The sequence below is a fragment of the Epinephelus lanceolatus genome, chromosome 20 (genome assembly GCF_041903045.1).
Source record: "Epinephelus lanceolatus isolate andai-2023 chromosome 20, ASM4190304v1, whole genome shotgun sequence".
NCBI classification, from domain to species: Eukaryota; Metazoa; Chordata; class Actinopteri; order Perciformes; family Serranidae; genus Epinephelus; species Epinephelus lanceolatus.
The window spans coordinates 17,961,251-18,408,389 of NC_135753.1; the positions used below are offsets into that span (position 1 = coordinate 17,961,251).

At 40.6% G+C, this 447,139-nt stretch overlaps 7 protein-coding genes and 1 long non-coding RNA gene across 13 annotated transcripts; 5 read left to right on the forward strand and 3 right to left on the reverse strand.

Moving 5' to 3' along the window:
- Window positions 1–18,598: 18,598 nt before the first annotated feature.
- malrd1 (MAM and LDL receptor class A domain containing 1) lies at window positions 18,599–118,269 on the reverse strand. Of its 2 annotated transcripts, none has more exons than XM_033639494.2 (33): window positions 117,929–118,269; window positions 115,157–115,288; window positions 114,984–115,072; window positions 114,738–114,902; window positions 108,919–109,015; window positions 101,591–101,722; window positions 100,178–100,324; window positions 95,141–95,246; window positions 94,205–94,572; window positions 91,811–92,256; window positions 89,481–89,568; window positions 89,198–89,377; window positions 88,918–89,074; window positions 77,309–77,465; window positions 77,107–77,217; window positions 72,735–72,948; window positions 72,384–72,628; window positions 69,096–69,384; window positions 58,548–58,793; window positions 55,743–55,900; window positions 43,997–44,177; window positions 39,622–39,750; window positions 39,345–39,506; window positions 35,785–35,942; window positions 33,815–34,016; window positions 32,940–33,218; window positions 30,036–30,161; window positions 27,203–27,269; window positions 22,870–22,961; window positions 22,642–22,738; window positions 22,499–22,559; window positions 19,053–19,160; window positions 18,599–18,955 (listed from the first exon to the last, which is right to left on the reverse strand). In XM_033639494.2, exons 1-33 carry the CDS (start codon window positions 118,104–118,106, stop codon window positions 18,857–18,859), a joined length of 5,466 nt encoding a protein of 1,821 aa, XP_033495385.2. In that variant the 5' UTR covers window positions 118,107–118,269; the 3' UTR covers window positions 18,599–18,856. The 2 variants fall into 2 exon arrangements, with proteins under 2 accessions (XP_033495385.2, XP_033495384.2); XM_033639493.2 differs by having other exon boundaries at window positions 72,384–72,631.
- On the forward strand, window positions 77,479–81,812 carry LOC117265104 (uncharacterized). Its single transcript, XR_013488230.1, has 2 exons — window positions 77,479–80,466; window positions 80,563–81,812. It is a non-coding gene; the product is annotated as an uncharacterized LOC117265104 (long non-coding RNA).
- Window positions 118,270–143,408: 25,139 nt separating the features above from the next.
- LOC117264293 (leucine-rich repeat-containing protein 14) lies at window positions 143,409–147,171 on the forward strand. Its single transcript, XM_033638153.2, is given in 4 exon segments — window positions 143,409–144,023; window positions 144,113–144,289; window positions 144,291–144,908; window positions 145,235–147,171. Coding segments are annotated over 4 exon segments (1,641 nt in total). The 5' UTR covers window positions 143,409–143,745; the 3' UTR covers window positions 145,803–147,171.
- Window positions 145,995–159,608, reverse strand: wdr97 (WD repeat domain 97). The gene is made up of 21 exons (XM_033638582.2): window positions 159,485–159,608; window positions 156,923–157,184; window positions 156,261–156,838; window positions 156,065–156,186; window positions 155,261–155,978; window positions 152,513–152,661; window positions 152,197–152,433; window positions 152,022–152,112; window positions 151,789–151,921; window positions 151,612–151,688; window positions 151,450–151,537; window positions 151,210–151,353; window positions 150,355–150,507; window positions 150,060–150,170; window positions 149,787–149,954; window positions 149,493–149,687; window positions 149,290–149,411; window positions 148,883–149,051; window positions 147,675–147,844; window positions 147,531–147,595; window positions 145,995–147,453 (listed from the first exon to the last, which is right to left on the reverse strand). The coding sequence occupies exons 2-21, from the start codon at window positions 157,073–157,075 to the stop codon at window positions 147,272–147,274; spliced, it is 3,825 nt and encodes a 1,274-aa protein (XP_033494473.2). The 5' UTR covers window positions 157,076–157,184; window positions 159,485–159,608; the 3' UTR covers window positions 145,995–147,271.
- Window positions 159,609–160,243: 635 nt separating this feature from the next.
- Window positions 160,244–172,383, reverse strand: dync2i1 (dynein 2 intermediate chain 1). Of its 2 annotated transcripts, XM_033638731.2 has the most exons (23): window positions 172,270–172,383; window positions 171,985–172,038; window positions 170,952–171,867; window positions 170,809–170,876; window positions 170,483–170,686; window positions 170,313–170,378; window positions 169,876–169,926; window positions 169,382–169,613; window positions 169,129–169,231; window positions 168,828–168,957; window positions 168,594–168,705; window positions 168,424–168,512; window positions 168,214–168,343; window positions 167,882–168,054; window positions 166,804–166,966; window positions 165,465–165,578; window positions 165,283–165,344; window positions 163,175–163,226; window positions 162,996–163,056; window positions 162,588–162,687; window positions 162,376–162,507; window positions 160,870–161,093; window positions 160,244–160,777 (listed from the first exon to the last, which is right to left on the reverse strand). In XM_033638731.2, the coding sequence occupies exons 1-23, from the start codon at window positions 172,282–172,284 to the stop codon at window positions 160,606–160,608; spliced, it is 3,423 nt and encodes a 1,140-aa protein (XP_033494622.1). In that variant the 5' UTR covers window positions 172,285–172,383; the 3' UTR covers window positions 160,244–160,605. The 2 variants fall into 2 exon arrangements, with proteins under 2 accessions (XP_033494622.1, XP_033494623.1); XM_033638732.2 differs by lacking the exon at window positions 170,313–170,378.
- A 553-nt stretch (window positions 172,384–172,936) lies between these two features.
- Window positions 172,937–230,435, forward strand: esyt2b (extended synaptotagmin-like protein 2b). Of its 3 annotated transcripts, none has more exons than XM_033638734.2 (23): window positions 172,937–173,603; window positions 181,328–181,369; window positions 182,452–182,586; window positions 182,897–182,973; window positions 185,833–185,905; window positions 190,554–190,643; window positions 197,237–197,292; window positions 205,279–205,399; window positions 207,180–207,356; window positions 207,729–207,811; window positions 208,251–208,299; window positions 208,499–208,588; window positions 208,966–209,061; window positions 209,741–209,842; window positions 214,253–214,327; window positions 219,267–219,353; window positions 221,099–221,248; window positions 226,460–226,812; window positions 227,170–227,268; window positions 227,554–227,685; window positions 229,024–229,129; window positions 229,239–229,288; window positions 229,389–230,435. In XM_033638734.2, exons 1-23 carry the CDS (start codon window positions 173,217–173,219, stop codon window positions 229,459–229,461), a joined length of 2,703 nt encoding a protein of 900 aa, XP_033494625.1. In that variant the 5' UTR covers window positions 172,937–173,216; the 3' UTR covers window positions 229,462–230,435. The 3 variants fall into 3 exon arrangements, with proteins under 3 accessions (XP_033494625.1, XP_033494626.1, XP_033494627.1); XM_033638735.2 differs by lacking the exon at window positions 209,741–209,842 and adding an exon at window positions 210,482–210,544; XM_033638736.2 differs by lacking the exon at window positions 209,741–209,842 and having other exon boundaries at window positions 173,067–173,603.
- Window positions 230,436–231,763: 1,328 nt separating this feature from the next.
- ncapg2 (non-SMC condensin II complex, subunit G2) lies at window positions 231,764–247,132 on the forward strand. Of its 2 annotated transcripts, none has more exons than XM_033638309.2 (27): window positions 231,764–231,839; window positions 232,058–232,175; window positions 233,732–233,923; window positions 234,054–234,168; window positions 234,266–234,423; window positions 234,547–234,681; window positions 234,796–234,890; window positions 234,972–235,128; window positions 235,223–235,315; window positions 235,413–235,538; window positions 235,749–235,928; window positions 236,111–236,263; window positions 237,261–237,483; window positions 237,600–237,697; window positions 238,476–238,646; window positions 238,732–238,802; window positions 238,914–239,067; window positions 239,200–239,373; window positions 239,523–239,639; window positions 241,992–242,144; window positions 243,388–243,487; window positions 243,653–243,858; window positions 245,572–245,706; window positions 245,846–245,949; window positions 246,103–246,203; window positions 246,328–246,427; window positions 246,539–247,132. In XM_033638309.2, the coding sequence occupies exons 2-27, from the start codon at window positions 232,098–232,100 to the stop codon at window positions 246,588–246,590; spliced, it is 3,441 nt and encodes a 1,146-aa protein (XP_033494200.2). In that variant the 5' UTR covers window positions 231,764–231,839; window positions 232,058–232,097; the 3' UTR covers window positions 246,591–247,132. The 2 variants fall into 2 exon arrangements, with proteins under 2 accessions (XP_033494200.2, XP_033494201.2); XM_033638310.2 differs by having other exon boundaries at window positions 238,479–238,646.
- A 1,654-nt stretch (window positions 247,133–248,786) lies between these two features.
- ptprn2 (protein tyrosine phosphatase receptor type N2) lies at window positions 248,787–424,845 on the forward strand. Its single transcript, XM_033638751.2, has 22 exons — window positions 248,787–249,125; window positions 272,650–272,700; window positions 285,074–285,187; window positions 295,028–295,263; window positions 299,507–299,960; window positions 300,121–300,417; window positions 300,633–300,673; window positions 301,257–301,675; window positions 306,002–306,088; window positions 315,317–315,396; window positions 359,221–359,285; window positions 389,619–389,834; window positions 392,077–392,280; window positions 398,098–398,245; window positions 400,906–400,979; window positions 405,504–405,581; window positions 411,339–411,458; window positions 414,710–414,876; window positions 417,547–417,600; window positions 418,632–418,696; window positions 420,828–420,901; window positions 423,338–424,845. Exons 1-22 carry the CDS (start codon window positions 249,041–249,043, stop codon window positions 423,407–423,409), a joined length of 3,201 nt encoding a protein of 1,066 aa, XP_033494642.2. The 5' UTR covers window positions 248,787–249,040; the 3' UTR covers window positions 423,410–424,845.
- Window positions 424,846–447,139: the final 22,294 nt, after the last annotated feature.

Here is a 447,139-nt window from a genome sequence, read left to right on the forward strand (position 1 = left end):
GAGATCATTATCACAGGAAATACAAGAGGTTAGGTTGTAAATAGTCAGTTTAGGAGTCCAGTTCTTGTTATAATTTCAGTTAATTTATGTTATTTTACTTGTTATCTCCCTCTTTGAGTGTCCCTATATATTTTCTGCAACAGTATATTAATGTCTCCCCTCTCACCTTTACTGCACAGACAGGTAATTGGACTGTGAGGGCGCCCTCTTCAGGTGCAAGATATATATTAACCCTTTTTCTGTTGACTATTGGCTTTACTTCCCACAGACCCCACTGCTGTATATGACAAAATAATAATAATTGCAAAATCAACCCTTTTTTTCCTTTCAATATTTTAATTTCATCTTATTAAAACTAAATAAGTAGAACACTATTGAAGTTGTAACCATTTCCTTTTTCCACAAATTAGGTAAATGAGCAAAAAGCCTTGTTATTACACCAAGTAAAGAAATATCTCATGTTTTATATGTTATATTTGCAAACCCTTGCCAGAATTAATGCTGACAATGTACGTTTCTGCAAATCTGAACGTTTCCATGTTATGTAGGGGATATGTTGAAACTTAATGTTTCATGTTGTGACAGTGCTGTGGTTAAAGTGGTTAGGATTAGGCACAAAAACCACCTTTGGTTTAAAATATGCAGACAGCTGAAAATGTCTCGACATGTCTAAAAAAACAGTTTTGTAATCACGTACATGACTAGAAATGTCCTGAGATGCCGTTAGAAAAAATCCTGTTTTGTCATCACATATCACAACTGGAAATGTCCCCTTGTGTCATTAAAAAATATCCAGTTTTGTCATCACAAGCAAGACTGGAAATGTCGCAATGTGTTGTTAAAATATACTCAATTTATTGCCACAAGCAAGACTGGAAATGTCCCGTCATGTCATTAAAAATACAGAGTTTTTGTGCCACAAACATGATTGGAAATGTCCCAATATGCTGTTACAAAATACCTGGTTTTGTCGCCACAAACAAAGCTGTAAATGTCACAGTGTGTCGATAAAAATACCCAGTTCTGTTAACACAAGCAAGACCGGAAATGTCCCAATGTATCGACTGGTTTTGTCTCCACAAACACGACTGGCAAAGTCCTGACATGTCATTAACAATACCCACGTTTGTTGCCACACAAAGGACTGGAAATGGACTGGAAACATGTCATTAAAAAAATACCCGGTTCTGTCGCCACAAACACAGCTGTAAATGTCCCAATGCATCGTTAAACAGTACCTGGTTTTGTCATCAAAACACGGCTAAAAAATGTCCTAACATGTTGTTAAAATTACCCAATTTTGTTGTCACAAACAAGAGTGGAAATGTCTCAATGTGTTTTGTTGCCGCAAACAAAGCTCTAAATGTTGCAATATGTCTTTGAAAGTACCTGGTTTTGTTGTCAAAAACACGGCTGGAAATGTCCCCACATGTTGCATTTGTTGTTTTTTGCTCTAAGAAAGCAGTCTGCTGCGTTCTGCTATTGTGTCTGCTAGGTGTCATGCCATCCACAATCACTTCCTCTTGATAAAAATATGCACGTAATCTGAACTGAAATGATACAAAACATACAAACAACAAAACATATCCATGGTTTATAGAAACGTACAATGCCAATACTTTATTTTGGTGGCTGGGCTGATATTTAATATCACTTTTGTTTGCTAAATGAAAATGCACATCATCTGTTGAAAGTCATGTTTATAAGCAAATGAAACATTTAGTTTAATTTAGCGCAACAGTTTGTTTTTGTGAGCTGTTAAGAGGGGCTGGGGCCTCGAGGACCTAAAACTGAACAAAGGGTTAATGAATGGATGTGAATGTTGAAGAACTCCCATGTAAATTACTTCCTTTCTAATGATGTGGCAGAAACCCAAACCTGAATCTAGAGAAGACATTCGTTCCCTTCGTTGGTTGTGTGTTTCCAGTTTTCTCAGCAGTAGCCAGAGAATAAGGAGGGAGGACTGGGAAACCTCTCATGTGAGGGAACATTTCTTTTTTTCCCCCTCGTTTCTTACTTTGCACTCATTTCGCACAGGAAGGATAACTTGGACCACATGCTTGTTCCAATTAAGACACTGGCTGTGGGAATTCAGGAGCTGCACCACAAGTTATGGAAAACCTTAATACGGAGAGGAAACTCTTGCATAAAGGACCACTTTTATAATTCACTTGGCTGCATGTTGAACATTTAAAGTAGTTCTTTATGCTAAATGGATTTTTCTGACTTTTTCAGTGGTCAAAAAAGTAATAAAAGTTATCAACATCCAAACCTGAGAGCACAAATATTCTGTGAATGTCTGACAGCACACCAGTCTGGCTCCCAAATGAAAACAGATCAATATATAGCAATCACCTCACTAGCTTTGTCCGTAATTAGTCATTCCCTTGATTATCTTCCGAGGCCACTAAAATTCATCTGTCCCATTATCTTTACAGAGCGGCGACTGCCAACAAAGTGGGTGCAGTGGTGATTTGTTTCTGCACAAAATGAATACAGCTGCAGCTTAATGCCAGACCCAGAGAAGTGTTGTTGATGGTGCAAGATGACCAGAGAAAAAGTTTCACTTTCTCTTTTTCTTTTTTAACATATGTGGTAAACAAAGTCAGCTCTTTACTGAAAACTGTGTGCTTGATTTTTTTTTTCTGAAAAGGACATAGAGAAAGAGATGCCATAGCATTCTAACATTAACATCTACCTCTCCATCTGAGTACTTGCACTTACTCTAAACCAGCGGTGGTGATTCGTAGTCCAAAACTGGGTCGGGGGTCCATTCTGAATGGACCTCAAGTGACTCACAAATTTTATTTTTAAGTACTGTGAATTTCAGGCACACAGCTTTTATTTTGAAGTGCCGTTTCCTGCCATAGAGCGAGTGACTAAGGGACAGCTATTTGATGGAGAAAGCAAACTAGCTGGATGACATGGCCAAACACAAGTATGATGCTGGATAAATTAAACTGTGTGGACCTTGAACTAATGACTAAGGAGAACTTTGGACCCCGTTGCTGGACCAGTTGGGAACCACTGCTCTAAACAAAGTAGGGCACAAAATAAATATCCATTAATCTGACAGGTTTTTTTTAGGTTTTCTACAGGTTTTCTACAGTATCAAAATAATCCAGTTATAGTTGTCTGTATATCCATGGGTACAATGCAAACAGGAATTGCTAATAGTTTATTCGGCATACTTCTAATGGTGCCAAAGTGTTGAAAAATACAGGCAAAAAAGAAAATGATGGGCTTAAGTTGCCGAAACTGACTTTCTGGTGACATTATCCTTTCTGTTTATATTCTGCCTCACAGCAAGAGGGTTCCTGGTTCGAACCCTGGGGTGTGGGAACCCTTCTGTGCAGAGTTTGCATGTTCTCCCCATGTCAGCGTGGGTTTTCTCCAGGTACTCCGGCTTCCTCCCACAGTCCAAAGACATGCAGGTGAAATGGTGACTCTAAATTGCGCGTAGGTGTGAATGTGAATACAAGGACTTGTCTGTTTGCCCTGCGAAAGTCTATCAACCTGTCCAGGGTGTACTCTGCCTCTAGCCTGGGATAGGCCCCAGTCCCCCCGTGAACCCCAACAGGATAAGCGGTTACAGAAAATGAATGAACAAAAATCCATACAAGTATGTAGTTTTTTGCCACTACTAAGATTCCAAAAAAAATCGACACTTGTCTGTAAATATCAGGAACAATACCACTCTCCTCTATCCATCCATACACAGATATTTGTCTTGTGTTGAAAGCCTGTAGACAGACTGACACAAAAATCAACAACTTTAAATTGCATGCTGCTGCTACAATCTCAAAAGTTGTAGGGATCTAAAAGATGTGTCTCGGGAACAACATATTTGTCGGCTATTGTCAATATAAAGATTCTGAAGGCCCTTGATGCCAATATTTGTCCAAGCACTTAGGTCTAGAGGATGAGGCGTTGAGGGATGTGTGAAACTCCTCACCCAGATTTCAGAGGCAGAGGAAGCCAGTGAGTGACGTTCTTTTTCTTTCACTTCCTTCTAAAATAGCTCTGGGAGACGTGGCTAAGATCATAAGACTCAAATAAATATCTGCTGACAGCGCCTGTCCATGATAGTGTCACATCCACTTTCTCACATAAATCTTGAATCACCCTCACCGTGATTCGATCAGCACACACCTCTTGTGCACCCAAAGGGACGTATATCAAACGTCTGTACAGCAAATACACAGAGTCCCACCCAGAAAGACATAAAGCATACTGTCTGATGTATTTGCCTCATAAAAGGAAACTGTTGTTGACAAATGCAGCGCAGTCATTTAAATCATAAAGCATCTTTCAGTCAGATCATGCAGTCCAGTATCAGGATGAAATAGGATTTAGTCCTGAGGCTGGGAAAGGCTCCTCCATCCACACACATGCACTTCTGCTCCCCTCTTTTTTTTCTCTCCCTCTCTGCAACTCTTTCCAAGCACTTTAATCATCACAGTAGTTGAGACTCAGCAGCCACAGCTCCCCATGCAGTCTCCTGCTCTAATCACCTTGTTCCACAACTCCAGCAAAAAGAAGCCAAGCTAGTCCTCAGACGACCACTCTCTGAAAATCTCTCTCTCTATCCATTTTTTTCTCAAAGCATCCTCTCTTAACTCTCTTTAAGCCTTTCTTTTGCTAACCTTCTCCCACTCCTTCCCTCTGTGACGTAATGATCACTCACAGATGCCGTGAACTTTTGCTTGGCTGGAGACCACGCCACACTCCTCTCCCCAGGGTGACCGAAAAGAGCATCAAAACGTCTGCGATGAAATTAATGAAATGAGATGGGAGCAACATCAAGGGATTTACATCTGACGGTGTGTAAATTTTCCAAAGAGTGCTCTTGTGTAGATTCGAGTCCCACTTGTTGAGTTGCAGAGCAGCATGTCACCACAGCATTTATGATGCTTGGCCACTTAATAAACAGAGAACAGAGTGAAGTCATAAACTGAACACGCTGAGGAGAACAAGCTCAGCTCTGTTTCTGTCTTTCCATTATAGCCTTGCCGATTATTACCTTTTCCGTTTTGCAATAATATTAACAAGACCTGAAAGCGCACAATCATTTAGCTTTGCCTTGAGTGGAAGCTTGAAGAAAGTCAGTTTTCTTCCCTTATTTGGCTTAATTTCCTATAATAATAATAATTTTCTACATTTTCAGACTTCTGATTTCTCTGTCACTTCAGCATCATACCCACCCAATCATTATATTTAATTCAGCCAGTGATCCATGAACCAATAAGTTGTTGGATGCCAACCCTGTCGCCAGAATAAATGTTATGATTTTACGTTTCTGCAAAACCACAGATATGTTACATCTGTACATCTCACATGTAGCAGATATGTTTAAACTTCACATTTCTTTCCTTTTAAATTTTAAGTTGTGACACATGTGGTTAGGTTTAGGCACAAAAACACTTTGTTAGGATTAGGAAAACATGTTTGACTTAAAGGACAACTTCGGTATTTTTCAACCTGGGCTCTATTTCCCCATGTGTATGTGTGCCTATGATTCATGGGTACCACTCGTTCTAAAATTGGTTCAGTATTGAGCCACGAAAGAGCTAAAACGGTAATGGGGGCAAATGCGTCCAGTATAAAAGTGCTTTTTTTCGCCACTGACCGGTTCAGATCGCCAGTGCTATCTCTGTAAATAGCATATGGTAGCGGCCCTGGGGCAGTGGTGAGTGTGAATGAGTGGAGTCAGCTGTCAGTCAGTGTTGGAGCAGAAAGGCGGCAGTTGTCCCCGCTCGGTATTGTAAATGAGTATGTGTGTGTGAAGTGTGTGTTTTTTTCGCCACTGACCAGTTCAGATCGCCAGTGCTATCTCTGTAAATAGCATACTAACTTAGCCTTTCCCTTACCTCTGGGCTGTGTGATGTCACGAGCTCTGCTCCACTGTGTCTGTAGCTCTCTCTACTCGTGGGACAGCCGTTTTCTTGAGGAAGAGGTGGTTCGGGATTGGATGTCTTCTCTTCTTCGGCTGGCAGTAGTCATCTTGGGAGAAGTGAGCACTGCAGACCCGATGGTCTGCAAGGCGCAGTGTCTGGACAGGAGTGTTTCCATTTGTAGCACAACTAGCCACAACTTCAGCATCTCGCCGTCCGACAAAGGCAGCCTATGAAAGTTTTACGGGGTGCTGCGCAACATCCTGTTCTTGCATTCGGGAAAAAGGCCCGTTTATTTGAGCACTCCAAAAACTCCGGTAACACTCCAGGGGGTAGCACGTAAAAGACTCCGTCCTCTGACTCTTCTAGCGTAACACACACTTCACACACACATACTCATTTACATTACCAAGCGGGGACAACTTTCGCCTTTCTGCTCCAACACTGACTGACAGCTGACTCCACTCATTCACACTCACCACTGCCCCAGGGCCGCTACCATATGCTATTTACAGAGATAGCACTGGCGATCTGAACCGGTCAGTGGCGGAAAAAAGCACTTTTATACGGGATGCATTTGCCCCATTACCGTTTTAGTTCGTTTCGCGGCTCAATACTGAACCAATTTTAGAACGAGTGGTACCCATGAATCATACGCACACATACACATGGGGAAACAGAGCCCAGGTTGAAAAATACCGAAGTTGTCCTTTAAAGAATCCAGATTGGTTGCTACAAACACAGCTGGACAATCGCAAAATCTAGTTAAAAATCTAGTCTGCTTTTGTCGCTACAAACATGGATGGACGTGTCCTGAACCGTCATTGAAAAAAACCTGCTTTTTTTTTAGCTACAAACATGGCTGGACATATTGCGATCTCTCGTTCTAAATGACCTGCTTTTGTTGCTACAAATGCAGCTGGAAATGTAGTTAACTCTTGTTTGAAAACACCACTTTTGTTGCTATGGACAGGGCTGGACGTGCCAAAATCTCATTGATAAAAACCTGTTTTTGTTGCGATAAACATGGCTGGACATGTACTGAACTCGTGTTAAAAAACACTAATTATTTTAGCTACAAACACGGCTGGACATATAGCGATCTCTCATTTTAAATAACCTGCTTTTGTCACTACAAATGCGGCTGAAAATTTAGTGAACCCTCCTTTGCCAACACTGCTTTTGGCAGCCATCTCGCCTAGGTACTGTATCACGCCATCCAAAATTCCCTCTACCTCCTTAGGAGAAACTCAGCTCATATACATGTAATTTGAAACACTACACATATGAAGCAAACATAATATTACATATCCATCGTTTGCAGAAATGTACAATTATTCTGGCAACTGGGCTGTAGATAATTCTCCCATTGCCCTTTAAAACTAAGGATAGACCAATACATCGGCCGGCTGATATATCAGGCCGATATTTGAGTTTTTTACTTGTATCGGCATCGGCCGATACGCGCGTGGGTTCGCAGATTTATTTTTCCCTGGCACTTTTTTTCATTTGAAAGTATGTGGTTAAGTTGAACAAAGCTGTTGAATCCTACTGTGTACAGTAGCTGTTGTTTTATTTATGCTTCAGCTTAAATATTTGTTTATTTTGTAAAGACATTACTGGAAGATTTAAGAGCATTGAACTCTTTTTTATTTGAATGTATAATAATAAAAATAATATTCTACCTGTTCTACCTCAACTTTCCATCTTGTTTTAGTATTTTTTACTGTTCAATAAATGTTTCTTATTTTAAACTTGAGACCTGTAATATTTGTTATCATTGTGTCATTTTTTTGATGTAAATTGAGGGAGCAAAAGCAGTATCGGCCCCAAATATCGGCTCAAGAAAATCGGCAGTCCATAATCGGTCATCGGCTAAGGGTGATGGAAAAAAATCGGTATCGCATCGGCCCTAAAAATCCATATCGGTCTGTCCCTATTTAAAACTGCTATAATCACTTTCTACATTAACACACAGAATAAGATTTGCAGAATTTTTCATCTTACTTGACTGTACAAACCCAAGTATCTAGGGGCAAATCTGGTTCTATCCTCTATCTTTAGATTGCCAGTCTTTCCCTGTTGCTATGTCAATAAAATCCCATTCATCTCCAACTGATTTCTCCTCAGTTAACTGTTTTAAATGTTAACTGAACATCTACAGTCAATATAAAAGTCAGAGGTCAATTTCAAGCTCAAACCTGAACAGAAGAGGGCTTTACTAAATAAAATTTGGACAACATGACCACTATAACAACTGAAACAGGAGGGAGGAGCAATGCAATGCAACAAGCTGGCATTTGAGCATGTGGAACCTACTGAGCTACACCAACTTTCTTAAACACTAGTCATATATTGATCCAGGTCTCATGAGTTATTCATTGTATTTCCAATCCATGGCAAAATAAATTACTCTGCAGCAGTCGTTTGTCACTGCGCAATCATCCTCTAAGGCCTCATTTGTGTATCTCATAAAGCAAACAATAAATAATAAACCTCATTAATTCAGCAATCTGTTGTGATATATTGACTTCTCTGTCTTAGAACTTAAGTCAAGCATCAGTGCTCAATGAAGGAATGGGCTAATTGGTAATTGGCTGAACAAGGCGCATAAAACACCCGTTACAATTTCTTTCAAGTCATAACGAAGCTTTGCTGTTCAACACAGGCGGCAGTTAAGATCTATATAAAACTCTTTTACTGCCCAAAAACCACAAGAGATCCAATCAGAAGCAGCTCAGCGACGCCTCCTCTCCCCAGCCTCCACAAGAGGCCGAGACCTGGGGTGTTTTTCTGAGGAATGGTCAGAGGACGGCCCCCTGGGCTGATCGCCATCCACTCTCACTGAATACAGAGAGAAGAAACAGACATTTTCCTCTGCACTCAGCCAGAGAGGATGAGAGAAGCAATTCAGAGCTATCATTGCAAAGAAAAGGGGATAAATTTCACCTTGACCTGACTGGGCTGGTTGGGTAACCTCAGTCTCCAGCTGCAGGAAGAGGAAATTGGGTCTGTATGCTATAATAGCAGGTTGACAGCCCAGGAAGGGAAAGGAGTCAGGTGAGTAGTTATGTAAATGACGAATCAACTGCTATTTTGACACAGGGAGTCCTTAAAGGCCATCATCACTGAGCGTTTTTATTACAGGAACCTCTCTGAATGGTACACAACAAACAAAAAAGTGACCTTTAGATGGACTCTGTGATTAACCAAACTGTGACAACAATAGCTCCAGTGAGAAAAGCTGACTAACGCTGCCTTTAACAACAACAACACAAGGACAAAGGTTGGTGGCGTGTTGCAGCTCCCCTATGTGCTTTTCATTCAACAGCACGAAGCTACCAGAAAAAACGTTCACCCGGGACAAAAAACATTGATAGCTGCACATTCTCAGTCAGCGGGCCGTCATGTGAGAGTGTAGCATTGTTTGTGAGGTGGCATGTTAGTGGAAAAGGTTTTTGTTTAGGCCATTGATTGTAAATGCGTTAGGTCAAATGTCACAGGGTTGAGACAAACAAACATCGATGTGGAGGCTGTGAAAAGGCTGAGTTAGTTATTCTGGTGTCTCACAGAGGGAGACAGACTCTATAGGACTGATGGCTTTGCACATATTAATAATGGCACCAATAACTGAACTAATTCAAGTACACAAATATGAGGAAGGATGGCCAGAAATGTAACACAAAAGTCTAAATTTGTATAATTTCTACATTGTCAGAGTGTGTATCCCTTAATCACACAATATACTGGGGATTCTTATTTATTTACATTATAAATAAGCTGCACGGGTTAAAGGTTTTTAAAGGAGCTAAGTGTTTATTCAATACAGCTTTACAAAGGCAGACAGCAGGAGGTGAAATTGAGGATAATTGGTTCAAAGTTTTAAGGCTCGCAGGCAAACTGCATAACAAATACTGTTGAAAGATTGTAATGCCTTCATAGTATGCCTGTCTAGACTCATTAGGAAGCTTGCTTACTGCAACAAAACTTCTAAGATGTAGAAAATACAGATACTGTGCTCTGCCTTTGGACAATCTTCAAGACAAGACACTGTCTGTCTACAACTACTGTTTACACTACACTGAAATTTACATACATTAAAAGTCTAGTGTGTATGATTTAGAGAGATATATTGGCAGAAATGGAATGTAATAATGAGTATGTTTTCTTTAGTGTATAATCACCTGAAAATAATAATTGTTGTGTTTTTGCCACCTTAGAATGAGCCGTTTATATCTACATACAGAGCTGGTCCTCGTCCACTGAGTCAGCTATATTGCACCACCATGTTTCTACAGTAGGCTTAAACAGACAAACCAAATTCTAGCTCTAGACAGGGTGATTCAGGTTTTCATGTCGGCCACTGAAGTTAGCAGCCCATTTGTGGCAAGCCAAACTGCACCAGAAAAACACATATTTTTAACGTAAAACTGCTTGATTCAGTGTTTTTACCGGTTTTAAATCACCTGGTTCATTTATTTGGGGGAGGATGAGAACTATGTGGATAATTCCGCTTCCGCTTTGTCTGGATCTTAAATTATTAAAGCAAAAAGGTGAGCACACATTAGCACATGTTGGGCTAGCAGTCGGACTGTAACGAGCCAAACAGCGTCAGAGACACACTGACTTATAACGTGAAACCTTTTTCTTCAGTGGTTTTACTGGTTTAAATCGCCTGGTCTGGTTGTTTTGGAAAAGGAGAGACTTCTGAGGATAATTCGGCCCCCAGTTAAAACCTCCTGGAAAATAAACACTAAAGAAATCCTAAATTACCCCACAGGGGAAAAGTTTCAGCTGGCTGTAATCTGCAATTTTCACCACTAGATGTCACTTAATCCTACACAATGCTCCTTTAAATATGTGACTCAAAGGTATCTTAACAACATCAAATTGGCCCACATGAATTCTACTTGAGTCAAAAGCTGAGATGGCAGCTGACTGCAGAAGTTACTCAAACATACTAGTTAGCTTTAGCAGGAGTTTAGCTGTTAAGCACAGCAGAAGATGTACTTCCTATGCGGCTGAACAAGTTCAACCTGCCAAAGACAATAATGGTGCCCTTCTGCACCTCCTCCATCACTATCTGGTACACTGCTGCCACAGCCAAGGAAAAGGGCTGACTGTAGCCCATCATTTGCACCACTGAGAAGGTGACTGGCTCACATACAAATGTAAAATGGCTGCATTCTACCATCCCTGCATGACCCTAACCCTAAGGTGGGCAGAAGAGATTGTGACTGTCCCTTTCCAACCCTCAGACATGGGTTAAGATGACACCCCTGGGACCCCTGGGCTACAAAACTTTTGAGGATTTTGAAACAGTACCCTCATGTTGTTGTTATTTACAGCCCCAACAAAGTTATAACGTTATAGGTAATGTTAAATCAATTAATTTCTTTTAGGGGATAAAAAGCCCCCTCACAATTTTGAACAGCACTCTTAGTCACTTTTGGCGCCTGGTATGAATAGCTAGCTAAAAGTATGGGTGATATAGAGAGGTAAAGTAGTAGATAAAGTGTGGTGCTGCTAAACCATCTGCGTCGGGGCGGCAGCCTCCGCGTCGGTGCCGGGCTGGAGCTCAGAGCCGCAGGAGGTGCAAGCGCAAATCGTGGCAGAGGCAGCTAGCCCTGGCACTTCCGGTGGCAACCTCAGGTGCCACTGACTTGCCGCGGCAGCTGAGGCTGTTTGAGGCACTTGCCACTCACCTACCACGGCATTTACCGACCTGCCACGGCAACTACAGCTGTTTAAAGCAGCTGCCACAGGATGACGTGACTGACCTCTCTCCAGAGCCGGGTGTGGGGCAGCTGGACAGGTGGATATCACAGCCGGGCTGTGGTCCTCTGCCTCGGGGTCTTGCTAATGCTCTGGTCCTGTTGGATACTGCTGGCCTGGTTCAAGTCGAGGTGGGACAGCTGAACGAGCTGCTAACGGCTGCTGCTGGTAACGGCCGGTAACGGCTAACGGTCTCTTCTGATGCTAGCCATGTTAGCATCATAGCATCGTCCTCTCAGTATGTTTATTCCGAAGTACAATGTCTCTTGCTGTCCTTCTCCTTTGTAGCCTTTCGCTTTCCTGCTCCACTGTTTTTTTTAATTCCATGTTTCTTTGTTTTTTAACGCCGACTTTTCTGTCTTTAAACTCTCAAACCTCCGCACAGTTTCCGCAATTTAAAGTCCCACGGTCACCTGACTCATTGACATCATCACAATACAGACACAGCCTGCAAATAGAGTAACTCTGCATTCATTGGTTTGTATTTCAACCCTTTTATACAGTCTGTGATTTACAACACACAATTTATTTATTATTTTGATTTATTTATTTATATATATATATATATATATTTTTTTTTTTACACAGACAGGATGTGGCCACAGCTGGTGGGTTTTAGAGGCCCCTACAGGTGGGAGGCCCCTTGACACCAGCCCAATTGGCCCAGTGTATAATCCAAGCTTGCTTAAACTGGACTGGCTGCAGTCCATCAGGGCCAAAACATCACTTCACAAGAAAAGTTTCTTCCTGACTGCAGATGGCCTCATCAACAAGGCCCGGGACCCACCATAGTCACTGTCTATACCCATTACATTGAAGTGGAACACCACCTAAATTAAGGGCTCCAATAAACTCTCTCTCAAAGCCAGAAACAAGAAAAGTAAGTCTCAAACTTGTGATATCATAGGGTATAATGTCTGGAGCTGCTCTGTACACAATGTTTTCATAGAAATGATATATTTCTTTGGCACAATAAGTTTTTATACAGTACAGGCCAAAAGTTTGGACACACCTTCTCATTCAATGCGTTTTCTTTATTTTCATGACTATTTACATTGTAGATTCTCACTGAAGGCATCAAAACTATGAATGAACACATGTGGAGTTATGTACTTAACAAAAAAAGGTGAAATAACTGAAAACATGTTTTATATTCTAGTTTCTTCAAAATAGCCAACCTTTGCTCTGATTACTGCTTTGCACACTCTTGGCATTCTCTCCATGAGCTTCAAGAGGTAGTCACCTGAAATGGTTTTCCAACAGTCTTGAAGGAGTTCCCAGAGGTGTTTAGCACTTGTTGGCCCCTTTGCCTTCACTCTGCGGTCCAGCTCACCCCAAACCATCTCGATTGGGTTCAGGTCCGGTGACTGTGGAGGCCAGGTCATCTGCCGCAGCACTCCATCACTCTCCTTCTTGGTCAAATAGCCCTTACACAGCCTGGAGGTGTGTTTGGGGTCATTGTCCTGTTGAAAAATAAATGATCGTCCAACTAAACGCAAACCGGATGGGATGGCATGTCGCTGCAGGATGCTGTGGTAGCCATGCTGGTTCAGTGTGCCTTCAATTTTGAATAAATCCCCAACAGTGTCACCAGCAAAACACCCCCACACCATCACACCTCCTCCTCCATGCTTCACAGTGGGAACCAGGCATGTGGAATCCATCCGTTCACCTTTTCTGCGTCTCACAAAGACACGGCGGTTGGAACCAAAGATCTCAAATTTGGACTCATCAGACCAAAGCACAGATTTCCACTGGTCTAATGTCCATTCCTTGTGTTTCTTGGCCCAAACAAATCTCTTCTGCTTGTTGCCTCTCCTTAGCAGTGGTTTCCTAGCAGCTATTTGACCATGAAGGCCTGATTGGCGCAGTCTCCTCTTAACAGTTGTTCTAGAGAGGGGTCTGCTGCTAGAACTCTGTGTGGCATTCATCTGGTCTCTGATCTGAGCTGCTGTTAACTTGCCATTTCTGAGGCTGGTGACTCGGATGAACTTATCCTCAGAAGCAGAGGTGACTCTTGGTCTTCCTTTCCTGGGTCGGTCCTCATGTGTGCCAGTTTCGTTGTAGCGCTTGATGGTTTTTGCGACTCCACTTGGGGACACATTTAAAGTTTTTGCAATTTTCCGGACTGACTGACCTTCATTTCTTAAAGTAATGATGGCCACTCGTTTTTCTTTAGTTAGCTGATTGGTTCTTGCCATAATATGAATTTTAACAGTTGTCCAATAGGGCTGTCGGCTGTGTATTAACCTGACTTCTGCACAACACAACTGATGGTCCCAACCCCATTGATAAAGCAAGAAATTCCACTAATTAACCCTGGTAAGGCACACCTGTGAAGTGGAAACCATTTCAGGTGACTACCTCTTGAAGCTCATCGAGAGAATGCCAAGAGTGTGCAAAGCAGTAACCAGAGCAAAGGGTGGCTATTTTGAAGAAACTAGAATATAAAACATGTTTTCAGTTATTTCACCTTTTTTTGTTAAGTACATAACTCCACATGTGTTCATTCATAGTTTTGATGCCTTCAGTGAGAATCTACAATGTAAATAGTCATGAAAATAAAGAAAACGCATTGAATGAGAAGGTGTGTCCAAACTTTTGGCCTGTACTGTATGTTAAAACAAATGCCAAAAAGTCAGAGTCAAGAGTTCAAAAACTTCCAGCGCACACTAGAATATCAGGATTGACACAAAGTTTATTCAAAAATATTTAACAACAAAAGGAGCGAACAACACATTTCGCTTGTTGCGTCATTGGCACCTAGAAGAAGCACTGCGCCGCTGTGCACAGGGATTTACTATTTTTTTGCCAAAAAGTCAGACTCAAGCCCAAACACAGTTCTTCCCCGACGTGTTGTTTCTGCTTTTTGGCTTTGTAGGGCAGAATGGTGTGTCAGAGCAAAAGGCAGTGAGCCACTATAAGGCAAGGGCACAAACAATAAAACAGTGGAGCAGCTCAAAGGCTGAAATTGATCCTGTGGCCCTTTGATAAATCTCTGACCCAGAATCCACCTACAGACTCAGCAAAGACTCCGCAGTGATGGAGAACGAGACTAAACAGTAACGACACTGGAGATTGTGTTCATCCACAGTCTAGGAATTAAAGATTCATAAGTTGAACTTGAACCTATGTGAAGGAATGGGAGTGTGTTTTGATGTGTTTCTGACTAAGTGCAGTGCTCTCAGAGCACCCACGTGAAACAACAGGCTTACCTGACATTTATTATTAATGGGATGGAGACTTGACCAACCTATAAAAGATAGGAGTACCACCATATTAAAAAGAGGCCAAAAACAGAAAAACAACCATGTATCTGTTCCCAATTATAGAATATGACAAGCTATAGATATTTAATAAGACATCAGTAATCCCATAAGTCTTTTTCACAGCAGTCATTTTGAAGTTACGTATCTTAATAGGCAAAGCACAGGTGGTACTACTACCAATAACCAAGTCTCCTTTCTAGTCCAGCTATCATTAACTTTATTGTTTACGCCTGTGCTTTTACTACTGTGACATGTCAGAAAGTCTTCTGTGAAAAGGACCTTGTGAATAATTAAGGGTAAGTTGATTGCAAATGTCTCAGTAGTTCTGCAAGCCCTGGTTTTTAGTGCTCAGTACTTTTTGTTTTTATAAATATTGGAATATAGAGGTGGAAAAAATGAAACAAAGTTAGTATTGGGTATTGTAATATTGGGAAGAGGGACCAAGTGTGTGCACATCCAGGCGAAAATACTCAAGAACACTTCACTGCAGGTCACACAGACAGTCTGCACACCATAGGCTACGAATAAATAGTTTCTCTTTTCTTTTGAAGCCTTTAAAGAAAAGAGAAATGAACTATTTATTTGGAGCTTTCAGTTTGCAGACGTCCTTTGCAGTGTTGGGTTCATTGTTCGGGATAAAATGTTAATCACATCAAGTTTGTACTGGTTTCATTAGAATTCAGTACACATAGTCTAAGATATCAGCGTATTACGTTGACAAAGCAAAATGTCTTAAAAATCCAATTAGGAATAACAACAGAAGATGAAATATTGAAGACATTATTTATGCAGCAACATCCTATAATTGTATTGCCCTGACATGATTTTGAAGGAATGGTTAGACTTTTTGAGAAATGCATTTATTCGCTTTCTGCCAAGAATTAGATGAGAAGATCGATACCACTCTTGTGACTGTTTGGAAAAATAAAAAGTTTTCTTTGGACAGAGTCAGGCTAGCTCTTTCCCTCTGTTTCCAGTTTTTATGCTAAGCTAAGTGGCTGCGGGCTGTTTAGCTTCATATGTAACAAATAGATACACGAGTAGTATCAATCCTCTAATCTAAAGCTTGGCAAGAAAATTAATATGCGTATTTCCTGGAGTGTTGTACCATTCCGTCAAATTAATCTTAACCTGAAATATTATCAGTACTTTTGTTGAGGCTGAGAGGAAGCTGCCGATGTGAACTGATGCTCTATTTAAAGGGACAGTGCACCTCAAGTCAAAAATAGATAATTTGCCTCCTACCTATAGTGCTATTTATCAGTCCAGGAGGTTTTGATGTGAGCTGCTGAGATGAGAGATGTCTGCCTTCTTTTGAATATAATGGAACTAGATGACACTCGGCTTGTGGGGACAAAGCACCAAACTGTAACAGCAATGTCTCTTTCCAGAAATCATGACCTGGTTACTCAAGGTAATCCACAGACCTTGTTATGAGCAGCTTCATATAGGAACTATTGTCCATCTGCTAGTGATGCGAGGGTTAACCCGTGGGTCGGTTAAGCTTGTTAGAAAATATCGCAGGTTTCAGACAGGCAGGTCATCACTTAACAGCAGCGTACTGACTAAGTTGTGCAATCGTTTACCTTCCACCTTCTCTTCCCTTGTCTTTGTCCCTCTTGCGCTGCTGTGCTCAGGCTTTCCTTTATCTGTCCAACATATTTAAATCACTCCGGTCATAGTGTCCGGTAAAATATTTCCTACTGAGAATATGTAGGTGATGTCATGACCATGTCTAACAGCAGGCAAGCATCTCTCTGTCCAAATCAAATCCATTAAACCTGCACTTCTGTAAGGTCATGTAAACAAACCACTGACAGCTGTGTGCTTATGTAAACAAACCACATAGCACAGCTGTGCGCAAATATGTATCTTTGATTTTGGGTTGAACTGTCCCTTTAACATATCTAACCATTTAGAACATTGCCTAAACTTGTTGAAATCATCAGGTCGAGTGTCAAATATGAGAAGGCCATTAATGATGGCACGTCTGATGGGACACAGCTGAGAAGAGCCATGACTTAACACTCGTCAAATTTATAACAGACTTTATAACTTATAAATTTATAACTGTGCTTTTTATGATCCATCTGCTCGGCGCTGGTTGATACAGAGACTTTGAGAGTCAGTTCACACCACATACAAAGCAGCTCCAGGACGCTGACTTGTAATGGATTTTAATTTGGAAATAAAACAGGGGCAAACTATTTTATTTGCACTTGTGGGGATTGAAAAGGATCGCTAATGAAGTCAGGACTCCATTTGGAAGCTCTGTGTGTTCAGTGGACTCTTTCAGTTGCAATGAACTGGATGTTTTCTGCTTTTGCCAGCACTAAAGAAAACCTTTAATCACCATGCACAAGGCACTTACAACCATTCCAAGTTAGAGGACTGACAAACTGCTACACTGGCTCTATTAAGTGTACAAAATGGCCCAAACTTTCTTTTTTAATTTGTTCTAATGCCCATTTTGACTTGTTTACTGCTAAATATTAAAAATTCTTCTGAGAAAGGGGAAAGTTAATTTACTGTCTCCCCAATATCTTTGACTATTTAAAGTAAAAGTCTGACATGGCTTATTCTCTCTCATGACAAGAAGTAGATGAAAAGTTCGAGACATGAAATCATAAATGTCTGTAATGTATACAGTTCTGGCTTGTATCTGATTAGCTTAGCTTAACATAAAGACTGGAGACACTGGAAAAACTGGGAAACAGCAAGTTACTGCCTCTGGCCGAGAAATGAAACTTGTTTTTACGGGGACTGCACATTGTCTTAATGGTCCAAAATTCCTACGACCCTTTAGTCCAAAAACTGTCCCATTGGAGCGACGGTCCATTTCTCTGACAGCCCGTTATCCCCGAAACAACATCCATTGCTCCAAAAACACTGTTCGCCCCATTTCTCTGGAATTACACACTCTCTGCTGTTAGTCAACCCAATCACCAGAAAAAATGTTCGCATTGTTGCATTTGTCAAGGCTGTGGTGAGGGTGTGATTAAGTTTAGGCACGAAAACCACTTGGTTATGTTGAGGAAACACAATGATTTGGCTTGAAACACCCACGTTTGGTGGCACAGAAGTTGCCGGAGAAGCAGGCAGTGGTCAATGAAAAACACCAGGGTTCGTGGCTGAAACGGCGCAAAGGGTCGGAAAAAACATCTCGGAAAGGTGGCTCAAGCGTTACCAGGAAACTGACACGAGCTGCGGGGAGCGTGTGTTTTCAGAGAAACGGGATTGGCGTTTGTTTTTGGGGTAACGGGCTGTCCAAAATATGGGCTTTTGGTCCAGTGGGACTTCTTTTGGCCTAATGAGGCTTCAGAATTTTGGGCCATCGGAACAATGATATAGCACCGTTTAACACTTAGGTTTTCGTACAGATTAAACACACAAGATTTCTAAGGCTAAGCTAACTGACTTGTGGCTGTAGCTTCATATTTACTGTACAGATGTGATAGTGTTAGCTATAAAAATGTGAACTATTTCTTTAAGGTTTTACCTCTATAAAACCTGCATTGCAGTTATTGAGGAAAGTTTTAAAGTGCACAGCACCTGCAGACAAATCTGCATCACTATTCACCTCTTTAAGTGTTTTTAAAACTATATTTATTGGTATTTATATGGACACAATTTGTTAAAGTCTTAAACTCAACACTCGAGTTAGTGTGCAGAACTTTTAGCTTTTATTTTTACACATAGTGCCAGATGTGTGGGGGTATCACATCGTTGGAAGCAGTGTATCAGAACTGACATTAAAATTCCTTCATGCAAATTTACCAAACTTTTTTCCACTCATTGCAATCTGTCCCTCCCCACCACCACTTGGCACCTCAGCAGGTCGAGACAACCTCATCAAGTATGAGCACACACTGTTTGACCCAGATCTACTGCAGTGTCAATATATAAAGTCCATTGTCTTTATGCTTCAGAGCTTTTGTAGTCAGCGCTATTAGCATCAGGGGGGTAATTGTACAGCGGGTTGGCGAAGGACAGCTTGGCATCTTTCCAGGACGAACCCTGCCGTGGACACAAAGAGACATACAGTACATCACGTCACTGACTTCTGCACAGATAATTGGGGTAAAGCCCAAAAGGCTGAGCAGAGACACCTTACCTCCACCTCCCTCCTCCAGGGGTAGACACTGATGGAAAGCCCCAGACCATCACTCCTGCTGGGGTTAACTCCAGGACAACAGCCTGGCCTCTCATGCAAGGACAGGAGCTGTGGGAAAGACAATCATGTACACTGGCTTAAAATGAGATGAGCCTTAATGTGCGAGAGCGCATGAAATGCAGGCGCAATTAAAAGCAAATTGACCCATTATGCGTCCATAATTACACCTCTAACCTCTATAAACCATTTCATCATCTTCCAGAGGTGGAATGATCACGCAGTGTTGCCACTGCTCCGTTAAACAAGTGCTGAAGCAGATCCGTCTGTGTTTTAGAGATACTAGTTCACACCTACACCTCTCTATTTATAGCTGCGTCCTCATTGGCAGCCACATGAAAACAAGCATGTACAGACATACCCACATATAGAATATACTGAAACACATTATTATGTGATGTTTGTATGCATCATATATAATGGGAGTGTAATCTGCAGAGGAAATATTATGCGTGTTGTTATCTCTGAAGATAATATGAACATTATCATGAGGCTACTGCATCACACACACACACACACACACACACACACACACATACACACACACACTCTCACACACAGCACCATTACATCTATTATAATCTCCACCATCAGAGTCATGACGTGTGGCTCTCAATATCACTCTCATGTGGATAACTATATGACACTCGCTGCACACCCACATGAAGTTTAGCATCACACACACACACACACACACACACACACACACACACACACTCTTAAACGCACACACACGAGAGCCATTATCCAAAGGAGTCGCTGTGATTGCATCGTCTCCAGTGATGGGATCTTTTCAGTGACAGCAGGAAGAGACACAAAGCATTCAACGGGTGGACACAATCACAGCTACACCTGTGATATGATGGACACTAACTACATTTACTCAAGTAGTGTACTTAAGTTTAATTTTGAGAAACTTTTACTTTACATTAATATTTTTAATTAATGGTGCTTTATAGTTCTAGTCCAAGAAAATTCAAAGGGAAATGCTGCATTTTTTACTCCACTAAATATTATATGCTGTAGTTAATAGGGGTAGGGGAGTGCAGGGCACAACCTAATACAGGGTAAATTGTAACATGAACTTTTATTTGGTTACACAGGGTCAATCCTTTTGTGCTTCTGGCCAGTTGAGTCAGAAGCACCAAATAGTGAACAGCAAAAGTCCACAGAGATTGGACGTGTTTCAAGTGAGTTCAGCAACAAAGAGTGTTTTCAGCCAACATAAACATCATATTCAAGGACTTCTCAAGAACAGCGTAGTTTGAGACATGGATCAAAGTTAATTACTACTACAACACTGAGATTTTTATGAGAACTAGCAGGCTCTACAGAAGCTCTCAGACAACAATTAAAAAGAGAGGGAGGCTTGCATGTGTGAACACTTCTTAATTGTGCTGTGTCACAGTGATTGCAGACTGTGTGATCTCTTGCCCTCTCTTGATTGCATGTTGGTTGATCTTGAAGTAGGCCCAAAGGCTGAAATGTCATCAAAATAAAAGAAATAATAAGGAGCCAGGGTGTGTGACACTTGTTTTCTACAATCAAGTCTACTGCCAGTGATCAGCGCCTCATTATAATTCTTGGGGTGCATTACTTTTGTATTTTAAATATTGTCTCTTGCCCTCTCTAACACAGCACAGCAAAACAATATAATATACTGTGTATGTTCAGAGATAGACACAGAGACTTTTTTAAACATTAGTAAATGTCTTTGGTGAGCCACGAGTCCTGTAATTTACATTTTCCAGGCATAGCTTAAGGTTCACTTATGTTGGGTTCACATTAGACACAGAAGCTACTGCAACTACACACTACTAGCCCATCATTCTTTCAGTGCCCATGTTAACCAGTGGTCCTAGGATAGAGAAGGAATGACCTGCCTTACTTTGCCTCTGATTGGCTTATCCTGACATTCTTACCCTATCCAATCCCTTTCCTCTTGCCTAAACCTAACCAATTCAACAAACAAAGGGTACAAGTACTAGCCAATCATAGGGAGCGTAGGACGGGCCACTCCTTTGCTATCCTAGGATTCGCAAATTTGCAACCAGTAAGGCTGTTCATAATGGACACAACTCAGTCGTAAACTTTGCAGCCGACTCACGGTCTGCAGCACTCATTTCTGTATCTGGTTTATTTTTTCAATGAGCCGCAAGCAAAAAAAAACCACACTGATAATCTCTTATGAGTGATATAAGAAATATATACGACATGATATAAATGATCTGATCCTGATAAATGATAAAATATGCACCTTATGCTTCCACATATTTGTCAGTTGTGTCTAAACAGAGAGCGAGAGAGTTCTTTGTTTAATTGGAAAAGAGCAGAGAAGCAAAATCGTTTGCTGAGCGGCGCCAAGAGAAGTGCTTCTGGTGTGAATGGCCAGGTGACGAAACATTTTGGGTGCACTTCCTTGTTCAGTGTAAACATGGCGTTAATGTTAGCTTTCTCGCCTGCTTGCTGCTGTCTAACCTGCATCATTTGACTTAAATCATTCATTCACAAATTTTCTCGAAGAAGGTGGCGCATGAAACAAGAACACAACTGTGAGTGTCTTTCAATGATCTTTCAAGGCCTTGATATTCTTCCCTCCAGTCCACAAACTTGCAATGATTTTAAGGACCCATGGGGACACTTTCCGCTCATCAATAATCATCTCAGGTACCCTCAGATCTATCATGTGACCCCTTGGAGGAGACCTGAGCCATTCCAATCCATCAACATTAACAATCTAATATTATAATTTATAATAATATATCAGTCACAGGGGACATTATTCTGCAGAACGAGTACTTTTTTCAAATAGTTTAAGTAAAGTTTGCTGATAATACTGTACTTTTATACCTTTACTTTGAATGCAGGAGTTTTACTGGCAATTAAGTCTTGTTATACAGTTGTACTAGTACTTTCAGTAAGATTAAGGATGCAAGAACTTCTTCCACTACTGCATCTGTGTCATATAATCCAGTCAGGAAGCCTCGGAACTTCTAAAGCCTCTTATCACGTTACACCTTTGTAAGACTATCAGAAAGCTGTTAATTAAACTGGTTATTTTTAGTGTTCAGCTGGTGGCGTTGGATATGATCAGATTATATGGTTCAGTCATTGTGTCTGTCTGCTGTATATGCACCACAGTGTGTGTGTATAAGTCACACACAGAAGCCTAAATATCCACATAAACCAAAAAAATCAATAATCCTAAATCAAAAATGTGATCTAGCAGAAAGGCTCAGCGATCACCGTCTGACCTCCACAAATGTAAGCTCCACTTATTGAATTAATGTGCGGCGAATGGTAGAAAAATGAGATTTGTATTGCTGAGAAACCAAATGTTGCCCGAACATAATTTGCTGATGATTGATTGGACATTTCTGTGCGCTGACCTCTGGTCTCCAGTCAAAGGCTGGGTTATCCATCACTCCGTAGTCCATCGAGTCAGGCTTTCTGTGGAGCCAGCAAATAAAAACGCACTTATCATTAACATCATCACCAGCAAAATGCAGTCGTAATTGTAGCCAAAACTCACATTAAGAAGCATTTTTTCTTGCAGAAAGCCAGAGTGCAGACAGCCACTCCAGCCACAAGCAGAAGCAGCCCGATGGCGATGCCAACATACACAGCGTCTAAACAAGAGGGAGGTACATTGAAGAGAACGTTTTAATAAACTGCAGACATTAGCTGGGTATGCAAGGATACAGTATATAAATTAAGGTGGGACAGTTTAATAGAGCGGGGAGGAGCATTTCTTAACTACCCAGCTGTGTGTCCTCAGGTTTGGGTGTCGCAGTGGTGGGAGATGGTTTCTCCTTCACATGGCAGCGGTTACCTGTCCATCCTGGATGACACCTGCAATCAGGTACCAAGAAATAGTACAAAGTTATGACGCTGATGCAAGGACACATAGATCAAAATGTCCTAATGGAGGAATCAATCAAGCCTAGTGTGTCACCTTTCATGCAAGTTATTAAGTCTTTCTTAAAGTAGGTTAGGTCAAGTTTACATTCCTTCTACCAATTTGGATTGGCAGAAGCTGGCCCATAACTTTTAGCTATTTCATCATTCATCCACTATTTTTAGCTAACTGGGCTCTTTGCTCTCCCCTTTTCACACACTCTACTGCTGTGTTCACACTATGAGCACACAGCAACATGCTACAAATCATTTTCAATGCAAGCCATGGACGTAAAGCTTCAAAACTGACAGCTGACACTTGTGGCTGCGGTCAGGTGTGACATGCTACAAATCATATTTGTGCTGGCCTCAACTTCTTAGTGCTCCAATGATGCAGTTAAGCTTCACCCAATCACATCTTTTTGTTTCTAGCTGTGGTACAGAAACATTAAGTGTATTTAGCTGATGCTATGCTAGCTTTTTGTGTATCGTGGTGCACACAGGGATGCAATGAGGCGGTGAAATATGATTTTAAAATGAGGCTCAGATATTGATCAAAAGCACAAATTTTAGATGATGTCCATTTGAGGTGCTTTGTAGCAAGTAGCAGACACACACAAGCCCAAGACGACACAATTACGTCAACGAGCATTTGTGCAACACTTCAAGGGCGACTGACAGTGTAGCTTGTCTTGCTGTTGCTGTGTCATTTGTAGTGTGAACACAGCATGAATTACATCGCATGATGTTCTGTGAAAAAGACATAATAAACACGTAGGGATGGGAATCTAAAACTGTTTGCAGTTGAGAACCAGCTTCCAAATTGTCAGATTCATCAAAATCATGTGCTTCTGAGGTTATCAGTTCCCTTTATAGATGCCAGCATGTGACATGACAGATGTGGATTGCAAAACAATGATGTCAAACTCTGGAAACGAAAGGAGTCAAAGTGGAGAGGAAGAACAGTCCAAAGTGTGGCTTCATTTCACAAAAATAAAGATTACAATGGTGCTGCTTGTAATGCCTGTAAAATAATAGGGGTGTAGCAAATATGGATGGAAACACCAACAATATGCTGAAACCTCTTTTTTGGCAACAAGGGCTTAAATTTCAGGAATGTCATGTATTTGACGTTGCACGAACACCACTGCTTTCCAATCAAGCAGCACATCTAAGGAGAGTATTGTATTATAGTAACATTAACCCAACACAGGCAGACTAAGCAGATTTTTCTTTATGAAATAATAAAAGTTGTGTTGACATTGAAAATGTGTATAAGCCTTCTTTTTTTACCCACGCACAGAAAAGCTGAATCGCTAATGGCATTGGTATCAATAAAATCGTATTAATTCCCCATAAATATGTGGTTACGTCTGTAGTTTTTTTTTTATCCAAATAATAACCTCTGTTTCTTTTAAATGAGCTGAGCTACTTCATAAGCTTCTCGCGTAACTCCTGCGGTGCTCTCTGGGTGCCCCTGGTTGGAAATCATTTTACTGATGTACTGTTGGTTTTGATCTTTTAATGGGATTTGTTGACAATAAGAAAAATGTAGAGTAAAACTGACCTTACCCTTATCTTAAATGTGAGTAAAACAATAAAAGCGAAGCAGAATAAAATACTAAAATAGATAAAGAACATAAATCACAATCGTTATTATCCAGTACACATGCACACGTATTCTCTCACACCTTTTAAAAAGCAAAACAAACGCTATCTTGACAAATGGTGCAAGATTTATCTGCTGGACATCCTGCATGGAAACACACACTAACAGCAAATAGTCTGAGCTGCATCTCTGGGAAAGAAACTAAGTTCCTCTTCTCCCAAATGAAGACTCTACTCCAAGTCAACATCTGTTCAGTATCAGCCTGATTTCTGCGCAACACTGAGCTTCTAATGCGAAACACACAGCTCTCAGCGAAGCCAGACTGTGTCATTATCATTCAGAGGGGTTCAGGGTACATATTGTGTGACGGTCTGGCCATGGCAGTGGGACGTCCCTGGCTTGGTTCCCAGGTGGATCCTGCTCAGCAGATTGGGGGAACGTGATGCAAATACTGAGCCAGAGGTGCCCTCCAATGCTGGCCTCGGGTTCTGCTACAGCAGGGCTGTTATCAATGCTGGAACAGCTACAGGGGCTCCATACCACACTGTGCAGTGACTGACAGCGGTAAAGTCCCGTTACATAATGAGAGGAGGCAGTGGTGGCGGCCCTGCAGTGGGGAATGTCGGACAGTGGGATGGATAAAAAGGGGAATCAAACAGAAGGAGGCTGAATGGGACAATGAGAGCGAGGGAGCAGAAAAATATCTTCATGTTGCAGAGACACAACTTTTAAAGTCCAGCTGAAATCACCAGTCCACCTTTCTGCATTCAGACACAAATGTCACTGTCTGATTGACAGCTGCGGCGGCACAGAAATAAGAGACAGAGTAAACAAACTTGTAGCTTACAAGCCACGGGCAGACAGTGGCTGCGTCTGAAATTCCATACTAATATGGTAGTTAGTGCGCTAAAACAGCGTGTGAGATTTTTCAGTATGTCTGAAACCTGAGAATGAAACCAAAAGTATGTGAATTGTAAACACGTTGTAGTGAAATATTATAGTAACACTGCACACTATGCTGGCATAACGGACAGCGACTAAGATTCCCTTTACACCTTGCATGCATTACATTACATAGGTTGGCATGGGTTACCATAGTTATATGTCTCCAACTGGCAAGGAGTCTCTCAGGAAGTGACGTAGTAATTACAGCGCAATGCGTCTGAAAACATACACACTACTGTTTATTAACACAAAAGTGTGTTGAATGATGCATATATTGGGTATGTAGTGGACAGTATGCTGTTTCAGATGTAGCAAGTGTGTTGTTAGCTGTTGTATTGACAAGTAAGACCCATGCCAGCATCTAACTGACCAAAGTGATTTTGGCAGGTATGTTTACATGCTGTTTAATGTGCTGCAGCTGAGCAGCTAATTGACTATTCACCTGATATAAGTAGAGCAACTTCGCTTCTCATTCATTCATTTCCGTAACCACTTATCCTGTTGGGGGTCGCAAGGGGCGTCGTACACCCTGGACAGGTTGCCAGACAGGGCTGACACATAGAGACAGACAACCATTCACGCTCACATTCACACCTACGGACAATTTAGAGTCACCAGTTAACCTGAAATACATTTCATTGGACTGTGGGAGGAGGCCGGAGTGCTTGGAGAAAATGCAAAGTCCACACAGAAGGGCTCCCCCACCCAAGGAACCCTCTTGCTATGAGGTGACAATGCTAACCTCCGTGTCACATGTTGAAGCTAAATTGCAGGAAATCAAGGAGGTGATGTGTTGATTAGCTGTATAGACAGCCAAATAACTATGGAGTGTACATTCTCGCCTTTGGTAATTTTTTCTCAAACAGGAGTGCAGGTCATGATTGCTAAAGAAGAAAAAACACACAATTCAATTTCAGCTGGTCTTTAAAAGTGTTTCCTTATTCCAGCATTGTCAGTGGGATTGCATTTCCAATAACACAACACACTGATTGCACTGTCGACACAGTGCGCAGTTTGTTATGTGAATTGCTGCAAAATTCGCATCCACTCTGTGGAAAAAGCAACCTTCTGACATGAAGATGGAGAAACGCGGATCTTTTGGAGACGATTCAGTGGTGAATAATGATGTTAGCAGATCCAGCAGAAAGTCTCATAATTGCATTTTTACTTCTATAATGAATTATCTCATTGCATACATTCCAAAGTGCTGATGCAGACGACTAGATTCATAAGCTGCCTAAAAATCCTTCAACAGAGTGATCGCAGTGTCTGTCTGGAGTTTTCTTTTGTGGTCTACCCACTAAGACCATTGGTAGCGGGGGCCGTGTTTAAATATTGACCAGGCGAATCCATCAGAGATTCCCAGGGAACACTGTGCTGGTGGATAAATGAAGGCAGAACCACCCTGGTTAAGCTGTAGGGGGTAAGCAGATTCCCACATGCTTCGTGGAGCGTGTCTTTTCCAAGGAAAGAAACAAGACTGATGGGATTTCCATGTTTTAAATCTCACAAAGAGAGATAAAGGATGGGAGGAGGAGAGAAAAGACATGATACTTATCTTTGTTTGTGCGTGTTCATGAGTGTGACAGAGTGTGTGGCTATGTGTGTGTGTTTATCCGTGTGAGGGTGAAGTTCAACTTACATGCAAACGGGCCCGTGTTTCCCCACATGGCATGAGCCATGATCCAGGCAATACAGTTGAGGACAAACTGCAAATCACATGAAAGAAACTTACTGTCACTGTTAAAGATCATGGCAAAAAATAAAATCTTCAAAGCTTTTCCTCTGTGTTCTTTCGCCGTCATCAGCTGTCATCCATGTCTCCTCTCCTGACAGAAAACATGTTGCTTTGACATCAAAACATGAATCAGTGAATTATGCTGCCAGGGGAAACGGTGCACTGTTAAGCATCATCCATTGACCTCTGCAGAGTGTCACCATGTACATTAAACCAGCTTCTTTCTTATTCTAACCTTTATATCTGATGCGGCATATTCCTCCCTCCACAGGTTGTGTGGGGGTTATCAGTGTTGCCTTTAAATAAAACTCATGTCTGAAACCCTGAAGTGCTGTTCAGCCTTGATAAAGTAGCTTTGGCTTGGCAGTGAATGCAGGCTAAATGTGAGGTTTGGTCTTATTCCTGAAAACGCAGGAAGGCAGAGGTTTTAATGGATTTTGGCAGCTTGCAGTAACCGTTGAGGTGTGCTTTGAAGACTAAACAGCCAGACTTGAAAATATCCCGAGAGTCAATGCTAAGGCCTGAAATGAGCAGACATGAACTAAGTTTTGGCAACACTTGAGTCAAAACTGACTGGTGACTCATGAGAGCATGATACAGAGAAAAGACGAAAGGTATGCCTTAAATTTAACAGGTAAATCTGTGCATTTTTAATAATCTTGATTTTTGCAAATCAGCAGATTGGGGAAAGTCAGGGAGTCACCCAGCTTGAAGACATCTTTGCTGTCAGGAAGAGCCATATTTAAACTAAATGTCACAATACATCACAGCATTTAAAGGAAAATACAGTGGAAACTACATAAACTATATGAGCAAAGGTGAAACGCACAGATGGACATCAAGGACATCATCTCTAAAACCAGTGAGTCTCTTGTGACGTGTCTGAGCTTCAAGGTCCAGGAATCATAAAATGAACCACGTGACAGCTGGGGCTTGCAGTTCTTGGCATCATTGGGCAAAAATCCCACAGTAAAATCTGAAGTGGTCTGAGAGAACACTAGACTTCTGCACGTCCTCTTGGCTCTGTTTTCAGACTTTGGAGATCTAGCCCATGACAGGAAATGGGCTAGACACTGAGACAGGGTGTTTCTGTTGGCTGATCTACGAATGCAGATGCGTGTACATGTCCCTTTAGAAGGTGAAAGTATGATGCAGTGAAAAAAAGTTGCCCCTCCAGCATTAGCAACAACTGCCAACACTGCATAGGAAGACGAGTTTATCAAAAAAAGGAATCTCATAGAGAGTCTGACAATAAACAAAGTAAAAGACAGGTCAATATTGGCAAAGTATTTCAGAGGACCAGTGAAAATGCTGCTTATAGTTTAGCCTTCTGCTAACTAGACCCAAAGACTTACAGCGGAGGTAAATTCAAGTTCATGGTTATATAGCTAGCTTGAGCCTCGAATCACTGTGTCATCTTAAAGGGCTTTACAGGCCAACGAGTTTGCAAAGAATGCAAGAAGGTAATTCTCATAGAGGTGCTGCTGTATAGACCCTTTTACTGTTAGTACACAGTGTGATGTTTATGGTAGGCGGGGCTTAACTGGAGGCAGATCAACTCTCCACAGATATTAGCTAGCGCTAGCTATTAAGTTCTGTTGAGACAATGGAGGAAGATGATGCGAGTGGTGCATTCAGAGATACTCATTTCAAGTCCCAGAGCGCACTCTGGCACAAACTGGACCATCTGTAAATTTGGAGTGCTGTCTGAATGTACTGTTTAGTTATTCAGAGCACCGCACTCTCAGAGTGGCAGAGAGCACTCTAGGCACTCTGTCTGGGGAGATGGAGCAGCAGAGCGCCCAGCGGAGTGAATGTGTGATCAACTTAACCTTTGTTAATTCATGTAGGAGTATAACGCTCCGTTTCTTTGACCATCAGGGCTCTCATTTTAGTGTAAAGCGTCAGATTGAATTTCAGAACACAACTATGTCAAGTCATTCACTCTCCGGTATCGTGAGTGTTACTTGAAAAAGTAAACACTGACCAACGGGACCAGACTGGCCGACCCGTATGCTCTCACTCAGTGGATGGATGATGTCACAGGAAGCTTTGTGGTTGATTACTATGTCAATCTTACAAAGGAGGACAACACTAAAACAGTTTCCTCCAGTTTGTTTTACTATCAAAGCTAACATTAGCTAATGTGCTAAAAAGTTAGCGTTAGAAATCCAATATTCCTCTTAATACCTCAACAATTTCTGATGAGGTGGACATGATAACCCTTAATACACATAACGTTATTCATCCCTATAACAGCAAATACATTTCCCTAACCTGATATGAAGTGTGCGCTGCACATACAAGCATTTTTGATGATCGCCTCCATCCAGTCCTTTCGTCTTATCACATTTAAACATAGTTGTCTTGGTTTTTGTTGACGGGCAGTGGCAGCTGGTATGTGATAAAATTTAAGTTTTGAGCCATGACTCCTTCTATTCTGGCTCCCAATAACACAACAAGACAACATTTTAAGACTCCTATGTAGCCTACTGCCTTGTGGTGGCAGGTCATGTTTTGCCTCCAGCTAATGAAATGACGTCATTGTGGCTATAACAGCATCGGTTTCACAATCATGACAGTGCTCATCTGGTGGGAGGGCTTAGGACAGAGAGGGGAGAGCTGCAGGAAGAGGGTGTATTTTCACATTCTGGCCTTTTTACCTTTTACAGAAAACTGCCTACCCCAGCTTAATGGCAAAAAACTTTAAAGGGGGAGATATGTAGGAACATGTTACCATCACAGCTGGATTCATCAGAGTGAAAAGGCAGACAGTCTGCAGAGTGATCACAGCGCTTCTGAAGTGGGATACAAGCAGGCGAACTTTCACACACCAGTTCTCCCAGCTCACACTGCAGCAGAGCTGGTGGAAAAAATGAGAGGCAGAAACAGGGAAATCTGTCAAATATGTAGAGGGGTGTTTGAAAGGTGTATTCACAGATCATTATGAGTGTACCACAAATGTTACTCAGAACTGACCATCTGATCCTTTACATACAAAGACTGTTTATTTACATTTCCTATGTGCACATGCTGCAAATTACTCACAATAGCTCACAGCACTTTTACCTCCAAAGAAACCACACTGGTTCCTGCATGGCTAGAGAAATGGTCCTCTTGCCAGACAACATAAACTTGCTGCTCTCAACCAGGGAAGTGATGACATTAAGTTGATTTATTTAAAGAGCACATTTAAAAACAAACTGCTACCGAACTGCTTATTTGAAAAATGAAAATAAAAGCAAGGCTGTGGTCATCTCACTATAAAGCAAGGAATCTTTGTCTGTATGTCCTTCACATATCTCGAGAACCATTCATCCACGCAACACCTTCAATATTAATAAACTTTAAATAAACAATGGCACAGTTCAGTGGCTGTGTGCAGCAGCAGCAGCAGAAGCAGGGCTTTAGGGCTCTGCAGAGAGTCGTGCATGTCTTCACCTACATTCATTATGTAAGTTTGCCATACATACTTATGACACTAAGAACATTACCACTGGCAAAATACCTTAGCTAATTAAATCCATGCTCTACTTTATAACCGCAATGGTTGTGTGAAAACACAGGATTAATATGCCTATTTTGAAATTAATACCTCAGCTAAGTCTGTTTCACCAATGTTTCAAACTGCGAGTAGCCGCAACTTGAGTGTGATTTAGTGATGGATTTGGTTATTTGAGGGACATCCTGCTTTACTTTTCACCCACTCTCTAACTGGGGATGATGGTAGGCTATTGGCAGTGGTAGAGGAAGTACTTAAAACTTTTTTTTCTGAAGTAAGACTATTAACCATTAAGAGAGAAAATGTTTACACCGCAGAGTCAAAATCCTGCATTGAAATTTTTACTTCAAGTGAAGAGTGAAAGAGAGACACTATCAGTGCAAAGTACTTATGTTTATTCAACATCTATTCAAGGTGGTGTTTTTAATTCTTATATAATTCTAGATAGTTTAATGAAAAATAATGTGTCATATTTTAATTGTTATATTTTGCAAGTAAAATTTGAATCTGCAATGTGACCAATGATACAGTGGCACGCAAAAGTTTGGGCCCCCCTGGTCAAAGTTCTGTTTACTGTGAATAATTAAGCAAGTGAAAGATGAACTGATCTCCAAAAGGCAAAAAGTCAATGATGACACATTTCATCATTATTTTAAGCAAGATTACTTTTTAGTTTCAAACTTTTACAGTTTCAAAATAAAAAAAAAAAGTAAAAGGGCCTGAAGCAAAATTTGGGCACCCTGCACTGTCAGTGCTTAGCAGCGCCCCCTTTGGCAAGTATCACCGTTTCTAAATGCTTTTTGTAGCCAGCTAAGAGTCTTTCAATTCTTGCATGGGGGATTTGTTTGAGGTCTATCCACAGATTTTTAAGGATGTTTAGGTTTAGGTTTGGGACTTTGAGGGCCATGGCAAAACCTTCAGCTTGCTCCTCGTGATCATTGTCCTGTTGTAGAACCCATCCTCTCTTCATCTTCATCTCTTCAGCTTTTTTTTTTTTTTTTTTACAGATGCTGTGATGTTTGCTTCCAGAATTTGCTGGAATTCCACTAAATCCATTCTTCCCTCTACCTGTGAAATGTTCCATGTGCCACTGGCTGCAACACAAGCCCAAAGAATGATTGATCCACCCTGTGTTTAAGATGGTGATCACACAGAAATGACACGCTCCAGACGCGGAAGCTTCAAAGACGCTTGAAACGCTGGAAGCGATTATTCAATGCGCACTAGTGACTGGCGTCTGACGCTCAAAAAATTGGACATTTTTAAACTTTTCAGCGCCTACAAAAATGCGTGTCTAAAAAGACACCGGAAAACGGCCATTTAAAAAGATGCTTGAACGCCGGTCAGACGTGCTGTATCATAGGAAAACAATGGTTTTACTGGCGTCACGTTTCTAGCGTTTTATCTCTGTGTGATCGCTCCCTAACAGTTGGACAGGTGTTCTTTTCATGAAATTCTGCACCCCTTTTTCTCCAAAAACATACATTTGCTCATTGCATCCAGATAGTTCTATTTTAACTTCATCAGTGCACAGGACTGGTCTACTGTAACTGCACAGTAGAACAGTGCACCTCCACTCTAGAGTCTGATAAATCTTCCTGCAGGTCTTTTGCAGTCAGACGGGGGTTTGATTTGCCTTCCTAACAATCCTACAAGCAGCTCTCTCTGAAAGTTTTGTGGTCATCAGTTATTTTAGTTTTCAGAGTGCTAGGCAGCTGTTTAGAGGAGCCCATGGCTGCTGATTAATGGGACAAGGTTTCAGGAGTCAGAGTATATATAAAGCTTTGAAATTTCCATCACCTCGCCTTTCCTAACGATGACTGTGAACATGTCATAGCGCTAACAAGCCAATTAAGGTTTGAGACCCTGGTAAAAGTTGTTTGAAAGCTCAGATGTCTTGGGGTGTCCAAACTTTGCATAATGCTCCTTTGCTTTTTTTCACTCTCAAATTGTACAAAACAAAACAAAAAAGGAGTATGCATTTGAGCAGCAGTAACCCAGGCCAAGTAATCGGTCCATTCCAAACAAGCATGTTTTAAACAGGCACTGAACTAGTGCTGATAATTGTTGAGAGGCGTTTTCTCTTTTCCCAGCACTACATGGTTACTGGTACCATGACGAAGACACACATATACTCACGGCAGCTGTACTCATCCTCTCCATGAGGACAGTCTGGGACGCCATCACAACGCAGTATGGACGGGAGGCAGAGATCATCTGAACACTGGTAATATCCAATAGGACAACGATCCTGAGGAGGAAGAGTGCCAGGTACCACAGTGGGACAAAACTCTTCATCGGACTGGTCAGCACAGTCCAGCTCTCCGTCACACCTCCAACTCTCTGGGATACACTGATAGGCGTACAAACACTGGTATTGGTCCACATCACATGTCAGAGGCTGGGGAGTTACTGGTCCTGAAGTGATGTTTCAAAGAGAAGATACATGCATATAAATACACATTCGTGCACAGCTCTGAGCACGCCTTAAATCCCCATTCATGGATTTCAGTTTACACAGCATTCTCCAATGACAAATCTCAGAGGATTGTTTTGAAACCCAAAGAGAAAGTGGTGGAAAAACAGAGAGGTATGTTAAAGGTCTTCTTTAGAAAGTCGACTGAGGAAGCAGTTCAGGGGTAAAAGGAGAACGGCAGGGTGGGAGTGAGGACACAACACAATATAAATGTAATTGCTTCCCCCCCCCATTGCCCTCTGTGCCATCCCTCGGCGCTGACCCCGTCCCCACAGTGAATTTATATGGACCTACAGGGCAACAGGCTCCATTAACTCACTACACTCACCCCAAGGGTCCACACAATTTATATGGAAACGAAGCAGAGGAGCACGGATGTAAGAGGACGGAAAGTGTGGAAAGAAGAGGAAACGGGAGAGGGTGTAAATACCTTGAAAAATGAGCACAGTGCTAAAGGACAAGGAAAACAAGAAACTGAATGGAAAAGCAAAAAGAGACGAAAGACAGAAAGGAAAAAATAAAATCATTAAACCTTCACCTTCTACCATACACTCTGCAGTGTAGGAGATGTCGTCCAAAGCGATGTCTGTCCACATGTCTCCTCCCACCTCTGCCTGGAAGGTCACTCTGAAAGGTGCCGGGTTGGACAGGATGACATTAGCGTATGTCCAGTGGTTAGCATGGTTTCCAGTGGTGGCCCACATCAGCAGACTGGTGCCACTGGGTCCAACAGTGTAGACCTGGTGAGGTGCAAAACCAAAATAGATATTTTGGGTGACACGAAATGAAACTGAAGATTACAGTTTCATTTTTCGTATATAAAATTAAACTTAAAATTAAAATACATTTTGATCTTAATGTTTTTTCCCTCATTTAAAACAACTTTAGATTCTTTGACTTTATACATAAAGGTAGATTTTAGTCACAAGTAATGACATTAAAATCTACTTACTCCATGAATTTACATTACATGGCTCTTTTTTGAAGTTTAAAAACTAGATTTGGATTTGTGTCATATCAGTTTTCACAAACTACTCTTTAAAGGGTAACTTTGGTATTTTTAACCTGGACCTTATTTCCAATGTTTTTGTGTTCAAGTGTCTAATGGAGACAACAATTTTTGAAACTGGGTCCAGTATTGAGCGAAAGCGCTGGAGCCAGCAGTTGCTAATCAGGCTGCGATGTAACCACTCAGGGCATTTGTACGCTGTCAATTTATGTCCACTAAAAGTGCTTGTTTTTGCCACAGACAGGCTCAGATTGTTAATATAGGTTTCTCACAACTTATAGAAAGACAGACCCTTTTTTAAAGAGTAAGATGCTTTTTATTTAACCAGAAAACAGCCCCAAAACGACTAGCACCAAACCAGCCAGACTCCATTTAAATAATCAGTCATTTTAGCATGTACATAGTCAGCCCATTTTCCCATCAAACTGGGTGAATTAAGGGGTTATTTGAACCAAACCAGAGTTGGTGATTGATGGAACAGTGGAAAGACAAACCACAACTGCTTTCTTCAGTAATATTTCATTTCTGTCTACTTTGAATGAAGTGTGTTTTACTATAACAAAATTGCTGTTTATTTAAATGGAGTCTGATGATTTTGGTGATAGCTGTTCTCATTAAACAAAAATGATCTTTCTCTTTAACAAAACAAAGAAAGTCAATCTCTGTAGGGATTTTATCCATAATGTTGTCTGACACTTACAGTAACAATTTGAGTCTGTCAGTGGAAAAACAAGCACTTTCAGTGGACGTACATTGATGGTGCACTATTGCCCTTTAACGTTACATTGCAGCCTGTTCCTCTGCATTTGCCTGCTGCAGCCCTCTCGCTCAATACTGGACCACTTTCAAAACTTGTTGTTCCCATTAGTCACGTAGACACAAAAACAATACTTAAGTTACCCTTTAAGTAATATATGGGAGTGTAAGTGAACAGCATATATCAGAGCCTGCTCTTACAAATTAATAAATCCTTCAAACAGTATTGCAACTGTCTTGGGCATTTGTTCTTTAACATAAGATTATAATAAGATTATAAGTTATAGCACATTTGTAAATATCTACTTTATGGTTACATTTAGTTTTGGGCATTTTTCCAGTGCACATCATACCAAATGACTTCTTATTAAAATGTGCTTATTGTTGTCTTGAAATTAACCTAGCTGACAAAGACACCTAAACCAGACATGAAAAGATGGATATGATAATCACGTTTGTGAGGTGACATGCTTTGATGGATTATTTCCTGGCAGGGAGATTTTCATTTCATCCTGTGGGTATTAGGTGATTGACAGTAAGCAGAGTGTAATGTAGCGAGAGGCGCAGTAAAATATGAAAGACATTTCTGTCAAAACCAAATTAAGCCTTCAGGTTGACTGTGACGGATCATTACAGCAAATGACATTAAGGAAAGAAAACATGTTTGGAAGCTGGATGTCTGACACAAACAAACACATAAAAACTTTGGATTATTTATGGAAATGTGGCTCAGATTTAATCACCTTCAGCGTTCCCATCCTGTCTGAGCCGTGCATGTAGAACCAGAAGCGCAGGTGACACTGGCCGATACTGGCTGGAAATGGACTCCTGGTTGTCACCTTGGCAACGTCGCCTTCCCTCTGTGTGGCTGAGTGTATGTACAGGAAATTCCCTCCACCACCTTTGGAGATAAACACAGTGCAGAACACTTCACATTTATGTGGGGTTTGAGTAATATTTCAATGTGATGAATGACAAAGCTGCAACCATTCAATTCCAGCTTTACTGCGGGCAAGAAATCCAATAACGTTTTCCTGTTGGTTCCAATATACATGATATTTGGACAGAAGAAAGCATTTGTGCTGTCGTGAAATTTTGTAGCCTGCAGCCAAAAGCTGCAGAGAGCTTCTTCAGCTCAGCTAGGCTCGGAGATGAGACGGCATCTGTGTGAGGCTGGAACAAAGTGGGAGTTTTCCACATGAGTTAAAGGAGATTTAGGGCCATCACAATCCACAGCACACAGCAAACCCTGCTCCAACCCACAACACTGGATTCTTGTCCTCTGACTCAAAGAATAAAAACAACGTCTGCGCATTCATTCAGATAAAAAAAAAAAAATGCGGTGTACACACATGATGCCCCGTCGTTCAGACATAAATATAATCTAATAAGTGATGTCTGCATATGCACCTCTTGGCCTTCAGCTCCTATGAGCATGTGTGTGTTACAGATGGCCTCGTTTATTGATCTGCTCTGTAGTGAGATCATAAGTTCACTCTATGACACGGTGCCCAGTCTTCAGATTCATGTCTCAGATCAATAAATTAAATTGACCAATCAGTCGTGAGTGTGGACTCACCAACAGCCAATATGATGAGGCATTAGCGCTACACTGTAGACTAGCATCTGTTGGTTCACTGAGTGCATTGTTAACAATAAAAAATACTGCTCTTCCAAATATATTGGAGGAAAAGATCACTGAGATGCACAACACATCTGCCAGTACAACCAAACAACAATTAAACACTACCTTTCAAGCTCTGAATTACCTGCTGTTGTCTTTTGCTTTCTTTTCTCTCTGTAAAGTACACAAACTGTAGTGTACACTGCCACATAGTTTCCCCTCAAATAAACTCCGGGCTATACAAAACTGTAATAAGGTTTTTCATTATTTTCATGCTGCTATCTTTTGCTTATCAAGGTCATCCTCTCAATATCAAGAGTCATTTTTCAAGGCCCATGTACCAGGAAAAGGAAGCCGCATCAACAAACAGAAGAAATACTGACAGCCAAGGTACGGCACAATTATTAATGAATGCAGACTACAAAGTCACATTGAAGTGTAACCAAATCGCCAGAATAAATGTTGGCAATGTATGTAACCATATCCTCACTCTCATTAAAAAATACCTGCTTTTATGGCTATCCATGGCTTGAAATGTCTCAAATTCTTGTTAAAAAATACCCTTTTTTGTCGCCACATTCAGGGCTAGTTAAGTCTCGAAATCTCGTTAAAAAATACCCATTTTTGTCACCGCTAACATGGCTGAAAAACTCCCAAACTCTCATTAAAAAGGACTCACTTTTGTTGCTACAAACATTCTCGTTGAAAAATACCTATTTTATCACTACAAACACAGCTGGTAAAGTACTGAAAAAATACCAATCTCTGTTGCTACAAACACGGTTGGAAATGTCCTAAACTCTTGTAAAAAAATAACTGCTTTTTCGGGGGCGTCGGTAGAGTAGTGGATAGTGCCGGCCCCCCATGTACAGAGGCAATGCCTCGCTGCAGCAGCCGCGGGTTCGATTGCGGCCTGCGGCCCTTTGCTGCGTGTCACTCCCCACTCTCTCACTCCCCCCATTTCACATATTGTCCTGTCCATAAAAGGCAAAAAGCCCCCAAAAAATAATCTTAAAAAAAAAAAAATAACCTGCTTTTGTCGCCACATTCCGGGCTGGTTAAGTCTCAAAATCAGATAAAAAAATGCCCACTTTTATCGCCAATAACATAGCTGAAAGTCCCAAATCTTGGGAAAAAGTACCCACTTTTGTCGTAACAAACATGGCTGACAATGTCCCAAATTCTCGATTAAAAATACCCACTTTTACTTTTGTCGCCATAAACACAGCTGGTTTTCAGTATCAAACTCTGGTTAAAAAATACCCATTTTTGTTGCTACAAACATGGCTGGAAACGTCACAATATCTGGTTAAAAAATGCCTGCTTTTGTCACAACTGACAAGGCTGGAAAAGTCCTGAACACTCAAAAAATGACCCACTTTACTGCTACAAACACAGTAGGAAATGTCCCAAACAAACCAGCCATATCGCTACAAGCCGCTTTTCTTGGTCTCAAACAGCAGTCTGCTGCTGTCTGCAGCTTGGCAGCTGTCTCGTCTGGATGTCACATCATCCCCTCATCCTCCTAATGAGAAACTCAGCTCACATACATGTAATTTGAACCACGTCATATGGCTGAAACGCACAAATGTAGCATATCCGTGGCTTGCAGAAAAACACAATGCTGACATTTTATTCTGGCGACTGGGCTGTGGAAATAAGGGTTCACACTGCCTTGTATAGTGTAATGAAAGTGTAACCTAAGCACAAATGTGGTGATTCATACTTCAGGAATAATTTCAAATTAATCAGTAACAAAAATCATGTTTTGATACAGCAGCGTCACTGTACACAAGATAAACAACAAGTCTGATGCTGTTAAGCTCAGTTTGACTCAGGCTGACATTGATCAGGATGTATTATTAACCCTGCCTTCACATGCCTGTCGGAAGCTCCTATTTCCCAGCTGTCAGGTTGTAATTAGAAAGGCGCTGCACTGAGCTGCCTGAGAGCTGAAAACATGGAGGATGTCAGGAGGACGCAGTTGTTTGTTCTTAATTTGGAGATTTTTATTTTTTTTTTGACAGTATTATTAATCTTTCACTAGAAAAACAAGACAAAAAGCAAACACATGCTGGGAGTTTGAAACATAAACAGGACAGGAGCTCATTCTGTCATGATGAGGAGGTCAAAGATTAGAAAAACTCACAAACCTATGTATTAAAAATATTTCCAAAGCTGACACTTATAATTAAAACCAGAAGGGAGATTCATGTAATGTAGTTAAATTTAGGGGAAAAAAACACTTTGGTTTAGGTTCAGGAACCACTGTAGCTTATTATTATTATTATTATTATTATTATTATTATTATTATCATCATTATTATATCTTTTAATATAACGTTTTCATTATATTTAATTTTCATTTCTTTTTTTAAAAATATTTTGTAAGTCCAACTTCACCAGGAGAGACTGCAGTTTGTCTCCCACTTCCTAACAGTCATTTTAGTTTTTGACTGTGACTTTAACTGAGTCCTTCCCTAACATTGCCCACGGGGTTATTACTGTAACCATGATGATGAAGGTCCCCTAGCTTTAACAAAATAGTAATTTTAACCCCAACCACAATGTTTCCCTGACCAAGTTGTGTCTGAACCTAAATCTAACCAAACCTAAACCACAGTGATATAAAAGTTTCAAACAGACAGAGATAGGGTTGGCAGCAGAGCGGGTACTGACCAGGACTGTGGTCAGTGTGAGGTCCAGCACCAGGTGTCTCACTCCGATGACCAATCCTCCAATCAAAGTCATCATCAGAGTCCTGAGAAAGGTGACAGGTGTCTTCCCACTGGTTTTCATCCTTGTTGAAATTACAAGCGCCCGGCAAGCCGACTATGTGCTCTATGAGAGAGAGAAAGATGGAGGGAAGGAGCCATAAATCTGGGCTGACAGTTGTTTTTCTGCTCTCCCAATTCACTCCCAATTCCAAAGAAACCTATTTCCTATTTCTACTCACCGCAGTCTATCTCATCGGATTCATCAGCACAGTCTGCCTTGTTGTCACACACCAGGTGGGACTCAATGCAGTGGCCACTGTGACACACAAAATCTGTGGCTGCAGGGCAACTGACCGTCTCCACAACGTCTAAAAACAGACACAGACAAACATAAGAACAGATCTGAGGGAGAAACAACAATCATTCATGTTTATATTCGACATCGGGTAATGTTATTTCATCTTTTTATAGGACCAACCCACTAAACAGGAAACTATCTTCCCTTTTTCCATTCAGACGAATCACATCTAACATCAGGGGGAAATGCTACAATGAACAACTGTGTCTTATTAAAACTTCCTGTTCTCTGCACCAAAGGACACGAGTGGCGGAGAAGACAGTAAACAAAAGCAGACACAGGCCTGTCAGGGAAATCAAAGCGTCCCTCCTCCCCCTCCGCCTCGTTCGAGACAGAACAGAGAGGAAGGAAAAGAGATCAGGTGGAGCAGAGACAGCACACATATAACTATATTACAGTATGTCCGTGTGTGTGGATGTGTGTGCTCTTCTAAACTTCAAAGGCAGAAACACTGAATGATGACTGCAATGAGCAAAGACATGAACTTCTTTCCAGGAGTTCAACACAGTTAATACCATCATAAGAAAAACTGTAAATCAATTTTAGTATGCATATAAAGGGGACCTGTTATGCTCGTTTTCAGGTTCATACTTGTATTTTGTGTTTCTACTGGAACATGTTTTCATGGTTCAATGTTCAAAAAACACTTTATTTTCCTAATACTGTCTGTGCTGGAACATCTGTATTCACCCAGTCGTGATACCACTCAGTGTCATTCATATTTCAGTGTCCATCATCGCAGCCAGGGAATGTTAAAATTATACTTTTTCAAAAAATAACTGTTAAATAACCCTTTTGTAAAAAGATTTGTGTTAAAAAACTAACTACTCAAACTAACCCTAATCCAACATAGACAACCGAGATTACATGTTTTCCTTAATGTTAGCATGTAGCTACATGTAGCAGTATACTTACAGCTGGGAAATGACTGTGTATAGAGTTATCTCCTCACTTTAAAATCAACCAGAAAAGCCTCTGAACACAACCGGAAATGTTCCAACATGAATATGATCTGAAATCAGGGAGAAATTAACATCTGCAACCTAGATTTCATGTTTCCCTGACGTTAGCATGTAGCTGCAAGTAGCAGTGTACTTGCACCTGGGGAATACTCGTGTATAACAGCACTTTCTTGCCTCAAAATAAACAATAAAAACTTCTAAATTCAACTGGAAATGTCCCAACATGAATTTGATCTGAAATTGGGGAGAAATTAACAACTATGGCAACCAGGATTACATGTTTCCCTGATGTTAACATGTAGCTACATGTAGCAGTGATTACATAGTGTAAACACTTGAAGTAACATGCCTGGAGCAGATGACCATAATGAAATCCAATCCAAACTGACATCAGCTTGTCCCTAAAGTAGAAAAAAACATTAGAAAAGGTCTGAGGTTTTTGCTCACAGTGATTACTTTTGCATACCTCATTATTTGAAACTTCGGCCACATTTAATACGAACATCCAACATTGTAACATTATATATATGACAGGAAATAAGGAAAAGCATAATAAGTCCCTTTAAAAGCTGATGGAAGTTGTCTGTAAGTCTCCTTTAGTTTTGGACGGACAGTTTGGTCCTTGCATGCAAGCCTCTAAGACTGTTTTGATCTATGTCTCAGTTTGTCTGTAGGTCAGTGTTTATGTCTCCCTGTGTAAGTGTGTTTATATTTTTGTGCTCCAGAGAGCCTTGGCAGAGCCGCGAATCGTCCCACATGGTGTCCAACCTTGTGCCAGGTCCTTGTTAATGTTTAACATCTGTCTCGGACATAAACATCAAACGGCGTCTGTCAGCAACTGTCATCCCACGGAAAAATCTCTCCCTCTAAGACCCTCTCTGTCTCTGTTCACATACTGAGTGTGCCAGTGGCAGAATCAATTTCATACCCCAAACTATCAGTTGAAAAGATCATAAAATAATTTCACAGCATATTTATATCTTGCTTGTGACGATTATTGGAAGTACACTTTGATAAAACAGGGACAGAGGATAGCAAGAGAGAATGTAATTTATTCCACGTTATGTAATATAGTCTGAAATCTTTTGAAAGTTCTGATTAATTTTGTGAGCCACTTTTACTTCTGTGATTACTTATTCAGGTAAACCATCAGAATATGAAATCAAATCTTAAATTTGATTTTTTACATAAATCATCAGTGTACCTTTAACATTTTATTCTTGCATTTGCAAAGACAGTCAATTTACAGGTTCAGTAATCTTCAAAGACAAGTTTAAAGATATTAAGACTTTTAAGCACAAGTTAGATATGGACTGACTGGTTTGAAAAGCCGACTGACAATCAATGAGTTAACGGCAGTCTCTAAAAGCATGAATGTGTTTCTCAAAGTATCAAAACTTTAGAGAAATACTTTTAAATTAAAGAAGCAAGAAGTTAGATTTGTGCTGCCGCTCTGCACAAAGTGACCTTAGTATACTGTATGTGCAGAGGTTTGCTGAAAACCAGTGACTCCGTGATTACTTTGCCAGGTGGTGAGATTTTTGGCTTTTCATAAACTTTCCACTCCACTGCTCCATTTTGCAACAATGAAATTTCAAGACATTCCCCATCTCCTCCGCCCACCTACTTGCACTTTTGACACCTCGCAGACAGATGAAACTGCTGCAAAGTATTTATGTTACAAAGGGGAATAACTTTATAGATAACAAGGCAAAGCAACAAACAAGGCAGAAGACTATTAGTACTTTGATTATCGCATGATCATACTTCATTTTTCAGCTTGAGTTCAGCTTATATTAGGTATCTGATGTTTAAATCACAGACATTGACCTGCGAGCTAAGTGACAAAACTGATAACCAGTCGAATATCTGTGAACTAAGTATGAAGCTAAAGCCAGTGGGTTGGTTAGCTTAGCTTAGCTTAGCTTCGCATAGCATTTATTTTTGGACTTTCGGACTGAGCCAGGCTTGCTTTTTCTCTAATTCCTGTCTTTATTCTGAGCTAGGCTAATCACCTGGTGGCTTAAGGTCAATACTTTGCTGCACTAGATGGGTACTGATGTTCCCATCTAACTCTGACTAAGATTCTTTTATCAGTGTCCAACAAGAGTGAGCTCAGTTCAGTGGAGTCATGTCCATACTTCTCACAGATATTCCGTGCAAGAGGGCAGACAGGTTTATGTTCTTCATTTTGTATGCCAGTCTTACAGCAACACACATGTTCCTCTGGTGGTGTTCGACTCCACTTCCCCATTTACACTCGGAATCTGTGAGAAGGCAACTGGAACCGTGTAATTTATTCTCAGATGGTCTTCACTGTACCGTATTGCTGGTATACAGTGGATGAACAGATATATCTGGATTGATGGCTTGATTACTTTAAGTAGCCTACACTGCTACATGTAGCTACATGCTAATGTATGGATAATATATAATCTTGATTGCCGATGTTGCAAAATACTCCATGATTTCAGATCATATTACTGTTGGGTTTAGAAGTTTTCATTGGTAAATTGTCACATTAGAAAGTGCTGACATACTCCATTATAGTCACTGTCTTGCTGCAACACTGCTACCTGTAGCTTCATGCTAATATCAGGGAAACAAAACATGATCTTGATTGGCGATGTTGAAGAATTCTCCCAGATTTTAGATCAAATTCCTGCAGTTGTGAAATTTTTGGTTTAAAGGCAATTATTAGTGAATTTTTACTGCAGGAAGTGCTGCTATTCTCTGTAACAGTCATTCCCTGGCTGCAATGATGGACACTGAAATATGAATGACACTGAAATGCTGAGAAATCAGAGCAGACTGGGTGAATACAGATGTTCTAGCTCAGACAGTATGAGGAAAATATAGTATTTTTTGAACATTAAAGCATATAAACATGTTCCAGTAGGAACCCAAAATACAAATATGAACCTGAAATAGGTCCCCTTTAACACTAAATCCCCTTTGAATTCATTTTTTATACAGTTAATTATATTGTTGAATGACTCTTGTTCCAGTCTGGTGTTCATGTCAATGGCAGTTACTAATGGAGAGTTGTTTTTTTTGTAAAGATATGGAGAGACACATTGACAGATTAGATGAGGAGGATTAGGAGCACATTTCAGGTTTTTGGGGGTGTATTTTCTTGAGTTAGTAGTATTGATGCTAGCGCAATTTGATTAGCAGTAGTTAGTACTTTGCATTAATGGCATCTGGCTGGCAAAGGCGGCTCCACAGTTTCATTATGGTCATGGGCAACATTTACACTGCTTACAAATTGTGCATCCTGTTCATATCACCTACTTGGGGCACAGTTTATGAACTCCAGGTCATCCAGTGCAGCTCCGCCACTCACATCCATCGAGCGGATCCCCTCGAATATCACCTCAAAGTTCCTTAGCTTCCTCAGAGGGATCTCTGCTCGGTTCCACTTATTCCCTTGATGCCCCGTTTTGTTCCACACCTCCCACAAATCGTTCTCTGTCTGCGGAGAAGAGCAGTGATGACAAAAGACAATGATGTGGTGGCATTTCTGGTTACAAGTGTAATCATTTCATAGAGCCTCGAAACAAATTCAAAGCTACAGCGACTATTATCAGAAACATTTATGTCAAAGTTTGAGTATCACTGAGTCACAAGACAAAACTTTGAGTGAAAATGAGCTGAAATTATCTATTGGGCAGACTGCTGAGAAACAGGGAACACCATCTAAGTGGAGTCATTAAAGAATCATTAGCATACCATTGTTGTAATAAGTTCCCCTGCCTTGAGACCTGCTATTCAGAATGAAACCGTGCTCAGCCTGAGTTATGGTAATGGATTTCTCTCATGCCACATATGGAACATATTAGAAGACAGACCGATGGTTATTCCTCTGTAAGCCCTCTCTGTCTTTTCCCATGGTACAAGCCAGGCACTACATCATGACTAATACAGCTTTGAAACAACAAATGTGACTTTGAAAGGGGTTTAACGCATGTATGTTGTTACGAGCCAGCATCTCACCGCAGGTTTTTAATGTTGTGTCGAGAGCATGAATGAGACATTTACAAAGTCATATCATGTCACATTAAAGATACAAGAACATGGAGAACTGGTACAGTTACTGGTGAGGCAGCACAAATTGTTACTTGTAAAGTTAACGGTTCTCTTTGCCCTTTTCAAAGAATGATGAATGGAAATAAAGGGAGATTTATCTGCAAGTACACTGTGACAATGGTATTACCCTCTCTGCAGCATAAGGGAGAAAGGATCGATAACAAAATATCGATACCACAGATACTACATTTTTCGTTTTGAAGACTGGCTCTTGTATCAATAGGATTGATATAAAAAAGGGATCAGTTTCTCTCCTCTACGTTGTACTCATTTGTATTTCAAGAGTAAAACTGTCTGTGTAGAAACGTGCTGTTATGGTGAACACATCTAGTGCACACACTCTTTGTTTCCTCACTGCTGTTGTCTGCCTCAAACAACATACAGTATGTGTCACACAGGCGCAGCACATTGTGGCGTGCATCCTTACAACTTAATCTGACACATAATTGCAATGATGACTGAACGAAGGAGGAAGAAACCACGAACAAGAAAGCTTGGAGCTGCAACAGAAATATAGGGAGGAGGAGGGAGAAGCCTCAGCATCCAGTCCCCTGACACAGAGACGGAGTTCACTGTCTGTCACTGTAGAGCGGCTCAGGCAAGAAATACTCAGGTATACAGAAGTGAAATTAATATCTAAGTCAAATCGGATCTTTAGCATTGGTAATGAAATAATTCATAAACTGTAATTGGTCAGTGTTAGCTGTTACATTAACAGTCTGATTATTCACCTCTTAAAAAATCACACACTGCTCTTCCCCACATGACACTGCATTAGCTGCTTTTAACAGTAATAAGTATCAGTATCTGCACCCTGGTAGTTCACCAGGCAGAGCGCGGACCATTATCGCAGCAGCCTGGATTCCACTCCAGCCTGAGGCCTTTACTGCATGTCACACCTCTCTCTTCCTGCCTTTCCTCTTGTCTTCAGCTATCACTTTTGAATAAAGGATAAATGCCCTTCTGTGTGGAGTTTGCATGTTCTCCCAGTGTCAGCGGTGGTTTTCCTCGGGTACTTTGGCTTCTTCCCACAGTCCAAAGACATGCAGGTTAATTGGTGACTCTAAATTGCCCGTAGGTGTGAATGTGAGCGTGAATGGTTGTCTGTCTCTATGTGTCAGCCCTGCAATAGTCTGGCGGCCTGTCCAGGGAGTATCCCGCCTCTCACCCAATGACAGCCGGGATAGGCTCCGGCCTCCTGCGACCCGATCAGCAGTTACAGATAATGAATGACTACATTAATGCTAAGACTATCACTAGATCCTGACAGTAGGCCATAAGACAGATAAATCAGGTTCCTCTGACTCCTTTTAGTGTTCCTGATAGCATCTGCAACAATCCACCAGTGCTTGAACAACCAGAAAGAGTCTCTAAGACAGGGTCACTGCTCAAGGGGACGTCAGCAGTGCCCAGAAGGTGAACTGGCACCTCTGCAGCTGTCAGTCCACTTTCCACACTTGGTCCATAGGGAGACTTGAAACAGCATCCCTCGAGTTTCCAAGCCAAGTCCCCACGGGTTGAAGTTCTGCTGCCTCATGTACCATTTTTAGGTTTACGTCTTAATTCAGGACTACTGAGTTTGGGGTTAAGTGTTGACAGAAGAACTACCGTGTTGGTTTTGGTCTTTTCATGGGATTTGTTCACAATAAGAAGAATGCAGAATATTGCCAGCGTAATCCTTTGTGTTTAAACCCAAAGCGAGCCTGATGTGTCACATGCTTCTGTGAGCAACCTGACAGCTAACTGTTTGCCAGTCGAGAGGAGGTAACAGAGATTGAAAGAGCTTTATTGCCACTTGCATTTAAATAACACCCATTTTGTGGAAACACACACAAACTTTTTATCTTGTTTCTCGCTTGAGGTGATCAGAGTGATTGTTAAATTGTACTCCAGCTCCAGGTCAATATGGAGACAGCTGCCTGGTTAAACCACAGAGTGTTTAATAGAGGAAAGTACAGATTTAACTAGCCATCCTCCTCAAGTTCATGAGTGTAATATTAAGACTGGTGTAGCTCTGCAATTATTCATAACAGCTTCCTTGTCCTCTGGTCTTTTTTTAAAAGGTGACAATATGGCTGCAGGTCAATGACATTACATCATTAATTCAGCTTTAGAACAGTGTCATGATGAGAATTAATCTCAGAGGCGTCAAAACTTTTTTGGGCACTGCAGGTGGGCAGGTAAACAGAACATATTCTCTGAAGACATAAGACATCAAACCTATTGTACTTTAAGTTGCAAGACGTGGCCAAAGGCTGGACTGCAGTAAAAGAGACCTGGTCTAATGTACTCAAAACCAGAGGACAAGCAATGTCACATCCTACTCTGCAGTTTGAAAGCCTATTAAAATGCACCCTTGGGTGAGGCATGCACAGGCTGTCTCCTCTGCTCTACGCCAGTGGAGCCCTGGCTTGAAATAATCTTGTTACTGTGAGAGTAGAGCATAGATTAATAGGCGGCGTTACAGCAGGACTTATCCAGATTTATGTCATGGAGTACAAGCTCTATCCATAAAAGCAGCCTTAGCGCGACTGACGAGTGTGTGATACTGGCACATGAAGCTCACACTTGATGCCTCGGCGGCGTATCAGTTGAGGCGTTTATTCGATCAATTTGAAGGTTCATTTCCTGCGCTTGCAGTCAAGGCAATGCAACCACAAATTCAGTTTGCTCAAAGTGAAGAGTGGATAAACATTTGCATAATTTCATTTTATTATCCCCCTGGTGACAGTCAGGAGGCCAAAAAACGAACAAAGAAAGTTGCAATCACAATAAAAATGCTTATTTTATTGAAAATTTTGAATCCCCTGTGTCTTAACCATACATTGAATGTTCCACTAAGCTGAAATCCAATTTGTATTCATGGCTTTTTCATTGTATGAACCTGCCAGCAGCTGTTTCTCTGTCAGCTCACCTTCAATTCACTGTGTATCCACTTTTGTCCTACTAAATCTCTGCAAAGTTAAGAAATGTTACAACACTGGTGTATTAGTATACTGATTGCATCACAGAGCCGCTCTACAACTATGCTTCAAATCAAGAACCCGTTCAAATGATTATCTTTGTCATGATATATTTCGCTTACATTCTTTGGCTGACTGGCAGATGTTCGGCTCACCATAATGACAGGCCACATTTGAACCCTCTCCACTATGTATAACTATATAAGTGAGCAAATGGCAGGACATGTAGCTTCATTTTAAAGGAATTACTGTCAATCACCATAATAGCACACTGATTCGAACTGGATCGTCAGTAAGTAAGGCAAACAAACAGTCTGCTCTTGGAAAATGTTCTAAAATATACATGCCTGAAAAGGAAAAGTAACATTATCTGAATGAAAAGGACAGAATACATTTCTATTTTCAAAAAGGATTTATGTTCAACTCAACTCAAAGGAGTATATTAAAGGGACGGTTCCCCCTTATATCAAAAATACTATTTTCTTTCTACCAAACTACACCTGCCAACTGTATCACTGTACAGAAGGAAGCATGCATCTACTCATGGACGAGAGGCTTCTGCTCGTGATGCACGAGATGTTAACATTAATGGTGTCCTTACTCGCGGAGCTGTGATTTTAGCTAGCTTAGTGGTGCTACTTGAGCTAGCAGTAGATGCATGCTTTCTTCTGGTTGGCGGGTGTAGTTTGGTAGAAAGAAAATAGTTCCTACATGAAACTGCTCACACCAAGGTCTGTGGATAAGATGATGGCACTCAGACTGTGGTGCTCAAAGTGCCAAAAACCACATTTGACAAACTATATTGCAAAGCTAATCCAGGTTAATATAAATTGCCTTAATGTCTACCCTGTGACATTACAGGTTAACTTAACTTGTCACAATAAAAGAAGCCGCTACTGTTCTTCATTACAAATGTATTTAAGATATGAGCCTGAGATCTCACAGATTTTAGTTACCGGGTATTAAAAATGTCAGTCAAATACACTGAAGGGACAGTTCACTCCAAAAATCAAGAATATATATTTTTCCTCTTACCTGTAGTGCTATCTATCAATCTAGAACTTTTTAGTGTGAGTTGCCATGTTGGAGATATCGGCTGTAGAGATGTCTGCCTTCTCTCCAATATAATGGAACTAGATGGCACTCAGCTTGTGGTGCTCCAAGTGCCAGATAATACATCTGGAAAAACTCAACAGCAATGTCTCTTTCCAGAAATCATGACCTGGTTACTCAAGATAATCCACAGACCTTGTTGTGAGCAGTTTCATGTAGGAAGTATTTTCTTTCTACCAAACACCTGCCAGCCATATCACTACACAGAAGGAAGAGAGCATCTACTCACTGACGACAGGCTAGTGCTCGTGACTGAGCAAGATGTTAATATTAATGGCATCCTTCTCGACTGAGCTGTAATATCTTAGCCTGAGTGTCAGACTGAAGCTCCCAGAACCTTCAGTCTGACATCGCCTCCATTGAAGGTGATTTACAAGGGGGAGGGAATTTGATTTTTTCCCTAACCAATCAGTAGAGATCAACGACTCACCTAGAATCTGACGTCATTAGTATCCATGCCTTGGGGCGCCGAAAACAAGCGAGCATTGCCCGTTTAAAATGTCTCCGTCGTCGTGCAAGCCTAGCTGCATCGCCGTTAAATCCAGTTTAGCAGCTTCCTTAATTTGGTCCTCCATTGACGCGAGTAGTGGCGAAATACCTCGATAGCATCATTAATGTGGTCTGTAGGATCTGTAGCGGTCGCCATTATTGCTATCCTCACCAGTTACCCACCAGCGGACAGCTTGACATCAGCGTGGCGCTGACTGGCCAATCGCTAGACCTGCCCCCACCCCTGGCATTCATTGGTCCTTCCATCTTTTGGACGAGATAAATCGCAAATTCATTGCAGTATGCCAGACCAGAGATGCAAGCCTACTCAGTTGAGTGGGCGGAGTCTACGGTCTGGAACCAGGCTAGTAATATCTAGTTCAGTAGTGCTAGGTGAGCTAGCAGTAGATGCACACTTCCTTCTACACGGTGATACCATTGGTGGGTGTAATGTGGTAGAAAGAAAATAGTTCCTACATAAAACTGCTCACAACAAGATCTGTGGATTATCTTGGGTATCATGATCATTATCAGGATTTCTGTAAAGAGACATGGCTGTTGAGTTTTTCAAATGTATTTTTTTATGCTTTTAGCACCACAAGCAGAGTGCCATCTAGTTCTAGTATATACAACACCTCTACGCCTAATATCTCACACTGCAACAGCCAACACTCGGCAACTCATACTAAAACAGTCTAGATTGATAAATAGCACCACAGGTGAATGAAAAAATGTACTTTTGACTTTGGGGGTGAATGTTGGATACCTCAACATTTTGGGAAATGCGCTTATTTGATTTCTTGGTGAGAGTTGGAGGAGACGTTTGACGCCGCACTCATGTCTGTGCAGTAAACCTGAAGCTGAAGGTTGCAGTTAGTTAGCTTAGCTTAGCATATCACTAGAACCATTAAACTGTTAGTGTACGTGGCACATAAAACCCCCGTAAAACTACAACTTGTTGTCTAGAGCTGTGGTTCCCAACTTGTGGGTCGCGGGTCCATTCTGAATGGAGCGCAAGTGACTCGCGAACATGTCGGGTTTGTAAAAAACACACTTTATTTTTGAAGTACAGTGAATTTCCAGCACAAGCTTTTATTCTGAAGTGCCATTTCCTGCTGTAGAGTGAGCGACTAACAGGCAGCTACTTGACAGAGACAGCAAAGTAGCTTGACGACATGGCCAAACGCAAGTATGACACCGAATGTATTACACTTTGTGGACCTTGAGCTAATGACTAAGGAACAATCTCGACCCCCTGGCCAGACCAGTTGGGAACCACTGGTCTAGATAGTTTTAGAGCCTACAGTATATAAAGTTAACTTGCTAATCTCACATGGCAATCACTAATAATGATATGTCCAATATCTGCTGTTGTGAGATAATCTCTTTGTGAGGCTAAAGCGGAACTTATTCACCTCATCTGCATTCCAGAGTTTCCACAAATATTTTATCCAAAGTCCAAACCTTTGTGACAGATATCACCATACAGTTACTCCCAAGAAGAAAGAGGCATATTTTCTGTTTCATATTTTCTGTTTTATTTTAAAAGAATCAGCAGGAGCAGTCACAGCCACTGGTTCCTGACACCTCAATCTGCGCCTGATTATAGTATCAATGTAAAACCGAAAGCATAAAACAGAAAATACGCCTCTGTCTTTCTTCGAGACTCTACTCTCTGTGTTGCATATTAGATGCATACATCAAAATGACATATCATTATCACACTGCATGCAGACATCACACACCGTGGTTTCAAAATTGTCTGCCGCACCACCCTCCCAGTTCTCTCGGAGACCCCACCACGTCCCGTCCACTCAGTGCTGAGGACAGTTATCAGTGTGATGAATGGCGACTCGAGCAGTTCGCAGGCTGGGTGATATAAATAGAAAGCACTGTTGAGCCCCCTGTGAGACTTCACAGAGGGAAACACTTGCCAGGTAAATATAATCCCCTCCCTCCCACTCTGTGTCTCTGCCCATTGAAGTCTCCAGCGTCATTACCATAACTGCCTTTGTTCTTCAATCAACCTTTAAAGATGGCTCACACTGTATTCACACTGTGATGTTTGCAGTGTGTGTGTATTTGTAGCCATGCCTGTGCAAATGTGTGTTCATGTTTGTCTTTATGTAGCCGCTTTGACTCAAGGCAACACGGAGGCTATGAAAATGCTATAATGTTGTAAATTGTAGCACAAAGCAATAATCTGTAAGTGCTAATGTCTTTGAACCCGGTCACACATGCACTTAACATCATTTATGTGTCATTGGGGACTGTGGGGACATAAAGCTAAACTGAGATATTGGTTTTCTCCCTCACACACTCACACACACACACGAAACACATATCAGGGTGCATATACACACACTTCAGTCAATGTCTGACATCATATACAATGACCTCTGAACTCACCTCCTCCTCTCTGTGTCGATGTGTCTGTGTGAGCAATTCAGCCACCTCATTTATATGTCTGGAGCTAACCTTCTTTAAAAGGCCAAATTTTACATTTCACATCCATATGGGAACATGGAGGACATGTAAAATAGTCCACATGCATTCATCATCTCCCGCCTCTCACAGAGTCACATAATCAATCAAATGGCCAGTGGGCTTGACTGAAAAACTCCCATGATTTGAATTTCTAAAGCCGGCGTTATCCCATTTGCACCAGGCTTTAATGTGCAATCAATAGCATGCAGTGGTCGGGTGGTAGAGAATTTGTAATATAATTAAATTCAAAGCAGCCTCAATAAATTTAAGATCCACCTCCACAGGTGCCAGATTGTGTATGAGCAGTACATGAGAGTCACATGGATATATGTAAGTGACTGTACAATCAGAACAGTCTGCTGATAGTTCTGTTTTTGTCAGCAGATTCCTAAACGTCATGGTGGGAATGTGGATCAACATTTACTCCAATGTGAATGCAGATATATTTTCTACCTTTAAACGCTACACCCCAGTGGCCTAAATGTAGAACCAGATAGGAACTGTTTTCTGTGTCTCTATCTTATTGTCTTTCTGTCCGAGTGAGTCCCATTCCCAGTTATCAAGCTAACATTTCTATGTACACCTATCAGCCAAAAAATTAAAACCACTGGTAGGTGAAGTGAATAACACTGATCATCTCCTTGCAGTGCACTGTTCTGCTGGGAAACCTTGGGCACTCACGTGGATGCCACCTGACACACATCACACACCCAAACACCACTGCAGACCAACTACCTCCCCTCATGGCAATGGCACTCCTCGTTGAGCTCTTTGTCACGTTCCTCTGGCCATTCCCAAACCGTTTTTGCAGTGTGACATGGTGCACTGTCTTGCTCGAAAGGCTATTGCCATGGCATGGTCTGCAACTATGTTTGTGTTGGTGGAGCCTGTCAAGTGGGATCCATATAAATTTCAGGACCTAAGGTTTCCCAGCAGAATGTTGCACTGTAACGAGGTGATCAATGTGATTCACTTCACCTCAGTGGTGATAATGTTTTAGCTGATTGGTGCATGCATAAGATTTTATCAGTGCTGTGGAGTTGTATTGTTTTGGCATGTCTGTAATTACCTGAGCTACTGGCATTTGGCTTCATGTGTGTTCTAACAAGCCTTGATGACTATGGTGCACCTGCAGAGTAGCCCACATAAAAGGCAATTTTTCATGCATGCCTAATTCTGCACTGTGGAAAGTCCAACATGGACCGAAATGTTTGCAATTTTGCACACTTTTGTACTGTCTGCACAGCGCCAGCATGTAAATGAAAGCATTCAAACATCAAGACTCTAGTCTGAATCCCTTTTGTTGTCTGCATGTAAGTCCTCCATTGTTGCACTATACTTTTCTCTGACTCCTGCACCAGAGAAGACTAACAAAGGAAAGTTTTTTATGGTGCAGTTAAACCCTTGTGAACTGCTGTCAATAGCTTTCACATTAAGACCAACACCAGAAATGCATTAGTACTTTTCTCAGTACTTTTAGACTCCATAGGTTCCAATTAAAGATATAAACCTTCTCAAACCAAGTCATAAATTTATACTTTCATCTTTAGGAAAATGCTAAACCAGGTGAAAAAAGAGAGGACTATTTTCACCTGTAGCACTAGTGCAATGGTTAATATTTACAAATTTGACTACTGGCTTTGATGATACAGGTAATACTTCAGTGTTATTTTTGGTAAAACAAACAAATAAAAAATCTTAAATATCTATTGTTTTAAAGCTCTAGTAAGTGGAGAGTTTTTAACTTTGATATGTTTTTTTTTTATTTTTTTTTTTACAAACTACAAGATGAAATGAGCGAAACACACAATCAGTGCCATGGCTGAGCATTTCCCTCATGGGACTGCAGTGTACCAATGACAGTATCAAGAACATGAATTCAAACTTCCCGCTGGCTTACCGGAGCCTCTCCTGCTCCGTCTGAGCTCTGTGTCTCAATGTGACATGGTGTGAAAGCATGCACAGGCATCAGTGTTGATTGACTATCACTTGTGCTGTGTAACCAATCAGAGGGGCTGTAGGCAGGGCATTGCTACAAAGCCCAGTGCAGTGGGGACTGCAGGCAGGGAGGGAGACAGCTGTATCAGAGCCAAAGGAGCGACTTTTAAAATACATTTATTTGATCGATTACCGATGAAAAATGTCCGATGCCGATTATGGTAAACAACAGGTTGTGTTTACTCGCACACTGTGCACCTAAATCATTTTCCCGGTTCGCACATATATATATATATATATATATATATATATATATATATATATATATATATTTTTAGGGGCAAATGTGAATGAAATGCTCCCACAGTAGAGCACTTCTGCCCGTGAAACTTCGCCACGCCGGAAATCCAGCGCTATGTCGGAGAACTTTAACCCCTGCCTTAAGGAACCAATCCCATCAACCTGCAGGGTAGGGCTTTACATAACGGTAGCAAAATGAAGGGTGTCAGAGGAGAAGCAGGTGTAACTCAATCAGTATTTTGCAAGTTAAATTTCACTTTCACTTGAACTTGTTAGAGCTGGTTTATCGGGAACAAAGTTGATCTACCATTAGCAACACATGAATAGCTTTTTATAACAAAGTCAAGCCAAAGGCTCAAGTCATCTATTTCTGTTTACAAGCACCGATTTTTGTGTTTGATGAGCAGAGTCAACGGTGAGCCGGTACACTCATGCTACAGGTGAGGGTGGGGTCAATTTGCATATTCATCCATGCATGCATTCTAAATGAGGCAAACATGTAGAACTACACTTCAGCAATTACAAGGCATGAAGGAAAAACTTCTAAATATGTAATTATGATGAACAGAGACATGTTGATTAGGGGTTCAATCAATGTCCACAGAGGAACTTTAATGTTATTATTTATACTGTCGGAACAGTCTAATCTGTCACTCTCGATTCTGGTCTTTCCATGGTATTTGTTGACAATACAGACTCACTCTCAAAGGCACATTTCAGTTTAAAGTTCTGATGGAGCTGATAGCTACTGAATAAGTTAGATTTCCTCCCCTAAAACAATCACACCATGAGCTCTGTTTCCTCTATGACTTGGCTGCTGCAGCATGAGACGGTACCAGCATCACTTTTTGGAAGAGTGATGAATGATATGCAAATTTTGCAAGACGGGATACAACCTCTTGCTGTTTGTAGAAAAAAAATAACCCAAATTTACATGATAATTTGCTGACGTGTTTTGCAAATTGCATAAAACAGTTTCTGCAGCGCACACAAGGACACGCTAATAATCAGGCACGTGCTGCACATACCTAAGTCTGAGACAAAAACCTGCACAATCACACACACCAAAGAATGAATGTACTCATGCACAGCTCCTGCACCTTGACCTTGAGTCGTACCTGCACAGAGTTAAATGAAGTTGAGACTGCACACACCACAGGTTGGAGGCACAGTAAATCACAGCAGAATTTAAATGGCAGAAAAGCTGCAAGCAGAAATCTTAATCCCTGAAAGTCAACCATGCATACACAAACTAGATGGCTGAATGCCTAACAAGCAAGAAGCCTTGAGAACTGGCAGGGCTTGTGTGTGCCCAGATGGTGGGGTGGGGTTGCTCTCGGCCGAGGGGTCACCACGACCCCCCATGATTCACCTCAACCCCCCGCAGATCCAAAAACTGGCAGAGAGATTGACAGCCGCACCAGATTACTGACACCACTAGACAGCAGCGCTAATATGATGTGATTACAGTCTACATTAACATCGTTTAATTTAATCAGCTTTATCGCTGACTGAGCGTAACCATGGTAACCAGGCGTAACGGAATGCGACGTGTCTGGAGGGTTCATTTTTAAAACTATCGTGAACTGGCACCAGTTCAATTCATCATTTCTTATCGTGATTGTGTGCAAACAGTCAACACACTCCTGCAGATGGTTTACCTTGATCAGCAGACGGATTGTTCCTGAGGCCTTGTGGGAAATGTAGTACCAGAAGGAGAGCTTGCAGATGGTGCTCGACTCTTTCCAAACAGAGCTCCTAATATGAGCCTTATCACCTTTCAGTCCCACCGGTGTAGCTTCCAGAAAGACGAAATGACCTAACGAGAAAAGACAGAAGAGAAGTGATGAAGGAGAAGGGCAGCGATGAGGGAGATGAGGCAAAGAGGAATTGATAACTATCTCCGTGTGAGCAGCCAGTGACAAATTACAGCAAGGTCACGAACAGTGTGGTCGGGGAGTGAGGGCTGGGGCTCGCAGAGTAATCTCTGACACATCTTCTAATATCTCACTGCCTTTCGACACCCGCAGACCACTCTTAAAGTTTCTCATTCAAGCCAAGCTCATATAGAAAAGAGGAAACCTGGGAACGTGGCCGAATATAAAAGCAAAGGGAGTGCATCTGTGCCATCATGTTTCTTTTTCTCTGCAAATATGTGCACTATTAATAGCTTTTCTATATTCTGTTTGCTTTTTATCATTATATCCCTTTGTGTTGAGCATTAAAAACCAAACAAGCTTAATAATAAAATTAAAATCCATCAAAGCTTCATGAAATCAAACACTATTTATGGTCTGTAAGGTTATGTGTACTTATTTAATTTAGTTTAATTTAGGTTTTTTTTTTTGTTAGTTATTATTTCCAGGTTTTGGTTTTTTTTTTGTTACTTACCAGTGTCACTCTTTTCAGATACCTCACTTCCTGCCCTCGTGTGTTTCCGTCTGTGTAATTACCTCCGCTACCCTGATTAGTTTCACCTGTCCCTCATTACTAACCCTGCCTGCCTGGTGTATTTAGTCTGTCATCCCCTTTGTCTGAGCCAGTTGCTCTCCCCTCTTCTAGTGAGCATTCCAGCATTTATTCCTTGAGTGTTCCAAGATTTATTCTACCTATCTTCTGTATTTTGGCTCGGCCCTATTACCTAGTGATTTTGTAAATCTCTGCCTTGATTTTTTGGACTCACTCCTATGCACTGAAATCTGATTCCTCCAACTAAAGACTTTAACTTCTCAGTATTTTCAAGTCGTGTTTCTGAGTCCCTCCTCGTTGTTGCCTGTACTTCCTGATAGGCAGAAGAAAGTGTGAATATGTGGTCTTTTCCATCTTTTACTGTTATGTTAATACTGGAGTTGGTTTATTGAGATAAGCAGTAGGTGGCGCTAATTCTTATTCATTGCACTAGTGCAGAAGAAGAGTCCTTGGCGAGACGAAATAATTAAAAAAGCACCAGTCAAACCTCAAACAAAGGAAAAAATGTCTGGTAATCTGGTAAGTAGGGCTGGGTATTGTTTAGAAAGTTATGATACCAGTACCAATATCAGTCACCTTGAGGTGATACTGGTACTGAAAGAGAACATAATTTGACACTTTTTTTGTGGACTTCACCACACCAGACTCTATGGGTTGTGGCTGCTGCGGTAATTATCAAATCACGTTTGAACGCTTGTGGTCAATGGCGTATAGTAGTTAGGATGGGCCCCAGTGCACACTGTTAGGATGGGCCCCAGTGCCAGATTTTGTGTCAAAACAGCTACCATATATTTTATAGTATCATCACATGATAAAATACAGACTCGGCATTCGAAAACCTCAACATACAGATTACCAATCATCATTGCAAATCGGTATATGACAAAAATACCAAATAAAATAAGAAATGATTCATTAAATGGATTTGTTTAATAGTTTACAAAGTAGTACAACTGTACTATCTATATTTACGCCCCTGTTTGTGGTGATTGGCTGTGAATAAAAAAAAATAACTCTATATCTGTGTATAAAAAGAATTAAATGCACTGGTATCGTATGACTGAAAAAGTTTCAATACTACTTGGTACTGGGGCATTTGGTACCTTAAAGTTATCAAGCCAGCCCTGATAATAATGGAGTTTTGAGCAGCTAATATTACAGCTATGTACTCTTGGAGGAGTTCTAGTAACAGCCCTGTGTGCACACATAAGCATAATAAAGCCACCCAGAGACGAGAAAGAGAACTTGCAGTGGCCCATGAGATGATGGTACGTCATGACTACATTATAATTTATTTGCTGAATCTGTTTCCATTGCACTTGTTAACATTCACCCTTTATTGACACACTAAATTTTCCAACTCCCCCAGGCGTAAAAACTTTTTGCGTTATTTGAGATGTTTTTAAAAACTTTTTCTGTTTCCTCTCAAGTTTAAAATGCACATAAAATGAGTTGGATGGAAATGCACCTTTTGACATCAGCCTCACTGTTTACTTTCACACAGATGTATCAGAGCTGTATCGTTAACCTAAAGATGCTCAGGAGAAGCGCCTCCATAAGCTGTATGTGCAAATGTACATATGTGTTTGTTTATTCATGTGTACGGCTGTTTGCCATGCAGGCTGTGTAATGGGATTACAGCCCTAAAAGCCCTGCATCAATCACCTGAAGACTGCTGCTGTACGTTCACGTACGGGGAAGTAGCTCATTGATTTTGTCATGAATTAAACATTGTGGAAAGCTACCACAGCATTTTGGGTTTAACAGGTGGAAATTTGAAAGTCAGCTCAGTTTCATGCACCCCAATTATACAAAACCACCCAGAAGTGAAGGCACACTTGTTCAATTATACAATGGTAATTCAAAGAGGAGGCTAGAACAAAAAGGATGTTCTTTTTTAATGAAATACTTAGAGTTAACAAAACTCTTAGATTAGCTGATGGTATATGTGCGTGAACGACGCACAAAATGCATGAAGGAAGATTGTGAACACATACCTCTATCATCCATCAACGTGTGATCATATGGAGGCCGTATGCTTTTCACAGACCCCGTCCCCAGAGTCCAGTCAAAATTATCAGCCAGGGAGCTCTTCCAGCCACAGCGCCCATTTTCAAAGGAGCAAGAAGTCCCACATTCCTTTTCATCAGTGCCATCGCCACAGTCGTCTGTGAAGTCACAGCTCTGCCCCGGAGTAAAACATCGGCCATTTTCACAAGGCAGGAGGCCTGAAGGACAGGAGCCTGGACATAAGACACATAAAAAAGTGTTCAGACTCCTCGGGCCCAGTTTAAATGAGGCATGATTTGAAGTGCATGGCAAAAGTACATTTAGGGCAAGTCCAAGTCCAATTTTGCTAGTTAAATGGCCCATACCTGAGGGTTGTATTTCATCTCTTTATCAAACATAGGTGTGTTTTGGGCGCAACATTAATTCAACCAGAATGTCTACAACCAGGTGTGCCTACACCTGGGGCATTGCTATGTACATGGCAGATAGCAGAAAACTGCTCACATCTCCAATTTGTCTGAGAGTAATGCATTAAGAGCAGTACAGTTACAACAGTAGGGGTGGGCGATATGGCCCAAAATAATATCAATTATAGCTGCTGCGCAGCGATGGGTCCGGGCATTTTTAGGCAATTCTGAGCAACAAGCAGAAGAATTGGAAGACATTTAGGAATTTAGCAACACGATCTGCCTTTTGCATCAGCTGAGGCTTGAACTCACAACCTCTGAGACTAAGAATTGATTTCTATCTCACTGAGCTAATTAGTCAGTGACAATTAATGTGTAGCTTCACAAATTGACTAAGCCAGACGTGCAGGTTTAGCAGCCGTCCGTGCATGGAAAAAAATCAGTTATCGAAACAAAAATCTGAAAATACACATATTGCATCTAGACAGCATGGAGATGTTGGTAATTTGTTTGTAACAATGATTAATTTGCTCCATAAGTGAAAAACTCCGGTTGTTCACATTTGAGCAAAATTCAAAATGCTGTCAAAAATTCAGTTTTTGAGATAAAATTCTGAAATTTGCCACACATCATCTGCCATGACCCTAGAATTTTGTCATTTTTTCATGAAAATTGAAGATTTATTTAGCAAGAATTTGCATGTATATGTTTACAGTACCGTTTACAGTCAAACATTTTGATGCACTGTAGGCTCAATTTTTGATCAATCAAAAATCTGAGAAACTTAGTTTTTGTAGGACAGTCTGAAGATGCTCTGTAGCAAGTTTGGTGTCAATTGAGCAAAAATTGTGGGAGGAGATAGGTTTAAGAAGTTTTACAGTTTTTGAAAAAAACAGTGATGAACTTCAAATTTTTAATAGGTTTAAATGTTCTTCGGGGCTACAGTTTGATGAAAGTTGTGAAGTTGTAGCACGTATGGTTGATTTGTTATGAATTTTCAAAGTTTTGAACTTTAGACGCTTGCTGTAGCGCCACCATCAGGACTACTGGCTTGAGTTTACAGCTGAGGATATCTGGCATGAGGCTGGACCTTTGTGCAAAGTTTGCTAAGTTTTCACCCATGGAAAGTAGGATTTCCTCAGAAGAAGAAAGAAGAAGAAGAAGAATACCTTGGATTATAATAGTGTCCTGGCAGCTTAGCTGCCTGGACACTATTATAATCTTATAATATAAATCTATAATCTTATAATATAAATCTACCACAAATTACACAAACAGCTCCCAAATATAAAAAATGTACCCTGGGATCTATATATATAAATCAACAGGTGATTTCCTTCTTTTAGCAAAATCCTAAATGATTGTTTTTTTTCTTTCCACCTGGACCTTTATGCTCTGCCTTTTCTCCTCTAACCATCACGCTGTAACCTGTGACATGCTGTCATGATACCAGAACTATTGCACATTCACATATATGTAGTTTTTGTCGAGCTGCGAGTGTCGAGTAGGTTTACATTACCAAATGTTTAATCACTTGACGACACCGACTCGTGTGTGCGCACGTCAAGAGAGGAGAGGGAGAGACGCTGTGCTGCTGCCTCTGAGCGGTAACTCACTAAAAGAGTCTGAGAAGTCCGGGGCTTTTCATAAAACATTCAGGATGCCACAGTTTATTCCACACTACTGAAGCTGCTCCTCCACCACCGTGCAGTCACTAATAATTTCGCCTTCAGCCATGCTTGTTGTTGTGGTGGGTATGTCAATGTGCCTACTGCAACTCCAGAAAGCTTATTAAAGCAACCAAACAACAAAATGTCTGATCAGTGTGATTACTGTGTATTTCTCTCACAGAACAAACAGAGGCCGCCCTTTAAACAGCAGGAAAATACTGTGCCATTTTAACTTTAGACCAGGATTTTGTTGGTCAGTGGTGCAGTCACTTTCTGCTGCCTTCAAAATAGCAATGCGCTAACAATGCACCTGACCACACCTCATTTTAGGACCTGCACACCTATGGGCACACAGTTGGGCACAAGTACATTTGCTACTTACACAACGGGGACACTGGCCATGAAAATGACAACTGTATTGGTCTGAAACTACCCTCGTTTTTGTGTCCTAACATCAGTCTGTAGCTGCACATGCTGTTATATGTAAAGTAATAGGAGTCCCATCGAGGACAAGGAAGGGTGACAGCGTGTCTCGTTCTGGTGGCACGCATGCCGACACATGTTCACGTGTTATTGTGAAGAGAGACTTAGAAAGAGGGAAATGGGCTTATTCATTTTCTTGCTGAGAGTTAATGAGAAGACTGATACCACTCTCATGTCTGTATGGTAAATATGAGGCTAGTGTCAGCTAACGGGGAAAACGGCTAGCCTGGCTCCATCCAAAGGTAGCAAATCCACCCACTAGCTCCTTTAAAGCTGCTGGCTGTAGCTTCACATTTAGAGTAAGGACATGAAAGTGGTATCAATCTCCTCATCTAAGCAAATAAGCATGGTTCCCAAAATGTCAAACTGTTCCTCTAAAATTTGAAACTGCAATAAAAATTCAGCACACTCTTTTTTTCCCTGTCTACTAGATGCTTCACCAGATTTAACAGCACCACAGGAGCTTAGTATTAACTCCAGGGCATAAGAAGTCAACTCAGGAGTGGGGAGACCATCTGCATGCAGCATTAGGGTCTCCTTAAGAAGCTTAAGGAGCCATGGGGGCATGGGGCTATGAGCCCAAATCAGTGTATCACAGGGTGACAGTGCTGCAGGAGGCTATAATCTGCCTCTTTTGGCGCCAGGCATTCCAGCGGGGTCACTGCTTAGTCTTGGGGAGTGTTAGAAAGGGAGATGAGGCATGATGAAGAGGGGTGGTCCCTGTAAGTAAAGGAGAGAAAGGAGTATAAGTCGCCTCCTTATCCTTTGTTCCTCTTCAGATGCATAGGACCAGAAGCAATGTACCCTAACAAAGGCAGATAGGAAGCCAGGAAGTCACAGCTCCCTACTGAGAAGCCGGGCTGCCTCAAGGCCTGATGTGGAGCGTACTGAAGCTGCAGGTGGTTTAATTCAAAAGTTAATGGTTGAATCTAGAAATATGTCACGACTCCCAGAACAGCATGAAGTTCTTCACCTGTTACTCTCTAAATGTACTCATTAGTCCTCATTACTTCCAGTACATATCCTGTTACATGGTTAACTTTGGGGGTCTGCACTGCTGTGTGCAATGTGACCTTCACACCAGGGACCCACTGTCCTCTTATACAGTGTGTCAGTCAGTCTCCCTGAGTGGCACACTGCCCCCTGGTGCAAGGATATTGCTCCAGATGAGCTTTTTAATGACATCTGACATGTTTTATTTCCAGATAATTTACATTTTTAATCTGGCCTTCTCCTGTTTTCTTAATAATAATAATTTTCCTGCTCATTACCCTTCTTTTCTTTGTCCTGGTGCATGACAAACAGAGACAAAGAGACAGCATCGGAGCCACATTGCTCATACAATCACAAATTCACAGCTGTCAAAATGAAAACTGAATTGCATTTATATTGTCAGAGGCCAATGATGGTAAGAGGATGACTAGTCAAGTAACACCGATGGCGTCATCCATCTGTTGTACTAATGTTAGTGTCAGTATTTTTTTTACATTGTCATAGACATTACATTGTCCGTTTTTTTCCCCCGTTAAAGGGGTTTTTTGGGGGAGTTTTTCCTTATCCGCTGTGAGGGTCCAAAGGACAGAGGGATGTCGTATGCTGTAAAGCCCTGTGAGACAAATTGTGATTTGTGATATTGGGCTTTATAAATAAAATTGATTGAAATTGATTGATAGAGGTATTAAATCAATTATACATTTTAGCACTGAAGTGATAGAGTAGTTAGTGGTGGTGCTTGGTGCTGTGCTGGATTGCATTATATTCTAAAGCTTCCCCCTGAAAGCTGAAAATCTGACTCATCAGTTGCAGGCCCTTCAGTCAATACAGATTTTTTAAGTTGAGCTGTCTTTTTTTTTCACCAGTCAGTGTGCAGTGTACTTCTGGGGACGTTTCGGTCCACAGATTTAGCTTCAGAGTGACACTCCTAGCTTTCACGCTGCTCTCCAGTACAGACAGACATGGACCCAGACCCAGTCTGAGTGAGACGTAGGCAGCTGCCTGGTGGAGGACAGGCTTTGCCCAGGTCAGCCTCCAAAATCACATTATCATCTGCCTTTTGCTATGAAGTGGTAAATTTAAGGGCTGCCCCCTCATTGTCAACCAAACATTAGTCGACCACAAAGGTCATTAGTCAGCAAGATTTCATTGGTTGCTTAGTCACAAAAGAAATGACTGGACCATGTGGGAATTTAATTTGAAAGGACAGACACAGGAAGAGGCCACGCTCAGCAGTCAAACAGGAGTCATGTTACAAACCAACCACAGCCGACAGATATCTTTCCCTTCTTCTGTAAATATTCAGTCTGATAAATACAGAAAAGTAGATCATGTTAGTGCAGGGCTACCCAGAGCTTTACATCTGTCACATGGACAATAGGTCTACATACTTATAAACAGCGCCTGGAAGAAGCACTCAGGATTTCAGGCAAATAGGCTATATGATGCTGGTTAAGGTTCCTAAGCAACCTCAGACGCAACCTGCTGCAGTTGTACAGCTAATAATTTCCAGGGCTGGTACCTGCGGTTATTCCACAGGCTAGTTAATAACATGTCGGGCAGGAAATCCAAAGTGTGGGATCATTTTGAGAAGGTGAAGGACGAACCCAAGGTGATATGTAAACTCATCTTCATTGGTCGACTACGAACATGACGTGTCATCTGAAACATGGAAGTAGCTACATGCCCATTAGCCACTTAGCACAATCATTACTGCTTTGCCGACAGCGTCATTAACAGGCGGCTCGCTCAGTGTGTGATGTGCACTTGTAGATAAAATATAGGCCTATATTAATGAAGGTTCATTAGTACAGTTTTGGATTTCTCTGTAATGTAGCACAGTGTTAACAATGTTACTGATACTATTCTTTCTCATACCTTCAACTCAAACCATTGTGTTGCCCCACCCAAAATATATAATTTAATTATTAAATTAATATCGTAAACATGCAGGTGACTAGTTGACTAATTCTTAGTTGAGGGCAGCTCTAGTAAATTTATAGCTCACAGCAACTTAATATGATACAGCATCTGGCTTTTGTTTGATATCTAGTGTCAGCCAAAAAGTTGTGTTGCTAACAGTTGTTAGCAGTTAGCACATTACAAGCTTCATGAAGACAGATTTTATGGCAATGCTTTAGTACTGGACTGTGTACTGATCTACCTAATAAAGTGGTCACTGAGCGTAGACGACTGTTATGTACAGTAAATGCTCCTTCAGGCTTTTTTCAACCAGAGCCACATGCAGAAGGAAGAGGAGAGTTTCCTGTTTTGTTTGTAATTGCCATTGAAGCCTTAATTAATGATCTTAATAAGCACAGGGGACATCATTCAATTTCTCTTTATTGATTGTAATACATCTTTCATCACTTTCCTTATTTATCATGTAAAGATTCCTGCTGCACAGGAAGTGCAACAGTGCTCAAGTAGAGAATGGCAAGAAGATAAATTGGGATTCTTGTTTGTGATTTGCTCATGTGTTGTCAAAAGTGTGGCAGATATTCTTTTCTTTTTCCATGCACACCTACAGCGTCATCTCTGAACATGCTATGCTGCTTTATGTTAAAATTCTTTGCAGATTTTCTATAATGCCTCTTTAAAGCCAAGCTTGAACTCCCTGCCAGATAAAAACACATGATACGGGTGCACGTAGTGTCTCACCACTACATCATATAATGTGATAGTATTATAGAATGAGGCAGTGGATGAAAAGGCCCCTGAGGCGCTTCAGTCTATAATTACAGTTCCTGCTGTCTTTGGTCTCATCAGTATTACTGTATGTTCTCTGCAGCCTGCAGCAGCTGAGGAGGCAGTGAGAGCCGAGTCCTCTCCCGCCCGGCTCTCTTAATGGTGGGATGAACTTCACTTCACTGTCAGGGCAGCGGTGTTTCTCCCTGTCGTAACCTTCAAGAAATATATCCCTCTGCTCTCACACGGACCAACATCCCATTCTATTTCCATCCCGCTTTATTTGCTCTGCTATTACTTGCTCTGAAAATGATCCTGTCATGTTTTAAAAAGAAGAAAAACTTCCTCTGCCCTTTTTCCCTGGCTGTATTTTTTTCTTTCTGGCATTTCTCAACCCAGTAATTCTACACACTGGATTCCTTGTGACAGATACTGCCTGCTCCTTTGCTTACACTAATCATTTACAGAATGTGTATATATGTATGTACAAGCTTGATTGTGCTGTTGCACTACTTTGAGTCAACTTGGATATGACTGTATCTAACTACATACAAAATAATGTGTGCCTCGACTGTCTGCCTGACAGTCCAGTATGGAGCGAGAGGGCCGCAGCAGGCAACCACAATACAGGGCACGTTTGCTCTGTCAGTGAACGTCCACTAAAAGTGCTTGTTAATGCCACTGACAGGCTCAGATTGTTATTCTAAGTGTCTGACAACATTATGGAAATCTCCATTTAAACAAACAGTAGTTTTAGCTTGTATATAGCCAGCATATTTTCACATTTAACTGGGTGAATTAAGGATCACCAAACCAGAGTTGGTGATTGTTGGAACAGTGGAAAGACAAACCATGACAGTTCTTGTGAGTCTTATTTTGTTTCTGTCAACTTAGAGTGTGCTTTACAACAATAAAATGACTAAATTGAATCTGTTTGGCGATGGTGTTTTCAAGGCTGCGCTGGTTGAACAAAAAGGATTGTACTCTTTATCACAAAGGTCAACCTCTGTAGGGATCATTTCCATAATGTTGTCAGGCACTTATAATGACAATGTGAGCCTGTCGGTGGCAACAACAAAACACTTTCAGTGGACATAGTGGACCAATTTAAACTGTTCCCAGTGAGCTTGTGGATTATTAAAAACAAACAAGACGTTTCTGTAAAGACACTGCTGCTGAATTTTTTTAATGTTATTTTTTACAGCATCAAAAACAACACTGCATATAACTCCATTGTGTTTAAGTTTAGGTAGAACTACTGGATGGCGATATCTCAAAACCTGGCCAAATCAAGCCAAAACTATCTGTATGGCCAAAATACTGAGACTTGTCTCAGGAGACATCAATTTGACATGTTGCTCAAGACAGACATATCATTCATCCCTCTGAACCTCCAGAATATTGGTGAAGACATCTCACAGAGCAGAAGAGAAAGATGATAAACTGTTGGTGGTATGCTAAATGTTACTAACAGCATTCCAATAAAAGCATCATTAGCATCTCAGCAAGGCTGCGCTACTTCAGAGCTCTCTACCGGCTGATTACTACGCCGACCCTGTGGGGGTCGAGCTATTTACTATTAGCACTTATACTGACAAATGCAGAGAGACAGCGAGACAGTGAAACAAGTAAGAGGAAGAGACAGCTGTAAGGAGAATCCTGCACATCACACTTCTCCTGCCGGACAGAAGCTGTCTCCAGCTCATCTCAAAAAGACAAGGAGACACTTGCAGGAGCTTCACGGTTTCATCCCTTTTCTGAGCACAGACACACTTCATCTCCCCAACATCCAATACAAGAGAAAGGCAATAAATTTAATAGGCCAATTATAGCCAGAGTAACAATGGCAATAAATCAGCTCTTGTTGTTTTCTCTCGTCTCTTAAAGGGTTCTCTCGTAAAGAAGGAGTAAGGGATGCAGACAAACTTCTAAAACATGAATAGCCTCCCAAGTCTGAGATACAGACAGTGATGGTGTTTGACTTTTGCCCATGCCCTATAGACAAGCAGAATTTAATTTTCTTTCCTTTATAAATATTGCATCAACAATTTTCTCCCTCTAAATGAAGATTCTTATATTGCAGCAGTCAATAATTCTCTTATTGCTCATATGAGCACACTATTACAGTGAAAGTCATCAAATCGGCAATAATCTACATTTGAGTAATGTAATAACTTTCCTGCATCAGAAAAATATCCTAATATGCCACTTGGGGCTCCACGGCCATGTTCTCCTCACACTGTAAGTCATTTCTGAACAATTTCAAACACTCACAAAGGAAAACAGCCCTAAAGGATTACAGTCGCTAAAAGCAAGAAGAAGACTGCCATCCCAGCACTCTCTTTGTCACAATGGAATTAAAAAGCTGTAATTGACTGTCTAGTTCCTTCAGGAACAATAATAAAAACCAATATGTTCCAGCTAAATACTGGCCTTCACAGGGGCACCGGTCCTTGGCAGAAATATATTGGCTTTTTATTATTGCTCCAGTACAAAAGGACCAGGCTGTTTACTGTAATTCTTCAGTGCCTTGTTGAACCATCGTCTTTGTCTACTGAACTTACTATGAAATTTTGTACTGATTTTATACTGTGTTGAAGCTGTCAAAGGCCAACATTGTTATCTCTCAACAGTGCACACATACTACAGTGTCTCATTAGGTTTTACAGGCCGGCCAAAATCAAAAACAGTTTCTGATACAACTTTATCAAGATAAGGAAAAAATTCCTCCCAACAGAACACGTAAGGAAAACATGATGGAGATCTAAAGCCATGTTAGGGGCTCTGGGAGATGTTGATGCTTTAAACTAAATGTTAAAGTCACAATTGTAATGCTAACAACCTGATTTTTTACGGTGCCATGCCATTGTTCCAACGGCCCAAAATTCCAACGTCTCATTAGTCCGAAAAATGTTACAATGGACCCAAAGCCTATTTCTCCCACAGCGTGCATCCCAAAAACAATCACCCATTGCTCCGCAGTCCCATTTCTCTGAAAATACACACTCCATGCAGTTAGTTTCAGTTTCCCAGCGGAGTTTGAGCCACTGATCCAGGGGGTTTTTACCAACCCTTTGCTGCGTTTCCCAGCTGCAGGGTGCTGATCCAGGGTGTTTTGACCGACCCTTTGTGGCGCTTCTTAGCTGCATTTCTACATATCATTTCTTGACAGTGTTTGAGCCACAGAACCCTAGTGTCTTTCACCAACCCACCCCTGCCTTTCCAGCAACTTTTAAACCACCAAACATGAGATGTTTTAGGTTAAAGCCCAGTTCAGACCAAAGATCTGTGATGACACAAGTTGCAACAGGCAACTACTGATCATTCTGCATCAGTAGTTCTGCAGCGTTCTAAAAACCTCCCGGTTCACACCAGTGCAACTAGATGAGATGGTGTATCATCTCTATGCAATAGCTCTCTGTACTTCAGTTCTGACTTTGACTTGTCAGGCTCATTTTGTGGCTGAATATAATTTATAGCTTATTAAAATATGAATGAGGATAGTGATAGTGAGATACTGGCTACAGTTGCATTTGTAGTAGTGATGAAAAACAGAAACGAAATGAGCATCAGATGGACTGTATTCATAATAAATACACCAAAATAATAAAAACCAGCAGCAATTAATCAGTCAATGAGAATGTGTGTGTGTGTGTGTGTGTGTTTGCTGGGAGGGGGGGCATAAGCACATACAGCGAGCAGCAGCAGCGACCTACTGTCCAACACCTGCACAGGTGAGGACGAAAACAGAGGGCTCGGCAGGGACGGAGCACCCAGAGCAAGCGAACACGGCATCTGTTGTCATTTTGACTTGACCAGCGGACTTCACTACAAGCCAATTGGCTGTTGAAACAGGTGATGTGCTTTACGTTCTAAAACCAGCCACCAGCAATTTGACCAGTTGAGTTGCAGGTGACACCATCAGCCGGCTTGAGTCGAGCTCAGAGCAGCCAGTTCACACTGCTGCAACTTTCCTCTGCAACGTTCTGAAACAGTTTTGTCTCTAATCTTTGGTCTGAACTGGGCTTTTCTTAATCATAAATAAGTGGTTTTTGTACCTAAACCTAACCACACATTCGCTACAGGACTGTTGACCAATACATCAGTTTTTCTGGTGTTTTGTCATCTCATTACAGGTAGTATAATAATATTGAAGAGGTTTTTCTCTGGAAATAACTTTTCTGGTCGCTGTTCTTCACATTGTTTTGGGATTGTCAGGTAGGAGATGGAACAGTAGGGGAACACAGTCGGAGCATAGAAAAAAGGGCTTAGTGTGACAAAGTAGAGTTTGTACCTGCAGGAGGCAGAGGAGTGTTGCCCTCTACTCTTGCTGAGGAGGCGAGCAGACACCCCGGAGAGAAAGTGATGTCATCCAGGCAGATGTCACCCTTTGGACTTCGGCCCACCTTTCCCTCAAACATAACCTGAAAGTCCCTGCTGTGGCTCAGCGGGATCTCCCTCATCTGCCAGTAGTTGCCCTGATCTCCCGTCAAGTTCAGGAAGAGATGAAGATGCCCTTCGCTTTTGCCAAACACGCTGAGGGTCCCAATGCCGTCTCCAGACATGTGGAAATAAAAACGCATCTGGACAAAGGACGAGAAAATGAGAAATGTGTCTAAACAAGGTACAGACATACAGAGCGTGCAGATGTGAAAGATGCTTTTCAAACATTTCCCACTCTTATACTCAATTACTTGTCATCCACATCACAACAGTGTGTAAATATTATACAAACAACTGATTTTACAGCTACATATTTGAAGAAAAATACAGTCAAAATGCCAGTAAAGTCTGCTATTGTGACTGACTTCTACACTGACATGCTTGTCTTTGGCACTCAGCTTTCTTTTCCATTATCTTTTTCACTTTAGTTTCTCCATAGTAAGAATTACTCCTCATGGTGGACAATGGAAAGAAACAAAAAGTATGGGCATACAAAGGTAATTAAATCTTAATCTTCGTCTCCAAATCGATGCACTTTTTCCTTCTCCTCCTTGTCTTTATTAAGGCTCAGAGAGAAAACAATATCTCTCCATCGCACAGCGCTGAGGCAGAGATATGTTTTATAGGTTTTCTTTACAAATGGAGGGGTGTTCATGAGCTACAGCGGCACAACTACACCTTCCATCTCAGGCGAGAGATTGCCCCATCCTTCTCTTCCTCTCATTTCTCCCCTGCACAGCCCTCCCTACAGTTTAATTGGTGCCTTTTTGCTGACTGCGTGATTGATTGACAGGTCAGGAGTGGGATAAGACAGACACGATGCGCAGAGCAATCCGAGCAGTCAATCAAGACATTGTTCCTAGTAGAGCATCGGGCTGACAGCTGGGAGAACACACACACACACACATTATAAAGTGCACAAGCACATACACTCTATTTGTAAGTTGCAACACATTCCTAAGCTTAAAGGCATAGCTCGACCTCTTGAGAAACAGATTTATTTCCTGTCTTACTGAGTTGAAAAGATCAATACCGCTCTCATGTCTTTTAGCTAAATATGAATCTACAGCCAGGAGCTGATTAGCTTAGCTTAGCATAAAGACTATGGGGATTAACATTAACGCGTTATATATTGCTTGTTTAATGGTGCAGCACATAAAACCGTCTAAAACCACGCTAAACAAACAAGATATAAAATGTTAAAAAAGCAGTGTGTAAGATTTAGAGGGATTTAGTGGCATCTAGCAGTGAGGATTGCAGATTGCAACCATCTGAAATTTCTCCCACATGCCAAGCGTAAACTACTGCTTAGGACTCCTTCAGTATTCTTTGTTCTGGAGGTTTTTACTGGGTGCAGAATTATCCGCAGAGGTGTCTTCCTCTGCAAAACAAATGGACCGGGTGATTTAAACCAGTAAAAAAACACTCAATGAAGCAGTTTCACCTTAAAAATTATCTACAGTGGGCACCCAGTGCCTTAGTGGGTAGAGCAGGCATCCCATATACAAAAGTCAATGTTCTTGCCACAGTGGCCGCAGGTTCAGTTCCACTCTGTAGCCCTTTTACACTTATGTAATAGGTAAAACCTCCGAAAAATAATCTTTAAAAAAAAAAAAAAAAAGAACTATGGTGGGCAACTCAAAAACGTGAATGGCCCTACCTAGAGTCACTGTTTGGTTTGTCTGTTCTGAGCTTCCACAAAAACATGGCTGTGCAACATGGCAGCTCCCTGGACTAGGACCTGCTCATTATGTAAATATAAACGGCTCATTCTAAGGTAACAAAAACATAAAAAATAGATAATTCTTATTTTGAAAAAAGAAAACATACTTATTACATTCCATTTCTGTCAGTATATCTAAATCCTACACACTGGACCTTTGAAGGCCATTATTTTTTGTTTTATATCATTCTGTAGCTTCCCAATGGTGTTTCTTATGTATGCAAATCCAAACATTATGCTTTAGCATCAAAATGCTAATTTCCTAAGCCTTTCTAAAAACTATCCTCATGATGTAGGATTCTACTATGACAACGATGATGATGCCCACCTAATATACCACTCCTTGAGAATTGTGTGTTATCGATATTCCAAATTTGCTATATTCTTCTAACCTCCTAACCTGCATGCAACCAACGCAATGTACTGCTCTGGATGCCATGTTAGTTTAAAAAATCACACAATAACACAGACAAACAAGCTCCCAGTGTTCTGCAAGGTAGAATTACTAGTTGAGTGTGGTGGCTCTGAAGACAGTAACATAATGGCTTTAGTTCCTTGGTAAAGGTCAGGTCAAATGGTGAAAATATTATCCTATCCCATAGAGCCCCAATTCAAGAATAAATACCCTTTTAGCTGTTATCATTATTATTATCACTGTAAGTGCTCTAACCTATGTCACCGTATTTTGTGAATGTCAAAGTGAGCACTTCCATTTGAAATACCTGGAAAACAACGTCAACGGAGCTGACCTTTAATTAGTGAGCTGTAGTCATGCTGGTGGGCAGATGTTTTGTGTGGGTCAGCTGGTCAGTGTTAAGTTTTTTTTCCTAACTGAAAATAATATTCTGAGATGCATCGATGAGGTTTACAGCTGATTATACAACTCCTTCTGCTGCCTCTTTGATCGTTAGAGCATGGAATAAAGCATACATAAATATAGAAGATAAAATACAAATTAAATTTATGCAGTATCTTCAGCATGCAGTAAAAATATTCAATCAGAGATGAATGGAAATGTATTTTTTTTGTCCCTTTAAAATGGAAAAAACTGCAAGAAAACATTTTAACATTCATGTCAGGGAAGCCACAGGAGAGCTAATATTTTATTACATTTTTTAGTGTGTCTTTAACTTATTCCATCCATTCATATTTTTAGGGTTTTTTGCATTTCACCTTTACTACTATAGGTAGTATTTGTTTATTTTCAGCCATATATTCTATACAGAACCGTTGTTCTCAAGGGAGCATCTATCCAGAAATCATCAATACATTAATCTTGTTTTCTAGTAGTTACATTTAAAGTGATGACATCATACTAACGTGTTTTCCTGTCTGAAGAAGTAGAAATAACCTTTAATATTTAGTCTAACCTTGACTAACTGCCTCTTTCCGTCTGAACTTCAAGCTCTGTCTCACCTTGCACTGTGAACTCCTGTGGCTCAATAACGGTCCTGATATGCAAGCGGCGTCCCCAGCTGCCTGGGGGAAGGAGGTCTCCAGGTAGAGGTAGTGCCCCGAGGGATCTCTCAGCGTGTGGTCATTTGATGGCCCGGTGCCAACTGTGGGAGTGCTGCCCGCTTTTATCAGCCAATCAAAGTCATCCTGACGGCACTGACGCCAGGAACAGAGGTCAAACTCAAAACTGCAGCGCCCACTAAAGCCTTCTGAAAGGTAGCAATAAAAGAATAAATCAATCTGGACCGTCCAGTTACATGAGAATTAATTTTTCACAGGGAGTCATCAATCAGACATTAGAGGAGGCCTCACTGCAGATGTAGGGGTCCTCGTCAGAGTTGTCCCCACAGTGGTTGATGAAGTCACACAGGTTGTCCTGAGGGATGCAGTGGCCACTGGCGCAGGCGTACTGCTCAGGTGTGCATGGCTGGTCTGAGGGAAGAGGAGGGGAGCAGTCCACGAAGCTGACATCATCGATCACCACATCGCCCATGTAGCTGATCCCTCGCTTCGCCCTAAACACCACCTGACAAAGGACAACAAACCTAGAATCAACTCCAACACCTGTCTGTCATATGAAGATAATCACATTTTTATACTCCAGGGTTGATAGTTAAAGGGACAGTTCACCGCAAAATCAAGAAAACATTTTTCCTCTTACCTGTAGTGCTATTTATCAATATAGATTGTTTTGGATTGGAGATATCGACCGTAGAGATGTCTGCCTTGTCTCCAACATAATGGAACTAGATGGCACTCAGCTTGTGGTGCTCACCAAAAAAATACATTTTAAAAACTTAACAGTTACATTTCTTTCTCAAAGTTATGACCCGGTTACTCAAGATAATCCACAGACCTTGTTGTGACCAGTTTCATGTAGGAACTATTTTCTTTCTACCAAACTACACCAGCAAACAATATCACCGCTCAGAATGAAGCATGTATCTGCTGTAGAGGACTGCAATGGGATTGCAGACCCAACATAAATCTCACGGGAACGGGAGGTTTTATCTTTGCAGCAGGTGGGCACAGACAGTCAAAAAAACGTGTGAGCCCTGTAGGTTAATTACCATGAAGGATGGAGACGTCAAGAAGTGAAGTGAAAAAGAAGATAAAAGCAGGACATTAAAATACAAAAGAAAGCAAGGCAAGTTGAACATTTGGAGGAACTTCTCAGCATTGTTACAGATAATTATAATAACAGTGAACTCCAGAGACACCAGAATAACTGTAATTATGAATGTAATTATGCACTAGAAGGTAATTTTGCTACGTTTTACTGACAGGTATGCATATCTTACTTTTTGAAAATTCTTTAATTAAAGTATTTTTAAATGTTCGGACAAAACATAAGCTCCATAGAGAACACTGTGTGGGGGCACACCAGTTAAGTATTCACGAGTTCACGTTTTAAATGTCCTTTTATTGTCCACAGACATTCACAGTCTTCTGAAATAAAGACCATTTCTCCAATTTTCTGAGGAATATTGCTCCTCTAGACCTCAGAGAAAAAGTTATCTTTTCCATTATAAAAATCTCCTTGATTATACCCATCCATTCTTCAAGGCTCGGAGATTTGTACCAGTTCTTTGTAATCGCTTTCTTACTGGCAATAAACAGTATTTTACACAGATACCAATCTTTTTTATTAATCACATCTTCCCTTATTGCACCGAAATCCAGGACCTTGACATCAATATGCATTTTATATCACAAAATCTTTTTGGCATATCTTTCTTAATACCACAGTAAAATGTGTTTTCCCTGTGGGACAGTAGAAGACTCAGTGTATTGAGAATCAATCTATTGTGCGGGCATGTATAGACAGACTGTCTGCAGGATAACACACTCTACAGGAGCGGGTGGTCATAAATCCCATGGGAGCAGGCAGGACCAGGATTAAGAGAAAAGTCCAATGCAGGACTTTAAGTACTCCTAGCTCACTTAGCGCCACTGAGCTAGGAATCATTACAGCTTAACTGAGGAGGATGCCAGTAATGTTTACGTCTCACACGTCTTGAGATGCACGCTTCCTTCTGCGCATGATAAGGTTGGCAGGTGAAGATCAGTGGAATGATAATAGTTCCTACATGAAACTGCTCACAACAAGGTCTGTGGATGATCCTGAGTAACTGAGTCATGATTTCTGGAAAGAGACATTGCTGTTGAGTTTTTTTAAATGTTTTTTTTTTTTGGCACTCACCAAAAGCCGAGTACCATTCAGTTCCATTTCACTGGAGAGAAGGCCGACATCTCTACGGCCGATATCTCCAACACTCGGCAACTCAAACCCAAACAATGTAGATCGATAAAGAGCACTACAGGTAAAAGGAAAAAATATGTATCATCAGACAAGGCATTGAATCAAAAGAGCCAATAGCTTCTTATTCTGCAGGCAGTAGATGAAGCTCTCAGAGAAAAGAGTAAAAGGGCACAATTGCTGCTCTGTGTGAAAAGGCCTTTCAGCTGCAGATTGTACCATCAGCGCAGTTCTCACTCTGTCGGGTCTGACAAAGGTTAATGTGCATCAGTGAAAATGTGCAAAGGCCGTGGTATTTGGTCAAAGAGATGGCTGCTCTACTGCTATGACACAGGACCTCTGTCTGTGTGGTCACACTGACCTGGAACAACCTCAGCAGGCAGACACCACGAAGGGATTGCATTTCTGATTACTGTCACTCTCACAAGTTAAGACTGATTAGTCTGAATTAGACTCAATCAATTCATTCATCATCAAGCCTGCGTGTTCAATTTAGCCTGCCGTGGCTGAAATTAGGCCCATTACATTGATGTGCACAGGCACCTAAGAGGCTGTCCTTCAAAGTGAATGTCAATAATCTGAATCACATGTCTACTGTTGTAAAGTGGTGCTGACGCTGGAATATACATCATGTCAAAAGGGCTCATCACTGCAAACTGTTTTATCTCAAGTATATCCCGAAACTGTAATTACTCTCGAATATTTTGCTCAGTTTAGTTCAGAAAAATAGGTTATAAATAGGTGTTGTTCAAGCAGCAGAAACTTTCTTTGTGTTATACTCTGAGATTTCTAGTGATTCTTCTGCCGATAAAAGCAGCAGTTGGTTCCCTGATAATTAAGCAAGTCACAATACCCACCACTTTTGTTATAGCACATACATCGTAATAAGCATAATATGTAACGCTAAAGCTGTGGCAATGGACACATACCTACATCCACACTTACATATTGTCATTTTATTACACATCAAGTTTTGCTGTGTTCACACCTAGCATTTACACTACTCTGGTGTTTTAGAACCTCTAAAGCTGGGACCTTTGAAAACGCTGCTGACCAAACCACCGGGAACAACGCCAGGCTTTGAAGACACTTTGACGCTGACATAGTGGTAAAACCGTGGAATTACAACTTCTGGGTCTGTCAAACGTTGTCATGGGGCCCAAAAAGCCATTTTTCCATAGATTTACACCGTGAAAGAGACGTCGGTTAATCAGTGGATACATTTTTTGAGCCTCACAACCCCTGTAAAATGACTCATCACTGCTGGTTTTTGATCCATGCAGTCCAATATAATTTTAAAGTCTAGACGAGCCGCATTAAATCATTTTGTCCCCATTCAAGTCAGCAGAGGACTAAAGTGAAAGTTAGCCGCTTGGTTGGTGGATGTTTCCAGTGCATCTGCTTAAATGGGTCCAATGATGTGGAAGTAATTTTATATTCAGGAACTCAAACTTTTTGGCCCCATGTGCCACTGAGCAACTTATAGGAATGACTGGAGCCCTGCATCAGTGCTGTATCCAGTTGTCTTTATACGTCCATGTTCTGACCCTGTATTAGTTAAAAAGTAATTGCTTTTTAATCTAGACATGCAGAAACTTAGACTTTTCAACAACTATGACGCAGACACCCATGTTCACTTTCTGATTGGGTCTTATCAGTCATGACATGTCAAGCCAACACATTATAGCCATGGCTTCCTCCAGCAATGGAAAATGCTCAAAGCTCTCGCTGTATTTGCTTTGTAACGATTCCCAATCTATTATTTCCACCGCCTCGACCACCTCATACTTAACACTTAACACACAGTTAACACTTAACAGGTAAAAAAATATCTGGTCTTTCTTTCTGTCTTTGCTGTTCTTTCTAGATATTATTTTCTGTAACTAAACAACAAACCGCAGAGAAGATAATCTGCTTCCTGTTTAAACTGCAACACACATGCGCAGTGAACATTATGGTCATGTGATATGCATTTTCAGGTGTGATATTATGGACGGATATTATTTCTGAAACGGTGCCAAAAAGCTTGTGCATACAGAGATTGTTTTCATTTTAAAAACACAGTTTTAAAATGTAAAGGTATCAGTATGGATGTAGCATATTTACAGCTTGTGTTGATGTTACTTATTGTCTGTGTAAATCAGAAAAATAATTTAAAAAATATCTTTCTGCTGACAATACTGGCAATAAAAGCAAAAATTTGGTCCTGTGATACTCACAGGAGTAAAAGAAACTACCGTACCATCAAAAAGGATAACAACTGAGGAGACAGTGATGAAAATCTCTGTGAAAAACTGATATCACCCAATACAAGAGCAAAACAAACCTTTGATGCAATATCATTGATTATCAAGATATGAACCATTGAATCTGGTTATATAACACATTAGAAAGTGTTTTTAAGTGACCAAATAATTTACAGACCTGGACGTTGTTTGATAACCCCAAAAACACTTCTCCTCGTCTCCATTTGTTGCCTTGGTTACCAGTCTGAGACCAAACCTCATGTGTGACATTTCCATACTTTAACAGCACCTGCAAATATAGACAGATATGAGTTTTCTGATGAAACCATCACAGTAAGTATTATTCTCCTGTTGAACACAGCATTTGTTACTCCTCTTACTTGCAGTGATCCCACTGTGAATCCACTCATGTGGTACCAGAAGACCAAAGTGCACTGCGGCCCCGTGGAGGAGATGGGAGGTGTCTGGAGGACAGTGGTTTGACCGTAGCCACCGTTTGAGCTGTCTGCACACATGTACCAACCCTCTGGACTGCCTCTGTCAGAGGAGAAGCAGGAAGGACAGGACAACATTAGAATTGTGTCCCCATCTTGTGAATCCAGTAGTGAAATTTAGTATTAACTGAGACTTTGCATCATTATTGGGTTTGGTTGTACCACTGAGTGAAATTCTATAAATACTTTTTCTCCTTTTATTTAGATATACAAAGGACCATACAAACAATCTCATCATTTTCATAGTGCTTAAAGGGAAACCAGTATTGACCTGGGCCCTGACTTTCCATGTTTTTGTGTCTAAGTGACTAATGAGAACAACAACTTTTGAAATTGGTCCAGTATTAAGACTACACTACAGCCACAGTAGTGAAACCCTTGTCTTGTCACATCTTGACTATTGCCCAACAATCTGGTCAAATGCATCTAAACAAGAACTAAATAAAATCCAGTTTACCCAAAATAGAGCTGCGAGATTAGCTCTGCACTGCTCTTTTAGGAACAGCATTGAAAAAATGCACAATGAATTGTCATGGATGAGAGTCAGTGAGAGACTAGCTTGTAGCATTATTATATTTTTGAAAAACATCTATATATCACGTAAACCTACTAGTCTCTTTTCTCAGCTGTTGCTCGCTAGTGATAGTCACAACTATGGCACTAGACAAGCCTTGAAAGCTGATTTCACCTTGCCTAAACCTAAAACTGATGCCCTCAAAAAAACAGTGATGTACAGGGCAATTACATACTGGAACAGACTTCCACAACATTTAGTTTTAATTTCCAGTAGAGTTGGTTTTAAGAAAATACTCAGAAGAGCTGTAATGCAGAAAGAGGTTGTTTTAGATCGTGACTAATGTTTTTGTCAGTTAATTGTATTCTGTTATGAGTTATGTATGTTTGATTTTCTTTATACTTATTTTGTTTAATATCAATTTAGTGTGCTCAGTTAGGTTATCATTACTTTATTGATATACATTTTATTTTTGCTTACTTCTGTATGTACTTTGTCTGTTATATTTTATTTTATCATTATTTGTCATTTAGGATAGTAGTTGTTGTTTTCTTTTTCCTTTGGTAGATGTGTGAATGTATATATTATATTTGTTTTTTAATTTGTTTTGTTTTTTATGAAGTTTTGCTTGTGAATTTTTAATTGCACTGTAATTTTTAATTGACCCCAGGAAGAATAGTCACTACTGAGGCAGTGACTAATGGGGATCTACAATAAACAATAAACAGGCTGCAATGTAATCCTTACAGGCAATTGTGCACCGTCAGTTTCTGTTTAATAAAAGTGTTTGTTTTGCCACTGACAGGCTCAGATTGTTATTATAAGGGTCTCACAACATTACTGAAAGCCTACCCTACAGAGAAATGAAACGTTCTTCTTTACCTTTCAACTGGTCTGTTTGTTATTGTGACCAAGTCTCGCTCAAGGAGAAGTCTCATTCTGAAATTTTCGCGCACAACTTGTTGCAAGAAAAACAATTTGAAACGTTGGTGGGAGTCGGAGAGAGAAGTGCCACGAATAGTTTGTTGTGTTGGAGAACAGAAAGCATAGCTTTATGTTATGTAAAGATTTTCAATGTCAGGGCTAAATATTTAGCAGACTTCGACAATGTGAAAAGTAGCTAGCTTTCACAAGACTTCTCCTTGTGCAAGACTTGGTTACACACACTGACAAACGGATCGCATAAGCCAAAGGTAAGAAAAAACATTTCATAGCTCTGTAGGGTCCTTACTGTAACGTTGACAGATACTCATTATAATAATCAGCTACTGTCAGTTGCAAAAACAAGCACTAGGAGACGTAAATTAACGGTGCCCAGTCATCCATGGGGATTTCAATGCAGCTTGTTTAGCAGCCACTCTATTCTAATTTTGGACCAATTTCAAAAAAAGTTGTCTCCATTAGTCACTTAGACACAAAAACACTGGAAAATAGGGTCTTAAAAAATAGAAATAGAAAAATAGTCTCCCTTTAATAGCCTTATCTATCCAAGCCTTCTGCAAAACACAGTCAAAGCAGGAGGTGTTGTGGTAGTTTACCGCCATACCACCCTGACCGCGGCCTATCTCATCAGCTAAGCAGGGTCAGTCCAGGTCAGTATTTGGATAAGAGAAAATTTAATTTAATTTGAGAGGCCAGAGTGTGATGCAGGGAATCGAGTGGGGGGAAATGAGATGGGCAAGGCTGGTGTAACTAGCAGAGGAGTCCAGAGAGCAGCTGAGCTGATCCACAGTGGTTTCCAGGCAGTGCAGGAGTGGGACACAGAGGCAGGAGTCGGACCAGGGGAAGGCTCCAGACAGGGGGATAACAGGTATTAGCAAAAAGCTTAACAAGCAAAGACTTTCTTCCAAAAGAAAAAAAAAAAAAAAAGGGGGGGGGGGGGGGGCTTGCATGAGAAACAGAGCCTACGATCTGGTGATTTGCTTGACTTGAAGCCAGCCATTTGAAGCAGAGAGGATTGAAGATGGATTGCAGCTGCTGCCCGACACCTGCACACCTGATCCCACTCCTATAATCAGAGGCAAAGACAAAGAGAGAGGGTGAGGTGGGAGAAGCTTCAGGCTAGGGGGGAGAGGCAGAAGCAGAGGCTGTGACACACAACTATGACCCTGGGGTTTTCCTTGTGTTTCCCTGTGTTTTTCCCCTCCGCTATGTGTTCCAGTCTGTCTACATATGTCTGTGTCTGTGGGCATGGCACTCCAGGCTTCAAAGCAGACACACTGACTTGTCATAGTAGGAAAAGCACAGGTGAATTTATTAACATTAATGATGGCTATATTCCACTTAGGGGAGGTTCTGGCAATTCACATGCTGGCTCACTGAAATATCTCACTGGGACGCTTAATGGAGCTGAGGCATTGTTAATTCGATCAGTTTCACCTGTGTTTTTCCTACTATGACATGTCAAAATTACCGGTCCCCATTACCGCTGATGATCCACACCTGCCTCCCATCAATCTCATCAAGCTCCAGTATATCTACCCCCTGTCATTCATCCAGTCATCATCAGATCATTCAGTCAGCTACAGTGGTAGTAACGCCTTCCAGGCTTCTTGTAATCTAGTTTTTCTGCACATTCTCCTCAAGTGTTTTTTGCCCTGCTTTATTCTGTTCTCTTCTGCTTCAGGATCATCTCCACCGGTCGGCCTCTTCATCTGCTTGCCTGCTCTCCCTCTGCAAGTCCCTTTGCCCGTCCAATTAACCACGGCATTCCCTCCACGCATAGCCTAATAATAAATCCCTTTAATTCTGTACCTTACCTGACTCTGCATCTGGGTCTTTCTGTCACAAATCATAACAAGAAAGTGACTGATTTCTTTAGATACTTGCAGCTAAGAACTTTTCTGACAATACACAATAAGTGGGGTAAACTCATAAAACCTACATCCATAGAAAACTTTATAAAAGTAATACAAATGGGAAATGGAGACAATAAAGTAAGTGAAGTGTGCAAAATATTTTCATCTACGAATCTACATAACACCCTACAGATAAAGCAGAGATGGGAAGCAGAGATGAACATGGTCATATCACAGGACACTTGGAGGGAGGTATGCACTGAGGCGCATCTGGTCCAACACATGGGGGGAATTTAAATGGAAATGATAATTAGGTCTTTCAGAACACCAGAAATAGTTTCTGAAATGGGCCCAACACACCCCAGCTCATGTTGGAGAAACTGTGGAACATGCACTGCCGATCACACCCATATATTCTGGCAATGTCCAAAGTTATGTGTATACTAGAGAAAGGTATTTAATGCCCTTAAAGTAGTCTTTAGTGTTATCCCCAAAGGTCTGAATGTGAGGGATAAGAAATACCTCTTACATTACTTACAGCAGTCTTAAAGTGTATAACCATCAGATGGTTGATATCGGACCCTCCCACATACAATACATGGATCTAAAAAGTCTGGGACCTCTATCAGATGCAGCAAATTACATGCTCATTACGATTACAAAAAAAACGTCTTTTCTAAACAATGGAGTGCTGTCATGGCTTTATTAATACAATGGGGTTTATCATCCAGTAGGGCTCTGCCAAACTTTTGCTTTTATATTACCCCAGTGTATATATCACATACATTGTATGTAGCTGTCTGTAGAACAAAGGTTGCACCTCTATTTCATCTGTATGATCATAATGTGGAGTGGATTATTATTACTAGGAGGGGTGTAAATTACCGGTCTCATTAGGATACGATATTATACAAATTCTTTGGAAAACGATACAATATATGCCGGTATAACAAAGTCTGCCATGATACGATTCGATGCGATGCAATTTAGGGGCCTGCGATGAGACGATATTATCTGCCCATATGACAAAAGAAGCTGCCATTGCATTCTTTTTTCTTTTTTTTTTTTTTTGCTTTTTGACATAAAAGATAACAACAAGTAAATAAGTCACTGTAACTGCTTAAGTGCAGTTAAGTTTATTTTGAACTCACTCCACTAACAGCTCATGGGATATGTTAACCTTCAGGGCTTTCTGTCAGAAAGACCTTTCTAACCGCCATAAAGCATGGATTAACAACATCATTTAAAATAGGTATCAAATTCAGCTCAGTAATAACTGTCAGAGTTCATGGACACAACAATTGTTTTTTCCTAGTCACCTGTTATTAGCTTAGCATGTTTACACTGCATAAATTAGCCTAGCGGCTAGCAGAAATTTTCCTCTACTTATAGCTTAACAAATTACAAATAATGTTATTATTTTTCTTACTCACCGTTGGTTTAAGTCTCTGTATCTCCCGACAGAACAGCTCGGTTGAATTTCAGCCTGCACACGTTTTTTCAGCTAACATTGTTGAAACAGAACAGCTAATGTTGCTAAAGCAAGAAGCTAGCAAAGTGAGACAGATGCTCATCCAGACAGGTAACGTTACGTCGTGTTTTATCCCGTGACGTCATTGTTGACGCACGGTTTGTGCTCTGTCTGTTGATCCTTATCTTTTCCGAAATCCAAATTATTTCCACTCTGCTCAATTCCCGAGTAAATAACGTGATCCTGGTCGTCTTCCTCTGGGCTGCTTGCCATCTGCCTGCCGCTGTTTGACTGTGACACAGACTTTCAAAATAAAAGTATCCTTAAAATGACGATATGGATCGATGTTTTCACTTTGCATCGATCATTGAATTGATAAATCGATCGAAATCGATGGATCGCTACACCCCTAATTACTACTATTTTACATTCCTTTTTTAAATTTTTATTTTTTTCAATTTCAATTTTGCTTTTTCCAACCAAAGGGCTAACATGTCGGAGTGGATGTATATGCTGTTTTCTTTTTATGTTGAAGTAATTTCTGAATATAATGTGTACAAATATACAGCTGGAAAAATGGAAATGTATACGCTGTATTGTTGTTGATGAAAACTAAATAGAAATTAAATTCCTAAAAAACTCTTAACAAGAAAGTGAAATGCAAAATAGAAACCCAAACTTAATAATTATAACCAGAATGCTGGGTGTGCCCTTATGATACTCAAATAACTTAAATAAAAGTCAGAAAAAGTGGTTATTTTTATCCTAAAGATATAAAACATTATTTCAGTCCAATCATCAGCTGCAGGTATTTCTGCTTTTAGCCACTTTCTGTTAATGGTTTTCTGTAGTCAGAGTCTGAAATAGATTTTCAACATGAGAGGTAACATTTTCTAATGGCAGGCTGCCCAAATACAGGGTCTCTGGTTTAAATGAAATGTCTACCCGGAGTACTTTTTTTGCAAACCTTATGAACCTCCTGCCAGAATGGAATTAATAGTGGGCAAGACCATTATGTATGATAATGATTTGCCTCAGAGAACCTACAGTGTCTCCAGCAGTTGGAAGATTTGTTATAATGACCCTTTTGAACTGGAGTAATGGAGAACCTAATGAGGTTTTTCCAACAAAATTCTCTCCATAAAGCTGAAGTTTGTCATTGTAGCTCACAGTTATTCATCCATTCCTCTTCTGTTATTTGTGTTATAGACACCAATAAAGTTTGAGGTGTTTATTGCATTCTCTGTGAACATTGGTAATGTATTGTTGTGAATAAGTGATCTTCTATTAAACACCTTTGTTCTGATAACGGCCTCTGGACACTGGTTGCTTTGATGGTGTGCCATCCTTCTTTTTACTCTGAGTACTCTTGTCCAGTTTTAAAGTTGAGCATCTTTTTTTCTCTGGATTGCACACTGTCTTTTCTGTGACGTTGAACAAACCCTGTTCTTTTCTGCTATATGCAATTCACTTGAAAAACTCTGCAGTCACTTGTTTCATTCCATCTCTTATTTTACTTCTACTGGCTTCCTATAAATTTAAAGATCTCTTTCAGATGTATAAAACACTCCATTTGTACTGGGAAATCTGAATTTCTCAATTCTCAGTTGTAAATTTCAACCTCAAACGCCCCATGAAGAGGAACCTCACCAACCCCAAACTCAAAATTCAAGATGGCTGCTCCGTGCAACAACAGTAGTGATAAACTGAGCACAGAGTTAGTTCAACCAGGACACAATGTCAAGTTCAGCTCACATCCCAGCTACATCAGCTGATCTCAAACAGCCCAACTGATGGAGCAGCTGATTGGTGGAAGGGAGTCAGCTGATAGAACACATGATTCCTTTCTAAGCAATCAATTGCCAAATCTCATTCAGGGTGCCCTATTTAAACTGCTCTGGCCTGCCTACTGTTGCTGCTTCCTCTGCAAGCTGCTTTGCAACCCGCCTCCACCCCAGCTCCTCCTTTCCATATTGTGTCTGACTTAACAATGACATGTCTGTTTGTCACTGATGCTGCTCTGTTCCCGGGGAGTCCTTGCTGCTGCTCTCCCTGCCTTAGGCTTTCAATGTAGGCGCATGGAAGGGCAGGGAGGTCTGATCTCTGCCTCAGGCTTTCCTTGTTTGCACGTGGAAGGATGGACAGGTGTGCTCTCTCCACCTTAGGCTTTCTACACAAGCAGATAGAAGGGCAGAGAGGTCCCAGAACAGAGCCATACTGCCAAATATAATACTGCAAATAGAAATAGTTTTCTTTGACTAAAGTGGTCCTGACTAGCCTGTAGTAACATACTGTTTATTAGCACTTATTCACACTTGTTGCACTGGAACACAATCAACTTCAATGTGACATCATTCCCAGCTCCGACTTCCCAGGTAAATGGTATGCAGCATTATAGCAGCAATATTTTCAATTTCAAAAGTTTAACTGTCAGGCAATAGATGTCTCATACTTCACTGTGAGGTTCATGCTCAATACATGTGCACTGGTGGTTTTAAGTTTCCAGATCACAATTCTGTAACTGTAAACTTCCATTTTTAAGGTGAGCACAGAGAAACTATCCCCCTGTCAGCAGATGAACGTGAAAACAGCCTTCTAGTGTCAAACTCTGCTCATACATCACACTGCACAGTGAAGGTCAAACATCCAATAAGCAAACATATTTCTGAGTGGAGGACCTACAAAGGAAAAGTTTTTTTTACAGCTGAGGTTACTTTCATAGTTCTGACAATGTTTACTTTCAGTTATGACTTCAGCTTGTTTGCAGTCAGGTGACCATGATGACATGCAAAATTCAGATAGAGGGCAGGAGCTGATAGATACATATACAGTGTGAACTGAATATAGAGGAAAGTGATTAAATAAGAGGGCTGGATGAACCTGCAGGCAGCAGGTTTCATCAGAAAACCGAAACTCGTGTTAGATGTGATCTACACAGAACAAAGAAAAGTGATTTTTCCCCACTACTTGACCGATTCGCCCGGGGTAGAAACCATCATAGTTACAAATTACCTTGTCCTTCAGACCTCCTGATGTTACACGGCAAGCTGATGAAAGCATATAAGAGTCTAGTGGATTATTAAGTGTGCAGTTGGGTCCATGACTGAAACAACTGCAGCCTTGTTTTTGGCCGGATGAGTAAATGTACTTGAGTTTGACTTTCATATTTCAACTCTGAACACAGATGCACTGCTGTCAGGCTAACGCGACTAGGGAATGTTAGTTAACTTTAATGACTATTTTCCTCCTACTAGGTCAACTGTTCCCAGAGGTCTGGTGCAATGCTGTTAAAAATCTGGGTCATTGCTGAAAACACAGAGTTGTCACAACACATTGTAACTGCGTCCAACTCAATGCATGTTTAACACAATGCTTTAACTTCTGTGTTTGATATTAGTTGACTGTCTTTCTCCAGACTGAACACATGCTACTATTTTCGGGACTTATAGTGGCCTTTGTTTTTTTTCCCCCAATTTGATTGATTGGAACAACTGTGTACAGTGAAAATCATAGTCTTTGCCTCCAGTTGCTTGCCCTCCTTATGGACTACAATCCAATGTATGACATCAAATGAAAAGAAGCTAATAGAGCTGGAACAGTTAGGCGAATAATTCAAGAATCAATCAAAGTATTTATCAGCAACGATTTTGATAACTAATTATTTGTTTCAGCAGCTTTTAAGCAACATGCCAAACATTTTATCTTATTGGTCAGACAAAAACAACTGACTTGAAGGAGCTGGACAGAGCTATAAATGTGCAGCATATACTTCTGGAGAATGATAGTAGGTTGTTAAGTCCAATTTCCAGGTCCTCAAATACAGTGCTTTGGTCCAACGACCAGAATAAGATAATCTGTACTTGATGACCTGGGAATACAACTCAACAATTAACTTTCTTATACAGAATGGCAGACTGAACCTTAAAGAAACTGCCATTTTTTCACATTGTTTGACTATTGTTTACAGAGTAATAGGTCAGTTGGGAAAACAACCATCAGATTAATCGATAATGAAAATAATCATTACAGTAGTTACGGTCCAATTTACAACAGCTTACTTTACATTACTGAGCTAATAAGCCAGCAAGCTATAAACTGCCAATTACAAACTGTCCACCAACGACAGTATCATCTGTATCCTCACACTCTCAGCATCGTGCCAACATACGTATAAATCTGCTCCAACCCTTTCCACCTCACCTTTTAAAATTCCCATAAGAGGTATGGCTCCACTTAAATATGACATGGCTTCCCCTCTCCATTTCACTCATGCCTTATCGATTGAGAGCCAGTCAAGGAGCGAGTTTCAGGCAGACAGAGAGGTTATAGAGGAAGATAGTGACAGCTATTCTGGCCGAGGGAAGAAATGACTGAAATCTAGTGGTCAAAGTGCCATTTTCTGCTCTCGCCTGCCACTCAATAAAACACAGATAAGGACAATCAGGTCACTGATATCCACTATAGATGAGCCATACTCACTCAGCTCACAGTACATTTAGCTTTAAGTTAAGTAAAAAGGGAAAACGTATGTGAAAAGAGATAAGATTGCTTGAGACAAGGCAAGTCACTGACTAAAATGAATTTCTACTTTTTTTTGCTATTTCATCCCTACTATGTACTCATACATGGATGGGTTGACAATAAAGCTCCCTTGAGTCTTTGTAGTTGGGTAACACCGCATTATAACCACTGTTAATAAAAGGTAAATTAATCATTACCATGTTATAACAGTAACTTTAGTTTTACTGTTAACAAACAACAACAATAAATATTGTTTACTAATTATAAGTAATGCTTTAATTTATGGTATTTTAACAGTTTATTGTTGTGCACATTCTAACATTTTATATACTATATTAAGTATTCATTTCTGCTCAGTAACTGGCTTGTAAACTGTCTATAAACATTACTTTGACAATCTATAGAGTTGCAACTTATAATACCTTGTTAAATGGTTAATAAATACATTATAGTGCATTTATAAATGTTACAACTTCATAATGGCCACCCAAATAATGTCTATAGATGCACTACACAGTATTTACTAACCATTTAACAAGGTCTTATAATCATCAGTTGCAGCTTTATCATAACCATCAATAATGATTACAATGGTTTACAAACTATTATCAATTAATAAATGCCAGACCCAAGTCAGACTCAAGTCCCAAATTTTAGAACTCTTTACTTTAGACTCTACAATGTCAGAAAAGACTTGCAACTCAACTTGGACTTTAACACCAATGACTCATGACACCACTTGGACCTGAGCCTTTTGACTTGGAAATACTTGGTAAAAACTGCACAGTGGTATAAAAAACAAGACAAAACAGAATTGCAGTATGCACTGCAGGTCAAAAATTACAAACAAAGATGCAACAGCTTCCAAATTCCTTTGACATCTGAAGTTACACAAAGGACAGAAGGTTGCGGAAAATAATGACATAGTGAGCTAATGCTTAGCTTACCAACAAAAAATAGTCAATTTTAAAAAAAACATTCATGCTTTTCAGGTATTTAATATTGGCATTACATTTGTTAAAGAGCCCATTATGACTTGTTTAGGACTCAAAATTCAAAGTTTAGGACTTGGGACTTGAATTGTGACTTTCAAAATAATGACTTGGTCCCACCTCTGACAAATAATTAATACAGTATATAAAATGTTGTAATGTGTGCAAAAATAAACTGTTAAAATAATAGAACTTATATCATAACTACGATAATATAATTACTAAACACAATTGTTTGTTTATAGTACAATAAATATTGACTAAAGTTTAATTAACCATCAATTTACCATAATTAATGACAGTTATAATTTGTGATCATTTTAGGGACATTTTTCTAATATATTTTCACCATCTGCCCATTATTGTCTTGAATCAGTATTTTTTTTTTGTCTATACAATGTCCATTTTAGTGGCCAAAGATTACATCTTCAAATTGCTTGTGTCATTTGACCAACAAACTAAAATCCAATTTACTAACATCATAGTTGCAGAAGGTGGAATCAGAAGCCCCTTTATGGTCCATTTAAGGCGGGAATGTCATGCTGTTTTTCCAACTCACTGTTCTTTATAAAAGGAACGATCATAGAGTGGTGGGACAGAGTTGTCTCACCTTCAGGTTGGCAGCAGAGGTAGTAACAGCGCCAAATCGACATTTGTGTAAAAGGGACAGGACCGGTGTGATGTTTTGACAACATCTTGTGCAACCCACTACCTAGAATTTTCAAGCAGCTGATGGCAGTTAGCAGCTAACTCAAACAAGAAGAGCAGCAGCCAAAAATGTCGGAAACTGAGAAAACACTGAGGTCTCGGGAGCTCCTTACCCTCTGAGCAGAAGACGAGACCAGCTGCCAAATAACAGGGACAGTTATCGCCATGTTACTCCATTGTTATTGTTTATAACCCATGGCCAGTGTATATGTTATAAGTCACACTAGAGGCCGATGTCTCATGTCACACCATCACACCTCTTTTGCCTTTGGAACCCTGGCATGCTGCCTAAAATTCACACAGTGGAGTGGATTTATGCCGCCATTGTTTGGTTCTGTGCTAAAAAGCAAAGACGGCCATATTGTATAATCTCTAAAGAAAAAAGGGGCTTTAGAGTGTTTGGCATTTTTGATTAAAAAAAAATCTGTATCAATAGTAATTTTTCAGTTGACTGATTAATTGACTTCTTGTTTGTGGTTGCTGGTACTCACAGGGTGTGGTCATTAATAGGACGGTGGTACTGCTCTCCATCATGAATGCTCTCCCCCTGGTCAGGTGACCAGCGAAATGCGTGGATTGGGACTAAAGAGGAGTCGACAGTCTTCCAACCGCAGGTGTCACCGCCTTCAAAATCACACCGCTCCTTGACTGTAGACAGAGAAAGGTAGATCAGTAGAGAAGGGCAGGAAACACAAGATACAGCATTGTGATTACTGTTGTTATTATACTGAAATAATGACAACTTTCTGTATGGAACCGATAAATATTTACCACAGTTTAATTCATCCGAGCCATCAGAACAATCCCGTCTGAAATCACACACTTTGCTGTTGGATACACACTCCCCGTGTGCACCACACACAAACTCTCCATCAGGGCAGCTGTGGGGCTGAACTGTGGGGGCCGGAGTGGTCACTGCAGGGGTCGTGCTATTCACTGTGGGGAGCTCTCCTGGAACACAGCATGGTAGAAAACACAAATCAGCAGGAGAGAATTAGGAGAGCACAGATATTGTCCTAAAAATCACATTTTCTGTAATGGCATAATCATCTACCTTCATATGGGTCGCAGTTTAGGAAGGAAAGGTCATCAATGGCAATGTCTCCATTAAAATCATCTCCAACTGTGCCTTCTATCAAAATCTGACAAAAGAGAATATGACAACAAACAACAAAAAATTAATTGAGACTAACAATATGCACTAGCTATTTTTAAATCCATTTCCAGTAAGCAATAATGGCATAACATCACGTGGCACCTTAATGGTTTGCAGTCATTATAGTTATTAACTGCACATGTGTGATAATGATCTACATTCGGGCAGCTATTTTTTCCATTTACACACAAAATCAAGTGGCCCCAACATTTTGAAAAGCACCTCTATGTGCTGCTGCTTTAATACAGTTTAAGTATTTGAGTGTATTTTCTTGCCTGCTTGCCAGTAAGTGATGCTACATACACTGAATTTTAAGATTTGTCAGCAGCTTTCCAGTGCAACAAATCATTAGCTAAAAGATTATTGCTTCAGATGAGTTGTGTCAGCAGCCACCAGGTCTGTTGACTCTGTGTCATTGCCAAGAAGTGGAACATAATTTGGAAATGTTGAACAAAGAGAGTCTGATGTTAGTTTTCAAAGAAAACAGCTTGGACCTCAAAAATAAAAGTAAAGGAAAAAGCGTATCAAGTAAATGACGAAAGCCTGTTAAGTGTTTATTTGAAGCGATATCTGGAAGAGGCACTATGTGAGTGTTTACTTGAAGTTTTTACGCTGAATGTCACATTAGCATGATTCAAGCAGCAATGTTTTGCAAACATGTTTTGATATATTTTTCCAATAACCAGCCATTTCCACCTTGGCAAAGAGCCGCTAAGCTCTTGATGCTTTTTTCATGCTTTTTCTCAGTGTTCGTTAGATGCTCTAGGCCAAGACGGTGCTTTCATATGTGCGATAGTTGTGTTTCAGGTTTGAGATGTCAGATCAAAATACTTCATTTTATGGCAACATGCCCACTGTGGGAGCAAATAGATCAGCCTGAGTCTGAATTCAATTCATCAGTGTCTCTTCTTTTTTCCACTTTTACCCTTTCTGCAGTAAATTAACTTGACAAACAGAGCTCCTGTTTTCAATGCCATAGTGGAAGAAAAGTCTTTAACCGCCTCTCAAGTTATACTCACTCATGAGTAATGACAACACAACATCCATCTTGAGGGATCGATGCCGAGTAGTGAAGCTATTAAATAGATCTTCATCATGCAAAGCTGTAGTGCACTCTTAAACACAAACTCTTTGCTTCACTAGTGTTTTGTTGTTCCCTGCTGAGGAGCTGTGTTTACCTGTGACTCAGGTCTCTATCCTTTATTGCACTAGGGGACTAAATGTAAATGATTCAGAGTGGGATGTGAGCTGACTACAAGTGGTACTATAGTAAACTACCCAACACTATATAATGAAATTAAAGCTAGCTCCACTTTAACCACCCACAACATTAAATTACTGCTGAAAGCATCAGTAACACAGTAAGAAACCTTCATGGTTCTCACCTAAAATGATAAACTTGTCTTCAGTGTCAGTGATTACATTTTTTAAGGAATGCAAAGGATACGTCTTCTGACTTATTTTAAAGTAAAGGCCCAGACACACCAAACCTACATCAAAGAACTATTGGTGACACAGACCGCCGGTTGCCTCACGCCACATTGCCCGTATCTCAGCCAGAAAGTTGCAGTGAACACACCGCAAAGACTCCAACCAACAGCCGACTAGTCCGTATGTTGTGTGAGGAATAAACTCTCATACCAGCAGGCAGCAGTAATCCATATTCGCTATTCAAAAAGGGAAACAAGAAGACCAACCGGACAGATTCAAGATGCTAGTTAGCCAGTTAGCACATTAACAACACAATGTTATGTTTAAAGAACAAAGGATATGTATCATGCGCTATCAAACAATATCACAAACAATTAAAAATATTTCTGCGACTAAAAACATGATCTTTCCTAATACAACAAGTTTGTTTCAATCTCACGTCTTCTTGACTTTAGCAGTTTGTTTACTTTCCTCACTTTCATTTCTTGCCTTGTTTACTGAGCTGAACTGCCAATCAGAGGGATTTTACTCACTCAATTAATGCTGAATCTGTTAAAAAAACAGCCGACAAGGGCTGACTAGTGCCAATGGTATGGGAAGCACCGCTAAAACTATAGGCGTCAGGCATTCACCAATGGCCCAACACTGACAGATGAGCGACCGTCGGCTTGATGTGTCATGGCCTCAAGAAATAACATTTGATTCTGCACACTTGAATGACAAACTATAAAGCAGAAACCTAAACACATTAAAAACAGATTTTATTCCCCATTTTGGATCAGTTTCTGGTTGGTTACCTGGAAAGGCCGAGCGCTGCTAAGGTAGAGAGTCTTCCTGTACCAGAGGTTTCCTTGGTTCCCATATCGCACCCACAGCATTTGCCCACGACCTGTAGCAGTGGTCCTGATGTACACTGCCAGGCAGAATACATGTGAGCCGAACATGTGGTAATGGAAGCGGAAAACACAGCGGTGACGGGACCTGTTGGGGTCCTTGCCGCGATGATGGGTCGGTTGGAAGACTCTGCTCAGCAGCACAGCCGTGTCCTTAAACTCCTGGGGGATGGAGGACTCGATGTAGAGGTAGTAGCCGTAGCTGGTGCCCAGTGTGTGGTCCTTCCAGGGCCCCGTGCTGAAGGTCGGGGTGGGGCCTCGGGTACGGGTCCAGTCAAACACATCGCCTCCACTCTGTTCTTGTTTCCAGCTGCACAGGCCATGCTCGAAGTTACACTGCAGCTCTGGAGCTGTGAGACATGACAGGACATAAATGAACACTGAGAATAGAAAACAAAATTTTGAGGTATTTGTACTGTATACTTGAATTTGTACAACTGAATGTTTGCATTTTATTCCACTTTATTCTTCTACTCCACTACATTTCAAAGGGAAATATTGTTCTTTTTACTCTTCTACAGTTATTTCTTGACAACTACAATAAAAATATGATACACTGTTATAGACTGTACCTAACAATTTATTAAAAATGTTCACATTAGCTTCACCTTCACCAGGTACAACAATAAAATGCTTTTTACACATTAATGCATCAGTACTAGTAATGCAGTAATTAATATACAATAATAATAATAACCACAGGGGGAATTTTTACGCATGAGCTTTTTTACTTTTGATGCTTAAAGTACATTTAGCAGAAAGTACTTGCAGTGCTCTTTTGCTGGGCACTGATTTAGCATTGCACTCTGCACTCATTGTAACTCCTGTCAGACAATTTAAAAGAAGAGATATCATCTTTTTTTTCCCCTCCACGCATTTTACTTGTCTAAACCAGGTGCCTGCCCACAATGCAACTCAACCACCAACAGTCTGGTCTAATGTTCGAGTGTGTTTTGCTCGTAGCGACTAATTTTGCCTAGAGCCAATAGCCTCAAGCAGAGATGGGAAGCGTGCTACAGAGGTCTGGTAAGCTCATTTCTTTCTCTATAAGCCCAGTTTCTTTTTTCCATTTTCAAATCTGCAGTCTTCATTCCCCACTGGCGCTGACTTAGGGGCTGTACACATGCCACGTTTTTTTCACCGTCACATTAATTGTTTTCAATGTAGACGCAATGGCTGCACCCTGAGAACCAACCAATCACAGCCAACAGATATCTCTCCTTTCTCCCATAAATATCTATATAATATATAATATAGTCTGTGGTAAATATGAAAAAGTTGATCATTTTAGTGCAGAGCTGCCAGAGCTTTACATCTGTCCCACAGACAACATTTTTGGCCTAATACACACTTACAACAGCACCTGGATGAAGATCAGCTCTGCACTCAGGATTTCTGGTAAGTAGGCTATGATACAGTGCAGGTTATGGTTGCTTAGCAACCTCAGACGCAACCTTCCTCTGTGCCCTTGAAAGCTGATACAAAAGTATCTCGCAACCTCGCGTTTTAAAGACGCAGCATGTGTATGGTCCCTGAAGTGACGTCTTTTGGGCCCAGTCCACATGTACACAGGTTATTTTAATAACTGAGTTTTTCCTCCTTCATTCTAAAAAAGTCAAATCCTGTCCACACAAGCAAGGTTTAAAAACAATCTCTTTCTTCCGCTGTCAAGAGCATGCCAACAACAGGTGGCCATATAACCCTAACCTTCGAGCCATGCTGGCCAATCACGCAAAGCAGAAGAAGAAGAAGAAGAAAAAGAAACAGAGGAGGAGAAGAAGACCTTGTTGGCAAATCAGAAGCCTTAGAAAAAGTTACTACTGTAAGGCTTCCTGGAGCAGTAACCTTCATAGTGCTTTCTGAAGCCTCTGTTTCTCGATATAGTGGAAGAGTAGCTGTACATTTATGTGTTAACATATTAGGTCACATTTGCCATTGCACAAAATATTGCCTCATTTATGACACCTCACAAAGGAGATAATAGCGCATATTCTGATGCTACAAGCCTACATGTCAATCCTGAAAATGTTTCTGAAAATCCTCTCCCTGGAGTTTTACAAAGGTTTGTTTACAGCAACTTAAAGTGCAGCTGGCATGTGAACAAAAGGCCAAAATGCACAGGAAAAGTTACATTTAAAAAAAATAACCATGCATGTGTGTACTAGGCCTTGGGGTAATGTATTTTCTGAAGCCACAAAAGGTTTTGTATACAGGCTTTGATGTGCAAAATCAATTTTGCTCTAACAATTTGAGTATTCCTTCCACCACTGAATATTTGCAAGCAAAAGAGACACTCACAACATCCCTCCTCATCTGATCCGTCCCCGCAGTCATCCACAAGGTCACATAGCTGCAAGTGCTCCACACACACCTTGGTGTGCACGCAGTGGAAATGTGTGTGCGTGGGGCACTCCACCACCGCAGGGGGCATGGAACAGTTCTTGAAGGTGACATCATCCAAGGCGGAGACCCCATCAAACACACCGAGGTTGATCTTACCCAGAGCGATCTGGAAGGGCTGGGTGATGCGTCCCAGCTGTACGGTGACCTGGTTCCAGCGTGCTCCCTGGTCGTACAGAGTCCTCCATATGATGGTGTTGTTTTGGTCTCCGGCAATTCGCAGGTACATGTCTACAGCCCCCACAGATATACCTGAGTTATAATGCCTGGAGGAGATGTGGGAGAGAGTGGAGCTAGAATTTTACTGACAATAATATTCCAGAACTGCAATGTGTGCATTCTGTTGTATTATACTTTTAAAATGATTTCCACAGATCAGATACTATAAATCACAGATTCCTCTTGTGAAAATGCATATGCTTGCTGGATATAATACATGAGGGCTTTTGATTACACTGCAGAAAAAAAAAGAAATTTATAAACCTCCAGCCCCTCTCTGGCAGGAATATCCCTCCAATCATCCGGTGGAAAAATAAAATCTGTCATTTGACATAAACTTTTACAGGCCATAAAGCTGCTGAAACATGACAGATTCAGATGCGAATCTTCTCATTGTGTTTGACTGTGAAATAAGATATGCTGAGAGAGCAGGGCTGAGACAGGTGGAATGATGGTTGGAGGAAAGGGAAAAAGATCAAGAAAAGCAAAGAGGAAGACAGACAGCCAGTGGAAAAAGCCTGAAATTCCAGGTGGATCTACAGATTCTGGTTATGATAGCGAGTCATGCTGAGCAACTTTAAAGAGGAGAAAAGGAAGCAACAGTGTGACTCTCACCAGAAGGTCATGGTACACCTGGAGGCAGACTGTTTGAACCAGGGTCCTCGGAGAACAGCCCTTGGATAAAGACTGCTACTGTTCTTCAATATAAACATGAAGTGGCCTGCAGTGAGTGAGACGACAATTACTATTCAAACCATATTCAACATCTACTTAATCACACACACACACACACACACACACACACACATACACTCACTGTTGCAAACAACTTGTTCAGTCAGTTGAAAAAGCCAAAACGGATGCAGACAGTCAAGAGGATCATTCACTATTCGACTAAACGCCTTCGCTTATCCTTCTGATTGCCAGATGGGTCAATTTCACCCTGTCAGAAATACCTCTCTCTCTGGGATTTCCGTGCACAACAATGTCAAGAGAGTATATTAAGAATCAAGGTATAAACAAAACATAACCTGTCGACTGCAGTCACCATGCCAACAGTGTCTTGTTGATGAGACAGGTCAGAGGACAACAACAAGGCTTGTTTGCTAACAGCCGGGCTGCAAATGTGCAAATAAGTACTTGGTGCTGCAATGATACGCAGAGGGCCATTTCATTTCACACAACTCAACAAACCATGCTGGGTTACACTCCTACACACAACATGAGGATGCACCTCCTTATAAATACAGGGTTTAATGTTTCAGGCTGACAAACTGCACACACAACACACAGAAAAGCTGTTAAAGGTTCAATATTATGCTCATTCGCAGATTAATTCTTGTAATTTGGTTTCTATGAGAACATGTTTAAATGCTTTAATGTTAAAAAACACATTATTTTTCTCATACTGTCTGACTAAATATACCTGTATTCACACATCATCTAAATACTCCATTTTGGTGCCTGTCTCTTTAAGCTCCCCAGCCAAAAAAGCCCAGTCTGCTTTGATGGGTCAGTATTTCCCCGTCTTTCACATCTGCCTCTTGGCGTCTCTGCACTGTCATTACAGCAGGGAGGATGACTGAAATGGCACCAGTGTTGCCAACTTGGCAACTTTCTCACTAGATTTAATGACTTTTCAGACCTTCTTAGCGACTTTATTTCTAAAAAGCAACAAATTTAACAACTTGTTCAGATCATCAATGGAAGAGAGATATTAAAATTTACTCCCACACAAGTTGCTCAATGTAACTGCAGCCCAACAAGGGGTTTCTCCCCCTCTCTCCTCCAGTGCCATGCAGTTGTGGGACAGGCAGGAGGAGAGGAGATGCCACTTACCATGGGAGTTCAGCTGTAGTGAGTTTCTGTGGTTACCCTGACGCTCTCGCTTTATGGATTGGAAGCATGAGAAAGTGGTGCACTATTGTATAAGGGCCATGGCTGTCATACTATTCAAATATTTTATTGAGGATTTTTCCATTAAATCAAATTCAGTGACTTTTTTAAATTCTAATGCTTCCATCAATGTGCAATGTGTCACTGATATGCAAACCAGCAGATGACATTATCTGGCATCTTTTAGCAACGTTTGGAGCTAGTACTAACTCATTTTAATTGGAAAAGAGTTGGCAACATAGAAGGGCACTGTAGCTGCACTTTCTATATTTTCTATATTTTTGCTAGGCAACAGGATGCAGCGTGGCGGGACCTGGTGTATTTTCTATGAAAGTTGCTCGGTGGCACATGAAGCCAAAAAGTTCAACATCCCAGGTGTAAAGTTACCCAGATCTTCTATATCACTGGGCCCACAGAGGATAGTGCACTTGAGACTTTTGCCAACCTAGCCATCTATTTCCAGTTTAACGCTCCACTATCTTGAATAGGGATAAAATAAATTGTAAAAAATAAATAATTGTGCGGCTCTTCTAGACTTTCAAAATGTCATAGGACCAAACATGTCAAATCTCTATAATGAAACAAGTCGCTCATAAAAAAAAAGTGTCCATCTAAGGGAAAAAGAGTCCAAGGTGAATTTCCCTACGGGTACAATGAAGTACATTGTATCTCATCACATCGTATCGCATCGTATCGTATCGTATCGTATTGTATGATAAAAAGTCTTTTTGGGCCTCATGGCATCAAGTGTCATTCAGATACAATGCAAAACATTCCAACACAAAATACAACAGGACCCATTTAGAATGTTTATGGTGTGTCCAGAATCATTCACTCATTCACTGCTCCTTGCTCACTTTATCCACCTTATTTTCAAACACGGATGTAAATAGTGATCAACTTCCGTTTTTTTGTGCGTGACTTCCGGTCAGCCACTTTCCCTCATGCTTTCCCTTACCGGAGCTAACGGTGCAAGCTAATTTTTTTTCAATTTTCAGTTGTTTATGTTATTCAATCAGTTAGTTAGTTAGTTAGTTAGTTAGCTAGTCTGTGTATTTTGCATAACGTTAGATAACTGTGCCCACGTTTCCGTTATAACGGAAATTTATTCCCTCTAAACGCGAATAAATCATACGTCAATCATAAACTATGAACCAAAAAAGCACAATCTATCCCGAGTGAGACAAACTGCTTGATCCCCATCTCCAGTGTACCAGCAGAGAACCTGCAGAACCGAATCAGCGAAAAAACACACCGGGCTACATAGCCTCTCTACCTGAGCAGCTGCGGCTCGCACCCTCGACACACAGACCATGCTTCTGCATGCCAGCCACACGTGTGCGCAACTGTGAGAAGTGAGGTGTACGCTGCTTTTCTATCTTTTTTTCCCTTTTCTTTCTTTCTTTCTTTCTGTCAGCGACATACACTCCTAACACAGGACGGGTTGTTTTAATTGACTGAGTTGATCGTTAAGCCATAGTGATGCGCGGATCGGCTCTGATAGCACCCGAATCAGCATGTACGCATCAACCATCCAGCTGTTACAACATGATTGAGCTAGCAAAGCAGTTTTGTGTTGCTATGTGTGGTATTTATTCAGTTTTGGGAAATCACGATGTCTAGAAAGCATCAGTGGCTGCAGCTGACAGGGACAGCTAACGTTAACACTAGCAGCAAAGCTAACATCAGGATCGTCATCCGTTAAAAGCCTCCCGTTGTCGGATACGACATGAAACTACTCCAATTAGCTCAATCATGTTGTAACTAAGACATCTGCTGGAGAAAATATTTTTTTCACGGGCCACTTTGTGAGTTCAGTGAGTTATTACAGACACGGAATGGCTAACAGCTAACGGTTAGCCCAGCTAATCTACGATAACAATGTTATTAATTACACACAGAGAAAATACTAATGTTTGTTCAGTCATTGTGTTTATAGACTTTACAAACATCAGATTAGTCTAATCGGTGATATAGTGACGTGAAAAATGTGATATATACATATATATATATAGCTAAACTCAGCAAGGTAAACAACAAGGGGATTCCCATTTACACAGTGGTAAGAGTGCTGGACCGGAAGTGTCGCACAAAAAAAAGGAAGCTGGCTGCGTTCTGTTTTGCCTCCGTGTTTCCGTGAAAAATAAGGTGGATAGGGAGTTATATGTGATTTTGGATACAGCCTATGTTTCAGGTTTAAAATGGTCTATATGGTAGAGTTTTGACTTCACAAGTCCTGACGGCTCATTTAAAGGCACAGTTTCTGAATATGAACTTTGTACATTTCTCTGCGGTTACATCATACTGGATGCTTTTACAGCATTTATACAGCACCTATAGCTTATATCAAAAAAGACTTGGAAATCTGACTTTATATGCTATGGGAGCTTTAACCTTATGCTGATTATTTAACCTAAAAATGTACTGCCTTTGAAGAACCCATGTAAGAGTAATTTAATCCTTAGCTCAAAGGGATTAAATGTAACTGTAACAGGGTTCCCGGTGCATCATCCAACAGCATGCAGCCAAATCAGGTGCTTTACAGCTCAAAGACAGAGATTTTCCAAGAGAGAGGAAAGGACTGGAGCACAATGATCGGTTTATAGACTTAAATAGTGCAAACAGACTAATGGTTCAACACTGCTGTGTCTTCAACAGTTGAAACATTAGTCTTTGCAGTATTAAAGGCTATAAATTGATCAGTGTGCTCCAGTTCTTTCTTCTCACTTGCATTACAGTAACGTTAGCTCTATCTGACTGTCCATCAGCAGCACAGACACAGCTACTGTGTTTTGCTGTGTAAGGCAGTGCAGCGGTAATGCATTCGTCATTAAAACAGCTTAATAAGGAAGATGACACCAGGTCTATGGTGAGGTTAGAACAACAAGAATCCGGGAATCCATTCTGCCCGATGCTGCACAGTATGAGGTGGTATTGTGATGGAGTTAGAAAGTTTTCTTGGCTCCTATTAGGTGTCTGACTGCCAAATAAACACAGTGTGAACACCGCCACATACCTGCACTTTGTTTTGAATCTTTGAATGGTCACAGCCATATTTTCTAAACCCTCCAACATATGCTCCCACCAGGATACGTGTCATTTCACAAAGCTCGAAGCATATGAAGATGCTTCCCAGAAACATAACAGGGACTTCAGTTCACTGCCTGCACTGCCTCCAAATCTGAACCTAACAGAGCATCCTTTCACAGCATGTTCACACAATGTACATAACAAAACAACAGATGGTGAGGCTAAAAAAACTGGATGTTATCAAGTCAGTTCACAACAAAATTTCTTGTTAAACCATAAATCTGTCCCTAAAATGTCTTCTGGAGGTTAGATGTGGAGAAAATAATAAGCAATAAAGATGTAATGAGGCATAATATACAGTAACACATTGTGGTCCGAGAACCAAGGACAGCATAGTGTTGTGTATTTCACTGAATGATGAGGTGTTAATATTCAGAATGAGTACACCATATGTTGATTTCCTTTCTATTATTCAGATGGCTGAGAAAGCATTTCTCCGTGAAGTGCTTATCTCTCAAAAACACATAGACAAGGGATTTTCTTTCCTTGCACAAAACCCTGATTCCATCCCAAGATAATATTATCTTTTGCCACTTATTTCTGACCACACACCCTGGACACAGTGAGATGATCTTATCGGCTCATCGCGTTTCTATTCTTATTCCAGTGGCTGCATATTACAGATGGCAGCAGTGCTAATAAACATGTGTGGTGGTGTTTCTTTACCTTCAGTGCTGTTTGTAGAATGGTCCGCAGGTGGTGGGTGGTCGTATGGAGGCACCTCCACAGAAGAGCCCCACACCCAGTCAAAGCCATCGTCAAGGGTGAGCTCATTCCAACCACAAGAACCAGACTCAAAGTCGCACTCAGAGGCTGAATAAGTAGAGAGAGGGGAAATTATTAAAATAAAGTTCAGACTGAAAGTGAATTCTTTTGTATGATACTGATTGAAAGCTCCAGAGCAGCTACTGATGGATCCCTGTGGTGAAACTGTTGTGTCAGCTTCCTTTCACAAGGTCAAGAACACATTTTCAAACGCAACATTTAAAGTGCTCTTTAAAGTGCTAGGAAAAATGGAAAAAATCTACAGTTTCATGACAACTAGATAAAATCCATCTGCTGAGAAGGATTGTGTGATGTGATCAAAAGCTTCAGAGCACTGTAACACACACTTTTATGACTTAGCTGGACATGAAACTCTCAAATCAAATCTTCAGGACAAAAGATTAACAACTGCAGTGGAAAATTTCGATTTCTTTCAAAGTACAAGCCTTTGCACATAAAAACTTTGCTGGAAAACTATACCTCCCAAGGTGCATTTCAGCAACTAACAATACAACCAGTAGTTTAAATAGGGTTGGGTGATATGGAGAAAATCAAATCACAATATTTCTGACCAAATACTGTAATATCCATATAAGACGATAATGTAGGGTTGAGTATTAATATAAATATTCATCAGTAATGTGGATATGATGACTTTCAGCCATGTTTGTTGTTGCCATGGGTAACAGTATGACGTCACTATGTCAAAAAGTCGAAATATTGCGAGTATCACAATATGAATTTTTCATATCATATAAGAAATCAAATTTTTGTATTCTGGGTTTATTTGGATTATTCAGCAACTATGTCACCAGGTTTTGTTTAATGACAAGGAGTTTTGAATTCACTACCCTTCTGACTGGCTTCTCCTCTATAGCAATGACAGTCAACGCTCATGGGTATTGTAGTATTTCTACCCATCCACTGAACTGACAGAAAAAAATGTATTTCTCAGAAAATAAAATTTGTGGTTTTAACATGAACTAAACAAAAAAAATGAAATAGGATTATAAACTTCATCCCACTGTGCAACTCCACAGACCTTGTTGAGAGGTTGTTATTTTAATATTTAATAAAAGTTTTCACATTCTGGAAATTGACTGGTTGGGTTTTATTTTTCAGCCTATGCTGACAAATCAAATGCAAAACTAACAGGAAAAAAAGAACTTCTGGTCAAAATCCAAACCAGGAAACAATCTTTAAATGTCAGCCATTGTCGTCATACTGGCAGATAAATATATATCCTGCTCTCGGTCAAACGTACAAACAGGATGTGGATTATTTGGATGGGTTACTTGGCAACAAGGTTCTTACGGCAGCTGGCTTCATCCTCTCCATGGGGACAATGTGGGGTGAAGTCACACACTTTGCTCTCCTCGATGCACTCTCCACTGCCACAGGCGAACAATGAGGGAGGGCAAACAGGAGGAGGAGGTACACTGCTCTCTGCAACAGGAATCAAAAATGAAAAGATTAATACAATCAGTATGACATTGTTCAGATGCAAGAGGCACTTTGATAACCCAGATCAAATCAGGTGCAGACCCACCAGCTACAAAGAGCTCCAGTTGTTATCACTGACTCTTATCAAGCGATTTTATCATTAAAGAGCACTCATGGGAGATCATGGTGGATTAATATAGATGAGCTCAGCTGCGTCCAGAGAAAAGTAAGTACATTAGCTGTGTTATGGAAGATTAGACTCAACTGTGAAGTAATAAATGAAGTTCAGATATTTTGATCAATAGTACGTCCGAGACCCCATCCCTTAAATGAATTCAATTTCATTCTGCTTACAAGGAATATTGGAAACATTAGTGAAAAACTGTCCATTTTTTAAATGGCTTTTGGCTTGCTATTGATGATAAGTCTGTAAATGGTTTCTTACTTTAGATCCTGCAGGAACTAACTTTTTGAATTTGGGCTGAGCCATGCTGGCAAATAGGTAATTTCATTTACTTAAAGAGAGATCTAGAATCTCTGCCATTACTCCGCTAAGTCATGTTACAGTTTACATCAATGTCTGTCCAGACTCATATGTAGCCATGACAGTAGACAATGCTTCAAACATGGATGCTGCTGCAAAGAAGCTACAAATTCTAAAACTTGGATGCTTCACACACATATCCACCCAGCAGCACAGAAGATCTATACAATCAGCACAGTTTCAGGGTGGACACACAAGGTTAGTGTCACCAATTCAGTGTCTGACCAATGTCTCCCCTTCTGTTTCTGAGTTATGGTGTTAAATAATGGCCAGAAAAGTGTTTTTGCAGAACATTGTGATGTCACAGTGAAGTTGACCTTTGACCTTTGGGATATAAAAAGTCTTCACTTCATTATTCAATCATATTGGACATTTGTGTGAATTTTTCTTCATTGTAGGAGTATGAATTCTTAAGTTATGGCCACAGTGTATGAGGTCACAGTGATCTTTGACCATTAAAAAAATGATATGTTCATCTTTGACTTCAAGTGGTCGTTTGTGCCACATTTAGAAAAATTCCCTCGAAATGTTCCTGAGATATCGCATTCACAAGAATGGGACAGATGTGAGATCGCAGTGACCTTTGACCGTTAAAGAATGACATGTTCATCTTTGAGTCCAAGTGGACGTTTGTGCCAAATTTAAAAAACAGAAAACCACCTCAAAATATTCCAGAGATATCAGTTTCACAGAATGGGACAAAGGTGACATCACAGTGACCTTGACCTTAGAACACCAAAATCTAATCAGTTCATCCTTGAGTCCAGGTGGGTGTTTGTGCAAAATTTGAGATATCCCAAGAATGGGACATGCGTACGGACAACCCAAAGAACATAATGCCTCCAGCCATAGCAGTGAAGGCATAGTAAAAGTTGCCCTCACTCTGACAGATGCTATGGTAAATAGGGCATCACAGGTTTGTAGGGGCTTTAAAGCAGTATTAAAAGATTTTATCATCCACTTTGAGGGACAAGCTGGAACAAGCTGTAAACACAACATCGACAACATGTTATTTCCAATCCCCTGATAAAGCTGCTACAGCTAACAATCTAGCAAAGTGGCCTGTTTACACATCCAGTTGCGATCAGACCAACATTCATTTTAAGTCATGTTTCTGGCTACCTGCCAGATATAATGGACCTTTATCACAGCAGACATTTTGACTTGTCATAGTAGGAAAGGCACAGGTGAAACTGACGAGATTAATGACGCCTCAGCTCCATTAAGTGTCCCAATCAAGTATTCCAGTGAGCCAGCATGCACAATACCACGGCCAACCCTAAGTGGAATGCAGCCACCATTAATATTATGAAATATTCTTGTGCTTTTCCTACTATGAAATGTCAAAATGTCTTCTGTGAAAAAGGTCCATGTCTTTTTAGCTCTGTTTAAATCTACACCAACTCCTGAGGGAAATATCTGACTATTTGGCTGCTAAATGCTATGTTCACTGGCTAGTCACTTATTTGTACATCTGCCATTTGTTGCTTGGCAGGCTGCTGTTTCAACTACATTAGGCTGCAACATGCAACCCCCAACCTCACATTAGTCATTTAATCCATTGTTAATATGAAAGTATTGACAAATTCAGCTTAGAAGCACAAATGAAGCTTGAGTAAAAGTTCAGTCAGGAAGACAATACTTTTCATGCTCAGGCTGTAAGTTTCTTTCTCACGCTGACATTCACTCCTTGCACGTAAGCTCACTCACTATCTCTAGGTGTCATTGTGTGGGTAGGTCAATTGAGTCATCAGCTCATTCACAATCGACCAATAGCACAGACACAGACCTTCTGTGTCAGCCTATCATCTGACTGCTCCTCATTTTCAATATGCTTCTTTCTCTGCCATAGTCCTTCTCGCATCATGTGTGTGCCCTCCACCTCCCAGTCACCACCTAGTCTTTACAGATTCATCAGCCTCATATGCCTCAGTACTCATCAGCCTCAGAGTCATCAGCCACCACCAGTGTCTGGACTCCATGGGGGGATTTATCCTGCTGCTGCTTAATTGTCCCTCGATCACAAAATATCCCCCTCAGGTGTCCACACCAAAGACTTCTGTTAAATCTTAATCAGCACAAATCATCTCTTAATCTGTACACTCATATTCTGTATTGAATATTATCTTGTTTCTCCTGATTGAACTAGTCTCGTGCCTTTGCACTAACCTTGTCTCCTATGTTTACAACACTAAAAAATGACACTTGTAGGAAACAAAATGCCACCTGGATTACATTTTCATGCATACAACATATTGAGTTAATGTAGTTAATTTACATATCTGGCACAATTTAAGCATCATTTTTAAGAGACAGGGTTGTCTACTGGGGTATTACACCTCTGAGTAGTGTCTTCCCAGCTGGCTCCTCTGAGCAGGATAAAATATCTAATAAAATGATTAAGGGACAGTAGGGCACAGATTCCTCAGAGTAGGTCAGGCAAAAATGATTGGGGATATCAATTAGGCATATAAAAGCCGTAATAAATTTTATGGTGGCCAGCTAATTTCTAAAACATGCAAAGACACTTGTACATGTACAAGAGTGTGATTTATAATGACAGGGCGTAAAGGGTGGGTCAAACTTTGGCTGAACATACAATTTACAATATCAATTTGTCTTATTTTCATCCCACATCCATTTGATTATAGGCCAATATCCAGTGCTTATAATGTTATTATTTATTACTGCGCACTTATTCTGATTTGATATGGTGAATCCATAACTCAATAAGTTTACTGCCTATATGGTGGATAGGATGGATAATTAAAGGACATGGGACATAAATAATGCTCTTCAAGTGACCGTAATGACATGTAATTAGCAATATTAGATGTGAGCCATATATCAAAACAATATCCTTGTCTTCCTTCACATATATAGGTCAGCTTATACAGACGTGTCATACATTATAACCCTTTGCAGCAAAATGTCATTGGTATTTGTGACAGTGCTGGAGCTTTGACTTTAAAAAGAAGTGTTTAGGGTGTAGATCTAAGCAGCTCTGTGCCTCATACTGTACACACCTGTTCATCATCAGGTTTCATTCTTTTTATATAATAACACCGGCCATGCTTTTTGAGGTGTGGAGTATTTCACGAATCCACTGCTGGGAGCAGAAGACAGATGGAAGCTAAAGGACCAAGTGCCAGGGTGACTGGTGCTGCCCACAGACTCTTAATTCTGTTTCCCTTTGCTCTTATTTACTCTACTTAAAGCTGCATTAATTCATCTTTTCAGCCACTTGGAATTAGCTCAATAAGCTGTAAACCCAAAAATGAGAAACATAACATGGTGAACAAGCTACAGACAGTTGCCCATTTATACATTCAGCAGACACGGAGCAACATCAGCATTCATGCCGAGTCATATAAGCCGGGCTCAGACTACTAAAAATGAGTTTGCATCACGCACATAAGAAGAAACTTCACAAATGTTTTCCTCTCTAATCTCAAACCTGCACACGCACTACAAGAGTTGGGTAAGGGTTACTTAAAAAGTAATCAAGTTACTTTACTGAGTTACTTTTTTGAAAAGTAATCAGTTACTTTACTGTGTTACTCCCTGAGTAAAGTAACTCAAGTACTTTTAAAGTACTTCCAATGTTACTCCCTGAGAAAAGTAACTCAAGAACTTTTAAAGTACTTTTGAGTATTCTACATTTCCTATTGGGCAATGGACCACAGGGTGCTAAGCCTACATTTTTTGTCTCCAAAATTAAAGTTATGGTCCACTTGCCCTTCACTGAGATCCAATTCTCCCATCACAGCCGTCACTTTGACCAGTAGAAACACAGAACGATCTGCTGCCGTAGACAACTGTATGACAACAACACCCCAGCGTTTTTAATATTTCCTCTAGGGATGTTACCACACAGAGTAAAAGGGGGAAATGATGATGTGAAACAGCAGAGGCACTTTGTCAATCCGCTGAGTTAACGTTACTGTCATTAGCATCAAGCTAGCAAACAATGGTACATCCTCATAATGGAGACTGACATAAAGTAATAACATTAACAAATAGCGGCGGGGCTTTTACTCACCACAACTGTCGAGGCTCCCAGCTTCATTTGAAACAAACTACATTATAGACGGTCCGTTATTTATTAATCCCTCTGTGTGTTTATATATTTACTTTTTTTCTGCTCCTGTTGTCTTTATAAAGTTAACATATTGCGCCACCATTTCAAACTCAACACTTCCTGAATTTGTTTCAAATTAAAAGCCCCTTATAACCTCGCCTGAGAGAATCCCTCCATTTTTTAAATAGGCTTATACTGTGAAACATTTGGAGGAACTTGGTTATGGAGGATTCAGTAGCTTGAGTGTTTGCGTATGGTACTCCAAATACAGCTCCTGCCATCTGCTGGCGCTTTTTACATTACTACAACAACATTTCAGCTGGCACATGAACAGACACAGTGACTGAAATAATAGTAAAAGTAATAAAAATAGGACAAGAATAAAACAATGACATCACACACGTCGTGAAAGACGACCGGGGATAATTGGTGAGTATCATCATGTAGTGTGTCATGTCTGTCGGTCAAGTCATGGTTCGATTTCATGACTCCACAATCGTGTAATGTGACATAGTGACTTTCAGAACAGGCAGAAAAGTCGTGTAGTGTGTACCAGGCATAATGCAAGTCCTGAGTCTGACCTGTCCGTCAGCGAGTCCTCCTCCATCTATTTAGTCGTGGGGATTTTACTGACAACCCTGCGGAATGTTTAAGACTCCACTGTAGACAATGGCAGCATTTTTGGGCATTTTTTTTGCTTTTAATTGATAATAAAGCAAAGCGTGAACTGGGAAGAGAAAGAGGGAATGAGATGCAGTAAAGGGCCACAGGCCTGAATCGTACCCGGGTCGCTCCAGCAACAGTAAATTTCCAGCACAGAGCTTTTATTTCAAAGTACCGTCTCCTGCTGTAGAGTAGGTGACTAACAGACAGTTCTTGACAGAGACAGCAAACTAGCTCAACTACATGGCCAAACGCAAGTATGATGCTGAATATAATAAACTGCGTGGGCCTTAAACTAATGACTAAGGAGAAATCTGGACCCCGTGGCTGGACCAGTTGGGGACCACTGCACTACAGGACATTATTAAAGCTATGGTGCCAGAGGGAGCATGAATGCACCCCCTCATGTGATCTCATGGGGAGGTAGATGTAACAAAGGGAAGACTGACAGGGTGTGACAGCTTGCTGTAATTTTAACAATGCTTCACAGGGAGAGAAAAGAAAAGGAGACTAAACAAGATGAGAAAATGGATGGGGAGATGCAGAGGACATGGGTTGTTATGTGTCATCAGTAGTATGCTAGCTAACATTAGCCTCAAAAGCTAGAATGTTTACCATTGTTTGGCAAAACTGTAAGCTGCTCCGCACTGACATAATCATAACTGTAATCATCTTTTTTTTTTTTTAAATCCTAAATATCAAACATGTTTGAAATGATCAAGGCGGCCCCGTTGAGTCTGCAAGCAGTTCAGAAAGATTAAGCCTGGATCTGTAAACCTCTCACTTTACGAAATAATCTCGGCCAAACATCAGCGCCGACCAAAGTCCCAGACCAGATTTCTCCGGTGTTGAATCAGGGTAAAAACAGCTGAAAACTCCTGTACTCTGAGCCCAGCTTTAGAGTGAGAGTGCACCTGTAAAGTTGTGGGCCAAAATAAAAACAAAGAGCTGGAAAATGCTCACAAAAAAAAAAAAAGATTATTGTGGCCTTATGTACCACACTGTAGGAGACAAACGGAAAAATTCCAGCCTCATGGTTGACTAAAAAGTAAGGAAAACCTACTCCAGCACTCTTGCTACTAACAATAAATATGTAATCTATGCCACATAAATCATCCTGGTTAAACAGCCTGCCTGCAGACCTTCCCTGATGACTAATGAATGAATGAAAAACTAGGAATTATTCGACTTTTAGAAGGTATTTATTCAGTAAAAATCCTTCTTCGCAATTCGAGCTCACCACCTGCCAAACATCCCTGAAAAACTGTGGTGCTGACTCAGACCTCTGACATCTGACTTAAATCTGTGACATTATTTCTCTAGAGCAGCTCTGTCTCCACTCAACACTCTGGCCTTGATGCTCCATCAGGGAAAGAAACCCCCCCAAAAATGAAAGCCCACAGCTCCCAGCCTAAATGAGGCAATCAATAAAGCTCAACTGTTGTTTTACAGGCAGGGAGCAGGAACATCATCCTATATTGGATGACTAACAGCAGCTGTAAAGATGCTACAGTTTGCACTCGCAGCTGAAATATCTGTACATCACCAAGGCAACATGTTAAAATTATGTCCAAAATACCCAGAGGACAGTGCTTTATCAAACGCTGTCAGCCAAGATGTTCGGCTTTATCACATTCATCACTGAGCTGCAGGCGGAGTGCTATAGCAGACATAAATAAACCCATACATTGTGACAGTGACTGCTCCATGTTCAGTGCAGGAAAATGTCTAGTAAGCACTATTTTAATGATTCAGTTATTCTGTTATGAATCCCTTCCATTAGTGTCTTCCCCTGTTATCAGTATTCAAAACAGGTTTGTGGCGGTCTGTTTATGTGTGCCGATATTTTAAAATGTCAGGGTCTGAACTTGTCCCGTGTGTGTAGTGAGATTTTATTAATGGTAGCAGTACCAGGCACCGTCACACAGCCGGGACTGAAGGATAGGTCATCGATGGCCAGGACCTCAGAGGCCTTGCTGTCAGCTGAAAGTTGCCCTTGAATCACCACCTGGTAGATACAGAAAACATTTTAAAAATCACTCAGTCACCTCTTTTTATTATCTTTCCACAGTGTCTGTTGGTGTCGGTGCATTCTGGCCTGTGTAGAAAGGTAATAAATTTCAGTATGTGCACATTTGGTATGTCTGTGCTTGAGTGCATTTGCTTGTGGTATATGACAAATGTATCTACATGCATTTGTTAACACTGACACTGCTAGGAAAACAGATATTGGCTCTAGATCAGGGGCTGGCAACCTTTTCTATCAAAAGAGCCTTTTCTGGACAAAGACAAAACAAAACCAAACAACAACAGCAACAAAAAACCCCACTAGAATCACTGCCTTGTGGTTGTATGCCTCTGCAGCTCGTCAAGTTGCACTTACAATTTACATCCATGTCTATTAAAACATGGATACTTCACACACACATCTTCCAGGGGAAGCACACAGGATCTATACAATCAGCACAGTTACAAGATGGGCACCCAAGATTTGTGTCACCAATTCAGTATCCAACCAAATGGAGTTATGGCATCAATGGACAGAAAGGTGTTTTTGCAGAACAATATGATGTCACAGTGAAGCTGACCTTTGACCTTTTGGATATAAAAAGTCATCACTTCATCATTTTATTTGTGTGAAATTTTGTCATAATTACATATGAATTCTTGAGTCATGGCCAAAAACATGCATGAGTCCAACTGAATGTTTGTGCCAAATTTTAGGAAGTTCAAAGCCTTTTTTCACAAAATGAGATAAACTCAAAGTCATAGTGTTCTTTGACCATCAACCACAAAAATCAATCACTTCATCATTTAGTCCAAGTAGACGTTTGTGCCAAATTTAAGAAATTCCGTCAAGGTGTTCTTGAGATATCGCTTTCACAAGAATGAGACCAATGTAAGGTCAAGATCACCTTGACCTTTGACCTTTGAATCAAATCAGTTTATCCTTAAGTCTAAGTGAGCATTTGTGTCAAACTTTACAGATTCCCTTAAGGCGTTCTTGAGATATCATGTTTATGAGGATGGGATGAACATATAGTTCATATCTTCAAATCATATTTGAGCCTTATGGTGAAGGTACAGCAACAAAATTAACCTATTAACGTTACTAATTTGTCTAAATGCACATTCATTAATATAGAATATAAAAGTGGCAACTCTGCAGTGGGCTATTTATGATTATTTAGTACTTAAGTTTTTGCAGCTTTGGTGGTGAAAGCAAACAGATCTGTCCACACACTATAGAATTCTCTATTTTGAGGCTTTTCTTTTTTGGATTTGGAATACATAGCTAGCTTAGCTAGATTCAAGACTAGCCATTGAAGGTTTGGCAAAAATTTTGATGAAAAGGCACCAGATTATACATGTTCAACACACATTTTATTTGACAAAATGTTTTAATGTTTTTTTTTGTTTGTTTGTTTATGTATGTTTTTTTCAATTTGGTGTATGGACTGTAAAAACAATTTTTTTTAACAAGTGGAGAATGAAAGCATCATTTTAGGCCTAAAAATGACAAATTAAAAAAAAATATATTAAAAAAAACCCCATTTATTTTCATATCATTTTTTGTCAAAGCCACAGGGAGCCAGTGGAGATAGGCTTAAGAGCCGTATGTGGCTCTTAGTTACTACAGTTCATTCTGAGAAGGACATGAATGTCTGTACTTAATTCCACGACAGTCCCTGTGATAGTTGCTGAAATTGTTACAGTTACAGACAGTGCCATCTCCAGAGTCACACTGCTAGCTAGCTTAATGCACCACATTTTCTCTGACTGTCACAATGCCAATAATATCAAAGCTGCGCTGATCAAAGTCCACAGAACAGCTTTATCTACACCAATGGAGTTTTGTAACCCTTCATTTATGACTGATCTAAACAAACACTGGATGTGTCATAATGGGTGATGGGAAAATTGACTCAAATACACAATTTACACTGGTCATACTTGTCAGCTGGTATTTCTTTTTCCCCAAAAGCAGACTTTGAGTCCATAAAGTAACACAGTCTATAAAATGATAGCGAAGAGTGCATATACTGTAAACAAATGTTTATTTAGGATTTCAGAGCCACGCCAGTGTTTATCTGATCCAGACAATGTACCCTTACTCTCAGAAAATCTTGAGCATATTTATCCACAGTCAGACTCTGTTTCCTGTGTTGTTGTGTAGACAGGCGTCAGCAATGAGAAGGCATTTTGTGCAATGGCGAAAGACACAAAACAGTGCTATCGCTCACAATGCTAACATGACTTTTTACATCTTTACACATAAATGTACTGTTACTGTTCCACTGTATTGAGGAACATTGGCAGCAGAATGCACTACTGAGGTCACTGAACAGTCAGCACTCCCACAACCATGGGCGAATAATGAGACAGTGGGTCCCTGGGCATAGACATGCAGAGAATAATGAAAATACAGTCACAGAGTAACTGTACATTTATGTGTTAACATGTAAAAAGTATTTTAGAAAGGTTAGAACTGGCACTATTTTGGCCATGTCCACCACATAAAAGCAGCTCCACAAACTCTTTTATCCCATCATGCCTTATACTTTCTGTTACTGTTTCAAGCTCTAGGCCAAATGTATATACATTTGCATATAATATTTTATATACACATCTCTTAATAAAGCTATCCAAAGAAAAGTGTTTTCTACAACAAAATTAGAGAACAGCAGCAAAACCCTGGAGATATTTAAGCAGGTGAAAAAGTGCAAATCATTATGTCTACTGCCTGAAATTGAAATCGCCAGAATCACTGTGGTAAATAAAAACCCAATTAACTCAGCTGCCTTTAAAACAGGAAGTAGATTAATGGGGGGGAAAGTGAATGTTAGCAGAGAGTTGACCTCTCTTTAAAATGTTATGAAACTGATCTGGCTGGAGTCGTTGACAGATGGTGAAGGCCGAGAGGAGGAAAGGGGTGACACACTGACTTTGTCTGAGGATATACTGCAGGAAGGACACTAACAGCAGGCTTCATAGGACTCCAGATGGCCTCTGAAGAGTCTAGTGGGGTCAGTAGCCCCTCACTGCACACATACAGCTCCCGTTGTGCAGCTCATTTCTGTTGTGATGACTTTTATCAGTCTCAAGGAAACTTATGGTTTATCTTACCATGCAATAAAAATATCAACACAATACAGTGTAAGTTAATAAGGTGAAGCTTGGGCCAGTAGTCTAAGACCTAAACTATTCTTCTTGGTAAAAATCTTTAGATTCTAAACCTGCATTGTCCATTTTTTTGGCCATTTTAGGGCATAGGATACAAATTGCAATCACAACATCGAAATATTAAGTTGAGCGGGGGAACTTCCTTGCAAGCTCTTTCTTATTTACACATCTGACATTATAGTTAATTTAGATTAATGTTTCTTTTTCTTTCTTTTTCCCGTGGTGAAAAAAATGGATAATGAGCAACCAGTCATGTTGACATTAATTTGACTGTGATTTATGTCTTTAAACTGTAATGAATCATAATTTCATAGTTGTACCAGATGAATGTGCTGCTATTCATATGTTGATGTGTGCTTGTAGATTTGTAGTAGTATAATAGGGACTTTATATTCCTGTTGCATGTAAATGAATGTTTTTAGTGTCTGCTGATTGTTCTGTGTGTACCTGCCCGCAGGGACTGCAGGTGGAAATTACCTAATAGCTAATCTGGCATGAATCATCTCCTCCACGTTAAGATTAATGTTTTTTTGTGCACTGTCCTTGTTTAATAAGGACTAAAACTGTTTAGATTATGCACTAGTATGTTGTTTTAGCAATTAGTGTACAAAAAAACACTTGTCTTGTGAAAGAGAAAGCACTACATGCAAATGAAATGAAAGTTTTTCAAGGACTGAAAAGCTCCCCCATTTTCACTGTGGAACAATAACGTATATGCATGTAAATACCGGCTTTTACTTTTTTTTGTCACTGTTAGTCGAACCCTGCTCAGAATTAGCATGCAGTATGGGACACAGTTAATGTACTCCTTTCATATCCTTCTAGGTCACAGGTGTTTGGGGACACTATTTGGCACCATAACAAAAACAGGGTGTATACTGTTGACATTAAGTTAAAGACCTATTATGCTTTTCCATATTTTTAGTCATAATGCTACAATGATGGCTGTTTATATTAAATGTGGCCAGAGTTTCAAAAGTAAAAGTAATCCATGTGAGCAAAAACCTCAGGCTCTGAATACGCTTTTTTTCTACTTTCGCAACATGCTGACGTCAGCTCATGACAGATATCTTTATATGGTCATCTGCTCCAGGCACATTACTGCACGGCTACATGTAGCTACATGCTAACATAAGGGAAGCATGTAATCTTGGTTGTCAATGTTATTCTCCTTGATTTCGGATCATATTAGATTTTAGTTTAGAAGCTTGTATTTTTCATGGTAGACAGTGCCTCTATACTCCGTTAAAATCATGTTCCGGCTTCAAGCACACTGCTACGTGTAGTTACATGCTAATGTCAAGGAAACATGAGATCTTGTACTTTCTCTTCGATTTTGGATCATATTCCTGCTGGAACATCTGATTGTGAAAATTCTGGTTTAGAATTTTTATTTTATTGGTGAAAGGTAGAAAGTAGAAAGTGCTGCTATACTGTGTGGAGAGCATGGATGTGGAAGACCCAGAAATGCTGACCAGTCAGAGCAGACTGGGCTTTTTAAGGAGGGGGCTTACAGAGACAGGCGCTAAACTGGAGTGTTTCAGACAGAGGGTGAATAGAGCAGAGTTTTCATTAGCTGGCATATGCTGGCTTTTGGCTGGTATCACGTGAAGTTGACCGGCAGATCAGGACGACCTCTAGCTCCCCTGGCAGAGTCTGCGCCCCATATAGGATGAGTCCTTCCTTTGCAACTCCGACCTTTGGCCCTTTGCTGCATGTCATCCCTGCTCTTTGACCTAACTTTCCTGTCTATCTACAGCTGTCCTTTCATTAAATGCAAAATTGCCCCAAAAAGAATCTTAGCCTAATAATGTGTGACCTATAAGATATGTTGCCAAGACAATAAACTTACATTATGCAGACCAGATTTTCGGGTATTAATTACCAAGGGATCTATTTATCTATCAAAATCATACAGAGTGTGTCCCTGCCTCTTCAGAGCATACGCCACATCCACAGCGGTCATGTTCTTCCTGAATGTGCCTGCTGTAGGTAGGTGACGGCATCATGGAAAATGTTGACTGGAGATACAATCTGCAGTGATAGTGTCGCCGTCACAAGTGTGCTTCTGGTGTGAATGGCCAGGCGACTACTGACAGGCGGCTGCGCTACAACTGACAAATCGGGGCGCACTGAGTCCTTTTCCTCCTTTGCCTCTGCAACCATTAGTCAGTAGGCTGCTTCTTCTTTTCTTTTCTCATTTTAAGTGTTTTACTGCCCTTTAAACGTAGGCTATTATTGGCTGTTTAAAACATATGGCTGGCAGTTGTTCTATGAAGCTGGAATTCTGGAATATTAACGGGCATATTGCCTGAGTATGAAATCGGAGCACAAAGAGGAGGTGTGTCTTTTGAACCAAATGCAATGCAACACTTGATTGGGCACTGACAAAACCTGTTTGGAGTTTTGTGAAACAGATGTAGCAGATCTCACTTGACCTCATAAGATGCAAGAGTTATGTCAGCTACACATTGTCAGTTCAGCATTGCTATACTTCACAGTATTAAACAGCAATATAAAACCAGTAGGCTATGAATGTTACAGACCTGAAAACTGTGATTGCTGGAAAACGTAATCACTGTCCGCCGCCACGTTCCCATCTGTGGTTGTGTGGAGTGTTTCCACACCTCTGTGCTCTGACCTGGTGTGTGAGTCTGAACCAACACCTGAAGATCTCCATGTTTTGACCCAACATAATGGTAGAAACTCATCTGTTGAATAAAAATGCAAGGAAGATGTTGTAATGAGGTTGTTGAGGCTTTTATATGGATGCCAGGAGAGGATTTTGTTACCTGGCAAGTCTGACTGGGCTGAAAGATTGGACTGTTCAGGTCTGCAGAGGTTCTGTTTCCACTGACAGGTAAAAGGGACAGGAAATATGCTAAAGGAGAGGGAGAAGTATGGATTAATATGAATAAACGAACGTACAGTACACCCTATATGAAAGATGTCATGGTGCTCGTACTTGATGTGTTGTTGGTGTGGTCATGTTTCAGCCCTGGGACCTCAGTTGTTCTGGTCCATCCAGATGGTGACTCTGAGCTCTGGATCAGGTCACAAAATCCCTCCTCAAAGTCGCACCTCTTATATCTGGAGCCTTCAACAACAACAACAACAACAACAACAACAGAAAAAAAAACATTTCACTTGTGCTATTTTGTAATTCACCCTGAAATATAGTTCGCCATGAATCTGTGTATTGGGATTAAGCTGTGGGATCTACACATCATAAAGATTCATCAGCACAGCGGAGCTAAAAAAAATAAAGTGGTGTCTCATTTAATTTTGATACATCTTGTCTTAATTTTATTTGACTTTATGGCCAAATGTGGGACTATAAAGAGTTAGTGATGATACTGAGTTTTTAGAGGTATGTCAGACAGGATCAGTGATGATGCAGCAAGGAATTAAACATGACTTCATATTCTAACATATATAAAGAGCTGAATATCCTCACAGAAGCCTCTTATATCTTAATCTACTTGCCTTTTTTGGTGCCAAGTTAAAAACTGTGTACGTATCAGTTATGCCTTTAAACTGTTCAGTCCTTTAATTTCCATCCAAGTCTGTATATTTTAGTCATGCGTAAGAAATGCTTATAATGATTTATAAATACTACATTTGGATTTTACTTCATTGTTCCCTCAGATAAAAAAAAAGAAATCCTATCCTATCCTATCCTCGGATTTATCAAACATATTGTTCTCTCTGAAACCAAACGCAAAGAGTATGGAGACAGTATGGGCTCCCAAGGTCAGAATGGACCTAAGGTGGTTTAGAATGACCAAGCTAAGATCCTGTGGGACTTCCAGATCCAGACTGACAGACATTGTGTTGATCGACAAACGACAGAAGAAGGCAGTGGCAAGAGATGTAGCAATCCAAAGCGACAGTAACATCAAGAAGAAGGAACATGAGAAGCTAAAAAAAAAACAGGGCTGAAAGAGGAGCTAGAAAAGATGTGGCAAGTAAAGGCAGCAGTGGTGCCAGTGGTATTCAGAGCACTGGGGGCTGTGGCCCCCAAACTGGGAGAGTGGCTCCAGCAGATTCCAGGCACAACATCTGAGGTCTCTGTCCAGAAGAGCGCAGTCCTAGGAACAGCTAAGATACTGCCCAGAACCCTCAAACTCCCAGGCCTCTGGTAGAGGACCCGAGCTTGAGGAAGACACACCACCATCCCCATGGGGTGTTAAGAGGGGGATTTTATACATATATATAGTTTGATTTTTTTTCCCTTTATAGTTCTTTTTTTAATCCAATCTGAAGCATAGCCACACTCCATTTCACTGCCCCACACATACAGTACACTGTTTACTGTGACAATAAAACCTTAATGTCTTGAATCCTTGAACTACCAAAACTATTAACTATAGCCTAGCTGCAGTGTACCAACGACTAAAACACAGATTCTGACTTCTTGGATTTTTTATGTCACAAACCTACAGAACCAATCCCGTCAAATTGTGGGGTATCAGAGGAGAAGCAAGTGTAGTCTTGCCACCAGACAATCAGAGATCTCCGCCTTCTGATAGTCTGGGGACACTCCTTTCTAAAGTGTGTTTAACACACCGGAGAAAACGGCCAGCAACAAAGCAACGCCTCTTGCATTTTTGAAAAGGACACGCCCTCCCAGAAATGTGTGCTCCCCCTTTTCTCGTCTGCAAGGAAACAAACACACAGAGAGCTTGAAAATGGATGCCGAGAGATTTAACTCTGTTTTATCAAACGTCTGCTCAGTCCACAAGATTGTGGAAATGAAGGACTTACAGCGACTTTGTTTAAAACTTTTAACGCAGTCGGACTATGTTTACGAGCACAAGAGTTCAGCGAGCCACCGAAGGACCGCCCTGCGGATTTACTATTGGTTCTGCAATGTAGGGAGTTTTTTTAAACTCTGAAATTGTATCTGCCCATCTAAACACAAAATCAGGGAGAAAGACATCAGTCTTTAGTTAAGCAAAGCGTCTAAAGACTGACTTATGAGTCTAAGCAAGTGTATCTATGTATCATTATTTTGCAATTTTAGTTTCACTTTCACTTAGACTTGTCCGAGCTGGCGATGGGATCAAGGTTTATCTAATATGAGCAACACATTCTTAGCTGTTTGAAGATATATAGCCCGAGGCTCATCTTATCCATTACTGTTTACAAGCAGAGATTTGTGTGTTTGATGAGCAGAGCGAAGCAGGTACACTTGAGCTGCAGGCAGGTGGCTGAGGTTCAATTTGCATATTCATTGATCTGTGAATACTAAATAAGGCAAAGGTGTTATGTCTGAAGCATTTTAAGGCATGAAGGGATTTTTTTTTAATGGAAAAAACTTCCAAATATATAATGTTGATGAGCAGAGATGAGTTTCTAGTGGTTTAATCAATGTCTGGGGAGGAACTTTAAAATAACGCATTAATAAGGCTCTTACTATGATGATTACTAACAAAACCTTACCCTTAGTAAGTAGGAAATAAATGACCTTGGTCAGCATTTTCTTTATTGTCCAGGAAGGCAATTATTTTGTGTGTTAAATAAAATGTTTGTCATTTCAGCCAGTAATAGTCTTGACATTTGCGTGAAATGCCATAATGATACATCACAGATATGTTGTAACCATTTATCCACCCCGCACACCCTCATTAGCCTATACAGAAAGCTGACTGTCCATATCAATCACATATCCTAAAAATCTTGCCAAATTATGATTATATTATCATTACACTGTGTATTTTCCTGCTTTACTCACAGTTTTTCTCATCGCTGCCATCTCCACAGTTGTCAGTGAAGTCACACACACAGTCCTCAGGCACACATAAGCCCCGGGAGCAGCTGAACTCTGGAGTTAAACAAGCTTCCGCAGACACAGGGGTAAACACCCGAGAGAAGGCCAACAGCAGCCACGCTGAACCCAGCAGCAACGTCATCGGCCTGGTTATTATTTTTGTCCTTTAACTAAAACACCTTCTGTTCACCTCCAGGTGAAGCATTTTGTTTTTAGGACATAAGAACAAACTTCAGTCGAGGCAGAGCTTTTCTTCACCGCGTACAGTTCGCTTGGATCTTGGAAGCTGTCAGCGTGTTGTAAAGGGTAATAAATGGCTTTTATGGCTGTTACTCAATAAGGTCACTTTGCTGGTTCCTGTGTTCATGCTACTCTGTGAGGCTGTACTTAGGCACAGCAGTGCTTTTTGCTAAATGCTAACACCAGCATGCTAACATGCCTATAATAACGATGCTAACATGCTGCTGTTTACCTGGTGTAATGCTTACTATGTTCAACATGTGAGTTCAGTTTGCTATAATTTCTTAATTAGCTCTAAACACAAAGTTGAGCATAAACTTTGATTGAAGATTATTAGTTCATGTTTGTCTGTACCAAATTTCATGACAATACATCCAAAAGATTCACTCAAAACCACAAATGTCAACTTCATGGTGTCACTTGAGGAAGAGTCAGGGGGTCACTTAAGTTATTAGGATTCATCCTCTGGGCACCATGAACATCTGGACCAAAATCCATGCTATCCATCCAATGATTGTTATTTCAGTTTAGACCAAAGTAGTGGACTGATTGACATTGCCATAAAGCCAAGCTGCTAGCACAGCTAAAAATCAGGTAAGTATTTTGTTGGGTGTCTGTATTTGTTTATATTTGAGCTGTACATAGCCCCTAAAGTCCTAAAAGGTGATTTTTTTCTTGTGCGCACAGCATAATTAACTTGTTCATAAAAGATAATGATCTTTTCCTCCATTGAGCTGTAACCTAAATAGCATGCAAGTACTTAACGTTCCTATTCTTAAGCACAAAGGGCTTTTAAACCAATCACTGCTAATAACACATAATTCAATGGGAAAACTGTCCATCTGTATGGGTGAAAACTGGAGAGCGTGCAGATAGCCCACTGTTTTCAATAAAGATAAAACACATTAGCTCTAACTACAACTTGGTATACTGAACCTATAAAAGAAAGGAAAGAAGAAATGAGGTTGGGTATATGAACTGCTAAGAGAGGATCATTAACTGTGTCCAACAGGGCTCAGTTCCACTTTACAGTGAGGCATAATTTCATTTCACAGCAATCAGTAAAGACAAGACCTTAAAACAGACAAGCAGCAAGCCAGTACACGAGCTGGTGTAGTTCAAATGAAATTAACCTTGAGAGAAAAAGCGAGCTTGACAGCTCCATGAGGGACGAGGGACCAATGGAACAAGGAAAAGATCACGTCTGTATTGACCTCTATTGGCAGTGGTGGTAAGAGTGAATTGAGTGCAGCTGGCAGCATGTTGAGACAACTCCACATCTAGTGGAGATGTGTCCTGTTGAATTGTTGTTTCTGAATACCAACCCTCAAGCAGTCACTTTGAATAACAGTGTCAGGATGCAAAAATACATGAGATGGGAATCAATTTGAGGTCAGGATGATAACGACTGAGAGACTAATCATCTTATACCAATTTTATGAGTGACAGGAATGTGCAAGAATACAGAATGGCAATGTGGTCAGCCATGGTGAGTCATAACCACACAAACTGATATCAATGAGAGAGTGTCATTAACATCAACCAGCAAAGAGTTGAGCCAATAGGGCAGAACAAAGCTGACTCCACTGTGCAGGAAATAAAGGAATAAAGTCTGTTAAGCATTGTTATGCATAACATTCAGTACAGCAGGATATAAGAGCAGTCCATTACTGTAATGCTTACACTGCAGAATGAAATTTTAAGTTTTTTCGGGTTTTGAGTAAACACCACCTCCAATGAGCCCTTGACCATTGCTTCTTGCAAGCTCAACATTTTGTTATCCAGTCAGGACCACTTCAGTCAAAGAAAACTTTATTTCCATGTGCAGTGTTATGTTTGGTGGTAGGGTTCTGTTCTGGGGCCTCTCTGCCATTCCTAGTCCTATGCAGAAAGTCTAAGGCAGAGAGAGCAGACCTCCCTGCCCTTCCATGCGCCTACATGGAAAGCCTAAGGCGGGGAGAGCAGTACCAAAGACCTCCCGGGAACAGAACAGAGCAGCCTCAATGACAAACAGAAATGACATCAATAAGTCAGACACAGCATGAAAAGGAGGAGCTGGGCTGGAGGCGGGTTGCAAAGTGGCTTGCAGAGGAAGCAGCAACCGTAGGCAGGCCAGAGCAGTTTAAATAGGGTGACCTGAATGAGATTCACCAATTGGATGCATGGACGGACTTGTGATCTATCAGCTGACCCCCTTCCATCAATCAGCTGCTCCATCAGTTGATTGGGCTGTTTGAGATCAGCTGATGTAGCTGGGATGTGAGCTGAGCTTGACACTGTGTCCTGTCTGAACTAATGCTATGCTTAATTTAAACGTTATGCGTATGAATAAAACCAAGGTACAATGATGTAAGTACCTGCAGTGCCATGCTGGTAAATTTTCATGGTAGTTGTACTTGTTGGTATGCAAACAAATTAATCATTGTTTAACTTTTGTTAAAATCATTTTCAACCTCTGCTAGCAGATCTGTGGTCATAGATGCCAATATATCATAAACAGCTGGGATATGTCTCTTATTTTCAGTAAGACTTTTCATTGAGTTACAAAAGCTACATTGAGAAATTTCGATATGATGATGATACTAGGTAAAAAGCAAAGCATTATCAACGTTAGTATCATGGAGGGATATGAATGCACTGAATTCCATGGCAATCCATCCAATACTTGTTGAGACATTTCACCTCAAACTAAGGCCATCCTAAACACCAGTTTTGGTGATTGAAGGTTTGTCGAGAAAAAGTCTTGAAGCTTTGAGAGGGGAATGAGAGACGATGAGAGGACATTTTCAGAACATCAGTTTTCAGTCATTGCATCTAAAATAACATGACAATTAGTCACTATATTAGCATGCAGAACAAAGCAACAGTAGCCATAATAGCTAGAAAAAAGAATACTTTGGAGGATGACTAAGGCCTAATTGTGTGACTCTTACAGTTTTACCACTTGTGACAGGTTTACAGATATGCTAGCAAGATGTTGATAAAGTCAAGCATCTGGAATAGTTTCAAAATTTACAAACATGACCTCCAAAAAAGTCGCATGCCAGATATGCCAAAGGAGACTGGCATATCACAAGCCCACAGGAAGAGTGGCAAATCACCTGGATTACTATCTCAAAATTTATGGGTTATTGGGGATTTTGGGGTAATGGTATAAAAAAATGGAGCATTCCAATATTGATTTGGACATTGATTACCATGGCAACAATGGATTGAAGCATTCGCATCAACCCTACTCCAAACCACAACTGTCAAGCTTATAGTAGTGCTAGATGAAATTCAGTATGATTCATCGTCTGGGACACATGAATGTCTGTACAAACTCTCATAGCAATCAGTCCAGTGCATCTCTGCAAGTAAAAACCGTGGCATATTTTCAAATCTTCCCTCCACAGCTCATCACTTTGAGACCGTTCATGTATTTCTTTCATCTACTGTCTTACTCTTACGAATTCTTAAAGTTCTCATGAAACAGCTAGCAGAGGTCTATTTCATTCGGCATATGTATGTGATTGCTGTAAAACAGGAAGCTAGGGATAGACTGACTGGTGTTTACCGTAGCTGATTGACTGACTTCTCGCCACCACCATCGCCTACGCATATGGATTTTACTGATGAAACGAAAAAGACGACCATGATGAAGTTGTTTTTGGATCAAGGTCATACATGCTTGAGCCAGGATCTGAAGTCAGCAGTGTTGCTGGTGAAGGAGAGGCGCAGTCCCATCCCAACAATGGAGTTGGTGCATCCCCATAGTAGGCTTGTGTCTATATTATGATCTGTTCATGCGTTTTGATATTTTACTTTTACACAACGTGAGATTGAACAACATGTCAACTTAATAGTGCTAGAAATAAAATTACAAAAATTCACGAGAGTGTTTCATTGGATGCAAAATTAGTATATGTCCCTGAATGCAGGATGAGTCATCAGCTTTTTTTTATATTGATTATTTTGATTTAATGGAACTGAGGAACTCTTCTCACACTCATGAGTGAAATAGAGGTAAAAGCAAGGCAGCACATTAGCTGGTGTGACCAGTGCAGCCATTTGTCAAGCATTTGAACTAATGTGTTTCACACAGATAGTTTTGCACATATTAAAACAAAGATGTGATTAAATTCTGTTCCCGTTCGTAACCACACTGATTGTCTTTGACCTCAATCTTTCAACACTGTCAATGTTTCATCTGAGTAATGGTGAGTAGGAGGTTACCTTCACACACTAGCACATGAGCTGCAATGGAAAAATTTAGTTAAAAACCCCATTATCTTCCAAATTAAAAAAAAATACAAAGCGATTGTGCTGAATAGAAAACCAGGATGTACAAAGAAATTCTGTCTGGTGTCATATTTTAATTCAGAGCTGAAACAAATCAGGTTATGCCCTCTACGAAAACAGAAAAGGGAAAAAAACAATCAAATCAGTTAAATCTGAGAATTTCAATCAAATACACACCTTTTGTTCCCAGGCATATTTCCACCATTCAGCAGCAGCAGAAAGCTGCTGGAGTCATTTAGTATGTAGCTCTAGGTGAGGAAAAAGAAACCAACCATCATTCGTCTTCATAATCACTTTTTTCCTTCCCTGGCACCTTTCAACAGTTTGTTAATTAGAACATATTGACAAGGAAGAACATTTCATCGCATTTTGAATGCAGCCAATCTGCTTCTTTCACAATTGTACTCAAGCTGTGGCAATGTGCAGCACCTGCTAATTTTCCTTCAACCTGAATCCAGTGATTCACCGCTGAGTGAAGTCGTCGTAACAGCTGGGGTTTAATCTTAACAGCATACCTGCAGGAGACACTTCACTCAGCACCTCCAATCAACACAGCGTGAGTCTGAAGATGCTGCGGTGCTCTGTGACGTGTTGTTGTGCACAAAGTGGCCAGCAAAGTGTTGACAAATGAGCTTTATGAGAGGAATGAGACTGAAACCTTAAGAGTCTTACGCATCCCATTTGCCAGATCCTCATCCTGCCACAATGCTGCCACCTGTCAGCATTTGAGAACTCTGCCTGATGACTTAGATCATCAAAACACAAGAAGCCAGTTTGCTTTTATAGCTGGAGTGCATCATCAGTCATGCTATTCACCTGAAGCCTCTGCAAGCTTCCAGATTTATTTTGAGGAGCATGTATTTCATAACAACAATAAAACAGTGGAGGAGAGAGTTCTCAGACTCTTTACTAAAGTAAAAGTAGCCATACTGCAATATAATAATACTCAGTTCTGTTCAAGTAAAGTCCCACACTGACAATATCAGGTAAAGGTATCTTTAGTAAAATGCACTTACAGTAAAGTAACAAAATAAAAGAACTTGGACGTAGGGCTGGGCAATATATCAATACTGAGATGTGAGACTAGGTATCCTTTTAGATTTCAGTTATTGTGATATCATACTGAAAGTATTGTCTTTTCCTGGTTTTAAAGGCTGCATAACAGTAAAGTGACTGCTGGTTTATTACTTGCCTTTACCCAATTAGTCATTATATCCACAACACTGATGACTATTTATCAAAAATCTTGCTGTGCAAAATTTGTAAAAGCACCAATAGTCAGCTCTACAATATTGTCAGTACATCAACATCAAGCTAGCTGCTCAAAAATATTGTCATATTTGATTTTCTCCATATTGCCCAGGACTACTCAGAAGCAGTATTTACCACCCCTGAACTCTCAGTTGTACTAAACCACGCCACGTTAGCCACAGTGCAAATGTTGCTAGCAGTAAATTGCTACATTTCAGAGACTTAATGCTGGTTTTTGTAACAAACATGGTAGCTGTATCTGAATGGTAATATTTGGCCCATAAAATAGCTCGTGTTTTTTGTCTGATCTCGATATGAGACCAGTTTGTCATTGTACAGTCCTGGAAATTTGATGGACAAGTTTTGTTTTGTTTTTTTCCTTTTTGTCCATCATCATTGCTTTAATTTGCACCAGCTCTGATGAATATGCACCTAATTGAATGTTTCCATTGACTTTGCATGCAGTCACTTTGTGCTCTGTCTGAACACAGCTCTAAATGTGTATATTGCAGTACTGCATTATTGTTACTGATAAACTGATATATACATAATTGTATGTACTGTTAGGTACAGTACAGGCCAAAAGTTTGGACACACCTTCTCATTCAATGCGTTTTCTTTATTTTCATGACTATTTACATTGTAGATTCTCACTGAAGGCATCAAAACTATGAATGAACACATGTGGAGTTATGTACTTAACAAAAAAAGGTGAAATAACTGAAAACATGTTTTATATTCTAGTTTCTTCAAAATAGCCACCCTTTGCTCTGATTACTGCTTTGCAAACTCTTGGCATTCTCTCCATGAGCTTCAAGAGGTAGTCACCTGAAATGGTTTTCCAACAGTCTTGAAGGAGTTCCCAGAGGTGTTTAGCACTTGTTGGCCCCTTTGCCTTCACTCTGCGGTCCAGCTCACCCCAAACCATCTCGACTGGGTTCAGGTCCGGTGACTGTGGAGGCCAGGTCATCTGCCGCAGCACTCCATCACTCTCCTTCTTGGTCAAATAGCCCTTACACAGCCTGGAGGTGTGTTTGGGGTCATTGTCCTGTTGAAAAATAAATGATCGTCCAACTAAACGCAAACTGGATGGGATGGCATGTCGCTGCAGGATGCTGTGGTAGCCATGCTGGTTCAGTGTGCCTTCAATTTTGAATAAATCCCCAACAGTGTCACCAGCAAAACACCCCCACACCATCACACCTCCTCCTCCATGCTTCACAGTGGGAACCAGGCATGCGGAATCCATCCGTTCACCTTTTCTGCGTCTCACAAAGACACGGCGGTTGGAACCAAAGATCTCAAATTTGGACTCATCAGACCAAAGCACAGATTTCCACTGGTCTAATGTCCATTCCTTGTGTTTCTTGGCCCAAACAAATCTCTTCTGCTTGTTGCCTCTCCTTAGCAGTGGTTTCCTAGCAGCTATTTGACCATGAAGGCCTGATTGGCGCAGTCTCCTCTTAACAGTTGTTCTAGAGATGGGTCTGCTGCTAGAACTCTGTGTGGCATTCATCTGGTCTCTGATCTGAGCTGCTGTTAACTTGCAATTTCTGAGGCTGGTGACTCGGATGAACTTATCCTCAGAAGCAGAGGTGACTCTTGGTCTTCCTTTCCTGGGTCAGTCCTCATGTGTGCCAGTTTCGTTGTAGCGCTTGATGGTTTTTGCGCCTCCACTTGGGGACACATTTAAGGTTTTTGCAATTTTCTGGACTGACTGACCTTCATTTCTTAAAGTAATGATGGCCACTCGTTTTTCTTTAGTTAGCTGATTGGTTCTTGCCATAATATGAATTTTAACAGTTGTCCAATAGGGCTGTCGGCTGTGTATTAACCTGACTTCCGCACAACACAACTGATGGTCCCAACCCCATTGATAAAGCAAGAAATTCCACTAATTAACCCTGATAAGGCACACCTGTGAAGTGGAAACCATTTCAGGTGACTACCTCTTGAAGCTCATGGAGAGAATGCCAAGAGTGTGCAAAGCAGTAATCAGAGCAAAGGGTGGCTATTTTGAAGAAACTAGAATATAAAACATGTTTTCAGTTATTTCACCTTTTTTTGTTAAGTACATAACTCCACGTGTTCATTCATAGTTTTGATGCCTTCAGTGAGAATCTACAATGTAAATAGTCACGAAAATAAAGAAAACGCATTGAATGAGAAGGTGTGTCCAAACTTTTGGCCTGTACTGTATATCCTCCTGAGACCCTGTGTCCTCAGACAAAGACATTACATTTTGGTTTACTGAACCTCACATACACTTAATTCTGCTTAACTTAGGCCTGTTGTCATTTGTGGACACTGTTTTGTGCCATCTAATGGCGGTAAGACCCCAATACACTAATCCATGTCAAAACACAATGGCAGCCATCTCTACTAAATCAGTCTGCAGCCAACCCCGACACAAATGTGGACAAGGTTAAGACCTGATTAAATTTGATGGTTGAAACTTGTTTATTTGTGATTAATAAAGTTTGTAGTTTGATATGACAACAGATTTCACCAATTTTAGCAACAGTAACAAACTAAGACGCTGTTAATTAGAGACTACTCGTTTGAAGACATAAGGGATTTATCATCAGCTCGTTGAAAGACATTGGGACTTTATTGTAATTGACAATGTTTAGTTTCTTTTATACTTATCAGGCCTTAGTGATCCCGAATAGCTCTAGAACAGCGTACTATATTTTAGAAGCTCAACAAATGTTTTCTGTGTAAAATCTTAATCTTTAAAGGTTTAGCTGATAACTTTTATAAAAATAACTTCTGGCATATTTGCTGAACTGTAACTTTATCCTGACAGTAGCACATGAGACAAAGAATGCGTGGAAAAAAATCAGGTTCCTCTGGCTCCTCCTAGTGCTCCTAATGGCATTTGCAAGAATCGACCTGAACAAAAACAACCAATCAGAGCCGAGGAGTCTCTCACTCATGTCAGTCACTGCTGGTGTACAAGCTCTGCAGCCAACATATTCCTCAAATTTGTACAAGCACAGTAAGCGTTTAGATATATTCAGTTACATTCCAGTTCACTGCAATAAAGCCCCCACAGTAACCTGTCTAATTACTAATTGATTTGTTGTGGCGAACTCGCCTCACATCAGTTTGACAGATTCTGTAAATAATGCATCAGATTATAATAAAGTCAACCCTGTCCTTCTCTCCCTGTGGTCGTTGCCCCTCAAAGTAAATCACCTGAATAATTAGAACTTGATTAATGACTCAAAGAGACGGGGGTTCATTACACAGGAGGAACGAAAAGCCTTCATAGTGCCAATCCTGAGTGATCCCAGAGATAAAAATCTAACTTGTATTAACAGGCATTTCCTCCGCTGTAAATTTCACCTTTAAACCCTTCTCACAAAACATTAAACTGATACTACGGTCTCAGTCTTATCTACTTTACTTTTAATTAGGATTCTATAGCTGAGACATAAAAAGGAATCTGACAGCTCAGACCTTTTTGATATTCAAGTGCTGCAACATGCGGTATGAATTATAGGGGGAAACTGCATAATCCTTGACCATGACAGTCCTGTGTGGTATGTGTGTGTGTCAGTCTGTGTGTGTGTGTGTGTGTGTGTGTGTGTGTGTGTGTGCGAGACAGAGAGCGAGAATAATGAGCGGTCACTGGTTCATAAATTCATGTTTGCTGTAATTGAGGCATTTACATGCATTCGTCATGGCAGAGAGGCAGTGAGTCTGCAGGGTTATAAACATTTGTAGGTCAACACGCAGCCAACTGTATCCTGCTCAACACAAGTCATTTCTTTTAATGACGACAGGTACATGCAGGATTGCTTCTATACAAGACAGACGATACAGATCACATTATAAATGCTGTCCTGATGGAGCAAATGTCATGGCTTGTGTCTGTGCTTCAGGGTGATGGGTGATTGAGGTGGCAGCTGCTATGTTGAACTACTCATGTTTCTCCTTTCCATACATGAGTGAGTACAAAAGCTGTCATCTTAGTTGAAATGCTTTCTAGCATACTTGCCAGATATCATGTATTCCTAAATAACTAAATGGAATTAATGGTCATATTTTCATGTCATTGTCATGCCAGTTCTCTTAATGTGTGGTGTCCCCACTGTCGTTTTTTGGTGGAAAGACACTGTGAGGCAATGACTGGTTTATCAACAAAACAATTTTACAATTCAACTTAATTTGTTATTTCACACTTCCCACACAGTTTGACACAGGTGATAATCCCACTTGCACATAACGTGTTCTCCTTCACCCGTTGTGACACTCCTCAATTCCCAGTTCTGCTGTTTGCTCTGCTGAGCAAGTCCAATTTTACAGCGCTGTCCTGCTGCTTTCATATTTGGTAATCCTCTCAGAAAGATGCTTGGGATCCTGAAAGCCTGCTGACCAGGTTCCATCCTCTCCAAATAAAACACACTGGAAGCAAAAAATAGCGTCTTCACTGACAAGTTAGCATTAGCGGTTAGCATTTTTTTCAGGAGAAGGACACCACCTTAAATCTGATTTTTTTTTTTTGTTTTCTCCAAAGGTTTGGTTTCAAACATCCCACGGCTGGTGTTTAATCCAAAATTTCCCAAAAGACAGACTTCCTAATGCTGTCGAAAATAAATAATCCACAGGTAGCTTCTTCAAAAGAGCTAATGATTACAGTGGAAGGCAAGAGCCCTCTACATTAACAAAAAAAAAAAAAAAAAAAAGGGCCGAGGCTACTACTCAAACAGCCAATCAGGCAGCAGTTAACTTTGGGAATTCAGCGTTGTTTTTAAACACATGGCACATGCCTTGACCTTGAGATTTTGTACCTATCGCCAATTAGTGGCCTCTTAACCAAGCGCAATGAAAACACCACGTTAAAACTGTGTAGGCAGAATGGAATAATGATAAACAAAAGCACCAATCAGATTTTAATGTCATGCATTCATCCAAAATTATATTAATTTTTAAATTACTCAGTACCACTAAAACGACACTATTTTCTACTGCCAGCAGGTGGGGGTTCACCCCACTTATACCCATTAGCCATCAAAATTAAACATGGAGAAGACTGCTAAAAATAGGTGATAGGCTCCTTTCCTATAGACCCTTTTAGGGTTGCTGTCACAATGACGTCAGTTTGTTAGCTGGAGGCAAAACACGACTCACCACCACAGGGCTGTAGGCTATGTAGGAGTCTTAAAATGTTATCTTGTCGTGTTACTAGGAGCCAGAATAGAAGGAGTCATAGCTCAAAACTTAAATTTGATCACATACCAGCCGCCACTGCCCGTCAACAAAAGCAAAGACATCTATTGTTATATGCGATAACATGAAAGGACTGGACGGATCTGAACATAAAAAATGCTCACATGTGCAGCGCGCACTTCATATCCGGTTAGGGAACAAGCATTTTCTGTTGTAGGGATGAATAACGTTATGTGTACTAAGGATTATCATGTCCACCTCATCAGAAACTGGGGAGGTATTAAGAGGAATATTGGATTTCTCAGTAACGCTGACTTTTTAGCGCATTAGCTAACGTTAACTTCAATAGCAAAACAATCTGGAGGAAACCGTGGGCATCCTCCGTGTCGTCCTCCTTTGTAAGATTGGCCTAGTAATCAACCACAACCTGGCCATCCCACCTTCAGCAATCCTGTCAAATCATCCATCCACTGAGTGAGAGCATACAGGTCGGCCAGTCTGGTCCCGTTGGTCAGTGTTTACTTATTCAAGTAACACTCGTGGTCCCGGAGAGTGAGTGACCTGACATGGTGCATTTTTAAATTCAGTCTGATGCTCTACGCTAAAATGAGAGCCCTGTTGGTTGAAGAAACTGAGCGTTATATTTCCACATGAATTAACAAACGGTTAAGTTAATCACATATTCACCCCGCTTGGCGCTCTGCTGCTCCAAGAGTGCAGTGCTCTGAATAACCCAACCAACAGCATTACAAAAAGAGGACGAAAAAGAAATCAACACAGAACAACTGAGCTAACAAACAATAATAATAAATAGCCAACAATGAAAGAACGGTATGATTTTGTATGATTTTATTCAGTGTCCAATTTCAGAATGTCAAATTTTGGTGTTCCCAAGCCCCACAGGTGAGGTGCTAGGTGGCTGCCCATGTTGCCTACAGGAAGATCCACCACAAGGGGCCAGTCATTGCATCTTGCCACCAAAGGGGCTCAAATTAGCATGTCCACCTGGGTGTTGTAGTTTCACCACTACTGATCAAAGCTGATCGGAGCTGAGCAGATAAATAGCTGTGACTACTGCTGAGTCATTTGACCCAGGAGTGAATGACGATTGAAACTTTTCCCACTGATTAACAAAACCAGATGTCGGCAGGTGTTAATGTGTTTTTGTGCAATTCGAAAGGCGCTTTAGTGTGCCCCAGGGATCAGCTCTTGGTCCATTCCTGTTTTCTGAGTACACACTCCTCCTTGACAACATAATGTATACTGAGACCTCTGAGACTGCTGATGATGATGCACATATTGTAGGCTCATATCTCTATCTTTTAATTGCAGTCATTTTATGCAGCTACAGTAACTGAAAGCAGCCTCGGTGCCATTAAAGAAAAGATGTCTCAAGCTTTTCTGCAACTTAACTATGACACAACAGATGTTTTTTCTTGGCCTAGATACTGTTTTTAACAATTATCCAAAATGAATTCTCCACCTTGAACAGAATATTAAACAGTATGCTGTTTCAGAGATTCTTCCAATTAAGACTTGCTGAAAACATGAAGCCTCTTCTTAAACTTTTTCAAAATACTTTATCGCAGGGTTTCTTTCAACATCTTACAAATATTTTGTACACTCATTACTCGTATATTTTTATGCTTTTTGTGTAAGTTAAAGCTTCATACATAGAGGCAAGCAACCATGAACAAATACATGAACTCTTCAACTAAAACATGTTGAAAAAGTCACCCATGTCTTCATCACATGATGCCTCCACCTCAATCAATCTGACCTTGCTCAGGTCCGACTGGTTTAAGACTTAAAACAAAGACATAGATCACATTTTACTCCTCACTGCCTCTGTTTTCAGTTTAAACAATTCACCTTTGACTTACAAAGCAGTTGCATGACAGGTCAGAAGAGATATTCCCTCTCACCAGTGGAAGAAGCCTCAGGTCCTCTGAGCAGGGACTCTTGTGTGCTCCAACTGAAAGCTAAATGTGGCTGTATTATTGCTGTTGTTGCTGCACCTTGAATCTGAAACAGCCCTCCTCAAGGTCTCAAACAAGCTTAACCATAACATATTCTCAAAATTTTGCATTCAAGGCTTCTGGCTTTTTGTGGTTTATTCGAAATTTAGCAGTAGAGAAATGTCAAGACAAGGAAGAGACATGGATGGACGACATGCAACAAAGGGCCAGACTTGTTTTGGGGAGGCTGTGGCCCAGGAACAGCATCAAACCTCTAAGCGATATGGACACATATTCAGTAATCAGGTGCACGGTGGTGCAGTGGTTAGCACTGTCGCCTCACAGCAAGAGGGTTCCTGGGTCAATCCTAGGAGGGAGTTTGCATGTTTTCCCCGTGTCAGTGTGGGTTTTCTCCGGCTTCCTACCACAGTCCAAAGACATGCAGGTTAATTGGTGACTCTAAATTGGCAGTAGGTGTGAATGTGAGTGTGAATGGTTGTCTGTCTCTATGTGTCAGCCCTGTGATAGTCTGGTGACCTGTCCAGGGTGTACCCTGCCTCTCATCCAATGTCAGCTGGGATAGGCTCCAGCCCCCCGCGACCCTCAAGAAGATAAGCAGTTACGAAAATGGATGGATGGATGGATATTCAGTAATCTGTGATGGTTCTGTTTTGGTTTTGGTTTTTGGGTGGATTTTTGTGTGTTCTCCTTTCCCTTTTTGTTTCTGTTTCCTGCCAGGCTTGTTTGTGGCAGGGGGTTGTGGCTGGCTCTTCCCACTGCAGCTGACGAGGCACACCTGTTTCCACTCAGCTCATCAACCTGCCTATATATAGCCGGTCTTCATGCCACAACTCAGCCAGATAATTCCGTCTGTGTTGGTATGCAAAGTTCTCTTTCAGTGTTGCTTCTCTGGTGAGTTCTGCCTTGGGGTTTTTATTTTTCGTGCTTCATGTGTTTTTGTGCTTACTCATATTTTTGCCCTGTTTCTCAAAGGCTACCATGTTCCTTGCAGTTGCCAGTCTCAATGTCTACAGTATCTTAGTAGTTTTCCATGTGCTAAGTCCTCGTGTCACCTCCGGAGATCCGTCTCTCTTCACCGGTGGACAACCTCCTAGCCAGCCAGCTCCCTGCCTCCACTGCCTGCAATTTTGTTTTTCCTTCGCCATAAACTCTTTTGTTTCCGTACACCTGTGTGCTGTATCTGCTTTAAGGTCCAGCCAGAAACCAAAACTTGACAATCTTTTTATCAGTGCACTTTAACTTCTGTTACTCACTTATTTTGTTACCTCTTTATATGGAATCACCTAGCTATACACACCAGTTTTCTTGGTATACTACTGTGACATGATTAAGTGCTTTGCAATGGTTGCATTTATTGCTACAGCTTAGTATTAAACAATTTCTGTTTGTACCACTGTTAGCACACAGAAAATGTGGCAATACACAGCAATGCCCCTGACCCAGAACACAGAGACAAAATATGTCAGAATGTCTTAGCACCATTAGATGTGTCTTTGCTCCACTGGTTTGGATGATTTGGGCGAAGCACTCTACTCAGCCACAGAGTTCAAAAGGTCCTTTTTATGTGTGAAGTTCATGAGGACAAGTTCAAGGAGTCTCCGACAGACTGTAGAGAGACAGTGCTTCCTCTCCTGAATACCCTCGATGTGCCCGGCCAGGAGGCGTTGCTTTTAACTTGTCAAAGTCAATATATCACTTTTCTTACTGGCTCATTTCAAGGGCACCGCTTACCAAGATGAAACACACGGACAGCTTTGACATGAAGTTGAGTAATTACTAATTTCACATGATGAGATTTTGTTCTTTTAAGACATGGTTACAATGGATACACTCATAGTCTTTTATACAATCATCTATCAATTGTTCAAGTTTTCAGAGCCAATTGTAAAACAGGAAGAAAAAAACCTTTCTGAGCCTGTTAAGATGCTCACTTGGTTGTATGAGAACAGAAAACCACTGTTCCTCTCCTATGATAACAATTTCCCTTTTTACACCCATTCAGTGATACTCTTGAGGACGCGTATGAATCACCTCATTATTTTTGGGTGTCTAAACTATCTGCCAAATGGTTTTGCCCAGTTTACTGCATTATCCAAAGTCCTCTGTCCTCTGCCAGACCACATCACAGGACATGTTGGTATATAAACTTCATCCAGTTACAAGTGTTGCCAGGCAATCGCTAATTTGTGTCAAATTTCTTGCCATTTGCAAGGGGAGACATGATTTGGAGAGACTCAGCAGAAGACGGCTGATAAACCTGTTGTCATTTTTAAAGGGACAGTTCACCCCCAAATTAAAAATACATATTTTTTTCTCTTACCTGCAGTGCTATCTATCAATCTAGATTGTTTTGGTGTGAGTTGCAGAGTGCTGGAGATAGAAGTAGTAGAGATGTCTGCCTTCTCTTTAATATAATGGAACTAGATGGCACTCAGTTTGTGGTGCTCAAAGTGCCAGCTAATACATTTGGAAAAACCCAACAGCAATGTCTCTTCCCAGAAATCATGACCTGATTACTGAAGACAACCCACAGACCTTGTTGTGAGCAGTTTCATGAAGGAACTATTTTCCTTCTACTGAACTACATTTGAAAACTATCACCACGCAGAAGGAAGTGTGCATCTACTGCTAAATCAGCTAGCACCACTGAGCTAGCTAACATTACAGCTCAGCTGAGGAAGATGAGTAGATGTACGCTTCCCTCTGTGCAGTGATACAGGGAATTGAAGTTCTTTTTAGCCTATTTTGTTAGTCCTTACTAAAAAAAAATCAATGCAGCCTTGAAGCAGAAAGCCAAACTGTAGATGTTTTAAGGCCAAAGCAGGTGAACAATGTGCGTCCAAAAATATGTACAACCCCACACTGGCGGTGGCTAGACGTGCATTGGTGCTCCTGGACACGCTGCCCCACGGCACTTCACACCACTGTCCTGTTTTCAGCCTTACCACCCCTGGAATTAAATGCATTTTTCCCCACTCACTCTCTGCTTGTACATACTGGCTCCTGTAGCAGCTCTATTTCTCTGCTCCTGTGGCAGCTCGACTCCTCTCCTCACCATGGATGGGTAAAGATAACTCAGTAGCTGTTGCTGTCTTGTGTGTGATGAAGAATAAATGAGGAGACTCGTTGTCGAGGGTGAGAAATATCTCGTGTCAAACGACCCACAATCCTGTCATTGTAAAGAAAATGGCCACAAAGATATTGCCTGGGGAGTAGCTCTGGAGATCGGCTCTTCAAGTGAGATATCAAGTTTGATTAGGGGCTCTCCACACATGATTTTAAGCTAACGCAGCTCGATGAGCTATTCCAGTTTGTGGTGGCACTTTACGCGTGTCATATTATGTGCCGCACCGCAGTGGTGCTAGTGTGTTTTCAGCTTTAGGGGCGATAAGGCCTCAGGACTTGTGTAAATACCTAACTCTTATACAAGCAGCCACTAGAGGGAGTAATACGTTTTAATTTTGCCACCACAGAGAAAAAGATGTATGTATTTAACAGGAGAGTCACACCAATGCAGCAACTTTTGTCCATTTTTGGTAACAATTTAAGCGACTGCATGAGATGTGAAGTGAGGTTTTGAGTATGCTTTACTGCATGTGTTTTAGTTGAATAAAAGGGGTAGAAAGTGGAGAGCTATTTGCTTGCATCCTTTTCCTTGCTTTCAACAAAGAAAAAAAGCAGAAGAAGAAAGTGACATTTAGCTCTATTTTCTGTCTTGTATGTCATTTGACATTTACAATTACCGCCAAGATAGCTTGAAATGTAACATATAATCTATCATCCATTTTCAGTCATTACTTGCAGCTTTTTTTTTTCAAAGGTGTTCAGACTTTACGTAAAAACTTAACTATTTAATCAGTGAGTGAGAGGCTTTAAATCTTTCTAGGAGGAGAAAGGTTAATCGCTTGTGCCCCAGAGCTATTAACACTGTATAACTGGGGACAAACTGGAAATGTCTGGCAGTTTTCCTAGACTGCAAGTGAAATATTACACACAGATAAAACCTGAAAACAAAAGGCAAATAGCTGAGAAATTTGGCTTTAACATCACAAAGGAGCTTGTGCACTGCAGTTGGTCTCCTGCTGAAAAATTATCTCATAATCTCTTCATATTTGCATATAAGACATTCAGTATTGTTCATTTTGAATGCTTTGCGTCAACATGTTTAGAGGCTTATGGTAAAGATGACACACTGTATGGTCCTATCTGATACAAGCATGCTATACTAGGTGTATATATGATGGAAGTGAGGGGGCTGGGGAGGTCATGGTTCAGCGGTGAAGCATCCTTGTAAAATGCAAATTATACCGCAGAATCTATGAGAAGACAGGCTTAAACTGACACTTATATGACAGGGGAAATGTCATGGTAGCGTTGGCTGCAAACCACATCGAGGAAATTGAATTTTTCTGTGAATTAATCTGCAGCCTGGGCACTGCAATTATCTCTGAGCAGAGAATACTGGTCAAGTGAACATCAGTATTAATAGGAATGAATAATTCTGATCTGACTGGTTGGAAAAAGGGAATCTGGAATATATTGGATCCCCTCCCTGAGTGTGGATATTGCTGTCTGACAATTTAAAAGACTGCTTGATGAATTCCATGTGAAATTAAATTACACAAGATCAGTAACAAAAGCTGCAAGGATCAAAATATTTTCAGTCTGCAACACAAAAGACCGAGAATGACTTGATCTGTGAGGAGAGGCCACACGGAGCAGGAGGTTGCTGGCCTATCATATCTCTTTAGTAGCATAGAGCTGCATATTTATTGATCAAATTACAGGTTTAAGTCAGCAAATGTTGCAAAAGTAGGATAGTGCATGTGTAAATCATGTATTAGATACACTATCTTACGTGGTCAGTGTGTGGATGTTGTGTTTCAAAGTTTTTAAGTAGCTCTAATTTCATATAGGCTACATATTTCTTGGAGCTGTTGCTGAACTACATGAAAAAAATGTCATTTTTTCTAATTTAAAACAATGTAAAAAAAAACATGGTACAAAGAAGGTGTTTTCTCTCCTCTCTGTTTTTTTGTCGCCTACAAGTGCCTGAGGCTTCAGTTCTGCCAGTCTGTTGAGCATATGGTGTTTATTTCACCAATTTGAGTGCAACAAATGGGTTTGGTCTCAATTCAAAATAAGGTACACTTAATTCTGACTGATCGGCCATACATGAAAGGGGAAAGCAACCCCAAAGTCATCTTGTTTAGTGAGCTGCCCCTTTAACAGTCTACTCACGTTAAAATAACAAGAATAAACAAAAAATCTGTGAAACAACATATTGTCATTGAGACTGAACATGGGAAAGAGTAATCATTTTTCACAGAGGACACTGTGACATTTCTCAGAAGGAAAAACACAGGTTTAGGTGATGAATTAAAGCTGAGCTGCTTTATTTTCAGGGTTCTGGTGCTGTGACTCACTGTCACACTGTCATGGCTTTCTGGGACACATAAATAGAACAAAGCAATTAATGTTATTATGATAATAGTAGCCTAACTGCTACTTTTCCTACAACGACAAGTCAGAAAGTCTGATGTGGAAAAAAGGCCTGTGGACAATATTTTTATTAATATATGCACACATGGTTTGTGCCAGAAAATGTAAAACAAGACGTTTAAAGTCTACAACGACGCTATAATGCTTATTGGGAGCATGTCTATGTTCCCAGGAGCCAAAGTTCCCAAGGTCCTTATGTTCCCAGGGTCCTACGTGCCCAAGGTTCTATTATCCCAGTTCCTAAATTAGCAAGGTTCTACCTTCCCAGGACCCCACAATCCCAAGGTCTTATGTTCCTAGGGTCCTAAGTTCCCTAAGGGTCTATGTTCCCAGCAAGGTTCTACCTTAGGATCCTAAGTTCACAGGCCGACGTCCAGTGTTCCCAGGGTCATATGTTTTCATTATCTTAGGCTCTCAGGGTCCTATATTCCAAGAGTCCTAAGTTCCCAAGACCATATGTTCCCGGGGTCCAAAGTTCCCAAGGTCCTATATTCCCAAGGTCTAATGGTCCCAGGGTCCTATGTTCCCAGGGTCCTAAGTTCCCAAGGTCCTATGTTCCCAGGGTCCTAAGTTCCCAGGGTCCTAAGTTCCCAAGGTCCTATGGTCCCAGGGTTCTATGTTCCAAAGGACCTATGTTCCCAGGGTTCTTTGTTCCCAAGGCCATATTTTCACAGGGTTTTAAGTTTCCAAGGTCCTGTGATCCCAGGGTCCCATGTATCCAGAATCCTATGTTTGAAAGGTCCTATGCTCCCACTGTCCTACATTCCCAAGGCCCAATGTTCCCAGTGTTCTAAGTTCCCAGGGTCCTATGTACCCACGGTTTTATATTCCCAATTTCAATATTCTGTTTACACACATTAACCGTCCTACTCTCTTGAGGTCAAATTTGACCCATTCCAAGTGAAAATATTTCATAAATGAACTAACCTGATCCAAAATTTCTTTCCTAATCTTAATCTGTTTGGAACTGGCAATAGTCAACTACTATTGATTTTGATTACTCTAAAAGGTTTAATAATTTTTTTAAGAACTATTTTCCCCTTTTTTCATCTTTTGTTTTTTTTTCTCTCTTGTTATTGGTTAATTAGGTAGCTGACTAGTCTTACTATCGCAAATTTAGGGCTGAACTATGTTTGGAAGTTGTCCTCCATACAAACAGATTAACTACTGAGGCACCCTGGTGGCTCACAGGGTAGACCCCTACCATTAAGGCCGAATCCAGTGCAACATTGCTCAGAGTCATGATGATAGTCTGCTCAGCAGGGCAGGGGAACATCTTTTTCCCATCATTTTTTATATACAGCTGGGGAACATAGGACCTGGGAGAGGAAGATAGAAATGAACCAGTGTTGGGAGCATGTTTGCCATCTTAGTTTGTCATATTAAGCCAGCATTTGCTAACTAGTGCTACTGTCTTCAGCATTTATTGGAAGTTTTTAGCACACATAAGCATGGTGTGTTTAGCATAATGATAGCTGTGCATCTACATGGATAGTGAGGACAATGGAAGACGATACAATGCCTCAATAAAGATATTTACCAGGTCTAATTTCGCCTCTAAAGAATATTATACTTGAAAGATAACTTTTGTGAAGATCAGATCATGACTGTGGTACACACTCATAAGACTGTGTATAAAATTTCAAGATAGACATGCATCAATGTCAGCCTGGACAGTTTGTAATTTTTCCCTCTTCTTGAAATCTTTTGGATAAAAAAAAAAAACTACAACAATTTAAAGGTGAGGTACAACTAAGTTAATACACACATCAGAGACAATGACATCATCAAAACAGAAGTAGACTTATATGCCCCCAGCTTACATTACATGAGGTGTTACATATGATAAAAAGGGTATTTAAACGGCTTTACCAAAGGCAGAAATGATGAGATGGACAAAGATCCCTGCAGGTCATCTGAGGGGACTGCAGCAATAAATTAAGTTTATTTGTGTGTGTGACTTGTGGCTGTATTAATAGCAGTGTTTACCTGCGCCCTCTGTGAAATTAGTCCTTCAGCCTCTCTAAATGGAAAAAAACTGATTACGTTCACAAACAAAGCATCAATTGCAGCTAAGACATAAATTTAAAGCCTGAGTGAGCAACCACGCATGATGTAAATCCACTTACTAGCGTAGTATTCATCATCATAATTACACCCTACAGTCCCAAACAAAAACACTCCTAAGGTCAGGTAATGATCAAGGATGTAACATAACCAATAGCTGCTTGGAATATATATTTATTAAAAGCATTTTAATATCTATAACAGCCAACAGTGAGGGGCAGCAGACAGGAAGCTTACTGATGAGCCACAAAAGTCTTGAGATTATTTAAATGTAAGGATAAATGAGAATGCAATTGTGTCTGTTTTATGTTGTTGGCAGAGCAGTCAGTTTGCATGACCCTTTAGCGCCATCTAGTGATTAATCCAGGTAGGCTGCCCTTAAGACACAAAACAGTAACTGAGCAAAATCACAGTCTGTTTTTGTGAAGTAACATACCTTTATTGTGCCTCTTGGCTACTTGCTTACTTTACTTTTACTTTATTTCACCAGGATAATCCACTCAGTATCACCACAGCCCAAGGAGTCCTGCAAACATAACAAATAACTCAATAATTCATTAAAAACAGTTGGTACAATTTGTTGATTAAGTCTGTTGGACCTCTCTGTCATGTCTTTGGAATTTAGGTGTTTCTATCTTGAATATATTTTCAATAAAAGGCATACTTAATGCAAATTGGTCTCATGGATTTGCAAGTGTCTTACTGTTTGGGTACATGCCAACTCCCTTATTTCTTGGACTGCTGTTGTGTCTCCCTTCCTCAGTGCCAAATGCATGCTGGCAGAGTCTCCAGCCACCTGTTACCCTGTATAGACAAAATAAATAAAGAAAACGTCATTTAATTCTGCCCATATTCTCAATGTAATGCATCCATTTGTTTGGCTTCTCAGCGTGTTCCTCAGTTAGTCACACTGAAAAAGTAAACTCATTATAAGACTAGTGAAACTTTGATGTGCTGTATGTTTTCCTGTCTCGGTGGATTTAGTCATGTGGAATATGCTGCATGGAGAGTGGGAGTATGAACTGAGCTGCCCTCTGGGAGCCATAGAACACCTACATGTATCCCTGTGCTGCTTATATTTACATACATATCTATAAATTTATGGACAAACACACTGTTTGACAAATAAGAAATATGCAGTTGTATAATGTAAACAAATCCAACACAATAGAACTCCACTAAATTCTACAAATCATATGTCTGTTGTGAGATTTGTATTTAGTATAAGTGAATTTTTGCTCTGCTTATTCTGTAAAAGAGAAGTTCACTGGTTTGATTCAATCTCATCTTTTACTCCAATAAATCAATCGCAGAAAATAATTGTTGACTGAACAGAGGTTTATGAAGCACAGGTCCTGTGATATATAATTGGTCCCAGCGGCGGCACCATATGGTGGTTTAATCCAGACCTCTTTGATCACTGACCTGGCAAGCTATTTTTCAGTTTTTGCACATTTTTGGACACCTCTGCAGGAATGCAAAATGCACTCCAAGAAGATAAATGGAATCCACAGATCAGTATGGACAACCAAAGAAACCTTTTTTTTTTCCTGCAGTGAAAAGAAAAAAAAAATACATATACAACATAAAACAAACTGCTTGATTGAAATCAAACAATCAGGTAGATCAACTGTGAAAAATAATTTGTGTGTGTATATGTGTGTGGGTAGGAAAGACATACTTAGCCTTTGGAATGTGGCAGATTTTGGAAATATTGGAAAAATAATGGTCTAAAACACCTTTAAATACAGTTTTGGTCATATTTTAAATTTGGATTTCAAACAAGAATTTAAAAACCAGCCTTGAAATAATGCCAAAACTGCAAATATAAAAGAAACTTACATTCAGTAGCGGAAAATAATTAAGTATATTTACTCAAATACCAGCAATACTTGAGTATTTATATTTTGTGCTACTTTGTATTCAACTTAAGTGCATTTCAGAAGGAAATATTTACTTTTTACACCACTTATGTAAGAGCTTCAGTTACTTAGCAGAAAAAAATGTATTTTAAATGTATGTATATACTGCACTGTACATGTGTATGCATATGTGTATATGTCTGTATGCCAGGATGGTTGCTTATGACTGACTTTTAAGTTGGATGTTTTTTGTTTTTGTTTTTCCCTTAATTGACTGTAAATCCTCTCATATCACATCAGCTGTATTTTTGTATGAAGTCAATATGTTAGAATATACAGTACAGGCCAAAAGTTTGGACACACCTTCTCATTCAATGCGTTTTCTTTATTTTCATGACTATTTACATTGTAGATTCTCACTGAAGGCATCAAAACTATGAATGAACACATGTGGAGTTATGTACTTAACAAAAAAAGGTGAAATAACTGAAAACATGTTTTATATTCTAGTTTCTTCAAAATAGCCACCCTTTGCTCTGATTACTGCTTTGCACACTCTTGGCATTCTCTCCATGAGCTTCAAGAGGTAGTCACCTGAAATGGTTTCCACTTCACAGGTGTGCCTTATCAGGGTTAATTAGTGGAATTTCTTGCTTTATCAATGGGGTTGGGACCATCAGTTGTGTTGTGCAGAAGTCAGGTTAATACACAGCCGACAGCCCTATTGGACAACTGTTAAAATTCATATTATGGCAAGAACCAATCAGCTAACTAAAGAAAAACGAGTGACCATCATTACTTTAAGAAATGAAGGTCAGTCAGTCCGGAAAATTGCAAAACTTTAAATGTGTCCCCAAGTGGAGTCGCAAAAACCATCAAGCGCTACAACGAAACTGGCACACATGAGGACCGACCCAGGAAAGGAAGACCAAGAGTCACCTCTGCTTCTGAGGATAAGTTCATCCGAGTCACCAGCCTCAGAAATCGCAAGTTAACAGCAGCTCAGATCAGAGACCAGATGAATGCCACACAGAGTTCTAGCAGCAGACCCATCTCTAGAACAACTGTTAAGAGGAGACTGCGCCAATCAGGCCTTCATGGTCAAATAGCTGCTAGGAAACCACTGCTAAGGAGAGGCAACAAGCAGAAGAGATTTGTTTGGGCCAAGAAACACAAGGAATGCACATTAGACCAGTGGAAATCTGTGCTTTGGTCTGATGAGTCCAAATTTGAGATCTTTGGTTCCAACCGCCGTGTCTTTGTGAGACGCAGAAAAGGTGAACGGATGGATTCCACATGCCTGGTTCCCACTGTGAAGCATGGAGGAGGAGGTGTGATGGTGTGGGGGTGTTTTGCTGGTGACACTGTTGGGGATTTATTCAAAATTGAAGGCACACTGAACCAGCATGGCTACCACAGCATCCTGCAGCGACATGCCATCCCATCCGGTTTGCGTTTAGTTGGACGATCATTTATTTTTCAACAGGACAATGACCCCAAACACACCTCCAGGCTGTGTAAGGGCTATTTGACCAAGAAGGAGAGTGATGGAGTGCTGCGGCAGATGACCTGGCCTCCACAGTCACCGGACCTGAACCCAATCGAGACGGTTTGGGGTGAGCTGGACCGCAGAGTGAAGGCAAAGGGGCCAACAAGTGCTAAACACCTCTGGGAACTCCTTCAAGACTGTTGGAAAACCATTTCAGGTGACTACCTCTTGAAGCTCATGGAGAGAATGCCAAGAGTGTGCAAAGCAGTAATCAGAGCAAAGGGTGGCTATTTTGAAGAAACTAGAATATAAAACATGTTTTCAGTTATTTCACCTTTTTTTGTTAAGTACATAACTCCACATGTGTTCATTCATAGTTCTGATGCCTTCAGTGAGAATCTACAATGTAAATAGTCATGAAAATAAAGAAAACGCATTGAATGAGAAGGTGTGTCCAAACTTTTGGCCTGTACTGTATATATATATATATATATATATATATATATATATATATATATATATATATATATATATATATATATATATATATATATATATAACTCCACATGTATATCGTTGCAACCTTAAATACAGGTTTCAAGGTATACCGTGATATGTAAATTGATGGTTATCATACTGTGTACATTCTGTTATCTACGAAAATGCAATTGGATGTAGAATCTCTCCTTTATTACAGTTATTTAGTTTCCCATAGGGGAGACTTTTTAGACATCCATTAACAAGATGGTTCCAAGTTTCAATTATAGCAATAAAACATTTGTTCAACCAACAAAAACCCTTTGTTCATTCATTTTCATTCCTTTCAGAGTTGTTTAGGTAAAAATGTATATATATATTATCATCAAATAAAATATATTTTGTTGTATATTTTGTCATAGATTAATCTGTAAACTACAATGACCAGCTACAACATTAAATATGAAATCAGTGACATTAATCCAATACTATGAAATATAATGATATAACTTATGAGTATTTTTGCTATTGATAAGCTGCTACTTTTCTGTATTTTTCCTTAAAAGTTTGAATGCAATACTTTTACTTGAAATGAAGTATTTTTAACCTGTTATACTGTTTCTTTTTCTTCAGTAAAAAATCTGAATATTTCTTCACCAAGAGCTAAAGAGCTAAATACAGAAGTCCCTGCAGAGTCCTGTTGTTTTCAAGTCAAAGTATATCCATGCTGACAGCTACTGAAGGTTAAGGACACCTTTTGAGGAGCTAAACTTGGCAGCAATGACAGAGCTTTGTCAACATGTCTGAAAGCAAAGTTAAACCCCATGTTTGCATCAGTCAAAAACATTTCCCAGTATCATCTCCTTAAAAGGATGTCTCGTTTGGAGCGATATAAAACCTGCTGTTTAATATTATAAAACCCAAATGTGAAAATATTAATTTAAGTGATGGTGAAACTGCTAAACAAAGCTTTTATGGAAAATAGCTGTACAAAAACAAGAATAAAAGAGCATTAAAATAACTTATAAATACACAACATTCAGTCTAGATGCTTTAATTTTTACAGTCATGACGTCTGCTCTGTACGTGCTACGTCACAATCCTGCGTCAGTCTAGAATGTAAACACTCCCCGCTCGCGCTCCCTGCAGCAGCAGCTTCCTCAGTGAGAGTTTGCCGAGTTAGCTAACATGTTCCAGCGTGTAATATTTCACCAGCGAAAGGTTTCCATTTTAGGTTATTGCTGTTAATAATACGAGCAGATATCAGATGATGTTATAAAATCTTTTTTGGGGCTTTACAGGACCGCTTCACATTACTGTCCTGAAGCTAATCTTAGCTAGTTTTAGCTAGCTAGCGCAGTAAAGTAAAGTTTGCTTCCTTTGCTGAGGGATAGGACGCAACATTACGGTAGATTTATATTTTTATGTTAAAAAGTCACCGTGCTTTGTGCTGAAATGGTGCTTTCTTTGGTGAGGCTTTGTGCTAAGGAGGTGGTGAGTGACCACAGCTCGTCACCCTGCTGGCTGAGGTGGGTTCCCCGGGAGCTGTACAGACCGCTGCTGGAGGCCTCCTTCACCAGCTGTAGACCGCTGGCTGTGAACGAGCTGGTGCAGAGGTGGCCTGAACGCACCCTGCGTGTCGGCGGAAGGAGGAAACAGGGGCAAACTTCGCCAAATCGACTCTGCATCCAGGCTTTGCTACTTGCAGTAGTCAGAGGGCTGTCGGACCAAAGGTAGGAAGTAGCTTGTTAGTCTAGTTACAGTGTTTGGATCATGATCTGTAGCCTTTGGGTTACATTTAAAACCCATTCCGCTTTTCTAGGTGTGCGCTGCAACTTCTTGACCTCTGTGGGCTGCAAGGAGATGAAGGAGGGACGGGAGACCCCATGGGAGGCTGGTCTCTGACTGTAGCTCTGTGCACCATGGTGGTTCAGGCCAGAGCTGGAGCACAGAGGGCACAGAGGGAGAGGAAGAGGTTCTCAGCTCTGGAGAGAGAGGGGACAGCGGAAGAAGGGAAAGGAAACAAATGTTGAGGGGAATGACAGAGAGAGCATGGGGTCATGTGGGACCCTGAGCGAAGAGGAGCTGGCTAAGGGTGTCAGGAGGAGGATGGAGGCAGAGAGGAAAACAGGGACTGTAGTGACAGGTGTGGGAGGCAGTAGAAAGGAGACAGATGAAAAAGAAGTAAATAGTGATGTGGTGGTGCATGTGAGAGCTGATCTTTTTGTAAACGCTCGATCCTGGGAGCGTGTTCGTGGGGCTCTGAACACTCAGGGGCCCCTCAAGCTTCAGTGCAGATATCTACGTGTGGAAGAGATTTCAGTTTCTAGTATCAAGACTCTGCTAGGCCTCCTGCCTCCGCAGGGTCTTCTGGGCATTGATGTCCGCTACAGCAGCCTTGGGGTGGCTGGTTTGGCTGAGCTGCTCCCTCTGCTCTCCACCTTCCCTGCACTGAACTCTCTTCGCCTGCACTACTGTAACTTGGATTTTCGCAGAGACCACGCTGGCCAGGAAGAGACCCTGAGGGAGTTATGTCAGGGGCTGACACAGCTGCGAGAACTGAGGCGCCTCAGCCTCACTGCGCTGCGCCTGCCTGGACAACTGCGTGTGTTGCTTAGGTATGGCCTGATCCCCAATTACTCGCATGTTGTCCTGTGACTTTGTACCTAAACCTTGAGCTCAGTAAATAACACAGTATGATAGTGTCCTTTTTTTAAAGTTGAAATTAATCAGTCATAGTCCTAATCCTAACTTCTCAAATTGAAATTGCACTTTCCAAAAACTGGAGACCTATTTTAATCTTTTTGTTAAGACAAATCTGTCCAAACTAACAGTCATATTTAGAATGATGAGATTAAAAACAACACTATCAGACCTCTATAATGAATATTTGAATTGAATAATAAATATGATTTACATGTTCTGTCTGTGTTTTGTGTTCCAGCTCTCTGCCTCAGCCTCTAGAGATACTGGAGCTGCCCTATTTGAGCCTGAGCCCTGCCGACCTCGCCTATCTGTCCTGCAGTCATCATGCTTCCACACTGCAGCAGCTGGATCTAAGTGAGAACCGTCTGGATGAGAACACCCTGACCTCCATTCGCCGCCTCCTCTCCCAGGCTTCTACTAGCCTGCAGCACCTCTCCTTAAGTGGCTGTGGCCTGACTGATAGCCTGCTGAGACTCTTGCTGCCCTCGCTGGGAGGCTGCAGGACCCTCAAGAGCTTGGCCTTGGCCCTGAACCCACTCTCCATTGCTGGCCTCATGGACCTGGTTAGGATGGCTGTGAGAATGCCCTCTCTCCGTCAGTTACTGTACCCCAACCCCCTTGAGGACTACCAGCCGGGCCTCCCTGACCTGCCCTCAAGTGCTCAGCTTTTAGACTGGCCGCTGGATGAAGCCACAGACATCAACATTACCAGCAGCCAGCTCAACAGGGTGCTGATAGACAGCGGGCGCTCTGACCTCTTTCTGACATGCGACCTGCTCAATTATGATAAAGACTTGGTGGACTAGGGCAGAAGTGAAGTGAAGGATACAGGTGCTTTTTAGTTCCTTACCAGCATACGCCCACACAATGTACATACACCTGACAATCAAAATGTCACCCTAATAACGGTCTAGTATTACATGATCTTTTTTATCTTTTTTTTTGACACCATCTGTCTCATGTGACGGTCTTATAAGCCAGAATTAACAGTGATGGTGGGGTTAGGGGGAAGTCAGTGGGCCTTTCCCATCTCTTGATTTTGTGCCTCCTTGTCTCCTCTGACTTGTGACCTGAAAAATTATCTCAGCACTCCATTTTGAAGTACGTGCCAGGTCCTAAAATGCATCTAGAAGAGCGAGGAGGCTTGCCGAAGGACGGCACGACTTTTTGGCGCCTGCAGTATGTATAAGGGACATGAAGCACAGCTGATGATGCAGCCGTGCCACATGTCATATTTAATTGGTGTGGCTTTAAAATAACGGCTTTGAATCACTGCCTCATTTTGTTACATGCCTTTTTCCTTTGACTCCTCTCTCCTTTTGTCTCTTCCTTGCCTCCTCTGCTTGCAACTCAGATGTAAGACTAAGATGCAAGGAGAGGAGGCGAGGAAATAATAGAGCATGCATGAATTGAGAAATGGGGAAGGCCTGTTGTATTGCCAAAGCAATAGGTTATTGTTGTTGTGAGGTAAGGTTTGCTCCTCTGGGGATGTTGGGAATGCAGTATTTATTATTTGTTGGCCAGACAAAAGGACACAGAGGTGACCACATACAAAAACCTTTACTCCTTATTATTAAGCCATGCTTCAGTAAAACGGAAGTATACTACTTTAAATCGTTAACTTGTTGACTGATTGAAATTAAATTCTTGCATATGCTGGTTTTGTACCAAACATGACTTAATGCTTTATAATCAGGTTAACAGGAAAGCTGGGATACAAAGATCCCTCTGGTTGGAGATTAGAGGCTGTCTGCCCTCGTGCCTTTACAACCATCACCAGTATTTTCTTTATACAAGCCATTCACTCAGAATCAGTGTTTGGACAGCTACTACATACTACGCTTCGACAACCAAAACTACAACTTTGACAGTGGTTTCTTTTTATAATGTAACAGGAAATGAATGTAACAACAAAATACTTAAATGCATACCAGTTATTTGATTGTTTTCCATACAGTAATGTACTTTGTCTTTGTGCTGATCTAATTTACATATTTGTCATATTGTATTTCTTGAGCGTTTGTTTTGAATTGTCCAGGACATTTCTTGTATTCACACAGCTTGTTTATCAAAAAGTATCACCGTCATCAGGAAACGCGTGTACCAAATCAACCTTGTACCACATGAATGCGTTTACATACTGTAAGTCACTGAATAAATCAGTCATAACACAAAGTTTAAAGAGTCATTTAATTGTCAAAAAGAACATATTTCAGACCAATGTTTATTATATGGCTACTCAGGTGTTAATGGCAGTGTTACAGACTAAGAGGCATCATCTGTAGTACTCTACGTACGACTGCTGCGGAATGAAGTAGCGGCGAGGTGAGACCTTCACCCAGTCCTCGTCTGAGTAGATGTGAAAGGGGAGAAGAGTGACCCGAGCAAACGGCAAAGAGATGAATTTGGGGCAGTGCATGAGGACGGGACGGTTTCTCAGTGGAGGCAGAATTAATCCTGTATGGTAAGATGCAGCAGATGTTATAAACCAGTTAATATCTATAATCAAGTGCTTAAGTACAGTGAAATCTCACCTGGTGGCCTCCATATTCTGGCCATGCTGTAAGTCTCTCCTTGATGAAGGATTGGTTGAGAACTACTGCACAAACAGACAGAATATATAAATACAGTGTTAGCCCACCTTTAAACTACCACATGTACCGTTTGACTTTACATACCAGTCACACAGCGGCAAAAGGACAGTGTCTCCGCAACCAGCAAGTGCAACACATCGGGCCTCTCTGTGCTCCTCTTTTTGGACAGAGCAGAAATAATTCAGCACGTCCACCATGCTGAAGGTTAATGGCTTCTTCTTTGCTGTACTGAGGCACAGATACCTGTTACTTTCCTGGTGGCGTGGAAAGAGAGAGGGAGAAAGCAGTTAATCACTTACAGTAGCAAGCCAAAACCTGCCATGACACCAGCAGCCATGCCGGTCAACAACACTGTGACATGCTCTCGTGCATTCCTTTTTGAGAGGAGTTAAGGTCACTGTAAGGGACATCAGAAGCAGTGAAGAGCTGATTAACGGAGGGAGAGCCTCTCAGTTTTCAAACACCTGTTCTGTGCTTTTGTCACACTCAAAAATATTTTGATGGATGGTGGTGATGACTGACAGATTCTTTTCAGATTCAAAACACGATCAAAGATAGAAATATTTAAGGGTAAGTTTGGTATTTTTCAACCTGAACTCTATTTTTCCATGTTTTTGACTAATGTGACTAATGGGAACAACAGCTTTTGAAATTTCTACAGTCCTGATTAAGAGTGCTGCAGCCGGCAGTAGCAAAACAGGCTGCAATGTAACCACTCAAGGCATGTTCACACTGTCAATTTACGTCCACTTGAAGTGCTTGTTTTTTTGCCATTGACAGGCTCATATTACTATGGTGTCTTACCCTACAGAGATAGACGTTTTTGTTTTAGAGTAAGATCCTTTTTGTTTAGCCAGAAACAGCCCTGAAATCGCAACTGCCAAACCCACCATTTTTACTAAGATAAAATTACTGTTTGTTTAAATGGAGTCTGGTGGGTTTGGTGATAGCGATTTTGGGGCTGTTTCTAGTTAAACAAAAAGGATCTTATTCTGTAAAGAAAATATCTATCTCTGTAGGGATCCTTTCCATAACGTGACACACATACAAAAATAATCTGAGTGTGTCAGTGGCAAAAAGAAGCACTTTAAAAGGATGTAAATTGACAGTGTAAACATACCCCAATGGTTACATTGCAGCCTGTTTCGCCGCTGCAGGATGCAGCCTTCATGCTCAATATTGGACCAGTTTTTAAAAATTGTTGTGCCCATTAATCACTTAGACACAGAAACATGGAAAATTGGGGTCCAGGTTGAAATAAACTTATTTAAAATTTAAATGAAATGTCTGACTTTGTATTTGTTGATCCATATCTGCAGCCAAGAATCTGCTCTGTCATGGAGGCTCTTCCAGATGTTAGACTGGTCCTGCAGCTCCGAGTCCCAGCTCTCCAACTCTGGCCACAACCACTGCTCAGCCTCATTTACACCTAATGCAGTAAGTATGCGCAGCACTATTTCTCTATTGACAGGATAACAGGATAATATAAACTCTAAGTCAGTTCAGAAAGTTTAAATTACACATAAAATTACAGTTTCATAGATTAAACCTGCAAAAACTGTTTGCCACTGAGGAAGCTGTTTTCACAATATCATTTTCAAACATTCATACATACATAAATGTATCAATTATATCTCTTTTAAATATAAATGTTGAGATGTTCGAATTCTGATTGTTATTCTAACACTGATGGACCCACCGCAGACCCAGTTTTTTAAGAGCCAGAAGAGTGAGCAGCTTTTTCACAAAGTCACAGCTGACAGATTTGAGATGCATCAACAGATTCAACATTTCACCAAGCGCAGCCCGTTCCTCAGATGACTGAAACAAACACAAGAAAAACAATCAGACACATGTACTTAAAATGCACAGTGACAATCTTGACACGCAGACATACAGTACCATGTGAGGTCGTGCAAATTTGGGCACCAGGTCAATGAGGTCTTGGTAAAGCCTGTCTGTATTGTGTAAGAGTCCCTGGCTGTGCAGTGCCTGCAGTGCAGCCAGGATCTTCAGCTTAAATGGAGTGCTGCAGGTGTTTAGACGGCCCAGCAGCTGCAGGGAGAAATCCCCAGGTGACAGGGTGCTGGGGATACACTGCACACATACATAGACTCATGAAGATTTCAGTGTTTACTACTGTGCATGATAGAATTGCATAGTTAATGGCAGATATAAATGCTAAGTGTAAGTTACCTTTTTATCGGGATACAGATCTTTAAACCAGTCAGCATCCGCAAACTGTTTGAGGAATGTTGGCACTGTAGGGGTGGGTTCCCGTGGTGTTAGGGTTGTTGGATGGTGAGGACGTGGAGTAGGAGTTTTGGGTTTGGGTTGCTCTGTTGGAGAAATGATCTCTGGAGGCTGCAGGGGTAGGTGCAGATATAAAAACAGACGCACACACAAATGAGAACTGCTACTTTATGCGTTCATTTTTCCTTTGTGAAATTAAGGAATACATGCTCTTACCTCTTCATACTTCACTCTGATGGGTTTTTTGGGTGTCAGTCTGTCAACAGGCTGTGGCTTGATTTTCATTAGGGTCTTTGGCTTAGAGATTGTTGCTGGAGCTTTTTTCTCCTGCAGTTAGAGAAACATCAAAACTCTGCTCATGTTCTGCTTATTGTACATCTGTATTTTCTGTCAATTATCATAAACTAAAATTGAGAAGCTCTAATTAAACTGAATTCTACGTTAAATTTCTGCAACCAAAGTTGAGAAAGACTAAGAATAAGGTTTTGTTTATCATGCTTACAGTTCTTACCTTCTTTCTCTCCACATTCACAGGAATCTTTATAGGCTCAGGACAGACATCCTCCATTAAGGTTGGAAGATTATGAGGCTTGTCATCATTTGGTTCAGGATAAACTGTGTTTATCTCAAGTTTATCTGGGTCAAAGGTGTCCTCCAAATCAATCTGAAAACACGTTATTATCCTTTCAGTTATATATTTATCTCTGAAGAATGAAAATGTGCAAAAGATGCAAATAAAAATGTTCCAAAAAAATTCCAAAAGCTGAGGCAATAATATGATATTTGCTCCATGCAGATGCTACTTAAGGAAATATGGTGATTTTGAGACAAAAAAACTTGTAGATTAATATTGTGTTTCACATGCATGTCCATAAATTAGTGTCCTATTTAACCTTTAAAATACACATTTTTCATCTTACCTTTAAGTGCTATGAGTCTAGACTGTTTGGGTGTCAACTGCGGAGTGTTGGAGATATCAGCCGTAGAGATGTCTGCCTTCTCTCAAATATAATGAACCTAGATGGCACTCAGCTTGTGGCGCTCAAAGCACGTTGGACACTTTAAGCACCCAAGCTGAGTGCCATCTAGTTCCTTTATATTAGAGAGAAGGCAGGCATCTCTACAGTCGATATCTCCAAAACTAAACAACTCACACCAAAACAATTTGGACTGATAAACAGCACTGCAGGTAAGAGGAAAATGTGTATGTTTGATTTACTTTTTGATTTGGGGGGTGAACTGTCCATTTAAGCTGATGCGCACAAGCTACTTTCAGTGTATTAAAGGACAGGTGAAAAGTCTGTGTATTCTTGACAGTATCAACAGGAAGCAGGTAAAGTTAGTGGGGGAAGGAAGATGAAGAAACCTTAATATTGTGGGGCAACCCATATATTATCTTCATGTAGCGATCAAAAGCGTCTTTCCTGATTTCCTTTGTAGAGAAAGGCTTCCCTTTTTTGCATCGGAGTGCACCTAGGTCCATGTTTGGAGTCACTGAGCTCTCATACTCCTAGAGCAACACAGATAGAAAAGATATTCTAGGTATTTGTACAGTTTTCATTGCGCCATTAAGATGCATTGTCTTTAAATCTTCCAGTTCACACACCTTGTATCTCCACATGTCTTGGGTCAGTAATAAATTGCTGGTGACTGCTGACAGCTCCTTTTCCTTGTATTTTTTTGTGCTTGCATTCCTGTTTTCACCAATATTGCTCATGGTTTATTAGGTTTTGGATTATTTTTGATATGTAGTATGAATAAACCTTACTTTCTTTTGCTGCACTTTTCTTTATTCTCAACAGTGTGGATGTCAGGAAGGGGCTCGGAACAATAAGTGTAAAGGCGCTGTCAAGATAAAAGGAGATTAAATGGGTTTATAGTTTGCAGCTTTGGTTAAAAATGTCTCCCACACATTGATCAGCAACACTGTAAGCTGACTAGTTACCATTTGTTGATAGTTGTGTGGCAGGAAGTCTGCACAGTTCATCTTGTACAGATCCCCTTTGATGCCAAGAAACAATTCCCCTCCACACCTACTGTAAGCCAGACACTCAGGCACTGCATTTAGCTGCAGTGTCCTGCAAGGGTCACATGTACATAAATATACATTCATTATTGAATTACTGTACACTTCACATTTGTAATCCAAAAGATCAGTGGCAGGTAATGAGCTCCAACCTGATGAGGTGATTCTCCTTGCTCCACATACACACTGTCCCATCTAGACTGCTGGAGACAAAGACCTCCAGATCAGGACATACACACAATCCTGCAAGAGCAAACAACCTGTCACTCACACAAAGACAATCAATTCATTTATCAATTCAATTTTTTTTTACTGTTTTTTTGTGACCTGTGAAGTGGTCTGCATGTCCTCCCTTGGTTAGGTGATCAGTCTGGCTCTGGTTGAGTAGGTTAAAGTGTATCAGATTGTAGGGGTCACTGCTGGGTTCTTGAAAGGTCAGAGCCAGCTGGAGCCCCAGCGCTGCCAGGCAGACTTGAGGCTGGCCACAGTGCAGGCTCAGCTGTTGGCTGAGACACTCCTGGAAATGCGGGTTTACTCTCCACACTACCACTGTCATGTCCTCACCTTTGGAATTGGGGTAAAGTTGTTACGTCAGCCATCACTGACAAGCATACAAAGGAAGTAAAGTTACATTGGGAAATACCTGCAGATAGGAGGTAACTGTTCTCAGGATACACCTGCATTGTGGTGACTTTCTGGCCATTGTGTGCTGGCACCCTGTGCAAGACCTTCCCATTATCAATTTCCAGAACACTCACACAGCCTCCACTTTGGCCAAGAATGATCAAAAACCTGTCAAGTACAATTACATTTGCTGAAATAGAGATTGCCACATGGCATATTTACATAAGTAATATTTAAAGGGGTGCTATGACCATTCACACATTATTCCCAACTTTTTAAACAGTTAAAAATTTGGTAAACATGAACAACTCTCTCCCAAATCCAAAAATCTAGAGTGCTAAAACTCAAATTTGTGATGTCATTAACTATAAAGTCTGTATCTGCTCTATTAAGAAAGGATTGGGAAAGGTGATATACAGTGCCCTCCAAAAGTATTGGAACAGTGAGGCCAATTCCTTTATTTTTGTTGTAGACTGAAAATATTTGGGTTTGACATCAAAAGATGAATATGGGACAAGAGATCAACATTTCAGCTTTTATTTCCAGGTATTTACATCTGGATCTGATACACAACTTAGAAGATAGCACCTTTTGTTTGAACCCACCCATTTTTCATGAGAGCAAAAGTATTGGAACATGTGACTGACAGGTGTGTTTTGTTGCCCAGGTGTCTCCCAATTACATTGATTATTCAAACAATAAATAGCACTGAATGTCTGAGCTCAGTTTCAGATTGTGTACGATAGGTTTTGCCTGTGCAGACTGCATTTAGAGGTGGAACCAACATGAAAACCAGAGAGCTGTCTATGGGTGAAAAAGAAGCAATTGTGAATCTGAGAGAAGATGGACAATCAATCAGAGCCATTGCACAAACATTGGCCATAGCCAGTACAACCATTTGGAATGTCCTGAAGAAGAAAAAAACCACTGGTGTACTAAGCAACAGACGTCGAACAGGTAGACCAAGGAAAACATCAGCAGTTGATGACAGAAACATTGTGAGAGCTGTAAAGAAAGACCCTAAAACAACTGTTAGTGACATCAGCAACAACCTCCAGAGGGCAGGAGTGAAGGTATCACAATCTACTGTTTGCAGAAGACTTCATGAACAAAAGTACAGAGGCTACACCAGAAGATGCAAACCACTCATTAGCAAGAAGAATAGGAAGGCCAGGCTGGAATTTGCCAAAAGGTACAGAGATGAGCCTCAAAAATTCTGGGAAAAAGTTTTATGGACTGATGAGACAAAGATTAACTTTTTCCAAAGTGATGGAAAGGCGAAAGTTTGGAGAAAGAAAGGATCTGCTCATGATCCCAAACATACAAGTTCATCTGTGAAACACGGTGGAGGGAATGTCATGGCTTGGGCTTGCATGGCTTCTTCTGGGACAGGAACATTTTGTCTGCTAATTTAAAGAAAGATGCAGCCAAACTGATTGGGAGATCCTTCATCATGCAACAAGATAATGACCCAAAACACACTGCCAAAACAACAAAGGAGTTCATCAGGGGCAAGAAGTGGAAAGTTTTAGACTGGCCAAGTCAGTCTCCAGACTTAAACCCAATAGAGCATGCATTTTACCTGCTGAAGAGGAGACTGAAGGGAGTAACCCCCCAAAACAAACAACAACTGAAAGAGACTGCGGTGAAAGCCTGGAAAAGCATCACAAAAGAAGAATGCAAAAGTTTGGTGATGTCAATGGGTCACAGGCTTGATGCAGTTATTGAAATATTAAGTCTCATTGACTTTAATCTATTTTAAGTTTATATGTTCCAATACTTTTGCTCACCTAAAAATTTTGTGTTCCATTACAAATAATGCTATCTTCTAAGTTGTGTATCAGATCCAGATGTAAATACCTGGAAATAAAAGCTGAAATGTTGATCTCTTGTCTCATATTCATCTTTTGATGTCAAACCCAAATGTTTTCAGTCTACAACAAAAGTAAACGAATTGGACTCACTGTTCCAATACTTTTGGAGGGCACTGTAGATGACAGTGAGAGCACCCAAGGGAATGTTCTGAGTACATTTTCTGTTTCAGAACTGAGAACACTACAATAGAATAAAGCATATTTGGGTACAGACCAAATCACAATGTTTGTTTACAATAACTTCCGGGGAGAAACCCCCCAGGCCTCGTACATAAGATGAAATGGTACTGAGCAAACGCTGCCTCAATTGCTTCATTTTCAACCATCTAAAAAAAGGCCCACTTAAAAAATTTGATATCAGTTTAAGCATACTGTATATTTAGTATATTTTTGGTGCTCTACCTTGCCATCAGACAGCTTTTTCCAAAAGGGAACTGTTTAATTAAAGTTATTGCTTTAACATATTATTGTATCTTACTGAATTGTATAACTTTATGATCTATGGATATGTTGTTGCTTGTTTTTTTAACTGTGTAATGTACGGTGTCCTTTAGTGCTTTGAAAGGTGCCTGTACATAAATTGCATTATTATCATTATTATTATTAAGTTGCTGTTGTTAGCACCACATCATAATGATTTGATCCATAAAAAATAAAACAAACATTCTGTGGGTCCATAATACAGGCTCCCATACATTGTCCGTGGAGCAGCTCCAGACTTCGTACCAGTTGACATCATAAGTTTGAGACACTTCTCTGGTTTATGGCTTTGAGAGAGAATATCTCATGTTTACAAAAATTGATTCACCTGTCCTAGGCCATGGAAAAAACATTGGAATTCTTAATTTAGGTTCCCATTTAGTTCCCCTTTAAAAGAAAACAAAAACACTCACTTATTCTTGTCATCATCAAGGGCTGTCTCGTCCCTCTGACTGTATCCTCTTGCCTCCTGCAAACTTCTCCACTCCTCTATAGATGCCTGTGTTTCAGCCACATTACTGTAGAGTATCAGACAGCAAGCTGGGCCAGGGATCGGCAGATGCTGGGCCTTATTCTCAGTCACATGTTCCCCATGTTGCCAGGGCCCCTGGCCTCTCCCCTTCCACTCTTGCATCAAAGAGATTGGATTAGTGAGTGTGTTGGCTTGGAGCAGTGTACCTGTGTCAGTCAGAGCCAGCAGAAGCTCTTTTTGCAGGCAGTACTCGGCACACAAAATCCTCTGCTTTGCCTTGAAGGAAGTCAACACTGCTCCTGTCTCTGCAGCCAAAAGCGTGATATCACTGTCCCTGCTCACACAGAGGAGTCGTGCAGGGTAAGGAGCAGGGAAGGGGGAAGCTAGGATTTGTCTCAGTGGGGCTCCTTCATCCTCTCTAAGTTTACAGTGGAGGGTGTACAAGGTTCTGATGGTCCACATGTCAACTCCCTGGTGAGAGGAGGAGAAAATATCTCCTGTTTTAGTGCCTCCAATGCACAAGAGAGGGTTTTCCTGCTCTGTGTGGACACATGTGACCATGTCACCCTTTTCCACGTTCCAGCAACAGATCGTACAATCCACAGAGGCTGATAACAGCATGTTTAACGCAGACGAGTAAAACAAAGAGTTCACCACACCTGGACACAAATAAAACAGGTAATTTCAGCATTTTGTCTCATCATAAAGAGGCACAAAAAGAACATGGATAGACGTTATGACTTACCAGTGTGTCCTACAAAAGTCGCACGAAGTTCCCAATCTGGACCCCATATTCTAATGGAGAGCTCCTCACATGCAGTGATCAAACAGCCCAGTTGAGAGCAGTACGTAATTGCAGTGATATCTCTGTAAAACATAACTTGTTAATCTTCATGCTAATCACTCCCAGTCTGATTCACATCACATGCACCCATACACACCGTGAGCAGAGATCCCTCTTGTGCTCCAAAACTTTCCTATCATCAAGGTCAACCACCGTCACAACCCGCCTGCACACAACGAAGGCTCTGTGGGGCTTGTCAGATCGCGGGGGAGCCAATGCCATTTGAGTGAAAGTGCTGTGTTGCAGCTCCTCCTGTATCTTCACCATACACCTCATGAGCATCACTGACCACACACACACATTGCCAAAACCTGCAGTCACCACCTCTGCGGAGTGCTCTGCAGCCTGACACACACGTATGTCCAGGGCATCATGAGCAGCATCCAGGGGGCGTAAGTCATGGTCCAGCAGTGTGAAGACAGGCCCTGGGCCCCAACCCACCACATAGCCAGGGATCTTTGTGTCGGTCAGGCCCATGAAAGGGAGGTGTGCTGAGGTCGTCTGCTTGTGGCCATCAGCTTTGTAAAGGCAAACTGTGTTGTCTGAATGGAGGCTAATAAATGCTGCTGCAGCCTCAGAATACATCATGAACTGTACAGGGCTGTCACAGGAGAAATGATGTAGGCGATGGAGACCATGAGTGAACACGTGCTGCTTGCTCTCAGAGTGGTTTACCTAGACAGTCAGACAAAGAGAAAGCATATGAGATGATGTCTGTAAGTGCACAAAGCCAGTATGCATCACGCTGACATGGTCTACCTTGCCCGTATCTTGCTTCACATCCTGCTTGAATAAACTCTGCTTCCCAAGCGTCCTCCCATTTGATGTCCCATTCCCCTGAGACAAAAGCCTCCGGGTAGGATTGGGGAAGAGCACTGTTGTTGTCCTCGTCTCCTCTCCTACGGCCACCATCTCTGCCACTTTTTACACAGGACTCTGCTGAATCCACTGACCTTTTGCACTTTTGCATCAAAATTCTGTTTTAACTGGTGGCTATGGGACATTTACTTGGCAGGGCACTCTAGGAAAACACAAACACAACCACATTTTATATGAATGCTCAGTGCTGTTCAAATATTATTTTCTTGTTTGCTTTAAAAATGGAAGTTTAACAAAATGTAAAATGCTACAGTACAATTACACAAATCACATTAGTACCTGGCAAACCATCTGCAATTACTGCTTTTTTTGGAGTCACCTTTACACTCAGTGGCATCTTTCGACCTGAACATCTGAGGCTTAAGCCCTGAATGTTTTATTAATAGCCTCCAATCCAGATATATAGGCCAGTGGTTCCCAGTTGGTGTGTCGCTGTCCAAAAGTGGGTTGCGGCCCATTCTGAAAGGACCACAAGTGACTTGTGAACAAGTCACGTTTGTAAAAAACACACTTTATTTGAAGTACAGTGAATTTATGGCACAGACACTTTATTTTAAAGTGTCATTTCCGAGTGAGTGACAGAGCGGACAAATATGATGCTGAATTACACTGTGTGGACCTTGTACTAATGACTAAGGAAGAATCTGGACCCCGTGGCTGGACCAGTTGGGAACCACTGGTAGGCTAATTATTAAAACAAAACAAAACAAACAAACAAACAAACAAACAAAAAAACGAATAGGCCTAATAATAATTTAAAAAAGCCCTAGATCTAATAACATGTCATTCCATTCATACTTGTGCTTGAATAAATGTACTTAGTTACATTCCCACATTGTCAGCATAAATACATACATTTAGATATTTTTCCAACTCAAGTCAATTCATTTTTAATGACAGCATTTGTAAAGTATTCTGTACTCAATACTATTTACAACTACTTTTCTCATCACCATTTATAATTTAATTTAAATCTAGAAAGTTAAAAAAGAGAAGTTTTAGGGGTAAATAAGGTGCCTGAGTCAGTGTCAGAAATTAGCAAGGGCCACGGGCCATTTGGCCCGCAATTTATCCAAGAATGCCCCCAAAAGCCATGTTCCGGGGACCAAAATTGCCCCCAAGTTTTCGAAACAACTATATGTATTTATATTTTTAACAGTATTACAATCTGACATTAAAGTATAATTTTATTTTCATTAAATTAATTTACCGTCACGTCTACAACTCATTTTCCTGACATAATCAACGAGATTGCACTGATTACGTGAGAGTAATCTGACAGAGAAGGGGAGGGGGCTTTGCTGTACCATAAGTTTAAATTAACCATTTCTTGGGTGATCTGTGTCTACACAATGACAAATTAATGAAAAATTAAGGTAGAATGAATGTTAAATTTTAAATTAACTTACTTCCAGGATTGCATCTAAGGAATTTATAGTAATTTGGCCTTTTTAACAGCAAAAGTAACTGTAATGTGGTGAAACATTAGTACTGCTATCAGTAGATTAATGGTTAAAGAAATCACATTTAAACTGGTTGAATTATAGGAAATCTGAGTGATATTTTGCAACCATAACTTTATGTAACCCATTATTTATTTCATTTATAGTGGTTTCTACTGAAGAGTGAAGACACTATCTTAGTTGGTTTTGCTTTTCATGTGCTTATTGTTAGAACATAATTACAATTTTTTGATGGCCCCCACACATTTTGAAAATGCCCCCATTTTTTAGACCGTGGGGGCCAAAATTGCCCCCAAAATATTTTGTTAATTTCATACCCTGGCCTGAGTGCATAAAAAGCATAGAGCTTGTTTTATTTTATTAAAAAATGAAATAAGAAATTAACAAAATAAAAAATCCTGGGGAAGGATCCCCTTGGACCCTCCTACCAAGGTCCAGGCTAATCCCCCAATGTCCTCAAATCCTAGAAAAGCCCCTGCTTACACTGGTTAAAATAACAAATTTAAAGACTCCATAGCTGTTGTAACATTTTTCCTGGTTGTAGTCATCCCATCACCCATGGACTGGACATATTTTCATTGTTAAACTGGAAAAAGAAAAGTTGTACACTTTAGGGGTCATCTGCCAGTTCTAGGAAACTATGGGAGCAATCTTTTTCCTATTTTCTTTAATATGTTTATGTTCTGTTTAAATAAACGAACATGTCACTTCCTGTCTATTATCTCTTTGGAAATTCAATAATGAAAGTTTTGGGAAAACAAATATTATGCTATTTTGTTATACAGACAGAGAAATATTAGGCTAATTATTTAAAAGTGGAAAGAAAACCGATCAAACAAGAATAACTCATCTTTAAGGTAACTACTTTTTGAGCTAACGGTTAACTTTGATAGTTGTGAGGCAGGAAGTTAAAGATTTATAGCGTTAAGTATCAGCCTAAAGGTTTATAGGCCTAAACTTAGAAAAACTTTGTGTTTACCTTCACCAACTGGTACTTCTGTTGTCCAGATGCAGCGACAAGTCTTTACTCTACTTAATATAAAGTTAATTTAGCTAATAACGTTAACAAAGCGAACATAGCTGTACTTTAAGTTTGCTCTCTCGGCCACCAGCCTCCAATGGCTACGTGTCTGTTGCTAGGCAACGGGTTGCTCGGCTACATCCATGGCTGCAGGTCGCACAACTGTAACTTCAAGCAACAAAATGGTTTCTCAGAAAATGTTAGTGGTCAGTTTCTCCTCTTTTCTAAATAAAATGAACTTGACTTTGACTGGTTTTAGGCCAATAAATAAACAAGGATTCGATATTTCACTATCAGAAGAGCACGTTGACGTGAAAAATCTGTATCCAGTGAAAAACGTGTCTCAAAATGTGGGTATTTGTTTTTCTGATTAAATACAGTGCTCCTTTACAAATAATTATCCAAAAAACGTATTAGATTATTCATATTTAAGCTGAAAGCAGGGCTGTTTTCCTTAACTCATCAAAAGCCATTTTGAAGAGTTCTTTTTTTTTTTTTTTTACAGAACAAAGACCTTCATGTTAGGAAATAAAATTTAGAAACAGTATAATTGAAACATTAATTGAACAAATCTTTTACAATAATTAAAATATCAACATTAAATTTCTAAAATCTTGGCTATTACCCTCGTTAAACATATTATACTTAAACTGAGGAGGTGCTTTTAAAAATTGAGTTACACAAAAACAAAAAGTCTCATAGCATTAAATAACACAATTACAGATATAGTCAGTTTATTGTATAAAATTAAACGTGTTAATACAGTACAAATATTTTTTAATATCAAATAGTATAAATATTTAAATCAACAAAGATTTACATCATATATTTCTAACCATGTATTTATGGAAGATATTAAAATATTGTGGCCCCTGTAGAGGATCTTTGGTATTCAGCCACATCCTTCTCATATTAATATATGTATTTTTTTAACCATGTATCATTAATTTAAAAGGAAAAACTTAACACACACATCAAATTTAAATATTACATACACTCAACCAAGTGACTGCAACATAAACAGATTTATATATTGGTCTTCCAGGCTTTAAAAATGCAGCCATACAGGATGCAGTGTTTCACAAAGCTTCAGTCATCATACTCTCCAGCTTCTCCTCTTCTGTGGTAACGGGCACAGTCAAATGTCTTGTGAAATACTGCATTTCTATTTTTCCTGACTCGTGTGCCAGTGCTATTCCTGAATATGTGTTCTGTTGTCCTGAGTCTCCAAACACAGCCATGGCTGTCACCCTGAGGAGAGAGCAGAAAATGACCACCACACATCAATATGACAAATATAAAATCCCTCAGTGAAATCATCCCTCATGTCTGTCCGGTGTTACCTGTCAGAGTCCATCCTCTCGGTGACCGCAGGCTCTGTGTCACTTTTCAGCAGGTCCCATATGTGGAGGTTAGAGGCTGCATCGAGCACACAGAAGACTGCTGGTCTGGTTTGGGCCCACTGCAGTGAGACCACTGGTTCACCAGCTGTACTGTTGTTCCACTCTGCAACAGGCTGCTCATGGCTGACTGTGTGCAGCCTGATGGTGCCGTCACCACAACCCACCTGGAATCCGGGCAGGGAAAAATTATATAGGACATCATAGTTTTAACTTATCTTTAATATTTATGGTACTTTGTCTCATAAAATGTGTTATTATCTATATGTTGAATTTTGTCCTGCACTATGAGTATATGTTTACCGTTCTGGGCATTTGCTGTAATGGCAATAATGTTAACTTAAACAATTAAAATCTATGGATTGGATCATAATCAAAGCATCCTGAAAAATACTTTCATAGACAGCATTAAATCCCCAAAGGCCACTGTTGTGTAGCCACTGCTTCTTCTGTACTATTTCTATGGTGGCAACAAAAAACAAACCACCAATATTTGAAAAGATTAAATTTGACCATGGCTTAAATAATTCAGTTCCCACAAACTAGAATCTTAGGAGTGCACCTTGATGTGCACTTTATGTTGTCTGAGCAGCTGCAGAGTGCACATAATATCCATATTTTTCACGTACTTGTAAATCTGAGATTTTATGAGGAAATATATGTCTAATTTTGAGAAAATGTTCCAATAACTCTCAACAACTTTAATCCACACAGTCAGGGGGCAGTCTCCAACTTTTATCACACTTACAAAGACATACTGATGTCAATACAAGGGGCAGACAATGAGAACTGGGAGGAGAGTCTCGAAAGTGTGCTTAAATGTTCAAATAAGTCTAGACACAGTCTGATACAACAGTGCATTGGCTGTATTACTCCACAGACAGACTGCGTAAGATTTTCCCTGAGGTATCCCCCCCTGTAACAGGTGCAAAGAAGCAGATGGGACATAACACATTCTCTTTGGACATGTTGGAAATTGTTTACTTACTGGAAGAGTGTTTTTGAATGTCTCTCTAAAGCCTTTAAGAAGAACGGGTAAACTAATCCACTTGTCACTGTCCTAGGTGCCATGTAGTGGGTGTGTTATCAATGGCAAACAAGTATTAAACTCAGGGCATTTTATTTGGTTTGGTTGTGGCAAGGAAACTACTTATGCGGAAATGTGAATAACAGAGCTGATCAATGTATAGAGTACCTTCAGGGTAATGGATTGTAATGGACTGACAGGGTATACCCTTTATCCCTGTGTATATGTATTTTATTTTATTTTATAATGTTGAAGTTTTGTGTAATACTAATGTTTTTTCCTCTGTATTTGTGAAGATTGTTGGGGCTGAGTTGTTTAAGTGATGTACTGCGTGTTTGTCTTATAACAAAAATCCTAAAATAAAGGTTTAAAAAACAACAACACAATAAAAGTTCTTTCAATGTCAAAAATGGCACTCTCACCAGGAACAACTGTTGCCTGAAGGGAGAAAACTGGACTGAGATGACATCAACAGGTCGAACTCCGGGCTCCTGAAACCTGTAAAACTTTGGAGGAGCCTTCAAACCATGACTTGTTTCATGATTGACCAGACCCTGGACAGAAATTACATTAAAACACTGTCAAAAAATGACACAAAACAACTGTAATGCTCACCAGACAAGACAATACTCACCATGCTGGTGCCGATAAAGAAATGATTGGAGTCTGATGGGAGGAATTTTAAATGAAGAGTTTGGAACGGCCCTGTTTTCGCTGCATCTCTTGGTGACACCCTGAGAACCAGACAGACCAACAGAGGAGAAAAAAGCCAAACCAGAGGTCAAAGGTTACCACATTCCCAACCAAAAACAAACTGAACAACAGTTGAACACGACACATTCACACTGCACACATATGACCGTGTATATGTTCCCATCAAATGTTGAGGTGACAACAACAGCAGCCCCGCAGCACGTAACAAACAAGATCGTATGACGGCGACAGAGCAGCTGTGTTCCGCTGGGCAACGACATTGTGGGGTATTTTGAGCCCGGTTGTCGGCAGTGACGGATGATCATCACAAGCTATTTATCAGTCTCACCTCTCAGTGGTAAGGAGGTGGGAGCTGTGGAGTAACTTTACTTTGCCCCCAGGCCGGAGCCCTGCACGAGAGAACAAGAGACAGAGGGACAGAGAGGCTGAAGCTGGTGCCACATGTGTGAGAAAGATGAGTATGTTTGTGGAAAAATGAGGGAGTGCTTTAAAACGTGACTGCCTTACCTAGATCTGTAGGAGAGCCTGCCTCATTGGCTTTTGGGAGCTCCACTACCACCTAAAGGACACAGAGAGGAAATCATGCAAGTACTGTCCCTTGTGGCATAATTTTGCTGTTTGTGTAGAGCAGGAGTTCTAACAAGCACCGTGTCCACAGGTTTTCACCACAGTAGCTACATATGAGTGGACAGAGAAGAGTGCCATTCTGAGTCTGCTACAGACAAAAAAGTTATTATTGGATTTAATTAGTTATTTGTTCTTTCATTTAGGCTATAATAATGCTTAAAGTTTTGGAACGACAATTCTTATAATTTTGGGGGATGTGAACAGGAAGGATAATTTTGCCATGGAGTCCAGGCCTTCAGGAAGGGTGCCAGACTTTGAAGCCAATTTCACAACTTCTGGGTCCATCATGTGATGCCACTAGGCCCACAAAGACTTCTCCCATAGTCTTTCATTGGGAAAAAAAATCATCTGTAAGAACATCACAACCCCCACAAAATGACTCTTTTCACTGTCAGAATGTGATCCATTCGGTCTGATAACATTTCGAAAGTCTAGAAGAGCCACATGATTAAATAATTTTACCTCCATTCAAGTAAGTGGAGCACTAAAGCGGTAGTTAGCCGCTTGGACGGCAAAGTCGCTCATGCTTGAGCACTATGGGCTCCATGATGCAGAAAATGCAGTTAATTTTTAAACTTGGTAAGTTGAACTTTTTTGGCTTCATCAAGGCTCCTAAGAAGTGAGCCAGGCTTTGAAGCCAATTTTTGTGGAGGCCACAGAGAATAATTATACTGCCACATGATGCCATTGGGCGCAAAAAGACGTTTCCCATTGACTTACATTGTGAAATTGGCATCTGTAAATCAGTAAATAGGTTTTTTTGAGTATCACAACCCCTGAGAAATTACTTGTTTGACTATCTGGGTTTGATCCATTTGGTCCGATAACATTTTCAAAGTTTTGTAGATTCACATGATTAAATCATTTCAGTCCCATTTAAGTTATTAAAGGGTTAAACCAAAAGATAGGTGCTCGGCTGCCAATGTCTTGACTGCGCCTGCTCTATGGATAGATGGATAGATAGATAGATAGATAGATAGACATACTGCTTCACCCACCTGATGTTTGTAGGTGTATGTGAGTTATCACATACACCTACAAACTGTCAACGATCACATCTTAAATTATTTTTTTTGTTTTAGTAATTTAAACAAATAAAAGAAATATCATAAAAGAACAACACTGTCTTAATTTGTGCAAGTTCCCTTATCTGGGATTATTTACTAGCTTGCCATTTCTTCATAGCCTGCTTAATATTTCTCCCTGCTTAAATGAGCTTCAGAGATACTGACAGTTTATTCCATTCATCTGCAGCCATGTATGAAAGAGTATTTTTGTCAATTGAAGTCTGGAATTTTAAAAGGATTAGATCTGTGGAGCTTCCTCTTGCTGAAGAACTGTTACTGTCTCTGAGGTGATTAAGTATTGAGACAGATATTTTAGGGACCTCATTATGAACAATTAAAAGTCTGAAAAATTATCTATTAGCAGTTTCTCTTTGCAGTGCACTCAGTGGTGTACACAACTATCAATGGATATTTTTGATAATGAAGAAAACTTAAAAATGTGATGATTCTCAAGTTATGAAGATCCGGACCATTTCTCTCCTATGATTTCTAAGCTGGTTTATGGTCATTTATTCGCCACAAATAAGACAATAAATCAGAGATAATAATATCCTCTGGAAGTCTGAGTCATGCTGAATGTAAAAATTTGCATATGGTGTCTGACAGTGTCATGACTCCAAGAAGAAGTGCGATTTTTGACGCTGCAATCAGGCAGTAAGGGTTTTAAAGTACCTTGATTGCCTCCATTGCTGCTGCTGCAACTGCTGACCCTGTTGATAAGTGAGCCAAATCAGCAGGCAAAACTTTAATAACTGTTTGTTGTTTTTAATACCAGCATGCACCTGGCCCTTTCACCTCACCAGTATTTTTGCCTCATGTCTCTCCCTCAGTGCCCCCACCCCATTTAACGCACCCCTCGCAGTTTGAGAACCGCTGGTGCAGAGTGAAAACATGTAGGATCTTCTTTGTTGCCCAACTTACCCAGAAATTTAAAATCCCGGTATCATCGAGAGAAGCCAGCTGGAACGACAATCCCAACGACTCTGCATTACGAAAAAGAATAACACTTAAATACTGTGAATGGCCAAAACACGTGGCATATTTATGAAACGATACACACGATCATCAATCAATGTGTTAACCATTCCTAGACCATTCCACACCTTCCTCAGATGCCAAGAGAGGGACCTCTGGCCTCAGCCCCCCTGCTGCAGCTGAGGGGACAACTTCCACAGACGTCACAGATGAGAAATGGCATGAGCCGGCCATCACTGAGTCTGAGTTGACAGGGTGACAACAGAGAGGGTATCTGCACACACTGAATCAACACCACTGTTATGTAAGAAAACAGCCTCTGAACTTTAAGTGAGAGAAAGGGCAGAGGCCGTCCTGAGTCACCGTATACAGTAAAGGATGTTTACCACTTATTGCCTGCTGACACTCATTTACCTGCAGTGTGAAGAGTGAAGTACACAACAACAAAGATGAACGAGTGAAAAATCAAGGGGCTTTATATTCTTAAAATGAAGGCAGACAAAAAAAACCTCAGTTAACACACGCCTGGTGTACGGTTACGGAAATTAGCATCATCAATGACATGCTATGTTTACAGGCTTGAAAGGCAATAATTTAGGTTTCCTCAAAAACACCTTAGAAGGTAAAAATTTGATTTACAGTGGGCTTAAATATTTTTTCTTGTATTTTTTTTTGTAATTTCCTGAAGATCTGAATCTCTTTTTTTTAAGAGTCCTTTGTACAAAATTAACATACACTGTTGAAACATAGACGGATGGACTTAATAAATATTTACACTTAGAAAGGCAATTACAAGTGTGATTTTTTTTGCATGGTATGTGGTTTTAAACTTCAAAACTGACTCAGAAATACCCATTGCTATTGTTCCAGACCTCTAACTTTGTGTAAAAGTCATAAGTGGACCATAAATTAATTAGTTATTTTTTTCAATGATTAATCTATCCATTCATCCATCATTTTTTTGCTGTTTATCCAGGAAATATTGTTATATACTGCTGGTAAGTACTGACAAAAATGTGATATAAATATTTAAAAAATCATGCACTTGTTAAGAATTCTAGGCCTTATCATTTCTATTGCTTTTTTGAATTTTTATTTATTTATTTTTAATTAATTTTTGCATGTTTGAATAAAAAAAAAACTGTAAACTTACTGTAAATCATTAATCTTTTTATACTTTGACTAGTATGATTGTGAGACAGGTATTAAATTTCATTCTAAGTGGTATTAAAAATGTCTTAAAGTTAACTAACATACTTATATGATGACAACATTTGAGGTATAGTGGAACAGGAATCAGGTAAAAGACACACCAATATAAAATAAAGTGAGTGAAACTGCAACATCTTTGGGATACCCTGATGAAAAAAAGTTTCAACCTCTGTAGGAGGAAGGAATTCATCTGTGGTATTAACGTCTCAATCAGCCATATCCATGTATTGAAAATAATTGTAATCTGTCTCATACCAGTGGAGAAGGTAGGCTGTCGCAGAGTCCACTCGTCGTCCCCTATCTTCAAGCGGTAATGGTCACTAGCGTGCTCCCTCAGATCCCAAAGCACCACAGAACCAACTGACGTGCCTGCAAACACCAGTATGGCCTTTCCAGGGCTGAAGCAACAACACAGCACCTGCAGCAGAGCGCATTAAAAAGGGATTACTGTCAGTGTTTTGTGTCAACGCTTTCATTGATGTTAGAGGTGAGGTGACTTTGGCTCCTCTGTGAGTTACTGGCAGATTTGCTTTCAGGCCAGCCAACTGCTTTTGATGTGTGTTTCATTTGAAAGGGAGAGTGTGTGTTTTTTGAAGTGGGGTTGTGAAAGATGCCTTTTCATAGTCAGTATATTACCTACAGTAGATGGCAGTCAGTACGCCACCAGTATGGAGAAACAGGCAGGGAATGGAAGCTGTTATCTATGCTTTCTCCTTTCATCGACTCCTTTGACAAAAACAGTAATTTTACCTTGCAACACAGGAGTTAACTTGATTGTTGACTGACTTTGAAGACAGCATAGATAACAGCTTCAGTTCTTTATCAGAAAGGGCTGTCTGATGGTAATATTCTAAACAGAGTGTACTTAAATTATATCGACTTTTTTAGGTGGCTGAAATACATTTTGTTGCTAACCCTTCCACAGCAGCACATTGCTTAGCTTTCATGGCTTCCTGCTTCTCCACACTTGGGACATACTGACCACCATCTACTGTAGGTAATACACTGACTTTGGAGTTGTCAGTGTACCTCATACAACCCCACTCACAAACTATCCCTTTATGACTGGCCTTTTTGGGATATTTATATGGTGAAATATGGAGAAAAGTTATTTCTCAGAGGACAAGCAGAGCACTAACGACTGCTGATTAATGTTTATTGTGTTGAACTTATTAAATCTAAGCAAATAAATACTAGTCTTGCTCACAGTTATGTTATGTTCTGTCATGAAAATGTCCGAAAACTATGTTAAGATATTTATGGGTATTTTAATTATTGTTATTCATCACAACTGACTTTGCAAAACTTGAAAGAACAACTTAAAAAATATCACCTCAGATTCATACACAAGGACTTTTTGAGGTCTGGATGGCTCCCAAATGTTCCAGATACAGATGATGGTGCAGCAGTCGAGACGCACAGCGCTGGGCTTAGTTGTAGGGCTGTGGACTGACATCATGGTGTGCCTCTGGACCTGAGAGAAGTGCATCAGGCTGATGCGGCGACCTGCAATTGATGATCACAAATGATGCAATCTGTTGTAAGAGCTAACTCAGAAGTGTAAACACACGCATGTGCTGGTTTATACAGTATATTCTGAACAACTGCTACTGTCCACAAGGCACGAACTGACAACTGATAAAACACTAAGGTTGTGGCGTGTACCATAAAGAAAAGGCAACTTAGTGTTGAGCTGTAAACTTCCATCACTGAAAGACAGCGTGTCTGTTTGAGACCTCAGCTTCCTCAGGGATTTTCTCTCAGCTCGATCCTCTTCCAGCAGGACAACCATGACCTTGATTCAGTCAAAAAAGACAACAGATGTCAGTTTTACAGTGTTACATCTTTAAACCTGTGTGTGAGTTAAATGACAACCTGCGAGGCTGAGCGCAGAAACTCTGTCAGGCGCTGTGAGTCAAAGTTCAATTCGCTTTTGTCTCGTGCTTCCTGAGAGCTGTTTGGATCTGTCAAAACAAAAACACCATTATTGAACTGTAAACACTGAGTTCATTGAAGAGAAATCTTTTTGACAAGCTTTTCCTTACCGCCACAGGCTCCACTGTGCTCTGGAGGATGCTGCGTCCACTTCTGACACGTCTCTATCTCCTCTGTCTGGATGTCTCTGTTGGCGTTATCCTCATTGCACTGAACATAAGCCTGACAAGGAAGCAGTTATTAAGACATTGACTACAGCTATTTCTTACAGGAAAACATGGAATATTTTGCTTTTCTCTTTTACAATCAGGTGTTACAGGTGTACAACAGAAACAAATACTGACCTGCTTTGTGTTTACAGTTCCAAATGTTCTGATGTACATGTCATATTCGTTAACAGGTGGCAGATCCAAAAGGGAGACCGTCATTGAGAAATCCAGATCGATTAAGCGAAGGAGCTCTGTACTGCGTTTCCTGGAGTCAGAGAAAGACACACATTGAGGGCATAAGAACACATACACTCTGTACTTGAGTAATCCTTGCTCAAGATTCCAACACAAAAGTGCCCCAAATCATAAACACAGAGTCACCATGAGCACCCAATCATATTACAAACCATGAATGTGTTTGTGCAGATTATCTTACTTCTGTTTTGTGGCAACCTTCTTGCTGACTTCACGCTGCTTTGCGGCTACAAAGTCGATAAACTTCCCACGTTGCGAGGCTCTACTCTGGTTCTTTTCTGATCCTGTTAGAAGAGCAGAAAAGACACAGACATTACCTGGCTGTCTTCAGTTCAGACAAGACGAAACAAATCTAGGTACACTGTGACATGCAATAACACCAAGTGCTCTATTTGAAGTAAGTTTGGGGGAGATAAGACAGGAAAGAACTGTACCTCTGGACCATTTAGGCCTATCTTCCTCCTCTCTGCTTGTACTTTGTCTGGACTGAGCTGTTCCCACTCTCTCATTCTCTTCATCCATGGCTCTCTGAATTGCTTCAATTTCCTTTCTCCTCTGTGGTGTAAGTTCCTCCTTCTCTTCAGCCACCTCTGGATGCTGTGGCTCCTTCTCGTCCTCGCTTTCATTTGCGCTCTCATCCATTTCCTCAAAATCCTCCTCGTAATCCTTTGAACACAGAAATACCATTACTTATTACATAAAGTATGTTAAATGGAAAATAGTAACGATGATAAAACAAGATGTTATGACCACACACAAGCTCTGAATACTCACCACTTTCTTTGAACATAAGCATGCAAAAGTAACACAAAAATGAGTAAATAAATGTTAAAAACAAAGATTTAAACATGATGAGAAAACTTAAAAACAACAGAATTCGCCTCCATGTTGTGTGTCCTGTTTAATAATTAGAGTGCTGTATAATTACCTCAAAGTCATCTTCATATTCCTGGTCAGCCAAATCTTCATCATTGGCAACCTGCAGATGTTACATAAATGCATGAAGTAGAAAATATCTTAAATACTTAAATAACTCTGTAGAAACTCTTCTAGGTGATGCAGCACTGCAGTGAAACTGAAGCGTGCATACTGGCATGCAGTACAGACAGTGAACGGCTCACACACCAAACAAAAACACAGATCTGCAATTAGTTCATTTTTCTCAGTTTCAGCTCATAACTTCATACAAGCAGCTGCAGCATGAGCTGAAATGTAGTTTGTTTACTGCAAGCAATGGGAATGTAGCCGTGAAATCGAACTCCATTGTGACTGGCATGATATGTTCAAGCAGTAATGAATGAGAATAAGAAGAACACACCACCAAGCTAAAACAGGAATGCACAGCAGAGTAAACAAGCATCTTACAGGCTCCTCTGTGTCTTCCACATCTTTCACACTAGCTGTTTGGTGCTCAGATACCTTTGCTACATCCTGGATCATGAAGGGAACAACCATACAATCCATTAGGGAACTTTGAACAGAAAATAAAAGGATCTACAGGTAACAGTATACAGGCAGCTTATGGGCATACACACCTCAGTTTTAGTCTCACGCCTCTGACTTTTGTCAGATGCTGCAATGTGATGATTTCTTTCCACCTCCTCCTCTCTGTGCCTTCTCTCTTTGTGTTTTTCTCTTTCCTCTTGCTCCCTGTCACCACGTTGACGCATGACCTCTTCAGCTGACCCCTTCAAGTCCCGATACTCCCTGGATTCGCTGTCACGCTTCCGCTTTTCATCCTGGAGAGCAAAAAATAATCCACACAAGTAAAATGATGTGACCAGACTACATTACCTCATACTAGTCACAACTCTAGAATGAGAGACTCTAGAGCTGTTAGACAAAATGTTAATATGCTTACAGGATGTTCTCTCCCTTTGTGTCTCCTCTCCCTCTCTTCTTTATGTCTTCTCTCTTCATCTTTGCGGTCTGAAATCAGAAAAACATGAATGCTGACTCCATATGGAAATATCAGGCTATGTGCTCACGTTGCTGTGACCTTACCTCTTTCCTCTTTCACTTCCAAATGCTTTCTGCCTCCATGTCTCTCTCGTCTTTCTCTGTCATTCCTCCTGTCTTCATAATCATCTTTGTGTCGCTCTTTCTCTCGATGCCGATCTCTCTTCTCTCGTTCATACTTTTCAATCCCATCTCCTTCTTCTCTTTCCTCATGTCTCCGTCTCTCTCTGTCAGCCCTGTGCTCCCTGTTTTGTTCTTCTCTCCTTCTTTCCTTGTCTCTCTCTTCCCTCCTTTTGTCCCTGTCTTCATCGTTGCATCTCTCTCTGTCCTTTTCTTTTTCCCTATCTCTGTGTCTCTCCTTGTCTCTCTCTTCCCTCCTTTTGTCCCTGTCCTCATCATTGCGTCTCTCTCTGTCTCTTTCTTTCTCCCTATCTCTGTGTCTTTCCTTGTCTCTCTCTTCCCTCCTTTTGTCCCTGTCATCATAATGGCGTCTCTCTCTATCCCTTTCCCTTTCTTTCTCCCTATCTCTGTGTCTGTCCTGGTCTCTCTCTTCCCTCCTTTTGTCCCTGTCTCTATCTCTTTCTTTCTCCTTGTCTCTGTGTCTTTCCTTGTCCCTCTCCCTTTCATGCTTTTCCTCTCTGTCTCGCCTCTTGTGATCATCATCATACCTCTTTTCATCTAACAATTTGTCTCTGTCCCTTCTCTTCTCCCTGTCATCTCTTCGATCCCTTTCCTTATCGCCTCTCCTGTCTCGTGAACCCTCTTTCCGTCGATCTGCATATCTGTCTCTTTCATCTTCATTTCTTCTTTCTCTTGTACTCTCCCTTTCCTTGGGCTTTTCTCTGTCTCGTCTGGACTCCTTTTCTGGGTCTCTGCGGTGTCTCTCTATTGATTCCCCACCACGATGCTTTCTCTCACTGTCATCTCGCCTCCTGACATGATCATCACCATGTCCTTCCTCCTAAAAAAAGAGAAAATATAATAATTTATAATATTAGGATGTGATTTTGTTTACTGGTATAGATCCAGCTTAAAATACGGGCTTTTATCATGCTTTCCTGAACTCTCATAAACTTACCCTGATGTATCGTTTCAGGTCAGCTGGTCTCCATGTGTCTTCCTTGGTTATTTTCTAGATAAAATAGTATTTAATGTTCACTGGTTGACCGTATTAACATTCATTTTAAAGACAATATAAACATATTTTTATGACAAACCAAATCAATGCCAATCAACAAGACAACGTTCATTCCTTAAGACAACTAACATTTGATGACAACCACGGCGGACATGACAATTTCTACTGAAAAAACATTCCCCAGCTTCAGTCCACATACAATAAAGTCGAAGATAAAGCTCTTACCTTGTCGCTGTGCATGTTCTCATCTGTGTTTTTATATTCTGAAGCCTTTCAAACGCCAAAAATCAACTCATATATTTGTAATGACGCCGCCATGATGGTAAATCTTTTGTGCGCAGGCGCAGTTGGTTGAAACCAAGGAGTTCGCGTCACTTCAGCTTGACAACAGGCGTACTAATCAAGAGCAGAGCAATCGCTGGGATCAACAGCAGTTGCCATGGTAGCGTCGCGGTCCTTGACTATGTAATTCAATGGCGTGTTTTTGACAAACCGCATTAAAGGTATGTTTAAACTATTATAATCATTAACACAAATACACCTGTCGGTGCTAGTTGTGTGTGAGTTCATCTCGACGTTTGATGTAAAACAAGTCTGTTGATCGATTTCTCTGTGCTCGTCATTGTTACCCGTTCCAACGGCTAAATCATTTGATAGCAAGTTAGCTAAATAGTAGGATAATTAACGCTGTTTGTTGGAAATACAGTCAATTCCGCGTAGGTATTTTGTTTGAATAGTAATTTGACAAGTACGTCAACGTTACCGAAATGTTACTACTAGCTGTGTTTACCGCTGAACAACACCAGGTGGCGATGTTTATTGTTTTTAGTTAGGCTACGTGCACCACTAGTAGCGCACAGTGCACGATCCCTGTGCGTTTTTGGAGACCAGCATTTCTAACCTGTGCAGAGGAAGAGAAAGGAGAGCTGTGGACCAGACTGGACTGGTCTAGCGACACATTTAAACCATGCTGAATGAATTCCCCAGCTTTTAGTCGTTGCTGAAACTGAAGTGGTCAATGCCAACGATTCCCCTGAAGGCGATGGGCTGGTGTGCAGGTGAGCCAACGTGAGAAGAGGCTCTCCGAAGGAACCGCCTCGCACATGGGAACCGTGTCACCAAACCTTATCCGCGATTTAACACTTTGAGGACGGACTCTGGAGCACAGAGACATGTCTAGAGACAACATGACGGATGTACGAGGAGCCCATTCAGCTAAGGAGAATGGACATGTAGCGCCGAGCCCCGCTCAGCCCAGCGCCAACTTTCCCCATCCCTCAGCGGGGAGCATACCCGAAGACACCCCGGTGTCCTCGACCAGCGAGCTGACCCAGACCTGGGTCCACGTTGCTAAAACGTTTATTCTCATTTTCCCCATTTACGCACTGGGTTATTTTGAGTTCAGTTTCAGCTGGCTGTTGATTGGACTTGTTATCTTTTTCTGGTGGAGGAGAAACACTGGAGGGAAGCACAGCCGACTGAGCAGAGCTATTGCATTCTTTGAGCAAGAGGAGAGAAGTATCAAGCAGAGTCTCACCACCTCTGATCTACCACCATGGGTAAGACACAATGTGTAACACAGTAGATGAGACAATGTCCATAGTCGTTTATCCCACTTGAGCTGTTTCTCTGAAGAGCATGTGGTATTTTTGTGAGCAATATTTTTGAGTTTCCAGGAAGGTACAATCAGCTGACAAGAGCAGGAGGAGCAGAGTTGAGCTGTAAAGCTGTGATGAAGCAGCTGTCCCCCTAGCAGTGACATTAGACTGAGTCCCAGTCTAAATACAGCAGGGCACAATGGTAAACCAGACACCACGCTGTAAGGGAAACATGCCCATGGGTTCCCTGTTATTTTGGGATTCACACTGCTATCTCTCTTGCAGTAACTCACTCTATTACTGCAACACTTCATCTATGCAAAACTGTTAGATAACACCAGGGCTGTTTATTTTCCCTTGTCAGGGTTAACAGTTCTCCTGAAACCTCCTCAAAGACCTTCAGCAGTCTGCGACAACAGACTCTAAATATATTAACCGCAGGCAGTGCTTTCCCCTGAAATGAATATCTAATGCTTTGGAGCAGAGCTCATAATGTTTGTCACATAGCCATATGGTCTGTGACTTTTCTCCAGCACTGCTGCCTTTGAAATAGAGCTTTAAGACACCATGTTGTGAACTGCTGTCTGGAGGGAGCTGGATTATAGCATCAAAGGGAAACATCTCAAAGTAAATGGCTATTCATTGATTTAATCTAGAAAAAACAGAGTCAAAGTGAGATATATCTATTCAATGAAAACCCTTTTTAGGAGCCAGTTTGGATATCACTAAGGAAGCGGTCTTGATCGCATTTAATTGACTGCTATTCAAGCACAAAATACTCCTCAAATGAACTGCAAAATCAAGTGAAGTCTCACAAGTCTGAGCTGCTTAACTTCTAAAACTGTGAGTTCAACACTTTTCATGTCAGACTCATTCTGGAGTCACAGCTAAACTGGCTTGTGATGCTTAGTGCAGCCTCATGTTTTGAGAAGCAGCCTCATGTTTTGAGAACAGCTAAAAGCTAAGCTAAAAAGCTTATTCTGCTGACACATGGCTGAGGAGGCATTGGAGCTATTAAGTGGAGGTGGAGGAACTCGATGGGGTAGAGCAACATCATCCCACTTAGAGGAAAAAAGCATTAATGAATGGCCTCAGCATCCCGGATCATAAGTCTGTGGTTTATAAGAGAAACTGCAAGTCAATGTAACTCTGATTATACCTGGTGTGGATGTGTATTCCATCACAGGAAATCACATTATACCTTCCAGGGCTTTACAGCAATTGATGAGCATGCCCCAGAGTGACAAGCTGAGCACATATTGCTGCATTTAAACTCCCCTTCCTGTTATCAGGGGTGATTTTCACCAGTTATAGCTCCTAAATCCTGGCCAGTGCCAGTTTCTTCCCACGAGGCAGAAGGGAGTCTTAATAGAGACATGACACTGCTTCCACAAAAGCTTTTCTAGTGGAGTGCCCCCATTCCCAAACTTGTAGTGCTAAAGTGCACTACTCTTTGTTCCAGTTTACACCCTCAGCTGTATTCATCAAGGGTGAGTCACTGGCCGGCTGGGGTAACAGCTACTTACACTAAAAGTAATGATGTGGAGCTTAGTTTAGCATCATATGGGGATACATTTCACACACTGTCTCTCTCTTATGATGTTTTCATCTGCTTCATCAGGTAGATGCTGTCTGGATTATCCAATCAGAGGACAGCAGACATGAGTTCAATAGTGAATGAAACACCTTGAGCAAACGCACACACTGCTGTCTAGGTTTTTTAAGGCATTTTTTCCCTTTATTAATGCTGTAAAAATATTCAGAAAATATGAGAACATGACAAATAAATATATAAATAAGGGAAAAGTGGCACTATCTAACACCAGACTGACCATAAACAATTCAGTATATAGGATTTATGGGAATATAAGGGCAAAAATAGAATATTACATATAGAGTATGTCTTCTTTAGTTTATGATCACCTGAAAAAAATAATTGTGTTTTTGTTGCCTTAGAATGAATTGTTTTTATATACATAGGGAGCAGTTTGTTGGCCACAGTGTCCACCATGTTGTACCGCCATGTTTCTACAGTAGCCCAATAGGTACAAACCAAATACTGGCTCTAGATTTGGCCATTTGTGTTTGCATGTCATCCAGTGCAGTTAGCAGCCCCTCCATGACAAAAGCGTCATAAAAACACTGATTTTTTTTGTTATGCAACTGCTTTTTTAGTGTTTCTACCAGTTTAATTCAACGGGTCCAATTGTTTTAGATGGGAAGATATAATTTGGCTCCCATTAAAATCCCTCTGAACGTCTGGATCTTAAGTTATAAGAGAAAAAAGGTGAGCATGCATAAGCAGGTGCTGGGCTAGCTGCCCCTCTCTAACATGCCAAACAGCATTTAATAGACACTGATTTGGAATGACAAACTGCTTTATTCAGTGTTTTTACTGGTTTAAATTAGCTGGTCTTTTTGTTCTGAAGAGGAAGACACCTCTGAGGATAATTGGACTCCTGGTAAAAACCTTCTGAACTTTTGGATCTTCAGTTATTACAGAAAAATGGTGAGCACACATTAGCAGGTGCTGGACTAGCGGCCCATCTCCAACTTGCTGAACGGTGAAGGAGAAACTCTGATTTGTAACTTATAACTGCTTTATTTAGTGTTTTTATTGGTGTAAATCACCTGGTCCATTTGTTTTGGAGAGGACAAGACATCTTAATTGGGCTCCTGGTAAAAACAATGGACATTGAAGAAATTCAAATCTGGAGAAGTTTCAGCTGCTTAAAATCTGCAGTCCTCGCTGCTAGATACCACTGAATCCCCCTAAATTTTCACACACTATTCCTTTAAATCATACATGAAACATTAATAATGTTGTATGTGTGCTAAAATTACACGTCACTCATAGAACATTACCAGCAGTAAATATACAGTCATTTGTATTTAAATTGTGCTTTGCTCCAGTGCATCTGTCACAATACATTTTGTGCAGCGACATTTCCAATTTCCTAACGTCACATGGGTCACCAGCAGTAGCAAAGGAAGACGAGGCCAGTATGCTGCTTTTTAAACTCAGCTTGATCTCAGTTTGTTGATGGGTGTATTGTTTAGAGTCAGATTGTCTGAATTATTGTAGATAAACTCAGTTGCACGTCTGTCAGTGTGATTTATGAGATGCAGGTATAAGTTTGCACTGAGTGTCTGGAATCAGTCGGAGATACTTCATGTCAGATTAATCATAATGTTTGTCTGTTGTATCTCTGAATGTGGTACTTTTCTACTTCTTCAAGATATACATATAAACCCCCCTTAACGATATAATGTCTTATTAACAACAGCTTATATTTCGAGTTTGTTTCCAGGTCCTGATGACTTTCCAGACTGATTGTGCTCATTTTGGGCAGTGTGCACTCAGAGCGAATAACCCTATTAGTTTCAAGCACGCCGTTAATTACACGTTCAAGACATAAACCTCAATTCGTTTTCAGCTTTTTCACCAACACAGCAACAAGCTGAATAATTAAGTTGCTCTTACATTGTGCTGCACAGCTCAGTTTTATCAGCCAGCTCTTAAAATGTGTCCCATCGTCTGTATCATCCATTACTTCACCCACATTTTCTGAATAAGGTCACTGTGTCAGGTGTAATAATTAAGCCTCGCCAACGTCTCTGGCTGAGGATTATATTATTTCCACCTCATAACAAAACTTTAGGCTGAAATTTGTCATATTACATTACCAGAACTTTCTGTTCCCCATCTTACTACTCTTGTCACTGCTTTATTCACACTTTGACATTACCGCTGGATAAGCACTTTTGCTGCCTCCATGAGGAATAGTGCTGTCCCTTGTAGCTGTTGCACTGCATGTCATATCTCACCAGCACTCAAGCCGGAGGCCTCACTTTATCTTACTGTTGAGATTAGGGAATAAGCGCCTTCAATTCAGTGTGATGGAAAGGCTGGGCTGTTTATTTAGTTACTTCATAAGGCGGTGTGTGCATTGCCTCACACCTTTGTGTACCGTATTGACTTCATTCCAGGCATTTCCTTCACCTCATGTTAAATCAATGCTCGATTTACTTTGATTGTTAAGGAAGATTAGTCAAACTGCAGCTCGGTCTCACAGCACAGTTGTAGTGTGGAAATATGTGGAGGTCTGGATATGTGAGAGTGGTTGAGGCTTAGAGCAGGATGTCAGTGATAATAGATATTGGTTTTGGATTCATTTTGAAATTCAGCATGATCACAAAAGGGAGACTTCACCTCCCAAATGGTCATTTGTATCTCAGTTATTCACCCTGTGTTATCTTGAATTTGTGAAAAAGTGTTTTTTCCGCATGCCTCCAGTACCAGTGATCCAGAGTGTTAATTCTCCTTGTAGCTCAGGGCAAGCAGGAACGGGGCAGCACTGCTAATTCATATTGTCACACCAGTCCTTATTTACCATTAAGCACACACCTCCTCCCTTTTTTCTTATCGGAGTCTTCTGCTCTGTCATATCAATAGAATAAGAGTCACCTGGCTGAATAACACTGTTCGTCCATGCCTATGTCTTAGCTGTCAAGCGAGCTCTCAGTTGACAACTGCTAGATAACTTATGTGTTTAACATAAGCTAGGTATGTCAGCCAGCAGCTAATACTACCCATCTAGTTGTCAAGCGGAGGTACAATACCGAGAGATACAGCAATTATTTACTTGATACAAAATACATTATAGGCAGGTGCAGCGTCAGATTCTATTCTTTATGTATTGGAAATGGTTTCATTTGTTTCCTTGGCTTGAAAAATATGCAAATTTACTACCAATAACCTCAGAACTAATTTGATTTATGAAGAGGGATCCAGCAAAATATCCAAGTCTTATCCAGTTGTATGCTCAGTAGTTCCCAGACGAACAACCCTTTCCGACGGGAACTTGAACGGAAAGTGAAACTTATCCATCATCTCTCCAAAGCCATCTCCTATGACAAAAACAGTAATTTTACCTCGCTGAACACGAGAGTTGCTGGTCTACCACTGCCTCTATCAGTTTCTTTGTTAGTGTTATTGTGTGACTTTGGTGAAATTTAATTAACCCTTTAAACAAACCAACAAAGTCACACAATAACACAAACCAACTGATGGTGTGAAAGTTATTGTCAAAGTTATTGTTTTTGTCAATGCAGTCTGGCTTTGAAGGGAGCATAGATAAGTTTCACTTTCAGTTCAGTTCCCTGTTGTAAAGGGCTGTCTGTTTGGGAGGTACTGAGTATAGGACAGGATAAATGAGACTTGGATTATACTGCATGAGTTTGGTGTAGTTTTGCTGTTGTGTGTGCTTATAGACTGTTTTGAAACTTCTTTTTCATCTTCCTTTTTCCTTCATTTTCTTTCTTTTCTTTTATTATCAAGCGACCACTCTGCCCTCTCTTTAAAGTGTTTATGTAGTGATGATGTGTTCACACTTTTGTATTACTATAGCAATATAGAAGGTTTGTTGAGTCTGAAGTTCTCTATTATAATGTGCACAACAATTACAGAAGCAGTTGCTGGCAATGAAAATCTCGAATCTCAGGCTCTATCCAACAGTGCTCATTAAATATGTATTGAAAAAGATAAACCAGTAAAAACAATATATAAAATCTAAGACATTAAATAGTGTAAGTTAAAATATGCCGCTAAAATTAGGGCTGGAGGATATGGAGAAAATCAAGTCTGACTTGTTTTTTGCCAAATACCTTGATATCAATATTGTACAGATATTGCAGGAAGGTCTCTCATGATAATTATCAACTTATTGAGGTCAGCAAAAATGATCAAGGCCATGTCCATATGCTGCACTATAATACCCTTGTGATTACATAAATGTTTATTTACATAAGAATGTCTCCAACATGATGCTAGCAGGATTTTCCATTGTAAACATCGTGACCATTGTGAGACTTGAATACAGCGCCTAAGTGCTTTTTTACAGCGCCTAAGCAGAAAAAAAGACACATTCTGGGGTCATTTCTGGTCAAATTAAAAGTTCATTGCTCTTTAAAAGGGTGTACTTGCATTATTATGCTTTGATATTATCATGATATCCGTGGCATAACATTAGATGACAATAATATTGTTTATTTCAACTATTTCTGGAACACTATATCATCCAAAAAAGCAGTTATCATGATAGGTTTGACTTTAAGTGCTTTCACAAAATAATTACATGATTAGATTTTTGATAAATATCATCAGTAATGTGGATAAAATGACTAATAGAACATTTAGTTCAGTAAATTAAAACAATTAAATCACTTTACTGTATTGCAGCCTTTAAAACCAGGTAGAGACAACATTTACGATGTCCAAAATTTAAACAATATCTAGTCTCATAACACATATATATGCATAATGAGAAGCAATAAAAATATATAGACAGACAGAGGTGTTAAAAGTTTGTGTTTAAGTGACAGTGTGATGGTGAAAGTGACAGAATGATGACAGTGACAGTGTAATGGTGAAAGTGACAGAATGATGACAGAGTGACAGTGTAATTGTAAAGTTCAAAGTAATGTCCCAAGAGTCCAAAAGTCTTAGGGCCTGAGGCCTGTGAGATATTTGGCATAAAAAATGTTACATCTTCAAACTGGCTTTTCCTGAGTAACATTGTGAAAGCTTTTCAAATACATTTTGGAAAATTTGGGTTACAAAAGGGGACTAAATTTGCTCTAGGAAGTGTATTTGCCCTACATACAGTTATTTGACACTGTTTAAAATGGAAGAGATAAGGGCTCTGCACACTTTCCTCTTTTGCAAACATTTAGAAATATATCAAATTTTTTGTTTTTTGTCATGCCGAATCTTCACCTCAGTACCTGGTTGTTTAATACAGTTATTTTATTTAAATTGGGGGCTTTTTAAAGGAGCAGTGTGTAAGATTTATGGGGATTTAGTGGCATCTGGTGGTGAGGATTGCCAATTGCAACCAGCTGAAACTTCTCCTGGTTAGGATTCTTTCAGTGTTCACTGCTTAGGATGTTTTTACCAGGAGCCGAAATATCTGCAGAGGTCTCCTCCTCTTCAAAACAAATTGATCAGGTAATTTAAACTGGTAAAAACACTGAATAAATCAGTTTCATGTTACAAATTAGTGTTTCTGCTATGGTGTTTGGATCATTGGAGATAGGCGGCTAGCCCAGCACCTGCTAATGTGGCTCACTTTTTTCTAGACGTTCAGGAGGTTTTTACCAGGAGCTGATTTATCTGCAGAGATCTCTTCCTTTCGAAACCAAACAGTTGATTTAAACTGGTAAAATCACTGACAATAGCACTTTTATTTTAAAAACAACACTAGTGTTTTTCCGACACTGGTTGTTGTTGAGGGGCTGCTAACGCAAAATGCCCCTATCTGGAGCCAGTGTTTGGTTTGTCCTATCTAGGCCTCTGTAAAAACATGTTGGCGCAACATGCTGGTCTCCATTGACAGGTACCTGTTTCCTATGGAAATATAAACAGCTCATTCTAAGGTAACGAAAACATGATTCTTATTTTCAGGTGACTAAGAAAATGGCATTGTATTCCCCTAAGTCCTACACACTGTGCCTTTAAACTGAAAATAAAATGAAAAATGAAAACTCGCGCATAAAAATGCAAGTTCTGTTTATAAACACTGTTGTTAAAATGCAAGCATTGCCTTTAAACATGTTGCATTATCAGCCTTATTGAAAAAAACAACATAGATTATAGATGATCAGCTCTCTTTTCTCCACTGCAGGTCCACTTCCCAGACGTAGAGCGAGTGGAGTGGCTGAACAAGGTAAGGAATTGAGCGGCTGTCGCATGAATATGTTCGCCTGAGTGAAGCCCTCCTTTTTGCCTTTTGAGCTGGACTAAATGGGTTGTCTTTCGCTCTTCTGCTTTCTCCCCTATCCACATGGGGCGCTGAATATTGCCATGCTATCAACTGCAGCACCATTGATTTAACATGCAGCCCTGTTTCTGCAGCGCTGTGAAATGCATGAGCCCTTGTGAATCCCCATGGCAACGAGCTGGATGTAAATTGTTAAGCACTCATGAGTAAACATTAAAATGATGGAGATGCTGACATTAAAATTTAATATGCTGGTGGCTCTGCTTTAAGGATAGACCGATACATCGGCCGGCCGATATATCGGGCCGATATTTGAGTTTTTTACTTTTACTCGCGGATTTATTTTTCCCTGGCACTTTTTTTCATTTGAAAGTATGTGGTTAAGTTGAACAAAGCTGTTGAATCCTACTGTGTACAGTAGTTGTTGTTTTATTTATGCTTCAGCTTAAATATTTGTTTATTTTATAAAGACATTACTGGAAGATTTAAGAGCACTGAACTCTTTTTTTTTATTTGAATGTATGATAATAATAATAATAATAATAATATTCTACCTGTTCTACCTCAACTTTCCATCTTGTTTTAGTATTTTTTACTGTTCAATAAATGTTTCTTATTTTAAACTTGAGACCTGTAATATTTGTTATCACTGTGTCATTTTTTTGATGTAAATTGAGGGAGCAAAAGCAGTATCGGCCCCAAATATCGGCTCAAGAAAATCGGCAGTCCATAATCGGTCATCAGCTAAGGGTGATGGAAAAAAATCGGTATCGGCATCGGCCCTAAAAAATCCATATCGGTCTATCCCTACTCTGCTTGATGCGTTTGAGTCTGACAAGATACAACCTAGATAGAAATACATTCTGAATATTTTAAAGTAACTATCATTCACAGTGTGAGAGCCGTACAGTTAGGAGGTACAAGACTTTATGTGCACATGCCCTTTAAGATTACTTAATAAATGGAAAAGGGCCTAGTTTGTCCCATCAAGACTCAAAGTTCAGTCTTCTCTTCCTTTATTCCCTCAGACAGTGAAACAGATGTGGCCATACATCTGCCAGTTTGTGGAAAAACTGTTCCACGAGACGATCGAGCCAGCGGTGAAGGAGTCCAATGCCCACCTCAGCACCTTCTGCTTCAGCAAGATCGACATGGGAGACAAAGTGAGCCCCTCTTAGTGTTCCTGCATGCTTCAAAGCCTGATCATGTGTTGTTTCAGCAGTGACAAAACAGACTACTGGCAGCAGGTGCCGTTTGGACAGCTGGTGAGGGTGTGTGGGAGCCTCAGCGTGAACATACGTGCACGTCCCAGACACATGCGCTTATTTCTTAAATAGTTTCCACGTGAGGGTCAGGAGAGGGGTCGACCTTGTGCTCACCATGTGGGGGTTTGGGAGGGGTGGAGGTGTTGGTGTAGTGTTGATAAACTAGAGTGGAGCAGTGGCCATAATGGTTCCCTCTTTTGTTGTTTAGCCCCTAAGGGTCAACGGTGTCAAGGTTTATACAGAAAATGTGGATAAGCGACAGATCATCATGGATCTACAGATCAGGTGAGCCCAACAGATCCCTCTTAAAATCATTATTGTATTATGTTCTTGTATTACGGTTGTATTTTCCTTGATTGTGGTTTAAAGTTTGCAAAGTTTCTGTAGACCTTGAAAATTCTGCCAGTACTCCACAGATTTAGCAGTGCACTTAACATTAAAATCAGACTGATGATGGGTAGTTTTAAAGGGTAAAAACTGATACAGCAATACCAGAGATATTAACTTATTTAATCCTTGTAGTCTTCTTTCATGCCAAATTCTTATGCATACATTACCCACAGTGCACTCAACCGCTGAGAATTTGGTCTGAGATCCAGGTGTGTAATGCTAGTTGCAGCTAGCTTTTCTCAAGTATGTAGTTCTCCTCAACGGCCAGGTCACAGTGCTCGTGTGAGCAGCAAATTTGCATTGCGGAACCTCTTGTCCATCCATCCATCTTCTAACTGCTTCATCCTCTTGAGGGTCGCGGGGGGGCTGGAGCCTATCCCAGCTGACATTGGGCCAGAGGCAGGGTACACCCTGGACAGGTCGCCAGACTATCGCAGGGCTGACACATAGAGACAGACAACCATTCATGCTCACATTCACACCTATTCACACCTATCAATTAACCTAATCCCCAAATCTGCATGTCTTTGGACTGTGGGAGGAAGCTGGAGAGCCCGGAGAGAACTCACGCTGACACGGGGAGAACATGCAAACTCCGCACAGAAGGACTCCCACACCCGGGATCGAACCGGGAACCCTCTTGCTGTGAGGCGACAGTGCTAACCACCACATCACCGTGCTGCCCGGAACCGCTTGTATTTTATTTTATTTATTTTTATTTTTTTCAGCCCTGTGTTAACAGGTTGGAGCAGCCATACTGCCCATGTGAGCAGTGTTACTCAAGCGTGGCGCTGCTGCTGCTCAGATGTTGAACAGCTAGAACATCATACCATATTTCACTACAGTTTTAATGTATCTGTCACAGACTTGGAAAAATATAAACATTTATTCTGAATTCAACACTTCCTGTTTCTATTTCAAAATGAAAGTCCTGTCACAGTGTTTCCATTATCGCTATTTATAGTGAAATATTTGCAGGATCATGTTGTAGACAATGCAGTGGCTTGCACAGCTCCATCATTTAGTGGAGTACTGGCTTTTAACTGTTGAAATACAGTACTTATAGCAGCAGGCAGCTCTGCAGCAGTGCCGCAGCAGCAACACTGTGTGTGAACACCATACACATGCAAGCCACAGCAGTTTAGCAAGGTAGCGGTCACATACTGCTCACTCAGGCACTAGTATTTCCATAAGAAGCCCTTGCTTTGTCATTTTCCCTTTCAGCTTTATTTTGTTCTTTAGTCAGTTGTTTTCTTTTTCTCTTCACTGACTCCGTCCCAGCATCAGTCATAAACTCAAAATATAACATTGAAAATAAAATTCCTTTAAGAGAAATCTCCTCCTGCTTCCTTTTAACTAGCTAATGTGCTCATTGCAAAACTTTGCCTGAAAGAAATGTAATCATGGGCTCCTCTGTTATGCATGCTGTAAATTGTTTCACCTGATTTGGTGGGGAAATGGACCTGGGGACAACCATTAAGAATAAATATAAAGAAATAATCAGTCTTCTTGCAGATGGTCTTGTTTGCTTATGTAAATTAGGTCATGTGAGGACATCAGTATTAAATTGATACTGCTTCATAACCAGTTAAAAACTAATTGCAGCTGCTTTAATCTGAGAGAATTAAAGCATTGAAAATAATCTGCAACAGGAGAGCAACTCATATTGCTTTAATAAAGAAGTCAGTCTAATTATTGCAAATGGGATCTGATTTTAAGCTGCAGACAGTGCAAGTAGTTTTCTGCACAACAGCAGAGCACTGTAAAGTTGGTTACTTTGCTGAGAAGTTATGTAGCCTGTCACCTGCAGCTTTCTATCCAACAGCTCATTGTGGCTGCTCCTTCTTGTTCCATTGTTCCCTGCAATATTTACAGCAAGCTGAACGCCTTAAATGTGAAACAGCAGCGGTAGGAAATCTAGCTCTGATACCGTGTAAGGAGCATGACCAGTAAACAATGAGGTTATCAGTGAGATGAAATTTAAAATAGTAATGCTGAATTTCACACCGCCATGAAGGCAAACTGAATCCATTGCGGGAATAGCGGACTCCACCACTAACAATAAAAAACACAATTAGAGAGGTAATTATTTATGTTAGTACACTGAATGGGTATTACTGGGAAAATACAGACCATAAATATGATCAAAACGGAGCTTGATTTCATAAAATCCTTTAAAATCTGGAAAACATCAGGATTTATAATGCTTAATGCAATAATATGCAATATATTTTATAACATGCATTGATATCTTGATAAGCTGCATTAGCATTTGGCACAATACACAAATAGTACCTTCTGATATGCCACTTCTTTTTTGTTTTTCTTTTTTATGATTATTTATCTGTATGGCTCGTGTGCGTATATGTGTGTGTGTGGGTGTGAGCGTGTGATCATCTGTAGAATGTTAATGTACCGTTACACCAGCTGCACAGCAAATTTCGTCGTGCAATGTGCTATGACAATAAAGGCATTGCATCCAGTTCTATTAATATGACTCAGAGAGCTCAGTGACTACAGTGATGTCACATCTGGAGGAGAACCCTGTGATGCATGTTTGTGTTTATATTTATACAGCAGGAGTTTTAAAACAACGCCACAATGATGATGAATAAAACATGGAGTCAACATGATGTCTGAATTCAACCATTGCCATGTCTTATCTGACCATGAAAGTCATTTTAGAATTGATAAAACATAAAGGCAGCCTTGCACAGGATGTTTTTATTCATACTCTGTATTTCTGTGACTCAGCTTTGTTGGCAACACGGAGATTGATGTGGACATCAAACGCTACTACTGCAAAGCTGGCATTAAGAGCATCCAGGTAAGGGACTTCTTTTTGTCTGATTTGTTTCACATCCTCACAGAGGTGCTTTCCTCTGGCATGAGTCCTGGCCCCAACAATGGTTGTCAGAAAAGGAACATGAAGCGTTGGATATAAAGTGGCACAGTGACTTCGGGTAAAGGTCTGTCTTGTCAACTCCAATTTGAGAGGCTTTTCAGTAGTGGGTGAACAGAGGCTTTGAATTTTGTATCACATACAAAAATAGGATGCTGAAGGTATTTGGACAGGAGCATTTCTCTTTTCACTAGAACATTATTTTTTCACATTTCTGAGCTGTGGCATCTTCATAAATGTCTGTATATATTAAGCTTTTAGCAGAAGTGTGTGACTTCATTGTATCCTGGCTTGAAAGCAGAAATTACTCGTGTACTGTGTGCTCACACTCATGAGGCTGCCATGGAATGGTGAAGTAAATGATAACTAAAGTAAAATCATCATGTACTGCAGCTGTAAACAATCAGTATGAACTGCTCCAGAGCACTGGTTTCAGACCCTCTATTTTTAACCTGAGACCCCTTCAAAATACACTCTGGCCACTTTATTAGGTACACCTTGCTAGTACCGGGTGGGACCCCCTTCTGCCTTCAGAACTGCCTTAATTCTTTATGGCATAGATTTAGATTCAACAAGGTGCTGGAAACATTCCTCAGAGATTCTGGTCCATATTGACATGATAGCATCACACAGTTGCTTCAGATTTGCTGCGCATCTATGATGTGAACTCCCGTTCCACCACATCCTAAAGGTGCTCTATTGGATTGAGATCTGGTGACTGTGGAGGCCAACAGTGAACTCATTGTCATGTTCAAGAAACCAGTTTGAGATGATATGAGCTTTGTGACATGGTGCGTTATCCTGCTGGAAGTAGCCATCAGAAAATGGGTACACTGTGGTCATAAAGGGATGGACACGGTCAGCAACAATACTCAGGTAGGCTGTGGTGTTTAAACTATGCTCAGTTGGTACTAAGGGGCCCAAAGTGTGCCAAGAAAATATCCCCCACACCATTACACCACCACCACCAGCCTGAACCGTTGATACAAGGCAGGATGGATCCATGCTTTCACGTTGTTTACGCCAAATTCTGACCCTACCATCTGAATGTCGCAGCAGAAATCAAGACTCATCAGACAGGTGAGCCTGTGTGAATTGTAGCCTCAGTTTCCTGTTGTTAGCTGACAGGAGTGGCACCCGGTGTGGTCTTCTGCTGCTGTAGCCCATCTGCTTCAAGGTTCGACGTGTTGTTGGTTCAGAGATGGTTTTCTGCAGACCTTGGTTGTAACCAGGTCCAGCCTGTCTGGCACCAACAACCATGCCACATTCAAAGTCACTTATTTCAATTTCTTCCTCATTCTGATGCTTAGTTTAAACTTCAGCAGGTTGTCTTGACCATGTCGTGGTGCCTAAATGCATTGAGTTGCTGCCTCATGATTGACTGAACAAGCAGTTAAACAGGTGTACCTAATAAAGGCGCTGGTGAGTACATCATTGCCTACTTGCAACTAGGGGTGCATCGATATGACTTTTTCTGCTCTGAAAGATACCTGGGCTTTGGGTATCGGCTGATACAGAGTACTGGTCCAATACCAGTGTTGCATTAAGAAGCTGTAAGCTCCATTGTGTGGAAGTGACTGGGATCATTCTTTTTTGTGTAAGGAAACATCAGGCTTGACTTAAACTTTGCTTGCATAACCTTGATTTCAGTTCAGAATACCTCCAAACAACTGACATGTTTGTTGTTAGCTCCCTCAGCTATGTGGCCTCCTGGCACGCTGCTGACGCATGACTTAGTATGCGAATGTTTGATCAAACGGAAAACACAGAATGTAATTTAATAGATGAGCCCCATTGTCATAATACCAGATGCAGCTATTTGAGTCAGTGTCGGTTAGATGTCCGGTACCAAAATCTGGTTGAATCATCGCTACTTGCAACTCTGTGCTGCTGTCATCGCATTTATAAATGTTGTGAACAGTTCAAGAGTTATTTCCTCCTCCGAGATTTTTTAATTCACTATCCAGTATTCTCAAACAAAAAAATGCTCGAGACAAATCTGGAAAAAATATTTCTGTATTGCAGAAATGTTTTTTTCTTCCTTCCTATTCTATTTATTGTCTTGTCTCATAAAACTGCTCAGGTGGGTCTCACATTGGAGACTGCCTCTCTGCAGAAATATAAAGACAGCCAAACAGCAGATCTGCTTAAGAGAAAGCAAAATATATAGAGAATCATAATACAAAATTAGACAATAAAAATATAATTATTGAATTATTCACACATTACAGTAAAAGACTATAATTATCTCACTGCACTTGGCCCCTCCTTGATTAAATGTGTGTAAACATAATAAACATAATTTTAAATAAATAAACTTTGAAAAATAATAGATTTCCATAATAATTTGCATCTTCTTCCCTGAGAAAATTCTCCTGCTCTCTGTCGTGCCTGACTACCTCAGTGTGTTTATGTGTGTCTGTGTGGGTCTCATTGTTTTTGTATGTCCTTGGCCTTTTTGCTGCAGTGGAACATAGCAGGCAGGGAAAACAATCAGTGTGCCTCCTTGGAGACCGAGTGCTGTTAGGTCTGTCCCTGGGAGACATTTGTTGCTCGCTGCCCCCATTATGTAACTCAGGGAGACCTACATACCTCCCCAGCTCATTATCAGCCAATAATACATTAGTCTCTCCATCACTCCTCCTTGAGCTGGTTTTCATTACACAGAGCAGGTGCATTTGACTCCATGGTAACGCTTAGATTATCGATGGCTTTGTGAGGAGTGGGGTTAAGTGCTGCCGGATATTGGCCTATTGTTATTTATTTAATATCAGCTTGTTATGTGGTCCCACTACTATGATGGAGGTCCGCTCCTTACCACATAGAACGTACATTGAAACTGCTCTGGGGCTGGAGCCAATCCAAGCTGATACTGTGCAAGAGGTGCGTCCCACGATGGACAGGCTGCCGTACTATCACAGGGCTGACACAGAGAGACATTGCCCATATTCACTTCTACAGCAAATTTAGAGTACCAGTTACTTGGACTGGGGGAGGAAGCTGAAGAACCTGGAGAAAAACGATGCTGACCCAGGCAAACCTAATACGGCAGGGCCCCAGGTGGCCGATGGGTTCGAATCTGGGACCCTCTTTCTGTGAGGCAACAGTGCGAACCATTGTGACTGATACGTCAGTACTTAGAGACTACAGAAATGATGCATGACTGTGTCATATCCAGAAGTGTGGACTCAGGTCGCATGACCTCGACTCGAGTCAGACTCAAGTCACATATCTGATGACTTTAGACACGACTTGACAATATCAAAAAGCACTTGCAACTTGACTTGGACTTCAACGCCATTGACTCCTTCACTAGGACTTGACATAAAAAATACTTGATACTTTCCCCAAAGCCCAAAAACGAAAAAGGCATGTTATTTAAAAAGCCATGAATCAGTTCATTTCCATACTTTTCCGTACATTAACACTACACACTCTTAGTTCCCCAGATCCACTTTGTTTGAACCAATCCGACAGCATCCAATCAAGCTGAGGTAGAGAACCATGAAGTTACATTACGTTACTGAGCGCCAGTTGGAAAAATCTAAAGATAATTTTGTTCACATACAAAAACTATAGTCAGCAAAAACTAAATTACAACTTTTGTCTTCTTTTGACATTTAAAGTTGCACAAAAACACATGGTCTTGGGTAATATTAACATAATTAGCAAGCTAATGCTCAGATAACGTTATTACTCCTTTATTAATGTGGTATTACGTTTGGTTCATGACTTGTTTGAGACTTGAAGCTAGGTACTTAACTTGGGATTTGACTACCAAGATTTGAGAATTATTTGTAGCTTGGAAAAATATAACTAGTTCCAACCTGAGGTAATAACATTGGGATGTAAAAGGCCTCATAGAGAGGGAAATTATTGTTGTTATAATTTTGATTTTTGTGCATATTCTTGCATTTAAATTTAAGTTTGAATTCTTGTTCATACCCCTTAGAAATTCATGGATATAAACTTCATTTGGTTTGCCAGCTGACTCTCTATTTCATTTTCTTAAGAGCTGATTTAATCTCATTGGTGACAAAGTGTAGGATTTGTTTCCCAGTTTTTGGTAACAGCATCCATGGTCACAGAAATAATGTGAAGTCTCAAAATGAATGCAGTGGCATTTACTTCAAAGAGCTGCATGCAAACACTGAAAGAGCTTTATTAGTATTGCTTATGAGAGCCTTATTGGTATTGGGTTCTCTGCTGTAATTGCTTTCTCACCAAGATTTTATTGCTCTCCATCCTGAAAATACAAATATAGCCTCAAAACAAATGAACTGGTGCTAGTATTTAAACACCCTTTGTTCTCCGGTGAGGATTAGAGCAGCTATGTGGGGTCCACATGACACATGTAAAGCACTTCCAATACCATAATCCTTTTAATTGTCATAGTATGTTATGGAGAAGGTGGAGGATGACACAGGGCAGGTGTGAAGTCAGGCTGTGATCCAGTTTCCAACCTGACATGTATGACAGCTAACGGCTCCACCGCAGAGGAATGTCAAGGGCCAGCGGGGTGTGAGCTCCCTATGTGTATGTGTGTCAATATGTCCCTCTTGTGTTTCCATAGATCCACGGCGTGTTGAGAGTGGTGATGGAGCCGTTGCTGGGTGATATGCCTCTCATTGGAGCTCTGTCGGTGTTCTTTCTCAAGAAGCCAGTAAGTCCAGACGCTGATAACATGACACCAGTTAATTCAATTAAAACCTGTTTAATGGGGCAGCAGTGGAAGTTATAATGACACTGCAGTCTGAATAAATGTAATATGATCAGAGTAGGGGCTGTTAAAATGGTATTTGCGATATTGAAAAACAAAATTAGGTATCTCCTAAATCTTTTCCAGCATCTGATATGATGCAGCAATGCAATATATTAACCATTTATATTATAGTATCATTTTAGACACACCTGATGATTTATTTCTGAGGTTTTTACTGAGGTTGGTCCCATTTCTGTGAATATGACAAAATATCCTGGATATCTTTTATATGCAATTGTGGTTCTTTGTTAACGTTATAGTCTTGGTAAATTTTTATAACATTGCAACTCATAAAACAAATATGTTCTTGGTTTGTTGCTTTGTTATCTGTTTTTCCTTTTTCAGGCAGGAATAATTAATGTAAATTAGCCTTTAAATGTTTATTTCATAAGTCACATCACAGCTGAATCACAGCACAATGTGTTCCTTTCATTTTACAGCCCTGACTCCCAGTTTGTTTTCCCACCCTGGCATTGCTTTCGTCATTGTCTGCGCTCCTGCAGTTTAAACACTCTACATCACTTTACATGATTTGCATTTCACATCACCCTTTGTTTGCATAAGTAATATTTTCCAGTGCACATCTCATCGATCTTCCTGCCCAACCCCTGTGCAGAGCCACTGCTGCACAGCTTAAAAATGTTTGGCCGATTTATACCAAATGGGAGGACCCAGTGGAATAGCAGAGCTTTAAATAGCTCCAGATGAAGCCAGCCCTACTTTGGCAGATTTCTCTACCCCAGGCACTTAGCTAAAGCTCAAGGTGGAGATACTGTATTACTGTGGGAGGCAGGAGGGAGAAAGCAGCAGCTTCACTCACTAAATTGTGGCGCAGTCCCACATGTGCACACACATACACACACACTTACAGTACGTGTCTTCTTCCTGCTTCTAGACGATGAACATTACGTTGGTATAGTGCACGAGAGAGAAAATAAATTGCAAAAGTAATTTCCTGCGGGCAAAAAAATGTCGACATTGTGTACCCTGGAATCCAAATAACTCATCTTGTATCTCTCAGCGTGCCATACAAGGCCTGATCCGGAGTGCCAAATGAAATAGAAACATTTCCAGACCATAAGAGGTCTTGGCCACAGTGGGGCTGTGCGATCGCGCTAACGCGACTCAGTGCAGTGTAAATAAAAGGATGCAATACATTCTGCTGTGAGACCTTGAAAGAGAGTCTATGGCTCAGGCTCAGTTAAACAGTTATATTTTAAAGAAGGACTTATGAAGCAGAGTCTAACAGTGAAGAAGTGAAAATGATGATTTTTTTTACATTATGGACAGACGTATAAATTAATTAATGGTTTTAATGTGTTGATAAATCTTTTTTTTTTTTTCAAGTAGATCACTAAAAGGAATAGTTTGAAAATTGTGAAATAATCACTGAAAAATGTAGACAATCAAAAAAACCTTATTTTAATAACTGATCATTGTGTTAGAATGTGTTACATTTGCAGGTTACAGCTTCCTCAATTTGATGATACCTACTTGTGTCTTTTTGAGATCATTATAAGTTTTTGGTTTTGTTCTGTAGGTAAGAAAAATTTTTTTGTGGGAATAGTTCAATTTTTTTGCAGAGGCAGCTGCCCCAGTTTCAAATGTCAAGTCGGCTTCAACAGTGTGACAAAATGTCAAAATTAAGTGATCGAGGGGACCAAACTATTACTGTAATGACTGTCTTGAGAATAGCATAAAAAAAACTTTCAGAGCTGGACCAAAACACATAGCTTTTGGGAATATGTGCCCAGAGTTAGATGAGAAGTTTGATGCCACTCTGATGTTTGTATGTTAAATATGAAGCTCCAGCCAGGAGACATTTAGCTTAGCTTAGCTTCGCATAAGATTGGAAACACAGGGTCCTGACATACCCTGGAATACCTGGACAACCGTTGACCAATTTTCCAGTCATGAAAACTACATGGAAAACGAGAGAAAGAGTAAGCTGAGAGCTACTAGGCTTTCTATCAGCACTCCCTCGAGTATTTAACATTACCATCTGAAAGGGCTTCGGTAAGTCATGTTCAGAATTATATTAACGTTCAAATAATAGTTTATGGATGAGAATATCAAGAATAGTCTGCCCAAAGTTATGCAGTGGAAACGTTGTGAACACATCCCCAAGTCATGGTTATAGAGATCGTCCAAAATGTTTTTAAGGCCGATTCCGTTACCGATTATTAGAAATGAAGAAGACTGATAACAGATAATTGGAACCAGTGTAAAGCTTTGTTTCAATGCGTCTAAGCATCCTATGTTCAATTAAATGGTGCAAAAGAGAACTTTTCAACATTATCTTTGATGTCATTGATCTTCCACTGTCTTTGCATGTAGCCGGCCTTCCCTGGTGTCGGAATGTGTAACACTCCCACAGGCCTACGGCACTTGTAGACTTTTTCTTTGGTGCATCCAGAGAGAGACAGACTGGATTGCTTTTTTTTATCATGAAGGCCAGTGTTACTGTATAAATCTGTGGTATATCAGTGAAGTGTATGAACTACACTGTAGACTGAAGTCTCTAATAAAGGGTGATTTATGCTGCAATCACATGAAATCATAGAAAAGGTAGACGGCACACTTGGTATCGTATTAGTAAAACTAGGAGAGGCCAGTATAGAATACCAGCAACATTCAAAGTCAAAATATTTTACATCACTGTACATCTGCAAATGTGTTTGCATTATTCATCGGTTGGGCGTACTTTATAAGCATGTACGAGATGATTTCATAGATCATTTATAGCCATAGAGTGCACCTCTTCTAAATCAGACTGCTGCAGAAAAGAACATATTAGCATATGCTGCAATCCCTGTCTGTCATACCAGTGAGATCATAAATGAAAGTCCCAGAAAGTCCTGGAAAATGATCTCTAGATAAGCGTGGGAAGCCTGCAGGGCGAGGCAGCTTGTCTGGCTCTGTCCAAAAACTTGTTATCTCCAGGAAGCTGTTTTTCCACTTTGGATTTTGTATGGATTAAACAAATGAGACACTCAGACTTAATTAGTGACCTTCAGAGGTGCTGGTAGGATTTAGTTACCTTTAGACAGAGCCAGGCTGGTGCTTATTCTTGTATTCCTGTTTCCAGTCTTCGTGCTATACTAAGCTAAGGGGCCGTACACATGCCGCATCTTCAACTGCCTGGAAATGGCAAGGTGCCACTCTTGTGTCTTTTTCTGTGCCAGCTAAGGAACCTCAACAAGCACCATATCATAGCCTACTTTCCTGAAATCCTGAGTGCAGAGCTTCTCCAGGCACTGTCTGTGTGTAGGCTTGTTGTCCATGGGACAGATGAAAAGCTCTGTGTAGCCCTGTACTAACATAATCAACTTCTTGTTCATATTTATCACAGACTGATATTTATGGATAAAGGAACAAATAACTGTCGCTTGTAATTGGTTGGTCTTCATCACATGACATTCGGTGCGTGCTGCTGCATTCCAAAAGTCTAAACTTTGTTTATCTCAGGGCACAACCGCTGCTCCCTGAAAAATAGGCAATCAGGAACGTGTGCGCGCCACTCTGGCGTTTAAGTGCGTCTGCCATGCGTCTACATTGAAAACAATGAATTTGAGGGCACAAAAACGCAGCATGGGTACAGTCCCTAACTGCCGTCTGGCTGTAGCTTCATGTTGAACATAGAGACACAAGAGGGGTATCGATTACTATCCAACTGTCGGCAAGAAAGCAAGCAAGTGCCTTTCCCAAATGTCAAAACTTTTCCTTTAAAGTGTCTAATTTTGTCTTTACAGAAGTCTGAAACCCAAGTGTATGAAATTATTGGTGATATCAAACAGAGAAATGCAGGAAACCCACAAAACTGAGAAGCTTGAACCTGAAAAAGACATATTATTTCTGAATTGATTACTTGCCACTAGGTTTATAGTTGGAATATAGTGCTGTTTATTCAGCACCTCCTTGTCACCCAAATATAGTCTTTTGACTGCACCATGGAAATAATTTGCAGTCACGGGTGTGTCCCTCTACATCACCTTCCCACAACACTCAGACATCTCCACCACATCATTCACAGCCCCGCAGTGCTCTCCTCTCCCCTGTGCTGTCAGTGCATCTGCTGCAGTGTAAGCACCGTCGGCTGAAAAGTAGGGTGGGAAAGCCTCATTAAGAAAGCTGCTTCAGCTCGGAGGCAGGAACAGATCAAAGCTCAGCGAGAGGCAGGATCTGCCTGAATTTCAGGTCTCAGCTGATGCTGTCCACACTGTCTTTGATTTAGTTTCTTCCACTGTCTCTTGCCATATCCAATTTGACATATGTCCGGTGTTGCCCACAAAGTGAACGGAAATTAGTTGGTTTTGACTCTAGAATACTTGTTACTTTCAAACATAGAAACATATATAGTCCATGATCTTATTATACCTTGAAAACTAATGAGACCCCAGAGGCTTGCTGCTGCTTTTATAAATATTTTAGTAGGCAGGTGTTTTTGTAGTCATTTCCATACAAGGATCTGCTGGCCTGTTGACACACAAACTATAGTTAATTGTGGACAGTGCATCCATTTATACACTTTGAAGGTAAAGCAAACTAAAAAGGCAAAAAAAAAACTCCAATGAACTTAAAGGACCTGCATGTGACACTCAGCATTGAAGCATTGAAACAGCATTGAAACAGCAGCAATCCCCTATTTACTGTGTAAAGATATAGTGGAATAATGGAGTCCTAAGCGTAGAATGAAGTCACTCTCCCTCTGTGTGTGATGTAATCCAAGCTCCTCTGTTCAGTGTTGTGTTAGCTGGTCCAGCTGTGTGTGCATGTTAGCAAAGATGCTCTAGATACAGCACAAATGAGATGTTTGTGCCTTACGTAGCAGCTTGTTTTAATCTGCTGGCTTAATATCTCAACCCTGTACAGGTTCATGTTAGTTAAATCGGGAGAGACTCGTTCTGAGCGAAAAGAACACTTATTTACTTGAGAAATGTGAAGAGTCTTTGGCGATTAGACCCCATCTTGATGTCATCTATTCCAGGAGGGTGATAAAGACGTAGGAGATTAGGGAATCCCCCTATGGAGTCTAGATGCTGGTGGTGATAATGGTGGTGATGAGATGAGATGAAGAGGGAGCTGAGGATCTGGATGTGAAGAGGAGTGGGCTTTGATGAGCTGGACCTGGGTTCTGGATAAGGTGACTGGAGGTGAATGGGATGGAGGAGGGCGCGACAATTCTGCCTAAAATGACAGCTGACACGAGCAGAGAGGAAAACAGATTTAAAGTTTGGCAGTAGCAACATGAATAGCTGAAGGAGATCATGGTCAACTGACTGGAGGAAGCAGTGGGAGTGGGATCGAGAGAGAATTGTGAATGAATATAGCATAGATTAGACCAGATTAGTTTATTTGTCCTATTAGGAAAATTTTCTTCACACTTCCATACATCTTGAGTGCCAACCTGACATATATACATACCCCACAGATACAACATGCATTTGCCACACACACATGGATTCTCAACACATAACATACAATATAACACAAACACATTTACACATTTACACGTAAGCATAAAGAAAGTCTTCCTGATTGTACTTACACTGAGCTTCATTTGTTGCCAGAGCTCACGATAGTGTGTTGCTGAGACAGAGACAGGTCTCGAACAAAGCTGATTTTACTGTCAGGATGTTTGGAAGACATGCGGCTTGTGAAAAGTGGGTCCAATATTTACTTCAGTGACGACTGGGCGAAAAAATCCTTCATAATCTGTGCTTACGTTCACTTCTCCCATTAGAGTGAATAGACTCAGGACCTGCCGCTAGTCTGCTAAAGCGCCGGGGCAATGGCGAAACCCACCTGACACAGATACAGAAAACGACTCTTAAGTGCGATGTCGTAATTTCTGAACCGTCTCTGATGTAAGTCCCTGTGTGTATTTCCCACTGGCTAGCTAATTGCTTCCGCTCAGTACTGTGCTCATGCAGCAGTTAATGCTGATAACGCCATCCAGACCCATAGTGATGGAACGGCGTCGGCGAGGAATCATAACTCCTACCCTCTGGTTCCCCCTCACATTAACACTGTTAGCTCTGTCAGCACTTTTGCCGTTGCTAACACCATTTTGCACCGTTAGCACCATTAGCTTCTAGCTGCTGGCTCAGCCACCTCCATTCAAGATTCAGAATCATAGATATGCTCTGAATGTTGCATACAGTCCCTTTAAGTATACAAGGCCAGAGATCTTTCATAATTAATGTTGCTACAGCATAGTAGTTGAAGTAGTGCTTTGTTGTAAGAATTGATCAAAACTGCAGCAAATTGTCTGCAGAACTTTTGATTTATATTATTTTGCTGGGACTTGTGTAGGACTCTTTGTATCTGCTGTTATTAATCAGCAGAGTTTGTTGGCCAGAAAGTAGGATGCCAAGTGGTAAGTGTAGCACAGGGCCAGGAAACAATAAAGTTAAGTGTTTGGATCAATTTAAAGTCATTCACACTTCCAACACTTGCAGCCCTGCTCAACTCTATGTTTTTTTCCTTTTTAGCTTTTGGACATAAACTGGACTGGACTCACAAATATACTTGACATTCCTGGACTCAAGTAAGTAACCTCAAACCTGCTTGTCTTGCTGATCAAGAAATAGTCTTTGTAAGAGAAAATTAAATGAACGTTGAGAGTTAGAACTAGTTTTAGAACAAGTAGGTTTTAGTGTTTGGTTTCAGGAAACTGGCCATTTGCCCACTTTCTCTCATGCCATTAATCACTCATACACTACAGCACTGTTTAACTGTGACTGTGTAAAAAAGGGTCAGCAGTGAAAATCTTTAGAGTCCCAATCAAAAAGTTTCAAAGAACAATAATAGGCACAGATATGGCAAAGGCCCGACCACCCCACCCCACAGACTTTGTGGTAGTTTGCATCTCATTGTAGTAGTTATGCATCTTTTCGATTGTTTTGTGTCTCATGTTAGTCATTTTGTGTCTCTTTAAGGTAATTTAGTGTCTCTTTGGTGCAATTTTTTGTCTTTTTTATTGTTTTGGTGTCCTTTTGCAGTACCTTTGCAGATCCTTGTGGTCATTTTGTGTCTCTTTGTGGTCATTTTGTGTGTCTTTGTGGTTGTTTTGTGTCTCCTTGTGTTTATTTTGAGTCTCTTTGTGGTTGTTTTGGGTCTCCTTGTGGTCTTTTTGTGTCTCTTTGTGGTCATTTCATGTTTCTGTGGTTGTTTTTGGTCTCCTTGTGGGTTTTTTGAGTCTCTTTGTGGTTGTTTTGCCCAGTCGTGTAGTTATTTTGTGTCTTTTTGCATATCCTTTACATCTCTTTATGGTCTTTTTGTCTCTGTGTGGTTGTTTTGGGTGTCTTTGTGGTTATGTTATTGACACTTTGGGCCCCTGGGCCTGTTCATAGGCACTTTCAATAAGTCATCCATCATTCCAATACTGAAAATACATACTGCAGGGGCTACTTTCACTGGACTTTATAGTGTATTTTTACTGGATGCTGTCCTGTCTAGTATGAAGATAAATCCCATCAAATGTACAGACAGTATTTTCTGCTAATGTGTTTTTTTCCTGCTGGATGCCTGTGGTGTCCTTGTCCTTGTTACTGTTGTGATTAAGAGCTCGATCAGACTGGGCTGATGATGTTAAATTTGTCTTTTTGCAAGCAAACACTCAAGTATGATGCATTTCTTTAAATATGTGTGACATGCGGTATGTTCACATACCGCATGTTCCTGTGAATAACCAGATTAGGATAAGAGTTTTATGATCTTACTTGGTTAAAACCGGTCATATCAGGAAGTGTGTTGTTTGTAGCCTGTTTCCTCATTCTTGCTCAGTTTCTCTTGTTTATATTAAGTGTCTTCTCCCCTCCGGTAGTTGTGTGGGCTGAACAGAGAGTAAATGAGAGTTGATTAAGAGATGCTAGCAGCCCAACACAATTACTCGCTGCTGTCTTGAGTGGTTCTTACATTATTTACACCCCGAATAAAGTGACACATGCATGACTGAATGCCCCATGTGATTTTCTGGGATTACAGCTGCTTGTTATATACCCTGCTGATGTGGAGAGACATGTTGGCACAGGCAGTGCTCAGTGGCTGGTCCCCGTCAAGTCTCCTGTTGAGTCCTCCCTCTGTGGGGGTGAAATGGATCCATGTCGCCTGTGCAATGTAATATATATGTGGGCACATGTGCATGTGTGTGGGAGTGTGTTGGTTGTGGAGGAAGGGGGAGCACGTGCAGAAAAAGAGGAGTAAGCTTCTGTGGGAGAGGCCCAGATGGTGAAATCTTAGCTGCGGTGACAGTGTTCCTTCAATGCAGCAGGAGACAGACAGACAGCATCAGCTGCCTACGTGAAGGCTCTCCCACTGTGTTTCTGTTAAACCCTGTTATTATTATTATGCAACAAATGTCTCACTTGTTTACATGTTGTGATGTGTCATCGCTGCTGAGCTGGTTATAGAATCAGAATCAAAACAAGATTAAGAGACTGCAGCCAGCAACACAACTGGCTCTGTAAGGCTGATCTCAGGCACAGTGCTTAGAGCAAAATGCCAGCGCTAACATGGCAACATGCCATAGACTGTATATTAAGATGGACGACGCGTCTCTGCTTCCTGCCACTGTACAAAAATGAAGCCAAAATATCCCAAATATGGATGCTGCCATCTTGCACTGGTTGCAAGAGTGTGTCTGGGCCAGGCTGTCAGAATAGCAGCTTAGCCTTTCACCCAATTTCGCCTAGTGGCCACTTGCAGTATTGCAGTGGAAAAAAAAAACCTGCGGCCCAAAAAGCATTTTCCCAATAGACCACAAAGAGACTGTAAAACAGTTGACAGGACACCTTGAAATGCAAACAAGATCAATTCTGTCTCTTTCTGTTCTTAATTTTTGGTTGTTAGATATTTGTAAAACTTAACTTGAGCCAAGAAAAGTGATTTAAAAATCTGTGATGTCATCACAATGTTAAGTCTATGAGCTGAGCAGGAACTTGCAGGCGGGGTCAGTGAGAGAAACACTACTGTGCATAATGATTGGGCTGCATACATACCTGACAGCTGGAAATGTTTTTGCCGTTTTTTAATTTGGCCCATAGACTGTGAAAAAAATGGTCGTAGCTACTGTGATGTCACCCATTAGCTTGTGGACTCCCATTTTGAAGCACGAGTTTGGTTCTTTGATCTTCGCCATCTTTGTTTTTTGGAGCCAGAAGTGACCATATCTGGGGAGAGGCTGCTGCTGTGGAGGAGCGAGGGATGGATCTGACTGAGAAGCCAAAGACACTATCTGCTGACAGCCTGGCCATGCCCTTAATTATGCATAACTTTAAGCCTTAACAAATGTAAATGGTGAGTTAAAAAAAAACATTCACCGCCTGTAGAGTTGTCAATATAGGGGAAATTTAGCTATAGAGACCAAAACTGTTTTTTGTTCCAGGCTGTAAACAATTGACTGGGGATTGACTGGCTTTTGGAGCCAGCCTCAAGTGGCCGTTCAAAGAACTGCAGTTTTTGGGATGTCCGTGTTGATTTCTTTTTTCAGCTCCGGTGGTTGCGGCCTGGTTTTGCGTATGTCCCATCCACTAACATCAAGGGGGCAGGGTTTATGACCTTTGCTGCAGCCAGCCACCAGGGGTCAATGGAGATGTTTTGTCTTCACTTTTGGGGAGCGGTCATGTCGTCCATGTTTAATACAGTCATTGGTTAATCATTTTTAGCATGCTAGCCATCTTAGGTTAGTGTGTTAGCATGCTAACATTTAATAATTGTCCGGTAAAGTACAGTTGAGGCTGACGGGAATGTTATTAACTTTGGAGTTATTTGGTCATCAACCAGGTAATTTGACCTGATGATGGGGCTGGATGAAAAGTGGATCACCAGATGTATTACAGTTCATCATCAGTGTACCAAATTTAATGGCAATCTGTCCAATAGTTGTTGAGCTGTTTTACTCAAAACCACAAATGCCACCTTATGGTGACACTACAGCAATAGTCAGGGGATCACAAAGTCATTAAAATTCATCCTCTAGAAACCATGAATGTCTGCTAATTCATCTAATAGTTGAGATATTTCAGTCTGAATCAAAGTGGTCTACTGACAGACCTACATTACCATCTCTAGTGCCGTATTGCCAGCATGTCTGAAAACATTATTGCCTGTCAAAGGATGATATAAATGTTTCTTTGACATGGCTCACAAGAGAGTACAACACAGAACCATAGCTGTACATACTGTATATTACAAGGTATGCGTGTGCGTGTCTGCAGTCAGCACTCTTGTCCTCAAATGAGTGAATAAATGGTACCACTTTTGTTACCTTGTGTGCACACACAAAAGCAGTTGCGTGGGGTGTTCCAGTGTTTATGCCAGGGGAGCAGCAAAAATGCAGCAATAAGCGCTGACGCAGCAGGAATCCCTCTACACCCTCAGCTCTCAGCTGGAGAAAAGCACCGTCTCTGATCAGTCCTCCACCAGAGAATCATAATGTCTCTAATCGGCTCACAGAGAAGAGCTGCAGCCTGCCGCTTCAGTGGAAGATACGCTGAGGATTGATCAAATGAATGTTTCTCCTGACTCAAGACACAAACCGAGCCAGCCTAGTTTAGTTTATTTCATTGGAGGTTTTGTCAAAGCAGATGGTGTCTGTGCTGCTTCAGTGCCGTTTCACGGTATCAAAGGAAATTTTTAAAGGAATTTTAACTGGTTTTGCAGGACAATCCTGAGAAAGCCTCCATAATTGTCACTTGTCTATAGAAATGACCCTCACCTATCCAAGTTCATGGCTTACCCATCACAATAAAGTTGCCTTTATGACAGGAAAAAATTGCAAGGTTAAAATTAACTGTGGGCATTTCTAAAACATAAGTTATAAATCCCTTGTTGGATTCACAGCTTTGACTGTATTATCTTCAAACAACGCCTACAAGAAATTCGAGCAAACTCAGAACAACTTTGAAATGTCAAATAGCTGCTGGCTAGTTATAAATTGCTGACATCTGGGTGGTTTGACATTTTGAAACTAGTTTCGTTGTTTGTTGTATTTCCGTCGTTTGTAGTCAGTATTTGTTTATGTACTGTATGTCTGGGGAAAAAGCTGGTTTACATATCTCACTGTTCGCCAGTGGACTTTGTCTCTGAGCTGCTGCATGTGGTGCTTACAGACTGGTTGGCCTGTAGTTGGCCTGTGTGTGCTGGGATCAGGTATTCTTTGAACTGTTTGCTGTCGGAGCTGACAGCAGAGAGGAAATTATTGGGTGTTGTTGAGTTGTTGTGAGCCTAATGAGGAATACATTTCTATATTGCCTTCAGTGATGGGCGACCTGACTCTTTTCACAATTTTGGCGAAAAGTTTTTGGTTTGGGAGTCGACACATGTAAATGTACCCAACCTTTCGGACCTTTTGAGTTTTGCTACTTTTTGCAGTTCAGTTTTTACAGTTTCTTCTTGACACTCCATTATAATATGTTCGACAGCTAGTGCTGGTCTTCTCTTCGATGCATTACTAGTCATCATGTATAAGTTTACATTAATAAAGGCAAAGTATACACAGGAGTAGGTTCAAGGTTCTGTGCAGAGCAGTTAACAACAACACAGTACAAAAGAATAAATCGATTGAAAGTCAAAGCAAAACTGTTACAAAAGTGAGAAAGATTAATAGTAAAAGAATAATCCAAAATAAGTTCAAAGATGTATGCATTTATTCTGTAACTGCTTATCCTCTTAGCGGTCGTGGGGGGCCAGAGCCTCTCCCAGCTGACATTGGGCTTCAGTGCGGAAGTTCAGTTTGGTACGCTTTTTTTCCGTTTCCACTGTGAAGAGTTGTGGATGGTACCAATGGGACCGTTCCGTACCGTCCCCATTTTTGGTCACCCCTCTGTTGGGGTAGCTAGCACACAGATCTGGTACTAAAAGGTGGAGTTGTGAACATTGTGGTCTGTTGATTGCTCTGAAGAGTTACTTTTGGTTCCAAAGGTACCATACCGAAAATGTTTGGTTGAAACGGGGCTTTAGTAGGGCGAGCAGGTGTCCCATATGAGAAGGCAGTGTCCCTGCTGCAGCGGCCGCAGGTTTGATTTCAGCCTGCGGCCCATTGCTGCATGTCTTCCCCTCTTTCCCCCCCTTTCACGCTTGGACTGTCCTGTCTAATAAAGGCAAAAAGCCTAATATTCATTGTAATGAACTGATTCAGCATCCCACTTGTAAGCAGGTAGGCTATGTGAGCTTAATATGATGTTACAGGAAGTCACTGACCAATTATCAGTCGTTCTTTGAGGGGCAAGCAGCAGTTACCTCAGCAGCTTTGTGCTGCATTCATGTGGTGTCGATAATAATCTGAAAAATGATCATACTCCTCACCTGATCTGCTTTCTTTACTTTTCATGATCATCAATGTGTTGTTTAAGCGCTCTGAGCAATACAGTAATACCCATCTTCTTTGTAGTGTCGGCATTTTTTTTTAACATCTTAAAGCTCATGAAAACACCGAAATCAGAAGAACAACCATCCGGGGAGCAACTGAACTCACTCTGGACCCGGGCTAGCAGAGATCTTGACTTGTGATTTAATTGGTCCTCCCTCATTTATTCAGTGTCATTGCATTACTGCAAAACAACAAAATGAGCAGCAGGAAAGGGGTGCAATTTTGGAAGCAGGCCATTCTAGCTGAAATGGTAAGCTGACCGCTCTGATGCTATTCATGGAATATAGCCTAAAGTATTGTCATTGGCTATTCCAGGCAACGGGGGATAAAAATTGCTACAAAATAACGTACAGTAAAACATCTAACTTTTGCTAAGCTCTGATAATTATTTATATTACACAGGTCATGTTAACTCAACAGATGTTACCAAAATGTGATTTGACTGCATCGATCTGTTGTCATTCCTGGGCAAGCAACAGAAGTCCCACTTCGAGAGAATGGTTCATTCAGTCTCGTTCAATAAGTGCAGCTGCCAGACTGCTTGAGCCTGATGCAGTTGCTTCTTGTTCACTAACTGTAGCATTCAGCATGAGCAATACCCTACGATAACAGCGAGTGGGCGAGTGGGAGAAGTCAGGGATTCATGAGCAATCGGATGTTTGACAGGCTGACCTGGTATGTACTGGACAGTACAAAGAGTCAAAAAGATTAGTTTGTTTTCGCCCATGGGCAATACAGTGGTGCAGTGGTCAGCACTTACAGGAAAAGGGTTTCAAACGCACTGGCTGGCTGGGGCCTTCCTGTATGGAGTTTGCATGTTCTCCCCATGTCAGCGTGGGTTTTCTCTGGGTTCTCCAGCTTCCTTCCACAGTCCAAAGACACACAGGGTAAATTAATTGGTGACTCTAAATTGCCCGTAGGTGTGAATGTGAGTGTGAATGGTTGTCTGTGTCTGTGTGTCAACCCTGTGATAGTCTGGCAACCTGGTGTACCCCACCAATCTCCCAGTGTCTGCTGGGAAAGGCTCAGCTGCTTTTGCCTTGCAGGTAGCAGTAACTAGAGAAATGGTGAAATTGTGAGATAAGTTGGAGTTTAAAGGCTCCTAGCTATCTGTGTAACTCATGTCCGCAGTTTGGTTTTTCTTTGTTTCCTAGTTTTTGCAAATTTGAGAGGCTTTGCTTGTCCATAAATTGCAGTTTTGTATTGTTTAATAATTTTTACATGATAAAACAGATGTCAAAAACTCTTTGATACTGTTCGTAATTACAGCATTTTGATTTTGTCAGGCAGCACAGGAGGTCTAATTCGTGTAACTGGATGTTCTTGGTTTGGAATCTGGCAGCTTTTAATTGAGTCCATTGTAAACACCCTGTACCTAATTCAGCAAGACAGCTAGGACAGGAGTTCCCAAAATTTATAACACTAATTATATACAGGCTGTCACCTAGCTACTGTAGTTGCGACCCTGGTGGACAACTAGAAAACACATGGGAAACGTACATCAGGTCCTGTGTTTTGGTAAATGTCCGATTTATTAGGCAACTTGTCAACTGACCATGTCGTTGTATCTCACATGGCAGCACTTCCCGCTGCCCATTTTGTAGATTTATCCAGTGTGTTTTCAGAGTCCTGGAATCACTCCACAGACAATTTCAGGATCACTTTAAGTTTACCAACACCTTTGATTAGAATGTCCACACATCATGATATATGGACAGCTGTGAAGTAATCACAACTGTTTTTCTTGGAGGGACAGGCCCAGCAACAACACCGTGTGATGGATTTTCACTGTAATTCCATTTTTCCCAGCAGCGATCGCAATTTTCCAGCTGCGCCGCGGCAGCTAAATGAATAAAGAGAAGCCTGGCGGTAATGCCATTCTCTGTCCACATTGTCATTGTTGTTGTCACGAAGTGTTGAATCATTAGTGGATCAGATAGACATTCAGAGGGTTGTTGGCCAGCAGCACCAACATGCTTGAACTGACTCCAATTTTCCTACTATCTTCTTGCATGTAAATCAGAAATGCACTGTACTAAGCTGAGATTAAAGGAGAATATTTATAACCCAAGGGCACCCGTGCTGTCTGTTAAATAATTCATTGCTTCATTCTATTTATCTCCCTTTTTTCCCTTCGCTCAACCTTCTCTCCTGGCATTACAGTGGCTTCTCTGACAATCTGATTCAGGACATTATCTACAGCTATCTGGTTTTACCCAACCGCATCACCATCCCACTGGTCGGGGATGTGGAACTGGCCAAGCTACGCTTCCCCATGCCAAAGGTACTCATTAATTTTGAAAATACAATCAAACAGGTGGTTCAATATGCCTCTTCTTGCTTTTTGGGTTAGCTCATAAACTCACTGCTTCCTGAGGGAATTCATGGTTAGTAGCCCTTGATAGCCTGATCTCATGGGATCTGTGTGATGTGTGTTTTATGATTCTTCCTATCATAAAAGAAAGTAGTCACCAGGGTTTTGCAGCCAAATCACAGCATTAAAACAGGATAAAAAAGAGCCGGAGTAGCAAAAGAGCATGTCAAGGCTTTGTTGCAAGTACCTGTATCCATGGCAACAAGACAAACACTTGAATATATGTCACTGCAAACAGCATCCTTCTTGAGGAGATATTATTTTGTGATGTTGAAGATATTTTAGGCTGTAATTACTGCATGCCTTTGCTCTCTTTTCTAGTGATGCTGCCAATCTGACTAGTTAGGTGTATTATGCTGGCGAAAGTGAAAGCAAACCCCAGATTCACTCCACTTGGCAGTTTGCATTATTTCTGCGCTTTATCCGTTATTTTCGTAGCTTCCTCTTGGATGTGTGCTGCTTACAGTCTGGCACCTGGTTGTTACCTTTTTATAATAAAAGAAAAGAAAATAAGAAAATACAGGCAGAGGGAAGAGTCTCTGCAGACAAATACACCAACACACACTTCTAGGGTGTCATAAGTGATAAGTGAGAGGGATTGTATCTGTATGAGTCTGTACAGTGTTTTTAAGGAACTCCTGCATATTATACCTTTAATGTAGAACTACAAAAGATGATCAGTTGATGTCAATATCGGATAAAAATTAATCAGAAACAATTTAATAATCAATTAATCTTTTAAGTCAGTTAACCAACAACAATGTCAGATTTCAAAGGCAGGCATTCTCTGCTTTTTCCTGATTTATATCACTTCAGAAATGATTTAAAATGGAAGAAATGTTTTACACTCAAACAAACAATTTAACACCTTGTGATGGGCATTTTTTGGACTATTTCATAGACTAAACCATCACTTGCTTAATTGAATAATAAATTAACAGATTAATTGAGCTGCAGCTAACAATTATTTTCATTATCGACAAATCTGCCTATTATTTCCACAATGCATCGAGCATAAGTCTATAAAATTTCAAAAACTTGTGAAAAATGCTCCTCACAATTTCCCAGAACCCAAAGTGACATCTTCACTTTGCGTCTTTTGTCCAACAGTCCAAAACCTTGACTTTGTCAGCAAATTCTCATATTTAAGAAGCAGGAATCAGAAAATGTTTGACATTTTTGCTTGAAATATGACTGACACAGCTGATTATCAAAATAGCTGCCACTAAGCTTTCTTAAGATCGACTAATCAGTTAGCTGACTAATCTTTGTAGTTCTCTTAATGGACTTTTAAACTGAGAAAATGAAGGGAAAATAAGGTTGATTGCAGCATCAGTGGAATGGACACTTAACATATACACACACAGAGTCTAGTTTAGATGGAAGTTTTACAGTTAAGGGACAAAAAGGTAATTATGTAAAACAGCTGCAGCCATACAAATTGTTAAAATCATTAACTGTTGAGATAAATTATTCATATAGGAAACTGAACAAAATGTGAATAATAGATAACATCATCAACCTAACCTAACCCTAGTAACAAGCCACAGTTTTCTCCTGCATGGCCTCATGATGCCCAGTAGGTAATATCACATCCTATCAACTCTGAGTCCACTGTGGCCTCGAAGTGTCAGAGGCTGCTATTTCAGAGTTGCCTCTCCTTTACACTGTGCTCTGCGCATCTCCACAGGGAGTCCTGAGGATTCACTTCTTGGAGGCTCAGGATCTGGAGGGGAAGGATACATTTCTGGGAGGGCTGATCAAGGGCAAGTCTGACCCGTACGGTGTCCTGCAGATCGGCAACCAGCTGTTCCAGAGCAAGGCGGTGAAGGAGAGCCTCCACCCCAAATGGAACGAAGTTTACGAGGTGACAAGTTTGGGATGCCTCCTGGAGTAGGATGTTTATCACAATGCAGTTTCAGCTAACAATGAAAACAAGTGTATTTTCCCAACCTACATTAAATGTCTAGTGTGTAGGATTTAGGGGGCCATGTTTTGGATACCTTAGAGGAGGAGACCTCTGCGGATAATTCAGCGCTCTCTAAAAACCTCCTGAACAATGAACTCTGAAGGAATTTCAACTGGGAGAAGATTCAGCTGGTTACAATCTGCAGTTCTCCCCACTAGATTCCACTAAATCCCCCTAAATCTCACACAATTCTCCTCTAAAGGAGGTAATTAGTTTATTGACTGGACATGCCTGTTTGATCAAGCATCAATATGTGCTTGTCTTCATCAGGCTTTGGTGTACGAGCACTCGGGTCAACACCTGGAGATTGAGCTGTTTGATGAGGATCCGGACAAAGATGATTTCCTGGGAAGGTGAGTTCCTCTCATTTTCTGCTCTGATCTTATCAAATACACTTTGTGAGAAACAACGTCTCTTTGCACCTCAGCAATATGCCCGATATATAACAGCAAGCTTTGTTTTAATGGATCAGCTACTGTATGTATAGTCAACCTAAGGATCTGGTATGGCATTACAAACTGTGTCCTTAACACAATGTTGATACCTGAGGGGAAAGTTTGATGAAAGTATCTGTGCTAGTAGACATCAGTTAAAGTAAAGAAGAGGTGGTATCCCACAGTTCTGAGCCCAAGGGCAAAGTCAATTGATTTTACCCCAAGGATGTAACACAACACCCAGCGCTGACAACACAAAGCAGCCGATCGATAACTGGACCCCCTCTGTTTAGATTAATTGTTGTGATTTCTCTGCTTACTGTTCCTAGTCTGAGTAATCATTAGTCATTATTCACAGCCTGATGATCGATATGACTGAACTGCACAAAGAACAGAAAGTTGATGAGGTAAGACAATATTTTTGGGAAAATTATAGCACTCATTTAATTAGAATTTGTGTAGAGTTTATAAATTATGTTTTTATGGAGTAGTTCAACATCATTTAGGTTTTGAAGATTATTTTTTATCCAGTTGTTACAAAAATCAATAGTTTGGTCCTTTTAAAGGCTTGAATCAATGATTTGACAATTTGTATTGCTGTTGCAGTGGTTTAACCTGGAGGAAGCTCCTACTGGGAAACTCCACTTGAAACTGGAGTGGCTGTCTCTGCTCTCCACTCCTGAGAGGTTGGACCAGGTACAGCACTGAGAAAAACAACTTTCTTGCTTTAAGGGAACACTTTGTCTCTCAAACGACAGTTTGTATACCAGTTACTCACTCTGTGTTACTTTGTTTTTCTTACACGCCTCCATGGTGAACAAAGAATCCAAAAACAGAGAAAAACTGATGTTTTGATATCGTTTTGCTGTTGAACACTGTCCATTCTCCATTTTTGGATTCATCATTCACCGTAAATGCATGAGAGAAAAAGCAAAGTTTTCTTCATGAATTCAGTGTATCACAGGGAGAGTTACTGATATACATGTGGTCATTTGGGGGGTGAAGTAGCCCTTTAACAGTGCAGATATCTTTCTTTGTGGTGACTGCCTCTTCTGTCTCACCTGTCCCATCAGGTGCTGCGAAGTGTGCGCGCAGACAGGAGTCTGGCCAATGACGGGCTATCGTCAGCACTGCTTGTGGTCTTTCTGGACTCAGCAAAGAACCTTCCTGTAAGACAATGCAATGTTTCCTTTATTTTGACGCTGCTGGCATTGCTATTATTCTGATGCTATAGCTTGTAGTAAAAGATAGCATCAGGCTTATGCAGGCTTCTTGTTCTTAACCTAAAACACACACACACACCACATTTTGCAACACTCTGAACCAGTTTAGTAAGAAATACCAGTGTTGCACTCGTGTTTAAGTAGGGATTATTGGTCAGTGTGCAGGAATGCTCTACTTTGCTGTTACCATAATGTTGAATGCTTTGCTTTATATGTTCTTTGGAATTTGGTTTTCACTGCACCCTGACCTCCAGGTGAACCTTTCCTTATTATCTCAGCTGCTACAAACCCATTAAAGCAGCAGCTAGTTATTGTGGATGTGGCCTCCAGCTCCAAACGGGTCAATATGTTTTTAACAAGTTTAATGTTCCAGTCACTACAGCTCAGGGATTCTGTCTTTTGTCATTATTTTTGAGAGCCTTGAATCTACAAAACCTTTATTTCTCAGGACATTTGTATTTTTATTTAATAAGATTTAAATGCAGTCATTGCACCAAATGTGGTAAAACCTTCTTTTAACCCTTTGAAAAAACGTCAATTACAAAAGCAACTCTTTTTTTTTTGCCATCTCAGTCCTCATAACTTCACCTTTTCTCCTCTTTACTCTCTTTCCTCTTCACCCAAGAGCGTCTTCACAGGCAGCTTAGGCTGTGGGAACTTGAGTGAGAGGAGAGCATCGGGTCTAGTCTTTTGTGAGAGCAATACTTCAGAGTATAGAACAATATTTGTGAGTCCCCCACTGCGTCTGCATCCTGATAGCATTAGCGGTGTGCAATGACGTGGGTTGAACAGTAACAGGAGTCTTTAAAAACCTGCATCTTAAAGCATGTGTTAGCTGCACGGTTTAATTGTAATGTCTGATGAAAGTTACTCCGAGTGCCCGACAACCATTAACATAAAGCAGACACATCAAAACAGAGGCCTCAGCTATGCCTGCTTGTTAGTCAGATTCTTATTCTTCTAAATCAGGTGCTCAGTTCAAGGCTGAGATATAAAATATCTGCAGTACAAAGAGCTCGGTTGCAGAGCCCGTAATGATTTCTGTCTGCATTAGTGAGCCAATTAATGTGTAGCTGCACAAATACAGATAGCTTGTTAAAAGTGGCGCACAGTGTCTCAAATAAGCTGCTCCAAAACTTCCCCGAAGGAAAGTCCCTCATTATTCTGACCTGTATATTCATTGTTAGCTCCCTGCAGTGTCAACAGTACCAGCTTCTTATTTATCACCCATATCATTCATGTTTCGGCATGTTTTTCAACATGTTTTTCTGTTTTTTTTCCTCATGCCTCTTAACCATACCCAAACACTTTTGTCCTACTAACTGTGGGTGTGATTTTCTCCCCCAAATCTCCTTGTGGCTTAAAGAGCAACCTGTCAGATTTCACCTATGACGGGTTGAAGCAAGTCTCAGTCTTTAAGGCCCTGAAGGTAATGTGGGAAAAATAGATTGCAAGTAAAGATCACACCCTCATCTGTGTTTTCCCTCTGTGACCTGAAGTGCACCATCCACCGTCATGTGACTGTGATGATTATCAGACTAGAGTGAATTGTCCTTTTTAAGATGTGCATGAAGATGGATGATTGCATTGTCTGTTTTGTGCATTTGTTGTGCTGTGCGCTTCTTTCTTTTTATTAGTATTGATACATGATTTTCCACCTTTCCTTACTCATGTGATCTTGCATGCAAAAGTCTAATATTGCACTCAGATATGTTGTGTTCTCAGTGTGTATTCAGCCTGTACAGTTGACTGAAACTGTGACACCCTTACAGCATTCATATTTAAAGAAAAACTGTCCTACTCCTGCCTGTCCGACCGTACCTACATGCCCGTACCGCACCTAATTTTTTATGCATTGGAAGTGAATTGGGTCAAAGGTTGTCAGCAGCAAACCTGCAGAGCAAGCCAGCCTGGGTTAGCTAATCAAAAAGCTGACCGTGCCTACCTCGTGTTGAAACCTATGGTATGGAACAGGAAGTCAGAAATCAACGGCTGTATTGTCAGTACTTTAATATTTCCAGGAAGTTTCAATTCTCGCATTGTCACACATGGAGTGGCACTCCCACAGTGCAACATCAGTCAGCGGTGAAACTCACTGCAGCATTGTGTGTCAGTTTTAATGGGCTTAAAGGGCAACTGGAGTACAATTACTTCTGGTTTGCTCCCATTAGTTGACTGTTTGTTACCATGCCTGCTGCTTCCCAGCTGGGCTGGCAGATAACGAGATGACAGATTGATGTAAACCTGCTGATTATGTTTTATAACGCACAGCTTTCTTTTTATTTTCTTCTTCGTGTCTGTGCTGGGGAGTTGTTTAAAATGCCGCTTTTCCTGGGCCACATTCTTCCTTTAGGTCTTTCAGCATCATTTAACATCAGAATATTGATTTAGAGAACTCTGGCACTTTTCCTGGATGTACACGACTATAATTTGGAGAATGCATACACCATAAAGTGCACACCAGTGGCTCATTTATACTCCCTTTACATACAAAAATAGACACACATACTTCAACGTGTCCTTTATGTTGCATTAGATACAGCTAATAGATGGCACTAGAGGGCAGAGTCAAAAGTTTCTGACAACAACAAACAAGGTGACGGTGGAGGAGGTCGTAATACTGTATCTTTTAATGGAGGCAGCGTTGTAGACGGTGGTGATCTTTTTGAAAAATGTTGTTGTTATATTACCAAATAGTTCTGTTCTGCCAAACGTCTTCATCATATCCTACAGTCGTGTCTTTCTTTAACTACGCTACACTGCCCCCACGGTCTCCCCACGGTGGTGCTGCTCTGTTTTCGCTGTATGCGTAAACTTTCAGAAAACGCACACAAATACAACTGAAATGAATGCAGAGTACAAACAGAAGGCTCCATCCGTGTTCATATACTGTTATTTTCAGGATAAATGAACACTTAGTACTTGTAAACAAGTTTCACAACTGTTCCAGACATACCATGCTGTATAGCTAAAAGGTTTTATGCTAGCTTGCCTTCACCAACTTTGTGAAGACATGATATCTGAGAGTGATATACTGGCTGGGCAAGTGGGCCCGAAATCTACTTGCCCAAAATCAGTTCTTACTTGCCCCCACACAAATTGTTTTATTCTTAAGTATTCATCAAATAATGGAAACTTGTGCTCAAACTTGTGGCAAACTGTGTGTTAGATTGATGGAGCCCACAACCCCCCAATGCCACCCAACTAACCTCCTGTTTCTATAATAATTGAAATGCTTACTTAAGCTTCAGTCCATATATTTATGCATCACTGTTTTCTTTCAAGTGCGCGATCATTAACGCAGATGTGCAACTCTCAACAGAGATGAGAGGAACCAGGATGGCTCACTCTCAAGCCATCTCCATCATCAGCTCCAGAAGAAGCAATGTGCTTAATTCTTTTTTACCGCTTTCCCGATCGGACAAGTGGGTTGGTAGATTTCCTCAACGTATCCTCATACAACGGTTCGATTGATATCCTTCAAATTAGTGCCCCAGGAATGATGTTATGTCCTTTACGTAAAGCCACTTACTTAATGTAAAGTTGCGTGGGTTAGGGGGGTCCATGTCATTGGTTTGACATGTCATTGGTTCGACAGCCCATTGGTTCGACATCCCATTAGTCTGACTGTCCGCGGTGCTGAACGGCTCGCGGCGGGCGTATGGTGCGCCGCGACCGGCTTGAGGCGGAGCAGGCTCGCGGCTTATGTGTTTGTCACTTTCTTTTTCATTTTAACCCACACCACGATCTTTTCCTGACCATTACCAATTGGTTTTTGTGCCTAAACCTAACCAGACCTTAACCACAGGGCATCATGATGATTTCGGAACGGACTTCGGAACAATGAGTTTAATATGGTCGGAACAATGGGCTGTTGAACCAATGGGCAGTTCCCGGGTTAGGGTTAGGCAAAAGTTATTGTGGTTAGGTTTAGGGAAAGAAACATGGTGACAGTGCAACTTAAAATGACTCAAAGTTCACTTAATTTCATGTATTTTCGAACGCCAGTCTCCTGTGGAATGTCCTGGGGGATATTCCTGTGTTTTGTGACCCATCCACCACCCCAGCCTGCCTCCTTATGCTTCCTTCTTTACTCTAGTTAGCACACTGATCACACAATTGCAGCCTTCCTAAATACATGGGTTACATACAAATCACAGGCTTATGTTGGATAAATACGAATTTGGTGCATTACTTTTCATAGGAAAACGTACAAACAGTGCATGAGAACAACCTGAGTTACTCGCCCAACATGGCGCTTTACTTGCCCCAGGCAATCGGGCAATCCTTATTGAAATGTCCTGCAGACAGGCCAACACACTGGAAATATATGGAAGTAAGAGTGAAAATCTGCTCAGTGTTTAGTAAAAATTAAAGTAAATATATTAAATTCAGAGGGCTTTATAGTATGAACAACTTAAAAAATGCTCTATCCTTGGTTTCTTGATTCAGATGAGAGAAAACTCCTCTAAGGCGAAAACATCAAAAAGCACAACAGAGCAGGGATTCCTCTTCCTGAACAGACGTGTAATAGTTCATACACTGTGGACAGTAGTAACAGTTGTAGAATTACAGTACGATACAGAGAAACAATGATATTTTCAGGCAAATTAAGTACAAACGTGTCATGTGTCATTTTGTGCTAAGTGCCATCTCAGTTCAAGATGTAGCATATCAAAGTGTGGGATTGTGTTAATCAGCAGAGCTTAATTCTAATGCTGGTGAGAAATAGATGTCACATTTAAGCACCATTCTCAAGAGAGAGAAGATGGGTTAACGAGTGAGTTAAGACCCCCCCCCCCCCAGCTGGTAGATATGTGGGGTATTATTATTCTGTAAGGGGTACTGAATAATTCTTAGCTGTCAAAAACCCAGCATGCTAAAATTAGAACGCAGAGGGAGGAGACGAAGCCTGGCAGTCTCCTTGGGAGCCTCCCTGCCTGCAGCCCTGCTTGTCAAAACCTATGGTAATGCTTCTTCCCCTTGAACTACAGACTCTTCCACCATTGTGTGCTTGATACAGAGTCTCAAGGGGCTAATGTTTGCGTGTAATTATGTTGTCCATTACTGACGTGTATGTATTGTGTGTCATAGTGAGGCAAGTAAGCTAACACCCCTCTCTCTGATTCTCTAATAGTCTGCAAAGAAGAGTAGCAGTGAACCCAGTCCTTATGTCCAGCTGACTGTTGGACACAAAACACTTGAGAGCAAGGTGAGTCATATCCAACGGTGTCATTATACTGTCAGATTTTATTCTTTTCTTCCACTATGAGAAAAAAAGCGTAACCTCTGGTGGTGATTATGTTTGCAATCCTCCAATATTAAGTTCTGGACAACCAAAGATTGAATACAGCAGAATACATTCACATTCTTACACACAAAGACATTTTGAACCGCCAACGCATCTCATTCTTTAACCATCCTTCCTTGGAGCTTTCCATTACAAAATATTTCCCTCTGACTGCGGTATTAAAAGAGATGAACTGAAAACTGTTGTACAAGAAAATTAAATGAAGTTCGTAACCTCCAACTTACCATTAATAGTCAGCTAAAGAGCTTCCAGCCTGACATTCAGTGTGTTTACCTGCAATTGCTCACTGGAAACTTAGATAAAGGGTTCAAAAGGGAAATTATTCAGGCGGAAGAACCACGTTAATGGACCCAGGTATGTTTGGTGATGAAGTTTTACTGCAAGCATTTAATGGATTCAAGGAGGTTTGTTATATTAGATCCCTTTTGTAGCAGAGTTATTGGATTGGTACTTTAATTTGAGGCTGTTTACATCCACATCGGATGAATCATGGAGAAATGTTTACTCTTGTCTTTGGCAAGTTAACAAGAACGTCAATAAAGTCGTCATGTTTTAAGTCCCTGAACATAAAAACACCAGACTCTCATATGTCACGATCCTACCGGTTTACGTTGTGGCCATCAGTTTTGATTATTTCAAGACATGATTTCCTGAGAAGTCATGTCTTGTCTATCAGTTTTAGGATTCAAAATACGATAATACCCATGAGTCTTTGCCGTTGGTGCCATGAAGTAGAAGCCAGGAAGAGATGCAGATCAAAGGCATATCAAATTCAGAATGTTTTGTTGCTGCAGATGTTGATTCAGCCTATTTATCTCAAGAAGAACTTCAGGGAATTTCTTCAAATGTGGCATGAACGTCCACTTGGACTCGGCGATGAACTAGTTTGATTTTGTCAATCAGAGGTCAAAGGTCAAGTTCACTGTTACCTTGGGTTTGACTCATTCAATTTCTTAGAATTTGACACAAACATCCATTTTTACTCAATGATACACTGCTGACATTTTGGTGGTCAAAGGTGGCTGTGATCTCAAAGGCCATGACTCAAGAACTCATATGCTTATCATCACAAAATTTTACATCAGTGTCTAATAAAATGGAGAAGTGATTATGTTTTATATCCAAACATTCAAAGGTCACTGTGATGTCATTATGTTCTGCAGAATCACTTTTCTGGCCATTATTTAGTGCCATAACTTAGTAACAGAAGAGGAGACATTTGGTCAGATACTGGATTGGTGACACTAATCTTGGGTGTCCATCTTGAAACAGTGCTGATTGTATAGATCTGTGCTGCTGGGTTGAAAATGTGTGTGAAGCATCCATGTTTTCAAATGTGTAATTTCTTTGAGCCAACATCCACATTTGAAGAGTTGTCTGCCGTCATGGCTACATACTGTTTGAGTCTGACATGGATATAAAACTGTAGCTGCAACTTGACTGATTTGCGGAGGCAGAAAACCGCGAGGCAGTAATTCTAGTTTACAACTTAATTGGCTTCCAGCTGACAAGAGTCATACTAGTCATGTTAGGACTTACACTTAAAATTGTTCATAATGAGGTCCCCAAATATCCGTTCGACTACTTTAACCACCTCAGAGACAATCACAACTACTCAATAAGACATAGCACAACAGATGTAAGCTTTTATTTAAGAATTCAATGGGCAAACACCTTTTTATATACAGCTGAATGACGGCTGTATATAAAGCCCCCCCTCAGAGGATCACAATGGAAATAAGGGTTCCCATGGCTGTTAAAAAACCTAGAAAAGTCATGGAATTTGTAGAAATCATTGAGAGGTTTGGAAAAGCCATGGAATGTTGTTTTGTGTGATGAAATTGTGACAGTAATCTTCCATGGATAACCTTCCACGTAATGTAACGTGATGGCAAATTTATTTTCGGTAGCTGTCGACCAAACGTAGCTGTAATATGTGTCCATGTGTCGTCTCTCGCTTAATGTATGTCAGCTAGTTGAAATTATTAGGGTCCGGGCAGCTAAGCTGCCAGGACACTATTGTGAATTATATTTTGAATGCTGGCGCACACAGTCTGGCCTTAGTCTTCTGTCAGAAAAACTGCAGCTACTAGAGATTTCTTTAACCCTTCTTTAATGATTTCACACAGCTTGGAACAGTGTACAGGATATGTACATTGTGGTTTCCTGAAGCATACAAATAGATAAACAATAATTATATTAGTATGGTACAGAAATAAAGTCATATTACTGTGAACAGAACAGACATGTGATAATGCACAAAGAAAACTGGCCGCACGGGGGCGCCTCAGACCACATTGTTATAATGTAACACACAACAACTGTAAGAAACGTGAATATCGCCAGATGTAGAGCCCATCCGCGGTAGTAAACACTTTATCAAACAGTATTATATGTTTAGAACACATATATAAACAAAGGCGGACATATTAACCAGTCTGTGGCAATATATCTAACGTAAACAACTCCGTGTGCGAGAGTACTGATCATAACATGGCGGCCGTTCTGGCTCCATGCCACGTACATCAGAAAACAGCATAACAATAAACAACTACTGTAAACTTACTTTGCACACACGCACAACGGACACAAGGTGACAGCGTGGGTAGTTATGACTGTACTCCGCTTAACGCTGTCATAACCGTAGAGGAAGTGTGAGGCACTCCACAGGTGTGTCACCAGCCCAGCTGCCTTGGAGGCCGTTCTGTTGTCCTCGTGTTCCCTCTGTACTACTCGGGTCCTTCCAGTGATGTTCAGCTCCTCCTGAACGCAGCAGAGCAGGGAAGTTTGCACAACTATTGTAATCCTAGGTATTTTTCTTCTTTCTTCTTCCGAGGAAATCATACTTCCCATGGGTGAAAACTCACCAAACTTTGCACAAAGGTCCAGTCTCATGCCAGATATCCTCAGCTGTAAACTCAAGCCAATAGTCCTGATTGTGGGCGCTACAGCAAGCGTCTAAAGTTCAAAACTTTGAAAATTCATAACAAATCAACCATACGTGCTACAACTTCACAACTTTCATCAAACTGTAGCCCCAATACTGAAGAAACATTCAAACCTATTAAAAATTATTCATCACTCTGTTTTTTTTCAAAAACTGTAAAACTTCTTAAACCTATCTCCTCCCACAATTTTTGCTCAATTGACACCAAACTTGCTACACAGCATCTTCAGACTGTCATACAAAAACTAAGTTTCTCAGATTTTTGATTTATCAAAAATTGAGCCTACAGTGCATCAAAATGTTTGACTGTAAACGGTACTGTAAACATATACATGCAAATTCTTGCTAAATAAATCTTCAATGTTCATGACAAAAAAATGACAAAATTCTAGAGTCATGGTAGATGATGTGTGGCAAATTTCATAATTTTATCTCAAAAACTGAATTTTTGACAGCATTTTGAATTTTGCTCTAATGTCAACAATTGGAGTCAATGTAAAAATGGCAATTTTAAATATCAGTTTTTCAATTATGGAGCAAATCAATCAAATCAAATCAAAGCAAATCAAATTGTTACAAACAAATTACCACCATCTCCATGCTGTCTAGATGCAATATGTGTATTTTCAGATTTTTGTCTTAATAACTGAATTTTTTACAGTGGTTTCAAATCTGCCTTTCCATGCACGGATGGCTGCTTTCCTACACAACAGTGAATGGCTTACTCAATTTGTGAAGCCACTCTTGAGTTGCTACTTGCCAATTAGCTCAGAGCGGTAGATGACCGTCTTAGGTTCCAGAGGTTGCTCAGAATTGCCTAAAAATGCCCGGACCCGACCCATCGCTGCGCAGCAGCTATAATGTTTGAATAGAGTTTGAATCTGATATGTTTAAAAAAAATGCCAGGCAAGTAGGCCAAGAAGAAAAAAAAGGTATTATGGGTCCTTGAAAAGTCATGGAAAAGTTTTCAGATTTTGTCCATAAGGATGTTTGGGAACCCTGAATTGTGTAATGTAATTGTCGACAGTTGAGGGTGTATTGTGATACCTGTCTTCACGTGAAGCGGTTTTGTGTGTATTTTATGATCTTTCCATCTATTCAAACAAGGCACCGTGGTCACTGAATACATCCAACATTGTGTATTTGTTTCTCAACACCCTCATTTTAACTACTCAAGTAACAGTTCATATGTTTATTGCTGAAATGCACCTTGGGAGTCCTTGTTAACTTGTCACGTTTGTATCAAAGTCTTATTCACTCACGATTCAATTTCATACGCATTCAAGTCATTGTGTTACAGTGCTACAGTATAGTAGTAGTAGGGTTGTTGTCCTGCTGTATTGTCCTAGGGATGGGGGACTATGTATGTAAGAAAAGGGCCTTGAGTCCTACACTGTTCATTCAGTGTGTATGTGGACATTCTCATACACCCTTATAGCTGAAAAACCCTTTAACCTCATAGTCATTGTTCCATTTAAAATCCAATTTGCTTAAGTACAGAGGCAAAACTATGAAAAGCCTATCGCTGTCCTAATTCTTTATTCATGGAAACAAATCTTGCGGGGAAACTGGAAATTAATTCCTCATGAAAGTCAACAGAGCTAATTATGGTGTTTAAACACTTTATTGTATTAAGTAGAAAAAAGTAGATAATATACAAGAAAAATAACCAAAACATTCAATAAAAGTATATGATATTCAGTTTATAGTATCATTCTGAGAGTTTTAAGTATGTGATATTATGAGTCTACATTTAAGTTTGAGATACAACGCGTCCTAATGACTGAAGGGACCATTGACAGATGACTCCAGATAAATTGTGCTTTTAATTAAGCTGCTCTTTTGTGTCTCTTAATTAACAACTAACAAACGACCACCTGTCTGCCCATAAAGATTCGGCACAAGACCAAGGAGCCACTGTGGGAGGATTGTTTCTCATTCTTTGTCCACAATCCCAGGAGGCAGGAGCTCGAGGTGGAGGTAAAGCTGCATAACCACTCGTTTAAATGTTTCATAAGATCATGCACAAAGTGGTGGAAGTAACGGTCTTGTCTTAAAGGGACAATTCACCCCAAAATAAAAAAATACATGTTTTTTCCTCTTACTTGTAGTGCTGTTTATCAGTCTAGATTGTTCTGGTGTGAGTTGCCGAATGTTGGAGATATCGACCTTAGAGATGTCTGCCTTCTTTTGAATATAATGGAACTAAATGGCACTCAGCATTTGGTGCTCAGAGCCATAAAAAAGGAAAACATACTGTTTTCCTCCTGCCAATCATATCACAGTACAGAGGGAAGCTGTATCTAATGCCAGGCCTCCTAGCAAGTTTCAAGTTTATTTCATGTATATATATCACTTTAAAAAACAAAACAGGTTTTGCATTAAACAAGATTAAAATAAAAGGAGGTTAAACACAATTTAAACCCAGGGAATCAAATGAAAGTTGTAAAACAGGTCAAACACAATTAAAAGCCAGAGATTAAAACATTAAAGATTAAAAGCATCAACAGACTCAGCCTGTCTAACGGCCTCTACGAGGAGCAGCTACAGAAAAAGCCCCCTCACTGACCTTTCCTTTCCACAAACTGGGCGCAGCTGACATGCCACAGTGGGTGGATGTGAGTGGTCAGGTGGTGGTGTACGGGATGAGGTGCAAGACCATGGAGAGGTTTTTAGATAATTCAAAGGATTTTGAAGTCTATCCCGAAAGCAACAGGGAGCCAGTGTAAACATGCAAAGATAGCGGTCATGTGATGTCATTTCTTAGACTGTGTTAAGAACCATGCAGCAGTGTTTTGAATTAGTTGTAAATGTGAGATAGTAGCCTTGGAAATGCTTACGTAGAGGGAGTTACAGTACTTCAGCCAGGATGATATTAGTGCATGAATAACTCCTTCTGGATAAGACGGTGAAAGGAAATCCCCAAATTTGGAGGTAGTTCTTAGCTGGAAGGAGCTTGACCTGACAACGGAATTTACCTGCCTGTTAAACTTAGATTGCCATCAAATGAAACACCCAAGTTCTTAGCATGGGGTCTGACACAGGTGATTAATGTTTTGGGCAATAACAGTGGTATTATGTGGGGGGGGCAAAGAGCAGGATCACTGTCTTGTCCTCATTTAGCTGCAAGGAATTATAAGCCAACCAGTCTTTAATGTCTCAGAGGCAGTTTTGTAGTAGAGTTAAGTCGACCTGATTTTGGGAGTTGAAGGGGAGGTAGATCTGAGTATCACCTATGTAGAAGTGAAAAGAGATTTTTCCCAGCACTACAGAGCCAGCTAACGTTACAACTCAGCTGAGGAGGAGGTCATTAGTCTTTACATCTTGAGCTGTCATGGGCCTCTCGTCCACGAGTAGATTCCATCAACATGGTGATACGATTGACAGGTGCAGTTTGTCAGAAAGGAAATAGTTCCTACATGAAAGTGCTCACCACACTGTCTGTGGATTATCTTCAGTAACCAGGTCATGATTTCTGGAAAGAATTTCTCAAATGTATATGTATTTTTTCAGTGCTTTTATCACCACAAGCTGAGTGCCATCTAGTTGCATTATATTCAAGAGAAAGCAGACATCCCTACGGTCGATATCTCAAACACTCAGCAACTCACACCAAAACAATCTAGCTTGATAAATAGCACTTAAGGTAAGAGGAACAATACGTATTTTTGATTTTGCAGTGAACTGTGCCTTCATAGCTGATCCTCTCCTTTCTTATCACACAGGTAAAAGATGACAAGAACAAATGCACCCTGGGTAATTTGACGGTGCCTTTGAGCAGCCTGTTGGAGGAGGAGGACATGACGCTGACGCAGTGCTTTCCTCTCAGGAACTCCGGTCCCAGCTCCACTATCAAACTAAAGATGGCCCTGAGGGTAAAGATGGACTACAGCACTTCTCACTGTCCTGTCTGCATTAGTGATGGAAGACTTATTCATTTCAGGCCAAGAAAACCAGAACAGATGTTCAAGATGTGCTGATTCAAACAGAATGAGTATCAGATTCAGTGACACAGTACATGGAGCTAATGTTGCGACAAAGCAAGTGTTGCAGTGTCAACAATAATCTGAAAATTATTAATTGCATTTATAACATCTTACTATCTCAGATCAGTTCTAATTTGACCTCTGGCCTGCACCTTTAGTAGTAACTTGCTACAGCTAGATGTCAAGGTTTCTCCACAATGCTTGATTTCAGACAGAGGTAGAAAGAAGCAAGGTCCTCATTTCTCGCTCGGAACCATCAGTTTTTTTCTGACAGTATTTTTTATCTAAAATTTACACCATGAATTACAGCCTTACATTCATATAATATATAACACAACATAAAACTGCTACATTGGTATAAACGAAGTAAAGTTATATTCAAAACAAGAATGCTCCTCCTGTTTTAATAGATGGTAATACAAAATTGAGTATATTAATTGCAATATATGCAAAAAATAAGAGGTCTACAAGCTTGGAAACTAAATTGTCCACAGAAATTAGTCATGCACTTGATCATCTATTAAACGTCCAGTGTATGTATTGGCAGAAATGGAATATAATATATGTTAAGCATGTTTTCTTTGGTGTATAATTACGTGAAAATAAGAACCCTTGTGTTTTCCATACCTTAGAATTACCTGTTTATATCAACATAGGGAGCAGGTCCTTGTCTATAGAGATCACCATGTTACTACAGTAGCCCAGAGCGGACAAATCAAACACTGGTTCTAGATAGGGCCATTCGTATTTTCACATCGGCCACCATACTTAGCAGCCCCTCCGCTACGAAAGCATTGGAAAAACACAGAATTTTTCAACGTGAAACTGCTTTATTCAGTGTTTTTACTGGTTTAAATCAATTGGTTCATTTGTTTTGGAGAGAAACAGACCTCTGCGGATAATTCTGCTCCCAGTAAAAACCTCCTGAACAATGAACACTGAAGGAAAACTAACCAGGAGAAGTTTCAGCTGGTCGCAATCTGCAATTCTCACCACCAGCTGTCATGAAATCCCCCTAAATCTTACACACTGTTCCTTTAAATCTTAAACCTTGACGTAATTAATGAACGCCACCATATATTTTCAAATATATACTGTTTAGCCATTAAAATGTAAGTAATCCTTTTAACAGAAGGCTCGCTAACATACATCTTATCCGTTGAGTAGAGCTTGATCTGAGAGTCTTTTTCTGAGGTCAATAAATTCTCATTTATTTTTACTTTAATTATGTTTCTCTGGATATCAGCCTAACAGTAAAAGCTTTGGGTCCAGTAAGATTTGTTTTGAAATAATCTTCTCAATTACAGCTCTCACTTCTTTCCAGAATGTTATAGATTTTTTTGGCATTCATTTATTATCCCTAACAGCTCAGGGTTCAGGGTCGTGGGGGGCTGGAGCCTATCCCAGCTGGCACTGGGTGAGAGGCGGGGTACACTGTCACAGGGTTATGGAACATTGAGACTCCACTCAGAAGTACCCTGCTAGCCGGCAGGATCAATCTTGGCGACTTCTTGCTGTGAGGCAACAGTGCAAACTGCTGCACCACTGTGCCACCTCTCTTTGTGTCGCCAAATATAATGAAACAATGTTCCTCTGGTTTCCGTACATTTTGTGCAAATGTCTCCAATGTTTTTGTTATATCGATTTGATTCCACCAGTGACATAAATGTCTGCATTCAGTTTATACTGTATTAGTTTAAGACGTGCATTTATCATCAGCACAATCTGCTTTCCAATTTTCATCTGAAAGTTCTCCGACTACGTGGAGTTTGCATGTTCTCCACCTTCTCAGCATGACTTCTTCCCCCCACAGTCCAAAGACATGCAGGTTAGGTTAATTGGGGACTTTAAATTACCAGTAAGTGTGAATGTGAGTGTGAATGGTTGTCTCAGTGTGTCAGTCCTGTGATAGTCCTGTGTCCTGTACAGGGTGTACCTTGCCTTTCTCGAGTCAGCTGGGATTTGCTCCAGCCCCCTGTGCCTCTGAAAAGGATAAGCAGTTATGTATAATGAGTTTACCTTCCAGGCATTACATGTATAATGAGAATTTTCAGATGAATAACATGTCAGCAAATTTTAAAACCCTTTCATAAGCTGTCCTTTATCATCATTTTTGTCCAAAGGTGAATGTAGGGGGCTGGTACAAGCATTAGAACAGTTGATTTTGCTGGTTGAAATGTCAACTGTCTGCATCAGATTTTATTTATATTTAACCTTTGTGTAACCAGGAGAGTCCAAGGGACACCAGGAGACCTTTGTCAGTTGTAGGTTGTTGAAAAAACACTCTCACTGGCTGACTTTTTCATTTTTAGTTTCCAATTGACTAGTTTTGAAATGAATGAGAATATTCTAAAAGTAGTCCTAATTATGCACGTGATAGCTGCATGCATGATGTACTGCAAGAACACTGAGGCTTAAAATACATGACCCCGGCAGAAAGTCAGGATCTTGGCAGTGTACAGTGTTGACTATAGACCTGTATACAGTATTTGGAGTGTTGTATTACTGTTTTTGGGGACTTCATAGAGTTGAAGGTTGCTATACCCAAATTGAAAATACATACATTTATTAATCAAATTAAATAGAACTTAAAATGCTCTTGCTTCTCCCTAGTGGTGTGTGGCCATTTAGAGAGTTGGATGAATTTGCGATATCTCTCAGCTGAAATCTCACCGATACAATGACGGTGAATGTAATTTTGTTTGTGATACAGCATTATAAAAACATGAAATTCAGTCCACATCTACAGAACATAATGCACAGCTTTCAGTGGACCTTCTTCATAATGAAGAGATACTTACTATAAACACTCAGTATTGCTGTTACAAGATACAGATAAGGTATTATTGACTTTCTGTTTCTGACAAGAATAATTTCAGTTGCTGCCTAAAACCACAGAACAAGTAAAGTAAATCGTATTGCATTCATGACACTGACACAAAGAACATTCTCCATTATTGATTCGTCACAACTGATCAAATAAGAAAATGAATGCAGCCGTTTCAAATATTGACCCGCATTGAAATAGCTTTCCTGTATTGGATCACAACCAGCATATCAAGATTCACAACAGATATCCAAAAAGGAAAATTGCTTTACAGGCTTATTGACCTTTCTGGGACCAGAGGATAGAAGGATAGATAGATAAATCCATAATGACACATTTGGCTTTACTAACACCCTCAAAGATATAGATGTTTTTCAGCAGTATCAGCAGTTTTAAGATGATTTTTCAAGGAAGGATTAGTCACTGTGACCACACAGTTTTTAAACCGGTTGAGTACTTTAGTGGCTCTAAGGTTGTATTTAAAGCCACCAACGTAACCAAATCCCCTTTGAAAAACCTTTTTTGTGGAGTTAAAAGGGCGGATCCATCTGGGTTCTTTAGCCGCTAGCAAGAAGCAGTGACATAGGTTAGAGCAGTGATTGCTGCTAATGCTAAAAGGGTTAGTTCAGATTTTTTAAAGTGCCGTTGTATAAAGCAGAGTCCTGCATTAGGTTTGGTACCGAGCAGACAACCCACAGAAAAGGTGATGATTTGCAGGTTGTATTTTGTCTTGATTTTATTTCCAGGTTCATGCTGGGTGAAAAAAAGAACACGGGGGTCAGACTGTGGGTGTTGGAGGATAACTATACCAAAATAAATTAATAATAATAATTTAACTTAGGGCGCACCTTTGCCTCGCCGCAAGAGGGTTCAGGGTTTGAACCTGGCAGCGGGCAATGACCTTTCTATGCGGAATTTGCATGTTCTCCTTATGTCAGCGTGGGTTTTCTCTGGGTACTCCGGCTTCCTCCAACAATCCAAAGACATGCAGGTTAATTGGTGACTCTAAATTGTCCGTAGGTGTGAATGTGAGTGTGAATGGTTGTCTGTCTCTATGTGTCAGCCCTGTGATAGTCTGGTGACCTGTCCAGGGTGTACCCTGTCTCTTGTCCAATGTCAGCTGGGATAGGCTCCAGACCCCTGTGACCCCCAACAGGATAAGTGGTTACAGATATTGAATTTATGAATAATGAAGAATTTAATTTATTGTTTTGACATTTAATCCTCTGACTGCTGAATATGCGTGTCGGCTCTGTCGTCTGTGCCAGCTGGAATATAAAAGCCACTTCAATCAAGTGCGTTATTGCAGTCATGTTAACTGTGGATATGTGCTGCTCAAAACAAAAAATGTTCATTTAAATACATTTCCACTACCTGGAGCTCGTATAAACGGAGCCTGGGTTTGTTGAAGGTGACAGTGCTGTGTGGGCTGAGAAAGCCATGTGTAAGTAAGATAAAGGAGGTTGTTGGGTCGGTGTGGGGAGCAGTGAGAGCTGGCATTAGGGGAGTGTCTCTGGGACACCAGAGATCACTGTCTAGTCTCCTGTAGGTGTTGTGGGACCAACTAGACGAAACACTGGTGAAAGGAAGTTCCCACCTGATGACCCCAAAGACAAGTTAGTTATCACTGCTCACTGGTCAGTATAATACCGATCTTTACCTTACCGTCAAAACAAACAAATGACAAAAACAGTAATTTTACCTCACAGAACACAGGAGTTGCTGATCTACCACTGCCTTCATTGGTTAGTTTATGTGTGTCATTGTGGAACTTTCAAATCAAACTAATGTGGCGTCCACAGCAGCACGTTGCTTAGCCTCCGTGTCGGTTAGTGGGTTAGAGAAATATAGCTAATTTCAACGATCAATAACTCACAATTCTGAAAGAAGGCTTGGCTCAGTCATGAAGAGGCACATCAGGGAGGTTAGAGCGTTTACTTGTAGCAACTTTACCATGCGGAAACCTACATCTGGTCACATGTGCTTGAGAGAATAGCATTTGAAGCTAAAATATACAGACTTTGCCAAAATTTGAATGTTTGAATTTGAGAACGCAAGAAACACTACTGGGAAGCTACAGAATGTATATTAAACTAAAACATATATATTGGACGTGCCCTTTAAGAAAATTAGGAAGATATTTTACTTGAGTTGCCGTACTTAAACAGGAAATAGCCAGAGTAAAATCCTATAAATTAGTCAGATTATTATTCCAGTGCTTTGCTGTAGTTCTTCTTCATTATTCTCAGTGATGTTGTCCTGTCTCTCTGTAGATCCTGTCCCTGGAAAAGCAGGTCTCCTCAGACCAGCCCTCCTCCGTCCAGGTCAGGAAGTCCAGTGTGCCGCAGCCGTCCACAGCCCCCATCCCGAGACGATCTGTTTCAGATTCCCCGCTGCCTCCACCCACGCCTCCTCCACCTATAGACGCTTCCACCCTCACCCTCCAACACAGGGACGGCGAGCCGTACTCAGCCAGCCCTCTCCGCAGTCTCTCCAACCTCAGCACCTCCATGTCTAGTTCCCAGAAACACCTGCCTCACAAGGAGTCCACACCCAGCCTGGCCTCGGATATCTCGCTGCCCTTCGCCACTTTGGAGCTCCAGCAACGGCTCCGTCAGCTGCAGAAGTAAATGGCACAAGTGATATATTGCTTTTTTATAACTGTTGACCACCTAGTGTTCCTGTCATTGAGCTGTTGCTGTTTGTTTAGCTGTTTATTTAAAAGGAACCATGTGCAGTTTAAAACAAAGATGGCAGCATTTGATGCACTGAACTAGAGGATCTCATTGGTTTTCAGTTTATTTGTGTAATTTAAATTCTGCAGTCGCCTCTGAAAGAATGCCATCTTGACTCTTTTTTTCTAGAAGATGCATCTTTATGAATCTTTTATCTGACTACCTTTAGAACTATCCATCTGTCCCTGCTGTATAATTTAAGTGCAGTCTCTAGAAGTGACACTGAAGTACTCTGGTGTGTTTTATAGCGGCTCGGCCCCCAGCCAGTACCCCCTGGGTGAGGTCCAACTGACTGTCCGACACAGCTCCCAGAGGAACAAACTCATTGTGGTGGCGCACGCCTGCCGGTGAGGTCCACAACGGCCATCATACCATGCATCTAAATTTGTTTTCTGAGAGATATATTGTGGACTTGTTTGAAGGTGGTCTCGTTTTCAAGGACTGTTACCAACTCATTTGTGTTTTTGGCCCAAGTCTCGCTCATTTATAATAATTTGTGGGTAGTGAGTCGTCAGTATTCCTCTTGCTTTCTGTAGAGCCACAAACATTTAAGAATAAACAGGCACCTTTAATCTAAGCAACATGTGACTGGCAACATGTGAGTGAAACAATTTTGTCCTGTGTGTCTTCAGTAACTTGATAGCCTTCACCAAAGACGGCTCGGATCCCTTCATCCGCCTGTACTTGCTGCCTGACAAGAGCCGGACGGGGAGGAGGAAGACCAGCACAATGAAGAGGACCCTTAACCCTGTTTATGATCAAACGTGGGTTTAGATATTATTACTAACTCGTGCTTAAAGATTTGTCAGTGGCATGTTTGTTACCTAAAAAGTATGACTATCAGATTTGTGCTGCAGCTCTCAGGCTTCTCACTTGTGCCTTTTTCCTGAAGGTTTATAGGTTTTTGAATAGGGTTAATGTTTGTAGTTAGAACATTATTATGTTAATGCAAAAGCTGGTGTTTAGTTTTCATTGTTAACCTTTATTAAGATCAGGGGTGTCTTAAGGTCTTTCTTAGATATATTCAAACATTCAAGGGTAACTTAGGGATTTTTGCAACCTTATTTTCACATCTTTTTGTGTCTAAGTAACTAATGGAGACAACAAGTTATGAAACTGGTCCATTATTGAGTGAGAACACTGCAGCTTGCAGTGGTGAAACAAGCTGCAACATAACCACTCGCGGCATTTGTGCACCCTCAATGTACGTCCACTTAAAGTGCTTGTTTTTGCCACTGACAGGCTCAGATTGGTAAAATAAGTGTCAGACAACATTATGGAACAGATCCCCATAGACAGAGACCTTTTGTTAAAGAGTAAGATCCTTTTTTTAAACGAGAAAGCTCAGAAATCACTTTCCCCAAACCAACCAAACTCCATTTAAATAAACAGTGATTTTAGAGTGCATAGAGCCTGTATATTTTCACATCCTCCTGAGTGAATTGAGAGTTTATTTCAACCAAACCAGGGGTGATGATGGTTGAAACAGTGTAAAGATGAACCAAGACGGCTTTTGCAAGTTTTAGTTTGTTTTTATCAAGTTTGAATGAAGTGTGTTTTATGATGATAAAAATTACTGTTTTTTTCAATGGAGTCTGGTGGCTTTGGTGATAGTAATTTCAGGCTGTGTTAAACAAAAAGGATCTTATGCTTTAATAAAAAGGTCAATCTCAGCAGGTATCGTTTACATAATGTTGTCAGACACTTAAAATAACAATCTGAGCCTGTCATTGGCAAAATGAAACACTTTTAGTTGATGTAAATTGATGGCGCACAATTGCCCCAAGGGGTTACATTGCAGCCTGTTTCAGTCTTGCTCAATGCTGGGCCAATTTCAAAAATAGTTGTTCCCATTAGCCACTTGGACGCAAAAACATGACAACATAGGGTTCATGTTGAAAAATACCAGTTACCCTTTAAAAGCTTGATGCAAATCAAACACAGAAAGCACATCTAGGGTGCGACTGTGTAATATTTCATTCCAAATTTTTAATAACTATTGATGAAAATGTCTCATGTTTTAAACAAATTAAGCCTTTTTATTTGATGAATAACTCTGTGGTAGATTGGTATCATAAAATCTATTTAATGTGTGTGTGCAGGTTTGAGTTTAGTGTATCTATGGTGGAGCTCCACAGGAGAACTCTGGATGTAGCAGTGAAGAACGGCGGGAGCATCCTGTCCAAACACAAAGGGCTTTTAGGAAAGGTAATGTCTGTCTGTTTTTATGTATAACCTACAGCAGCAGATTCACTCCCACTGATGCTCATATACCATAAACTTAATGTTTCTTTTGCTGTTTTGTCCAAAATCTTAGGTGCTGGTAGATTTAAGTGGAGAGGATATATCAAAAGGATGGACACAGTGGTAAGCTTGTGTTTTATTTTTGCCCTGTGCAGCACTGAGTGATAATAAACAGCCTGTTTTAGTGCTTAAATATATATATTTTTGTTGTTTTCTCTTGCAGGTATGAGCTGAGTGAAGATGGAGTGTCGTCTCAAAGCATCAGAAGCATTCAAGACTCCCTCAACTCATTGTGAAATCACCTCTCTGCTGTAATATAGTGATCTTGTTAATATAAGGGCACATCATTTTGTTGTATCCATGTACACTTTTCATATAGTTTACAGGACTTATTTCAGCATGCAACAACTTTTTCAAGCATTTCCAATCATTGTTTCCATCCACGATTTCATGACGGTGATGGGAGGATGTTGTAAGATATTGTAATGCGTTGAAACACTAACTGCCTTGTCTCTGTTTAAGTGTTTTATGTAAATAGCAAGTCGCTGATATATAAGAATTTGCAGGGGTATTCATGGCATTATATTTCCTCGAGAGGAATTATATTGAAATCTGTCAAAACTGTTATTGCTTTCTGTCCCGTTTGTTTGAATGTGACAAAGTGTGTTCTGTTGTCTGAGAAAACTTTAACCAAAGGAACAGAAACAATCACAAACGTAGGCTTTAGTAGCAGAGCAGGCTTGACTTTGAACATTTTTTTGTCATGCAGTGTTATTTGATTGTTTACCTCTTATTGTTCTTTATGCTTGATTACAAACATGGAATGCACATATGCAAGGAATAAAATGATTGCTCTGCAAATGTTACGAGGACTCTGTGCAATACTGGATGTTAATGAGGAGCTGGGGGCATTTTAGGGCTATGAACAAGTGCTGTATAATATGAAGGATACTTGAATTAGGGTTTGATGGATGTTCAAACCAAACGCAAGTCGAACAAACTGAATAAAATGAGCAGCGACGGCAGTTATTGCGTTTCCTGAGCGGGGCTGCCACAACTTGTTGTGAAGATGACACAGCTATGTCGTAAGGCCTGTACATGTTTTGCCATGCAGTCATAACTGTGTGTTGGAGGTTTTTAAATAAGTTTGTTGTTATCTATCCTGTGCCTTAAAAAACCTGCTATGTAATTTTTGCCTTCTTAATGTTATTATTTTGAATGATATGATGCCTCGTGGGTTTTGAGGAATAAATGGTTTCTCTTGTGAAAATGGTCTCACTTGTTTGCTTGTCTTTTAATTTGGTCTGTTCAGCCACAAAGAATATGAATTATTACCACTTTCAAAACAATATATATTCAGTGGTTAAAAAACTCAGATCATTTAGTGAAGTAAAAGGAAACGATAAAACTGTAGAAGTACTGTTTTACAAGCAAGTTTTTTTGTTTTGTTTTCGTGTTACTTAATGGATAACTTAAGCATTTTTCAACCTGGGCCCTATTTCCCCTTGTCAGTTGATCAAAGACACTGATGTGAACAATTTTTGAAATCGGTCTAGAGCTGACCGCAGCCAGCAGCCGCTGAATAAGCTGCAATGGAGTCACACAGGGCAATTAAACATTGTTACTGTAAAGTGTCTCTTTACCTTTCACTTGATCTGATCGGTTTGTTATTGCCTCGTTTAGCAGATGTCTCTTTTAATTTACACGGGGAAATGGGTCCAGGGTGAAAAATGTTGATGGTATCTTTTAAACATGGCAGTAAGTAAGTTACTCAGGAGAATATGCTAAGCTAAAGGGTAGGTCTAATAAGCTTAAGCTTCAGCCTACACCTTTTTGAACTGTTTTTGTTTGTTTTTGCTATTAGTTTAAAACTCCTTGATTAAGGACCAAAAAAATATAACTAACTGATTAAATAAATGAGCTGCTTGAAAGATGTTACCTAAGTAAAAGTACAAAAGTATCAGTGTCAAAATATACTCAAATTTCCCAAAGTAAAAGTATTCATCATGCAGAATGACCCATTTCAGAAAAATATATATTATATTATGGATTATAATCACTGATCGATTTAATACTGCAGCTGGTAATTTTAAATACTTTATATACTGCCATGTACCTTAAATTATAATAATGTATCATATTTCAGTAGTTATTTAGGCTATATTTTGTATTAATCTGAATCTGTAAAGTCACTAGAAACCAAATTTATCAAATAAAGTAAAGTAAAAGTCGCTTGAAATGGAATTACTCAAAAAAAGCACCTCAAACAGAGTATTTGAGTTAATTTTATACTTTTCACCAACTGTAAACCATTTGTAGATTGGTGCTGAAGTGCCCCTGGGCAAAATTCAGAATTCAACCTTGCTTGCAGCATAATTTCCTGTCAGGATTGGGTGTAATCGATAAAATAGATTTCCTACAGAATAAATAAAATCACGTGTGCAGCAACAGTGTAAAGCTCTGTGCTCTCTGTTGAGGTGAAGGCGACCCACTCTGTAAAACATATGAAGTCATTTGTCTCCATCTAGTGGCAGAACAAGGAAACGACAATGATACGTCGGCGTCTTAGTGGACGTAGACGTCATGACGCACGTTATACAAATTTGCGCGGGTTTGCTGTTGTTATGGGAGGCTGTCATCCGGCGGTTTCATCCAGAAAGTTATAAATAAAAAGGTAAAAGACGAAGCTTTTGGTTCATATTTTATATCTTTATGATTATAAGTCATTATACTACAACTACCAACAGGCAGAGTCGTATTAACGTGCGCAAATAACACTTTAAACGGTAACGACAAACGGGCTGCCATATTTGTTTTGAACCAGTTACAGTAAGGTCAGTTAGCTAAATATACGTTAGCTAATCGTTAACGTTGTTGTGTTTTTCATTGTAGGTTTCTTGGGAATCTTCACGTCGCTTGGAAAACCGAAAACATGTCCAAGCGAGAGGCGTTTATAGAGTCCGTCTGTAAGGAAAATGTGGAGGACTTCCTCCGCTTCATCCAGCTTCATGTGAGTGATTTCATGTAACGTTTAGTGACACTGCAGGAAGCCACCAGAATATCTCTTAACATTAGATGTGTTTCAAAATGTAATGTAAGGTTATTACTTGTATATTAAGGGCTTTGCGTCAAAACTTAGCTCATAATTGAGAGATAAAGTAAACTGTGGGCTCAGAAATGACCATAAAGTTAAATAAACATCTCTAAACCTGTTTAAATCAAAACCATTTACACCTTCTTAACCTGTAACAGGATCTCTGCAGGTCCTTAAAAGTCTCTTAAATGCATTTTTTTACTATAAGCCTTAAAAGTAATCAGTCTCAATGACTTTGAACGTGTTTGGTTTTAATTGCCACAAACATTTTATCTAATTTGATTTATCCATCTTCTAATTTCTTTTTATCAGAAGGTGTCAAGCTCTTGTGCGTCCACATTTTTGATGTTAAGAAGTCTTTAAACCTACCACTGAACCTAATAGTGTCCTTTTACTTTATACTTGCACTTACCTGTTGGCAAACTTTAGGTTAGCTCACTCATCCTTATAAGCATATTCCTACAGAAAATGCATCTCCACACAGGGCTTTATTTATACTACTTATTTTTACCTGCAATGCTTGAATAAGACAAAGACAGTTCGTCCAAAAATCTGTCTCAAATTTGGTTAAATACCTGTAGACATCCTGTTGAAATACTGTTGTATTTGATTGCATCAGTTTCAGCACGTTCTGTAACTGACCACTAAATGCATGTCTACATATTGTTAAATCTTAGGGCTGCTGTCAAACTGTGCCTACATGGCAACAAAAGAGTTTATCTTGGGTGTGTTGGTACAATGGACCAAGACAGGACAGCAGAGGAGCTACCCACACACCAATACGGCTGGGCTGGACAGCCTCAAAAATACTGATGATTGTCAAGGGCTGAAACTTTTGCTCACATTTTATTATTTTTTGCACTTTGAGCACTCTTATTTTTGTGCACAGACGTTCTGAATAAATTGACAGTTTTTTCGCATTGCTCTCAGCCTGAATCTTTTATGTGGCTGTCCAGCCCACCTGTATCCTACATTTAAAAAAAAACAATTGTGAAGTGTGGTACAGGCTCAGTTTGGGAATTTGAAGTCTGTACAATTTGGGAATTTCATTTGGGAAATTGATCTAAATTTTAAAACTGAAGTAATCAATTAATTAAGCACTGTACACAGAAATGTGATGTGTAGAAACTGTCAGATGTCATCAAATGTAAGACTAAATGTCAAAGTAGGACACATGTTAGTAGAGCCCAAATTTAAGTGATTTACTGACTGACAGCATCAAAACACAAAGTACAAAGAATTCACTGAAGCACAGAAAAGCCAGCAATAATTAAAATTTTTAAACAGAAGTTTGGTATTTTACTTCATAACTGGTTATCAATATGTGCAACAGATTTTATTTTCTATGTCATCTAATACTGGGAATGAATAACCTACAGTTAAACACAGTTTGTGTTTTTCTAGCTGTCTGTGTTTTTATCCTGCATGTCTCAAGCTGTGTCTGTCCCGCTCCTGTCTGTGTCTCTGAGCAGAAGGACAAAACGGAGCCTTTTGATGTGGAGGAGGTGGTGCAGGAGATGCCCAGAGACCAGAGACAGGCTCTGTGGAGAAAACTGGTCTCACTCCTTGAGGATGTCCTGCAGGAGTTACCTCCAGAGCGTTGGGGCGAGGGCAGGGAGCAGGGCAGGGAGGACAGCATGGAAGTGGAGTCAGCTGCAGACCCTGTGAGTTTACCAGTTTATGTACAATTGTGACATAAACTTTAATGGTATGAGAATCTGATATTCTGTTGCTGTTGTTTAGATTTATGTTAGACTGTATATCAAAACGAACATACTTTTATGTCATATTCAGAAACATGTCATGGCTGTTGTGGATGGTGTGACACTGGTGGCTGCCGTGTCCTCAAAGGTCCTGCAAGATGGTGACACCTACACTGCCCTTTTGGAACTTGCCCACAGGCTACACAGTCAGTGTCTTTGATGATTTTTATCCAAGCTAAATCGATGCGTCTTCAGGTTTGTTATTTTTCTTACTTCATGGTGATGTTTGTGTCTTTCCCTCAGATGTTCTGGTGTCGCTGCCTGTCTCAGAGGCACCTCTGCAGCGCCATATCCACACACTGTGCGAGGCCTGGTGGAAGAAGGGGCTGAAGGAGAAAGAACAGTTTGGTCGCACAGCTTTCTTCATCTCTCTGCAGAAGAGCTTCATTTTGAAGAAACCAGTCAGTATATGACCTCAGTTTCATGTCAGAACAGTCTATATTGGGCCTTTTGCTCTGTTTTCAGTTCCAGTAGTTGTGTAGCATTATTTTGTATAAATTGCAATGCTTCCTCTGTGTTGTCAGGGTGCTGAGATCCAAAGAGTCTGGAGTCTCCGTGATGTGCTTTTGAGTCTGGACTACACATCAGAAGACAACAAGCAGATCATTGACATGTTGCTTCAGTGCTTTCACCGTCCTGTTTACATTAGAAATGATGACGTGAGTAGAGTGATATTGTGCTGCTGTGTGTGTTTGAGTCACTGAGTCAGTTTTGTTTCTTGCTGTTGTGGTTTTGACTTCAAGTTGTCAGCCTGATGATGTGTATTGTCACAGGGAAAGCGATTCCTGGTATTTCTTTTCAGCTGGAACGTAAACTTCATCTGGGTTATTCACGGCACCATCAAAAACCAGCTGCAGTTTTATAGCAAGTAAGACGCTTAACTTTTTGATCTGTTTGAAAGGTGTCAATTTTATTTTCATGTTATTTACAACTCAATCATTCTGTGCAGGACCATGACTACTCATATTACAGAGGTCTACTTCAGAGCATGGAAGAAGGCTAGCGAGGACTTCCTGGAGGAAATTGAGAACTCATGCATTCAGGATTTTATGCAGAATGCGATCTTCCTTCATAGAGCATCTCCTGTCCACGCCAAAGTCCGACAGGTAGACTTATTAGCTGCTCTTTCCCAGCATTATCAGTCATGATGTGACAGTACTGTGTGTATTTCTCCTCTGATCTCCTTGCTTTCATACACAGATTGTGAGCTACTTCCACACAAGGAAGGGCTGTAACAAGGTGGATAAGATGCTCTGTAATCTCTACAAGCCCATTCTCTGGAAAGCTTTAAGTGTAAGGATACTGATTTCTAACTGTATTCAGTTTTTTTTTTTGTTTTTTTTTTAAGTATTTTATTCCAGTCTAATGTGTTTGTGTTTGATTTCCTCAGGCTCCAAACTTTGAGGTGCGCGCCAATGCCACTTTGCTTTTCACTGAGGCCTTCCCGGTCCATGACCCGGAGCAGAGCAACAAAAATATAGATGAGGCTATTCAAAAGCAGCTGGATACAGTGATGGTGAGAACCTTTCAGCTATGTATGTTGTGAGGAAACATAGGATATAATGTTTAGTCATTTTTTATCCAGACTTTTATTTCTGCGGCTACAAAACCACAAAACAGATACTGAGCTTAAAAAGGAGCAAAATACAATCAGAATTCATTGTTGGACTTTTTGATATTCTGAACATGAACCTCAGTGCCAATTTTCTCTCTCTCTCATCCTCAGGGCCTCCTTGATGACCCTCATCCCACTGTGCGCTCCAACGCTACCCTGGGAGTCTGTAAGATCCTGGCCAAGTGCTGGGAGCTCCTCCCTCCTACAATCATCACAGACTTCCTGAAGAAGCTGGTGATGGAGCTGGCGGCCGACAGCAGCTCCCCTGATGTGCGGTGCTCGGTCTTCAAGGTAGGAAATGTCGATACTCTCTGTCCTGATGGGGAGCCTCTTAAAGTTAGATTACTAATATGAAATCTAATCCAGGATCCAAGATGAGAACATGTCAAACAACATGGACAAATTAGCATTAGCATTTATTGGCAGTAGACAGGACATGTAATGACTTGTGGTTTGTGTGATGGTTTCCCCAGTGTCTGACTATTGTCTTGGACAACAATCTCAGCCATCCGATACTGGAAAAACTCCTGCCCACTCTCAAATACAGCCTTCATGACAACTCGGAGAAAGTCCGCACAGCTTTCCTCGACACACTGATCAAGGTCAAAGCAGTGCGTGCTGCCAAGGTACTGTATGTGCAGGGTTTCCTCTTTTTTTTTTTTTTTTTGTACATTGTTGGTGAAAAAACCCCAAAACACCAGGCTCATAACTGGGTTGATTCTGGGTTGATTCTGTCTTGTGTGATTATGACAGTCTTTAAATTGTGTTTTGGCTATTTGAAGTACATATGTTGACACATATTTATACATTTCCCAATAAACAAAATAGTATTAAAAGAATATTTCACTCCCCAAATGACCAATTGTATATCAGTTACTCACTTTATGTTATGTTGAATTCATGAAGAAAACATTTTTCTTGCATGCCTCCAACAATGAATAACATTGATATTAGCAATCGGGGCGTCGGTGGCTTAGTGGATAGAGCAGGCGCCCCCTGTACAAGGCTGTTGCCGCAGCGGCCCGGGTTCAACTCCAGCCTGTGGTCCTTTGTTGCATGTCACTCCCCTCTCTCTCTCCCCCATTCACGTTTGTCTGTCCTATCAATTAAAGGCTAAAATGCCCCCAATAATATCTTAAAAAAAAACAAAAACAGAACAGTAACAACAAAATGATACAAAACCCCATGTTTTTAGGCCCTAAGATATATATTTTTAAAAAAAAAAAAAAAAGTCAGAATATCTACTAATGAATGACGTTAACAATCCAGACACTAAAAAGGATAAATTCCCAACATAAACAATGAAGGGATGTTATTGAGATAGTAAAGACATTTTATTTGAACAAAAATCTGTCTCTAAGATAGACAGAGTAGGTAGTCGGATGTAAATATACTTCTATGTGCAAATCCAACAAGAAAGTTCACACTAATCAAATAGCTGGCAAGCAGCTTCAGTCATAAACTTCTGATACTGAAGATATATTTAAGTGCTTGGTACAGATCCAAACGTTGTTCAGCCAAATTGCGTTGAGACACAATCCACTTACAAGCTGCAGCTTAACGCCAGGTTAGGGTTAAAAAAAAAACACGGGCTGCATTTTCTCCTTGTGTGCCGCCCTCCAGTTTTGGGACGTGTGCAACATGGACCACCTGCTGGCTCGTCTGGCTGTCGACTCCCATTCGGTTTCCAAGCGCATTGTCGATCTGCTCTTCAAGTCCTTCTTCCCCGTCAACGAGTCGGAGAGGGAGTGGTGCTGTCGGTGCATCACCCTCATTCAGATGAACCCCATGGCTGCCAGGAAGTTCTACCAGTATGCCCACAAACACACAGCCCCCACTAACATAAGTAAGTGCTGTGTGTACATTGGAGAGTTTTTTGGAACCCTTTCAAAGATTAACCAAGAGTGAAATTATTTAGCGTGTTGCATTTGTAGTACATTCATCTGTTGTTTTGTCTTCTAGTAAAGCTGATGTTGGCCATTCGCCGTGTGTTGAACAGCTGCATCCAGACTGAGTGTGACGTGTCCGAGATGAATGAAAGCAACAAGGAGAACAGCACAGTAAGTCAGAGACATCTGCGCTGACAGAATTGACAGAACAAGTTTACAAGAGTATTGATTTTCTTAAAATTATTTAGCTAATTGAGCGTTAATTTGTTTCCACAAACTAAACTTTGAGAAATATGCTGAGTCTATAAAATGTTAAAAATAGTTAAAAAGGCTAAGGCAACTTCTTTAAATTGCTTGTTCTGTCAAACCAATAGTCCAAAATTCAAAGATGAAAAATAAATATAGTTGAATAGTCGCTGAATAGTTGTGTTTTGGTTAGGACTGCACGATATAAGGTAAATATGCAATAACATCATTGAATATTAAGATAAATAAATGCTACATTACGGTGTACTCAGTTCTCGACTCAGACTGGACAATCCCAGTTTATGACACGTCGTCTCTCCTGAAACCGAAATATTGCCAGATGGCTTAAGAGCTTTTTATTTTAGGCACCAGTTCCTCTCTGGCATTCACACATTGGTCTACACTCATCTCGTCATGCTGTCCTCCTGCAACCATACAGACAAGTATGGCAGCACTAGATGATCCTGACAATGAGGGATCTGTCTGATTGGCCATGCTGAACAGCATGACGTGTATCGGACAATCCCCAATTCACTCTAACATGCAAACTGGAAAAGTATTAAAGTAATTTGGGGATTTTGGAGGAGGGAGTTGTTTATTTAGCTGTCACGCTTAACATTTTTTTTTTGTCTCTAATCCTTAATCAGGTAAGATGGAAAACTGTTGATACAGGAGTACAAATTGTGTATTCTGTGTGTCGTAGCAGGCTGAACCTCTGTTGGGGAAAGACATGGCTGTCGTGTCCAGTCTGCTGGAGGTCGTAGTCATCCTGTGGAGAAGTGTCGAAAAGGCCCTGAAACAAAACGAAGAGGCCCAGAAGTACACCTTTGCCAAGTTTGGAAATGTCGTGGCCAAATATTTCCAGGCTTTTGAGGTACTTCAGCATCCTTGTGTTGTATTTTTACTTTGAAGTTTTTCTCCCATAAACAAGTACTACTTTAAAACTTTTTGATTACCAGGATGAGCGATGCACCATTCCTCTCATACAGCTGGCCTCATTTATGCCCCCAGCTGCAGTTCCAGCCTTCAGGTAAGCACTCACGCATCTCCTGGCCTCTCTGTCTTCAGCTTTTCTCTTGGTAGTTTTTCATCTGTTGTACTCTTCGGTTTCACTGTTTAACCTGTCTCTCTTTAACCCCAGCTGTGGCGTCCTCTCCAAGCTGAGGAGGATGGACTCAGCAGCAGTGCCAGCACAGTACAGCCAGCTGTTAGACTGCATGAGCAGCTGGGGCCAGACTGCGGACATCCTTGAACTCATCACTGACTGGCTCTCTGAGGCTCTGCCCAAGCAAGGGGTCAGTCAATACAACACCAAATTGCTGAAGTTATTGTACTGTTGGGTTTCTGAGATTTTAATAAAAAGTAAGAGGTGTAATCCAAACACATACCCCTTGTTGCTCTTTTTAAATGTCATCTTTTAACTTCAGGACAAGGCAAACACCAATCGAAAGGTGCGTATCCAGGAGACAACGGAGGCCAAACCAGCCCTGGCACTGGCATACCTGGAGTACCTGTTCAGTCACACTTCAACACGAGAGAAACTCCTGGCTCTTGGTCAGAGACCACTGAAGCAGCTCCATACAGTTCTAGGAAACTGGAGGGTATGTTGGATACCATTCAACAGTCTGAGTTTCCCCATTTACATTATTTAGCATTTACACATAGACCAGGTACATTTATTTTATATTGGTCCTCTGTGAGAAGTTTTCCTCTGACATCATGTGAATCAGTGTGATATTTGTCTCAACAGTCAGTGCTGTACGCTCACCTCAGCTCCGCCACAGAAGATCCTGAAAGTCCCAGTGTGGAGACTGCACTGAAAGTCTTTATGTACCACAGCCGTCTCGGTGCACATCTGCAACATTATGTAAGTTTTTTTGTTTGTTTGTTTGCACACATTATTTCTCAACCCATGTTTCACTTTTATTCATCTAGTGGCCATAACTTGCTTGCTTCTTCCAACAACACTTGTTTTACGTTCATGTAGTTACACAAAATTTAGTGCAGTTGAAGGATGCATGATAATATTGGCACGAAAATGTTACCTAATTAAAGCTGCAAGCAGCATGTATCGGGTCCAAGCAGACTACAAGCATTTGAATTCTTGTTTCTTTTTTAATTGACAAGAGGCAAGACTCCTCATGTTCTTTAAAATTATTTATGGTGGTCATCACTATGCTGATGCTGTTTTCATTAGATAAATCTTTCAGAAACATTTGATGAAGCTTGTGGCCTTGTGTGTTTCACATGACTACATTTGTATTGAATTTTTATTTCATTTAAGATCTGGAATACATTACATGTTTATGAATTCATACACAAATGGTCCTACTAAGTGAAAAGTGTCAGAAGTTATCCTGGAAAATGCAAGTTTTCAGACCACATTCTGAATGGCACAAGTGAGAACTCTTTGCTTTAAAAGACGTCCATCTCACCACTCAACAAATGAGGATATTACCTGGTCATTGTAGGCGGTAGCACGGAGGTGCAACAGAATATAAAGCTGAAAGTCATGGAGTTCAATTCAGAACCTCTAATTAACTTCTATCTCAGCTCACTGGAAGGAGTTCGGTATGAATAGTGAGGCCAGGCTCACCAAGACACATTTGAGGGGAGAGTCCACCTGGAGATTTAAGAGGACTTGCTGGCCGGTTTCCTCGATCAGCTCCAGGAACAGGAGAACGTTGAGTGGAGCCAGGAGAAAGAACCTTTGCTGAGGGAGATATGCGGCCTTAAAGCCCAGCTGGATTTAGCTCAGGCTAAACATGGACCCTCTCCACCCAGCGAGACAAGGTGTTTAAAATTGCAGCTGGGGAAGATCTTCACAATGCTACGATAAGAGCAGGAAGAGAGCAGCAGACCTTTATTAACAAGGACCTGCAAATTGAGCTGGAGGCAAAGAATTTGGAGCTCTGTCGTAACAGGCAGTTGCTTGCTGGAACCAACGTGGAGTAGGAGTTGAAAAGCTGTCTGAAAGTTGAGAAGGCTCAGAAAGATCTCAAGCAGCAGACCTCCACTACCAAGCACCTGCAAGTCCAACTGGAGCAGATGAAAGGAGAGACAGAGGCCCTTGAAAGAAAAATTGAGGCGATTAGGTCAGAGCTCTGTGTCAAAAAGCAGTTGCATATAGTGGCTACAAACAGCGTGGAGGCGGCCACTTACCTAAAGATGCAGCTCTTTGACAAACAGCAGGCTTTAAGGTTCGCTCAAAAGCAGAAATGCTGGAGAGTGATCTGGCATTTCAGAGGGCTCAAGTTCAGAAGATGCAGCAGAGACTGAGCAAGATAGAGGAAGATCTTCAAAAACAGTAGGAGGTGGTCGAGAAGACTGAAAAGATCCCTCTGTTTCCAGCATAAGAAGGAGAAATCAGGCTCCTGTCTGGCTCAACTGGACAAACAGAAAGTGGAAAATAAAAAGCTCATAGCTGCTTTGAAGACAGCCAAGCAGGAGCTCAAGATCAAACATCTCCAGTGGCAAGAGGGAAATCTTCTCTCACTGCACAGCTGGAAAAATTGCAGCGCACTCATTTTGCCCAGTTGGAGATGCATGAAAATGAAACAATAACCTTGTGGCTGCTCTAAAGAAAAAGTTTGAGGATCAGCTGCAGAGTGACCATCTCCAATGAGGTGAAAACGGCCCTGCTGGGGGGGACAGAAAAAGCAAGAGCCTCCTATGTGGCTCAGCTGGACGAGCAGAAACAGGGTAACAACACCCTTGTGTCTGCTCTGAAGAAGGTTGAGGAGCAGTTACAGAGTCATCATGACATGTGGCAGGAGGAAAAGACATCCCTCACTGAGGACAATGAAAGCCTGAAAGAGACTCTGCAGGAAAAGGAGCAAACTGAGAGCTCCGTGTGGTCCCATTTGAAAGATCTTGAGAGCCAAATCAACAAAAAGAAGAAGAGAAAGAATTGTTACAAGCTCTTCTGATGTTCAATTCCAGAATATTATGATCCAAAAGAAAGTACATACACAAACACACATACTAACTCACTAGTTTTTGTATACTTGATAATGAAAATAAATGAAAATAATCAATTGTCGCTACCCTACAGTCTGTGTTGAGCCAGGATCACTCATTCTGTGAGCCAGTTACTTTCTGGTTTTGAGCCTAAGTGGTACAGTTTGTTTTTCTGTGTCCAGATATAAATTGTTTTCCTTCATAAACTGCAAAAACAAGCTAAAAAGTTAAGAAAAACAAACCCTTTGCTTCCTCCTAGTCCTCAGAGGGTCGAGACTACCTGCTCTCTCTGGAACATGTGGCAGCGTGGGTGGCTGAGAGGGTGTTGCCCTTCCTGGCTAAACGTACTGACGATAATGATGAGGAGGAAGGTTCAGAGAGGTCGCAGCCACTGGCTGCACAGATAACTGAGGTGAGCTCTGTTATTACTAAACACATGGCTTCGAAAAGCCAACTGGCATGTTTTCAGTGGAGGACTTTAGACTGGAAACGTCCACGAAGAATTAATTGAGCCCAAACAAATATGTGTTGGGCCTATTCTAAGTATCTATTGAGTCTTGCCCGACTATAATTAGTGAAGCTAAAATGGCTTGCTGAATATGCAGGGCTGCACTAAGCATCAGCATTTAATTTGGGCGAAAAGTGAAAATGTGTGTGGTCTCCATTAAGGGAGATGGGACACTCTCTTCCATTGCAGCACAAACGTGTGATTTAGGCATAGAATATTACCCACAGCAGCTGCACATGGAAATGTGTTGTATTATGTGATGAAGTAAATTATTGCTTGATCATCGCTGTGTCTTTCAGCACAAAATTAGACCAACACATAGCCTGTCTCCTCAAATACATACCCAAGTGCTCTTGGTATCGGACTTTTTTTTATATATTTTTTGTGTTACACCGAACATAATGATGCAGCAAATATGAGGTGAGGTCTTGATGTGGATGATAAGGATGGGTGAATAGTTGTGAGTGCCATATTGGAGTCCATCTGCGTCTCCTAAAAAATATTTTTTTCAGTAAGATCATTTATGTGAATTGTAAAGGCAGCCCATGCAAGATGATTTATCTGTGAGCAAATGCAGACTTCTTGCAAATTAAATCATATCTCCTTGTTCATAAATTGCCAGTTGAGATTTTCGTCTCACTCATTTTCACTCTAATACTCAGCCTGTACCAAGGCTGTCGATGAAAACATGCAGTTATGTTGTTATTCAGAACATTAAGTTTTGTGGAGCCTGTTTGCCTCCTGCTTCCAGGACTTTCTGTTCTGCTCGGTAAAATTAGACTCCTCATAGATTGTTCTGCTCCAGTCCACACATAGTCATGTACAACCCTCCTCCTGTTCATACTTCCGTACTGAAATTGGCTTATTTTCTTTATTTGTGCCATTATTCTCCAGCCTGTCACCACATGACTGCTGCAATCAGAGATTGAAAATAAACCTGTTTTAGCGCCTTTCTTATTAATGTAGTGGCGGGGGATCGTAGGTAGCTTCCACAGGACACCAGCTAGCAGTAGAAATGAACGTTTTACTAAAATGTAGCTTGCCTAAGACTCAGCATCATCTTTATTTGTTGTTGATTTTAATAAGTGTTCTTTTTTGGAGTGTGTGGAATGGTTTTCTTCATCTTAATGATGATGCATTTTACCAGAGCTTCCTGACAGTGTGCCGAGACGTTTTACTTGTGGGTTTGGGCGACGACACGTTCAAGGGTCAAATCCTGCACTTGTGCTCACTCACCCTCCTCTCAGGTGAGTGTTTCATTTGTCTGTTTACAACACAGGAAAGATACATGACATTTATAACTGAAATGTGTAGCAGAAGCTTGAGTTTATTTCACTTAAGACTTCCGTTGTATCATGTTTCTTGAACTGAACTGCCATTTTACAGAAAATGTTTTTCCTTTGTCTTTCCAGAGGCAGGTTACCTGTGTATTTCTGCAGTGTTGCAGATTTTGAAGGAGGTGGCAGACAGCTATGCACCTGAGGAGAACAACAACCAGGATCAGGATAATGAGGAAGGCTCAACCACTGTCATTCTGGGTGTTGTGGCCAACATCTTTCAGAAGATTATAGAGCTCTTAGCTCGCTGTCTCAGGAAGGAACCAGAGGAGGGAAAACAGGTATGTACATATTTTAACCCTCACTGTGTGTGATTTATTTATTTGGTTTATTACTACCTTTTGTTCTACATGAACTCCACTTGTTTATTTCTGACACTCCCCTCCACTCGAAAATTTGTATTCCTTTGTTTTGTTCTGTTTTTATCTTCTTTATTTTTATTATTTTTTTTACAAAAAAGCAGACAGAACCAAGGACAACAGGCAGCGACATTATAGGTGAAGGCAAAATGCTTAACATCATGTAAAACAGAAAATGGAAAAGAAGCAAGGTTACTTTGTGGTAAAAATGTGTTTTTTAATTTTCATGTGTTTCACTTGTCTAGCCTTGACTGTACTGACTTGTATCTGTTCAGAGTTTTTCACTAGAGAAGTATTTTCACATTTTTCTACTGAAGAGGGCGATGTCTGTGCACTTCCTCAAATCTAAGATTCAAACGCACACCAAGCAAGCCAGACTAGGTATGTCGCTATTATGAAAGCCAGTTGCTGTCTAACACAGGAAACCTGTATTGACGGGGACTTTGACACAACACCGGCAAAGAAATCTCTAAGCTGAAGCAGAGTTAGCATGAGCACAGTAAAAATGACAGCAGACATGGCAGAGTGTGTTCAGTGTTTAGATGTCAACTGGACCCTGAAGTTTCCTTACACTACTAAACCCCAAAAACCCCATTATAGATATTATTGTATGTTTCACAATCACAAACACTGTGTCAGCCACTGCTAGGTAGCTAACGAGCTAACAAACAACATAAACAAATAACAGATGCTAACTGCACTTAGTATTCTGATACGTCTGCTAATTGCCGATCTTGGTGCACAGCAGACTCCTCATCTGAGTCTGGGTCTGACTAAAGGGCCTTTAGTCAGGGTGGTCTTTAACCACCTGGAAAACACAAAGTCAGGTGCTGTTTGCTGCTCTTGTGTCCTTTCTGTGCAAGCTTTCAAGAGCGCAGCGGCATGTTGATAAGCACCATATCATAACCTATTTACCTGAAATCCTGAGTGCAGAGCTGATCTTCTTCCATGTGCTTGTTGTGTGTATGCCTGTCGTCTGTGGGACAGATGTAAAGCTCTGGCAGCCCTGCACTAAAATGATCAGCAACTTCTCCTCCATATTTATCACAATCACAGACATGGTGTTGAACTCAATTTATCTCAGGGTGCTCAGGAACTTGTGTGAGCCACAACGGTGCTGCGGGTTTACATTAAATACACTGAATTTGAGGGTGCAAAAAACACGGCATGTGTACGGTCCCTAAGCCTCAAACATGTATGGCTGGATCTCTTTGATGTTCCCTTTAATGCTAACACTAGTTGACTTGATGCACACTACTCTTTCATCAGTCAGTCACTGACAGCAAAATTAACCGTCAGCCTCTTATAGCCTCATCGCCACACTGTTTTAGAGTTGTCTCAGCGCCGGAGTGAGCTGAAAGTGAAACCTACTGCAAGCAGAGGTGGTGGGCGGGGTGGAAGTCCAGATTCAGAATTGAAATGAGAGAACGATCTGCATCAAGCCCTTTTGCAAACATTTTATGTGGAAAAACCATGCTAAACTCTAATCATAGCCGAGTAATTTAACATACTTTACAATGTGTCTGGAGGGGAGCTTTAACTCTTTAACTCCTCTTTTCTCACTAGTTGTAAATACAACATAAACATTTTTTTTCCTTGTGTTAAAAATATCTCCATCTTTGTGTCCTGACTTAGCTGTGTCAGTCAGCTGTTCCCAGCCTGACAGATTTCCTCCAGGTGGCACAGACCTGGGACACGGGGCCTCTCTGCGGGGTTTTCTCCACTCTTTTCGCTGTCATCATTGTGGAGAAGAGACATTTGCTTCAGAAGGTATGACCTACCTGCCAGAGCATTTGTCTTTTACCAATATCCCTCACGTCCTGGGCGTGATAAGCGGCTTGACCGATTACGTTCTTGAGCAATTCAATTAAGGGAATGATGAATGCTGCTGTGCTCATATTTTTTAAAGATTACCCATCCTGAAGAGGTGATCACCCCAGAGTCAGTGGAGGACATGCCTCCTCTGTCCTGCATTCTGCTGTCTGTCATCCTCAAACTGCCCTCTCTTACCAGGTAATTATCCTCCATCTGCTCAGTTTGTCAACTTCTCTGATGTTTTTGAGAGGTTAACCTTATTCTAAGGGTTTAGTTTAATACATTTGCTTCAGCTAAATGTAATAAATACACAGTTTAATGGGCTTATTTGTTCTTGAATGTTTCTTTCAGGGCATTTTTGACAGAGGTCTGCTCATCTTTTGAGTCTGAGGCCATCAGCAGTCTGAATGAACTGGCTGCTGTCCTGCACGTCTTGGCGGTCATCAGGCGCAGTGAGTTTACATGATCAGAATTTAGATTAGAATTTGAGTTTTCCTGGTCAGAAGCAGATCAGACAGATATTTCTCTTTTTGATGGTAAAGATAGATCACAGTTTGTTATTTATCAAACTTTTAGCGGGGCAGACTAAAGCAGGTTTGAAGAGCGCAGCCACATCTATCCAGCAGCAGCTTCACAAACATGCAGTTACATCTGCAGACAGCAGAGACATCCAGGGGTAAGTGGATGGAGATTGAATATTTTCTTTAAATAATCTGTGGTTAAATAATTTATTGATTGTTAGACCATGAGCTGTAATGACTAACCTTTTTATCCCTTCCTGCCACAGGGTTATTTATGAATCTTCTGTGAAGACCTTGAATGAAATTCTGGCTTTATAAACTGACCTCTTTGATTTGTATTATCTGCTTCACATTTATATTTCATGAAGCTAAAGAGAGCGGTATAATGTCTGCTTTGCAGTCAGCATAACAGACTTTCAGTTGCTTGGCAGATAAAAATGACAGGATTAAATATTTCAACTTCACTGACCGGGCTTCTTAAAAGAAAATATGGTTTGGATTGAACTCTAAAGCTGAGGACAAGTGCCTGTCTGTTGCCATGCTTTTCCAGATTGGCTCCACTTGTCTTTGTTTATTTATTACTTGATGGCACACATTACTCAAGTCTTGTCTCTCAGGCTTTGATGATGTTAAGAAATATCGATGGAGTCCTCCAGACTGCAGAAATACAGTTTTTACATTGAGTGGTATTCTTCTTTAAAGCTTTCTCTTCAGAGCTCTGTGCTCCACTTTTTTAACAATTTAATATGAAATGCATATATTTTTTCATGTTTCTCTGTCTGTGTTTATATATCTGTGGATCTGACAGTGTGTCAACTGTGGCGCCCCACTAATAAGAATAAAACAAGCTGTATCAATCACCCAGAATTTGATGGTTATTTCTTCTTGCCTTTACAGCGCTTTGCCAAGTAATAACTGTACAAACAAGCCATAAATCATCCTCTCTCCTCTCTTCATTCTTAAAGGGCAATGGCACCCATTTTAAGAACTCACATACTGTTTTCCTCCAGTCTATACTTGTGATTGTGCATTTCTAGCTTCAGGAAAGAGTAACGTAAGTAAGCGTTATTTCACTGTTCTGGAGCACATGGCAGAAAATTAAATTGTAATCATTTAATCCTCTTTGATAGCACATTTACTTCATTTAATCTTTTGATTATGTAATCTATGGTGGAAAGTAACTAAGTTCACTTACTGAAGAAAATTTTTGAGGTAGTTTTTCAGATGTATAAAACTGGGTTGTTTGGTATCTCAAATTATGTGTCCATTCCTCGATTAAACCAGGTAAGTTATTCCCTGTAAGTAAAAAGTAATCCAAGTTGTGAATATTGTTTTAACAGGATAAATGTGTTGGTATGCTGGAAGTGCTGTAACTCTATGTCTGATCTATGTCTGTCAGAGCTAGATGAAATGAATGATTCATAATAAACATGTTACCTGAAGCCAAGTTTTAAACAAGTAATATTCATACTTGTTTCAATAAACAATTTGACTGTATATGTCTGTACATCTTTGCTGAGCAACAGTTTAAAGTGAAAGGAATTAAAGGTCTGTCCCAATTATAGGCCTGTTGATTTTAGTGATTTAAGAAAATAGTAGCCTGGGCTACTAATTGAAGTTTTATGGTATATAAGTAAGTAAGGTGTGTAAAGGTATCGTCTTGGATGCACTTGTACCCTAAAATTATTAGATAGCTAGACGGTTAGATGGATAGACGGACGGATGGATGGATGGATGGACACTTGGATGGATGGATGGATGGATGGATAGACAGATGAGTAGATAGATAGACGTTAGATTAATAGACGGTTAGATGGATAAAATAGACAGAGACAGGTGAATAGATAGTTAAATGGGCAGATAGATGAATAGATTGTTACACAGATGTTAGATGAATAGATAGACGTTTGATAGATGGTTAGTTGGATAAGATAGATAGATATATAGACAGATGAACAGATAAATACACAGTTGGATGGATAGATGTTACATAGATGGATAGATGGATGAATAGATAGATAGATAGACAATTGGGTGGATAGATGGTTGGATGGTTAGATGTTAGACGGATTAGATGGATGGTTAGGTGATAGACTGATAGATGGTCGGATGGATGGATTAATAGACATGGGTTTTTATATTTATTTATTATTTTATATTTATTTGCTGCACTTGTGCTCTAAAAGTCACTGCAATAATAGAAACATTACAAATAATAAATCACCACAAAAGGACAATAAAAACATTTAGTTTCATTTGCGCTTCTCTATATCTTTCCTATGATGACATTTTGTCTGTGACATGTTATGTGTTTCCCACAAATCTAAATTTGGAACAGTACGTTTATTTATCCAGACAGAAAAGATGTATCAGTCGGTGTAAACTTCATGGCTTCCTGTCTCCCCTGCCATCCATCCGTCCGTCCGTCCGTCCGTCCATCCATCCTTCTGTGCTTCCTTCCAGGGCGCTGTTGCATGCTGCACGCATCATCCCTCCTCACCATGTGTGTTTGACGTCAGTAACTTAGGAGGGGCTCCTCCGTGAAGCTGGTTGCTGTTTGTGGTGCTGAAACAACGCCTGTATTGTGTTGCCATTTAGCGATTTCCTTTTTGTACATTCAGCCCCTGCGTTTCTCCTCAGCTTTCTCCTCAAACATGTTTCTGTAGTCCGAGTCTCGTCCGAGCAGCTCCCACCTGAGTCGGCGTTCATCATGCTGTTTTAGCGGAGGTGTGCGATGGATTAGTAGTACTGTATAAGGCAGGAGCGGTATGGATTCACTGTGGTGTCCCATCCTCTTCGCTGCATTGGCTGTCAGCCTCTGCTCCTCACCTGCCATCGCTGACAGAAAATTTGGTAAGAAATTGTGTTGCATTTTGTTTTTATTATCATTTTCCAAACCGTGCTCTTGTTTTCCAAGTGTTTTATCTTTTCAGCGCCTATAGACTGTGTCCGTGGTGCTTAATCCACCTGGCTGGGTTGTTTACACAAACAGTGCAAAAGTAATTTAATATTATAGTTAATTACAGTAGTTGCATATGCCCATCTTCTTCTTGCTATTTCCAAAAACTTGTGTTTGTGTTTTGCTGTAGCTGTTTGCATGAGATGTGAAGATCCAACAGGAAAAGTTACATAATCTATCAGGCCCAGTGGATAAAATGTTTGCTGTGAGACTTATTGCTTCTATTATGAACGCTGGTATTTATCCTTACTGCTAGCTCCATATAAAAAAACACTTTATGCTTTACACTTTACAAAGGACAACTTCTACAGCCTATAATGAGTGTTAAGCCTGATTGACACACACAACCATAATAATGCACTCAATTTCACATGGGTTTAATAGCCTCCATGCTCATAAAAATTACTCAACACATGCCCGTAAGGAGCATGCAATTTTAAATCCAGTTAAATATTTAATAATATCCTATGCCTCCTCAGGAAAAGGGCATCTTTCATACAGCCCTGCTTCATTTTCAGACTTGGCCCGGTTGTATTTTCATTACCCTTGATTTGTTCTTGCCTCAGACACTACTGCTATAATTTGAAAAAGTATGGCACATGTCCAAAGTATGACATATTAGAGAAGCCATTGTGATAATTGTGTCCTTTGGTAAAAGATGGAAAGAGATTAGAGAATCTCATTTTTACTGCTTTAGGTTTGAGTGTGTCTCTCCTTACTTACAAGCTCCAATTTGCACCTCTAGTCACACTTACTGGCCTGGGATCAGCAGTCAGAACACATGACAGTATAAACTTTATAATGAGCAAGAGGCAAATATAGGTCTCAAGCTGGCATTCCTGCTCTGTGATGATTCATACAGGCTCCGAGCTGCATCATATTCTTTATATTTAGAAGCAGAGGGTGTCTGTCTTTTTTTTAATGGGTTATATTCATGCACCCGCTGTACAGTTTAATTTTTGTCTTCATATAATCTTGTTGGCTATTAGATCAGCATACACAGTATAGAAAGGACATTAATTGTTATTTGACAGGTGAGTTTTTTCTACCTGCAAGTTGTCTAATTTATGCTTACAATACTTGTGAATGAGTCGGTGTTTATTCCCTGAGTGCATTTCTCTCATTGAATTCTCAGCATGTTTTTCTGGGTGTGTGGAAAAGGTCTCCATTGTCAGAGTGTGGCAGGGATTTAGAGGTTCTTATTGTTTTTAATGAGTCCCTCTGTGGATTACGCTGTGTCATTGGAAAGCTCAGGATCAAGGTGTCCTGGTGTAATTGTATATAGTGTCTATCTACTTATAATAAAACCAGTGCGCATATATATGCATGGTTGTGTTTGTGTGGAGGAGAGACAGCGAGAGCGTGCTGTGCGTGGGTGTTTATGTCCTGTCTGTCTGAGAGCACATGAAAGCCAGACGGGGAGAAATAAGTCTGCAGCTGCACGCTCTGATTATGAAATTAAGTGCTGTAAAATTTAATCAGTGGTGTGAATTTGGCTCTGTGCATAGCACTAAAAACCTCCAAACTTTTCAAATTCATAGTGCCGGAAAAATAGTGTCGCCTCTTTAGCATTTTTAAAGTACTTTAATGCACTGCAACAGTCGCCTGACCCTACCAAGAGTTCACAGAATTTGACTTTTTAATACACAAGCTCTTGTGCAATGTAAATCGGTGGTATTCATGCAGACAGACAGCAAAAATAAGATATTTGAATACATGAGGTATGCATGTCTTAGAGGCAGTTCAAGCTCTGCTATTCTGCCCTAGAAAACCAAAATGCTGTAACTAGGTCACATTGATTTAAGACTTGAATCAGACTTTTTGGCATCAGTTTTACCAAATTACAAAAAATGATGCAGTGGAAATGTGTCATTTTTGTCAGAACAGCATCTTGAATTAGTACAGAGAGACAGACAACTAGAAAGCTTACTCTAAAGGAGCTGAGATCACTGGGGAGATGTATCAAGTGTAAGCTAGCAGGGGAGGTAGCCATAGCTAGCCTTTGCTAAAATGAGCTAGGCTAGCTAAATTAAACTTATTCATTGCTCTTCTGCCCTATCCACCTTATTCCTGAGGGTGCTACTGATAGACATGATATGATTATGGGTAAAACTTGAAATAGTGAAATAGCGGAGGTAGTTAGTCGCATTGACTGTGTATAGTTTGTCTCAGTGGCTGTGACGCTGAAGTTAGCATTGCACTGGTTCGCTTGTCAAAAGGCCTTTGGGATTTTTCCATTGGATTTTGAATTATTGTTGGAAATAAGCTCTGTAGCACTTAACACCACTTATTGAAGAATAAAGGAAAAAGCTAACGTTAGGCTATGAACAAACTACACCACGGTCGTATGACCTAACATCGTCAGCATAACAAGACTGTAAAGCCGTATTTGGCGTAGCTTGGCGTGATGACAATTTGTAGTCTCATTTAGCGACTTGTTAGCAACCGCCTTTTTAAGACACATAGAAGCTTCTAGGTCACTGTAAGTTGACAGCAACTAAGGGTTACAACCTAATACCATATTCCAAATAATGTGAGCAAAAACAGTGACATGTAATATGTGAAGTAATAAAAAGTTTATTACCATCAACTGAACATTTACATTTGCATACCCTGCTTCTGCATATGATGTTAACTCAGCAACTCAGGTTGCAAACTTTTCCCCAACTTTCTTAGCTGTTGTTACAACTTCAGGTGCGCGTTCTCGTGAATTCACCCAGTTGGGAACTCATTTTTCTGATATACATTTTGATGAACCAACATTTTGGTTATTCTGTTATTACACATAACTACTTAGATGAAAACCCAGCTAAACGTTTGCTAATGGAAACTAGATTTGTAAGAGTAACTACCATTTCAGCGTTTCACTTAATTGCAGCAGCCCTTGGTGTCAGATAACAAGGTACAGAAGCACATTTTAGCAATGCAGTAGTAACGCTGTACAGTGCGGGTAGAAACATCTTCCTGTTTGTTGGTACGTGATGGAAACTATCAGTGGTTACAGAAACAATCCCTTTTTGTTCTGGCTGCAAATTTAACACACTGTTGTTGAATAAACACATTTACAATATTTTAGAAAAAGTTAATTTAATGTTAATGAAGTATCTGTTAAAAGAAAATCAATATTTGCTAAATTTAAGGTGAAATAATATCAAAAAGAACCACCGTTAGCGGTTAACCATCATGATTAGCCACTGAGACTAACTATAGGCAGTGAATGCGACAAACATCTTCCACTATCTCACCAGAACTTGTACCTATAGTACAATAGTGCCTTTCTTCACAAACTGATTTCAAATTAAGTATTAATAGTACATGGACAGGCAGACACTTAGCAAAACAGAAATACATGTTAATCCCTCTTAAAATCACTAATTTGAATGTATTAAATTGTAGATTAATTTATCATTCATTGCAATACAGTGTAAATATTCAATATACTTTAGATAGTAGACAGACACTACCACAAAAGATACAGTTCACATCTATAACTATGCATTGTAATAATCAAAATAAATTTATTGTTTGTTTTTTTTAAATAGTTAAAAAGCGCAACAAACATGAACACATTCATTTCATTGTTTGATACTGTGTTTTTCACTGAAAATTGTCCAAAGGCAGATTGTAGTATCTGCATTTTTGGTCTTAGGCAGGTTCTATGGGACTTATGTAGGTCTAATCAAACAGGCATAAATAATGTTGGAAATTAACGTTTTGTCCACCTGCCACTGTGTCTGGTGGATTCCAAAATCTACCAGACATTCAATAGAGTGCCATTGTTTTATTGGCTGGTGAGTGAAGCAAATCTAGCAGCCACTTGCATATTTTACCAGCATTTGGCTGGTGACTGGTGCTAATTTCCAGCCCTGGGCACAAAATGAACAACTTTTCTATCTGTTGCTACCAGCCTGAAATTTCACCGTAGTTCTCTGCCTTCATAGAGCAGTTTAGTAGGCTGTAAGTCACAACTGCCTCACATATTTTAGATTCACTCTAGCCCTCACAGGATGATATAAACAGCAGTAAAATGCAAAGACATGCTGTTTAGTCACCTTGATCTGATCATAACGTCCGTGCCGTCTCCTCCTGGATGACGCTCTTGTCTTCTGACAAACAGTCGAGGTCATGGATAGGTTAGCATGTTGTACTTTTCTGGTTCTTTCCTGCGGGAGTGACTCAACAACCAGCCTGGAGTCCAGTGCCTTGAAGCGCGGCACAATTCAAAAGCATGCTTGAGAGTCAGCCAAAGGGTGGCATTGTGCAGGAAGGTTAATGCACTGTTTACACTAAGTTAGGAAGAATATAATTTGAATAATGAATTCATTGACTACTGAAGAGCGCCCTGCCAATAGAAAATTTGCAGAAATAGATTTTGTTGCGCATTAACACTCTAGTGCCTTGCAATCAGTGTTGCTATCAGGCCTGTTGTTAAAATTCTGTTCAGCATCTCTTACTGTTTGCAGAGGTTTGGCACTGTCCTGAATCCCAATAACAACCACTGAAAATCCCATAGTTTGTTAATGAGACAGGCAGCCGTTCCCCAACTGCAAGGTCATGTTTTGTTAGCAAGATAAATACTTTCAGCAAGTTTGTTGAACAGACAGGGAGGCAACTGGAATGGAGAAATATCAATCTGATAACAAGACACAAGTTATGAATAGCATTTGGGGTTTAATTAAATGAAAATATCAATCCAACACCCATCAGGATGGTAGCTGTAGTCCAATAATGCATTCACAAATCTCACAGGAACATGGAGATCAGACTCAGTTAAACAAGTGAGACTGCATGAAAATTAAAAAAACATTTCATCACACCATATTGATTGTGCTGATTACCAAGGCCTTCTGCAGCATTTGCAACTTGAAGGATTCGGTCTCAGCTCAGCCACACTGGCTTCATAGAAATGACTCAAATTAGTGGAGTGTTACAGGACATATTGATGGAGAGAGATATATGACAGGGCTGGTTATGTGCAATATGCACATGGAGACATTGTCCTTTAAGGCTATGCTGCTGAGCCTTTTCATTACAGCTGGCTATCAGCAGCCATCGCCTAATATACCCAGACAAGTTAGATTTGATTCATAGGCTGCTGAGCTCTATCTATTTTGCCACAGGGCTCTGTCATCCCATAGATATCAGGACTGAGTGGTAATATCAAATATCTTATAGTGGTTATAAATCATCTGAGAGGATTGAAATGTGCTCTGACATGTGGACAGATATTTTACAACAGTATGGATTATGAACATGGTATATATTTGAGTAAGGTTAGACATCTTGCTTCACTTGGAAGAGCTTCGTTTTCATCCTATATGTTGCGGGTTTTGTGCTGTCCTTATGATTTCCTGAGTTGCTAGGGCACTCCCTGTCTGTCCTAGGGGACCAGTTATTTTCACGGGGTTCATCCTGGGATCTAGCCCATTATAGTTCACGTGAGACGACATCCCACCAACCATTTTAAAACAGTTGAGTTTTTTACTAAAAGTGCAAAAAAAAAAAAAAAAATTAATTAATTAATGTGAAAGAAGAGAAATTTAAGAGGGAACCACTACTGCGTTTCAAATTCAGTTTAGAAATAAGCTGTCTGTAAAGACAAATCATGAAATCTCACATTTCGTGTTTTGATCTGTAGCAGAATAGAAATGGAAACAATGTCTACAGCCATTGCTGGAGGCTCTGTGGGGCTGTATTCACTCACAACATTGCTTTGAGCTAAATGCTAACTTTAGCATAGTAGCATGCTCACAGTGACAGTATTTAAATGCCGGTCCTCTGTGTTAGCTAAGGCTGTACGATACGAAAAAAATATGCGATAAAGTTACTGAATATCGTGATAATGATAATATTTGTGATATTAAAGTGTGCTCGGTTCTGTCTGCTGCTTTTAGTATACTGCTAAAATACAACAAATTGCTTGTTGGATTTTTAAAAAATGTAAGGAAATTATTTCCAACACTGGAGTTGGAATGATAAATCGATTAGTTGTCGACTATTAAAGCAATCATTAATCATTCATTTTGCTAATCGATATATTGGTTTGAGTATTTTAAAAAAGATTCCAGCTTTTTAAATGTGATATATTTTCTGGTTTCTTTGCTCATCTATGACAGTAAACTGAATATCCTGTGGACAAAACAAGACATTTGAGGACGTCATCTTTGGCTTTTGGAAACACTGATTGATTGCTTTTTTCTTTTCCATTTTCTGACATTTTAAAGACTAAACAACTAATCCATTAAAACCCATTAATCAAGAAAATAACTAAGAGATTATAGATTGTTGCAGCCCAAATTCCTTTTATTGAACTAACAGAAAACAGAAAAGACACCAATAAAAATAAGACTGATAGTTACATTTTAAAGTAACCTACAGTTTTCCACCGACTCTCTTTCAGCCAACTAAAAAAAAAAATCAAGATTGTTTACCATGCCAAACATTTGCCAATTAGCACTAAACACAAAGCACAGCTTAGGTATATGGGAATGGTATTATAGTTTTGTGGGTATTTGTTCACAAACCAAATTAAAATTTTGACTTGATGGTGCTAGAGGAAATGTCCAAAGATCATCAAAGAGGGAATGTCCAAAGGCTCATTGTGAGGGGGCATGAATGTGTGTTCTGAATTTCCTGCTAGTCCATTAAAGTGTTGCTGGGACATTTTATTAAAACCACAAATATCAACTTCATGATGGCGAATACTAAAGTCTGTAGGATTCATCCTCTGGAGGCTACAAATGTCTGTCAGAATTTAATGGCAATCCATCCAACAGCTGTTGAGATATTTCAGTCTAGAATATGATGGCTGACAGGAGTATAGGCGCTTCAAGGTCCCAAAACATTTCCAATAGGAGAAACATACTGCAGTGTCAGAAATGACACCAATTCAAAAACACATGCAAAAATCCAAGTCTTGGTAACAACGGAAACATGCTGCAAGTGTGCTAAAAGCTTAGCTGCTAACCAGGGCTGTAGTGCTGCCGTAGCACACCAACAACGCTCCTCCACTTAGTGATATTTGCAGTTTGCTTAATCTGGTTGAAATTCATGTACATGTTTTAAGTGCTTGAAGATCCAATCATCACTAAAGCGTATGTCGTGCAAGAGAGACAATGAAAACAAAAGGTATAGTCAAAGTTGTCATAATGACATTTAAGGCGTGTTGACTGAACCAAGACGTCAGCTTTGCATTGAGTAACATGCAAGGAAACGTTCCACATTAAAAGCTGCTAGTAGCTGCCTGCAGTAACATTGTAACAGCAAAGTGAATTGTAATATTTTTCTCAGTCTATAGCCGTTAACTGTTTACTAGTAAAGTGGTTACATAAAACGAGCCATAACTTAACCGTGCACACGCATCATAAATGTGCTCCAGCACACAAAAACCACTACACCCCTGATGCTAACAATAGCTACGTAAATCTGTTTATCTTTTATAATATTATAAAAGACCACAGCCAAATGTGAAAAGGATTTCCAGTACATACATTTTTATGTCACCTCTTTACTCTACTTTTCTTAATTGTTAAAAACAAACACACCCTCTCATCTGGTCTCTCAAGTAGCAACCTCTGGTGCTGAAAAATGAAGCCAACGTAGAAGTGCCAAAAACTGCAGTTCTTTGAACGGCCACTTGAGGCTGGCTCCGGAGGCCTGTCAATCCCCATACACACCTACGCTAAATGCCCAACTTAACAGCCGGAACATAAATATAGCCTGGTACAAAAAATGGTTTTGATTTCTATAGCGATTGCCCCCTTCACGACAGCTGTACGGGGGCTGATGTTTTATTTAACTCACCCATTTACATTAGAGTTACGCATATTTAATGACAGGCCGCTCTGAGTGACAGGCTGTCTGCAGATAGTGTCCTCAGCATCACAGTCAGATCCACCCCTCGCTCCTCCACAGCACCAGCTTCGTGTCCAAATATGATCACTTCTGGCTCCAAAATAACAAGATGGCAATGGCCGAAATGCCAAATCTGAGGCTGCAAAACTGGAGTCCGCAAACCAATGGGTGACATCATGTTAGCTATGTCCATTATTTTTGCAGTCTATGGTCTCTCTCGTGGGTGAAATATCAAGCTGTTCCACTCAGCGCCTCCCATAGAGGCTGAAAGTTTTTTTTGACTTTGCATCATTTCTGTATTTGCAGAGTTTTTGCCGTTAATCTATTTTTTATGGCTTTCTTTTGCATGTTGTTTATTTGCAGCATGTTTCTGTTGTTGTATTTGTTTTGGATTTTTGTACGCATTTTTGAATTGGCATTGTTTCCGAAGCACGTTTCTCCAAATGGAAGTGGAGCTCTACTGCCCTTGTCAGCCACCATACTGGACCCTATCAGACCAAAACTGCCATCCATTGAGCTCTAGCCTGTCCAAAACCCTTTAAATAAACTGTCTAACTTCATAACATGTCCATTCAGACCTCATATCAATAAGCTTTAATACCAACACAAGCAACACATTCTCACATTTGCTCATGCCGTATGTTTGATTTTAAAAGCTGAGACATTTCTGAATAATGAAAACTCTCACATCTAACACTCTGCTTGAATGCCCTCTGATACCAAATCCTAATTAAAGTAAAACTGATCCAAGGATAATGGGACTGCCAGAATGAATAAAACCCTGCCGTAGTGTCTCTCATAGTCTCTGTAAAGGTCGCAGAGCATTTTTCTCATCTCTCAGGATGTCTGAGTCATCTCGACTGGACTGATAAAGGGTCAGCAACCGTCGGCCTTTAGTTCAGACTTTATTGACACTTTGGATGTGGGGCTTTTCTAGAATTCAACATAGGCTTTGACTCATCCACTAAATGGCAAACTATTTATTGGATGAGATTTTTATTGTGGAGTACAGCTCTTCATTGTGCACATGGCTGCGCAGGGCGGTTAAATGAGCATTTGGTGCGCTGTTTGCAAAGCCTGTTTTTCTAAATTAATAATCTCAACAGCTGCAGCATTCAATGTGAGTGTAATTGGTCTTAACATCAAGATTTTCTGCCATCATCTGTTGTTGAATGCAATATGCCTATTGATTCCAACTAATAAACAGCACACAGTGTTATGAACGACCTCCTCTCAGCTGCAGTGAACCATCATACAGCTGCTGCAGCCTTGTTTTGAGAACTGTGGACTGATAAGCTATTCATGAAGTGTTGCTGTGTTTCAGAATGCATGGGGAATATAAGATTGTTTGGTTAATTTTCAGAGTTGGAGCCTTTTAAGTATAAGCACTGAATTCCTGACACAAAGCAGGCTGTATATTCCTGGCTTGGGATGCTGCCACGGCTGGTGTGATAACAGACGAAGTGCAATGTTTCTTTGTGACTCAACAGATGCTCGGAGGAGTGTGTTGGCTTTGAGCGGTTATTGAGACGAGGCAGTGGGAGCAAAGCGGCTGGCTGCGCTTCTGTGTCTTTCCCGACAAATGTCAGCAGCTCTTGAGAGGAAGGAAGTCGGAACTGTGTCAAATAGGCGTGTCGAGGCAATCCATCTCGTTACTCTCTTTCTTGCTCCGGTTCAAGGTGAACCCAGAAGATATTCTGGGTCAAGGAGGAAGAGTGCCACCAGAGGAAGTTCATAAGGACTGCTCTTTCTTTTCATTCTTATCTAAATTAAATTACATTTCAGTAGACGCGTTTTACTCCTCAGAGGCTTGTCAGGTTTAAGAATGTGATGCATTAACACTACTATGTTGTTAAAACTGTTCGCCCACTTGCACATAACAGTGCATTGTCCTTTCTCACCTCGCCCCACACCTGAGCTCTACCGCCTTGTGACACAAAGTGTGAAAACAGCCTTGGGCATTAGAAGGAAGCTTCAACGGCTCTGTTAAGCCTTTTCACGACTTTCATTCGGTTCAAATTAAACGGCGTTGGTAAAAGGGTCAGTGTGAAGGTCACCTCTGTGTCGAAGAGCCAAGATTTATAATGAGGACAATAACAGAGTAATGAGGATTCTGAAGGCTGCGAGCTGAGCACAGGAATTAATCTATACTATCTCAGCTGTGATTAAAGCAGTAATGTGTCTGCTTCGTCTAAGGGTGATGCTGATTAATACTCCAGACCATTTCTCAGTGCAGCAGGGAAACAGAATGACTGTTAGGAGGAAGCCAGGCGAGGGAGAGATGCTACAGATCTAATGGGGGAGGTTATTTTCCTGTTTTTGTGACTAATTGATATGACTACTGTAGTCTGCCGAGTACATTAGTGACATTGTCCCTGCAAATTTTTGGCCCAGATCCACTAAAAAGACTCCATACCCAGCTCTGATTAAACAAGCTGTTTGTACCATTATTCATTATTTATATATTTTTATCCTACCCCGTCCCAATTTTTCCCCCTGTTGTGGCATTACATTGTAGGGCAGCTCAGAGTGGCTTGTGCATATGGTGCATTAATCACATCAAAACTTTGGCTAAATATTGAGGAGTACCAGCTTCATGTCTTAACAAACCTTAAAGCTGCTTTAATCAATATTTTTATATCAGCAATGGATCAAATGACTGTGTAATGTCAACAGGGTTCTTCCCTACCGAGGATTATCACCAAACTCTGCAGTACATGCTCAGCTCTGTGGAGCTTTAAAGCAACTTTCAGTTAATTGCTTTTGTTTTATGGCCTACAACTTTACTGTTTTGATTTCAGTCTTGTCACTCTCAGACAACAGGATAACAACAATAAGATAAGACATAAGATATTATGTAGATATCAGGCCTCATTCACAAACAGTGGGTACACAAAAATCGGTGCTTCAACCATGGGCACAAATGTTTTATGCACATAGCTGGGATTCATCAATATTTTCATACCTGAATTTGTTTGGAATTTTAAGTGCTATATCGTAGGCAACTGTACTTGCTTGAGTTTCAATTTTTTTTTCATTCAAGTACCTCCCCCTTACTTCTTTCTCCATGTTTTCAGTTTTATTGCTGCTACATTTCAACCATGAATCCATGATCCTGATTTTTGTCTGTCATTCAGAACAGAAAATGGTGGGGCGTCCCATGTGCAAGGCTGTTGCCGCAGCGGCCTGGGTTCGAATCCAGCCTGTGGCCCTTTGCTGCATGTCATCCTCCCTTCTCTCTCTCCCCCTTTCACACTTGCCTGTCCTATCCATTAAAGGCAAAATGCCCAAAAAATATCTTTAGGGGAAAAAAAAAAGAATAGAAACTGGCTTCCCCTTCACCAATTTTATTTCCTAGGATGGCGAAGGCATGACCCAACCTACTCTCCCTTGGGCTGACTAGCACTCGTTGCCTTCATTGGTTGGGTTGGACAGTTTTAGGCATGAGGGGTTAGAGTTACGGTTAGGGTAATAATTATAGGGTATGCCCATTAGAAGCATAGAAGGAAGGGACATGCCTTTGCGATTCCTTGGAAAACAAATCTGGCCCCCAGTCACAGTGAATAAACAAGAACGTGACTGTGTTTTGTTGCAGCAGTTGACAGTTTATGGCAGATTGCATTAAAAATAGGAAATGTACATTTTTAGCATAATTATTTTAGAAATTTTCCATGACTGATATATATATATATATATATATATATATATATATATATATATATATATATATATATATATATATATATATATATATAAAGATTCGTGTATCCCCTGCAGTAGTTCAAAGTACCTCTAGGGGTACTTGTGCCATCATTTGAGAAACACTGCTGTACTATATTTAGTCTAATGCAGATAATCGACTTAGCACTGGGTGATTATAATATTTCAGAGGAACAGTTTCAGGTGAGACAGGAATGGGTTTAATACTAAAAATGGTGCCAGCCTGTGTTAGGACAGAGATTTAATCAGCTGAAGGGAAGGTCCTCAGACATACAATTGTGGATGACATCATCATAATCTAAGCCAGCACACACCGATGTTTGATTGTATTAAAAATCTGTACTTAATGAAAACAGTTCCGTCAGTGAAAGAGACAAAGCTGGTGGGTTTGTGTGATTTGAAGAGGTCTGTGGATTCTCCTTAAGCCACAAAAGTTGCCTTTCCCTTCGTGATGAGAAGTGGTCTGAGTGGGTTGAAGTGTGGATTCAGTTTCATGCTTCAGAGGGTATTCAAATTGCCCTTGATATGTATTAACAAAACCAAAGGTGCTTCACTCCACAGGTGATGCAGCTGAGCAGTTTCATTGGGAGCTATAAAATTACCAAACAGGCATAAGAATGAGTGGAGCACAGCTGCATTTGAATGTCTCCTTTTCATCTGTAGTGAAAGTAGTATCGAAACACGGCTGTGCTGTGATGACCTGCACTTAAAATGAGGTTCAACTGGCACTGAAAAGAGTTAAACCTTTTACTTCATCTGGAGGACCAGAGATTTCCCTGGGGGCCAGGTTGTGTTGGTTCACTTTGAGCACCTCAGAAGGAGGACGCATCGCTGCTTGACTTGCTCTGGTTCGGCACTTCAACGCCCAATCACACCTCAGAAGAGGGGAGACAATCAAATGTCTGAATCATTCAATGCGGGTCAGAGAAAAGGTCAGGCCGGCCTATTTCTGGGTCCTCTCTTGCCGCAGTGACGCTGCCATCTTTAATTCATGGCTGCTGTCTGGGCTGTCGCCTGGAGCTGGCAGCTGAATGACTGAGAATGACCTGCCTGCCTGGGAATTCTGAGACAAATTCTCTGGAAAGTCGGTGAGGAATGTGTTTGGTTACACTCCTGGATGTCAGGTAGTTTCATGTCAGGTTGCCTCTTGTGTCACAGTGACCTCAAAGACTCTGCTTTCAGCTCCTACTAATCATTGATGTTTTTAAAATAACTTTTAGATTTATTCTCTGAAGCATTTCATTTCCCTTCAAGGAAAAGTTTGACATTTTGAGAATACTCTTCCTTGCCAAGAGTCAGAGAAGAACATGTATGTATGCTAAATATGAAGCTGCAGCCAGCAGCCAGCGCTGCCAAGCCATTGTTCTGACAGCCTGAAATTTCGAAGCCCCATTAGTCAAAAACATGTCCCATTGGACCGAATGCCAATTTGTCTGACAGCATGTTATCCCAAAACAAACACCCATTGCTCCAAAGTCCCTAACTCCGAAAATACACACTCCCTGGAGTTGGTTTTAGTTTTTCAGTGGCATTTTAGCCACTGATCCTGGGTGTTTTTACCAACCATTTGCAGAGTCTCCCAGCAGTGTCTGATCCACCAAACCCCGGGGTTTTTCGCTTACCTGTCCCTGCATTTACAGCGGGTTTTGTGCTATCAAACATGGGTGTTTATAACCAAAACATGATCTTTCCTAACTATGACCAAGTGGTTTTTGTGCCTAAGCCTGGCGTTGTTGAGAAACATGATGTTTCAATGTATCCGCTAGACCAGTGGTTCCTAACTGGTCGAGCCACGGGGTGCATAATTCTCCTTAGTCATTATTTCAAGGTCCACACAGTTTATATTCAGTATTATACTTGTGTTTGGCCATGTTGTCTAGCTAGTTTGCTGTCTCTGTCAAGTAGCTGTCCATTAGTAACTCACCCTACAGCAGGAAACATCACTTCAAAATAAAAGTTCTGTGCCAGAAATTTACTGTACAAAAAAATAAAGTGTATTTTTTACAAACCTGACGTGTGTGCGAATCACTTGTGGTCCATTCAGAATGGACCTACACCCACTTTTGGACTCCGACCCACCAGTTGGGAACCACTGTGATAGACCATAAAGTATAAATGTAACGTATTGGAAGATAACAGAATGCAAACATTTTATCTGGCGATTGGGTTGTCCAAGTGAAGGAAGTGTGTATTTTTGGAGAAACGGGACTACAGGGCAGTGGTTGTTTGGTTTGGGATAATGGCTGTTGGAGAAATGGCCATATAGTCCAGTGGGACGTTTTTTGGACTAGCTGGGCTTCAGAATTTCAGGTCATTGGAACTATGAGCAGTCCACCAGTCAGCTAGCTTAGCTAAGCACATGGACTGAAACAGCTAGCCTGTCCAAAGGTAACAAAATCCACCTCCCGGCAACTCTAAAGCTCACTAATTAACATGTTATGTCTCATTTGTTTAATCTAATAGTGGCAGTAAGTCACACAGGTGCAAACTTCAAACAAGTCTCAAGTTCTAACCTTCAAGTCTTAATCAAGTCCCAAGCTACTATACTGAGACTCAAACAAGTCAAGTTGAGTCCTTGCTACAAGTTAAGCAAGTCAGAAGTGAAGTCATCAGAATTTCCAATGATCTGGTCGAACGTTGGCTAGAAATCTAACGTTTAACCAGCCAATAAGCTAATTAGTCACCTAAAGCGATACATTCATGTACCTTTCTTTGTTGGTTTTATGGTGACGGATGAGGTTGGATGTTGTGGTGGTCGTGTTACTGATTTTTGAGCAGTAGATCTTGCCCACCACAGTTCTCTTCTTTCTACTGTCACTGACAACATAATACAGGGGTACTCAATTACAAATTCAGATGGGCTGGATTTTAAAACCAGGAAATGTAGATGGGAAAGACATTTTCAGCAGCCTATTCAAAACCTTTCTTTTAGATTTTATTAATGACAGATATTAACAAATGCAATTAAATTTGGTTAAAAAAAAGGGTTAATTGTTTCAGTTTTGAAATAAAAGATGACAGTCACATATTTCACCCAGGCACATCACGAAGTGCAGAAAAGAGCTATCAATACACACAACCATAAAAAGTGGCAATAACAGCAACCAATAACACACACTATCTCTTTCTACCCGTGTCTCCCTCTACCAACTCTCTCCCACACACACACACTCACTTCACCTTATGACTTTTTCCTTTAAGGTCAAGGAAAACTTTAAGGGAAAGACATAGGACGCATGCCCAGATGTTTTGAAAAGCTACTATGAATGTGTCACATGGAAGAACACTAATTTGAGAAAAATATAATTTAGGATGTCACTATACTGATTTGAGAAGCGAGATGGTTCACTCATTAGGTACTTCTAGGTGCTATATGTTCTTTAAATATTTTTGTGTAGATTCATGTATGCTGAGCCAGTCTGAGGTTGCCTCTGCCTCTGGCCTGTGGGCCGCCAGTGGAATAGGCCTGACATAATCATTGAATCCAAATCACGTTATGATTACCAAGACAAATTGAGTCTTATATCAATGTTAGTCAAGCAAGTCTCAAGTCCTCAATTTTGTGACTTTAGTCAAGTCATGTGACTCAAGTCACCTCTTTAATCCAATCTAAAGCTGAAGTGTAAAAGTAACAAATTACAGTCTTACAGAGGGTTATGAGCTGGACTATTTCCCATTTCTTTATTAGCTTTGGAGGATTTTGTTACCTTTGGACAGAGCCAGGCTAGCTGTTTCCCCCTGCTTCCAGTCTATGTGCTAAGCTAAGCTAACTAGCTGCTGGCTGTAGCTTCATATTCAGCATACAGACAAGAGAGTAGTATTGATCTTCTCGTCTGCCTCCCAGCATGAAATTTTTGTGGTGTGAAAATGAATTGTTAAAAAAAAATCTTTATGAATGTCGGTGCACAGAATGTCACATTATTATTCAAAGTGCTGTTATAACAAAGTCTTGTCATGTTTGGATGAGTAGCGTATGAGGATTGTATATAAATGTTGAGCTGCCATGGCTGCATTGCTGACATGTGACATGCAGCTCTTGACAAGAACAGACCTTTCGGAGCAGAGAAAAGCTTGGAGCCATCTTTAATTTTAGCAGGAGAGCGCCTTAATGACACAAGCTGTTTAAATCTGCGGACATGGTGTCAAGCTGATGCTAATTTGCTTGCAGGTGATGTTCTTCTCTGCTGTCCCTGCTCCAGCCACGCTCCCTTTTTCAATTCACTTTCACTTTTATTGCCGTTGTCACCCACTGCACTGTTCTGAAATGGCTTTTTTGGCTGACAGTACAGGTGTGTGTGAGTGTGTGTGTGAGTAAAAATGAGTCAGGTGTCCTTGGTCGCAGCTTATAATTATAATAAAAGATATGTCGGTGGCCCCAGAGAGTGAATGAAATATGTCCTAAACTGCAGCAGGCTCTGGGAGTGGCTGTCCTCGCTGCCAGACTCCCAGCATCCTCCTTGGCCCCTCAGACATCACAGATGGTATCCCGGCACCGGCCAACCACCTGTGAGGGAGAAGTGAGCGATAAAGTCTCTGACTTCTTGTTCAGCCTTGGGTTAAGCCTCATCGGGACATACTTAATGTTCCAGGCAAGGTCGGCCAATCATGGCCAAATGTTCGAATCAGTCTCAAGCAGCTCCTCCAGAGCGAAACCTGTTCTGAGATGTGTAATGGATGGCTTGATAATGTACAGGTGGAGATTATCTGAGATATTAATGTGGTTATATTATTTTGTAATGAGAAACTCTCCGTCATTCTAACATGATTGCTTTTCCTTAAATAACCTTAAATGAGCTTTTCCCTTTAAACACGCTCCTCTCTGATTTCACCGCCCCCAAGGGGAGACACCCATGTTCTTATGTCCCTGAAACGCTGTGTAGCTTAGATTTTAGGTGAAGGTGAATTGTTTTGTGTACATGTGAGTGTCTGTGTTAATCCTTGCTTACTTATACAGAAGATGAAACTTGCTGCCCTTAATGGCAGTTAGTGGTAATAAGGCAGGCAGGGGGCACCATGGGAAAGTGTCTCTGCTACACAGCTGTGGAGAGAGGCTCTTGAGAGGTTTAGGCCACATTCTGCATGCATTTCTGGAGGTGCTTTTATGCAAAACCTCTGTATCATTTTGCATTTAATTTGCAAAGACACACTGAGACAAAACACTGTAATATATGTAGTGTTTCACTTCTTTCTGCTACTTCTTATTTTGCAGTTTTCTGAGAGTTAACCATCTAACGACCAGTATATCATGTTAAAAACTGTGAACTGCCTTACTGCATCCATTGACCTCCTGGATTCTCCCTGCATACTGTAGTTGTAAATTAGGTCACACAGTGGCTATTTTGGGAGGGGAAGCTTCTGCACATTTACAGCAACGCTCACATCTACTGCAGCTGCTAATGATTATTTTCAATAATGATTAAACTGGCAGTTATTTGATGATTCATTGATTGTTTAAGGGACAGTTCACCCCGAAATCAAAAAGACATGTTCTTCCTCTTACCTGTAGTGCTATATATCAGTCTAGCTTGTTTTGGTGTGAGTTGCAGAGTGCTACTGCTACTGCTAGCTCACCTTGCACCATTGAGCTAACGTTACAGCTCAGCCAAAGAGGACACTGTTACATCTCACAATGGCATGAGTATCAGTCTCTTGTCCATGAGTAGATGCACGCTTCCTTCTGTGTGGTGATACGATTGGCAGGCATACTTCAGTAGGAGGAAGATAGTTCCTTCATGAAACTGCTCACAACAAGGTCTGTGGATTATCTTGAGTAACCAGGTCATGATTTCTGAGAAGAGACATTGCAGTTGAGTTTTTCAAATGAATTTCTTTTTTGGCGCAATGAGCACCACAAGCTGAGTGCCATCTAGTTCCATTTTATTCAAGAGAAGGCAGACATCTCTACAGCCAATATCTCCAACACTCTGCAACTCACATCAAAACAGTATAGACTGATAAATAGCACTACAGGTTAAAGGGGAAAATATGTATTTTTGATTTGGGGGTGAACTATCCCTTTAAGTCATTAATATGTCAGGAAATAGTGAAAAATGCCTTTTGCAATTTTCCAGAGCTCAAGGTGACACCTGAAAATTTATTGTTGTGTCCAGATGTTACTTTACAATGATATAAAACTCACAAAGCAGTAAATCCTCACATCTGAGAGCCTTAAACCAAATCATCATCATTTTACTCAATAAATAACCTAAACAATTAATAATTTATCAAGAGCTGCAACAGTTGGTCAATTTTGAATACGCACTACACATTAATTCATTGATAAGAGGTTTTGTGTAAAGATTTTACTAGTGTCTGCTTTTCAAATGTGAGTATGTGCAGTTTTTTTGTCCTCTGTGATTGTGAAATAAATAGATCGAGGTTTTGGTCTGTTGATCAGACAAAAAGGCCATCACGACACAATGGGACACAAGATGAAAAATAAAGATTGCACACTGAACAGTTTGAGTGTATGTTATTGTAGCACAAAAAGCTCACACTCAAGCCATCTCTGTCGATCCACCAAATCCCACTGAGGCTGTACTTACTCGACTCCACTAGTTTCCAATTGATGAGCTACTCTGATGGAGTTGACATGGCAACAGAGCGACAACACTCAATAGCAAGTGTAGCATTTTTCTTCTTTGTTTCCTTTTTTTTTTTTTATTAAAGGTCATTTTCTTTGTGAAATGACCATGTATGCCTAAAATTACACAAGACAGTGTGGCCATTCTTTTGTCAGTGTGCTTCATTAAGATATAACCTGGACAGCTTTTTTTTCCTTCCACAGTCACGATGAGTCGAGCATCCTTTTGTTTTGTTTTTTTGCCTGAGGTAATCAGCAGCATCCACTGTGATTGCATTTTAATTAAAAGGCGCCATTTTAATCATCTCTGGCATGGTGTTGGAGAAGGAGGATGTGGCGTTATCAATCCTATGTCCCTGCCTATCACACACACACACACACACACACACACACACACACTATGTCTGACTAACTATGCTTGGCTGGATGCTTCATTAAATGGAAGGTCGTAATTAATATTGAGAGCTGACAAGGCCTCCCAGAGAACCCAATGAATTAGCAGGGAAGTGATGAGGAGGTAAAGTTGAATGGACTGACACTAATTGCGGAATGGTGAGATGCATGGTCAAGAGGGATTGGGTGGCTTTCTCTAAGTGCTCTGTATAAGTTTATGTTTGTCGTCATCTTCAAGCTAACTCTAAGTTCTTTATAAAATATTGATCATTTGCTCTTTAAAATGTCAGAACATTGTGAAAAAAGCATTCATTTGAAGTCATGTTTCTGTCTACCTGAAATGAAAGTCCAGTAATAACTTTCTCTTAGCTCAATTTTGGTCGCCACCAACTCCTGAGGGAAATATCTGGCTCTTCAGCTGCTACTCAGCTCTACAATGTTCACTAGCTAGTGGTTAACTTTGTCTGTCTGTCCTGGCTTTTGCTTGTTTCCTGTTTTTATTTTCACTCCTCATGTGTCATGTCTTCCACCTCCTGTCTTTGTGTGTTTTCCCATCTTCGTGATTGTGTGCCCCGCCCTAATTTGTTGCAGCTGTTTCCCATTAGCCTAGCTGTCACCTGTCTCTCATTAACACCCTCATTTTCTTGTGTATGTGGTCTGCTAGACGGTTTGCGTTTGTTTCTTGTCCCTTGTTTTTTACCCAGTTTAGTTTCTGTGTATTTTCCTTTGTACTTTTTACTACCGCTACCCACTTGTTACGTGTGGTTGCCTGCCTTTGGGTGTCTGGTATTAGCTTACTTTAAATCTCGCTTTTTGTTTAATCCACCTGCCTACCATCCTGTATTTGGGTCCGGAGTACAGAGCAAAGGTCTTCATGGGTCCCACGTGACAGACCCAAACCCTATTGGAGCTAGAAAATTTTGTCTGAGATATGATTATGCCCAATAATATTTAAAAACATTTATACCCAACATGTTTTTGAGATATTGCAGGCCTGACCCAGTTTTCGGATCTGTTCTATGGACCCATCAAACCCAGTCATTAAATTGATTTTTTTTTAACTACTTTTTTACTACTGTTTACTACAGTCATTCTGCTGTTCTCTGCCACTAACCATGAATAGATAAGTTGTCATGTTTTAGCCTTTTTATATTTATCTTTTAGTAGAAATTGTAATGCCTTCAATGTCAATGTTTCCCCATAGTATTGAAAATGGTATTGAATATTGCTATTTGTTAAGGTATTGTTTTGAAGTTAGAAATTCCAGTATCGTGACAAACAAAGTTACGCACGCAATGCTTATGTGCTTCTCTCGTGATCAGTGCTAATCACACATAATGATTAACAGACCTGGGACCTGCTGTAATAGAACTGGACTTGGACCTGACTGACAATGATAAAACATAGACATACCAGGTTGGATTTTGGGTTCCAGCGTCTGTGGAGATGTGTTTGTCAGAGCTTTTTCACTGAAAACAGCTGCCTGCATCTGGAAATGGCTTTGGTGCGAGCAGCGAGAGTGAACGAAACGGTAAATGTGGTGTAAAACCAAAACAAATGCGCTGTGAAGTACTGCAGAAAAACAGCTGATAATTCTCTGTTTCACTACAAGCGTTCCTTTTTATATTATACATAGTCATTTCATTCATTGTTGATAGAAAAATATTGATTAGAGCAGCTTTAAAATATTGTAAGGCAACTGAAATGTGTGCTATAAAGTTTTATTATTGGTTCCTATTTTGTTTTATGTTGTGCCCGATAGCATTATGTGTAGTATCTACTGAAAGGAGCATCATTATGGATCTGGAACAAAATATTAAAGTCCATGTGCATTTTTCAGCCAGCAGCAGCATTTGAGAGTTATGGACGCTGTAGCTTAATCTGTCCATGAAAATGAGGGATTTATGGGGTAGAGAATTACAGTAAAGTGCAAGTTGTTAGAAAAACCATTTATGGTCTTGGTTTTCGATCAGTAAGTTGTTTCTCTTCAGCAGTTCAGGACATTCTGCCTTTTTCGTTTAGTTCTCGAGAGCTGCACGACCTTACAGCTCTGTTATGATGCGTCACTCTACATCATTAAATAGCCATTTTACTGACATATTGAAGCCATTACCTCCAAAAGATGTAATTTCATGAAATGTTCCCTCGACTTCCAAACAAAATGGCTACGCATTGTGTCTGTATAATCGAGTTATCACACAGACTAGACTTTAATAATTATAACAGAATAATGATCCTAATGATGGATCTGTGCAGAGGAAACTTGAACAAACTTGGAACAAGTGATGCCTGAAAAGTTCCTGTCTCATCTGCACCTGTCCTGATTATCTTTCCTTTCTGTGTGAATTGATTAACGGACTTCTCACACCTATCGCTTCTCATTATTAAAGAGCTCTGCAGAGGCTTCGCTTCCCACTCAGCCTGTTCTCTATTCATGGTCACGAGCTGCTTGTTGCTGTCCATCGAGGCCGCGGGGCCAAGAGGGTGCATCCAATTACGTCACTCCTACTGATGAGCTGAAGAAGGGAAATAACAAAGATAAAAGACTTGATGAAAGAAGGCCGAGGCTTGACCTAGTTGTTTACAGATTGTCTCTGTGTTGTCAACACTGCAGACACTATAAACTCTGTACTATGAGCCTGTCAAAAGCTTATTGAACAAATTCAAATGGTTCTTAGTGGCTCATTTCTCGGCTGAATGTCTGATTATTGCCTGGGCTCGTTTTGACCCTGACTATGACAGAAAATAACACTTCAAGAGGAGTTTTTACCCCACAGACTATTTTTTTCACTCACCTCCGTCTTTTCCTGGAAATGTGTAAATGTGGAAGATCACCTGTGCAGATCGGTGAGCAGAACAATCAGTCCTCTGCTCACTGCAACTCCCACGTGTAAAATATGAACACAGGGAACAGCTACCCATAATGCTCCTGCCATCTGTTCATTTATTAGTCTGGAACACCCAGCCCTAGTCCAAGCGTTAAAGTTCATTAATATTCATACAACATTCATATATGGAAACGTTGGGGTATTAGTGTCAGAGACAGGATAGGAGAAGTCGCACTAATTGATGATTGATGGCTCTGCCATTAGCAGCAAAGCCCACAGCCACAGTTAATGCACTGCTAAGCTGTACTTTGATAGAGCGGTGACATATTTAGAAATGGTGACATTGGGTTAACTTTGTTCCGTAATTTAGTGCATTTTCTGTACATTAATTTTTCTATTGTATTTGTGCCTGCGGTCTCATTTATATCCTGTCTCAAGGCATGTTATGTTTTCCTCTCTGCCACTTGAAGTCAACCTGCTGGACCAGTTTACAATGTCTCCTTCCATCTTAAGTTGCCGCTAATTTTCTTCAGAGATTGAAGGAATAGTTTTGGGATATATACTTACCCTCTTTTTTGCTGTGAGTTATATCAGATTATTGATAAAATTCTAATATCTGTGATGTAAATTGGAAACTACAGCCAGCAGCAGGTTAGTTAGCTTAGCATAAAAGATGAGAAATGGGGCTAGCCTCCACACAAATTGTTGTTTTTGTCCTTTACCTTTTGCCTTCTGGGTTGGGTTCAAGCGAGATAGTTCAGGTATCTCGGGGTCTTGTTCAGGATTGAGCATGAGATGGATCAGCGGTTTGATGCACCATCTGCAGTGATGCGGGCACTGTGCTGGACCGTTGTGGTGAAGAGGGAGCTGAGCTCAGACATCTGGAGGGAGCTCTAAGTAGAGCTGCTGATCTTTGGCGTCGAAAGGGGTCAGTTGAGGTTGTTCGGGCATCTGATCAGGATGCCTCCTGGGTGCCTCCCGTTGGAGGTATTCCAGGCACATCCCACTGGTAGGAGGCCCTGGGGCAGACCCAGAACACTCTGAGGAGATTACATATCTCATCTGGCCTGGGAATGCCTTGGGGTCCCCAGGAGCTTCGCTGAGGAGAGGGACGTCTGGGGTGGTTTGCTTAGCCTGCTGCCCCCTCGACCCAGCCTCGGATAAGCTGATGAAAATTGATGGAAGGACCTTTTAGCACTGATAGACCAAACAACATATTAGTAAAGTAATTAGCTGTAGCACCTGATCGGGATGTTATCAGCCCATTAAATGGTTATTTGTGGTTTTAAGTCCCATAAATGAGTCAGTAGGGGCCCTTGACACCTACTGGTAAGTTTTGAAGGTTGTTACCAGTTTGGTAGGTTTCACTTTTCAGATTTAGGCACCAAAATGGATTGGTTAGGTGTGATTATTGGTTTCACGTAGGACTCGGACCCTGGTCTCCTGAAGTAAAAGTCTTGAATGCCCTTTCTGGTGGAAAATTTTAATTTCATGGCCTGATAATGGCCTTTTCGTCCTAATAGTAGGTGTGGCAGACCCCTACTAACCCATATCTATGACACTTATTACCACTAATAACGGCTGTTTAGTGGCCTGAGTTAACCAGCTGGCTGCAGCTTCATATGTAACATACAGTATGAAAGTGCTATCAACATTCTTATCGAAATCTCGGCAAGAAAGCAGACAAACATACTTTTCAAAATACCTTAGTGTTTTTGTATATTAGATTTTCAACTACTGTATTTAGTGTTTAGACCATTCAATGTCCAGAAATTGCGAAAAATGGCCATCAATGTGCTTCAATGTGACATATTCAAAAGGCCCGTTTTTTCCAACCAGTATTACAAACCCTAAAGTATTCATTCTGCAGTGATATAAAGAAGAGAAAATCATGAAATTCTTCCTTTTGAGAAGCTGAAACGAGAGAATTTCTGTTATTTTTGTTTGATAAATTACTTAAAAGATGAATTGCTTGTGAAAATCTTTGTAAAACAGAGTGTCTATTATTAAATCTTGTGTTTCACCTTCTCTCACCTCCAGGTTGCCTGCTTGAAGACGAGCTCTGTACACCGTATGAGTTCTGCGTCAATGGTAAGTCAGACTCAGAGAGTCATGCACGCCCACCACACCTCATTACATTGTACATCATCCCTGTGGTATCAACCATCATCGACCCATTGCAGCTCTAAAGCCGCTGTGGTTATTTTTAATCATTCGGGAATTTATAGATAGATAGATGGTCATTGGAGAGGCTTGCTCACAGCATTTTATTTCCGCTCAGTTAAGACATGTGAGCCACGTTTAAGAAAAGCATTAAAACATCTTGGAGCGAGGAACAGAAACAGCACAATAAAACAAACAATAGATGTCGCATTTAATTAATGTAACTACAAAGTTTATAATCAATACCAAGAGAATGTTTTCCCTTTTATATGTCAAGGATTCTCCAAACCGCACATGGTCACGACCTCATCTATAAAACCATCTTGTCATGGGGGATGGATGTGAGTGTGTCAGTGGTTGCCATGACAACGTGTCACCTGATGAATGGAGGGGAAATGTCGGGGCTTTTCACAGTGTGGCATTCAGCAGAATCACACACACAGCAGGGCTTCAATTTTGAAGGGGATTGATAGCACGTCGATATTGAAGATCATCTTCACGAGAGAGCCGTCGTGAAAGGTTAATGTATTCTCCCATCGCTGTAGGTTTCAGCTCCATATTGTTCCTACATGTACACTGGAGAAATACATCTATCCCAGTGCGTGTTTGTTTTCGGCCTCACGAGCATAATGATCTAAATGCCTGCACTTTGAGGTTGTTTGTTTTTGTTTGCTCACTTCATTTACTTTCTGTGGATTCATCATACAATCAATTTCACACAGACAAGATGAAGCCGGCGAAGGGAACACTTGCTCGTTGGCAGACAATAGAATTACATGCAGAACATGATGTGACCTATAGGAGACAGCGACGAGTAACACAAAAGACAAGCAATGAAAAACAGGACAGTACCAGTTTGAATATTAATATTTCAATATGAAGAGGAGGATGGGAATGACCTGCGATAATTACGTTTTTTGTCCGTGGTGACTTCTCCCTTGTTATGTGGGTGATTTTGTATAAACTGCTCTTAGTATTGCTGCTTTGTTTTTTACTAACCTTTTGTATATTTACAGCATGGTTCCCGCTGTTCCTGAAAAAGCCTTAACAGGGTATATCGTTAATTTTGAGGTGATGCCTAGCTGCATGAAAAACTACCATCCCACAGTATTCATTAATTTAAAAAAGGTTTTGTCTTCAGTCTCAACTCAGTCGAGCTCTTTTTCTTTTTCTTGTAATGTTTCTTAGGAGAGACGCAGATTTTTAATTTGGTGACCACTTAGCTGGCATTTTACAGATTTAATGGACTGTTAAAGTAGATGAAAGGTAGATATACTGTAATGTTTTGTAATTGTGGAGGTTTAATGATAGCCTGCTGAGTGCAAGAAAGACCAGAACAGCCTTTTGTTATACATTAAATTGTGAAAATTAACAATTCCAAGCCAATTGTAATTTAAATTTTAGATTAAAATATTTTTTAAACAGTTTAATCTAATGTAAAGTGTAAACGTGGGGCAGAGTTCATTTCATATGCCATTAATTTGATTACTTTTTGAAATTTTACATATGAATGTCTAAAAAAAATCCCTAATAATATTGTCAAGTTGATTTCATAAAAGAGCTCAGCCCTAAAGTGCATTTGTTTTGCTGTCAAGATATTCAAAAGTTTAAAAGCATTAAATCTGATTTAAAAAAGTGTGCAGCAACCTCAATTTACAGTGAAGGTGTCAGTTTTGATGTTTTAATGTCAAGTCAATGTATCACGACTGTATTTGACAATTATTTTCATTATTGATTAGGCTTTTTTTTCCCCAAGGAAACGTTCAATCAGGCAGCAGTAGCTCAGTCCATAGGGACTTGGGCTGGGAACCGGAGGGTCGCCTGTTCAAGTCTCCATAATAAATATATAAAAAAAAGTATATAAAAAAAAAAATTAAAAAATCATTTTGTCTGTAGCATGTCAGAAAATAATGACACAACACAGTAACAGTCCAAAAGCCAAAGGTAGTCAATTTTCTATTATATCTATATAAAAAAAATATAAGCTAACCGGTCTCTGGCTGTACATTAAGCGTACGGACATTAGAGTATCAAACTTATTAATCCCCAAGGGGGACAAGCACATGCACAAATAGGACATATACATGCATCAAATGGAGAGCTGTCAGAGTGAGGGCATCTTGGTAGTAGCCATGAGGCAACCTGGCCCCTCTCTAGGTACCAGTCCACACTCCATGCTTGGTCTAGAGGGGGATTTGAACCAGCAGCCCTCCATTTCCCAACCCAAGTCCCTATGGGCTGAGCCACTGCCACTTTAGTAGTACTTTTACCTCACAGCATATGGGAGTTGCTGATCCAGTGACGCCTCTATCACTTAGTTTGTTTGTTATTGTGTACCTTTTGGAATCGAACTACCGTGACGTCCACAGCAATGTGAAGGTTAGCAACATCATCATGCAGAAACATCAGGTCATGAGGGGAAAAAATTTAAAAGGACATGGGAAAACAGCATTTTGAAGCAAAAACATACATACTTTGGCCCAAATTTGAATTTTTGCATTTGAATACATAAGGAACACTACTGGGTGGCTACAGAATGATATAACAAAAACTCAGATTAAGCCACCCTTCAAGATGGGTTTAAACATATCTGTTGGTGGGGGTATGATCTAATATTGAGGGGCAGTCAGTAGTCTTTGGATTTACAGCATGTTAGAGAAGCAAATTTGAAGATCTCTACCCTGATTTCCATATTAACCCAGTTTAAGAGGAAACAGGGAAGGAGGAGGCAGGGCAGAAGAGAAATATAAAAAACTGACTTTAATTACACAGCCTGTATGGTACAGAGGGGAGCTGTGTGTAGCGTAATAGAGGGAAATTTGCTGACACCTCGACAGAAACCCCCCCAGAGGCACAGAGGAGGGTCGTGGTGGGTGTGGAAGTTTATATTACATTAGACTATCATGCAAAGCTATGATGTGGATGATCGTTTCCTTTCCCACATCTTTTTATCTTCTCTGTTTTATTTTATTTTTATCACGCTTTGGCCCAAGGAGCAGCACATTATCCCTGTAACACTGGAATATAATTACAGGTGCCATGCTCAATAAAGGCAAATATATACAGGCAAGAAAGACTAATGTCGGATTAATGTTGTACCTAATATGCAAATAATGAGACATTATTTAGTTGCTTCATAACCCTCGACATATATTCAATCTACACTCTGTCACTCTCCATCGGACTCCTGATGAGGAGCAGGCGCCGTACAGACAGAGGATGAGCGGGAGTAACTAGGTCTGCCACTTCAACTCTTCCCCAGGTCCCTGAAGAAGTAACCTGGTTTATTCTAGGCTGGGCCAACCGTGCTCTTCCTCACCCATGCTGTTGCCATGCAAAGTGGCTGAGGGGAGGGAAGGGTTGCGGGAAGGAGCAGCTCTCTGTGTTGTCAATCAGCACCATTTTATACACGGCTGACTGTCAATTACAGTGTGATAAAAAGTATTCACCCCTGACGGAAGTTTTAATGTTATATTATTTTACGACATTGAATCAAGAATAGATTTAATGTGGCTCTTTTGATACTGATCAACAGAATAAGACTCTTAATAGTCAAAGTTTAAACAGATCTTAGAGTACAAAACATATATTTCCATATGAATTCATCTCCTTTAAAGGGCCAGTGTGTAATATTTGGCATGGTTTATTGTCAATCTGAATCTGAATCTGAATATTCTACCCATTAATATGTTTATATAAGTGTATAATAGCTATAAAATAAAATTCGTTTGGTTTTCGTAGCCTTATAATTATGCTTTTATACATATATATATAGCAAGGGCCTTGCTTTAGAGAGGTTGCCATCTTGCGCCACCATGTATGTACGGCAGACCGAGTGGACAATCCAGCCAGCCAGAGAACATGTTTCGCGTGTATAAATGAACCAACGAAGACAGCGGAAGGAAGGAAGGAGGAGGAGGAAACAGCAGAGAGTGTTAGTAGTTCGTCGATGGAGAGTAGTGAAAAGTTTTTTTAGTTATAAAGTTTGCGAATGGACCACACTTACCACGCAACAGGAGAGAATGAACCCGAACCGTCATCTGCGAGGAAAAGAAGACGCAACTTCACTCCTTGTGATGCACTCTCTGTGGCGCTTTTCCTCCTGATGATATATCTCCCCAACGATGGTAGCAGTAGCACCGAATCCCATTCTGTGCATTCAGCCTCTCTTCTCACCCGCTCAGCATCAAACACATGGAATTCCTCATCTGTGTGCTCCGGCTCAAACAGGTATGGCTCTGGGTCTGTGTCCGCTACAAGAAACTCTTCAAAATCACGTTCAAAGTCGTCCATTGCAGCTACTATAGTCCGGAGATATTGCTATGCTAAATAAACAGCTGAGCTCTGTTTACCAGCTACCCTCAGTCAGTGTGCGGGCTGGAGATTGGTGGAGCAGAGAGGGGAGGGGGGTCCCCACTCAGTATGGTAAACGAGTATGTGTGTATGAAGTGTGTCTGTTACACCAGAAGAGTCAGAGTTTGGGACGGAGTCTTTTACCCCCTGGAGTGTTACCGGAGTTTTTGGAGTGCTCAAATAAACTGGCCTTTTTCCCGAACGCTCCTCTGGTCTCCTGCTCGTGAGGGATTCATTACAATATCGTAACATGGCTTAGATTTCTAAATAAATATTCACCTCGTCGCTAGATAGACCTACTCCTGAAAAACTCGTGTCTGCGCAAGGCTTTTTGTCCCTACGAGGCCGCCGTCATTTACCCGACGGGAGGGGTGAGCAAGTGAGCCCTGCAATCTAGAATTTGACCACTGATGTCACTGTTTTCAACCCATTTTACACACTGGCCCTTTAATAGCCCCTTTAGGGTCGACGTCACATGATGTCAGTTTGTTAGCTGGAGGCAAAAAACGACTCATCACCACAGGGCTGTAGGCTACATAGGAGTCTTAAAATGTCGTCTTGTGTTATTGGGAGCCAGAATAGAAGGAGTCATGGCTCAAAAGGTAAATTCATAGCATACAAGCCGCCACTGCCTGTAAACAAAAATGAAGACAGCTATGGTTAAATGCGATAATATGAAAGGACTGGACATAGGCAGTCATCAAAAACGCCTGTCAGTTACCTGACATGGTGCGTTCATAAATTCAGTCTGACGCCCGACAATAAAATGAGTGACCTTTTGGTCGAAGAAATGGAGAGTTATATGTCTACATGAATTGATGAACGGTTAAGTTAATCACACATTCACTGTGCTCTGCTGCTCTGCTGCTCCCCTGCTCCGTCTTCCCAGACGGTGCTCTGGATAACCGAACAGTACATTTGAATGGTCCAGTTTGTGCCAGAGCGGCTCCAGCACTTGGGATGAATATTTCATCTTCCTCCACTGTCTAAAAACAGGTCAACAAACCTTGCTAACGAGTGCTAGCTAATATCTGTTTGTAAAACCTTTTAGCTGCTGTTGCTACTGTTTGCCTGTTAAGCCTTTTGCTCTCAGCTGACACATATGAAGTTTACAAAGATAATGTTGACAGATTTACCACCCCAAATTCTTAATTTTTGAAACAAAGAGTGTCACACGCTTTGTCTCTGTCCCTCCTCTTCAGCCACACTCCCTTTTCACAAGGCCTCTTCACTGCCATTTTCCATCCAGCCATCCACCAGGTGTCCTCTGTCTTTTCTTCCATTCCCCATCACCTGGCTGCCCCGCCCTTGCTCTGCCATTACATGGAGCATGTTCATTCCCAGCAAAACATAGTAAAATGTTTATTCAGCAGAAATGGTGGTGTATTTAACACCCTGCAATGGTATTATAGCAGCTAAGACGGCCATTCTCTGCGTTCTTTTCAAAGAATTTTCAGAGCCTGATGAAATTGGTTTAAGTACATGTTTTTACACTATAAAATCTGCTCAGTGTTACAGTCACTGCCCTTGCTGTCCAGAACTCAGTTGAATGAAGGGCTAAGTGGAAACTGTGGTTCCTAATTATAGTGATCCAACATTAGCTTCACATTTCAGCATGACAAGGCAAACATTTCAGATGAAGGATAATCCACTTTATACCTTTGAGACTGTGTTACAATCTATGTAAAGTATATTATTGTACAAGTATTAGACCTATCATTGTTGCTGATCACTGTTGTTGCTGAGTTCTACCTTTGTTAAAGTTATATAAGTTTTCTCCATCTAGTTTCTTCTCTCTTCTCTTCCCTAATGAAAATGAGTGAATGGTTGGAGGTAGAGTGTATGGCCCGCTCCAGCAAAGAAAGTTCAGTCCTCACAGACATCTCTCCTTGGCTCTGCCTTCTCTATGCTCATTCTTACTTTTCTGTCCATCTAATCTTAACCCAATGGCTCCCACGCGGAAGCCCTCAGATGACACGATCACTCCCACTCATAGTCTCAAGCATTGTGATTGTGATGAGATATTGTAGTATTTACCATTATATATTTAGAGGAGTGGACTAGAAATAATTATAAAGGTGTCACTCTACAATGGAACATGCATGTGGCTACACGTCGCCGCTGATTGAGAAACCCCTGTAACGTACCCACCAAACCAGAGCAAATGTACATCATAGCCCGTTTCGTACCATCTCAAGGAAACATGTTCAACTCGGAAACTGTAGTCAAACAATACACATTGTTTTCCGATTGAATGCGACCCTGGCCCACGCCACCCACTCGCTCACCTGCATCTCATTCCTCCATCAGCCTCTCAGTTCATATCTTACCCAGCTCCATTCATTCCCTGCGAGGCTGCCAAAGTTGCCATATGCTTCTTTTCTCTTTAAAATGTAAAAGATATAATGTTGACACTGGGGTTAAGTTAGCGATTCAGCTAACAGAGAGTATTGGTTGAGCTTGTTAGCCATAGTATTAAAGTATACAGTGAAATAGTATTATAAAGAAAATGAACGGCAGTGTCCAGATGTTGTGATGTTGCCACATTAAATCTACTTTGATCAGTTGTGAATACTTTTTATAGGGTATAAGTAGCAGCTTTAATGAATGACAAGTTTTGGAAAAAGTTCCTCCAATATGTTCTTCCTCTGTCGATTTTATTGTGTCACTGATTAAGTAGGTCAATTACCAACCTCCATGTATCATTATATCTTCAGCTGTCATGTCTCGTTTCAGAGCCATCCTCTTCAAATCTTTATTTCCATCTTCAGGGGAATACTTTCTCAGAGTTTCCTCTTCTAAAAGGATATGTGATTACTCTGAGGCCAGAAATGCATTTTAATTTGATGCAACTCTCTAGAGTCTGTGGCTTACCGGTATGATAAGCTAAGCTAAAGTACAGCGGATAAGTGCTACAAGTTTCCCTGAGGGCACCGGTTGCCTCCTATTAAACACTTAACCAACAGTGTTTCATCGATTGGTGGTTATCTTGCTTCTACTCGGGCCAATATTGTCTGAAACGCCCGCACTGTATTTTAGATTTAAACGATTTAGGTGATGCTTCTATTGATCGAAGCTTGCAACGAGCTCAACTGCAGGCAGCGTAAACACTCTGAGTAACCACTACAAAATATATAATCCCAAACAATCTGCATGGGCGGAGAAAGAGCGCCAAGGCAGTAGGTGCAAATCTAAGAATAATCAAGAAGTGCTAAGTGAAGAAACACTTGAGTATTAAAGATATGTGATGGTACAAAAGGTGTAACAGAGGACACACTGAGAGAAGTAATGTTAAAAATAAGATGGTATAATGGAGTTATTGTATTCCCCAGCCAAACAGATTAGGCAGTTTTGATGTAGCTCTGAGAGTCTGCTTTATCTTTATTCATTTCTGTATTTACATGTAGATTTTAGTGCATGCATAAATATAATTATCATTTCAAAGGCCCCAGCTTTCACTTAAAAAAAAATACCTGAATAATCTCATTAATCACATCCTGATCACTTTTGTTTCTGTTCTTTTTAGAGGGCTACATCTGGCCAGTCTCGGTGCATTGATTTAGGCCTGTTCATTTTCATGACAGAGAGCTGCACAGCTAATACACCTGTTCCAATACGTCTTAATTTGTCTCCTGGGTCCGTCTTCTCCTCCTCCCGACGTACAGTCTTTTAGAAATGCTTTGCTGACTGTCAGCTTTAGTGTTTGCTCCTGTTATCCCAGAGCATTAGCCTTCACAGTTTAAAAAGCTTTAGCAGCAGCCGGGCGTCGCACTGTCTGTCACAGTGGGAGGAGAGACGGTGTCTAGATTTACAGCTCTTTACCTTTTTTGGCTGAAAATCTTCATCTTTATTCCTGTCAACATGGCGCTTATCCAGACGTAGCTTCTCTTTAGTGAGAGTGTCACTGACTTGTGGGATTGTACGTCTCAGGATTGACTGATTGATTCTGCGGCCTCCTGTATCATGCATTATAGATTAGATTGATCAAGGTTCATTTGCATTGCAGTTGCCTTTTGCTCATCACTGTGACGGCATTAGTCTTGTCCTGCAAGGAGGCACAAATTGATCCATTGTCAGCTTAATATTTCCTTAAACCTGACAGATGATCATTAAAAACACACTGTGTTCTGCTCTGCTTGACAGTGTCGAATGTGTTGGAACTATACAGCAGGGGCGCTCCCAGAAACTTTTCATAGGGTGGCCATATGGGGCCCCTGGAAATCTTAGGGTGACAGCAAAACCAAAATCTGAAACTGAATTTAAGGAATTCGATTATGCTGTTGTATTGCATAGGCTAGTTAAAAACTGCGTCAATATGGAGAGTTAAGGAATTGACTGACTAATACTGGTACAGTTAACATTTATCTACAAAACATACAGTTTTAATGTATCTATAAATGTTAGGCGACCTGTCGTTCATCAAAAAGGTTGGTTGTCCTTTTTCCTTAAAAAGACAAATAAACAGATTGAATTTGAAGCAGTACAGTGATTGTAAAGAACAAATCGTTAACTGGGAACAAGCCTTCTCAAGTTTAGTGGAGGTTAGTGGTTACCTCTAGAACCCATTTTCATTCAGATATCTTGTGGTGAGAGTTGAAGGGACCTCTTTAAAAGAATGTCCATGCCAGTTGTTCCCTCGCCTAATTTAGCCTAACTTTGGAGCATTATGTAGCCTCTTTTCAAACAAGCTATGCTGACATGATCGGTACCAATTAGGGATACACCAATTTTTCGGTTGAACATTGGTATTGGCCGATATTTGCTTTTTTTAACTGTCAGCGGCCTATCGACGAAGAAGATGACCTTCACCAACACCACATCAGTTTTGTGCAGGCTAAAAAGCAAGACTTGAGACTAACAACCACGAGCTTAAACTAATGAGCAGGTACAAGAAGAATACAAAGACCGTTTATCAAATGGGCTCTGTGATTTTACTGGTGTGTAATGAGATGGTGAGCAGCCGCCGGTGTCCTATAATCCTGGGGACAATAGAAAATGTGTTTGGGAGGAACAGCGAGCTTCCTTCAGGACGAAAGGACGCAAAAAATCTAGTTCTCTGTTGCTAGTTGACGTTAGCTCTAAGCAGCCGGTGGTAGCTGGAAACTAATAGCTCATGGAGGTTGCACTGAGGTGCATTATGATGCTTTCAAGCTTTGGTCAGTAAAATCGTGTAGGGGGCAAGGTAAATTATAGCATTTTCATTATGTGTTTAATGTAATCTTGTAAACTGTAGTTTTTGGTGAGAAATTTGAATAAATACAGCTGTTTGTGGGAGAAATTTGTTGATTTGTTTCACAGCAATGTAAAATAGATATTAGAGAGGGAATTGTGACATATTATACTTTATATAATAAAAACGTTATTGACGCAGTTTTTTTTATAAATGTTTCTCTGTAACAGAGGGCTATTTTAAAGGTTATTTTGTAAATCTGTATGTTAGAATTTCTGCTCATTCAAACATAGTGGGATGAAGGACTTATTTACTTTAAAACAGTTCTGTTATTATTAGTCTTTTTCTATACTGAAGATTTCTTTGTTTCCCTGGCACAGAATTGGGAATAAAGAACAACAAAAACTAATTAAACAACAATATAAAAACATTGGTATCAGCTATTGGCTAAATTGTTATTTTAAACATTGGTATTTTCCCAGAATTTCAAACTCGATGCATTCCTAGCACCTAGCACAAATGGACGCCTCAGGTTTCACAAGATACTGCTACCCTCATGCTATCTTAAAACGTGAGCACCACAGAGTAATATTGGCCTCCAGTGATGTTTGCCAGCAGGGCAAGTGGGCTGGGCAGCAAGTTTTATAAAGTGACCATGGTACTCCTTGGCCCTCCCTTCGAGGTGCCACTGCTACACGGATCTCTTGCTCTAATGCTGTCTGTTATCTGCTGATGTGGTTTTTAGGAAAAACTCTCTGATATTTAATTGCCCTGCAATTCTGTCATTTTCAGATTTAAACAACCCTCCATGCACTGCACACATGCTGCGCTCCTCCAAGCCTGAAATTAAAATGTTGTTTTTAGCCGTCAGAAAATCAGTTCCCTGCAAACTGTCATCTACAATGAGCCATTGTTGCTTGTTTTGACAATCTCAGTGTTGTTAAGACAAACTATGAAGTGACAGAACAATGCTTTGTGATTCATCATGCGTGTAGCTTCAAATGGTTCAGCATCACTTCGATAAATCAATCAGCTGTAATGTTTTCCAGACAAGGATTCCTCCGTTGTAAAATACCTCTGGTTTCTATTCTTAATGCACTGAACCTCTGTGTGTTTGTGTGTCTGGTTGCTATCAGGAATGTCCCTGACTACGGAGAAGGAAGTAACATGTTTAACAGTCGCCGTCACCATGGAAACAAATTAGGGATGCAGAGCATCAAAAATTTAACAGTTTCCCGTCACTTGTTATGTCACCAGCCTTCCCCTCATTTCTTACATAATGTGTTGTTAGCGTCTGACTGGGAAAAATAAATCAAACGTCCTTGAGAAAACCTTGTGATACACTGACAGAACCTGATGTTATTTTATTAACCACGTCACCCACAATATTAGAAAAGAGGTCTTGTTGGCGAAGAGTAACGAGACAGTTGACGTCTTGTGATTCAGACGTCTGTGATGATCTGTGCATCTGTGGGTGGGAAGTTTTCCTCTTTGCTGTGTGAGAGCCCAAAATAACTGGTGAGCGTTGCACTGTGTTGTCTATGCTAATTCACCACCTCCCACGGGCTTCTTCCTGTACAGAGCTGTCATTTAATGGGTCACAGGCGAAGAAGTCAGGAAAACACCCGCTCCTCGTTTAGAATAAGAATTCAATTTGGAGGCTGACATCATGTTATTATCTTTGTAATCATCAGTCACTGAATTTTACACCGAACATGGCACTGTAATTACATTTTTTTTTACTGGAAGGTGAAAACGGATGCTTGGTGATGTTTAAATAGATGAAATTAAGTGAATATTTTGTCTTTTTCACTGTTGATGTAAAGGTTAAGCTTGGCGTTCCCTTCTCTCTGTGAAAATGTTACATGACATCGATGATTAAGACACATTTTTGATCAAAGATGTGTAGTTTATAAATGGCGTTGGAGGAGGAGACGGAAAATTGCAGCATGTAATGGACATCAGTGTTTGTGTATTCGACGGTCCCCGATGTGTCATTGAGCATCAATCGTACCATTGATGTTTGCTGTCATTGTCTGACATCTTGGGCCTAATTAATGGGATGCTGCGGTGCATGACAAAGTGTTGATTCACATCATTAGATCCCATCTAATCACAGTGGCATCCTCACACATACTCGCACGCGGTAGTATGCATGATTGCACACACACACACACACACACACACACACACACACACACACACACAGACAAGATGGCTCTGATCGAATCTGCAGGATTCATCTCCAGAGATCATCTCAAAGGTGGACTTTCATTTAGTGAGTTTAGCCAACAAGATGCATGGATTTTATCTCTCCAGCTGAGAGAAGGTGACAACGCGGGTCATTTATATTCCAAGCGTTACGTCTGCACACTGCTTTCTGACCCCCTGAGCCTCAGCATCCTTCTGAGGTCTAGACCAGCCAATGAATTATGGGGCTGATAGGGACTCTGTGGCGTGGGTTGCCTAGCAACCTGTATTGAGTGAGGCGGGAGGCCTGCTGATAGGGAGATTACCAGGGTCCCTGATAAAGTCCTTCCTGCCATGAACGGCTGCTTATCGTGGTGCTGTCAGAGGAAAAATGTCAGCTATTACCTCCCCCAAAACAGGAAGTTAGAGGTGCGGAGACGCTGCAGGTGCCACACACCATTACATTTCAGCTGGGCAAGTGGACGTCATCTTGAAAAATGTCTTACATCTTTTTCATGTGTGCAGCTCACTTTAAACTATCAAAACATGTCCCTCATGAACCTGTTTTCTTCTTTTCCTTTTCTGTAGATGGAGTGTTTGGAAGGTGCCAGGAGCTGGCCACTGCAGACCTGTACACATACGATGTTTCTTCCTCTGCTCTACAACGCCTCAGGATCCTCCTACAGAAACTGGCTCACAGAGGTAAACACAGCCTGTCTGTCTTTGTCCGAGTCTGTCTCCTTTTTTATTTTTTCCTTTTCAGCAGCCTTTATCAGTCATGTACAGGGGCTTACAGCAAATGCTACTCAACTGCCATTGTGTGACGCAAGCCAAATAAGACAAGCTGTCTCCTTGGCTAGCATGGCGCAACACCAGTGAGCTAGAACAGGTCATTTGACTCATATCGGGCCATTGTTTTTGCCATCATCGCCTAACTCCAGCAGCCAGTCTAATTGGCTTGTATGCTGGTGGGACATTTCGAGCTAATTTTGTGGATGAGTAACTGTGAGGTGTGCAGTGTAATCACATTAGGCCGTCTCTCCTACTCAATCAATGGCAGCGGCTAATGTGTTTTGTTACAACAGGTTACATCTTCAGGGGCATACAGTGCATTTTTAATAAAATGTCATCGCAGCAGAAGTAACTGTATAGCTTGCATGAGTGAAGTTACAGTCATAATTTAAGGGTACAAGTTTGACAACCTGGAGCCATGCTGGAGTCATGCTGAGAATTCAGCGCATCTCCTCAGTTCTGTCACACTAATATAGCTGATTTTATATTCATGTCTTGTACTGTCTGTGGTAGACAGAGTGTCTTCTTGCTGATGGTTGTCACAGTGTGAACAACGGCTAGGAATGAGAGGAGCCTCCAGGCAGTCTGCTGTTATGGATCCATCGCTGTAACTGCTAAACAAATGGCTCTCGCTTGTTTGTTTCTAGCAGACAACTCTTGGAGAAGTATTTTCTGCCCATAAAATGCCTTAAAAATGTTTTAACATGATGTATGTTTCAATATATAACCCATGGGCCTGTACTTTATTGAAAATTCAGAGGAAGTTTCATGGAAAGAAATGAATAATTTGGTGCTATTTACATGTGACACAGTTTGTGTCTGCAATTCAGCATATATGGAGAGTTAAGTGTCGATAATAGTTAGTGGATGAACATTTACTTGGGATTAAAAATGGCAGCTCTACCAAGGAAATTCCTTTCAGTCAACAGCTGTTCATAAACTGAGTCCTAACTAAAGAAACAGTCTCAGACGTGTGTCTATATTTTCTTTATAATTAGGAATAATTACATGGTTCTTTCCAGGAAGCTCCTCAGGGAATTATTAATGAAATTGTTGGAAATTACAGACCAAGAAGATAAAATGTTACCAAGCAGATTCTTCTCTTCACATTTGTCAGCCTGTAACTGCAGTCACAACCCACCAGGGGGCAGTAGACACCTTTAACACAGACCGTGACCACAAACATCAGCCCTCCAAATATAATTGGCTTTGCAGGCCACTCTGAGCTTAATATCTTTTAACAGGCGTGAACCACTGTTGAAAATCATTAAGAGTAAGCAGCCGGCCAGAGGAAATCAAAAAAAAAAAAAAAAAAGAGGGGAGAAAAAATGCAGTGATGAATATTAAGCAAAGCGAGACCACACATTTATTCTAATTACTGCTTGGAAATAAACAAATGAGAGTGAAGAGGATGAGAAGAGATCTGGTGTGAAATTTTTGTCCTGGTCCGTTTCTGTTTAATTTTTTAGATGCTTTTCATCATGAGACTCTGACCTTGTGTTTGTAGACACCCGTTTACAGACGTCGCAGACATGACATCATCACTTTGAATCATTTTCCCCTTTTCTGTCTTGTAGAATCACATCCACAGACACAGAGCATTATCTCCGGATGAGTCCACAATGCACTGTTAATGCTCGGTGGCATGTTATTCTTATCACCTCAACAACTATTGAAGTGTCATCTTTGAGCCGTCGGGGACACTTTTTTCTTTTTTTTTTTAAAGCCCAGACAGGGTTATTGAGACCATTGTACTGTAACTTAAATTGAAGAGATGAAGGGGGGGGGAACGGGGAGGGACATCAATGGAATCGATTTACAATCCTCTTTATCTTGCATCAGAGATGCAGGTAGAAATCGCACAATCTCTGCTCACTGCACAACACCAATGTCATTCAGATCAATAGAAATTGACCCTTGTACAAAAGGGCTTGGGTTGTCTGGATGTGTCCCCATTGGCTGAGCACAATGTCTGGTATTAAATTTTCACCACAATACATTTTGAATGCAAGGCCCTGTCATCCAGCCGCAAATGACTTTTATATTACACAGCACCTAAAGCCAAGCAGCTTTAGTATTCAGCGTGTGCAGCCACAGTGTGTCTACACATTTCATAGCCAGGCTGCTGTCATATTGCTGTGGAGTCATTATGGCTCTGCTAAATGTGTGTGTGTGTGCAGGCTGGGACTGTGTGAAGATACACAAAGGAGCCAACTTGCTAACTATAGTGTATTAATTTGATGTATACAGTATATTATAATGATGAAGCATTTAATTGAACGTTCACTAAACACTGCCCCTGATGAGCAAGTGTCCAATCATAGCAACTGTAACCAGGCAGGGTGGGTCTGTCTAGCTTTGGACTTTGCCACATATTGTGGTGGGGGGGCTTTGTAGTAAGTGCAATAATTCCAGACTAACTAGCTTATTACCTAGCTACAGTAGTTAACTTTAGGTTTATTTACAAAGGCAAGGGGCACTGGCATTAGTTATCAACAGTATTTCAGGGGTTACAGGTTAACGTCCTGTTCATGACTAGAACATCCACCTTGATGATGCTATTACATCAGACTTTAAAGTAAGGAGCGGGTTTATTCTAAAAGTGGGAATTGCTAGGCACCTCATGATTTGATTTGATTTGATTACGATTTAGTGAGCTAAGATTTGATATTAAAACAATTATCGATGCATCTCGATGCATTAAATTTTATGATTTCTACACATGATTTATTTTTTCTCACGTGTGACTTCTTGCTACTTTTAAAACATAGCTTATTTGTAATCACCCCATAATTAAATAAACAGAAGAATTTACTTGCAAATATTTTGGTCCTTGTCCAGGTCCCTTTTCCAGTCAGCTTCATTAAAGCCAAAATGCTTGCAAACCCTAGCTTTTTAACCAGGGGGTGCCAGTCTGATTGTATCCATTTGCAGTTGCTTACGCTAACCCATTGTGGGTTATTAACACCAGTGTAGCTTGCATACTGTAATATTTCACTGGAAATAGTATGGAATTCATGTACTAATATGCAAATGCAATAATGCAATAATAAACAGTCCACAGCCTTTTCATTTTTAAAAACTTAACTGCATTAATTACAGTCACCTTACAGTCTCTTGCCTGTATGAGAATAACAAAATGACAGGGAGGCAGAGTGCTCCGCTCTTTGGTTAATTACGTTATGAGAGCAGCCTCTTTGCTGCACTGTTAGCTCGGGGTAAAGCCTAGACCCTGAACGAGCGCAGGGTTTTTACGTGGAACAGACTGAGCACTGAGTTATTTTCTTCACCACAGAGGTGGTTTAAGTTATTAAATGCTGCATTTTTTCCTTTTACCTGTAGTACTGTTTATCAATGTCGTGTTTTAGTGTAACTTGTAGAGTGTTGGAGATATATGCCTTCTCTCAAATATTATGGAACTACATGGCACTCCTTTACACAAGAGTGCCAAAAACATACATTTGAAAAACTCAACAGCAATGTCTCTTTCCAGAAATCATGACCTGGTTACTCAAGATAATCTACAAACCATGTTGTGAGCAGTTTCATGTAGGAATGATTCTCTTTCTACCGAAGTACACCCACCAACTGTAACACCTCTCAGAAGGAAGCGTGCATCTCCTCATGAATGAGAGGCTCATACTCGTGACATTGTGAAATGTAATGGTGTCTTTCTCGGCTGAGCTGTAACATTAGCTAGCTCAGTGGTGCTAGGTGAGCTAGCGGTAGATGCAGGCTTCCTTGTGTGCAGTGATTCGGTTGACAGGTGTTGTTTGGTATGAGGCAAAGGTGAGGTGAGAGGAAAAATATGTATTTTGGATTTTTTTGAGCAAACTATCCTTTTAAGAGCCATTTAGCGGATTCATGATGTAAAACTTAACCAACTGACTGAGTTCTATTGATAGCATTAGCTTAGTCAGGGTTTAGCAAATAGTCAATTGGCATAAGGACAAACAATGGTTAATTCTGCAGTTTTTTAAACTGCTTTATGTCATATTTTTCAGTTTCTGGTCAGTTTTTATCCTTTCAAGCTCCGTCCTCTGAACATCAGAAAGAATCATGTCAGAATGTAACACTGGTGTTCCTGATCTACCACGTTAAACTACACTAACCTGCAGTCGATTGACCTCCTGACCCTGTGCAGAGTGGCGGGTAGTCTCATAGTACTGACAAGTGAAGTAAGATGATGCATTGTGACATTTGCATTAGCTCCATTGACAGGAAGCATCAGTCAGGGAGAATCAGTGACCATAAACTGACATTATGTCACTCCAGTGCCACTGAAACCACCGTGTTACCCACGGCCCTACTTTGCTTCCAGCACAAACATGTTTTCTTTGACAGACAATCGACAGAAACCATTGTTGTTGTTCCTCATATTCTGCTCTGTCTGTTCCTTGACAACCTTGTTGCTGGAGAGGGAAAAAAAAAGTCAGACAACACTCACACACTAACATGCCATGTGAAAACTTGAGTTGTTATGAGGAAAACAAGAGTGCTTTTATTGAACCGTTCAGTGTGAGTCCATGTCTTTGAAGGGGGCAGGATCATTTCAGAGAAACCTGCTGCAGATTTTTACTTGAAGCAAAATGATTTCCTCCACAGGCAAATAATAATTTGTGTCCTCATGGATGTTCACCAACTGTTTTGCAGTAATGGCAATATGAAATTACTTCAATAGAGGTGGTCAGATGGTCATGCTTCATTAAGAGCCACATAACTTTATTTTAAATGCTCTTTTCGAAGACTCCAAAGATACCATATATATGTGTCTGGATTTTGGGGAAATGTGTATAAAATAATGCTTAATATATTTAAATATATTTGTATTTTAGGAAATAGCCAAGCTTTAAAATGTTAGGTCACATCACTCAGTGTAAACATCATATGCTGTAGCTTCAGTGAAGAGTTGTCATAAGCTGGTGGAATAAGACCATAAAGCTAAAGAGTAAAAAACATGTATGTAAAGGAAGTCGGTTAAACTTATTATTTATTCAGATTCTATCTATTGATATTCCAGAATGATTTAACAGTCATTACTGTACGATCAGTATCCTGCCCTCATTCCCTTCCCTCACCCAGCTCAGGTCATAAAGCACATAAGGCCAAATCAGAAGAAAAAATAATAATGATAACAAATAGATAAATAAAATAGGTTCAATTTATTATCAGAATTATTGTACAGATTTATTTCTAATTAAAGGATATTGTTTTCAATAAATGTTATTTGCTAACTTGCATTTAGTGAGGTGTTGTCGTGTTTTGTAGGATAATGTGTGTGTTCATAATGCACAGTCCAAAGTGCCACACATTTCAGCGACATTTAAAGGTCCAATGTGTAAGATATAGGGAGATTTAGTGACATCTAGTGGTGAGGACTGCAGATTGCAACCAGATGAAACTTCTCCAGGTTAGAATTCCTTCAGTGTTCATTGTTCAGGAGGTTTATACTGGGAATCAAATTACCCACTGAGGTCTTTTCCACTCCAAAACAAAACATCAGGTGATTAACATCGGTAAAAACACTGAAATAAAGCAGTTTCAAATTATAAATCATTGTTTCTCCTTCGTTGTTCAGCTCATCAGTGATGGGTTGCTGGCCTAGCACCTGCTAATGTGTGCTCACCTTTATTTTGAAGATCCAGACATTCAAGAGGTTTTGACTAGGAGCCAAGTTATCCACAGAGGGTCCCCCTTTCCAGAACAAATGGACTCAGAAATTTAATAAAGTAAAAACACTGAATTAAGCAGTTTCACGTTAAAAAAATGAATTTTTCGGACACTCCTTGTCACAGAAGAGCTGGTGACTATGGTGGCTCACGCAAAAATGTCAATGGCCCTATCTAAAGTCAGTGTTGGTTTGTCCATTTTGGGCTACTGTAGAAACATGGTGGTGCATCATGGCATTCTCTACATAGATATAAACAGCTCATTCGAAGGTAATGACAACAATTCTTATTTTCAGGTGATTATACACTAAAGAAAACATACTTAATAAATTATATTATATTCCATTTCTGCCAATGTATCCCCCTGAATCTTACACAGTTGATTTAGCATTGCTACCTTCACTAGTTGGCACCATAAAAGGGTCTTATAACATATGCAAAATTTATTAAGACAATGCTTAACCTTAGAGATTAAATCATGCTAAGTTTTGACTTTATTTTTTATTTTTAATTTCTAAAATATTTAAAATTTTCTTACTTTTAGATTAGTCAACAAGTCTAAGTTTAAACTCCCATTTAAACATTAGGAAAACTAGTTGTCAGGAACCTCCCTATAGTTCGTCTGTAAAGAGATTCACAGCAATACTTTTTACTACAATTTTTTTTTTTTTTTTTTAGGAAATGAAATGCCACTGTACACAGTGTATTCACATGTTCTGCCTCACCATTGCACTGTTGGTTTAATTTTAGTGTCAAATTTGGATTGACACATTTCATTTTGACTAATTAGGTAGGACTCGCTGCTAAATTATTCACGCTCTCTTCCATTAATGCCTTTAAAATCAGTTGGTGGACAGAAGTAAAGGGAAAGGGGAAAATCTGCATTTCAAAAACAGCAGATGAAACTACAAGACATGTAGACAGGATCCCATCTAATGGGCTTTGAATATTTAGGAGGCCCCCTCTCTCTCTGTCACACAGAAAACAGACAGGAGGCCAACAGAAATATCTTGCTTGTTTGAAAGCTGTTGCGCTAATGGCAAGGCGTTAATTAACTGAGGCATTTGCCTGAGACGGCGTGCTATCCTTAACAGGCAAAAACCCGGCAGCACTTGGTGATGGAACCTGCTCTTTCTCTGGACTTGCAGAAGAATTTGCATGACATTTAGCTCCTCAGTGCCAGGATAATCAGCTGAGAGGTTGATTGAGAGGAATCCAACCGTAAAGGCCCCACCAATTTTCTTCCTGACTTTTTTCTCTTACAAAATGGCTCATTCTGATGGTGTAATTTGCACCGGCATACCTTTTTTCCCCTCAAGTGTGCCCGTCACAGACACAACAACATGCTATGTATAAAAATAAGTGCATCCCCCAGGAGACAGAGGGGGATAGAGGTGTCACAGTCAATGAAGCCAGCTTGTGGCGCCATCATGTATGAACCCATTTAACCAGCTGCAGTTAACCGCAGGTACCATATGGATCCTTTAGGGCTGAAGCCAGACCTGATTTCCCCATCACCACTGATGATAGCGTAAACGATCATCGCCACGTTAATATATAACAAGTATACACCACATCGGTTAAGCCATGGGTAGTTAACTGTCATTGTTGTGCGGATGGATGGCTGAGCTGCGTTCCAGAACAGTGACAACATACGCTGCTGTGTGCTCTATTCAGCACTGCCAAGAATGACTGGAGGCATCTGTAGCTGCTCTGCATTGCTCAGATCCTCATCTGGTGCTTATGAATATCTATGAGAATACCCAGAGTCTATGGGTGAGAAACCGGGCTAATGAAGACATTCTGCGGTGTTGATACTTTTCATTTTTTGCGTATTTTAAAACCTAGGCTTTTAATTTATTGCTATTAAACATGTCCACATCATTAAGAGCTGCAATGTTTCTTCAGATGAGTCCAGTAAAAAGTTTTGGCAGCTAGGAATCTAAGCCACAACATAATTACTTCTTTCTAGTTAAAAAATGCCTCTGCACTTAAATGAAGTGTCATCAGTGAACATCTTGGCTCCCTAAAAAAAAAGTGTATCTGTGGTATTTCTATGCTCTTTGCCGATGGAATGCTGTGCCTCTTGGCTCATTGGGAATGGGGCCATGTTTTGGGTATCTTTTTTTTTGCTTGGGTAGCTCCATCTGGTCCTGGCACCACTGCGCTTTGCCCCTGCCCAGGAGTTCTGCATCCCAACTATGTGTTGGCAATTAGCAGAGATGCTGGCAAGGCGTCAGGCCGCAGTGTGACATTCTCCCCGGGCTTGTTGACTGGCTGGGGTGTGTATCTGTGTGTCTGTGTGTCTGTGTGTGTACATGTCTGTGTATACATGTGTCTGTACATGTGTGCATGAGTGTGAATGTGCAGTCGTGGCTTTCTTTAAGTGTGTCTTAATTTTAGACCTCCTCTCCTCTAATGTTTGAATTCACCCCTGTAAAACTGAGAGAACTATGAACAGTCATCCACAAAGAAGAGAACATAGATACTGCACAGTCACCATTTACAGGAATACTGTGCCAAAAGAACAATATTTCAAACAAAAGACAGTACTGTTTCTGTTAAAGGCACATTTACTGTATATAGTCAGTCTTGACCCCAGTATTTTAAATATTATTTACATTGCTGTTTCCAGTTTCTGGGTATACCGTAGTATGAAAATTGACAGGTATCATACCATGTGCATTTGTTTATTTACAGTATTGAATTTTACTGTTATTGTATTAGTGTGATTAAAAGTGTATTTCAAGTTTATGTCAATTTTCGTATCTGCCAGGACCAAGTGGCAACCTCTGAAGGTGAAAGATGAAGCCAATGCGGAGGTGCCAAAAGCTGCAGTTCCTCAAATGGCCACTTGATGCTGGCTCCCAAACAGTCAATCCACATAGACCTCCATGCTAACATGCCCAACTTTACAGCAGAAATAAACATGTTTACAGCCTGGTACAAAACTGGTTTTAATCTTTATAGCCAATTTCCTCCTTCGTGACAACTGTACGTGGGGTGAATTTTTATTTAACTCGCCTTTTTACATTTAATTAAGGCTTAAAGTTATGCGTATTTAAGGGTGGGGCCCCTGTGAGTGACAGGCTGTCTATGAGGAGCCACTACAGTGTGTGAGTCAGAGGCACCCCTCACTCCTCCACAGCTGCACCCTCTTAATCACATATGGTCACTGCTGGCCCCAAAAACACTAAGATGGCGATGACAAAATGCCAGACTCAGGGCTTTAAAATAGAAGTCCACAAACCAATGGGTGGACGTCATGATAGTTATGTCAGTCTATGGTCAGGACATAATATTTTGTGAAATTATAACAAAGCATTCTTTAAGGGTCATTGTAAATGATAATAAGAATATTAGCGTAATACTGTATACCATGAAACTGGGACATTTTCTGAGACAGTTATCGTATTGAGAGAATCTCATACTGTTGCAACCCCAGTGGGCAATCAAAGACAAATCAACCCCTGTCTCACATATTTTCATTTTAACAATTAAGCTGGTAAAACTCTAACTCTTTAATGTCAAGTAATAATGTATGAAAATGATCTCTTTAGGAATGTTTGGCAATGATATATTTAAAATATGAGCCCAGAAAATATAAAAATGGTCAGCCATTTTGCCTCCAAATATTAATTTTGTTGCTGGAAATAATTTTGGAGGCACTTAATATTAATACCAGAGCCAGGAACTGGAGTTGTTAGTTTTTGCCTGGCTTACAATTTATTATATGAGTCATTCTCAATCATCTCCAGGCCTGATCCTCTCTCCAGTTTTTGTTAATAGCGAGCAGTCAAGTACTTTTTCTGTTTCTGTTGAATAATCCTAATATTAGACATTTGTTGTCTTTAATTGTTTATGCATCAGTGGATATGTTGATTAAATTAGGTTCACTATCCACTTTGTTTGATTTATTTACCAAAATAGTGTTTTACCTGGAGAGATCTGTAGAAATCTTATTTTTGAAGAGTTATATTGAGTCGAGAGGTGTTTTAAAGAACCCCACATACAAAGGGATTGATCTCTGCATCATGTGCCACTTATTTGATTGTTTGGAATTTCAATCTTTATTTTCCAGGTTTGACGTGGCAGGACGACACCACCCAGCAAGTAATCTCCAAAGAGCTCTCCAAACTGAGGGCCATCCCTCTCTACCGCCAGGCCACAGCTCCAAGCCCGCTGACCGCCTATAGCAACTCCAGAGACAGGAAACTGAGCAGAAACCTTCAGCAGTACCTGACGGGGTTGGGCTTCCTGCCACACTCTGAGGCCGATGGACAACCAGGAATCCTCCAGCATGGAGCCAACGTTCAGGTGAGAGTCTCACACACTGCAGACTTGTAGCAGTTTGTCTTTGGAGTGGATGAGACAGATGCGACAAGTACACAAAAATCATGCAGGTTAATAACAGAAGCTTTTTAAATAAAGTTTTACAATGTCATCTGTGGCTCTGTTGATGTCATCAATGTTATCGCAATTTAAGACCTTTTTTTTTTTAAACAAGATAGCCTCTTACAATCTGACGATGTGCTTTGAAAGACAAGCGCATTTAGGAGGCAGGAAGGGTCTGATTAAAAAATGCTATCTAGCTCCATGATGTCGAAAATGTAGCATCCAGTGTTTTGGAGCTTAATCTATATTAGAGAGACTTAGAGTCAAGATATCTCAACCTCTGCTGCTTCGCCATTGAACATTTTTGACCAGTTTCTCTTGCAGGTCCCTCAACTTCAGGAAGTGACATATTAAACAGTAAGGCTCTCCTGAGTGTTGGTAACAATCATTAAGCGTATTATCGAAGCTTCAGCCAGGTGGGGCTGAACCATAGACTGTATGATAATAGACTGCTACTCTGAGACAATGCCTGACAAAGCATGTGAAACAGAAGAGAAGAAACAGCAAGCTAGCTCCAAAAAAATTAAAGATATACTCTGCAGGATTTTCCTAAACCAATATATGGACTCATACACAAGTAATCCCTCTAAATCATCACCTATGACCCACTAGAAGTGTGTGACGGCGTGTTTTTCTGCAGAGACTCTGCCCTCTGTCTTTACTTATTTTCTACTTTTTCTGTGTTAGGGACGTTTATGGACGTGCACCTCCACAGTGCTCAGGTGAGGTCGGGACTTTATAAAATTTAGCAAGCAGGTGCCAGACTGTAAGCAGCAGGCATCCAAAAGACACAGCGCTGAAAAAAAAAAAATCGAAAAAGAGAGTGAGGCAAAACGCAAAACAAGAGTGGCTCAGGGGTTGATTTTTACTTTCACTTTCGCTGGCGCCTGTGTTTTTATATAGCAGTTGACTGCCCAGTTAGCTCAAGCTAACACAGCAGCAGAGGCTAACATCCTACACTAAGCTGATAAACAGTCCCAGCAAACTCACGCCAACACCAAAGTGGCTTGACTCTGTTGTTTAACCCACTAATAATCGTAAGGTAATGTTAGCTGTTTGATGCTAACAGTTAGCACTGTCACTGTGTGTGTGTGTGTGTGTGTGTGTGTGTGTGTGGACTTACCACTTTTCCCAGTGCAGTGTCGAGCCGTCATTAAGGGAAACGAAGGACAGGCTAAGTGAATAGATATGCTACATGCAGTTCTACACTGAAATAAGATTTTACCCATTTTAGATAGTAATGTTGATATTATGGTGGGCTACCACAAATAAATCAATGTATGGGAAACACTGAGATTTTTTATTTTTAATTTCATTATTGTCATTTCTCAAAAATAAAATAAAAAGAAAAGAAAGAAAGGAATGAACAGAATATCTGACTCCCAAAATAAAAAAGAATACCTACCCAACAAACAAATAGTCAAATATTCAGGTCCAGCCCAACTGAACAGCTTGAATAACTCTTTAAAAAAAAACTACTGTATTGTTATATCTTAATGCAACAGCTAAAGATGTAGCATTAAGGTTTAGGGTTAAGGAAAGAAATATTGGTTCACAAAGCAAACAAAATTCAAACGTGTTTCCTTGCCTACATTATGGAAGGGCCTCTTCCTACTCCTTTTGAAAAAGAGTCAGTATGTCTTTTGCTGGGGTCGCCCTCTTGTCACCACACCGCTTTTGTTTCTCGCTCTCTGTCTTCTCCTCCCTCTCCCACTGAGCAGGGACCCTTTTACACAAAGATCTTCCATCACCTCTTTACATTATTCAATCCTCATATTTAGGGTGGAACCCGGGCTTTGTGTGAAATGTGCTCTGCATCCTTCATAGCCGAGCCGCTTCCTGCTGCTGTGTCAGTGCAGCCATAATGCAAAGTTGAAGAGTTCAGGACCTTCCTTATTGATGAGACGAGGCTCTTTGTTGTGTAGTGTGATGGAAAAAGGCAAACATGGTTAGCATGAATGGCAGAGCACCCCCGTCTCGCTGTGCTAATGCCATTATGGCCTCTCAGTATGCCGGGCTTGGAAAGACTGACATTTTCTCTATATACATTTGAAGGACAGAAAATGGCACCAAGGGAGATAGCTCGTATTAGTGCAGCAGCAACATGGATAATACTGCTGCTCAGTGGATCGGGTATACTGTATGCTGAACTGAAGCGTGGGTTCTTATTATTCAGAAGAGAAACATGATTTCTCTTCCTCACAGAGAGAAGAAAAGACCATATCACAAATTTTGGTGCCAACAGTAATACCAGCTACAATGCCAAATGGTTAAAAGGCCTCTCGGTGCCTGTGTACCAGTGCATTGTGATGTAAACACACAATTCATCATGTGTCAAATATAAACTCATATGGCTAAATCTGAAATCAGATGACTCACAGTTTCTTCTCTTTAGATAAGGGATTGCTGCTACTTCTCTGACAGAAGGGATATGCTTTTAAAGTTTGTTGTGGAAATGCATGAAATTACTCTTTGAGTGACACTATCTCATCTGTGATTTCCATAATGCAATTTCCAAGGGCAGTTGTCTTTGATCTAGAATCCCTATTCATATCCTGTCCTGTCTCGTCGAGCCCAGGTTGCTTCTCTTCTTATACTAAAGCCTGTCACAACAATGCTGACCCAGCGCAACCCATCGAATGTTCTCATGGGGAGGGAAAAAAACTATTGCAGAGATGAAACTAGGTTGAAGAAACATCATGTGAATGTTGTCACTGAAGCTTTACAGAAATTAACAAAACAAGGCTAAAAGTCTACAGCAGCTCTTTGAGGCTGTACTTGGGCAAAGCAGTGCTAAATGCTAACTTTGGCATGATAACATGTTCACAGTGACAATACCAACATGCTGAGGTATAGCAGATATAATGTTCACCATCTTGGTTTGTGTGTTAGCTTACTAACATTTGCAAATTAGCATTAAATACCAAATATAGCTGAGGCTAATGGGAATATCATTAGTTTTGACATATGGCTTAAAGGGTGAGTTTGGTAGTTTTCAACCTGGACCATAGTTTTCATTGTTTTTGTAACTGACTAATGGAGACAAATGTTTTTGAAACTGGTTGAGCGTTGAGTGAGAGGGCTGCAGTCAGCAGCAGCAATACAGGCTGCAATGTAACCATTCAGGGCATTTTACGTCCAGTAAAGGTGCTTTTTGCTATTAACAGGCTCAGATTATTATTATTTGTATTTGACAACATTATGGAAAGAATCCCTACAGAGATGGACCATTTTGTTAAGGAGAAAGATCCTTTTTGTTTAACCAGAAACAGCCCTGAAATGGCTATCACCAAAGACACCAGATTCCATTTAAATAAAGAATATTTTTATCATTGTAAAACACACTTAATTTAAAGTCAACACAAACAAAATTAAATTTGCAACAGTTGTTTTGGTTTGTCTTTCCACCATTTCAACAATTAACAGCTCTAGTGTGGTTGAAATAAATCCTTAATTCACACAGTCAGATGTGAATATATGCTGCCTCTTTACATGCTAAAATTACTGTTTGTGTAAATGGAGTCTGGTGGCTTTGGCTATAGCAATTTCGGGGCTGTTTGTAGTTAAACAAAAGTGACTCAAACAGGTCTATCTCTGTAGGGATCCTTACCATAATGTTGTCATAATCTGAGCCTGTCATTGGCAAAAACAAGCACTTTTAGTAGACGTGAAGTGATGGTAAAAAAAATGCCCCAAGTGGTTACATTTTGGCTTGCAGCAGTGTTGCTCAATACTGGATCATTTTCCAAAATTGTTGTTCCCATTAGTCACTTGAACACAAAAACCTTGGTAAACAGGCTCCATGTTGAAGAGGTACTGTATATGGACAGTGACACATAAGATAAAAAGTTATTGCAATTCAGGAATTCGTGAATTTCTTCTTGTTGTTGAGACATTTCTGTCTTAACCACAAATGTAAACCTATGGTGGCACTAAAGAAAAAGTCAGGGTGTTAGCCGAAGTCATTTTGATTCATTATCTGGTTTCCCTGAATGCCTGTAATAAATTTAATGGCAATCCATCCACTTGTGGATTTATATCAGTCTGGACCAAAGTGGTGGACCAACTGTCAGACCCTCAGCCATCCCCAGAGCCATGGTGTCAGCATGGCTAAATGATGTTTGACATATTAACAATGCTCTAAATGTGGCATTTTGTGTTGTAGAATGAAGACATCAAGTCTGAAGGTCACTTGGAGCCCAGCCGGTCCAAACCCCAGCAGGGCTGGAAGGAGACCACTATCTTCAGCCATCAGAAAGGAGCTGGCCAAACTCCAGTCACCAAAGTCTTCACCCAGAGCGGAGAGGGCAGACACCCCAAGCTCAGTGCAGTCTACTCTAACCGGGATCCAGGAAGAAGCAAACTGCTCTCCAGCCAGCTGGAACGGCTTCTTGCCGAGGTACCGAGCACTCAGCAGGGTGCCCTGGATGGCAACGCTGCATGGCCCAAAGGAAAGCTCCACTACCTCAGCTACATCCGGCCAGCTCAGAGTGACCACGCAGAACCGCAGTCTCAGGTGGCATTTGGCTCCAAAACCCAAAGGCCTAATCTAGACAGACTTCTGCTCAAGGCTGGCTCAAACCGCCTGACCGCCAAAGAGCCTCTTAGTGTCATGGACGGTAAGATCCGCTTTTTTTATAGCTTGTTAGAGATATTTCACACTCTGGGTTTTACATTTGCACCACAGTATTCTCATGTTTTGTCTGTCAGTTTGGGTTTTGGGGAAAATTGTGTTAAGTGATGTAGTATGATTGCAGCTTCTCATTCTCTCCTGTCCAGAGCGATTCATCCAGGATATGGTGAACCAGCTGGGGAGGCACAGCGTCAACATAGAGGCTTTGATGGGCAAAGACTTGGACCAGCTGGCTGGGGTCATCACAGGGGCGCTGCAGGAGGTGGATGAGGAGCGGCCTGTGGTTGGGGCCCAGCCAGGACCAGGAGCTGCTGACTCCAGGGGGGACATGGAGGGTAACAGGGAGTCGCTGGCAGCCGTGCAACAGAATCAAGACCAGGACCTAAAATCAGACAAAGGGCAGGATCTAAACCAGGAAGACACACTGAGAATGAAACAGCAAGGTCAGTGTTTCTTCTGTTGAGGATGAGAATACAAGCTGGCAGTGTTTTGTGCAGTAACGTGTTTGTATCGTATTATTTGTATTCGTATTATCCTCATACCAAATGTATTTTTGAGTCTTCCATTTTAAGTCTGTATTTTTTTTTTATTTTGCTAAATACAAAAGAGAACTTCAGTTTTCACACAATCTGCTCACATAAATTGTGTTTGTTTCCAGGCCAACAAATAGACGGCGCAGACAAAGAGCCTGTTGACAAGGTGATTTTAAAATTACTCTGCTCAACCAACAAATTGGTTTCTCAGGGAGCAAGACATGTCCAAACTTACACTTTATTCACTTTTGAATGCTGCTTCGAATAGGGATGATTTGAAAGTTTTTGTGCAGCCTAGCATTTACTGTTGAATTATTACAACTTGAAAGCACCTGCAGGATCTTATAAAATTCCCTCAGAGTTGTCTAACCTCAATATTTTCATTTAATGGAAGTTTAAAAGTGATATGAATGAAAAATAGTTTTGCATGGCGCCATGAATCTTTTGTTTCGTTTTTAGTAAGCAAGTAAAGCTGCTGAATGCACCCTTTAATGATTTGTAACGATAAAAGACATCATTAGACCTTGGGCCAGCACTCAGACTTAGAAACATCAGTGAATGCATTACAAATTCATTGCTTTAAATGGCTGACATATCTAATAGGAGCAACTCTCTATTCAAGGTATTAATTAATTTTTGCTCAAAACCTAATAAACTAACTTCTAAAAGGATCTGAAAGTGGTGCATAGGTAAAAGAAGTATAAAAAATCCCTTTGCCGATCTAAAGAAAAATCTTTGATTTAACACAGCATGCAGAGTTCTTCTCCAAGCTGCTGGACTACCTCAACATGGAGCCCTTCGGTGATTCCCCAAAGGTCAACGTTGGGCCACCAGCTCCCCTCCGGAAAATGGTCGGCATGGAGAATGTCCAAAGCCGGACGATGCAGGGTCAGGTTCCTATGTCCCACCACTGGGAGGAGAAGATCACACCTGCGAAGGAAGGTGCCACCCTGCGTTTAACCAGTGGTGTAGATGGGCCTGGCGCTCAGGTGGACTCAGAGATCCAGAGGTGGATGCAGGGGAATCAGGCCCCAGTAGGGAAACAGCAGCTGGAGGAGCCGCAGAAGAAGGACATGAAAGTCAAAACTCAGCTGGTCCACATCGGGGTGAAGGAGTTTTCCAGCAGAGGGAAGGACAGACACTTCGGCTACATTATCACCGGCTCAGAGTGAGTATGATTCACATAATCATATATCACATATTGATATTGGAATAATCAGATTGTAAAATGATTTCTAAATCATAATATTCTGAGGGAAAATTTGCGCATACTATGAGGAACTCAAGTTGTCACAATATGCCGTTTAAATGCACACAAAAAATGTGATTACTATCCAAAATTATTGATTCTATTAAATAGTGGGTTGGTAACAGTTTGAGCTGACTGCTTGCATCTAAATTTATTTGGGTAGAAGTTTTTTAAGAGGGATCAGACTGTCATGATTGATCAGGTGCCTTTTGTTAGGGTTTTTTGGTTATTTTGTTACACCAGTGTTTCGTATTGTTTGATCCATGTTTTTCCATTGTTTTTTGTGTATTTTCATAAAGGTCCCTCTAAGGGCTACATCTATTTCATTGTTGATTAATCTGTTGATTATTTTCTTGACTAATTGATGATTGTTAGGTCTTTAAAATGTCAGCAAATGCAGAAAAAATGTTAATCAGTATTTCCCAAAGCCCAAGATGACTGAGTTAACTGTCATAGAGGAGTAAAGACACCATAAAATATTCACATTTAAGAAACTAGAATCTGAGAATTCTGACTTTATTTTTCTTTAAAACATTACTCTAACCAATTAATTGATTATCAAGTTAGTTGCGAATTCATGTTTTAGTTGACAGCTCATCAATTAATCATTGCAACTCTTCTCAAGTTAGACTATACATGGTGTGCAAACTGTAGTTACGACAGGCCCCTGTGCATGCTATTTTTACAGTCCCTACTGCCAAATTTTGCCACTAAAATAGCTAGTGTATATCGTATCATGTCATTACACGGTCAAACAGAGACTTTACATTTGGACAACATCTACTATACATACATATTATTCCAAAAATCATCTTTGCATATTTGTACCAAGCGGGAAAATGAAGCCAATGGAAAAGTGCCAAAAACTGCAGTTCCTCTAATGTCCACTTGAGGCTGGCTCCAGAAGTGAGTCAATCTCCACAGACCCCCATGTTAAAATGCCCAACCTTACAGCTGAAATAAACATGTTTACCCTGTTCGTGACAACTGAAAATAATAAATGATTTGTTTAATTGATTTTTTTAATAGTTGATGTATAGTTTTTATACTTTATGAAGAATAAGCATATCATTTTGTTGCTACAGACTATTTTTATTAAACGAAGAAAAGAAAAGAAAAAAGACAGAGACGAGTTTGCCTTTTTAAGGCATAATTAGCAAATGGCACCACTATCAATTTACTGTGAGTTCTTATTTGATCACAGTTGTATTTCTGAGCTGGCAACCAGAATCATTGGCAAGTGCCTGCTCTTTTCTCAACTTTTACACGCCCCAGTGCAACAGCACCGCCTGCACTGTCTATATTTACGCCCCTGATGGTGTGGTATGGGACACTGGCCAATGATACATGTACGTGTCCCAATAAAAAATAAGCTTCATAAATAGCTTAAAAACAGTATTGTATTGGATATAAAACAGAGAGACACTGTGGCAGCTCTCCTGTGCAACATTATAGATACAGACTTGAATGTCTGTGAATTGCACTCATATTAACTGCAGCTTTACTGTTGACAGCAATGCAGACTGTCGATAGATTGATCCACAGCAGTGGTTTTCAAACTTACAACAATGTACCACCTTTGAGATATTTTCTCAGCAGAAAAAAAGCATATATAAAGAGGTACAATACAAAAAAGAATATATAAAGAGGTGCTGTGTCATCACTGTAAGTTGACACTTCTGAATTACAGCACGTGATGACTGGATTTAAAATGGGAATATTTATCGAACTAACATTTTTTATAGAACTTATTATAGTATAATTATTCTAGGAATTATGCATGACTGATATTTTTTAAATTAACATTAAAAACAATCTCATGTACCCTCTGCTGTACTCTAAAGTTCACTTAGAGGTCCCCTTACCCTCCATTTGAGAAACACTGATCTACAGTATGGCAATAACCTCTTTTACCTTAGTCACCATCCTCGAAAACTGGCATGCAAAAAGCATCACTGACAACCTTGTAAAAGCTACTCTCTTGTTCTTAAGTGGTTATTATCAGTGGACTTGATGACGTAGCTCACCTTCATATCATAGTTTATTGCTCCACTCACCAGTTGTAAGCTGTACTGTTGGACCTGTTTCAAGGCAAGACTCATTTTACACCTTAATACCGAGCATATGTCTGCTTTGTTCAGTTACTTAAAACTGCCTTTAAGATACACAGTTTCTGTCTAAAACCACCCACATATTCACGTCTTTATGGAAAAGAATACTGCAGTTTGAAATCCTTGGTGTATGCTGCACCTGATTACAATAGCAGGGATGATAAATCCCTCAGTGTGTGGGTATTACTGTGCCGTATTACAGCTTTAATGATGATACTTTGTCAGGAAGGGTAGCCAAGTTCTCTCTCTCACCTCTCACTCAGCTCGAGCTCAGCAAAGATAAGTTCCTATCGACTGTGTCTTCGCCCCTAGCCCTCTCTCAAATCCCTTTATGGTGTTATCAAGTCCGGTGTTGGTGCGTTGTCCTTCACCTGTTCAACACACATAGGCTCATAAAGGTGTGATGGGCACAATCTTTGTCACCTTATTGCCACACATATAGAAACGCAGATTAAGACGTAAGCACACAATATAGGTGAGTGTATGCCAGGGGAAAGAAGCAGGTCACCTTCTGAATAAAATGTCTTCACCTCCTCCTCGTCTATCCTCAGCCCACCAGGCAGACACCTATAGTTGGCCTATAGAGGGGTTCGCATTTGCTGCAGACCTCATGATTGCATGGTTGTTATCCCCAGCTCCTTTGCACCCTGCAGAGAGGCTACGCAAACCTGCTTATCTGACAGCTCCTGACATTGTGGTGGTGGTGGTGGTGGTGGTGGTGGTGGTGGTGGTGGTAGTGGGGAGGTTTGGGGAATAGGAGGAAGGGGGGGGGGGGGGGGGGGGGGTATGGATGGAAGAGAAAGAGACAGAGAGAAACCCAAGGGGAAAAGTGCTAGCATCAACAACCAAGTCACTCCTGGAGCTCTCCAGTTGCTAGAATTACCGCAGAGGGATGCAAACGTGTCTGGAATTGCTTCGGTGAATCTTTAACTTTCAAAAACCCCTCAAAAAGTGGAGAAAAAAGAGCCACCCACTCTCTCAAAGGTGGAGTGAATCAGCCACTCATGCACAGAACACTGTTCTGTTGGGAGAAAAAGAGCTGCTGTATTGTGGTGTCAAACGCAGGCTAAACAAAAGAATATCTCAGCATAATTTTAACCTTGAATAACGTAAAATAACTATAAAACTGTTTTAACTTAAGAGGATGCTGAGTGTCTGGAAAAAAGCAAAACGTATAGCTGATAATGCACTCAATCCCCAGCGCTGCATGGGATAGCTTCTTCAGTTCATTTCACATTTCTCTGCTCACAAAATCTGAACAATGTTTCATTATGATCCATGACTTTTTGGTGCATGTCACCTTGCAGTCACTTGGCACTCTCAGTGATTCCAGGTTAAGCTGTCAGCAATAAAGTAGCTTTTCTGTGTGTGTGTGTGTGTGTGTGTGTGTGTGTGTGTGTGTGTGTGTGTGTTTTTGTGTGTATGCCCTTCTCATTTCCTCCATCCAGCGCATTGGCCTGCAGATTGCCTTTGTTTGGTCTATTTCCTTGGCGATTTACTCTCTGAGTGAGGGAGCAGCCACGGACTGAGCTGAGATGAGGCATGGCTTTATCAGACCACCATTACACTTCACCTCCATTCCATTTGCACCTTATTATTCTCATCTCACCGTGAGGGCGCGTGCGTGCCCGGTGTGTTTGTGGACTTTGTGTTATCATGTTTTACTTTGAGCGTATTTGTGTGCACGAGAGAAAGAAAGTGAATGTGGGCGAAGAAAAAGAAAGATGAGAGGGGGGAAAGGGAGAGGAAGGCGCGTCCATATGATACAGCCATTACACCTCATGCAGGTTCCATTTGCACCTTATTGTTTGTCTCATTGCTGGAAAAAAGCAGGTGATTTACCAAGCCTGAAGAGGCAGCTGATCCCTTTTCCCTTGGCACGGCTCTTTGTGTGTTTGTTTGTGTTTGCGCGCGCCCATGTGTCTGTCTACGAGTGTGTACATGTGTGCGGTACATCCATTCAGACAACCGTGGCTTTGCTTGTGTGCAATGACCCATTTGTGGGTATGAATTGTGGCAGTATCTCCAAAATAAAAAAAAAAATAGTATTTTAACGGCTGAGTAGTTGCGTGTGTGTTGAATGGGTGTGGACCTCCAAACGTGACGCCCAGCTGTCTGTGTGTTTCTCCCCCAGCCCCCTCACCACTGACCAGGGCTCGGACCTGATGGAGCGGCTGACGCAGCGGCTGAACCTCCACGCCACAGACCTCACCCAGCTCTCGTATGTGCAGACACAAACACCCCACACACAACCACGTTGTCGCAAATAATGATCCTACCTTGCATATTACAAGCCATACATTGCATAAAGGATAATTGGCCGCATTTGAAGTGATTGAAATGGTTTTGTTTTGTGCCTTTGAGCTCAGAGAAACAGAGTGAAGGTTGTCCAGACGCTGCAAGGACTGTTCGTGCGAAAATGCTGCACCACACTGCCAGAGACTGTAGGCGTTTGTTGTTTTTCTGACCTTTTGGAGTGTTTGACTTCTCGCAGGGAGAGAAATCAGGCCTAATTACCTCCAGACACACACTGATGTCTCCATTGTATTCAAAACACTGCCTCGCCACTATTGTCACTGTACGCCTTGTCAAAAAGAGAGCAGTCAAGCCATCAAACGACTCCCAGTTAGAGGCAAAGAGAGAGAAAGGGAAGCAGCAGTGGATCGAGAGCTGGAAATAGAGAAAGTAGTCCAGCAGGAGGCGGTTAATATATTAATGAGCGGGCGAACTGTCCTTGAACCCGGGCTGGTTTGTGCTTGTACCGTGGTTCTGCTGTACATTTGGTGTCAGACCATGTAGGAGGCAGAGGAGATGTGTTCGCTTAAGATCTGACAAGCCTTTCAAGACGCTCCTGCTGGAGAAGTGAAGTCTGGGTGGTTCAGTAACACCCGCAGCATATGAACACCAAAGCCGGTGCGCTGCAGTCTGCAGCTGTACTGTAACTGTAGACACAGAGTGACTCGGATAATAGCAACTGAGAGGGAAATCTGTCTGACAGTATCTGGTGCAACATGGAGAATACACAGTGACCTCAAAATAAATGCGACCGAGGAGACGTTCTGATCCTCGTCTTTAAAGTCAAGCTTTGGATTTAGTTTCGATGAACACCAGGACATGTCACCATGCCGGCACCGATTGAGTCAATCTTGTTATTACACCTGTCATTTCATATCACTCAGGATCGACCCCTGATGCACTTAATATCAGATGTATCTGGATGTGGATGAATAGCTGGTGACATTATTGTACCATCATTTGTATATCCAGTGGTGGACGAAGTATTCAGATCTTTTACTCAAGTAAAAGCAGTAACACTACAATATAGTGACACTTTGGCCCTTTGTACACATTTACAGATATTTACAGATATTTTCGCCCTTCGTTCATATGACCTTCATTTTATAAAATATCTCCGTCCACACTAGAACACTAAGATGACTCCAAATGCTTGTCTGCTTTAGCTGTCTTCAGCAGTCTTCCCTTATCACAAACATAGTCGAGTGTACAGGCTAACACTGACTTTTTCAAAACACCTGCTGGAGATCTCATCACCGTTAATTCTCATTTGAAACAAGGACGAAGAAGCTCACTTAAAGATACACATGATACTCTGGACATGCTCTAGTTTTCCTTTCATTCCTCATTGACAGCAATCCCACTTTGGAAAATGCACCACCAGAGACTGCTGGTTTGACCAGGTCTGATCCAATGATGTCGTTTGAGGTGGAGCAAAAACACTGGGTGCAGCAGATGCCTCCGTTCATACGTGAAGCGGTGCAGCAAAACTAAGTTAAATGTAAAGTTGTCATTAGGCGAAGCAGTGCCGGAGGTCAGCCATTGATGTTATTTCTAGCCTATGCTTGTTACACAAAGCAACAACGGGCATGTGCAAATTAAAGAGATGATGTCATAGTTCCCAAATGCTCCGTTTTACATGTCCACAAAAATTAGCAACTTATTTGTTAGCAACATGTAGTAAGTAACAAAGGTAGAATTACTCATTTTGCACAGTGACACCTCTCGGATTGGTATATATTTACTGTATATGCTGTATATCATTACATTGATTTGACATTTATCGTGATTTTACATACATTTGCTTTATTTTCATTCATATAGTTATCAGAAAAACATTCTTATTTATTTAATGATACTGATTTCAACCACATCACCCAGCTTTTACTGATGTATTAATGCAGAGCTTTTAAACTGTGAGGCAGTTTGCTTCACTCTCTGAGTCATAACTCAGTTAAATCCAAACACACAGACATGACGCACATATTTTTAGATTCAAGTGGATGTACACTTTCCAAAGACATCATTATCTCTGATGTCCATTGTGAAACAATCTGAGGAAAAAAAAAAAAAAAAAAACATTGACAAAAGATGTGACTTTTAACTCCAGAACTTGCCTTAGAATCAACTTGTTCTTAAGCTTTCATTAGTGTCAGTATAATCCAGTGATAATTGTCTGTGGATCCATGGGTGCACTGCAAACAGGGACTGTTGATAGTTAATTCGGCATACTTTTAATGGTGCTAATTTGCCAAAATTGCAGTTGTCTCGATTTTGTCTGAGTGGTGTCCTCCTGCATTAACGCGCAAGCAGCATTTTAATAGCTGGCTGAGGTGAAGCTAGTTCTTTATATATTTATTGTGTAGTTTCATCTGTTTTTTGCATTGGGTATTTATTAATAGTGCAAGAAAAGTGATTAAAAGCAAGACTCATATGAGACATGACAAGGAAAAAAAAGAGAGAACAACAACAAAAAAATGATACATATACAGATAAGCTAAAGCTACTGCTGGAAAAAAAATCAAATATCACAATATGTTAAATCAAGTACATTAACAGCAATTTAAACGATTCACAATCAGTAACAACCAAAACAACCGCTGGGTTCTCCAGGTCAGGGTCACTCACTGGGCCCAGTTTTATGCAACTGAGTGTTAAATATCTAGCAAAATATACCAGATAAATGAAGTGGACTTCAAAGTATGATATTTTCCCCTTAGGTTTTAGCATAAAATTACAATATTCACATAAAGTACTTGAGTACTTTTTCCACCATTTCATATATCCATGATCTCAGTGCATTAAAGCTGTTAAGCCCAAAAGCCACAGACAGATGCCTTAAATGAAGCTTCCACACTGTATTACACCTCATATTGATAACAGTATTCTATACAGAGGACAAATACAAAAAAATGCCCTCTTTGTTGGGCTTATTTATCCCTGTTCTCTTCCTTTTTACAAAGTAATGAAAGCGCATTCATGTAGAAATAGCCAAGACGGAGGACGTGACGCAAGCCCATTGTGCCTCTTGCTGTGTGGCCACGGCAGGTGAGTGTTTGAAAGCCTCTGTCTGAATATGAGTCGCCTCGAGTACGAGAGCCGGGTCAGAGCACGCCGTCCTGCTTCTGGGGGCCGCTCTTTCCTCGCTCGCTCTGATGAGCCCTGATAGGAAGACTGGAGAGGAGATACTCAAATATGACAACAGGCAGGCAGAGAGGATTCTCAGACGGAGAATAAGAGGAGAGGAGGGTGACGGTTTCAATGTTGTTGAGATTTTCAGATGCTGAAAACAATTACGTTGGAGTCTGCTTCTACAGTAATCAGCACAGAATATTCTCCTCTCAAAAGAGATGTGAAATTGTAGTTTTGGATGATGATGGGCTGGGGGGATAATATGTGCCTTGTTCGGATGACGTAAGTGTTTTACTCGTCAGAAACACTAGGGGGAGTGGGATACACACTCACAAGTTCATCCTCACACAGTCTGTGCAGGCACACACACACCCTGCCAATATCCCGCCAACCAGTCTGCACATACACACTCATCATGTCCCAGCAGCAGAGCTAATATGAAGTCCAAGCTTACACATCCGATAACACAGGAGACGGTGTGAAGTCCTCCAGAAAACTTATCAGTCTTAACTTCATCTCTCCACTGGGGTGGTGTCCCCCCCCCCCACCCCCCCCGGCAGTATATTTAAATAGGGTTTGTGTGGCTTGAAAAAAAAAAAAATCACGTCAGTTCAATTTGAGATGCATCGAGATCTCTGACAGAATACCTTCGGTCAGGGAGGATGGGGGCAAGAGTAAAGATTGTGGAAATATTGACATTTACGAGAGCAAACAGAGCCCAGGTGAAGGCATTAGAGAGGACATATTTCTTTTAGAGCTCTGTGTGTGTGTGTGTGTGTGTGTGTGCGCGTGTGTGTGATCATGTTCACATCGTTGCACGGTTGGGTCCGTCTGTCTGGCAGTATCGGCTCACATATTGCCCCTGGCGGAGTGGGTGTTGCTGCCTCTGTAGCGGGCAGACTGATGGTGAGTGGGTCTGGGTCACAGCACTCTGGCAGTCTGATGAATCTCCCTCTCTGTCATACAGTCTGCTGCAGAAGTAAACTAGAAATGTTACTACACTTTCCAAGACACAACTGTTAAGACATGATGATGCACTGTTATGTATGCTGCAGGGTTTGCAAACAGGGCTCGACATTAAGTGTTTGAGGTGAATTTACCTTTCACAAAAAACACTTGTCCAGGTCAAAATGACAATAATTTACTTTTAATTTTGTTTGCAAATGCAGAATTCAGATAACCAGTCATACAAATAATTCAATTAATGAATTCTATTAAAGTGGCTGTATGTTAAGTTTCACCTCAACAAATCATTTTTATATTAAGTTAGATTGTATGTGATAATGATAATAATTTGCATGGTTTATTGTCACAATAAATCAGCAGCCTTGAATCTGTTTTACGGTGATCGTTGAGCAACCACGTTCTATTTTTTTGTTTTTCACCCTTTTTGTATGAATTTTTCCCCCAAGGAAGTTATGATTTTAGCTGTTTTGAAATAATAAGGAACAAAACAACACTCCGTGCCAATAATTACTTTTTTGATACATTTATACCAATCGGCTACAATAATGAAAAACAAATCTTTAGTTTTATTTTCCTTAAAAATCGTGCCATCAACACTTAACACACTCCTAGTTAACAGCGAGTCAAGGGAGTCATCTCTTAACTGCCACCAAAATGCCACTGTGGTACCACTCAGTCTGGCAGTTATGTGGCAGGTGCCACTTGCTTCCACTGTCAGTAATACCCAGGCCCCCAGGAGAGCTGTCAGCCTTGCAACAAAAGTTTCCCAGTGGCCACTCGTGGTACTGCAGCAAAACAAATCCCCTGCGACCCAAAAAGCGTTTTCCCCATAGACCACTGTTGTAGAAGACACATCTGTAAAACTGTTTACAAGGCACCTCAAACCATAAACAAGGTCAGTTATGACTCCTTCTGAATTTTTGAGCCATGTTGGTTTTATATTTGCAAAACTTACCTCAAGCCAAGAAAAGCGATTTAAAAACCTGTGACATCATCACAATGTAAAGTCTATGAGATAGCAGGAACTCGCCAGTGGGAGAAACACTACTGCGCATATTCAGTGGGCTGCATACTGTGGAAGTAAACCCAGAAACTAGAAAACTTTTTGGCATATGCTCCAGGTGAGCCACTCCATTGGAATGAATAGGCGCCCTTTTGGTATTTTGGCTATGGCATACCACTTGCTGTCTCTCTGCTTGCTAGTTTGCATGCTAGTTAGCTAGTATGTTTGTAGCTCAGCTCAGTGGTCTAGAACAGTTTTCAGACCCCTTTGCTGAGCAAAGCTGAGCTAGCCAGAGCAGGGACCGCTCACTAAATATATTTTATAAAAACTGAGCTGCATTTGAGATAATTCTCCAAATACTTTTGGGTCTTCTCTCATTTGTGTTTACCTGTAGCTGCTAAATTAGCAGCTGCTGTAGCATGGCTAATTGTGTTAGCCTCACCATCCTCATTGTTGCCGGTGGCTTCTGAGGTGGACGGTGTGTCAGAGTCTCTTGCTTGAAAACTTACAAAACAATCCATTATGGTTCACAAAATGCCCATACACTTGGAATAATAATACAGTTAATTGGCCAAAGTCTTTCAATAGTATGTAATTGTTAGCTAACTAGTCCACCTAGCCATTATGCTCAAGTACTACACAGTTAGCTAGCACAATTAGCTAGCTCACATGATTACACAAGGATTCATGGGTAACAGTTAGCTTAGCATTAATATTGTGTGCTGTAAATTTTTTTTTTTTTTTTATGAATACGGCGATTATCATTACTAATAATATATTTTCTGACATATTTTAATTTTGGGGGAGAAAAAAATAACTCTAACTCTGAGGACCCCCTCTTGAAGACCCAGGGTTTAGCTAATCTCAAAATGTAGCAGGTTTAGCTAAAATTATTGTTATCTAGTGAGTAACACAGCTGCTAATGCTAGCTAGCTGTTTACTTGTTAGACTTGTTTCTCTTGTCTAGTGGGGCACGTACATTTCTCTTCCCCCTGCACTACAAAAACATCCACTTGTCTCAGACAAACCTTAATGGTCAAGGCTTGTCAAGCTCTGACAAACTTAGCAGGTTAGCTGTGATGTGGTATATTTCGTTGACAGTAAATTGGCCAAAACATGCAAAAGCATTTGTATGGGTCTCTAAAGAAAAGATGCACAGCAATGGATGCCATTTTATGAAGCAAAGAATGTCTTTTTATTGAGGCCAAAATTCTTGCTTTCTTTAAACAAGTAACAAAATCTGCCATTGAGATTATGTCAACCTGCTTTGAATGCAGTCTGTTGAATAATTTTCCCCAGAAATGTCAGTATTTTGAGAAAAGACAGGTTAAGCCTACACTTGGGTAAAGAAATATAAATTTGACACAAAATTGTTGAAACAGGTTGATTTGTATTGGTGCCAGGTTTAAATTTACTGAACTTACTGGAAGATTTTTCACTTGTTCAAGAAAAAAAAAAGACATTTGTGACAGAGTAAAAGACTAAATGATAAGATGCAGATTTTCACAGCGTGAATCTCATTGCTCAGTTCTGGCATTTTAAAATTCTCACTAAATGGCCTGTTAGGATTTTCCTAGAACGTGGGAGAGTGATGCATCTGACTCCTGCGTTGATCATTTTGCTCACTCATGCCATGTGTTCATCATCAGCGTCCTAGACATCACTGATTTAGTTTTGATTTAGACAAAACTTGAGGAAAATTATCTCACTGTTGTACTCATAACATTCAGAATTACCCTGATTGGCTCATTTGGGAACTACAATAACCACTCAAAACAAGGTGCTGCATTTGTTACTGATCGGCTCAGACAGGGTCTTCATCATTTGTGAGGGTTGACATGCTTGTTGCTGAAACCTGTACTGAAAGACAACCCTCCCCAGGTCTGTGAAGTCACTGTTTGTTCTTTTAGCCGTTAAAAATGTATCATCCAGTGCAATCATTTGGGATTTTAGGAGGTTACAGTAGACCTGGGTATGATTTTATCTGCACACATTGCTTCAGAGTACGCAGCTTTCCCTGACCACTGCAGGGAGTTCTTACAGAGTCTGGTGGAGTTGTTAGATTTTATTTCATGGCCAACCTCAGGGACTTCAAACATTTATTCTGCCCCAGGGAGAGACGTCTGTAGCTGACTCCTGACCAGACAGAGGAGAATATAGGCACAGGGAGTACAGGCAGGTTACTGTAGGTGAAAAGAAAACATGGTGCTGATCAGCAGGTGACTGTACAGAGGTCTCCAGCCAAATTTAAACTGAAAAGGAAAAGAGAATTCATGATGATTCACATCTTGTTCAGAAATATAGTGTCTGGTACTTTTCAGCTTCTCTTTTCATCATTCACACCTTTTGTTTGTGCATTCTGCCAATTTCTGAATTGAATGTGTTGAGTTAAAACAAGTCTGTCAAGTGAATGTGAAGCTACCAGCAGCAGTCAGTAAGCCTCACTCAGATTAAGGACTGAAATCAGGTGGAAACAGCGAGCCTGGCTCTGCCCAAACTGACAGAATCCACCTAGCACCACCTCTAAAGGTCACTATTTAACACGTTTACTCTTCACAAAAAAATACAAAATAGACACATTCATGTTTTTGGGGGGGTATGCATGAGACAATGTTTTGGCTGAGAGCAGAAGCTTCTCTTCTTATTGCCTTGCAACCTCAGACAATAGGGACTTTAAGCAGTGACAGATGAATGGATGACTATGGCATTTGGAAAACAAAAAAAAAGTTCCTCTCTGTCCATGGGTGATTCTATCTCAACACTTCCTGGCTGGCTACCGACGAATATGCCTCCCTATGTATTTGCGTTTTTTTGTTTTTTTTACTGGTGGGCCACATTTGACGTCACAGACAGGCCAATAATGAGGGCATTCATCTGGGTGTTGTGTTTCCACCAATGCCAATCAGAGCCGAAGCCTGCTACTGCTACTACAGAGTCATTTGATCTGGGTGTGAATGCCAATTGTAACTTTTCTCATTGCGTACAAAAGCCAGATATTAGCGGACGTTAGTGGGTATTTCGTGCATTGGTTAAGGGGCTATAGATTCTACCATATGTATTTTTATGGATTTGAGTGTATTTGTCAAGGATACTGACTAATATGACCAATTTTACTGTTTGTTCATAGACATGTCATCCAGATTTGTTTCTGTTTATGTTGTACAGTAATGCAAACCTCTCATCTGATACAAAATTGACCTCTAAAGCATGTCAAGTGATTTTAACATTTTCAGAAACATATTGTGTCCTAGATAATGTTCAGAGCAGCGTCAGTTTCTCCATGAAGTAGCTGTTGTAAGAGTTACAACCTTTCTGATATTCAGTTTCCACAACGATGGCTACCCGTTGGAACGTTTCACAGAAACAGTAGCCGTCCCCTCTGACATCACCACTCAAAGTCCTTAATATCCTTACAGCCCACAGCGGGCTAGAAGAGCAGCAACTTCAGACCTCCATCTATGTCTACTCAAGATGTGTTCAGGCACAGTATTGCGTGTAGGTCACCCATGTTTTGGCAGCGCTTAGAGCCCAACACACAATAACTGTAGTTACCCACATAAAACTAAAGAAAATAACATTTTGGTTTTATTTACTCTTATTTAATAGATAAATAGTAAATAGTGTGAGTCATTAGACAGCTGGATTGATTTAAGGGGTCGTATAATGCTTTTCCGTATTTAGCAGCCTCTACTGCTACTTGTAGCTACATGCTAACCAAACACAAATCTTGGTTGCCGATATTGTTAATTTTGCCTTGGTTTCCAGAATCAGAACATTAGGTTGTGTTGTGCTCCAGCACAAACAGTATGAGGACAAAGTGTTTTTTTAACCTTAAAGCATGTAACCACATTCTGAAAAAAACCCAAAATACAAGCATCAACCAAAAAAAAAAAAGAGCATGATAGGTCCCCTTTAATGGACAGACATGAGAGTGGTATCGATCCTCTCATCTAACTCTCAGCAAGAAAGCCAATAAGTGTATTTCCCAAAATGTCAAACTATTCCTTCAAATGCAACTGCTCATTTTGCTCTGTCTGTCTTGTTTTTCTGCAGCATCTTGGGTCCAGCCTTGACTTTCAGACTTGGCCCCAACCCCAAGAACGTGACCACTGCAGATCTGGTTCAAGTTGCAGGTAAGAGCAGTCAAGATTTATTTTTTCTTCTCATATCACCTATCACACGATGACTGCTGTTGACGACATTCATTGCGATTCATCTCATTTTCACTAGCCAGTCCACTCCGTCACCGTCTGTGCCTCAGTAAATGAGAACACAGATTAGTCTCTCCAGATACAGTAGATAGGCTGGTGTTCATCTTGTTCAGACAAACCCCCGTCCCAAAGAAGATTATCAACAGTGTGCAATGACAGATGACCATCAATTACTGGGATGATGAGTCTAGAGTGTACACGTCTCCTGTCTACACACACACACACACTCTCTCTCACACACACACCCACACACACACACACACACACACACATATACAGTGTACAGGACAGTTTATTTGGTCTTCTATTATGTCCAACAGGCTGACAGGTTGAAACACATTTGCTCCAGCCAACCAGTTAGAGTGTATACTCCTCTGTGTGTGTGTGTGTGTGTGTGTGTGTGTGTGTGTGTGTGTGTGTGTGTGTGTGTGTGTGGCTGCATGCGTACACTTGTTTGATGTAGACTGATGGAGAGCTGTCACCCACAGAAAGGAGGGTTGTCAGTATGCCTCCACTCCCCTGTTCATTGTCTGCACTCCGATCTGCCCGGCGTTGCTGTTGATGCGTGTGTGTGTGATGTGTGTCAGTGTCCTTGCTTTGGTCGGAAATGACTTTGAGAAGCACAGCAATACTCCCAACAGTCAATATCATCCAATATCACCCCACTGGAATCAACATGGTGGTGTTGTTATTGGCTGAAATGTGTTGCTGCTTCAGTTTTTCTACACAGCGACATTTTTTGGCACCAACTCGTTTCCTATCCGAGACATGCTGGATGATGGCTGATGACACAGATTTACCGCAAGAAAGGTTGGGCTGGGGGTTGATCTTTGGTTCAGTGGTTTTTGAGTGTGAGTTATTGTGTGTGTGTGTGTGTGTGTGTGTTGGATTACAGTGTGTATCTGTATTTATCCCTCTCCGTCATCCCACTGTTGCAACGTTTGTTTAACAAAGTGATCAAATGAGCAAATATTACAGCTGCTGCAGATTTACCTCTCCTGCATGAGGTGTACTGTAATAATTATACTGTATCATAACATCTGCCTTTTTTCACTTTCTTTCCCGTCCATTTTCTATACTTCTTCATGTGTTTTGGGTAATCAGATTCAGACCTGCCCACAGAAATGGCTGGGCCCCCGAAAAGGTCCAGTAAATGGGTCTTTCCCAGATTTGTTTTAATAATATTACATACATGTACACTGAAGGAGACTTTCTCAGTGACGGGCACTACATAGGCAATATCAGCACTATCATCTATCATCTTTTTCACAGGTGCTGGTGGGCCTAGTGGCTCCTTCACTGACACTAGCTCTTGGTGAGTAATGTTAGCCATAACATTAGCCTCCTGGCTATTGTTTGCCTCTCCAGCTTGGCTTGGAGCAGCTTTTGTCTCTGACTGAAAAAAGTTGGTTATTGCATTATTATTTGACTTTAAGGCCCTTTCTAGCTCCCTCTTTTTCTTCCCCTTTCTTTTCTGGCGTCCCAATTCATGTGCAGGTCCTGGTGTAGCAAAGAAATTCACTCCAACATTAGCTAATAGTCAGTTTGAGAAGTAAACTCCTCAGGTCATGTGGCCAGCTGCCCGTTAGAGGCATGATGTTTTTGGGTTGTCCACCTGTCCATCGATCAGTCACTCCGTCTATCCTATTTTTGTGAACGCTATATCTCAAAAAGGGGATTTTTTTTTCAAATTTGCCACAAATTTCCAGTTGGAATCATTAATGAACTAATTAGATTTAGGTCACTGTGACCTAGTCTGTCTCTTTATTGTGAACAAGATATCTCAAGAATACGTAGAGGCATTTTTTCTTCAAATTCGGTGGTCAAAGGTCAAGGTCACTGTAACCTTGCATCCATCTCATTTTCGTAAACGCAATATCTCACATACACCTTGATGAAATTTCTTAAGATTTGACACAAACATCCACTTGGACTGAAGAGTATTATTGATTAGACTTTGGTAGTCAAAGGTCAAGGTCACTGTGACCCCACAAAACATGTTTTTGGTCATAAATCAAGAATTCATACGCTAATTATGACAAAACCTCACACAAATGTCCAATAGAATAAAATGATGAAGTGATGACATCTATATCCAAAAGGTCAAAAGTCAACTTCACTGTGACATCATAATATTCTGCATAAAACACTTCTCTGGGCGTCATTCAACGTCATATCTCAGGAACAGAAGGGGAGACATTTGGTCAGAAACTAATTTGGTGACGCTAATCTTGAAACTGTAGTGATTGTTTAGATCATTCGTTTATCACGGCTTATAGCTAGGATGAATTTGATTATTCTACCAGCAGGCGAGCCCCTGAATTTGGACAGACAAAAGTGTACAAGCAGACTTGGCAATTCATATCGCAACCGAGCCATTTATAAAGCAACAGCTAAGCTCTGTGAAGAACGGCTGCAGCCGTTTGGTTTCAGTAGGAACACAATATGGACACCGGAGACATATATTCATACCAAGTGTAAATGTAGTCAGGTTTAATTATATCGAGGTACAATCTGGATAGGAGACACATTTTAATGCAAGGTGTAAAGGGGGTCTTTTTTTAACACCTCTCTTGTGTGACTGACTTTGATGAGGTGGCGTGTGGCGAGAGCTAATGACAGGCATGAGCAGGGCTGAAATGTCAGACCAAATGTTAAGTCAACATGATCATCAGCCTGACCCATGGTGATGAATTATGAATACAGCCCACCTGAATAGTGATTTGTAAAAGACGACAGAAGAAGCTTATCAAACTACTCCGGATGCATTGTCGTCATCGTTCAATCCCGTTTGACCGTGGGTTGCACCTCTGAAATGTATTAAAAATGTAAAAATGGCGCTTTGAGATAGCAGAGTGGTTAAATCTTCTGTCTCTGGAGCTACATGTGTGCCCCCATTGACCTTAGATCAAATCCTGCCAGAGCTTTATCTTCTGCGCCCCCCTCCTACATTGGTACCCCCCTCTGTTTCCACCACAGTGTGAAGTGGAGTGGACTTCCCACTCTCCTCCTAATATTAAAAACAATGTGAATGCAGAAGCTCTCCTTTTAGTGTTTCAAATCATTTTCCAGCTTTACTCCAACTCCAAATATGCATGCGAGACATTGAATTCAATACAATATGGCATTGGCATTGTGATTTCACAGTGGTTACCAGGTTGTAGAGCAACAGCATGGTTTAAGTGGAATCTGAAAATCAAACTGACACCCACATGCAGTGGCCACCTGGGTAATCCTGGCTGACCATTGCCTTATGTGTGACTGTGCATAAATGACGTGGCCTCTTAATGAACTCATCAAAAGCCCTGCTGTATTCTGGGCTCAACCTGCTGCTGAGAGCCTGCACAGCATGCTTTATAGCAGTCGTGAAACTAGAAAACTAGAAAAGTGTGGAATGTTGTAGAAAATTCGGCAAACGTATTCTTCTTTATATCTGAATAATAACCATTAAGTATGTAGAGGCTAAGTTTATTCATAAGCACCTTTCAAAATCAGACATGCTTCACAATAAAAGACTTTAAAAAAAAACAAATAATAAACATGAAATGCAGACAAAGAAATCACTAAAAAAAGGCTTTTTAAAGGTGTCTGCAGTAGCTCTTCAATGTGACCAAGCATCACAAGAATGTTGAACTGGATCCTGAATTTGATGGGAAGCCAGTGTAAAGAAATCCAAAAATTACATGAGACCTTTTTGGGAGGACTGGCAGCACCATTGTGGAACACTTGTAAGCGTTCCAGGGACGTCTTGCTGAGGCAGATGAAAACCATCATCCAATGCAATCATTTGGGGATTGCAGTAGTCAAGATGGGATGAAATAAATAACCATCTCCATCTGAGCTAGGGACACAATGGGCCTGGATTTAGCAATGTTCCTCAGCTGGTATAAACAGAAGCGAAGCAAACAATTTGCATGCTGGTCAAGACTCAGCGCCTGGTCCATGGACACACCTAAATTACAGGAAAGGAAATCCAACAAAAGAGAAAAGAGAACCAGGACTTTCTATCACCTGCGGGACAATGCCAGCTGGGGTAGTTTTGTAGAACAGACAGTTTTGAGACATAAATGAGATGTATAGTTGAATATTTTCTGCATTGCGTATCTTCAGAATGTTGTCTACCCGAGCTCTGCAAACGGCCAGACAAACCAAACAGATGTCAAAGGACAAGTGGCGACAAAGAGGCCAGAAAGTTGCACTTAAACACGCCGCAAAGACTACAGCCAATGCCCAAATAGCATGTTTGTTCTGCGCCTGCATGAGAGGATTAAACTGTCCATACCAGCAGGTGATAGAAGTCTGTTTTTGTCATTTAAAAAGGGACACTTAAAGAAAACAGAACCCGATGTTGAAAGAACAAATAATATTAATCTTGTGCTTGCAAATAGAGCCCGGTCTCACTCCAAAGTTGTCGAAATCTGGCACTTGGGTAGTGACTTGCGGTGTCAGAAACCAACAAAAAATGGCGTCCTTTAACGTCAGCATGATATGCGTTCGGTTGCCGTTTTAGTTTAACGGTGCCACATCAGGGGGAAACACACTGAGACAAGAACGAAAGTTAAGGCAGCCAAAGTTCGAGCAGGGCAGGCGGGAGGTTGGCAGTAGATGGGTCCAACAAACACCGACTTTCATCTGAGAGAGTGGTGTTCGTGTCCTGTAAGATCCTAAAGCCAAACCCTGGTCTTTTTTCATAAACCTAACCATGTGTGTTTGTTGTTGAAGGAAAAAAAATGTCAATTCGGGGTGTTGTACTGACGTAGTGCATTTATTGTGAAAGAGACTGTATGTTAATGTTAAATTTCCTGTGAAAACAGTAATCTTGAATGAAGAGAACTTGACACAGCATCCCAGAACATCAATAACCAACACACCCAGGCTTGCACGTCGTATGTGGAGGTGGAAAGTCCGTGACCAAAATGTCAATATGTGACGAGGTCGGAGTGAGAATGTGCGGGCAAACAACAACACAAACCACGAAGAACTGTTTCTGTTAAAGAGCTCAGTTAGTAAAAAAATAATCTTACCTAACGTCACACATTTGTTTTGATCTCACAGCCTTTTGACTTTAGTCGTTTGTTAACTTTCCTTGATTCAGTTTCTTTTCTCATGTGCTGAGCTGTACTGCCAATCAGAGTGATTTCACTCACCAACGGGCTCCGCCATCGCTGATGTCAATTCCACATGCTGAATTGGCCTGAAAAGAAACTAATTGCCAACTAGTGCCGACGGTGCGGGAGACACCACAAAAACTAGGGCGACAGATGCTCACCGATGGCCAGCTATCGGCTTGGCGTGTCAGGGTCCTACCATATCAAAAAATAAAGTTCTGAGAGCTTGAGGTGACATTTTAAAAGCGCTTTATTTATCTGACAAACAGCCCAAAACCCAACGATATTTACTTTTAAATCGAATAAAACACAGCTTCAAGCTTCAAGGTTTACATTTAACCTTGAAGCAGCAAGTGTTTAGAATTTGAATTTCTCATGATTAATCAATCTTTTAAAAACATATAGTGGAGTAATTTTCCTAAAGCTTCCTGTAATAAACACATTCATTGTAAATAGCTGTGGTTGTTTTTTATATGATATACTAGTGTATACAGTCCATCCATGTACATTCAGATGCAACAATATATTTAACCTTCACTGGTGTTACCTTGACTGTACTCTGCAGCGTCTGAAAGAGGTTAATATGGCTCTGCTACATTGTGCTGTCCATCTATCTGCCCATCTATTTGATGTGTTCAATGCTCCATTGAAAAGAATAGACAAAGAGACTCGGTTGAAAGGCATGGACAGTATAGAGGAGATTTGATAACTCATTGAAAAGCATCTTTTGGGCAGCAGGTTCTTAGCGGCTGTGTGGTGAAAGGCCTGCTGGGAGGTCTGACTGTATTAGTGGAGGTAGAGGCTCTTGTGTTCTGCTCAACTGGAAAACCGCAGGACAAAGACCCGCACTGCCTAATCCCTGCTCGGCTGCAAAACAAAAGAGAAAGCTGCTGCTTTATCAAAACTACAAGGCATTCTGTGTGTCCGTGTTTGTGTGCGCGTGTGCGGATGTGTGCATGTTTGTGTGTGTGATTTTTTTTTTTTTTTGCAGCTGTGTTCATACTGTGCCAAGAAAATGATTTATTCAATATTTGATGAAGTGGCAGCCAAGCTGTTAAAACCAATGTTGAAACGTGTTGTTTAGAACTCAACTTTTTTTCTTGCCTTCTTGCTTCCTCTCGATCTAAATTGTGATTTCTAAACATGTAAATCACCTTCAGTCGGGGGAAATTGGATCTGCCAGAGTTGCTTTTGCTAACTGTAAAGCAACATTTTGTAGCTGATGATGGATTTGATCTACAACCTATTTCCATATGTTTGTGCACTTCACAGTGAGGAGGTGGATTCATGTGTAGGAAAGGTATTTTTCCTTTAATTAAGTCCTGTCATTATTTTAAATTGATGACATAGATATGTCTCAATCATCTTCTAGACACGTTTTTGTTCCACCACTTTTATAATTAATCTTGTATTCAATCGATAAGCCAATTCTGCAGGTGATGGATTTGAAGATTGTCTGGTGACTCGGCCGCTGTCGACCAACTGTGGTCAAGAACATCCAGGCCAAACACCATGATGAGTGCGTGTATATGTATGTGTTAAGACAGGCTGGTAGATGGTGGGTGGGAGCTGGGTGAGGACACTCCTATTGTCTTGGCTGTCACGGCTGGGCGACCCCATAGCCCCTCTGAGGCCCCAAAGGCCCCAGAGGCCAGACCACAGCAATGAGTCCGCGGGCCCCCAGGCCGTGAGAACCCCGGCCCTGGTCAATGAGCGCTGGGAGCCTGGGGACCTTGGGAGCAACTGACTGGGCCATCTGGAGCAGAGAGCAGAGACCCTGACACACGGCTGTCACCCGAGGGAGAGACGCAGGGAGACGTGGACGTAGACAATGTCTGCCCCCGTGTTCCTGCCTCTGTCTGTCACACACACACACATACACACACACACACACACGTAAGGAGATTTTTGTGTATTTTGGGGAAAAAGACAGAAGTCAGATCATCTTGATGTTTGATGAATTTTTAACAAATTTACAGAAAATTTGGCAAAAGAAAATGCCAATTAAAGGTCCAATGTGTAGGATTTAGGAGAATATATTGGCAGAAATAGAATATAATAAAATGAATGTGTTTTCTTTAGTGTATAATTACCTGAAAATCAACTTAGAATGAGCTGTTTATATCTACATCGAAAGCAGGTTCTTGTCCACAGAAATCACCATGTTCACCACCGTGTTTCTACAGTAGCCCAAATGAACAAACCAAACACTGGTTCTAGATAGGGTCATTAGCATTTATGCATTGGCTACTGTAGTTAGCAGCCCCTGCATGACAAGCAGTGTCAGAGAAACACAGATTTGTTTTAACATGTAACTGCTTTATTCAGTGTTTTTACTGGTTTAAATCACCAGGTCTGTTTGGTTTGGAGAGGAAGAGACCTCTTGCGGATAATTCGTCTCCTAGTAGAAACCTCCTGAATGTCTGGATCTTAAGTTATTAGAGAAAAAAAATTAGCACACGTTAGCAGGTGCTCGGCTAGCACCCATCTCTGTCACGCCGGACAGCAACGGAAAAACATTTTGAAACTGCTTTATTCATTGTTTTTACCGGTTTAAATCACCGGGTGCACTTGTTTCCAAGAAGAGGAGACATCTGCAGAAAATCCTCTCCCGGTAAAAACTTCCTGAACGTTTTGATCAGCAATAAAGTGAGCACATATTGCCTTAAAGAATAAAGGTGAGCACACATTTAAAGCTTGAGAAACACTGATTTTTAACGTGAACCTCCTTTATTCAGTGTTTTTTACTGGTTTGGCTCCAGGTAAAACAAAACCTTTATTAATGAACACTGAAGGAATTCTAACCAGGAGAAATTTCAGCTGGCTGCAATCTGCAGTCCTTACCAATAGGAGCCACTAAATCCCCCTAAATCTTACAAACTGTTCCTTTAAATCACATGCTTCGTGTAGGTCTCAGTGGGTAGGTCTCATGTAGGTCACCAGCTTAGTGGCCTTGTGGTAGAGTGTCCGCCCTGAGACTGGGAGGTCGTGGGTTCGATCCCCGGCCGGGTCATACCAAAGACTATAAAAATGGGACCCATTGCCTCCCTGCTTGGCACTCAGCATCAGGGGTTGGAATTGGGGGGTTAGATCACCACATGATTCCCGAGCGCAGCACCGCTGCTGCTCACCACTCCCTCAGGGGATGGGTCAAATGCGGAGAACAAATTTCACACATTCAGGTGTGTGACAATCAGTGGACCTTTACCTTTACAAAGTCTGTTTCTGTTGCAGTTTGTCACATTTCGGTTTTACACCAACACCAACACCAACTTTTCCTCCTCAGCCAAGCATAAAAACTTATATGCAATGTTAAATTTTTGTAACAATTAATTTCAGTCATCCACTCAGGCTTTTCTCTGCGCAAATTGAAAATTTGCATAAAATAAGTGGATTGAAACGTGAGAAGTTTGCCTTAAAGCCGACAGGAGAGACTATTATACTTTGTGGGCAGATGTGAAGTGCACTCTGCCCACACTATGTCTGTTGTTTTGTTCTAGAAACACAAGCGCGTTAGCCTATATATAACTGGGTTTCTTTTCTATCTTACTCCATTTGTCTGTCTGCCTGCCTGATTCTGTCTGTCTATTTTCTTTCTCTGTAGGAAGGCCTCGTACTCTCTCTGATCTGCTTGCAGGCACACACACACACTTTCCCTCACACACACAGCCTTGCAGACAACTCTAAAGTGGAAACACGGTAGCTGTGGCTGCATAATGGTGCTAGCTACCATTTGGGTGGTGAGTGGTAGTCTTTTCCAGCTGAGCAGATTAGCATAGATCTCCCACGCAGACAGAGTTGACCTTCACTCTGGCAAACACTTGTCAAAATGCCAACGATAATTACCTGCTCTCTTCGCAAACAGCACAATGGTTTATCCACCTGCATCTCAGGCGTGGAGGACAGATCTGTAGTGCTATGGCTGCCTGTTTTCGGACATACACTGTTTGTAAAGGTAATATAAGCCACAGGGATTCCTATGTGACACACTTGTGTGTCTGGTTCCTGCTTGATATTGTAATATTTACCATTCAGCAAGTGGCTAGAGGCTAAAGAAATAAGTGTGAATTACATTTTCTGAATGTTGTCACTGCTTTCAATATGTTCACGTTGAGACACGGCGTTCATACGGCTGAAATGAAATTAGTTTTGTCAGCATGGGTTTGCATCATCAAGAAACATGTCAAGAAAACCTGTTTTTTTCTCTCCTTTCAATACAACAGAGCTCGGCTGTGTCTGTGTCGGATGCCTGATTGTCTGTGTGTTCATGCCTTAACATCTGTATCAATGAGCGTAGAGGTCAGAAAACAACCCGATCCCTCTCCCTCCCTCTTCCTCCCTCTTCCCCCTCGTCTCTCCCTGGGCACTCTCCTCTCTCCTCCTCATCACTGACTGCCCTCTCTGGTTGAGTGCTTGAATGTGCTCAGTTCGGTGATCAAAGTCTTCCTCAGTCTCTTCTCCTCCATCGCCCCTGGCTCTGTGTATGTATGTGTGTGTGTCTGAGAAAGTGTGTGTGAGAAAGTGTGTGAAAGTGTGTGTGTCATCCAGCTACAAGCCCAGCTCTCAGTCGTCTAAACCGTCAGTCTCACTATCTTCTTTCAGTCTCAGTAGTACCCTGCCAGGCTCCCTTGCATCATCTTCCCTGCTAGAGGGCACACACACACACACACACACACATGCATATACTATATACACGCTCACAAACATAAACGCACAATGATGCTTATTCGATACGACACATCTCACTTTTCTGTCTTCCTTAACATTTATGCATTGTTGATCTGAGGAACTTCTGCCGTCTGTTGCAATCTGTAAACCTCAATTTGTTTACTCCACATGTGCATGCGTTTGTGTGTGTGTGTGTGTGTGTGTGTGTGTGTGTGTGTGTGTGTGTGTGTGTGTGTGTGTGTGTGTGCGCGCACATGTTTGCTTTCTAGCTGCAGGATGCTAGATAACCAGAGCTGTATGAGTCAGAGCAAACTGCTAGATATTGCTGCTTTGTTTTGGTGAAAACTTCTCTACCAGGGCATCGGATGTCTTTTTAATTCCAAGGTCACAATGCACCATCCTCATTTCTTTTTGTTGTCTTCACTTCTCGTCTAGTGCCTCCAGGAACAGAAAATATCTCAAGTAGTCAAAGACAGTTATTAAAAATGCTCTAATAGGGCATTCTGGCATCTGGAAATCAGTCTTAAACATCTAGTTTTTATCCTTGTCCCTGGCCTGCAGAGTGAGCTTTCATCAGCTACTGACTCTCTGTGCTCGTCTCAAAGAAAATGGTGTCATGTGGAAACGTTTGCCGTTGTGTCAAGGAGCCGAGAATGTCCCAGCCGATGAATTGAGCTGTGTCTTACACCCCCCTTTATCCTTTTCAGGGGTGCTCTTTCCCGTTCTCCATGCTCTCCTGCTCTTCGTTATTCCTCTCTCCTTTCCTTCAGTATTATCCCTGCACCTCAGTGTAGGGTCAGGGCTGCACTGCTCCTGCAAACATATTTACTGTGTCAACATTGCTGTTGCGAAGCAGCTGAAGACAGTAACAGGTGCCTGTCAACAGCCGGCCAGATCTCTAGTGCATTAAAGGATCTTTGCTGTAGACGAGGATTAGTGTCGCCTGGCATTGTTTGTTTGCTAATTCCATCTCCAAGGTATTTGTGGAAAATAGGCATGAATAATTGAAAGCGATTTCTAGTGGACGAAACGAAGCTATCAGCGAGTGGAGGGAGATTAATGAGTAGGGGGTGAAACACAACGCAAATTGGAACAACGGAGCAACCTTTCTCAGACACCCGGAGAGACCCTGGGTTCGTAAACAAAAACTGAATATGCATTGTTTCATCGGGTAAAAGAAAAAACCAATGAGATGAGAAAGACGTGGATTAAGAAAGGAATGCAGCAATATGTTTAAATGTGAAGTGTGTCAAAGCATGATGCCGGGGTATTAAGGTACTTTCTCAATTGCCAGCGCCGAGCATTTTTAAATTGAATCAACACATTGTCTGTCCTAAAATGTGTTTTGACAGAAAATCCAACTTTCTGACAAGGTTATGAATATATTTATACTGGTGTCTAAACCCATAAGTAACACTTTGCATTTGTTAGCGTTTGAGCTTGCTTTTGAAGGAAGATGACAACAGAATTTGATTTGAAGACTTTTAGCTTCTGTCTTTGTAACAGTGTGACACCACTAGAGCTGCAACTAACAATTCTTTTCATTGCAGATTAATCTCTCAATGATTTCTTGGTTAATTACCTTGTTGTTTTGTCTATTAAATGTCAGAAAATGGTGAAAAATATTGATCAGTGTTTCACAAAGCCCAAGACGACATCCTCTAATGTCTTGTTTGATCCAACACTCAAATACAATTCATTTACTTTCACAGAGGACAGTATTCACATTGAAGAAGCTGGAGTTAGAGAATTTAGACTTTTCCTAAAAAATTACAAACTGTGATTAATTTAAATGTAGGCAACCTATCGATTAACAGTTGCATCTCTTAACACCATTATAATGCTGTAACATTATCAGCCTGTATTCACCTATGCAGACCACACAATCACTGTAGAAGACATATTTTTACGTCCCAAACATAATTTTATTGCAGTTTTTTTCCTGTTATGCACATGGCCACTTGGATTAATCAGATTGAATCGGTCAATGCTATAAAGCATATTCTATAGATCCCATTAGTTATTAGCTTATTAGCCCCCCATAGTCATTTAGAGGTTCCAATGTGAACCATCACCATGCAATAACTTGAGCTACACTACGTTGGCTATAGGGCTGCGTGATTATGGCTTTTATTATGGATTTGTTGTGCTACACTGCTGCTAATGTACAAATCTTTGCACCAAAATAAGACTGGTCCTTTTTTTACACTCCTGCATCTCAGAGAAGCAACTAAAATTGTACCTAAAACATAGGATATAGGCTAACTAAAAATACACGTCATCACAGAATGCAACCAAACAAAATGGTTGCGATTGCTTTGGTTATTTCAGTCTGTTTTTTGGGAGCTGGATCAATGTCATGGATGTCTGAGTTGACACTCGACAAGGACGGTGATTCAGTGAGGTAGTATTAGCGAGGTTGTCTTCTTGTCCTTCAAACATTCATTGTTCAGCAGTTTGTAGTATTTTTCAGGTGGCTGAACAAGTTAGTTGTGTTGCTTTGCGGCGCAGACACAAGTCTGCAGTCTTTGCATACTATTTGTTCTTGCTTAACATCACTAGTCCTACGTCCGAAATACTTCCAGACATCATCTGTTTCGTGGGAGTAACTCTTTGCCTTCTGCTCCAGACATTTGATTTTTGTTTTACTTGTCTGCTCTGTGTTGTATGTCACTCTTCTACTCAGAGCTGTAGCCACATTATTCAGGAAAGTTTTTCACAGGCTGCTGCTGTAGGGTGCGCTGTAGTGGCATGACAGCTCCCCAAGAGTGGAGGCTGGCTGTTAGGTCAGGAAGCATTCGATTTGATATGCATTGATGTTTTCTATGAGTGGATATGCATTTCAAATGTCAATATCAGATGATCATATTCATTTAATTATGGGATAAGACAAAATTAATATCTGATTAATTGTGCAGCTGTAGTTAGTTCTGATTATATTGGACCAGACATTCATGGTCCCCAGAGGATGAATCTCAATGAGGGAACTTTTCCTCTAGTGCCACCATGAGTTGACATTTGTAGTTTTGATTGAATTGTCTCGACAGCTATTGTTTGGTTTGCCATGAAATTTGGTGCACGCATTTGTTGCCCACGTTATGAATTGCACAAACTTTGCTGATAATCTAAACTTAAATTTAGTGCCACCATCAGGTCAAAACTTGACTTTGTCCAAAACTTTAGTTATGTCCAAATACTTGCAAAACTACAACTATAATTTGTATTTAGTGAGTTGTAAATGCTGACTATGATGGTGACCATGGAAAACATGACACCTGCTAAACCTCAGCATGTTAGCATTGTGATTGTGAGCTTGCTAGCACACTGATGTCAGCATTTAGCTTCGTACAGCCTGGGAGAGCTGCTAGCATGTCGTCTATGATTGTTGCATCAATGTTTTTCACAGGACAATTCACAAGTTTAGTCAAATTGATTTTCCACAAAATGTACTATACCACAACCAAGTTGCAACTAACACTTATTTCCATTGTCAATTAAACGTATTTTCTCCAATACTACAGTTGCTTGGGCTATAAAGTGTCAGAATGTGATGAAAAATGTTGATCACTGTTTTCCAAAAACCAAGACGATGTCCTCAAATGTCGTGTTTTGTCAACAACACAAAGATAAATATCTGTCTACTGTCACTAAGGAGTAAAGAAACCAGAAAATATTCACATTCAAGAAGCTGTAATTAGAGAATTTTGCCTTCTTTTTTTTTAAGTTACTAAAACCGGTTAATTCATTATCATACTAGTTGGCAATTTAGTTTATTAGTTGACAACAAGTCGATTAATAATGGCAACATCACAGTAAATATCAGTATTGCACAGAGCATGTGAGCGGAGCGCAGCGGGTGAAAATTTCCGCTCCTTGCTCGCAGACCTGTCACTTTGCGCCGCTTGTCCGCTCCGCTTGGTTCTGCGCATTCTTCGCTCCGCTCCGCTCCATCATAAATTTTATCCCGCTCCACTTGCTCACCACTCCGCTCAAAAAAACTGCGTCGTACTACCCTAACCTGTAATCTTCTATTCACAAATAAAACGGGGTCTGCCCATTTTTCCGACAGCCCATTGTTCCGACCATATTAAACCCATTGTTCCGAAGTCCCGTTGTTCCGAAATCATCATGATGCCCTGTGGTTAAGGTCTGGTTAGGTTTAGGTACAAAAACCACTTGGTTAGGGTCAGGAAAAAATCATGGTGTGGGTTAAAATGAAAAAGAAAGTGACAAAACACATAAGCCGTGAGCCTGCTCCGCCTCAAGCCTTTCCCAGCTGACCCAGAGCCGGTCGCGGTGCACCATCAAGGCAGATATACGCCTGTCGGGAGCCGTTCAGCACCGCAGAGAGCTCTCCACACAACCCCGACCCCAGAGTTAATAACAGGAGGTTATGGTGTTTCATTCTCTCCTCTCTATGACACTTGTATCTCGACCAGTAGCCTACTTTTGTTGCGTTGCTGATCCTCTATGGTACACAAATACAGTAATAATCACATATCGGAACAACGGGACGTCGGACTAATGAGAGGTCAGAACAATGCGGCACCAATAAAACATGAGCTTGGTAGATTCTCTGGGGAAGCCCTCTCCCCGCAGTTAGGGACCGTTCTACACGGTACCGTTGGCAGGGTAGAAATAAGTCAAAGTGTAGAGGAGACGGACCAGGTTAAGCGGCCGACCTCCGAAGCCCTCTTGCCTCTCCCCACAGTTAGGAACCGTTCTCCAAGGTACCGCTGCTTCTCTTCTCAGTTTCTTTTCTGAAGTACGCAGTAAACTCCATAGTTTTGAAAGAAAATAGTGTGGGTGTGCACAGGTGCAAAGATGCATTCTGGGTGGGGCATGAGCGACCGGAGCGAAATTGGAGCGAGAGATAAGGCTCCACTCCACCTTTTTAAAAAAATAGCCGCTCCCCGCTCCGCTCCGCTCACATGCTCTGGTATTGCAATACATAGTTTACATGCACCCTAACATGCACAGCCGATTATTTTGTCCATATTATACATGACATGTATTGGACTTCTCAGCTTCTTGATATTCGTCATTTTGAAAATAACATTCTGCCCAGCAGTTCCTCCAAAGATTAGCAGTCATACTGAGTGTACATGAAAGACTAATGAATATATTATTTGTGTATTTGTTTGGAACAAACAGTTCCAGTTTGCAGGGACTCGTCATTATGTGACTCCAAATTTTTATAATTGATCTTCTCTGGATTTGAGCCAGAATGTTGATGGTGTAATTTTTATCTAGGACTTTACCATGATCTAATTTCCTGCTGAGCCACGCAGGATGGCTGGCAACAACACATTTTCTCAAACGTGGTGGTGAACATATTAGCACAATGGCTCACTAGCTTCATGTTTTATGAACTGACAAAACGGCACCCTTTGCCACAAAGTCGTAATGAGACAGTCACACATCAGAGTTTTCTCTCTCTGCAGCTAAACAGGATGCGCTGGAGTAAAATGGCAGAATTATTATCTTTCTCATCAGTACTGCTCACAAAGACCAGAAAATTTATATTTTTTTGCTTTCAGATGCCTTCCAGATGTGTCTGTATCCATCTTTTGGGATCCTTATGTTTTGTATTCTCTGAGAGGTTTTGTCACAATAACAGCAGGTGCTGAACAAGCTGTCTGACCACAGAGATAGCGAATACTTGCTGCGGGTTTGAGCACCATGTTGAGCAGAAAATCCAACCTCCTCTTCATTCTGCCACCACCAGCACTCTCTTATTCTCTTTTTGCTTCATCCCGACCCCTCCACCTCCCCACCCTCATCTCTATATCCCCTCATCCCTTCATCTTCCATGCCTTTACCCACAGTGAAGAGACCATGTGCTGATGGCCCTCATGTCGAGAACAGCAGGCACTTGTGCATCATGTTTGTTGTGTGCACAGTGGTTTGTATACTTGATGGGTGCTACTTTATGAGGCAGCAGATACAAACAGCTATTTAAATGAGCTTCTTTCCGTCTCCTGCTACTGTGTGAGTCATAATTCAATAAAAGAAAAGCATTGAAACATTTCCCATTATGCTGAACCAAAAATTTGTGAAGGTTTTTGACTTGCTGAGAAGTTTAGTTGCTGGCTTTATGTGTCTGTTTGTCTGGGTACGATGCAAAGTGCAAGAGCACACTACATTTCTCAGAATATAATTCTTACTTCATATTCTTTCTAAAAGTGAGTGTGTTTCATGAAACAAGACAAACTAATGCAGATCTCTGTTTAATATCAGGAATTTGATGCTTGATTTAACACATTTCTTTAAACAGATGATATTGTCTCACCTCATAAGCACAAATTTAACTTAAGATAATTACATTTTTAGGACTCAATGAATGGGCCCAATGACTTGTAAGGGAAAGAATGTGTTTTTTTTAATGTCTCGCATTTTAAGGGACATTAAAGCCGACAATTTTCTTCAATTTCACTAACAGAAACTTCTCTTTGCCTCATTCTCTCATCTCTTTCTTTCTCTCTTTCTTCTTGATCGACTATGGCTTGAATTTTGCCTAATTTGTAAGTTGCTTTGGACAAAAGTGTCAAATGAATAAATGTAAAAAAGTATATTGGTACCACCTTTTCAGTCTGTTGTATAAAAACGTATGCTATCAAAATAACTTGAAAGATGATACAGTGAAATTCAACATGTCCACTCATGTTCTCCCTCTAACTTGTCAAATACGGCAGCTCAGTGGCCCTACGCCTCAAACTATTATGTTCTGGGTACCCCTCTAGCGTCAGTTCTGGATGCTTAGGGATGCCATGTCAATTTCCACTTGTTACATTCATTGTTTCTAAACTTACATGTGCACAGGAAATTTAGGTTTCGTCACCAAAACTACCTTAGGTGTAGGCAACAAAAACTACCTGGTTAGGTTGAGAAAAAAACACCATGGTTTGGGTTAAGAAATAAGTTTGTAACCCTTTTAGACCACATCCCCAGTCATGTTGTGAGACTATTTAACAATATATGCCAAAAAATGTAGCTACAAAAACGTCAATTTCTTCATATTCTTTTATTAACGTCCATTCATGTTTTCTTCCTGTGAATCAAAATATGACGTGCGCTTATGCAAGCTAGTGCAAACGACATTTCAGCCACTAAAACCATGAAATCCACCCATTAATCAATCTGCAACTTTCAGCCGCACAGAGCTAATAAAGTTCACTAGCTAACAACAGAATGCTATGTCAGTGTGTCTTTGTTTCCCTAGTCGTTACTGGGCCTTTAGCTAGAATTTAGTCACACAGAAGAAGGAGTCAGTTTGTCTGTGTCAGCTCCAGATTATGTGCAAGGCATTTTACAGTGGACTCCTTCAGCAACTAAGGTTACATGAAGCATACGATGGACTTTGTCTCTCTCTCCCTGACAGATACTGCTGTCGTTATAAATGGGGACCAGATTAAACAATTTGAAAATACCTAGAGGCTGGCTGCTTCTTGCTTCATATAAAACAATCTGTACAAAGGAGACAATTGCAACTTTTTCCTCTTTCAGTGAAAACGTATTCAACGTTCCTCTGCTCCTGAAAGTGACGGTTCTCACTGTCAACTTTATACTGATTTGCTGTAGCCATGTCTGCTACCTCTCTGCTTTGGAAATTCAAATTGTCAGTTGGAAACACTTCAGTCAGTTGCCTGAGATTGCTTCAAGTTGAGCAGTTGTTTTGTTTTTTGTTTTTTTTGATAGTAAGTGTGCTGTGCAGTATGGTGCGGAGTGAGTGCTCTTGACTCCCAAACCACTGTTTGGTACAGACAGCTGAGGACGTGCTGCAGCAGCACAGAGGAGGAGAAACTTTCCACCGTAAAGCCTTGAAATAACATTATCTTCTCCCTTCTGCTTGGAAATGGTGAAATTACAGCTCATAGCAGCTTAATATGAAAAAGTCTGGCTTTGTTTGATATTTAGCATTGGCAAAAAAAAATGTTGCTGCACATATCCGATCCGTTCTAAGCACTGTTAGCTTGTTTATTATATCACATGGATGCCACTGTCACACTGAATGTCCCGTTGAGCCCTGTCCAAACTTTAAAACTTTGTATGGAACAAAAAACAAAGAATCATCCAATATTGGTATTAAATGGCCAAATCTGATTTGACTGACATAACTCTGAGTTGGGTACAGCACTTCTCCATACCACGTCATTGCTGTAGATGGGTTTACATTGCAGTTGGTTGAAAGCCCAGTGCATCTCATACAGATGCTAAAGGGCAGGAATTAGATGCTGATGGCCACTGACCACTGACCATGCTGTCACATTTGACGCCCTGAAAATAAGAACAAAATTGTACACATAGTAGTTTTAGGTGTTATAGTGCCTTTTTAAAACTCTGTTGAAATTTCACATTTCCCTGGTGTTTCTCAGTGTGTGACACAGCAAATTAAGTCACATTTAGAAATGAGTAAGCTGCCATTCAAGATTGATCGGCGACCCTAAAGAACACTGAAGATGTATCATAGTAATTATCATAGTAATTTAGTGCGACGGGACAAGTTGATTAAATCTTTATGATGACATTTTTCTATGAGAGATACAACAAAGGATTATTTTCAATATAGATCATTGTGATTGTTTTCTCAATTATTCCATTCATTTCTTAGTTTCTGAAATAACAGGAATCAGTGAAAAATGACCGTCGCAATTTCCTAAAGCTCAAGGTAATGTCATCAAACACTCCAGAACTAAAGATATTTAGTTTGCTATCAAACGACATATAAGGAAAGCAGAAAATCGTCGCAACTGCAAGACTGAAACAATCAACGATCAACTATCAGCTCCACACTACGACCTCTCTCCGTCTTTTCTAAACCAGCTGTAAAATATTCAAAACAGAATCAAGAGTGACTCATCTACTGTAGCAAATGCTCTTTATAATGAGTTTAAAGATAAACACTGAAGAGATATATGTTGTTTTTCTGTTGAATATGGCTGTTAATGGACTTGCGTGTATCAAAGAGGCGGCAGATGACACTTAAAGTGCTTGAAACCACAAAGGGTTGGAACAAAACAAAGCGAGACGGCCATACATTTGCGGCACGACGTAGCCTTTCCAGGTGTGTGTTTGTGTATTTTCTACAGTATATCACTCTCTGAGCTCATGAGCATGTGTTTGTATGTGTGTGTTTTTTTCTCTTAATGGTACATCCGCACTAAATTGGCCTCTGAATGCAGTGCGCTCTGTCAGTGGTTTTGTGAGCTACAAGTGTAGAGAAACAAAGAGAGCCAGGGAGCTTCAAAGCGGGCGGGTGACATTTCGGGCTTTCCATCTTCAAAGCACTATTTGCTTTTGTAGTTCCTCTTTGAGAATAATTATATATTTTTTTCCTAAAGGATTACAGCTGTCTGAAAACATAGTGTAGAATTTGAGGGCCATTTCGTAACAAGGATACAGTATGAGCTGTCATTATTTTGAAATGCATTTATGCTACTATTATTTGCTATAATGCAAAATTTAATGCAACTTTTTTATGAAGCATATATCACAGTGTTATTCCTTACTGGCGGCTATTGGCAGTGAATTGATCGTTGATCCCATAGAGCCACCCGGTGAGTGTCTCCAGATGGGTGAGACATGAAATCCACCCTGTCCCCTCATTTTCATTCACCTCTCTTCCTCTTGTCTCTTTCTTCCACCCCCCTCATCCAAGTGCCTCTCTATAATTCATGTCCAGGTGCAGCACCAGCTTTCTTTGGCACGGGGCTTGAAAGAAAAAAAGACAGATGTTCAATTTTCACTTCCTTTGTGCATCTCTCTATATCTGTTTGTGTGCTCGTGGATCACTTTTGCCCCCTTTTTACCTGTAATGCAGCAAAAGCAGTGATTAAGGCGAGCCACAGCCATGACTAACCACTGGCTCCGTCCTTCATGTGGATTTAGATGTTGTGGTCTGCATGTAGTCAGAAAGACGTTTGTTGTTGCCTTTGAGTTTGTGCACCACCTTATACTTGAAACGGTGTGGATGTAAAGAAACATTTATCCACAACTGGCAGAAAAAAATCTGTAATGTCCAACTCTGTTGTGTTTTTCTCTTGATGTCGACTGTAACGAGCTGCTGTTTCAGACATTGTGAGAAGCATGACTGCCAAGACATGCATGCGGCACAGCTGTATTTATATGCAGCTTCTGTGCATCTTGTCATACAAAACACATGAACCCCCCTACTGACTGCAAAGCTGTGGGAGTGACTGAACTCTGCAGGTGGATATCTATATTGCAAAGTGACATCTACAGTATAAAGCATTGCTGTGGCCTGGTGAGTTCCAGATTTCAACATTACCTTTACCATAATCAGGTGAGACATGTATGACTGTAAATCATAAAAGTAATTTTCTCTGGATAGTTGTTGAAGTTGATTTTCTTGGTACCGCTTTTCAGAGTTTCCGTGGTCATGGAAAATCTGGGAAAGTCAAGAATTTTCACATTTTCCAGGTTTGGAATAATCATTGAATGGAATGACATGTCGTTGCTCTAATATGCGTCAATGCATGGCAGTGTTTTGTTTACCATCACGTACGTTTCTTAATTTTCTCCCCACGTTCCCTCTCTCCCCTCATGTATGGCAACTAACTGAATGAGGTTTGAATTTGTTAAAAAAATGTTGGGCAAGTAGGACAAGAAAAAAATTTATTATGGGTCCTTGAAAAGTCATCGAAAAGTTTTGAAATTTTGTCAATAGAAATGTGTGAGAAACTTAATTTTAGTTAGCATTTATAAGCAGTTTGCTGCATATCTGGTCACAACAAAGGTGGAACAATTTGAGGAAAATACTTTTATCAGTGAGATTGTTAAAAGGTTCTGTATGTTACTTTTTACATGTATTCTTCTTCTTCTTTTTTTTCTTAATTGTCAATGATGATCAGGTTGTAGCGTAATTTAAAAACTGACTTTCCGCGACTTTCCCTGTTGCCCTCAACAGCCTGTGGACTGATTTTTATTTTTTATGAAAAAGACTCGGAATGACTTGTCCACAAAAATCCAATGGATGTCACGTTATGTGTGTTCCCAAGTGCCTTGCCTCTCTTTGGCTCCGGCACAGCGCTAACAGTGTGCAACAGTGGCTAATCATAAGTGCTAATATCGTAGGCAAGTCCAGTTGCCTACGATATTAGCACTTACGATTACCATGACCTGGATGACTGAGAGTCTTCACCGACAACAGTAACTAACGTTAGCTTAGAAGTGCAGTCTACTAACGTCCTTTTGCGGTGGTTTTGCCTCTTTTATTTTATTGTTTTGTGTGTCTTTGTAGTTGTTAAAAAAGGAAAAAGCTGCACACTGGATGAAGCTCCCAACTGAGTTTAAATAAAAATAAAAAATGAGGATTTACCACATGACAAGGTAACGTTTCGAGCCTTTGCGGCTCTTCATCAGACAATGGATGTGCGCCCTTCTGAATTTTTTCTACTGATTTTTAAAAAAAATTTTCTACTGCCTTTGTAGTTGTTATGCATGTTTTTGTGCTTTGTGTCTCGTTGCAATAATTTTGTTTGTGGTCATTTGGGTCTCTTTGACATTGTTTGCTCATCATTGTAGTTATTTCATGTCTCTTTGCAGTTCCTTTGCATCACTTTGTGGTAATTTTGAGTCTCTTCCTGGTCGATACATGTTAACTTGAATGACACGTTACAGGTGAAGACCATCCTTGGGCCTGTGCCTGGTAGCCTGCTCACTAATCCATCCATTGCTACTGTCAGTGAATAACTGGCACCCACCACAACACAGAGTCCACACATGCTCCGTTTCTATTATACATGTTGCAGCTAAGGCCCTGAGACTGACCTTCAGTTAGGGCTCCTCCACTAAATTAAGCCTCTGTGCACTGTTTTTTACATTGTTGGAGCTCAGTTGTCAAATTCTGTGAAACTGAAACCACACTGCGCTGAATATACACAATTACAGATTTTTACTTTTACAGACATTGTGTTGTATCAGAGATTATTGTCTTGCAATGTTACAAGTATTGCCGAATCGCTGTATCATGATAACATCGTTACTGTGGGCAACTTATTGTCATAGTATTGTATCATGAGTTACTTGGTGATTCCCAGTCCTAGTGAGCAAGAACAGGATGCTGACTGCAGTTCACTTAATGGCCAACAATGTCATTAATAACAAGAATTATCTGAAAGTTGCACCGAGACATCATTCAACAACTAAAACACTACATAAAAGTCACAGTTTTTCTGCATTGGCAGCAAACATTGAACCAAAGTGTCTAAAACGGATGTAATTCCCACGAAAAATAGTAGAAAATTAAAAATATTTGTTAAACGCGCTCAGTGTTCCATCATGATCTCACTATTCATGCTGTTTCTCACATTGTACAAAAGAGTAAAGGAAGTTAAAGCGTTGAGTGAACATGTTAAGAGGAACTTACAACACTTAAAGAAAATAAAATAACAGCGGTTGCAACTTTTCACACCTCCTCACACAGGTTGTGTTTCAGTGCGGCAGGCAATAATGAAGTGTTTACATTCGGAGGCACATATTATGGCAGCTTTCTCAGTGCTAAATGGATTCAACATGTTTCTTTTTTTTTTTTGGTTATGACATTTTTTTAAAGCCGCTGTTTAAAGTTCCTCATCAATCCAGCGCTGCTTAACAAACCCTGCTTCATTTTCAGAGGCACAATATCCACAATGTTTTGCTTTGGGCAGTAACATGCCTATATTATGTTTTAAATTATTATTTTTATATTATAAGCATTAAAACCTGCAGTAATGGATTCACCTCATTGTAATTTCAGATTTCAAGAAACAGGGAGTAATCATCTCTCCAATATACAAATGATTCCTGTTGGGCACATTTCCTTATTTCCCACATTAGGACCCTGGCTGTACGATCCAGGCTGCGAGTGTGTGTCCTCATACTGTACTGTGCATGTGTGGGTGTGTACGTGTGTGTGTGGGTGTGTATGTGTGTGAAATGAGTACCACAGGGATGCATTTCAAAATAGGTCGTTGCTAATCCCCCTTAAAAATGAACATTCCCCTGCCGTGCACCCATCTGAAAGAGAAAGAAAGTACAGAAGGAAGAAAGAAAGAAAAGACAATGAATTATGGATAAGTTTTAAGAGGGATATTGCTCCCTGGCCTCCTCACTGTTTTTCATTTCTTTCCTCCTCCCCTCCCTCCCCCGGTCTCTCTCTTTCTCTCTGTGTCCTCTGCCTCCTCTTAAATCGATACGGGCTGACTGTCATGGGTCAGTGGCCTGTATGCATCAGGCTGGACTGCAACAGAGGAGCACTGTGTCTCCCAGGGCTCTCTGTGGAGGTGATAACTCGTTCCTATCTCAAACCACTCTTTAAGGCTTTCAATTTAACTCCAATATCCACCTCAGATTGACTTGGGATGACACAAAGGAAAGGAATATATATATGATCATCATTTCTCCAGGAAGGAAGTGACAATTGCCTAAATACCTGCAGCCATATCTTTGCATAGGTTCATCAGATTAAAGTAGGTTTGGCCTGAGGGTATTGTGGATTATTTTGTACAAAGATGTATTTAATTGACCCTTTGTAAACCCTGCTCTGTTTACCAGTAGTTAGCTTGCTAGTTAAGCTAATTTTAGCTTCATGAGTTGGTTGAAAACAGCCTCCAGCTGACTTTTTTTAATACTTCAGTTCACTTAAATAGGCAGTAAATGGCTCCATATAAAGGACTGCTTTGGGATTTAGATCCAGTAGGACCCAACAAAGATCTTGCAGATGCAGAAGGTATTAACTTGCAGCGATCAAAGAATAATCTGCGAGTCCCAGGATTTGCTTAAAATGTTGATGGAGGCTTGCTAGCAAATCATAACCAAGTTAGTTAAACTTGTTTTACATTAAAGGCCCTGCTGTAGCCTCTTCGTCACTACTTTTGCGACTGCAAAACGATGGCTAAATTGTCTTTGAGCGCCACAACCCCATGAAATGACTTGTTTTCTAAAGTCTGGAAGAGCTGCAAAATTAAATTATTTAATTCACATTCAAGTTGTCATAGGGCTAAACCAGAATTGGCCACCACAGCCCGCGGACATTGCAGAAATCGATGTGCATGCTCTGCCCATTCTATAAAACATATAAGAAGTAATAATAAAAACTATTTCTTGAACATTTTTTACCTTAAAACATGACACCAATTGTGATAAACCTTTGCATTTTTTGTAGTTAGGGGTCCAAGAAATACATGTGTTTGTTAATATTATGGTCTCAGTCGCTGGTTTCATGTCTTTTTCCAATATTGCATGTTTATTTTGTAAATTATGTACCCATTCAGAGTAAAATAGACGATGAAGCAGGGTATGCTTTAGGGTGTGGTGACCTTGACAAGTCGCAACCTCAGTGGTGTCCTCGGGTTCTCAGTCAGCTCCACCCTCTTGCCCAAATATGGTCACTTCTGGCTCCAAAAACCAAGATGGCGATGGCTAAAATACCAAATTCGAGGCTTCAACACAGTAGACCACAAACCAATGGGTAACATCAGAGTGGCTATGTCCATTATTTTCATACAGTCAATGATGATATCATGCTATCAACATGAAGCTAAAGCTACATGTTTATAGCAAACGCATCCTCATCTGTTGCTTTTTTGTTTGGATTTTTAAACAATATGTAAAGAGAAAAAAGGCTTTCAGGATGAGTACTAGCCGATTTCTTTAGCAAAAATCCTATTTCCTTATACCGTAACAGGGCGTCTGCGGGTCCTTAAAAAGTCTATGAATGGGGCGACCTCTAGCTCACCTGGTAGCGTGTGCCTATGCATTTAGGCCAAGTCCTTAGCAGCAGCTCAGGTTTAATTCCAACCCATGGCCCTTTGCTCTGTGTCATCCCCCCTCCTTCTCTCACCTCTGCTGTCTAAAATGTTTTAAATACAATTTTATAGATATCAAGCAGTAAAAGTCAATAAATAGTCCTAAATTTTAATTTCTGAGGTCTTAATTGCCAAAAATGCATCTAGTTTCATTTTTCATTATTTTTTTTACATTTTTTTTCCTAGATGGGTGCATATTTCTTGAAATCTACCATTGAACCTAATACTGTCTTTTTACTTTATACTCGCACTTACCTGTTTGCAAAATGTAGATTAACCTAACTCACTCCATCAACCATATTCCTACACAAGACCTATTGCTGCACAGGACCACATATATACGACTAACCTTTACACTTACCAGCAGTGCTTGAATAAGAAAAAGGTCATTTGTAAAAACATCAGTCTTGAGTTATCACTAAAAGGTCTTAAAAAGCATTAAATGTATGTTTCTAATAGCCGTATACACCCTGTGTAACTGCACTAGGTTACAGCCGTAGGTGCAAAGCCAGCTAACTGGACATGCTAGCATTTGCTGCTTATGTGAGAACAGGCAAACTCACCGTTTAATTAATTCCTCATGCTTCTACACTTGTGTTTTTTGGTTTTGGAGAGGATTAAAAAAAGAATCCACCATCCAAACTCTTCACTGATTATCTCTTTTACTACAGCCCCACGCACAGCGCTCCACCATGCAGAGAAATCCTGAGCGTGACAAAAATCTGTGTAAAACCAGAAACAAAGCGGCTATACTTCCTAAGTGGCCTGCAATCTTTTCTTGAGAATATGAGCAATCCTATTGTTATTTCAAATCAGACTGCCGTTTGTGTGCATCGCAGTGGTGTGCGTGTGTCTAGCCACAGGCTTCCTCACACTCCAAGTCCAATTACCTGTGTTAAGGCCACATCTGAGACGGGGGATTACAACATATTATTCTAGCACAAACAACAGTCTCTCTGCCCACCAACCTGCAGGCAGCCAGACACAGGCAACCGAGGAAGGTGTGAGAGGTGTTACATTAGCACCTGGATGTGCGAACGGCAGACTAGTGACCTTTTACCAGTGACTGATACACTAACTGGAAAACTTGTTCGCCTCCTGTGGATTCTTCCTCTGTCCTCAACTCCTTTCGATATCTTTCCGCCCCTGCCTCTCACTTATTTTTCTTCTTTTTCGTGTCTTTCTTTGTCTGATGTTCTGTATTTTTTTTTCTAAATTGCGCTTTCATTTCATCCTCCATTTTCTTTGCTGTATCTATTGAGGCGCTCTCTACAGAACCATAGCCTGTCTCAATTTTTCTCTCTCTTCTTGACAGTTGATACTTTTACCAGAGGATGTTAGTCAAGATGTCGCCTCTTTCTCTTGACTTGTTGTCACCATTTGAAATTTTCTTGTGATGCAAAATACTCTGTTGAACCTCCTCGAGGCACCCCAGAAAGGCCCCGAAAATACATCCCCCGCACTGCAACACCTTTGCTAACAGTGATGTGTCACAAAAAGCCGTAATGTCACATCCCTATATTTTATTTGTTTTATTAGCACATTTTTGTCTTCTCCCTTGTAACATGTAGCAGCTCACCATGCCTGTACAAATTGCTGTGCCTCCGTCAGACACACAACTTCCTTCAAGTCACCTGCCAGGGGCTCTAATTAGACTGATAAGCAGTGCAACTGGAATCAGCTCTTCCTGGTAATCAGCCCCACGGAGCCCAGACAGACAGCTAAATGAGGAGGAGATGAGCCATGCAGCCCAACAGGTGTCCTTAAAAAGACAGGGAGGTGTGCTTATACAGTCTTGTCTTTCCCCTCTCTAACTACTCGAGTTCAGTCTCGGGAGAGTTTTGAACATATAAAGAGATTCTGCAGTTATTTAGGAAATGAATGCTGAAAAAAAAAACAGTATGTCGGCGCTTCTGTGGTGTATAGATTTAATCATCATGCTGTGACTGTGAATCGCTGCCTCACTTTTAAAGGGAATTGTTTGAGAAACTCTGCAGTAAGATGATTGATTCAGAGAGGGGGGAGGGGGTTATACAATAGCAAACACACTAGTCAAACTGTGTATTTTGATTTTTGAATTGCATCCCATCCTGAATACATTTCTTGCTTTTTCTCTTTGCAGTCGCAGCTGCTCTGCCTTAGACGTATAATAATGATGATCACATTTTGTCCTGAAGCAAAATAGTAATAAAAAAAAAAGCGCCCAGTGACACATCAGGCGGGCTGAATACAAAATGATATCAGGACTAATAAAATCTCAGAAGGGAAATGTCATATTTGTCATTTTGACACCTGCGTGAGACTGTTGTGTTACACTTTAATTTTACACCCACCACTCCCAGCTGTACACAGGAAGGCAACACGGCGAGATTAACACTGCGATCTGAGGAGCAGCCAGGATGCTTCACAGAGACGGAGACAGGAAGGCAGATAGGACGGAGCTCTGGGTTACTTTATCCACTCACTGAGCAAAGATGTCCACTGCGCTGTAGATGTGCTCCGAGGGATTGACTTAAAGGCCGCTGACAGCAAATGTGTTCGCTTTGACATTAAACCTCCTCTAGCTGAAAGCATCTTGAATACCTCATTGGAGGAAAAAAAAAAAAAAGAGCCTTGGAAATTTGATTTAGATGCTCAGGCAGTGCATTAGTTGGAGCTGGAAGGCTGAAATTGTTTGAAAAGGGACAAAACAGAAGCTTTGTAATCAATGCATCTTTCGAGTGTGTTTTATACTGTTGTTTTGATGAGTTTATGCTCTGTCAGGAGCACATTAGCAGCTCAGCACATTGCGGCTCTAATTTAGGAACCATTTTGGATCGTGGTAGAAAATGGTGGCATCTTTTACTGAGTCGTTCTGTCATCATTTATCCAATTAGAGTGCAGTCCTTTATCTTGAAATAAGAGAACAAAATACACAAAAAAATGTCATTTCAAATGGAGCTGAAGCAATTAGTCCATTGATTGATAAAAATTAATTAGCTGCTATTTAGGATTTGATGTCTGTTAATTGTTGAGTTCTATTTGAAGCTAAAATGCCAAATGTAAAAATGTTCCTTCTCTTGAGTGATAGTAAAGTGGATAGTTGTGGGGTTTGGATTGATAGTTGGACAAAACAAGTAATTTGAATCGGTCACTGTGGTGTTTGTGATGGCATTTATCACTAGTTTCTGACATTTTATAGACAAAATTATTAATTGATTGACAGACAGTTGACAGTGAAAATGATTGATCATTGTAGCCCTGGCTTAATGACAGTTGTGGCAGACTGTTTGTAAATGTAGTTTTTTTCCAGAAATTCATCAGGACAACAGACATGACGATGTTTGATAAACAATGAGCTACTGATGAACCACTTAACATTAAATATTCCTGATTTGGGGGTATTTTACCTGTATTACATAGGTCAGAGTGGAGATACATTATGGTATGTACTGCACATTATTACCAGCACAATGCCTTTGTAGATCATTTTCAAGAGAAAGATAGCTAAAATACAGCCCAGTCTCTAGGAGAAAATGTTGACATTGTATGTTTCTGCAAGCAATAGATACATTACACTTTGCATGTATCATGTCAGTGTTTCTAAAGCAACCCACCTCCACCCCAGCTCCTCCTTTTCATGCTGTGTCTGACTTATCAATGTCATTTCTGTTTGTCATTGATGCTGCTCTGTTCTGTTCCCGGGGGTCTTTGGTGCTGCTCTCCCTGCCTTAGGCTTTCCATGTAGGTGCATGGAAGGGCAGGGACGTTTGCTCTCTCTGCCTCAGGCTTTACACGTAGGCGAGTGGAAGGGCAGAGAGGTGTGCTTTTTTTGCCTTAAAACTCTCCATGTAGACACATGAAAGGGCAGAGGTGTGCTTTCTCCACCTTAGGCCTTCCATGTAGGCGTGTGAAAGAGGCGTTCTGTGTAGGCCTGATGAAAGACAGAGAGGCCCCAGAACAGAGCCATACCGCCAAATATAATACTGCAAATGGAAATAAAGTTTTCTTTGACTGAATTGTTCCTGGCTGAACTGGGTATTTAAGCTAAAACATAATTTTTCCTAACCATAACTGAGTAGTTTTTGTGCCACGTAATTACACATTAACTACAGTGTTGTAGAAACGCAAAGAAACATTACGTTTAACGTACCCACTACATAAAAATGTACAAATGTTACATAACCATGGTTTGCAGAAATGTACAATGGCAACATTTATTCTGGCAATTGGGTTGCTAAATTAACATGCAGTCAACAATTATTCCTCATGACATGGAGACATTAATACTTCACAAAAAAAAAATAAAAAATGACAGGTTACAGTGAAAGACGTAAGCGCTGGTTGGCTCTGATGGCTGGTCCAACAGGTGCTCTTTGGCCTTTGGCAAGATCTCAGCAATCTCAAATTAATGCAGACGACCATATTGGAAAAAAAAATCATCCCACTCCATCGTCAGGTGAAATAATCTTATATATAAAGGCAATCCAACAGACCAATGCCTATCGACTCTAGGTCTTCATCACGGTCAAATAAATATGGTGTTAGCCAAGAAATCAGACTAAATCTGGTCAAAACAGTTAAACTACCTGTATTTATCTGAAATATTCTTCTTCTGTTGTGTTTTTTGGTACATAGATAAAGCCTATCATAGGATGTTTTATGTAGATATCAAGTCTATTGAAATTACCGGCTGTTATTGCGGTCTGCTCCTCTTACTTGGAATAACCTTCAAAAAGATTTGAAACTACGTGAGCGAGGCTTTCTTCCTGACTTTAAAGCTTTCATAAGTAGAGTGATAAATGAGTCGGTTGGGTCTTGTCATTGTGTGTAGGTGTTCTAATATTTTTACATATTACTCTGTATCTTTTATGTTTTTATTGTGCAGTTGTTTGGCTGTAACTTTTTTGTGTGCTGCTGTCTTGGCAGAAGTAGTTTTTGTATGATTCATTATAAAAGCTGGATTGTTTGTGGATTAGCATGTTACAGTTGGTTGCATTTATGGGATCTGGGTGTTATTTATATACAACTGATTTCTTAGCATTACCCAAGTTTGGTTATTTTAGGTGGTTGAATGTTGAATGGTGTTGAAGTGTAGCTTCCTGGTTCAACCTAAAAATATCTGTTAAGCAGCAGTTGTCAGAGGCGGTAACATTGGCTTTATGTGTATCTAACTGCAGTCCCTTCCTTTGGTTAAACAGCTGCAGATAATGTTACAGTGGATTCATCATGGTAACAATTTAATGTGTCATGGTCATAATTATCTTTGGTCACAAACGCAAATCTGTGTCCTTGGGCCAAACGTATGCTGCATGTGTAGATGTTCTGCGTTATCTATAGATTGTTTGATGATGGATCCTGTTTTCAGATCAAATCCACTTGATTACTGTCAGGGCCCACGCCACCCCCTGCTCCTGCTTACTTCACCCCATCTCTCATCCCCTCTCTCATATTCCTGACTTGAGTGATGGCGTTTGTGATTCCTAATGACAGTCGGAACAAATCTGCGGTAATGAGGTCACATTGGTTTCTTTTCTTTTTTTTTTCTTTCTCTGAAATCACCCTTCACAGCTCCGTACAATCAACCTGTTCCTGAGACTCAGACTGGTTTTGGATCTGAGCTCCAGTGAACCAACGTGAAACAGATCAATTCCTTCCTCAGGAAGACCCCCCTGCAGCCAAAATGGACACCCAGTCCTTCTGAGCATGTCCGCTTTTTTCTCCAATATCCAAGACTTATTATCTCTTGACTCACTGGAGCTCATATCCTGGCCTCATGTTAATGCTGCGTGCTATGTTTCCAAACTCTGCCTCATGACAGCTTTAGCATATTTATTGATTTATTTAGGTTTTCTAGTGCGTTTATTTGCGGACTTCTTAGTGGTCTCATCTATGATAATGCATTTATCTATAACAGAAGAGGTGTGCGTGCATGCTTGCATGAGCACTCACATCCACGTAATGATGTGTGTTTCTCCTGGCTTGAGCAGGATGTCTGCGCCAACACATCATTACGATTCGCTCGAGCCATTAGCTTGTGGAGAGCGAATTGTGGATGAAAAGCACAACCACGCAACCGTATATATATATATATATGTGTGTGTGTGTGTGTGTGTGTGTCTATGAATATGTACAGTATGTGTACTTGTGGGTGTGCAGTGTGCCCTCCTGTGCGTCAGTGTGCATACTCAGTATGTGTGTGCTCAGTGATGTGGTTAGTAATGTGGAGACCTGCAGGAGATGGTCCGTGGAGAGAGCCTGCAGGATAATTGCTGCCACAGTGACAGGTAGGGCTGCCTCTGTCAGAGTTCCCTCAGTGGGGAAGCAGTGGAGGAGTGTGTGTGTGTGTGTGTGTGTGTGTGTGTGTGTGTGTGTGCGTGCAGCTCTGCTTCGCCATCCCTTCCTCCAATAAGCATTTCCCCAGTAGGCTCCCTTCAGACGGTGGCAGGCTTCCAGATGTTTTCATCTTGTATCACACACACATCCAGGGAAAGAAATGAAGCCTCTTTTAGAGAGAGTATCAATCTTAAATCATTTGGATATAAATTTTACCCAAGTAAAGAGAGGATGTTTTTCATCTAGCTTTAGAGTATCATGTAGTTTCTCACATGGAGTACATTTTAGTTGCAAAGTGCTGCATACTGTGGAAGACTCTGGATGTGGATGCATAAAGACTTGTTGAAGTTTCCCTGAAGACTGCAGTAAATGTTTTTTTTATGCAATATCTTATTGACAACAAAGCTGCCAGCTTGTGTTGTTGCAAAAGGTCATCCAAAGAGCCAGCAGCATGGCTCCGCAGCATGCCGGACTTCTGATGACCATGATTGTTTCAGATGTGCATTGTTCACCTCATCACTCACTGTTATCTTCAAACCTATCTGTTCTTTGTGAGCGATTGTCAGTCGTGATTTACGTTGCGTATGTCACACATCTGCAGATTGTCATCTCTGAAAGGGAGTGTAAACGATGTAAACGTGTCCCAGTGAGAATGCAGAGTGACATCCGTGGGGTTTCTCCCACATCTGGAGGTGCCTGCCATCCAAGTCATTTGCCGGTGCTGCTTCTGCAGTCTGTGAGTCTCCTGCAGTCCGTGAAGAATTGGTGTCAGTGCCTATCAAAGGCAAAATGCCTATTCTACACAGAGTGTCAGAGCAGCCACAATCTATTAATCAAGCAGGCGGCAAAGAAACAGATATTATGTGTGTGCGTGGCTGTTTGCGTGTCTGAACTTGTGTGTGTGTCTGCACATGTGCAGCAGAGGCAACGACTCATCCAGGTGTATTATTCAGCCATCTTTGAAAGGGGCCTCTAATAAGGGAGGATGCAATTATAAATGTGTCATGTGGGCTCTGTTTGAAAGAGGAAGGTGCCTGTAATGTGTTTGATACCGGAGGCCGCGGCAGGGTCTGTAGCGGACACAAGGCGCATTCTGATTGCATGACTACAGCCATTACAGGAGCTGAAACCAGGCTTCATCTCCTATCCTCTTTTTCCACTCTGATGTCTTTTAACATCGTCTATATTGTGTCAACCAGGAAACAGGTTTTGGCATCTTAGAGGAAACATTTTGCTTTTGTGATACGCAGTATTTTCAGTTTCAGTTCAGCTCAGTGTATTCTGTTAGATAGTGAAGGTTTGTGGTGTGTTGATTTAGGCTGAATAACAGCAGTTGGTTTGTTTGGGAGCACTGTTGGCTTATCCACAGGAAACGATCGATCAGGGTGAATAAACAGTGAGCCAGCCAGGAACCCCTGCTGCTAACAGCATGGCTCTACCATGTGACAGACATGCTGGTATATGATTGGCACTGCTGATTGGACATTAGAGCCTAATGATGTCATAGCTTTCATCATGTTGGGTAAACTGATAGAGAGAATATGGTTTATTTTCTATTGAGTTGGATTATTTCGTTTGATGTAGCTCCGTATTTACATTTAAGGCACTAACTTTAACTGTTATATTAAATTAATGTTAATTATATTAGATTTCTTGATTATCATTATTATAAGCCACCAGGGTTAATGAGCCATGGTGATGTTGCAAGATATATTAATCAGTGCTAAAATGATTAGACAATCTATAGGAGATTAATGAGCTACATTTAACTAATTATTTAATCTTTTAATTAACCAAAAATGCTATTCTGTGCTGTGTGATTGTGAATTGAACTAGGGCTGTACCTAACAATTATTTTCACTGTTGATTACACTGACAATTATTTTCTCAAATAATAGATTGTTTGGTTTCAAGTGTCAGAAAAAAATGAAAAATGGTTATCACGATTTTCCAAAAATAACCTGAACATATTTGAATTGCAAAATTCTAAGAATATAGAGTTTTCTGTTGTAGAAGACTAAGAAAACTAACAACCATTACATTTTTAAAAAAATCAGTAATCAAAGTAGTTGCAGATTTATTTTATGTTGATCAGCTAATCGATTCAGTTTTAACATGAATGCTTGATTTCCGACTGTTAATCCGACAAAACTATCAATTTTAGATCATCACTGTCATAGGGCTGGGCGATATGGCCTAAAAAAAAAAAAACCTCCAATTTTTCACAACAAATCCGATTCATCGACGTTTCAACATTATTTTTTCCCTCCCGATACCAATTCCAATAGTTTAACTGGTGTATCAGCTGATACTGAGTAGCTATTCATTACCATTGCATTTTAAAAAATTTAACAGATACGATCATTGTTGTATGCCATGGCTCAGGTTAAATGGCAAAACATGAACAAATACATACTGTACAGAGAATGAATAGCACTTTCTTTAATAATGCAATTTCACATTTTGCTAACAGCTAACATTACACATATTTACCAGAAATCACCTCTTCTTAAAATAAATTCTTCTTTGCTGCTCTAAAACAGTCGTTGCCAGTGGCTGTGCAGCAAAACCTGCTACATAGGCTACTGTTTTTAAGCTATGAAGAAGAATTGTGGAAAATAGCCATTCTATCTGTGTGTAAATACCCAACTGAATTATGCCAGTCAAATCAGATTTGGCTGTTCACAACAAATATTCAACTATTCGTTCCTTTATTTCCATATAGAGTTTAATCCCTTTTCCACTGCACAAACAAACCCACTAACACCTGCCAACATCTGGATTTTTAATGTAATGGTAAAGGTTACAATCAGCATTCCCAGCTAGGTCAAATGTCTCCACAGTAGTCACGGGTATTTGTCGGCTCATGCTTTGATCGGTATTGATGGAAACACAACACCTAGGTGAACGTGCCAATTTTGGTCCAGATGCAATGACACGCCACCACAAAATACCATCCATCTCCTCCCAAGCAGCGTTCAAACATTGATCCAAATTAGTCGTCACAAAGATTGAAAAAGAGTCTAAATAGATACGAGGTATATAAAAAGAAGTAACCACCATAAAGTTTTCACAGGCCTCCATGCTGCTTTTTACTGTTTACTAACCTGTTTTTTGTGATACACCAAAACAAAAACAAACGAAACAAAAAACACACCCGCACACAGAAAGGCATGCTTGTCGGCCACAAAGCTGTGTACGCAGCCCTGGTCTACTGTCAACATGTTAAAACAAACCTGTGTACACACGCTAATTTTGGTGGAAAAGGGGTATTTAGTTTGAAAGTTTGAATGGAGTTCGGTGGGACATTCAGTGTGACAGTAACATTCACGAAAAATAGTTAACAAGCTAACTGCGCTAACGATGGAGCGTGAGTGTGCAACAACATTTGCTGCCGAGCTGTAAATTCGTCACTTATAAGCAGAAGCTAGAAGATACCATTATTTCGGAGTCTGATCAGGCAAAGTCTCCATTCTTCTGGGCAGCTGCCTCCATGTGCGCAGCTGCCTGTAACGAAGAGCATCAGCAAAGTGAAGAGCACACACTCTGCAGCAAAATCTTGGGACCAAGACATCCCTAAAGGTACACTTCACACTGACGGTGAAAAACCAAACCGAAACAAGACAGACAAACAAACAAAAAACCACTGCTGCAGTCTCAGTCACCTGAGGGGTCTCCAACTGATTATTCAAATGTGTTGACTTTTAGCGGGCAGCCCTAGAAACTACTTTAAAGTTTATTAAAAAATCACTAGTATCGTTCGGTGCATAGACTTGTGCACTTGCCAAAACCCAATCTAGCATTTTAAGCAGTATCAAAAGGCATTTCTAGTGTCTGTATTAGAAGTTATCCATAAATAAAAAAACAATATGTCAATTAAAAGCATCTCCACCCTTATGCACCTCCTTTGATTTAATATTGTTGACTCGTACTTGATGGCTTAATTGTAACATGATTAGATATTAGCACTTAATGATTCCAATGGATGGAGGCGCCAAATTTTAAAGTATCCTGTTTTTACCTTTGCACACTTTTATTCTCCTCCGGCTCAGCTCCACCTTGTCCCTCTGTTTTATTTGTAGGTTCTCTCAGAGGTGCAGCTCCTTTGATTTGGTGTCTTGATTTATATAAGCCAAGGAGCAGAATAACAATTGATACACATGAACAGGAAGAGACAGAGAAGAGAGTGGGTGTGTGTGCTTGCGCTTAGATAGTACTATATATTAAGTTATTTACAGGATGTTTATCCTTACCATAAAAAAACAACAGCTCATGTGAAAGTCATTTTATATTAACCTGTTCATGTCTCCTGTAGAATATCCTCTGTATATACTGGAAATGAAAAAAAAAAAGGTAGATGAACAAATAAGCCTTATAAAAGTGACAACAATATCCGTGAACTGATTTACATTTTGATAAGTATCAGCGTGCGGAAGTCAGATGTAAAGGGGTCATATACGTGTTATATATCATACATGTAATGAATATGGTGCTGCTCGGAAGTCAGCGCCGTGGTTCTTCATACTCCGAAGTATGAAAGGGATATTATTGTTTTTGTTTCCCGCCCAGGATTTTGACTGAAAAATGGGTTGCCGTGCATCTTATCTGTCAGGGGGATCAGGTGCATCTCCCTCTCTTTTCCTCTTCTTCCCTCCCCCCTTCTCCTCCTCCTCCTCCTCTCTCCACTCTGATAGGTAGAGACAGCCATCATATGTGCAAGGGGAAAGTGATGGGCGGAATGGCAGCTTTAATATCGGAGCGATTGCCTGCTGATAAGGCTAACGGCTGTGGAGAGGCGTGAGCGTCAGCCCTCCTCCGCAATAAACACTTTCATTTTGTTTGGTTGGAGTGACGGATGGAGAGATGGAAGTGGTGAATAGACGACCTGAGGAGCAGGAAAGGGAGGGGGGAGATAGATGGAATGGATGTGGATGTTATTCAATATTAACAGATCAATCAGAGGGTGGTGAAATATGCATTTTGTCAACTATATACCCCCATTTGGCCAAAGAGGCAACATTACGATCATGTGACAGCGCTGGCTGCTGTGCCGTGTTGAAATACAAAATACTTACAGCCTACAGTTGGTGATTTGTCTCCCCATGCTGAATTTATATTGCTTCTAACAATAACAACCCTGTCGTATATCAGAAAAATGAATATATATATTCATGACTTTAAGCTCTGATGACTTCATGATAATCATTTCTGAATTGCTATTAGAATCTATGATGAGGAGTGCACAATTGCTTCAGTTTGCAGCATATGGCGGAGAAAAGCAACATTTTAATCAAATTATATCTCGCCACAAGATAATTTGTGTTGAGCGCATATGCTACAGAGCAATTTAAAGGTCACATAAAATCAAGTTTAAATGTGCGCTTGTGTTTTTTTTCTTTTTTAGGATTTTCAGTCATTAGTGCGTGTGTGTCAAGGAAAGGCAGCAATGTTTTGAATCATTCTTTAGATTGATGATTGAAATGGCCTTTTCCTCTTCTTCCACTTCAACAAGTTCTTGATGAGTTTTTGAAGTATTCTTCAGCTCCCCTTTTCACCTGGCTGGATTTGCTGGTGCTTAACAGAGGCACTCTATGCACTTCTAATATTTGATAACACAAGTGTAATTTTGAAAAAGAAAAATGCTCTTTGGCAGCAGTCACAGTTCCAGCTGAAATCATTGAGAAGTATTTTACGTGTTGGTTATAAATGTACTATATATAGAGCATCGCTGCATGTAAATGGGGCTACTATAATCATCTTATTTATAAAATATACTACACAGGATTTTCCTAAAACACAATCTATAAAATCATACCAAAGTAATCCTTCAAAATCATCATTTCTGGCCCACAAAGGTCTTTATGGGTTAGCTAACGTTAACCTCTGCAAAACACACCCAGAGTTAGGTGGGCACTAGCTATCAGTGCTGCTCATTCAGCGGGTGTGGAAACACTGGGCCAACCCTCCGGTCGCTCCCCAGGTAACCTTGGTGCGTAAGCAGCTTCATTTTAGAATTGTTAACTATGTTAGCACCACTAGCCATGGCGGCACTGCTGATGGCGCTAACAATGCTAACAGAGCTAATGGCTAAAGGGGGTGTGCGGCTTAATATTTAGAATAGAATGTCGTTTATTTGTCATTGTCACATGTACAAAGAAATTAAATTAAGCCTCTTACTCACTGGGGTTCCCTGGGGAGAGACCAGAGGGCTGGTCTTATGTTTCCACAGCCGCCAAATAAGCGGTGCCGCTAGTTAGCTCCCACCTGACCCGATGGGTGTGTAACTAGTCAAAAATATTTCAGCGATTAATCAATAACGGTTAACCACTGACACCCTAATGCCTATAAAGTTGTAACCAGTGGTTCCCAACATTCTGAACCGCAAGTGACTTGCAAATATGTCACTATATTTTTAAGTACGATGAATGTTCAATACTGAGCTTTTACTTTGAGGTGCCGTTTCCTGCTGTAGCGAGAAGGACTAATGGACAGCTACTTGACAAAGATAGCAAACTACCTTGACGACATGGCCAATCACAAGTATGATGCTGAACATGTTGAACTGTGTGGACCATGAAGTGATGACTAAGGAGAAATATGGACTCCGTGACTGGACCAGTTGGGAACCACTGGTTGTAACCATTATGATTTCAGTCCTTGTTGGTTTGGAGACACCTGATGATACTGGTGATAACAGTAACTGTGGTTGTTTAAAGAAGACACTCCTTGAGCAGCTACTTCGTCAGAAAAACAGAGGAGCAAGTGGTGTATTTGTTTATAGTGCAGCCAAACAAACTCATGTTATGTTAATAAAGAAGTTAGCTGATTTCATGGTGAACAAAAGTGCAGGTAGTTTTCCACATGACAGCAACAGGCCACAGTAGAGGTTGTTACTGTGCTGAGAAGTTTGTGGTGAACTCTTCTAACAGCTCACCCTGTCTGCTCCTTCTTGTTCTATTACTCACTCGAAAAGATTGAAAATGATCTGCCGACAAAACATGCACAAAATGGCCGATGTCTTGTTTTGTAGACACAATTTTTATGAGTGATCGTGGTCAATGCTAACCTCTCTGACAAAGATATTGATTTTCCTGTTTCACAATTTCACCAAGTCTTAGTTCAGTACAAAGGAGCAGCAGTAGGAAATGTTCAGTTTGCAGTGGCAGTAACTTAAAACAGCTCTGACATTGTGTAATGAGAGTTAACAGTAAACAGTGAGGCTGGTATCAATGAGATTAAATTAAAAACAGAAACACTGGATTACATACTGCTGCATTGTTTCCTGTGGATCCCTTGTGTGTAGGTAGGCAATCTGAATCCAGTATGTTAATGGCGGACTCTGCCACTAACAATAAAAACAACTCTATAGAGAGGTAATTATAGGATGTAAATTTATTTAATGGCCTCTGCTGAAAAAATGAAGACCATAAATAGTATCAAAGATGGGTTTTTATTTCATGAAAATCTTAAGGACTGTAACTTTAATAGTTTATTCTGGAATTTCAACAGCTGCCTTGTCTTACAGAGTGATTACCAGTATTTTACAAATAGAAGTCCTTTTAATTATGTTGTTTTTAATTGAACACGGGCAAGTTCCAATTGTATTGTACACAAGTGACACCAGCTTAAGACATTTATACACAAAATAGTAATCACCCACACTTACTGAATTTGTATTAAATGGCCCCAGGTCATCAGGCAATACTCTATTTTAATTTCTCTAATAAAACTGTAGCACGTGTCTATAGTTTCAATTGAAAGCACATGAAAATGGAGCACATTTTAACACACATGAAAAAGCCTTTTGGCTTTACTGTTCTTTTGTTGCCTGCTGAACATCAGATGATATGGCTCAATATGACTCGGAAACCGAAAAGATTAAATGAGCAGCAGGGATCAGATCTCGATATTAGAGATCAGACTAGATAGACTCAGACAATGCCTATTAAAATGGCTGGAGGAGCCTCTCTGAAATGAGACCTGACATCTCTTTTCCACAGTCTGTCAGGAGTATTTGGTGGCTAATTTGAAGCTTACAAAATCTGTGCGAGTGTCTGTGAGAAAAAGAGAAAGAGAGTGAGCTCCAGTGGGAGGTTAATATAAGGGGTGACCAAAAAGAGATGCTGTAGGCTGTTATCTGTACAGTGACAGAACAAGCAATCCATTGGCTGGATTCTCACTGCAGCCGAAATCCATCCAGTTAGCGGCTAATGAGCCCAGCAAGTACATTGTATTTACATTTAAAGTGGCTGTTGTGGGACCGTCCTTTCCCACAGGTTGATTGGAGAGTGCTCAGCTTTGATTCACAAGTAAATACTGACCTTCAGGCTTCTTTGGTTTCACCATAAGACGGTTAATGTCAGCTTGTCAGTCAAAACCTGAGCTGCAGCCACTTTGACGTGCATGTGTGTTGATTCCAGGCTAATCTTTCATAGTTTGACTCATGATGTGTTGCGACCCTGGAGGGGTCCTCATTAGGACCAAAACGTTGTGTGACCTTTTAGCGGCTTCACCTCCCCCCACCACCTACGCCCTCACCCAGCTGGGCCCAATTACCTCGCTCATTACCCCCCTCCTAAATAGCACCAGAACCGTGCAGGTACTGTAGCTATCTACGGAAAGGCAATATGGCTGTGACTAAATACAGGGGTGGTAACATGAAATGAAAATTAGTTGAGACATGTCAGTTGAAGACTTTTCTCCTCTCACCAAGGGCAGACGATTTTCTTTTTCTTTTTTTTTTCTTCGTCTGTCTACTTCTTTTATGTGGCACTCTAATTTAGACTTTGAATGTATATTTGACCTTTCCAGCTCTCTCGCCGCCTTCTTTATTCTCCTTTTAGCCATCCTTCAGAAACCTTTGGCTGACACCTAAAATATAAGATGTCCCCTTTGCTGCCATGTTGATGAGATGATAGGATGATCAATGTTTGCAGGATCCTTAATAACCAGAAAGAGAAAAGGGGAGAGAGGAAGAGTGAGGGAGATGGATGATTATCCTAAAAGTAGCGTGCTTAATTAGATGGAATGCTGCATACATTGTGGACTGAGTGGAATCATTGGGATAGATTAAAATACTAATTAAACAGGCCCTTGCCGAATTTGGAGTGTGAGGTGGGGTTCAGCTCTTCAGGGTCATTTGCATAGCCTTCATCTGGGGAAATGGGATTTAAAGGACCTGCTCTCTTTCTCTTCCTCTCTTTAACTCTCACTTTTTTCCTTTTCCCCATTACCAATCACATTCACATGCTAACAAACTCAATTAAAATTATGCTCCATTTTTTTTCGTTGCACTCTATAATTTGGCATAATCTATTAAGGCCCCTTTGATTTTGTTTTTCAATATAAATGTCTCCATCAAAGTGAGGAAGGGGTGTTAAGCACAGGAAAAAAGTCGGTGAAATGTGTGATCTTGAACGATGGATATTTAACATTGCCTCACTTTGGTTTGATTTGCATAAGAATATCCTTTGTGAACAAAGCTTTGGAAATAGCGTGCCATATTTGATTAGATCAATAGATCTGAGGATCAAGCTCGGGTGGTGTATTAATTACTGCAAGAACAAAGGCAGGAGCTCAAGTTATTGTGTGCTGTGAATCTACAAGCACTTCATCTGCTTTCTGCTAGTTTTCAGTAGGTCTGACTCAACATGTGTGAGGATAACAGATTTTTATTGATTGACTTTTGTTTGCATTTTATATTTTAACCATAGCTCTGTGGATGAAAATATCTGTCTGTCCACCACTTTGGTTCAGACACACAAGTGGCAAAAACTGCAGTTCCTCTAATGGCCACGTGAGGCTGGCTCCACAAGGGAGTCAATCCACATAGACACCTATGTTTAAATGCAACCCGGTCTCATTCTGAAGTTCTCGAATACCAGCGCTTGGGCAGGGAACTAAGTGTTAGACACTGACAAAAAAACTGTCCTTTCATGTTGGCACGAGTCAAGCTCCATCACTGTGCAATGGCACTTGATGGCATCATGGAGAAAAGTCCAGATAAGGCGTGTGGGAGCAGTGGTGGATGGTGGATGGATGTTTGGTAAACTGTTCCACGGTGCTGTCTCATTGTTGCAGTATGTGAAGTTGTAAGCTGTGTCTTCAATAAAGTACCCGCAAAGGCTGTAAGACCGACCTCGAGTCATAGAGACCTTTTTCAACAACAATCACCAACTTTCACCTGGGAGGCCTATGTTTCCCGTATGCACGTGAAAGCCAAACCCTGTTATTTTTTTCTAAACCTAACCATGTGCTTTTGTTGCCTAAATCCAATCATGTGCATTTGTTGTTGAAGGAAAAAAACAATTCGCAGTGTTGTACAGATGTAGTGCTTTTATTTTGAAAGAGACTTGTATGCAACCCAGAGTCCTGCACGGGTCCAGTTTTCAAGATCCGCCCCGACCCGACCCGGGGACATACAAACCCGCACCTGAACCGCAAACCCGCACATCAGGCCAATTAGTACCGCAACCCGGTCCAACCCATTGAAACACGACCCGCAGCCCAACCCGTAACCCAGATTTAAAGTAATCATTTTGGGTCATATTGGCTGAATATTGAACAGCATATCGCCACAGTTACGGTGCCAGTAAGTAAACAACGACCTGAATGAAGCAGCTCTCACAATAAAAACCTGACTTCAGCTCCATCATCAACCCTCTGTGTTCTTCTCCCATACAAGTGTAAAAGCACTCGTTTGTTACGTTTAATGCTTTTAAACTTTTAATTTATGTAAAGGAACTTTACATGTGTAATAATAGACTTACTTTCTGTCCAGAGCGACGTTCAGCAGTTACGAGCCGTCACGTGTTTTTAGAATCCATCGAGGAGAGAAGTAATCCATCAGGGAAACACTTTAGAAACATTATATAAGTGATAGTTGTTCGTTTTATCCACTTATTTCTCAAATACCTAAATAATTATTTACTGTTTTGGAAGCGGCGCTTGTTAGACGGTGGCAGCCATGTTGATTCTGTCATCCAGTCACAAATTGTGTTATTAGATGGGGAAACGCCTGTGAACAGCTGAACCAATGACCGTTGCGAAATAGTGGAGGCGATCCTCAGAGAGTAAATAATGACCAAGATAGTTATCTGTAGTTTACCGAACTAATGACTGATGTGTTTATCTAAAACCCGCGATCCGACCCGCATGTTATTTTTTCCACCCAGATCCGAACCCGGGAAAATTTTTTTTTTTAAAAACCACCCGCAAATCAGCTGTTTTTGCGGGTACCCGACCCAGTGCAGGACTCTGATGCAAACTGTACATTTCTGTGAAAACCGAAGTGTATTTTGAAAAGACGCAATGCGTGTAACAGGCTGATGTTGACACAGCATCCCAGAATGTCAACAATAGACGCACCCAGGCTACTTTGCACATCATATGTTGATGTGAAAAGGCCACAACCAAGCCATGATATGTGATGAGGACGGAGCGAGAATGTATTGTAAAATGCCCCACTTTACAGCAGAAATAAACATATTCACACCCTGGTACAAAAAACAGTTTTGGTCTCTTTAGCTCATTTTCCTATTTATGACAACTGTATGGGAGGGGTTAATTTTTATATAACTCACCTGTTTAAATATTATATAGACGTAAAGTTGCACATAATTAAGGGAACGGCAGCTTTGAGTGACAGACTGTCTGTTAGGCATCGCTTCAGCTAACTGGTCACATCCGCCCTTCGATTATCCACAGCTCCACCTTCTCGTCCAAATATGGTCAATTCTGGCTTCAAAAATCTAAGATGGTGACTGCCAAATGCCAAACTCGAGTCTTCAAAACAGGAGTCCATGAACCGACGGTGGCTATGTCCATTATTTTTTCACACTCTATGGCCCAGACTGAAAATCTCAACAACTATTAGATATATTGCTGTGACATTTTGCACTGACATTCATGGTTTCCTGAGGATGAAACCCAATGATTTCCATGATCTCCTGACTTTTCCTCGAGCAACACTATGAGGTTTTGTGTGAAATGTCTCAGCAGCTATTGGAGGCATTGCTATAAAATGTGGATCAGTGTTTCCCTCAGGATGAATTTCAATAACCTTGGTGATCCCTGAACTATGGTGAATCGACTTGGGCTTGTATAGCGCATTTCTAGTATGCCGACCACTCAAAACCCTTTCACACTACAGAGTCACATTCACACACTGGTGGCCGAGGCTACCTTACAAGGTGCCACCTGCTACTCACTTTGAACATATTCACATAGCATTTTCACAACCATTGGGAGCCATTTGAGGTTCAGTATCTTGCCCAAGGATTCTTCAACATGGGGATTGGACCACCAATCTTCCGATTAAGAGACGCTCTATCTCCTCAGCCACCCCCTATATGAACAGTAAATCAAACCCACAGTTGTTAAGCCTTTGTGTCAACCATAAATCCATCCTAAACACATGTTTAGCATTGTCATTATGACCATGTTAACGTGTTGGCAATAACATTTAGCTCAAAGCACCACTGTGCCTAAGTACAGCTTTGCAGAGGCACAGAGACCTTTACCTATTATAACCCTTCTAACCACAAAACATATTATTTCTCCAAGTGCCACCACAGACTCCTGTTAGCTGGAGAACTGCCTGCCGTCTTACCCTGAAGAATGTTTTCTCTGCTTGATGAAGATTTTCTGTGAATGTGTGTGTGTGTGTGTGTGTGTGTGTGGGCAGGTCATTTTCTATGACCAGTTTGACATCTGACTCATGCTGTTACATCCATTTCATCATTCTCAGTTTCACTGACCACTTGTTTTGCCTCAGGAACTGAAAAATCTGCTACTTTGTCATCCACTGCTCATACTCAACACCTCCTCTGCTTTTGTCTCCCGTGCAGTCCAACAGAAGCAGCAGCTGGAGAAGGAGACAGGCCTGAAGATAGTGGAGGCCGGAGTTAGTGATGTAAGTTACACTCACTAAAAATATCCATTGTTCAGCTCTGTGTGTAGAGAAAGAAACAGAAGAGTGGGTGTGCTTGTGATTGTGTGCGTTTTCTGTGTTTGGACTCATGGTACAGGAATAACTCTGTGATTCCAACTTGTCTTGGCATCCAGATCACACCTGCAGCTTCAGTTGTGCAGCCAAACACTAATCTGCAGCAGCAATGAATTCCAAACACACATCCTTTTAAGTATGCTGCTTTGATTACCATCCCCCGTGTTCATTTCCTTTAGGTTTTCTAAGAGCTGTTGTCACCATGGCAAAATAAAACACAACAAGACAAAAGCCTCACGCGTTTTGTGAAACTTAAAGTAAGCATTGATCATCACAGCAGAGCCACAATAACCAGATTATCTTGAGTGCTGTCACTTTGTCGGGAGCCCTGATGTTCCTGTGACATATTCATTGTGGTGAATTAAGAGGAGAGCAGGAGGACACTCAGGATGATCCAGATGAAAGAGGAGTAAATGTGTATTCATTGAACACTGATAAATATTCATATGTATCAGCGGTAAGGATCTAATCAAGCACCCATTGATGCGTCATAGCCCTCCATGCTCGCCTGGTAAATGAGTTTCTCTATGGAAATGAGACAGACAGCCTTAGACCCCTGAGCTGCCCTGATCATGAGGCATGCTGGGAGCTAAATGGATGTGGCCTGTGCATCGCAGGACAGTTGCCATTGGCAACAACCGTCACACACTGTATAGACGAGATCATTTTCCAGTGTTAGTCCCTTCTATGCTGTCTCCCTTTTGGTGTCACTGCCTTTCTTCGCCCATCTGCCTCCCACTTATATCTTTTTTAGCACCACATTTTCTCTCATCTTATTCCACATTGTGTCTTTATCATGTTCTTCTCAATTATCTCTGATTCACATTCTTTTTTTTTCCTTCACTGTGACTTTTGTCCTGTTCTTTGTCTGCCTCTCCTCGCCTCCTTTTCATTCTTTTATTCCCACTCAGACTGATTCCTGCGCTTAGCCAGCACTGGTACAGGGCTGTGTTTGTCATATTGGGCCTATTTGTAGATAATTAGCTGCAATAATAGCCTCTCTGCAGGAGCCAGGGTGAGGGAGGGATGGATGGAAGAGAGGGAGGGAGGAAAGGAAGAATCTGTCTTCCACCTCATGGGGAGAAAATCTACGCCAGGCTGTGTTTGTAGAAATGCATGTCAAGAAAAGCGCGGCATTTACTGTACTACAAATAAAGAGTTGGCAAAGTATAAACCCTGAAAACCCACTCAGAGGGCGTTTTATTAGCAAGCACTCTAATGTGGATGTGTGTGATCTCACCAGTTTGTATCCAAGAAGTGGAGAGTTGAGGGTAAGTCGGGGAAAATAGTAGCTTTTGACAGGAGAGCCTGTGGAGTGGGCTCTTCAAATACATTAGTTTAAAAGGTGTTAAACCAAAAGCCAGCTTTCAGTAAATTTGCAGTAAATTGACCACAGTTGTGAGTGAATACATGCTGAAGGTGACAGAATGGGTCTTCTTTAGCCCGCTTATTAGATGCAAAAATAGAAATATGCTGGGTAAAATTGCTCAGTGGATCCATAAGAGGTGTAGAGCAGGAAATTAAGCAAAGCATCAGTGCTGTTCTCTCCACAGACAGTATTCTTTCCACAAGCTTGTATAAAACCATCAGTGTGGTTGGTATCATTAAGTCTTATCACTGACAACTTCCCCCCCCCTCCTCCGTTTTTATTTAAGAGGTGACAAATGACAAAACAGCTTAGGAAGATGTCCAGATAGAGCGAACGTCAATAGCGGTAGATGCGGACGAGGATAAGCAAATGTCAAAGTGAGGGGAAGGAGACATCAATCAATAGGCCGAGCAATATCTACTCCATTATAGATCGCAGGGAAGTCAGCTTCCTGAAGAGAAGAAAAAACAACAGAAAAATGACTACTTTGTTTTTTTAAAATAATGTATGTATGTGTGGGGCAATGCATATTCTGGTATTCTGGGTATCGTTCTTATTAACAGTTGTTTCCCAAGTGGGAGGTGCACTCTCGTGGAAACCCGAAAGGCAAATGGAGGTCCTCTCACAGCAATTTGTGAGTCCTGTACATGTGTGAAAATCGGTGAGGAGGGGGGGGGAGAAGTGACGTGGAAAGAAATTCATGGTTGATGTAGCTTCTGTGCGGCTTTAGCAGCAACTGGCTCCACCGTCTGTTTTCAAACTGCATTTAAACCATACATATAAATACATACATCGTGTTTATGCTATTATTAGACATCAGTACTCTAAAGCTATGTACACACTAACACATAGGGATGTCCAGATCAAATGTTTTTGCCCCGATCCCACTCTGAGTCATTTAATATTAAGGAATCAGCCAATACCGAGTCCCAATCTGATACTTGTATTTTCCTATATACAGCTGTACAGTGTACACAAGTACTCGAGAGTTATTAAAATCAATGTAATGTAAATGCATGACAAAGAGTAGCTCTGCAATGCATCAAGGGAAAAAATCCATGTGTTCAAGCTGTTCCTTTATGTGTTATATTATTTTTATTTTTCACAAAATAGCAAAGTATAAAATACAAAATCCTCTCCTTAATGTTTTTGGCCTTGTCGATGTTTCGAGAGAATGTCTGTGTCCCTTTGAGACAGTCGCCTATTCTCCACAGTTTTTTCTTCAGTGCAGCTTTTGTTAGCCTACCTGAGCAAATTGTATTCCGTTGAGTGTTTTTGTCATCTCTACATCTTTGGCATGGATTAGGCTACATTAATAAATTACTCTTATTGGCCTTTTGCTCACGGGGATTATGTTGCGCTTGCAGTGGCGTTGTGAGTGTGGTTGTCCTGAGCTCTCTACTGCTGTCTGTCTCTCTGCCCACAGTGAAACACCATGCACAAGAGACGACAGCAAAATGCAAGAAACGCTCACACTTAGCTGTGTGTTCATACCTTCAGTAAATAACATAAATAAAACTGCATTTTGCCTTCATTTATGGCGTTTGGTGTTTTGCTGTGGGGTTGTTGATTACAGCTGCATTCACTGAGTTGCTGTGCATAAAAATTTGCCAGCAAAAATGCCTGTGTGACAACTGAGGTAAAACAAAAGATCAGATCGCGCTCTATATAGCTCAATAAAGACAATCCCGATCAGCTTTAAACAGAAAGTCCTTATTGCCCCAATACTGATGATTGAAATCTGACTGGGACATCCTTGCTACTACATTTTCATTTTAAAATGCATAACTATTGCGACATTTACGCCTAGCGTCCACCCAGCTCTGGCATTTTGGAACCCCTAAAATGGAGACATTTAAATACGCTGCTGACCCTGGCTTAATACTCTGGAGTTGCCTTTACTCTGGACAAGTGACATCATAGACTTTTTGAAAAGAAAGGAGGGGCAAAAGTTTGTTTCCCGATTGGGTCTTATCAGTCATGTAAAGGCAAAACATTATACCACAGTCTACATACTTTTTAATTTTTTTTCTTCTTGTGTGTGTGTGTGTGTGTGTAAATAAGACCTGGCAGATCACACCACATGTCGGTTTCTCAATTAGCATTGTTTCATTTCTGATTGGCACAAAGCTCTGTGACTGTGCATCTCTCGACACCTTTTCGTATCCTCTTCCATGCAGGGGGGGGGGGGGGGTTTGGTGAGTCAACCCCCCTCCCCATGCTGGAGACAGCAAACAGGCACTCAGCAAAAGGGTTGCTTTTGCTGGCAGCCATACAAACAGCACGGCTGGTACCAGTGGGAAACGTGGAGAGTGAATAAAAAGGAGGCTCAGAAATACATTTTTGAAGAGGAGGGGCATGCTGGTCAGATGTTTTATGCAAGCATTTTCTATGGTTAGTATTAGTATTTAAATTAATGACCTTTAAATCTTACTTAATGCTTGTGTCTAATCTCTGAAAATATTTTCTGAAGTTAAATATGTCTCTGCTAATACTGCCCTAATCAAGGTCCTAATGATCTGCTACTAAAGATTCACACTGATATCTTTCGCTCTGGATTAAATATAAAAATGTTCGACATGTAGTTCTGACAGCTGAGGTGACAAACTCCACCCAGACAGAAGCTGAGAAATACAACATTGCCCAATAAACCTGCTTAATTAGAAACTGCTTTAAACAGTTACAATGCCTAATGACCTGTAAAACATTTTAAACTGCACATCTGCAAAGAACCAAATGTATTCCCAGATTTCCATTTTCTTCACGCCAATATTTCCAAATACACTGCGATATGGACGCACATACTGTATCTCCACATCCAGCCTGTGTGAGATGGTCCCTGTGTGATTAAGTTGGTAGTTAAATTGAGATTCATTGACATTTTGACAGCAGCCTCATGTTCCAGATAACTCCGGCAAACTGCTTATGTGAAGAGGCTCTCATTAAGCACAGAATTCCCTGAGCTGCATGTCAACTGATTATTCAACTGCTAAATGTAAATCGTATATGGCAGGCAGGGAGTCTCTGCACTCTGCATGTGTGTGTGTTGTTTGTGTGTATGCATGTACAGTAAATGTGTACAGTATTAATGTCTCTGTGGCTACCGTGTCCGTCTTCAATGCATGCAGGTATTTATAGGGCTTAAGTGTGCGTTTTTCTTGATTTTGCACGATGTGTCTGACTGTAAGTCACCTGATTTCCATCTGATTGCTAATCTAGCTGCATAAAGGAAGTGGATGTAGGTGGAATAAACATTCGTTTCTAACCCTGTCATGTGTCAGTCTGTTGGAGAACGCCGTCATCTCGTGATGGTCGAAAGCTCACGTTGTATTTCTAATGAAAGAACTAACTGCAGAGGCACAGAGGCAGAACTCATCATGGAGAAAGGTCACATGTAATGATGGCCCCTCACAATGGATCTGAAGGCTTTCTTCTAATATCCTGTGCCACAATTAATGCAGGAGCACATCTGTTTGAAAATGTTCTGAAAGGCTTTCTCAAAAGAAAAAAATATACTATGGTGCATCAGATTTTGAGTGTCATCGTAACAACAGCGCAGAGTACAATAAGAATGTTTACATCTTTATATGAGCTACTATTTTTCTATAAAAATGAGTTTGTATTTATGTTTAAGACCTTGGTTCAGTTGATTTGAATAGCATTGGTTTTTCTTTCTGTTACGTCCTGCAGTGGACATGGACATGGACTAAACTCTAGTATTTATTTTTGTAGCCATGCTAGCAGCATGTTTCTAGGGATGGATGGCAATGTCAGTCTATCAGTCCACAACTTTGGTCCAGACTGAAATATCTCAGCATTTACAGGATGGATGGATTGGCACAAATTTTGGTACAGAGCTCAGTCACCAGATGATAATGATGGCATTGTACATTTTTGCAAACCACAGTTACATTTGTAGATTTCATATGTATCATAAGTACATCATATGAATGTTTCTGAAGTGACGGAGTTCGGATTACATGTATGAGCTGACTTTGTCATCAGGAGGCGGAGCAGATGGTGGAAGGTGTGACACCTAGGGGAGGCAGCTGCCAAGCTGCAGGGCACTACAAAAAAACAGTTTGAGACTAACAAACAATGAAAAGGTTGTTTTTAGCAAGACATCGTTGTGGGATTGAGCCACCAAATGCAGGCATTTATTAATGAGATATTGTTATGTTTACAGCAGGGTTTGTGCCACTAAAAGTGAACATTTTCTAGCGAGACATTGTGGCATTTTCAACAGGGATTGAGTTTTAATGAGACATTGCTGCTTTTCCCACAGTGACTCTGCCACCAAAAGTGAGTATTTTAAGCCAAAACAGGATGTTTCTCTCCCCATAACCAAATGGTTTTTGTGCATAATCATAACTACACATCAGTGGTGCCGTATAGGGGAGAAAAGTTAGGACAATTCCAAGGGCCCCTCACTGACAGGGGCCCCAAAAATAGGTACAGATTAAAATAAAATTATTAAACCATCATCATTAAGGATTGTTTTTCAAGTATAGTAATTAAATTAATGATCTCTTTTTTTTTTACTTGTTTTTGGCAGTAAAAGTTAAATCCAAAAAGTAAACATTCATATTGACTGACCACCCCACTGCACATTAATCACAGCATTGACAAGGAAACTTACAATGCCAGTATTTATTCTGGTGATTGGGTTGCATAGCAGCTTTGGTGATTGCCAAACTCTTAATCTAGTCACCATGAAGTCAGTTTTTTGGTTTATAAACAAAAACTTGCAAAACTATTGTTTATTCCTATCATATTCAGCTGCACTTTGCGTTAATTAGCAGAGCTAAACTCAGATGGTGAACATTGTAAATAATACACCTGCTCAACATGGCATGGTAGCACTGTAATCTACATTTGTAAAGTCACCCGTGATGCACTCAATAGGATCCAGTAACTTCTGGTTCAGTGATGATCACATTGAATTTGCATTTTGTTTTGGTGGACCACTTTTTCACATGAATATTTATTTCCACTTTTTTTTTCATATTATGCCCATGGTTGTCAGTGCAGTTTTCTTTCCTTTAATCTAACAAAGCCTGAATATTGTAGCATATAGCACTTAACAGCAAATACCATGTGCAACCATCAGCAAATGCAATTCCTCCGAGCGAATGGGACAAATCATTTCAGTGGGGACTTCAAAGGGAAAACGCACTGACCATTTCCTACCACAGAAGAGACAGATACACAGGCTGAAATAAATAAATAACTGTGATAAGAGTTGTACAAATTGATCTTGCAACAGCATGGGTATATGCTTTACTTCAAAACATATTTCCCCATGCTGCTTTTTCAAGCTGTGTTTTTTTTTTCCAAATCATAAGATGAGAAAAATGCATTTTTATGTTAATTTCTGAGATCTCTTATTCTTATTTAAGTGTGAATTTGGCTCCTCAGAGGAAATGAGAGTTTCTTGGTTGCACCGCAGGGTATATTCTCGACCCATCCTTGTGCTGTATAGTGCGTATACGTGTACTGTATGTGTATTTTTATCAGGCAATCAATTTCACATCGGCCCTCAATCGTCTTTTCCACATTGACAACCAATCCAATCTCCCTCAGACACTGTAATAAACCCAAACAATGAAAAAATTGCGGCCTATAAAAATTTCAACAGTGCAGGAAGGCCAATCTGGCTGTTTTAAAAGTGGCTAAAATGCCATTACTGTGGCAGATCTGGATGTGAAATGTCATATTGGAGCAGCCCCACTGTGCCTGCAGCCCTGAGTAACACTGCCTCTTTGGAGACTCCAGCTGCCTCCCACTGATGAAAGACCGTCCAGCAGCTCCGTTTCTCAGCAACCTTTTACCATCACCTGACCTTTGGACTGCAGAAATGCCTTTGATACCATGCCATGCAGTTTGGTATTTGCCTCTCTATATATCATGACGTGTGCTTTCCCCCGGGTAAGGGTGAACTTGTCTGTTTTTAATGAGTGTCAGAATGTAAAGTGTTTACTCTCCTACCTTTTGCTGCTTTTATGTTCTGCTGCCTTTGTTAAAGAGAAGTACGGGTACTGTGTATAGTTGACAGTGGTATTTTTACTCAGCTTGTTGAAGGGCAATTCCTCCGCCTTTTGTAAAGAATTAAATAAGGCACTTTTTTTTCTGGTGTACTCATCTCTTTTTGGAAAAAACAAGCTCAAGGCCAAGGTGGCCTTGGAGAAGTTAAGGAGGTTTAGATAAAATTAAAGCAAAATCCACTGATGAAAACTCTTACACTGTTATAAATCATCACTCTGTGATGTTCACTGCTTTCAAACATTTATTATTTTACAGGCAGTGATTTTCTACTCAGGGTTGTGCAGTAGTTCAGTGATTAGCACAGTTTTTTCGAAGCTACGAGGTCTTGGGGTTTCAGGCCTGGTTTCTTTTTGTATAGAGTTGTGTTGCCACTAACAATTACTCTCATTACTGATGACAATCTTTTTTTTGGGATTGACTTCTTTTTTTTCTTTTTATTCAGCCAATAGGCCCAAACCAAAAGATATTCAGTTTACTATATATGAAGAAAAACATTAAATCCTCACATTTTAGAAGCTGGATTTAGAGAACGTTTGGCATTTTACCTTGAAAAATGACTAAAACGATTAGAGTTCTGTCACACATGAGCAAAATTAACATTTGCAAATATCAACCTCCCATTCACTTCCATTCAATACGAGCGAAGGGGCGACGAAAACGTTTGCTTCCGATGGCATCTTCAAATCACGTGAAATTCAACTTTTGTAAACTTTCACTTTTTGCAAAGTCTCAGCCTCGACCAAAGGCAAAGAAGTATGTGTGGAGGAGACACTGATTGTTGCTGCCTCTGTCCAGCCGATATTATATGATACTGGCCATGAAAATACAAACTGCCCCACATGAGAGATGCTGTCTGGCTCACAGTGTGTCAAGAGACAGACATGGAACACAAGAAAACGGAAGATGTAACAATCAATTATATTTCACTGTAGGGATGGGCATGAATACTTCTTCGGGCATCAGTATTCATTCAGCGTATATAATACTCACCGCCGTCCCTCCCACATAGCACCTGACTTTTTTATTCTTTTTTACTATTTAAAATGGGTAAATGCACACACACAGCGACAGGTTACTGCTAGCATCAAACGGTAACATTACTTAGCGGTTATTAACAATTTAAATGACAGAGACAAGCTGTGTCGGTGTTGGTGTGAGTTTGTTGAGGCCGTTAAACAGCTCAGTGTGGGACGTTAGCCGCTGCTGCTGTGTTAGCTTGTACTACCTGGTGGGCGGTGAACTGACGAGGAGGAGAGCGGTTCAAGAGATGGTCCTTCCTTGCTAAGTTTGACCTGTGTAACATGAACATCAGTGAGTTTGCTGAACTTTTTCGTGTTAATTCTCCGTTTAGGGTTTAATAGGCTAATTGTAGCCTGGTTGTTCAATAAATGATTTTCAGATTGCACTTATTTTCTATTGTTGGCCAATTTTCACTCCTGTTCTTACATTAGATTTTTTTTGTGAGTATTTGAGTACTCAGTAGTAATTTAATGTGTGTACTTGAATATGGAAGTTACTTAAAACGCCCATCCCTATTTCATAGTATTTATCAGCAAGCTAGCTAACATTAGCTAGCAAGCTAGCAGCACAAATATCAACTCGGCAATCGATGGCCACTTGCCTGCATTTTCTTATGTGTGACTGTGCCCTTGATCAATTATCCAAATTATCAAAACGAATTGAACGACTTTCTGCAGCAACCCCTGGTGTGTTGACGCTGGCGTCTATACGATTTGTTTACATTGGAAACAAGTTGCTCATCAACCAAAACTAAGGACTGTATTAGGCTATACAAATCCAGTTCTTAAACGTAGAGGCACCTTATGAGCTACAAATTTGTGAATTCAGAAGATTAGGCTGTACGTGCTGCTACTATTGTTTTCTAATTTTGTCAACGTTTTTTTTTGCTTTAACTTATCATTATGAAATCAATGTTGGTTGCAAATGTTGGCAATAGAATAATAACACCATCAGCGTTTAAACTGGTTCTCTATAATCCTCATCTTCACGAAGCAATTCTATCTGCCATCTGGTAAAATCTCCCAGGAAAATGAAGGCTCAATTTGTGGCAAAGGAAGCCATTGTGCAACCAAAACAGGAAGTGGAGAGCATTCTTGTTTTTCCTAGTAGCTATCACCAGTTAACAGAGTATCAGTGTGAGGTCTTTGCACTATTCGAAGAAGCAGAAATGGCAGTGGAACAACCAAAATAACTGTGGAAACTTTGGTAGGCATTGAAATTAGTTTCACACAGTTCCTTCCATTAGTTTACATACAGTAGGGACACCAAAATAAGTTGAGTTCTTTTTTGAGGTACTAAAGTAGTTTGCCTCTGTGTCTTCACCCAGTGATTTCCCAGTTGCATGCCGGGATACTGTCCAATAAGCTTTCAGAGCAATAAGTCAGAATAGTAAATGAAGAGACGTTTGGTAGCTCTGTCTTTATTTAGTGTAGGTCAAGAGAGCAATACTTTCAGTAAAATCATAGTTGCAGCAAGAGATTTGTTTTTGCAGCTGGAGTTGTGATCTGTTCTCAAAATGCAACATGTCCTCTGTAGCTGCTTTGCATTTTGGACAGCTGAAGCTACCGTCAGTGGAGGAATTTTAAATTGCCTCTTCTACTGTGGATTTCTGCCTTCATGTTTGTTAAATGTCAGTAGAAAATGGTGGTTGTAGAGACAGAGGCCCTAGAACGCTGATTTTTAAGTGCTTAAACCAGAACCTGAGGTTTACTGTTGATGGTTTTGATTGAGGAATAATCTGCTGTTTTTGTGTTAGTCAAAGTTGTTGTGCCGTGGTTTCACCATTTCACGCCATCTGCTGTTGGACAATTAGAAAAGTTAGAAAAAATTCACAGTTAAAGTAACGCTGATTAATCCTGACGTCCAGGGCAGGATTAAACCACGTCCCTGTGGTTTAAGCCTGTTTAATATAACACATACACAGTGTTTGACATAAAAGTGTTAGCTAATATTCCTTCAGTTAAATACTGTACATAGGACTCTGGAGCTGTTGGAGATGACTCATTTAATTCATTCATTTTGATTATTCTCACACCAATTTTAGGTTTTGGGGTGCACTGAACAAATGCAACAAAATTTAACTGTTACTCCCACAACTCTCGACTTAATAGCTCCAGTGACATCCTTGTGGGTGCAGGTTGACCTGCTCGGCATATTTTAAGAAGAAATAATGACACTCACGACTTGAGCCAGAGGCTGACTGGACACCCTGCTGCTTCCCCTCCATCTTTGCCTCAGTAAATTCCCTATGTGGTGATCACTGAACTCAACTCTCCCTGGTGTAGGACAGCTTATGATTTCTGTGCTGCTGTTACATTCTTGTACTTGGTAGACTGGAGCTGACTGCAGCTGTAAGAATTATACCACATGGAAATAAAGTCTATAAAATGGCTGAAAATACATCAGTGAGGTCCCTGACATGAACCTTTATTCAGGGGTCTGACCTCTTGTCTTAGTTGTTCTCATCAAAAAATTGTTTCTGTCCAAACATGCACACAATCATGCTATAATAGACCATTTAATTAGTCCCTGTTTAATCTCTTTAGAGGGTATTTTTAGTGTTTGTTCTTTTGCATACCTGTGTAGGCAAACAATTGTCTTCCTATCTTGACTACTGTTGCTACGCCTGTCATGTCGTATCTTTACATTCTGTCATGGCACAAGCAGTTTACAATGATAACAATGGCATATTTACCACTGGAAATTCTTAGTACATTTTTTGAAACAATGTCCCTTGAATTCAGACAAAGGAAGATAAAAGTAGGCTTCTTCTTTCTAGCCAGTGACCTTCGTTCTTGCAGACTGAAATGACAGCTGTCACTGACAGATTTTTCTTTCAGTTGCAGCCAGCTGGCTAACTAAGCTAACATTAGCTTTGTGAGTTGCTTAAAAAAATACTACTGTGTCTGAAATTAATCTCTATTCGTGTTTCAGGGCGCTATTGCATGGTCAGACACTTTTTCCATAGTGTCCAAATTTATTGAATACATTGGAGGGCACTTATTATTTTTCACAATGCACTATAATACCTAGTGAATATCCATACTCACTATATTAAACTATACCACAGTGCATTCCAAGTTTCTGTGACCTAGAAACTAACATGTAGACAGATGTCAGCAGCAGTGATGGATGTTGCTTACCATTGCCCCGGACATCAGCCTAAAAGGCCAAACTGCAGTCCTCTCAAATGAGCAGAGGCACGCCTTTGGGCATTTCTTAGGAGCAACAAATTCAATAACATTAATACAGGATAAAAAGGAATCATCTTTTAGGCACATAGATGTCAAATATCTAGCAAAATTTGTGTTTTCTGGCTCTTGCAAGATTGTTTGTTGCTTATTGTCTTGAGGCCAATATAATATTGTATGCTAAGCTAATATAGGCTAACGTCAGCTACCACTTGCTGCTGTCGCAATGGTAGTAGTCAACGTTCCTCCAGCCCACTGCTGTTATTAGTGTCCAAATTTACCATACTTATTTAAGTAGGTTACAATTAATTATGAGCCTCAGTGGATTCCCTTATATCAAGAAATACGAATTCGGGAATAGGGATTCATTCTGCACACATCTGCTGTCTCTGACTGAGCTTTTAATGTTTCAAACTGACTCGTTTTAAAATAAGAATCCTGTAAAAGGCTCATAAATATGCACTTAATGGCTACATATCATGCTGACAGACCGAGGCTAAAGCTCCATGTCCTGTAGCATCCTCACCATATGATCCATGTAAAAGACACAGATATCATAGAAACAGCAATATTGCTGGTATTGCAAGAACAATGCTGTTCGACTGTCATTTTAACATAATCCTACTTAGCCACTTATGAACTTGGACAAGCAGGACAGAGGTGAGATCAATGCTTTATCATTTGCATTTTCAAACAGTAGCCTCTGTTTTCACTTTTAATGCTACAAGAGAAAAGGCTTGGATTAGTTACAGCTGTTTTTGGCAAACATAACACTGTCTCAGCGTACAGGTTTGGCCAGGGTTGGTGGTGTGTAGGCTGAACTTCAGATCCAATAAAGAGGAGGACAGAGCTGCTAACGTTAACTCAAACTCTGACAGTCCAAATTTAGCTACCAGCTAACTGATGGCTGGGATGATGATCCCATGTGTGGTTCTGGGGTCTGACTCTTGAGAAGTCTCTGACTCATACAAAACACCTGCTTTGCCCACAATTGATCGGCCTCCTTATTAAAGCGTGAGGTAACTTGTAAACAATGCCACACTTGTTTGAACAAAAGGCTGTTTATGGTAATTTGTCGACTGGCAGCAGCAGTGGGGTTGAAGGCTGGGGGCCTGGGGGGAGGTGGGGGGGACCTGCGGTGTCCACAGCTGGATAGCATGGCAGAGGTTTTAAATGTCAGCGTTGAAGGGGGATGTGGCTGCCATTTGGCCTGACAATCTGCATGCCGAGGGACTGGCAGCGGGATGCAGGGGCAGGGTGCTCCCGGTCCCGGCCACAGAGCTCTCACCTTCTGCCATTTATCATGCGGCTACTTGCCTAGCGCATCTGGCACCTTAGCACTGACAGCAGCAGGAAAAGCAGTTGCTCCAGGCTAACCGGTGGCCCATAGTAATCTTTTTAACATCACAACAAAATTAGGGCAGAAGTATTTGTCTGGAGTAGGGTTTACTTGTTAGGAATGCAGCAATATTTTAAGTAGTTTTGAGTTGTTTATAGTTCAATAGAGAGGATTTGCTGCTAAAACCAACAATTTATTTCCAAATATGATATAACAGTGACAGAGTGCAGGTTATAAGGTAATAATCATAAGCACTAAACAATCATTATCTTTGTTGAGAAGTGTTTTATTCAATAAAACAACACATTTTAGAATCAAGCTCACTGTAGTCATATGTTTATGTTGATGTATAAATGAGTCATAGCTGTCTTTTTAGTAAACACCACTTTTTAAGTTTGTGGTTGATGTGAGGCAGATTAATTATTGCTCAGTGAGCGCACAATATGGAAACCACTTTGCTCTCAGTAAATTAAATGTAATCAACTGTCATATCATCTTTTATTGACTTTAATTGACTGTAATTGTGAATCCTGCTGTAACTGCTGGTTACTTTCTGCATGGCAAGGTCAACTAAATTGCTTGATGAGCTGTTATGGTCTTTTATATGATGACCTTGACTTGGGAGGGTGTATGAATATCTTCCGTCCGTGGTGATAAAGCATGAAATGAAACCACTCTGCTCTGCAACATCTACTGGTTGTGTTCACTGCTAGAAAGCACCATGCTGTAATGGCCTGGCAATACTTAGACATGGCCAAATACATACATTAAAATTGTAAGTAAGTTTATACATTTATGTTGTCATGAACTTATTTCACTTCAGACATGCAATGAACCTCCAAAATGTCAATGTTTTGCTAAGAAAAATAGCCCTTTTTAAGCAGTTTGACATTTTATTAATAGTCAATTGCTTTTAAATGAACAGTGTGTAAGATTTATAAGGGATTTGGTGGCATCTTGCAGTCATGATTGTAGATCGCAACCAGCGGAAACTTCTTCAGGTGAGAATTCCTTCAGTATTCATTGTTCAGGAGGTTTTTACTTGAGCCGAATTATCCACATGGGGCCTCCTCCTCTCCAAAACAAACCCAGTGATTTAAACAGGTAAGAACAGTGAACAAAGCACTTTCACGTTACAAATCAGTGATTCTCCGACACTGTTCAGCATGTTGGAGACAGGCTGCTAGCTCAGCACCTGCTAATGTATGGTCTTTTTTCTCTGATAACTTAAGATCCAGATGTCAGAAGGTTTTTACCAGGAGCCAAAATAACCCCAGAGGTCTCTTTCTCTCCAAAATAAACACTGAATAAAGCAGTTTCATGTTAAAAAATCAGTTGTCTTTTGACACTTTCGTCACAGAGGGGCTGCTAACTACAGTGGCCGACGCAGAAAGTATGATTGGTCCTATGCAGAGCCAGTTTTTGGTTTGTCTGTTCTGGGCCACTGTAGAAACATGGCAATGCAACATGGTGATCTCCATGGATGATGACCCACTCTCTACGTACATGTAAATGTCTCATTATAAGGTGATGAAAACACAACAAATATTTTTTTCAGGTGATTATAAATGAAAGAAAACAGTTATATTCTATGTTATATTCTATTTCTGCCACTATATCCCCCTACATCCTACACACTGAACCTTTAAATGGCTCATTTAGCTTTAGTAGAAGGGTCATTTTCTCTTAATCTTTGAATTAAGAATAACCAAATTTTGATACAAGGTTTTCTCTGGAGAGCAACATTATATTGAATTTAAATCAAAACTATGGCATAAACTTGCAGAAATTGAAACTATAATTATTTTTCTACCTGGATCTGCACCTGCTATTTAATTTTGTCTAATATCCGTCAATAACTGAGACTAATTAGGCCCTTTAGCCATGAACTGAAGACATTTCTTTAATGTGTTTGCTGCAATATATGTTGTCTTTCATCCTAAGATATGATGCAATCATTGCAAATGCGGTGTACATGTGAAGGTAAAAAGCAGTGGCAAAGATCAGACATCTGATCGTGTGCTGTGAACTGGAGAAGCATCCTGCTGTGATGGGATTTTTGCTTTACATATCACAGTCATGTCCGTGTGTGCATGGTTGCCAACGTGCCTATTTACATTCACAAACATGTTCGTCATGTCAGGTGTTTGCGGCAAATGCACAGATGCAGCGAACACCCAACGGGGTGCAGGTGGATATCTGTATAAAAATAGGATTACCTGCGCATAAACAGAAGCTGCTACAAGTACACCAAGCCTAAATCATTCTTTGAACCAGGGTACATGTCTGCGGCTTAAAAACATACACGACAACAGTATGTCAAACAGTGTTGAGTAAAACTTGGGACAACTGACTCTTCAAACTAAACGTCTCCCACTTTGGGACTTTATCTGTATAATTCTGTGAAAGAAGAACACAAAATGTGTCATTTTGCAAAGCTTCATCGACATCAAGAACTAATAGAAGGAATTACATTTCATTGTTGGAAACCACAAAAGGCAAAAGGATCTTGGCAATCCAGGTCCATGAACACATGCAATCACATGTCAGTCATCATTCATTACATTATTCACTTTGAAGAAGGAGGAAAAAAAGAAATCATCACAGCCTCACAAAAAGCCATACAGTGTAATTATGTTTGTGGGTGAAAATAGGCTAGATTGATTATATGCATTTACAATAATGAGCCGTCAATGTATTATTATGTTACAGAGCCATCAAAATCTTGACATAAATCATAATTAATTCTGCCTTCAGAATTTCTGATCAGCCGTACTTTGTATTGTTTGTCAGAGGTTGTGGTTTGAAGCGATGGGAGATGTGAGCGGCAAACAGGCGGCTGATACCGTACTACAGCTGTGGCAGCAGCCTCATTAGGGATTCACAGAGGTTTCTTTCGACGAGCAGCGCTGCTTGGTTTGGCTCGGGGGCAGACTACTCTTATAAATCTGCTGGAGCTGTGAGACAGACAGACAGCGAGACATGCAGGGAGGCGCTGGCCAGGCAGAGTGTCAGCTCTGTTCCTGCAGAGGATTGTTTTGCAGCGCCAGGCCCCTGACTCTCCCCCAGCTGATTGGTGTGGCTTCATTAGCATGGGCAGTGGCTCCTCCGATTTGCAGTAATTAAAGAGAGAAATCAGAGTGCTTGCCTCCAGTCCAGACACAGCCAGTGCCTGTCAAGTGAGATCGCCGTGGAACAGATCTAGCCCTCCTGGCCGCCTGCCACTTCACAATCTCCCCCTCGTCCCTAAAGTAGGAGTGAGTCTGGAGGAGAGGTATGGGGTGTTGGCGTCTGTGCCAAGTTACCCCCTAAGTAACCCCTGGGGTTACACAGGCACACACGCCTCTCCCCGCGGGCGCACGCTGGGCCAGCGTTGCCATAGTGATAACAAGGGAAAATGTTTAATGGAGACACTGATGAGAATTTATGAGGCTGTGGCTGTGTGCGTTTACAGGGATACGACCCTTAGCCTATCACACGCTGCCTCCTGTGGTTCTACATGTATATCTTCACTTACACAAGCTGTAGCTGATCATCGGGGCGTATGCTTGGGCAGGCGGTCTCAATATGCTGCAAGTCCAGCAACACGCAGGTACAGTTGGAGGCACGTGGCGTTGGTTGTCCAATTAAGTTAATCCAGTGTGATCAGAAAAGTATATTGTTTTCATTTAGAGCAAAATGGAAGAATCAGTGTCGACTAATCTGTTGAGAGGTGTTCTCATCGGGGCAATTTAAATACAAATTGTATTAAGGTGTCTGTGTACTCCAGACAAAATTGAATTTGGTGTTTTCATAAAGGAAGAAATGGCAGAAATGTGACCATAAAAAAGTGCCGACCGCCAAACGTGGCTAGACGGCCATCAATACTCCCTCCAGTGTAACCAGTGGAGCCATCTGATTGGTTGTGTTTTTTCACAGAGGTTCTTCAGGCTTCTTGTTTCCAGTTGTTTTGAGTAGCTTTCAAGACGTGTCTTGCAAACTCTTGTTTCTGTCATGGACACTACTGAACGAGCATGCAGGTTCTCATGGAGTGTGCTGGCATTTGCTTGGGGTGCCATCTTCAACAGCAGTTCAACAGCCCTTGAGAGCAGGCCAGATTTGATTCATTTAAAGCACACTTCTGACCTGAATGTGGACACAAATTGAGGGCCATCTGGAGTGTGAAGTCCTTTGCACAGTTATAAACTGATAAGTATATTTTTCACCTTAGCAGACACAATATAAAGGGCCACAGATGAATACCCTTTCATTTAGTATGAGGGTACCTAGTAGGTCTTGACTAACCTGACATGCCAGATGGTTTGTTACACAGAACCATCTGAGAAGCCGTCATTGGAAACTGTTTGGGAAAGGGCAGGCACTTTCGAAAAATACTTGGCAGGTGATTGGATGAACCATCTGTCTATCACTGTCTATCTCAGGCCAGTTGGGAGAAGAGCGAAACATCTTTTCCATTGAGAAAAGCCTTCAGTGCCTTTCTCTGCTCTGGTTCTGATGTAACTGATGCTGTTGCAGCATCTATGCTAACCTCTTTAGGAGCTACCAGTCACCTCTCCGTGACTTGTCACACACACACCTTAGTCTGACTCACCGGATATAGACTGTGGCTATTAGCTTGCCATTGATTGGTTATGTAGGCCGTCATTCTAACTCCCGTCAGCTCTTTGTGTGTTACAATTTCACTATGAGAAACGGCAACAACAACCTCTGAGCTAACAACTTACGCGATAACAATGGCAAGTTTTAAAGAATATTTGAATGCTCTACAACGAATAAAACAACTTGTGAATGCACCTCTGAGAAGTTGTTGATGTTGATTTGTTTTCTGACATGGCCAGTCAAAGTTGATTTGCCACTTCTTTTAACTCTGGCAGCAGCATGCGCCAGGGAGATTGAGCTTACCTATGTACTGAATCAGTCCACATAATGCTAGCCTCTGTGGTATCACAGGAGTCGCAAGAGTCTCGCAAGAGTCACATACAGCTAGCAAATCACTTGTAGTTTTAACGGGGCCAGTGAGCTCCTCCAGAACTACGGTATAGTCAGGCTTCACCTCTAGGACACCAATTATCAAATAATGTTTGACATTTGTCCGTTACAGTGGTGTTTGCCTTTGTGGAGAATTAGCCATTTTAATGCCAGTGCTCACCTCTCCATGTGCAAATGTTCCACCAAATTAACTTCCCCCTGACGCTATTTTTCAAAGGCACTGTCCCTGCATCCTGGGTGTAGTACCACCTAAGATGACTGTGATTGGTTTAAAGAAATACAAATAGCCAGAGCATTTTCCTACTATAACAGAATGATGATGTGTGCTTGCAGACTGTGGAGATATGTCCAGCTACTCAAGACTACACATACCTAAATCACACCCATGATTGTCAGTAGCTCCTCACTGATAGGAGCTACGGACACTGATAGGTCCGAATCACTGGTGGTGCGGATACAAACATATTACTTGAAGCCTGATAGGTGAATTTTTATGAGATTTCATGATATTGTTAGAATCCAGCTGCAATGCAATCGAAGTGCCTGATAGTTTACTGTACTGATTTTTACTTACAGTTTAACCTGAACTAAATTAGGTGATCATGGTTCCTTAAATTCCTTCCATGACTTAGCCCACACACGTCAGACTACACATATCTTGCATTTTTGCTTTGGCGTCCAAAGCATCAGGAAGCGTGTTGAATATGTGAAAAACTGGGCAATAGAAGGCACAGAAACTTGAAGTCAGTCTTTCCTTCAAGGCTGTGTTTGGTTCTCATCCACTATTGACACACTACATGAGAAAAAATGCCGAATTATCTCATCCACTTGTCATTTTTGTTCTTGACACCTCACGGCTCTTGAATTGAACCATTATCAAGCTGATCTTCTACTACAATCAGTTAAGGTAGCACACTGATTCAGCTGCCTGGAGGGTGCACTGGAAAAAGCACTCATCCAACACGACCTTAGTTCAATCCCCAACAGCAGCGCTTCTATATTTTTCTGAGATTGTTGGTGGAATTTTAACTCTTTGGACAATCAAATTCAGCACCACTGTGCTATATTCAAGCAGCCACAGAGACATACAGTATTTCAGAGGCTTTTAGATGTTATGTGGACCCAGGTGTGGAGAGGACCCATCCTATTGCACCCATGAAGTCACTCTGCACTCTCCTCTGAACACTTCTCTTTGTCCCTTTACTGTCAGTCTCAGTATCAGAGTCTCCCAGCCCACTAAGTCTCTTGTGACTGGGGTTTCAATTATGAATGCTACCTTTGACTACCTCTGTTATTCCGCGGCAGCCCACATATCCCTGCCTGCCACCACTCATGTGTGACTTGATGTATTGTCTCACTGTTTTCCCCCCGTTCAAAATTAATTGCAGTTTTATCTCTCCTCAAGATAAAAAAAAAAGCCAGCCGAGAACATAATAGTCTAAAAGTAGTGTGGTTTCTATTCAAACAAAACAATTAAAACCTTGGTGTTTTCCTCGCTGTTTTTGACTGTGGATGTGTTGGATGAGATTTTTAGTGGCGGTTTTTCTTTTATCTTTTCACACAATAGGATGAAGTATTACCTTCAATTACCTGTCGTGATTGGGTTTTGTTTTAGCAAACCAGGATCACATCCTGGACCTGACCATTTTATTTGGCATCTAATGACTTTTCACCTACAGTATCGTAATATCCCTCATCAAAAACTAATTACATCTTGAAAAAATAATTCTTGTCTTTGTGATTAATGCAAACCTGAGCGTAATTTGCTTCGTCTCTGACCACAGTGCAAACATCGTCACCAGTACTGAGTTGATTTTACTTCAGTTTTTCGGTGTGAGCACCATTTGCTAACTTAGTTTAATTAATTTTGGCTGGCACTTTAGCAAACATGAACATTATCATTGTCAGACATATTGCTATTGTCAACCCAGCTGCAGGTAGAAAGGATCATTACTGTCAGCTAATACCAGTTGGGAATTAAAGCTGCACCTTGAACAAATTAAGAAGAAAAAGTTGAAGTAAATCAACTCCACTTTCACAAACATAGTTGAAGGCTTGGTCTTGTCTGGAAATAACTAATCCGGTATTGAAAGTAAAGATCACAGCTTATATTTATAGCTACTCTTCATTTTAAATAATCACTCAAATTAGCTTCTCTGTGTGTTATAGGCAAGAGTGCCTAATGAGGCCATTGCATACGAGTTTTATTTAAGCGATTATTTGCTGAGACTGATCACCATCTGCCATAGCTTAGCAACTGCAACTATTCACAGCAGACTATGCTTTTGATTTCTAAACATGTTGAAGTGATTCACATCAGGGTGTAGTAAGAGCAATACTCTGCATTTAATGATTGTGGAGTCTGGTGTCTTTTTTGGCTTTTCCAGAACAAAAAAACACAAAAGCAAAGTTGTAAGACAAAGGCAACAGAGCTAATGTTAGCCTAATTAGCCAGCTAGCTACAGCTGGCCCCTAAATATTACATTATTACGTGACTTAAGTCACATTACAGAAATATTGCAATTTTAGGTGTTTTGGAATATGCTGAGTATTGTAATACAAAAAATTGCAATATACTGCAATTTATTGCCTTTTTTTTCAACTGCAAATTATGTCCCCTAAAGAAAACTTTGTATCTGCATCTGTTTTATCTAATAAGATAAAGTCTGTTCATCTCACTTCAATCATTTTTAGTGCAGCAAAATGTATCTAGTGGACTAAAAAAGCAATTATTTTATTCTAGTAGGCTACCAAAAGTTTCATTTGTATTTACAATATTAATAATTTAGATAATACACAAAATATCTAAACTTGGCGTCCATATAGTGATACAATATTACCAAGCAAAATATTGCAATACTATGCTGTATCAATTTTTCCCCCACTTCTAACAGTTGAAAAACTCTGCTAGCATCAGTTGTACTAATAACTGCTAAATCTACCTCTGTCTGAAATCAAGGATGCATTGTTTTCTGAATTTTAAGTAGTAAACTGCATTTGTCCTGTTCAAAAATGAAAAGTGTGACAGGTGTGGGCATAAATATTTAAAGACTACTCGATACAGCGTTGGAGGTGGGGCTCCGTTTATTCCTATGAAAGTTGCTCAATGGCACATGAAGCCAAAAAAGTTTGACTTCTGGGGTATAAAATTATTCCTATCTTCTGCATTATTTGGCCCATAGAGCAACTGCACTCTAGATTTCACCGACCGAGCGGGCTTCTTTCAGTTTAGCCCTGCACTAACTTGAGTGAGGATGAAATGATTTAATCGTGTGACTCTTCTAGACTTCACAAATGTTATTAGAGAGAATGGATCAAATCCTTATAGTGAAACAAGTCATTTCGTGGGGGCTGTGATGCTAAGAAAAATGTATCCACTGATTTACAGATGTCTCTTCCCAATGCAAGTCTATGGGAAAAAGTCTTTTTGGGGCCCAATGACATAATGTGAGTGACACAGAAGTTGTAGTTACACTGTTTGGCCACTGGCACTTTCGGGGGTCATTTGTGTTTCCTAGGATAGTACAAGGCTATTCAAAGAAGGCTGGGACATGCTCTTTGACCTATGGGGCTATGGGGTATGACACATGAGGAGTGTAACTAGAGCTGGGATGTTGAAGGATTACAGTAGACGGCAGTAGAAATGAAGGGACGGTGTCCGCTCAGATGCTCTTTGGGTCCACTCGGTCTGACAGAACTTTTGGGTACACTCACAGAATTTCAGTTCTCACCTATATCTTTATTTTTCGTACGAAACTATTCTGACCCAAGGACAGATTGCAGAAGCCTCAAAGAAACTTATAAGTCACCCTCCATGTTTGATGATAATACACTAACTATTGAGCCTTTCGGCAAGTGCAGACCAGATTTTACTGTGCATGTGTTGTACCCCATTTATATGATGTGAAATGGCGCTGTGACTCCTCCTCTTTCTAACCTCCTTGGGATAGCGAAGGCATGACCCTCCCCACTCTGCCTTACTCTGCTTCTGATTGGCTTGCCCTTACATTCTTACCTTAACCCTAACCAATCCAACCAATGAAGGCAACTAGTACTAGCCAGTCAGAGGCAGAGTAGGGTGGGTCATGCCTTCGCAATCCTAGGAAATGCAGGTTTGCTTCCTAGGAGCCCAGGGTAGCAACAGGGACTTAGCTAATGGTATATTAAACAGAAAGCGGCTTTGGCTGACCTCTTAACACCATCAGATACAGATTTGTCCATAAAATGCTGCCAGTTCATTGCTTAACCTATATATCATAAACATCATTAAAACTGCATATTAAGTGATCAAAACGAGCACTAAATATGCATCACTTTGTTGTCATCCTCGTAGATTACAACAACATTTTCTATCATTTTACAGATGTGATGTGATTTTCGACTCCAGGCTATGACGCCACAACACTGTCTTTTTGAAGTGCACATTGTTGTGCATGTGTGTGGGTTTGCCTTTCCGCTTTAAATATAGTCAAGATGACAGGCATAGCATTTACCTTGATGTTTACTGCTTTGAACTACTTGGCATGGGCAATGCCTGGGCTGGGATTCACATAAGAAAGAGGTCTATTTGAACAAGCCCATCTGGGGAAAATACCAGAATGACATGGCTGACACACACACAGGCTTTGAATGGTTCCTCTCTGAGCAAGTGATGAGCATGAGACACAGCAATTCAAATGTTTCAAGTAAAACCCAGAAATGGGACCTTTTTGTGTCTTTGAACATCATCCATTAGGAAACATGGTGTTTCTCTCTCACACACACTCGCAGAGACACAATGCATTTAAGACATTCACCTCACTGTTAAGTATCTGCACCTTAAGTGATGTGTAAAGGGGGGTTTAGATGGGAGAGCAAGGTGTCACCTTTTCATATTCTCTCAGTATAAGTGCTATTTTATGACTGCAAAATGCAGTGTTCCAACTAAAAAATCTACCCAAATCACATCGCTATCCTGTGAATCCAAATAAATACTCTCTCAAGCCAAACTTCTGCTGATATGAGAGCTTTGTTTCATTATAAATGTTTAAGATAAGCATGGAAATAGAACGTTTAAAAACCAGAGTATAAAACCCAGATGATGCTAAATCTTTCCCCTCTCACAAACGTCTCCTAATATCACTTCAGCAATAACAATAACAACTGGTGGATCTGATAAAAAACCCAGAACACCCAAATGTGTTTTGTTTTGCATACATTTCTCTCTGCATTACAGTTCAGAGCTAATCCTCCAACACCTTCCCAAATGGAGCTGCAGCAACAGTCTTGCTCAGATATTATTATGAATAATTTATTGCACCCCATTTCAAAGAGCCAAGCAGAAATCCCAACTATTTTTGGTGTGACGGTATCACACGTTAGTTAAGTCTGCAGGTACACACTGCAGCTGTTGGTTTCTTGTACATCAGCAGTGTAAACGGCATTAGCCCCTCACTGATGTCATTATAGTGTGATTGGTATGTGGTCCACCGGCTCAGTGTGCTACTGGGCTGCTTCTGTTTGCTCAAATATATTACAATCTGACTTTTCTGCGTCCAGGCTAACGTCTCCTTGCAGGCACTCAGATGCATGTATGTGTGTGTGTGTGCATTTTGGATGTGTATTTAGCAAGAGAGAGACACCCATGCATGTACATTCAGATTGCACGCACAGACACAGGCATGTTAATATGTTGTGCAGCCTGGGTGCGAACAAATATTTAGTTATTGTCTCCTTATCCATTTTCTCAGCTCACATGCACAAGCAGCAGTTGATGTCTCTGCTCTGCCATCTCAGGTAGTGCACTTGATCATGACATTTGTTTAACATTCCTCATCCCCCCTCTCTCAGCGACACGGTGAAGTGCCGCATACCTCTTTCTCCCGTTGTTTAAACACGCTCGCTCGCTTCTCCATCTTTTTTATTAGAAATGTGAAATGTGTCATGGAGGCAAACACCGGAGCAGCGCAGGAGAGGAGGACAGATAAGCCTGGCAGGACTCACGCCGACTGTTGGAACATGTGTTACCCCGAGGAAGTACTTACTGCAGGAGCACATAGGCGTGACAGCATCTACGACATATCACCAGTGACCATAAGAGTGACTCGAGTGCGCTCCAGAATTTGACTGCATGTAGGATGAATCGATGCACGTCAAACCTCCCTGGTGTGATAACCATTAGCACTGGCCTCGCTGGTGGATGTGACACGGCTTGTGAAATCGTGCTGTGTAGTGCGCAGTAGTGGCTGAAATGTGTGAAAACGTGCCCATTTACGCAGAGTTCAAGTGAAGGAAAACAACAGGTGCCAAAGTCGGGCTTTCCTTCAAAGAGCAGGTGAAGAAGGTGTCTGGTTCTTGGTAGACATTTTCTTTTTCTCTTCCTCTTTTTTTCCATCCACTGCGGTGTCTGGGGAATACCCTTGTTTGGATGAGTTGGATTTAGATAGGGCTGACAGGCGGGTGACCGGGGTATCTCATATGAGAAAGAGTGAACAGGGCTCTCTTCCAGTTCACCAGAGAACAGGACAGATATGATCGTATGGTTGACTTAATGTAAGGACTGATATTCTGGGGATTAACTTCCGGGGCCACTATTTATTTATTTCCAGCAATAAAACCACTCACTGGCAGTCGTGATAAAAGTCTCCCACCATGCGTTGCTCTCGTATCCTTCTTGCATTCGTGCAACAGCGAGCACTGCAGCCGGTTCCTGTATTCAAACTGAGTGCTGCAAGATAAAAATTTGCCTCTGCAGACGACGGGTGGTCGCACCATTTTTGTGCCCTGGCAGGCAAAAAAAACTGAATGTGGATTCTGAATAATTCCTGATAAATGAGGATGCGAGTGTGCAGAAAGCATGACGTGAAAAGTGTCACTCCATGGCATAGAAGGAAGGAGCACATTTTTCTGGTTTAGTCTTTTTTCAGGGAACAAAAACTGCATGAAATAACAAAAAGCACTGATAATTTCAATTTTGCAGCGTTATCATACACAAGGTCTCGCATTTAAGAGTTTTGGCGGATGCTTTAAAAAAAATTGTTGAGTCAGTTTGAGCATGTTCTGCTTCAGATTTAGTCCCCGCGGGCCGCCTGGTTGGCTCTGCTTTTTGAAGGTGGGGTGGCGTCCGATGCGGCCACGGACCCAGGCTGGACAGCGAGCTCGTTTTTGTTCTCCCCTTCACATTGCCAACTCCAGCTGTCACACAGAGGGACAATAGAGAAGAGGAGGGGGTGCTCTCTGAATGGAAAAAATAAACTGGAGAGCCCCCCGTCACACAGCCCCCCTCCCCAAGACTCGTCATCTGCATTTGACAGGACCCCCGTTCTCCTCTCTTCACCGCCCCTTTTCTTTTTCTTTCTCCTTTTCTCTCCCTGTGCTCTCCATAATCCCCCTTTCTCTCTCTCTCCCTGCTAAGTGCAGCTGTTGCTCTCCATTGGATCATTTTTTTTTTCAGACTGATTGCTAATTAGGATAGCGTTTTGGTGAGTTTTATCTTTAAAACTTGTTAAACTTGCAATTTTCCTCTCCTTTTTTTTCTTTATTCCGGCAGATCTTATAGGGAGGCAGAGAAAGGACTTAGCCAATTATACACAGTTTACTTTAGACTGAGCATTTTTCAGACGGCACCCAATGTCCCATGCAGCATTCATATAGTTTACAACTACTGTACTGTGTGGTAGCCTCTTATTATAGTGCTCACTTCAGCTTTGAATGCAAAAGCCTACTTTGAAGAATAGACTGCCCCATCTCCCTTATTCTGCTCACATAACTGAATCCCTGGGAGAGGGAGCAGAGGAAAAGGAGAGCCTGAGAAAACAGCAATTCACACACCAAACACAGAGACCCCTAGTAGCTCAACAAATGAGTGTCTAGCCCTATGTCCATTCATATCGCCCCTCGGCCCGCAAGCCTATTAGCCAGGCATCGCTCCTTGAACATTCACTGTCGACAACATGTGGAGGCATCGCTATAGCAACCAGTGGATATGACATGTGCAATGGACGGGGACTCCTGAGCTGCTGAATATAAGGAGGGGCTCAGCCTTAACTAAATGATCGCAAAAAACCCAACCCCACCACCTCCCCATCTCTTTTCATTGGCACAGAGGCGCTGAAAGGACTCACTAGTGGGGCTTCTGCACATTCTTCCGAGGCTCGGAAAATCAGGCGGGCATATCCCACATTCTTCTCCCTTTTCTTATTCTCTCCGACTCTCCCTTTTTTTTTCCTTTTTCTTCATCTTCGTGTTGAAGCCGCGGTCTTTTGTTGGCGCTGGGGGACGCATGGGACCCTGGCAGGGGAACTTTTTGGAGAAGCGGACTGAGTGGGCGGCCGGGACGCACAAACGCTTCTTGGAGCTGCGGCGGGCGTCAGTGGTTAACCATGCTCTCTGGAATACAGGACACAGCATCCTCCGTTTGCTGCGAAGTGTGCGATCTGCCCCGCGACATGGATTTGGGTAATTATCTCCTGGCTTGAAACGTGTGTCTGTCTTTTTTTTTTTTTTTGGTCGTGTTCGGTGTGCAAGTTTTAATGCGTCAAACGCGTAAAAGGCGCCTTTAAGGACCGGCTTTGAAAACTTGTCATTAATCGTACCATCACGCTGAAAGCTGGTCTCCGACGTGACCGAAAATGATTTTTAGTGTGCTGCAGAATATTTTAGGAGCTCTGCTTTCATGGTTTCATTTTGTTTCATCCTCCCTGCTGCGATAGTCATGCTGGAGATCGCATCTCCAAAAGCTTCATGGAAAAAATATGATCGAGCATCGGGGAAATACGCATGCAAATAGAGTTAATCTGAACGTAAACTCATCGAAAAAAACCCTAATAAAAGTGGAGCTTAACCCCCGTGGTTTGCTGTGAGCACATCTGGCTCCAGGGGACAAAGTTTTAGTGCAGGTTCATCCTGCATGGCGCTGCCCGGCACCAGCTCCAACTCATAAACCCTCAGACCTGAGAGCTGCTGAATCCGCTCTGTGTGTGCACAGATTATTCTGTTTTAACCGTGTTTAGTCCAAAAAAAAAAAAGCGCAATTATCTTCATCAAATTTATATCATATTATTCTAGTCTAGATGTATATCCTAATATCCACAATAGCATTAAAATCTAGTTATTATTTTGCAGTTTTTATAGTAATCTATAGTAGTTTGCAGTACCAAATTGTTTTATTTTTTAATTCTTAATTTACTTTATATTCCAAAAGGTTTTTAGAGGTTACAGATCCATCTGAAAAATAGACCTAACAATTTCCACTGGTAGTGCATTTACAAAATTCCAACATTTTTTTTTTTCAGAGTACTTTCTGTTGCCAGTGTTTTCCTGAATCCATGAAAAATAGCACACTAGTAAAATGTTGCTAAATTTTGGATTTCATGTGTGATCTTTTGTGGTAATCACAGTGCTATCAGTCACATTTTATGGCATAGAAACTACTTACAATATAGCTGATTTCAAACCTGGTAAATTCTCAGTTGTGGCTGTAACTTTGAAAAAAAAAGTCTTAGTGTAGGGTTGAGGTTTGGTAGTTGTGTGTTTGGGAGGATTTTCGTCTTGTACTTCTTCAAGGTATTGTGATGTGACTGAATGGACAGCCAGCCGCCCCAACAACACCTCTCTGCCTGACCTTTCCTCTATCATTTGAATAATCCAGAGCACCGAAATCCATCTGCCCCTTGTCTCCCCTCAGATTGGCTAATTCACCACACAGGGGCAATGTGAATAGACGAGGGAAACAGAGGAGGAAAGTCTGTTGCAGGCAGAGAGTTATAACTTCACTGAGTTTGGATCCTACACACGAACAACACGATTAGCAGTGGTGGATTTCAAAGGAATCAATAAAAATGAAATTGAGGTTTAAAATGTAAATTTGATCAGAAAAAGAATTCATGGAGGGAAAAAAAAACAGATTCTTTATTCTGTGGTCTTGTGTCGATTTTAAATGTGAATGCAAAATTCTGCTCTAACATTAAACTTGAAATATTTTTTGCAGGTTTTGATCATGGTAATAATTTATTTGATTTATTGAAAATATAATTTTTAAATGTTGGTATTTAACCATGCTTCAGTTACGTGTTTTTGAATATTTTCAGTATTCTAGTTGGACAAATCTCTTTTTAAGACATACTCCAATTATAGTGAAATACAATTATTACATAAAAAGATGAAACAATTGAAAAAATTAAAAGCAAAGGGACAGAAGTCTAAAGGTCCATGAAGGTAATTCTTAGTCTCACATCTCCTCCCTTTCCCTCCTCCTCCTCTTTCTCTCTCTTTCTGTATCTCCTCTGGTTTCTTTCTAACACGATTATCACCTTCAAACACTCTTTAGTGCGTTTCAAGCCTGTTCGCTCCCACATTGGAAAGGCTTTTTTATTCATTTCAAAGTGTTTACCTGAATAGTACGAGTAGCCACTGATTGTAGAGGGCCACATCTCTGATTAAGTCGATAACACGGAATAAAGAAAATATTTTAGTTAAAGGAAAAAGCTTGGAGTTGTCAGGCAGGTTTAAACAGGTCTGTAGGGGGCACTTTGGTTTCAGAGGCAGCAGTCTTGAACCACTGCACCGATGTGACGTGTGTCTACAGCACAAAATATGTTGAATATCAAATCTGAGTGAGGGTTTTTAGTGTGCTGTATATTCTGTATGTTTTTTTTTTATTGTGTGATTATGTGAGAGAGGATACAGGCTGAGAGCTATGCATCCTCAACAAGTACTCCAGCAAATGAAAATTGCCTATATGTTCATTTAATCACTGAACAACACAGTATCCCCTCTGTATCCGCACATGAGCCTCTCCAAACCTCTCAGTTGCTGTCTAACCTCTTAATGCCTGATTGAAACTACATGCTCGAACCACAGCAATCGCAATCAACAGCAACTCGTCGTCAGGCCCAACACGGTAATCGAAAAGACCTTGGCGTCCGCACAACCGCTAAAACATTGGCAATTACGAGCCACAAGGTCAAACCATATTGTGACTGGTGTGAGGTGAAGTGTCTTGTTTTGAGAATGGTATAACAAGATGTAGCCATCCTTCAGCAGACCCATTAGACCCCTCAGGCTAAATGTCAGAGCTCTGCCATTTTTTTTTCTCATGTTGTAGATTTGATTCTCTCCACCCATCAATCTTTCAATATTGCATGCCGACAATTAGGAGCCTGCTGATGTATTTGTGCACTGTTATTGATATTGCCCTTTTGCAGATGTAAAGCTATTGACATGCACGCAGCTCAGAAAATTATTATTCAAAAACTGTAGAGAGCTGGGTTTTACAGAAACCCTGTGTTTTTGTGTCACTTGTAGAGAAGAGTGAGGATATGTGAAGTAGAATGTGCTGTGAAAATAGCATCTTAAATGCAAAACTAACTCGGCACGGTGTCTGTATTTTATGCAAGCAGCAAAGACAAAGACTTTAACAGTAGCTACATTTTAGGTATCATTAATTATCCTTCCCAATTAATGCTCCTAATTATCTCTGTTATGCTCTCAAAATATTCTGCATCAGTGGGGCCCACAGGGAATTTATCATTACAGTAAATGGCCATGAGTGGACCAATTATCAACACATCGGCCTGATTCTTTAACCCACACTGATAAAAATCTCTTAGATGATATTACAGCACATTAAAAAACACGTCCGCCATAGTGAGACAAATCCTATACCTTCCTGTTTGAATTAACATGCAGCGTGGGTGTGAATATTTGAAAAGGCTTTTCTATTCAACTGGTGGTGGATGTGTGAAGGTCCAGTCTGGGCTGCCTGTGTCTCTGCGGTCCTGGTAGCCATTAGCTGAACGGCTTGGGCCAGGGCCTAATCCAGCCAAACTCAGGACCAGAGGAGCTAATTAAGCACAAGCTTTTAGTATCCCAACCTCCTGTAGCTGCACAGTGCCAGCCCACCCCATGCCAGCACTAAGTGGGGTTGTAAATATCTATAGTGGGGCACAGTGTGGAGACAGCACTGGGCAGGGGCTGGTAATAGGGGTTGACTGAGTCTGAATGCGTATTATAAGGCCAGTATTAGAGCTGGCTAATGAGTGGGGCCGGTCAGACAGTGGTGGTGGGTGGATGGAACGAGCAGGAGAGTAAGTGGCAGTAGGTGAGGCAGCACTCGCGGCGCTATTGCATCCACATTTTTTTCCACCAGAAAATCAAGACAGGCCTTCAGCTGAAAATTGATGCACTGCAGACTTGATATGGCGGTTGCTGTAAATCAAAAAGCAACTACATCAATCAGAGAAAAGACAGAGTGGCATCCTTTACTGCTCTGACATTGTGTTCTCTCTCTGTTTGTGTGTGTCCTCCAGAGGGGCAGCTTGACCCAGATCCCCGTGGTGAAGGAGACCAGGGTGGAGTCAGGCCAGTTCCTGCTGCTCTCCGTCCTCTGCATGCTCTTCATCCTGGTGGTACTGGCAGTGTCCACCACCTTCTTCTGCGTGCGCCAGCGCTCCCACCTCCGCATGAAGGAGAAGCTGGCCAGCCTGGGGACTGACACCAGTACTGATGCCACCGCAACCTATCAGGTTAGACCAGCCCCCTTGCTATGAGCCAATTAGGGGCCGGGACACTTAGCCTGTGTTCTGCCATTGGAAGAACACAAACACTATAAGAGTACGGTGGATTTTCTGATTGGTTTGTGAGAGTGTGTTTGTTAATGTGTGTATACGTTTGAATTTTTCTCTTCTACCTACTTTTATGACGTTTTGTGGCTGTTATGATGACAGTGATTTGCTTTTTTGTGCAGCACAATAATTGTACATCAAAAATCACTTTTTACGCTCTTTATTTCTCAGATTTTTGACGTATTGCTCCAATAGATATGCGCTCCATCCAGTTATTCAATGCTCATCCTTGCCTGAGATGTGCATGTGTGTGTGTGCTTGTGTGTATGTGTGTGAGGAACAGGCCGCAACTGTGACCTATTCCCTCTGTTCCTCCAGGGCCATGGACAGCCTGGGCTGTATTGATTTTCAGCACTGGGGCTCAGCTGTGCCCAGCATGGCACTCAGAACATATTTATCTGCATGTCGCGTTAACATTTTCAATATTTAATCAGGTTTTCACAGGGCTGCTCTATCTATCCAAAGCTGGAGGTGTTACAGTGTTACAATCATGGCCACAGAGGGGTGAAAATAATTTAGATTATGTCCATTTTTGTCTATTTTTCTAAAAATTTTAACAGGTTTTGCTCCTTTGCAGATTTTCAGCTCTGTGTGGCACCTGTTTTTTGTCAGTGTACCTTTAGGGATGGGATAACTGCTCCGTCAGGCATTCATGTGGGTGTGTTCTCTGCGTTAGACAGTGTTGCTGTGGGAGAGATATAGACTTGAGACGTTCTTACCTCTTGGCCTGTTTTCGTTCTTATTAGTAGTCTGAAAGAAGGGGGGGACCAGGGAAAGCTGTAATCCCACTACCAGTGCTCCTCTCTGGGCTCCGTGTGTCTGTCCTCTGGCCCTCTCTGGTGCTAACTGCATCTCTCTGCTTGCTCCTGGGACGATTTCTCGTCTCCAGTGCTGCACGGCGCTTTGCAAAGATGTTGAGAAAGTAGGATGAATTATGAGGTGGACCTGGATATTGCCCTGAGGCCAAGGCCCAGGGCACCGCTTCATGGCTCTAATCATTAAAGTCTGACGGCAGGAAAGCTGATCCAAGACCAGGGCTTAGAGGGGCCTGTGTTCCAGAGGGAAATATCACTATGATAGATCATGAGATAGCATGTGCTTTCAGAAGGCATTTTCTCTGGTCTGCCCTGCCCTCGCTGTTATTAATTGAGTATGCAAATGAATTCTGTGGAGATGACTGGCTTTGCCTCCCAAAACCAAACATCATGGGGTTTACAGATTATGAATTTAACATGGAAAAAACAAGTGAGCACACCTTATGGAAGGAATCAGGCAAAGTTTGTTATTGTTACTGTGTTTGTTCATTTACACATGTATAAGATCGAACAGATCTGGGAGTAGGGATATTTCTTCCTTTTTCATTTTGTATATACGAGAGTTAATAATGCCTAGTCTTTGAATTTTTGATGCCCTGTCTCTGCAGTGAAGCATGATGGGAGAAAAGCTGAGTCATTGGGAGAAGTGTAATCTCCGTAGCAGCTTGCCTTTTAGCAAGTCTCAGAAACCTGGAGATATCAATCAAAACAGAAAATTATACTTTACAATTGTGCCAATGCATTTTTATCTCTTTTGGTTCTCTGTGGTTATGTACATTCACAGTGAAACTCCTATGTGATTGATCGATAGATTCTCCTATCTTTGTAAAAAAGGATCCAAATTCTTCTTTTTAACTTTTTAAAAGAAAGTAGTTTTTGCTCCATAAAGCTTGACGGTGCATTATGGTGATTTTGTGCAGGATTTTACTTTAAAACTCACTTTTTTTTGGACAACTAAAAGATCCATTCTTAAACAATGAAGACAGTTGCTGTGTGGCAGCCAGGTGTGACATACTGAATTTATTCTGTAAATCGTGTAGGGTTCCTCAACCATGTATTTTTGACATAATTAGTATAAGCTCCATAATCCACGAGGATAAGCCATTAATCTACAGGCAAGTGAGGACAGATCAAGTCAGGCGAGATACAGGATTTTACAATGTGCATTTATAGAACCCAGCCCCTAACAGCAAGGATAAGCACATAACCTACATAAAACTATTGTTATGTGCATGAAAAGAAGATAAATACATGAAACCTCTGCAAGGAGTCTGGAAAAAAGCATTTTTGATGATCACTTCTTCACCATTATCTCCTGTAATTCCCAGGAGCTGTGTCGCCAGCGTATGGCAATCCGGACATCGGAGCGTGTCGAGCGTCCAGAGACCCTGCGCCATTCACGCCTCAACAGTGTCTCATCTCAGTTCAGCGATGGCCCTGCAGCTAGCCCCTCTACCCGCAGCAGCACCTCCTCCTGGTGTGAAGAGCCAGTGCCATCCAATATGGATATCTCAACTGGTCACATGATACTGGTAAGGAACTTGTTTTTACTCCACAGATTATGTGAGTAATGATTCATGTGGTGAGGGAGGAAGTTGGTTGAAGTGTGGTTTGATGTCAAGCTCTCAGAGATTTTTTGTGGTTCTTGGCATCAGATTGTTACAACTAAACAACCGCAACACCATGTCTCATTGACTTTGCATTTAACCTGACACAGTGGGTTCAGTGTGGCTTGAGAAACTCCAGTGCTTTTTGTAAGAATACGTCATGTTCAGCCTTGTGTTCAACATCATAGATCTACATCTGTGATTCCAAAACAGGTGTACTTAACTCGAAGAGGTAGGCTACTTCTTCCAATACCATTGGGATTGTGAATTTGCTTTTTTTTTTTTTTTTTTTTTAAAGGAATTGGGATTTGATTTAAACAAGAAACATATATCGAAATAAACACGTTTGTTCTGAGTAATGAAAAAAATGGTTAAAATAATAAGCTAGAAGTAATGAATAAATTGTGGAAAGAGTTAGCTAAAAGTAATGGAGAAGAAGGTTAAAGTAATTAGGTAGAAGTAATGTGTAATATGATGTAATGTATAATGTGAAAATAGTTAGCAAAACATGATGGGAAAAAATATTCATAGGGTTAGATACAAGTAATGGTTGACAAGTTTTAAACAATTAGCTAGAAATAATGGATAAACGATTTATATTAGCTAAAAGTAATGTGGAAAATGGTTGGAAAAAGCTAGCTTAAACTAATGGGAGAAAAATAGCTAAAATAAATTTTTTAAAAGTTTGAAACGGTTAACCAGCAGTATTTTTACATAAACTGTAGTTAGCTAAAAGTAATGGGAAAAAAGTTGAAACAGTTAGCTAAAAGTAACATATTACTTTAAGCTAACTGTTTCAAAAGTTTATCGATAGTTAAACTTTGGAAATAGCTAAAAGTAATGGGAAAAAAAGGTTGAAATGGTTAGCAAGAAGTATAGTTAGCTAAAAGTAATGGGAGAAAAGGTTGAAATGGTTAGCAAGAAGTATAGTTAGCTAGAAGTAATAGTAAACAAGTTTGAAACAGTTAGCTAGCAATAATGGATAATTGGTAGATATAGTTAGCTAAAGGTAATGTAAAAAGGTTTATAAAAAAAAGTTAGCTTGCAATAATGGGAAAGAGGCAGAGACAGCTAAGATTATTTGACAAAAGTTTTAACCAGTTAGCTAGAAGTGTATAAGTGGTGAAAATAGTTAGCGAGAAGTAATGGCAAAAAGGTCAAAACAGTTAGCTAGAAGTAATGTATAAAAGGTGGCAATAGTTTGCTTATAGTTAATGGAACAAAAGGTTGAAACAGATAGCTAAAGGTAAGTAGTAGAAATAGCTAAAGTAATGGGGAAAAAGCTTAAAACATCTAGAATTAATGTATTAACGGTGTAAACATTTAGCTAGAAGTAATGGAGAAAAAAAAGGTTGAAACAGTTAGCTAGTAGTAATGTGTAAATGGTGGAAATAGCTAAAAGTAATGACTGAAACATGCAAATGCAAATAAACTGGACAGACCTACACATTGATAGTTAAATAGTATGACAAAATATTGTCAAAGTAAACAGTTTTATATAATTAACAGTTGAAACACATCCATTTTAAAATCAATTCATACGACCGCATTTGGTGGTGTTGGTGGTGTCGATGTAGGGGCAGGTACTTGAGATCATCTGTAAGGGCCTTTGGGGATTCGTCAGATTTACAGGAATATGTTGTGCAGACGTTTCATGTGAGCATACGTTAGAGTATTTGCTTTTAAAACTCACTGTGCCTATGAATATGCTAGGTCCTGTGCTGAAAACCAACAGCTTGATTTCTCTCTGTTTATCTGTTTGGATGTGTCTCTTTTTCATCCCTCTCTCACCTCATTCCCTTCAGAACCCTGTTATCTTTGGGTTTTTTCATCACTCTTTCAGCTGTTTTCTCCCTCTTGCTTTATCTCGCCTCTGTTGTCTTCATTTTTTTCCTCCTCGAACTTTTTCCCTCCCTTTACTGTGTCATTTCCTCTCTTTATCATTCTGTCCTGTGTCTCCCCCCACTGTCATTTTCATCTTTTACCACCTCCGTCTCTCTTACTGCTGCAGCACAATAAGGCAGACATTGTCTTGCGTGATGACAAAACTGAAATATCATTATCCATCTGATTGTCATCTGGATGTTTTAGAAATTTTGTCAGTTTTTTTTTTTTTTTTATTTAGGTTGAACAAGCTTTTGGTTGCCAGCGCTTCCACAAACACACAATGGATTGTTTTAATTTTGCACAACTTTTGCTTCATTCATTTGAGACAAGCTTGATAAAAGAGATGGATAGATGCCTTGCAGTGTTTCCATTAATGGAGAGAGCATTCATCACACTGCATGTCTAGCTTTTATATTGGGAGGTGATAATGAATGAGAGTGAATCTGAGTAATGCCTTGTATTGCTGGTAATAGATGGGTTTTGTTGCACTCGTCAAGGCTTGTTTGTGAAGCCCCTTTTGAAAACATTAACAATAGAAAAGCATTTAGCCCTGCAATAACAAAAGAGGCACTGTGAATCATTTCTAGGAGCTGTTATTATTAGCCCTAGTTTCTTCAACGCAGCCATTGCAATGTGGAAAGGTAAAACACTCAGGGACCTTTACTTCTCTTTCATGCCATGATTGACATGGAGATGTCCTATAGGGGTTCTTCTTTAAAATTCCATCGCCATCTCACATGAAACCATGTGTGAGATTGCCTTGTTATCACTGATCTCAGACCTATATTTTCCCATCTCAGCTCTCCTCTCCTCTCATCTCCCCTCTCTCCGTCTTTGGAGCTCACACCGTGTGGAGAAGGATGATGAATACTCGGCTTTCCAAAGCACATATGCTGGGGGTCCTTTTTTTTGAGACCCGATCACCTCACACACACACACACACACACACACACACACACACACACACATACATACAACCACCATGAACTATGATGTTGCTCCCCACTGTTCGGCCCCCCTTCACGACTTAAAAAGTCTTGCATAACGACTTCCAACTTCAAAAGTGAAATTGGATGCCTCTGTGTGCTGAGTCATCCACTGTGTTTTTTCAGTGCTTTGACACACCTCTGCCATCTTACATTTTCTACCTTCTCTTTTTGCCTTTTTAAGCTGCAATCAGTGCCACAATCAAGCAAACCTCACCTACTTAATGTTCAAACACCTCAAAAATTATACCATAAATTAATACCAGATGAAACATAGGAGCATTATGTGGCTATATTTCTGTGCAGCAGCCCTTCAGCACCATGGACAGCACTGTACAGTCAGTAAATGTGTATTTCCTCACAAAGCATGTTACACAAAAGAAAAAAAATCTACCCATGCAGCTCTACTGCTGTCCAGACACAGGGTCAAAATGTTGATATAGTTGCTGTTGCTGCAGCATTCCCTCAGCTTAATCACCTCTGTACTGGAAAAATAACGAAAAAAATCAATAATTATGTAGCTCAAGGCTCTTTTTCATTATGTTGAGTAGTTATTATTCAGTTTTTTTGAAATGATGGATTATTTGTTCGAAAGAAAAATAAACCCAGGCGAAAGGAAAATAGCCACTGACTCATGCAACATGCTCTGCCCTCTGTGGCTTTCACTCACAATTTTAAATTTAGCTTACGAGTAAAAGAACAATATCTGTTGAAGGCATTTCATTTAGCTATTATTAGCCAGCACACAAAAACATACATATTAACACCTATTTTTCACCTCTCACCGCTGTTTATCATATTATAAAGCCCCCTGTACAAACTGTTACCAGTATTGTTCGTTTTAATTTGACAGCGGAGCTTGACAGTAATGTGTTACCTGTTGTGTCTGGCTCCCCTGGTTGTCCCTTCATCCTGATTTCACCCAGCACCCTCTGCTGCCGAGGAGACTGCTTAGGAAGGATTAGACATTGTTTCCCTGACACCCAGGCCTCCCATCCCAACCCTCTGATTGGCAGACATAATCCCCCCATTCACTAAACCTTCGTTACCCTGTCTCTGGAATACGCCATGGTCCACTGCCTCCCCCTAGGAACGGGAGGGCTTGATAAGGGCCTGCTGGCTGCATTGCATTAAGCTGCGAAAATATGAATTTGGAATGCAATCGATTCAGGGCATCGTTTGAATAGAATGGGAGGCAATTCAGAGTGGATTTATCAAGTACATGGAGATGTAATATTGGTAGGGGAGGTGGGATGCTGTCAGGCTGGCAAGCAGAGAGTACTTGTACGGGGTGACGAGCATAGTGGTGACAGGCTCTGTCAAGTGGTCATAATGGCATGCTGTCATTTTCCTGGGAAGACAGCACTGTGTGTTTGCGTAGGCGATGCACAACAACACACATGCAAATATACGTGTGTTGGCTGCTATTAGAATTGACATTAACTGAGATTTTTTTTTCTACATAATTGGGCTTTTTGCATGCATAAAATTAAAAGTTCAAACAGGGATGGTTCAAAGTATGACAGCGGAAATCTACAGTAATATTTCAGACACATCACTTTATATCATTAATGGGTTCAGAGAGAACACATTGTGCTGTTGTGCTCTCTCTCATTATCCAGCTGCATTAATCACAAGAGTTGTTTTTTCTGTTCTCAGCGTGGCCTGTAAGACCTGAGTCACACCTTTGGTACCGTATCGAACAATAAACTTTGATTTCCGTTGTCTGTAGGATTTGTGATGTTCTTATAAGTCACCTAATATCCTCTGCGTGCACGCAGGAGATGTCTGAATCCACGAGCCATCAAAGGGTAATTGCCTATTATGTGTTGGACAAGCTTATTTGTGATTATCATCTGGGTAGGAATTGTATATATTCTGTAAAAACTTGGATTTCCCTTTTGACAGACAGGAGTGAATACATCGGATGTAACAATGGAGTGTCACCTCTCTGCTCAGTCTACCTATACTGCCTTTAATATGGGATAAAAACCCCACACATCTGGGTATCACTTTCATTGTATTAGCCAGCTGATCCCTGACATCAGTTTATGAGTCTGTAATCTTCTGCCTCACACAATAGCGGACTAAACCATTTAACCCCGTTGGGAGGGGAGCCATGATACAGGAGAGAAAGCGAAACACGGCGCTACGCTACAAAAGATCGTCTTGCCAGCTACAGCCTCTAAGCTCCCTAAGACTTGCCCTGGTTTGGGAGAATACACACACACGCACACATACAGGCCTCTACCCCTCCCCCTTCTCTTTTTCCATCTTTGTCTCTCTAGCGAATTCAATTTTGTCTTCTCCAAGCGACGGCTTAAATGCAGACAATCTTATCAGTGGCTGTGCAAGCAGTGAGGGACGTGATTGAAACACCCCTGAAGTATTTCCAATGCAGACAAACCTTTCAGGAGTCTTAATTGTGCGTGATTTTTTTTCTCTTTCGGTCAAACACACATGCACAAAGACACAAGCATTAGCACACCTTCCCCACCTAGATCTCCAGGAGCCTTCTCCTCACCCAGTTGTTACGCTATACAGCAACTTAGGACAATAATGCTCCATGACACCTGATCATAGCTTTAATGGAGAGATGGTGCTGTCAAGGGTTTAGTGTTTTGCTCCAGTGTATTTATTGCTTTGCTCATGCTGAAGAAAATACAATGAAAAAAACAACAATGTATCTCAAGCTAGCTATGATATGGTGCAGATGAACCGTGTCTAATTTAATTAATGCAAATTTGCTGCAAAAACAAACACAAAATGTCTTTTCACAGCCACATTTTGAAAATAATTCAGTTGTCTTTTGCATGGTTCTGGCTTGTTGTTTGAAATGGTGGCTAAGGTGGTGTCTGTTTTCCTCCAGTCGTACATGGAGGACCACTTGAAGAACAAGAACCGTTTGGAGCGTGAGTGGGAGGCCCTGTGCTCCTACCAGGCAGAGCCCAGCGCCTGCAGCGTGGGGCAGGGCGAGCAGAACTCCAAGAAGAACCGCTCAGATGCTGTAGTCGTATGTAAGTCATTTGTATGCAAGTTATTTGTTTTTCTGTTGTTGTTATTGTTTTTTACTTGTTGTTGTTTTTTTGCTATCAAAATGTCCTCACCATGTACAAGCAGCTCCATCACTGTTAATATGTTTGTGAATGGATTTTTCCAAGAACTACATAAAAGCAGTTGAAAAGCTAGCCAAAATTACACTGTAAAAATATGTTTCCAGACAAATAATCATTAGACAATCTGTCATTGTGATGAGAAAACTGTATTCTTTTTCACAGATAAACTTACTTCTCTCAGACTAAAATTGACTAAAAACAGAGGGCAGGTTATTAGCTAACTGTACCCTGTAGGGTTACAGATTAAATTATAGAAATACCTGTTTTGGACTGGATCATCCACAGCATGGGAGCCAAGATTCTGTCAAAGTTTCGAGTTTAGTAAAAATATTCTGTTATTTTAATGAGGCTAGCTATGGCACAAGCCCTACTATAATCGCCCATTATTCTGAAAATTGATTAATCCATTCAGTCATTTTTCAAGCAAAAATGTCAAATATTTGCTGGTTACAGGGTCTTCAATGTGAGAATTTGCTGCTGTTCTTTGTCATTTATGAGACTAAATGAAGAGTCTTTGGGTTTTGGACTGTTGGTTGGAAAAAAAGATGCAAATTGAACATGTCTCTCTGGTCTCTGGGAAATAACGATGAGCATTTTTCACAATGTTTTGACATTTGACATTGACCAAACGTTTAATCGATTAGTCGTGAAAATAATCAGCAGATGAGTCCATAATGAAAATAATCATTAGTTGGAGCCCTAGCTAGCTAGCTCTATCATAAAATACATGAGAAATAGAAGTCCTGTATTCCATGAGGACATTTTGTAGGAGGCATGTAGCTTTACACTCATTATTTTTGCACTATATAATGTTTGTGGCTCTAAAGTCCATACAGTATTTAGGATTCCTATAAAGAGCTCTAGTATTTACTCAGCTAGAAACATTTAAAAGTCAGCTGGAGACGGCTACATTCACACTGTTTTCATTTTGAAACGCAAGTATTGCTTTGTTTACGCCTTGCGTCCAAACTATTCAGGTGTATCTGAACCCCTAAAAAGACTTTTGAAAAGGCTACTGAGCCAGTTTTGGTGTGAAAACGCAGGCACCCATGTTCGCCTCCTGCTTGGTTCTTATCAGTCTTACTGTGTTTTCTTTGTAACGACTCTTAGTTTGTTTTCTGCTGCCTTGACTGTCTTATACTCATGTGTTACTTTCAGTAACAGTTCTCCCGTGTTTTTGGTCCAAGCAAACAAATGGTCTTCCTTTATTCAGTATTCAGTATTTTCTGGAACTTCTTTGTGTTTACAAAAGCATACACATGCGCAGTGTACATGGTTATGTGATATCCGTTTCCAGCCATGTTAGTGTGGACGGAGATTATTTCTGAGCCTGTGCTAAAACACTCAGAGATCATTTTAAAACAGCATTTTAAAATGAAAATGTATTAGTGTCTATGTAGCCTGGTGAGTTTTCAGCCCATCATAGAATGTTAGCATTAGCATAGCAAACCTACTGCCATTTTTATGGTGAACTGCAAAAACTGCATTGAGAACAGGAAGCTTCACAGACATGGCAATAACTAAGGGGGGCAGGGTTTAACAAACAGTTAATGCTTTATCTTACTGAAGAGAACTGGATGCAGCATTGGAGATGCACCCCCATTTATACCTATGAAAGCTACTGGTGGTTTATGAAGCTAGAAAAGATTGATTTTCAGATATAAAATTACCTGCATCTTCTGCATAATTGGACCCATAAAGCAGGCGCACTTGAATTTGTTTTAACCCTGCCTCCCAACCACTCAGTCTTGGCCTCACTATTTGAATGACAGTAGGAAAATACCTCTGGATTTAGCTGTTAGTAAATTAAACAGCTTTTAGGGCATCATTTTAAATAAGGGCTATTTAAGTGTTAAGTGTAGTTGGAAGCCAATGTGGCCTACCTCAAAAATAATAATAATTTACAGACCTCTCTTTCACAATGTGAGTTGATTGGAAGTCTTTTTGGCATCACTTGACGGACTCTGAAGTTGGAATTACACAGTTTGGCCACCATGTCAGGTTTGAGTTGGACTTGGTTGACTTGTGGTGGGTTACATAGTTACTGTCAGTCACATCTGATCAATCCACACCCACACAGTCCCAAGAAAGAAGAGTTTTTTTTAATGTTAAACTTGTATGTATTATTACAAGGAATACCTAAATATTTTTTTAAACTTTGATTTCTGCTTATTTAGTCATGAATTGTAGAAACATATTTGAGGGAGAGTTTTCAGAGGCCTTAAGTTGACTACTGAGGTGGGTTTAGGTTCACTGGAAACAGATTATCTGCATCTTTCAACATTTTCACTTGTTCAAGAAAAAGAGGATTTTAAGGCTCACAGCTTACAGACTTCTTAAGATAAAATATATTATTATTATTTCACTTGGAACATTCCTTATTGAAGGTGAAGCAATGGAGAACTTCAGAACAGTGTGTGTGTATGATGAAAGTCTGGTGAAATTGCAGTGCAGCCTTTTTACTTGCATATTTCTCTGTTGCTGCTCAAAATTCTGTTGTTATTGTGTGAAAAGGAAGAACAGTCGAAAGTATGTTGATGAATTATGCATCTCCATTACAGATGATCATTCCAGGATCACCTTGAAAGGGGAGAATAACCACGGCAACTCAGATTACATCAACGCCAGTCCAATAGTGAGTATTATTTATTCACGTTTTGGCTAATATCTGTCGTCTCCAAAGCCTTTTTATTGTACCGAGAGCACCTGTTGTGGTTGGATTTTACTTGAGATAGAAGAAGTTTCAAAGGACTTGTCATCGATCCAGGTGCATTGATCTTTTTTTTTAAACTTTGCTCTGCATGCTGGGAGCCTTGAGTGGATTTGGTGTGTCTTGTTGAATCACACTGCTACTTTCACTGCTTTCAAAATGGCCGCTCCCAGGAGATACCCCTTTTTTATCCACACTATAAAGAATTCTACATTATTTTTGACTAAACAAATGTATCCCACCACAAAATCCAGAAAGGCCTCAGTGTTGGAGAAGGCTAAGATTTTTTTTTCCCAAAACATTGCTAGTCATGATTTCCCCTGAGGCTGCTGAAAAGGGATTCCATCAAAGGGAACAGGAAACTATGCATTTCAAATACTGTGCCAAAATTTCTGAGGAGATAGATGAGGTGGGCATACACAGCTGCACTAAAAGCCTATTGCTCTTCAGAAACAAACATTTATTCCTCCATTTTCTCTAATGGCATATTCATTGAGTTTTTAGCTGATTTAAACAGTGCGACATTTGCCATCGTATAGAATAATATTATGATAAAGTTCATCAATCAAGCAAAGAAAAGTTGGCAAAAAATCAGATTGGTGGATTAGAAAAAGGGTATAAAGTTATCCAAGACTGTTTTGGTGTAGTTGAAAAAAAATAAATAAAAGCATCTAGGAACACAAACGGATGTTGAAGATGGGTGAAGTAATGGTGGATGCAGTGGTGTGTGGATGAAAGGACAGTAATTACACCACAAAAGGGACCCCTGGCTGAGCCCAGCAAAACTGTGATAATTATGTCTGTCAATGCGGCTTCTTCCTCCTCATTAGCTTCAGGGGCAGTGGCCTACGAGTAAATAATCTGTCACTTCTTTCTGGGAATCAGGGGTCAGAGAGGCAAAGGGAAGGAGCGATCTGAGCTCCCTGCAACGCAAAGGGCGACACACACACACACACACACACACACACACATACACACACACACACACAGGGAAGAGCTTGGATAATGGTTAATGCTTGACCACAAACGATGCAAGCGCACCCAGATGCACGGCATCATTAGCAGGAGGAATGATTCGCAGGAATGTGCAGTGGCACAAAATGTGGTCAAAGCCTGCTTGTCTTTGTCTTGTCTGGCCTTTTTTTTTTAGAAAGTCAAACGCTGTGTGGCTTTTCCATTTCCCACCTGTTCTCCATGCTTTTGTTTTCAAACTTTCTGGGATGAGCTCAAGCCGGCATTTAGCTTCTCCGAGCGCTCTATCTTATGTAAACACGGGATCAAGGCGCTCCTGCAAGGTGCTGAAAGTTGAGACGCTTCTCCGGGAACAGATGTTTGTGCGAGCTATTTCAGTACAAGCTATTTTATTTCAAACCAAAGAGCACTTCTTTGCCTTTTTTGTTGTAGTCTATCTTCCTCCCACAATGGCAAGGGGAGGACAACTGAAACGCAGGACTACTCTTTCATGTTTGCGCTTTAGTATTCATGCAGGGATGTCAACACACAGCTACAGCATGTCTGTGTCCTTGAGATTGGCTAAATGGAGTGGCAGCACTAGCAATAGATTTTTTTTGTTTTTAACAAATCCACGAGAGGAATTTCAACCAGGAAGCATGAAGAGAAAATTGAACCGTTATACCTAATTGAAGTAGAACAGTGGGTAATGAACATAATGTTTCCTGCATTTATGTGTCCTTTTGTAAAATTTCTTCAATAGAAAGGCAGTCAAATTTTCACATTGCAGCCAGTTCTTGTGTAGGTGTATTGAAAGAACGTTCTCAGTCACTCACGCTTCACTTCTGTCCCCCAATGACCATTTCCTCACAACTACACTACCCACAATGAATACCGACATCCTGCCTGACATCCCATACACACATCTGATTCAGATAACATGTCTATAAATCATTAAATCATTAAGATATGATCAAATTTGAACCTGCATCTTTAAGTATTTTTCTGCTAAACGCTCCAAAAAATCACCAAAGTAAAGTGTACCAAGGATGATATTCAACCACAAGTGTCCAATTAAAATGAAAAACTTTAACAACACCAGCAATAGTCTGTTTCTGCTGAGCCTGGCTTGTAATTAAATCACATCTTGGAAGTAGATTTCAAAGAGAAAACAATTTCACATTTTTAATCCACCATAATGAAAATAAATTACAAACATGAAGACATGAACAGACAAGAAATTGATTTTTGATTTAAAATTTTGGACTTAAGTTGTATATTTGGTTCCATCAGCCGTTCAGAGCATTAAGAATTAATCCTGCTGTTGAGGTTATTAAACACGAGGAGGGAAAATCATTATGGTAATATTAAACCCATGAAGAAATGCTCCATATTTATTTTCCTTTTAAGGGTGAGTGTCAAGGTCCATGAGCTTGACAAATGAGTCAAAGAAACTTGACAAGTTGTTCTTTAAGCGTAATAAAACACAAGAAAAAGCCATTAAGAAAGTGGCTTACGCACTACATTTTTCTCATATAAGCCTATCTTTGGTGCATCTACGGTAATTAATATTGAGTGTATCCCTATACTTACGAAAATGCAGCACTGTGTGGGTGTGTTGTCTGTCCTTACAATGCCATCATCAGCAGTGCATATATATCATATGTTCCCACATTCACACTTCACAATAGCTCGCTCAAAGTTGAGTTCACACAGTTTAAAGTGAACTAGTTGACATTCATATTTCAAAATTTGATATGAAATAAAATATTGTGATCGTCATTAACTCACAGATATTTCCCAAGACTGGTCGGATGCTTCAACTTGATGTGCTGTTTCAAATTCGTTGCCAGTGTAGCTGACATGCAGCCTTGTTTTTTTTAGACCTTATGGCCACAAATTGCATTAAAATGTGAGTTTTTACTGATTTGTCCAAAAAGCCTTCAAATATCGGAATTAACTGTCTTTAGCAGCACTGGTAGCTGGGTTGTCTGAAGTGCAATCGAGCGTTGCAGGAATATGTCCTAAAACCTGCAATGAGTTAGCATTTTAGCACTCCTCGTCTCGAAGCCAGTGGGTTTTTGGCAAGATGCTTGAAATAAGGTGGTCAACACAAGCTTAATAGACTTTCACATTTTGTTCCACAATATAAAACACATCAGTAAATGCCCCACTTGTAAATTTTGAAGACTTGATGTGTCCTAAAAAGACAGTTGCTAACAAGTGGCTAAATGAGATGGCAAAGTGTTGTCACGGCGAACACAGCTTTACAGCCTCATTGTGGTAGCATAGTTTGTTTGTAGCCTAACGTTAGCGTTTTACTTCTGGCAATTACATTTATGCTTAAAAAATCACAAATGTGGTGTTTATTTGTGAAGATTACCTTGCTGAACAAAACGTAAAAACTTTTGTTTGCCTTGTTTTCTTGTGATAGTTCAAACTCCAATGGAAAAATCCCATTGGCTTTTCGTCGAGGGAACCAGAACAATGTTGTGTGTTGGCCTACAAATAAGCGTCATCCCTGCAGCAATCTATTAGCACTAACCATGCCACTTATATTTTGTCGGTATGGCAGGGGCTGTAAATTCTCAGGTGCTGTGAAACGTGAATGGCGCTCACATTCAAGGACACAGTTGCAAACTAAAGCATTCAGTACACGTTCAAAAATATTAGCATGTTGTTCATTCTCATCACTTCCCACTTGTTTTCTTTCCTGCAAAATATGTCAACATGTTACCACTGATACATCTCGCACTCGAGGGGATGCATAAAAATTCCATTCAATAAAATGCGATCATTGATTTTGGGGGGGGGGGCGCCGCAGCCAACACCTACTCAATCACGTCTCAATCACATCCCTCAAATCAAGTCCCCCGTGTCATTATGTCCCACCTGAACACTCAGCTCCCCACATCAACAGCCTGCGGGCTTTAAAGTCCCACCACTATATCATGTTTCCTGCAGAAACACGTCAAAGCATGACAGAAATTGAGATGTGAGAGCTATTTCATGAGGTCTTTGATGTGAGGACATTGTAGAAAAGACTGTACATGACTTAACTAAAGCATGAGTGAAAACATTCCTTATTGATATGGTTTTATTTTGAATATTCAAAGGGTTGGAAGGGCTGGAGACTAATTTGAAAGCTATCAAAGTCCAAGGTCTTCTTCAGTGTTATTATGCAAACATGATGTTTAAATACAGATCATTCTGTATTTGCTCAAAGCTTGTGTGCAAAATGGTGTGTAGTTTTCTTTATATTCCATTTAGTCTGATCAAACCCATTTAAATGATAGTCAGATTTTGAAGACAGAAAGGAGGGAAGGAACAAGAATGACAAGCACAGAGAGACTGAATCAATGAATGAAAGAAATACTTTCTGCTCTCATTCCTCCATCCAGATGGAGGCTTTGATTGAAGTCTCTTACCCAGACTGTATGTTTTCATCCTCCAGTCTCCGCCCAAACACTGTCTCACACTCTGCTCCCTCTCTCCCAGATGGACCATGACCCTCGCAACCCTACTTACATCGCCTCGCAGGGCCCACTTCCTTCCACCGTGGCAGACTTCTGGCAGGTAAAACCCATCTCCATTCGCTGTGGGCTTTCATCTTTTACTGTCTTGTCTCTGCAGAGATGAGGGTTTGGAAGAACCACAACAGAGGTGGTTTTGTGTGATTTAGCGATTCCTGTGTGATTCTGATGTGTTTGTCTTGGTGCAAGATGTGTTTAGCCTACTATTTTTTTGGTGTTTTAGCAATGTTAGAATTTCTTAAAGTGGGATCAATGAAGTGATGCAGTTTGTGCCTGTCACGTGCCACCATTGCATTGAAGCATAGACTGTGTCAAATAATGGACGTAGCCTCTGTGAAGTCAACCATTGGTTTGTGGACTTACGCTTTCAAGCCTCGAGGCATTTTGGCTGTTGGCATCTTGGAGCCAGAGGTGATTATATTAGGACCAGAGGGTGGAGCTGGGGAGGTAACACCTGGCACTCGAGCGGTCCCGCCCTTAAATATGCATAACTTTAGCCTTGATTAAATTTAAACGAGTGAGTTAAGCAAAAATTCACCCACTGTACAACTGTCATGTAGGTCGAAATTAACAATAGGGACCAAAACCGTTTTTGTAGTGTGCTGTAAACATCTTTATTTCTTCTGTATAGTTGGACATTTTAACATTGGGGTCAATGAGGATTGACTTGCTCTTTGAGCAAGCTTTAAGTGGCCATTAGATGAACTGCAGTTCTTGGCACTTGGCGTTGGCTTCATTTTTCAGCCCTGCAGTTTGCTGCTTGCATTCAAGGAACAGGGCTAAGCATTTAACTGATGTACAAATATCTAGGATATCTTAAAAAGCCCAGAAGATCGTTTGACAACACCAATATTCTAGGCGTATTTTCAGAATCCTCAAGGTCTCTTTTTAGCATCTATGAAAAAAAAAATCAATTTGATGCACAAATATATATATATGTAACCCTCTCAAGTTACTCCATATATGTCACAAGCAAAATATAATATTTACTATTAACGTCTGATGCAATTTACATCAAAAACCGCACTACTTCTTCTCTGAGTCAAACACAGTAAGAGTGATACACATAGATGAGATACACATATTTTTAGATTCCGTGTGACTCACACCTTCCAAGGTTACTGTTATCTCTACTGTACAATATACTTAGCAAATAAACTTTCAGAAATCTGTTTGGAAATCATAAAAATGATACTTCTTATGACTCCAGAACTTACGTGATAATCATGACATTTTTCAGATTTCTTCAGTTTCAGAGTAATCTATGGTAACATTACAAACGGGAACTAAAAGTAATTTATTCAACGTACTGCTCATGGTGCCGATTTTCCAAAATGTAAACAAACATTGGCAAAACAGCAAAAAAAAGACAGGGCTCAAGTTGTATCTCACAGCTTAACTCACTAAATCCATACGAGCATTATGCCAGAGATGCTCTTTAACAAAAGATTATGAAATGGGTGTGGCCACCTCTCCCCCCACCTCGTTTTGCAGTGTGGTGAACGTTATGTTAATAAATTACAGCAGCTCCTTATTTTGCAGCTTGTTTGTATCCTCTAGCTTAATATCTGATATCAACCAAGTACAAGATCATATCAACTGTTGCCAGAGTATGTTGCTAAGACAGAGACAGGTCTCTAATAAAGTCAGTTCCTCCTGATTTGTCTTTTTGAAAAAATACATTTTAATGTCCGAATGTTTGGGAGATATTTGGCTTGTGAAAAATAGGTCCAGTAACTACTTAAGTGACTATTGGGCGAAATAATTGGTCACAGTCTGTGCTTACATTCACTTCTCCTAAGTGAGCCATCTTGTTTATCGGAGGTCTCTGATTATACCTCCTATTTACATCCCCCAGAGCATTATGGGAATTCTAGATCCCAAAATTGGAGTACATTGTCCCTCACATACTGTAGAGATTTAATGTTCCACACCGCCAGATTTATTATTATGTTAGACCAAGAATAATTGTATATTTTTAAGAAAATTGTACACATGGCTGTGTCAATCAAATGTAATGGTAATACATGAGAGACACAAACTGGTGCTTCTACAGTTCCTACTCATCAATAAAACAGTGTCAGTAGCCGAATATATACTAGAAACCTGCAGCTATTCGGTTGTAAATAGTAGTCTAGTTATTCACACCCTCAGGAAGTCTAATATTATTTGTACCAGCACTGATATTTGCTCATATTTGCATTTTTCTCCCTGCTATTTGCATTCCTTCCCTTGTCCATAAATGTCAGACGAACCTGCCATCAATCAGTGGATATAGGCTATTGTAAAACATGTCGTATTGTGTGGAGGTATGCCTTAAATGATGCATGGTTGCCAAATGGCGTTCTTATGTGTTAATAGGACAGCACTGTCGTAATTAGTGGGCCCATCACCTCCATATGGTGAAGTAACTCTGCTAGCCGTGACCAGGATGTAGAAGTGTGAAGCATAAATCCTGGCAGACCAGCTGGCCCTGCACTCTGCACTCTGCGTCTTGTACTGAATGGATACTCATTTCGAATCATTATGATAGTGCTGACTTTGTGTTAGGACAGACGTTGGCACCCGTGTGTGACCGGGGAAGGGTGGTAACGCCAAGTATGGTCTGGACTGGATTGGTTCTGCACACCAAAAGCAATATAGTCTTTGTTTTTGGTGTAAATTGCTCATAAAACCCAAAAAACAAACTCAAATTTATAAAAAATAAAGAAAAATTCGGCACTTATTATCCAGAAAGTTCACCTTAATTGACTACATGAGCTCAAATAGGAATAAAAGGTGCCCTGTCTGGTGTATTTAATTTGTAAATTTGAAAGTGCCTCAAATGAAACAGTTGATAATTATCTCTTAGTCAATTTGGTTATTTGTTTGTCTGCCAATTTTTTTCTGTGCCAGGTGAATAAATGCATATCCATTATCTAATGAAATGGGCTATTTAGCCATGAACTCAACTCTAAATCTTTCCCAATTAAGCAGAAAATGACAGAAAATTAGACACAGATTGACTGACACAATGAACATCAGTTCTGTGTCTGTGAATAAGTAGTAGCCATTCATTATTCAATATGGTAAACCTTGGATTGTGGCAGGATGAGGAAAAAAAACACTCTCTCCCCATTAAAAAGTAAACAAACAGGGGAAACACTGGCACTCTCATGCAAATGGACCATGCAGGAGGCAAATCTTTTTGCTCTGTCCTATCTAATCCACAGCAGCCCCAGGCAGCACTCTGAAAGGCGGCTCTGCTCTAATCCTCCACTCCTCATTCCTCCATCCCTTCATCCTTCACTCCTCCATCCACCTCCCCTCCCTCCCTCCATCCCCGGCTATTACCTTAGCTCTGCTGGGCCTTGCTTTCCTGCTCACTTCCCCTCAGAATTCAGTGCAAAAAAAAAAGCCAATCAGAGTTCACAGAACTGCAACTTCTCGGGGGTTTTCAGGGGTATCTGCAGGTCCTTAAAAAGTCCTAAAATGTCCTGAATTCTGTTTTATACATATTAGAACTCATTAAATCATCTTAAATTTGAATTTGCAAGGTCTTAAATGCCACAAACATTATATCTAATTCCATTTATCCATCTTTTGATTTTTATTTATTTTTTGTCAAAATGAGTCAAACTCCTCTGCACGAGAGTCCACATTTCATTAAACCTACAATCTGAACCTAATACTTTACTTCATACTTACATTTACCTGTTGGCAAAACGAAGATTAAACCAACTCAATCTAATAAGCGTAACCATAAAACCTACCTCTGCAAAGGACTACATACTGTATATACTGCTTGCACCTATACTTACTTTGTCCTTACCTGCAATGCTTGAATAAGAAAACAATGATTTGTCCAAGAATTGGTCTTAAATTTGGTTAAAAATCATCTTTCAAAGGTTTTAAAAAGCAATAAATTTAACTCTCTACCTGTAGACACTAGAGATATTCTACCATTTTTTTTCCTTCCTGGTACCCATTCTGCTCGGCCAATGTTAAGGAAAGATCCAATACCACTGTGTTTTAAAAAAGAAAATGTAACAGCTGTACAGTACTAACACTGTGAGAATATGAAGTGATGGCTCTCTTTGCTGTATGGCATGATGCAGATAAAATCCCTTTGCAAAACATGAACAAATATATACAGAGAATGAATGCCATAGAACTTTTTTTTATGCGGTGTAGAATATCGCCATATTGCTGACATTTTGCTAACTGCTAACTTTACACCAGTGGTTCCCAACTGGTCCAGACTCAGGGTGCAGATTTCTCCTTAGTCATTAGTTCAGGGTCCACACAGTTTAACACATTTAGCATCCCACTTACATTTGGCCATGTTGAGCTAGTTTGCTGTCTCTGTCAAGTAGCTGTCTGTTAGTCACTCACTCTACAGCAGGAAACAGCACTTCAAAATAAATACTTCAGAAATTTCCTGGCTTTATCCAGGTATGAACCTATTTCACTGTATTAAAAAAAATTATCTGGTATCAAGCTGATGTATAAACTTGTGCACAGCATTTTAGGCATTATCAGAGGCATTACTGATACTGGTATTGGTGTGGTAAAATGTCAAATGGACTTCTAGTAATTTCAAACTACTTGTCTAAATCACCCATTCACACACTAGTGCACCAAAGCTATCGTATAGGGTGCAGTTTGGGGTTCAGTATCTTGCCCAAGGCTATTTTGAGATGCCGACTGAAGGAGCTGGGGATCGAACAAGCAGTTTTTCCAACTTTTGATTAGTGGACAACTCGCTCTACTCTCAGAGGCACAGCTTCTGCTGTCTGAACAACTCAATTAGACACCACGTTTTTAGCGTCCTGCCTTCTTCTATACAAAAAAATTATAGTAGCTGAAGGTTTTTAGAGCTTAGTGTAGAAATTCTTCAGTACTAGTGTTGTCAAAAAATAATCATTCTGCTGTTATCTGTTACTAACCAAGAAAAGAAAAGTCATGTTATTATGTTTAAGGCCTACCCTCCGGCCTATATTCATCTTTTAATTTAAAAAAATAAATACATAAACTTAATGCCCTCAATGTCAATTTTTCGTGGTGATATCAAAAATGGTATCAAATATCGATATTTTTCAAGGTATTGTCTCAAAGTTAGAAATCTGGTGACAACACTATTTGGCACATTAAGAAACAGAGACAGGCTCTTTACTATCTGAAGACAGAAACTACACCTTTTGCTCCCCACCTACGAATATTTGCCAAACCTTACAAGACTAAATGAATATTCCCCCACATTATCACCTTGCCTAATCTCATCACATCCTGGCACAGTTGGCACAGTTGGCACAGTTGGCGTGTAATGTGTCCACTGGGCTGGATCACAGAAGCTTGTGATTAGTGTATAGTCAAGGCCATTGTGTTTTTATAGCAATCATAAAAGCCACGTTTCCTCCTCATTTTCCTAATGGCCGCCGTGGGCCCTGTATTTTTTTTTTTTTTTCCCAAGGACACATTAGATTGTGATAAGATGAAATGGAGCAGCAGCTCAGTAGATGTTGTGATCTCACTCAGACAGCTGAGAGAGGGCGACACATGACTCGCCCTCCTGCTGCTCGACCCAACATTTATCATTTGTCGCACACAGAGAGGTGACATTTATTCATACTTCCTGGACCAAGATTAAGAAATCAATTTCACTCTAATACGAGGGCGCTATGTAATGCTAATGTGCAATATGCTGCTCTGAGTGGCACAGTTCAGCTCCATGGTAGCGCTACTGTAATGCCATACTGATGAGTATGAATGGGTTGTTGTGTCTGGAGGAGGTCTGACGTCTTTTTCCCCTGGTGTGTAGATGGTGTGGGAGAGTGGCTGCGTTGTGGTCGTCATGTTGACCCCGCTTTCTGAAAATGGAGTGAAGCAGTGTCATCACTACTGGCCCGATGAAGGATCTGACGTCTACCACATCTACGAGGTATGTCAGTGAGAGATAAAGCACAAGTTACACAGCTTGGATACTATGAAGTTCGAAGACTCCGTTTTTCCCAAATAACTAAAAACATGTTTTTTCCTTTTAGTGGTGAATAGCCATGTAAATAGTTTTGATTTTATTTGCTGAGGTTTTGAGATTTTTGTCTAACACCTCAAGAGCGACATGGCTTGTCACTGTGAACAGCTCTTAGTAGAACTACTTTCTTCCAAATAAAATAGTCCTCGTGAAAGTTGTTGAGTTGTTAATACGGACACTGTTTCTGCAAAAGTATTTCAGTATCTTTATATGTATGGCACCCTCTCAGAACAGAACGTCACTTGCCTGGCTCCAGACCTTGAAATACGCCCACTCCTCTGAGTGGACTGAAGATAGAAACAGAGTGTAACAAGTTGACATTTCTGAGTGATACCAGGCAAGAACATTACAAAGTATTTCACAAAAGAAACACATATAAACAGACTTAAGAAGATTTAAACACCATTAAATAGAAATAAATTAAAGAGTAGAATAGAAAATTAGACAAACGTGTTGCTGTTGTATTTTTCAAGTATAATTTTTACTAACTTTGGGCTCTACAAGGGAAAAACTTTCACTAATTTTATCCTAGAAGTCTAAGAAGTCCTAGGAATTATGTTGACATACAAATAATTTGAGAAAGCAAATATAATGCCAAGCAAATTATGTTTACTATTACATAACAAGGTAATGTTGCTAATTAACGTACCTGGCAAGTTGCAAACATGTTTATACTGAACGTATCAGCAAAATGTTCACTGAAAATGTATCTCATTTGTTTTCCGCTGAAATAGGCAATCATGCTATACAATATCCACTCATACTGATTACATCATAACCTTTAACTTTAACTGTAATCACGATCTTCCCTAACCTTAAAATGTAGATTTTTATGTTTTTCGCATTGGCGACTGTAGTTCTCCTATACACTTGGCACATGGGAGAACTTTCAATTGGTTGCAATCTGCAACCTCAGCCACTAGATGCCACTCAATCCTACACACTACACCTTTAACCAAAATACTGTTGTTGTCTAAACCACAGACAGAAGTCTGGACGTAAACCTGGGATTCTGGTGTCACAGTCCTGCACATCACAATACCATTTATTAATATACAAACATAATTTCTAGGAGACAGAGTTGTGCGGTGGCAAGAATCTCAGAGGCTGATATCTCAAAGCTTCTAATATGACTAAAAAAAGAAACCTCTAAATTTCTGCTCTTCAAACAGTCTTTTTATTCATAAGACTGAACTCAGCTCCTCCATTGCACTCATATACATGTAGTATAAGAGCCCGCCTTCCCAATTTAAACTGGCCAATCAGGTGAGGTGTCTAGAGTGGAGACCCAAAAAGGTATAAGAACAAACGCTGCATTCCAAAGCGCATGCATACTGTGCACTACAGTTCATACCTAATGTGAATCGTTCAGCATACTTTGTGTGAATAAACAGTTGTATGATTTTTTTTGGATGCACTGACACTGAGACACTGAGTTACCACATCACTTCCTTAGAGCCTCCTTGCCAGTTGGAGACATGTAACCATGGTAACCCATGTCATCCTCAGCTCTACCAACAATTTGAAAATTAACCCCTAGCAAAGTGAAATCTTAACTTACACTGAAATTGAAGTGTTACTGACATTACAGAGCTCTTTTGGATGCTGTCCACTATGAATGTGTTGCATTGTGGGATATTTATGTAAAATTACTTTAGTATTTAACTGCAAATAGTAGGCAATTCACATACTATTGGTTTCATACCTAGATTTCATACATATTAATAAATCTCACATACTGTTTAAGCATACTAATTAGCATGTTATTGTGAAACTTAAAATGCAGCAGTACAGTGGTGGTGTTCTAGACTACATTATATTCAGTTGTGTTTCTAATATTCTCCCCCCTTAATGTTTGAAAATGGGTTCAGGTTTACATCACTGCAACCTACAGCCTCGATAATAAACACATAGTTAAATTAACACCTCTCTGACACTCCTCTCTGTCAATCAAAGCTTATCGTTGTTATTATTATTGTAAAGGTTGATTTTTTGGCTGAGTTGTTGTATTTGATTGCATTAGATGTTACAGTTATAGTTTACAGTTGTACCTACAGTTATAGTGGCCACTGAGTCTATATTCATCTCTTACATTACTCATAACAACAATGCCTCAGGTCTATGTTCAACACATGCACAGTGAACAAATTATTCTTACAGTATTTGGTGTATCAAACTTAATTACATCTCATTTCACCACGCAAAGTTACCCCTAACATAGGTGGGAGCACATCGCCAGCAACAGAGGAGAGGAAAGTGTAGCAGAGGAATTTTGGGCAAAATTAAGACATTTACACCATAAACTGATGCAATGGCACATGGATATTTATCACAATGCAGGAAATTAAGTGTTTGATGCTTAAAATTATCTGCAAACCCCCCCCTATACATGTGTGTCCACCCCCAATGTTGAAAAGAAACCTTTGCCCTTAACTTCCACTACAAACTTTGAAAAGAATGTCTTTAATTACTGTGAACCATTTATTTAAACCCTGTCTAACAGGGTTTAAAATATGCACTCTTCAATCTTTCCCTCCATTATTGGACAGTTGGTGGCTTTACATTTCTCCACCAGATTCTGACCTGATGCACTTTGCTATCTGTCATCTCCCCCTCTCTCTCCCACGTCTCCTGTCAATCTGCAACTGTCCTATCAATAAAGGCAAAAAAAGTATCTTTAATTATAATCATTTGTCTTTCCAAAGCTTGCATGTAAACTAAAAACTATGTAAGGCAAATGTCCACCTTCCTCCTCACAGTATCTTTCAACTTGAGTGTCTGTGAACAGGATGATACTAAAATATATTGTTAGTTAGGGAAACTAAAACTGTGTGCATGGCTAGATAGCACAAGGATTTTGTGCAGGGCCGCATGATATTGATATTGTGATATGAGACTAGATATCATCTTAGATTTTGGATATCGTAATATCGTAAGTGTTCTCTATTCCTGGTTTTAAAGGCTGTATTACAGTAAAGTGATGTCATTTTCTGAACTTACCAGACTGTCCTAGCTGCTCTATTATTTGTCTTTACCTGCTTAGTCATTATACTGGTGATTACCTACAAGGAGTTAGTCAGAAAAGTAACCTTTAAAAGCATTTGTGTAATGAATGTGTGTGAAGCTGTAATTAATTAACCGAACATTTCTATATTTAGGTCAACTTGGTGTCAGAGCACATCTGGTGTGAGGACTTCCTGGTGCGCAGCTTCTATCTGAAGAACCTGCAGACCAACGAGACACGCACCGTCACACAGTTCCACTTCCTGTCCTGGATGGACCGTGGGATCCCCAACTCTGCCAGGACCCTGTTAGACTTCCGCAGGTAGAGTGCAGGTCCTGCCGGTTGGCCTCAGACACTGACGACTGGCAGATTTCAGACAGATTTCCACCTTTACAAACTGGCCTTTATCCTGAGCTTGTTCTTAATCATCTTCCCTTATATTCTGTATTCTGTCAGCGCCTTTCTGGTCCGTCTCCCTTTTGCCCCTCTGCCTTTTGGTGTCCTAGAGTATGGTTGATCTAATAAGGACTGTGTTTCTGTACTACTATCCCTTTCATCCTGGGCCTATTTCCCTCACCTCCCTCCAGCACATGTGATGCAGCAAATTAACAGTCCCGCACTGCCTGGCTTGGCTTGGGAAGAAAAGGAAAAAAAAAAAACCCACCTAATTCAAACACCCAATTAAATGAGAGCTGTCTCACTAAAAACATGGGAGAGGGGGAAAGCTAGTGACTGAATAACCTCACTCTGTTCTCCATATAATGTGTTCTGGCAGAAGAGCAGCAATAGCTCCTCTGGGAGAATCCAGAGGGATAGGAAAAGCCCTCCAAATGAGAAAAGATGCATCTGATTTGTGGATGGAAGTCTGTCCCTCTGGTTTGTAATGCAGATGAGAGAAAAAAAGGATGTGCACTGTTATCATGTCATCCTTTCCTGACAGAGTCGCTGCTTCTTTTTTTTTTTTTTTTCTCGAATTAAACGGGGTGTAGCTTGCAGTCTATTTATGACATTGGTGTGCAGGTTTGAGCTGTGTTTTGATTACAAACATAAGTTTTCCTTTGCTGTTGAGGTCTCCCTAATGATTAGATTGCCTTGATGTAACTCCATTAACGCTGCTGTAGGATATTGGGAATCTACAATAAAGCTCTCTGATTGTGTGATTCAGAGGTCTCAGATCCTCACAATGTGCGGACACACTCACGGTTTTCACGGTTTCGGCCAACTTGGTATTTTGCGGTTGCCAGTGTCATTTTTGTGATGTTGCAGCTAGTAATATGAGCCCAGTTGCATAGTCACAAAAGTGATCATTGGAAACTGTGTCTCCTCAGCCAGGCCTGTGCACAAACTGTCTTTCTCTCACTCCTGACTCTCTGTCTCCCTCTCCTCCTCACTGCTCCTTCCTCTGGCTTGCATGGGAACTCCAACCATCTCTGTTTGCTCTTTAACTGAGGACATAGTCAGATTTTTATGATATATATATGCTTAAAATGCAGAAGATATACATTTAATGGTGTACAAATAAAATACAAATGCACAAAAAGACATGAACATAGGTGTAGATTTAAGGGGGGATGCAGGGGACATGCCACACTAAATATTTAGAACGTGTATTTGTCCCCCGTCAATAAAATTTGGGTTCACCCAAATTATAAAAAGCCTATTTTTTGGTACCTAGCTGCAAGTAGTTTTTGTTTCCCTAACTAACCATTTTAGTTTTATCTTGTTCAAAGACTCAGAAAGAAAACCCAGAGAGGAAGACTTTCTTACATAATTTTTAGTTTTCACACAAGAACATAGGTGACAATTTCAGGGGGGATGCAGGGGACATGCCCCACTTAATATTTAGAACATGTGTATTTGTGCACCCAATGGAAACATGAAAATAGCGGTAACATTTACACCATAAATTGGTGCAGAAAAATTCACCAGAATGCAGAAAAATTAAGTGTTTCATGCTCAAAATTTTCTGGCAGAGGACCACCAAACCCCCTGTTTCTTATGTCCCACCCCGCCCAATGGTGACGTGAAACCTACACCCTTGCACGTGGAAAATGCAGTTCATAACTTTAGTTTTTAGCTTCCATATAGATAGAAAACTCCACAAATACAACATAGAAAATACAAAAACTGAGGTTAAATTAACATGAAAAGCAATGAAAATGAAAACACATAAAAACTAGCAATATTTAATGCAACATATTTCTATAAATATATAGTATTTTGGTATTTTTAGCAATATAGAATATAATTATAAGTAGTAGTAGAAGTACTATAGTAGAAGTAGTAACTGCAAATTGACAAAATAATTTATATTATAGTATACTGATGCAGTGTGCTTTATATTCATTGGTTAATTTACATGTTTCTTAATAATGATATAAAATAATAAGTATTTAAAAAAGTGACATAAAACACCAGACAGACTGGAAACACCAGAGATATGAGACACTCAGACATTTATTTGTCATTTTGTCGCTGAAAGGTGAAAAACGAGGGAAATGGAAAGACGCGTAAGCTCTCAGTGTAGTCAGTTTCCATGGCAACAGCGGGGTGTGAAAAGGCTTGTTGGCCTTCACCGCGCCTGTGGTGTATAACATTCATAATTGGCTGGGGTTAATGCGTCGGTGGTCGGCAATCACAACATCACACCACCACGTCCATCACCCCACATGTCACAATAATGCTGTTTGAAGCACTGCTCGCTTTATTTACATGGTGCGACACTGATTTATTTCTCCGTCCTCAAATTAAAGTGATTGATTGACAGCAGGGGGTGCGTCTCTCAAGACTCTGTGTGCTCTTTTGATTGTTGCTGTCATTAATTTCATCCAGACCACAAACGTCCCTCATGAGTCACACTTGCTTTAATTATGTCTGTTATTATTCAGCAAAAATGATCAACCTTGTTTTTAAGAGCAGCAGCCTGTGCATTTAAGAAAACTTGCCGTCAACTTGCAATAACATCCAATTTTCTCTTTTTCTTTTTTTCAGAAAGGTTAACAAGTGCTACCGGGGTCGATCTTGCCCGATAATTGTTCACTGCAGGCAAGTATAACTATTTGAACCTTGTGACAGTGGCTGATCCTGCTGAATTGGGATAGCGTTGTTTGTCGTGGCCTGTGTGTTTGAGGGAAGAGGCTGTTTATTCTAAACCCGCTCAGTCCATTTACTCTATCTGGGTCCACTGGAGCTGCTGTTTATTCCACTGGCTGTGTCTTTATGCTGTGGCACAAAGACAGCCAGAGACACTTCTATTTCCCATTTGGTTGAGTTAGTTAACTGGCCTTGATTGGTTTGTATTAAACACCAGGTATCTGTCTGACCACTTTTAATAGTCACATCCTGTTAAGTCATGTGTGGAGGGGGGGGGGGGGCAGCCCGCGCTCTCTCTGAGGGAGCTGTATGGACTGAGTGTCTAGCAGTGGATTAATGAAGCAGTGGTGCTCAGGCCGCTCTCCTGTTTTATTGGCCTTGCCTTTATTAGAGAGATGTGCACGCCTTGTTTGCAATTAACATGCAGAGCCGTTGAATGGCCGGCGGGCACAAAGGGAGGCTTTTCATAAGACTATCTCTGGAGTAATGGAAAAGCAAGGCTCTCCAAAAGCTGTTCTCGAACCGCCCCTGGCCTCTCAACCTCTCCTCTGCTCCTGAGGTGCATTCATTTAAAAGCCTTTGTCCCCAGTGTGCCTCAGAAACCATTCCCCTCTCCCCAATAGCTGAGCAAGTCTCAAGACCACACATGCACTCGTGTGCAAAGGTTTAACATAATCACATTTATTGGAACATCAAATATTCAGATCTGTTCAGGTATTTTTATAATAATTGTAAGGATTATTATTGATTTTCTTGCAATTTAAGAATTCTTTTTTATCCGTGATATCAGGTTTTAGGTAGATGGAGCAGTGTGTGTCTGTGTGCATAGACTAATTTGTGTTTAAATATACTCCACAGTCTCTCAGCAGATGCAGATGTAAATGAGCAATTTGTTTCCTTATAAGAAAAACACTCTGAGATTAAAGCTTCACTCTGCCACCTTAATGATCTCCATCTCTCTCCCTCTCTCTGACTCTCCGCAGTGATGGAGCTGGCAGGAGTGGGACTTACATTCTGATTGACATGGTCCTCAATAGGATGGCTAAAGGTAACGATCAATGGCTTCCCTTTCACTCTTTTCTGCTCGCGTTGAAGTGTTGCCCTGGCAACGCCAAAGCCTCTCATTTTCAACAGAGGGTCTTGGGGATGCATTAGAGGGTGACTTTTTCTGAGGCCTGGAGAGGCGAGCAAAGACAGAGGCAGACATGGAGGGGAGCTGGGAGGAATGGAACAAAGAGAGAAGGAAAAATGAAAAAGAAACCCACATTAGTAATTATCTGTTTAAGCCACCGTCACGCCATATTGACCTGCATCTCAACTGCAACATGAATTTAGATAGCGCATGCATGGAAATGAAATGTTTAAAGAGGAAATCAGAATTTGCCAAAGGTTGGAATCAATATTTAATATTTAATGGGAACAATGGGTTTATTTCATCAATATTATTATTAATCTGTATCCTAAATCCTATTTTACAAAAATCTAAACTAAACCGCCCGAGATTAAAAAAATCTGCATGTTATTTTTTATTTTTTTCTGCAATTTTGACTTTAAAATGGAGTTGGCCCCTAGTTAGCATCATATAATAAAAAAAACAGCCAGGGAAGATAGTCTGCAATTGGTCACAAATCACAGTAACTTGGAGCCATCGTGGTCGTCTACCGAAGAAATCATTATGCACAAATAAATATAAAACAACTGCGCAAGGAAAGCTGCCTGAAAGGGATCTTTGTGGTGTGGGTGTATCATTACATGTAAAACAGGACTGGTTTGATTTGTTTCTAAATTTTAGGTTCCTGTGACAAGCCACACTCTTGTGTTTAGCTGAATCTCTGCCACGAGTCGTAGCTGAGTACATTTGTATGAATATATTTTTGTTTTTATATTCTTTGAAATGTCCAAGTTTGACATACAAACACATTTGGATGTTTGTTGCGAAGGAGTTGGGTGGCTGCATTACGTCACGTTAAAGCCCTCCATAGCTCATCCCGCCCCCTGCTTTTTGTCCTTTGACCTCTGCCCTTTCCCCCTCACCCCCTGCATGCCCTCCTCCTGCGATCCCAGCCCGTCAGAGCAGGTTAGCAGGACGGCCGCCCCTGATGCAGACCTTCCCTTCACTTTCTGTAAAACAGTAATAAGACTGACCCGTCCTGATGGAGTTCATCTGGTTCAGCGACGAATGCACTGTTGTCCGCGGTGATGAAAGGTGCCACCCGGTCTCTTTTTAACCTTTTGTTTCCTGCTCCAGAATCGAATGTATAAAATGAACATAATCTCACTCTCCAAAGCTTTTTTTCTCTCTTTGGTTCGAAGAGCCTCTCTTCAGCTTAACTTTGGAATCCAGCCCTTCAGAGACATGAAAGTCTTGTCGGGAGCACTGGAGTACTTTGAGTACTAAGTCCAGCTGCATTAAATCCCTCTTTTTTACTCTCTCTCACCCACACACACACACACACACACACACACGTACATTTTCACTCTTGCTCTATCTCTTTTGCTTCCTTTCTCTGCCTCACTTTCAAAACATCTTGAGAGTTCAGGGGCTCTCTGCGGTTTTCACCCTCCTTCTCTGTCGGTTTTCTCAAATGAGCTCTGGCGTGCTGCTTGAGATCCATAAATCTAAAAGAAGAATAAGATTTTCAGATTAACATCACACACTCTGGAAGCCAAAACAGACTTAACTCAACAGCAGCTGATCACTGTTGAAGGCGAGCAACTGTTGCATAGGTTAATCATCAGTATGGCTGCTGCAAAGGCAATAAATCATTTTAATTAGAGTTTGTTGAATCTCAGATACACACATACATGCACACACACACACACACACACACACACACACACACACACACACACTCAGATATTGTTGTATCAAAAAGCTCTTCGCAGACTTTATAGTTGCACATAATCTAAACCAATTTTTGAACACGATTTTCACACAGAAGCCAGTGCTTAGCGTTTTTGAATGCATTATTGCACATTTCCCAGACCCCAAAAATATCCTCTTGCATATTTTATCAAGAAACAGTCTGTGGCTCTCGTCCAAGTCTTTCGAGGGATGAATGTAATAATTTTCAATCGCTGCGCTGTTCCAAAGGGAGCCCAGTATAAAGAGAGATTGACAGATGTGAGCTGGATTACTCCGCTGCTTTGAACTCAGTCCAATTTTCGGTCTGTTGCAGGTGCTAAAGAGATTGATATTGCCGCTACCCTGGAGCACTTGAGAGACCAGAGAGCTGGCATGGTCCAGACAAAGGTAAGGTCCCCGGCTTTGAGTTAGAGAGGTGGGGGGTGGAGGAGGAGGAGTAAGAAGAGAGGGAAGCAGCAAGGGAGGAGGGGTTGCAGTCATTCAAACAGACGATTGTCTACTTCACGTGCACTGGATCAGGGGAAATGATGTGGTAATTGATAACTGCTGCAGGATTAGAAAAACATTGTCTTGGAAGATAATAACTCAGTGTTCCACATTTATCACAACACACAGGGAGACTGACCAAGATCTCCTGGTACAGAAGTATTTTGTCTATTAAACTGTATCATTTTGAGATTTTCTCTTTGTTTAAATCACTTTATAAACAGACATTAATGAGTTAAATGTACTGTTTTTATGTAATATAATAGAAAGTGGTAAATGAATCAAAGCAAAGGTGGAGGTTTAGCGTTAGGTAACACTTCATTTCCTGCATTGTAGTGATTTTTTCTGCACCAATTTATGGTGTAAATGTCACTGTTCTTTCTGAATCAACCATGCACAGTTGATTATTCCTTATTTCCATTTTATGGCAGATTGCAACTGTTGTGCGTCACCTTCCAGCAGTTTGTCAGTAGTACTTTCATGTTTTTATTGGGAGGTGGGGGGGGGGGGTTGTAAATATTTAGTGCCCCTGCATCCTCCTTTAAATCTACACCCATGATTCAAAAGCAGGCTTAAATAGATGTGCAACTAAGGATTATTTTTATGATCAATAAATCTTAGAGTCTGTAAAATGTCAAAAATAATGAAAAAATGCTCATCTGTGATGTCTTCAGACAGCTTATTTTATTTGACCAACACCCCAAAACCAAAATATGTTCACTTTATAGCAATATATAGCAATTTTGAAGCTACAACAAGCTAACGTTTGGTATATTTGCTTCAAAAATGACTGAGACAATGACTCAAATTACAAACATCCCATTTAACATTGTCTTTATCTTTTGTTTCCGTTTCATCTTTATACATTTTACCAGTCTACTACTGCAGATTTCATACTCCTGTCTAATCTAATAAAATGCTGCTACTGAAATCCTCACAGCGGGACCTCCACCTCACAGCATTTTGGGAGATAGTTTTAGGGTGTGAGCAAAGTGTTTCCTCTCATCTACTAATGCACATATAGGTAGGAAGTCTCTTTTGTTTCTCTCTTGTAATTGGAAGGAATGATAATAATAATAAAGGCGAACCTCGTGCAGCAGTGGGTGATAATATTTATGGAAGCTGCTTGCTAACAGACTCTAGTGTTCCTAGATGGTTCATTAATGCTGCTTTTACAGCCCTGCTGTATTCAGCCCAGAGAAGCTTTTCAGGCACTCGCTTTTTTTCTTCCTCTGACAAGTCTAAGTGAATTTATTGGAATATTGTTAATTCCACTTTGTGGCGTCATGCTGGGTCTACACAGAAATTAGATTGTAATGAGGTATGAAATTTAGTGTTAGGATTGGACAACCAATTATCTGTTGTGGGGTTTTTTTCCTCCTTCATGATGTTGCCACTTTATTTTTTGGATAGACCTCGCCAGAAAACAAATAAAGAGAACATTTATTTCCCTTCTTTTTCTGGTTACTGCTTTTGACAGACATCAACGTGCAGTAATTACAGCATGTGTGACCGTTTTTCTTCCTCGCTAACCATCCATCTCTGATCTGTCGAGCAGAGATTGATCTCCCCCCAGTGGTGTAGATGTGAACAGCATGAAACCTGCTTGTAAAAGTATCTTATTTAACACACAGAACTTTAAAGGCATCTTGGGATTAGATATAGGCACATATATATATTTAGATAGATGCAGTTACATATTCTCAGGCCCTATCACAACATCTGAAGACACGTAAAAATAGAAAAGCTAATCACTCCAGATAATCTCCTCTGCAAAGCAAAAGGCACAGCCACCGGTGACTCCTCTGTATTGATTTAGCCTATCCTCAGGCCAGACTGTGGCAGGCTATGTGTTGACACATCTAAAGACTGCTCCCTCCAAACTCCTACGTACCTTTTCTCTGTGAGAGGACCCCGTGGCCTGCAGCCTGGGGAGAGGAGAAGAATATAAAAACACCAGGTCCATGGGGCAAACATCAATCAGCCCCCTTTTGCACTCCTTGGGGAAAACTATGAGTGGGATTCACAAACACATACACACACACACACAGAGCTGAGAGACAGCTTGACTCAAAAGCTTTATTTTAAGACACACCTGGCTGGATCGATGCTGGGTACGAGTGCACTCCGAGCTGAAAGCTCAAAGAGTGGTTCACCTTCACCTCTAGTCTGTGGCCAAACACATCCAGCATAGGGTCAGGAGAGAGGGAGGAAGAGGAGGAGGAGGAGGAGGGAGCAGTTGCCAATCATTCTGAAATGGCATTTACACACTTGTACGCACACTAAACTAAAACTTTCTTCCCTCCTCCTCCTCCTCCTCCTCCTCCTCCTCCTCAGGAGCAGTTTGAGTTTGCGCTGACAGCCGTGGCAGAGGAGGTGAACGCCATCCTGAAAGCGCTTCCTCAGTGAAGGCATCGCATCCCCCACCTTCTTCTCGCTCGCTGAGCACCGGTTTCCTCTGCCCACTCAAGACTGACATCTCTCTCTGCCCTCCCTTCTCCTCGCTCTGTTTCTCTCTTCTGTCTCTGCCTCCTCTTCACCTCTATATATACTGTATACTTATGAATGTCGTGCCAGATATCTCACCTGGATCCATATTTGCAAAAATGTTGCCTCAGAGTACGACTGTCGATCTGGGATCTGTGTCGTTGTATTCGAGTGCGGACCAGCGGGGCCTGATCTGATCCGACTTGAGAACTTAGATCAGCTCTCCTACTGTGAGACTTTTTGTCAATATGAAACCCGGTCCTCTATAACTGTGATGTTGTTCCTGAACATACCGTTCTAGTGCCGCTGACGAGCTGTTTACGTGATGTCAAGTGAAGATTTTTGTTCCAAAATCAGCTATCTGCCATTGGAAAAACTGATACAGACGCTTAGAAAATGACTATTGGCACAGTTAAAGCAAACTATAGTAAACTATAGTAGAGCTGCAGCTAATATTACTTTAGTTTTTGAATAATATGCAGATGAAATTGAAATTGTGTTGGAAAAAATGGCATTTAATTGTTTTAATTTGCTTATATTGTCTGACCAACAGTCTAAAACCTTAAGATATTCACTTCACTGTCATATATGACAAAGACAAACAGGAAATTGTCACATTTTAGAAGCCGGAACATTAAATATTTGGCATTTTTGCTTAAAAAAAATGAAAGTATTTCTTATGCTAATGGACTAATCATTGCAGCTCTCACTTATAGTACTTTTAGAATAATAATGTGTAAAGTAAATGAAGTTCCTGCCTGTAAAAATCCTAATATTGTACAGATTATATCCCCTAAATGAATCGATGTATTGGATTACTATAGCGTTTTGGAAATGAACTCCTCACACGTTTCTTCTCCTCTGTGATCCGAATCAAACCACTATACTGTATACTCAGCATCACATGTACAGATGTTGAAGTGTGTGTGTATTGTTGTATTTTGGGTCCGGACATCTGCGCTGATTCTTATAAAGCCTCACAGATCACGATTCTTGACATATCAGGTGTTTTTTTAATTTAATTCCTCATTGCATACATTTGACACATTGTTACACGAACATCTCTGTTAATATTAAATGTAATAGGAATATACCGACTGAGATAGCTCCTGTATGGTTAGTAACAATAGGATATATTTAACTTAAATTGTTGCTAAGTTTGTTTGTCCCTCCATCACTGGTATATTGTGATATTTTTGTGCAACATGACAGATTATTCCCTGTATGTATAGACAATGAATGACTTTATGAATCCCTATATAGTGCTATCTGAAATGTATACTGAGAGCCTCAATGAGAACTATATATTTTGTGTGAAAAGTAACATTCAGGTTGATAATAAATCAGATCAGATTATACTTCTTTGCTGTCCTGGTGTTAAATGTTGTTTCTGACACACACACACACACACACACACACACACAAAGGAGGGAGGAGGCCTCTCTCACAGTGAATGGCATTTGATGGAATGGTGGCCTTAGTAAAGTCACAAAGAAAAGATGTATCACGCTCCCTGAGGATTTGTATCTGGGGGAGACTCGTAGGTTTGTACAGATGAAATGTTTGGTTCAGCAGCTCTGTCAGAGGAGAAAGTGGCTGGGATTTGAAATGAAATCAGTCATGTATTTCAGCCACTGAGGTCCTCTCGCTGTATTACAGAGAGGAGGAGGCTCAGTGGCTCCACAAGTCCAATTTCATCAATATTTACTGAAGGATGTAACTTATTGTTATCCAACAATAATTCTTTATTTTTAGTATAGTTTTCCCTTACTGTTTTGCATGGGTGTATGTTGACAAAAGTGCATTTATTTAATCATTATGTGTTGTGACTAAAGGGAGCAGATTTCTTCAGTTCTTATATTAACAAATAACATTGTGACTATCAGCATCATCCAGTGAGGCTTTCAGTTGTGTTTAAAATCTTAAAATAATGTTAAAATATTGGCAAAGAATTCTCAACACAAGGTCCACTGACTACTTGTGATCTTCCTCAGCAGATGGAGTTGCTCTAATCAATTAATTATACTTTATCTCACCAAAACAATCCACTTGATAAATTCTGCTTTCCAGGGAGTCCAGGGCCCATATCATGGGGATGATTTAGTTTGTTATAACATGATATAAGTGTAAAGTGTGGTGATAAAATGTTGAACAAATGTTGCATGTTTCTTTTACATGTATTTTGTGTTTATCTTTATGGTTGGAAACAGGGTTATCAGTTTTTTTTAGAACTATCAAAGTTATGGTGTAGAGTGCCCCAGGAACAAGTCCTAAAACCCAGAACTGAGTTAGCATTGTAGCCCTATAGGTTCCCTCATCTTAAAGTCAATAGGTTTTTGGCTCAATGAATAATAATAAATCTGTGATTAACACAAGCTCAAGAGACTTTCAAGTTTTGTTCTATTGCATAAAATATGTCGGTAAATACCCCACTTGTGAATTTTTAAGCTTTTATGTGTCTTAAAAAAGGCGGTTGCTAACAAGTGGCTAAATGAGATTACAGAACAACACCACAACAAATGCGGCCTTAAAGCCTCATTGTGGTGATGACCTTAAATTATGTGACCGTGGTGTAGTTCGTTCATAGCCTAACGTTAGCTTTTTACTTATTGCGATAGCATTTAGGCTTCAAAAATCATGAAAGTGGGGGTAATTTGCCAAGATTATTTTGCTGAACAAAATATATAAGGATCATAAACGTTTGTTTGCCACATAACTTATTTTCCGCAATAATAAAAAATCCAGTGGAAAAAATCTCTGTGGCTGTTTTGGAGGGAACCACCGTGATGTTAACTTCCACATCAGCCTACAGAAAAATGTCGTCCCTGGAGAGCTCTATAAATACACATGGAAGGTTTGGAAGTAAGTATGTTATCTGTGACGTTTGTAAAAGAGATAACATATGTCAAGTCATATGCTTCATAGATCAGTAATAGGCCATTGAAACATAAGCTTTGCAAAGTTGTGGAAAAATACCTTGGATTTACCATCACAAACCTGGATTACAAACATTACTATGTCATTAATAATGAGTAACGGGTCAAATAATAAATGCCAATATGTCATTAATAAATGTTTCTTACATCAGTCTATCAAATGATTCACATAGCAAGTGATGCTTAAGAGGAAGAGGAAGTTCTTCACAACTTGTGGACCATTTATAAAGGGGACCTGTTTAGAAAGTGGTATTAAAATAAATATTTGGATTAACAAATTTATTATGGATATAATAACCTTATTTTTGACACAAAGCATAATAAGAATCATGTGACCAGAGAGTAGAGAGCTACACACATGAATATGTGCAGTCTGTACAGGGAACATATAACTGCCAAACAATCGCCACAGTAAATGTTGGCATTGTACGTTTCTGTAAACTACAGATATGTTTTGTATTTTTCTTTTCTCAGCTTTTTGCCTTTATTAGATAGCCAAGATAAATATGAAAGTGGGGAGAGTGAGGGGACGACACGCAGCACAGGGCCACAGGTTGGATTCTAATCCAGGCCACTTTTCCATTCATAATTTCATGTGACTAATGTGTGGTTAGGGTTAGGCACGAAAATCACTTGGTCCGGGTAAGGAAGAGATCATGTTTTGTCTTATAAAACTCAATTTGGTCGCTACAAACACATATGAACATGTCCCAGACTGTCATTAAAAAAATACCTGCTTTAGTTGGTCTCTAACAGTGGTCTGCTGCTGTCTGCTGTCTGGCAGCTGTCTCATCGAGGTGTCACATTATCCACCATCCCCTCCTCCTCCTGATGAGACACTCAGCTCATATACATGTAATCTGAACTACGTTATAAACACACAAATGTAACATATCCGTCATTTGCAGAAAAGCACAATGCCAACATTTTAATCTGGTGACTGAACTGATAATTTCCTACGTTTCAACAATGTGTGTGCGCTTCCTGTGTGAATGCATATTCATGTGTGTGTATGTGGGTGTGTGTGTGTGTGTGTGCTGGCCGTTGACATGTCCCTCCCTCCCCTGACACTTCTAATAGCTGGGAATGAGGCTTCATGCACTTCCTGAGGCCTCATTTGCATATGATCTGCTGATGAGCTGCCACCGCTAACCAGCAACACCAAACCAAAGCCCTATTAATATTCTCCCATTCAGGTTGTAAAGCACACAAACCTAATCAGCTTAGAAATTACTGTATGGAAACCATAATTACGCATGTTTAATTGCTTATCATCTGATGGGTACAAGTTTATTAGAAAATGTATTCATGGTAATTGCTTCCTGAGGTATCTGGTGTGCTACAATACCATGTGATATCCTGTCAGCTCCCATTTGGGAGGATTAATGCGTTCTGAAAAAGTCACAAAATTAGATACTGTGTATTGCCTCTTTGGATGCTTGGTTTAACTCAAAGTGATTTTTAATTTAGGGATTTCTAAATTACTGCTTAAGCTAGGATAAGTCTTTGGAGTGAGATCCGTCAAAATCAGCATATCTCGCCGTTGTTAAGAGTGCTGGCATATCACAGGGATATAAATGACTGTAAAGTAGGCAAATGCCTGTGTAATCTTGATGCCACCAGAAAATACTCACAAACCTGCCTGGCGTCACTGAGACTAAATTTCTGCCACCAAAAACAGAAAAGCTGTAAAATCAGGGGAAAAGCAGGAGCAACACAAAAGCAAAAAGTCACAGGCATGAAATGAGGAAACACGTCTTATGAGGGAGAGTCTTGAACTAAAGCCATCTCAAAGCCGATGAATCATTCAATCCTGAAACAAGCAGATTAAAACGCACACAGTGCAGGTCCCTCAGAGGGGCCTCCACACCGCCAAGAACGTCGAGTGGGCCTTTTCAGCCATGGACCTCGGTGAGTCTTACAGCTCCTGCCCACTCTTTGATGATCTCTCTGTGGTTTATTGTAATCACTGTTGGCTCCCGGTCCTTCTGACACACTTGTAAATTCATGCAGTCTTATAAGGAAATGCATTGGACAACTCTTTCTTTCATGAGCACTGTGATTCCCAACCATGAATACCCCAGGGCAGCTCAGCTAATTGTAAAACATTGGTGATTTAATAAGAAAATACCTTCATGTATTCAGAGATGAGACATGTTTGTGTTCAGGGGGGAAATAAATGTAGAAAAATGATTACAAATGATAAAAATGCTGATGTTTGGTATATTAATTATCACAAAATCCTCTGCAAAGCAAAATGCAGTCAGATGCTGGTTGAGCTCTGGACCACCAGTGGTGTAAACTCACATGACGTGGACTCAAGTCAGACTCGAGTCAATAATTTGATTACTTCAGACTTGACAAAATAAAATAAAAAACTTTTAAACAAATTAAGAATAGTTTTCGAGACTTTAATATATTATTACTCTGCTTTTAAAATCGCATTACATTTGATGAAGAGTGCATTATGACTTGTTTAGGATCCATAACTCAAAGTTTTGGACTTGTCAGTCTTGCCTCAGGACTTGAGTGCAAAGGCTTAAGACTTACTTGCGACTATCAAAACAGTGACTCTGACCATACACAGAGCGTTTTAGCAGCTGGAGGCGGCTTTTTATAATTGTTTTTAAAGAGAATGAAGCTTTTTGCTCGCTGTTTTTGCGTTACTATGCACTTCATGTTTCTCTGAACTCCTTGAGTTGAAAAAACTTTAACTCAGACTGGAAAAGCGCCCCACGTCATCATTGCTTTTTTCCCATTGTCCAATTGGATGATTTAAGAGACGGGCCTTCTGTGGTGGTCACGACAACAAGTTTACATTTGATAAACAATGGAGGAGAAACTGTTGGTAGAGGTTGTTGGATATCCAGAGTGATACAGCCTAATGATAGACAGCAGGTTGTGAAACTGCCCCTGAGTCATCCTAAAATATGCCTGGACACGGCCATCATTGAGGGGAAGCTCCTGGACCAACTGGTGGTACTCTCCATGATCCACCCTCTTTTTTAGGGTCTCATGTACCAACATAGATCTCTGTTTCCTGTGCCCAACAAACTATTTGATGACAGCCTCTCACCCTCAACCAGAGCTACAGCAAGTACCCTCTGTCTCAACATTTTAGGAACTAGATACTAATTACTGTGAAATAAATTTTAAAAAAAAACAATGGATCAATTACAGGTTAAGGAGGTGATGGCATGGTTGCCTGGCAACAATAAAAAGGTGCAGCAAGCATATTTTTTTTTACTAGTGGCATTCAATTTTTGGAAGAAAAAAAAAAAAGAGTGCAATCCATCCTGCATTTTGCAACCTGCAAAACACTTCCTGTGTGACAGTTGCCTAACATCAAGTTGTTTGGCGTCACGTTACATTATAGGCATTGCTCACTTTCCCACCTCCAGAAAATTCTTAAAGCGGCTATCACCATTATTCTCATATTAACAAAATCCACATAACTACTTGTGTGATAAAGTCGACGCTCGTTGTGAGTGGATTGTGCAGTTTCCATCTGCACTATGGAATAAGGATAGTACAAAACTGCAGCATTATTCCCAGGGAGTGATGATTTTACTGTGAATCTGCTGGGTGTGTAAATGGGTAACTATTTTAGCCTGGTCTCACTCCCAGAGCTTCAAACTATGCTGCTTGGGCAGTGAATGTTTGGCATCTGTGTGACTGAACTGCACCAGACTTTCCTACCAACTCCAAGGTAAACCCATCCATGTCATTGTTCATTGCTCAGAGCTGCAGATGAGTTTAAAAAGCGTGAAAGTCAGGAGAATGGTGTTCATGACCACCAAATAACATTGGTTGTTATTTGTGCCACTAAAAGCTGTGTGTTTTTTTGCAACAACAATCTTTTTCTACCATAACCAAGTAGTTTTGTTGCCTAAACCCTTCTTCCCACCACATTTGTTGCACTAAGAACCAGGTGCTTTATTAACTACATCTGCAGTCTTTCTTACCCATAACCAAAGAGTTTCTTTGCCTTAACCCAGGGGTAAGCAACCTGCAGCTCCGGAGCTGTACGTGGCTCTTAAAACCCTCTCCACTGGCTCCCTGAGGTGTTGACGCAAAATTATATGGGAATGAATAACTTATTTTGTAACATTCAGATTTTCATTTTGTCATTGTTGTAGGCCTACAGTGATTACTGCCTTCCACAATTCTAAAAATGTGTAGTCTGGGGCGTCGGTAGCGTGGTGGATAGTGCCGGTGCCCCATGTACAGAGGCGATGCCTCACTGCAGCAGTCGCAGGCTCGATTCCGGCTTGCAACCCTTTGCTGCGTGTCATCCCCCCACTCTTTCTCTCTCCCCATTCCACACTGTCCTGTCGATTAAAGGCAAAAAGCCCAAAAAATAATCTTTAAAAATGTGTAGTCTATACATCAAATTAAATCTTTTTTAACATTTCATCAACTAAAATGTGCATCACAGTCTGTGACCTGGTGCCTTTTCCTTTAAATTTCACCAAACTTCAGTAGCGGTGGATATACTTATAAATAGCCCACTGCAGAGTAGCCACCATGTAGCAAATCATATTAATGAATGCTCATTTACAACTATTCGTAATATTAATGGGAAATTTTGACTTAATAGGCTTTTAACTTTATTCACATATGTTTTGTGGCTCCAGACAGATTTTAATTTTTTATTTTTTGGGGCCAATAATGGCTCTTTTAATAGTAAAGGTTGCCGACCCCTGCCTTAACCTAAGCGCCAGCCTCTTCTTAATGTCTATCCCTTCTGTGTCAAGGTAAAACGCAAATGCAAAAGGCTGCCCGGGGGCTTCTGCCCAAGCGCCAAAATATGACGAGTAGGGATGAGATCACGGTGACTGTTTAGTAACAAGTTTGCTATAAAATGTCAGTGTGACATTCACAGCTATTTTCTGTTGCCTGCAAAGCAGCCCAAAAGAATGTTATTGCAGTTTTAGATAAATATTTTTTTTTCTTTGGACTGGACGAGTCCCTTCTTCATTTTTAACTTTTATAAGTGGTGCAACAGCAAACTTGGCCATATGGAAAAAAGAAAGAGCCCAAGTCTACACATCCACAATGGATATGTTTATAACAGGCATGCAATTAACTTGTGCTACAGACCCAGTGAGGGGTTACAATGACGGAGTGGTCTACTTGAGCCCATTTCACAGGGCTATAAGGGTACATTGGGGAAAAAGGGCTGGTAACCACTGCATTAGATACACTTCAGTTGGTTTCAGCAAAAACTTGGACTTGCAGTGAAATGCTGTTATTAGTATTTGGTCTAATAGCCTCATGGGTGAAATATCCCCTTAAGATATTGCGGATAAGTCAACAAAAATAATTGATTTTTCTTATTAGACTACGTCCTGTTGAATTATGGTGGAAAACTTGACTGTGGCTTTAATCAGATCTACTTGGTTGCTTAAAAAATAATTGCTGAGTACATGAAAAAAAGCATAGCTACTCAACTTTTCAAGTCACGTTTAGGTTTTGGAGCCAAGTCCGAGAGGTGCTTTAAGCTTTTTGTGCTGTAAAAAAATCCACCTGCGGATCGTTGAACCTTTGAATGATAACACACAACATGCTGACAAACATGTCATTTCCCCGTGGAGAGGGTTGGGAGATCCCAGAGTGTTTGCTTGTTGGAAAAACTGTCTGGGATGCTTTCCAGGATTTCCCAAAGAGAAAAGCCTTGTTTTTCTTTGCTGGTGTTGTTGGGAATGAATGGAGAGCAGATTGCAGAGGCTGTGCCTCTCATGTCTGCCCAAGGCCTTGATACCTTTGATCTTCTCAAGAAACAAACAAGCTTTTAAACTTGGCACTCCCGGCTAGTGTCTCTCTTCTTCTTCTGTCTCACTTCGTCAAAACGCTGATCCTGAGAAAATTGATCTTGCATGAATAGTTACGCATTCTCGTTGTGCGTGTGCAGTAATTTGTGTTTTAAAATGTGGACTCCCATCATGTTGTCAAAAGTAAGCAGAGTAAGTAGGCATAGCTGAGATAAAAACTGATGTGGTTCTACCACATCATGAAGAGTGCGTAGTTTCAGGATGAATCTTTGCAAAAGCTTGTTTTTTTAATCTTATCTTTGAACAAACAACCTAATCAGTGATCGTCAGCTGCAAACAATATTTCAAGCATCTGATTTTGACACTCGAGGTAACATTTGTTTTGTTTCTCGTAAAGGATCAAACAAAGATTTAAGAGCAACACTTTAAAGAAAAGATTATAGGTCTGATTACTGAGTATTTATCCCGGGAAGCTGGATAAAGAAAGAAAGCTTTTTCCCCATAGACCACCATCATAAAAGAGAGGTCTGTAAAGGTGTTGACAAGACATCTCAAACTGCAAACAAGGTCAATTATGACTCCTTCTATTCTGAGTTTTTGAGCCATGGTGGTTTCATATTTGTAAAACTTTCCTCAAGCCGAGAAAAGCAATTTAAAGATCCATGACGTCATCACAATGTAAAGTCTATGAGCTGAGCATGGGCGGGGCTAGCAGGAGAAATACTACCGCTCATATTCAGTTGGCCACACAGGTATTTTTGAGAACAGGTTTTTTCCCTTCCTTGTTCTCAAAAGAAAAAAATCCCCACACAAGCACTGTTTTAAAAAAAATCCATCCAAATAAAAATGAATAAAAAAGAAAACACAATTGAAGCATTGTTGAGAGCATGCCAAACCAACAGGAGGCGATATAACTGTAACCCTACAGCCACACAACAAAGATGATAGCCAATCAGAAGCCTGAGAAAAGCTTTTCAGGGAAGGCTACCCAGAGCAGTGACCTCAAATAAAGTTTTACCTAACTTGACCTCCGTAGTGCTTGACACCCCTGTTCGTCACTAGTGAGAGTAACTGTACCTTTATGTGTTAACATGTGTAAAATGTCCTGTTACACCGTGTCCAAACAGCAAGTGAGCATCAGACTGTCGTGGTGCATCGCGTTACGTCAGACGCTCTCTGTCTGCCCTGGATCCATTAAGTACGAAACTCCATCACATCAGGTAAACAAACCACTCACTGAGCAGCTGTGGTCTCAGAGTATTTACTGAAAAGATGGATGAGTGCCTCTTTCCTTATTATTTACATTTACAACAATACCCATTTGAACTTATAGATATCATTATTGTAGCTACCATACTGTATCATACCACAATCTCCACTTTGTAAAACAAGCCAGCTTACTAGCAAGCTGTGTTTAGCATCCCACAGAATACTTACCAGAACTGTTCAGCTCCCTGGTGATCTCCCTCCAGCCAGATGACAACTTATGCAGGTGTTTGTGGTGAAATGAGGAGGCATCATATCGATAACGCCTCATGTCAACCTCATAAAATCAGCCACTCCTTGTCCATTGCGACGCTTTCAACACAAGCAGCAGAAATAAAAGAGAAACAGGGCATTCAACAAAAGCTACGCTCAAAACTGTGCATCCCATCACACTGTTAGTTACTGTCACACAGTTAGGACAATCCAATAAAAAACAGTGCAGTCAGACTGATCTGGTTGCTGACGCCCGCCTGTGTTGCGTCCAGTTAGGACACGGTGTTAGCAAAGTTACATACAGGTGGTCTTTGGATACTTCATGTGTACTGTGTCTCCTTCAAAAGAGCCAGTGCAATTTTGATCACGTCCGCCATTTCACAAAATGTTGCCTCATTTGTGACGCCTCACAACAGAGATAATGGCACTCTGACATTACGAGCCAAAAACTCAGTTTTCCCTGCTGCACGTCAACACTGACCACATCTTCACCCTGGACAGAGTTTGACAAAATGTCCGTTTTCAGTGACTGTACAGTTTGCATGTGGACAAAAGGCCAAAAGACATAGAAAAAGCTCTTTTGAATAATCTGTGTACATGTGGACTACACTGTAGGCCTAAAGGAATTTTGAATAAATGGTGAGGCCCAATCCAGTTGTTAAACTCCAGGGTCAGATCTTTAATGGGATTTATGCTCCAGTCATGATAGTTGATGAGCTTTGGTAAAAGGCTTGGGGATGTTAGCAGCTGAAGGTGACAAGTCGCAGCAAGGGCCAACATCTGGCTGAGCAGAAAAGGCAAAGCCTTCAATCAGGAAGCAAATCTCCTCTCATTACCCCCCCATGCTTCCTCCTCTCTAGTTATTAATGGGCTCACAGCAGCAACAATGACATTTTACACTGTTTCATCCCTGTCCCATCATGCATCTGGGGATACCCTGGCATTTGGCGGCGGCGTTTTCATCAGTGTCTGCGGCGGTTGCTGACCAGCGCAACTTCAATCCCGCTCACTGTCACTCATCATAAATGAGTTTATCAACACACATCTAATCGCCACATTCCGCAGGGACCTTAACCATTTGCATACTAAGATTGCTTTCTTTTGCTCGGCTGAGAACGCGCCTCCTTTGCATAATTATTAATGATAAAGAGACAGTGAACAAATGTGTCAGGAGGTATTAGCATCACGTATACAACTAGATTCTAAAGGATCCGTTTAGTGACGCGCCGGGAGGAAAGACAAGGGCAAAGGATAGGAGAAGGAGAGCAAGACTGTCAAGTGATGTACTTTTGCATTAAGGGAAGGGGTTAATTAAAGGGCCGGGGCTGGAACATGTAGAGAGGTGTGATATTTTTCTAGGTTTAAATCATTGTTTGACCAGGACTCCCTGCTGAGATTAAAGGTGCCTGTCAAAAAGAATACAAAATAGGGGAAAAATACATGTTGCAGGCAAACAGCAGACAGAAACGTGAAATAATAAGGAAAAAAAAATAAATCGCAAAAGCACTCAGAGGACTTAAGTCTAGTAGCAGGATGCAGGATGAGGAGCCAAGCCTGAAATATAACATATAATTACATCAAAGAAAATATTGCTCCAGTAGAGGGAAAACCCACAGTGGTGAACAACACAAGATGTTTACATACAGCAGAGTCACTCAGTATTTCTGCTGTGTACCATTAAAGCAGCAGGCCCATATTGTCTGTCATCTGTTGTCTGTAATTACCACTTTTTACACTGTCTTACCCTCTGTGGATAATGTTCAGCGTCTATACCAGAAGTGTTTCGTATGAATAGTTTAACTGTTTGCCACTTTATATGAAACAGCTGCACTCTTTTTACAGGACAGGAATAAATAAGTCATGCACACTATGGTTCAATTGGGGGTTGAAAATGCCCTCCCGGTATCCTCGGCTAAACACAGGCCTGTATACTCTCTGCACAGTATAATAGCATGATATTAAAAATGCCCACAGCGATTGTTAAGTCACGGCGGCACATTTGCACCACGATGGATGACCTTTTGTGAATCCTAATGAGGGTTTTTCATGAGTTTCAGAAGCAAAACATACTGTAGCATGTAGCATAACAACAGCTGTGTGAGAAGTCTCCGCAGTTAAACGCCTTTGTGAGCAGGAGGAAATTAAATCACAGTTTTGTGTAGGTGCACAGACAACGATTAGCTTCACTTTTCTTTTCTGACGACAATTAAAATGATTATCTTAAAAGCACTAAAGTGGCGTTTTGTGAGTTGTAGTTTAAATATCAGCTGCGGTGTGCACGTAGCTCCCCTCTCAGGAGGTGTAAGACTGTCCAAACTTCACAAGTCATAGCATTTAGAATAATCTCAGGGGTCAGGAGGGGTCGTCGCCCGGCTCCCTCTGGCTCTCCCTCAACAAATAACTGATAACGACCTTTGGCCTCCCTGTTTTTGCATGAGAATTGATATCAGTATTCCACACCCCCCTCGACAGCAACCTCAGGACCATTTGAAATGCCAGCCCTCCAAATCCAAACTTGATTTTTTTTTTTAATGAACCCATCCAGAGGTGGGGGGTGGGTGTGTAGGGTTTGGGAGGAGGAGGGTGGAGACAGGGGAGGCGAGCTTTGGGCTCATCTGCATCACAGATTAGGGTGCTTAGAGAAAAATCAACCATCCATGATTCATTACATGTTTCCTGCTGAGCCTCCGAGATGGCAACCGTCCTAGCAACAGGATCCTAGCAACAGCAACAACTCTCTGCCGCCGCGGCAGCCTATCAGAAACTTTGATGCCTGATCAAAATTTAGCCAATGAAGAGAGGGGGACATGCGGAAAGCGTGATGATGCGTTTCCTTGTGCTGTTGGCCAGACTGGGGTGTGTTCAGGGCTCTGAACTCTGTCTGTATCCCTCTGTGTCTGTGTCTGTGTGCACATCTGATATGGTTTGTTAATGAATTTGATGATGATATTTTATAAACATTTGTGCTGTGGAGTCCAGTTTGTTTTTCTGTTATTTTTTTCCAACTTTGTATGCATTCATTTTTGTCTTTATGTCGCACCTTTTGAACTTTACCCCACATGCATGGTATCCTGTTTTTCAGCATAAACTCAGCTACAAGTCTGGCTTCTCATCTTGTTAATTTAAACAATGTATAAAGCTACCTAGAACCTACAATACATAAAGTATTATACAGATGCCGATAAAAATGTATAAAGCTTTAGTCATAATCCCTCAAAATATTATTATAAAACAGTTTCAGGCGTTATTATTCAAATACAAGTAAAGCAGGAAAATGTAAGAAATAAAATTATAATACACCTTTTATAACCAACACCATTGTCTTTTCCTAACCTCAAACAAGTGTTGTGTTTCTGCAAACCGCAGATATGTTACATTTGTACATGTTAATATTTACCGGATATTTGGAAACACTAAGTATTTATTAAATTGGTTATGTCTAAGCACTTAAACCACTTGGTAAGGGTTAGAAAAACATGTTTTGGCTTAGAGTACCAAGTTTGGTCGCAACAACTATGGCAGAAAATGTCCCGAAGTTGATCTTGAACAGTGGCCTGCTGCTGTCTGCTGCATGTAGAGCTACATCCTTCTAGTCGACCAAACCAGAAAGGTCATTAGTTGGCAAGATTTTATTGGTTGCTTAGTTGCAGAGAAAAAAAAAGAAGTGAAACTCCATTAGGAGCTGCGCCTTATCAAAATAAATCAAAACCTATATGACTGGTCCATATGGGAATTTAATTTGAAAGGACAGACACAGGAAGTGGCCACGCTCAGCAGTCAGACAGGAGTTAATTTCCAGGGCTGGTACGTACGGTTATTCCACAGGCTAGTTAATAACATGTCGGGCAGGAAATCCAAAGTGTGGGATCATTTTGAGAAGCTGAAGGACGAACCCAAGGTGATATGTAAACTCATCTTAATTGGTCGACTACAAACATGGCGTATCGTCTGAATGTCAGTAGCTACATGCCCATTAGCCACTTAGCACAATCATTACTGCTTTGCCGACAGCGTCATTAACAGGCAGCTTGCTCAGTGTGTGACGTGCACTTGTAGATAAAATATAGGCCTATATTAATGAAGGTTCATTAGTATTTCTCTGTAATGTAGCACAGTGTTAACAATGTTACTGATACTATTCTTTCTCACACCTTCAACTCAAACCATTGAGTTGCCCCGCCCAAAATATATCATTTAATAATTACTTTAATATCGTAAACATGTGGGCGACTAGTTGACTAATGGCCCTAAATGACGACTACTGGTTGACTAGGACATTTTTCACTTGGGGGCAGCCCTGGCTGCATGGAAACTGTCTCACCTCAGCGTCACACCATCTACCATCCCCTCCTCCTCCTAATGTCAAACTCAGCTCATGTACAGCTCATGTAATCTGAATTATGTCACTTCAGAAATGATGATATGATATGTATGAAGCGTACAAGTATAAGATATCCGTGGTTTGCAGAAACGTACAATGTCAACATTTTATTCTTTCGACTGGGCTGAAGCACCTTATGTATCCGCAAAAAAAGTTTTATCTTGCTTTAGTGGCTACAAAGCAGGTGTTGTATCGCAAGAGTAGATATTAGGAGTGTGCATCTTTCCATTATAGGACGATCCGATACGTATCTAGGTACATGAGCTAAGATACGATTCAGAAAAGATACTTTTTATTATGGAACGATTCGATTTCAATTCAATATGAAACGATACGATACAATGCAATACGATGCTTTGACTGTTCTGACAGTTGATGCGACATATTGTCCTCTTTGCAGAGGATTGTGGGTCAGAATAGCCAGGAAAGCATGCTGGCTTGCATACTGCAAAATCCAACCAGATGTAGTAGAACATCCTGGTATTTTTAGCATACTGCATTTGACATACTATGTATTGGGACATACTAAGTCTTTGTCTGGCATTCTATATAATATGGTAGTATGCAGATTTGACCACAGGACAAGGCAGATGGCAACTAGGGTTGGGAACGATTAACCGATACGACCGGATATCTGGTTCGACAAGCGAGAGATACGGCTGCGTCGGTAGCAGCCTCCTCAATCGATATGAATCAGCCATGAATCCTTAGATGAATCGATTGTAGAGTCATGGATCGGGTATTGTGAGACTAGCAATCGGTTGACTGGCTTTAACAGTTTGCATCTCTAAAACAATGTGAGAGTCGGCGGCATGCTCCGTAGCAGGCATTACTGACAACAATAATGGATGTAAACATCAGCGCCAGCTTGACCGGTGGAGCTGAGGAACAGAAGCTAATGCTGGTTGGATAAACCAGGGAGCAGCCAAGCCGCAGCAGAAACCAAAGGCGAATCCTGCCGGTTGTGGGTTGAACGGGGGTCACAGACACAGACAGTAATACATATTCCTGTCAAATACGGCGGCCATAGTGCTCCGCCGCGCAAGATAACGGCTTACCTGCGACCGAGAAGCCCGGTTCCAGGTCCAAGAAGTCTTCGTCGGTGTCATGACTGCCCAGAAATACCTGAACAGCTGAGCTGTGGCAGCACCAGAAAACAGGTATGTGACATGTCAGAGGAGAAACGAGCCGTTCACATTTCCACAAACCTCACCGCACTTTAGGGACTGTTCTTTACTTGTCAAGGGGAGGAGGGTGGCTGGTTGATTTTGATTTTATTTATTTATTTTATTTTGATCCCTCCTTATGTTAATTACTTATTGATGCTGTTTTTGAAGTATAAATAAGTCAATAAGTAATTTATTCCATTGAAATATCATTGATGTATTATAGAAAAGTGATTTATCTTTTTATAAATGACAAACACAGAGTGTAGCAAACACAGAGAAATAGTCTGACATGCTGTCAGTGATAAGCTGCTAGTCATTACAGTCCATGATATCAACTAATAACAGGAGATGTCAGATTCTGCCCCTACATTGCATGTTATTATTTTATTCTGCTTTATGTTTATATTGTACAGCGTTATGATAAACTTTATTCCAGACTCAAGTCCATATAAGATACATACAAAAACACAGACAATGTGTGATTTTGTTGTTGTTTGTCTTTTTATTTTATTTTTGCCAGTGCCATACAGCAACAATGCTTGGGGATGTGGTCTTTTACAAATTTGAAAATACTGTAAGAATGTCAATTTATAGAGTTGGCTTCTTTATTTTATAATATATGATTAATGTCTACATCAACAAATGTTAACCATAGAATCGTATCAAATCATATTGAATCGTAACGTTCCTACACTGTATCGAATCGTATCGAATTGTTCTGTATTAAAAATATATCGTTTTTGAATCGTATCGTAACCCATGTATCTAGATACGTATTGAATCGTCTATCACAGAGAGATTCCCATCCCTAATGGCAACCATTGCTTTTGAGGTTGTATACTGTCGCCACGTACTTTATCGGAGGCACTGTCACATCTATGAGTCACTTTCTCGTAGTTTGTCGAAATAAAAGTCCGTGCTACAAATGAAGGTGTTCTAAACGTGAAAATATAAATGAGGGGCTGCATCCCCCCCAAAATCTATGTATACATGAATTTAAAACTCCCACTCTTAATATCAGAATAAACCTTATTAAGAGACAAATAATGGGATAAAATGATAAAGCTGCCGTAGCCTACATGTATGGGTTTATATCTTTCTCTGCTTGTTATGAGCTGCATCATTACTGTAACTATATCGTTAACAAAAGGTCGGCACGATGACAGCAGCATCTGTATCATAAGCTTCAACACATTTACATTTCATTTTCTGCAATTAAAACTTGGAGAGGTATGTTAATTTCTGATCCTGTTATTTGTGGTGTGGAGGTGTTGGATTGCATTACATCTTATTTTGTCCAAACTTTAAATATATTCATACACTGAGTGAACTTAAAATCTCAGTTCTACTCTACACTGCCCGTTTATGCTCTTTATATACTCATCTATAAACTTCCTGTGCTTTAATTGGATTTGTTTTGAAACTTAATTAGATTGGGTTTTAGTCCAACAATGCGTCTCTACAAAAAAAACCTCTTATTTCTTTTTAAGCAGTGATAATACATGTACATTTTTTTAAGAAAACTTTCTGTACTTTTGTGAACGTATTCATCTGCAGCATAAATACTCCATAATGATGATAGTGTTGATCTGCAGCATATGCTCCTCTCACATGTAAATGATCCAAAAGTGTGGGATGTTTGTTCGCCTGCTTCACTGTAATCATACATCATTATTCAAAGAGCGCTTTGACCGTCATCTGATGTCAGATAGGCCTGATCTTCACTTCAAAGGGATGTGCTCTGTGCTGGTCCAAAATGGTCTGATAATATTCACTGTGATAATACATCACACTGATGTCTCACTCCCTACTTTAGAGTAATCTTGCTCTCTCTGCTGTGCAGTGTACAGAGGCAGGGTTCCCATCTGCCTGCACGACCAAAGGATGAAGAAAACTACACAAAATGTTCAAAATGTCAATACAGTTTACAGCTGCACACATTGTTCTGGCCTGAAAGGACTGACTAAAGAGTTACACAAACTTCATGATGAATGGCACTGAACAATATTTTTTATATACTTGGACAGTTTTTATTCATCTCTAGAGTAAATTGACTAAATCTCGTCTTCACAGCCCTAAAATCCAGATATCAGCTATTTAATCTATGAACACCCAAGATTGATTTTATAAACTTTTGAAGCTTCCTGTGAACATTTGAAGGAATGCAGATATTTCTCCAAAAATGAAATCAGTGTAATATTGCAGTGTAGTACTCTGTGGATTATTGAAGTAAAACCGTTAAAGATGACTAATTTTTATGCAAGTAGCAGCAAAGTGTTTACTTTTAATGCTAGCAGTTGTTTTGAAATCATGTCCAGGATTATAAAGGGTTATCAAATATTACTTGTTACAGTCAAGAAATACTTTTACTTCACTTACCTACAGGATGAGGCTGGTGATATTTATTTTTTCTTTTTCTTTTTGTTAACAAATCCCATGTAAAGATCAGAACCAACAATGAACTGACGCCTGTTTGTTCAAAGCCTTATAAATCTTCTTCCTCTGTGCCTTAGACCTAACCTGGAAATCCAGATGCCCCGCCCCTAGCAAATTCGAATTTGCACTGCATAGGAATCTGGCCCCGATGAGCAGAGCCTGCTGAATTGCCAATCAGACCAATCAGATCAGTCTTTCTGACAGAGGCGGGCTCTGGGCAGGCGTAACATGATGACGACAGCACTATAGGAGTCTAAAAGTAAACAGCCAAGATGGCAGCTGCCGAAGAACCGCGTCCATTCAGTTTAGCTTTATCTTTTTCCTTGAGAGTGGAACAGAAGACTGTTTCTCTCTCGTTTTTGCAGTTTTGCCGATGGGATACGGCAAAAGCATAATATATCAGTTAGCCCCACTGTTCGGCAAACAAATGGGGCTTACTGCAATGAATATGTCACCTTGTTTTTGCTCTGATTGGCCATCGTGCTATCCAATTGAATGCGGTGGCATTTGAAATGCCTCAGTTGGTGCCACCCTTTGGGTAGGAAGGGTGTATCGGTGAGGGCCAGACTCAAAATCTTTCTAGATTTGAGTCTGGATTTCCAGGCTACCTTAGACCCACAGTGTGCCCAAAAACTATAAAAAACACATCAGTTTGACACACAATTTCCTGCTGCAGCGTGAGCACCTGACAGACAGCTACTTGACAGTGACAGCAAACTAGCTGGACGACATGACCAAACACAAGTATGATGCTGAATACTTTCAACTGTGTGGACCTTGAACTAATGACAAAGGAGAAATCTGGCACTGTTGCTGAAGCAGCTTGGAACCATTGCACTAGACGACCAAATGTGTATTAATCCACAGCTAAAAATAGGCCCCAACAAATAGCTACACTATTTCCTCCTATTTAACTAATGTTGGCTAAAAACTACAGTGACCAGCTGTTTCAGGAAATTAATTCTTTAATAACAAAAACACAAAATATCACCAGCCTTATCCTTTAAAGGTACACCCAGCACTAGATTCACTCTTGATGTGGAATAAGTTTTGTCTGCTTGGTGTTTTGCCTCGCTATATTTACATTTTCCTGGGCTGTGTCCTTGATCTTCATAGCTTCCTCTTGAGTGCTTGCTGCTTACGGTCTGGCACCTGGTCACTACCTTTCTATAAAGTCCTGACCTCACCTGCAGGCTGTGCCCAGGTACATCCTGCACACAGCAACATAAAAAGGAACGAAGAAAATACAAGAAGAGGGCAGGGACTCCAAAAAAATACACCAACACACACTTCTAGTGGGTCATAAGTGATGATTGAGGGGGTTTTATTTTGTATGAGTCTGTATGGAGTGTATGGATCAGTGTTTGTGGTACTCACAGCAATAATAAAATCACATTTTTTCAAAAATCAGCATTTTCATATTCTTTGTTAAAAAGTAACTTTGAATAAAACCTATTCTCACTAAGAGTGGTCATGTTGCTAAGTACTCTAATCAAAGTACTGATGTTCCCTTTGAGAGTAAAAACTTAACTTAAACTAGATTATTATTAAAAGAGCCGGTTTGGCTTCTTGACGTCCAAATACTGTAACAAAAATCTCCATATTTACCCCACTACTTTCCACATACTGTTTGTAAATGTGCTGTTTGTTTCAGAGGCAACTAAAAGTGATTTACACATTGTTTTCCTCTCATTTCTTCATCTCACTGCATGTATGTTTTGTTACAAGAGTGTGCTGATTGCACACAGCAGGATACGGCCATTTTTGTCATTAAAGTGGCCTGTAGATTATTCCTCTATATTTTTGTCTCACAGTTTGATTCTACACTTTTTTGGCGGAGGGCTCGGCTCAATCAGCAGACTGTTGTTTTACGTGCAGATTGTCTTCTGAGAAACACATCCCTGATTCTTTCTTTCCAAAATAACACCTCACATTTGAGAAAAGTGACTTTTTGTCTTTGCTGGCATGAAAGCAACACAAGCTGCATTTCAGGGAAGCTTATGACTGTGTTTTTTTCTCATAGCCTCAGCCATAAGGCTTCATTTTAAGCTGCTGCACTCCTCCTCTTGTGATGGCCTTGAGTGAAACGTTTGTGGAAATCCATCAAACAAGCGCTGATAGACGTGGAGCTGATGAAGAAGAGGAGGTAGAGATGGCTGGGGGGTCACATACAAGGAGGAGACTGAACAATGTCATCACCAAACAGATTCTATCACAAAGCCCCTGGGGAAACAAAAAGGTAGGTACATCCAAGAAAAGCTGGAGAAGAAACAGAAAATAACAAAAAAAACAACAACTGAAAGCTGAAGGAGACACCCAACAAGGAATATAAAAGGTATAGGTAAATAATAATTTAATTTACAACCACTGGATGGATTGCCATCAAATTGAATGCAGACATTCACGCTCCCTAGAGGATGCATCCTTCTGACTTTGATAATCCGTTGACTTTTTCCTCTAGCACCACCAAGAGGTTGACATTTATCAAGACTAATGAAGTCCCAAACCTAAGCTGTACTTTGTCTTTAGGGCTACCAAATGTAACACCCAACTTAACTTAAATTTCCACAGGCAAACTTCAACAGTCAGTGTGGGTCAAAATGCCATAACAGGCTTTTATTAAACTCAGGCTCCCTAACAGCAGTATTATATAAGCAATTAAAAGTTAAAGCATCTTGCTGCAGGGGGTGTGGCGCACCAACCTATAGGCCGGTGCACAGGAAGTATAGTATACGTGGATAACCAAAACTACACACAAAATAAACCCCGTTATCCAATAGAAAAACACCCAAACTTCTACCAATGCTACATCAAACCTTAAATTATATCACCACAACTCAGCAGGTACACTGTATATTTATGCCCCTGAGCCAGATATCTCCAGAACATAATGAACAGATGAATAAAGTCTAAGTCTAATGTCATTTTTCAAACAGACAAATCAGGAGAAAATTAACTTGAATATAATATAATATAATATATAAAATAATACTATATCACACAATAATTAAATTATTATATAATATAGCATAGCACAACATAACACTATGGTAATGACCCATGGTGACGAGGGCCAGAGCCAAACTAGGGAACCGGAGAGGCGGGCGGGAGGTCCTCGCACCCAGCCCCCAGCGGCACGACCGGGGGCCCCAGCGAGAGAGATGGGCCCCACCCACCCCACCCCTGACCCAGCTCCACCAGAGCCCCTGACAAAGCGTGTGTTTCTTTGCTTACTAACAAGCAACATTATTATTATTTAACTGTTTTGGAGGGAGAAAAGAGAACATTATTGGACTGATATGATCTTGTGGGCTGATATCAGACTTTAAGCTAGCAGATAAATTTGTGCTGTATATAGTGTTTTGTTTTTATCTGATTTCAAACAGCCACATTAAGTTAACAACCCTTCCAAACGAGGTGGGGGATAAGTAAGGAGACAATGCCCTCCCAGGAGAGCGGTAGAGTAAACCCTTTCATGCCATTAGCCCAGCTTGTAATGCATTAGCTTTTATTGCAGAGTATCTTTGGTGAAGCTCAGTGGAAGTTCAGTCACTCTCATTTCATTCAAATATCTCTGCCTCACTCCGGCTTCTTCACTATCAGCTGACTGGGGGCATCACTCTAAATTCATTCAACCAGATTTTAGCCACGATCTCCCTAAGCCAATCATATCACTGCTGTCACAATTAAAAACATTCTCCTCTCTGCTGTTGACAGTTGTCATTTCAGGACAAACAGATGAAACCCTCCTCCACCACATTTACCTTCAGCCTTCAGCTCATCCACTGCCGAGTCCTGCTCCTCATCACGTCATCTTCAACCTTCAGCCAATCCTTTCGTCACCTCCACCACCAGTGTCTAGATGTATCTCTTCCCCCTAAATATACATATCACGATGGGGCTGATCACCAAAGAACTTTCCACTATTCATCTTCATTGTGCACTATGTAATAAATTATTGTTAACTCCAAAAATAAGTCTCTCCTGATTGAGTTTTTTTTACTGCTGTAGGTGGTCAAAACACTTTATCTGCCATTGGGTAGCAACATCTGTGCATATAAAATGTTTTATAAACTCATCATGTGTGTTTTTTTTATGCCAAATCTTTATCTGAAAAATAATTATCTAGTGAATGGTGGTGGTGGTGGTGGTGGTGGTGGGGGATGCACTTCTCCATATGTTGTGGTCCTGCCTGGTTGTACAAACACTCTGGTCAGCCATACATGAAAATCTGGTAGACCATGTCCCTCTAAAAGCCCTGTTGTTCAGTGCAGGTGGACTGTGCTGAGGAGAAAGTCACAGAGTGGAAGGCAATCACCCAGTAGTGTAGTGGTAGTTGATGAGGTGGGTGTACCGCTTGGTAGATGGGTAGTTTACCAAGGAGACAGTGGGTATACTGTCCTATATATCCTCGTTGGGTATTCTGCAAATGGCCAGAAATTAGAGCTAAGTATACCTTATTTATCTGTTTATACCTTCCACTACACCACTGCAATCACCCAACCACCAGCCATGGTGTGGTTCTCTCAGCTGGGTACTGTGGCAGCCCATGAAGGTCTCTCTTTCAGACTCACCAACCAGCTGGAGAAATGCTACGGTAAGGAGGCAAATTACTTCTCCTTCATTAAACGACCCTGACACCTCTGCATGATACACAACGAGCGTCACGAGGCGTTTTCAACAGAAGCTGGTGACGTGAAGCTACAAACTGATGCCCGACATTTGTCGCTGCAACCAATCATATGTTTTTGTTTCTGACTGTAGCACTGTGTTATTTAGCTTAGTTAGCTGATGCTATGCTAGTTTTCTGTGTATTGTGGTGCACATGGGGATGCAATGACGCAGTGAAATGTGATGTTAAAATGGGACTCAGACATTGATGAAATGCATAGATATTTTTATGACCAAGACTCCCATGGTCATTTAATTCCTAGAAAAGTTATGAAATTAGAAAAAAAAAATCCAGGCCTGGAAATGCTTTGGAATAATAGAAGACTTTGAAAAAAAAAAACCTTTATATCCTTTTGATGTGTGTTTTTCTACATGCTGTGTTTATCAAACTATTAATTTGAATGAATTGTTTTTGTTTTTGGTTTCAGTCTTAGTGTGCTAATCTGCCATATAATTGTGTAACCTTGTTTCCATGTGTCCTGTCTCTCAGCTTTTACACTGTCATAGGATGTATCTGATGTGCTGTTGCCTTGTCTGAAAAAATAAACAATAAAAATGACTTGTCACAAAAAAACCAAAACAAAAAAAATGAAATTCAGGTAAAGTACCTCGAAACTGAACTTGAGTCAGTGTACTTCATTATACCTATGAGTTAATGTAACTTTCCACCACTGAGCATTTTAACACTCTCATTGTGAGCATGTTATCATTTAGCTCAAAGCACCACTGTGCCAAACATGCTGTACACTCTTGTTTAAACACAGATATTGTGGCTCTGAATCCTGCTTTCAGAGGGAATGAGTGCA

Coding starts and splice junctions, on each gene's coding strand:
- malrd1 (XM_033639493.2), bottom strand. CDS start 118,106: ATGACGTTGCTGCTGGGTTCAGCGTGGCTGCTGTTGGCCTTCTCTCGG. Junction 89,569..91,810: donor GCAGCGCTCGGCCTTTCCAG/GTAACCAACCAG, acceptor CTCTTTTGTCAG/ATTTTGATAGAAGGCACAGT. Junction 35,943..39,344: donor TCACACTGACCACAGTCCTG/GTCAGTACCCGC, acceptor TTATCTCCAAAG/GTGGTGGAGGGAATTTCCTG.
- wdr97 (XM_033638582.2), bottom strand. CDS start 157,075: ATGGTGGCCGTAGGAGAGGAGACGAGGACAACAACAGTGCTCTTCCCC. Junction 152,434..152,512: donor CAGTTACCTCCTATCTGCAG/GTATTTCCCAAT, acceptor CCAATTCCAAAG/GTGAGGACATGACAGTGGTA. Junction 149,412..149,492: donor AATTTGCACGACCTCACATG/GTACTGTATGTC, acceptor TGTTTGTTTCAG/TCATCTGAGGAACGGGCTGC.
- dync2i1 (XM_033638731.2), bottom strand. Junction 170,877..170,951: donor GGAAGTGAAAGAGGAAAGAG/GTAAGGTCACAG, acceptor TTCTGATTTCAG/ACCGCAAAGATGAAGAGAGA. Junction 168,958..169,128: donor AAGGTTGCCACAAAACAGAA/GTAAGATAATCT, acceptor CTCTGACTCCAG/GAAACGCAGTACAGAGCTCC.
- esyt2b (XM_033638734.2), top strand. CDS start 173,217: ATGTCTAGAGACAACATGACGGATGTACGAGGAGCCCATTCAGCTAAG. Junction 208,300..208,498: donor AAGAACAGAAAGTTGATGAG/GTAAGACAATAT, acceptor TTGCTGTTGCAG/TGGTTTAACCTGGAGGAAGC. Junction 209,062..209,740: donor ACTCAGCAAAGAACCTTCCT/GTAAGACAATGC, acceptor TCTTCACCCAAG/AGCGTCTTCACAGGCAGCTT.
- ncapg2 (XM_033638309.2), top strand. CDS start 232,098: ATGTCCAAGCGAGAGGCGTTTATAGAGTCCGTCTGTAAGGAAAATGTG. Junction 236,264..237,260: donor AAGCAGTGCGTGCTGCCAAG/GTACTGTATGTG, acceptor GCCGCCCTCCAG/TTTTGGGACGTGTGCAACAT. Junction 245,950..246,102: donor AAACTGCCCTCTCTTACCAG/GTAATTATCCTC, acceptor TGTTTCTTTCAG/GGCATTTTTGACAGAGGTCT.
- ptprn2 (XM_033638751.2), top strand. CDS start 249,041: ATGGATTCACTGTGGTGTCCCATCCTCTTCGCTGCATTGGCTGTCAGC. Junction 411,459..414,709: donor ACGTCTACCACATCTACGAG/GTATGTCAGTGA, acceptor TTCTATATTTAG/GTCAACTTGGTGTCAGAGCA. Junction 414,877..417,546: donor ACCCTGTTAGACTTCCGCAG/GTAGAGTGCAGG, acceptor TCTTTTTTTCAG/AAAGGTTAACAAGTGCTACC.